The sequence below is a fragment of the Rhinolophus ferrumequinum genome, chromosome 20 (genome assembly GCF_004115265.2).
Source record: "Rhinolophus ferrumequinum isolate MPI-CBG mRhiFer1 chromosome 20, mRhiFer1_v1.p, whole genome shotgun sequence".
In the NCBI taxonomy this organism is placed as follows: Eukaryota; Metazoa; Chordata; class Mammalia; order Chiroptera; family Rhinolophidae; genus Rhinolophus; species Rhinolophus ferrumequinum.
In genome coordinates, this window is record NC_046303.1 from 28,773,831 (window position 1) to 29,233,340 (window position 459,510).

At 37.1% G+C, this 459,510-nt stretch overlaps 4 protein-coding genes and 1 long non-coding RNA gene across 9 annotated transcripts; 2 read left to right on the plus strand and 3 right to left on the minus strand.

The window, feature by feature from the left end:
* Window positions 1-14,889: 14,889 nt before the first annotated feature.
* Window positions 14,890-110,469, minus strand: GLCCI1 (glucocorticoid induced 1). 2 transcript variants are annotated; one of them, XM_033088050.1, is made up of 8 exons: window positions 109,480-110,469; window positions 78,014-78,165; window positions 60,418-60,504; window positions 42,573-42,689; window positions 37,649-37,801; window positions 33,015-33,225; window positions 19,034-19,154; window positions 14,890-17,845 (listed from the first exon to the last, which is right to left on the minus strand). In XM_033088050.1, the coding sequence occupies exons 1-8, from the start codon at window positions 109,931-109,933 to the stop codon at window positions 17,494-17,496; spliced, it is 1,647 nt and encodes a 548-aa protein (XP_032943941.1). In that variant the 5' UTR covers window positions 109,934-110,469; the 3' UTR covers window positions 14,890-17,493. The 2 variants fall into 2 exon arrangements, with proteins under 2 accessions (XP_032943941.1, XP_032943942.1); XM_033088051.1 differs by having other exon boundaries at window positions 42,573-42,686; window positions 109,480-110,072.
* On the plus strand, window positions 109,392-275,511 carry LOC117012124 (uncharacterized). Its single transcript, XR_004421126.1, has 3 exons — window positions 109,392-109,515; window positions 237,470-237,650; window positions 273,800-275,511. It is a non-coding gene; the product is annotated as an uncharacterized LOC117012124 (long non-coding RNA).
* On the minus strand, window positions 188,548-360,824 carry UMAD1 (UBAP1-MVB12-associated (UMA) domain containing 1). Of its 2 annotated transcripts, XM_033088054.1 has the most exons (4): window positions 360,738-360,824; window positions 250,158-250,231; window positions 190,232-190,446; window positions 188,548-189,741 (listed from the first exon to the last, which is right to left on the minus strand). In XM_033088054.1, the coding sequence occupies exons 1-4, from the start codon at window positions 360,817-360,819 to the stop codon at window positions 189,729-189,731; spliced, it is 384 nt and encodes a 127-aa protein (XP_032943945.1). In that variant the 5' UTR covers window positions 360,820-360,824; the 3' UTR covers window positions 188,548-189,728. The 2 variants fall into 2 exon arrangements, with proteins under 2 accessions (XP_032943945.1, XP_032943943.1); XM_033088052.1 differs by having other exon boundaries at window positions 188,550-190,446.
* A 21,726-nt stretch (window positions 360,825-382,550) lies between these two features.
* RPA3 (replication protein A3) lies at window positions 382,551-385,685 on the plus strand. The gene is made up of 4 exons (XM_033088055.1): window positions 382,551-382,683; window positions 383,839-383,913; window positions 384,644-384,752; window positions 385,319-385,685. Exons 1-4 carry the CDS (start codon window positions 382,585-382,587, stop codon window positions 385,399-385,401), a joined length of 366 nt encoding a protein of 121 aa, XP_032943946.1. The 5' UTR covers window positions 382,551-382,584; the 3' UTR covers window positions 385,402-385,685.
* A 19,687-nt stretch (window positions 385,686-405,372) lies between these two features.
* Window positions 405,373-439,242, minus strand: MIOS (meiosis regulator for oocyte development). Of its 3 annotated transcripts, none has more exons than XM_033088756.1 (11): window positions 436,649-436,849; window positions 432,370-433,708; window positions 431,947-432,045; window positions 424,896-425,150; window positions 422,635-422,804; window positions 420,182-420,247; window positions 419,192-419,350; window positions 413,591-413,743; window positions 412,117-412,321; window positions 407,681-407,810; window positions 405,382-406,867 (listed from the first exon to the last, which is right to left on the minus strand). In XM_033088756.1, the coding sequence occupies exons 2-11, from the start codon at window positions 433,658-433,660 to the stop codon at window positions 406,771-406,773; spliced, it is 2,625 nt and encodes an 874-aa protein (XP_032944647.1). In that variant the 5' UTR covers window positions 433,661-433,708; window positions 436,649-436,849; the 3' UTR covers window positions 405,382-406,770. The 3 variants fall into 3 exon arrangements, with proteins under 3 accessions (XP_032944648.1, XP_032944647.1, XP_032944645.1); XM_033088754.1 differs by lacking the exon at window positions 436,649-436,849 and adding an exon at window positions 439,017-439,239 and having other exon boundaries at window positions 405,383-406,867; XM_033088757.1 differs by lacking the exons at window positions 424,896-425,150; window positions 436,649-436,849 and adding an exon at window positions 439,017-439,242 and having other exon boundaries at window positions 405,373-406,867.
* Between the last annotated feature and the right edge of the window lie 20,268 nt (window positions 439,243-459,510).

The window sequence follows — 459,510 nt, forward strand, 5'->3', positions numbered from 1 at the left end:
CATCATGCTGTGGCCAGTCTTCCCTTTGGGTGTGGGGCAGGCCTGAGGCCCCTGAGGTGCCAGAGAGGCTGCCTAGCCATCTGGGTCAAGATGGCATCTGCCAGACCTCTCCTGCCTTCTGCCCATGCTTCAGCTGCAGGAGCCAGCTAACTGAACTCCATGCTTTCTCAGAGACCACTGCAGAGACCCTTCCCCCAGGACTGACCCTGGCAGTGGCTTCAGGCTAACTATTAGCACTACCGATTTTGCCAGTGTACCAGCGTTGCATCTGTCTTTGTGATTAACTAGTGTCCTCCAGAAAGGCCATGGCCGTTAATCCTCTGCTTTGATTTAAACCGTCTCCCCAGGCCACTGACTGGCACCACTCACAGTGCAGTAATGTAGGTCTCTTTAGCTTTTTTGAAAAATAGATTTCAGCTTGGAGCCAAGCTGAAATGATTGGCGATGGCTGCCAGGAATTCTGCATTGAGAAGGATTCTGAAAAATGAATGTTTATGATGGGTACGGGGCTGAGAGAGGTGGCAATAGTGCTATGTATTTATTTCCCGATGCTGCATTCGACCTTGTCTTTCATGGGGCTTATAGAGTTTCCCCACACCTTCTTTCTTCTTATTCTCCTCCTTCCTTTTTCTTCTTGTTCTTCTCTTCCTCTTCGTCATCATCATCATCATCACCAAAATTAACTAGGATGGTGGAATCCTGACAGGGGGGCAATATGGGTGACAAAAATAGAAAGGTCAAAGAACCCATCATTCCTGAAGCCGAATTCATATCAAACTCATTTCAACAACAAAAAAGGGAGGGGGTTGTATTTAGTTGCTCAGATAACAAAAGTGTACACTTCAGGTAGAGCTGGGTCGAGGGGCTCAGGTGATATTCTCATCAATTGTCCCCTTTTCAGTTCCCAGTGCTGAATCCCTCTTGGGGTGCTTTATTCTGATATACTTCTCATAAGGAGGCACAAAGGCCACCAGCATCTCCAGCCAAAGTTTTGGAATTGAGCAGTCAACCCCTGGGATCAGGGTGACTAGGGATGGAAAATAGGCTGTTTCTCCAGCTTTTCATGTGCCTATCCCTGAAACCTGACCCTCAGGAATGGAGAATGGAGAAACGAGAAATCTGGGGTGCTGTTACTAGAGGAAGAGGGAAAGGATTCTGGGCAGGAAAATGCAATAGCGATCCCCTGGAACGACTCTGAGGAGACACTTGTATAGTTTTTCCAGAGGGGTATGGAATGCAGTGGGTTAGAGACATGGACTGTTTTCCAGAAACCCCACTATAGGGGCCCATTTTGAGGCCACCTGCAGACACTGGGGCTGGAAGTTTTGGGTGCCCTCAGTGGGCCATCGAGGACACCTAGATTGCAGCTGTCCTGTAACTGACTTCAAGGAATTCAGAAAGGGTCATAGAGCTCTTTGCATCCAATCTGCTCATATCCAGATGAGGAAACCAAGGGAGCCAAGGAAGGAAAACGAAACAAAACAAAACAAAAAAAGATACAGAAGAAAACAAAACCCAAACTATAAGTTAGTGGAAAACCAGGACTAGAATTCCCGTTGCCTGACTCTATAAGGCAAGGCTTCTTTTACTTCAAGTTTTGCTAAAAACTGAAAGACGAAGAAAAGAATTCAAAGACATGCACTACTCCTTCAAGAACCAATCCCTCTTTTCTCTCCTCCCAACACCTTCTCTCTCTTTTTTTTTTAGGCCAATTATTAAATATACCCTTTGGGGATAGAATTTAGGACAGTAATATAGAGCAGTTGTTAAGAGTTTGGGTTCTGAAGTTGAACAAATCTGTGGTTAGGCCGAGGGCCCCCCAGCTTTGAGTCATAAACACTCCGTGAGCTTCCATTTTCTCATCCATATAATAGGGATAGTAGCATTCCTTGCCTCATGGAGCTATTACAAGGACTGAGTGACTTAATATTGTGCCCGCACACTGCAGCACACAAGTATGGCGGCTGGTGTCACAGAAGGTCCCTTACTTGGTGAGTGCCACTGAGGTAGGAGTGGGAGGCTTCTCCCCCCCCACGCCCTTCCATAAAACTCTTCAAGCCCCATCTTCTGTCCCTATGAGTTTATTAACTCATTCCTAAACATCATGGGAATGGAGGAAGGTAAGAGGATGGAACTAGAAAATCTTATGAATAAGCTGCCCCTGATTTTTCCATAAAGTTGGGCAAAATTCCATGCAGAGATGAGAAATGAAGTGGATTCTCTGCCAGACAAAGGGACACGCTTGAAATGTGCCAATCTTAAAGGTGTTTTTTTTTTTTTTTTTTAAGACTAACCACTAACTAGAACATGGACCAAAAGAAACTGGGCTGCAGAGCAATTGGCACTCTTGCATGTTGCTGATGGGAAAGCAGAGTGGAACCGTCACTTTGGAAAACAGTTTGGCAGTTTCACAGAAAGTTAAACAGACACGTACCGTACAGCCCAGCCATCCTACGCCTAAGAATTCACCCTAGAGAAAAAAACATCACATTCACATAAAAACTTGTATGTGAGTGTTTGTAGCAATTTTATTCATGTCTCCCCAAACCGGAAACAATCCAAATATCCTTCACCTCGTGAATGGATAAACAAACTGTGGTACAGACATGCAATGGAACCTTATGTATTAGTGAACAAACTATTGATTCACGCAACAACATGATTTTTCGTGTCGATATCATGTACCGCCGCAGTAGGAGGCAATACAGGGAACTTCACCTCTGTAGTATTCTTTGCCACAGTCATAACCCAGTCTAGTCATAAGGAAAATAGCAAACCAACTCACATTGAGGGACATTCCACAAAATCCCTGACCAGTACCCTCCAAGAGTGTGAAAGTCATGAAAAACAAGAAAAGACTGAGAAGTCACCACACATGGGGAGGAATTAAAGAGCCTGACAACTAAGTGCTACGTGGGGTCTGGAACTGGATCCTGGATCAGAAAAAGAACGGTAGTGAAGAAAATGGATGAAATCCAAACAAAGTCTGTAGTTTATTTAATAGTATTGTATCACTGTTAATGTCATTTTGACCACTGTCCTATGGTTATGTACGACGGTAACATTAGGGAAAGCTGGGTAAGGAACTTTGTACTATCTTTGCAACTTTTCTGTCAATCTAAAAGTATTGCAAAGTAAAAAGGTTTTTTGCTTTAAAGTCTACATGCTGTGTGGTTCCACTTGTGTGCCGTTTTGGAAAATGCAAACCTATAAGGACAGGTATCACATGAGCGATTGCCAGGGGCTAAGGTTGCGGGAGGGGTTGACTCCAAACGGACACAAGAAAATTTGGGGGAGTGTTGGAACTCTTCTATAAATTGATTGTGTTTGTGGTCATACTACTGTATGCATTTGTTAAAATCCATAGAACCATACACAAAAAGGATGAATTTTACTGTATGAGGTCTGACAATTGATTTTGCGAATTCATCCTGGAAAAAGTGCTACACACCTCACTGCTGATATCACTACGGTCACCTTTGAAGTACTCCCCTTGGGAAGCTATGCACCGATGCCAGTGCCTAGTCCACCCTTCAATGCAATTTTGGAACTCTTTCTGGAATGGCCTTCAGAGCTGTCGTCGTATTACCCTTGATGTCCTGAATGTCATCAAAATGCCTTCCTTTCAGTATTTCCTTTATCTTTGGGTAAAGAAAGAAGTCATTGGGGGCCAGATCAGGTGAGTAGGGAGGGTGTTCCAATACTGTTATTTGTTTACTGGCTACAAACTCCCTCACAGACAGTGCCTCATGGAGCTGGTGCATTGTCGTGATGCAAGAGCCATGAGTTGGTGACAAGTTCGGGTTATCTTAACTTTTTCACGCAGCCTTTTCAGCACTTCCAAATAGTAAACTTGGTTAACTGTTTGTCCAGTGGGTACAAATTCATAATGAATAATCTGTCTGATATCAAAAAACATTAGCAAGATGGTTGCAACAAGTTCGCAAACTTAATTGTCAGATCTCATATGTAAATGAGGCCTCAATAAGTATGGCTTTAAAGAAAAGGAAGAAGAAAAATTGGATGCTGGATCCTCCATCAAGGGATTCCATACTACAGGGAAGGAGAGACCCCGAGACATCAGCAGACGCAGAGAGACTCAGGCTGAGTTGCAGATTCATGAGTCTGATCGACTTGAAGCTCCAAAGAAGACAACCGCGTTCACAGGGATGTTTTCATGATGTCGACCAGCACCCACCTGTGGTGGAGTCAGGATTGGCCAGATTATGCTTCAGCAACAACGACCACCAAATGTCAGTGGCTTATAACAAGGAAGATTTCCTCCGTTCTCACCTATGCTCCGTGTCCAGAGCGGGTCAGTGAGGTTCGGGCCCTCAAGCCCTCGACTCATGCTAACGCTGCGTCAGCAGCTTATACCAGATCACATGAAACATGAGCTTCTCAGTCACTGCAGCAAGGAGAGGTGGAGCTGGGGCATCACACATCGACTGTGCCGTCCATTATCCAAGGAATGGCACGCAACCCATTGGCCAGAAATGGTCACGTGTCTCACCGCCAGGGACTGGGTGATGGAACTGGGTAGATGGAATCCTTCATGAGTGCTGCTATGTCCATCTTAAAAAGGCTGTTGGTCTTTAAAGTTGACTTTGAAAACCTTATAATAAAATCTAGTCTCTTCAAAGGAAAGAAGAAAATATGTATGCATTATGGGAGGGGGGTGTTGTGGGTTGTTTTCCTTTTAGTAAACAAAGGTCTTATAATACTGTCAGGTCTGTCTTCTTACGGGAGGAAAAATCCCACATGAATGTACTGAGATAGACCAACACTCAAACTGCCTGTCACACCCACGTCCACCTTCGAAGCAGTCCTGGCTCCCATTCTTCTAGGAGAGACATGGTGTTAGGCTGGGAAGTCGTGCTGTGGGCCACACCGTCTCCTGTTCTCAGCTGACCAGCTCAGGAAGCTAACGCGGCACTCCTGGCAGAATAACGTTCTGCCCAGAGAGGAGTCAAGAGTTTATCAACTTTTCCCTCCTTTGATTCTGAACTGGTGTTGATATGAAACAACGTGTCAATGATAAAAGAGCAGACATCAAAATGGAAAGAAGCAATGCACAGTTATCATAAAGCTATGCGAGCCTTAAGTAACGACAACGGCTGAGCAAGCAGAAGCAGAGAGGTGTAGACTGGATGCGGTGGAGGAGGGAAGATGCTGGTGGTGGTCAGACCATGAGGACAGCCGAGTTGCTCGTCAGCATGAGTGTCGTTTCTTGCCTGCTGCTCGTCGAAACTTTGATTCCTTGTACCTCTTGTACTTTCCTCTGAAAATAGTATTTTGGGGCCTTAATACAAAAGAAACACCTATGCCCTGCCTTCTGATCATTAATGGGTAGGAAACCGACCTGTTGCAATGTGCCCGCATGCTTGCTCCAGAGTTCTCAAGCATTGGGCCACACTCATCGAACCAGTGTCCTCCTGGAGAGCACGATTAACCTCAATCGATTTCTGGGGCCCTGCAGACTCTCTATCAAATCTCTTCAGGCAGTACCCCCCACCCCCCAGCGCGTCCCGCAGCTCCTGTTGCCTGACATGCTTGTAGCACTTCTACTGCTAGGATTTGGCCCCTGAGACCTCGCTCATGTGGGATAATTGCTGGCCTTGGCATTAGGGTGGCCAATTTCTTCGCGACTTGCCACAGCAGAGAACTGACTGGAAGTGCTCAGGAAACCTCTGAAACCCAACCCAGGCCTGCACCCAGGTCTCTTCTGCCAACCAGGGAGGTGGCAACTGATTTTAGAAAGGCCACATCAGTAGCGGCTGGGTTAGGTGTCAGCTCTGGGCTTCCTTCTTTAGCCATTTCCTTCTTCAGCCACTTCCTTTATTGATTTTGGTCCGAGATGTACTTGCTGGTATTTCTGGCCCCGAACTGTAGGGCCCCGAGGGTCTGTTGTACTTATAGAGCAACATCCCCAGTGCAAACAGAAGGCATTCTCAGGCCTGACAGATCAACACACTTGCTTCCGTTCTCTGCTAGCCGTTCACTGCTATTTCCAATGGCTTGGTTATCTACTCTTTCTGCTCTGTAATAAACTTGATTCTGGTCTAGGGATTTAGGGAACTCTGAGCTTCAAGAGTTCTGTACGTCTGCTGAAATCATAAGCAGGTATTTGTGTGAAAATGTACCTCGGTGGATTTTTTTTTTCGTTTCCTTCCTGAGGAAAGGATCTAGAACTTCCATAAATTCTCAAAAGGTCGATGAACAATAAAAGTCAGAAACGTTCGCGCTGATGGTAGGTTTCATACTGATGCAGAGACACCAATGAGACTAGAACTTCCTACGAGCACTGGAAGCCTGCTTCCTCCACGGGTAAGAAAGCGGGAGCTTCCTCTGGCCACCTTTCCCTGTAGCGAATTCACAGCCATTCCGTATGTACTGTTTCCTCTCTCCTTGCCCCGAATGGCTGAGTTGGCCATGCAAGAGCCTCAGCAGTCAAATTGAGGGGTATTTTTATCCTGCCAATAGGAGCTGCCATCCTGGGTGAGCTGTGACTTTGGCTCCAGCTGGAGAGGAAGAAGCTAGCAGGGAGAGAACAAATCTGATGACACACTATCTGAGCTCTTGCTACCTGCAGTCTGCCACCCATCTGTCACCTGCCCTCAGAACCGGCCCTGGGGGACTCCTTGCTTCTGTGTGTTGGGCTTCAATGGTAAGCCTGTGGTGAGAAAAGCTCAGGGCCAAGTAGGCTGGGTTTTCTGACCTATAAAGCAAGTCCTTGGTTAAAGACAAAGCACCTGGAAAAGACAGGAGTGGGCCCAGGCTGAAGCCTGAAGCGTCTGGGTCTTCTGGCCTTGCTTTCCCGGTGTGGGCAGCGTGAGGAGAGCCAGAGAGCAGGGAAGACGGGGAGGCGTGGAGGAGGACAAGTTCGGAGACTCTCGCCTGGGCCCCTTCCATGGGTACCCAGGCTGGTGGGTGCCTGCCTGGCCCACCTATAGAGAACAAGGAAAGGTGCAAATGATGGGCAGTGGATGGCAGCGGGAGGAGGTAGGAACTGGCAGGGACTGACCTCGAGGATCTCAGAAGCAGAGTATGGGGACAGAGTCCCAGAGAGCAGTTTCCAGGCTCTCGGCCTCATGTGAAAAGGTGCTGGCTCGGTTATTAGATGGCCATCACCTGTGATCAGATGGCCATCCGCTGTGGCTGGGTGGCCATCAGCTGTCACCGGTTAACCATTAGCCACTAATATAACTGCTGTGGCTACGCTAGGGGATGGGTTGGTTGGCAGAGAAACAGACCGTGAATTGCAGATCGTGTTGATCCTACTTCCTGTTTTCCACCCATTGCCAGCGAGATGGGGGTACAGGAAGACCCCTCGTTGGGGTGCTGGAGGATGTTTGCTTTTGTGTCTCGACCAGCCGCCAGCGAGACTATAGTGGTATGACTCCCCTATCTATGGCTCTGCTGTTGTTCCTTTTCGGCCTCACCATGTCCTGCGTTATTGTGTGGGGAGCGGGACCAGAGACCCTGCATGACACAGATTCTAGGCTCATGTGACCATGTTTGACATGCTTCAAGCTGTACTCCCTTCCTTTTCTCTGACTCTTCACGGACGATGGAAATGAAACCAGCTGTTACCATGGGGTGGTCTCTGCCAGGCCCTACCGGTGTGCACATCGGCCCCTTTCATCCTCTTAACCACCAAATAGGGTTTTGGGGGGATACGTGTGAGCTTTTTTCAAGTTGAGTTATAATTCACGTACCATAAAACTCACCCTTGTATAGTGCATGAGCCAGTGGTTTTTGGGATATTCACAAGGTTATGCAACCATTACCATCATGTAGGGCCAGGACATTTTTCATTACCCCCCCAAAAACCTCTGTACCCCCATTCCAGTGACTCCCCATTCCACCCTACCCCAGACCCTCACAACCCCTAATCTACTTTCTGTCTTTACGAATTTGCCTATAAAGCAACCTACTGCAATGCTAAAAATGGACAGTTCATATGAGTGGAATTATGTAATATGTGCTCTTTTGTGATGGCCTTCTTTCGCTTATAATATTTTTAAGGCTTATTCATGTTGTGGCATATATCAGTACATTTTATTGCAGAATAATACTCAGCTGTAAGGATATGACACGTGTTATTTATCCAGTCTTCAATTGACGGACATTTGAATGGTCTCCACTTTTTGGCTCTTCTGAATAATGCTGCTACGTACCTTTGTGTACAAGTTTTTGTGTGGACATATGTTCCTATTGTCTTAGGTTTATACCTAGGTGTGAAATTGCTAGTCATATGGTAACTCTATGCGTAACCTTTTGAGGAACTGCCAGACTGTTTTCCAAAGTGGTTACTCTATTTTACATCGCTACCAGTAGTGTAGGAGAGTTCAATTTCTTCACGTCCTCACCAACGCTTGCAATTATTTGTCTTTTTTGATTATGGCCATGCTAGTGGGTGTGAAGTTGTATTTCATTGTGGTTTTAATCTGCATTTGCCTCATGGAAGTAGGTATTTGGCATGCACATGTCCCTCCAAAGATTCATACAGTGAAGTCCTAACCCCCAATGTGATTGTATTTGGAAATAAGGCCTTGGGAGGTAATTAAGATACAAAAAGGTCCTAAGGGTGGGGCCCTGATTCAGCAGAATTAGTGTCATAGAAGAGACACCCTGGTGCAGAGGACGTGCATGTGAGGACAAAGCAGCCATCTGCAAGCCAGAAAGAGTCTTTACTAGAAATCGAACTCTGCAGGACCTTGATTTGGGACTTGGAGCTTCTAGAACTGTCAGAAATAAATTTTGGTTAAGTCACCCAGCCTGTGGTATTTTGTTGTGGCAGCCTGAGCTAAGAATTATTATCAGTATTTCACAAATAAAGATGTCCAGGCTCACAGGCCATCACTCACTCCTGCCCAGTGCCAAACCTGAAGCATTTCCCGTATGCCACCGTCTCTGGGTTCCAGAATGTGAGAGGGACATGGTTCTACTAAGTGTGGCCTGCAAGCTGACCACAGTCACCGATGGCAAGGTGCTGAGACTCAGTTTGGTGAGTAAGGGATGGCAACGTGCCAGGAAGGAGAAATTAGCAAACATCTGAGTCCCCAAGTTGCCCCATCAGCTTATGGCAGCTATAGAGTCAAAGACTCATAGGAGGAGCCAAGTTCTCCCACAACCAGTGATGCTCAAGCCAAGGAATCTTCCCTAGCTCGTCCAGTGCCTCGATGCCCAGTCTTCTCCAATACAAAGTGGGTCAATGTCCATCTCCCCGGCACTCACTTCAGATAACCTCTGTCAAACTGGACGAAACAGCCCTCCATAAGGAACGCACTGGGAAATAGGAATCACCTTCCAGAACAATCTCTTGGCCATTTTCAGCCTTCTACAGTTTGTTTGGGACAGGAGGTTCTTTTCAATTTTCTAGATGAGGCAGTTCAAGAGGCGTAAATGACAGATTTCTGGGCTCCCTCGTGCCCACGTCATAAATCCATCTTGGCTGAGTGGAGGCTGATGGGATGGGCCACACACTACAGGGAATGCTCTGTCTTCTGACTAAAACCCCAGCCTTCCCCAAATGCACCCCCAACTCCATTCCAGGCTTCAATAATTGAATGCTGTTTACCTTAGCGTATGAGGGTGTTGAGACCATTTTTTCTGCGAAAGAGAAAACGGCCTGAAACTGTATGTCATGTTTATGTTCTCTCCCTGCGATGAAGTTCTTTCTGTGAAGCCTTCGCTCAAGCCACCTTGATTTTAAGAGATCTGCTGCTTGTTTCCACTGAAACTAAATTGTTTACTATCATTTCCTTCCATTCCTGATCCCCCCACATTGATATATAGAAATTAACATATATGTTCTCCCAAATTATAAGGTTAGCAGGTGCTGCTAGAGAACACTTAGAAAAACAAATGCAAATGTTAAAGACACATTATCCATACCCCAAATATAACCACTATTAGTTTTTGTACATTATATATATGTGTGTGTGTATGTATGTATATATATGTAATTTTTTTTTTACAAAACCAAGGGATCACTGTTGTGACCTGCTTTTTACCACTTGGTATAGGAGCTGCCACATTCTTGTTCGGAAAGGATGTGTCAATTTATTCTTCTAATAGCAAATATGGGCGTGACCCTAACTTGGCCACCTCCTTAGCACTGAATATTATCCTTTTTTTTATCTTTGCCATTTTAAAGGCAACAAATTACTTTCATTTGCATTGTTTGATGACTAATGATATTAAACATTTATTTTCCTATTGATCACTCTCCTTGACTTTCACTTTGTCTTTATATTAGGGATCTATAATGCAGTCAGTTCAGTCATATCCACTTTGCGCTGCAAACTGGATGGCTGGATGGGTGGAAGGTTAAGAAGATGGTACAGACAGAGGCAAGGGGACTGCCAACAACTCTGCAGAATGAAGGTCATAGTGTTTCCTTGTCTTTTTTTTACAAAACATTACAAAAGGAATACAAGGTCTGACAATTAAGTTCGTGAACTTGTTGCAACAATGTTGCTAAGCTTTTTTTGATATCAGAGGGATTCTTCATTATGAATTTGTACCAACTGGACAGTTAACCAGGTTTACTATTTGGAAGTGCTGAAAAAGCTGCGTGAAAACATTCGATGACCTGAACTTTTCGCCAAAAATTCATGGCTCTTGCATCATGACAATGCACCAGCTCACAGGGCACCGTCTCTGAGGGAGTTTTTAGCCAGTAAACAAATAACTGTATTGGAACACCCTCCCGACTCACCTGATCTGGCCCCCAATGACTTTCTTCTTTACCCGAAGATAAAGGAAATATTGAAAGGAAGACATTTTGATGACATTCAGGATATGAAGATTAAATATGATGACAGTTCTGATGGCCATTCCAGCAAAAGAGTTCCAAAGTTGCTTTGAATGGTGGACTAGGTGCTGGCATCAGTGCATAGCTTCCCAAGGGGAGTACTTCGAAGGTGACCATGGTGATATTCAGCAATGAGGTATGTAGCACTTTTTGTAGGATGTGTTCACGAACTTAATTGTCTGACCTTCATACATGCTCATTGATTAAAAAAAATCAAGTATTTCAGAAAGGCATATGACTATTGTGAAGGAAGGCTTGCCTCAGCACTTCCCTCCTCTCACCCACAGACCCTGTTCCCCAGTTGTAACCATCTTGAGCCTCCTCGCCCTACCTCTCTCCCCCTCGCCCCCCCCCCCGCAAGACCTGCTGTAATGGTCACAGATTTAGGGGAGTGATCGGGAGAAGGGGTCAGGGATTCAAAAAGGAATACGTTCTTCATACAAAGCTCCAGGGGTGGTCATTAGGAAGGGAAGCAGGAGAGACCACACCAAGTGTTTGTCTGTAATCAAACGGGCAGATGAATGAAGAATGAGTTAAGATTACCCTGTTTGCCTTGATTTCAGTCCATATGAAAAATGGCAGGCTGTTTGTTGAAGCACATGAGCAGTGTCCTTTGTTAACTTCTGTCCCTTGAGTATAACCCTTTTCCTTTACAAAGTGGAATAGAAAACCTGAGAAAAGGTTTGACTTTCCAACATGAACCCTTCTCCCCATTTGGCAGGTCCTTGTGGAGCCCTACATCCACCTTTTATCCAGCTTGCTTCCAGACAGTGGTTTGAAATAACATCCATTGCCTGCAGGGTCATACCCAATTCTGGCTAAAGGAATGTCATCAAAGTCACACTTAAAACTGATGCCAAGACTGGAGTAGAATTTGTAGTGTGAAAGGGAACCCACTCCTTGTTATCAGAAAATCTTTTGGAGGAAAAATGACCTTATTGTTCAAATTCTTAGTGTTAGGAAAATGGCTGTTTTGAATGAGGGGGGCATCACCAAACTGATCTGGAACCTTTGAAAAATTTATTTTTCATCTCCTCTTTGAAAGATGCAGAAGCCTATGGAATGGAATAGGCCATTTTAGAACCAATGGGTCAACAGCCTCCTGTTAGCTAAAGGGGGAAAAAAACAAAGACATTCAAGGTGGAAACATTTTTCATTTTCCTGAGATACTGCTTTTTTTTCTTTCCCAGTTTAAAAAACTCATCACTTGTTCCATCCCTTCTTGCATCCTTTTCCACAGGGAATCCTTTTCTGCAAGCGTTTAATTCCCACCCCCCCACCCCCACCGTCACGGGAGTGTCTTGGGTAAGATGGTTTAGTGTTAGTCAACTTTTAGGCACATACAGTAGACTTAATATCATGTGAATTGTTCGAATAAGAAAATTTTGCACGAGAAAGCTTTGTCTTGGATCTAGTCCAAAAGGTCTTTTCTCAAAAAGTGTGTCTATTCTAACAAGGCAAGCCTCATTTTATGGTCCCAGAGTACAGAAGGATATAACAAGGCTCTATGTGATGGTGGTGGCAGTAATGGGTACACGTACGTCTGTATGTCTGTGTGTGTGTGGGGGGGGGGTTTGCATAGAGGGCAACTTCTGAATTGTATTAGTTCTCTAACCCTATGTAACAAAGTACCCCAAAACTTAACACCTTAAAATAACAAACACTGATTACCTCACACAGTTCCTGGGGGTTGGAGATCCAAAGGTGGTTTAGCGGGGTTTGGCTTGAGGTCTCTCATGAGGTTGCAGTCACCTCACGTCTCAACGGGGGCTGGAGGACCTGTTTCCAAACTCACTCACATGGTTGCTGGCAGGCGGCATCAGTTCCTTGCCAGCTGGTGGCCAGAGGACTCCGCTATTTGCCACGTGTGTCTATCGTCTTCCTAAGTTACTTCATAATATAGCTAGCTTCCCCCACAGCAAGTGACCCAAGAAAGTGCACATCCCAAGACAGAAGACTGTCTTTTTATGACCTCTTCTTGTGACAACCCATCACTTCTGTGATAGTCTATATTCATAAACAGGTCCAGCCCACACTTCAGGGGAGAATGAATAAGGTCTGCCTCTTGAAAGGAGGAGGATCCAAGAATTTGTCGACGTATTTTAAAAACAACCTCATGCAAGATGCAAGTTACTTATATCTAGTTTGCTCTTTGCTCTACAGCAGAGGTCAGCAAACGTTTTCTGTCCAGGACTAGTCAGTAAACATTTCAAGCACCGTGGGCATGGGCCAGACTGTTGTAAGGAACTAACTCTGCCATCTTACTGCAACTAGCCACAGACGACACAGCTGATCCTTGACCTACGGGGAGGTTAGGAGCGTCAATCCCCTGCAGTCAAGTATCTGCTTGTAACTTCCCCCGAAACTTAACCATTACATAAGTGAATGAGTGTGCCTTTGTTGCAGTAAAATTTTATTTACAAAAATAGGCGTGGGGTGGATTTGGGCCATGTGCAGTTGAAAGTCTAGCATACTTAGTTTTGTTTCCTTGCCATCAGAATCCTATTTCAAAAGAAATTCATATAGCTGGCGTGGCTGTCTGATCTCCACCAACATGTCTCCGTAGCTTGACATTTGGTGATGAGATAATAGGGAGAAAGGCAAATCAGAGAGACTTAGGTGGAGAAAACTTCAGGACACAGAATTCCAGTCTTTGTCTTCTGGGGAATAGGAATAGGAGTGTAAAAAGGAGGAGGGCTGATTTGGTACAACAGGGGACAAAGATAGGGTCTTCATTCCATCTAATCACTGAAGTTGAGGTGAGACAACACGTCTGAAAGGAGATGCTCTTTCGATAGCTGGAACTGTGGGGCTAGACTGCAGCATTCAGATTGACTCCACATGAGTTAAGGGGCCCACCTTCACACAGCTCCTGCAGCTCCAAAGACCCTTGAGTTCACCAAAGGAGTGTGGCCAGGGGGAAGAAGACTGAGCACCAAAGAGGGGGTAGAAGGTAGAAGTTGGTCATAGAGAAGAGTAGGGGCATGGGGGGTGGGGGGGTAACAGAACTTCAGGGGTCTTGCACGGAGGGGTGGAGCATGGCGATAAACACTCGTTTTGCAATCTTCATACATAAACTTCAAGCGACTTTCTAGCTAGTGTTAAGGTTAAACATATGTAAGTTCTTAGACCTAACGTCCTCCTCCTTGTTCCTTAGGTTTGATTTTGCAAATACTGATATACTGACTTGCCTCTCAGGGATGTTAATACATTAAGGTTATTATGTGATTCAGTCAAGCAGAGATGGGGCTGAGGATTCCACTTTTCCTTCACATTCACTTGGAGTGGAACTTCTAACTTGTAGAAGATAGTTTCCTGCCTAAATTATGTAGTATCGTCAAGAAGATGGTCGACAGATCTCACCATTGAAAAGTTGTATTTTACTTTTTGTCAGCCCCAAACACAGATACTGAATAGTCATTTTTAAGTTCGACGTAAGGTCAAATCTTATCAATCTCTCTGATGAGAAGTGCTTCGGAAATGAATCCTCTGCTGGTAAATTATTTCTCCAAGTGGTTTGTTTTCGCTTTCAGGACACTATGTGGCCTATCATGACCCTGTTTGGATAGCTGGGCATAACACCAACACTGCTTTGTCCTATAAAGCTTTTCTCCCTCTTACCCTGAATATAAACATAAATAAAAAGGTTAAAAATTAATTTTTTTTTTTTTTTTTTTTTTGCTGTAGCTCTCATTGCAAGAAATATGCATCTTCTTCTGAGGTGATTTCACCACACAAACTTATTTCCACAAATAATTCCTAGGTATAAAAAAATGACATGGGGACAATGTTTTCTCTTTTTAAGGTGCTCATATTTGGGAGCAGTACAAAGACCTGGGAACTTTAGACATCTAGCTTCTTACCTCGTGATGGAAAGTGTGTAAATTAAATGTCAAGAGGAAACCAAGCTGTGGAAATCTGATCCCGTCAGACTCCCTACCGCCCCCGCGATGCAGGTCAGGAGCTCACTGAGCAGTGAATACTGCCATTACCTGGAGCTGCATTCATTTCTGTCAGGTAAGAGGCTAACCATCCGGTCTTTCCAAAAACATGTCAACTATTCCAGTTTTACTAATAACTTTATTTAAATAAGACACAGGAACTTCTATACTGAAAAAAATACAAAACGAAAGCCACACATTTCCTTGTGTAAAGCCATATTGTATGCTGTCTCGAATACTGTTCAGCGCAGTGGCTAGAATGAAACAGTACCACTATATACAAAATTTAAACAATTTCCGACAAATTTCTACAGCTGGATGTAGGATACATTTGAGCTCAACAACTTCTGGGAAATTTACATGGCAAAGCATAAGCTTTTAACACATTTGGTTCAAATTTTAATATATTCTACGAACAAATGTACAACACAATTAATATTCAACTTCTCATGAGAAAATAAAAGCACATGTCACCATAAATATTGTACATCAGAATTCATCACCAAAAAAGCATATTCGGTCCATCTTTCAGAAATTGATATTGATACTATTGCATCTTATTTGGACAAAAGCAGAGCATAAGATCAACACATCATGTAATGCTAAATCAGATATCAGAAGTTAATGGAGCTCATATTTATCTTACAGAATAATTTTCTTCCTTTAACCATAACCTACAAAATATAGTATTTTCATCAAGGCCTGAGATTATTAGGGTTAAAGGTGTCTGCTGCTGAAGAGATTGTTTTAAAAGGTTCCCCTGTGAAAATGGCAAAAGTAAACTGAGTCTTTTTCCATGACAGTCTCCTACTATGTAACACTGACTAATTAAAAGGAGCCAGAATGCACCTTCAGGAGAGAATATTACTGCACACTTTGGTGGGAAGATAACTGGGATCATGACAAAATAATACATAGAATACACACACACACACTCACACAAACATACATATATATATATATATATATATATATATATATATATATATATGCCATTTCTTTAAAAAAAAAATCAATGGTGTTGCTTTCATCTTTATCACTTCTTCCTTCTTCAACCTCCTTAGAAAATAAAGAAAAACCCAGGAATAACTGAAGGGAACTGAAACGTTCCTGTAGCTGTAGGCACCTCGTTCCCCTAATTCTTAAGAAAATTGTGCCATACACTTTAGGTGCAGATGGAAACAACTCTTGTTTTATTGAACCTGAAAACAATGTAATAAAAATACAAAAACTTCCCTTTGCTTTTGGATACTCTCTTTGTGCTGTAGAAAACAACATCTGAAAGTCAGGTTCCTCCCCTGACGAATCAGGAGTATCTAGGACTCTCTTCACACGCTGTCGATACATTAGGTCAAGTCCACAAGTTCAAGGCTATTTACTTGGGTGTATGCTCTACTCTGCACATCCAAAACACTAACAGCACTATTCATAGTATTATGAGAGGCTTAAATGAGACAGCTTCAAACTACTGCTTTTGTAAGTCACCAAATAACCTGCCTACTTGTGTTGCGTTGATTCTAAGACTCACATCATTCTCTCTCTACGTGAACGCAACTCGTGCACCTAAACTGCTTGAAGAAAGCAATAACCAAAAGCATGTCATTTTCCAACCTGCAACTGAAAGAATTTCCAACAGAGAAACTAAACATTAATATGCCTTTAGAGAAAACAGTAGCATTTCATGACCTTGAAGGCCAACAGTAACACAAAAATCTCAATCATCCCCTGTGAAACTTCACTTGTTCTGAATTTAAACCTAGACATTCTTGTCTTTAAATTCCCTCACAAACATCACACATAATGTGGAATGTTTATGTACAGTCTAGTACTGGACACTTTATTTGTGACATGGAACAGTCATTAACTGAGCAACACCTGAACTTGTTAAAAAAAAAAAAAGCCATGTTGACACATATTGAAATGGTGAATATAGCAGTTGTTTTACTTGTAACCACATGACAACAACGATGTCAGACACCACAGATTTGCTGGTTCTTCTCATGTTCCCCCATGTCCAGGATTATCATTCTCCTAGGGTTGAATGCACTTCTTATTCTAAGAATGTGGAATGTGATGAGGAAAGGGAAATGCGTAAAATAAGGAAAGGCAAAAAGAGTGATGTTCCCTCTTTAGCTTTTTAGCTGTGAAATATTTAATATCCCGATATGATATACATTCCAAGTTACCTGAGTTTAGACTTCACCTGAAGTACCTGAAGCGAGGCCATAGGGTGGGCACTGTGCAACTGTTGTGGCCATTCATTCTATTTTATTTTTTTGCATTGTATGTAGTACGGAAGTTAGAAACAAACACCTGGATCAATTGTAAACATAATCCTGAAGTACAGTATTTTCCATAGGACAAAACACAGCAAGACATTTTCTATTGAGACAGGCAACTTTTTGATAATAGAGCTTATTTTACTGAAGAATTTGGAACAAAACACAGGACACGGGACGACTCTGTCAAACATACTATGAAATGCATAGTCTCCACTTAAAATGATGAATGACACACACGCATACTTTGCAAGCATTGCTGCCTTCCACAAAACCTGCTGACTAGGAGTTCCGTCCCTGCCAAGATCAGCTAAGAGATACGTTATGACGCTGATAAGGAGTTTGTCGTCGGTGGTGGTGTTTGGAAAGTCTGTCACTCCATGCACATGGATGTCTGAGGGCTAGTCCCTGCCCCATGGGATGCAGGGGAGAGGCCAGCTCCCCCTCTGCCTCAGATGATCACATAGTTCTGAGCAGAGATGTGTTCTTCACTCTGCAGTTCCTGCAGGAGCGGTGGTGGTGGCGGCTGGGACGGCTGCTGGACAGAAGCCTCCGTGGCGCCAGCCGTGCTGGTGTCATCAGAGAGCGACGTGAAGGAAACCCGGGACGAGAGCTGCTCAACGGTCAGGGTGGCCAGGGCTGAGCTCTGGCCCGAGTTAGGAGCGTTCTTGAGCATCAAGTCGGAGGCAGGTAAGAGAGGGCCTAGGAGTTTTACAGGACAGAAAGCTGATCCGGTTGGGATGAAATTAACCTTGTTTTTGTCAGGACATGAAAAGAGAGGGGCTGAGACAGGCTGACGAGACCTAAAACCATGAAACAAAAGGAGGGTTACAATCACTAAAAAAGGTAAGCACTTTCTAAATTAAGTGGAGTTCTCTAAAACAGCTAAAATGTGAATGGCAGGGAATGAGTTCAGTGTACACAGAGGGATAAACATCTTCCATAGCACAAGTCAGCTGGCAGACTACTGATGTACACAGCACTGAAGTGAGATTTCAGATGAAAGGATTGCTAAAAAGGCTGCGCACAGTTTTTCAGAGGTCGTTAGTTTGCTTTCCATCATTTGGGAATGTGGAAACACCTCTTACTTTATAGCTGAAGATTATGCAAGGTTAGAATGACCTTTTGCATGAAGAAAAAGTATATTGGGAGAGGGATTACCCCATCATATATTTGGTTTTGAGCATTTCCTCCTTTTTCTGCATCTCTATATATCCTTCTAACACAGATCAGGGAAAAAAAAAAGTTTCAGTTGTTTCTGGAAGAGCCAGTCAGGCCAGCAGAGCAGGGCCCACAAGCCCTTCCTCTCCTCCCACTCCCAGGCACTAAGCCATCAGCTTCTGCAGGACAGGCTCTGTCCCCAGCTAGGCTGCGAGGACGGCGGCCTCCACTAGGCACCTGTCCTGCAGCAAAGGGATGGGTGAGCCTAGGAGCCACAAGTTTTGTTTTTTTTTTTTGGTGCTATTCCACCAAGTATTTACAGCACGATCCTCTTTTTTTTAATTTCTAATTTATACATACTGAAATTTCAAAAAGAAAAAGAAAAAAAAATCTGTGAACAGAAAGTCTAAATTCAATGAATACACACGCTAGATGTGTCTACAGGGAAGAAGACTGGTTTCCCTCCGGCTGTGGAGTCGCTGTCCTTGGGCCAGCTGCACGTGGACATTAACTCTGCCGCTACCTGTCATGGTGTTAGCCATCTGTACTAATCTGGCCTTGGAAGGGAAATGTCTTCATGACTAAAAATAGATCTTTTAGCTAGTAAGGATGAATTTCCAAGGTTCTTTTGTATTAGCTCACATTTTTCCAGTATAGAGACTCCAGTTCTCCTTTCGTAAGATCTCTTTTGCCCTATTCAATTCTCTTTTCAGAATTTTGAAACACATTATCAGCTGGATGGAGTAGTTGATTCATCTGTAATCAACTTGGTCTCGGTAAAAAGCTTTACAGCTTTGCAGATCCCAGCTGATAGAAAAGACATTACTTACGCCATTTCCTCAAAGACCTTCACTCGCTCACATCCCTCTGGGGGCTCCCGTTTGAACATGTAGCTGTTGTTTGGTTTGGGAGATGAAGCATACTTGGGCAACGGTGAGCTACTCCCACTGTCTGTAAATTTAAAGCAGTTATATTAACTAGTGATTGAAAGCTCTTTTAAATTAAATTTGATTTCCAAACAAGCAGCCTTTTGCACACTTGATCCACTACTGCCCCTCTGCTTCCACCACAGAGCTTCCTTTATTGAAAAGCTATTTCTAACACCCTTGTGTAGTACATTTCTTGTAAATAAAAGCTTCAGTGCAACAGTAATCTGCCACACTACAGAACATGAAAGGACAGTATTTTTTGGTCCAGAAAACTGCATTTTGAATGAAGTAGAGCTGTAATGCTGAAAACAAATACATTATTATGTATTTCAAAAATGTAAATGAATGGTGTAATATGTATAAATTATGCAGAAAAATTATAAGAGATTTTAACATAGGGTTCTCTATGTGATTCTCACTGTCCAATGTAATTGAAAATTTTACTATGTGGAATAATCTTCATTACAAAATTTCTCAGAAATGTTATTTTTACTAAACATCATGAATAACGTGTATACAGGGAAAAAGGTTTATAACACATAATGTCTTTTTTCTCAGCCCACTATGAAAAAGGCAATTTGCTCAGAATTTTGCCTTGAAAATGCCTGTATAAAAGGACTTTTTCAGCATAATTTGTATTGTTTGTTACTGAAAGCATGAGAAATCTAAGAGCATTTCTACCTAACATGTTTTCTTCCTATTTTTGACAAAAAAGAAAATGGTCTATTCATGAAAAGCCACAAAACTTATATGCAATTTCTCCCTTTCCTACCTGGCAAATTTGGTGGAAATTTGAGTTTGGTAGAAATTCAAATCCACCAAAATGTGTCATTATCTCTGTAAGATGCCAAGCTGTAAAGTCAGTAACATAGCTGTATAAATACAATAGTTCTATTTAAACAAATTCTGACTTAATGCAAACCAATCCCCACTGCTAAAATACTAAGCACATGATCTTTTTAAAAATAATTGTTTTATTTTTCAATTATAGTTGACATACAATATTATATTAGTTTCAAGTGTACCACATAGTGATTAGACATTTATATAACTTATGAAGTGCATGATCTATTGAAATGTATCATTTTCATACATATTTTGAAAGACGACATTTGTGCCATAATTATTAAGTTGGTGCAGAAGTAACTGTGGTTTAAAAGGTTAAAAATAATTGCAAAAACTGCAATTACTTTTGCACCAACCTAATACATTTGTCACAATTTTGATAAGCTGTTTTAGATTAGGATACAGAACATAGTCTGAGACTCAGAATCTGAGTAACAGGAATTTTTTTTTTTTATCACTATTAACAAAGTATAGTGCATGTTTAGAAAGCAGACCCCTGAGGCACACTTATAGTGTATTTGGTGAATGATTCAAAGAGCTTCTATGTTAGTCTTGGGAACGCAGATGTGTGCTTCTATTTGAATATGATTGTATCTCTGGCTGGGAAATCACAGCCTGCAAAATAACAAGGCTACACTATTGAGAAACCTAGAAAACCACAGTTTCCCCATCGTTACTGTTTATGCATGTCCCTATAGGTTATGCACACTCTCTTGGAAAGAATTAAGTGTTAGAATTAAGTTTGGTTTCTTCACATACCACTCAGATTTGAGGACTCTCTCAGGGTCAACACTTACACTGTATTGCTGAGACAAAGGTGGAGGGCAAGGAGGATATGATTTTCTCTCTCAGGTAGATGTAAAGCTTCCTTAACCTGACTGGAGTCTGCATTTGCCGCTCTCTAGTTGAGCTACGCTAGACCAAGAAGACTGTTCCACAATCAAAAACTGGTGAGAATGAACCCTGGAACTTGGTGTAATACCAAAAACACAGCTTGACCTTGCTTTGCTCCCCAAATAGCAACAAGCCATGCAGAGGAAATACATGAGGATGCAGATACTACATGTGATGCCTCCATGGAGATTACTGCTGGTCACGCACAGCCCCACGGTGTGCAAAAGAGGCCTAACACCGGGGGCTCGAGGCTTTTCACGAGCTTTTTCTGCCATCAGCTGGGGCGTGACCATGTCAGTTATCAAGGATCCCCCTATTATCATGTGGCCACAGTTACAATCTTCTGTGTTCTACTTCTTACTACATCATGAGGCCTACCCACATGAGTCCTCTCCTAACTTTACTGATGATTTCAAGAGACTTTCCTCGAATTGAAAGTTAGATGTGAGATGGATCACATACAAAGCTGATTATTTTCCTATTAACAATCTACAATGAATTAAATGTCTTTCCTTCCTGAAATCTTTCTAAGTTCTAAAATTTTTCTACAAAACACACACAGACACACACACACTCACACACACACTAATAAATGTACACATTTAATGCTTAGTGGTCTGGAAAAATAAAGCTTGAAAGAAAAAAATTGGAACCATCAACAGATTTGTTCAATCTGGAGTTTTTTCCTCAGGTAAGTACGTAATCTGAGAGTGCAAAGAGAAAGAGAATGGAGATACCTCGCCTGTGGTTTCAGCTCTGTTACTAGTTGTAAAAACCTTTCAACTGTCTCTCTGAGTTTCTACGTAACTAAAAGAATTGCCACTTCTAACTCTAAAATTCTGTGATTTCTTTTAATGGTTCTAACATACAAAAAGGGAACACTGTAGCTTTTTTTATCCTTTACAAAATGGCATGCTTTAAAAACAACCCACATACCCACAATGAACAACCTATTCTACCCCTTACAGACTTGGATTTCTAACATTCATTTAGAACTCTTTGTTGAATTTAACAACCACATTTCAGTAACAGAAAATTGTAAATGTGAGGTGAGCACGCCTGCTCAGGAGATTCAAGATGAAAAGTCTCATGGTAATCTTAATTCAATCCCTTCTGTTCACAAGTATGATAAATTTTCTCGTTCATTCTGTTATCCCACAGTAGGAAATAACTAGACATGTAGTTGAGATTAAGTGAAATGTTATTTTATGTTCTTATAAAATCATAGCCAATGTCAATACTAAAATTAAATGCAACGAAAATGACTATATAGCTGTCTGTAGTCATAATGGTCTCATCTATATTTATAAAACAGAATCCCCCAACTCTGAAAATCAAGAGTATGGAAACATTTTATTGGCTATTTTATTATAACAGATCATACTTATGCATGTGTACCATATTTACCATCAAAACACAAGTAGTTTGTAAAATATATTTAAACACATGATAATGAACGAAAGCTTGGAAAAATTAGAGATATTACTAAAGTTTGGAATTCCATGTAGAAAAAATATTCATTAAACTACGTGTACTTTTAGAGTTTAAGTTTTCTGAATTTCTCTTTATAAATGGCTTTCATTATTTCTGATATGTTAAGTTGTATGACTCACAATTCCGGTATAAAAAAGTCATATATATTAAGTTGGTTTATTTATGTGGACAGATATGTAAAATCTTTGCCATGGTTCTATTCTAGTCCTAAGTCTTTAGACGTGCTTTATCTCCTACTACCAGATTACTTTACCAAATTAAGTGAAATTAATTTCAAAACAAGTAATATAATTACAGAGAAGTGGTTCTTAACTCTGGTTTCACATTATTTTATAGTCATCAGAAGATGTTTAAAAAATACCAATAAATACCAACATCCAGACCTCCTCCCTAAGAGATTCTGATTTTCGTCTGGGGCGCTGCCCAGTCATGTGCTCCCCTTTTCTGGTAAAGCTCTCAAATGTTTCCGAAGTACAGACAAATTTGAGAACCAAACATGAAAAGGTGAAAGCACTGGTTTGGAGTCAGACCACCTGACTTCTACTTCTACCTAGGCCTGACTGCAGGATCTAGGAAAACGACGATCCCTTTGTTTCCTGATCTGTAAAATGGGAATAACTACTGATATCCTAGCTATGAAAAATGTGTGTAAAAGGATTAGTCTGAAACACAGAAAGGTCTCCACACATATTACTATAATAGCAGACACATCATTCCTAATTTGCAAATTAAAAAAGCATTCAGAAATTAAATGCCTATTCCACTCTCTCTTGGCAGAAGAGAATAACAGAAATGTCATTTCTAATAGATCTGCACACTCTAACTTTAGTCAAATACATAAAGGGAAGATTTTGTGTCTGGTGGGAAAGCAGAGCAATATTTGGAGTACCAGATTTTCCCGTTCATGACTACTAGCATGAACTCTGCCAGTTCACGATGGCACCCTTCGGCACATAGAGATCATACTGAAAGGAAAACCAGTGCCCAAGGCATGCAGATTCTATAGATTCCTCTACAAAGAAAATATTTTTTATAACAAGTGCACCAATCACCAATAGAATGTAATTCTTATTCTATCTCTCACAGATAGAATAACAGGCTGGGAAAGTGAGCACAGGGTTAACCAACACTCCAACGCTATACTCAGTGACATATGAAGGGCATAATTAGTAGTTAGCCAATAGAGTTAGACTAGAAATATGATTGACTAAATAGGATCTAAACAGAATTACTAGTCTGCTATTGAAGTTACTTCTTTTACTTCAGGAAATAAAATTATCAGCTGTAGTGTGGTCTGATGGCCTAATGACATCAAGAGACACACAGACTATAATTGTATAGCATTTCTTGGCAACAAACTTTTGGAACAGTTGGCATTACCAATCTATTGAAAAGCCTGCATTTTTAATTAACTCTTAAGACCAGATTGTAAACAGGTAAGGAAAACATTAGGCTTTTAAAAACAGTCTCTAAGGTTTCCCTGAAATTTCCAAGTCAACCAAGACATTAGTTATAGCTAAGATCTCCCTTAAACCAGCACTCAACAAAGGGTAAGGAGGATAAAAAAATAATATCAACCTTTGCTACTTATAGTTTTGAACTTTGTTTCAAGTAAGACTGCAATTTGAATAACTGGGACTTAACTTAGATTCCAAATGTTAGGCCCATTAATTAAATATTTGTCACATGTGGGAGGTGTTTTATATTTTAATCACTTGTCATTTTATAAGTATTCACACTGAATTTACACCAATTTATAAATTCAGCAGACAAATGACAGTTCTTCCATTGTTTCTGTATACTCACCATAAGTACAATGCTTTTCCCACAAACATAATCCTGATATGCAAAACAACACTGCTTATTCCTGTCTCCACATCTGACATGGGCTTGTTGGTGCCTTAAGTACTCAGAATCTGACTCTCTGATATGGCAGGTAAAAATGAAAGCAAATCACTTTACTGAAGATTGTCCTCCAACCAATTTATAGACTGAAATCATGACTCTTATAAATCGCAATGGTAAAAACCAAGCTGAAAACAAATTTCAGATTATACAGAATCTTTTACATCTTGAAAGCAATGTAAATAAGGATTGCAGGCAAATTGTCCTGATACAATCTTATTTTTTCATGTTCTTGAACTTTTTAAATGGAAACATTTCCAGGGACATCCGTTTTCAAAAACCGTTTGAAAAACACTCTTCATATTAAAATGCTCCTAAAGCGTCCTACAGGGGGGAAGAAAAATGAACACTTCCAATAGAAGTTTCACTGTAATTTTAAACGCTCATTTAGATACTTATGGAGTGCCTAGCTATATGCAAAATAGAAGGCAAAGCAAACTGTTATAACTGCCTTGTATTAGGTAAAACTCGGTATTTCCTTCCCCCCCCCCCCAATTCTTGCTAAAAGGAAATGGTCCTTTAACATCTTCAGGGAGAAAGCAACACGGAACTCTAAGCTTATCATTCCAGTTGCCTAAAAGCCCGTTGCTTCTCTGATATGCACTGCCTTCCTTATTAATGGTGGTTAACTTCCACATCTCCCAAGCTAGAACTTTCTTAGAACTTAGCCTTCATCCTCTTCTCCCTGTTCCTCCCTCACCTCGTACATTTAATCAGCCCTCACGTGCTGCTGCGTCTCCAGTTCCTCAGCCCGGTGCTACCCTTTCGCATCCCTGGCCCACCCCTGATGTTTTCCCAACTGAGGTGCACAACACAATCTGCTGACACGCAGGAAGAAAATATTAAAGAAAATATTAGGACATTAATACACATGTACTTTCTATCTTTAAAAATAAGGAAGGTAGCTTTACTGGCACATATTTAGTTTGTGGACAGAATTACACACACATATAATTTAGAAATAATATGAATTTATATTAAGGGTACAGATTAAAATCTGCTGAAAAAGGTGTGTAATAAAGCAAGTTTGGAGACTACAGGACTAGATTCCTGAAACAGCACCTTATCTTGTCCTCCTGCTGTCTCCCTCCATGTCTGCAGTTTCACCTGAGTTATGGTCCTTAAAGATAAAGCTGGTCATGTCCGTTAGCTGACAAAAGACCTTTGCTTGGCTCTTCATTTCTCGTAGCAAGGTCTACGAGGCCCTTTATAAAATAGTGGCCTTTCTACCTCTCTACTCTCACTGCTTTCTACTCCCCACCATTCACACCTATGCTCCAGCTACACAATTTCTTACTGTTCGCTACACACCAGGCCCTTTCACAGCTGAATGGCCGAATCAAGGCTGTTCCTCCTGCAAAGGCAGCAAGTAGCGTGAAGTTCTTCCAGAAGATCCTTGTTGGTGTCTGGGCTGCACAGAACTTAGGGAAGTTACTTCATTTCTCTAAGCCTCATTAGAGAAGATGAGGCTTCTCTAAGAAGATACCCCATTCTTAAAATAATAACCAAGTCCCTACTCATAGGATTGTAGTAATGTTACAGGAGATAACAAAGATAAAATTACCTGAGCACACTTAGTCGTCATAACAATCCTATGAGGCAGGTACCATCATTATCCCTAATTTACAGGTGAGGAAAATTGAGCTCCAAGAGGTTGAGTAACGTGCCCAAGGACACATAATTAGTAAGTGGCAGAACAGGGATTCAACCTGGCTGCACCCGAGTCAGAGTTCATTACCGTTATGCTATGAGCCTAAGTTTTCATCTATCTCAACTCTAGTGTCCTCGTTAGATATGTGAGGAGGTGACTAGATGATCAAGTTATTCCCAATCTAACATTCCATGCTTCTAACTAAAGTCTTACAGCTCAGGTAACAGCTGCATTGGGTCTGCCTTCTGTTAGAGTCACAGAGGCACAGTGTAAGGGGTGCATCAGTATTTCTTCTTAGAGCAATACAAAAGATAATGGGGAGAAAAAATTCAACAGATCCCCTTTTCTTCTAGCCTGATTGATAACCCTATTTTCTCCCTAGTTATGATTAGAGTAGACGATGAGACGGGTTTTAGCAAAGTTACTTCCTTTCCCCTAATTTCAACAGGAAACTTGAACTCCATGGCTTCTTTGAAAGGCCTATCACTAATCTTAGCTTGGCTACTCTTGTATCGTCTCTTTTTTTGGTGGTGATGGGGGAAGAGAGAGAGATTATTACACTCTTCCTGAACATTCAAAAACCTAACATATAATTTAACAACTTAAAGAAGAAGACACTAACATTTTCAACTATAAAAATATATCTTAAAAAAAATGTACATGCCATGAAGAAAGGTTTTAAAGGATTACTCCAAGAATCTCCACTAAGCACCACTCCATGCTAGGTACTACTCTATTTGCTAAGGATAAAGCAACAAGTAAGACACAGTTACCTACTCTTGCTGAAGCTTCCATTCTGGTAAATAGATACTAGGAGATTAAGTGAAAGTTATATTTAGGCACGTTAAAAAATTTTGGTTTGCTTCTATTTTAGTCTCTGGGTTGTTAACTGCTAGGACTGAGTTGTGTACTTAATTAGCTTTAAATTATGAATAGTAACTCATCCAGATAGCCTAGCACAGCATCTGCCATTAGTACAATTGTGAACATTTTCCGAAAGAGAGGAAACAAGGCATTTACTGGGTGTTTCTTATGAGCTGTCAAAATAGGAATACATGTAATTTTTAGATGTAATAAACAGGAAAAATGACCTTAGAGACATAATTCTAGAACAGATTAGTTTGTTTCAAACAGCAGCTAATATTGATTGATTGACTGGGGTGACATCGGTGAATAAAATTATGTAGGTTTCAAGTGTGCAATTCAATTAATACATCATCTGTATATTGCATTGTGTGTTCACCACCCACAGTCAGTTCTTCCACCACCATATATTTGATCACCTTTACCCTCTTCTACCTCCACTTCTCCCTTCTTCCCTCTGATAACCACCACATTGTTGTCTGTGTCTATGAGTTTGTTTTATTTCTTCTTTCATTGCTTTAGAACAGATTAGTTTTAACCTGTGGGATAAGTCCTTTGGTGGAACTATGTATCTCAATACTCCTTGTAATTCTACCTCCAAGAGGTTCTTTTAGGATGATAACTATCCTAGAACCATATAGGGAGAATCATTTGATAGAGAAACAGATTTAGGCTCAAAGGCAGAGATTTGGTATGGTGGCTAAAAGAAGTATATCCAACATACCTATTTTCACAATATAAACCACAAAAAAGTGCTACAAAATCTTGGCTGATTAGGCTACCTGCAAGATAGAGGGTTTAAGTATGGTAAGGACAGAGGTCAAAAATGAAGAAATGGAGTCCTAGAGATAAATGGTAATAGAGTTAAATTGTATGTAGAAAGAAATAAGATGTCAGAAAGAGTCTCTTTCAAAAGTCTGCCTAGGGTCAGCTCTAGACCTTGAAAAAGATAATACACTTTTTTCTTTCCTGCAACTAAGGGCTGCTTAGTCCCAACACTCAAAGTTTAGAAATATTAATATTTATGAGCTAAATCACAGTATGAGTTAAATAGACTTTTATGCATTGGCCTTGGGAAACTCCATCCACATAACATACATTGTTCCTGTGAGAAAATATAGTTTAAGTTCCAAGTAACCGACTTATGGACTCTTGGAATACAACTCTCAGTAGTTGGCCTGAGTAGAATGGTTGAGTTGACTTCATGATTAGAATAATCAATGTTTCCAGTCTGTCTTGCAAAATTGCAGAATTTTATAACGGCCTACGTGAACTGTGCCAAAGGATCAACTGTAAGTAGCAGACTGAAGTCTAGATTCTGTGGCTTGCCCAGCACCAGTTTGGCTACCATCAAGGAACACTGGCAGAGCTGCTAAAAAGAACTGATACTTTGACGCTGCCATCTGTGTTATATAAGTGACTATTTTTCTCCCTTCCATTTTGGGCATAATAATGTCGAAGAATTTAGGCAAACTCTTAGGGTATATTCTGAGGATGTCAAGATGAGAGCTCTCGTTCTGGGCCCCCGAATTCTCCACAGAGACCATAATGTAGGATCAGTGGCTATTGCTAGGATAGTTAACCCGGCAACTTTACACGTGACCAGAATGGATGCCATCAGTCTTTTGGTCACTGGAAAAAATGGGCAAAAAAACCCCACAAAAAACCAAAACCTGAAAACAGTCTCTTAACGGCTGGACCTTTCTAATAGAGTGTTTTTGTCCTGGCATTGCAACTGAAATAGCCAAAGGAAAAAACCAATAGGCTAATCAACTAAAAGTCTTTGAGAGGCCTCTAACTACACGTGATTCAAAGAGAAGAACGGATGTGAGAAATAGGCAGCAATAATGTGAGCGAAGTCAGGAAAAGAATAAATGTTTAAAAGACGAGTGCTAGAAGAATAATCAACTCTCTAGCGAGTCTCTCATTAGAGCATCCCCTCACAATGGCCCTCTCTCCTCCTGCTCATGTCTACTGGGCACCTAACGCGTCTGAACTAGCTATTCCACCACAAAACAACTTCTCTACAGCAACTGCAGAATACGGAGGTGCTGCTCCAAATCGATCCCAGTTGACTGCAAAATTACAGTATCCACTCTGTTGTCATAGTTAAATGACACAAACCTGTTAAATAAATCTATAACTTCTACTTTTTTTCAAACCTGTTATAAATCTATAACTTCTACTTTTTTTCAAACCTGTTATAAATCTATAACTTCTACTTTTTTCTTTCCTGGAAATTCAAAGAAACAAAAGATCAATTTATGCTTTATTGTGGAAAAATGAAAGTTATAGGATAGGATTAGAATCTTTAAAAACAAAACAAAACAAAAAAACAACAACCAGAATTTAGACTGTACATAGAAAAACAATGAGTCAGAGACTATTGTATAGCGTGAATGATATAATGCATGTAAGTTTCAGAAACTATAAAACTGACAGCTTCCTCTTTTGTACCTTTAGTATTCAGAACATACTTGTGTAATAGTGTATTATTTATTTACATTACTATTACTCCCGATTAGACTACAAAATCCTTATGAACAGATAGCACATCTTATCCATTTCTATTTCTCGACTTTCGAGTAGAGTTCCTGACATACAGTAACGTTCAACAAATGTTTCCTGAATAAACTACAAGTATTAATTCAGCTGAAAAACATAAACCACAACTCTTGATCCTGAAATACATATATATGTGTGTATATACTTGTATACATATATAAAAGAGATAGGTTAAATTTTCTCTTCACAAAGATGGTAGTTGATTTGTTTGAGAAATTTGAAACTTAAAATTTTAATAGGTCACACATTTTTCCAGGGAACAGTAACATCAACTTGATCTTTAGCACAAAGTAATGTTTCAAAGCTAAATATGGAAGATCTGTTAAAAAATTCAAGTCATGAGGTCTGAAACCTGAAACTTGTAGGTAGTCTTGTAGAAAACAGAGAAAAATGTCTTAAATGATTCTGAGATTTCCATAATTTATAAAGACTTTTTTTTAAAAAAATTACTATTAGTCACACCTAACATCATATATCGAGTGTTTACTAAGTACCAAGGGTTGTGTTAAGCACTTTGCTACCGTATCTCATTTAACCCCAATAATGCTACAAGGTAGATATTATCACCACTTTTACTAAGAAATATATTTTTTAACTATTAGGAAAAGACTACTGGCCTTAGAGATGATCTGAACCAATGTTCTCATTTTATGTTAAAAAAACAACAACACAAAAAACCAAGAGGAACAGAAGAAAGAAAAGAAGACATTCGTGTTAAGCAGGTGGACGTCTAGTATTGGAAGAACGAAAGAGTGTAGAGGAAAATATACAAAAACATGAAAGAATTCAGATTATTACACTGTCTCAAAATGATAGCTGCATTCCCATGTTTATGGCAGCATTAGTCACAATAGTCAAGACATGGAAACAACCTAAGTGTCCACTGACAGATGCATGGATAAAGATCATGTGGTGTATACATACAACGAAATATTACTCAGCCATGAAAAAAGAAGGAAACCATACCATTTGCAGCAACATGGATGAACCTTGAGGGTATTACGCTAAGTAAAATAAGTCAGACAGGGAAAAACACTGTATGTACTCGCTTATATGTGGAATCTTAGTAGGATAGTGGTTGCCAGGGGCTGAGGAAATGGGCAGATGTTGGTCGAAGGGTACAAACGTTCAGTTATAAGATAAGTAAGTTCTGGGGAATCTAAGGTACAGCGTGGTGACTGTAATTAACAATACTGTGTTGTATACTTGGAAGTTGCTATGAGAGGAGAGCTTTTGTGTTCTCACTGTAACAACAACAAAATGGTAATTACGAGAGGTGAGGGATGTTAATCAACCTTGTGGTAAACATTTCACAATTGATACATGTAGCAAATCATCGCACTGTACATGTTAAAATTACACAATGCTTTACATCAATTAAATCTCAATAAAACTAGAACAAAATTCAGATCATTAGATAATTGACAGAAATCAGACAAGAGAGGGAAGTTTGGGCTAAATTGTAGAGAACAAGTAAATAGTTTGCATTTTTCCTGAAGGCACTGGGAAGCTGACACATAATTAAAATGATGATTATTTTTACAGCAGCAGCTACCATTGACTGAATTCTTAGAAATTAATGCAAGTTTTATGCACAAAACTTCACAGGACTCAAATCCATTCTTGCATTCTTGTGTATCAAAGCCAGTGAAGCTCTTAAATCCACGGTTTTGAGTGTTTTCTGCAAAAGACCTTGCAGGAGAGTGACATGAATAAACTTTCTCATAATACAACGGATTGTAAATCTTCAGGAAAAGAGATACTGAAGAGCATATGCGGTTTTAAACTTAGACTCTAAGTGAGTACCTCTTCTGAACTGCAGAAACCACATGTTCATCTGCCTCATGGAATATAGTCAGTTAGAAGCCCCAAAGACAATCTCATACCCCGTTAACCAAAAGGGAACTCATCTATCATCTTCTTAATACATTTCCTTCTTGGTTCAGCGTCTTTCAATTATCCACAGCATTAAACTCAGAAAGTAAAAAACAAAACTCCAGAATTAATTGCCCTAGTCCTAACTATCACTGTTATTTTTACTTTCCATTTTAACCCAACTACAAGTGCTAATAAAGCAGCAAAAGTGGTCAACCTGAAACGCATGTTTCTTTTCTACTGGGATAACAAAGAACAGGTTTTGGAGTGAATCAGACAGACCTGTTTTGTCGTCAAGTTACGATTAACACTTCAATTTACCTTCAAAACAAATATTCCTACAACCAACAAGATGTTTTCTTGTTTTATTGTGAAACGTCCACAATAAAACTGTTGTCTGGGAATGATTAAAGGTACTTGCTCCGGGAGGATGCCTCAGTGAAGTGAAGCTTCCCTAGGCTGACATTCCACAGAATGAAGACTTCTCACTTACGGTGAGAGGCAAAGAGATGCTAAGGTATGATAGTGCCTTCCATCTGACCTTAATGGAGTCAGGGAGCTCACAAGTCTTTCAATAATGAAAGGGGAGAACTGGCGAGATCCACCCACAGAAATAAGAGCCAAAGACAAAAGGAGCTTCCATTTAACATGTTGGCAGCGAGTTAGGCACAATGATGAACGAAAGAAGCCACACAGAGGAGTCCACACTGTACCATTCCATTTCTATGAAACCCAATTAACAGAGAAAACCTAGATTATGGTGACAAAAGTCGGAACAGTGTTTACTTCCGGGTAGAGATGGGAAGGATGCTGTCTGGGACGGGGGCCAAGGGAGCCTGCGGGGGTCGAAAAGTGTTCTGTATCTCGATCTAGGCAGTTGTGTCACGAGAGCATATATACGTAAACATTCATTGGGCTGGGCATTTTACCTGTAAAAATACCTCAAAATAAAATAAATTAAGGGGTCAAAGTAGGACAAGGATCATGAAAATTCTGTAATTTTCTATAAACTTGAACTTGTTTATATTTAAATTTTCTTTTTTTTTTTTGCCTACGATGTATTTCTCTATAGCGAGAAGCAGTAAATGTGTTCTACGCTCAGCATTTCCTTGAAAGTAGCTAGGAAGGTGGAAGCTGGGCAGTCTTTCCGTTCTGTGTCTAGGTCTGAGGTGGCCAGAAACTGAAAGAAGAGAGTGAGCACTGGTAGACAAGTACCTGACACGGGGTAAAGAGAACATGGGAAAACAGTGTGGGCTGAGAAGCAACCAGAACTCCCAGAGGCTCTGCCCTCTTATGGGAATTACTTAATAATTCATGTACATACCATAATATAATCCCTCATGTCTTGTAGGTACTTATTAAACTTTATCTACTTGGTTAAAAATATACTCATTCTTCTAACAGAATTTTTAGAAATTATTTCCTCCTAAATCAATCTGAGTATGAAACCTAACTTGAGGACGAGAAATATTAACTCTACCATAATCATTATTAGCTTTGGGTAATTCCAAAGAAAAACCTGTGTGTTATACAGTGTGAAGCTGTACATTAATTAGCTCTTAGAACCATGCGCTGTGCTTCTCTGACACATTTTATGGAAGATGTTTGTAAGAGTCACAAAGAAGGGGGTATGTGAAACCAATGAATAAATAAACCTAGATTAACCACGCCTTTCCAATCCCACCATTCAACAAAAGAAAAAAAAAATGATGCAATGGTCTAAGACAAAGAAAGCATAATGAGCAAGGCCCTACAAGAAACCCTCTAAGTGGATGGCTTCATTCTTACCTTTATCACGATCATAGAGCAGGTCTTCTGTTGAGCAAGGGCTACCATCCTGGGATTCCGGGGGACAAAAGGGAGACACACAGGGTGAATGGCTGCTGCAGCTACTGCTGCGCTCCTGGACAGAGGGAGTCTGCGTGTCGATGCTGCGAGTGCTGCTGCTCCGGTAGTGAGCGGGGAGCGGGGCTCTCCGGCCGTCCGGGATATCCAAGGGCTGTAAGACCACCAACCATCGAACAGGTGAATGACACCGCATACTCTCGGCTCACATAGAAAACACATGGCCTTTCCTTTGGTTTCACAGTCCACTACTATCGTCACCAAAATGGATTCTTCAGAGAATAAAGATACCCATCTTATGTATGAAAGTAATTTCTGCATGTTACCTTTTGGAGGGAAAGATTTCTTTCAAATCCCAAAGTAGTTAGGTTTCAAAATACCAAGGATAAATTGTCGTAAAAATTCCATAGCTGCCCATATTCATAGGTTAGCACTTCCCATAATACTCCTCAAGGACAGGGGCATCTTTTAAAGGGTTTCTTGTATTCCTAATTCCAAGCACTGTGTCTGGCACATAACAGACATTCAATAAACATCCACTGAATGAATTCATCGAACTGCTTAAGAAATCACTTTGCCTTGCTAATAAGAAAAGTGAAATCTCATATGCACAGGTATGAAACTTTCTGTTTGCTCATTCTTTCTTATTTTAATTTTGGAGGCCGGGTACCCCAAAGAGGCTTATTCTATCAGTACTCAATGGAGGATATTAACATAACTCAGAACAATTCTAGTAACTTGGAATCCAACTGAGAAGAACTACTCATACTTTTGCTTACCATGTTTCCCCAAAAATAAGACCTAGCTGAACCATCAGCTCTAATGCGTCTTTTGGAGCAAAAATTGGTATAAGACCCGGTCTTACTTTACTATAATATAGGACCGGGTATAATATAATATAATATAATATAATATAATATAATATAATATAATATAATAATTGTTCTAATACAATACAATACAATATAATATAACATAATACCGGGTCTTATATAACTAATATAATATAACACTGGGTCTTATAGTAAAATAAGGCTGGATCTTATATTAATTTTTGCTCCAAAAGACGCATTAGAGCTGATGGTCCGGCTAGATCTTATTTTTGGGGAAACACGGTAGTTCCAATGCATTGTTCTGAGTGGCAAAAAGAAGAAACAGAAACTATAATCACAGAATCATATATTTTGGACCTGATAAGACATTAGTCTAATATCTTCACAAATAAGGAACATATAGTTTAGAGCACCTGGTGACATGGCTAATTAAATGGCATCAAAGCTTCTGCCTCAGTACAAACTCTTTCTACTCTGCTTCTGCTGTAAAGATAAATCTTACTCCATTTTCCTCATCTATGTGCAGTGAACAAATAAAATTTTATATATTTAAAATACTTTTGTTATTAATAGACAAGATTGTAATGCTAGGAAAAAGAACCAATATACTCTTAATTTATTTACAAGTTATTTTCACTAGTTACTGCTCCTACTCAGCTTTTCATTTGAAAGCTTTTAGAAACACTGTCAAAGAAAAATAAAGATAAAATTAGGCAAGATTCAAAGTGTATCCTTTTTTCTATAATGAACAACTTAAGTGACTTCACTAAAATAAAAAACTTCATTTAGCTACGCAATACTGCCAAACCAAAACTACACCATCTTTACAACCTGACAATGAATTACTACTCTATTGTAAAGAGAATATATTATATAAGTATGGTCAAATGCTAAGAAAATGTTACTTTATTATGTGCATTTTTTTCTTTTATTTAACTAAATTTAGATTTTAATTACAACTCTGTACTAAATCTCAGAATGAACAAATAAATAATTGGCACAGTTTTTTATAGACAAGACTGTATGATGCTTAAAGTAAGATGTGTAAGGTTCTGAGGACAACCCATAGAGAAAGATCATTTTGGAAAATATATTTGAGGGCTTCATGACAGTTATTTCTTAAAACTTAGATATTTAAATCAATAAAATATTACTTTAATAAAAGTGTCAATATTGGTAATCAGGAAAAGAAAAATGTATCAATTTGTAGCTGAAAACATTTAAGAATTAGAGTCATCCTTCATTCCTGTCCTGTTTGATAAACACAATCTTTCTGTATTCACATTTCTTAATCTGTAACTGAGAATGTATATTAGTTTCCTTAACCAAATTTTGATCTGTTGGGGAGGGGGGTGTTTAGAATAATGAGAATAACAAAGCAGATTTTAGAAATCTACATGTTTAAATAAATTAACAATGGGTTAAATATAAAGGGTTATAACATTGATATATTTAAAGGACAATTTCCTTTTTTTAGCTACTGGCAGATTCCTTAATGGTCATATTTTGATTTATTAAAACTCTGAGGCATACATAATCATATGTCTAAAAATTCTACACATTATTATTTTAGTTCTAAGTGTGTAGGTTACCCCAGGATTCTTTTGAAATGGCTACTATGCAATTAGAATATGACTTATTTAAAAGCAAAAGTGTTGTAAGTTTTATATTCTAGTATAGCTTTGCTTTTAAGTTCTAAAGGAATCAGCAAATATGTGACTGATTTTCTCATCCTCAAAAATTAGACTAATTTCACTTTCTTACATTACTGTTCTTAAATATTACTTATGTAAATAAGGAAACATTTTAATGGTTAACTGCTAAGAGATGGCGTAATTTCCAAAGGGTTCCCTTATGGCATAATAAATATAAAATACAAATTTAACATGCAATGTCTAAGGAGAGTAAAATTGCACAACCATTGGGAGGGTAATTTTAGTAATATTTATCAAAATTTAAAATGTACAAATGTTTTGACCCAGCGATTTCACTGCCAGGAAATTGTTTGTAAAAGTACGCAATGTTTTCTAAAGTACTTCTTGTGATAACAAAACTGAAAACAATCTTTTACAATTCAACAATAAAAAGACAAATGCCCACCAACAAAGGATTTCTAAATCATGGTACATTCATATGATGAATCACTATATATTAGCACACACACGCAACCATATACATAGCGGGTAGGATATGCAGGAAACTAAATAATGCTCATATATACTAAGCAATACTGAGAATAGAAAAAATTTTTATTTTTTATTTTATAAATATAAAATTAAACTCTTTGGACTTTGAGATTTTTTAAACTCTAAATTGGTTATACATTATTAGATAATGTGTATATCAGATACACATTTGACATAAATTAAATTTCAGTTCCAAAAAAAAAAAACAATCAGAGATAATTAAGCCAAAGGGTACTTGATGGTTTCTTTTATTGAGAATACCTTTAAAATGTGGTCAAATATAGTTCACATGTAGTAGTGTCCAGATTTCTTTTCTGGGACACAGTTATTTATAAAGTCTTTTTGATTAATTCAAAATGGATTAAAGACCTAAATATAGGAGAAAGCTAAAATTATAAAACTCTTAGAAGAAAACAAAATAATAAATCATTGTGACCTTAGATTAGGCAATGGTTTCTTAGACATGGCACCAAAAGTACAAAGAGCAACGACAAAAAGAAATCAGACTTTATCAAAACTAAACATGTTGTGCTTCAAAGAATATCAAAAAAGTGAAAAGTGAAAAGACAACCGAAAGAATGGGAGATATTTTCAAGTAATATGTCTAATAACGGGCTTTTATATAGAAAATAAAGAACTTCACAATTTAATAATAAAAAAGACAACCGAATTTTAAATTGGGGCAAAGGATCTAAATACACAAATGGCCAACAGCACAAAAGATGCTTAATATCATTAGCCATCAGGAAATGCATATCAACACCATGAAGAGATACCACTAGGATGGCTATAATAAAAGAGACAAATATAATTTTAAGTGTTGGTGAAGATGGAGAAATTGGAACTGCTGGTGGGGATGTAAAATAGTGCAGTGCAGTCACTTTGGAAAACAGTCAGGCAGTTTCTCAAAAGGTTAAACAGTTACCATTCCAGCAATTCCACTCCTAGGTATGTACCCAAGAGAGATGAAAACGTGGTCACACAAAAACTCATATATAAATTTCATAGCAGCATTATTCATAATAGCCAAAAAGTAGAAACAATACTAAATGTTCATTAATGGATAACTGGATAAATAAGACCCATACACAACTGACCCATACACAACAATAAATAGGAATGAAGTGCTTATACATGTTAAAACATAGGTGAAACTTAAAAAAATATTATGTTAAGTGAATAAAGCCAGTTACAAAAGGCCACATACTGCAAGATTCCATTTATATGAAATGTCTGGAATAGGCAAATCCATAGCAGGGAAGGCAGATTAGTAGTTGCCCAGGGCTGGGGCCCCTGGAGGGAAAAGAGGGATGACTGCTAAAGGGTACAAAGTTTCTTTCTGGGGTGATGAAAATGCTGTAAAATCAATGTTGGTGATGGCTACACAACTCTGTGAATATACTAAAAACCACTGACTGAATTATACACTTCCAATGGGTAAACTGTATGTTATGTGAATTACATCTAATAAAGCTGTTACCGAAAGAAAAAAAAGCACTTTTGAGACAGTTCACAATAGTAAAGGAAAAAAGGATTCAAACATCCCATGTAACCTTACCTTGGACACTTCCTCCTTCCCATTATTTTCTTTAATGAATACCTTTTCTAGCTCAGGACTTATTCCTTCTACATTGCAGGGCACACGTGAAACAGATGATTTTGGCACTGATACAGTTGACAGTGGCATGGGGACTGATCTGGATCCAGCAGACTACAAAACAGAAGATGAGGTGGTACCAAATTAGTTGTCATTAAAGAAATCAAAACTAAAGTGCATGGTAAACCTGAAAATAGAAACTCAATGAGCAGAGTTATTTGGACATTTCAAATCCAAAATCAATTCAGATACACATACTGAAATTTAGGTTCTACAGTAAGTAAGGTAAAAATCAGAGTCGAAACAATCCTTTATGTAAGTGTATAGGAATAACTGTATAATGTGTATACTTTTTGCAGTAGAATGGCAGACAGAATCTTCTGTCCTGTGTAACTTTTTTTCCCTTTCCTATTTTTACTGAAAAAGCATAGCTGAAATCATGTAAGTTAAGTGTGCTTAACTTACTGAGGCTTGCTTGACTCTACTGTACAGCTCTGTGTGTGTGTGTGTGTGTGTGTTTCCTGCACTGCGACAATTCCCTTCAAGAACCTTTCACTTCCGTTTTGTCAATCACTTAAGAAAACCTTTTGGATTACTACCCTCTTTCCCCGAAAATAAGACCTAGCCGGACAATCAGCTCTAACGTGCCTTTTGGAGCAAAAATTAATATAAGACCTGGGATTATATTATATTGCATTATATTATTATTATATTATATTACATTACACTATAGTATTATATTATATAAGACCGGGTCTTATATTATAGTAAAGTAATATAAGAGGGTCTTGTATTAATTTTTTCCCCAAAAGACGCATTAGAGCTGATTGTCCGGCTAGGTCTTATTTTCGGGGAAACACAGTTAGTAATGTGGCAACAATACCAAGTTCAACAACACTCATTTAACTTTTAGGTTGTTTTCAAAAGTCCTTTGAAAGAGTTCGTAAAAATTAACCACCCCTTATAGCTGTCATGAGGTTACCAAAAAGTACAAGGCAAGACTTTTGATAGGCAAGGAACTTATACAACAGAAAAAACAAAAATAAAGATGAACAAGATACAGATAAAAGCAATATATGATCTCTAATGCTGAATGATTCAAGTTGACCTGTATGGCTCACAATGAGGTGGACTGCTAATCACTGATTGACACGTGAATCACACTCCCACACTTGGCGCTGTGCTCCTGCCATCTGTGGACTGCTGCCCACTAATTGTCTCCTATTGATGCACGAGCTTTATTCCTATTGAAGTTGTAAGTCTGTCACGTATTTGCTGTTTATTTTAGTAGTGCCTATCTTTCTTTCAGTACTTTGATGGTTTTCCATATTTAAATACTTCACCCATCGTGATTTATTTTTATGTATGGTGTGAGATAGTATTTTTTTTTCCCACGCAGTAATCAAACTGCCCCAACATTTCTATGGATTCTGTATTTGATTTCCTTGAGCTGTTAGCTGATAATCCCTATACAGAGAGCCACTTTAGTTGCTATAATTTTATAGTATATTTTAGTATCTTGTAGGGAAAGCCTTTTCAAATGTTGTTTTTTATTAACTGGCATTACTTTTCCATATGACCCTTGAAAACAATTTTTCAAGTAATAAACAATTCCTTTTAAATTTCCACTGGAACTCAATTTGTACATTAATTGTGGGAGAATAACTATTTAAAAAATAGCGAGCCTTCCCATGCATGAATGTGTTAAGACTTCCCATTTATTAAAAAAAACACCAAAATACAAACTTCCCATTTATGTCTGTATTTTACATATCATATCCTTAGTAAAGACTGATAGTTTGCATATTTCTTTTAAGTATAATTCTAGGCATTTTATAATTTTTCCTTATTTATACTAACATCATGTTATTGCCAGTTATAACATAATAAAGAAATATATATTTGGCTTCTGCCCTGAGACAAAGTTCCTAAAATTCTTGTAATTTCCTGAGTGACAGGGGTTCTAGTAGCATCTTTTGTTCCAATATTTGGTTTTTGACCATGGATCTTGACACAGAGCTCCTAAACCCCTTAGAACTTCTTGCGTGATAAAAGCAAGAGTCTTGTATTCTAATGAGGTAAGTCTTGGTGGGTTCCTTGATAGCTTCAGAACGGGGGCTGGTCACCAGAAAGACCAAGCCATGACTAGAAGCTTGAACCTTTCATCTTTACCCCCCCGACCTCTGGCGAGGGGAGAGATGCTGGAGATGCAGCTAACAGTGGGTCCTGCCTATGTGGTGAAGCCTCCATAAACATCCCTAAACCGTGGATTCAGCGAGCTTCTGGGTGGGGAACACATATCTATATCCACTGGCCAGAGGGTGGCGTACCCCACCTCCATGGGGACAGAAGCTCCTGTACTCGGGAGCCTTCCAGACCTCACCCCATGTTCCTGTTCACTTGGCTGTTCATCTGTATCTTTTATTACATCCTAACAAAAGTGTTTCCTTGAGTTCTATGAGCCATTACAGCAAATTGCTGAACCTGAGGAAGGGTTTGTGGGAGTCCCTGATTTACTGGCAGTTGGTCAGAAGTACGGATGACAACCTGGGACTTGCAACTGACATCTGCAGGCGGGGACAGTCTTGTGGGGCTGAGCCATTACCCCGTGGGGTCTGTGCTAACTCCAGGTAGTTAGTGTTAGAACTGAACTGCAGGGACACACTCAGTTGGTGTCTGGCGAGTTGAAGAATTGGCTGGTATGGGAAAAACCCCACACATTGGGTGTCAGAAGTGTTGTCAGTAAAAGGTGCAGTAGTTTACTAGTATAAGAGAAACTACTGATTGTTATATGTTTATATCTTACGCAATCACCTCATTAAGTTCTCAGTTTTTTCTTTTTATTACGAAAAATTTTAATCATAAACGTAATTAAACAGAATAACATAATGAACCCTAAGGTGTACATCATCCAGCTTCAAAAGTTATCATTTGCCAATCTCATTTTATCTAAACATCCTTTATTTTTCCTGTTCTTGGAGTATTTTTAAAGCACATTCTAGACCTTACATTTCACCTACAAAGAGTTTCATGTGTATAGCAAAAGATAATTATTTTTACACATAACCATAAGGCCAAAAAATTCAGTTTAAATTGGGAACAAGTATGTAAGTCTTTTTTGTTAAGTCAACAAGTCAATAGATCTACTACAAACGCATTACGGAAAAGATGCTTGAAATAAACAAAGTAATAATATATTAATTCTATCAGATTAAAAGAAAAAGGAAGGCATATAAGAATTTTCACTTGAAATGTCTGAGGCTGGCTTGCAAATTGCATGTTTGCTTTATAGCTCTGATAAAGTATAAATGGCGTACAATAAAATCCTCCCATTTTAAGTATGCAGTTCACTGAGTTTTGTGCAAATATATTAATATATAATCGTCCAATTATGAGTATAATCACATTTTAGAACCTTCTAGCATCCCCCAAATTCCTTAGGGCCTCGCTATAGTCAATTCCTACCTCTAATACTTTCTGCCGCTATAATTTTGCCTCCCCAGAATTTAAAATAACAAATCATACAATATGTAGCCTTTTGCTTCTTGGTTCTTTCACTTACCATGATGCTTGAGATTCAACCATGTAAGTACCAGTAGCTCCTTCCTTTTTACTGCTAAATAGTATTACATTGTATGGATGTATGAAATGTTGTTTATCTATTCACTAGTCGATGAATATTGTTTCCATTTTTGACTCTTATGAATAATGCCTTCATGAACATTAATGTACAAGTCTTTGTGTGGACATATGTTTTTTTTTCTCATGGACAGATACCAAAGAGTGGAATGGCTAGGCTGTACGGCCAGTGTATGCTTAACTTTTTTTAAGAAAATGCCCAACTGTTCTCCAAAGTGGCTGCACCATTTTATGGTCCCACAAGCAATGTGGGCTGTTCTTGTCATTCCACATCCTCGCCTACACTTGGTATTGTTGGCATCGTCCACTTTCGCTCTCCTATCATTAGTTTTAATAGTTTAGTTCATTCACTTTGATTTTCTAAATATACAACATCATATACAAATAGTGATAACAATTACTTCTTTTTCTCACTCTGCTGTCTACAGCCTCTATACTACTAGCAAATAATATCAATAATTTCAGACATCGATGACTTGTTATCACAACATAAATGCTTCCAGTATTTTATTGGTAGAATCTCACTACATTTGCAGTTAGTCACATTAGAAGGTGTCCTATTTTTAAATAAGCTCTTAATCACATATGAATACTGAGGTTGTATCAAGCATTATTCAGCATCTATTTTGATCTTCTGATGCAATGAACTAGCCTAATACATTTCCTAATGTTGCATCATCCTTACATTTGTGAAACAACCAATAATTGGACTTTGATATACTACTTGGGTTTCTTCTGCTATAGTACTGTATTTGATTTGCTAAAATGTACGCCAATATTTATAAGTTTATTTGGTCTAGACGAGCCTTACAAAATTTTGTTCCATGGCATATGTTAGTACATGTTCCTGGGGTGGGAAGAGGGAACAAAACTGTAATCCTCAATTTCTTCACATGTAAAATAGGGGCAAAATAAATAAAGAGATACAAAGATAGATGGGTTAAGGTACTATTAGGAAGAGTAAATGAGATAATGCCCATAGTTGCTTAGTAGGTGAATGAGCTAGGATTTCATGCCAGGCCAGTATCAATCATCCTTGAGACCATGATACTCTGTTGTATCTGTTATTAAAAAAAGATTATTCATATGGCTAAAAAAAAACCACTTCTTAGCACAACTTAACAAACAGTAGTAATTTAGTAGAGCTAGGAATTTACATCATTTTAAATCCTAAAATAATGGATTCTCCCTTTATAATGAACCCTTTAAAAGGAATTACTCAAACCTGGACCGGAAGTTAGCCTACCTGAGTGTGACTGAGTGCTATGTGGTTGCCGTGGAGAGGTGACTGCCGATCCTTCTCCTTACTGTGCCGACTACTCTGTTTACTACGTTGTAGTTGCTGCCTCAGTTTGGCAATCTGCTTTGGAGAGAGGGGAAGAGACGCAAGAAGAGAACAAAAGTGATTACCAATTTTTAAGTCCTTATTTCTTTACTTTTTGGATATTCATGAATTTTTTTCCTCAAAGGTTTCAAGAAGAGATATTCTCCCAAGTTCTTACGATTAAGACTACTGAAAACAAAAAATAAATATATGCTACAAATGCTTCACTTGTACAATTTAAATAATAATGCTGTTGGTAAATACGTACAATAAATTTCCCCGGATTATTTCCGATTTAACCTTTGTAACACCACAAACATCTGCCTCTTTACTTTTTGTAAGGTGAAAAACTAGTATTTCACATGGCTATCAATTAAAGTCAAACCCAATCTCGTAATATAATTTCTAAGTTCCCATCTTATATACATAAAATCAATCTGGTTTACCAATTACTAAACACTTTAAAATTGTAAATCCCATGGTGGTAGTGAAGAAAATCAAAGCATTTTGTATTAGTAACCTATGAGTACTTAATATCTTCCTATATCACTCTTCAATCATACAACTGTTATTTTCCCGTTTTATTGAGGTATGATTGACATAAACATTCTGTAAGTTTAAGGTGTACAATGTGTTGATTTGCTGCATTTATATATTGTAGAATGATACCACCATAGCATCAGCTAACACCCCCATTCTGTCACATAACTACCATTTCTTTTTTGTGGTGAGAACACGTGAGATTTACTCTTAGCAGCTTTCAAGTATATGACACAGTATTATTAACCATAATGAAAATGCTGTACATTAGACCCCAGAACTTATTCATCTTGTAACTGGAAGTGTGTACCCTTTGACCAACCCCCATTTCCTCCACCCTCCAGCCCCTGGCAATCACACTCTACTCTTTATTTCTGTAAGTTCAGCTTTTTTTACGTGCCACATACAATTGAGTTCATACAGTATCTGTCTTTCCCTGTCTGACTTATTTCACTCAGCATAATGCTCTCAAGGTTCATCCATGTTGCTGCAAATGGCATGATTTCCGCTTTTCTCATGGTTGAGTAGTATTCCATTGTGTATATATACCACATATTCTTTATCCATTCACCCACTGACAGACGCATGGCTATAGTCACACAACTTTTAAAAACAAATAAAACTTAGGATTTAATCTCCTAAACGGAACGGTAATACTCCCAGGCATAAGGGAAAAGTCATTTACTATAATGTGGCTTGGAATTCATGAAACTATAATATATTTTAGGTGACATATAATTTGCTTAAAGTGTGCTAGACCAGGAGTAAAATATTCCTGAGCATTTTAAAAGGAATTGTTTGCAATTTGGGGGAAGTTATTTAATACTGGTATTATTTTCCTTGTGGAAAAGATGACATCAATGAACAGTTATTCCTTGAACAACTATAGTGAGCCCAGTTTTATGTTAATTACTAGGCAAAGTGTAAATACAAAGTAAAGTCTATAAAATCCATTGATTTCCTAAAAGAGATAAAGCAAAATATAACGTAGTTTAATATTAGCTTCTTATGTTGGACAGCCATAGCAACAAAAAGCAAAAAATAAATAGTTGTTATTAAAGCCTATCAATGCTCAAGGAAGAAAGTGGAAAGGTTGCTGGGAAAATTTATTTTTACCTGTGGCAAATAGAAGAGAAACATGGAAGAAAAGCAAGCACCTAAACAAAGGAATAACTTACATCCTTTCTTTTATATGCCTTTAGTTTTTTAAAGGTCTTTGTAGCTGATGGACCTGTCATACAACATCCTTGCAAAGATATACAAATAAGGTTATTATTATTTCTGTTCCCTCTGCTCTGTTTTAGTGACATAACTTTCTTTTAGAGAACATTAACATTCATGAGAAAAGGGATCAAAATTAGTAAGGTAATTATTATAACTCAACATACAGTATTCTCTATGATAAAAAAAATAGAATTTCAAGTTGTACAGTCATTTAATTAGGATAGAGGTGTAAAATCCACTGTTTTCTGAGTATTAACGATGTTTAGTGGTGTTTCAAAACTGGCAAGAGCTGGTATAGAAGAGCTCATAACACTCAAGAGATTCATCAAGGCAATTTATACTTTTTCGTTTTAAAAATATCTTTAAAACTAAAGGTCTTTGAACTATCGAAATAAGCCACAACATTCTTTATTCTAAACAGCTTTGACAAACCCCTGAAAACAAAAAGCATCCTTCATGGTACACACCTTAATACCAATTTAAACTATGCAGCCTTATGGCTTCCACACAATACTGTGCTTCTTTGGAATATAACATGGTTATGCTCTTGTTTACAATGCAGTAGAGATTAGGGTAAAAGTGAAGCTCATCTTCCTAAATATATATGCTCAGAACATTGTAAGTTTTAGTCAAGAACTATGTAAAATGAAAGCAAGACACCATAAATCCTCCTTTGCTTCAAATACAGGAGGTTCCTGTGTTACTTGTACCACATTCAGAAGACGGGCAGACCCACCTACATAACAACTGCACGTGCTCTCGCCTTCCACAGCTTTCACTTAGAGTTTCCCTTCTCTTTTCCCTTCGCTGCTCAAGACCCCATAGCCATCCAAGGCCACCTCTTCTCCCTAACGCTGGCACCAGTGGAGAGCAGACACAAAAGGGTCCTCAGGGAAGGCGCAGAAGGAAATTGTAACACCCCCCCGCACACACACACACACACACACACACACACACTCCCATCTCATCCACAGCCCTGATCCTCTGCCTAAGATAGCCTCTCCACAGCCCACATTCCACTGCGTCACACAGAAGCTCTTAGTCCTCACCTTGTGGGCCTATCCACCCTGCTATGAAGACATGACCACACAACCTTCCTTTACAAAGGGAACACTGAATTATACTGACTGGATTTTTAAAACTAAACTCTAGATGAATCTTATTTTGTGTTTCTAAATACTCATTAGCTACTCTGTAACCTTAAGAAAAATATTAAGAATGGACCTTAAGCGTATTATGCTAAGTAAAGTAAGTCAGACAAAGATACTGTATGATCTCACTTATGTGTAGAATCTAAAAAAAAAAAAAAACCACCTCATAGAAACAGAGAGCTGACTGGTAACATTGCCACAGGTGGAGTGGGCGTCAGGAAATGGGTGAAGGTGGTCAAAGGGTACAAACTTCCAGTTATAAGATGAGTAAGTTCTGGGGAGGTAATGTACAGTCTGGTAACTATAGTTAACAATACTGTATTGTATATTTGAAAAGTTGCTAAGAAAATAGATCTTAAATGTTCTCACTAGACACAAAAAATGTGTAACTATGTTAACTAACCTTTTGGTTGTGATAATTTTACAATATATACCTATATCAAATCATTAATTACATTGTATACCTTAAACTTACACAATGTTATATATAAATTGTATTTTAATAAAGCCTAAAGAAAATTGAGAGAGAGAAGCCTTCTTTAAACATAAAGGGGGCCCCAAGCACATGAGTTGCCAAGTTTTAAAAAGTTAAGGAATAGTGATCCTGGGCCACAAAGGAGAAATAATAATTATAGACAGAAAAATTAGCATTAATTCTCATAAATGAATGACTAAGTCATTTGTGAAATTAGATAAACAAAAATCAGGGACTGACCCACTTACAATCTGAGAACTAGGAACACATTTTATTGTAAGTTTTTCGAAACCTGATAATATTGCTCTTGTTTGCTATTTTTGTCCTATTAGTTTCCCCCACTATTGTGAACATTAAAAAAACAAAATAAAACAAAACTCTTATCCTTAAAAAACTAGTTGAGTACTTTTGCCTCAGGTATTGAAAGGGGGGGAAATGTTTCTCAAAATTAATTCTATTCTACAGTAGGCCAGGAAAATGAGAAACTTGAACCTAAAAGGACTAAGTGGTAGTGGTAAGAAGGGAAGCAGGATCCCGGGGCTTTTGAAAGAAAAGAAAAAAAAATGAAAAGAGAGCTCAAAACCAGGAAAAAGGAACTTTGCCACTTGTTTTTATATGAATTACCTCATTCATTTTTCAGTAAAAACAGAGGAGATAGGTACTATTATTATCCCCATCTTACAGGTAAGGAAACTGCGAGATAGAAAGGCTAAAAAACCTGCTAAAAGTTGCAGAGTGACCTCACAAGCATGGCGGCTGAGTGAATAGCACTTCATTCATTAGGGTCCCTCCAGGGCTCTGCCCTTGAAGTCACACAAGTAGAACAGCTATGATTCAACAAAGGATTCACTGCTCAATGCATAAAAGTCACACAGTTTAAGTGACAAAACAAATATTGAAACTTAGGAAGTGAGATTCCAGAGTCTGCTATCTTAACCACGATTCCATGTTGCCTGAAGAATCAAGTTAATGACTCACAAGGAGTTCAAGAAATGGGAATGAAAATTTTGACAACAGCTGAAGTAAGAAAAAAACAACACCCAATTACTAAAGGTATTAACCAGACAGATTTTTTTCTGAAAATACAGTTTGAGAAGTCATGCGTCTCAAGCTGTTCTTTACTTTTATATGAAAAAAGGGAATATGTGACAAGCTTTAGCGCTTATAAAGATCAAGTGTCTCAAAAGAAATTTTTTGCAGTCTACAGATAAGGATCAGACCCCTTGACAGTGTTCGAAGGAATTTAAAAGGCAACATTACCTAATCTAATACTAAAAATAAAAATTTAAAACTCCTTTTTGCCTTTCATAAATACGAATAATCAGTGTTATTTTACTGTTTGTCTTTAAAGTGCCAACAGGCAAACCCTAATGAGCCCTAATTACTTATTCATTCAGCCCCAAGATAATCAAATGAACAAACATAGGTACATGTAAGCATGAACATGCATCTATGAAGAGCACACACATGTGCACGCACATACACACACAGGGAGAGGTCATCTGCACGCACATCAGCCCTTACACATGCACAGACAGATATGCTTGCCCACACACAGACTCACAGAAACCTGCCACTGCAGGAACAGACAGAGATACTCCCACACACAGGTTCATCCCCACAGATACAGACAGCTAGCTTTGGGACAAGTGCTATACATACAAAACAACTTATAGTATAGCAGTGTATTTACAGCTACCAATAAGGCATGCTTGTCAGTAGAGGCATGTTAATAGCACCAGACTACCATTTAAAAAACAGTTCACGAACCCACGTGGTCCCACAGATGTATTATACCTCTTTTACAGACCAGCAAACACTCTCAAAAATAAAGTACCTTTCCCAATGTAACACAGCTAATAAATGGCAGACCCAGTCCTTTAATTCGTAACTTCTAATTTGTAACCTCTATCACCTACCAACACTGTTGAAAATAATACTAGGTTAATATTCAACTGCAAGTAACTACCAGTCACTAGAGTGTATTGGCTCATAATCTCAACCACTTCGCAAGGAACTTCCTTACTTAATGCTGGAGATATTGCAAGATGTGAAACTGAAATAAAGATGAACAAAAATTTGATGAAGCAATTAACTGACTACATAGTAACCTGATAAGTTTCCATTTTTTCGATAAGCAATTTGTATCACCTTAAAAATTGTGCCTACTGGGTACAATATTGAAAAATTATAAATCATCTTTATAACTCAATTTAATATGGATTGGGACAGAGACTTTATTAAATAAACATGTATTTTTAAAAGGTTTACCACATAATTCCTTTGATTTCAAGGGGATAATCAAAATTCTCCAGACTGTTGTCTTTTAGGTCCAGAGAAAATATTGAAATTACTTTCCCCTACTACAGCATGACAGAGTTTTGTTTTTTAATACCCAAAACTAACAGAATATTTGGGAAAATGATACACTCTTAGTAAAACCATTAGGAAATGTTTCTTTTTCTTATATAAAAAAAAGGAAGACCACATCAATAATATCTATTAATCACCATTTGATCAGAAGTGAGAAACATCCCTAATCATTTCACTTACTGTTCCCGATGGTTCCCTCTAAGAAAAGCTATCTTACTAATGAGAGGAGGGCATATTCGTGAGATTAAAAAACAACCCATGATATTTCCTTATTTCCACTGAAGGACTTAAGAAAGTAAACCCTCTTTTTTCATTTATCTTTATCTAAATCAGAATAGAAAAAAACCAAAACAAAACAATAAAATAGTATTATTTATAGTAATAGTAATAGAATGTCACCCTCTGGGATAAAGAGGTTTGCTTACTGCTTACTATAAAAACAGTGGGTTCCCCAAGCTCTGGGTTTCTCTCCTGTAATGTGCTCTACTGTGTGTGCAGGCATCCATTTTGGCCCTCCCCATCACTTTCATGGCACTTGGGATTCAGGGGAACCAACGCAAACTTGATTGTTTTGATACTTGCTGTGCTGTGAATAATAAAGTCCACTGTCTCTAAACTAGGAGTCTCATGCCTCTGTCAGCATCCATGAAACAGTAAAAGACAAACTTCTTAGGCAGTAAGCAGGAAAAAATCAAATCTGAGAGGGTATATTTCCTTCTTTAACTCAAATGAAGAAAGAGGAGTTTTAATGGAATAGCTTGGAAAGATCGATGTATGTTCCCCACAGATAAGGGAACATGAGGAACTGATATCTGACTCCCACTCCAGATACTGAAAATGTTGAGCTAGGCTAAATGTTAAGATTTACTCTTACATCAGAATCAGACTTAAGCTCCTAGACATTAACCAGACCAAAAAATGTGTGAGAGTTTCCCTGGAACCATTTGGGAAATTTGAGTACAAGAGTCATCGTGGAGGGTTGTCTTAGGTCTTATGTAAGAGGACTATCTAGAACGGGAAATGGAGCTCAACAGCTGAAAAATTCTGTTTCTAGAATTCTAGAAGCTAACGAGACAGTAAAGGACTCACTAACTCAGAAAGATAGAACTGTAGGTCAGAGATGTGCAACAAAGGATCGCCGAAGAACAAAGAACCCATGAAATTACAAAAGACAGTTGTAAAAATCTGTCAAGCCCAGGGAATGTAAAAGCATTATAGAATAGTACCAGTCAAGTAGGAACATTTCTTTTCCCCTTACCTTTCCCTCTCTCCCCCATGCTCCAGCTCCAGAGGGGTCAGAAACAGTAGCTATGGAGTTAGGAAGGAGGTGAGCAAGAAACAGAAAAGGAGCCTCCAGGATCCCTTCACCCATGAAGTCACCCAGCTGTAGCAGGCCCTAGTTGAGAGAAGAAGAGTAGCTATAACCATGAAAGAAGTTAGAGCTTTGACTATTCTAAGAGACTGGAAAGCATGCTCACTTGAAAGGACCCGGGAGTGTAAGAGTGATCCGATTCTGGTTTTGTACCACGGGCAGGAAATGAACTTCTCTCACCGAATAGGACAGTGGGAAGTAACAGAAAGTCCTTTAGAGATCATCCCTTAAAGTCTTAGTTGTCCTAATATGTAATTAAGTTCTTTAAGAAGTAGATTATCTACTGTTCCTTTTGAAATTCTAGATGCTTACACAGTATTGAGCATACAGTCTTATTCATTTGATGTTATTCCATTAATAAATGCACGCCACTAAGGGCTAATGATGTATGTTAAATCAATGTCTTAAATGTTTAACTTTCTTCTCTTTTACTTCTACTAAATACCATGTTTTCCCAAAAATAAGACCTAGCCGGAAAATCAGCTCTAATGCGTCTATTGGAGCAAAAATTAATATAAGACCCGGTCTTATTTTACTATAATGTAAGACTGCGTCTAATATAATATAATTTAATATAATATAATACCGGGTATAATATAATATAATATAATATAATATAATATAATATAATATAATATAATATAATATAATATAATATAATATAATACAATACTGGGTCTCATAAAATATAATGTCATATAATAATGAGTATAATATAATATAATACTGGGTCTTATATTAATTTTTGCTCCAAAAGACACATTAGAGCTGATTGTCCGGCTAGGTCTTATTTTCGGGGAAACATGGTGTATAGAAATCAAGCACCATAAAAAGTAGTAAGTATTAATTAAATCTTTATGATTTACTTAGCAGACATCCTAAACTCTAGTTATGCTGTATAAATTAATTTTAAATTGTGTTGATATAAACAGGGAACAGCATATCTAACCAATGGAAAAGTACACTTGTACATTTGTGTAGTTTGTAAAATCTAAATAAAGGTTGGATCAACAACTCCTCAGTACACGCAATTCAAAAGAAGAAAATTAATCTTTTCATAAAGCAAAATGATGTCTCACTTGAATTCATTTCCTTAACATGGACACAAACCACAACCTCACTATAAACTGGTATCAATTACAGTTTCTGATAAATGTATCGATAACCTGATTGCCTTTTTTTGGTAGGTAATTTGCTTTTTTTCCTAATTGCAAAGAAGTGTGTGTGTCCTTTATCTACAATTCCGTTACACTATACCTAAAGGTCAGAATATTTTTCTTTGTCCTGTTTTTCCTCCTGGGACCTGGAGGAAACATAAAGATACACATTGCTCACCAAATCTAGCTAATTTTCAACCTTAAAAAAATTTCTCTTCTCTGATGCTTATTATTGTTACATTCTGGAACTCCTAAGTCGATCTATTTTCCATGTTTCTTAACTTCTCCTTCATATTGAAACTTCTTTATCATTTTGTTCTATATTTTACCTGATTTGCTCATCCATGACCATCATCCTTTCAATTTTCAGTTGAATCTTTTGATTCACTAATGCTCTCTTCTGCTATGTCAATTTAATCTACTAAAGAGTTTTTCATTTCACAACTTTTGTTATTTACAAGATTTGCAAATGGACCTTTATCATTCCACCTGTTCTTATTTACTCCTATTCTCATTGGAAGTTACTATGTCATTTGGAATTCTTAAACATTTTTATGTTTAAGTTCTTTTTTGGGACTGTGTTCTTATCCTTCTTTCCTCAGATGTGAATGGTCCTATTTAATGTATCAGTTGTCTCTTATGGCAACAGATTCCTTATATTCCCTGAAATACCTGTTTGCAAGCTCACTTTATGTGGAAGTTTTATCTTTCATGAGCTCTTTCTCACCATGTTGTTTCATGGTTGCTCAGAATAGCCCTCTGGAGTTGCACAGCTTCTGAGTAGGTCTTAAATTAGGAAGACTGGGGCTCTGGTCCCCACCTGGGTAGAGCTCTATTCCGGGTGACACACACACACGCACACACACACACACACACACACACACACAACATATGGTTACTATGTATTTCCATTTTTGCACAGCTGCTCTCTGGCCCACAGGAAAACACCAACAGTGTCACATGGAATTAATCTCTGCCCTAGTTTTACTGCCTAGAAACATGGTCCTAGTTCCTTGCTTTACACACAGAGTCCAGTTCCAATCTCCCACCACTTGCAAGATGCGTTTGGTGCTCTTAAAATGTGTAGAAATCTATATTCTCTCTTAAATTTGGCTTAAAAATTTTCCCACTAGCCCCAGGGAAAATGAGCGAGCCAGGTTTCCATGAGCCAGACAGCACTGCCATCCACTCACCACAGAGGATTCCGTTTCTTTTGCGGCCCGCAGGGGTTTTCCTTGCCTTAAGGTAGCTAGAACCTATTTACGTATTTCTTTAAAAACTTTCACATTGCATCCTTATAAGCTTGGAGCAAAGTGGAGGCAGATTATACAGGTACTTTCTCTGACATTTTAATCAGAAATCGTGATGCAAATTATCTCAGGGGGAGAGTATGTATGTGACTCGGGAAGAATGGATGTGATGAAGTTGAATTTGATCCTATGACATGAATGCAGATCAAGTTATTTTTTAAAAACACTGGATTTTAGTAGTATACAATGTTTTAAAATGTTACTGTTTCAATAATAGTTTTCACTTTTCATAATTTTCTCAAATTCCAGTTCTGCTTTCTATTATAAATATTCTCTTTTTACTTTTAGTCTTCACCCATGTACTCTTACAATTTTTCCAGCCACAGTTATATATCATATAGAATTTAATATCTTCATGACATATCACAGAAATACCAACAGTCTTTTACATCTATTCCTTTTTTTCACCTTTACTAAGGTATAATTTACATTCCCTTCACTTCATCCATTGTAAGGGTAAAATTCAGTAAGTTTTAATCACTTTGTAGAGTTATATAACAATGCAATGAAGTTTTAGAACTTTTTTCATCACATCCCAAATTTGCTTTGACTCTATTTGTGGCCAGTCACCACTCCCACAGCCCCACTCCCAGCCACATGCAACCACTGTAAGGGCTTTTTCAACTCTATAAACTTGCCTTTTCTGGCATTTCAATGTAAATGGAAACATATAATATGTAGTCTTATTCATCTGGCTTCTTTCACTTAGCAGAGACTGGCAAACTACAATCTGCAGGCCAAATCTAGCTTGCCACCTGTTTTTGTAAATAAAATTTATTGGAACATAATCACGCCCATTCCATATTGTCTGTGTCTGCTTTCACACTACAACAGCAGAGCTGAGTAGCTGCAGCAGAGAGAATATGGCCCACAAAGCCTAAAATATTTCCCATCTGGCCTCTCCCGGAAAAAATTTGCTGACCTTTAACTTAGGGAAATGTTTTTGAGATTCATTCACGTTGTAGCATGTATCAGTATTTATATTCAGTATATCGTTTCTTTTTATTGCTGAATAGTATGCCGTTGCATGAATATACCACATTTTGTTTATCCATTTACCTATTGGTCGGTATTTTCCACTCTTTAGTTTTCTGGATACCTCTGCTATAGACAATTATGTACGTGTCTCAGTGAAGACATGTATTTTCATTTTTCTTATAGATTCCTAGGAACGGAATTGCTGGGTTACATGCTACGTTTCTGATTAATTGATACAGAAACTGAGAAACTGTTTTCCAAAGTGGCTGTACCATTTTATATGCCCAATGACATTTGAGGGTTCCAGATTCTCTTTATTCTCGCCAACATTTGGCATTATCTGTCTTTTAAATTACAGTTGTAGTTGGTGTATAGTTGTATCTCATAAATTAAATTTGTATTTCTCTAATGACTAATGCTGAACTTTTGCCATCCATACATCTTTGGTGAAATACTTCTATTCAAGCGTCTTACCCATTTTTTAAGTGGATTGTCTTATTATTATAGACTTGTATGAGTTCCATATATATTCTGTGTATAAGCTCTATATTTCTATCAGATATATGATTTGCTAATATTTCTTCCAGTTTGAGGCTTGTCTTTGCATTCTCTTAGTAGTGTCTTTTGAACTGTAAATGTTCATTTTAATAAAGTTCAACTTTTTTTTTCTTTTATGGCCTTGCTCTTGGAGTTGTATCTAAGAATGTATTGCCTAATCCAAGATCTTCCAGAAGTTTTATAATTTTACAGCTTATATTTAGGACTACGATCCATTTTGAGTTAATTTTTCTCTACGGTGAGAGTCAAGGACTGAAGTTTTTCCTTACATATGGGTATACAATTATCCCAGCACCACTTGTTTGGAAACACTGTCGTTTTCAATTGAATTATGTTGGCACCTTTGTTGAAAATCAATTGACCATAAATATAAGGGTTTATTCCTGGCTTTACAATTTGATCCATTTATCTATATGTCTTCCTTTATGCTAACACTTTGCAAACTTCATTAATGTACATTTATAAGAAGTATTAAAATTATGTAACATAAGTCCTTCAATTTTTTTCCTGGCTTTCAAAATTATTTTGGCCATTCTAGGTCCTTTGTATTTCCTCATAAATTTTAGAATTACCTCGTCAATTTCTACCAAAACCAAAAAATCTGGGATTTTAGTACAGATTACTGTGAATTAATACTGAGTGTTATAATCCATGTACAAAGTCAGTCTTTCCATTTATTTAAATCTTTAATTTGTCAAACAATGTTTTGTTGTTTTCAGTGTAAAAGTCTTGCACTATTTTGTTCAACTTATCCCTAAATATTTTAATCTTTTTTGATACATCTATAATAAACTGTTTCCTTATTTTTTGGCTTATACATATCTAGTATCTAGGCATACACTTGATTTCTGTATATTGATCTTGTATCCTGCAACCTTAATGAACTTATTAGTTCTAGTAATGTATTTATATATTCCCTAGAAGTTTCTACATATAGCAGCATCATGTTACCTGTGAATAAAGGCAGTTTTACCACGTCCTTTACAATCTGAGTATTTTATTTATTTTTCTTGCCCGATTGCACTGATTAGAGAACCTCTTGTACGATACTGAACAGAGAAGTAATAACAAGGTGACAGGGGACATTATTGCCTTGTCTCTGATCTTAGGAGGAAAGCCTTCCGGCTTTCACTATTGAATATATTATTTGTAGGTTCTTCATAAATGCCCTTTTATCAAGCAGGTAATGTTCTTTTTTTTATTTCTGGTTTGTTGATTTATTTTTTTCCATGAATTGATATTGGAGTTTGGAACACACTTTCTCTGACTCTACTGAGATGATTATATGATTTTGTTCTTTATTTTATTATTATAGCTTATTACATTAATTGAATTTCAGATCTTAAACCAACTTTGTATTCCTTGGAGAAATCCCACTTGCGCATGGTGTTCAATCCTTTTAATATGTTGCTGGATTTGTTTTGCTAATATTTTGTTAAGAGCTTTGCATCTATATTCAAGAAAGATTATAGATCAATATCTGCAATTTTATTTTCTTAAGATGTCTTTCCTGGCTTTGAAATCAGGTAACTGTGACCTAATAAAATAAATTGGAACTATTCCATTCTCTTCTATTTTCTGAAAGAGTTTGTGAAGTATTAACATTATTTCTTCTTTGAATATTTGATTAGAATTCACCAAATATGATATGGGGATTTTCTTTTTCGAAAGATTTTTAATTGCTCATTCAATTTTTCACTTGTTACGAGTCTATTTCTATTTTCTATTTGTTCTTAAATCAGTCTAGGTAATTTGTTTCTTTCTAGTAATTTGTCTTTCTAAAAATGTATCATTCATTTCATTTTAGTTTCTAAATTGATGACATAAAGTTGATCAAAATATTTCTATATAATACTTTTAAGTTCTGTAAGGTTGGTATTAATGTCACCCCTTCCACTGCTGATTTTGGTAATCTGTGTCTTCTTTTTAACTTGGTCAGTCTAGATAAGGTTTGTCAACTTTGTTGATCTTTTCAAAGAACCAAGTTTTAGTTTAATTGATTTTCCTCTCATAGTTTTGTTTCATTGGTTTCTGCTATATTTTTATTGTCTCTTTCCTCTGCTACTTTTTGGTCTGGTTTGCTCTTCTTTTTCTCGTTTCTTAAAATGGAAGCTTGGGTACTGATCTGAGAATTTTTTTTGTTTTTCTAATATACACATTTAAAGGTATAAATTTTCCTTGAAGTACTGTCTTAGCTGCACACATAAATTCTAAGTTGTCTTTCTGTTTGTATTCATTTAAATATTTTAAAATTTCCCTTGTTATTAGAAAAGCATTGTTTAATTGACAAATACTTACAGTTTTCTAAGATTTCTTTCTGTTCCAGAATTCCAACCTTTTGTAGTCTACTAAGACTTGTTATATGGTCTATCCTAGAGAATATTTCACACATGTTTAAATAGAATGTGTATTCTGTAGTCACTGGGTAAAGTTTTCTATATATGTCAGTTAGGTGAAGTTGATTGCTAATGTTTTTGAAGTCTTCTATCTCCTTTCTGATTTTCTGTCTAATTAGTTGTTCTATCAAGTATTGAGAATGGGGTTTTGAAATCTCCAATTAATATTGTAGAAATTGTATTTCTCCTTTTACAGTCTTGCTTCATGCATTTTGGAGTTGTTGTTAAATGTATACACAATTTATGATAGTTATACACTTCAGATGTATCGATCTTTTTATCATTATGAAAAATGCCTCTATTTGTCTTAAGTGGTATTTCTTGTCAAAGTCTAGTTTGTCTGATAAGCTTTCTTATGATAACTGTTTACATTGCGCATCTTTCCCCATCTTTTTATTTGCGTCTTTCAATCTAAGGTGTGTTTCTTAGACAGCGTGTAGCTGATAGTGTTTCTTTTTTATCCAGTTTGACAATCTCTGCCTTTTGAGTAAAACATTCAGTCCATTCACATTTAATATAATTATTTATATGATTGGATTTACTTCTGCTGTTTTGCTCTTCAGTTTCTATTTGTGTCACATCTTTTTTTTATTCCTGTTCTTTCTTTACCGCTTTCTTTTGTGATATTTTTTAGTGTACCATTTTAATCTACTCTGATATTTTTACTTTCTATTTTGTTAGTTATTTTCTCAGCAACTGCAATACGGATTGTAATACACCTCTTAATTTATTACAATCTACTTCAAAATAATACTTAATTCCACTAAAATAAAAACTATATGTCCTTCCCTTTGCCCCTGTTTTGTGTTGTCTTATGTATATTTCACATATATGTTATAAACCTATGATAATAGTGTTATATTGTTTTATGTGATCTTATGTGTTTTAAATATGTGGAAAAATGAAAAAAATATATTAATGGACTCTTTCATATTTACCCATAGACTTACCATATCTAAAACTCTTCAATTCTTCCAATGGATTTGAATTAGGATCTGGAGAGTTCCTTCAATATTTCTTATAAGACAGTCTAGTAGCAGGGAATTCTCTATCTTTATTTACCTGGGAATATTTCATTTCACCTTTATTTTAGAAGACTAGTTTTTCTGGATATAGAATATTTGGTTGACAGTTTTTCTTTCTTTTAGCACTTTGAATATGTCCTGATTTATGGTCTCCACTGTTTCTGATAAAAAGTCAGCCTTTAAAAGTATCATTGGTTCCCTATGTGAAATGAGTGTTTTGTGTTTTTTTTTCATTCCAGCTTTCTAAATTTTCTCTTTTCCTTTGGCTCTCAGCAGTTCAACTATGATGTGTCCATGTGTGGCTCTTTTTTATGTTTTCCTGCTTGGGGTTTGTTGAGCTTCTTGAATCTACAGATTTTTTTTTTCCCCCATCAAATCTAGAAAGTTTTCCACCATGATTTCTTCAAATAGTTTTTAACTCCTGTCTTTTTCTCCTGTGTCTCCCATTTCATGTATGTGTATGTACTTAATGTTTTCCCACAGGTCTATAATGGTCTTTTGGTTTGTTTTCAATCTTTTGCTCTCTGGTATCAGGGTATGTAAATTCTACTGACATATAATCAAATTCACTGATTCTTCTGCCATTTCAAATCTCCCGTTGAGCCATCTAGTGAATTTTTAACTTTAGTTACTATACTTTTTAGAGTTTTTGTTTGTACCTTTTCTTATAATAACTCTCTTTGTGAAAATCCTTTACTCATTGAATCACTGTCATCCTACTTTCCTTTAATGCCTTCGACGTGGTTTTCTTTACGTCTCTGAACATATTTATAATAGCTGTTTTGATATTTTTGTTTGCTAAATCCAATATATGGGGACACAGATATAGTTTCTATTCACTGCTTTTTTTTTCTCTTAAGTATGGGTCATACTTTCTTGTTTCTTTGTATATCTCTAACTTTTAGTTGAATGTTGGACATTTTAGATAATATATTTCAGCAACTCTACAATCTTATTTTCTCTGAGAGTAGTTGTTGCCTTATCTGTTTATGTTTTAACAACTCGATGGACTGAAAGTCTGTTTTTGACATAATGTGTGGCCACTGATGTCTCTACTCCATTATTTTACCCCTCATTTTTCTTTTAAAGGCTGGTCTTTTTAAGGCCTTTTAAAAAGTATCTCCAGTTTTCACCTTAGTGTTCAGCCAGAGAATGATCAGAGATTTTACTCAAACATCTCAATCCACTAAGGCTTCCACTCCCAGCATGATATTTGTGTGTAGAATAAGCAATGCATTCAAAGTCTAAACTTTTTACAAGTTGGCCCCAGGTTTTATTATCTCTGCTCCTGCTTAAAGCTCCTCTCTATATATTCTTAGGCTCAAGTGACCAGTGAGGCATGGGTGGCGTGGGCCCACTTCATTCTTGCTGGGCCTATGCCTCCAGTCAACCTGGGACATACGGTGAATTTATCAAGCCCCCATGACTGTCTTGCCTTCTAGGACTCTATAAAATCTCGCTCCTTCATGAGTCTATTGCTTGCCACAAACTGGACCACAGCCTAACACTAGTGGAGCCACTGGCCCTCCCTGTTCTTTTGCAACTTAAGGTCACTATTTTAATCAAAATATCCAAGTGCTCTCTCATCGGCAGGGATAGCAAAGCTCCTGCTTTTCAAGGCCTGCCTCATGCTGGTTGAAATGCCACACCAATAAAGCTGGGGATGAGGAAGAAGGGAAGAAGAGTAGCACCAGATAAGAACAATACAAACGTGTATTATTCTACCCTGGGCACAGTTTTCATGAATGAAGCTTCTCAATTTGTTTGGTTGATTTCCAGAGTACTGAATTAGTTGTTTTATCCAGCCTTATGATTGCTTTGGGGGAAAGCAATCAAATCTCTCACTCAGTCATGTCAGCCATTCCTTTTTTAATAGTGCATATCAAGTATTGCTGTAGTCCAAAGTTCAACTATGCCAAATCTTGGTTACAACTCTGAGACTGTATTTACCTCTGAGATAAAATTACAAGTTCACTTTTTTTGTTATTCACATTTTATGAATAGATATGTAGCTACTCTAGACTAAATATTTTCAACTCAGCTTCCTTTCTCTTTTTTTGCTACTGGGAAAAACTGATTTTGTGCCTATGTGTTTATGTGTAGGGTAAAAAGAAATTGAGGATTGCTCTACATCAATAGTATAAAGAAGCTACTAAAAATATAATACAGTCACAGGTAAAATCATGCTAATAGACTAGATCTACTTAGTCTAGATACCACAATATATGCAAGATACTGATAATCCATAGTATATGAAAATGATACTGAAAGGAAACTGTGGCATATGAAAAGTACTTGAAAGAAATGTCAATGTTTGTGCTGAAGAAAAATACCATATGGTTAGCCTCTCAAATATTTAAAGTAAACTTATACAATAATACAGAGGGCAGAGTCAAAATTAAGAGGTATAATTCTGAGTTCAAGATCCAAAGTAAACTATTTAACAACTTAAGCTAAAACAACTGAAATGGTTTGGTTCTCTTGCAAAGTGATGAGCTTCCCTGACTGAGAATGATAGTAAAAAGAGCAGACGACCATCTTTTTAAGGCGTGTTTACATAGGAGATGAACTAGATGACCTTTTAACTCTAAGTTTCTATTAAAACAAATAGAAAAGATTATAGATAGATAGATACAGGAAAAATAATCTAAAATACACACAAAGATGATCATAATTTCATGATCTTAGCTATCTTAGTTATCTTAGCTCATAACAAATAAGGGAGTAGGTCATGAAAACTATTTCTAAAAGATACAAGTTCCACCGTCCCATTGGATCTCAAAGAGCAACAATATGCTGGCTTTCACAACCAAGCTATGTATTAGAAGCAGCAAACACTTCCCTACCATTGTACAAAGCCATGATCTATAGTTCTGGTTGCTGTAACTCAAAAACAAGAAAGCTGAAGTGGGAACAAAACATAATGAAAATGAAGAAGATCTAGAGATGATTACATAAAATCGGAATTCATTCTGGAAAGGCAAAAGCTGAGAGGATGCAGAGCAAATATTTATATAGAACATGAAGGGCACAGATAAGGTAAACTCAGACTTGTTGACTAAAATGTGGGAGGCAACCCTTAAACTCTGAAAGAGGTAAAGTTAGTACAAATAAAGGAAGTACTATAATACTCAGGAAGTACTATAATACTGTAAGATAATTTGCTAGGACCAAAATAGGTTGCAGGCTGAAAACAGAAATAACTTACCTCTTTCAGTTGATCAGCACTCCCCCATGATGCAGAACGTTGATGTGACCTCTTTTCTGCTCCCTCTTCTGCCCAGCAGCTAGGTGTCTTTAAAAAAACAAAACGAAAAAGAAGGAATTTCGTCTTTACTCCTTATTCTCACAGCAACTCAAAATCTTAGCGTATACCAGTGAAGGGACTGTACTAAATACTAAAATCCTTTAAACACTAAGATTTTCATGACTTTGTGAAATACTTAAAGCATTCTGAATTAGAAATGTCTAAATTAGACATGATCAACTTAAGATGTTTCTAAGTAATGTTACTCAAAACATTTTATTTTTCACATCAACATTAATAAAATACTAAAATGTAATAAAAACGCTAAATCCCAAACAGTAAGACCATTTAGTAGCTGTATTAAAAAAAACAAGGAAAAAAACACAATATTGAAGTATCATTCTTACTACACGAGAGGACACTCAGTGTAATGTAAATTAGGGAAAGTAAAAACCACAAGTTAAAGGCAAATGGTAATGATTATCTCAATAAATATATATGGTTTTACAAATTATTTTTATTACATACTGAAAAAAATCATTGCTTAAATTGAGGCTGCACCTGTGACTCTACATTATATATAACTTCTTATGAAGAAGCCAACAGTTCTACTTTATACAATTCAAAATGCTTGTGGACAACTTTTAAAATAATTACCACCTCTTAAAAGTAATGAAATTCCAAAATGAAACGAATAACGATTAAATGCTAATGGAACAAAAATACAAATAAACTGCTTAAACAGTTCAAATACTAAAGTGAAGCTGTTTAGTCATAATTGAGAGAGTAAAATATTTTATTCTACAGACAAGTGCAAGGATAAGAGGTATCAATATATTAAATAATCTGCTTTCAAAGAACTACTTAGTTATAAAAATTTCCTAAATTGAGTCTTAGATAAGACAAACTACTATGAAATAATTTAGCCCCCCCAAGTAATCATATCTTTAATAATCATTTTTTCTAAAATTATTCAATCATAAGTTTATTTTAGTCAAACTTTTATTTTGAGAATTTATATACCTTAATACTTTCACCTTTCTACCAAGTGGAAACATTACCTTTGTCAACAAATGATTGAGAATCACAATGTTTAAAACTCAAACTGCATTCACAGAAAATGAGTCAAATTTCTGGCATGTTCCACACTTATAACCCTAATTATTTTTACTTTGTACAGCTCTAACATTTTCAAAGGACATTTACATAAACCGTATCTCCAAATAAGAGATAAATCAATAGCCACAAAAAGTTTGCAACTGCCTAAATACAGTTTAACATTGCAATGGCAAATGGAACTAAATCTGAGGTTTTTTATCTCGACAGAATCTCTCTTTGCTTTATATTACCTTTCCTTTCTTAAAACTGAATGTGAAAACCTGTTTATTTCAGAATGTAGTATTACACAGAAGAAATAAAAACTAACTACAAAAGAATATTTATGTTCCTGGAAGCTGGCTACTAAAATAAGTTTTTTAAAAGTGTAAAACCACCGATGGAGTACTCTCAATGATGTGACTGTAGACTTATACGCATATAAATTGTCTAAGTGTATTCATTAATCTCAACTTTTCTAAAAAATACTCCCCAAAGAGTAATGTCTTAATAATCACATCAATTTAAACTACATAGTATGAAAAATGCTCTAGTCTACAAATATGTTCTATAGACTGCACTGTCCAATATAACAACTACTAACCACAACCAATAATTTAAATTTAAATTAATGAAAATTGAATAAAACTAAAAATTCAGTGCCTTAGTTGCACTAGCATATTTCAAATGCTCAATAACCACATGTGCCTCGTGGCTACTGGCTGCCTTATAGCAGAGCACAGATATGGAACATTACTCCCATTGTAGAAAGTTCTATTGAGAGCAGTATTCTATACATTTAAGCACTGGGTTTTAACAAGTTATTTTAGTCAAAGTAAAATGAAAAGATGGCTACTTGATTTATGAAATCTATTCAAAGTTCATGCTTGTGAAGTCACAGAAGATGAAATAATTTGTATTCAATTTGTTAAATCTGAGTATTTGAGAACTATTTTATCATTTAAATTAGGAAAACAACACAAGGTAGCAAAAATTCTTTCCTTTCATATCAGCAAGGAATTGTTTCCAGCTAGTCTCTTATTCTGTCCATTAATCTAGAATAGAATTTTTGTGAACTATGCTACTTATAACATTGCTCATGGATGTTAGTAAAAATATATGACAAAAGCGTTCCGTGGTAAAATAAATTTGGGAAATAATGTACATTATACCTCCTTGACTCAATCTACAATGCAATTAGCATTTCAGAAGCTAAAACATACAAACATACAGACACACACACTTTTTTAAAAACCTCCTTTACTTTCTTTCTCTTACTTATATGACCCCAGAATACTTATTTTTAAAGTACGCTTATTAACATCCTCCACAGACACCTTGGAAAGAAATATAATCCTCAATAATTTGTATTGCATATAATAGTTGCTCTCCAGTCATCACACCTTAGGGGATTTTTCTTTTCTCGCTGCCTCCACTTAGACTACCAAGGAAGAGAAAATGAACCTTTTGGACACTTGGGCAATGCAGAACCAATGCCTATCTCTAAGACTGTTGACCGAATGGTGGTTGGCTAGAAAAATTCTATGTGAAAAGGTCACTTATAGGTAGAAGAGGCCATTTTTTATTTTCAGCTCTCAGAATCATCCAAAGTACAGCCCATGAAGCTATCTCTCTCTCCAACCCCCAGGTTCATCCTCCTACCTCTGGTTTCCTTTGTGAGGACTGCTTCTTCTCCGAGTGAAATACACAGAAAATAGTACTATTGCATGGGACTGCACACTTGTTTTTAAGGCTATTTGTTAAGAGCAGTTTTAGGTTAACAGTTTTAGGTTCAGAGATTTTCCATGTACCCCTTGCTCTCAAACATACACAGCCATCTTCCCCGGAGTGGTACATTTCTTACAACTGATGAACCTATAGTGACATGTGGTTATCACCCAAAGTCCACAGTTTACATTCTGGTTCACTCCTGGTGTTGTCCTGGGCAAATGTACAATGACACGTATCCATCATTATAATATCGTACAGCGTATTTTCACTGCCCTAAAAATCCTCTGTGCTCTACCTATTCATTCCTCACCATCCCCCAACCCCTGGCAACCACTGATCCTTTTTACCATCTCCATAGTTTTCCCTTTTCCAGAATGTCGTAGAGCTGGAATCATACAGTAGGTAGCCTTTTCAGAGTGGCTTCCTTCACTGAGTAACATATGTTTAAGGTTCCTCCATGTCTTTGCATGGCTTGATAGCGCATTCTTTTTAGTGCCGAATAAAAGACTGTTGTCTGGATAGACCACTTTATTCATCCATTCAACTACTGAAGGACATCTTGGTTGCTCCCAAATCTTGGCAATTATGAATAAAGCTGCTATTAACATCTATGAGAAGTTTTCTGTGTTAACATATACTTTCAAATTCTTTGGGTAAATACCGAGGAACATGAACTCTAGATCATATGGTAAGAGTATGTTTAGTTTTGTAGGAAACTGCCAAACTGTCTTCCAAAGCAGCTGTACCACTTCACATTCCCACCAGCAATGAGTGAGAGTCCCTGTCGCTCTACATCCTGGCCAGTATTTGGAGTTGACAGTATTCTGAATGTTGGCATTTTAATATGCATGTAGTGGCATCTCATTATTGTTTTAATTTGTATTTCCCTGATGACATATGATGTAGAACATCTTTTCATATGCTTGTTTGTCATATTCTTTGGTGAGGTATCTATTAAGATCTTTGGTCCATTTTAAAAATCAGGTTGTTTGTTTTCTTATTGAGTTTTAACCGTTCTTTGTACATTCTGGATAACAGTCCTTTATCAAATGTGAATATGGGTACTTATGCTACATATTCATTCATAAACCAGCAAGGACAAATATACTTTCCTGTTTTATCAATTTCAAAACAGATCAAACTAACTCCTAGCAAGAAAATATTTGTTTTCAATATGTAAGAGTCTAACATCACTTCCAAAAACCCCACAAAAACAAAAGAATAACTTCACAATATACTCTTATACTTATTTAAAATGTATTTAAATCTTAAATACAAGTTTAAAATTTATTTTTGTAAGGTTCATCCTTGCCCTTGAAATTTACTGTAGTTTATAATCTCTTATGAAAATGATTATTGACTGCTAATTATTTTACAGTACTTAGATGATCTTTAGTATTAAAGTAGTAATAAACCTGGCAACAAATGAAATGGAATTACTTGAAAATCAATGATACTTCATCTAATTAATTAATTATAACTATAGATTGATTTTAAGTTTTAAAAAGTTTTAAAATAATGAGAAAGTCTTCATTACTTATGAATACGTATTTTAGAAATTTTGTTGTGTTTTGACTAATAAAAATTTTAAAACTTTTTCAAACTTTTACCTTAGAAGACCATTTTGAAAAGTGTATCCTGATGAAGCTTTTTAAAAGGAGCACAAAAAGATTATGATTCTAATATTACTATCCTTTGGTTTTCTGGTAACTGTATATAAATATAGTCGTATAACCAGACATAAATATAAATAGCTGCTTCACTTGAAAACAAAGAGTGTAGAAAAGGAAGAGTTCAGCTGAAAAAAGCCATTAGGAATTCAGTGGTAGCAGCATTTACGTACCAATTTTTTATACTCCTATTATAAACCTAGTTTTGTGCTCATTGTATTAGACCAGTTTCAACATGTGGTCCCAGGATGAACATCATCGGCCTCACCTGTGAACATGTTACAAATGCAAATTCTCAGGCTCAATCCCAGAATTACTAAATTAGGAATTTTTTAGACTAAAGTCCAGCAACCTATGTTTTAACAAGCTATCCAGATGATTCCGATGCAAACTAAAGTTTGAAAATCACTGTTAGATTAAGGAAGTAAAAACGAGTAAGAAATGGATTCTGCACTCAAGATTCCATGCTGACCATGTACCCACTCATTTTTCTTGTAGGCTAATATCATCAACAAGCAGAATATCAATTTGCATATATTTACATCTCTAGAAATTAACATAAGCTAATGTAAATATTGTTTGGAGCCATGTAGAAAATTATAGGGATAGAGAGTTTTCTTTACTGAGGAACATTAAACAGTAGCCCTTAGCAAGGACTAACATGCCTGGGAATTTAAGTAAAATGGACAAAATCCATGTCTATTGAGCCCTTAGTATGTTCAACACACAACTGAATGGCAATCTGTGAAGTAACGATTTGTGATTTTCTAGATTATTAACCAGGGAACTTATTCAGAAGCTGTATTTCCCAAGGTGAGGTGGGGGGAGGGTCTTGGTGGTAAATCTCTGCAAATTTTTGAAAACAGGAAGTAACACAGAAATCAACTATTGCATCTCTGCTTGACACAGTAAAATGAAATAATTTGCCCTACTCCGTGAGAAATGCTAATTTGAGAAAAAATAATCATAAACGTACCAACAACCTTAAGAATATTCATAGTAATTATATTTTCAAGAATTAACCTGAGATGCACACCAAGAGAAGCACTGGAAACAAATTAAAGGTCTATCAATACAGTAATGAAAAATTGTGGCACATTATTATAATACACACACACACACACACACACACACACACAAATATCACAACCCATGGACTATAATCCCACTTTAGTAAGCAAATACATTTTAAGAAAAGACTATAAGATATTTCAAACTATAAATAATGGTGGGTATTCTAGATAATTATATAGTAAATCCATAGTATTTTTTTTCAGCTGAATTAAAAAAAAATCAGGAAAATAAAAGACTTAATCATGTTTAGGAATATTTAATGGCATGGGAAAATTATTGTTTCTTGATAGCTTTTAATGCTTTTTAAAATCTCTCGTACCTGACAATCAGAAACACAGGTGACTACTAGATAGATAACTGCCAAAACTACTTCCACACCATTCTGAAATCCTAAAAACTAATAGTGCTCAACTGTTGGCAAGAATATCATCAACAGAACACCTAAGTAATGAGGAAGGAAGTAGGCATTTCCATAACAATGTAAGTCCACTCCCCCATACTTGGACCTACATACAAATCTGAAGTATCATTTCTTACTTATAAGACTGCACAGTAGACCCCGCCAGCTACTTCTGACAGTGACCTACCAGGAACTGTTTTATTGAGTTTCAGAGCCCTATCATGCCCTGGAGTTATTTATATCACTTTTATGCCATTTCCTACTAATCCAGAGTCAATGTTCATAATTGTGTAATCAATTGTTGATACTAGTAATAATGCCTTTTTCTGTCTACTTAATTCAATATTATTATACTTAAACCTGACGACAACAAAATATCATAGATTCTAATACAAAGGCAGCTAACATTTCTTATATTTACTGCGCCCTAAATACTGTGCGAGAAGATTAACATGGATTATTTTATGTCATCTTCGTTGCAGTGGGTACTAGTGTTATCCTCCCAAAGCTGTGAGAATTCCAGCAGCACAGAGAACTCTTCTTACTTAGTTTTTACTAGTTTCTTACCAATATGATATATTCTATTTCAATTACTCATTTATACAAAATATAATTAATAACTTGAAAGGCATATGGCTTTCTCAGACTATATCCTTAACTATGATTTAATTCTTAAGTTCTTAAAGCTTAAAAAGTCTAACAAATGTCTTTCTAAGTAAATGCTAGCTCTCTATTACTCTCACAGGATTTTTGACAGAAAATAGACGGGTTGTTAAGATATAACAGGTTGAGAACCAGACAATAAAAGTCAAGAAGAGAAGACTAAGAGCATTATTTCAATTAAATACAACCTCATCTATTTCACAATTTTCCCTAGATCTAGCATAGGGGTAATGGAATGGGAAGAGACAAAGGAAAAACAGGTTAATTTTGTTACCTGTTTAATGCTTCTAAGAATAGAGAAAAACTGAGTATATGGGTAAAAAAAGTATGGGAAAGGCTCTTTGCTATATACCTTTTGCTTTTGAATCAAATGAATACATATTTCAAAATTAGTAAGTAGAATTTTGAATTTCTGGTAAGTTTAGAGATAGTATTTAAATGTGATAAAGAAAATGGTAAATACTTTAATCATGTATTTAAATTTTTCATCAATACAGCTGACTATATTCCTTTGGCAGCCAAAAATACTACTCGCTAAACTAGGAAGGTGACTACTTCGTGTGGACTGTTCAACTCTAGAATTATACAATCCGTTGTCTTTTAACTAGCTAGTGGCTGAAAGAAAAAGTAAAGGTGATCCTGTACAGGAAGGAATCTTTTATACATTCACTCAACAACCAGTTAAGAACCGGCTCCATAAAAACAACTTAGATCCCTGCAATACAATCTAAGAGACCAAGATGGCTAAATCATTAGACTTTCTTCCATTTCAAGAAAAGCCTCCTCCCCCCACCAAATTGTTTAGCAACCACTGCTTCTTAAACTTCAACAGCAAACTCTTCACGCGGGTATAGGAAACCCAAACAGTTGTATCAAGTATGATTTTGGTCAGGAAATGAGTTTCTGATCACAGTTATATCTATCACTATTTAAGGTACATGATCTACTCCTTTGATTAAAGTCCTCCCCAAACAAGTTCCTTTCATGAAGGGAGGAAAAGGATAGAGTATTTTAAATAGAATTAAAATAGCAAGGAATTTATATACTTTTAGTTCAGGGTTGTTGACTTTGTCTAATGGTGACTAAAGCCAAATGCTAAGGAACGATTCTAGATCTGTTTCTTAAAAATAAATAAAAACAGATTTCTAGGGAGTGATGCTGGCATAGAGGTAGGATCATAAAACTCCGCCCATTCAAAATTAAGAAAAATAAATTCATAGGTGGTTTTATGGACCTTTTGGCAGGTTTAAATGTTTTATACTTTAAATTTTAAAAATTAATTTAAAACAATAAAATACCAAAGCAAAACACCATCTGGAGAAAGGAAAGAAAAAGCATGCGGAATTTCACTTAAGATGTAACCATCTCATCAATCGCCTCTCAAATAAAAGAGGTAAATGAGAAAAGTAGATAGGTAGTCAAAGTGGAAGGACTTATATACAGCAAAAACAACTCTCACCTCAATTATCCAGCAGACATTTAAAAAAAAATTTCCAGGCTCACCGTATCATATTTTTCCTAACAGGGAGGAAATATGGCAGATGACTCCCAAAATAAATAAATAAATGGCTCAAAGCGAATTATTTTCAGCAATAAGCAAGAATTACCACAATGGAATGACAAAAACAAACTAAGAAATAAAAACCATGGGAAAGAGGGGTGGAGCGTAAAATGGAGGAAGAAATTTTCCTTTGGAGTTCCTTTTTCCAGCTGGTAATTAACAATACCATGGCCAATATCCAAACATTCATCTATCTTTTCCCCTCTCTGCTAGTAAATGTAAATAATAACAGCAATTACTTACTGACACTTAATAAGCGTCAGTCACTACTCTTAGCATTTCAAATGCATTAACTCAATTTAATTTAACCCTTACAACAACCCTATGAGGTATAATAACCCGTTAACAAATCAGGAAACTGAGGCACAGAAGTAAAGTAATTTGCCTAAATTACAGAGCTAGAAAATGCTGGAGCCAAGATTCAAAACCAAGCAGTCAGATTCCAGAACCACAGCTTCTGACCAATGAAAAGAAAACAGAGTTTACAATATTACATCATGAAAAGGTTAAATTCAGGGAAAAAACACTAATCAAGATAAGGAGTATTCTGTAATAATAAATAATACCAACCATATGGAAGACATAATGGACATACATCTTTAAACATATATAATATTATCAAGATACATAAGGCAATGACCACTGGAAATGGGTATCAGCAGGAATTTTAACTCAACAACTGCCAGCTCATGACAGAACAAAAAGACATAAAAAAGGGGGTGGAGGGACTTTTTGGAAAGTGAATGATATAATTAATAAGGTTGGATAAACATATAATGTATTCTATATCTAAAAGAAAAGACTGCACCTCATTTTCAAACACAGAATATTAAGGAAAAAAATGAATTATCTGTTAGGCCACAAAGAAAATATCAAGAAGTTTCCAAAGACCTATAATTCCATACTCTAAGTATAATAAAAGTAGAAATTAAATTTTTACTAGGAAAAGAAACTTTAACCACTTAGAAATTCAAAACAAAACAAAGACCTCTGATATGCTAAACAGAATATAAAAAGTAAAATTGCATAATATCTTGAAAATGTAAATAATGGAAACATTATATACTAGCCAAAGCTGAGCTCAGAGGAGAAGTCTTGGCATAATAAAACATTTATATTACTAAACAAGAAGTATCACAAATACAAAAATTGAGTATTCATCCCCAGAATCTAGAAAAAGAACAGGAAAGTAGAAGAAAAGCAATGGTAGAGCAAAGTCCGAAAGCAATGAACTGGTAAAAAACAAAAACACAGGAAAATAAAGTCAACACCTTAAAAAAATTAAAAACTATACAACCTAATAAATTTAATCACTCAAAATACAAATATGCAATATTAAAAAATGAGAACAAAACTGAAGATATATAAGAAATTAAGAGAATTACACAAGAGTGCTTTGTGAAACTATGCAAATAATACACTTGAAAATCTGGATGAAATGGATTATATTTTAGCAAAACAAATGAAAAAATTAAACTAAATAAACAGAAACTAAGAGGCTAAGAGCCATGGAAAAAAATGGGATTTACTAAAGAGCTGCAATCCCCAAACATAATAGGCGAGTCAGCTTCATAAGTAAAATTCTTTCAGACCCAAGTAACAGATAGTTAAGATATTTATTTACACCATGCTGGAGCACAAAGGAAGGAAATCTTGCAAAATCATTTTATGAAGCAAGTCTAACACTAATCTAAGAACTACATTATAGAAAAGGAAAAAAAAAAACTTCAGACCTCATTTCTGAATATTGAAACATTTAATACATGTTAAACACTTCATTTTATTAATTTTTTATTTCATATTAAAGAGAACTCCATAAACTAATAGGGTTTATTCCATAAATATAATCATAACCAATTAAGTAATCTATTAAAGCAATTCACCATATTATAGGTTATGAGTCAAAACAACATATTTATTTCAATGATGAAATGGCATTTTGCATATGAAGAATCACTCCTGATTTTAAGAGAAACAATTACTAAAATAAGCATGTGTTTGTCAGAGTGAATGCACCAGCTTTTTAAAAGTTGACGTAAAATTGACATATTTTATATTAATTTCAGGTATACAAAATAATGATTTGATATTATGGATATGGTGAAATGATCGCCACAGAAAGTCTAGTTACTATCCGTCACCACACACAGTTGCGGGATTTGTTTTTTTTCTTGTGATGAAAACTTAAGCTTTATTCAGCAACTTTCAAATATGCAATACAGTATTAACTAGAGTCACCACGCTATACATTACACATCCCTTAGACTTATATATTTTATAACTGGAAGTTTGTACCTTTTGACATCCTTCACTCATTTCACCTGCCACTTACCCCCCATTTGTGGCAACCACCACCATGTTTTCTGTTATCTATGAACTTGGGATTTTTGTTTTATTTTGCTTTTAGATTACATACATAAGTGAGATCATATGCTATTTGTCTTACTCTATCTGAATTATTTCACTTAGCATTATACCCTCAAGGTCCACCCAAGCTGTCGCAAATGGCAAGATTTTATTCTTTTTATGGATGAGTAACATTCCATTATGAGATATCTCTATCTACCTACCTACCTACCTACCTACCTATCGGGGGTGCCAAAAAATGTATACCAGTGGACACTTTGGTCAATGTTGCTCAAGCAGTAGTTCGCCATAATCAGAAGTGTCTGGACGCTGATGGCAACCACTTTGAGCACCTCTTGCAATTGCAGAAGTCAAACGTGACTTGTATTCATCTTTTGTTATCGGTACATATTGAGTATTACAATTTTAATACAGTTTTCCTTTCTTAAATGTATATGCATTTTTTGGCACCTCGTTTGTGTGTGTGTGTGTGTGTGTGTATGACATTTTCTATTTTATTTATCCATTCATCTGTCAATGGACACTTAGGTTATTTTCATATCTGGGCTATTGTAAATAATGCCACAATGAACATGGGGGTGCATATATCTTTTTTGAGTTAGTGTTTTCATTGTCTTCAGATAAATACCTGAAGTGAAATTGTTTTCATTTACCTAGAAGTTTTCATTGTCTTCAGATAAATACCCAGAAGATCATATAGTAGTTCTTTAAATTTTTTGAGGAAACTCTATACTGTTTTCCATAGTGGCTACAGCAATTTACATACCTACCAGCAATGTATGAGGTTTCCTTTTTCTCCATATCCTCACCAACACTTATTATATGTGCTGCCGAAGCGAGCACATCACCAACACTTATTGATTGTCTTTTTGATAAGAGCCATTCTAACAGGAATGAGGTACTATCACACTGTGATTTTGATTTGAATTTCACTGATGATTAGTTACTTTACGCACTTTTTCATGTGCCTGTTGGCCATCTATCTGTACGTCTTCTTAGGAAAATGTCTTTTCAGATCCTCTGCCCATTTTTTAAATTGGATTGTTTGTTTTTTTTGCTATTGAGTTGTATGAGTTCTTTATATATTTTGGATCCCTTATCAGATATGACTTTTAGATATTTTCTCCCGTTCAGTAAGGTTTCCTTTTCATTTTGTTGATGGTTTCCTGTGTTGTGCAGAAGCTTTTTAGTTTGATATAATTACACTTGTTTATTTTTGCTGCCTTGCTTTTGGTGTTAAATCCAAAAAGCAGCCAAGATTGATGTTAAAGAGCTTATCGCCTGTGTTTTCTTCTAGGAGTTTTACAGTTTCAGGTCTTATGTTCAAGTTTTAATCTACTTGGAGTTGATTTTTGTGTATAGTGTAAGGATCCAGTTTCATTCTTTTACATGTGGCTGTACAGTTTTCCCAGCACCATTTATTGAAGAGACTGTCCTTTCCCTATTGTATATTCTTGGATCCTTGTCATAAATTAATTGACCACACAGGCATAGGTTTATTTCTGGGCTCTCTGTTTCATTGATCTATGTGTCGGTTTTTATGCCAATGCCATATTGTTTTGATTAATGTAGCTTTGTAACATTGTTTGAAATCAGGGAGCATTATGCCTCCAGTTTTGCTGTTCTTTGCCAAGACTGTTTTGGCTATTCAAAGTCTTTTGTGGTTCCATAAAATTTTAGAATTGTTTGTTCTATTTCTGTGAAAAATTCTGTTGGAATTTTGAAAGGGATTACATTGAATCTGTGGATTGCTTTCGGTAGTATGGACATTCTGAACAATATTAATTCCTCCAATCCATGAGCATGAAATATCTTTTCACTTATTTGTATCTTCAGTTTCTTTCATCAATGTCTTACAGTTTTTAATGTACAGGTCTTTCACTTCCTTGGTTAAATTTATTCCTAGGTATTTTATTCTTTTTGACACCATTGTAAATGGGATTGTTTACTTAATTTCTCTTTCTGACAGTCCGTTATTAGTGTATAGAAACACAACAAATTTCTGTATATTGATTTTATATCCTACAAATTTATTGAATTCATTTACTAGCTGTAACAGTTTTTTGGTGGAGTCTTTAGGGTTTTCTATCAACGTCATCTGTAAATAGTGACAGTTTTACCTCTTCCTTTCCAATTGGGAAGTCTTTTATTTCTTTTTCTTGCTTAACTGCTCTAAGATTTCAACACTATGTTGAATAAAAGTGGCGAGAGTAGGTATTCTTGTCTTGTTCCTGATTAGAGGAAAAGTGTTCAGCTTTTCACCACTGAGTATGTTAGCTGTAGGCTTGAAATACATGGTGTTTATTATGTTGAGGTATGTCCCCTCTATATCTACTTTCTTGAGAGTTTTTATCATAGATGTTGAATTTTGTCAAATGCTTTTTCTGCATCTATAGAAATGATCATATGATTTTTATCCTTCATTTTGTTCATGTGTTGTATTATGTTGATGTATTTAGAGACATTGAACCATCCTTGCATCTCTGGAATAAATCCTATTTGATCATGGTGTACAATCCTTTTAATGTACTGCTGAATTTGGTTTGCTAATATTTTATGAAGGATTTTTGCATCTATGTGCATGACAATTATTGGTCTATAATTTTCTTCTATTGTCGTGTTCTTGTCTGGTTTTGGTGCACCAGCTCTTTAAAGCTTCTTCCCATAGCTAATGTCATGGCCACACTTAACTTCAAATGGACAGAAGAGTATAATCCTACCACGTACCAAGGAGAGTGTGAATAATTGTTAACAACCCTAATCACTACTATACATGGGAAATCAGACAAAATGTCTTTGATTATTGCTCTATACTAGTAGGTTGGTGCAAAAATAATTGCGGTTTTTGCATTTTTAACCTTTTAAACTGCAATTACTTTTGCACCAACCTAATATTTTTATTGCTTGACCACTTTACAAAAAGTGTATGTCACTTTCTCATTTAAAAACTCCTTCACACACAGAATTTTAAATTTGTTCAGAGATGAAGTCTTAGACTTCAGACTACAGGGAGAAAACTAAGGGAACACTACTGTCTGATTACAGTAACCTTAACTGCAAGTTGAATTTTAAAAGTTGGTAACAAATTTTTGTTTAAAAAAGGTTGTACCTGCAAGGTTAATATAATAAAGTAACATTAAATTCCACAAATTGGTTTTAGTTTTTCTTTCTATTAAGCTACACAGATTATTCCAATAAGCTGGTAGCAACTCATTTCTTCATTGGCCTTAAAAATGTAAAGCTTTCTCTTTTAGTCCTCAGAATAAATGTGTGAATGTGCAAACCAGATATTATTAACTTCAATTTATAGAAAAGGAAACTGAAGTTTGGGCCACACAGCAGTTAATTCAGTGGGCCATGACTTTTCCCCCCATTTAAAAAAAAAAAAATCAAACACATAGAACAGTTGAAAAACCTGCTCAGTGAGTATTCACAAAGCCAGCAATTTAGATTCTATATTTAACATTTTTGTACATTTGCTTAATCACATATCTATCCATCTATCCATCAATTGAGCTTATATTTGATTCATTTCAAAGTTAGTTGCAGATAGCAGGCTTCACCCCTAAACATCCTATTCGAGTTCAATATTTGTTTATGTTCTTCTTTTTAAAGTTAAGTTATATAGTAAAATGCACAAATGTATACTTACATAAGTCCTGATAAGTGCATTCACCCAAGTAAACAAAACCTCTATCAAGATACACAACACTTTCATCATCCCAAAAAGTTCCCTCACACTGGGCCTTGATTTGAACACAAGATCTGTCTCCAAAGTCCACAGTCTTTTTCATAACACTGTGTTACTTCTTTTTAAAAGGCCCACAGTGTAAGTATACTAAACATTAAGAATTGTATTTCTAATCTTCAATAATTAAGGTAGTTGAAATATGGAAAAATAACAGGAAGAAAATGCTAGAGATGCCCTCCACCAAAACCAGAGAGCCTAAGTATATAATACGTGAACTGAGTTGAGTGTACCACCTTCCTTCTAATAACGTTTGTTTCCCCAAAAATAAGACCTGGCCGGACCATCAGCTCTAATGTGTGTTTTGGAGCAAAATTTAATATAAGACCCTGTCTTACTTAAATATAAGACCAGGTATAATATAATATAATATACCAGGTCTTACATTAATTTTTGCTCCAAAAGACACATTAGAGCTGATGGTCCTAGAGCTAGGTCTTATTTTTGGGGAAACACAGTAACTCCCACTAAATAAACAAAAACTTCCACTTCCCTCTCCAAGAGTTCAAGAGTTAATCCACGAGGAATGAATGTGATAGTACAAACCATCTCATATGTTCATCTCTTATATCGTTAATTAAACTAATAGATAGTTAAGGGCAAAATCATTTCTTATGCTTGTGAGGCAAGCACTAGGTTAAGTGTTATACGCGTTAGTGGTTACTATAATAGGAGAGGCAGTAGGGAACTGGAGAAAAAGAAAAAGCTTCGTAATCTATCAAATCTGGGTTCAAATCTCTTCATATTTATCAGCTGTATAACCATGTATGAATTACTTAACTTCTCTAGGCCTCAGTATGTCCCATGTTAAACAGGCTAATGTTTGCCCTACCTTTCAACGTCAGGTTTCTTGAACGATCTACATGCAGACCCAGGCAAGAGAAGCCACTACCCTGGATCTCAAGGTTTGGGGGGAATAGCTCTGGCCCTCCTCTAGCTATGCCCCTCCTCACAGGGTGAAGAGATCTTGGGGCCAAAGAGACATCCACACCATGAACCCACGCCTCTGCCGTGACTATGCTCTGGGTAATCCAGACTAAGGAACTCCTTGCCCAAACAGCAGCACATCTGTCCCGAGGTCTGTAAGGACCTCGTCCCGGGGTTTGACTTCCTGAGGGAGAATGAATGGAATGTGAACGAGTGGACTGGGGGTTCAAACATATGTGTAAAGCTACCCCTCACGGTACAGAATGGAGTACAGGATAAGAAGAGACATGGGTTTAGGCTCAGAGGAAGGGTGGGCTAGGCCCATGCAGACCCATTCTGGCATGTAACTCTGAAGAATTCAGAAATTCTTAGCTCAAACCTGAATTCCAAGATTCACATAAAAATTTATTTGTCAAATTAAGAGGATAAAATGTATTTTATGCAATTAGTTTGTTAATTTATACACATATGGTGAGTCTTCCTTTATATTTGCTTCAGATACTGTAAATGTTACCAATGAACCTGTCTATATCTGCCACTAATAACCTCACAGGTGTATTTCCGTATTCATTTTCAAATGTTACCACATTTAGTCATATAACATTATCATAAGTTAGGTTATGTTAACTCCATCTACAGACAAAGAAACGGGCATGTTTAAACCTACCCAGCACCCTTTAACCTATCTCCTTCTTACTCTTCTTAACTACCAGATACCTGAGTTTCCTCCTCTACCATATGATCCGAACTATACTCTCCAAGGCAACGTGCCCTAATCCCAACAGCCAGTACTGTTCTCCGTGACCGCTCTTTAGCACCTGATACTGTGAACAATTTTTCCTTTCTTACAACAGTGTTTCTGTTGGCGTCTAAGGCTGGACTATTTCCGTTCTCTTAGCTTTTGCTCTTTCTCTGGCACCTCTTCTTTCTCACAGTTGTCATGAACGATGAATAATGTTTCTGGCTGGTGTCAGCATCAAACATATTCAATAAAACGTAGGTTCTTTTATTTAATCTAAAAAGAATAACTAACATTTTTAAGCACTATGCCAGTTACTCTACGAGGTGATACATGCACGCATACTACTCCATTTATCCTAACAGCACCATAAAATTGGAGCTCAGATTGGTTGGCAAATTAACCTGTGTTAGAAACCTGGCTCCAACACTTTCTAGCTTTATGACACTGAGTAAGTCACTTAACCTCCCTGAGTTTCTGCGTCCCCATCTGTGCAATCTTACAATGTTCTCGTGAGAATTAAATGAAACACAGGATAGGAAACACACAGCATATGGCACATAGCTAGTATAATGTTAACGCCCTCATCTTATTGCCTGCCCCCAGGTGAGTCCATTACTTTTCTCTCATCTCCTTGTGAGCATTTCCAAAAATGCTCACAGTCCCTTAACCTTCTTTCTTTATACTCTACACCTCCACACTTATGACACTTGTGAACCCAACTCCTCCACAAAGATGGTTTTGAATTATCTGTGTCCATTTCTAAGTGTCCAGGCCCACATCTTTAAATTCTGCTAGTTATTTCTACTTGAGAATCCCAATGCCCACCATGTCAAATGAGTCCTTTTCCTCACAAATCAAAGAATGGAAAGCAAAAGACTAGGGGTGGAATAAAATATTACAAAGGGGGAATTGATAGGATGGATGATAAAGAAGCTAATTTCATGGTTTCAAGCTTGTCTGAGAAAATTAGAAATATTGAGAAGATTCTCAGAGATCATGTTTGAAAATTTCCACCCTTTTTTTTCCCCCTCATTCTTCAGACAAGAAACTCTACTCCTTCTATTTTCCTAAACTACAAAGCCCAAAATGTTCTCATTCTTTTGAATTCCCTCACATTTAAATGCTCCATTCTTTAAACAGGAAAAAACAAACAAACAAACGAATCCAAAAACACCTTTAACATAAATTTCCTTAGTCAGGTGTTAATACTTTATACATTATTTCCAAGACTGTGAAAACTTTTCTTCAAAAACTACTTATAGTTTCTAATACAGTTACTCATCATTATACTGATGTCCCTTAAGAGAGCAACTCTTAAAACTATAATGTAAGTCCCCAAAACTGTGTAATATAGATTTATATGCTATTTACTAAATATTAAATAATCTTAACACTTTAAAACCCCAGATGATAAAAAGCAATTAGCTTAACGTTTATTAAAAGAAATGGCTTTCTTCTTTGGTTGAATATGTTATATTTCAAATTGGGGAATATCTGATTAAAAATTACATTGTCTTTACTGCGACCAAAACAGAAGAACCGCAGGGGAATAAAAAGGATTTTGATTTGCTAATTTTACCTGAGTAGCTTTATCTTTCATGCATGAAGGATAATGAAGATGAGGATCCCGTGGCCACTGTCCTGTGAGATAAGGTCCTGTGATCGTATCCAAAGAAGAGGTTCGCCTTATTGTACTAGAGGTTCGAACTTGCTGAGATTTTGACCTGTCCACTATAAAAAGTGAAACAAACAAACAAAAAAATTAGATTAATCACTAACGAATAAAGTAAAATTCAAAGTTATTTAAACTTCACAGTTTGTGGAATGTCACCCTATCAATTTTCTCTACAATATTTTTACTCTAAGAACCCTCTTCTAGGATCTGATGAAACTTATAGCCCTTCTCAGCAAAGGAAAACTCCTTCACATATTAAATCTTGCATGTACTTCTGGGGCTGTCACAGATCCGATGCAGCCCATCCAGTTTAGAGACCTATTCTGAAATCGACTTATCCTCTCCACTGCCATTACTTTATAAGACTCCATCAAATCTCATCTGGACTGCCACTTTCCTAGCTGCTATCTCTGCATACACCTCAACTAAATCTTATAGTGCCACCTCCTTCCACCGCTAAAACACATTCCCATGGTTATTGTCTTTAACTCAAGGACTGTATTTTTCACAGGTTGGCTCCCAGGTACCTCAACCTCAATGCTTAATGTCTTGCTACTCCTCCATAAACCCACGCTAAGTGCCACACAAACCAACTGCAGTTCACCGAATGTAAAACACTCCCTTCTCTGCCTCCATACATTCTACTGTTTCCTGAGCCTAGAACTCTCTCCTTCCCTGTTCACTTGACAAACCCTTATTTAAGATACATGAACCCTCCTCTGCTTGCACGGAACCCTAACTTTATCTCTCTCCCCCACCAGCGCATAAGTTTACTTGTTACAAACTGAAAAGGAGTCAATGCTCAGTACTTAATGAATTTATTCACAGCTACATAAAAATAATGTGTATAATGAAACTTATATTTTATTTCAACTTCCTCATTTATGGAGGAAAATTTGAAGCCCAGAGGGATAAAACTGAATTATCCAATGAAACAGAACTGCTAACAGGTAACAGAGGTAAAAAGAAACAAAGACCTTCACACATTCTACACAGTTCAGTCAAAACACTGTAACAATCTACTTCTCTCCATATGGGCATCATAGGTACCTCAGTTGAAAATTAAAATGATCATACTGAACTAAACTATAGAGAATTTTTCATATATACATCCCAAATAATTTACTACTAATGTGCATTCAGTAATAAAATCCAGTGGATTACAAGCTCACAGTCTTATTCAGTTATAGCTCACATCAAACAAAATTGCCTTGCACATTAGAGGGTCAAGAAACATTTGTTATTGAATGCCATCCTTTGACAATCTTCCTAAAACCAGAATAAGTTTCCTTTAAATCAAAAAACAAAAGCAAATGTAGTATACACTCTGATGTTATATTTTTTATGTATCTTACAACTGCAGTTTTGACTTCTTCATTGACCCAAAAGTCAATGAAAAGATCTGAAAAATCACCAGATTTCCTCCCTATCTTTATTACATAGCTCTAACTTTATTTCACAATAAGCAGAAAATCTAGAATCACCTATTTCTACTCTTTGGAATTACCTGCTATTTTCCTTGTGACCAAAAACATGGTAAACTTTTATAAGCATTTCATGAATCATGGGGAAGATACATTTTCTGTTTTCAGAACATATAGCTCTTTGTCTTGTACATTAATTGAAATGAAAATACAGAATATAGGCATAATATCATTATCAGCTTGATCTGTCACAGATTAAAGAAAAATTCCTATACTATTAAGATCTAACAATTCTCTTTATCTCTTGCAATTTTTCTCATTTATATTTTAGTTCTGTATAATTGAGTACATATTAATCCATGACATCATTATTATGGCTAATGCTTCACCATTATAATCTGTTCCATTTATTACTTTTAAACTCTGTCACACTTAATATTATAATCCCCTTTGTCTTTCTTTCTAGTATAATTTGCCTGGTATGCCTATTCTTTCATTTTCAATTTTTTTTGAATCATTTTGTTTATGTGTGTCTCTTGCACACAGTATATATTTGGGCTTTCTGAAAAAAACTGTAGTAATCCTTCCTGTAAAAGGTAAGTTTATTCCACTTATGTTTATAGTTATAACAAATCTGATGTAACTTGTCATATTTTTCTTTCTATTTTGTAATTCTTCATTGCTACTTGTTTTCTGTTTTACTGTTTGTTTCTTCTTACCTCCTCCCTCTAGCATAGGTAAATTGGAAAATATATGGAGTGTTTTTAGTTCTACAATTAGAAATTGTTTCTATTAATTATTTAAAAAATTTTTTTTCTGGTTATAAAGGAATATCCAAAAATTTTAGCAACTTTGGAAAACATACAACACGTCTCTCAAAATCTGATTTATAACAATTTGTGTAAAAAATTTTTAAGTTACCTTACAATCCCTCCACCAGGAAGAAACAAGACAAAAAGAGATTATCCCTTGAAAAAGAACCAACACTAAACTTAAAAAGGCCTATACAAAGGTCAGCTATAACCAGAAAACAAACAGCCATCACATGTGAAAAACTTGTGCCTAAAAACTTAAACTGCTCCAAACTATTTAAAAAGTTGTACGTCGTCTACTTATAGTTATTAAAACTCCTTCTAACTTGGTAAATAAACAACAGAGACCATTTTTATATTTTATAGTGAGTTAAGTATATGAAGAAGCTATAAATGAGCCCCTTGATCTGTACAATATTCTAATTTATATCTACTAAGTTTTATTATATTTTTATTATATTTTTAATCTAATTTATTCTAATTTATATCTACTAAGTTATATTATATTTTTAATCACTGGACCATTGCCTATCATTTTCGAAAGATCACATGTTATCCACATAGTGTCCACCTCTGTCATTAGCTACTTTGTCAGAACTGTGGTCTCCAAGTTATTTTGACTAAGTATTCCTATTAGTAATACGCAAGCATGCAGCAACATGTGTAGTTATTTATAAATGACATGTATCATATTACTAATATGTTATAAAAATTATAAAACAGACAAAATAGAAATTTGTATGTATGAAATAAAAAATTAAAAAATACGTGTGTATGAAAATTATTAGAAGTCATGATGTTTTCTTCCTATGTCTCAATGGGTGGCCTTACTTCAATATTAAGACCATTGGGATAAGGGACTTGAAACTGGGTACTAATTCAATCTATAGATTGGCTAGTTAGTTTGGTCTTATTCTATGATATAACCCTATTGCTCATTGTTAAGAATGTGTAGCACCACACATGACCAACACACACACACACACACACACACACACACACACACACACACAGTCTGCCTTAAATATACTTTAAAGGTTATATTTGAAACATATACTTTAAAAGAAAGATTCTCACCATACCAGGAAAATTTTAAAGATATGGAGCTGTTTATAATCTAATATATATATATATATGGTCACAGGATGTGGACTACAGCATAGGGAACAGTCAGTGGAACTCTAACAGCCATATATGATGTCAGAGGGGTAGTAGATTGGGGTAGGGGGTTATCACTTTGTGAGGGATGTAAATGTCTAACTATTACATTGTTTTGTACACCTGAAACTAATTTTAAAAAAAAGATACAGCGTTATTAGTAATTTCCATGTAAATTATTTGAAGGGTGAAAATTCAGAGTAAGTTTAAAAATTGTCAAGACTAGCACTCTTCCAAGATATGATTTGCCATAATAATGCCAATATCAAATATCTCTAGGGCCTTAGACGTATCAAGAGTCATCATAAACAGTGTAAATCTATTTCAACAAGATGACTTGTTCTTATCCAAACTATCAGAGCAATGAGTTAGTTTTTAACTGCCTGCACATCTAAGGCTTGATTCTCCCCAATTTTTATTTATTTAATTTGTGGTATTATCTCCTACCAATTCTGGTTTTATAATTTAGTGCAATGAGGAAAAATCAATTGTATTGCATTATTTATGTATTTAACACAATAAATTTTCTTATTTCATGATTACAGTTGTGATTAGAATATGTATTTAATTTTGAATTGAGTGATCACAATATTTCTCTACTAATTATTAAAAAATGACCTCAACTCAAGTACACCAAACGAGAAGACACCTTTTCAACTAGAAACATATATTAACATATATTAGTCAAACAATATTTGAATTTACAACAGCTTGAATAAATAAAATTGCTAAAATAAATATTTAATTCTATATGTAAATATGAAAAAAAAATCAACACAATAAAGACTTAGTCGTTTCTTAAGCTAAATGGGCATCAGGAAGTGGCGAAACCAGGTCAGCATTTATTACTAAATAAAACTTGCTGAATGTCTACTACATGCAAAGCACTGTTCCATGTACCAAGGGGAATTACACAATACAGTAAGTTTCAGACTCTCCTCAAGGAGTTACCATTCTGGTTGGCGGAGATACGATATTATAATCAAACTATAATACGAAGCAGTGTATGCATGGCACATGGACTCCAATGAAGGACAGGAAGGCGCACCAGGCAAAAATACATGAGGCAGCAGACAGCACAAATGATGTTCTCTAACTACACCAAGGGAAATGTTCAAGGAGTAGAGTCTTGTCATACCACTTTGCAGTCCTGTTGCTAACATCTCTTACTTAAATATTTGAGGGTAAAATACAGAATAACTAAATTCAGCAATAAAGTAGAAGTTGAAAAAAAAAATCACATGTATTTCCAGTACTATCTTCATGTTAGGACCGGAGAATGACTGTTCATAGCAGCAATATGTAAAAAGCCTTCCTCATTACGTTCATCTATAGGCTGTACTTTCCCTCCTGCCTTCCCCTCCCAGAATAGAAAGCCACATGGCAGCAGCAGTTGTAGTCCTGGGGCTCCTCTGGGTACCTACTGAGGACCTGACCAAATAATTCTTGCTCTCTAACAGCCAACTGGAAATTCAACTTTAGACTAATAATAATAAAACAAGTTAAAAACAAGAAGCTATATTAGATAACTCTGAATCTGAATATCAAACCAGGCATTTCTCTGAACTGGCAAAAAATGCTTAATACCTAACTGCCAGAGCAATGTAATATGTTAAATTAATTTGTTCCCAACAGCAATTTTACTTTAGTAGCAATGATTAAAGATTGACTAGTTAGTGAGTTTGGAAATCTGATGTCTCAAGCTAATCTGCAGTGGAAAATTAACAAAGTTAAGTGGAATTTCTGCAATTAATAAAAAATGTTATTGAATATTAGAAACTTGAAGAACTTTAGCTACAGACTAACACAAAACAAGCCACCACACCTTCCCAACTTACCTTACCTACTGGTAAAGAGGATGTAGTATTTTTGAGTGCCATAATGTATTCTTATAGAATGTATACCAAGACTCATACTTAAAAAAAAAGTGCTCACATTCTGTTTTGGACTTTAACACACTCCAATCTTTTCATCCTACATTCATAAGGATGAAATAGGCTAATTTACTCCGCATAAGCCAATGAAAAATGTCAGTTCTCTGTGTTTAGCTTTCAATGATTATTAGCCAAGGCTTTCCATTAACAGTGATTACATAAGCAAGGCACAACTAAACTTAAAGAAAGCATTTAAATAATTTATATAAACCTTTTGAAAAAGAGCTATTATTCCAACTATCTATCGGTAAGGACTATAACTCCATGAAACTTGGCCATTACACCACCACTGACAAGAATGAACTGCTTCGTACTTTATTAAAAATCCATCACTGTAAAGAATCCTCAAGCCACACAATTCAGCAAAATGCTCAAGATAACTAGTACTAATACCAATTTTTCCAGTTCTTCACTATGCAGAACTCATAACTAATTTTTATATAAAAATAGCACATTAACAATGTTAGCAAATAGTATCAGAACACACATATATAATGACATTTGTCTTGAATTTAAGTTCCTGAAGTGTGTAAAACATTTTTATTTTTCAACAGTTAACAGAGCAAAATGTCTGCCACATAATTTTGTGCGTCCAAAATGAAAACAGCTATTAAGTCCCATAATGTATACGTGTGCGTATGCCTTAAATTGCTTAGTACTGATTAGAAGAAGAATGTTAAAGAATGTTAAAAAAAAAACTGGCAATATGTTTTAGCCACTACAATGTCAACATCTGGGCAAGTCTGAGAAGTAGTAGAAACAGCTTTCATATTTCACTGAGAAATTAGATCTTGGGAGACCCTAGAACATAAAGGCACAAAGCCCTCAGGCAACTAACTTATAGGTGGACTAAAAATGGATCTCATGGGATCCTGAGATGTGCTTTTCTGCATACGGGTCACCAGGCAGCTTGTTAAAAACGCAAGTTAATGGGCCACACTCCCAGAGATTTTAATTAAGCAGGTAGAGGGTAGAACCAGGTATCAACCAAGCCAGACCGATTCAGATGTGTCATCAGGTTTGGGAACCACTGAGGTCCAAAAGCAACGTTTCTCAAAGTGTGAGACATTTGTTGAATATGCTCTTTTCTGGGCCCAATGTCTCATCAACAATGTGAGACTCCCTGGTAGTGGGAGCAAGAAAAATGAATTTTTAATAAGCATCTCAGGTTACTCTAATGCTACTAAAAGCCTAAGAACCTACGTCTGAAGGACTGGAACTAGATCCTTTAGAATTATAGGTGCTCAAAAATAAAATCCTTTTTGACAAGAACCTACTCCATTTAGAGGCAGTGAATGTTTGACTATACACCCTAGAAAATATCCTGCTGCAAAAAAGTCAACCCATTCTTTGGAATCTGCAACTAGCAACTCAACTTCTAAAATCTAATAAATTTAAACATTAGTCATCTCTTTCAAAAGGTCACTTTCTGAACTGAGTGCCAGCCAGGACAATAAGAACCCGTATTAGAAATCTAAATACAATAAGAAATCTCAATACAGAGCACTCTAGGCAGAAGGCTTAGAACAGGACAAAGATGAGATAAAGTTCAACATAGCTTCTACTGGAAATAGAGCCTCCCACCCAGGGTATTTTGCATACAAATAAAAGTTAACTATAATAAAATTTACTTCCTGAAAAATCTATTAAGTCGGTTCCTTTATAAAATGAAAGTGCCAGAGCAAAGTTAAATCAGACATACAAGCAAAGTGAAATTTAGATTTTAATAATTAATTTGGTTAAAGAATTTAAGCCAGAGTCTGAAAATATTATAATATATTATAGAAAGTTTATTAAACCTTATCAGACAGAAAATCAATGAGTTTTTTATTAAGTCTAACTTAATCCATTTATTAATTATAATTCCAACCTTCATCATCAAAATCAAAATCACAAATTCATTGAGCAGAGACTGAAGACATTAAGTTGCTTTTCTTTAATTTCAAAATATCCTGAAATGATACAGTTTCTAATCTAGTGGAGATCACTAGCCATAAATAGCAGATAGGAAATTTTCCTGCTATTGGTTCACTGAGGTTAAGAATAAATTTGCTAAAAGTTCTACTTTGTTAATAGAAATTTGCTTCAGTATTTCTGTAATGAGAGCTACTTCCTTGAAAAATATAATTTTAAATATATATCACTGACAAAGACTTTCTCCTTGGCCAAACTTTAGTCAGGCTCCTCTGAAGTCTTCTCAACTAGGCCCTAACTCTTGAGTTTTTGTGTTCATCTCTGCACTGTCCAATTTTAGCAAGAATCTAAGTCAGTTTAACCAGAATTCCCCTCCCTCAATATCTGATCACCCTTCATGTCTGACCAGGTTCCTCATCCCCCATCCCCCATGTGATTGATGTCCCATCACACTGGCCTGCCTTCAGCAACAATCCTGTTAGATCTGTTTAGCTAGAATCCCCCACTTACCCCCAAGTTTCTTTCCTCTTAGTAATCTTCCACCCACTACTCTGCTCCTGGGCTATAAATTCCTACCTTTCCATGTTGTATTTAGAGTTTGAGCCCAATCTCTCTCCCCCACTGCAAAACCCCACTGTAATGCTTCCTACACTTACCACAATAGACCTCCTGAATAAAGTCTGCCTAGCTATCCTTAACAAACGTCATAATTTTTGCTGTAACATCACTACCAACATTATGAATAATTTTCTCCTTCCTCACAATTACAGAGAACAATTTTCAATAAAAATTACAAAAAAGCAACAACTTTAAGAACTGTACAACGAAGAATAAAAAACTGTAGAAAGGAGACAGGTATACACCTCTCTAGCCAGTCTAATGTACATTAATATTGATCATCTAGAAGTATTACTATATTCAGCTTTCCAAAATTAGTACAGTTCAGGCACTTCACCATTGGCCTTTATGGGTCTTTCTTCCTTGATATATAAGAAGATGAAAAGTTAGTCAAAATACATGGGGCCACATAAAATCAAATCACCAAAATGAAATGAACTTCAGATAAGAGATAGGAAAGACACTAGATATGAATGAATACACTATCTGAAATAAAACTAAATGGCAAAAACTGAAGCCATCTCTGTGTAAGTAGATTGTGAAATACTTATCAACCAGATGTGGAACCCTGCCAGGGAAGCAATCTAGAATACATGCACAAATGACCATATGGCTGCCCTACAGAAATCTGGAAAGGAACCAATCAAGAAGCTGACAAGAGAAACAAACACACTTCTGACCAAATGAGGCCTGACATAGCTTGTAACCTGAGGGCTGTTAAGAAAAACAATAAAAAAAAATGTAGTCAAACAGCCATGTAGGAATGATTCTCTAGGTTACAGCTCTCTCGATTAAATTTGTGTCACATGACACATACATTGAAATAAGACATTGGGAGGAAGGCCTTCAACCTATTTTCAAATAAAACCCAAGACAGTGTATTTTTGTATCAAGGTTGTAAAGAAAATGTCACTAAGGTGGCCATGAAGCCTGGTGACAAGCACTGTATGAATGCACCACAAATGAAGATGGAGCTCTGGCATTGGAATGCATCACAAAAGAATTATATATATATAGCAGATAAGATGCCAAAAATTTTTAAGATCATTTTTTTTCTGGTGGCAAAATGGTAGTCCTTTAAGGAACCCTGGCAAAATCATAATTAGTAGAAGGTTCCATAAGCTTTATAAACTTCCAAAGAATTCAATTAATAGAGATTCTAAACATCTAAAATTCATTAGGACGAATGGGCTCAATGTTACAGAAATACGTGGTTACCAAGTATTAGCAACGATAAAACAACCAAAATAAGATGACCAAAAATGGAAAGTAGTATTGTAAATGAAAGGAAAGCAAATATTCCTTAATCAGAAGACTGAGTATTTCACAAAATTTTGTTTCAAAGCACTTAACTTTCAGTTAAAGCATTGGTAGAACGTGGAAAATTTTAAACAAAATGAAATAGATTCACTATTATTTCCCATTTAAAGAGAAAAACAAACAAAAAGGCTACAAAATAAGCTACAAAAGAGGCAGTATCTTCACCACAGTATGACAACCAACATTACTGATGAAACTCCTTGATTTTTAAAGTAGGGAATAATTGCCCCCAAACTCTGATTGCATAACAAAGGCACTTTTCTTCAAAATTTAGCATTTAATGAGGAAAAAGGAAGAAAGTTAAAAATAGAAAAAAATCCATCCTTCTAATAGAGGATACTACTAAAAAATTTCAGATGCTTTTATTTGGGATATATGTCCATACGTATATAAATATTCACTCTCTCTTCCATTACTTGTCCAGATAACAGTTTCGCTTTACAATACTAACCCATCTCTTAGTGTTTATTTTAGATTTATGGCAGATTTCTAATATATGCAGCACTGTCTATTAAATAGAGCAGTAAGTCAATAATCAAGATAGTTCCTATATAAAGTTTTGTCAAAATATTTCAAAAGTAGCAAAGATGGTAGCAGAAAAGATTTTAAATCTCCCCATAACGATAGAGCAATGAGAATAGCCAAACCTTAGACTCAAGGACAGTATCTACAATATAACAATGTCACAAAGTAGGCCCACAAAAACTTCAGCTATAAGTGAATAGGAACAAAGCATCAAAAATTCCTGAGAGGCCGCGGAAGGAAAGCCCCTGGACTTCTGATGGTCCCCAGAAAAAGAGAACACTAATCACTAATAAGTAAATATAAAGGGTGATTCTGAGAATAGTAGCCAAAATTGGGAGGGAATTGTACAAGATCCAACCTGTGAGTGAGTGCAAGAGGACACGAAGTGAATCGAGTCTGACGTGCTGTGACAATATGGCAGGTCCCAAACCTACCAAACAAAAGCTGCTTCCAATACAGAGCCCAACGCTGAGGAGAAATTACTGGGAGTCAAATCCAAATCGAACACAACAAGGACAATAACAGCAAAGAACAGGGAAAGCTGAAATGAAGTTGGGGAGTGGAGTCAAGAGGCTGATCACAGAATCGAGAGATTTTAAAAAGTAATTTTATAAAAACAACAGAAGTAGAAAGACTAGAGCTCTGAAGCTAGAAAAGGCAACCTAAATGATCCTTCCCTCCTCAAAGTATGGGAAAATTCATTCCACTTAAAAGAGTAACAGAAAAGCTTAGCAAAGTAATCCCACATAATTATATCATAAAGGAAAAGGGGCACAAGGAATAAATGATGTCGCTGTGGAGAATGAAAGCAGACCAGAAAGACATGCCCACAGAAAATGAAAACTATAACCTCACAGTTCAAAACAAGCTAAAAATCTTTTTTAAATGATAAAAGCAATGAAAAGCATCAGAATTAGGAAACCTCAGAAATGGTATGTTTGAGGGCAAGGAAGATATGAAAAGTGACCAAACTCAGGAAACACACAGAAATAAAAGAAAAACTTATTTCAGGAGTGAAGACTAAATTACAAGAAACACAATGGGTAATGCCTTAACAAATTTTAGAATTAATAAAAATGAGATAAAAAGATTTCAAAATAAAACAATTGGTATGTAACATAAGCAAGACAGTCCAATATACGTTTAACAGGAGTCAATGAAGATCAAAGCAATAACCCCCTACCCCCTAAAAAAATGCTAAAAACTATAATAATACTCTCCTAAAATAAAACTTGAAACTACATATTCAAAGTACATACATATACTGGGGGAAATGATCCAGAACAGCCTACATCAAATACATTTTAATAAAGCCAAAGTGACCCTCAAGTATAAGAGCCACAGATAAATATCATATCTGAGTTCTTGCTACATAAAGTATGCAGGATTCAAGGAATATTATTCCTATAAGTCTTTCCTGAAGAATCTGCCAGGGCGTAAAGCTTCATACAACCAACAGTTTGGAAAGGAATTAGCATCAGGACTGCCAGGAGGTATGAGGAGAAGGTGGCAGCAGAATGCTGAGTATCTCTAAGGCAAGTCGTCTAGCACCACAGGAAAGAAATGACCAGAGGAGAATCAGAAATTCACAATGATCCTCTCAGCACATTTGAATTTAAGACTATGAATTTCCACAATTTCTGATAACCAAGTGGGTTATTAAATTCCTTCTAGAAACAGATATGTATATTTATTGAAAATTTTTAAATATTCTTTCAAAATTTTTATTGTGTTGACACAGAAAAATTAATACTAGCCTTAGAGAGGTATGCTTTCTTCCCAGATAACCAAGTAATGAATCAGCTCCTGCCTTCCTAATCTAGAGAAACTAACTGAAATGGAGCATCCACAATCACTCCATCAACAGGGTTTTTGCCCATCCCCTCCCTCCAAGCGAGCAATCAGAGAGTAAAGTTTCAAAGTGCATCCTATTTGGAAGCCTGCAGCAAGAATCAGGAAGGGATCAAGAGAGAGGACCTCCTTTAATGGGGAAAGGTGCAGTTTACCATGGGAAATGGTAGACCATGGACTGAAGGGCTTGAGGAGAGAGTTATGTCAACAAGGAGACATGGGGAAAAAAGCCTCGAAAAGGACCTTCACCTTTCAAGGGGCTAAATCTAAAAGGGCCCTTTTGAAGGGACAAAAATACCATGCTCTTTCCACATCATCTGATCATCTACTAGACACGTCGATAAAGAACAAAGAGTCCTAAAATAAATTTCAAGGCCAAGAAAGAGTTGATTATTACTATTAACATTACGGAATAAAAATCTTACCGCTACCTCAAAAGGACAATAAAATTATTTATATCATGTAAAACGAGATTTCTATTCTGTATGATGGCTATAGTTCCTCTGAACAAGAATCTGAAAAAAATTACCAGCTTTCTTATCTCTCTTTGAATCAAGAATAATAACTTAATATGATTAATAATGTTAATAATAACTTAACAGAAAGCACAATAGTCTCCTGGACAAGTAATTATCTCTTCTCATGATATCTATGCTGAAAATTTGTAGAATTCTAAGTCCAAATATATTTTAACAACATACAACTGATAAACAAAAGTAAGGTTTCAAACACTTAAGCTGAAGCTATAAACACTCTGCTTAGGTAATAATAACAGTAGATTAGCTCATATAGCATAATAATAGGGTTAAGTAGTTAATTCCATGGTTAAATGTAGAAGAGATTAAGGGGAAAGGCCAAGGAAAAGAGTAACTGCTGAACCTCAGCAAGATTTGACTGCCATTCAAGCTAATTTACTGACAGTAGGCAAATGACAAACAGAAATCTATCTTGAAATGTCTGGATACCCCAGATTGGCTTAATGCAAAATAATCTAGTAAATTAAATCTAGCCTACAAGCTGTATTTTCCCCCATACTGTGTCCTTAAATACAGAAATGAACATGTTGTTCAATGGGAAGTATACAGCTAACTACACATCTCTAGAATAAACCCAGAATCAAAAGGCTCAACAGAATGAAGACTGCAAAAATAAGGAAGCACAGATGTTTATTCTAGCATTTACTTTCATAAATATTGACACCAAAGAATCAAATATGTAGCTGTGAAGCAGAAGTTTGTCCAAAAATAAATGCTTCATTAAAGTCGGAAATGGCCAAAAGCTGCAGGAAATATCCTGAAGGAAAATGTCTTGTATAAATGACACCTTTGTAGAGGCCACAGAGTAAAACAGAACATGGTAAAAACCAGTTCTGTGTTTGCATACACAGAACACCTTCCACCTCAACAATTCTACAAATATTGTGCATAAAAGGTTGCCAGGAAATGTTGCCAAGGACTGAAAGCAATTTAAGAAAAAAACAAAACTACTAGTGGCATGACTAAATATAGGGGAAAACTGTCATAAAATATTTTAAGAGTAGCATCACACTTTATTCCTCTAGAACATCCATAGAACTGGCCATTATAATCTTAGTCAAATATAGTCTATTGATATTATTCGTTGAACTGTACTTTAGCAAAAGGGCACTGCCCAGAAACTACAAATGGACTAAAGTCACAAAGTTCCAGAGTTTACTGTTATTAGCATCCAAGTTATTTTTTTTCTTTATATGATAAAAGTGAACAAATATCGGATACAGCTTGACTCGTTAACAATACCTAGAATAGCTGGAGCATTTGGAAGAAAAAACTGAACAGCACTTCTAGATGTATTGGAAAGATTCAATGTGGGAGGAAAACAAAACCAAACTAAGCTAAGTACTCAAAAAAATAGGCAAATTGGATTTTCCTCTCTTTCTCTCTCTCTTCATCTCTGATTAGAATTTTTTGAACCCTTTCTATGTAGTGTTGAGATAGAACAAGTACTGAATAATATAGGTTCAAACATAAAGCAGTAATTTTTCATGGTGATGTCAAATCACTGATTTCTCTCTCTCTCTCTCTCTCCCCCCACCTACGGTAGACCCCTGTATCTTCAGGGGATACTTTTCAAGACTTTCAAGACCCCCCGTGGATGCCTGAAACTGCGGATAGTACTGAACACCCTATATGTATTATGTTTTCCTATACACACATACCTATGATAAACTTTAATTTATAAATTAGGCACAGTAAGAGATTAATAATAACTAATACAATAGATTATAATATGCTAATAGTTATATAAATGTGCTCTCTTTCAAATTAACTTATTGTACTGTATTCACCTTTCTTCTTGTGATGATATGATAAAATGCCAAACCTATGCCTGAATCTACGTAACCATCCTTACTTGCAATAAAAGGCTTGGTGTTGCTTGTTTCAGGGGATTCCTTGCTGCAGTCCTCATATACGCTCAATACTTTCTGGCAAAACACACTGCCTTCAATAGGAACAAGTTTACTGTTCATGTCTTCCACCCACAAATGAATGCCTTTCCCATCTTAACTAAGCACTTATCAACCACTGTGGCTGTGACTTTTAGTTTGAGGTGCGACAGCAACACTAGTACAGATTTCTTTCTCTTTCTTCAGAGTTTCACAGACAGAAGATTCATTCCTACCATAGATCTTAGCAATCTCGGCATACCATTTCTTTTCTTTCCTTTTTAAGTCAGAACCTTCCACCTTTACTTTTAAATGAAGCACTTTACAGCTAGCTTTACTTTGGCATGTCCGAATTGCCAGCATCACTGTCCTTGTGCTTTGGGGGCTATTATTAAGTAAAATAAGGGTTCCTTGAACACAAGCACTGCAAAACTGTGAGTCTGTCTGATAACCAAGACAGCTAGGCTACTAAGTGACTAACGGGCAGAGTGCATGTACAGTGTGGATAGCTCAACAAAGGGATGATTCACGTCCCAGGCAGGACGGAATGGGACAGCGCGAGATTTCATCACGCTACTCAGAATGACGTCTGACTGAAACCTTATGAATTGTTTATTTCTGGAATTTTCCATTTAACAGTTTCGGACCACAGTTGACTGTGGGTAATTGAAACTGTGGAAAGTGAAACCACGGATAAGGGGGAACTACTGTGTATTTTAACTATTATACTTTCACTTATATGCAATAGAAAAGAAAAACCTAATACTACTATTCACTAACCTGTTTCATGTGTACATAAATGATTAATCTAAGACTTATCTATCAGAGGGTGGGCTCCTTCCTAAAATTAAGGCGTTTGCCTTTTGGTTCGTTTCTCTAACACCTAGCATAACTACTCAAGAAACATTTGTTGAACTTGTGGGTATCATTTATCTATCCTTTCCTTAGTCTTTATGAAATAAACTAGAAATCACCTGGCATGTATTCTAGACCTCCTTTACCAAAGGACACTTTTTGGAAGGGCCTCAATCAGAATAGCGCTATATAGTAGTAGTACCTCAGTTTTTTTAACGCCTCTATTGATGAACATTTCGGTTTACGAACGCTGTAAACCTAGAGGTAAATGCTTCGGTTTTCGAACATGCCTTGGAAGTCGAACATGTCACGCGGCTTCTGCTGAGTGCAAGATCCTGAGGCCTAGCTGTTGGCTGTTTTCGAGCGCTTCAGAACCCGAACGGTTTTCCAGAACGGATTACGTTTGAAAACCGAGGTACCACTGTATTTTTGTCACTGTTTTGCACTTTATTCACAGTGATTTTAGATGGGCCTCATAAAGAATATAAAAAGAAAATAACAGTGGTACCTTGGTTTTCGAATGTCACCGTTGACGAACATTTCGGTTTACGAACGCTGTAAATTTTATGGATCTGTGGTATCATTAGACAGTAAAATTCATACTAAATTTACAATTTTAAGGGTTGATTTTAAAGGTCTGGAATGGATTAATCCATTTTGCATTACTTTCTATGGGGAAACCATGCCTGGGTTTTTGAACATTTCAGAACTCGAACGGTCTTCTGGAATGGATTATGTTCGAAAACCGCAGTAACACTGGAACTTGAACTCAGGTCCTACTGCCATCCTATTTTCCACATTTATATAAAAAGCCACGCTTTCTATTCTTAGATATTTCATAAACAGGTAATTAGGATAGGTTTATATAATGGAACTCTTCATATAGTGAATATCCAAGAAACGTAACATGTTTATGTAAAATAATAAGACCATTTAACAAATATACTAAATTTCTTGTCTTGCCAGACATTCTGGGATACCATGGACTATTTTCACAAGGCCACCACTGCTTAAAACTTTTTTGAAATGATCCTTTAAAAATTTAATCAGAGTAAGTTATATAGCATCTTTAGTTAGAATTGCAAATTATATAAAAATAAATAATCCCACCAAGAACACACATACTTGATGTTGACAGAAGCACTGACAACAATGAACCCCACTTGCCAGTGTAATGGATCAGATGAAGTCAGAATGGGACTCCCAAGGTAAATTTCAAAGTAGCTCCAGTAGTAGCAACTGGTAGAACTTTTTTTTTCCCTTAAACTCTGAGCTACAGTCAAGTTGGTAATGCTAGCAACTACGATTTTTAAAAATTAGTGCCTTATCACAGTAAAAGCCCAATGCGCATCTTCATGGTTGACAAATGGCCTTCATGACCATTCAGATTGAGACTTCCTTTACCTTATGACTCCACCTTTCCCCCAGAGCCTTGGTTGTAGTCATCTGCTAGAATCCCTGCATATAGCTGGCAGATGAGGGAAGAGAATACGGAGGATGAAACTAGTGCTTTTTTACTTGAACAAGGGTGGAAGTGTTGTGTATCATTTAGCCTTACCTAATTGCATGGAGGGGTAAGAAATATAGTCTACATGTGGGATCAAGCGGGAGAGAAAACAGGATTTGTTGAATACATAGAAGTCTCTACTATAGAAGAGCTTAATTTCATTTGTTGTTTGTCTGAATTACCCTTGGAGATAATTTGACCCAAATTTTAGAGTGAGTCTCACTGAATTATTATCATAAACTGTCACCACAAATAGGAAAATCTAACTTAACCTAAAATAAGGCAATCTATCTTACTTTACCCTGACAAGGAACATGTATTCAAAGTGTGGAGCTATAAAAGGCTAATAGAATTTTCCATAAAAAGTGAGTTTAGTTCGCAAAAAACACAAGGTACACAATGGAGGATGCTTAGATGAGTCTTTTATATGAAGCTAAGGATTCTGAACTTCAGAAATCATTTTTTTTTTCTTTTAGAAAGACTGCTTATAGCAGTGCAATGGCTCAATTAAAGCTGGGGGACTAATGGCAGGGGAAACCACTTAAGAGGTGGTAGTTCCAACAGTCCAAGCAACAGTAATAATCATGACATGAAGGGGATGGAGAGAAGCCACCAGACTCAGGAGATAATTCTGAAGATATGGGACAAGATATGGTGATCAGTAGGATGAGGAAATGAGGGAGGAGGAAGAGTCGGTGATTATACTGACAGGATATAAGAACCTCCCCACTGATGCTCCTTAACCAAGGTTGTACTCCATAGTGCCAATAAACAAAACAAACCATTCAGCTCCACTTCTGTACCAAGTCTCTGGGTTTAAACTTGAATCATTCAATACTTTTACCTTGGTAACTGTATTTCTAATCTTATCTTCTTACATATGAATAATTAAAACACATGACCCAAATTTTGATTTATATAGGGTAAAATTTATTAATAAAAATTATTGGTTTTTTTATCTGTAGCTTAGAAAAACACACTAGGCCATTTTTTCAAAGCATGTTAATTTAGGGAATATGATATATTCTACTCTGCAAAACATACGCTGAATACACTTTAAAACTTTTTATACAGGTGGTAACCAAATCAGCAAGAAGGTAAAGAGCACAAGCAAAACATCCAAAGACAGTTAAAATACTTTAAAATATTTGGATCTGTAAACTTGCAGAATGTAAGGATCATGCCTGTTTTAATTTGCATACAGAGGTACCACCTATAAGAATACCCACTCCAGTCAGTAGAAATGCAGTAACAAAACTTTTCAATGCTTTTTTTTCAACTTTGAATTTAAATACCAACATAATCTCCTGCTCAAAAATCACAAAGCCAACTCCAGCAGAGAAAATTATCATACATTTGTTAAGAAAATTGAACTGCAGATAACTGGCCTATCATTCTAAACTATGTTAGATGATTCAGAAAAAGGAAATTTATAAACTGATTAATTTGTTTCTCCAAACCCACCCAACAAACTTTTTTTTACCAAATAACCCTGACGTAAACTGTTTGATCAAAGAATTCACCATTTAATACATGCCTCCAGGAAGGAAACATAATTGTAGTATTATAAATAGTAAATTTCCCCATAATCACAAAGAAGATGTTCAGAATTGTATCTAGTTAGATGTCTATTCGTTTTATCTTACATGAGAGAAGCAGAATCCCTAAATCGATACTATTAGCATATTAAAATTATTTAAAGTACTATGAAAAGATGACCATGAATCTCTGTATGGAGAAAGCATCAGGAGTCAGTGACTGCTGAGAAAGAAATGTGAACTTTAGGGCCTTTCTTGTAAACACACGTGTGTGCACACGCATCTCCCCTCTACACACATACCCACGATGTGTAGATCTTAGGAATAAACAGATTACTTGGTCAATTAATTTCTTGGTCCTTAAGTATATACACAAACTATAACAGGCTCATAGGAATATACAATTAGAAAGAAAATCATAACCCACAGCACTAATCATATTTCTAGTCTAATTGCACTTAATCTTCCTTTGTCCTTCGGATGTTAATAACAGTCGAAGGTTTTATGAAAGTTTTTCATGACGGAAGAAATACTTCCTCATGAAGCTGGTTAGAAATAGTTTGCTAGGAAATTATAACTGAAATAATAACTTCTTTTTGTAAGGACGTAATATTCCCCAAAAAACCTTGGAATATTTATCTAATTTAAAAGGATATCTTTCTACAGATAAATGTAAGAAATAAAATCATTAATACATAAGAGTTATTTCCCTTTTAAGGGTTATTTTAATACCAAATTTCTTAAATCTTTAAACTAAGACTAGAAAGGGAATGTAAATGATCTATTCATGTTCATTTGTAAAAACGTATGGTATTAATTCTGCTAGATGTCAGTAAAACATTTTATGCAGCAATAAGAAATTACACTATTCAGTAATGTATTTTTACAACCTCAAATGAACCTCACCCTTGTGTAACTGACTTCCTAAAAAGTTTGTGTAAATAACACTTTGGTAAATTGAATAATTTTACTTGCACATAAGTTAAACATTCTCTAAAACAAATAACCACCCCAAAATCTGCTCTACAGTTTTAATTTTTTACATTATAATGAAGCACAAATTAATATGTAATTTACATTCTCCTTTCTTGGAGCTTAGAATAATCATGATCTTTATAACAGACTATAAAAACATTTCAATTTTTAATTGAAAAAGCCCACCAAGTTTCAGCATGGTGGTTTAAGTTTCTCTGAATAGTGTAAGAGCTCCCAAAGCTGATTCCATGGAGCCTAACTAGATCAAATTCATTTAGCAGAACTCTAAATATAACTTAGAAAGTCACTCTGTAGAAATGTTATCTTCCATCTCAAAACGTGGACCATCCTGACATCACCCATCTTTGTCCCACCTATTTCTACCAGAAAGAGCACCCAACTCCTATTTTATATGAAGGCCTAAATAGGTACTTTTCCAAGCTTACATATCACCAGTGAATGATAGGCCCTAGATGAAGATAAAAGTCATCAATTACCTAAACCATTAGGCATTTTAGAAAACAGGCAATACAAGTATAATCTATTAATTTTCATCTTTGTCAGATGTTTATAGGATTGTATGACATAATAATCACTGTTCAGTGATTTGAACCCAGCTTTTATACACATATACCTAAAACAGAAATCTTTATGTAAATCCTGTATTAGTATTTCACAATTATTTACTGCAGGGTCTTCTAAGCACCAGTCAACATGCTGGATGCTGGAATGCTAAAAATGACAAGATGCTACCTGATGAAGTAGACACGTCCACACAAATTACCTTGAATACAGTTACAGAAACATTAAAATGAGTTTAGATGAAAAATCTTAACTAAACTGTTAAAGCCCCTGGAATTGCTGTATTAACTATGGGAACAATACAGTGACTCTAATCAAAGATTCAGCTACTGTACTATATATTTACTTTCTTTTATGTTTTGAGGCACTTAATTCAATAATGAAATATTTTTAAATGAAAATATTAACGATTTATTTCATTACATTTCTTATGCTTTCCTGTTTTCCTAAAATTCCTATATGCAATTTTAGTTGGCTTATTATATGGTTATATTCAGCAGCTATAAGCTCTTCAGTGTTCCATAGGCAAGCTAAAAAAAAAAAAAAAAAATCAACTCAGAAACTATGCTTTACCTAACATCTGCTGTACCCTGAGATTAAGTGTAACACTTAGTCCATTAAAAAGAGTATCTGTATAAAGAAGTTATTTTTGACCACCTGGCTTAGTACAAAGTAGAATAGGGCAACTATCATAAGTATTAACTAACACAACTGAATAGGAATAACTAAAGGCTATAATGCTAATTCAAGGTAAAAACTACAAATAGATAAAAATTGAAAAAAAGTAAGTTCTAAGTATAATAAAGACAAATAAGTCATTGTACATTCAACCAAGATATCAAGTAAATGGTAATACAACATATGAAGAGTTTATTTTTCCGTTCTAGTTCAGTAACAGCAGATACTGAGTCAAAGACAGATCCTACTCATTTCTCTAGCCATACAGGGCACCACTGCCCAGGTTATTACTACATAACATTGTTACTACATACTCCATTTCTACACAAGAAACCACATCCAACAATAAAGTTCAGAATTCTGAAAGGATGTGTGAGGACGTGCGTGTGTGTGTAGAGAGAGCCAGTGACATCATCCTAAGCCAAACTACAGCAGCACATTATCTCATGTCCAGGCAGCAATACAGCTTAGACTAGACATATAAGCCACAGGATGAAGTTCTCCTAAGCTTCTAACGAAGGAAAAACACATATAAACAGAACATTTGGTATTCAACAAGTACACCACAAAGCTCAACCTAACTTAGAAGGTAAGCATAGGAAAATAGTAATTCATATACGAAGTCCAAAGCTCAAAGAAAATAGTGGGTCGAATTCTTGGCAGACTTCAAATGAACTGACCTTGTTGAGAAACATGAGTGTGAGCACACCAATTGCTCCTCGAGTATTTGCGCTGTAAGAGTCAAACAGAGTTCTTCAGACATAGTAGGGTTTCAATAAATGTTTATTGTGTGAAAGAAGGAAAAAATCCATTAGTTTTATTCACCAACATATTGCCAACAACCAGTATATCTGAAACATTCCTTTAATGAACAGTTATCACTAAAATTACACTAAAGCTACACTAATCTTTAGCCATATATTAACCAAAAAGACAAAGAGTAAACAAATGCAATTGACCGAACCAGGTATTTTATAATAATGGGTCACTGCGGTATGTAAAGAATGAATAGGATTCTAAATTAAGTTTTGTAAAGCTATCTGATCAAAATACTACAGAATATTGTCGCTTTTTTCCCAAAAACCTTACTTATCTCTGAGCACAGTCCAACTCCCCAATTTTACATTACTAGTGCAACTGCATTTAGCAATGTTGGTTAACCTCTGTTTAGTAAGTACTAGGCACTTAAATAACCTGACTTTAAGCAGGAAAAGGACAGTTGATTCTTCTCAGGGTGATGCATCAGGTTACTTCAAAAATACTTTAGAAGAAAGAAAATGACATTGCCACAGAACTCTCAAAGATATTATGAATGTATTTTGTTTACAGACTACCAGCTAATATATAAACAAATCTATATTTTACTATAATCTTTTTGTACCTTCATGGAAAGATCACTTCACAGGTTTACATGAGAATAGTAAAGTTTTTTTATGGGTAGACCTGATGCAACCCTGAGCAACTAAGCTCTCCTAATTTTTATCTTCCAAGATACAAATATTACTTCAGTAATTCCACTTATAAACTCATGTATTCAACTAGAAAAGTAAATATAATTACAGAAGAAATGTCATGAGAAACTTCATCCATCACATAGGCTCTCTATAACACTTTCAATATCTTAATAAAAATACCATTTCTAATGTTACTTAGGAAAGGACTCATGCTCCACACTGACAATTAAAGAGAACTTACAGTAAGCACACGTGACACCAAAAAAAATGCCAAAGCACTCTGGGAGAAATTATTAAAATGGAGATCAAAATATCTTTTCTGTATCACATCAGCAAACCTGGAAAAAGTACAACAGCCCAAGTAGGTATAAACTGAGAAGACAGTGTACCTTGTTGCTTTGCTATGAGGCTTATATATAAAAAGATACTATGTTGAATGTGCTAAAATATCAAAGTAAAGAATCAATTCTAAAAGTAAAGAATCCATGTTAGGGTTGAATGGAGCCTTATGATGCTTTATTACAAGTGTAAAGCTTACATCGTCAAATGTGAGAATACAAAAGACCTTACTTACTCTACTCAGGTTTTAAGAGTTCATGCGAAAGGAAGTTTTGAAAAATTAAATCTCAATTCTGTCTTAACGAAGTGGTAGGTCCTTTAAAGATCAAGGGAAAGGCCTACTAATGGCATAATAAGGTTCTGAAGTGCTGCGACATTCTTATATGCATACCTGAGGCCTGACTCGCTGGGAACACTTGCAGCTATTTTAAGTTCTGTGGACCCTAGAGTCTAGTCTCATTTAGCTTTCTTTTCACTCAACCCCCCAAAGCTATTTTTGGCCTTTCCATGACTTAACTGTATAAGCAATGGGATAACCCATTGTGCATGCTTTCCTACCCCATAATTAATTGGGTTCCAAAAGCAACTTTCAGCTAACTTGAAGTCAGGACTTAGAGAGTTAAATGGGCCCTCTGTGCATGTTTCCTGACCTTGGGCAAATTACTTAACTTCTCAAGATGTCATTTCCTCATCTGTGAGGAGAGGTTATGAAAGTGTTCTACATTGGGTTCCAGTTAAGACTAGAGGCTGACATATAAGCTCAATAAATGGTAACTAACTTTATTAAAAATCATTTAGTCTATACAATGCTATAGTAATCAGAACAGACACACAGAACAATGGAACAGATGAGAGAGTCCAAAAATAAACCCACACGTAAATGTTCAACTAATTTTTGACAAGGGTGTCAAGAATACACAATGAGAAAAGGAGTCTCTTCAATAAATGGTGTTGGGAAAACTGGATATTTAGATGCAAAAGAATGAAACTGGACTCATATCTTATATCACACACATAATTAACTCAGAATGGATTAAAGAATTACATATAAGATCTGAAAAAGTAGAACTCCTAGAAGAATATATAGGGGAAAAGCTCCTTGACAACCGGTCTTGGCAGTGACATTTTGGATGACACCAAAAGTACAAGCAACAAAAGCAAAAATAAACAAGTGGATTACATCAAACTGAAAAGCACTGCACAGCAAAGGAAACAATCAACAAAATGAAAAGGCAACCTGTGGAATGGGAGAAAATATCTGCAAACCATACATCTGATAAAGGATTTATGTACGGAAAAAAAAGAAAAAAGAAAGAAAAAGAAACTCATACAACTCAATAGCAAAAAAAATAAGTAACTTGATTAACAGTGGGCAAAGGATCTGAATAGACATTTTCCCAAAAAAGGTATATAAGTGGCTAACATGAATATGAAAAGGTGCTCAGAATCACTAATCATCAAATGCAAGTTAAAACCACGAGGTAGCACTTCACACCTGTTGGATGGCTGTTATCAAAAAGATAAGACGTAAGTGCTGGTGAGGATTGGAGAAAAGGTAACCCTGTACACAGCTGTTAGGAATGGAAAACAGTATGGAGGTTCTTCAGAAACTTAAAAATAGAACTGCCATACAATCCAGCAATTTCATTTCTGGGTATATATCCAAAGGAAATGAAATCATTATCTTCATGAGACATATGCATCCCCAAGTTCACTGCAGCATTATCCAGAATAGTTAAGATATGGAATTAATCTAAGTGTCCGTTGATGGAAGAATGGATAAAGAGAATGTGGTATAAATATACAATGAAATATTATACAGCCTTTAAAAAGGAAATCCTGCCATTGGCAACAACATAGATGAACTTAGAAGACACTGTGCTAAGTGAAACAAGCCAGACACAGAAAAACAAATGATCTCATGTATATGTAGAATCTAAAAAAGTTGAATTCATAGGAGAGAGTAGTATGGTGGTTGCCAGGAGCTGGGAGGTCAGGGAAATGGGGAAATGTTTGTCAAAGAGTACAAACTTTCAGTTATGAGTAAGTGCTGGGGATCTAATGTACAGCAAAGTGACTAGAGTTAATACTACTATACTGTATAGTAACCATGTGAAGTGACTGATGTGTTGATTAGTTTGCCTGTGGTAATCATTTCACAATTTATACATATATCAAATTATCATGTTGTACACCTTAAATATATATAATTTTTATTTGTCAATTATATCTCAGTAAAGCTGGGGGAGAAATATAAAAAAAAGAAGAATTATCTAGTGTAATAAACTTAGTTTTACTTTCATGCAGAATTTTCTTCACACCCAACCAAAAGCTTAAAAAATACCATCTCGCTCACTTTAAAGATAGAGAAAATAAGATGCAAAGGGTTAGTGACTTTGATATAAGTCAACTGTTAAAACTGGAAATAGAACCACGTCTTTTGATTCCAATTCTAACATTTTCCAATGGATTTTTTTGTTTCTAAGAGTCTTTTATGAAACATTTATGAAAGAATGTCTTCAATCTTTAACTTGATAATTCAGAGAAAAGAGAGGTTATTTTATCAAGGAATAATGTAACCACACATTACTTCATTCCACCTTCATTAGGAAAAAAACTCCAAAATCAAATGTATAGAATCAATTATAGGGCAACTCCAGTTGTCAGTCAATGCTCATTCAGTCTTATATTCAACACTATCTACAGTAATCACTTTATTAGGTATTAATTTATTTATTAGGTATTATTTATTAGGTATTAATAAAGCTAACTAAGCCACAAAGAGTTCATTTATGTCTTGTTCTGCTCAAGAAAATGATTGTATAATAATTTCAGAAACTTTCATCAAGTAATTGTTTTAATAATGTAAAAGTTAAAATTAGCTATATGGACTATTCAGAAAGGTTCTCCCTATTGGCTAAATAAGGGGCTATTACTGTCAATAGTTGATAGGTATTTGATCTTTAGAAACAGTAGGCAGCAAGTTGTAGCAGTTTTTGCCTTCCTGTTACGAAGTACATTCAGATGTTTAGTGGATTTCTGAATTCTAATAACAAAGACAATTTTGGACACTACTTGCCATGAAATGATGAGTTTCACTCGTTTCATTCATCCCTATTTCTGGAGAGCCGTCATTAAGGTGTACCATGGTGGCGTGTCATTAAGTTACAAACATACAGAATTCAAACCCACATATTCAGTGATAACTGTTAGCTCCAGAGAGAGCAGAGTTAACCTAGCACCAGTTGCTGGGACAATCACTTGAGACCAGAGTTTCTGCTTAGTGATTCCTGAATTATTCATCAGTTTACGAAGTGTAACCGTCTTTTAATATTTACGGAGAAAAGTACTTCTGCTCACTATAGTATGATTCAAGGACAGCACAGATTCTAGAAGTAAGGAGGGCCAGGCACAATCAAGTTTACATTCTTGAGCCCTCAGGGACAAGTATTTCTCTTTCATGTTCTCTCTTGCTCTCTCTCTCTCACACACACTCATTCTTTCACGTAAGAAACAAATGGAGAAATAGGACTAATCCATTCATATTCTATTTCAGTTACATTCAGCATTCTAGGTCTTACATTTTTAGACATTCTGAAAATGTCAAAGCATATCCCAGCATGGTTCAATAGTGCTGTGGAAACAATAGAAAACCTATTCCTTAACAATGTTTTTAGCTCAGAAATCATGGCTGGTCACCAACATCAGTCTTTTCGGGGAATGAACAATGGATCTGAAATCAGAAGATTCGCGTTTCAAGTCCACTTTCCTGATGAGTGAAAGTATACACTGCCTTGTACATAGTAAGTGCTCAAATGTTTTCGTTCCACCTACAACTAGAGACAACATAGTACAGGGGAAGTTTCTGAGGTATTCATGAACTTGCCTCCAGTATTTGACTCAATTACCTTCACTTGAAGTAAACAACACTGCTTATAGGTATTTGCCATGTTTATTTCTACTAAAATGAAATGCTAGAAAAGGATTTTTCCAAAATTTGTTTACAGTGTAAGTAAAATCCTTATTTTCTTCAGAATTACTACTAATCCATTATAATTTGTTTTATAGAAACACAAATCTTATTCTTCTAGAATCAGCTGGATGATGGGTGGAATCATGATCAGTTCTAGGGTCCACATAAGGGGCAGAGGGACAGAAAAGCTTCTGGCTCTCTCCGTTCCTTAGACTTTCCATATCAGCAAATGAGTAGTGTTCTCTCTTTCCTCCACTTTTGGCAAGCCCAGTTTGACACCACCATCAAGTTCGACCTCTTGCTAAAATAAACAGTATTTAGGACAGAAACAGCATGAGTGACTTGGTTTCTCTGACACTTCCTAAGACAACAAAATCATATATTGAAGACAAAAGACAACAGCGCCAGGCACAGACCCAGGACAGGTGCTGTGGGGAAGCCCATCTTGGTGGTGTCTGGGAATTTTAAGCTCTGGAGAAAAGGCTGAACTAAAATTAAGAATAACAAAGTCATTCGTATATACTCCTTAGCAGATTATTAACTACATTTGAAAGTTTTGATAGAACAGCCTTCAAATTTTTTTATTAATTTAAGACTTAAGAAAAACCCTCTCCTATTAGCCATTGGTGGATATTGCCAGTTAGTTCCATTGTTATTCATTGCCATGGAGACCAATTATTCCTTTGTTTTCAAATTCACATTTAATCTGCATTATCACAAATAAAATAAAAATCACAAGGATGCTATTACCCATCAACATTTCCCCAATGTATAAATCTTAATTTGCATTAAATCCTTGAAGAAATGCACACTGCAGTAAATGAAATGTCCTTCAGGACTGTAAAAAATGAGATAATTTTTAGTTCAACATATACACACAAAACTTTACCTACAGTTAGGTGCTTTTATACCTCTGAGGTATATGATATTCAATATGTTTCAAGTTATTTGAGAGGAATGTAATCTTTGAACATAAAGCAGTAAAGAATAACTTCTATAAATTCACTTATCTATTTTGCTATTCACCCACTGATCTAGAAATTTTATGCACCATAATTGGTGGGAAAAATTAGATACATAAATAATGAATGTTGTTGATACTTAGTGTAGTTCTCAAAAGGGAAAAATCTGAAAACCTTTCCCAAAAATCAGTATTTGAAACCTGTCACTTTATGGGGTAAAAAAGCCAAAACTTGATCTATTTTCACTCTAGTACAGGAAAGCTTTGAAACAAGTTTCTCTAAGTACTTTAAGAAATTTTAAAAGGTAGGGACAAGAGGAGGACCTTAATTTGCAAGAATATCCACCTGAGGAGTAACTTCATAGGAAAAGAATGTCTGAGTTTCTTTTTAAAGTAACAGAAAAAAGTAATTAAAATGTTGGCATTCCACAAACTGAGTAGAGCATACAATGACTCAAAAAGGGGAATTTAATGAAGAGATAAAAAACTGAAAACAAATTAATTGATTAAAACACACAGACACACACACACACACACTGCATGCAGTCATTCAATATTATATGCTGGCTGGCTTTGTATTTTCTTTTAAAATATAACCATAATTTCTTAACGCATAAAACAATAAGACTCTCAAGATACTCATGAAAAATTCTAATCAAATTTCACTCTACAGTTAGTAATATGTTAAGAGTGTCAGGCCTACATAAATCTGTTATGTTAAATCAGGAATCAGTGCATGCTATAATATTTTTCATAGCAAGAGCTGTACAAATTACAAACTCTTCCGTGTTTTTAACCAGATTTGGTATACATAAAAATAAGCAGTATTCTCTATCCAAAGTACTCTAATACAATTGTTTTTATATTTTTAGAATTTATAATTCATTCTAATGTTCAATCTTTATGAAAAACCACGAGAGAATTTGCAATTGCTGCTTACTCTCGTGCACAGTAAAAACTGTATTTATTCTGTTTTTAAATCTATATGTTTTGCTCTATGAGGTTTCAAAAAGAAGCAACTTTATATTTTCTTTTGGTTGTCACTCGTGATTTTAGCTTAAAGAGCATTAATTTTAACACTAACATTCTGCTATATCCTCATTTGAGTTATTCTATTTATCTCAAAGGTAGACTTTACGTATTACCATTACAAAAAAATAACTATTTGCATAATACTTTATGATTTTACATCTATTACAACACATCACAGGGAGCCTGAGGAGGCATTCAGCAGCTTGTCATTCACCACTTCAAGACCCTTCAGAACCAAACAAGGGGGAGGGTGACACTTTGCTAATAGCATAAGTAAAGAAATGAATATAAATAACAAACCTTGAAGTTTTAAAAATACAAAAGAAATGTTTGAAATACAAACAAAAACATGATCTATATGATTAAACAAGATACTTTCAATTTGTAAAACTCCACATCCTCTCTATATTCTCTCTATATAAGCAAGGTGTTTGGAGATTTATGTATCTCTGTGATGATACCCATTTAAATTATCTAAAACTGTGCTACAAAATTAAAGGAAATTACCATTTTCTTGCTGGATTTCATAAATTAATATATTAAATGTTAATATATTAAATTTGATTGCACACATTTAAAGAATTCAGCTTTTCCTCAGCCTTCTGAGCCTTCTGAGTAACATTTCTTTATTACTCTCAGCTTTAACCCTATAAATATGCATATTAATGTTTAAAAGGGAGATAACAATGATGAACATGTTTAGAAATTATGTTGTTTCATAATTTCCTCTTGGCAAAACAATTCCAAAGAAAATTGCTGAAAACTTCTATATTTTCTTCCACAACTACCAGTCCAGTTGAAAAATACTGAAAGCTCAGTTATGTCACCTCTAGTCTAACTGCTCACAGCACTTAAAGCTTTTTGTAAACAATATGCCTCTACACTAAATACACATCCCTTCAGCCACCATCTATCTACTTAACACTTTTAAATCTAGTTTCATAGGCAGGGTAACACCATCTTAAATACAGACACAGACACACACACACACACACACACACACACACCCCAGAGGAGTGTGCAGAAAAGGAAGGAGGTGGAGAGCAAGAAATGGAGCACGTTGTTGTTTTTCATTCATGCAGTATAGTGATGTCAGTGTCTGCAGCAGCAGAGGCAGAGGCAGGAGCCTTGACCTGAGGAGACTAAAATCCACTGAAGTCAGAACCTTGCAGAATTCAAAAGAAACCGAGTGGATAATCATTTGAAAAATTGTTCAACTGTTTATAGCATGGATTTTAAATGGCTAAATAAACAGAATAGTTGCAGAGTTTTAATTTGGAAAGGTTTCTAGCAAGGCGGGATGTGGAGAAGTAACATAAAGGTAATGGAATCAGGGAACTGGGGTCAGAAAAATCTGCATTCAAAATCACTTCAATGTAAGAAACTGACAAAACCACCTGGTGTTAAAAACAGCAAAAAGATCTGTTCCATTCCCCGAAGCTCTCTGATGATGCAAATCTGTCTACAGCACAACCAGGCTCAGAAAAGTGTTTTCATCATGATTGCATTAAAATTGCATTAAACTAGAATGTGCCATACTACAACAAAGAGGATAGTTTAAGCCCAATCACAAATTTCATTAAAACTACTTGATGATGGACCATGTAATTCCTAAGCAATTAAGGCTTTTGAAGGATGTAGAAAAACAAGTTGTACTATGATCTGTTGTAAGATGTTAGTGTTTATCAACAAAAGAGGAGGAGGTACTAGATGGCCATTATATGTAGCGATTGCCAAAACTACTCTTACTCTGCCTACAAAACCCTCTGTACATTGTTTGTCAGCAATGCTTATTTTATGGCTCTTATATTAGTCTTTAAAAGAAAATCCCAAAACTCAATCTATGCACTGTTGACGCCAAACAACTCAAAAATGCGTAACTGCTGCCTTCTTTTCCGTGTTACCTCTCATTTCATATAGCCCTGGAAACTGTGCAAGGGAGTTGCATATGGCATTAATCTGATAGAAAATGGTGGCCTTTTCTATAAAATACAGCCAGAGATGTGTGCTCAGTGGTGGTCATTATTAGGGCGATCACGTTGTTTTCATTCATTCATTCAGGATTTGCTGGAGGATGTCAGTTTCTGCAGCAGCTGGCTTGACCTGGGGGAGGAGTGGGGGAGCAAATTCCTCCTGGTGCATACAGATTACAGGAGGTATTTCTTGGTGCTCATGTCCACATACCGCTGCACTACATCCTACCTTGCCTCACTATCAAGTGGTCTGAAAACAAGTGCCTTAGCAACATGCTAATTACCGGTCAGAAATATTAAAACAAAAACACCCAAACTGCAGTCTATCATAACACAACCATTCAACCATTTTCTCCCAGTCTAAGACCTACATCAAGAAAACTCCGTTAAAAAAATTCCACATACCATATACACATTGCACAGAGCTCCACAGTGTTTCCCTTCCAAGCAGAGATTTTTCCACTCAGTATGATCTGTTCTCTCCACAATGCAGCAGCGGTGGCAGCGGCAGCAGCATCTGTAGCTCTAGCCCGGTATCTGACAATATTAGCTACTCCACTCTCCCTTATGAGATTTAAGTCCCTGTTTTGGCTAATCTTCCTTTTCTCCCCGAGGACTCAACTAGATCACGCATTGTGTCCCTAGACATAAACAAAACCAAACCCAAACAGAAAACATTAAGGGAAGCGGACAGCATCCACCAGCTCACCATTACCTTTGACACCTAACAAAAAAAGAAACTCGAGATCCTTTAACAGCTCAACTGAACTGTTAAGTGTACTTAAAAATGGAAGGGAAAAGAGAGCACACTTCACAAATAGGTCTTTAAAATTTACCACGAAAATCTTGAGTTGGGCATAAACTGTTACCAGTGCAGTACATACAGCTCCGATGCATATGACTATATAAGTAGAGACAGGAGGGTAATCGAAAAAAACAAAAAGGCAAAAGCACTACACACTTGAATTGCACATCCAAAACTGTGCCCTCTACACACGCAGCAAATATCCTTACATCATAACTAATGCCACCACCCCTCCAAAAAAGAAAGAAAAAAACAGAAGTATCCCGGTAGTCAGACATTAGGAACTTTGGAGGAAAGCACAAAGAGGCTGTAGAGATTACAACCACCACCTTATGGGTTGCCGGAGAGTTTGTGTGTGTGTGTGTGTGTGTGTGTGTGTGTGTGTGTGTTTTAAAGTGTTTCGCCCAGCTACTCCTTCCCTCGCTAAAAAAAAGCAAACACATGAGTGAGCTAATGAGCTCCTAAACTGAAAAACCTTTCCATGCAGGTGACTGATGGAAGATAAAATCTGAGGGATGGCAGGAGGGTCGAATAAAAGTTGTTTTGCAGTTCGCTTTTCCAAGCCCCGCAGCGACCGCAGGAGGGTGAGATTCCCAAAGCCACTTTCACACCTTCGATAATGCACTAGCAAAGAGAAGCCCGGAGAGGCTGAAGTTTCCGCGGAGGGCACCGTCGGGGAGACGCAGCCCGGGAGGACGGAAGGGTTGGGCTCGCTACCTCTGCACACCGGCGAGCCGGGGCTCCTTCTCTCAGGTGAGTTGCTCCTCCGGTGGCTCTCGGGGGACCGTCTCGGGCGGCCCTTGGCCCGCGGCGTCTGCTCGGTGGGGGCCCCGGCCGGCGGTGGCGTCGGGCTGGGCGGGCTGGGGCCGCGGGCCGCGCCGGGCCCCGGGAGGCTGCCCAGCGAGGCGGCGGCGGCGGCGGCGGCGGCGGCGGCGGCGGGCGGGCGCGTGGGACTGTGCTGGCTGCCCCGCAGGAGCTGGTAGGGCACCGTGGCGCGGATGGGCTGCAGCAGCCGGCCGGCTCCCGCAGCCGGGGCGCAGCCCACGCCGCCCGCACCGTTCCCACTCCCAGCAGCGGGGGTGGCGGGCGGGGAACCCGCGGCGCTGCGCCGCATCCTCTGCGGCGGGGGATGAGGGGTCTGGGAGGAACTGGAGGAGGAGGCAGTGGACATGGTGGCTCCGCGGGCCCTGGACGACGCCGGCCGACACGGAGGCGCGGAGTGAGAGGCGCGCGAGCGTGTGGGAGCCGGCGCGACTGTGCGTGCGAGTGTGTAAGGGGGAGGGGCGGGGGTATTGGGGAGGGGGAGGAGTCTCTCGGCTCCCCCTTCCCAACGCGCACCCCCGCCGCTTTGGCGAAGGGGGAGGGGAAGGCTGCGAAAACAAACGTCCAACGGCCCCAACAGCCCGGCCGGGCTTGGTGTGGCGGTCACGGCTGGGACCGCGAGGAGTCTGGAGCCGCCGCCGCCCCGGGCATCGCGCTGACAGGGGAGAGGGACAACCGTCCGGATCCCGGAGCCCCGGGGGCCGCTCGCTGCCAGGCGTGGCTGCACGAGCGGGGGAGCCCGGCAGCTGCAGGGAGGGCCGGGGACTCCGGCTGGACCGGGTAGGGAGTAAGGGCCTTGAAGTAGCTGGTTCTCCGCGGAGCCCGCGCCACTGCGATCGCCACCGCCGCCGCCTCTGCCCGCTCCTCACTCCAAATGGCAACTAATCCCCCACCAGCACCCCGCCCTCGGCACCGCCTCCCGGTACTCGGGACCCGGCAGCTGCCGCAATGAACGTTCCGATTGGCTCCGCCGCTCTCCACAAGCATTCTAGTGGTTGGTTCCAAAATAGGAGTGAGAGGAGGACCTACCAATGAAAGCAGTGAGTCCGACTTTGGAGGCGGTGCGTGAGGGGTGGGAGAGTGAGTAGGGGGCTGAGCGCGCAGGGAGGAACGTGAGAGTTGACAGCCTTTGAGGTGAGAGCGTGACTTTGATTGGGCTGCCCTAGGAAAGTGGGTCCCTGTGTGTCTGCGCGTGCCCCGACACCCACAGACACGCGCACGACCCGGTAAGCAGGTTGAGAGGGCTCCACCCTCCCGGGTCGCCTGTACAACTTTAAACAGGGAACACTTAAAGCAAACTTTACTTTGCAAGTACACCTGTTCTGGTGGGGTATTTTGGAGTTGGAACCAGAAAAATCCATCCCTTCCCCTCTAATTTTAGTAATTGCTTTTTCATGGCAAATAGACTAATTGATCAAAGGGACTTCAGGCCATCAGAAGCAATGCCTGGAAGCTGGATTAAACGATGGGCTGATACTTTCACAGCCTATCCTAACATAGTTATGCAATGAAATGAGATAATCAAATCTTATGTTCCAAGACAATAACTCTGAATTGCAGGGGTCAACAAGGGATTGTACATCATTACACCATCAGTTAGATACATTAATGGACGGCATCCTGTTGCCTTTCCCCAAAGCACATGGCCTCTTGGGAGAAATCATACCAGATTTAATGCCAATCCACTGTGATAAGTGCAGTTTTTATTCTGCAGAGATCTCTTTAAACTGAAGAGATACAAAGGTTTTGGATGACTTTCAAAAACCTAAGCTTATCCTACAGCAAACCAAGGTTAAACCTTAAATTGAGCAGGAACAATTAATTTAAGGGTCTACATTCGTACCCTCTATTTATTTCCTGGAGATTAAAAAAAAAGAGAGAGAGAGAGAGAGAAGTGAGAAGTCACATTAGTTTACTCTTGTGTCTGCCCACACTGGCAAGCTTCCTGTGAATTTCAGGCACTCTATGTAGGGGTCAGTTTCAGTTGGAGGAGTCATCCCTCTCTGCTTCCTTGAGCCCTCAGACCAGAAAGCATACTAGGTTCTGTAAAAAGTGGATGAAACCCAATATAAATATAAGAATTGCATCCAATATTTCATCCTATCAAGACTAGTGATAGTTCATAACTTTATAATACACTAGAATAAGTGACATTTATTGAACATTCACCATGCACCAGTCACTGTTCTAAGAAATTATATGTGTTAACTCATTCACTCCTGTAATCCACAAGTAGATGCTATTATTAGCTGCTGCACTCCGTTCTCAGCTGAGGCACAAACAAACCTCAATGTCTTGCCTGAGATTACTCAGTAAGTGGGGAGTTAAGAATCTAACCCAGGTGGACTACCTTGAGTTTGTGAGTAAGCCCTCTGCTCTAGCACAGTACAGCTTAAAGCTGTGGAGTACATGTTTGTAGAATATTTACAATGGTCCACAAATCTCATCTGTGAGATAAGGTCCCTTTAGTTGAAAAGAAATTTTACAAGTGAAGATAGTCCACTGTGTGTGTGTGTGTGTGTGTGTGTGTGTGTGTGTATTGCTTTCCAGAATAATATATTTTAATTGTAAGTAGAGGAAAGACTTGACTCTTTCAAATTTGGTATAATTGACCCATTGTGTTACTTTTTCTATCTAAAATTAAAGATTCCTCATTAATTAGGAAATTGCATTCTTTCATGAAGGAAAAGAATGATAAATGTCTTGCTTCTTTCCAATGACTTTTCCAGCATATCATTAACCAAAAAAAAAAAAAAAAAGACACATTAAAATATGTAAAAGGTAAAAAAAATGCTGGTAAATTTCTAAGTTGTTGATTTGATTATAGCATGGTTTCATTATAGAAATGTCATTTCTGGCCACTCCTAAATATAGGTATGGAACAACCTCAACACATTATATTACAATAATTCTAAATTTATAACAAGCCACAGTCATAATGATCAATACTTGATCTGGATTTAAAACGACATACCTGCCCATACTTTAAAGGCTTTTTGAGTTTGTTCAAATCTACCATAACCAGCTTGAATCAGACACCTAAAGCGAATCTGAATGACCCACACCGAGAACTAGTATGATCATAAAATACTATTTGTGGTTACTGATATGTCATCCTGACCTATTTGGGTGTTTAATCACCTACTCTTTGCTAAAGAAACCTTGGTGGTCTCTTAAACTTTCGTTCTCATGAAATAAGTACTGATCTTCATGTGTAAGGAGTTCAGTCTCCAAACAAATCAAAGGTAAGCTGCTATAAACTAAACCCAGAGTCTGCTTTCAAATGTCCATTTGTGAAATTCGTAGTATTTTATTCTTATTAAGGGTGGGAGTGGGTCCCAAGGGACTACGTAATAAAAGCTTTAGGAAAACGTTCTCCTCAGTAGATTGGAACCTCCTTAGAAGGAGGTATGGATTGCTGGGCTAGAAGAGCATTGTTACGCTACTATGCCAGCGATGGGGTAGATAGTCCCAGGGCAGATGATCTCTTTTTGTTGAATTCAAGTGTCACAATCTCTGGAAATTCTACATACGACTTCATGTTAGTAATGCCCTCTTTACTATGGTGTCCAGACTAGAAAACCACATTGAAAGCACAATGTGGTGGCACAGGAAATACCTTTGTTCTCAGGAGCCCTACCTCTTGTCTGCCTGTGGGTCAAGAATCCACCACGAGCTAATCTGAGGTAGAATTATATTACACGTACTGCTTAGTTCATGTATGATAATGGACTATATTTTAGATTTAAATGAAAACTTGGAATAATCATTGGCTACATATGATTAATATGCAGCCCCATGTGGAGAGAGAATGAGATAAGGAGCCGTCGGGCCTACAGAGCTACTAACACCTCTTTCTAGTTTCATCCAGGTTTACCAGGCTGTTCTTCCAAAGCCCATCCCAATCTACGAGGCAGTCCAGGCTGTCAGGATTAGCAATGAGGTCATGGCTGCGAGAGAACACTAACCAGATCTGCACTGATGTTCATCTTAAGCTGATTAAGCTCTCATGTAGGTGGATTCTTTATAGCAACAACAAAAAAAGCCTTGCCTGAATTTTTGTCCCTGGCAGATGCTTACAATGAAACTCCTTACTGCTTGTGACAGCCTACGTGCGCCTTTGCACTAGGTGTTCCCTCTGCCTGGAAAGGTCTTGCCCCAGATATCCACATGGCTTTCTCCTTCGTTTCCATCAGGGCTTTACTCAGATGTCACCACCTTCCCGATGACAGCTTCTCTGCAAACCATTTTTAAAATTGTAAGCACCCCCTAGGCGGTCCCAGCTCTCTAGCCTAATTTTTTTCAAGAGCACCTATCACCATGCAACCTATTATATTTTGTTCTGTCTGTCTAGACTATAAGAGCCATGAAAGCAAGACTTTTTATCTGTTTTATAACTGCTGCATCTCCACAACAAAGCGCAGGATGTGGTAGACAATTTGTTCAATGTTGCTGAAAAAAGTAGCAAATCCTAACCAGTGCTTGTCCCATGAACTAAACCTGTGCCTTTTGTTGGACAAAAAATAGTAGGATATTAACAGGCATATGTCTGGTGCAAAGGCATAGCCACAGAGTAGGAAAATGTTCCATTTTTTTCTGTAAACCATACAGATATCTGACTTGGGGGTTGGCATTCAAAAAGAAGGCATATTTTATGTTCCGGTCCTTATATAGGCAAAGTGAAAAATGTTAGTTCTTGGAGGCTCATCAGAGGTTGAAAATGGAAAATGAAATCAGTAATGGAGAAAAGACAGTTGAAATTTGCAGAGAAAAACAACAGACTGAAATTGACAGCGAAGGACAGTTGAGAAGGATCAGTTAGCGAGTCCGTCACATCTGCTGATTTGTACTTAGCTCTATCTTACTGTTAGGAACAGCTATTCTCAAGAGGCCTGTGTAAAGGAACTGAAAAAAAAGTATATTTAATTAAGTGGAAAAAAACATTTCGTGTAAATAATAAAGTGTTTTGCTTTATCTCCCCCCCAGCTTTATTGAGTTATAATTGACATATAAGACTGTGTAAGTTTAAGGCATACAAGGTAATGGTTTAATATAGGAAGATAGCGTGAAACGATTAACATAATAAGGTTAGTTAACACATCTATCACCTCACATAGTTAAAATTTCTTTTTGTGGTGAGAACGTTTAAAACCTATTCTCTTAGCAACTTTCAAATATACAACGCAGTATTGTTAACTATAGTCACCATGCTGTACACTACCCCCAGAACTTACTTTTCACTGGAAGTTTGTACCTTTTGCTCACCTTCACCCATTTCCCCCACTCCCCATCCTCCTGCCCCTGGCAACCTCCAATCTTGTCTCTGTTTCTGTGAGTTTGGGGTTTTTTTAGATCCCCATGTAAGACCATATAGTATTTGTCTTTATCTGATTTATTTCACTTAGCAAAATGTCCTCAAGATCCATCTATGTTATCACAAATGACAGGATTTCCTTTTTATGACTGAAAAATATTCCATTTTATATATTTAGCACATTTCCTTTATCCATTTATCCATTGATGGACATTTACTAGGTTGTTTCCATGCTTGGCTATTGTAAATAATGCTGCACTGAACATGGGAATACAGATGACTCTTCAAGACACTGATTTCATTTCCTTCCGATATATACCAGAAATGGACTTGTTGGATCATATGGTAGTTATCTTTTTAATTTTTTGAGGAAACTTCGTATTGTTTTCCATAGCGGCTGTACCAATTCACATAGCCACCAACAGTATACAAGGGTTACCTTTTCTCCACATTGTCACCAGCTCATTATATATTGTCTTTTTGATAACAGCCATTCTAACAAGTGTGAGGTGCTATCTCATTGTGGTTTTGATTTGCGTTTCCCTGATGATTAGTGATGCTGAACACCTTTTCATGTACTATTTGGATGTCTTTTTTGGGAAAAAAATGTCTATTCAGATCCTTTGCCAATTTTTTAATTGGTTTGGTGTTTTTTGTTTTGTTTTGTTTTGTTTTGCTACTGAGTTGTATGAGTTCTTTATATACTTTGGGTATTAACCCTTTATCAGATATGTGATTTGCAAATATTTCTCCCATTCTGTGGGCTGCCTTTTTGTTGATCATTTCTCTTGCAGAAGGCTTTTTAGTTTGGTATAACTCCACTGGTTTATTTTTGCTTTTGTTGCTTGTGCACACAAAATCCTTGCTAAGATCAATGTCAAGGAGTTTGTCCCTATACTTTGTTTCTAAAAGAAGTTCAGAGGAATCAATAGAAATAGGATATTTTATTTTTAATTGGTAAATATTAAAAGAGTAAGTATGCAATTATTTCTACCAGGATAGAAAACAGTGAAGAAGACCACCAGTTTTTTTCAGCTTTCATCTCTACAGCAATTCCTGTTGCCAATTATGATGCAAGGGGTACGTCCCCTAGGCTGATACATAAGTAGACGTTTGTCATTTAACTAAAAGACTATATTGTACAAATCCAGCACATTTAGAGGCTAAAGACTTGGGTACCAAAGTACTGCAAATATTCTAAATCTTTCCACGTTGTGATATTCCATCTGTTTTAGTTTCAAACATAGTGTCAACAATACATGAGAGCAATAGTAGTCCTATGAAGAGAGTATGCTTAATTATCATAACATTATTTTTTTTAAATGAGAGTTTAGAGTGATTAAAATGTGTTATGGATTAAGTTCCTCCTGTGTGGCTGAATTTTACTTTTTACCACGAGTGTGTTAACGGACTATTGTTAAGATGCAATCAATTCATCAGCAGTGCTTGACTAGAGAAGTTCCTTTTTATTATTTTAAACTTTTTGTAGCGCACAATTTTCAGTGTTCTACTCAGCATCTTATTGAAAAGGTCAATATTGATACAGCTAATAAGCCTATATGAAAGTTTAATAGCAACAATACTAGCATCAGGCCTTAGTAATTAATCCTCATCAAGTTACTTATTAAATGTCTTCAAAGTGTCAGGCACGTTGGTATACTCTGTAGAGCATATCTGTTCTCCCTCTTTTATAAATTGTAGTCTATCAGAGGCAAAAAGATATGCCTACCAAAAAAGGTGAAAATCATGTTTAAACATATGTCTTCCATAGGAGAAATGCAAATAAAGTAATATGGAAGTGATGGGAGGGAAAGATAACTTTTGAGGAAAGACTTCAGAAAAAATAGAATGAAGAAGCCTTGTTCTTAGGAATATACACAATATGTTAGGAGATGATTGAACAGTCTGTCTTGACCAATGGTTAATGGAACGTAAGTCTTGGTCTGTTGATGACAGGTCGTGGAGGTTGCCAGGCGAGACTCACATTTATTAAGTATGCAGTGAGAAGCTGTTGAAGATTCTTGAGTGGGTGAGGAGAACATGAGTGGAGCTGTGTTTTATGAAGATTAATGCAAGGATAGTTTACAACCTGAATTGGAGACTGCAAACTGGAAGATGATTTATCAGACTTTGAGAATCGTCCACGTGAGTTTAGGTAATGAGAGTTAGAGGAATGACAGAGAACATGGAGAGGAGGATTAGATGCAAATGATGCTACTTCTCAGCTGATGGACCTTGAAAGTAGGAGGTCAGGCAACTCGGAAGCTTCAGGTTTGGCCGCATGAGAGGATAGTGGTGGCTTTAGCAGGAACTGGGCAGCCAAGAGAAGGAGTAGGTTCTGGGAGAAAATAATGAGTTCAGCTATGAATAAAACAACCAGAGGATATTTAAGTGGAGGCAGATTCTTTTCCCCTTTGTTTTGCTGTGATATAATTGACGTACAGCATGGTATGTGTTTAAGGTATACAGCATAAAGATTTAACTGACATTGCGAAGTGATTACCACAGTAAGTTTAGTTAACATACCTTATTTCATATAGATACAAGAAAAAAAGAGAAAAAACATGTTTTGGAGGCAGTTTTAAAATGATAGTGAAGTTGAAAAGACCAGAGATACGGATTTTGGGGTTATTCATGTAAATATGGTATTTGAAGCCATGGGCAAAAATGAAGTTGACAAAGGAGAAAAGCATAGAAATAAAGGAAAAGAGAAATAAAGGAAAAGAGGATCAAGGACAAAATTTTGAGAAATCATACATTAGTAGATGAGGGAAGAGTTAAACAAAAAATGAACTAGAGACGAAGGCTGAAGGGAAGCACTCCTTAATAAAGTTTGGCCTCTCAGAAGATAAGTCTGGTAGATGCCTTGTGGGGTACCTGGCAGCTCATGTTCCCTTCTCTAAGAACCAATCCTCCCCACATACAGAGGGCTTGGGCCTGACAGCTATTTGTACAAAATGACCTTGTTCCTCTGACCATGGTTGGTTTGACCTGAGTTTGACAACTGACCAAAGCTGGACCAATCAAATTCCTCCTCTGGGAATTTGGAATTAAGCAATGTTTTTCTATTAAGAGCTTGAACTGAGTAAACACAGAAACTTGTGCATGGGGTGGCCATCTTCTGTCACAGGCACAGAGAAACACAGGAAACCTGCCTTCTGAGAGAAAAGAATGAAGTGACTTGCAGAAAATAGAAGCGAGACCAGGTGATGAGAGAGAGAGAGAGTGGGGCTGAGAGTATGTTCATTTTCCCATGACTATTTTACATCTTATCCTTTTTAGTCAATCCTCTAAAACCATCCCCACGCCTGCCTACATCTGTTACAACTTCAGTATATTCCTACGATCAAATCTACAAATCTTTTGACATTTGAACTCATTTCTCCTTACTTTCTGTTACAATCGATACATTTTCTCCTCTCCTATTAAAAGCCATTTCCTCTACTTGTGATTTAAATTTCTTCCTCTCTTCCCTTCTCAGGGACTTCATCTCTTCAGTTATTCCCTCCCTCTGTTATTCCCGATATGTATGAACATATTCCATCCTGACACTTAAAAAAAAAAAAGCAAAACAAAGATTCTCATGCTGTCCGTTTCTATCTACGCTTCTAATTCTCTGATCCCTTCACAGCCACACTTCTTGATCGACTGGTCTACAAGTTAACTCCGACTTCCGATTCAGTGCACTCTAATCTGGCTTCCACCCACCATGGCCCTGAAAACTGCTCATCAATGTTATCAAGAGCCTCCACATTGCCGGACCCAATGGATATTCCTTGGACCTCTTCCTACCCCAACTTTTAGTAGTTTTCATCATAGTTGGTCAGGTTCAACTTCTTGGAAAAAAAAAAAAAATCTCTTCTATTGGCGTCTAGGACACTGCATTGTCTGGTCTGTCTCCTGTTTTTCTAACCACTGCTGTTCAGGGTTCTTCAGGGATTTTTCTCTTCTAGTTCCCTCTAAAAATTGGGCTCTGTTCTCTGCTTTCTTCATTATAAACTCACCTTCTTGGTAATCTCAGCCATTCTCATGGCTTCAAATATATAAAATGCTGGCAAGTACCAAATCAGTCTCTCCAGTCCAGACATTTCCTCCAAATTCTGTATTGATATATCCAGTTGCCGGTTGGACTTGGCAAATCTTCATGAATATCTGAAATGAAGGTTTCTGAAACAGGTCGAAACTCCTGATTTCTATATTACTGCTTTTCCCTCCATCAAAAAGGAATTCTATATTTTTTCCCACTTCAGTAAATGGTGTCACCATCCACCCAGTTTTTCTAAACAAGACAACCTGAGAAATACCTCGATTTCTCACTCTCCTTCCCTCTTCAACACCAACCCGTCAGCTAGTCTTATAATTTGCTCCTCATAAATAGATGTCTAATCCATCCACGTCTCTCCATCTCTTCTGCTACTTCATTCATCCAAACCACCATCATCTCTTATCTGAGCTACTGCTATAGCTGCCCACTGGTCTTCCAGCTTCTTCTCTTGCCTTCCTCAATCTATTTTCTGCCTGTCAGTCAAGGTAAACCTGGAACTATATTGGACCAAGTTATTTCCTGCTTAAATCAGTTCATCTTCCAATTTCTTTGCAATGAAATCCAAATTCCTTAAAATAGGTTAAAAGGCCTGGCCTGCTCTGGCTTCTGCCTCCTTCTCTACCTAATCTTGCCATATGCTCCTCCCTCACCCTTTAAGTTCTAGCCACAGTGGCCTCCTCACTTCCCCCGAGATGCCTCTGCATAGCCTTTATGCAGGCGTATACTTCCACATCCCCATTCCTCAGTTTCTCTGAGTGGTTTCGTCACATTCTTCAGGTTTCAGCTTAAATATCATGTCTTCAGAGTATCCTTTCTGAGTCCTTACCCATTACTAATAACCTATAATTATCGTTAAGCCAGTTTGTTTCATCGGTAGTGTTTATTACAAGTTGTAAATATGCGTTTGTTTACATGCTTGTTTAAGCCTTCCCCACTAGACTGTAAAGTCTCCAAGGGCAGGGACCTTGTTTCTTCTGTTCACTGCTTGATCCCTTAACACCTGACCAGTGCCTAGAATATAACAGGTGCTCAATAATTATTTGTTAAAACTTGATTGGTTACTGATAGTCCTAATTCCTGATTCCAGTCCTTCTGCAGCCCTATTACATTTTCTTTTCTTTTTTTTCAATCAAAATTTATTGGGGTGACAATGGATAGTACAATTACATAAGTTTCAAGTGTACAATTCTGTAATATATCATCTGTATATCACATTGTATGTTCACCACCCAGAGTCAGTTCTCCTTCCATCACCATATAGTTGACCCCCTTTACCCTCTTCTACTATCCCTCTTCCCCCCTTACCTTCTGGTAACCACTGAACATATTGCATTTTCTGTGAGAGAGTTCCCTATAGTCTTATCTTGAAATCCCCTGTGTTGTTTCAGTTTCATTTATAGGTTTTTGTTCTTATAATTAAATGATTGATAAACTTTTTAAAAGGATGAGGTTATCAGCAATTTCCGAATGCTGTAAAGGCTAAACAAAACTCACTGGATCTCATCACTGATAATCTTTAAGCCAGTGATGTCTGTTAGATGTGGCACAATGGAAGCCAGATTATAGCTCTGTTGATGAGAAGAGTGAGAAGGTAGGTGCAATGAATGTAGAATACTCTTTTTGTGAAATCTGACAGTGAAAATAAGGCATGAAGTTAAATGAGATCTTGGGTTTGAGCAGAGTCCAAGAAAGCGTATGTTGGTTTAGTTTGAAAAAAATAGGGGAGAAACATCTATTTATAATGCCTATAAGCCAAGGGAGAAAAAGCTGAAGAAGCAAGGTTTGAATGCGGAGGAGGATTAATAGATTTAGCTTTCAGGAGGCAGGAGAGGATTTGATTGACAGCACAAGTTTGACAAAAAGGGACAGTGTTTTCCGCTCCATTACAGGAAGGAGGGAAGATAAGAGAGTGAAGGTAAAGAAATATTTTATGTACAGCAAAGGGAGGTTAAGTGTAGCCACTTCAGGAGGTAGCAAAATCAGCTACAGCCGGTTGTCAAGGGGACGGACAGAATCTCTTGAACAACTTTTTCAAACCACAACTGCAGCTCTTTATTCCATCCCCTCCCTGCCCAAGACTACAGCCGCTGCCCACTGCCACTACTATAGAGACTCACTGCTGCTGAAGGCTGCAGTGGTTGATGGGAGTGCGCCTTATTTCTTAGGTGGGACGGAACAGAAAAAAGCCTGCAGCCACTGAGGAGAAGGGTGGGCAGATGGGAATATGGGGGCTTGCAGAGGTCTGATATCATGGGGAATCTGACAGGGATACAGAACCTTGTTTTCTAAACATGGAGATCATTGGGCTTACGTGGAGCCCTCGCTAAAAAAGACAGATTTCAGCCCCCTTCCTGGAGAGTCTAATTCGGCAAGTCTGACCATGGAAGGGATAGGAGTCTATAATTTTTAACAAGGTTCCTCAGTGATCTTTATAATCAGGCAAATTTGGGAAACAATGAATTAAAAAGTGAATAGAAGTTAACCAAATTCACTTGCAGGCCCAAAATAATTCCTCAGTTTTCAGCCAAATACAAAGAAATATTGATAACTGACATCAATTCATAGAAATTATCTAAAGAGAACAATTTTTAAAGAATTGGTATCTAATTCTATGGTTCCAAATAATCTACAGTGATATTTAAAATATAAGATTAGTTTATAGGTACTTTATTATAGAGAATTTCATTCAGGAAAAGATAAATGGAACCAACTGGCTAACAGTTATTATTTATAAGATAAACAGTCAGATATTTTAAAGCCTGTTCTGTTTCTAGTTTGCTTAGCTCCCAGATTAATAAACTAAACATAAAATCTAAGAATGTAACTTGATCTAATCCATTCATAACATTCTTAAAGAGCATCTTTAGCACTCTAGCAATAGAGTCACTGAGAGTAGATTCAGTTTCAAATATTTTTCCCAATTTCTCCGAAAGGGTGATTTGTATTGATATACAATAGTTGGGCCCCAGACCCCTTTCTGGGACCACAGGGCCCCACTAATTTGTACCAGTTTTCCTCTCCTCTCGTTGGCCCTGACCATCAGGTATAAATTAGCGTTAAATCAATATTAGCTGATACTTCCCCAGGTGTGGGAAGTGCAGAAACCTGATCACATGAGCAAACACGGCCCTTCCTGGCTACATTTAAAATAAGATGGTTATTATTATACTGTATGGGGAAAGATTTTTAAACCAATCTCATGCCACCTTAATTTGCATTAACTTGATATACTGATATCAGCGTCAGAATCCATTTTTAGTTATTATAGTTTCCCTACCACTCTTCATATGTTCTCCATTTTTTCAGAGAGACTTCTCCTGCTCTTCCTATTTCTCCTCACCTCCAGCCATGCCATGTGCCTCACATCGTTTTTCATTTCTAGGCCTATTTGCTTACGGGTTAAGTGGACGAGCCAAAGGGGACCTGGTTTACATACCTGCTTTCATTGCTCACCTTGGGCGGAGCAGTGTCCTAAATAAACGTCAGTTTTGCCACAGCACCATTACTCAACAAGGTGTTTATACAACCGCCGCTTAATAACATAAAAATAATTAAGGCACTTAAACTTATTATTGAGCAAAGAAGCTTTAGTTGCCCACTTTCTTTACTCAAGGGCCAATCTCACTTCACTTGTTCTTTAAAATAAAAACCTCTTAAAGAGTTTTCTTTAAAGAAAATCTAAAAGTTTCAGGCAGGGCATAAGTACTTTAAGTGAGGTTTAAGCTACATTTACCTTTGAAAGCATTGGTTCCTTTGTTAATTATCAATGACAAGGAGTCTTGTCATTTCTCTCAACACTGCCAAGTCATAGCTACTCAAGGTGTAGCTATACATTTAACACACTCATAAATATTGAAAACATATGTTAAGTATTGAGCCATAGATGAAAACAGAAACAAATGTTCAAAATTCCAACGAAATGGTGTGGCTTTACAGGATTTTTTCCCTTCTATATCCTGAGTTTTATAGAAATTGCATAGTATGTTTAAAACACTTTCTGTATGTTATAACCTTTCTGTATACAGCAGTTCTGTGAAGTGGTTAAAACCCATAGACCACTTCCATTTTACAGACGGAGCGACTGTGGCCTGCAGCATTGGCTGGGGTCACAGTTATCACAGGAGAGATTCAGAACTGGAAATGAGATCTCCTGACTCGAGGCCCAATGTGTTTCCTTCACTGCAAAAAATGCCTTTGTAGCAAGAGTGTCAGGGATATGATCACTCGGTAGTAGGGAAACGTGGATCTTTTCCATCCTTCGTCTCTGAAGGACCTATGAGCTACCGCTGTATGTGAGAGGCCACTTCCTGCCTGAGAGATTGATTACCTACATTCAGGGCAACCTGATGATGCACCCTGATAGGAGAAGGGCCTGTCTAAAGGTCCTAATTTGCTTTAAACATCCAGAGTTCCTGATAGGAAGACAGGGTGTGGTAATTATATATCTTGCTTTTGGCTTATCTTCTCCATATCCTCACCCTCACAGATGTCTTTCAAACATTGGTAATTACAGCTTTCAGAGCCAAGCCTACAAACCCATAAGCCACACAGATGACATACTAAAATCTACTCAAACATGTAAGCCTAAAGGAAATTTCAGTGCTACTGGACTCCCATTAAAAGAAAACTGCTTATAAAAGAGGTAGCCTTTATTTCTGTGTCCCTGCTATACTCTCCTACATAGGCATGCAACTGTCTTGTTGATCTGTGGGGGCGCATATTAACTCATTTGCCTCTAAATTGAATCAGTGACTTAAAAATAGACTACAGTACGTGTGTGGATGACAACACCATATGATTAAAACCAAATCCAGCAGTCTGACATTGGAAAACGGATCCAACTTAATGAAACCAACTTCAAACAATGAAGGAACTGCTCCTAAGCAAGATGAAGAATCAGTGTCAAGAAATAAGTACAAGACAGAAAAGCAGTTGTCTTTATCATGATGGCCTATACATGGAACCCGAGTTAATAACATAATAATTTCTTAAGGATTCAGCAAGTTCTTGCTATAGTGGCAGCAACATAATAACATCTCACGTATGATGGAATTTCCCACCATGTGTCACTGGCCAGACCGATGGTAATACAGCCTGTCTAATTTGGGGTCCCATAATTTAGGAGGGTCTGAAATGTTGAAGGAATTATCAAAGTAGACACTAGAAACAGTCAAATGAATTATATCGTTTTATTTCGTTTGGAGAAGCAGTTCGGAGGGCTAAGGAATGGTCTTCAGGTATATTTAGGGCCCTAAATATTGCTGTGTGGGTATTTTTTTTTTCATGGAATGCAAGGAAAAAAATGCAAGGAAATGTTATGGATTTGAGAAAGACGGGATAAATAGAAAGACCTAGCATATGGTCAGCCCCTGTGCTGTGCTGGGTACTCTATGTACATTATCTCGTGGAATCTTCACAGAAACCCTGCAATGAATCCTGAGAATGCGAGAGAGTGATGTCAAAGGTCAGAGTCCTTTATCTGGTATTTTGGTCCCAGGGTCTTTTTACCTCACAAGTCCTGTGCTCCTGACACCAAGTCTCTGTACTACTATTATACATTGGGTGGGGTTATGGAATCCTTTTCCGGCATTCGATTCATGAATAGTTTCTAGAGACATATCTGGGATAGTGATATAGTATTCCTATCTAGAAATAGGAAAAACAGCTAAATTCCTCTGAGGTCACCTTCAGCAGTAATTTTAGATTAAAATTCAGATCAATAGAGATTTAGTGCAAGGCTTTTACTGAGCACATTATTATTTTTTAATCATTAAAGATCTGAGACCTATGGCATGGGTAAGACTTTAGGTTTTTATATTTAAATACCTACTTAATTGTCCACCTACTTAAATGTCCAACAATAAGGAATTGGTCCAATAATTAGAGTACAACCATACGATGGGAATTCTATGTTATGGTTAAAATTAGCCATAGGTGCAAGGAGACATATCTAAAAACATATTGCTAAGAGTGGTATCAGAGTATATGGAAGAATTTTAATTCTGTAAGAAAATGTTTTGATATGTTACTAAATGAATAAAAAAAAATCAGAAAAAACAAACCATGCTATAAGGTATATTTCCAATTGAATTTAAATACACATTTACATATGCATTGATAAAAACAACTGGGAGAATATATATACCAAAATATTAACGGTAGTTCCCTATGGGAACTGGACTAATGGGTGACTTTATTTTCATCTCTGGGCTTCTCTAAAACAAACAGGTCTTACATATATTACTAGAAAAAATACTTTACACACAACAGGCATGTGTACATACACACTATACAATTTCCTGCAAAAGTTTTAAAATTTAGAAATAGAATAACAGTGTATTATGATTATCCTATACAGTTAAGTACAGGATAAGGGACATTTATTAAATAGCATTGAGCCCACTGGTGAGAGCAAACTGTCAGTATACCCATCAATGGCAATAAAGTTGGCCCCTCATGTAATTTCTTATTATGCTAAAATTATTACATATTACTATCAGAGTTCTTTCAGCCCCCCGCCTAAACCTTCTACTCATAAGGCACACAGAAAACACACAGCGAAACGTATGGCTCTGTCTGTGTAAAACAGAGATAATAATCACAGCTAGTTCACAGGGTTTTCAAAAGAGTTAAATAAAATAATACTTCTACAGCTCCTAGCGCAGTGCCTGGCACAGTTAGCATTTTTTATTGAGTGCTTACTATCTTGGTAGTTCTGTCCTTACTGATATGCTAAAGAACAGAGTAATTGTACAGAGGAAGATGTTTATTGATCAGAGAAGTTTGTATCAGCCACCTGGCACACATGTTTCATTTTAAATAGCCGTACAATTAATGTAGGTGGTGTCCAAAGGAATCTCGGGCACACTGTAATTATGCAGTATATTTCATGCACCACATTTACCAAGTTTTAATGAGTCATGAAAACAGGAAATGAAGCCATGATATAATTCAATTTTTCTTTAATCATTTTGTTTATGTGTATATTTCCAAAATGATCGAAATATAAAAAGAATGAGCACTTTACAAGTAAAGTGTTCTTTGCCTGCATCTAAGTTTTTAATTGTGATTAACAACAGCTTTCAGTGTAGGTATGTCCTTTACTATGTAATACAAACAAAAGCACATCTAAAATTCTTTGAAATACCATCATCCATTTGGAGGCTGTCTAGTTCAGGCTGCTGTAACAAAAAACACCATAGACCGCATGGCTTAAAAAGCAAATATTTCTCTCTCCCAGTTCTGGAGGTTGGGAAGTCCAAGATTAAGGTGCTGGCAGATTTCGTGTCTGGTGAAAACCTGATCCCTGGTTCATAGATGCCTGTCTTCTCGATGTGTTCTCACATAGCAAAAAGGGTGAAAGAGCCCTCTGAGGTCCCCTTTATAAGGGCACTATGCCCATGCATGAGATTTCCAGCCTCATGACTTAATCAGCTTCCAACGACCCTACTTCCTAATGCCATCACATTGGGGGTTAGGATTTCAACCAATGAGTTTTTGGGGGAACACATTCAGTCTATGACAGGGACATACACTTGTTTAGGCGTTATTTTAATCATCTTTGTGAGGTAAAATTGGAATGGTTGAATGTCCCACATTTTTAAAGAGAAATCATTTTAGTAGGGGTCACATTTCTAAATGAAGATACCTTAACCTAATGATTTAAAAGAATATGACTTGGGTCCATCATCCCATTTCAAAATCAAGAAAAAAAACCTCAGTTACCTCCTAAGTAAAAGATGCTACAATTATAACTGGTAAGAAAATGGTTCAGAAATATGAATGGGATTTTAAAGATTATACTTAGACTTGTCTCCCACTCCACTTGAGACCTGAAGTATTTATTTAGGGGAGTAAAAAAATCTAGATAACTTAGTGGCAAAGGTTTTTGTTATTTGGAGAATAAGGATGTCTTGCCAAATGCAGCTGTTTCCAAAGTGCAATGAAGGACTATACCTCACATATCAGCCTTGCCTCTTCCTATCTCAGCCCTCATTCTCTGACCATCTTCTCGGAAGTCCTTTGTATGATTCCCGCAGGGACCATTGCTAATTAATACCTTCTGGGGTCCACCTTCCTCACAGCTATTGAGGCTTTTTTTTTTTTTTTTTTTTTTGCTTTTTCAGGAAAATGTTTGTCCTAGGTGATATATGTCAACCCTTGTCTAGCTTCATAACTTGTTTTCTAGATAACAGGTTTATTTTTGGCCCCAGGAGGCAGGATAGCTGGAGGTAGGGGGAGGATTGTGGAGGGAGCTCAAAATACCATCACCCTTCAGTACATAGCTGGGTAAACTAATTCTGCCAAAGACTACAAGTTTCGGTATTTCCTTGTATATGCTCAGTGGGATTTTTAAAACTTCACCATTTCATATTTTAAACATTTTTATGGTTTGTTTTGTTTTTGTCATGTGCTTTGAAGATCATTAATTTTAAAGCAAGAAAATGAGAATACAGGTAAAATTCAAAGGGGGAAAGGATGGGAGTTTATGAAAAGTTCCCTTATTCTCTCCCACTTAGAGCAAATTTATATTTGACCGAGTAATGGTTCTACATTTATATTCCAGGTAGCAAATTACTCTTGTGGATAAACAGGGAATGTCTTTTTCTCTCCCTGAGAGGAAACTACATGACTCTAGATTTGGATACTAGACAGCAGCTGCCAATATGGAGCAGAATAGTTAAAAAAGATGATGGAAAAGAATTTTTAAAAATTTAAAAAAATTTTAATTTACATTAAAATTTAAATTAATTTTTAAATTAAAAAAAGATGATGGACATATTTACTTTCTATCAGTGGATTTAGAAAAGAATAGATATCTCAGGCAAACGAAAGAACGTATTTGGGTCTGTAAAATTAGAAGCAGGCTATATTTTGTGTTGGACAAACTTCCCTAGACAGGAAAGAACCCACCTTAATGCTGAGGGACAAATCAATTAAGTGGCCTAAATTTCACTTTTCTTCAACTGTAAAATGTGGTGATTAAACTGGTCCAGCAGAAGATATAATAAGCATAGATTGGAATAAATCTGCATTTTCCAAGCCTGATGAATCTTAAAAACGAAATTAAGTGACTAACTGGTATCTTGAAAATGGAAGGATAGAACTGAGTCATGCCTCTTGAAGTAAAGAGTAGTCAAACTAAAAATCCTGTTGTCTCTGAGGACAAATTATAAAGAGATAAAGAGATTCGAGATGACCTGGATGGCCACAGCCCCCACTGTGAGACTATGAAGGAAGGAATGGAAAAGGAATATTCTCTATATAAACATAAATGTTAAAATCTGAACATTTTACTTTGATTTCAATCCAAAAATAAATAAATGAATTAAATGTCAAAGATGTGTATTCTAATTTGAACTTCTATGTATATATAAACCCAATGTGTACTGGGTGCTAACTATTCATGGTATGTGACTGAATATTCTCTATGCCATGTGTAGGTGTTAAATCAACACAGTAGTTCATTTATTATAAGATACTTTTTCACATTTTAACATCTGTGAAATGAGGATAAATTTGGAATTAATGGCATGTCATCGTTTAATTGGCAGCATCTTTTTTCTTAGCACCACTTAAAATGACACAACTTACACAGATGATGTCTTACATTTCTGAAGTATAGTATTCAATACAGTTTAAAAACCAAAACTCTCTCTAGAATCCTAAGGACCTCAAAGGTGTTTTAGTATTTGTGAGTTATTTAACAGTAAGCTGGAAAATGCTAAAGAAATGCTCCTGAGAAGGTCTGTTTTTGGAAGAATAAAATGACATGTATGGTCAGGAGGAGGTTGGTGGGCAAAGAAAATGAGCCTAATGACAACACCAGTGCTTTAGGTCTGCCATCAGCTAGATCTCTCCTGCCTCTTTCCCAAATCTTCCAAAGCTAGGTCTAGTCAGTTTCAGTCCTTTCCCATTGTATTGGAGATCACTGACATATGATCACCAATAAAGCTGGGATCCACAGGAAAGATTTTGTACCCTAATACAGAGCAGAATAGATGGTGTAATGTATTTTCTAGGTATTGTATTTATCCAGGGTTTGGCTGTAAAGGGTATTTTATACTTTTAAAAGATTTAGAACCTTGTAAGACTCGTGTAAAGTAAATGTCTTTCAAAAAACTTAAAGCACTTTTGTCACCTATTTAGATCTGCTCAGAAAAGCATCAGTTTTTCCATAGGGCTTCAGAGATCTTAAAGGAATATAGTAGCAAAGAATAAAGTCAGTATTAGTGAAGATTAAAACCAATAATTTACTATTTTAAAGAAGTGAATATATACACACATCATATAGAGATATATAGATAAGGCTGTGGAAGGGTGTGTCAAAAGTGGTTACTTCTGAATGAAAAACAGTCAGTTTTCTTTTTTTCTCAATCTATATTTTTAAACTTTGGCACAGTAAACATGTAGTGCATTTTCAGTAATTAAAATAAAAAAGCAGTAAGGGCTTTTCTTTTTTATAATTAAACAGCAGGGACTAGAAAGTATTGCTGGAATCTTCAAGGATGCATTTACTTAATAATTTTTTCCCAAAAGTTACAAGCACCATCCAGTCCAGCCCCAAAGTCCACTTAAGTCATGCACGAGACAGTGAGGGTCCACAAGCTGATGTAGAAGGGAAAATTCTGGCCTCCTACTGTAACCTCATTTGTGCCAAATTAAAAATATTGATAAGTACTATTTGAGCATAAGTGATGCAATACTACATGTCCGCTTTTGCTTAGCTATTAGCACAATTTTAGTATGTGCTAAAATTTAGGATGCCTCCTTTACCACATATATCTCTGGTTTTTGTATTACTCAGGAAAAGTAAGTATTATTCAGGTTCTTTGTTTCCTCAAATCATGTTATTAACATTTATTGACATATAGCTCTTCCCTTTTTTTTTTTTTTAAATCTTAGGTGTGTATCATTTTATCAGCTTTGCAGGAAAACTGGATACTCTTAGGATCTGAATTGGTATTTGAGGAGATAAGCTCCCTTTTAGCTCATGCATAATAACATTACATTATTGTCTAGAAGGAGCTAGCAGGCTATGTCAGTTCTAAGTTTTAATATATTCTTTCTGTCATCGAATAACAAGTGAATTATCCCACTGATAAACCATAGAACTCATATCAAGCTGTGAATGATGTCTAGTTACTCTATTCTTCTAAGAGCAGAGAAAAACATTATGTGATGGTTAGCATTTTGGTGACTTTTGGAAGTTTTATGCAGTTAGCACTTCACATGTTGCTCAGAGAGCATTCTTTCCAGTGATTTCTGAGGGAGAACAAAAGCGAATGGAAAGGAGAACTGACTGAATATTTGTGAAATTGGGCAATGAACTTCTCTAAGCCTCTGTTCCTCCCTGGTAAAAGAAAGAAGATAATTTCCTCCTCACATGGTGGTTGTGACTATTAAAAAGGATGATGTAGTAAGATGAAAACAGTGTGTTAAACACTGTGGTGGTTATTATTATTGCCTAAATATGAGCATTGAGCACATTAGGAAGGACCTCATTAACTTGGCGCTTTAGCACTCAGGGTAGCCATTAACCGGAGAGGCAGAGAGAGGACAGGCGGAGCCCTGCTGACCTTGGCGTTACAAAACCAACCCCAGAATTTCCTGGTTTTCCGTGGCATTCCTACTCATTCAAAGTAAAGGGTCCATTCTGCCTCTCTCCTCGCAAAGGAACTCTCCCTAGCAAAGGTGTCTGTTGTTACCACTTCAGTACCAGTAAGTGTGGGAGTATTAATGGAAAAGAGGAGGTTAGCATTCTCTTGAGAGAGTTCAGGGAAGCTTTTCCAACGGGGAATTGAGATGGGCAGTGAACTATGATTTAAACAGCTAGTGGGAGTTAACTAAATACACCACAAGGAGTGCGGGCCCGTGAAACGTGGATCAGCTCTTTCTCTCTCTGCATATACACCTAAGCCCTGTCAGCACAGTATTTCCACACCCCAAGTGAGGGAGTTAAAGATAACGGACTAGATGACTCCTGTATCCTGGGGACAGAAAGATGCCAGGTGGCTGAAGAGATCCGCTCTGTTCTCTGTAAGCAGAGATTCTAGTACTACCATCATCTTCTTACTTTGCTTTGACAGGGACAAAGGGGATTTTCTTGAGCAGCGTGAGTGACAAAGAAATGAGGCAAATTATTGAGAAACTGATGGGCGTTCATTGAAGAGCAACAAATATGATTTATAATCCTGAAGGGACTGCTTTCAGAGGGCAGATGAAAGAGACAAGTCCCTCCAGCAGGACCACCGGCTCTAACTAACAGGGACTGGCTCATTGGCCACAAGTACTTGAATGGTATAAAGAGCAGGGACAGAGAAATTATTTAGTGTGGTCCAAGGGGACAGCAGGAGGAGTGATGGAAATGAAAAGTCAAAACAAAGATGATTTAGGCAGCAGAGCCAATGTCAGGCCCTAATGGAGAGGTCTGTTATAGATGGTGCCGTCCCATCCCCCCAGGACGGGTGGAAGCCTCATCACTTGTCCCATTTACAATTGGAAAAGGCACGGAAAAGTAGATCAGCATATTGGAGAGGGAAAAAAAAAAAAAACCACCACATGCCCTCAGAGAATCAGTGGAATGACTTAATAGGTCTTTTCCATCTCAAATTACTGCAATGTGGCTTGTGTGCATGGGGACCTGAGTTGCAAGAATAATTTTCCATCATCTGGGCTTCCTTTCTCTTACTACAGGGCCTCGGTGAAGAAATGATAATATGTAATGGAGAGCATTTTCTGCATTATAAATGGAAGCCTACAGTGAGTGTAATGATGCTTTAGTGTGAAAGCAGAACTGACTGGATTGTTTTGTATTGAGATGTCAGTGTAAATAAATACATATACATATGGATTGAGAACCAAAACAACATACACTGACTGAGACCCAAGACAAAGGGAAAGCAGCTTTGCCACATTTGGATGGTGGCTGCATACATGAAAGTTTAAGTAGTTTATTCTCTAATCTAAGAAAATAAATGTCCAAACACTTCAAACTCTTTTTTAAAAAAACAAGAAAAAAAAGATTTGGCCTTCAAAAACTACTAAGAAACATTTGCTGTGTAGGAACTTGAGGACCCACGTCTCAAATGTGTTTATGCTGTATTTCTGTCCACAGCTGCAGTTGTTTTAGCAACTGACATATTCTGAAACTCTTGGTGTCCCAGAAGGGCACATATGGGCATGAGGCAGTGCCAACCTGAAGTAGCAACTGCAACTGTAAGGAGTGGGCACAACCTAGTCAGATAGAAACTGGGGCAGGCAGAAAAGGGCCAGTGTTACTGTGAGCACTAGAAGGAGCACAGCTGTGACCATAACCACCCCTCTCGGCCAGAGGATGACACACAAACAGGGACAAAAATGGTCAGAGGGTATGAGGAGCGAACGACAGTGAGAAAGAAGGTACAAGAATCTAGGAGCGGGGAGAAAGCCACAGATGTCAGTTCTTCACAGGTGGAGGATATCACAGTTCCTGATAAAAATATTGTATGTGGTTGGGTGTAAGCCAGATCTGGCGTTCTGGAACACTGGTGTTCGCTACACATTCAGGGTTTGACTTACACCCGACAGATATAGGTCAACCCTCATCCTGCTGCTCTGAGCAGCTGTAGCCAATGGGAGGCAGAGCTGCCCAGCACGCCAGTTTAAGCTGCTGCTAATAGATGGAAATCAACCTAACCCCATTTCCTGCCTCTCTGCTATCCTCACTTGTCTATTCATGGCCAATTTAGGCACAGGCTGAGCTGCTGGCTGCTGTAACTGCTGGGAGACTGATGGGGTAGAATCTGTGGCTGTCATATTCCCTTCTAATCTAGGTGAGAGATCTGTTTTTAAGCCTTTCAAAGGAGAATTGTGTAAATGACAGTCCCCCCTCATTAGCCAAAGGGCTATCCTAAATTCACAGAGAGGTTTTACTGATCCTTCACTTCAGTGAAACTTCAGAGATGTTTTTAGAAAGAGGGAAATCCACAACAGAGGCGTGTTTCAGAAAGGATACAGCAGCGGTTAAATGATTTTGCCCAAGGTTATTCAGAGATGTAATGGTAGAGGCAGAAAGAGCATTCAGGGAGTGGTCTAAGAATCAAATGGGGGAAATTCTCAAATTAAATCTAGAGAAAGAACTTCATCACCGAATAAAACTCATTCAATTAAGATGCACACGTTGGACCAAGTCTCTGTTGGAAATCCCAGTTCAGTAACACACATTCTTTTATCCTAGGTGTTCAGACTCTTAACTTAAAAGTGAGTTGAGATGTTTTCCTGGGCTCGTATTTTTTTTTTTTAAACGTCCAAGCTATTCTCCTTAGTGACGGTGACTTTACAAGCTAACTGTGGTCATGTGGCCTCAACTGTTTACTCACCAGGGCCAATAGGCAAGGGCCATTGGAGTTGAATTAGAACAAGCTTTATGCTAAATGGTCTGTTGTAACTACATGTGTTTCTGCAGGATTTTATGCCTTGTCTCTTTCTTTCCCCTGGATTTCAGACCAGCCAGGCTAAACTAAAACTCCAGAAGCAGAGAATTCCTAACTCAGAATCTTTGATTCAAATAGTTGCTATTTTCTTTTTGTCACTTTAAGAGAGCACATGAATCCCTTGAACTACCTTTCTCATTACTTAAGCTTCCAGAGAATATTCCGGAAAGTTGTCCATGTTCTGAAGTAACAGGTTACTTCATGTTCTTCATATTGAAACACATGAAAGCTCGTTAAATCATATTTGGAAAATATTTAAAAGAAAATAAAAAGCACCAATAAACTTAGCAGCCAGTGATAACCACATGAACATTTTTGAGTGTTTACTTCTCATTTCCACACACACATATACTTTCCAAAATTTGTCATGTTTTGAAGTTTTTTCATAGATTGCCAAATTGCCCTTCAAAAAGTTAAATCGATTTATAATCCATTTTTCAATGAACGTAAATGTAATTCTTTTAAAAAGGCAAACAAACTTTAAGAGTTGAGCATGCCTTGCTGCTGCCTTTTTTCTTGTATCTTCCTCACTCCTAAGGTTGACCATTTCTCCCCTACAGTTGTGGCCAATATTAGTGGACGTTGTATTTCACTCCTCAGCAACAGTGTGGTTTCTGGAACTGACCCCAGCACTAGGAATGGGCCCTGGTTAACATAAACCAAGCATGGTAATCAAATCTCTCCTGCGAGTGCACGGTTCATAATCAGAACATGCATTCCTCTGACAGCAGATTTGATCCAGCTTGCTCCTAAATTGACTCAAGGCTGAAGAGGAGGACTTGTATTTCATTGCTAGGAAAGAGACTTCATTTCTCTTCTGATGGATGTGAACAAGAAAGCTTGTTGCCTCTAGTAGTTGCCAGGGACCATCTGATGATCCTGAGAGAAGTCATCTTATCCTTCTGGTTAGAGGGGATGATATATTTCCTTATTGTCTAGGTTAGTCTGATTTGGAGTTTCGATTTTTAGTGAAAAGTTGTCATAACCCTGTCTGTTCTGTGGGACTTTTGGTTTTGTTTTGATTTTGTTGATTCTTGTTGGGTATTATTATTACTTTTTTGTTCATGTGGCAAGAACTCTACTGGGGATATGATCTTGCTTGTCTTTATGTTATAAATTTGCCTCCAAATTTATCTCTTATCATTTGCTCTTTACCCTTGTTTAATATAGAGATTACAATTTAAATCTATCAGTGTTTTTCTTTGTGATATGGATACAACATTGCTGTTACTTTTATGAGAGGGAGAGAGAGAGGGAACTCCAAGGTCCGAGGCACTATGAGAGGCAATGAGACTTTGTCACAGTCCTGTCCTCATGGAGTTTATATCCTAGTGGGGGCTTAAAAATAGGTTAGACATTAACTGAAAAGCCACACCAATGAGTGTGAGCTGCTAATGGATAGATCCTACAAAGGGAAGGACAGATCTATGAGAGCTTTAATAGGAGGATTAAAACTATGTAAGGAAGTCAGAGGAAGCTTCCGTGGGGAAGTGGTGATTGATCTATGAATGATAAAGAGGAATTGGGTAAGCGCACGATAGGCAGTTGAAATACTGGCGTCCTGCTTAGTGCAAAGGTCCTGCTCATGGGCGAGCCGAAGATATATGAAGGACTGAAAGAATGTAAATATAGCCTATACCCCAAGAAGGGCCTGGTATAGGATGAAGATGGACAGGTTGGGAGTGGGGATGCTGACCATGCAGGGCCAATAAGTCCATGTTAAGGAGTTGTGCCTCCTTCCTCAGATCTGTGAGAAGTCATTGATGGTGTCATCTTCGACAACCACATTACCTTTACCTCCAACATCCAATCCAATACTAAATATATAGATGTTGCTTTCTAGGTATCTCTTTAATCTCTCTGCGTCAATCCATCCACTTTCCTCTATCTTTACCAACACTTCCTTGGCCTGTTCTATGATCCTTTCTGCCTGGACCAATGGAATAGCCTCCTCAGTGATCTATTTGCACCTATCCTTGCCCCACAGCAATCCATTCCTACATGGTTATGAGAATATAGACCTGACATTCGATGACATAGAGAACACTGAAAGAGGACCAGTTTGGTTGTCTGTTAGTTTGGTTTTTGACATGAGAGGGTATGGAGTTGGCAGTTCATGAGTTTAATTTTGGACCTGTTGACTGTGAAATACTCTTGGGATGTCCTAGAGAAGAAGCTAAGAAGGAGGTAAATATTGGGTAGATATCTTCTGTTTACCCATTTAGAGCCACTCTCCACCCTTCTCTATTCTTCTCCATGTCCAGAGAGACAGACCTATATGGAATACACCAAGATTCCATGTATTCCCAGCACCTGGCTCCCATGTCCTATTGCTTCTAGTTGGGTTCAGCCAATGGCAGATACAGGCAGAAGACTGAAGGAAGAAAGTAAAGGCTATTTATTTCATATTATCTACATCCTACATTCTCTCTTCTTTCCACCCTACCTCCTTCAGGTTCTCCTCCTTTGCCTCCTCCTTCTCCGACCTTTCTTCCTCCCACCTCTTTCCCTTGTCTTTCTTTCATCCAGCAATCGTTTCTTCCTCCTTGCTTCTTTAGGCCTAAGGCAGTAATAGCTCCCTTAGATACTGTACCAATCAATATCCACTGTTTCTTTGCCCAAACCCTTTGTAAATGATCTCTTACTAAAATCTCCTTAATTACCCATTTTGAGTACGCCACCTATTTCTTTCAGGGACCCTGACTAATACTGATAAGACATAGCTGGGCTAAAGTTAAATTGAGTCACCTGAGTAGAGGTGGTAATTGGAGCCATGGGTATGAACGTAAATACTTTAGGAGACAGTGTAGAGAAGGAATGGGCCCTAAGGAACTCAAACATGTAACAGGCTCCAGAGAACGATCATTCTGCAAAGGAATTGGAGTAGTGGCCAACACAGCAGGAGAAAAATCAGGGCAGTGTGTGTCGTAGGAAGCCCACGGAAGCCCACGGAAGGGAAGGAAAAGGGTTTGTAGTCCAAGACTATCACTTGGTCCTGCAAAGTCGTTGGATTTTGTCACTTATCCTATCCTGTATCTGTTCCATATTTTGCGTTCCCTTCTTTTTAATTATTTAAATGTTTTACATTCATTTATCTAGAATTTATTTTAGATAGTTAAATTTATTTTAGAATACAGTTTAAGGTGACAAATTAACTACACTTCCCTAGCCATTATTTTAACATCATGTATTAAACAGTTCATCACTTTCTCTGTTATCATTATTTCCTTCATCACACACTGTTTTTAAAAGTAGAAAGATATGTTTGAGCCCTTTCTAGGAGATGTTTAACAGCTCCCTATTTGGCTGTATCGTAGTGGTTCAATGATGGTTGCTATATCATACCTTTCAGTACCCATTAGAACAAGTCTAACCTCTTAATTCATAATTTTCAGAATTCTATTATCGATTGCCCCATTTATTCTTCCAGAGGACCTTTAGAACCATTTATCACTTTAAGAAAACCTTCATCAGGATTTTGTTTGGGATTATTTTAATCCTGTAAATTAAATTGGAAAGAATTTAAATCTTTATTACATTTAGTCATTTTAGCCAGAAACTTATGTAATACTTTTCTTTGCTATCTGTACTTTTCTGTCTAGCGTCAGAAACCCTTCCCTTCCTTTAACTGAAAAGGACATTATCTTACATCATCTTCAAAAAGTTTTAAAGCTCTACCGAATGTTGAGTCTTTCATTGACCTAGAATTGATTCTTGGCATGTGGTGTGAGGTAAAGGTTCAGATTAATTTTTTTCTATGTGAATTACCAGTTGCCTTCAGCATCATGTTTTTTGTTGTTGTTGTTGTTGTTTTTTATAGTATTTGAATAGATACTTTATAGAATCTTAAGCCATGGGGTTCTGTATATTTGGTCATGAATTTTTTTTTTTAATTTATTGGGGTGACAATTGTTAGTAAAATTACATAGATTTCAGGTGTACAATTCTGTATCACATCATCTATAAATCCCATCGTGTGTTCACCACCCGGAGTCAGTTCTCCTTCCATCACCACGTATTTGATCCCCCTGACCCTCATCTCCCACCCCTTCAGCATCATGTTTCAAAGCCCATACTTTCTCAACTGATTTTCACTATCATCTCTGATACACTTGAGAATCAACTTGCCAAGTCCGGTATCCATTCCTCAAATGTCCTCAAAATAAACACCTTGTTGGGATTTTAAATGTAATTAAATACGTCTGTGGATCAATTTGAAAAGGAGTGACAACTTTATAATAGTGAATTTTCCTACTCATGAAAATACGTAGTATTTTTCCGTTTACTTAAGTATCCTTTCACATCTTTCAATAATTTTATGATTTTCTGTATACAAGTTTTACTCATATTTTGGTAAATTTATTCTTAGGTATTTAATATTTTTGATAGTACTATAAATAATATCTGTTTTTTATTACATACTTTGTTTGTTGCTGGTATATAGAAATGTATTTTTAAAGTACTGACCTTGTCAAAGTAGCAATTTTACTAAGAAATCTTAATTCTAATACATATATAGATTCTTTCTATGTAAAAAAATATATATATATATATCTCCTGCAAATGATGATTCCCTAGTTTCTGCCTCTCTGATCATTATAAATTATATGCCCATTTTGTGCCACCTGATATTTCCAGTACCTGACTAACGTGGGTGATTGTCAGTTGCTTGTTACTTTTGTTGGGTCTCAATCATGGTGCCTTTCTTTTTTTTTAACTGTAGATTCATATTTCTATGGGAATTCTTTGACGCCTAGATTGAAGGACATTCATTTAAAAAGGATTTGCATTTGTTTCTGCCAGGTGTCCTTGGGTGCTACTGAAGGAGGGCCACTTTAATTTCTCAGCTTGGAGTTTTTCCGGAGCACCCAGGTAGTGCCACTCAGGCAGAAAACCTCCCACATGAGGCCTGGCTTAGACTTAGAAACTCTCAGGGAAGATTTTTCTTCCCTTTTACCCAGTGCCATATTTTCATATAAGCAAATGTCCTTGTTGTCTGCTATGGGGCAATTTTATTTCTAGTATATACCCTTTTGAGCTTAACGTGAGATGCTGTCTTTGGGCTGGCCCTGGGCTTGTCACCTATCTTCCACATCTCACAAGGCTGTGAACACTGGAACTGAAGAGTCCCTGATTTGTCAAAAGTCCTCAGTGCAAAAACCAGCAACAGTGTCTGGGGCAACTCACTAGGGAATTCATTTTGGCCAGACTTTATTACCAGTTCATTGAAGCATTTAAAAATATATTTCTCTATTTTATTCATCATTTTTATTTATTGTCAGAGGGAAGGTTGTTAAGGGTATCCAGTTTGCCCAGGGTCTTCCGTCCACCCCACTTCAGCTATGTACTCTTATGCCCTACGTCTTTTCATTTCCAATATCTGTTTCACCTCCTAAGTCTCAATTTCAAATATCTTTTCTGTGGCCATCATCTCCCATCTTTTGGGTGCCTCTAATTTATAGGTCCCACTTTAACAATTCTTCAACCCTGTTAGGATTCCCAGTCCAATCACACCCAGATGTTCACTGTCCATTTTCTCAGATTCATCCTTATCTAGATTAGAGTCTACGCAGGGTCCTATGTTACAAAGTACAATGCAATAGTACCGTCTGGAGTCATGCCATGCTACGGTACTGATTTTGTGTTCCATCCTCATAATCACTTCCTTACGCACACACTCCATGTTTCTTTCCCCTTCTAATATCTGATCTGGCAACCATTTTTGATTAAACCCACATCTATCTGCCTACCAGGTACCTGGTTCTGGAGGTAAACAAGCAACTATGCTGCTTGGTTTCCTTCTAAATTTATGTGGCTTCAGTATGCTCAGCAATCCTATTACTGTGTATTTGTCTAGTCGCCTCACTCTTCCATCCTTCAAAGGAACTTCTCTCTCAAACCATCAGCCTGTCCTGAGTTCACCCAGCCCTTCTCAGTTGATGGCTTCTCTTCTTATTTCATTGAGACAATGGAATCTAACACCAGAGAGCTTCCTCATCTGCTCACTACCAAACCCACCAAACTCCATCTGTTCGTAATGTATTCTCAGCTTTCCCTCTTGTCACTACAGATGAGCCATCCTTGTTCATATTTAAGGCCACGCTGTCTACTTGTTGTAGGATCCTGCCCCCTTTTCTCCCTTTTACCCATCACTATCAATAATTCTCTGTCATTCTGTTTCTCCACCTGCTCAAAGAATGGGCACATGCTGTCAGGGTTTTTTTCTTAGCACAAAAAAAGGAGACTACTTCTTCTGAGAAGATGCAGTTGAGATACTTTTCCATATTCCTCCCACTAAGTAAAACTAAAACCCTTGGACATTACATCTGAAAGAAAATATAAGAAGACTGAAAGGTGAAGAGAGGAAGGCAGACCAGCTAGGGACTTTGGGACCTAAGGGAAGACTGTGTCTAGATTCCTTTGTTGTTCGTTTCTTTGTTTGCCTCATATATCCTAGACTTGGAGCTGAAGAAGCTAGCAACCCGCAAACACCAACAGGCATAGACAAAAAAGCCCCAACAAAAGCCTGGTCTGTTTAGCCAAAGAACCAAGAAAGCGTCGGCTTAGCAAAATAGAAAACTTTCAGAATCATATAAACTGCTCTACTCTAGCCAAAAACCACAGAAAAAAATGTGGCCCAACTCCCACCCATGCAGCAAAGTCGTAATGGGAAACCTAGACTTCACCCATCTGCTAGGCTGTACCAAGGCTCCCAACACACCTGCGAAGGTGGCCTCAGAGAAGGATAAGTAGGAAGCTGGGATTTTCATCCCCACCAGTCAGGAATGACACTGACCGGTGGGACCACAGGAGGAGCCTGGACTTCCACTGCCACCTGGCAGTAACAAGGCCTCTCTTCCCCTCTCAGATAGGGCTCTTGTCAGGGAAGGCCTAGCAGAGCTTCAGGGCTTTCACCACACCCAGCAGTAATGAGGCCACATGTGGAGCAATAATGAGGACGTCGGCCCCTCCCAGCCAGGAAGGTGTCTGTGGAGGCCTCGTGGGGAGCCAGAACCCTACTTCCGCCCAGCAGCATGTGCCTGTCTGGTCACTGTTGTAACACCAACACCAGGAATATTGCTTGCCGTATGGTAGGGGCTAATTGCATGATCTTGCTGAAATCACTCATATCTTCTGCATCTCATTTTGTTCCTCTGTAAAATGAGAACGAAAATAATAGAACCTACCACCTATGGGCTGTTGTGAGGATTACAGGAGTTGATACATGTAAAGCTTCCAGAATAATGCCAGACATAGGAGGTGGCAGCCATTGCTGCCGCGGCTGGTGGTGTCATTATTCATACCTTACCAATATATACATATGCCTGTTAAACATAGCTTGAGCTGTGTCTCATGAGTTTTGGTTAGTAGTGTTCTCATGAATCTTACTTTCTAAATATTCTGTAATTGCAATCTCATTTCCCCTTTTATACCCAAGAGATATATATAGAAGAGCATTTTTAAATTTCCAAGTGGATGGGAAATTTTTGTTTAAATGTTTGTTCCTAATTTGTAGTTTTATTGTTCTGTGGTCAGAGAATATGTCTGTGCACTTTGTGCTTTCGGAGATTTATTGGTGTTTTCTTTGTAGTCTAGTACATGGTCTATTTTTTAAAAATAATTTCTTCAATTAAAATAATTTCCCCCCTTTTACTCATTGTGAAGGCTTTTATGCTAGGGATACATCTTATAAACACACTTTCCAACACCCCAAACTAGACAGTTAAATGAAATAAAAGCTTCAATCATGTTGAGTTAAAACGCTTTATTCCCATTCAATTTGCAGTAAGCACAGATTGCAAAGTTCCCCAGAGGGAAAGAAATGGGAGCGGGTACACTCAGCCTTCAGGTGTGATTTGTTAGTTGTTCTTCTGAGGCCTCTTTTCTCCCTCTACATTTCTTCTTGTAAAGAATGTCTTTAATTCTAATTAGAGCAGACTGCGATTTCCCGCAGTGGCCACGGGAATATTTCTGACCCTCATGCTGTCCCAAGACCTTGCCACTTTCTATCAAGAGGTGAAGTCTATTCTCTTACCTTTGAACTGGAGTAGAACTTTAAGATTGCCTCAACAAAAAAAGAACGGGAGGGAAGTCATGTTGTGTGACTTCCAAGATGGGTCCTAAATGTCAATATGGCCTCTGTCGGGCTCTCTCTTGTGATGAGCACCCTTGAAAGCCAGCCAACATGTTGTGAGGAAGCTTAGTCTACACGGAGAGGCTACTTGTTGGAGTTGTGGCCCACTGCCCTAGTTGAGGTCCCAGTAATAGCCACCATCAATCAGCAGACATGTGAGTGAGTAAGTCTTCAGATCCCAGCTCCAAGCCATCCCCACTGTGTCCTGTCAGAATCTGTGACCCAGAGACTCAATGAGCATGGTTGTTTTACATCCATTTGTGTAGGATGTAAATTAGGGTGTAGGACGGATTAGCTCATAACTGGCCTTGGGTCCTTGAACAAATCATGCAAGCTTTCTGAGTCTTACTATTTGGACCTTTCTGGCCCTTTCGAATTCTACATGAATTAATGTCTCGACATAGAAAATTTAGTATTATAAAAGGTTTCATGTAGGAAATATTCTCTCTTGAGATATTACATATCTATATTTCATCAACTATATTCTTGATGTTACAGTTAACTCTCACAGGGCAATCTTATTCCCTCATTTCTAAACTATTAGAAACAATTTTCCAAAGTACTGCCAACAGAGACTAGGATCATTTTTCTTTGACCTAACTTTAGCATGAAATACCTCAGAAAGCCAGCTAGGCATTTGCTGCAGAACAGAGGGCTCCCCAGTCTCAGTTCTTAGTAATACATTAACCACTGCTCTCATTTCCAAATTTTATATTGTTCAGTGATCTCTGCCTACTGTTTGGGGGTGTTCTTTGTGAGTTACCAGGTGACAGGCCGCCAGAATATGCTTACCGAGATTTTACTGTCTCTGTCTAGATTCAGCAACTTGAAAATCTTACGTATGCCTTGCAGAGCTAAATCGGAGAGATACAAGGCTGGTTTCTTCATCAGTTGTAATTCTCTGCAAGTTGCACTGTTGAGAGGAGTCATCTGTAATTCCACATACTACATTCCAGGAGAAGTTCAAGCACATGTGTAATGTGTGCTTTCCAACAATACTCCACGGTCCCTAGAGTGTGATGACTTGGGACAGCTGTCCGCAGTCAGTGTCAGGGGACCCAGCTACGCGGGCAGCTTGTCAGGGACTCAAGGAGTACTGGCTGGGGCCCCATACCGTGCTTGTGCCACCCTCACAGAGACACACTTTTAACTTTGCTCCTTGGACTTGCCACAATCACTGACTATTCCCTTTGTATCCTAACACTCCCACACAGAGAACCAAGTTAGTAGGTTTCTCTCTGATGTGAATTGTATGCTCCCTGAGAGGCAGTTGCTTCCTACATCCGTTTATGACAGTTATATTTTGTTATTGTAATGATGTGATTTTATTAAACATTACATAAATAGATGAAATTTCAAGACAAAGAGAAGAGCTGTTTCTATGAAAACAAGTTGAAAGCTTCATAAAGTGTGAGTGATATAGCTGCAAAAGAGTGTGGGGAAAAATATCTAGAAAAATTCTGCACCCAGTTTGCTTCCCATTTTTCTATGTTTTCACTCTCCTTTAAAGACATCCATACTTTAAATCTCAGTTAATATGTTATAGGTGTGTTTTATTCAAGAGTGATGCCCTGTGTGCAAAGAAAAGGCCTTGCTTGTCCTTGTGTCATAAGATTGGTCAATTCATATATACTTATTTGTTGTCAGTTAAACAAGTTTGTGGAAAATATTTTTTGATTTGTTGCTTTAACCTACTTTTTAACAGACCAACTCCTGGTCCTATTCCTGAGGGATGAGTTGGCTTGGACTGGACATAAATTCAGTTCATCTCTGCTTTCAGTTCATCTCTGTTTCATCACAACAAATAAAGAACTGTTGAGACTGCCCTTTCCTGCTGCCAAACTACAAACTGCCACTTTGTGACTTTGTTTTCACATCGAGGATACTCTCTAACTTTAGCCAGATCTCCCCAACCCATTCCCCCTCATTTCCCAGGCTAATTCTAGGGGGATATGATTTATTCCAGGCTCCACACACCTCACTGGGATGGTTCCATATAAGTTCATTGACCCAGGGCACCTCTGCTATCTCCCCAAATCTAAAACAGACCCTCTACCCCTTGCCCCTGTGAATGTCAACTACAGCACCTAGTTGCTTTCCTCTCTTAGCGAATACTTACTGGGTACCTACCATGTTTCAGGCTCAGTACCATGTACTAGGTATGTAGTAGTGAGTAAAATGTATTTATTTATGTGGTCAACAACATAATATATACAGCAGGTATAATATTACAGCAGGTCCTGGAATACCATCATTTCATTCGGTGTCGTTTTGTTATAATGTTGATGAGATACCATAGGCACTTAACTCTTGTTTATATCAATTAGCTTATGGGTAAAATTGGTTTCGTTATACATAAAGTAGCAGAAACTATCTACGACATTAAGTGAGGACTTACTGTATTATCAACAGAAGAGAAATAGCTAAGCCGTTTTGTGTTTTTTGGTTGATCAATTGGTCAACTGACTAGGGAGAGTTTTCATAGCCCCTTTGACTTGGGAAATTTTGTTAGTTATGTATTCATGTATGCATTTACATATGTATGTATTTATTTGGAATCCTGTGGAAATTAAATGGGCTAGGGCATGTAATACTTTAGTTTAATGCAGGGACCAGCAAACTTTTTCCGTAAGGGGTCAGAGGGGAGATATTTTTGGTTTCGTGGGCCCTAGGGTCTCTGTTGTAACTACTAAACTAAGAAAGCTGTTGTAGCACAAGAACAGTCATAGATAATACGTAAATGAACGGGAGTGGCTGTTTTCCAATACAACTTTATTTACAAAAACTGGTAAGAGCCCTAGTTTGTTGACACCTGGACTCTATCAAAATACCTTACTTCCTATCTCCCCGACTAGCCACTAAACTTGCTCAAGTTTCTTCCCTAAAAAAGAATCAAAAGTCCCACATCACTGCAAAGAGTTGCCTTGTACTCAACACCTCTATTTCTCCACCCCTTGTGTATCTTCAGTGCTAGACCGTCTGACCTCTGTGGTCACCACCCACTGAAGTTGCCCTTATCGAGGTCACCAACCATCTCCATGTTGCTAAATGCTTTAGCGACTCCAGTCCTCTTTTTCTTACTCAACCTCTTCAGTTTTCAACACAGCCAACCACTCCTTCCTCCTTCGTCTGGAAACACTCTCCACTCTTAGCTTCTGAAACCTCACGCAGTTGGTTTTCCTCCTACAGCAGGAGACACTCCTTCTCAGTTACCAAAGGCTTCTCTCCTCTTCACCAGACATTAATGCTGGAGTTTCTCAGGGTTCCATCCTGAGTTGTTCTGTTTCTCATCCTACTCTCTCATTAGGGGACCTCAGCCATTCTGTAGCTTTCAATGACGTCCTTAGGCTGAAAACTCCCCAGTGTATTTCTTCAGCCCAAATCTTTCTCCCAGTTCCTTCTTCACATACCCTATTGCCCACTTGACATTTCAAGTCTCTCAGGTGTCTTAAACATAACACGCTGAATAAATATGCTTGAATACACAAATGAGTTTACCTGGTGGCCCAAGCAGAGCCTCATCTCTAACTCCTCCCTTTTGCTCACCTCGTGTGTTACCCAAATGGTCTCTTTCCTAATCACCTCCTAGATCTTTCCCGGGCTCTCCATACTTAATTCCCAGGCTGGTACAGCTGCATCTGTTGCTAAAATATTGAAATACTTCCACACTGATTGTAAAGAGGCTGCTGGCTTACATCCCCGTCGTGCTGGCCCCACCTCTGGGATCCAGCTGTCCCGTCTGGCCTGGCCCAGCAGAGACCCGCAGACCCTGCTCACTGCTGGGGCCAGCATCCATTTAATACTGCCACAGCCTAATGGCACCATTACTCAGATATCCCAGCACGAGGAAATTGTCTCTCATCCAGGTTACTGGAAAAGCCATCCGACTGCTCTCCCTGCCTCCTGCCTCTTTCATCTCTAGTTCCCATAGCCATCAGAATGATTAGCCCTCAAAAATGCAAGTCGATCACATCTCTTCCCTGCTTAAAACCTTAAAACATGGATAATTGGCAAGATAAAACCCCGGCTCCCTAGTGAGTTCACCAGGCCCTTCACGATCTGATCCTTTCCATCCTTCAAATCTCACCTCCTCAGAGATGTCACCCCGATTCCATCTAAAGTAGGTTCCTCCTGTTATTGTCTCCTAGCACCTTTTCTTCTTTATTGATCACGATTTGACATGTTATGTTCATTGTTTTTATGCTTCCCTTATCAAACTATAAGCTCCCTGAGGGTAAATGCCATGTCTGTCTAGTGCACCGAGATCCCTGGCCCCTGAATATCTGATAATTGAAAAGACCTGGGCCCCTGTATCCCTAACTTCATCTTTTGCCACTTTCCCTTGCAATCTACAGATGTGTGAGGTCAACGTTTATTTGATAATTATCTGATAATGAACTATTCGCAGTTCCTTAAACATTCCGCATAAACTACTCTTCTTTGCCTGGAGTACTTTTGTCTATACTCTCATGTCCTTTCACCTGGTGAATTCCTGCTTAGCTTGCTACTGTAACTTAGATGTCTATTTCCTTTTCTGTTTTCCTCACTAGATGGTAAGCCCTGTGAAGGCAGGACTGTGTTTGTCGTTTTTCATTGTTGCATCTAAAGTACTGTGCTCAGGGTCTGGTTCGGTACTTCATATTTAGAGACCAATTCAGTGCTAAAGCAGACACCCCAAAGTCCAGAGAGGGAGCTGGTGAATTTATATCCATTTGGGGGCAATATGCAAAAAGGTGGTTTGTTTTGTTTTGTTTCCCCCTGAATGTTGTGCTTCTGTGATGTGCAGAGATTTCACCTGCAGCTCTTGTTTGGCCAGAAACTGGCTCATAGTGGAAAGTACAAAATGTAGATTACTAAAAAACAACAACAACAACAACAAAAACTATAGTGAGACTGGGCTTTGTAATGTCCTAAGAGGACATAAGAAGATAGCAATTTCCCATCCTTGACGTATATATATACACACACACACACACACACATATATATATACGCACACATATGTATATTCATCCCGAATTCATGTAATTCAGTTAAAAAAAAAACAAACACCTCCTTCCTCTACTCATTAATGGAGCTTTTATGGTTTCATTCTGCTGGGCACATAAATATGTTATGACATAAACAAGCCAATGGTGTAATGAATCATTGCAGTCTTATTGTGCATATGTTTTTACTGTAAATCTTGGGGAAAAAGCTATTCATGCTGTACATTTTTAAACTATGCTAATGTGATTAGTCATTATGATCCCACTCTCCATGATGGATATAAGATGTTTAAACCTCTGTAAGTACTTGTCGGGGGGCCTGATTAGTGCTTGAGACCCAATCAAGAGGCTGTTGATGAAGTTCAAATAACACATTAAAAAGTTATATATGACAGAGGAGTTGATTGTGGCTTATATAAGATTGTAGAAACTAATAAGTGTATATTATATTAATGTACATTTTTTTATTCTTCCATGAAAATTTTAGCTTCTACTGTAACATTTGAATGTATTTTGCCAGGATATATCCAGGCTGCAGTTTTTGCAATGAAAGTATGGAAAAAGAACAGAGTATACTGCTATTATTGTTAAATGGGAAAACTTACACACATCCACATCAGTAAACAGGTGTTTTCAAAGCCCAGACTTCAAAATAATTCACCCATTCGTGTATTTTAATGTCATAATCAAGCAAAATCAAAAACAGGGGAGACACATTTTGTTTGATTATTATCCTGCCAAATCAGATTGTTCCTGTTACTGCCTGATATAAATACCAAGCTCGGGGAGAAGTGGGGAGCAGGGAAAAAAATATGCATGTCTGCGAATAGAGTGAAAGGATGGTTTTATAATTTTAAATGCATCTAACAAATTGAAGACTTGCTTAACAATCTCAAAAGAAAAGTCAGTAGAAATAGATAATAGATGTAGTATAATACAACTACATTCTGTTTTTTAGAAAACCTTTTTAGAAGTAGAATCCCCTTTCAGAAGGAATCGTATGAAGAATAATAATATATAAAACAATATATAAAATAGATAAGAATATTTTTAGTACACATTTCAAATTCATCATATTTATTCAATGACAAAAACAAGGCTGTTTTGATGGACACCAAATTAAAATTAAAATTCAGGGCTTAGATGACAATTATCACCTTACATGAGCCTCAGCAGCCAATTTATCTTTGTGATTTCTTATTGGTTACATAATATCCTGATTTCCTTATCTCTTACAAAGATAAGCTGTTGGAAATGGTTAAAAAATAAAAACACACACACACACACACACACACATACATAGGGTTCCAAAAAAATGTATACACATTTTAAGAAAGGAAAAAACTGTATTAAAATTGTAATCCTCAATGTTAACCGATAAGAAAAGATGAATGAATACAAGTCACGTTTGACTTCTGCAATTACAAGAGGTGCTCAAAGTGGTTAACCATCAGCGTAATTTTAATACAGTTTTTTCCTTTCTTAAAATGTGTATGTATTTTTTGGCACCCTCTGTGTGTGTGTGTGTGTGTGTGTGTGTGTGTGTGTGTGTGTGTGTGTGATTTTTAAACAAGTTACCTGGTATTCTCAGGATACCATTCTAAGTAATGAGAGGGAACTTCATTTGTTCTGAGGTCTGCACCAAGACAGTGAACTTGGTGAGACAAGTAAGCATGTCGTTGATGACCTCTATTGCAATAACATTTGGTATGTCACACACTTGAATGTGCCTGTTTTTTAAAATATTGTTTTGTAAAGATTCAGTAAAATGCCAATGGAATGTTTTCTGTTTTTTGAGTCTCATCATGAACACAGTAGGGTAGGGCAGAGGGAGGATATATTTCTGGCTGATTCTCTGTGAATTGCAGTCTCCTCCACTATACAAGGATTTCAAGAACAGCTTTGCCAACCTTTCCCACCCCCGACCCTCCACGTCACCCTGTTATAGGCATAAATGGTGTATTCCTTTCATAGGACTCTCTACCTCAATTAATGGCATCACCAGCATGAGAATCGGGGTCCCCTTAAACTTTTCCCTTGTCCTCACCCCTAATATCTACTAGCTCTATTCATACCATCTGCGAAATATCCGTGGAATGCGTCCTCTTATCTCCCTTCTGTGGCCATTACGATGACCTCCTGACTGCCACCTGCAGACTTGAGCCTTACCCTAACCCTTATAGCCAAAGCTTCCATTCTGAGATCCATATTAGATCAAGTCATTTCCCTGTTTTAAAGCTAGCAACGCTCTCTTTCACTTACATGGTTAAGGGCAAAGCCCTCAGCACAGTCCAGAAAGCCCTTCCTCGTCTGACCCGACCATCCTCCAACCTCATCTGCTGCCTTCCTTCAGCTCACCCGCCCTGAACTCATCACACTGTCTGCACCTTCTTCTTTGCATCTAGTTTCTTTGTGGCTAGAGAACTCTTACTCATCCTTCAAGAGCCAATTCAAACATTACCCCTTTTCCAAAGCATTTCTTGACTACCCCCTTTCCAGGCAAAGCAAGTTGTAACTTTTCAGCTTCCTTTGTACTATGTATCTTTGTTGCATTTGCTCCATTTTGTTGTTTTGTTTTGTTTTTACTGGGATCATCTGCTTGAATGTCTCTTTTTTTCTCCAAAATACTGTGAACTCTTAATGAGCACAGATTGTATCTCGTCCTTCTTTTTATCCCAAGCACCTACCATCATGCTTGATATGTGACTGAAACATGGGAAACCCTCTGCATATTTTTGAACTTTTTATTACAGTATTTCATGGGGAGTTATTCTTATAGCGAATAACAAGCAGAAACCACAATGGCATACTATAGACTCCCTGTTATAATGACAGCACACAGCTAAATTGTCATTTTCTTTTCTCCTTCAGGCTCTCCATGTCACTGGGCACGTAAGTCCTTTATCTCCTTCCTCATGCATTAATATGGTTTGGGTTTTTTTTAAGATTTTTTATTGGGGAAGGGGAACAGGACTTTATTGGGGAACAGTGTGTACTTCCAGGACTTTTTTTTCCAAGTCAAGTTGTTGTCCTTTCAATCTTAATTGTGGAGGATGCTGTTCACCTTCAAGTTGTTCTTTCAGTCTTAGTTGTGGAGGGTGCAGCTCAGCTCCAGGTCCAGTTCCCCTTGCTAGTTGCAGGGGGCACAGCCCACCATCCCTTGTGGGAGTTGAACCAGCAACCTTGTGGTTGAGAGGATGCACTCCAACCAACTGAGCCATCCAGGAGCTCAGCGGCAGCTCAGCTCAAGGTGCCATGTTTAATTTTAGTTGCAGGGGGCGCCTGCCCACCATCCCTTGTGGGAGTCGAGGAATTGAACTGACAACCTTGTGGTTGAGAGCTCGCGCTCCAACCAACTGAGCCATCCGGGAGGCAGCTCAGTTCAAGGTGCCGTGTTCAATCTTAGTTGCAGGGGGCAGAGCCCACCATCCCTTGCGGGACTTGAGGAATTGAACCGGCAACCTTGTGGTTGAGAGCCCACTGGCCCATGTGGGAATCGAACCGGCAGCCTTCGGAGTTAGGAGCATGGAGCTCTACCCCCCTGAGCCACCGGGGCCGGCCCCTGCATTAATATGTTTTAGAATTGAATTGCAAAACATCTCTTCTCTGTATAGTGTTTTCTTTCCCAAGTGTATTTATCCCATTCCCTCACAGGTTATATACCTCCCTGGTGTTTGGAATCTCAAACAGCATTGACTTCTCCTCCTGGTTTTAGAAGGTCAGACTTTTGGGAAAGTGCTTGCTTATGCTGCCCCAAGTACCCTTGGTAGAGACGCGCTTTCATTTTGTCTTCCCATTGCATTTTATCCTCCTTCCCAAGAGAGCACATATGCAAGTGATCAGTGATTTGCAAATCTTAGTCCTCTGCCCCCATATTCCTTGAACACCAAAGATGCTGAAGTGAAGCTGGCATCTTAATTGTTTTTGTGTATTCACGTATATATGCTAGACCTATTAGGTCCTTTCCCTTATTCCTTTTTCTAATTCAATAAAACTCCATCCCATGATATTCTTAGTTCTTGCAAACTCAGCCTGATCATTTGGATATTTTCCAGGTTTTATCATCTTTTATTTGCTTCATGATTTTACTTGAGGAGAATTTAATAACATTTACTAGGACGATTATTCTTTCTCATCCACTCAACTGTTCCCACCCCTTTTCAAGGCATAACATTTCCTATTTCCAATCCTCCCCGGGATTGAAAAAAAATAGCTTGGCCATGGTTCACTAAGAATTGTAATTTAATCCTTTGGAATAACAGGCTTTTCATCTGTGCTCCCTGCAATGATCCGAGGATCTGCCACACAATCAGTGCCTTAGAAAAGAACAATGCTACTCAAAAGGAAAGAAAGTACTGGCAACATGGTAACGAATACGAGGCCTTTTATAAAATTGGTAAATATACATTAACCTTGAGAGTAAATGGCATCAAAATACGAATTATTGCTACTTTTCAAAAGAAGAATCAGGACATTTTTGGCAGCAAATGCAAATGAGCCCTGGTTGAGCGTCTGTGCTTTTGATCCGGACTGTGTAAACTCAGGCTCTTAACTAGGTGGTTCTGTGTTTATATTGGTGGAGTCTCTAAAGTTATGCTTACAGATCCTGGAACAATGCGACATTCAAGGAAGAGCTAAAACAACCGTAATTCTCACCTCCCGTGACCCTTGACCTCAGAAATGTTTGTCCAACTTGTTTGGTGTCTGTATTTGATGGAGCAAGTTATTGTCAAAACTCTACAGATACAGTCCTGGATGTCTGCAGTACTACACAGACGAGTATATGTGTTTAAATGGGATTGGTCTGTTATGAAATGTCCTCCTTTTGAGACAATCATAGGCCATCAGCAATCTGCATAGTAATTTATCACCTTGTTTTCAGTCATTCTCACTGTTAGCCAACCATGTAGTCCACAGCCTTAAAATCACAAGAGAGTTCGCTGGGATTAGGAAGGTGTTTTAAGATTCATTAGCATCACCATTATTACTACAAATCATGCCATTTAGTTGCAGCAACAATCTGCTGAAGAAAGCAAGTTGGCACAATCGCAAATGGATAAGAAACCAGTCCCAGGAATAAAAGGAACATGGGACTTGAGCTCCAGGCACAGACGGGTGAGGGAAGATGGCTGGTGGCTCTTAGGGAAGGGTATGAGAGTTATATATTTTCATATACAGAATGCAGTCTGCTTGAAGGACAATACTTTGCAAAAAATCCTTGTATTTCTCACAATGGCCTGATCAATAGGAAGTAAAGGGGGTTGACCAGAAGGTATATTTAAGAAGGAAGAATTTGGACAAACTGCCCATGTTTATGGCACAAAATTCTTCTTTTCTACAAAGCCCATTGGGACTAGAGTCTGTCTGAACTTGAAGATGGTGTTTGAGTTCACTTCTCTCTTACAACACAGGTTACTTATCTAACATCCAGAGAAGTGCCCCACCCAGTTTGCTGAGTTTAGCCAACACAATACTGTCTAACATAAAAGGATGTAGTTCCTTCTTATCTAATTATCATTGTAAGCAATTTAAGGCTCTACTATGCCTTATTCGGAGTACAAAGGATACCAATTATAATACTTTTTCGTTCTATAAAATGTAAACATTAAAAGTTCAGTGACCCTAAAAGTGATTATAAAATTTGACTTAGAAACTAAGTTAAACGGAAGAGCAGAGAAGGATTTTTCTTTTTTTGTCTTTCATAGTGTTTGCTCAAGCTTTGAACAAAGCTTAAGAATGAAAGGAGTCATGTGAAGAAAATGTGTGTTCCTCTTTGTATTTTTATTTAATGATTTTGCAAATTTTGAATAGAGCAATAATTCATATCGATGAAAGTTTATATTTATTGAGAGACAATAAGTTCAGAATTATCTTATATTTGATGGTGAGTGAAATCTGAATTATTAATGAAATTCTTAGTTTGCATGAAAATCACATATTTTTTTCTTTTATGAGATGTGATATATTATAATTTTTGACACTTTAAAAGAGCTACAGGATAAACTATTATTATTGGGGTCTGGTTTGCACATAGGTCTTTTATATATCCTTAGGACTTCTGGTTACAGTAACACTGGATTAAGGCTAAAGACACTGCATATTTTAATAAGCCCAAATTTTCTATAATGTATAAAGGTTCATAGTCCATTTATTCTACCCTAGTTAGCATCTATGCACATAAATGTAACTGAGGAAGAAAGAAAACTGTTTTCCACCTGAGTATTTCAGTTTGGTGTTCTTGGTGTGAGATGAGTATATTTTATAGAAAATGGCTGCAGAAGAGAAGAATAATGCTTGAGAAGATACAGAGTCCAAGAATTCTTAAGTATCTAGGAAGATTTTAAAAGTAAATATATATATTAAAAAAAGGAATTTGGTGGGATTTTTCAGAAAGCAAAGTGAGCCAATATATTTCATTTCATTACTCGTGGTTTGGGACAAAATTTTTTTTCTACAAACCTTCACTAGCTAAAAACTCCTTCCCACAGTGACTGGTGCCATTTGTGAGGTTGCCACAGACAGGAAGAAGACTTTTTCAGAAGACTGAAAAAAAAAAAAAAAGTACAAATACTGTGGTTTTTCACTGTCTTTCTGAAAAGCTAATTTTTTCAGACCTTGGAGCTTGCGGGTAATTTACATGGACGCTTATGAGAGCTCTCATGGAATGACTGTGCACCTGCGTTTGGGGGAACAGAAAGAAAAACTCTCCTGTTGAGTAATGTACCATATGCAAATAGGGCAGGTCAAAGGAGTACAACAGCTGACATGCAAAGAATAGTTTACAGGTTCTTAGGGAGCACTAGTCTGGAGGCATTCAGAACCTCCGCCACCCTGGCAAAAGTGCACTGTACCACTTGGGTAAACTTAACTTGAGTATAAATGAAAATGGCTTTTGGAGAAACAGATAAATGTTGTGGCCAAAGTCCAAAACTGATTGGCATTGATAACTGGGCATCCAGCAGAGTGGGAGGAGCCACTCACAAATTCGTTAATTAGGATCCCCTCTCCATTCCTACCATCAACTGGAAACATATGTTTAATCTGTACTCTCTCAACTTATTTAAATCCTTATTGCTAGGAAAAGGTAGCCTACTCGAATTTCATCAAGACGTGTCGGTACCACTCTTCGTATGTGTCCAGGGCAGGATGGGTAAATCTTTAGTCAACATTTACATTAAGTGACAGTCATGCTTAAAGGCTCAGCCCTTACTTGAATGAAGAAGTAGTTATTCATCACAGAGGGACGGTTAACAGGACCTTAGAGTTGTCTACGGAAAGAGCCCTGGACCATTTGCAGCTTCAACTTGCTCATCTTTTAAATGGAGATAATCACACTTGTCCTGCCCACATAAACATCCGAGTCATAATAGGTGAAAGCACTTTGCAACTTGTAAGATGACATATGAATTGCAAGGGATTATTATTAATTAATGAATTCATTAATAACAATTCTTAATTTATAGATATTAGAGAAGTCCCAAGTCCCCAAAGAGATTAATGCGCTTGTAAATATGTGACCCTTATATTTATTTTGATTAATAATCGCATGCATCTCTTGTTTAGACAAGAAAACTAAATGTCCTTTTTGGTCCACCCTTCTGCCTTTACTCAAGTCTGCTTTTTCTGTGTTTACAAAACTCACTGATCTCAGCCAAGACATCACAGGGAAGTCCTACTCTTGATTAAAATGGGCTATTTTGGCACGTAGGTCCTAAATCTAATCACCAAAGACAAGACAAAACAAAACCATGCACTGTCCCATTCCTGGCAACCCCAGAACCCTGAGCTGCCCTCATTCTTGGTCCACTCACCAAACAGCTACCATGTTAGGTGAAAATTATACAGGCCACTGCCTTCTATGTGAGCTTTACAATAACACATTCATAATATACTAGAAAATATATGTTTAATCTGTACTCATAAAAATAAAAATAACATTCAATTGCGCTCACAGAGTACAATTTATTGTTGCAGCTTTTTATTTTTCTCCTTCTAGAAATTTCACAATTGGGCATCTGGTCACTAAATTCCTGGAAACCATGATCATCCAAGTCAGCTTTGAAATGCTGAGGTGTACCTAAGTCCTAGAATGGAACTTTCTTGAATCAAATTTTACGTGCTTATTATTTGGTGACTAATTTTTCTTGCTTTTTCCCCCCTCCATACTTTGTCATTTCCTTGGAAAGGGAGAAAGCCTAGTAAGTGAATGTATGTTTTGTAAAGAACTGGTAACCTTTTTTTCACAATAAACCTGAGTTATAATAATGACCACGCGCAATGCTGTCTTTCTCCACCTCTCTAACAGCGGCCTCTAGACTTGGTCCATGGACCCTACTTCTTGTTGCCTTCAGGTACCTGGACTTTCTCACTTTGTAAGCTTAAAGTCTGGCTCAGTCACTCTGGGACCATTTTTTTCGTTTGTAAAATAAGTGCCCTTGAGTCAAGGATCTCTCATAGCTCTGAAACACTCATAGCTTGTCAAGAAACACCTTCAAAGATGATCCAGTTTATTCAATGCATGAGCCTGATAAACACACTCGTAAAACTTGGGGGCCTACTCGCCACTTCTATTATGACACAACTTCCTACCTCCTTTATTAACTGAGCTTTCATTTCTATTTCTGCAACTGGCTGCCATCTAACAACAACAAAATGCCACAACTAAAACGTTTTTGCAAAAGACCATTCGATTCCATCTTACTGGAACCATTTGTCTACTCCATGAGGAAAAAAAAAAAAATTGTGGAGTCTTTCCCGCTGAACAATTACAGTTTGATGACAAACATTTACTGTGATGATCACTGGGAGGCAGTGCCAATTATTAGCTAACCACGTTAGCTGGCTGATATCTAAGCTAGGCTCTGTCATTAACTGGCCAAGTGACCTAGAATAAACTTCAGTTTCCTTTATCTGTAAAGTGGGAATTGGGCCACTGACCTAGTGCTTGTACAGCACTTGTAATCACTCCGAGTCTCAGAGGGCAAATGACCACCTGGGACCATCGGAGACTTTGGGCCCATTGGGGGTACCATTTAGGACGGTAGCAATGATTTACTCCTGTTGCCCCAGGGGCCCCAAAGAGTTAAGGCACTTTCTGTATACCTCCTGCTTTCTCTGTGTGAATCAACTAATCCATGAGATGGTGCTTTTGACAAGTCAATTTGCTTGACACGCGTGGGCATTTTACTCCTACAGTACTTCCCTCTTCTTGGCTCATAAAAGAACCAGAGCCAAACCCCAACAGGCATCTACATAGCACTCGACATCATAGAGTACTTTGGGATTATGTATGAAACACAGAACTGTTAACTGCTGTCACCTCCCTGTGTCACTCTTGTTTTCTGATCTTTAGAAGAACAATGCTGAGTTCTGATCTTTAGAAGAACAATTGTGTAGAATAACAATTAGAGTTATTCGAAAGTCTTGATTGTAACATTTTTATTATTAATAATAGCTACAGGGTGTGAACATCTATCCACTCTCACTTATCCTTCTTTCCTTCCATCTGGACTCAGAGGAAGAGGGACTTTCAAGAAGGTGAGTCCTACTTATGTTCTGGATCCCTTCTGATCTGCTGTCTCCTCCAGGAGTATTTTGATCAAAAGGTCCTGCATCATTAACCGACCTTTTTTTTTTTCTTCCTATTTTTTTCTTCCAAACTGTGTGAAAAGCTCTAATCTTAAATAAGTCATACCCTCCTTGGACTTTATTCCCTTCTTTGGCTCTCTCTCCCTTTCTTTCCTAGTTATGCTTGTCAAAGAGAAGGCCGTACTTATTGTCTCCGCCTTGTCATTCACTCTATAACCCAGTGTAACCTTCTCTGAATGTGGTCGTCATTGATTTGATCCTAGATCCTCTGGGTTTTCAAGAACTGATAAAATGTTTGAGATCTGCAGGAAAATCAATGTTGCTCGCTTTGGCAGCACATATACAGGAAAATCAATTGGTTTAAATACAAAAATTAAAACTAATTTTAATTAGTACTAATTTCAAAGGGGAAAAAACTGTAATTTCCTAATTTTTTTTAAGACATAAATTTAATGTGGAATTTGGTACATTTTATGTTTGCTATAATATGTGATGGGATCTCCAAAAATCAATGTGTTCAGGGTCTAAGAGAGTTTCAGATAACCCTATTCAGAAATATCCTAATTGCCAAATCCAGTGACCATTTTTAGTTCTGATTAAAAATGAGACAACATTTGATAATGTTGAGAAAGAATCCTCCTTTCTCCCCCCTTGGTTTCTGTGATATCAGCATCTCCTAGTGTTTGACTGATCTCTTTAATCGCTTCTGTTCAGTTTCCTTCGGATTCCTCTTTTCCCAGAGTTCCATCTTGGTTGTCGTCTCAATTGATATGCTTTCTTTGGCAATCTATCTACACCCAGGTTCCTATGCTCACCTATACACTGAAGTCCATCACGATCCGTGCTGGCACTTCAATTTTTACTGCTGTCATCTTTTGACCTTGAAAGTCTGCTCTTCCTCTCACATTCCTATCTGAGTATATGGTACCCTATCCATTCAACAACTCAATCCAGAAATCTAGGAGACATCTTACCTTTTCCTTTCTCTCACATCTTATATCCAGTCAATCAGCAATGAACTCAATTCCTATTCTCTTCAGTGTGTCTACTTTTCTCCATCTTTTAAAAACACAATTCAGGTTTTGTTACTCCCTTAATCCCTTCAGTGGTTCCCACTAACTTGGGACAAAGACGAAAATCTCAGCATGGTTTATAAGACCCTCCATGAGCTGGCTTCTGTGTGCCTCTCCAGCCTCAATTCCAGCCACTCTTCTCTCCTTGCTCCTCTCAGTACATGAGCTGTAGCCAGACTGGTGTTCTTCTTACTTCACTCTCAAAGTGGACTCTGCCCTTTTCACAGAGTGTCCCTCATCCTGGAACATCTTTCCACCCATTCTTCCCCTAGACAGGACTTCCTTGAATCTCCAGATTGTACTGGCTGCCCCGTGCTCACCACCAGCCACCACCATCATATTCTTATTGTACTCTGGGCCTCACCTTCAGTAGCTCTCCAACATAATTCACATTCTTTGTTCAATGTCTCTTTTCCCCAGTAAGTGTGCCTAATATTTATTGAGTACTTCCTATGTGCAAGGCAGTTTTATCTACGTTATCTCATTTGAATCATCCTAACAAGTATGAGGTAGGTTCTAGTATTACTCTAGTTTTACACATAGAAGGAAACTGAAGCACTGAGAAACTGAAGAGCACATAGCTATTGAAGGGTAAGTTAAAACTGGCACCCAGGCAGTCTGCATCCAGAGCCCCTACATCTCCATGGTTAATTCTGCTTCAGTGAAGCAGTAAACTCCACACGGGCAGGGCCAGAGCTTATAGCTCCAGAGCCTAACACAGGGTTGATGCATGGTAGGGGCCCACAAGGAGTTGCTGAAATAAGGAATACCATCTAAATTCCTAGTGTGATATACCCTGACCTACCTCTGCAGCCTTTTCTTCCCCTAGGCCTGCCCCCTCTTCCCCATGCCCTGTCTTCTAGCCCTGTAAATGGTTCCCTGAATAGGCCATAGTGGTTCACACCTGTGCCTTCTGTATGCTCACTAACTCAACTCACTCATTCATTCACTTGCAGAATACCTACTGAAGGCCACGCATAGAGAACAGTTCTAGGATAGATGTCGGCGATAGGAACACAAAGGACAGATCTCTAAATAAGACTGATGAGTCAAGAAAGTCTCCCAAGGGAGGAAACATTGAAATAGAGTTCATTTCCCTGGGATGTGTGTACCTGCATGGCAAGCCCCTACCCACCTTTCAGGGCTCTGCTCACAGGTCTCTTCAGTGCTGGCTGCATGGCAGAACTGGCAGAGATATTGTACTGCTTGTCTTTAGATGATGGCCTCCCCCATCACCCAGTGAGGTGCTCTCATTCTCTTTATGCATCAATCTCAGCACAGCCGGTTCTTGGCACAGAGGAGATACTGATGAATGAACAATAAATGATGGTCATTGCTTGTGGGCCCTACTATGCGCCAACCCTGTGTCAGGCTCTAGAGCTACAAGCTACGGCCCTGCCCGTGTGGGGTTTATGGCTTCACTGAAGCAGAATTAATCATGGAGACATGTGGGCTCTGGATGCAGACAGCCTGGGTGCCAGTTTTATTTCACCTTTCAAATCCTGTTGTATTCATTGTACAGCTCTGTGCACTTACCTGAAACCATAGAACGTGGGTTCATTTACAGAAGAGACATATGTTCCTGAATGTACAAATGAGAGATCGGGGGACCAATGACACCTAACATCAGTGTATCATTTTGTTTTGGACACAGATATATGAAAGACATAAAAACACTTATGTAAACACACACTCACCCTCACCCACATGGTTTTGTCACGTTGGTGAATCTAATAACTTGCAACAATAAGAACTCACAGGGTCAGTCACCAGCTCTGAAAGCTCTGGATACTGTGAAGCACATTACATGAAACAACATTAGTGTATTTTCTGTAAGACAAGATGATCCTTATGCTCCTCTCATCAATGAAAACGGACTTTTTCACGATTAGAAACAGGCCCCCGATGTTAGGCTGCTCTTATGTTTCGTACACGTGTGAAAAAAATAATGCCGTTTATTCATTTTGGACGAACATCAAAGCACACTTCTGTCACACTGTTCTTTTTGGGTTTGTCATATGGAGGGCTCTTTGAAAATTGTAATGAGATGCAAACTTACTGCAATATCCCCTTCTCTACTTATACGTGAAGGATGGCTGTGCCTTTCGGGGAGCAAGGCTCTTTCGGGAACCCCTGAGGACAGTGCCTGGTACTCTCCAGTTCTGTGTCGGCGCGTGTAACCCTGAGCTACCTCTTTCTCTCTAGTGGGATAATTTTTCTCAACTGTCAAATGAGCAGCTTGGACTAGAGAGAGAGGTCAGCAGACTTTTTTGGTAAAGGGTGAAATGGTAAATATTTCGGCTTTGGATCACAGGCATATTGCCACCACTTAACTCTGTCATTGTAGTGTGAAAGCTGCCCTAGAAATACGCACTAACAAACAGGCATGCCTGTTTTCCCAATAACATTTTACTTACACAAAAACAGGCAGGAGGCCAGCTTTGGCCAGTGGGTCATTGTTGCAGATTCCTGGACTAGAAGAAGTCCAGGATCCCTTTTAGCTCTTTTCTGCCATCATATTCAGTTTATTTTATTATATTTTATTTTATTTTTTGCTCTTTTGGCTCTAGGCTCCCTCCCATCATATTCAGTTTTAATCACACTCTGTGAGAATTCAGCATCGGGAGACAGCTGGAAGAAAAAGAGGAGCACACTCTAAAGAATCACTGGCTAGATGAGATTACTGTATTTGACTTATCTTTTCACTTGGAATCTTTTTAACTTTGTAGCATAATGCCCCTATTACATTGAGCAATTAGAGTGCCGTCACAAAGGAAAATGTAAAAACCATTATTCCTTGAAAAGAGAAAAGGCTTGCGGTATGAAATGATGCAGGCAAGGCGTGTGGGTGATAATTTACTCATATAATCATTTCTATTTCAGTTCTATGGCAAGTATTTCTGGGGATGCCTCACATGGCAATATCTTTAATATGTGCACACTATAATTAACCTTTTTATCTTCTGATAGAAATATCCATAGTCTTTTCACTGTTAGCAGTTTTAACTTTACTTATTGTCTGGCATGATTTGAATTAGAGAATGACGATTATAAAGGAAAAAAACCTTTCTCCTTTTAGGGTTTAAAACAAAACATGCATATTCTTCCTGTTACTTGTATCTCACGGTTAAGTTCTAGTCAGTGAACACTTCTATCTCCTTCTTTTCTCCCTGGCAGAGGGGGTTAGAGAATTACTGGTTAGTAGTACTTCTGTGGTGTACAGATCAGTGATTGTCAAAGTGTGGTCTCTGGACTGGCAGCATCAGAATAGCATTATCGCCTGGGAACTTGTTAGAAACGCCCTACCCCAGACCTACTGTACAAGAAACTGGCAGTCAGGCCCAGCAGTCCATGTTTTAACAAGTCCTCCTGGTGATTCTGATGCCTGATCAAGTTTGAGAAGCACTGGTACACAGCACGTCCGAGAATAATGTCATTTCATGCAATGCTGTTTCAGTATAACCGTGATAAGATGCCAGAGGAGCTGAATTAGTCTGTGGTAAAATTGGCTTCATTCTGTCATTTCACTTAAAGTCACAGAACCTATCCATGATGTTCAGTGAGGACGTACCTGTTGACGATTACTTTTTAAAACACAGCTAAAGGGAAGACCTGACCTCACTCAAAGAGCATAATGACCCTTGAGTTTGCACATTTAGAAGGTGCAGAATAAAGGCAATAAGTCTCCAGCTATATATTACAAGAAGAAGGAACTAGAAGACTGAAGGTTCCATTTACAGCTGCGGCTAAGCTTATAGACATCACAAGCTCCAATCTCCAAGGCATTCATTCAGCAACCCTCACCATGACTGATGGGTGGGACTGTGCTAGGTGATGGGGAATGGAAATGAAGACAGTCCTCTCCCTCTCTGCAAAGAGTTCACCATCTTGGAGTAAAGAAAAAGAAAAGAAAGGACTCCCTTGAGCATTTATGAATACCTAATAATCAAAGTTGAAGGGAGGAATTGGATGGCAGCAGAGATAGTAGAGACAGGATGAAGAGAACAAAGATAAAAGAGGAGAAATAAGGTAAAGAGAGTTAGCGTTGAATAATGTTATTAGTAGTATAAGGATATCTAGGATTCTGTCCTTTTAATCCCTCCAGTTCCCCAGTGGCAAGTTCTTCTTTGACTTGGAGATTTAGATCCCTGACAGGTCTCTATTCCCCCACGGCGCCACTGAACAGAATCACAGAACCACAGCCAAGAACCTTTCCTTCCCTTGTGACTCTTATAGTTGACAAAAAGCAAAAGTAACACAGCGACATAAACCATTAAGCTATGGTATGGGTCGAATCAGCATATTCTTCTATTCACGTGACCTGCTCTTTTTTCTAGTTCTGTGGCATAGTATTAATCTTAGAGCCTAATCTTAAAATCATCTTTGGGTCCACAAGGAAAGTGTTATAGATAAAACCATGTTATTAAAAACTACCACCAAATCAACCATCAGAGTGCTTTTCAAGTCTGGGTGATTTCTAGAAGTCACCTTGTCAAACAGAAAGTGTTTTAAAGAATGACTTTATAGTTTTAGTGAAATAATATGTATGGCTATTATTGTTTAAAAAAAATTCAAGCAATACAGAAAAGTTCAAAGAAAGAAGTAATTCCCCAAAGTACTGATTACTAACATTTGGTGAATGAATGTATAAATACAAATAAAGGACAGATAATGGATCCTATGGTACATGCTATTTTTTAAAAGAAAGTTTTTGTTTTGGAATAATTTTAGGTTTATGGAGACATTGCAAAGAGTACAGAGTATTCTCGTATATCCCTCACCCAGTTTCCTTTACTGTTAACATCTTATATTATTACTATGCTCCATTTAACACAACTACAAAACCAACACTGGTACATGACTATTAACTAAATTCAAGACTTTGTTTGAATTTCACCAGTTTTGCCAATAATGTCCTCTTTGTGTTCCAAGATTCACCTTGCATTTAACTGTTAGGTATTGTATTAGTCAAGATTCTTCAGAGAAGCAGAACCAATGGAGATTATCTATCTATCTATCTATCTATCTATCTATCTATCTATCTATCTATCTATCTAGATATATTTAGTTTAAGGAATTGGCTCACATGATTTGGGAGACTAAGAAGTCCAAGATTTGCAGCCAGCAAGCTGGAAACCCAGGTGAGCCGATGTATAGTTCCATGCTGAAAGCTAGCAGGCCGGAGACCCAAGAAGAACTGATGTTTCAGTTCAAGGCCAAAGAATGGAAAAAAAATAACGTCTAGCTCAAAGCAGTCAGGCAATATGAGTTGCTCCTGAGTAGCCTTTTTGTCTTATTTGCGTCTTCACTTGATTGAATGAGGCCCACCCACATTGGGGAGGGTAATCTGCCTTACTCTGTCTACCCATTCAAATGTTAATTTCACACACACACACACACACACTCACACACACACACACACACACACACAGAATGTTTAACCCAAAGTCTGGGTACCCCACAGCCTAGTGAAGTTGACATACAAAATTAACCATCACAGGTATACATACTATTTTAAATGTAATATAATATCCAACTTGCCAGATCATTTCATAAGTGACACCTTTCACGTAAAATGTTCACAGTAAGCAGACAGCTCTCTAAATGCCCCTACAGTTCAGATGGATACTTTCCGTGAGTCAATTATGTTTGAACCCAAATCTTTAAAATCCCGTAACTTAAATTTTATGAAAACAGATAAAATACCAATGAAAAAAGAATGAATTGTTTCCATAAAGACTAGGCTGAGTGCATGAGGAAGATGGATAGATGTCAGGTAATTCAAAATTTGCTTTCAACTTACACATGAGGGTGACAATAAAATACTGGGAGGTGGGGGGTGGGGATCTAGGAGGATTCTGATCTCAGATTCTTTCCCAAATGTCTTTCAGTTCTTGTTTCATTTTAAAGAAATTGAAACCGGAAATCCTAGAGAGCTCATTATTGGTGTAATTAATGCAAAGAAGATAGCCAGGGGGAATTCCAATCAGGGGACCACTCTCAAAGAAAAGTTCTTGGCCTCAAATCAAAAGATTGGCAAATGACTCTTTATATGGTTTATGTTAAAATATGCAGCTGGGGAAGATGAAAAAGTTCTGCAGATGGAAAGTGGTGATAGTTGCATAACAATGTGCATATATTAACGTCACAGAACTGTATACTTAAAAATGGTTAAACTGGTAAACGTTGTTATCTATGTTTTATCACAATAAAAAATAAAATTATGTATATTTTTTCAGATTCCTTGTTTTAGCAAGTACTTTTTGTTAACAGAAGTGTTGCATTAGATAAGCAGGCTTATTCTGTATTAAATTTATTTTTATTTTAATTTGATAGAAGGGACACCAACATGAAATTAAATGCATTTCAAGTAAAATGATGCCTTTGTGGTTTTAAATCAAGAGATGTTAATTCTCTAGCGTTGCTCTAAATTTAAGAGAAAAAGTACCATGAAAAACTTGAAGTCAGAGCAGTGTTTGTCAGTCCAAGTCAAGCGTTTAGAAATGCTGGGACGCATTTTTGGTGGTAACAATAACAGAGATATCCTGGCATTTAGTGCCTGGGCTCCAGGGATGCCAAACGTCTTATAATGCACAGGACTTTCCAAATATCAAAGACATGCCCACCCCAAATGTCACTAGATTCCACAGTGACAAACACTGAGGTAGAGTCAATATCTTTTTAAATTATGTGTGAGCTTTGCATAGGATCTATTGAATTCCTTAGGAAATTTGAGAAAACAGACACCATTTCACTCTCTTCCACCTCTCTCCTTCTAACCCCAACTTTTTTGTTAGTTACATTATTCTTGACAATGCTTGAGATTGTAACATTAATACTCTGTTCTGAAACCATAATTAACGCCGTTGTTTACTCTTCGTTCTCTTTTAAATGATTTGGTACTCACCACAAGACCTTTCCGTGCTGTGGCTTCTCCACTTCTGCACTCTTAGCTTTAATTCATCTCCTTGGTTGCCTAGATTTCATCATACAATAGTCTTTAATTGGTTTGTTTTTTATTCAAAGAAAAGCCCGTGGATTTTTATTTCTTTATGTTCTTTCATGTTTGCTATTTATCCTGGGAGATAATTTGACTGGGCTTAACATTTTCATGTCATGCATTCTTTTCCTCAGAACTCTGTAGACATTGCTGCACTGTCTTTGGTTTTGAGGGTGATGTGGGTTCGTCTGGAGTATCTGTTTCCTCCTTTATGAGGGACTTACTGTTTGCTGGTATACCTACATTATTATCATTTGAAAGGCATTTTTAAAATTATCTGTTTAATGTAACATTTGATACATTCAAAAGATTAAATAGAAAATAGGTAAACTATAAATAATAAAATAAAAACTTGTAAGTAATCACTCAACTCAAGAACTAAAAGAATTGCCAATAACACTGCATCTAGATAACACTTTCCTTCCCTCTTCCATTTCCCTCTCTCCCCCCTGAGGGAGCAACTCTCCTGCATGTTAATCCTTCCTTTGCAGTATTCCAAATAGTTTTATCATGTATGTATATATCCATAAATACTATATTACTTCTTTTTGCTTGTTTTTTTTGTTATGTAAAAATGATATGGTACTATGTACAGCAGTGCACCCTTATCCACGGTTTCTTTTTCTGAGGTTTCAATTACCCACAATCAACTGCAGCCTGAAATGTTAAATGGAAAATTCCAGAATTCAACAATTCCTAAGTCTTAAAATGCGTGCTCTTCTGAGTAGCATGATGAAATCTCACACCGTGTTGCTCCATCCCATCAGGACGTGAATCATCACTTTGTTCAGTGTATTTGCGTTGTATACCATCAGTTATCTAGTAGCCATATGTGTTCTAGATCAGTTACCAGCTACATATGGGTGCTTAGTTCACTTTCACGCTTCTTTCTTTCCTCTCCTTCACTCTCTCTCTCTCTCTGTCTCTCTCTCTATATATATATATATATACACACTTGTATATATATATATATAACTTTTATTACATTCATATAACTTTTATTACAGTATTTTGTAATTATTGTATTTTTTATTATTAGTTATTGTTAACTCTTACACTGTCTAATTTATAAATTAAACTTTATCATAGGTATGCATGTATAGAAAAAACACAGTATATATTGGGGTTTGGTATTATTCATGATTTCAAGCATCCACTGCGGGTCTTGGAATGTATCCCTGGCAGATGAGGAGGATACGTTTTTTTTTTTCATTCAACGTAAGATTTTTAAAGATTCATCCCTGTTGTTTTGTGTTACTATAGAGCACTTATTTTTAATAGCTTTATTGATATATAATTTATATACCATAAGGGTCACCCATTGAAAGTATATACATAGTTCAGTAGCTTTTAGTATATTTACAAAGTTATGCTATCATCACCATCTTCTAATTTTAGAGTATTCTCACCACCCTCTAAAGAAACCTTTAGAGGTTTCTAAAGGTAGCCATTTGCAGCCACTCCCTAGCTCCTCTCCTCTGATCTAACTCTCTGCCAAAATTACACTGCCTTACTTATTACAGTTTTATAAAAAAAAAGTCTTCATACCTGGGACAAATTGTCATACTCCATTCTTTAGGAGTCTCAGTTTTTCTTAGCCCTTCGCTCTTCCATACCAATTTTCAACTTAGCTTGCCAATTCCATGAAAAATCCTGCTGGGATTTTAAATCTCTAGGTCAACTCAAGAGAACATATATCTTTACAATATTAAATATTGCTATCCATAAATATTGTACATCTTATTTATTTAGTTCTCTAATGACTTTCAATTGTTTCATTATTTTCTCTGTAAAAATCTTGTAAACCTTTTGTTAGATTCATTCCTAGATACCTTATGCTTTTGTTGCAATTATAAATTGTATCTTTTTTATATTACATTTTTAAAATGTTTATGAACATTGTTTAGAAAGGCAATTGATTTTTGTAGATTGGTCTTAGAGCCAGCCACTTTACTAAACTCTCTTATTATTACTCATAAGTTGTTTTTAGATTGTTTGTGGTTTTCTATATATTTAATCATAGTATCTGCTACTAATGAGGGGTTTGTTCCTTTCTAATCTTTATGCCTTTACTTGCTTTTCTTAACTTATTGTCTGGCTAGAGCCACCAGCTTTGTTGGGGATCAAAATGTGATAGTGGGCAAACTTGTCCTGTTTCTGATTTCAAATGGGATGCTTCTAACTTTTCATCAAGATTGATGTGTTAGGGAGGCTTTGGTAGATACTTTCATTGTGTAAAGAAAATTCTATCTTACTCAAAGTTTACTAAGACTGTTTAAATTGAATCAATGGTTAACTTTATCCAATGCTTTTCCTGTTTCTATTGAGATAATATATAGGATTTCTGTTTTATTCTATTATGGTGGATCACAATTCTAGATTTTCTAATGTTAAACTACTCCAGCATTCTTGGGATAAACCCAACTAGGTCATGGTAAATAATTTTTTTGTTTAACCCTACTGGATTTGGTATTTTGTAACATTTTGTTTAGGTTCTTGAGTGATATTTGGTAATGTTTTTTTGAGGTTCTTGAGTGAGATTGACCTGTAATTCCTATTCTCAAGTTGTACGTATCTCTTTTTGGTGTGCAGGTTATGCAGAATGATTTAGGGAGTATTTATTATTTTTCTATTTGCTGCGTAATTCTATAAAAAAATATAAAAATTAACTGTTGTGTGTTTAGTAATTTCACCTATAAAGTTACATGGGCCTAGTCTTTCCTGGTAGGAAGAAGATTTTAAGCTATTGATTCAATTGCTTTAATAGTTTTAAGAATATTCAAGTTTTGTAATTCTTAAGTAAGTCTTGGTAAGTTAAATTTTTCTAAGAATTATTTCATTTTATCTAGGTTTTTAAATTCATTGGCATAAAACTGCTCATCATATTTTCTTTTTAATCTGTGCTGTATCTCTATTTACATTTCCTTTTTAGTTCTTATATTGTTTGCACTTTCTTTTTGTATTCAATCGGTCTTGCCAAAGGACTGTCTATTTTGTTAGTCTTTTCAAAAAGCTTTTATCTTTGTTGATCTTCCTGTTGTACTTTTGTTTTTGGTTTCATGGAATTCTGCTCTTATTTTCATTGTTTGTTCCCATTTATTTTCTTGTTCTTTTCTAAATACTTAATGTGGGCGCTTAGTTCATTTTCAGAGTTCTTTCTTTTCTAATATAAGCATTATGACTGATAGGTTTCCCTCAAAAATATTCGGTATTTTTTTAATGTTTTATTTTCACTACAATTTAGATTCAAGTATCTAAAAACTTCATTATAATTTCATAATTGGTAAAGGAATGATGATTCTATTTCCAAAGATGTGAGAACTTTAAAAATATCGTTTTGCTATTGACTTGTATATTAATTCAATTGTCAACGGAGAATACTACTTCCTAAGGAATAAACTTAGGTTCAAAGTTCCTTTAGTGAGTGTCTATTGATGATAAACTCTGTTTTGTTTAACTAAAAATGTCTGTATTTCACGTTAAAGTTTGATAGTTAATAGTTATTTCCTTTCAATACTGAATGCATTAATTCATTGCCTTCTGTTTTCTGTTATTACTGTTGAGCAGTCTGTAGTCTATAAACTGATCATTGCTTTGTGATGTCTTTCTGGCTGCCTTAAAAACGTGTCTTTGTTGCTCTACAGAGTCACTACTCTGTGATATCTAGGCATTGATTTTATTTGTCCTGCTTAGGAATATTGTGCTTTGTGAAATTGTGGTTTAATAGCTTTCAGCATTTCTGGAAATTTCTCGGCTATTTTCACTCCTTGATTTCGTTTTTTCTCTCTCCTTCTGTGGCTCTGATTTGACATTATTACACCTTCCCATTTTATCCTCAATATTTTAAATCATTCTTCTATTTTCCAGTCGTTTTTCTTTCTGGATTGTATTTTCGTTAATTTATTCATTTCTATCTTCAAGTTCATTAATTCTCTTTCAGATGTGACTAATGTGCTTTTGAACATGTTTTTTCCTTTTAACATTTACATATTTTATATTTAGATATTCCATTTAGTTATTCTTCAGAACTGCCTGATCATTCCTAAGAGCTTTCTGTTGCTTGCTCATTCTTTTGATTCTGTATTTTATTTCTTAAATACTTCATAAGCAGCTGCTCCGTATCAGTTCAAATATAGATGGCTTATCTCCTTGTGTGCTTGATGGTCTTTGTGCACTAATAGTTGCCTGATGATAAATTGTGGGAATCTGACGGGATATACGGTAGGATACTTTCCTATGGAAATTTGGGTTGTTTGGGCAAGGAGCTGGGGAGACTACCAACCTGGGGCCACATTAGCCCTCCATGAGAGTCCGGGCTTAATGAAGAATCTCAGGTTCAGTTCCCCTTCCTTGCTGTTGATCCTAGGTTCAGTATCCATTGAATTTACATTATTGGCATTTTCCCGATTATAACACCATTTCTCTCCTTTGCTTCTTGCTCAGCACATTGCTCCAAGCTCCAGTGTAGACTCAGCTTGTTCCTTTTTATTTGGGGAGTGGGAGAGAGGAGGCTAGAACTTGGAAATTATTTTGCCCACCTCCCGGGAGTCCAGCAACAACCCCAAATGTTTTATATGGGATCTGATTGGTTTCCAGCAGAGTGTCTTGTCTGGCACTGCTACTGGAAGTGGAAGTTCTATTCTTAATCAGTGAAGTTCAATGAATAAAACACACATGCTGAAATTTCTGTCTCAGTTTTCCCAGCAGAAGGTTCCCTATTATGATTTAAAGAGTCAAGTATCTACAATTATTTTTGTATTTTCAATGTACAAATAAGGAAACTGGGGCCTAAAAGTCTAAGCAACTTACCTAATTTGTGATAAGGGGGGACTAGAAACCATGTTTTAGGTCTAATTCAGTAGTCTTTTCAATAAATCCTACTACTCTTTGGGCCTGATTTTAAGACATGTGATATTAAATTCTATCTGTAATTATTTGAATTACAACAAGATATATAAAGTTACTTTTATATCTTTACATACCAAAATCTAGATACACATATCCCTGTATAGTCAATATATATGACTCCAAACCTATACAGAAACTATGATAACTACAATTTAATACATAGACAGGCATGACTATAAGCAAGATGCGTAGGGAGCACTAAAGGGAACTACAGAGTCCTAATCTTCTTTCTCTAATAAGCATGGCCTTTAAAATCAAATAATTGTACACATAGGATGTTTGGTTTTACTTATGCACAAAAGCAAATAATTTCTGGTAAAGATTATAATGATTTGAATTAGCTATGTTAATCCATATTATACTACTGTGTTTCCCCGAAAAGACCTAGCCAGACAATCAGCTCTAATGTGTCTTTTGGAGCAAAAATTAATATAAGACCTAGTCTTATTTTAGTATAAGACCGAGTCTAATATAATGTAATATAATATAATATAATATAATATAATATAATATAATATAATATAATATAATACCAGATCTTATTTTACTATACTATAAGATATAATATAATATAACGTAACATAACATAATATAATACCAGGTCTTATATTAATTTTTGCTCCAAAAGACGCATTAGAGCTGATTGTCCGGCTAGATCTTATTTTCGGGGAAACAGGGATGTCTCAAATAGTCTTTTAAATAATCTCTTCAGTGCGTTAACTCATAGGTTAAAAAGATAAATTACACGAATCCACCAATGAAGAGAAAAAGTGGGATTCGTTGTGGGCAGTGCTCTTCAACAGTCCTCAGGAAACCTGTCAACATAAACAGTCACTAGCATAGCACAAAATTAATAATACAGTTCAGGGAGAGCAAGGGGAGAAACTAGAGGCAATCTGCGAAGGAGTCATTTCAATTTAGGGAAGCCTGCTATCAGGGAACCTGAGAGAAAGGATTAGAAACACACCCTCTGATATACCAGCATTCCAGCAAAGTTATGAATAGCTGCTGGAAGTGACCTTGAGATTTCTTAAATCCGGTCTGATAGTTTCTGTTTTATTCATTTTGTTTAGAAGAAGTATTTTTAAAGTTAAAATAACTGAGTTAATGTCCTAAACTTCTTTTTAGATATTTTGAAGGTCAGGGTGGAGAGAGATGTTTCTTCAAGTTCTTTATAGATGCCTTGGCCGTATAAATCATTACATATCCCTTTTTAAAAGTTTTCATATATTTTTCCCCCAAGGGCATTTTAGTGTCTTTAATTTTTATTTCCATGTTACCACTGCAAGAGAAGATAATGTACTTACAAGCTTTTGTTTTATTTTCCTCCTTTGACTTTCTCTCCCATTCAGATTTTGATTCTCCTCCCTTCCCCTAAACCTCTGGCATATAGCTCCACTCGTCAGAAGTAGGTGTTGTTTTAGTCAAATGTGACACTCGTTTGAATATGGTTATGCTGAGATGTTTTCTTTTGGGGGGACTGCAAACCTTTAAAAAATCCGTATTGCTAAGACTGTTCACAGCATGGTCCACATCTGCTACTATTCTTGAAAAACACTAACAGATGAAGACATTTGTGAATTTCATGGGTGAGTGTTGAGGTATGGAGCTTGGAGTGGCAGAGCCTGTATCACCCCTAAAATAGTAAGAGACACTAAGAGAAGCCCATTTGGAGGGAAGGGGACACAGAAGAAAAGGATTTCAACAAGCCAAGTCTGTAACAGGCATCCTCGGAGTTAACTTCTAACTTTTCAGTAAATCATCATTCATTGGATTGCTCAGGACCTTTGTTTCTTCTTTTGAACTTCCACCTTTTATATAATAACATGGAACATTATCGAAGATGAATTTAAATTATTTATATTATACCTGTTTTCAAATATGCTATAAAGTTGAAGAGTGAAATTCTTGATACGTTTCATTGCCCTGAAATTTCCCTCAAAGCCATCCCTAGGGTACCGGTCTCTGTGTCTGGGTATAAACGGGTATTCCATCACATCAGCTGTCCCTAGAGGGCTGCAAAATGAGATACCGTCAACTTAAACATCCTTTGCACTCGAAGTTGCCTTGTAGTACTCTTTTTATTTTTCAATAGCAATGACACTTCACTTGTTACGGAAATCGGCCAGTTCTGAGTGACTTAACAATGGGAGAAGTTGGTGTCTAATAACACGATGGATTGTTTCTAATTGCTTGAAGAGATATCCCTCTTGAGTCTCCTGCCACAGAGTCAGAAGTTAGGGCAGCGAGAGAGGTTGGTTCCACCTGGAGCCCAGGGCACACAGCAGGTGACAGGTGGCATTGTCTCAGGAGATCCAGTTTACTCATTATTTTAGTGTTTGTGACAGTGAACACCTTCCAAGTGAAAATTAATGTCCCTTTTGGATTACTTATGCTATTATTTTTAATGCTGTAGTTTTCCACATCATCCTTGGACACAATTTTTTTTTTTCTGGAATGACTGTGAAAAAGAAATTATGTGTTTGTTTCTAGTAATAGCACATAAAAATAGATTTTGAGAGAGGTTGATGTCCCATGATTTTCTCGTAAACATTCTTAATGATGATCTTTCTTTAAAGGGAAAGGAAAATGTGTGTAGTGTCATATATTATTTTATGTCATAAAATAATGAAAGTTATTTTATTGGGAGGAGGGGTGAAGCTCTCTTCAAAACATCCACAGGAGGAAAAATTCTGTCTAATAAATTCCAAACAAAACCTCAAATTTGCTAATCAAGAATAAGCTTCAGAATGTTAAGATCGTTCTGGACCTGCCTGAATCCTGCCTGTCTATTTTGCATCTGTCACCCCCACTCTGGTCCATTAGTGAATGGCAGGGACAAAAGGCCTTTCTTAATCTATCCAGCTGCTGCCACTCCTGCCAGAGCATCTCTCGGCTGTGCCTACAGTAGAAGAGGCAAGCCAGAGGAGCATGAAATCAACCGCAGTTTCTGCTTTCTCTTCTTCCTGCTCCCCCATCCCATCAAAACCTGCAATTCTGAGTGGCTGGTGGGGCTTCTGACGCCCATCCAGGTCCCCCCTCTGCCAACTGTGCACATGGGCAGCCTCTCGAGAGGAGCACGTTCCAAGCTGCCAAACATTCAGTGTCACTTCCTCCGCACGAAACTTTTCGTTGACTTTCCAAGCAGGCAACATTTGGGGAATTTTTCTGTTACTTCCTTAGGAAGGGCTTACTCAGTAGTTTTTTTTCATGTCCTTACAAAGTTTAATCAATTGTTAAATAACTTTGGTAGATAAAACGCACTGCAAACACAGCAATAAAGGGTGAGAAAATCTTTATTTCGACTTCAATACTATTAATGTTGTGTATGATTGAGTTTTTTGGGTGTTTTTTCTTTTTTTTTTTTTAAAGGTTCTGAGGAAAGAGATTCATCTTTCAAATGTGGCAGACTGGAACTAGAGCAGATACCGAGAAGTTGTGGGGATTGGAGAAGTGACAGTGACATTCCTTTTGACTAGGGTTAGTGGTTATCACCGTTTTTTTGGACTGTCTCTGTCTGTCTGTTTTAGATTAAATGAGATAGTAGCAACTTAGGGAAGCAAATGAATCTATCTACTTGGCAAATGAGCTTCTTCCCTCTTTTAACCTGAGAACTAGCAAGCAAAGATCATTTTTACTAGAGAGAGATTAAGGCTATCTAGAAATATCCAGAAAGAGCTTCAGATGGACACGCCCTGGAAGGCTCTATATATTGAAGTTTGGGATCTATTGAAGCACAGGGAAATATTGAGTTTGGAATACAGTGACTGAAAGTAGCTAAATGTTAGTGAGGAATTTAATTGTACCTAGATATATGGATTTCTTCAGTCCTAGCTCTATATGTGACTTTTTAAAATGTGTGTTTAAAATGTGGATTATAAGTTTATTTTATTATGTGACTTTTAATGAAACAGAATGTTCCTTTATATTTGTACTTATGCGCTACAGTAAAGTTCTGCTTTATAGGAGAAAATAATAATTGCCCCTGGCTCAGTTGATACCATGCCTATAGAGAGTCCTAACCAGGAAGATACGACCCACACACTGGCATCCACCAGGCAGAACTCACACTGCATAGTGTATCAATGAGATAAGACCTGGGAATAAAATAAACACGTTAAGGAACGTTTACTATTACATTAACTAAGACACATTTGCTGAGCATCTCTATTCATTCTGCTGGATCCCAAAGGACAGTAGCAGAGATGTGAGAATTCCTTACCAAATCCAAGAAACCAAAAGGGATGGAGAAAGAATGTCACCCCACGGTCTAAAGAAATTTACCTCAATCCCGTGGAATTTCAATTTGGGGCTGTATATTTTTCTTCAATGTAAATCATCTGCAATCCTCCCCTGCCTTAGAATGAAGGGGATAAGATAGAAAGAAAAAAGAAAATGAACCAGAAATTCCAAAGTAAGAGAAACACTTGAACACAATCATGCAAAAAGCCAGGAATCCAAAAATTAATGTTTTTCCTGTGAAGACTGGAGAACGACTAGTTGGGCTTTTAATGAATACTGGAGTAAGCAAAAGGGGCCATAAGAGGACTTATTGTTGTAGGGAGCATGCAGGCCTAACATTTCATGACTTTTGTGCTTCCAACGTTATAGTCAGATGATTCCATTCCTGCAGTTAAAATAATAATAATAATAAAGTTAATACTACAGGGGGTGGGAGAAGAGGTCCATTAGGTTGATTTGAAGTAAAGAGATGAATATGATATACAGTGGCATTTCTGAGATAATGGCTAAAAGTAGTAAGAGTTGCAAGTCAAACAGGACTAGCAACAATTTCAAGCCGAATGCTGGGAGGATTTGTACCAGCCACATGTAAGCAAGAAGGAATTCTTGAAGAAAGCTGGTACAGTGTCAGAGAAGACAAAATGCAGTGCTTAGCTATGAATATTTTGTAAGGTTATCCTGTGACTCTTCATGTACAGGAATTACTAGCAGTTCTCTAGGCCAAAATTTAGTCTAGAATAGGTGACTTCCTAGCAAATACAGCCATTGTTAGTGGTTATTACAGTGATTTTAAACTAGTATGGTCAGTATTAAAGTGCTTTATTCCGTGGCCATTTGCTTTGCAGCCAGATGAATCCATAAATATAAAATACAGCGATGGATTATTTTCTTGTATCTTCTTAATGCTACTATCTCACAGATATTTTAACAGCTTGGAAAAAGTGTCAAAAATGTAGGATTCAGAAAGAATTACGTATCCCCTCTCTCTCAACCCCCATCTACAGCTTTAGTAGCTCAAAGAAGAAATCCTAGCTAAATCGTACTTTCAGTAAGAGATATTAAAAATAGAAACAACAGTTACTTTCAGAAGCCCTGTAATTTTCATCTCTACCTGATCCATTATAAAAGCAAGTATTCTCTGAACACTTCCATAATCCAGAATCAATAGACAACTGAATTGTGTGCCCAGGGGTGCAGCTTCATCCAGACCACCTGCTTCAGGTACCCAGGCAACAATGGGTACCCACTTTCCTAAGGCCATCAGCCAGCATTACATTGTTAAACTGCCTTTTAAGTGGATATATTTTGGAGAATAACGTAACAAATAAGCAGTTGTTACTTTCTGAGTGGTTACTGTGTGTCAAGCACTAAGCAAAGGGTTTTAAAGAAATAAGAAAGATCCTATGGTCAGTGGATCAAATATAAACTCTGTATGGATAGGAACCATACCTTCTTCCGCCTTGCATGGAATGGATATATAATAAATGTAAGAATTGCTTTGATCTCCACAAACAGTTTCACGAGGAGAGAAAGGCAGATACCATCTTCCTAAAGGAGTATATTAATAAATGGATGTTAAGTGATTTGCCAAAAGTGGTGGACAGCATCCTCTCTAGGGAGGAATATCAGGGAGACGGGCCAGTGCTCCCTATCTCCTGGATGGACTTTGGGCGTCTTGGCTTTGTGCTTGGCAAGAACCAGGGCTTGGTTCCTTTTGTGTACAGTCAATCCTGGCCTCCTCTCCTGAGCCAACCACTGATTGAAGAGGAACTTTTTTTTTATCACTTTGAGTTGAGTCAGTTCATTCTCATATTACTAGCTATTTTTTTCTTCAAAAATTGGCCTTACGAAATACTATTTACAAATACTGTTGCCAGTAGTCGTTACATATTGGCAACTTACTTTGCTCTAGGCTCTCTGCTAAGCCGTTGACATGTAATATCTCCTTTCAATGTCATCTCAGTACTATGAAGTAAACATTGTGTCCATTTCAAAGAAAAGTAAATGGAGGCTCAGTGAGATTATATAACTTGCCCAGAGTTAAGGACTTAAACCTAGATATATTGAATTGTATGGCTTTTAAACTTTTTGCCTCCCTCTATTTACTTATTATTCCATGATGTAAGCAATCAATCAGCTGATAAAAAACAGTATTCAAAGACATTTGAATACTGTGAGTGTATTTCCAGACTCTTCTATTTCTTAAAGAAAGCATTAGAGAGATGCCTCTGAATAAGGAAGACACGAACGAATTTCAACAAGTAAATTGAAAGGCATATACCAATGAAACTAATGAGATGAAAAAAAGAGACAAATGTAAAAACATATTCACGAACAGAGAGACATGAAAGTGTCTTAACTGGAATGACTAGTGACGGGAACAGTATCTGATGAAAACACTCCAGAGGACCCCTAAAATCCACTCACCATCCACGTTCTAGAGATCTGTCATCTCATTTTAGGTAATAGGATTTCCCACCTTTTCTGAAATATACTCCTTGCTCCACCTGGTTCCTTGGGCTACAACAGTGTTTCTCAACTTTTTAAAATTTTTATTGCTTCCTCAAAGAGAAAAATAAATTAAATACTACCTTACAGAGAAATTAAATACCGAGATCAGAACTGTTGGGTAGTGCTGAGTTCTGGAGGGACACAAACCATTTAATATCTAAGACCATTTAATATCTATCTTTTGCTGTCCCAAGAAGCAATTTGCCCTGTTGAGAATGTCTGGTTCTAGCTACTTGATCCCTGCTCCTCCGTCACATTCCAGCTATTACTTTTCAACTGAAAAGGGTAATGGATAAGTAACACGTGCTCCGGAAAGACGTGGCTAGTCAGCATAGCATCTCCTGTGTGTCTCATTAACTCATTCTATGGCAAGTTAGTTCAGTTGATCCATAGCCCGTGTTAACTACAAGGCCATTCGTTCAACTGCATAAGCCAGTCAGAATGGCTAAGAGGAAAGGCTCTAAAGTCAGGTGTCCTGGGTTCCAAATTCAGCTCCACCCTTTTCAGCGATGACTTTGGCCAATCATCTAACCCAGTGGTTCTCACCTGGGGGTGATTTCGCCACTCCCCCCCCCCCAAACATTTGACAGTGACCGGAGACATTTTTGAGTGTCACAACTAGGAAGTGGGAGACGTCTGGCATCTAATGGGTACAAGCCAGGGATGCTCTAAATATCCTCCATACACAGGACAGCCCTTTGCAAGAAAGGGTTATCCAGTCCAAACTATCAACTGCCAGGTTGAGAAACTCGGATTTCACCTTTCTCTTCCTCATTTTTGTCATTGTGCCAGACAGTGTTCATCCCTTTCACAGACACTTCCAGCCCCTCCCCTTGCTGCCTCCACTCTAGAGGCTGGAAAAGCTAAAGACTCATGTCCTCTGCCTCCCTTGCCTTGCAGCTAGAGATACCGGAAGCACTGTTCTGCCCAGTGATCTAGCTGCAACTGTGTTAGGGATGTGAGGAAAGCTTTTGTTTTTTCCTAATACAAGAAAAACATCGGGTTGATGCCCCTTCTTCTCTTCTTCCCACCGTGAACATGGAATATGAAGAGTTGCACCAGCCATCTTGCTATCATTAGGGAAAGCCAAGAGAGTCAAAGAGAAGATGGCTTAGATGTTACTGAGACTACGAACCAATGCCATATCACCCTCCTAGCCTTCTCGTTGTTAGAACGGATAACTCCTATTTGTTTAAACAGGCCTCGTATACTCACATTTCAAATTAAGTTAATAGGGTTTCCTCCCTGAATTTTGTAATTGCGGTAAATTATATATATAAAACATGAAATTTGCCATGTTAACCATTTTTAAACGTACAATTCAGTGGCATCAATTATATTCACAATGCTGTGCAACCATTACCACTATTTCCAAAATTTTTCATCACCCCAAACAAACTCTCTAGTCATTAAGCAATAATTGCGATTCCTTCTCCCTCCACCACATCCCTCAAAGTTCCTGGTAACTTCTAATCTACTTGCCGTCTCTATAATTGCCTATTATGGATATTTCACACAAGTGGAGTAATATAATAGTTGCTTTTTTGTGTCTGGCGTATTTCACTTATTATAATCTTTTCGAGGTTCATGGATATACTAGCATGGATCGGAACTTCATTCCGTTTTGTTGTTTCCATTGTATATTCCTCTGCTTGTTGACCTATTCGCCTGTTGATGGACAGTTGAGTTGTTTCCACCTTTTGGCAATAACTGGGTTTTCAAAGGTAAAGTGAAATAATGTAATTAAGTCACATAGGACAGTGAGAAGAACATGGTACGTAAGAAGAACTCGGCAAATGTGAGCTAAAACTATCACCGCTGTCACTAAGCACCATCCCATCACTTTCACCCCATCAGCTGGCTTTTGTTCCAAGGAGGACTGTGGTCACATGTGGGGACCCAGGCATCACCCTATGGTTGGGACCTACTGAGCTGTTCAAATCCAACAACACTCGCGTGGGTCCATGAGCATCTGCAAGCGTGATGGACAACACCCCATTTTCATTTGCGCGTCCATCCTCCCATGCATCCACTCAGAACTGATTACGTACCACCTAGGGGAGAAATACTATGCTTCAGACCTAAGCCTAAGTGCCACATGATTAAATTGTTGAAAATAACGAAGAAGAAAAGGAGGTGCTTAATAAGCATTTCTGGTGATGATGAAATAGTTGTACAATCAAATCAGAAATTTCTCTAGGACTGGGCTGTGTGATTTCTCCAAAGGTGTAGGAGTACTTAGCTGGATGAGGACTTCATAAGGCAGGTGCCTGATGAAGGCTGATTCATAAATAGTGTTGACTTTCATCCTTTGCACCTAACGTTTCATTCACAAAGGTACAAAACAAAAGCTCCCTATAGTGACTCATGGCTGGTGCCAGGAAGAGTGCCGTTTTCTAAGTGAGAAAAATAAACTTCTGCCTCCAAGGAACAGGGTAGGTTAGGCAGAGAGGAGTGGTAAACGGTCTGCCCACAGCAGAGGAGCCCAGCAGGCCAACTTTTTAGCTGGTGGGAGATACATTTTTGGTAGAGGACCTGGTGCAGGGAGGGTGCATATATTGCAGAACACATTAAAACAGGGAGCAGGAGAAAAGGAAGAGGGAAGGGTGATAAAGCTTGGATGACAGTGGTGACAGCAAATCTTACTTTAGCCCTGAAGATGTTGTAGACAAATGTGGATGGTCAATCATTTCAGATCAACAACGGGAATAATGTTTGGAAGTCGGGTATTCAAGGAGCATCTGCTGTGTGCAGTGCTCACATATGATCTATGTTTTAGATCATAAAATAATTATCAGCTTGCCCTGATGTATCTTAGAGAGTCAAGATTCACTACACAATTTCTTCAGAAAACCGGTGGAAGAAACTATCAGAACATCAGAAGTTTGTTGGGGGTTCTGAGACGGTACGTGAACTCCAGGCTCAGAGAACGTTGGGGAGGGCACTAGAAACAACTGCTCTGGGCGGTGGGTGGAACGTGCACAGGCAGAACGGTAGACGGAAAGGAAGAGAAATACCATCCATGGAGGAATTACGTGGCCTAGAAAGACGGTGGGGACTAAGTACATAATAAAGAAGTTGTCCTGACCGGGCCCCCATGGGAAATCAAGTTCAACAGTGAGAGTGCTGCCAGAAAGGGAGTAAGTAGCTTATTATTTCCAGGCTAGTCACAAGAGAATATGGCTTCATTTCTAGATTCTCATTTTGTTCCGCTCCTCCCACCCCCGCCCGTGCTTTTCATCTCTTGTTGTGTTTCATGTCACACACTCTAGGCAAGGTGAATACATGTTCATTTTTTCAAAAACCATATGTTATCTCCCAACAAATTTCATGGAGTTCCTCGGAATAACTGCCACGTGCCCTCCCACTCACCCTGTTACATGATTTCCATTTGAACTGGCTCACTTACCTGGCATTTCATAATGATCAAACCTGTCTTTGGTAGTCAACCTGATATTGTTATTGCTGCCTGCTATTTTTTATTCTGCAATCAGAAGTGGAAAAGATAGAGCCCTTTTGTGTTTTATATTTTGTCAAAGGCCAGGTACATTCCTGGCACTTTCTATTTGACGCGCCTAACAAAGCAGGCCCAGGTTGAAGGACACGGGTCTCTGCTGTCCTCCAGCTCAACGAAGGAGCCAGCCCAGTGGTCTCCCACCTGCAGGGTGGTGACAGATGAGAAAATGATGCCCTTGGCACAATCAACATGAAAAGAGAATTCGTGCCTCCAGTGTATCTCCTAGAATGCTAGAAAAGCCTGAATGAAAATAACCTACACCCAGGAGACAACTGCTCTGCTTAACGAGGGTGTTATTCCTACAATCACTCTCTGATGGGTGTACATTGCCAAGTGTAGAGACTTAGAGTCACTTTAAATTACTAGGGTGGTAAACCTAAGATGAGCAGAGAGAGTTTCAGCAAGATAGTCTTTCAATTAGGGAAGAAAACCCAAAAAACTATTGACCCTTGATACTCATTTAATACAGTGTTTTACTCAAGAAGAGGAAGGTAATAAAGCTTAAGAACATCTTTTTGAGTTGAGTTCTGGAGACTCTTTTTGCTGAACACCTTGTCTAATGAAAGGTTTTATTACTTCTTGATGTTATAAAGCATTTGCAAGTTGTTATTCAGGCAACAAAAATGCAGAATTTTGTTAACCAATAAAACAGGAATTTTTTCTTTTTTAATAGACTGAATGTTTTAAGAGATTGGGTACTATTGTTTCCTCATTTGTTGAAACTGTAGTATATCTACATTTTTGCATCTGGGGGAAGATAGTACCCATGAAAATGGGGAACTTTAGAGGGGGGCAATAATTCATGTGGTGACCATACTGTTTAGAAAGTCGATTGACTAATATTGTACAAAATCATAATCCATTACAGAAATTAAAAAGTTGAATTCATGCAGCAAACTGGCAACTAAATGAATGGACCAATTAAAGAATACTTTAGGACCTGCTTTGATTGCATGAAAAAAATCAACATCATGGTCTTCTTTCCTCAAATAATTATTTTTCCCCCTCAAAAGTAAAATGAGCTTATCCTTCAAAAATGTGGCTCACTACCAAAAGGGTTAATATTTCCAAACCTTTCAGTAAGGTTAGGTTACATAAAAACAAAATGCCACATCCCATTAAAACATCAGGCATTCCATTTTTATGGTATATGTTTAAATCTATACAAATCCACGATTTAAAAAGAGCCATGTAATTTAATTAGCATTAATCAATGTTGATTTAATAGAAGGCAGAAGACAGTTCCCTCTATGTCTACATTAAGGAAAACAAAAAATAAAACTCAAGTAACACTAGATAGATTCATAATCACTTATGCCCCCAAAATTTAATCTAAAGACTTAACACTGTCTACAAGGTTATAATAAATACAAAATATTGTTTATTAGTACTGGCACAAGTAACCAAACGAAAGGTACACGGCTACTTTCAAAAATTTTAAGACACTAAATTATTTAGGCTACAAGATGTTTGGGAGCATTTAGGAAAGGTAGCATATTCTAGTATGAACATCTAAAAGGTTGCCTCAAGGTTACCAACACAGACTCAAGGGCAAACTCCAATGTAGAAGGGACAAGAACCCTCATACATTTCCTTGAATCCATGGTGACTCAATCATGTGCCCATTCAACGCACTTTTACTGAGCCCACACCCTGTGTCAAGCATCATGGTAAACATGCCGGTGTGTGTTAGGATCCATTCAGGTAAACAAACAATTATAATACTGTGGGTCCAGACAAAGAGGAGAGCACAGGATACTCAGAACAGGGAAGGACATCCAGTCAGCTTAGGAGGAATAAGCAAAGCTTCCCAGAGGAGGCGATACCCGGAGGAAGCCTCGAGAAAGAATTCAGCCTCCGATTGGGTCACTTGAGATGGCCGGAACGAACGCAGCTTCTGTAGTGCACTTACTACTTTTAAAAACGATCTCTTCTTCCATTACGATGTGCGGTTTGCAAGGATAGGTTCATTTTTCAGCCCCTCTTGTGAGCTCCATTCTGCTTTGTTTCTGGTGTTTCATGCAAGTTGCCTACCGATGACTCCTGAGAACAGTATGAATGCACTGTCGCTGCGCATGCAATGTGTGTGGTTTTGCACCGAAGGTATTCAGATGCGCGAGTTGTAAAGGTTCATGGCAAGTCTTGTGCCTACTAGTCAAACTGCCTTTCCTGAGTCTCCCGGTGGGTTTACATCTGCAGAGCATTGAAGGCTGGGCTGACTTTGGAGAGGACTGAAATTGCTTCACATTGTAAATGTCATAGTCACTATATTCCCTAAAACAACCAGGAAAAGCAAACAAACCAAAAAAGGAAGAAAGTAAAAGAAGGGAATGCCAGTGCATTCCAGGCCCAAAGATCAGAATGTAAAAATGCTGCAAGAAGGCGTGGCGTGTTCCGTAGTGCCGGGCATGACTCAATAGGGCAAGAACACAGAGGACGTGACTAGAAATATCATGAGGTGAAGCTGGAGAGCAGGTGGGGGCCCCTATCTGTCTTCAGTTCTCTAGAAGATAGCAGAGAGCTATGGAAGGAGTCAGTGTTTTTTTTAACAAGGTCTGCTGGCTTTAGCATAGAGGATGGACGGGAGGGTGGCTAACCTGGAGACAGGGCGATCAGGAGAAATGATTAAGGCCTGGACTGAAGAAGGGGCAGCCGGTATGGAGAAGAGAGTACACATTTAAGAGACAAGCCTTTAAGATATATCGTTAACCGAAGTTTATCATCAGTATGGAGGTGAGTAAAGGAAGAATGGATAAACTCCTAGATTTCCTGCTTGGGGAATCCAGGGCTTCAAATGATATGGGCAGGACTTTAAACATGGAGGGGATGGTGGCTGTTGGCTGTACACCAGCAAAAGAGGCACTGTTTTTTCCTTACTATCAAGTACCAGCTGATTGAGGGATGCTGAGTGAACCAGGTCAGATTATGTCTCTGTCCCTTGGGGTGCAGGATAGGGAATATGTATGCTATTTCCCATCAGGACCGTATTTCCAGGAGTGAAGGAGAAATTCCCCAAAGAAAAGGGGAACGAAGGAGGGGGGATGAGAAAGAGTGAGAAGCAAATAAAAACAACAGCTACCATGATCTATTAGAGAAGCTAAGAGTAAGAGTCCGGAGCGATGTCTGAGAGCGAATTGTGGATATGGCCCTTGAGAGAGTTCTGGGCTAGAGATAGATTTGGGCATCAACAGTGGCAGATAGGCATGAATGTGATTGTTCAGGGAGAAGACGGAAAGGGAAGAGAGACAAAGACTCTAGAATTTGGGGGAACACCAACATTTTAGGAGTAGAGTAAGGAAAAAAAGTCCCTAACGGTCTGAGATGGAATGAAAACCAGAAAATCAGTGTCACAGCAATCAAAGACGAAGACAATTTCAGGAGAGTGGAAATAATCAATAGTGGTAACTGCCTCAAAGAAATCGAGATAAGGCATTTGGCAGGTTGGGGGTGGCTCCCGTATGAACCAGTTCAGTGTCGGTTCTAACCAGGGATGGGACATCAGATCACAGAAGGTGGAGGAGTTTATAGAAAATAAAAAAAAGTGGAGATACAAATATAGACCACTCTCTCAAGAAGCTTACCTCTAAAAAGAAGGAAAAAGCTTATAGTTGGAGTTGGAGGGGAAAGCTCTAAACATGTTTATATGACCAGGGAAGAGACTTGGTTGAGTAGGAAATGGAAGACAGAGCTAGTAGAAGAGTACAAGTAGAAAGGTGGCACTACTGCTCCTAGAAAAACAATGTCTTTTTCTCAAATAAAGTCCTTTAAAATACCCAACTGGGCTTGAAGGAAAGCATAAGAGAAAGGAAAACATTTTTCAAGGACAGGCCAAATAGGATTAATAAATTCGGGGACAGGACTATATGCAAACAGAACCAAGAACACGCAAGGGAACCTTTGAGCTTGATAAAACCTCAAACGAGTTAATCCACAGCACCAAAATACACTGTATTGGCTAGAATCCGTTCTCACTCATCATGAGGACATACGTAGTCATTATGGGCAGAGGAAAACACAACCTGGAAAACAGAGAGAACACCCAAAACAGACCCAAGGCACAATTTGTAGAGGCTTGGTAAGCTAAGCATTATTTTCAGCCGCGTAAACACAGCACAGTAATTTGGGGAACTTACTGGGGCCCGACAAACTACCAACATTTTGAAATTCTATTCCTTTGCTTTTGGAGTCTCATTTATAATTTAATGATTTATTTCACTGGTCATTCACTCATTCAATAGATCTTGATTGAGGATTTATTATGTGCTAAGCATAAGTCTGATAGAAAACCAAGAGAGCGTAGATTCTTAAGGGAAACTGGTGGTGGCTGTGTGCTGAAAAAGCATATTTGATGTACCTTTTGCCTTTGTTATAGAATATACAAAGTAAAACCTGTCAAATATCTTCTTGGCGGGAGGAATATATAGAGCACACAGTGAAAAAAAGCATCGTCGGGCACACAGGCTTTAAAAGGTGGAGAAATATTGGCCTAATTAGTCAAGCATTTCTCCTTAGAAGAGATTCAGTAAGAAGATGAAATCTGAAGAGTCCTTCCTCTGCCATTAAATTCAATTTCTAATTTCAGGCTATGAGGTAGGTAAAACAAGGAAGAAGTATACATTTAATTATGGAGGTATAGACATATATTTTTTTTTAAATGCTATTGACTTCTGTCTGCTTCTAGTTGGTACCAGCGGTAATCTCATCTCTTAATCATCTTCCTTTCTACAGCCGCCCATACCTTTAGGGTGAGGAATGTCAAATACCTATCTGAGGTAGACCCTTCTCGATTTGCCTCACAAACAGGAGCTAAGTCTCCTGCAAGGGGAAGAGGAGAGCTTAGTGTTAACTGTTTCAAGGTGTGTTAGCTGATGGTTAAAGCTGGCGTAGTGTGAGATAGAAAACTAGACAGTCTGTTCCATGCTCAGAAATACATATTGCTAAACACAAATTCTCGTGACGTTCTAAAACAAGGATGAGGGAATGGGGAGAGATCGTATAGGGAGAGGACGAGGATAGAGGCTTTATCTTAGACCAACTGCCTGTGTGCTCTGCGGCATCCATTTCTTTCTTTTTGGTCCTGAGAAGGCCTGTTCAAATGACTAAGCTAACAATACCACACACAGACTTTTGAGTATAGTATACCATACCCTGTAGGTATAAAAATTTGGCTTTGTTTTGCTCTTGGTCATGAACAAAAGCTTCTTTTTGTTGGCCTCCCAAACGCTCCTTGCCATTATGCAGAAATACATTAATTTTGAAACAAAATAAATTATGCACTTTTTCAAAAAACAAAAGAGAAACCATACACATAAACACACATACGCACAATGAAACTGACGTTACCCTGTTCCTTCCTCCATGTGTCTCAGAGTCATAGCCAACACCTGTGGCCACACAAGGGGCACACTTGGCAGCTGCAGCCCCCAGAGATCAGACACTGGATTGTCCGTCCCTGGCAGCAGTCCTAAGTGGGAGGTCGTCTCCTTAACTGACCTCTGAAATGGCCTATTGTCTGACTCCCTCTCTAGCCTGGGTTGTAACTAACAAGCTGTCTGTAGGCTGGTTCAGAGTTAGTGTACTGATGGGTTGTTCTGGATGCAATTATCCTTTGCCTTACCTCTGATTGTAAGGAATTTATTCCCTTCGTAGGGGTGAAAATTGGGACTGGGGAAATTCTTGACAAAAAACTATATTCAGGTTACTTCCAAGGACAAAACAAAATGCTTTTTGCTTCCCCCTCCCCTACACCCCCAACGGAAATTGGATGAGATCAGCTTCATGTTTTAACACACAGTTGAGTTTCGGTTATTCAAAAGTACGAAGAAGAGTTTCTTGGGCACTTCCCCCCTCTGAAAGAAGACTGCGTTTCCTTATTGCTGCTTCTTAAAACTGTGTCTTAGAGGCTGAAAATGAAACATTTCTTTCTTTAGAAACTTAAGGAGCTACAACTTTGTTTTTGCTATTACTTAAAAAAGTCTCGTCTATTGTAGAGAAGAGCTCTTTCTATCATGAGTTGTCTTGGTTCTTTAAAGAGGAAAATGATGACACTATAACCTTGCCTGTATACCACTTGCTGATGAATGACATTCCGTGTAAGGGACAATCATTACGGGAATGAGGCAGGGACAAGCCAAGAATATAAGAGGGCCACGCGTAGGATGCAACACACACAGCCCTCCAGGAAAGGTCTACTGTGCATACAATTGTCCTCATGGCAAGTTAAGGAGAAATACAGCTGACATTTACAGGAAGATACATTTGGAGGAAATTATAGAATATATTATCACATCCAACATCAAATGGTATTCATCCTGTAAAATGTTTTACATTCTCTTTATTAACTTTCATAAAAATGTAAATATGTCTCTTGTTTGGTCACCACTGATTTTAGATTGGGAGTCCCAGTATAGTTTAGTAAATGATGAGAACTAAATTGGGGAGAAGAGCCATGTGACTCCTATAGAAGAATTCCAAATCATTTATGTAGCTACTTACCCTTCAAGGAGGTAGAGCTTAATTCCCGACTCTTTGAATATGGGCTTTGTGATTTAATTCCAAAGAAGAGCGTATACAAAAGGGTGGGGGAGAGTTACTTTACAGTGGACAAACCAGGTGGACACTCCCTCAACCAGGTGATAAAGGTTAATATCAGCAGTAATGTCAGGTTGAGAGCATGTACCCTTGATATGATGTGACCTCATCGAAGGGCACTTCACCCTTGTATTCTTATTCTCAAAACTCATAACTATAGTTATCCATGTGTAAACATCAGATAAACCCCGGTTGAGGGACATCGACAAACTATCTGACCATCCTCTAGCTCCAAAACTGTTATGGTCACCAAAAACAAAAATAGTCTGAGGAAATGTCACAGCCTGAAGGACCCTGAGGAGACGTGATGACTAAATACAATGTGTTATACTGAAGAGGATGCTGGAAGAGAAAAAAGACATAGGGGGAAGGAAAAGGTGAAATCTGGATGGAGCGTGGACTTTAGTTAATAGTTGGTCCCAACGATGGTTCCTTAGTTGTAGCACACAGGGGAAACTGGGTGAGAGGTATACAGGAACTCTGCACTACTTTGTAACTTTTCTATAAATCTAAAACTACTCTAAAATTATTTATTTAAATAATTGTTTGCTTATTTAAATTAAAAAAGATCATTCACATATTGCCAGATTGTGGCAGAGTTCCTCTGTATCAATCAATAACATATCTTTCTTTCTCTCTTTCACCCACACCCATCCACCAAACCATGTGGCATAGAGTCACTTCCCTGACACATAAGAATACTTTATCTTTCAGGCCACTGTAGTATGAATGGAGTCAGACCTATTCTGAGAGCTTTGGATTTCCCAATAATACTTAGGTTGTGGTCTTAGTAATAAAACACAAGTGCTCAAAAGACAGTGTCCACAAACCTGTATTTCTCAATGGCTTTAAAAGATGTAAATTCCTTCACCCACCTATCCAGTACACTTCAATTTCAAGTGAATGTTATTAATGACATGATTAATAAGACAACGTCTTAATCTCTGAAGGCAACATACTCTTTGCTAGATTACTGAGAGCAGCATACATTTATTGATCAATTGTTATCATGAGAGGTAAGGGGGTAAGGTCTGATGTACCACTGTGTTAGAACAAGGATGAGATTATTTCTTTGAGAATCTATATCTGTCCTTTCCAATGATAAGAAATTGGGTCTCTCAGAATTTCAGAAGATTTTTCTTTCCTACTGTTTTCAATTTATCATTTTACTCCGAGAAAGGGAAAAAAGTGATAGTGTCAATGAATGTTTGCTTAAAAAAAAAACGATTGTGGGGTTTTTAGATTTGTTAACAAGAAATGCGCTTTTGTTAACATTTAATGATTATAATTTTAAAAGTTCAGTTAATCTAAATTTAATTAACCAGAATAATAAATTGGTCAGAATTGCCTCTCTAATTCTGTTTTTAGGAAAGGAGGCAAATACCATTCTAAAAAGCTGAAGGAAAAAAAAAAAATACATGCAACTTCCTGCATATATTTTAGGGATAAAAATAAGATTCAGTAAAATCATTTGTACATTCTATACCTATAGTACTTTATAATGATAATTTATATTAAGGAAAAAAACATGATGCTTACTAATAGGGATAAAAAAGTGTTCCCTATGGAATTCTTAACTAAGGAATTGCAGAAGAGTCAAGCAACGTGTTTTAGGAATATTTTTCACAGTGAGGCACTTAATATGGAAAAAACTAATGGGGCAGGAGGGATCTACAATAAATGCGGGTAGCTATTTTTTATATTACCCTTTAAGCAGTTCAGTTAATATGCATTTTGCATTTCATTAGACTATTGTATGTGTGTGGTTAGTAATGAGAATTACAACAACGGTTTCCTTTCCCAGAACACCTCTGATGTGTCAAACTTTATACTGCTAGGCATTTGACACACACTACCTAATACCTAACACAGGCCTGCAAGGTGCATACAATTACTATTTAACAAGCGAGGAAACTAAGGGCACCAGCAGTTAGGGGACTGACTCAAAGTCCCACAGCTTGTAAGTGAGGCGGCCATGACACACCCGTCTGTCTGCCTGAAATGCCTGAACCCTGTCCTCCCAGAGCATTCAGCTTTGTTATAATTTATATCCTCATTATTAACACTATTAAACATTTATATATCATTAATTAGGTAACTTAAGTCATTTAACCGTTCTAGGCTTCAAGTTTCTCTTGGGTAAAATGGAGTTAGCTAGTTGATTTCTAATGTTTCTTCCAGTTTTAAAATGGTAACATTGATTTACATACAGAATAAGAAAATGAAAATGGCCATGTTCACAATATTTTTGTTAAAAATAGGTTATTAACAATGGTGCTTACTAAATTTTGTGATGGGCTCTATAGAGAGATGTGCATGTACGTTCTCCCAAATCTCTCCAGTCCTATTAAGCCAGAGCTAGTGAGCAATCTTACCATTGCCAAGGTTATTTCTTAAAACATACATATAAGACATTTCATACTTTTCGCTGCACTACGCAAACTATTTACTTAAATATTTGCCTCCCAAAGAATCAATAACTTGCATTCAGACATGAATAATGCAAAGAAAACCATTTTTCTGGATCTGAAATTAATCAAAATGTCATTTTATTTTAATTTACATTTATTTAAATATAACAATTTTTGTAGGCAAATGAAAATACATATAAGCATATTTATAACATGGTAGACATAAATATAAATGAAATGTATAACTATTTAAGACAAAATTTAACATATATTAGATAAATTGATGAGATGCTTACATTTAGGTGTAAGGTACATTAACATGGATATTGAAAAGGATGTGCTTTCACAAAAACTGCTATAAAATGTTCACATTTGTGTCAGTAATAAGTCATATTTGCTAGACTGATGCTTTATGAAAACTGTAGAGATATAATTTAATCATTCACTTCATATGGTAACATTATTTGTAAATGAAGCCTGTTTTTGTTAATAGAAATGTTCCTTTATCTTTTAAATAATGTAGCAGTTTTTTTCAACACCATGTCACATTTATTAAACAAACATGCATAACACATTAAAACTTGAATAATTCATGTACCCTTATGCACAGTGTTTAGTTTTGCTATAGCACTCTATCTTTGTGAAACATATACTTAAAATTTGGCACAGTTAATAAATCGTATTGCTACTATTCAGAACAAATGTAATTTAAATTTTACATGGCACAGAAAATACAGTTTACCTCCTCCCTTGGCAGTTTATTGACCAATGGCAGTTCTTTTCTGTTTTAGTTGGAATAAATACTGGATATTCAAGAACTAAAAGTCATATCTAGGTATTCTGCCTACACTCTGATTAGAAATTAGTTGATTTCAGTTTTTCTAGCAATAAAACATTTCCATCTGTATTGTGGCCCACAAATTTCTAAATAACGGTATCATCAGCAATAAAATGTGTCGTCATGAGATGCTTTTCTTCAGGAGCAGAGAGGTTGACAAGAAATGTGGATCTCTGCATATACTGGGAACGTACGTGGGAAGGAGAGCAAATGCCAACTAAGGCAGGAGTGGGGAAGATCTTTGGAAAGCTCATGAGCAAGCTCACGCTGAAGTAGCAGCAAGGCGGAAAACAAAGGCAGGGACGCAGGATCCCTCCAGGTGGGAAGGACTGCCGTGGGTGTAGGGAAACTGAAATGTGTCACTCAGAGAAACAGCGTCCAGAGCAGTGTTATAGCATCCTTATGTCAGCAAACTCCCACTACTTCTTAGGAAGAGTTTTCAATTTCCACGTCAATGTCTAAATCAAGAGTGAAGAAATTAAGCTAACCGGCAACAATTTCTTATCTGAATTCATTCATACGCACTTTGGAAGAAGAAAGAGAAGTACATTAATTCAAGCTTCCTCCAAACCAGAGAAGAGAACTCCTACTCAGGCTGAGGGCAGACTTCAGACTTGGCAGTACTAAGAAAAATGCCCCAGTTCTTTCTCACAGTGCTTCGGAGATTAAATTGGAGGTGTTATATTCTGAGAGCCCAGTTGCAGCAATCTCCTCCTTTCCTAAAACCCTGATTGCCTAATTTTTATATTTATTATGTGAGGGAAAGGAAGTATAACTTAAGTTCAATTTTTATACAAATATACTTAATTCTAAAAAAATAGAGCGATGCACGTAATGTTATTTTCTTTGCTTTATGATCTTTGCTCTCCCGAGGGCCTCCAAACCGTGACATGGCAAAGAACACCAAACAGGTTAAAGAAAACAGGCAAACTTTTGTTTTAAAGCTCTGACGGTGCAAACAAACATACAAATTATGAATCACAGAGTACTGAATTTTCAAGACTGAAATCATACCAGAACCGCGATAAGTTTTCGCTGACATCATAGGAGAGTAAATGGTCAGGAAGGTCACTGACGGTACCCTGCACGGCCAGCACATGTGGCGCCAAGGTGAAAGGCACGTCGCTCAGAAGCTCGGCCATTAACGAGCTGTTTTCCAGAGTCTGGCCTGCCTTATTTTCCGCCTCGGAGCCTGCTACAGTCACACTGGATGCGTTTTCTTGGCCAGTCTAAAAATACATATATATTTAAATCATTTAGACCTTACAGACTGGGAGGTTTAGTAATGGTAAATGTGACACGGATATATCAAAATGATTGGGAATATTTTATATCCTCCCCCATTTCTCAGATTAGAATGTAGCTATTTGCTTTACTTAAGAAATACATCAAAAGATCTACTAGGCTTTCCTGTGAGTCCTAAACCCGACCCTCTCTCAGGCCCCCTTCAATACACACTGGCATTCTGGCTATTTCCCTAGCCCAGATAATGTCTACAAAATCTGCCTCGGCTTTTCTCAATCTGACGTGTCCTTTCAGGTTCTACAGGATTACCAGATTCCCTGTGAAATCTTATATTAACAGTCCAAAGGGACTTTGCCCACGTCAGAATGATTATAGGGCAAATCGCCTAGTATATTATTTGGCATTTCCTTCGTGTCCTTGCTAGTTGCTGTTTCATATGCACTCATCATGTCCCCAACTAGACTTCAGCATCCTTGAGGACAAGCAGTGTATTTGACCTTTCTTTGGATTCTCTGCCTTGCCTACTTCACTGCCTTACCCTAATAGATACTTAAGAATTTACCTCGACTGTGTACCCTGAGTATAGACTGACTGCCTGACTTTCACTGGAACTAACGTGTTATGTAAGTTATTCCAGTAAGGATTGATATGTCTTATTCAATTTCTTTAACGTTGGTATACCATGCATACAGTCGTTTACCAAAAGACGTGTGCTAGGTGTTTATAGCAGCACTCTACGCAAGCCCCAAAGTGGCTCAAACCTAACTAAAATCAGTTCAGGCAAAAATTTGCTCCCCTATCCCACCTGGTATCGTGCAGAAAAATCTTCAGAGTCTTTACAGAGGCCCAGGAGGCCCTGGGGGCCTGTCCGAACTCATCCCTAGCTGGTGTCCCTGGCTCCCTCCTCTCAGCCCGACCGCCTCCTTGCCGGCGCTCATGCACTGCAGCCCACTGCTGCCTCAGTCCTTGGCTTTCCTTTCCTGCTGCCCAGGAGGCTCTTCTCCCACATACTCACTGGGCTTCCCCTCATCCCCTTCCAAGTGTTGGCCCAGTGTACTTAAACGGTGTCCTGCCCACCTCCCCTCCTCCACTCCACATCCCCTCTCTTCCTCTCCTGCTTTTTTCCTCTCCAGAGTCATTAGCACCTTGTTATATATCATAGAATTTATTCTGATTATCTTCCCTTAGAAGCTTAAGGAGTTTTTGTCTCTCGTGTTCACTGCTGTATCCCAAATGCCCAGATCAGTGCCTGGTGCTCAATAAATATTTGCTGACTGGATGAAAGCAGACGGGATTTTGCCTGTACGGGGTGTACATTATAATGCTTAGAAATCTCTAACTCTACAGGAGAATGGTATTTTGTGTAAGAAATAACCATTTTTTAAAAACTTTTTATGAAAGTAAAATACACAGAGGAAAGGGTACATCATAAGTTCACAGCTTGCTAAATTTTAACCAACTTAAACCCCTATATGCAACTGGCACCCAGACCAAGGCACACAAATGACCAGCTCCCCCAGGAGCCCCAATGGGGCTCTCTTTCACTCACAACTCCATGTCCCCACCTCCCGTCACCGTCCAGATTTCTGACAGTATAGGTTGGTTTTACCTATTTTTGTATTTTATGTGAAAGTAATCATACAGTAGGAACGCGTTTGTTTCTGGCTTCTTCTATGCAACATTGTATGTACGAGATTTATCCACATCGTTACATGTGGGATAAAAACAACACATCGTTGCATAGGAGATATATTCGGACTGTCTTGAAAGGATCACTTTGCTTGCTGTGTTGGCAGTATGCATCGGGTGTGCAGTGGCCAGGGAAGGAAGCAGGAAGACCAGCTGGGTACGAAAGATGATTGTGACGTGGATTAGGGTCGTGATGGTAAATGAGAGAGGAAACAGTCAGATTTTGGATAGATTAAGGGTAAGGCCAACAGGATATGCTGACAGAATGGATGTGGGGTACAAGAGCAAGAGTGGACTCAGGAGGAAGCCCAAGGTTTTGACCTGAGTGAAAAGCGTGTCAGGGGAGCAGGGTTGAACAGGGCTATTGAGTTCGGGTTTGGACGTTCCAGGTACCTAACAGACACCCAAGTGGGGCTGTTGGTAGGCAGAGGGATATAATTTGAGTTGGAGCTGGGTGAGATCTGTTTGGGAAACTCTGACTGGTGTGTGTTTAAAAAGAGGATGAGAGGGAAGAAAGTGAAGACAAATTTGAGAACAGGCTATTTTTCTAGACATTATGCCATAAATGGAAAGAGATATGGGCCAATAGCTGGAAAGAGATGTGGAGTCAAGTGAGGTGTCTCTTCATTTTATTTTCTGTTTTGTAAGTAGGCTGAAATAATGGCAGTTCATATGCTAATGAGAAGCTCACAAGAAAGGAAACATCTTGCAGAGTCTGGAGAGGAGAAGCTGCTCTCTTCACAGGCATCACCCAACACATAAAACAGAGACCCCCCAAGAAATATTTGGTTAGTGAATGACTTCAAATTAACAAAGTTCCCAAACAAATCCCTATCAAGAGTGGTCTTATAACTTTATGTCAAAATAAAACACTAGAGTCCTTTCTTAGGACTGCAAATAGAACAAAAGGAATGATACCCTATTATGACAAAGCTTATTTGAAAGATCCAACATGCAGTGGACAGAACCTGCCTCCTGAAACCTAACTGGGACTTCACTGCTAGTGTCTGTGGGTCAGCCGAGAGCTCAGGTAGCAATGATGCCACAACTTCAGCCTCTGTAAAGAGCTTCACCACGTGCTGCTTTCTTCAAGATTAAGTATGCGCCAAGGGCTTTGGTCATGATGGAGCAGCAGGGCCGGCCGGGTGTTTAAGAGCATAGATTCTAGAGCCACACAGCTTGGATGCAAATCCAAGGTCTCCTGCTTATTAATAAGCAAATGGCCTCGGACAAGTTACTTAGTTTCTCTGTGCCTCAGTGTCCTTAGCTGTATAATGAGATCAATAATAGTACCTATTTCATAGGATTATATGCGAATCAAATAATGCTCGTAAGTTAAAGTGAATAAATAAAATTTTTAGAAATATCAGCTCCCATTTGGCTTTAGATAAAGTCTAGGCTCCATCCATCTCTTTTGCTTTTGACATTCACTGGGGGTTTGAGTAATCTTCCCTTCCCCTCTCTGGTTCTATCTTGCCTTCTCTTTTAATCTCAGGTGCAAATGTTCCCTAGATCTGTTAGTCGCATCCTATACTTGAACTTTCTTCTGTTTCTCCCTGTGTACAGAATGTTCTCCAGTTTAATTAGCCAAATCAATTCCCTTCTTAAAGAAAAGCATTCTTGAAATCTCACCTCCACTAAAGCACTTTGTTGTCTAAACACAAAGCTTCTAGGGTTTCCCTCTCCAGCAGCAATATTTGTTTCTTTGTTCATGCTTTTATGAATCGTCATCCCTTTTCCAAGTCATTCTATCTGCCAGAATGTAATTCCTTGAGGACAAGACTATGTCAAACTATATTTAAAACAATAAATGAATTGAGATGTGGTTTCTTTTTCAAGTTCTGATAAAACTGCCACACGACCAGAAGGGGGTTACTTCACCCACCTGGGCTTCAGTTCTCTCTTCTGTAAAATGACTGGTGAGGGACAAAAAATGATGATGATGATGAAGACAGTAACGGGCATATGTTGAACACTTATTTTGTGCTCGAGTCCATCTAAGTATCTGAAATGTATTCACTCACTTAAGTCTTAAAACAGCTCTGTGGGCTGTGTACTAATATTAGTCCCATGTTAAAAACAAGAGGGGACTAAGGCACAGAAAGGTGAAGGAAGTTGTTCCAGCTGACACAGCTTGTCTGTGGTAAGACTGAGAATCAAACCCAGTGATGTCTAATGCTAATGTACATGCTAAGATCCTGCACACGTCAGACGTGCTTTGGATAGACTGGCTGACTGAATGAACAAAGCTGCGAAAATGTAGGGGACAGTGTTAGATAATATGGCAGTTATTAACATAGCATATCTGGGCTTAACTGAGAAGAAAAAAGGACTCTAATACCTTCTACTTTTAGGAAGAAAAGACTAAGAACTCATTAAGGTACCAAATCTTAGACTGGAGGAAGGAAGAAAAACAACTGTAATTTAAAGGGATGTGTATCCCTGGCAATGACTCTACCAGAGGTCTGGGAGGGGAAAACCCCATGGACAGGGAAACAAGACTGTATGTGAGATGGCCATTATTACAACAAAGAGAATAGGAAGGTACATGGGAACACACGACAGTATTCTTTCTACCCTCTGTATATGTTTGACAACTTTCCGTAATAAAAAGTTTCCCCACATTAAATGAACTTTAAAAATACCATGGACAAAGCGTTCCACCAGATGCCTCCTAAAAGGATCTGACTTTCAGTGGTGCTGTGCGTGCTCCTCCAGCATCTACCTCCTAACAGTTGGCTAGAGTGCAATGTTACAGTCTCCAAGGAGGCGGCCTGCCCCCTTGGCAGCAGGGTGAGCGCCATGATGCAGCTGCTATTGGCACGCTGGCAGCCGGGAGAGGAGAAATTATAAGGCAAACAAGAAGCGAACGTCCCACAGAAAATGTGAGTCAAAATTCAAGGACCCCACACCCACTAAACCGGATCACTAAGTCTCCAGTTTGGCAGCCAGGGGAAGGAGAGGTGGGGGCTGAGGGCTGAAACAGGTGCATGGTCTCCCCTGCAAAAAGCAGCCGCCTCTCTTAGACACAAAGTCTTCCAATTTTTTCCATCGGCATAATAAAATGGGTCTTTAAAGGGAAGAATAACTATGTTAACCACAATAGAGCAAGAAGAAAAGAATCCATTAACCTTATGGTTAATAGCCAAATTTTTAAAAATTACTTCAAATATTATGTTTGTCAAACATTCCCTTTTTAAAACAATTTGTATTTTTCAATTACAGTGGATATACAAAATTACATTACATTACAAGTGCACAACACAGTGATTAGACATTTATTTAGATAACTTACAAAGTGATCACCCGGATAAATCTAGCACCCACCTCACACCACACACAGTTATTACCATATTATTGACTATATTCCTTATGCTATACTTTCTATGACTATTTTGAGTTTTTGTTTTCTTTTGCTATTTATAACCATACATTTTCAGTTTTTTTGTTTTTCCTCCTATGTACATTTTTATGAAAATATTGCTAACACACAACATTATATTAGTTTCAGGAGTACACAATAGTTATTCAACATTTATAGACCTAAAGAAGTGATCACCATGGTAAGTCCAGCAACCTTCTGACACTGTCCCACGCTATCACAATATTGTTGACTGTATTCTCTATGCTGTAAATTACAGCCCTATGACTTGTTTTATACCTGGAAATTTGAACCTCTTATTCCCTTTCACTTTTCCCCTCCACTTTAAAAGTTTTTCAATTACAGCTGTCATTCAATATTATTTTATATTAATCTTAGGTGTACAGCATAGTGATTGGACATTTGTATAATTTAAGAAGTGATCCCCCTGACTAGTCTAGTACCCACCTGGCACTATAGATAGTTATTACTGTATTACCGACTATATTATTTATGCTTTACTTTACATCCCCATGACTATTTTGTAACTACCAATTTGTACTTCTTAATGCCTTCACCTTTTTCACCCTGCCCACCAACCCACTTCTGTCACCCGGATAAATCTAGTACCCATCTAACACCATATATAGATGTTATAATATTATTGACTATATTCCTTATGCTATACCCTACATCCCCATGGCTACTGTATAACAACCAATCTGTACTTCTTAAACCCTTCCCCTTTTTCACCCACTTCTAAACCCCCTCCCATCTGGCAACCATCAAGATGTTCTCTGTAGCTATGAATTTGTTTCTATTTTGTTTGTTCGTTTATTTTGTTCTTTAGATCCCACATATAAGTGAAATACTATGACATTTATCTTTCTCTGTCTGACACATTCCACTTAGCACAATACTCTCCAGGTCCATCTATACCGCCGCCAATGGGAATAACCCATTCCCTTCCCTGACAGAGGAATATTCCATTGTATATGTGGACCTCCTATTCTTTATCCATTCATCCACTGATGGACACCCAGACTGCTTCCACATCTTGGCTATTGTAAACAATGCTGCAATGAACATATGGATGCACACATGTCCTCGAAATAGCATTTTGAGTTTCTTCGGATAAATACCAGGAAGTGGGATTACTGGGCCCTTCTTGTCTCTTGTTATAGCCTTTGTTTTAAAGTCTATTTTGTCTGGTATAAGTATTGCTACCCCAGCTTTTTTGTTTGTTTGTTTCCATTTTCATGAAATATCTGTTTGTCCTACTTTCAGTCTGTGTGTGTGTCTTTTGATCTGAAGTGAGTCTCTTGCAGGCAGCATATGTAAGGGTCTTGTTTTCCTACCCATTCAGCCACCCTATCTTGATTGGAGCATTTAATCCATTTACATGTAAAGTAACTGTTGATAAATATGTAGTTACTGCCATTTTGTTATTCATATTTCTGATTTTTTTTTTTTTTTTTTTTTTTTTTTTTGGTCTTAAAGATTCCTTGTAATTCTGGTTCAGTGTTGGTGAAATCCTTTAGCTTTTTCTTATCTGGGAAGTTCTTTATTTGTCCTCCGAGTCTAAATGATTGTGATAGCGTGGGACAGTGTCAGAAGGTTGCTGGACTTATCATGGTGATCACCGAGCTTTCCTGGGGAGAGTAATCTTGGTTGTAGGCCCTTGCTTTCCATCACTTTGAACATTCCCTGCCAATCCCTTTTGGCCTCCAAAGTTTCTCTTAAGAAATCAGCTGACAGTCTTATGGGAGCTCCCTTGTAAGTAACTAACTATTTTTTTCTTGCTGTTTTTAAGATTCTTTGTCTTTAAGCTTTGGCATTTTTATTGTGATGTGTCTTGGTGTGGGCCTCTTTGGGTTCACCTTGTTTGGGACTCTCTGCTCTTCCTGGGCTTGTATATCTATTTCCTTCACCAGGTTAGGGAAATTTTCAGTCATTAGTTCATCAAATAGGTTTTCAGTTCCTTGCTCCTTCTGGTACCCCTATGATGCGAATGTTAGTATGCTTGATTTTGTCCCAGAGACCCCTTAAACTCTCCTCATTTTTTTGGATTCTTTTTTCTTTTTGATGTTCTCTTTTGGTGTTTTCTGCCTTATTTTCTAAACTGCTGATTTGATCTTCTGCTTCACCTAATCTACTGTTGGTTCGCTCTAACATATTCATTTCAGTTACTGTATTATTTATTTATGACTGGTTCTTTTTTATGTTTTCTATCACCATTTTTATGTTTCCTATCTCTTTGTTGAAGTTGTCTCTGAGATCACTGGGAATCCTTATAATCAGTGTTTTGAACTCTGTGTCTCGTAGATTGTTTGTCTCCATTTTGTTTAATTCTTTTTCTGGAGCTTTGTTTTATTCTTTTGTTTTGGACATGTTTCTTTGTGTCCCTCTTTTGGCTGCCTCCCTGTGTTTGTTTCTATGTATTAGGTATGGCTCCTATGTTTCCTGCTCTTAGTAGAGTGGCCTTATGTAGTGGGTGTTCTATGGGGCCCAGGGGCACAGTCTCCCTGGTCATCCAAGCTAGGTTCTCCAAGTTGGTTCCTTGTGTGGGTTGTGTGTACCCTCCTGTTGTAGTTGAGCCTTGGTTGCTGTTTGAACGTCCTTAGGCTGATTGTTTGTGAGGACTGGCCATGACTACAGTGGAGGAGCTGTTGTGTAGGGGCTGACCACACAGAGCAAAATTCACTTTAGCAGGACCCAGTATGCCCTTTAGGTGTGTCATCCCCAGAGGTGGCTGGGTGATGCTCTGGCTGGGTTGGAAGCTGGATACCAGGTGTACCAGTCGTGGGGCCTCCTGGGAGGGGCCCCATTGCAGGCCAAATTCAGCCGCAGCCTGTTTCCTGCCTGGAGCCACCTGGCATGAGCTACAAAGCAATGCACAGATGGCCACCACTCATGCCGGGCTTGGAGGTGTCTCAAGAGGCCAAGCTGTGAACCAAGACTGGCTGTCACTAGTGCTGGGCTTATGGGACACACCGAAGCCAGATGCTGCTTGTTTGGGTTTTGTGAACCTCTGAGAGATATTTAGGAAAGTCTGCAGCGTGAGCCAAGAAGGCATTTATACAGAAAAGTCACTGGAAATGACTTGGGTGGGCCCACAAGTTGGGTGGGGTGGGATCTCAGGGAATCACAGCGAATGAACAGTGTTGGCCAGGTTGATGGAGACTCAGATATGGTGGCCTCCTGCATCTACATGCCGGGAGTGGGGAGGACTCAGAGACAATGGCTTCCTCCAGGTCTTCTGTCCGGGAGAAAGCTGCACTCTCTAGCCCTCGCCTTGAAGCCAGACCATTCAGATCCTCCTCATATGTCCCTGGCGCCTTTTGAGCTGCTGCTCCAGCACTGGAGCTCACAGCCAGTGAGTCTATATATAAGCCCACGTACAGGCCCTTTAAGAGGATCATCTGGGACTCTAGCTGCCCTTCTCTCACTCAGCCACGATCACTGCTGGTTTTCACAGCCAGAAGTTATGGCAACTTCTCTCCCTGGCACTGGAACCCTGGGCTGGGGAGACTGGTGTGAGGCTTGAACCCCTTGCTCCTCTGGGGGAGGGAGGCACCTCTGCAGCTGAGATATCCCTCCTGGTCACATGCGAGTGTAGGACAAGCCCGCTCTGTGTCTCTGCTTCTCCTACCAGTCTTGAGGTGGCTTCTTCTGTGTGTCCGTATTTGTAGGGCTTTGGTTCAGCAAGACTTCAGGCGATTCTCAATGATGCTTTTTCTGTAGTTTAGTTGCAATTTTGATATGGTTGTGAGAGGAGGTAAGCACAGCATTTACCTACTCCACCATCTTGACCAGTTCTCCAAAACATGTTCTTTATTTTTGTGGTTAATCCTGTTCACAGAAGTGCTGCTATGATAATATTCCTGAGTATAAATTCCTTGATATAATGTAGCTTTAATACTTCTTTTTCAAATGAGCGTTTTCCCTTATGTGGTTTAAGTATGAGTATACCATGTCATAGTGTCTATTTTTTTTTTTAATCTTAGGCAGAAAATAAATTTCCCTATCAAGATGATTACAACAAAGTTTAGAGTTAATTAGCTGTTTCCATGTTTGTATAAAAAGTATTTCTTGTTCATCAGTTAACCTGTTAAAAGTGGATTGAGCAAGTTTATCTTGTGTTCCTCACATTGTGTTATCTGTGTTTCAAATAATTCCAAAAGGTTTCTAAGCATTATTCCTCCCTTTCTTGCAGAGGGGCTGTAAAGACTCATGAGGCTCAATCTGTAAAATCTTTTCAGAGCTTAGGGAAAAACACACTCCAAGAATACCAGGCAGAGCATACTTTTTAGTAAAGCCTCCGAAAAACCAAGTCACTTCCCTGGAGCAGAAGGCTAGTGGCACCCTCGTGAACCTCACTCCTAGGTGTTTGAAAGCAGGAAATGCAGGTTTAAGGACAACTACATTTTTTTTTTCTGGCACAAAAGCCCCAATAACCACCCTGAAATCTAGGAAGGGGTGCCAACTTTGAAAACCCAAATAACAATTTGGAGATTTCATCTACTTGGCCATACCCGCCTAATGAATGAATATTTTATTAATATGAACATCACCCATATTTGGCATCTTTTATAACCTCCTGCTTTTTTTCTGCAACCCATGCCTCTGATAAGGAGAGATAAAATAGTATCCTATAAAAGCAAAATATTGAAGCATTCACATTTAGAAACCAACCTTAAGCAAAACAGTTACAGAACCTATTAAAAGAACATGAAACCAGGTATAAAACACCCACCTAACATATTCCATTTACATGCAAAGAAGGGAGCTATAGCAAGCATATTTCTAGAAAACGAGTTATAGTGAGAAGAAGTAATAGCAAGCTCTGGCTGTCTATGCTGTTAAATTCTAATGTCTATAAATAAAAGACATGTTTCTTTGAACAATAGCCTGAATAGGCAACACTGTCACTTTATCTCCCCAGATAACTATCCATTCTATTCTGGCTTCAGCTGGTATCTGCTTGCATTACATCAGCTTCTTGATGGGAGTGGGGTGGGGGGTAAATCTGAATCCGAAGCATCAGGGCACAAGAGAAGGTGATACAAGCAATGGCATAATTAAGGCAGTTCTCAAGCCTCTTATTTTTTCTAAAAAGCTGGTTGCTAATAAATGTTTGGCTAGCTGATAAAAGCCAGAGGATTGGTCTCTTACACCTATGTTAAGTCTTAAGCAATAGTCTCTCCTTTCACTTGGGAGAAATTATGTTGAAAAGATAGAGACTGTTTCTGATTTTTCTGCAAATCCCCACTACCCAGAACAGGAGTACCTGCACGTGACAAGTGGCACTGAATATGGTCCACTCGTTTCTCAGAAATTTTAGGCACCCAGACCTGATTTGTAAATTGCGGGATTAGACCAAAGACACAAAGAGCCCATAACACTTTACCACTGAGGGGGAGAAAGCTGAATTGACTGAAAACCTGTGTGTACCATGTGACCTGGGCTTCTAATCCCAGAATGCTACATATTTGAGTAGCAAACTAAGTGGCTAGACTAGAAAGAGATTTTCTTTATTCTCCTTCCTTTCTGATCTCCGACATCATTTCAGGTTCAATTTTGGTTCATAATTTTTTCCCAGCAGTTTGTTCTCTTTCCTCTTCTTTCTTTTTCCCTCAGTATTTCCACCTCCTTGTGCTGCCTGCTTCTCCCATCTTTCTTAAAAAAGAAAGAAAGGAAGAAAGAAAGAAAGAGAAAGAAAGAAAAAAAAGCTCTCCTGACTTCCTCTTTTCAGAACTCCAGCTGAATATATACAAGTGAAGAAGGGGAAGGAAGCCGGCTGTCACTTGCTTCTGTAATCTGTTCCATGAATTCTTGGAAAAGTGGCTTGACTGCAGCCGGAAAATCTGTGCAAGCCAACTCGAGTGGGGGAGCAGTGGAAAGAGGAAAGAAGCATTTAAGGAAAGGAACCAGCAAGAAACAGTGTGTTCAATGCAGGATCCTGTTTATACTGGTTTTGAAAATATAAAAGGCTGTTCCAGTGATTTAAAAAAACATTTTTTTTAAAGTTCGTTTATAGAAATTCGTATCTCTAACCTTAAACTGACCAGAAACCTCCTGTTTTCCCAGTAGGGCTCCCCACCTCCTTCTTCACAGGACGCATTTCACCCTTTCTCTTCTCTAGCCCTACATGACATCTCCCTCCTCGCTGTCAGCAGGTGGGCCAGACTCCTACTTAACAGAGAAAACAGGAACCACTGCGTGAGGCTCTCGTCTACCTTCTACACCCCCAAAAATGTATTTGCGTTTGTACCCATCTGTGCTTTGGGCAAGCTGCCCTCTTCCTACCCACAGCTTACCCTCTCCCCTGGTGCTCCACACCCATCCGGTCCCCATTCTTCAAGGACATGGCTGTGTCAATTAGAAGGCTTCTCCTAATTGCTGATCTTTCATATAATCAATTCACCACTCACAGAAAATTCTCCTTAAGTCTGTATCACTCATGCAACGTGGAGCTCCCACACTATCTTTGCACTTTTCTTCACAACCAGGCTGACACCACTGTTGACTGGCTTTCTGCTCCACTGTTCACCCCTGCCATGTGTCTTCTGTCTCTGTCCCTCTGACACTGCCTTCTCCAAGGTTACTAATAATCACTCTTTTGCTAAACTCAGAAGAGGTTTTGAAGTGCTCATCTTACATGACTTCTTTGTGGCACTGAAGACTGGTGACTCTGGGTTTTTATTTCTTGGCTTCTGTGCCACCTCTTAGTTTTGCCTTCTATCTGTCTATTCTTTTGCCTAGTTCTGACTTGATGGTCTGCTCCAGGGCCTCGTTTCTGTTCCTTTATTCTTCTTAGTCTCAACACACTTCCCTGGATGAGCTTATCCATATCCATGCCGCCGAGTGGCTTACTCCTCCACTCCCCAAACGTAAGTAAGTATACAGATACGTGCACGTGCACACACACACACACACACACACACACACAAACCCATCTCTAACCCAGGTTTCTATCTAGAGCTCCTAACCCATATGTTCAACTCCCATTATAGACTTTTTTTTTTTTGGATATTCCATAGGAATCTTAAACTCAACATGTTCTAAACCTGGCTCTCATCTCCTTCCCAAGTGTACGCTCAAGTTAATGTTCTTTTAATATTTTCTGTGTCAGTGAAGGGTACCAACCTGGTTGCCCAACACACAAACCTGAATTATCCTTGACTTCTCTCTCCCTGTCACTTCCTCCATCCACTCCATCCAGCAAATAACCAAGTCCTACTGACTTTGCTGTTTTTAATGTCTCCCCGAATTTCATGTTTCTTTGCAGGTCCGCCGTCACTCTCTTCTTGCAGGCCATTGTGGTCTCCTGCCTTGGATGTCACAAGCGTTTCCCACATGTGGCCTTGCTCCCTACACTATGTGTCCCTATCACAGTGTCCCCATTACCGGGGGTACCTGAAACGCAGGCTTTTCCTTTCTTAAAACTCCTCAATGCCTTCAGAGAAAAGAATAATCTCCTACATAAGGTGTGTGTGATCTGGCCTTGCTTACCCTTCCAGTTTCTTTTATTATTCTTTACGCCATCTTTAGCAAGGTATTGGCTCTTATCTAAACATGCCAGGCTCTCTCGTCAGCTCTGAGCCTTGGCTTATTCAATTACCTTGGCCTAAATTAAGACACCTTTCTCTCTTCTTCTACTCCTTTCATCTTGCCTATTTCAACTTGCCCTTCAAGGTGCACATCAACACTCTTTTAGAAATATTTCCTCAAGTAACTCCTCAAACCTGGGCCCAGCGCCTGTCTTTGTGTTCCCATACAGCCTATATCATATATCGCCTCTCTAACAGTACATGTCATATATCACCTCTCTAACAGGATATGTCATGTATCACCTCTCTAACAGTATGTGTTATGTATCACCTCTCTGTCAGTATACATCATCCTGGAATAGAATTCTTTGTCACTCTCATGAAACTGTGGGCAGCTTAAAGTCAGGAACAATAGCTTTTCTCTCCATTTCCCTAGCAATCAGAGCAATGCCAGGCTCATAATAGGTGATCAATACATGTCTATTGAATGACGAAAAACTTTAAATTTCTTCATAAACTTTGTATTCACATTTATTCAGAGTAAGCTAAATTATGATGTTGATTCTGGATTTCTGCATTTGTTTGTTTTTCCCCTAATGAGATTTTACCAACTGTTGTTTTACATTATCACCAACGTGGTGAACCATGTTTGGTTCACCATTAAATACAGACAGACCTGAACCTAGTTTGAGACTCCAGCTACACCCATTTCCTGAAGAATGAGATGGTTTGTTCTTGACTTGCCAAATGAACAGCCTCACAAATATGTCTCCCAAAGGAAGTTCAGTGAGGTCCTGCTACAAGGTAGATGGAACTGTTTGAGAAATATTTTTACCACAGACCCACTTTCACTGAGAGAGGGAAAGAAGCTAACCTTATGTATTCCAAATTCCCCTTGAAATACTGTCTTGGTCCATTCAGGCTGTTATTTTTAAAAACCGTAGACTGGGTTTCTTATAAACAACAGAAATTTATTTCTCACAGTTCTGGAGGCTGGGAAGCTCAAGATCAAGGAACCAGCAGATTCAGTGTCTGGTAAGGGGCCGCTTCCTGGTTCCTAGACTGCTTTTTGCTATGACATCACCTGGGAGAAGGGGCCAGGCATCTTTTACAAGGGCACTAATCCCATCTATGAAGGTTCTACCCTCATGACCTAATCACCTCCCAAAGGCCCCTCCTCCAAATACCCCCATACTGGAGATTAATTTCAACATAAGAAGGGGGGAAGGGCACGTTCAGTCTGTAGCGTCAGCCTGCCATACACAGCTCTTCTCTCCCAGGAACCAGTGTTTCTCCACAACTCGGCAGTACAGTCTGAAGGAGCTGCAGGGGAGCCTGCGTTTGGGGGCAGGGAAATGGGGGCAGGACCAGCAACAGGATGGTGAACTAGGTGAGCCTTGTAAGGCTCAGAGATGAGAGCTGAAAAGGAGGGTAGGAGAAGGCATGGGTAAGTAAAACCCCATTGATTTAATTTCCATTCACCTCGGTTAAAGGGAAAGAAAAGCTTCCCTTTCTTCTCCGGTTTCCGTAAAGAGGGATGTTTCTCTAAGCATGTTGGCCTCCGGCCCCAGCCCCTATTCCTCCCAAGAGTGAGTTGCCTGGTTGGTGGATGACAGCCACAGGTCATCCATATAGTTGTGGAGAAACACTGGTTCCTGCGAGAGAAGAGCTGTGTATGGCAGGCTGATGCTACAGACTGAACGTGCCCTTCCCCCCATTCGTACGTTTCTAGATGAGGGAAGCTAAACCATCCAAGGTCCTGAGGCCTGGGCAAAGCCTCTTTCTCCTCTTCTCTCTACGTGGACCATGGGAGACAAGTAAACAGAACGTCTGCTGTGCTGACTGAAACTTCCCACACAGGTCTAGACATGGGTTACGGAGAGCATGGAAGTCCCATTTTTAGCTGCGTCCTCCAACCTAGGTGGCCTCAGTCCACAGGGGGCCATCCTGTTTATCTGTCTGCTGCCTCTTTCGTCTTATTTCTCCATTGGCTCAGGATGCAGGTGAGGAAGGGGTGCTCTTTATTAGGACATTAAGACCCCCACCAATTGCTACTTCCCAAAGCAACTCCATTTACACCAGCACAGAGAGGCATATTAACCACACCAAACAACAAAGTCACGCAGACGTCAGAAGATCTGAAAGTTAAACACACAACAAAACTAACAGTTTTCAAAAGTTATAATGCCGAATCATGCTCTATAAAACTTATGAGTATGATTTTTATTACTTTCATCATTCAGTTAAATCCGTGGGAGCAGCAAGGTTCTAATCTGAATCTTGGGGAAATGACAACTAACATTTGTTTAGTGCTTTACACAGTTTTCGAAGTAGTTTCACATACGTTATTTCATTTGAGCCTCACAACCCACAAAATTTGATAGGGAAGCTATTGTTTCTCCTCTTATCTTCTGAGGCTCAAAGCTTCGTGATTATCTAAGGTCACACCACTACTAACTGGCAGGAACTTATATCCTGGGTCTTATTTACAATCCAGTGCTCCCCTTCTGATGTAAAGGCCATCATCGAGGGAAATCATTTTAAAGCTCGCTTCCCCCGCCACACCCCCAAGGGCTCATCGTTAGCAATTTCTCTGTGGACAAGGGTTATCCAGGGTAGAGGATGAAGGTCCAAAAATAAAGACTGTTCCGCTATAGAAACTGAGTTTTAAAGTAACGGTTCAACTAAGCATGTTATTACGAGGTTAAATCTACCACGCAGGGTACAATGTGTAATAGCTTAAAAAACTGTAGCATCTGATCACAGTCAAGGTTACACAATTGCTTAAGCTTTTGTGTGTGAATTCTTCAAGCTTATTATGTACACCACAGGTTTGAGAAATTTGATATACCTTATCAGTCACACTAGAGTCTACTTCCCATTTACTTAGCTTTATTTATATAGCTTTATTTAAAATATCTATTCAACTTCTTCAAAATGCAATGCAACAAGATCGTATTTTTTTCCAGATAATTTCAAAGGAAAACAATGAAAAATGATCTTGCACATCTCCTCAGTACACTGAATATTAATTTCACTCAAATGATTAATTTTCATTTTGTAAAACAATAAATTACTTCAACTGTCTGCATATGTAATAAGAAAGAAAATGAAATACTTTCTATTTTTAAAGCTGGAAAGAAAATATAAATATTTATATTATACTCATTTATTTTTATATAATTTGATAGACATCACTTCTGTGATACTGATTGAATGCAAATAAAGAGCATAGGATACTAGTAGGAAATACAGAAATAAAGTAAATCTAACAATATTAAGTGGTAGCTACATGCTGCATCTTTTTTTGGTGTGTGCTTTGATGGAATGAACATTTGACAAATTCATAACCTAAGTATGATACATATTTTTAATGATATTTAATATATCATAAAAATAAAAATAATTATTTTATGTTAAGGTTGTTATTGAAGACAGAAAGCTAAAATGTTTTTGTTGCTCTTAATCTATATTGAAAAGTTTATTTTTTCACTGTTTCCACCATTATTCAAAAACATAAATATATAATTTTTAGTATGTACTTAGAATTGTCATGTCCATATCCAGAATTCAAAGATTAATCAGTAGGATCTCTTATTCACCCTGCATATAAATATCTTTCTAATCTGAGGAAACAAATAATTCTTTAAGAAACAGGAAAAGATTAGATAAAAAAAAAAAAAGCCTTATTTTTTTTGCAATTTGAATTTAATGTATGGAATAGTCCACATACTTGGAAATACTGGTGAATACACAACTGTATATTTTCATATACAAAGTGAAAGAAAATGCATCATAGTAAGTTAAGAAAGGAAGCTAGTTAAATTCCACTCAGAGAGCATATGAGTAATAGTATTACCTACTCGCAGCACCTAACCCGGAACGCCACTAGAAAAGCAGCATTTGGTAAACTGAAGAGGTGAGCAGAAAGCTGTGTCCCTTGCCATTGGCTTTCATTTGCAAAAGGGTTGTATTTCAAAATAGAAGATGGGGTTGGAAAAGTAAATACAGCTGTGTTTTCTCCACCCCGGAGTGAGAATGAATGGCAGGAGGCTGTGTCCCTTCTAGGTGCACACTCAGAGCCCAAAGGACAGTGCTATTATTTCACTTAATGGCCAACTCGAGATGATTTTATTTTTATCGTGGTAAAATGTATACAACATGAAATTTCAGTGGCATTAAGTACATTCACAATGTTGTGTAACTATCACCACTATCCATCACTAGAACTTTTGCATCATCCTAAACAGAAACTCTGTACCCAATGAACAACTCTCCATTCCTGCTTTACCCCAGTCCCTGGTTATCTCTATCGATTACACTTTCTATCAATTTGCCTATTCTAGGTACCTCATATGAATGGAATCATACAATGTTTATGCTTTTAGTGTCTGGCTTATTTCAATAGTATAATGTTTGCAAGGATCATATATGTTGTATCATGTATCAGAACTTTATTCCCTTTTAAGACTGAATATTCTATTGTATGTATATACCATATTTTGTTTATCCATTCACCTGATGATAGACATTTGGGTTGTTTCTACCTTTTGGCTATTGTAGGATCATATTTTTAAGCTAGAGTAAAATCAACCAAGTGGAAAATCTAGGAAATAATTCTAAAAGGGCTGTCAAGATTCAATGAGTACAGGAATGAAGAATATTTAAGTATGTGGAGGAAAGTTAGCAAGAGCCTGAAGTGAGGGAAAGAAACCATGGTTCCTGCTTATTTTGAATTGTAATGTTTTTAGGTGTAATAAATTTGTACACTTTTATAATACATACTTTGCTTGGCTTTAAAAAATCATAATTAAAATAGGCCTTGCCAACTTAATATTTTATGAATTAAAATCTGAGTATAACTGATGGTATTTCAATCCTATTTGAAACAGCTCCATAATCTATAAGACCTTCCACAAGCACTATAATTATTTTATTTGTAATTACAAGGGTACAAGAGGTCGTTATCTGCTCTTGTGGAAAGTCTACGCAACAAAATGGAGAGTGAATAATGCTAAGAAATGACTAAAAATGAAAAGCCACAATCATGTCCAAAAAAAATGAGAGGAAAAATTTAAATTCACATAGCTTAATACATTTTAAAAATTTAATGAAAACAATTTTAAATGCCTCAACAGAGTATGTAAGTGACCTTGGAATTTCTCAACAAAACAAAACAAAACACAACATAGTGTGCTTGAGAAATGTTTTCAGATTAATAACAGAAAAGCTGACTAATGTATAATCGATTCTTAGGGTCATCCTTTTTCAAGATTTCTAAGTTTTTAGGGAGAAAGAAGGTAATTATCAGAATATATACTGTTAGTTGCACATCAAGATGAAAATTAATCTGTAAGATTAATTAGTAGAAAGAATACTAGATCCAAGTCCCAGTGATCCCTGCCTCTATCTAAACCATGTAACCTTAAACAAATCATTTAACTTTTCTGTTTCAATCAACTCCTCTGAAATAGGAGATAAATTGGACCAGATGAATCATTTCTAAAGTGCCATGATCCCATGTAGATTTAGACCCCATATCTTCTGCACTAGTAAAAATTCTTAAGGGAATACCACTGAAATCAATATAAATGATAGCAATTAAAAGAAAGTATCAACTGATGGGTACACATCTTGAGAAGAAACTCCTAACTCAAAAGGATAGTTCCAAAGTTTGAAAAGGATTCCTATCATGGAAGAATACCTAACTTCTCACTGCTCTTGATTATGACAAGAAACAAAATAAGGATGTAGGAACTAAATAAAAATATAGGCAACTGTCAATCTTCCAACAGGGTATGGTCTAAAAATCACCACTATAATTATTAAGAACTCAGAATGTATTTTCTCAGGCTAGTGAGTCCACAATAGAGATGAAATCCTATATATTTGCAATAACTAAATGTAGGAAAATTATAATAGTAGTATGACAATCAGAATAACAAATTAAATTAAACCTATTAAAATTATCTTGAATGTCAGTGCTTGAAAAATGCAAATTTAGTTGTAGGAGCTGAACAGTGGTAGAAAATATCCAAGATACTTCAGAGCACTTTTAAAACTGCTGGTCTAGGTTTGTTGTGCGATTCTTTTCATTAGAAATATCTCTAGGAAATTTGGAGAGTTGTGTTCTCAGATATTTTTTTGTTTCATCCCATACACAGTAAAGTGACAGAGGAAAATTTTCCTGAGGTTAGTGGCAAAATCTGGTAAAGAGGAGGGGATTAAGACAGATGTTTATGTGTATGAAAGAAAGCTGTTCACTGGCGGGGGGCATGACTGGTTATCAAAGTGGAAGTCTCAGCACAATCCATCTCCTAACTGACAGAAAGGGAAGATGGGATGTGATGGGGAAAAGCCTCACATAGTTCCTTTTTGGCCACCAGGTGACTTCACCCTGGGTCCCCTTGGGTTTCATGATGGACAAACCAGGGAATAGGCCTCATGAAAGGTGGAAGGAAGTAGGTAGCTCTCTAGGGACCAACTGTTTGCATGGCGGTTCTTGATAGTCTGAGCGCTAGTTTTCAAAGGTCTGGTATTTCAACAGTCTCTAGGCCATGGATTTTCAGAGCCTAGTACAAATTTTCCTTTGGTCTTCTGGAAATAAGTGCTATGGCTTCAACAGCCAAAGTGGCTTAAAAACGAACACCTATAATTTCCAAAAGTGTTCTTAAATGTATAGCAGCTACACTCAAGAGTCCCACGGAGCTTGGTTTTCCTCCCATGCCTTCCTTCTTTGCAGGTTAGTTAATATCAGGAAGTCTCTCTGAAGAAACTAGGTCATTTATGGTCCACTCCTGAGGGTGGAAATAAGGGTTACATTTTGAGCCCTGATGTATACTAATAAGTAAATTACATTAGTTATTACTGATTCTAATTTCCTTAACGTCATTTTGAGTCAGTCTTAAGGTTCTAATATAGTGGACTTATTTCTAGTACCACAGATATCAGTTCACATTTAATGATCATTTATTTGCCAGTCACTGTTCTAAGGTCTTTACCTATGTTATGTCATTTAATTTTTCCTTTATGATGTAGGTACTATTTTCATCTCCATTTAATCGGTGGGAAATGCTGAGACACAGAGAATTCAGTCTAACTCTGAAATTACTTTCTTAGTCACTATTCTATGCTGCCTCCCAAATCCAACACAGTCTAGGGGAACTTAACTCCAAGCCTTTTTAAATGCAGGGCAGTTGTTTCAAAGACTGAAAAGCATCTTCTCCTTCAGAAAGGATTGCAGAATACTGTCCTAATGATCATACTTTTTCTCTCAAAACAAATCAAGTAAACAAAAACACATGGAATGTGGAGGATACCAAGTTTTTTTAAAAAATAGAAAAAAAACCTCGGGTGTTGTATTATGTGTCATTTTTATATCCAGCTGGATATGCTAATTCTATGTGGATCTTAGAAACCCTGAAATTACAGACTGTTTAGACTATTTTAATCCGTAAAACACTGCTGTGATGCCTGAATAATGTAGTATTTTTAAAATAACCTTTTTACCTTAACCAAATATATTCTAGTTAAATTTAACTAGAATTTATTCAATGAAGATGACTCTTTCTAAGAAAAGCCCTCTGTGGCCAATTGTCCAGTGACACAGGGACTGGATGCATTCAACAGCCCATATTCTGCAGTCCCTGGCACTTGGTAAGCAAGGACAAAAAGGTGTTAGGTGGTTGGGACCTGGGCTGCAATCTGTTCTTAGGAAAAAAAGAAGATACCTTGCCTTCTACAGGCTCAAACACATGATCTGGGCCCATTTAACATGATTCTTGAACCAACTATGCTAAGAGATTATATCACAGGCAAGAAAAGAGTATGAGAACATTTCCGGGACTCAATATAGTTGCAAACTTCTGGGTGGACCCTTAAAATGTGAAAGAAAAGGGGAAGTACATCATCACTATTTATGCCCAAAGTAGCACAAATAAAAATAGTGCTTTCATGCTCAAAGGGTACAGTTGCTTTAAAAAAGACCCATGAGTGTATTTTACTTCCTATTTGTTTAATTGCTTTGAACTAAAACCTAAACAAAAATTGATTAAAGTGAGGTAGTTCAAAATGGAACTTTCATGGTGAATGCTTAAAAAGATAAAAATATCCGTATCCTCAACTAGAAAAAGTAAAGCAAATCACAAGTTTGAAAACAATTTTAAAATTCTGAGTATATAATCACTAAGAGGAAAACACAAAAATATTTTCACTTGCACAAAAATTTACCCAGTTGATGCTATTCCTTCAGAGTCATTCTTACAACCCAAAAAGTTAGTTTGTTTTTGAAAAAGAGACCTGTATGGACAATATATGTAAAGTATATAATTTTTCAGAGCATGACGTTTATACCGTCCCCTAGTATGGTTTATATGAGTTTAAGAACAGTCAACTTTTGTAATCACGCGATAGAATAAAAACTATGACATCGATAGAATAAAACCACATGATCATCTCAATGGACTCAGAAAAAAAAAGAAAAAGTCTAATACCCTTTCATGATAAAAAGACTGAACAAATCAGGAATTGAGGGAAACTTCCTCAACTTGATAAAGGACATCTACAGGAAACCCAAGCTAACATCGTACTTAATGGTGAAAGACTAGATGCTTTCCCCCTAAGATTAGGAACAAGAAAAGAATGCCTGCTGTTGCCACTTCTGTTTAACATGTTTTTAGAGGCTTTAGCCAGGGCAATTATGCAATCAATCAATCAATAATAAATAACAGATAGATAGAGATAGGTAGTAGTATCCAGATTGGAAAGGAAGAAGTAAAACTTTCTCTATGCATAGATGACATGGTACTGTATACAGAAAAATCTAAGAAATCCACTAAAATAAGAACTAGTAAATTCAGCAAGGTTGCAGGATACAAGATTAATATACAAGTTGTATACCTATAATCTTGTAATAAACAATTCAAAAATGAAATTAAAACAATAATATTTAGGAATAAATTTAATGCAAGAAGTATAAAACTTATACTCTGAAAACTACAAAACATTGTTGAAATTAAAGAAAATCTAAATAAATGGAAAAACATCCCACGTTCATGAGTCACAAGACAATAGTATGGCAATACTTACTCTTATCTATAAAAAAAAAAAAATCAATGCAATCCATATCAAAATCCCCAACTATGTGATCTTGGAAAAGTTACCTTATGTTTCTGCCCCTTGGTTACTTAATCCTCATATGCCTCAGTTTCCTTATCTGTAATTGGGAATAATTGAACCTACTTAGTAAGATGTTGTGATGAATGAATGAATGAGAACACTGGTAAAGCTCCTTAATACAGCTTCTGGAATGCAGTAAGTACTCAATAAATGTTATTATTTCCTTGCTGACTATAATGAAGTTTGAAAATGTCAGTTAAGCCTGCCACATTCAGTATTGTCCTACATTTCTGCATAAGGAACATGCTTTATTCTAAGAAATGCAAGTAATATAAAATGTAATCATAACTTAAATAATAGGTAGACCAGTATCATTATTAAGAATTTAAGCATACAGAGTTTTTTTAAAGAACAAGGAAATTATTTTATTTCCTTACAAATTCAGAAAGTAGTTTAAATAAAGTTGGCAGTAAAATATGACTGGATTGCCACAGTATATATATAGCTGCTTAAAAAAATTTTCCTTCCAAAATACTGATAATTGACCTAATAATTCTAAAAGGAGACTTGACTTTCTAGTTGTCTTTTCCATTAAGTTTGATGACTAAATAATAAAAGAGCCAATTATAATTGGCTTCCAAACCCAGGTGGTATGGACGGACCAAGGCAGCATTCCAGTCAAGATTTCACAAATTTCTCCCTTTCCCTTTCTTTAACAATGCTCAGAGAAATAACTTCTTCTAACAAGCATTTCAGTAACAGTGAGTTTTATTGAACATATCCTCTATTGTCTTTTTTAAGACTATCAGAAGTGTCATCTGACTCTACCTTTCTTGGTAGAAGTACGATATTTGTTACTGAATATAATTTTAACCAAACTGTGAACATTTTGGACACCAGACCAACTGTTGATGTAGGAACTAGAGACTTCCTGCAGTGAAACCACACATTTGTGTAACTTCAACTCAATTACAAAATTCACTGGAATGCATTAAAAACTGCTAAAATGAGGTGTGTTTTTTTTTCCAAATACAGTTGACATTCAATATTTTATATTAGTTTCAGGTGTACACCATAAGGATTCAATGTTGGTATATATTGCAAAATGATCACCACAATAGGTCTAGTTAACATCCATTATCACACGTAGTTATAAAAATTGTTTTTCTTGCAAAGGGAACTTTTAAGATCTACTCTCTTAGCAACTTTCGAATGTATAATACAGTATTATTAATTATAGTGCCCACAGTCACCAATGTGTCCGTCACATCCCCAGAACTTATTTATTTTATAATGGGAAGTTTGTACCTTTTGACCACCTTCACCCATTTCTCTTACCCCTTCTCCCCTCACCTCTTGCACCACCCAACTGTTCTCTGTATCCACGACTTCGGTATTTTTGTTTTTTCTTTTTAGATTCCAAGTATAAGTGAGATCATATGGTATTTGTCTTTCTCTGTTTGACTTATTTCACTTGGCATAATGTCTTCAAGATCCATCCATGTTGCCACCAATGACATGATGTCATTCATTTTAACTCCATTCCATATATATATATATATATATATGCACATATGCTTTCATGTCTTGGCTATTGTAAATAATGCTGCAGTGAACACAGGGATGCATATATCTTTTTGAATTAGTGTTTTGGGTTTTGTTAAATACCCAGAAGTGGAATTGCTGGATCACATGGTAGTTCTATTTTTACACTTTTGGGGAAACACCATACTATTTTCCATAGTGGCTATACCAATTGACATTCCCACCAACAGTGCACAAGGGTTCCCTTTTCTCCTCATCCTCACCTTGTCTTTTTGATAATAGCCATTCTATTAATAACAGATGTGAGGTAATGTCTGATTGTGGTTTTGATTTGCATTTCACTGATGATTAGTGATGTTGAACACCTTTTCATGTACCTGTTGCCCATCTATCTGTATGTGTTCTTTGGAAAAATGTCAATTCAGGTCTTCTGCCCATTTTTTAATTGGATTGTTTGATTTTTTGCTATTGAGTTTTGAGTTCTTTATACATTTTGGATATTAACCCCTATCAGATATATGGTTTGCAAATATTTTCTCCCACTCCACAGAAGCTTTTTAGTTTGATGTAATCCCATATGTTTATTTTTGCTTTTGTTACCTTTACTTTTGGTGTCAAATCCAAAAAATTGCCAAGACTGATATCATGGAGCTTACCGCCTATGTTTTCTTACAGGAGTTTTATGGTTTCAAGTCTTTAATACATTTGGAGTTAATTTTTGTGTATGGTATAAGATAGTGGTCCAGTTTCATTCTTTTTACATATGACTGTCCAGTTTTTCCAACACCATTTATTAAAGAGACTGTCCTTTCACCATTGCTTATTCTTGACTCCTTTGTCGTAAATTAATTGGCCATATACGTATGGGTTTATTTCTGGGCTCTCTATGCTGTTCCATTGATCTATGTGTCTGTTTTTATGTCAATACCATACTGTTTTGACTGCCACAGCTTTGTAGTATACTTTGAAATCAGGGAGCATGATGCTTCCAGCTTTGTTGTTCTTTGTCAAGATTGTTTTGGCTATTCCAGGTCTTTTGTAGTTCTATTTTGTAGGATTGTCTATTTCTGTGAAAAATGTCATTGGAATTTTGATAGGGATTGCATTGAATCTATAGATTTCTTTGGGTATAATGGACATTTTAACAATGTTAACTCTTCCAATCAATGAGCATGGTATATTTTTCCATTTATTTGTGTCTTCTTCAATTTTTTTCATCAATGTCTTATAGTTTTCAGTGTACAGTCTTTCACTTTTTTGGTTTAATTTACTCCTAGGGATTTTATTCTTTCTGATGCACTTGCAAAAAAAATACTACTATTTGGCTGAGCTTTTTAACATAGTCTGATCTCATTATCTTTATTACATAAATGTGGTATTTTATGGATATTGTATTTATAATGAGAGCATCTCCAGCTATATGTGTTGTAAAGATTGTGCTATCTCTCAGAAAATAATTTAAGAATTTTTTATATCTCTGTGGAAAATAAAATGTCCTAATAACCAGGTTTTCCCAAGAACTCTTACTTTAATGGTGGAAGATGTCTGGGAAAGAGGGAGAAGACTAAAAATATCTTAAAGATAATAACAAATACTCGCTCTTGTTATCTTTCCTTTGTACTAAGATAAAATTGATAGCGTGACATGCTACAGAATATTATGCCATCCAAATATGCTATACATATGTGTCATTCAAATCTACACAACCATCCTACAGATGAGTAGCAATATTATCCCTAATTTACAGACAGAAAAGTGAGACCCAGAGACATTAAATAACTGGTGCGAGATCATGGTTAGTACAACACAGTACATCACTCAGGCTTTACTACTATACTAAGATGCTATGTGACTTACAGCCAGGCACATCTTATTTCTGAATTCTATTTGGTTTTCTTATCTCTGAAATAAAGGGACTGTGTGAAAGGATCAGTCCTGTTAAATAGAAATTAATGAGAACCACATATATAATTTAAAATTTTCCATTAGCCACCATAAGAAAAAGGAAACAGCTGGAATTAATTTTCAGCAATATATTTTATTTAACCCAATATACTTAAAATGTTAGTTCAAAAAATAATAAAAAATTATTGAGATATTTTAGGTTTCTTTTTTTCCATACGAAGTCTATGAAATGTATTGCATATTTTACACTTACAGCACAATTCCAACTACCCATATATCAAGTGCTCAGTTACCTGGCTACCATATTGGATAGTGAATCTCTAGTAGTCTCTTCTCCAATAATTTATATGAAATGTTTTAGGAATATTCCTTATTAAATGGAAGACACACCAGCAGAAATTAGGCTTAATAAAAGGAGCTGTCTACACAGTGAGGTTTAATAGCAGCACTAAGAAGGCCCTCGACTACAGAAGCCTGAAAATCTATCTCTGACATGGCATTCCTTTGTAGAAAACAGAAACCACCAATGTTTTTCAATGACTTAAAATGTAAATTGTAGAAAGATAACAAACTGGCAAGTTAAGCTCTTAGTGCACACTGAAAATCTTTTTTGGATGCATATGCGCTATAAATAGTAAATTAAAGGGTCCTTAACACTTGATGTGAATGAGTTTGAATTTATCCTATTATATTACTTGGATCACTAGCATGTTACATGACTTTGGGGAGTACGAATGAGATATCTGTGGAAGGTAGATACCTAAGAAAATATTTACCTACTTGTGATTCAGCCTTGCATTCGTATAGTCTAACTTTAAAGGGAACTTATAGTCTGAACTGAAAAATGGAAAAAGGATTAAAAATCCAGATAATCACATGCTAGATGAAGTCACACCAACAGAAGGGCTGTCATTTTTGACCTGAACATAAATTAATGACAGCTGTGACAGAGTGAGATCAGGAAAGGAATTAACACCAGCAAGTCACTGGTGGTATAATGCACCTGGGTTCCTAAAAGAAGAGGTATTAACAAAACACATTAAAAGTTATTAACAGAAGCATTGTTAAGCAAGTTACTTTACAACAACCACGTCCTAAATAACAGACGAAATTCAAATCTTGAGCTGTGCCATGAGCAGAGAAATACTAAGATTGTGGCATGGAGTTTATTGAAGGCAAACATCTGGACTATGTGTAATTTGTGCCCTCTTAGCAACCAGTTCCCACTTTGGGATTCAGATGAAGGTTTTGCATAATCCTTCCTGCAGGTGGGAAGGCCATGCCAGCCTCTCATAAAGAGGAAAAAAAGAGAGAGAACCAGAGTGGTCACCAAAGCAACCTCAGCTATGCATTTTTATTCAGTCAGGTGGATATGAATTTATAAGTACTTCATGAATTACATGAAAGTGTTCATTTCTTCCCACGGCAACCAGGAGAGGACCAATTTGTCATAAACCAAGAATTATTATCTCACTCAGTTTACTCTTGTGAGCAATCCTCAATTTTAAACTTATAAATTTTTATGTGTTTGTGTGAGGGAGAGACACCCTGCTAATTTTTGGGGTTGGGCGCAGGAAAGGTTTTGGGGGTTATGGAATTGCCATTACTGGGCCTGTAGCATGTTAGCTGTTCAAGTCATGTCAATTAAGGAAACTGTGAAAGTGGGATTGTTAACCTAGGTCGATCTGGCTCCAAAGCCGGACCTTTTTTCCTAGATGGAAAGAATTTTATCTGAGAATCATGAGGTGGTAAGGAATCCCCATTGCAGAAAATACAGAAACTGTTTTTATTCAATCTTCCTTTATTTAGGCTCTTAAGGCTCTCCAGACTACTAGTCCCATATTTACGAACAGGTTTGAACTCAATTTAAGTACATGGCACGGGAAAATGTTCGATAATATTAAATCCCACAACGACAGGTAGTTTACTTGATCTCCTTTCGTTTATTTTCTATGTGTAAAAACAAGAATAGTATTCCTCATTGCCAATCCATACAGAGACTAGTTAAAAGAAACAGGGGTGTACATACAGCTCTAGACGCAGTCAGCAGTTCTGAGTATCTTTGATTTTAAAATAAGGTTCACCATTCCTCACAGAAGAACCTGCCAGTTTTTAGCAATCATTTTAGTTCTAAAAGCACCCAATGAGCAATTGATTGAGCCAAGAAAAAGGTTCGTCTTGGCAGTGAATCTCAAGAACAGACAAGTGTGGGCCCTGACAGGACACCTGCATGCCAAAGCAATTGACCTTTTACAAACTTTGCAATCCAGTGCCCAACTTTAAAAGCAGGGAGGCCTCAAAATGGCATCTTGTGTTTTTCCTTCTTAAAATGACAAGACTTAATTTAGTTTCTGCAAAATAGATTCACTATATAGATTTTTTAATTTGTGCATCCAGACTGCTGTTTGAAGGGCTGGCTGTATGAGATGGGCCATCTTAAAAAGAATCATGTTTAAGAAATGGCGAGATTCTCCATTTTGCAGATGACAAACCCTGGCGTCCCCCTTCACTATCACAGGACAGAATGTCCTCGATATTTTTAACTACCTTTATGCCCCACAGACTGAGAGCTCTGGAGGGCATGGGGTATGTTTGTCTTGTTCATAGCTGTATTCTCTCTCCATCCCTGAGAACCATGCCTGGCTTAGAAAATATTTGTTGAATGGGGAAAAAAAGTGTTTTCTCCAGAGATACTAAAAGAAATAACAATGGACCGCCAGCGACCCAGATTTCTGAAGAATATGAATCGAGTAGGAGATACACTCTTTGTTTTTTCCCTAGGGTAATAATAGCTTTATTCAGATACTGAACTCTCTTCTCAGTGCAACAGTCATACAACAGCAGTCCAAAAAATAAAAAAGACAACTTGAATTGCCTTCCTATAATTTACTCAACACCATCGGGGAAATGCCCACAGGTTATCAGAAAATATAATGCTATTTTTCTTTTAGACTTTAGTAAGTCATTCTCAATTTCTGATGGAGCACAATAAAAAGTTGTAAATGTCCTGCATTCTTATGCTTATACTAGTAATGCCAGATCAGGTTTGAAACCTGTCTAGGTCTGGTCATCTTATCAGAATAAGTTAAGATCCACCTTTTAAATGAGAAATATAGCAATGAAAAAAATTGGGAAACAATAACTACAAAAACCATTACATGCAGCAATTTCTAATTTATGAAGTATTTCCACATCTATAATCTCATTTGTTTTTAACACTCCCTCCCCCTCACCCCCCGTGAAGAATACAGAGAGAGAGAGAGAGAGAGAGAGAGAGAGAGAGAGAGAGAGAGAGAGAGAGAGATACCCTCATGTTACAGAGGCAGAACTAGAGCTCACAGAGCTAAGTCACTCAGTGTCATGTCCTTAGTAAATGAATACTTGGGAATTTCAAGTGTGAAAAGAAGACAGAAACACAGTTGAAAGTATTTGAAAGATGATTGGTTTATAAAACGTAAACCTTAGTTTATTGTTTTTGCTTACTTAACATACCAAACAGAGACACTATACAGAAATTACATTCTTTACTGTCAAGTACCATTATCAAGCCTTGTCATCATTATTTTCGTTTTATACAGGGTCATGGAGGAAAGTGTATGCCTTCTGTATCAGATGATAGGTTTTTAAATTAGCTCTTTTATTCATTTCTAATAGAAGCGGGCAAGAACTATCATGGAAGACAGAGAGGATTGGGACAAAACATAAGGGATGTTGTATCTCTTCACAGCAAACTAAAATCTGGTTAGATATAAAGAGAGATGTATGTATCTCATTCTTCTTCAAACTAGAAGAGAACTAATTTGGAATGTTTCAGATGGGAATATTTCCCAATTCTTTCTTTGACATTATTTTTTCTAAGATAGTTGCCTGCCAGCTTTCCCAGCGATCCAGTGAATCTATATGAAACATGCTTTTGTATGCGATAACACAAAAAAAGATTATTTATGTTACGTTGATAGTTTGTACCCAATGGAATTCCTTGAATTATGTAGTGAGACTACCTCTTGGGAAGTCACTCAAGTACGTACAAGTACACATTAGCTTTAAACAGTACTGTTTACCATGACTAATAACACTCTTTCTTTGGGGGGAAAGGAAGTAAGAGTGTAAAAGGTGAGCACAAAAATCTCCAGAGATCACTTTCAACTTCCCATCAACAAGTCTACCAACCTACTTGCAACTGTACCATCTACTTCCTCCCACCTCCATTAAACTGGATGAAAGGCCAAGTCATTATTTGTACACTGCATCACTTCTCCACAACTTTGTTCTTGAACCTATCCCTTCTTTCTCCTTATTATGACTTTTCACTTCTCTAGTAGATCACTCCTGTTAACATCCAACATGGTATAATACTCTTATTTTTCTAAAAGAAATCTTTTTGTATCTGCCTCCTCCTATTGCTGTACTGCTCTGCTCTGTATAGTAAAAGGCCTCAAAAAAGTGTCCATCCGGGCTGTTTCCTTACCCCATCCCCACTGTGTATTGTATTTCGTTGCTGAAACGAAGAGAATAGATTAAAATATGTACAAGGCACAAATAATGAAATATGAGCACGTGCATTTCACCACTCAGTTTAAGGAATAGAGCATCGCTGGGAACACTGAAGATGACTCTGTGTCCCCTTTATCTAGTCCTTTCCCTTGCTCACTGTGAAGTAAATGCTATTCTCTTTTCCCCAGTTTTATTGAATTATTATTCACATATAATATTATATAAGTTCAAGGTGTACAACATGATGATTTGGTATACATATATTTTGAGAAATGATTACAATACAGTTACGTACACCTTAATTACCTCACACCTCACGTAGTGTGTGCGTGTGTGTGTGTATGAGAGAGAGAGAAAGAGACAGAGAGAGCATTTAAGATCTACTCTCTTAGCAACCATCAAGTATATAATACAGCATTGCTAACTTTAGTCCCCATACTATAAGTTAGATCCTCAGAACTTATTCATCTTCTAATGGGAGTTTATACCTTTGGCAAACATCTCCTCCTCTCCCCCATTCCCTGGCAACCACCTATATCTAGTCTTTGTTTCCATAAGTTTGTTTTTTTTCCACATTTCACATATAAATGAGGTCATAAAGTATTTGTCTTTCTCTGTCTGACATATTTCACTTAGTCTAATGCCTTCAAGATTCATCCATGTTGTCACCAATGGCAGGATTTCCTCCTTTTTTATGGCTGAGTAAAATTTGTACACACACACACACACACACACACACACACACGTTTCATGTGTAAAGACAACAGCAAAGCAGCTTTATATCTGCAAGAACTTGAAACTATATCCATGCCATTTTTCAAGTAATTATTCAAAGATGTTTAACATGAAAATTAAGAAATTTGAGAAGACAAAAGTTATTGTATTGATGGTAAGCATTAAAAGCAGTTAAATATAGAGATAAATCAGTATAATTGTTGTGGATATGAAAGCAGATTAAGAACAGTTATTTAATACAATTAATTAAATCCTTAAGATTTAGTTAATATAGACTTAAGATTATATTAATAAAGATTATATTAATCCCTTAAGATTATATTAATAAAGACTGTAGGTAAGGAGTATGGAAGATTATGTTACAAAGAGGAAAACAAAAGATATAATTCTTGGATTTGACAGTTAAGCAAAATTTGGATTAGACAATGTTTTCAGAGAATGTAAAAATAACCACATATAAATAAAAACAATAACATCTTCCATATCATTGTTTCTCCAAACAATATGAGGTATTATCCATAAGAATGAAAAGAATAAAAATTACTAAAAGGTAACAAAACCCCCCCAGAAAACCTAAAATAACTAACATAATAAGATCACACAGATCAGCTATTTCAACAAATGTGATTTAAATCCCTTTATTGAAGGTCAAATAATCTCCTTCATTATCTAAAAGATAAGAATTTTACTTTAGCATGCTGCCTGTCGTGCTAGCACACAATTCTAATTTATTGTCTTCATAGCACTTAACACTAGTAGAATTATTTTGTTTATTGCTCCATTCTCTCCACGAGAATATAAGCTCTGTAAGAAAGGACCATGGTGTCTTGTTCACACCCGCATTGCAAGGAGCTCAATAAATACGCGTGTCGGTCCTATCAGTCAGTGAATGAGTGAATGAATGAATTCTACAAATCACAGAAAGATTAAATATAAAAGCCAAACAAAAAGAAAGCTGAGGTTACAATTAAAATGTCATTTAAAAGTAACAGCAAAATACTGAAAAAATATATAGAAGATATTTCTGTTGTTACCAGAGACAAAATCCATAATGAAATTTAAAAGTCACAAAACTTGTTAAATCAAATAACAGGATCAACATATACAACACAAAACAGAAATACAGACAGAAAATGACAGAATTACAATGATTAGGAAAAACTAATATACTTCTAATAGTCTTTGATAGATTGGGTGGATAAAACATAAATAAGAACATAAAGTATTTAAATAATTTACCCCCTTGAATGTATATGTGTATTTTATATGCATATAAATTATTTTGTATCCACCAACTATTTTCTAAGTAGACATATATTGTTCAGTCAGAAAACAATCAATACTAAAAAGTACTTACTCGATTCCATAGGGAAAAAAGCTTTTGACAAGCTTTCTTTACCAATAACTGTTAGGAAAACAATTTGTGGAACTGAAATAAAAATTTGGAATAGATATAAATTTATCTAGGTGGAAAAAAATTTTAAGTCTAAGTGTCTGGAAACCATTTACGAAGACCGGACTAACATTTTTATAAATGTCAGATTTATCTAATACCTTCTAAGTCATACACTCAAACAGACAAATAAATTGCAGGAAGATCTCATAAGCCTGAAAGAGTGGCCAGGAAGATGGAAGAATACTTTCTGAAGGCACTAGTATAATACAGTACTATAGCCACACGTAAAATAATAACTTTTTCTGCACAAAAACTATGTTAAATGTAAGAATACTGTGTGCAACTCTACATGCTATGCTTTAAGAAACGAAAGAGGAAGAATGAAGGTGACATTCATTGAGCAACTTGTGTTGTTCTGATATGTAATTGCATTTAATAATCAGTGCTTAAAAGTATGGCTGTTTTCATTCATTCAGCAAATATTTCCTGAGCACCCCCACTATGCCAGGCATTGTTATAAACACTGGGGAAGGACATATAGTAAAATTAGGTGAAACGTATCGTATAAAAGTCAATGGTGATAGGTACTATGAAGAAAAATAAAGCAAAAAAGGAGGGATGAAGAGTTGCTGGTGTGGGGAGTTACAATTTTAAATAAAGTTAGTATGGAAAGGCTTTCCTGAGAAGATGATAACTGAACAAACACTTGGAGGAGATGAGGGAAGGGTGTTCCAGGCCAGCACAGCCAGCGCAAAGGCTCTGAGGCAGGAGTATGAACAGCCAGGAGGCAAGTGAGGGCGGAGCAGCATGAACAATGGAAATGAGAGCAGGAGAAAGGGCTACTGGCAGACCAGACTGTGTAGGGCCTTGAGTTTCGACTTGAACTTGAAAGTGATCTGGCTTATGTTTGAAAAGAAATCAATCACTATGTCCTTTGTGTAGCTGAGAATAGACATGGACGGAAAAGTAGTTCTATGGAAAGTAATCTCACAGGGTGATCTGATCATAAATTCCTAGCTCGGCAGGTCATGGTGGGTAGACACGCCCCAGGCATATAGTTTTTTAGTAAAAGGTTTATCTTTCCCTTTAGCAAGCCCTGTCCATTGTTTCTGTGCACCTAGGTTAACAGACCTTTGAAAAGCCTCTTTTCAGACCCCTCAGAAGCAAAACACCTAAACCAATACACCTTTGAAATACCTCTTTTCAGATCTCTCAAGCAAAACCACCCTTGAGAGAGCACATAATCTTGTTAACTATCCTGTAATCCAATCCCTGCCTTGCTTTCTCCCACCTCCATGTATTCTTCCTTATGGTTCCTGAAAACTGCTATTTTAGGAAGCGTTTTTCTCAATCTGTTGAGATCTTGCTTCCAGGCATATCTTCTGTTTGGCTCAAATGAATTTTTAAAAAAATTATCTGCAGGTTTGGAAGTTCTTAAGCTGACACAGCTGAGGGGCAATGATGGAAGAAGGGAGTTAGGCAGCTACCACAGTAATCCAGGAGGAAATAGATAATGGGTGCTTGGACCGGGAAAGGGTTAAGAAATGGACTCTTGATGTATCTGAAGGTATAGCCAACAGAATTTGCTGGTAGACTGGTGTAAATGAGAGTTAAGAGGTCAGCATAACTCCAAAGAGTCAGTAACTGGATAAATTGTCATTATTTTCATTTTACAGAAAAGTTAACTAGATATTATTCCAAAGCTATTGTCTTCCCACAATGCCTCATTACTTGAAAAAGAAAGGCAACCAAAATTATGTACACAGAGCATCTACCATATGGATCACAGACTTTAAATTTTACAAATGAAGGTTGAAAAGACATTTTCTTTTAATAATTGGTAATGGCTCTCTGAATTATGAGATTTATTGTTCAATGACATGGTGAAACCTGAAAATGTAAAAAGGCTGGAAAGAGGATAGGAAATTTATGGATGACAGAATCGTATCAGGTTATTTAGGGATGGTAGGGATACTTGGGTAGATCTCCACATTCTTGAGACTGATGGCATGATAAATTATCCATAGAACCTCCTTGGAAACCAGTGTTTGACAGAATGAGATGGAGAACAGACTTTCCTAAGATTAGATATGAGAATACTGTTTTGCTCTGGCTTCTTCATTTGAAGTATTTCAAACACAAACTTGAAAAAGTAACCACCAAAGATACTTTTTAAGCCTATACACAGAGCTGTGTTTGGACATTGAGCATGTATGTATATATAGCTTTCCAATTAGTTTTTCATACTATAAAGGTTAATAGGCTCCAAGAAATGTATTTAATTCCTTCAAGCTGTCTGTTTATATTCTCTCATTTGCCATATTAATAAGATGCCCTAGCAATAGAAGTTGATTTTGTTGTTGAGAGAAAATATAATTCTTTTCCACTATTCTTATTGAAAACATTACACATTGGATATCTAGAATTCATCTTCTTCTATCCTGCTATCTTTTTCTATTTGTAGAAACATGCCAGAGTGTGGTAATTCACAAGAGTTAGTTCTCTTGTATCTGCCCCCCTGTCCCACCTCCAATAGCCCTGTTTTGATGAAAGGTACTTCTCTCTTTTTTCCCAGTCATCCTGACCCAGCTCCTGTCCTTCACCTCTATGCCAGGACACTTGCCAATATCAAGAAACACTAATTCCTTAGTAGGCCTCATGTGTATAATAATTCTTTTTCACCCCAGTGCTAACAGTCCAGAGATGGCTGTGGTCTTCATTTAGGCAACATCTCTGAATTTATCTCCGCTCCTCTAGTCTGTCCCCATTGCACTTCATCTGGCATGTGAGGGCCTGCTTAATTTTAAAGCCTGGCTCTGATCATATCACTCTATCAAAACCATATACTAGCTTCATGTTGGCAGCTGAATGAAGTATAAATTTTCCTACCTACCTTTCAGGGCCCTCCACAATGTGGCCTCAAGCTGCCTTTCCAGCCTGATCACTTACCACTTCCTTTTCAAGGTCACTACAACTCTAGGAAAACCAATCACTCTTCCCTGAACCTGCCTCCATTTTAGCAGCTTCAGGGCCTTTGCTCACACGAAAAAACGCTCCCTCTTGTCTATCAAAAGTTGACCCATCCTTCAGGTCCTGTCTCAAAGGCAGCTTAGGAGGAGCTTCTGTTGATGCTCCTGACCAGTGAGTACCACTCCACTGGGCCCCACCCCCACCTCAGCACACAGCTTGTACAGCGTTTACTGCAGTCTGCAGACCTGAGCGTCTTTCTTATCTCCAACACTTCCTTCTCAGCTCCTAGAAGATGACAAGTGTGCTTTGCTCCTCTCTCAATCTCCCACGGCAGGCTGGTGCCTTACACAACGTCGAGTTCAAGGATTATGAGTGCCGCGTGGTATTAAGGGGCAGACATCTTCAAAAAGGCTGTGTCTCAACTTACTATTAAAAGCCATGAACATTCCCCTCTTACATAATAACAGGATATCAGTGGAGACAAACGGATATAACAGTATCTTCCTGGTCTCTTCAGTGTTCTCTCTAGTCTTCTGTATAGATAAGTAGAATTTACAGTATAGTGATTAAAAGTCCCCTGTAAAATGGTGTCACGAGGCCGTATCTGGGAAGAGATGATCAGTACTAATCCGTTCCTTACTCACTATTTAGTAAGGGGAATACGAGATGATATGTTTGGATCGGAGACAGAAAGGAAATGGAGTTTTCAAGGGAGAAAAAAATTACAAAAGAAAAACCTGTTTCACAAAATGCAGTCTGTGGAAAATCTTTCAGCTGAATGTCAAGATTAAGAAAAATCAATAAAACCTTTGAAACCAGAACTATGTGAAAGCCTTTTTAGGCTTGATGGCAAAATACAAGGCGATGGCTTCAAGAAAGTAAAATCTTTCCTCAGTAACCACAAAAGCAATTCTTCAATATTCAGGAGTCTCCATGGCCCCCAAATATGCTTAGCACAAACTGCTTATTACACAGAGAGGGACAGTCCAGATTCAAAGGGCCAGCATTTTCAAAAGGACTTTTACTAAGGCTGTAATTAGTTCTCGCAAAAACTGCATACACATCTAATTGCGTACACAATTGGCTAATTGTAGCTTCAAAATAAAGGGTAAAGGGTTAATTGTATCCACATCTGGCCACAAAGAAAGAGATTGTCCTTTGAAAATATGACACTACACTTAGATGAAAATTTGCATTAAACAACCATCCCTATTACTACTAATAATTATAATAATACCACATGCTTACAAATGAATACCTTTCATCGTGATCCTGAAAACACTTCACAAACATTAATTAATCTCACAATACTCCTATGAGGTATGAAAGGCGATTATCCCAACGGTGTCAATGAGGAAATACAGGAAAGTTAGGTAATTGTCAAAAGCCACAGAGGGAAGTGAAGTTCCCAGCCCCCCTGGCTCCAAACACTGGCCCAGGTTACCAGGGAGGCTCAAGGGGGGAATCTGGTTCACATAATCCGCAAAAATGAGCCTAAAATCAATGCAAAAATAAATAATCAAATTTCAGAATAGTAAAAACTGGCCTGTGGTTTAGAAACTACTTTGACTTCTCTTATTCAAAGGAACATAGAGAGCATCAAGAATGGAGCTAACAAGTAGAACTTTTTTTGTTCCTTGGTTTCATTTTATGATCAAATATTTCAGAAAATCAAAAAAAAAAGTACAGAGAATCATACAATGCACTTTCAAAAGTATGTAAGAGGAATAAGTTTCTACAAGAGACGGAATATTCTGGTTATAGCAGCTATGAGATGAGGACATGCAGACATGAGGTAAGGGACTAAAACAAATTAAAATTAATATTACCTTAATTCTGGCTGTTGTGAATTGATGTCAAATTGCTAGTCAGGAGCATCCAATGTACACTAGCCCAGAATATCTAATTTAATACAAACAAATTTCCTAAGAAATGCTTAAGTGCTGCATCATTAGTATTTGTCTAACCTTAACATCTTCTTTCAGAATGAGAGAGCTACGAGGGTTCCCTTTCAACAACAAAATATACGTTTTTAAGGACTGATTTTTTTTATAATTCAAAAATTTTCTCGTAGCCTCATCGTAAAGTTGTTTGGGTGATTTGCTTATTCATCCAAACTGCTGATGGCTCCTCCATGCAGATACTTATAAAGGTGTGGAGATACAAATATGTTTCAATTCAATTCACTTAACCGGTGAAAACACACACTGCAAAGTACAAAGATGAGCAGGAGTGTTCCTGCTTTCACAAACATATGGTCCACGCATTTCTTTCTTTTTTTTTTTCCACGCATTTCTTTATATTCACTCAAGCCCTACTATAACTCTTCGTACAAAAGCTCTGAGGTAATAGCCAATAAAAGAATAAATAAAACACTGAAATAGAAAGTCAGGGACAAGGAAAATAGAAACAAAACATGCTGACGATATTCAGCAGGACTGTGGTTCTACACTTCAACGTTGGCTCAAAGTTACTGGGCACCCAGAGCATAAAAGAAAGGCACACATGTTACAAAAAATAAAATTAAAATAAATAAGGAAAGTGAAAAAAGAGAGGGACTAGACCATAGGACTAAATTTTTTTAAATGCTGAACAGAGGTAAAAATCAATGGAAGGTGGGAGTGCCTAAAACGGAGAACTGACTCCCCACGAGGGAATCCGGGGAAACAGTCAATCACGTTCTGGACTGGGCTTGAAGGTCAGAGCTGAACTCCAGTGGCTGCTGCAGAAAGGACCTTCCATACCCAATACACAGCCAGCAAGGAAGAGAGCTGTGTAAGCACACAGCGTGTTTGGGAAGTGCAAGTAGATTCTCACACAGAGTGTGAGGTGGGATGCAGTCCTAGACGGACCAGGCAAGAGCTGCAGGCCCACTGGCAAATGCCATGCTAAGCTTCGTATGTTTCTCTTAGGTAATAGGTAACATTAGGTTGGGAGTGGGAATAGAACTTTTTCTTTCTTTTTTTTTTTTTTAAGTACAAAACTCTGACACCCTGTAAAGAATAGACCAGAAAGGCAAAAGTCAGGAGGAAGAAAGATCTGTCAGGAGGCTCTATAATAAATCAGATGAGGGACGATAAGGGTCTGATCACTGGTCCTGGCATAGGAAGAGGTAAAGGAGAGGACAAACAAGAGGCTCTCTGACAGGACTTAGTGAATAAATAAATGTGAGGAAAAGGATGAGCCACACATGACTCGGGCCCCTAAATCCTTCCTGACCGAGGATATCGAGAAGGCTGATGTGGCCGCCGTGTTTTCTCTAGCGTTTTATTAGGGCTAGTGTTAATAAAATCAACATACATATTAGATATGTTTAGATTACTTTTATAATATTTTTAGAATACTTTTAGATATTTTTCAACAATGAAAAGAATGCAAAATTTTTTTTTTTTTAAATATCATAATATGAAATGTATCTTTCTTTAAAGTAAAAATGAAATGTGCTATGTCAGCCAGACCCAAGGTATGAGGCGGTGGTTGTATTTCTAGCTCAGGTTTCAGCATTTTCCTTTTGCCGTTCATTTACATTTATAAAAAAGAAAATGAGTTTTAATGTTTTGTCCCCGAGGTTCATATGACTTGCATTCGCCAAGTGTCTTGGCATCCCCCTTCCCCGTGGCCAGGAGTAATGCAAAACTGTGATCAAAGTAGATGCTTGAGAATTACTTGCTGGATGAATCAATTTAAAAATTGAAGTCAAATAGAAGTCAGCTGTCCCCAAACCCGCGGACAGTTGCTGCTGTGAGTGTTGCACTACGTGTTACATGCAGGTGGGTAAGAGATTGCTACTGTTCATTAAATGACAATTTTAAAATTTCATCAGAAATAATCTATTTCCTAAACAATTTACCCTGATCACCAAATCTGTTATTAAAAATTGCGAGCTGCTGTACCAAAGCCAGGTCCTCATTAGTGCTGATGCTAAGAATTGCTACACGAGCTGATAGAACACGAAAATGTGTGGGAGATATTGCAATGCACTTATAACGCTTCCTTAGAAAGTGACATGACTGTGAGGTCAACATTATAGAATTAGAAATTTTACCCTGATAATAGTGTTCCACCTTTGTGTTTTGAAGGAAAATCAGTGATTTTTATCTACCCTAAAGATAACATTGTCAGTGACCTCCTAATCAGATACAGAATGAAGGTCAAACTTTTGGATTTGAAGTTCAAAGCCCTAGATGATCTGGGCCAGTAAACTTCTAGTCATAATTCCCTATAATCCCTGGTAAGTGATGGCTGCGGAGGGAGGGTTTGTACCACGGGTTGTGCAAGTGCTGCGGTAGAAGAGTACCAGGAGGCTGGGGTTCGTTCGGGAGGGCTTCATGGGCAAGAAGGCAGCACGGTGGAGGGCAAGACAGGTCAGGGGCAATCTCCTTTCTCTTCGGTCAGAGCCTTTAGTGGCAATCCCTGAACCCCTGCACGTGCGAGCATGTGTGTGTACACACAGAGGCCAGCAGGGATGGGGGTGGTGGGTCCCTGGGGATTGACCTAGTGAACTCAGAACCAGGGGCTCTGGGAAGCCTGAGGCAGAAGTGTAGCCCCTGATTCTGACTCAGTGACTTGGCCGTCAGGTGTCTGGACTGAGACCAATACATCTGAGTTCAAGTTTGAGCCACATGTTTGCCAAGTGACCTGGGCAAGTCATTTCATGTTTCTGAATGTCAGTTTTCACATTTCTAAAAAAAATGGGAAGAACTAAATGACATATGTGCATCCACTGCACTTGGCAGAGTACCTAAGCATAGTATAACAGCAATAAAGAATAGTTTTTATTATTACTGAATGCCGATCCAGAACACAGGAGCTCTGGGACTCAGGCTTCCAACCTCATTCATCCATTTAACTAACCAGCAACTATCAAAAACCCCTTTGGTTCCTAAAACACTGGGTTGTAAACTCAAATGAAGGATTCAATGACAATATTTTGAATTTGATAAAAAGTTTTTGTAAGTATTTTCCCAAACAAGATGGCAGTGGTGAATGGCAAAAGAAAGAACTCTTTTGTTCCACTACTTCTGAAACATTATCCAATAATCTGACACATTCAAAAGAAGAGAGTCTGAAAATGGCTTCCTGAAAGAAATATGTATCCCAAAAAAGTCATCTACACTATTCCGGTTAAAAACTAATTCTACAAACAACCTATGAAAGACAGTATTAAATATACTTACATAGTTCCAACTTTATATACATGTGAATTGGAATTTTTGCTGCTGGTTAATATTAACACTAAGAACAAGAATTGTCTTAGAGGATATAGAATCTCATGTTCGTCTTAAACAACATGCCATTGAGCCAAACATCCCTTTACCACAAATATTTTTAAAACGGACCCATTTTAACTTAATACATATATTCAAAGAGAAAATTTCACACCAGTATCATAAATGTAAAGTCAATTTTGCTTGCCAACTAAAAGGTAACTTCAGAAAATGGTGACACTAAAATTTTAAAATACATAATAAAGTAGAAGAGTAAACCCAAATCAAATTAAGTTTTTTAGAGGGGAAAGTGGAACATTCTGTGATCAGTCAGTGGTGAAGGGACATTTGGCTCAATGACACGTTGTTTAAGACAACCAAAATGTCCTTTGATAGATGACTGGATAGAGAAGATGTGTGTATATGTACATATACACAATGGAATATTACTCTGCCATAAGAAAAGATGGCATATTGCCACTTGCGACAACACGGATGGATCTGGAGATTATCATGCTAAGTGAAATAAGTCAGACAGAAAAAGTCGAGAACCATATGACTTCACTCCTATGTGGGATAGAAAACTGAAAGCAACAAAGGAACAAGACAAAGAAACAAAAACTCATAGACACAGACAACAGTTTAGTGGTAACCAGAGGGTAAGGCGGGTAGAAGAGGGTAAACAGGATCAAATATATGGTGATGAAAGGAGAACTGACTCTGGGTGGTGAGCACGGAAATGTGCCTTGCTAATAGCATTTCCCAGACATCATTGTTGGTAAACTGAAAGCTATTGGACAGGGCATTTGGCAAAGTTATTTAAATGGGGCTTGCTTTTGCCTCAGTCTTCTTCTTCTATGGTTGGAGATGTAGCAGCCGTCTTGTAATCAAGAGGCAAACTGATACATGGAAGCTACACATTAAAGATGTGGAGCAGAAAGATAGCCGTCTAGGACATTGATGGTATCATGGAGCCATTACACTGACCCTCAACTGCGTAACCCAGGATGTTTTAGAATAGATGAAGAAAAATAACCCTCTCAATTCGTGTAAGATTGCCCATTGTTGGCTATCACATGTAATTCGTGATTCACCCATATATGTCCACATTAAAGGAAGCACCTAGGTAATACTAATTGGGGGGTGATTAAAAGTTCCCCAGATTTTTCAAAAACACTTTTCCTTGGTATTAATAAAGTTTATATCTGCTATGAAATTTATCCTGCCAATATCATTCATTCTTTGGAGATTGGGATTGAAAGCATCTGTGAAAATGCAAATGTCTGAAGAGTTACACTTTAAGCTATCAATAAAATTGTAAATTAATTTATTAATAAATTTCCATAATTGGGTAGGCCCTGAGGGGATGGAACACAAGACAGGTAAGTTTTCCTGTAGGAATTACTATTCAGGAAAGGAGCAACGTAAGGCTACTAGAGTAAGAATCTCTCCCTCCCTTCTCCGGCCCCCCTCCACGATCCACCCCCAAACCTGACTCCCTCCCACCCCAAAGAGACTGATGGGCAGCCTTAGATGTAGAAGGTACAAAAACGCAAGGCGAGACATAGAGCCTGAAGTGAAAAGGTGCCAAAGACAAACTATTGTCTCTTTATTACATAAGGCTGCCCGTGACCACCCTTTTATATGGGAGTACTTTATTTACAAAAATATTCCTTAGTTAACTAATAAACAGCACTGGTAGACTAGCTGTCCAGTTCAACACTGAGTCACTTTTCTATTCACTAACTGATGTGAAAGAAAAGACAAAATTGTGGTAGTGAGCAGCTACAGCACAGGATCCGTTCAACAGGATTGGATTTACCTCAAGTTTTCCCTAGTGGACAGTTAGTTGATCCATTCAGGCACTCAAATACTCCTCAAGGGTTTGTTATTTCGTAGGCTAGAAACTAGAGATTTGGAAATGATGACGATGATAATGTCTTGTCCTCAAAAAAAACCTGTACCCGTCTGCAGGAGCTAGACATGCAAATAAACTCATTGCAATACGCTGTGATGTCTGTGATGCCACACGTGTATATGAGAGCTGACATAGGAGAGAAGAATTCCCTCTAAGGAGCATGAAAGGAGGTCAGGGAAAGCCTCGCAGAGCAAATGATGCTTAGACAGGATTTTCAAGGATGAATAGGATTCTGCTAGGGAGATAAAACGGGGTATGCTGTCCAGTCAGAGGGAACAATGTACAAAAAGCTGAAGATATGAAGAAGCATATGTTTGAGGCACTACAAATATTTGTTCGTGCTAGAGCATCAAGGAAAAGAAGGGGAATTAAGTAGAGCCGATCAAAAAGGGCACTGAACGCCATGCTCAGCCGTGTGGGCTTTATCTGATAAATTAGTCACTGAAGATGAGCTAGTGGCATGGCAGCTGCACTGCTGGCTGTCTATTTGGAAGAGAGTGAGGCTGGAATACCTGGGAGACCTTAGTAATAATGCAGATCACAAGAGCTGAGGCTGTGCATGCTGAATGGTTCTTCTCAGGATCTGTTATCTGAAGAGTGGGGGGGCGGGGTGGCGAGTGGGGGGGAAGAAGGGAGAGGGAAGGGAAATTAAAATCTTTCACCTGGATGGCAGTGTTCATTTTGGAAGTCACTTTTCACCCACCTGCCTTCCACATTGACAACACACAGGAAATGCATGTTTTCTCTGAATTCTCTTTTAAAGATTGTTTATCTGTACTTATACTGCTAGAGATTTCATACTAAATGAATCAAAAATAGAAGTGGGTGAGAAGGAGACTCCCAATTCTGCTATAGGTATCATCTTAGCTTTCAGAATCAGTACTGCCATTTTATAAGACAGCATTTTCTTCTTTTTTAAAATGAGAAGTGGCCAAGATGAGAACAGAGTGTGGCCCTTCGTATCTCCCTTAAAATATATGGATAAATGAGAAAACATACTTGAAGCACTTTTACCTTCAAAGAATTGTACCTATATTATCATACCCTGTGTCCCAGAAAATAAGACCTCACCAGACCATCAGCTCTAATGCATTTTTTCGGAGCAAAAATTAATATATGACCCGGTTTTATTGTACTATGATATAAGACCATGTCTTATATGATATAAAATAAGACCGGGTCTTATATTAATTGTTGCTCCAAAAGACACATTAGAGCGGATGGTCCGGCAAGGTCTTATTTTCGGGGAAACACGGTATATCTCTAAGCAAACAGTATTGTGCAGAATGGCTAAGCCTAGAACTTACCTGACTCCAGGAGTTCTCTGAGTTAGTAAGACAGCTGAGTTACGGTTATGTTTGCCAGATCCAATACAGATGATTTTTTTAAGTCTAAGTATGACCTAAATAGTGCATGGGACAAATTTATACTAAAAAAATCATCTGTTTATTTGAAATTCAATTTTAACTAAGCTTCCAGTGTTCTTATTTGCTAAATCTGGAAGTCTGGTTATCGTAGTACCTTAAGGAGGAAAAGTTGGCTCAATTAATGACCTCGTTATCTTATTTGTGGCATTTTGTTTTCTTTTATGCAATGGGAAATGTTTTTGCTACATATGAATGAATTATAGAACAATATAAAAATGTGAGCATAAATGACTAAGTTATAAAACTTTCCCAACAATATTGGGAATCACATCTTTTAAAAACTGTGTCCTGTTTGAAACAGCCAGGTGGCAGGACACTCCTAATTGATAAAACAGTGTATTAACACATCTTTAAGAAAACAAAAGATAACAGATAAATAGCCAGAAGAAACACAATAGTTTCTTTTAGAATAATCTAGAATAATAAATTTTATTACTGGGAATCTCTCTAGAGATCAGCAAACCCCATTAACAGAAGAGGAAACTAAGAACCAGAGAGGCTGGCAGCTCCACTCTACAAATTTTTAGGGCAGAAATGTGTGACACTTATGCTGAAAACAATCTGTATTACTCACAGTTTTATTTCAATAAACAAAATTAATTGTAAAGAAAAAGAGAGAATAATGTTCATTGACATATTATTATGTACTACAACCTCAAAAACAGGTATTTCTAAAAAGCAAACAGCACACAAGAATATAGAGACAAAATAAACTTTTCTAAAGAGATAAAATTTAGAAAAAAAATGTTTTAACAAAGCATACTGTTGTGATAAATGACAGAAAAAGACAACCTGTCCCCACTACCCCCTGAAAAAGGTTTTCATGTTCACAGAGATCTTACAACTAATATGTCCTCAGTTGACTGCCAGAAAGAGAGGGCCATCTTTGGAATTGAGAGCAAGGTGAAAAGCCCAACTGTCCAAATCTGAGAATTGTGCAGCATTTACACTACAGCATTGTGGGTATTTTTTATACACTCTAAGCTCACTTTTATTACTTCCAGACCTCTTTCCTCATTAAAGCACAGATATAAACTGGGAACTACTTATTGGGTAGATACCAAATACCCTGTCTGCTGGTGAGATACAGACCTCCACCTTGCATGCATATCAGCTGGAGAAAAAAGAGCCCTTATTCATCAAATTTAAAAAGTGCTCTCTCATTTCATGCTAATTGTATGGTCCTTTGCATGATATACAAAAGATTGCCTAAGACAAAAGGCGTTAAAAAGAAAACTATCAATCTCAGAGGCCATTTTTGGAACAAGATGAACCTATTAACTTTTTTAGACAAAGTAAATGACTGACTAATTCAAGTATTACATTTATCTTCACAGAAGAACCTTTACCCATATTATCAATGTGTATTCAACTGCCTCTCTGCTTAACATAATGTGACTTCATTCTCCTAATCTTAGTGCTCCAAAACCCTTTAAATTGGAGTCAAGACAGTTCATAAATGAAATAATTTAAAATAAAGTACACACAGAATTTATGATTTTTTTTCACAAGGAAATAGTTAAACCTCACTGGAAAAGAGAGGCTGAGGATTAATAAATGATTGCTTCCAGCTCCAACAACATGTAGGTTCTGCTTTGGCTGGTTTCTTATAAAAGCACAATATCAAAAACTCATTTTTGGTTATCAATATTATCTGTAATAATATAATAAGTGACAGAATATTATTCAATGGTTGTAAATAAGATGTTAAGTCATGATCATTTATGACATACTGTAATTTATGGTAAATTACTTACATACTGTAATTTATGAATTGGGTCTTTGAAAACCCACGTTATTTAGATTTATGTTACTATAAATATCAGCCAATTATTGACAACCAGGTAAAAGCCATCAGGGGACGAGGTGGAAAGTAGAGAAGCAGTAGGTACAGCTCATTCATTTGGGCTGCACGACAACAAAGAGGCACTTTTTCCTTCCAAAACTTATCTATCGATTGCTATCAGTCAACCGAGTCGGGGTTGGCAGTTCCAAAGATCAGCTGCTTTAACCTGCAGCCCTTGAAGAGAACAGAATAACTGGGCTTCCCAGCTTTCAAAAAGATCAACTATTCAAGAGGTTACAGAAGCTGAATCAAATATGTTGTTAATAGCTAATATTTACCTATTAGACTGGCATTGTCCAATAAAACTGTAAGGAGAACCACATGTGTAATTTGACATTTTCTGGTGGCCATAGTAAGAAAGATAAAAGAAATAGGTGAGATTAATTTCAATACTCATTTTTTAAACCCAACATATCCAGAATATTATCATGGCAACATGTAATCAACTCTACCAAAAATATACAATCTTTTTCTATATCAAGTCTTTGAAACCCAGTATGTACACGTACAGCACATCTGAATTCAAACTAGTCACATTTCAAGTGGTCAATAGCTACATGTGGGAAGTAGCGACCAGGTCAGGCAGTATAGTTAAAATTTCACAAACCGAAAAAAACACATACAAAAAAACCTTGTTCTTAATTACTACCTAATGTTTTCCTGTGAGTCAAATCTCAAGCCACTAATGAGGGTGGGTTACCTGTTCTTTGTGTTAATGAACACAGGAAAAACACAAAAAGCTATACCACTAAAAATAGGGATTGAATCCTAAGAAGGTCATGCTTAATTTTCATTAATAACAAGTAATTTACGTATTAAACTACTTTCTTCCCTGGCCACATTTCTCATCCTGCCACAATCCTAAGGAGTTTTAGTTTTTCTCTAAGGCTCTAATTATCAGCCACGTCACCTAAGATTCAGTGAGATCTTCACATCTTTACCATTTGTTATCTGAATAACATAGTATTGTTCCAAAGTAGGAAATTATGTAATTCCTAAATCCAAACTGGTTTATGACTAATTGGTAAGAATCATAGAGTTTCCTCATGAAAAGAGATCCAAAACATCAAGAAAAGAATAACTAAAAACAAATTAGTACCAAAATACACTAAATTCCAGGCTAATAAGCTCTTTGGCCCTTATGAAACTACAAAAGACAGCTTAAGGGTGTGCATGCTAAAATGAAACCCAACAAACCATTTCAAAGAGCTGAAGCAGGGATGATCATTAGCAGAAAAATAAAGGACAGAGAGGTGCCAGTATAAATCCTCAAATCTGAATATTTAACACTTAAAAGATACAATATTGTTAAAACATAAATTTTAGTTTATTTTTTTCCTTCTAATTTATTGTTAGAAAATTTTAATTTCAAGTATGGATTTTGACTTGACTGACAATTGTGATGCCCTAAAATTTGCTTGAGTGACGACTACCTCTGAAAGACACAGTGATAGCATCCAATCCTGGAGTTCAGCTATGGTCAACTGTCTTGTATAATCTAGCAATGATGAGGTTTTAGAAGTACAAGAATTTTTTTTTTTTTTTTACCACTAATTTTCAACAGAGTAATAACCCTGAAATTTTCAGATGTGGAGAACAATGTTGAACAGAACATTGCCCAAAGTCAGTGACTGAGATATATTTATTAAAATAAATGAAATGGTCAGATAGTTCAAAAATGCACTTGGATAAGAAGCTAAAGAATTATAATCTATTAACCAGGCTAATCAGCTTTTAGTTAGGCAACAATAAAAATGCAAATGCAAGTTACTCATTGGATCTTTTGGTGACTAAATAACCTTATACCATAATATGAATCTGTTTTTGTTTTTTTCCTTCTCCAGAGCAAAACTACAATTATTTAAGTTGAAAGCCCAGAACATTTGAAATGCCAATCAACCAGGATCCCCACTTCACGACGCTCCTGGTCAGGATACAAGCAGCTAGAACACAGGTATGCAAAGGTGATGAGGGAGAAGAGAGGACGCTGACAGAGGGACACAAAGATGGCATCCAGGATGAAAGGTATTCAAAGCAGACGTCTGAAGGATGAATAGGAATTTTCCAAGTGAACGTGAGGGGTAAGGAATAAAGAAAGCTCTCCAGAAAAAGAGAACTGCACATAGAAACTCTAGGAGAAAGAAACGTGCTCACAGCATAGTAAGGAACTCTGTATGATGACACAGAACAGACCTGCATATCTATACAGCGGGCAGGGTAAGATCATGACTTGACAGGCACATCAGACAAAAGTCACTGGATTTTATCCTATAGGCAGGTGAAGAGCCCCTGATGTCATCACGTAAGGCAACCTGATGGTCGGATCTGTGGGTGGATGGAGTGAATGAAAGTCAGACTAGGGGTCGGGAGGCCATTTCAGAAACTCTTTGCAATAGTCCATGTGAGAGATAATAAGGCCTCAACTACTGCAAGTGCAGTGAGGAAGGAAAGGAAAGGACAGGTGAGTGAGGTGGGAACAGAGTGACTTGGTGATCAAATGGGTTAGAGTAGAAGAAGAGGAAGGAGTCAAGATCAATTCCCTGGCTTCTGACTTGAGAAGATACCTGTCTCCATGCCAAGGCATTCTATCAGCTTTCAGTTCGGGATTCTGGCTCCCTGAGATTGGTCACTGCTGCTGTGTCACATTCCCTTTGTCCTAAAGAAAGTTCCTAGGTGCTAATGACTCTAGAGGCAGAAATATGGAGATGGCTACCAGCTCTGAGTGGTGGTGACCGGAGCGAAGCACCACCTGTGCCTGTCCCAGCTTCATCTCTACAACCTACATCAAGCAGCAGCATCCGTCCTTTAGATGATGCTCGGTTTCATTCTGTGTGCAAATAAAGTCAACATGTAGTTACTGTGGACCCCAGCAGCACAAGCGACGATGGAAAATAAAAGCCAAGTGCAATAGCAGGTTTCTGGCTGAGTTATGCAGAAAAGCAATCCAGGGCAAAGCAAAGGTTTTGGGATCAGTCAAGTGCGAGTCTGAATTCCGGCTCCATTACCGTTACTGGTTGTGTAGCTTTGGGAAACTGTTCTTCTTGAGCCTCAGTTGCCTCCTTTATAAAATAAACAGATAGTGTAGCCTACCTCATCTGTAAAAATTAATGAGATAATATATGTAAAGTTCCCACCAGCACCATACCTAACTTACCATAGATTCAAAATACGATAATAAACTAAATATCCTTATTTCCCACTCCCCTTTGACAACTCAACGACTTCCTGCCGCCAGAGAGAATGAAGTTATCACCACTGGGTGTTTCTCTCTACTATGCCTGCCCACCCCACTTAGAAAAATGAAGCTTCTAAAAGCAAAACAGGATGATACCTATATCACACACTGCTTTCAGTCTATCCGACATTCATCTTCCCTTTCGTCCGTATTATTGGACCCTCATTCTGCTGGTAGCAGTAAAATACAAAGCTGAAAACATTTCCCAGGCTCCCTTGCCTCTATGGGCAGCCATGTGACACAATGGGGCCAGTAGAACTCTGTTAGAGAAGTTTTTGGAAAGTTTCTGGTCATAGGCAGGTACTTTTATTCTCCCTTTGCTCTCTTCCTCCTTCCAACTTCCTACAAAGTAGATACGATGGATGCAGCTGCAATAGCAGCTGGTAACTAGGGGGCAAAGATCAAGACTCATAGGACATCGGCCTTGACATACTTGAGCTCCTGAAACAATCCTTCCACCACCTTCCACCAGACTTCTCATCACCCGGGAAAGATGAAACCCTCATCTGAGCATAATTTCTAACTAACTTAATCCCTCCAACTGTGCTTTGACATGATTTTCGAGGCATCAACCATAATTTCCTTCCAAGTTAAAAAGAAATGAACATTTATTGAGTGTCCAGTATATGTCAGATACTGTGTATATAGACATACAAATATTAATTCTCATTTAATTCTTACAGTCACCCTATAATGTAAGTAGTGCCATTCCCATTTTATAGCAAAAAGTCATAAAGACTTATGAGGCTAAGTATTTTATCAAAGGTGCTATACTACTACAGGGCACAGCCAAGACCTGAGCTTCAAGTCTGTATGATGAGAAAGTTCATGTTCTGGCAGGGGTTCTGTGAACTCACCACTGTGAGGAACCATTACTAGCAGGACAATGCAGCTCTAAATTAGGAAGTCACTTTTCCTAGGTCCTCCACACTGATAGCTAAAATTCAGCTGGTAAACCATCTAAAAGGTAGATCTAGGACGTGAAAAAAAAGTGTGCAGAAAAGACGGCCACGTAGTGGTTGATGTGGCAAGTGGTCAGAGTTTCAGGTGCCTGAGGTACATTTCTGCCTGAGAGCAATTAGACAAAGGTGATTTGGAAAGGAGGCTCCTTTCACCTGTGTCCTCCAGTCAACAAAGACCCTGAAGAAATCACATTAGACTGGAGATAGTGTGTGAGCCTGAGGCATGGGAGAGAGGGGTTAGATAAGGTGCCCAATGTCACACAGTAAATGTTTATTTACATTCTCATAGTAAATAAAAAATCTCACGTATAATTTTGTCAAATAGGATTGTTTTTCAACGAAAGAGGACTGAAAGAAAATTAAAAGTGGGAGTTAACGTATAGCTCTTATAACCAATTAAAATAAAATGCACACTTTAAATATAGACTTATTTTATATAAGTATTACAGAAATATACTTACATGTGTACACATTTTAACTCTTTACACAGTGAATCGGAAGCAGCTAACGGCAATTCACAATAAATCTGAAAATCATGTCCAGGAAAAATACAGAATAGGAGCACGAGATACGAGGAAATTTAAGTATGTAGATACATATCCTATAGGGTTGTAAATAATTACTAGAATTGAACTGTAAATTTAGGTCTGAGCTTCTTCTTGCCAAAGGAAAATGGAAGAAATGATTTGGTACAAAATTCACAATGGCCATGAAAAAAAGTATATTACCATCTCAGTAGAAATAAACTATTTTCTGTTACTGTAAAAGCAATTAAGAAATCAGAAGACCTAACAGGGACTTCACACAGGAGAAACTATGTAATGTAGCAGACGACGTCTTGGTGAAAATTCCCTCATAATGAAATGTCACAGAACATGCCACACAACAGTTTCTCATAGAGTTATTCTATCAAAGCTAAAATACCAGTTCAGGGAAGGCAATCTGTGTAGGGCTAAAGCCATGAGAGAAAATTATACAGCTCTTTGCTGGGCTGGCTTGATCTAGTAATAAATCCCAGAATATCGAGATGAACAAATAGCATGTTCATCAAATTATTCTCCAATCGAAATCAACGTAAGAAGTAGGATTATGTAACAGTTTACTGACTCTTTTCAGTTCAGAAGTTCTGAGAAAGTTTTCATGGGCTTCTGAATACTATATACCTGGTACCTCAGTCCACTCTCACCATGCTCTTAGGTATAGTATACGCCAGTCTTTCTCCTTCTCCAAGAGGCATAAAAAGGCAGGGAAAATGTGGGTTGCTATTACTTAAATTATGGCTTTCAGCTTTTACATTAGGAGGCCCACACATTTTCCATTATATAATTGGTGTTAGAGAAAATTTATGAATTCACACCCATAATGATTTCTTAATTCATTTAAAAGGCAATGTGTGAAACGCATGTCCCTAAGAATATGACATCCCAAAGTGGACATTAAACAGTCCTTGAATGGGTAGAAATTAATGTTAGTTATTGAACAGGATAGGAAGAACACAGAAGTTCATGGGAAAAAACAAAACAAAATAACTGACACATAGTAAGGAATGGGGCCTGCTAGGTCTGGAAAGAAATGTAAAATCTATGTAAATTTAGCTGAGCTGAACTAAAATAATTTTTTTCTGTTTATTCATAATGGTGCACTCTCATGGGCATATTCACAAAAAGAATCCTCAATTAGGAACAAAGTGGAATATCCAAAAAATGCCAGTTATACCAAGTACATACCTGCATGCTACCTTTCCACTGCATAAAGAGTCAGATGGAATTTATCCATCAAAAAAATAAAAAGAATCTCTAGTTGTGTGAAGAAAGAGTAAATATGGTTGCGCTTTAATTTTACCTCTATAGAGTTGCAAGAAGTTACGACTGTAACATGATCCAAAGGAGGAAAAAATAAGGACCATTTGCTACTAATTAAAAAACGGGGGATTAGAAAAAGACGGTGTGGGGAATAAGGAACAGCTGTTCTCCCAACATGGACCTCTCACCCTGCTGGTTTTGTGGTTTTTAAAACTACAAGAGTGAAAGCTGGAAACATGACAACAAAATGACAACCAAAACATAAACAGAATATCCTGTATGATTTTTAAAATAGTAATTTAAATTGGAGATAGTAAACTACATTTGTTAAGCAAAAAACTCCGATTTGCACATTATGGTCTCTCCGTTCCACACATACATAATAAGCACACATACTGGACCTAATGTACCCCATGCAATACAGTAACAAGGTTCCAGTTCTGATTCTAATTGCAGTAATTGCAATGAATCAACAGATGAGGTAGGAGGTTAAAGTTAGAGAAGAACTTCAACAAACTAAGATTGCTAAAGTTAAATAAATATCGCCGTGGTCCCTTTAAGCTACCTGGCTTCATCAAGCAGAACTACAAAGCAGCAGGTTAGCGGGTTTCTGGCAAGGAATAATTGGTGCTGAGCAACAGACTGTGTACAGCAGCAAGAAACATTGCGTAAAACTCACATTACTGGCTTACCCACACCATATGTGCATTTTGGATGGAAACAGGGGCAGCTCTCATACACCTCATAGTTTGGCCTTACTGGCTGGGATGAATGAACATTATGTTTCAGTGTGCTAGTTAACCCCAGTGAAAGCCAGAAAATACCAGAATTCTGACCATTCAATTATAATTTTTTTCCAGCAAAAAAATTAGGACCAAACATGTGGTGGTAACAAACATATACAAATTGAAAGTTACAGCAAAGATCTTTACACACTCCGGTAAGCTTGCCTCAAGTTAATTCATTTTGCCGATGTTTTGAGCCATCAACAACCTAGGCTAATTTGATTGTCAAATATAAAAGTTAAGAATTTATAGATTTAAAGTGGCCAAATTTATCATTCCCCACGACAGACTTTGTAAGCAAGAGCAAAGATCTCAGAAGTGGCTTTTGCAGTCTGACACTTTACCTGCAAGGACTGTTGGACTATTCCTTCCTAAGAAGCATGAGTGTGATTAATCAATGCCTAAAATCTTCATTATGAGCGGATCCTCAGTTTCCCCCACCCCAATCAAAGTAGTAATATAAAGGTGGGCATTTGGTGGCAAAATCCCAACACACTGTTCAAAGAGGTAAAAAAAGAGCCAGGACTTCTGAGGAGGAAAAGATCTCAGACACCGCATCTAATCAACCCACTTCAACTGAGTAAGAATTGAAATGGAAGCTTGGCAACTTGTCCCAGATCAGATACTTCATAAGGAGAGGAATCCAGGAAAACTATACTTTCTACTATATTACATGGCCCAGTAATTCAAATGAAAATAAAGTTTGGTGAAATGCACTCTACAAAATCTTCTTCCCAAAAAGTATCTTGCATAGGAGGATAAACACATCAAAGAATTAAATTTACCATTTAAATGATATAAACAGCTCAATAATCTAACTGTGCTTTACTTCCCAGTAAATCAGAAATTTGAAAAGGTTTTACATTAAGAGAAACAAAAAACAAAGAACCTCACACTCATCTGACAAAATTATATTCTCATTAACTAATAATTATAGAGGGAGAAATTAGTATCTTCAAACTAAGAGTGTCGGCATCTTAAATACGTATAAAGGAACAAGCAAAGGTTGTAGCTACAACCTTTTTTGGGGGAAATCTGACTTTATAATGGATATAATGACATTGATAGTCAGGTTGATCAATGAGAAAAGTTGGGGTGATGTGACATCCAATGAGCTGTGAAGAATAACCCCCAAGTCACCTTCCTCTTCTCACTGCTGAAAAGGACCCTGGGTGAGGGGACAGATGTCTGGACAAGCAGTGATCAGATGTGGTGCTCTGTGATCAACTAATTAAGGGATCTTAAATCTAAATGAACCAAGGCAGGAAGTTCCAACACATCTCCTAAAGATCAACCTCATGGTTGCTCCATGGTTATCGCCATATAAAATAGTTCTTCTAAGTTAAAACCTGCCCTTGAGTGAATACACTGTTTCCTCACCACCAATCTTATCATCATTTAAAATATAAGATACACTCATTATAGACAAGTTGGAAAATCAGAACAGTGGAAAGAATGATTTAACCCACGTATCTATCATCCCAAAGGCAACTACACCTTATGTTTTCATGCATTACATCATCTTTTCCTGCACAGTTTTTACATAGCAGCAATCATACTATACATACAATTTTGTATCTCATATTTTTAACTGAAATTATGAAACCAAGAGTCTTTATATTTTATTGAAAACTAATCATAAATTTCATTTATAAAAAGTGCAAAATATTCCATTGAGTAGATTGCCATCTTTTTGTACATATAACTTCATGTGAATTTAAAAGGTTATTTTCTTAGAATCCTAAAAGCGGAATTACTGTCAAAGTATATTAACATCTTTATGGTTCTTGATACTTATTGCCAAAATGCTTTCCAAAAATAGTTGTACCAATTTAAACTGCCTTCAATATCAATACCCACTATACCTGTATTTGTACTATGAATATATTGTGAGAATAAACAGTTTCATTATCATCTTTATAAGCCCCAAACTTTAAACTTATAAACTTATATACCACATTATACTAAAAAATTCTTAAAACCGAAATCCTGACATCCAGTAGATGAATGTTTGCTATTCTTGAAACTACATATTCTTAAAAATTGTTCCCTCCAGTCTCCTTTTTCCTACACCAGGCAACCCCAATTCTTTTCTACACAGAACTCAGTTTTTAATGGAATAATCTTACTCCCCTTTTCAAGGAGTGGTAACCAAAGTCTATATATCATATGGTATTCACAAAGCTCAAGGACATTTTCATTCATTTGAATGACTATCTGAAATACTAGCAGTAAGGAAATTAGTCCCTATAGAGTCTAAGGCCTCCATAGCTCTGTTAAAAGGCATAAGGGAAGGATGAAAACACTTTAGAAGAAAAAAATGAATGTTTCCTTAATACGTGCATTCCATACCTTTTCCAAAAATCAACTTTTGTTCCCTAAATTACTGGACTGTGAATTCCCCATATAACTCAACTATTTACGAATACACAAATACAAAATTACAAATACTGTGTACTAGATTGAGGAGTGCGCTTGAAATGACCTGAATAAACACACTCCCCCAAATACTGACTTGACTTTCCAGGGATTCTAATATTATGCACTTAATTTTAGCAAACATTTTGTTGTTGGTTCTAGTACCTTAATTACTGTTTTTGCAATTGCTGTCTATTAAATTTCCTACTACAAATCGGCCATAAGATTGTTTTAGGTCTTCATTAAGAAATTTATATTAAATATGCAATAAGCTACTTCAGTTAACAGAAGTTGGGGGGTATTAGTGTCGTAGTTTATTATTATAAATAATTTTTCTGTCTCCTGTCAGTATAACCACAAGAGCATCTCAATACCACCAGCTGATAATAATCTTTATAAATCCTACTTTGCAGCTATACCATCTGTTAGTTATTATTTTATATGTGGCTCCATATGCATATATGAATTAGTTGTCACTCAAGACAAATATACAAATAGAACTGTGGTTTTGCGGGGAGTTTTTTATTGGCTTGTTTTTGTATTTTGCTATCTTAGGCCAGTGAACTAAATAAATAAACATATTCTCAGTCTTGGAGACTAAAAATAAATGCAAATTTAAAAATAATTTTTATAATGCAAATATAAAAGAAATTTAAGTTCAACAAACAATCTAAAAGTGTCCGTTAAAATTAGGAAAAAATTGGTAGTCACCAAAATTGGAAATAATTATATTAAAAAACCTGAAATTTACATATTCATAGCTCTGAAAATATACCTACAAAATCAAACATGAATAGGTCCACTAGTAAATTAGTAACTAATATGGTTCCAAGTTTTCACAATATGAAACACTTTCCACAACTTAAGATTAGAAAAGAATGTCTAGTTACTGGCTTACTTGTAATGTTTATTTCCTGAAGAGATAAGTCATAAAGGCAAAAACTCAAAGCCGGGCCCCCCTTGAATCTAGTGGTTTATCTCCCTTGAGCTGTACGTAACAGGCTCCTAGCCTAGCAGAAGGGACTAAGTAGTTACAGTGTCATGACCACTCACTGCCAAAATTTACCCAGAAAGGCAATCGGAAAAAAGGAACAGAATGAGGTGGCTAGTCCTCCAATTGGATTGTCCAACAATTCCTTAAAAGTAGTAGGCATCTATATGTTTATATGAATTCACCAAAAAACCTATTTTGTTATATTAAAAGCCACCTCCAAAGGGTCCTTAGAAAAGTGAGTTATATTTTGGCAACTAAGAGTATTTTAATCCTTACGGAACCCCGTACTTATTTACCAAATGTGTTCTCATTATAAAGAATATTTCAACATTTCTTGTATAGCCATTAAAAATTAAAATAATGAAAGTCTTTCCTGCTGGGTACAATAATTACAACTTTGTAATCAGATGTATGTCTGTTTTTTAAAACTAACTGAAATCATTACACATTTCCTTGCTAATGTAAGAGTGCCAAAAATAATGTAAATTAACCGATTTTTAAATGGGTAACTCCTAAGAAATATATATTTTTTTAACAGAGAGGAAAAAAAATAACTGCTTATAAGAAGGAAAACAGAATTTAATGAAGAGATTTACTCATAAATCAGCATTTGCAGAGGATCACTTATCTATTCATTTATCCCTCCAGAAATCATTGACATGGCCTCTCTGTCACACTACGTGTGTGACAGTATTTCACACATACTGTCTGATTAAGGTGTACTCTCCGCCTTACAGACAACACAAGTAGTAAGTAGTAATAGGACTTTGCAGTTATCTCTGGATGAGGAGGACGGGAAAAGAGTTCACGAAGGAGGTGACATTTGAACAGGGTTTGGAGTTCAAGCTTTATTCTGCAGATTTCAAGATTGTGGCCTGAAGTAACAAAACTTGCTCTTCTTTTAGAAAGACATTTGGGAAAGAAACTCCTCGTTTAACAACAGTCTAGTGAACAGATGAGGACCTAGTTGGAGTATAAGGAACTGGATATGGAAGATATTTGAGAGGTAGAATCAATAGGACTTGATAGATTTCATTAAGAGGGTGAGAAGAATGAATCAAAATGGGAATTTTGGGCCTTTAACTTGGCAGACAGAGATGACATTAAATGAAATCTAAATTACCAGTTAACATGTATTTATTGAGCACCTTCTATGTACCAGGCACTATTCTAGGCAAACAAGGTCTGTTTTCATTCTAGTCAGGGGAGGCAAACAGTAAACAAATGACGAATCTGAGATAGTGGTAAACATGATGGAGAAAATAAAACAGGGTTATGTAACAGTGGCTGAGGGAAGGATACTTTAGCTGAGGTAGTCATGAAAAGTGACACTTGAACTAAGACCTGAATAATAAGGAGGCAGCCAAGTGAAGCTCTGGTAAAGAAGAGAGAGCAAATGTAAAGGCTGAGATGGAACAGAGCTTCATAAGATCAAGGGGCAGAAAGGCAGCTGCGGATGGGATGGGGTTTGACGGATGTGGAGAAAAACTGGAAAGCACACAGAGCTCCTTGCAGCCCCTTGTAGCTCCTAGGCTCCTCCACTGTCAGGAGCCTAGTGTTTATTTGAATTACACTGGGTAGCCAGCAGATTTCAAGCCAAAGAGTGATGTGGTCTGATTTATATTTTTGTCTTTGTGTGGAGAGTGGACTTAAGGGGGTCTTAAAAGGAGGAAGAGAAACCTGGTGAAAGTGGTGGCTTATATTTGGGTTCGAACAGTGCTGATGTTGAGAAAGGTCAAATTCTGGGCAGAGAGGGAGAGGTGACAGGACTTACTCATGGGCTGGAGGTGGAAAGTGAGGAAAAGAAAGGAGCCAGGGGCACCTCAGAGGTTTTGATTCGGAATGACTATAAGATGGTGACATTCAACAGAGAGAATGGAAAGTTAAGCAGAGAGAAACTGCAGAGAGAATGGAAAGTTAAGCAGAGGGGCTGGGAACAATAGTTCTTCTTTATTTAGTAAAGGCTGAACCGTCTAGAAACTTGTAAGTGAAACGGTACATAAGCAGGTGGATATAGGCTAGACTAGAGCTCAGGGGATGAGTATAGGGGGAGACATACTTTGGGCGTCATCAGCCTCTACATAGATTTTTTTTAAAATTTTCATCAAATTAATTTACTGGGATGACATCGGTTAGTAAAATTATATAGGTTTCAGGTGTATAATTCTGTAATACATCATCTATATATTGCATTGTGTGTTCGTCATCAAGAGTCAGTTCTCCTTCCATCACCACACATTTGACCCCCTTTTCACTTTTCTGCCACCCCCCTCTTCCCTTCCCCTCTGGTAACCACTAAACTGTTGTCTGTGTCTATGAGTTTTTGTTTGTCTTGTTTGTTTCTTTCAAGATTTATATTCCACATATGAGTGAAATCATATGGTTCTTGACTTTTTCTGTCTCACTTAATTTCGCTCAGCATTATAATCTCAAGATCCATCTATGTTGTCGCAAATGGCAGTATTTCATCTTTTCTTATGGCCGAGTAATATTCCATTGTATATATGTACTACATCTTCTGTATCCAATTATCTACCAATGGACATTTTCATAAGACTGGGTCAGACTCACCTTGACTAATCGAGGTAGACTATGGGGTGGGGGTAAGGTGGGGAACAAGCAGCAAAGTTTTAGTTTTTGATCTTGAAAGAAGAACAATGAATTCCATTGTAGACATTTAAGATTGAGGTAAATGATTATTTGGCTTTTCTGTGGCAAATCATACATAGCCTCTAAAAGTATTTTATTATTATCCTCTTGTACTGTGATTTAAACCTGTAGTCTCATTTGCAGTCTCCTTATTTCTTTTTTGCCATGTAAGTAAGCTCTTCCATAGCAAATACTGCCCTCTGAGTGCCCAGCACGTATTCAAATAGAAGGCATTTTTCAAATATCTGTTATAGCAGGAGTTCATATGAGTAAATCTACTCTTTATGATTAAGAATGGATTGTATAATGGAGAGACTAGAAAGCAGCACAATAATGAGCTAGTTTGAAATATGGGAGAATCATAAGCTCAGAAGCTTCTTTCTTTAAGAATTAATCTTGGAAGTGTTTCTATCAATGAATCAACTTTGAAAAATAACAGAGACATTTCCAGTGAATCACATAACTAAGCAATTAAACTCAGTAATCCTGGACGGTTTCTAAACCATCCTGCTGGTTCTTTCCCAAACTTCAAATACATCAACCTTTATTCCCTATCCAAGATGCTACAAGTGTCAGCACTCACTAAATGTTTGAATAAATGAAAAAGGTCAAGTTGCTTCAATGTGTAGACTGGATATATTTCTTTGTCCTTGTATCTCTTTTTGTCCCCACTATATACACAGCACCTCAAATATAGTCAGTGCTTAATAAATGTGTTGCATGCACACATGAAAAATGAACGTACAGTTTTATGGGAAAGATGACTCTTTTTTTCCTCTACACCAATTTACTTCCTACATCACCTCTTTAAATAAGTTTTTTTCTTGGTTATAAAGTATTTGCTCATTGTGGAAAATCTGAATATAAAAAAATAAAAATCTCTATTCTTAAAATACAAATTACTGTCTATTTACAGTTCACAATTATATTCATTCATTCATTTAACCAAACATTTTGACTGTCTACTTGTGCTAGGCTTTGGCGATGTGGTGATGAACGAAACAGGCCAGGTCCCGGACCCGACTCCAGCTGTAAACACTAATACCCTCCGTGCTACAAGTAGAATACAAGTAGAGGGGTAAAAAGTCTCAAAAATTCATGCTCATCCCTTCTACTCTTAACAATTAACACTCTCCCTAAATCTTAAATGATTATTTTAGCAATTACAGAATATTAGTATTTTTCTTCCCAGTATATGCAAGTACCTTAACGACATTTTCAAGTACCCTCAAAGAGCAAATAGTTGTCCCATGTGGAAAAGAGCCCTAATCTTTCTACTAAACAATGTCAAGGACTGCTTTTGATTTTGGAAATGGTAATGTAATATAGTACTGAATAGATTATTTTTAAACCTTTCGTTATATGCTCATATCTTATCTATTTAGTCAACTGTATTAGAAAATAATCACTTAAAAATAGTACAAATGTTTTAACTTGAGTGTTCTACTCCTCTTTTTTTATTTTTTCCCAACATAAAGTTTCCATTTCCAGCACAAGGAAAAGTTTAGCACTTGGGAAGTCACTCCCTCTACTGTCATCCCGACTTTGAGTAGCTCACCTATTCCTTGGTATCGAGACACCTGTCTACATGGCAAGAGTGGAAATTACTATTTATCCTCAGAGAAATATATAATCTTCGTGACTTGTTCAGCTTCAGCCCAAAGTGGACTCATTGAGTTTCACTTACCTCCAAAGGTTGACTCCCTTCTACATCTGAAGTTTCACCTCTTGCTTCCATTCTTCGCTCATTTGCTGTCTCTCCTAAGAAGCAAAAGAAAAAAACAAAACAAAATTTTTTTACCATACCATCAAGGCCCAATGATCTATTTATTTGAAATATCTTTTGTTATTATATGTTTCACATTATGGAGTTGACTATTATTTCCTTTGTTACAAAGAAAATAAGTTAGTTTTTAACAGCAGTAATTTTACAGAGGTCCCATAAATCATCCATAAATATATATACATACCTCCTAAACCAGAAATGTATCCTGCTTTATACAGGTTTACTCTGCAAAAATCAAGTGAATTCACATTTTGTAAATCAAGTCACATGTGAAGTAAACTAGGAAGGCTTACAACTTAAAAATAAGGCAAATTATTTTCAAATAAAAGTATTTATAATATAAATAACTGTCCTCCAAATTAGTTTCATAATAAGGATTACTCTGTAAGTTTTTGTGTCTCTGCGGATTTGCTTTAGAGTAGGTAGATACGTTGTATGTAATAATTAAGCAATGTCAAACAAACTTGACAGCAGGAAAGAACTATAAACAAATTCATAAATTAGCCTTCAGTTAATACTTTGATTCCTAAGGCCGGTACCTGGGTGGATTGTATTACTCAGTGAAGTTGGTGACTAGACTGGCTCCAGAGACATAGGATAACCATAAACATAGTCAGGTAAGTCTAAGTATAATTTAATTTATTAATGACCTATATTATTATCACAAATGATCTGTGATTAACACATGGTAAGTAAAGAAACGATTACCCTCCTTCTTTAAAGCACAATGAGAGGTTAACTTAGTAAATTGTAAACTGCATTTCCCATAAATTTAAGCCAGCTCAGGAATTTCTACAACGGGTGAGGTTACAAAATTCACAGATGATGACGGCTGACACTAAAGGTTAGGGATTTGTTGATATAAGGAAGGTCCCAAGTCTTGACTGGAGATAAAGTATGAAAGTCTTGGCTGAGCTTAACTTTTCCATATGAAACACAAAAGTTTAGTTTACCAATGGCTATAATCAAGGAAGAGCCTCATGAAAATTATAAAGGAAAATTCTGTTCAATTCTAAAATCATGAAGAATTAAATTGGTAGTTTACTTACTTAAGATAGGTATTTTACTTAAAGTTAACTCCCCAAAATGTTTATTCCAGCCTATAAACTTTGTGCTCAGCTATGTGTAACATAATTGCTAGGCAGGACCCAGGACATAATAGGTGTTCAACAAATACTAGAAGAATAAATTAGTGAACTTCACTTTATAGCTTCTAGTCTATAAAACTGTGATGAATATAAATGGTATGTAATAAAAACTGTATTTGAGCATATACTTAGTCTCTTTCTTCTAAAACATATTTGTAAAACTTAAATGGCAAATTCATTAAATACCACTATAATGTATTCATACTAGTGATCCATAATTGTGGTATAACTTACTAAATTTTAAAAACAGTTAATGATTTAAAAAATCATATTGAAACAAAAGCAGTAGGAACTTTTGTGTTATAGCTACAGGGTTATAAAGTTAACAATCGTTAAGTGAAAAAAAACCCAACAACCTATTCTTGTGACCTAGACTCTCACAAAACCATTTTGAGTGATTTTTTAAGGGATTGTTTAAACTGACCATTTATTTGCATATCAAAAAGAGGCTGATTTTTAGAAATCCAGCTTCTCTCTGAAAGTTAGGGATCAAATAATCAACCCCCAATCTAGAGGTGGCAAAATCAAGGCACAAGGAGTTTATAGGTGGAGACCATGGCAGCATGAACAACCAAGGATTCAAGCCTGTAAAATGAGGTTGAGGTGTGTTTCATAATTCCCACGCATGATGTTCGTAAGAAAATTATGTATCACTCAATATGAAAGATTTTTTTTTTTTTACCTTTTAAAAGGATTATTGCTCCATCCCATAGCCACACACTGTATTTGGCTAAAAGCATTTAATGGGTTTCTTTTGCCATTTTCTGATTCCGAGGTATTTATACAAAACTTTATTTCCCCCTACTGCCTGAATAACCAGAAAGGTTATCAGCCAGTGTTCCTGATATCACACAACACATCTGCCTGGAAGCGATTGTAGAATCACTATTTACTGAAATGCCATGCCTGTCGATGACTCAGATAGGTCTGATTACACGGAAAAATGCCATCTGCAAGATTATTCTCTATAAACAAAGGCACAAAATGAGAACTACACAAATGACAAACAGAAAAAAAACCAAAAACAGGTTACAGAGAAATACGATTTTTGAAGGTTTTTTTTCCTCCCATTCAAGAATTATTCTATCATGGTAAAAATTCAGTTACTTTACCCATTTTTTATAACCCACATGAAAATTAGATACTTGAATAATAAATAAAGATGCAATGTGAAATAAGGTACTTCACTTTTCAAACATCAGTTAATTCTAATTTATATCTGGATAGAGTCGAAAATTTCACTTGCAAGTCAACTATTTAAAAAGAATAGAAACAACCAACAATTTTCACAGTACTTTACATTTCATAAAGCCTTTTTTATACAATATTTGATTCTCACTATGGCTCAGTAAGACATCCTTCACTTCTAAACCCCCAGTTTACAGGTGAGTGAATTCTCAGGGGAGGAGCATTCAGTGACATGTCCAAGGTCTCCCAGGTAGAAAGCAGTCTCAGTGGGAGCAGCACCCAGTCTCCTGACATCTCCTGGGATTCTGTGGAAGGTTCTGAGGGATGGGGGCTAAGGTGGGAGGAATCAAGTCTCTGAGTTAGGGAACAAGGTATGAAGAGAAGAGCCCAGGGCTCCTGCTCTCTGAAGACAGGATCTTGTGCTGGTCCAACTCCCTTGGCCCCTATACACTTCTCTCTACTCCCTTTTTCTTCCATAGGCCCCATCCATTATCTGATCGTTCTTTCTGCTGATGATACCAAATACGTCGGCCAGGGCAAGCCTCTGTCCTTCCTTCTCGCCCTTCAAAGCAAACACACAAGCCCTTTGATACTTTTCCAGAAGATTGTAAGGTTAGACACAATTTTATAAGAGGAAAAAATCTCTCTTATACTACAACCATGTGATTTTCTTGGTTTAAAATGTAGTTTTTATTTACAGTGAGTAAATGATAAAAGCTACATATACATATTAATGACGCTCTTTCAGAACTTAGACCGAAGGGAAATTCATCTATATTTTAGATTAGGGATTGGCAACTTTTTTCTGTAAAGGGCTAGGTACATAGTAAATATTTTAGGCCTTGTGCACCATGTGGTCTCGGTCACAAGTTTTGGACTCTACCATTGTCGTTGAGAGCAGCCACAGACAATATAACAATCAATGAGTGTTCCTGGGTTCCCATAAAATTTTTTTACCAAAACAGGTGTCAGGCTGTAGTTTCCGGAGCCCTGTTTTAGAGAATATATGTACTCCACCTTTTCTGGGCTAAAAAGCTGAATTATGTTTGAATTCTACAAGGAGATGAGAAAGGGACAGTGATTAGAACATCATCATGATCCCATTCTACTGTGTGAACTGGGCTGAGGGAGAGGAGAAACGGTAGTGAAGAAGTGAGCACTAGGAATAAGGAAAGATAGAAAGGAGAGAACTCCCCAGTGACTGGAGGGAACCGAGATGCCTATTTGGGTCACCCATAGGAGACTTGTTTCGTGGAGGGGTTGGTAGTGGGTGAGGGAGGAAGCGACCTCACTCGGTAGGTCTCCGTCAGGATGGAGGAAGCTCGGGTAACATCCACACCAGGCCTCCCTCCCCTCTCCCGTCCAGGGGCTGGTGATGTGGCAGGACTTGGCTGCATGGTTCTGCCCTTCCTCTTCCCCCTGAGAATGGGAGGATCACACAGAACACGTGACTGTCTGAAATGACCTCCCACAGGGACCTCGGGGGAGCGTGCCCCAGCCTCCCATATCCTGTAATTGGATGGAGCTCAACGTGACTCTGGGATTGGGAATAGGACACCTATTTGCTCCTTGATAGAAGTCACATTCTTCAACACTAGCTTTATAGGCAATAAAGATGAGAACTGGGTCTCCATCTTTTTTTCTTTGTTTTTGCTTGCAAATTGCTCAGATCTTATCTGGGGAAAAGAGGTGTTATTCTTGGAATGCCCTAGAGTCCAATAAGACCGGAAATGGGCTGGTGTGAACAGCGTTGCGTACTGCCTGCAATGGTAAGTTGTGAATACAGAAAACTATTTTCTTTGATTAGAGAGGAATTATCTAGAAATCCCTACCCGAGAATGCAGTCCACAAAACACTAGTTTCAAGGGGTTCACCTGGAAAAAATATTTCTAAATATTTTTTTTAATCAAAAGTATGTGAAGAACCTGCAGAATGTGTTGCCTTTCAGTTGATTTCCAACGCATCTTTTTATTTTTGTTGTCAAATGATTTTTAATGGAAATATTTTCTCTGTCGTTCTTAATTAGCTGGGCATTCCATGGCAGGCGCCACGGTTGATGTCATCTGTGATGTCATGAGGGTGGCGGCCATCAACATTGCAGCCCACACTGGGCAGTCCCCATGATCTCTTTAGTGGTTCCTGAGAGTTCTCTAGCTAAACATTGGTGTCACATCTGTTGAGCAATGTTGACAATCTCATCAAAAGTGATATTTCCACTGTGCTTATTGGTTTGTTTGTTTGTTGTTTTTTTTTTTTTTGCTTCTTTCTGTCTCTTGGCGGTTCTTTGAGGGCTTTGATGACCGGGGCGGAGGCAGAAGGTACCACCTCAGTCTGGGCCGATCTGTTCTGCATGGTCAGCGTCACTGTAATTCTCAGAGTCACCGGTTGCTTTGGCGATGTCATCCCTTTTTTGGAGACAGACCCAGGGGGCCGATCTTGGGGTCTAGGGCAGACGTGGCACCTTCCCCACCGGCGCACCTCAAGAATACGACTTTGATGTCCTTGGAACTTCGGCGGTGTGGTGGAGGCTGCTGGTGTCGGATGAACAGGGTTCGAGATGACCAAAGAAAGCTGCACCGTGGTCTCCTCCCAGGCCAAAAGCTCAAAGCCCAATGCACTTTAACATATTAAAGGCGCTGAGAAATTCTTTAGCAAAGAAATTTTAAAAAAAGTTTTTTTATTAACATATTTGACTAAGAAGCCATTTTATTCACCTAATGAACATCTTGCAGAGGTCTAGGAACATACTATGGAAAATGCTGATATAACATTTCCAAAGTTAAATTTGATTATGAAACGTATTATTTTTACCTGGCTCTTTAGAAGACCCTCAACATTGCTAAATTTGTTACTTAACGCTTGAACATTCATTTCACCCAACACTACCCCACAGTTACTTTCCTTTAGATGATTCTTTTCACAACTCCCTGTTCATCCATCCAGTTGCATTTGGGCCAGATCAGCATCATGTGACTATTCCACTACACAATTCCTGACGCCAGAATAGTTGATAACCTACAGAGGAGAAAAGGATAGCCCAGCACCTTGAAGACAGGAGAAAACCCAGTGCTCGGAAACATCTCCCCCCCAAATTTCACCAATTAGAGAGATTCATTAGCGTTAATGAGCTCCTCTTTTAAAATTCAAATACCCTCTGGGAGTGTTTGCTTATTAGTCATTCACCAAGTGAAGTAGTGGAAAGAATGGTGGAATGGTCACCCCACTAACTCCTTTTCATGCTTCAGTCACACACTCATTACTCTAGGTCGCCTGGCACTTTGGCCAGAGAATAGCTTTGGAATCTGACAGATCTCGACCCAAATCCTTTACCAAGTCCATCACCTTGTGCAAGTTACTTAACTTCTCCAAGTCTCAATTTCCTCATCTGAAAAATGGGAATAATAATAAACAATAAGGTTGTTATAAAGGCTACATGAGAAAACAGGTTAAACCCTAATCGCAGAGAAGAAGGGAGAAGAGTTGGGGAAAGACAGAGGTTTTGTCTTGGTGTCAACTGCTGTTGTACCTTTGTCATGTAGCTGTTGTCACTATCTCAGAGGTGCTAGGTGGGGCCCTCCCGTGTAATCTCATTTAGTGCTCACCGCTGTGTTGTGAAGTTGGCTTTGTTGTATCCACTTAAGAATGGCACAGTTGGTTGGAGCCCGTCCTCCCAACCACAAGGTTGCCAGTTCAATCCCTCGAGTCCCGCAAGGGATGGTGGGCTGCGCCCCCTGCAACTAACAGGGGCAACTGGACCTGGAGCTGACCTGCGCCCTCCACAACTAAGACTTGAAGCTGAACGGCACCCTCCACAACTAAGATTGAAAGGACAACAACTTGACTTGGAAAAGTCCTGGAAGTACACACTGTTCCCCAATAAAGTCCTGTTCCCCTTCCCCAATAAAATCTTTAAAAAAAAAAAAAAAAAAAAAAGAACGGCAGACTTGGTATTAAAATCCAATACCAAATCATTACTAATATGGGGCTTCCTATTACTTATTAAAACTTGAGTTAATTTATCCAACTCAGCTTGATACACTTTATATTTAAGTCTTCCCCAGCTCACTTTAGTTTGCTCTTCCACTTTTCCTAATACTGCCCACTTACTCCCATTATAATAAAGAAAGGAGGAATAGAGCAAAAGTGCTGCTTGCTGAACGTGTGTCCTGCCAAGAGCTTCTGCTCTCAGGACAGGATTCTGATGACAACTATTATAACCCCCCCCACACACAAAAATGAGCCAGAATAGGAACAGCTAAACCATAGAGGGAGGAATGCAGTTAGCAAACAAATGTAGGAAAAGGTTCAAGCTGACTAGGAATCAAAGAAAAGCAAATTAAAATGGCACCAAGAGCCTATTAATTTAGCATACCAAAATTTCTACACACAAAATTCGCTAAGGATAGAATACAACTAATACACTGGCATCATTCTGATAATGAAGTGAATACTCCTGATAAACATCTGTTGATTTGACAGGATGGGAGGAAGGGGCAATAAGAAATATAATTCTACATACACACATTCTCTCTCTCTCTCTCTCTCTCTCTCTCTCTCTCCCCCTCACCTCCCCCCCCCCCCCAGTAAGGGCTTCTAAAAAATGATGTTTGTTAAAATATGAAGAAAAATTTAAGAGTTCAATAGAATAGGCAATCTATTTTGTGGGAATCTTAATTTTAATACATAGTTATATACAACTTTGAGGCATCATGTTAGATTTTAACCTTATGACTGCTATTAAAATCACAGAGGCAAAAACCGTGCTTGCTACTTTAAAACGTTAGGGTCACACTGAATACCTAAAAGCATTTTACTCAGGGAAGTAAGAATACCAGCGAATCTAACTGAGGTCAGACACACTTATAGTCCTACCGGCCTGCTCTTAATTAACTTGTCCTGGAATTCCACAGATGTCTTTAGGTCTGAGTCTTGTTACTTTGTAGCTATGGGTAATAATTTTCCTGGAAGATCTTAAAGCAATCCAAAAACATCATTGAAGCATTTAACACTATATTCAGCAGTTAAGCCTAGGCATTCTTACTTGTAGGCTGGAGACCAGAAACACAAAAGGCTGAGTTCATTTTGTCCCTGTACATTTGTACAATCCTGTATCGTGCTGTACAAATCTGCCGTCAAAGGTTTTTTTGTTAATCTTTCCTAAATCAGAGTAAATTTATATACTGCGAGAGTGAGTTGGGCTGACCATTCCTGACCCTGGATCCCAAAATGCTGCTGAAAGAACTCTCTACGAGGACTGCTCTGAGCGGTCCCCTGACGACAGGTTCTACAGGCTCTGCTGAAAACAAACAGAACTGACACGGCAAGGATTTTCAGCGTGCACAGCTTGAAGCCTCCATTTGTAAAGAGGAAAAAAAATAAGGCTCGCTCTACCAGGTCATCTGGCATCTTGAAACAAAGACTCAAATGTGCTGTCTGTCGTGGGTGAAGATGAAGGCACTGATCCATCACCAATAATGCAAAGCGATGTTGGAAATCTACTGGCATCAAGTCACTCACACTACGCGGCTTCAGTCTCCTTTCCGAGCAATAGAATAAACTTGTGAAATTAATGGTTGGCGTTAGGAGTTCTGCTCAGTCCGTTTTCAACATAGAGAAAGAAGTGACCCCAGGAGATCAAATGTTGTGTTTCCACCTACAGCATTGATTGGTCCAACCAGAGATATTAGGTAGGTAAGCTTCTCATTCTCTTAAAATTTAGCTCATTACACACAGTGTGCTATCTAGAGGATGCATTACAGAATTGTACACCTGAAACTTATGTAACTTTACTAACCATAGTCACCCCAATAAACTTTAATTTTAAAAAAAAGGAAATTTAGTTCATAGATTGATGAAAGAGTTGTAGTACAACAGAAAACTGCAAAGAAAACTTTTAGCAGTATGTGAAATATATTGCCATCAGCTTCAAGTTAAATTTCACTCATTCCACAAACATTTGTGAAGCACCTACTATGTGCCATATATCATGTTGGGCACCATGTGAACCAGAGCAATACCATCTCTGCCCTCACAGCATTTACAAAGCGGATTTCAAACAAGCAAATGGAAATCATGAAATTTGGATGTAAAAATGAACTAAAAACTAAAAATTATGCGAGTATCAAATCAGTTAAGGAATAGAAAGTTGTATGGAGCACACTATGAAAACAAGTGGCCAACTATAACAAAACAAGTTTCCTTATGAGGGCTTTTTTTTTTTTTGCCCCAACCCCCATCATTAAAAAAATAAAAAGCATCTTAGCCAATATTATTACTTTTAATGGAAGTCACATATTAAACCTGCTCTTGTGTCACACAAAAGTCTGAAGAGAATACGTCTGAAAAGGCACCACCATTATTTGAAGAAAAGTTGATACTAGACAAATGAATCACTCACAAATTACAGATGACAATTAGAAGCAAAGCCACACACGGCAGACATGATGAGGTGGCAGGATGTGATGATAACTAGGTGAAGTCAGAGAGCTTGATTTCAAAATGCAAAAGAAGCTGGTTGGTTTCACTGAAGCTATAGATAGCGCACTTGTCATTCGGTTATACGATATAAATGTGTTCCATTCGTCCTGAGGGTCACAGGCTACTATGCCATATTTAAAGTGTTCGTGTAAGAAAAGAGATTTGGTCCCTTTAAGAACTTAGGAACAGCGAGGCCTGAGGGAGGAAGTCCTAACCTCTTCACTGGTCCACTGACTAGAAGCAGGCAGACAGCGACAGTGAATCACCAATTACCATCCTGAGGAAGGACCCTGAAAGGGCCTGGATCAAAGTTTAGGGTTGCAAACTCAGGCCTGGCCATTCTTTGCTAAATTTAGGGAACTTTTAATTGGGCTACAATATGCAGACAGAGAGGGAAAGAAAGGGAATCCTGGGCTAGCCTGGGATGAATGTGCCCCAAAGGAAAGCAGGGGCTGAAAGTTAACAGAGAGCAGGGCCTTCATATGCATAAACAGAGGAAATTTCTGGGACATCTGCTTGCAGTGGGGCAGTGCATCTCACATTTCAGTGTGTGTAAGAATCACCTGGGGTGCAAATTCCTGCGTCTCACAAGAGATTCAAACTTGCAAAGTTTGGTGAAGGGCCTAAGAATCTAAAATTCTAGCAAGCATTCCAAGAGGTTCTAACGCAGGGGGTTCGTGGACAACACTGAGAAGCACTGACGCCGACTGGAGATAACCTTACATGGCTGACACATTATCATACGCCTAATTTTTGAAATAACTATCCCCTTCCTCCTTCTCTCCTTCCCTCCCACATTGTTTAAATATTTAGAGAGGATGTATCTCAGTGCTTAGGTTGGGGCTCAGTAAGTTCCCAAAGAACTGAAAGCAGGGTCTTGAAGAAATATTTGTACCTCCATGTTCGTAGCAGCGTAATTCACAAGAGCCAAAAGCAACCCAGTGGATAAACAAAAGGTGGATAAACAAAAGGTGCTATATACATACAATGGAAAATTATTAGCCTTAAAAGGATATGGTACAATATGGATGAGCCTTGAAGACATTATGCCTGGTAAAACAAGTCAGTGACAAAAAGACAAATACTGTATGATTCCATTTACCTAGAACGGTCAAGTTCATAGAGACAGGAAGTAGAATGCTGGTTACCAGGGGCTGGAGGGAGGGGCAGATAAAGAGTTGTTTAACAGGTACAGTTTGAGTTTTCAAGATGAAGAGAGTTCTGGAGATTGGTTTACAACACAGTGCGTATACGTAACAATACTAAACTGTACAGTTAAAAATGGTTAAGATGATAAAACTTATGTGTACTTTACAACAATTAAAAATAAACATGTTAAAAATAAGATGTGTTATCCTCTAGAGCAATAAAATGGTAGAAGTTAAAGATAAGTCTACTACTGGTCAATAGTGTATTAGTTTTGTTCTAATAAGTGTTCAGATACAGATGTTATATTTAGTTTTTATCCCATATTCATGTTATCATTTTAATAAATCTATATATAAAGAAAAAAGGAAAAAATCAAGGGAAAGAAATTGTGTTTTCTTTCTCTCTGCTCTAGGGTAGGCGAGGGCTTACTTAAGTGCCCAGCTGTAAGAAATGGTTTGACCAGCTGTCCTGTTACAATGCACTTTAAAATGATACGATGCACAAAAAAAATGAAAACCATTATACCAGGAGTGCACGTTTGATCACTCTGTACGAGTGCATAAGGCTGTTTCTATGGACCTGTACCTGCAAGCTGATTTGCATTTACAGTCTCAGGTAATGACAGTGGTAATACTGAATATCATATGCTATGCTTTATAAAAATCTCAACTACTGGCTATAAAAATTGACATTTTTGAATAACTTGAAACAAGAAATCTAAAATATAAAGTACTGGAAAAACTGATAAAGCACAATTATAGATTATGCAGAACTTCACAGCTCACAACTTCACAGTGTGTCCTTTAATGATCGAAAGCAAAATACCTAAACTTCCTCTGAGGAAGAGACATTTTTCAATCCCCTTAAGCCCTGATGTCACTAGAATGCAGAGGGAAGCTGACAATGAAATCCAGGTGTTTGGGGGAAGGGGTTCAAAAATCAACAAATAAACTGAGGTCCCCACTGCTGGCTGGTGCTTCTTTTTCCCATAGAAATCCCACCAAATCGGAAGAGTTAAGGGAAAAAAAAAAAGAGAGAGTAACAGGGTAGGAGGCAGCGCACAAATCAGACTCTGAGAGCCAGCTACTGGTAGATCCTAATCTAACAGCTGAGGGATGTTGAACTCTGGAGCTCAATATCCAAAATAGGTCGATGGCACAAAATCTGAAAGGTGTTACATGGCAAAAGCCCATTGAAGAAAGAAGCATCCTGGTGAGAGTGAGCCGGTGGCATGGCTAAAAAGTATGAGAATTTACTTGATGACAGGGTGGAAGTGATGATGGAAAGAGCAAGGACCAATCTTTGAAATGCTCCTCAACCAGCTATTACGTTCTCAATTTTCACATCTCAGCTCCAACCGCACTATCTCAAAACTCCCCCAAGAGAACCCATGCCCCCTACAATCTTCTCCAAAGCACCTGACACATTTGCAATCATTTAATTATATGCACTCACTTGTTTAATAGCTGTTGTTCCCACTAGACTGCCAGTTCCACCAAGACGTGCTTATTTTATTTGCCACAATGTTCTCAGCATCTAGTACAGAGATCGGCTCCAAGTATGCACACACTAGGTCCTATGAAATGGCTATTTTCTGACTGAGGCATTACAGCAAACGTGGCATTGTTGAGAGAAGGGTGGGAGATAGGCTCTGAAAAATAAAAGTTTCTGATGAAACCACGGGATATATAAAGGAAGTTGAAGATGATGTCCTACGATTGGTAAAAAATAAGTTTATTAATAGCTCTTAGAAGTGGGTGAACAGTCGAGGCTGAACAAAAGGCTTAAGGAGAGATCAATAATCACAGCTCTAATGTGAAGTTTGGACAGGATTTCTGCAATAACGAAGGACAAGGTAGACCAGCTCTAAGAGACTTGGAAACACTTCCCAGCAGTTTGTAAGGATAGAAGAACAAGGACAAAGGGTCAACAGTGACTTTGAAACCAGAGAAGACATTTCACCAGATTCTGTGTAGTTACAGTGAGTTTGAGGTAATTGCATGAAATATAAGCGGTGCTGAGATTCCAAAGCAATTCTGATAAAGTGTTTTTAAATTATTGTATTTAATGCTGTAGTTTTAAGTTTATTATTGATATGTATTTGACAAATTTAAAAATACCTCCTTTAAAATCATAGTACTACCTTAGAAATATAGACTAACATATTTGTGATATTTTTAAAATTCCTCTAAAAATAGTTGTAATGTTCAGAAAAAATTGCAGTTCATTTGTTAAGAAGGAATCACTAACTTCAAGACTGGTTAAATAGTAAAAGCACTTGTCATTTTAGAGTTATGAAAATTGTATATGGTTTATCAATTTTAAACTTGTATCTCTCATTTATTACCACCAAATTGCACAGAATTGCTCAGATTCATAAATTCGATATTCTAAAATTAGGATTCATTTATTAAATATCCACTATATATTTATATCTTCATGACTAAATGGTTTCAAATAAATTCAGTAGTCTTCCAGGGATTGGTTAAGTGAAATTAGAACTCATTTGGACACGTGCCTAACTGCGACACATAAAAAAAAAAAGTTCCAATCTCCAGTAACATTTTTGTAAGGCTTAAAGGACTAGGATGGAAAAGACAAACATCTAACCAATCGGCTCTGTCATACAAAGTTGTCTGAGAGTTGTTGCTTCCTTCAAATCAACCCGTCTCCATCAAATTCCTTTTCTCCACCACTTGCCCACTTTAACCACCTCCAGACTTAACACAGCAGGCCTGTCTCCTATAGCTGTCGAAGTCTCCCTCTTCACCCTAGGAGAACACACACTCACCCTAGTGAAGCCCCTGGAAACAGAGCACAGTGGCAACTGGCAGAGCCTCAGAATCTTAGGAAAGAGCAAGAAGTAGCTCTCCCAACAAGGCTTCCTGAGGAGGAAAATACTGAATGCTTACTTCTCTATACAGCGCCAACTGCTCTGTAGACCATGCATTTACCTACCCATCTCATAGCAAAACAAGTCAGGAAGAAAAGCATCAAATACAGGGTTCTTTGTTAAGCCTGATTCTAAGATTAGAGCAAATCGTGTGCTTGATAAGAAGTTTCTCAGGTTGTGAGACAGTGTACACATGTAATGAGATAAAGAGCTGGAGAACTTTGGTTGGTGTAGGCCGAGTTCTCAAAAACAGTAAATGGACCTATATTCAAATATCAGTAGAAAACAAAAACTTTCTAGTATGGTTTGAAAACATCCCTTCAAAATCCCTATATTGAACTGCTAACCCCCTAAGCAGGAGGGGCGCTTTGGGAGGAGATTAGGTCATGAGGGTGGAGCCCTCCTGAATAGGATTAGTGCCCTTATAGAGAGACCCCACACAGATTCCCTAGCCCCTTCCATCATGTGAGGGCTTGGCAAGAGGTCACCAGCTCTGAGCCAGGAAGAGGAGCCTCACAGGAAGGCGACCATGCTGGGGGTCCTGATCTTAGACTTCCAGCTTCCAGAATTGTGCGAAATAAATTTCTGTTGTTTATAAGCTACCCATTCTCTGGCATTTTATTATAGAGGCCCGAAAGGACTAAGACACTTTCCAAAAGTAAAATAAATAAATTAGTTAAGGCTTATCCATCATTTCCAATTACCCAAATATCTATTCCTCTTCAAGACTGGTGAGCTAGTATTTTTATTTCCCAATGTTTCCTCCTTTCTCTCTTCTTGAATAACTGAGTCCCCAGCAATAGGAAGTGTTAGGATGTTGCAGCCCATGTGAGGAGAGGAGGACGTGGGCAGGCTGTGACAGCACTGGACTGGTTCGGACAACTGAAGTAAAGGCAGGTAAAGACGGGCCTGGGTCATCTGCCTGTGCCATAAAGCGCTTAAAGAATGAGGAGGACAATTGGAAGGTGCTCCCACTGGCCAAACTGGACTATTTTAAGTATCAAAATAAATAATTAAAATAACATATTAAAATATCCATTCAATGTCCATTAACAATATCCACAAATAATAATTTCAAAATCCATGTACAGATACTGATATAAATAAAATAATTAATAAATAAATAAGGAGAGGAGGAAGTTTTTCCTGGTAGTGGAACACCAACTGATAAATGGAGAAGGAATGAAGGAATTAGAAAATTACCATTTGGCAACTATCATACTAATAGTTAATTCAGCCAAGAAACAAAGATAAATGCTAGAACCAGTAGGTGGGAGGTTGATAAGGAACAGGATATTACACAGTCTCAAAGCCCCACCCCCCAAAATACTGATTGACAAAGAGAGAGTGGGTAATTTTACAGTAGCAAAATCTGATAGATATGACCTTAAGTGATCACAATGTGACCTTAAGTTTGTTATAATATAACAAACAGGAATGGTGCAGTACCCTAGAGGATGCAATGAGAAGAACACATCACTTCTGTGATATTCCTAACAAAAATGCATAACCTAAATGTAATTTCAAGGACAGGTCAGACAAGCCCAAACTAAGGGATATTTTATAAAATAACTGGTCTGTAATCCTCAAATGTGTCTACATGTTGAAAGGAAAGACTGAGGAACTATTCCAGATTGAAGGACATTAAAGAGACATGACCACTAAATGCAACATGTAATCTGAACTGGATCTTTTTGCTATAAAGTACATCATTTGGACAAAATGTAAATGGGGGTCTATGGCTTTGATGGTGAATTTCCTGATTTTGATGAGTGATATAGGGGATATACACAGCTTTTAGGAAATATACACTAAAGTATTTGGAAGTAATGACACATCATACTGCTGATTTACTCTCAAATGGTAAAACAAAAAGCTCTTTGTACTATTTTTGCAACTTTTCTGTAAGTTTGAATTATTTCAAAATAAATGGAAACTAAGTAAGTTAAGGTGGTGAGAATACATAGACATAATATAAAGAGACAGAGGTAGAGGTAGCAATAGAGATCTCAATGAATCTTTTAACCACCAACCAAGTAGAATTCATCCTTTACTTTCACCTTTTCATTTTCACTTGTAAATGACTCTACAGGAAAGGAGTATGTCCAGTTATCCAGGGGTGTTGCACATGCAACAAAAACACTAACGCAGTTCACATAATTAGGGAAACTTTCAAGAAGGAGAGGCAGAAATTAATTTTAAAATGCATTCAGAGGATACAGTAATGTGTAACCAGGCTGGTCCTGTTTATTTTCTTTATATAGCACTTCTTCTCAAAAGATTTTAAGCAAATCATTTTTTCTACTTTTCAAGGAAATTGTGACAACTTCAGGAAAGGAATCTCTGTACAATAACTTTATGAAAAAGGAATAATATACAACAGGTGGAGAAAATAACAAAAAAAAGATTATTTTAAAGTTCCCAACCTCACAAAATGTCTAAGTAATACAGCCAGTATTCAAACTAAACTTTGTCTAGTCCAAGATCTACATTTTTTCTAATATAATTATAAAAGGAAACAGTTCACTCTGAATTCTCTCCATGAACAATATCCACCTTCGGAATGGCTTACTATCATAAGCAAATGGATTCATTGATAGTCTTCAACTTCTTCAGTATTTTGCCTCTTTTTTGTGAGTGTATTGAATTAGAGTAGAGAGAGTACACTGCCTATTTCTGGTTTTGTTTTGCTTTCCCAGAAGTACATGAACCATTTTATAACACTGGGCAAAACAAACTGAATACCACATGTAACAGGGTGCCTCTTGAAGCAGTTTTGTTATTGGTTAAGTATTCCACTGGTGTAATTATTTCTGGCTCTGTTGTTTCATTTCTATCTTCTCTTAAGGAATTGGGACTCATTTTACATCTTTCTAATGAAAGCACATCAATTTACCTTTTCAATTTCCAACAGTTCATTTTTTAAACGAAAACTCTTGGTAGTTAAACAGGGAAGCAAATGTTGAGCTTATCTTGACTACTGTTCTCCAGCCCTGCTCCCAACCCCATTTTATAACCGAGATCTGGAACACAGTGTCCTTACTGTTCATTCTCACTCTCACCTCCCTGCCCCAAAGCTTAACAAACACCCACAGACACACACCCTATAGTATCTACCTTTTTAAAACTATAATTTCTATTCTACAGAAGATAGGATTCTTAAGTTCTCATACTCTAATTCTACTGCCATTATAGAGACAGTGAATTCTTATTATTTTGACAAAGGAACTATGTATTGTAATAACACCATCCTTGGTTTACAGACCACTTAGAGGTAGTTACAACTATCTGTAATTGATCTGACCTAGTTTCATTTTACAAATTAGATGAGAGACAGTGCAACCAGACTGCTCTTATAAGGATCAAGCAAGACCCTAGTCTTTTCAGCAAAACTGCCATCTCAAAAGAGTATAGTTCATTTCTAGATCAGACTTGGCCAGTGAGTATGTGTATCCACACAAGAGATTTTGTACCAGACATTCTACTATTGTTGCTGATGTAGGCACAGAAAGTCAATAATGTGGATTAACTAGGATTAAAGTATTATTCTGATTACATTCGTGGCTCAATATCTAGGTATTAAAACTGTTCTTAAGATTAAACAAAACAAAAAAATCCCTACAATTTAAAATGAAGAAAAAATAATGAAACCACAAATTTAAAATTTTTAATTAAAAGTAAACTAAGAAAAAATTTACTTTTATTTTATATCCAATAACATGTATGTACACAACCTAGACACATTTTCTTATCCCTGGTGATACATAAGACATTATGTGACAGAAACACAAATGTGTATCTCACATGCCTAAGTGTAAAGGTTTCAGATAAATGGCCTGAGGAGACAAAGAATCATGAGAAATATCCAGAAGAACAGAAAGGTATATGAGAATACAGGGGGGGAAAAAAAACAGAAAACAAAACTGATTTTTATTTTCCCTATTTACTCTGAAGTTTATTTTCTATTATTATTAAAAACAAAATCATCCCAAATTATTGTATACCTAAAAAGAAATAGAGAAGCAAAATAGAGAACAGATAAAAAAAGGGAAGTTTAAAAGATGAGAGAATGGAAAATAAATTCAAAGTAACACAAATGGTAACTAATGTGGTTTTCCATTGTATGAGTAATTTGCTTAATGTAACGATAGGTTATTTTCTCATTTTGAAATTACTTTATTAATTTTATGTTTAATTCTGTGGCTTACTTCTTCATTCAAAATACAAGGCTAGAGAAAGTGGTTTGGATTTGACAAAGATAGTAACTCAATGCATAAAAACAATGGAGTTTTGCAAATGATCAGAATTCTATATTTTTAAAATAGTTTTCCAGGTTACTGTTTTCCTATTTCTTTAGTCCAGGTATCAGTTTCTCCCTTTCTCAATTTAGAAAGTAAATGGTCCCAAGCCCCAAATCATTAATGGTTCCAAACCCAAACAAAAAACTATTAGCATTAATAAGAGCTCAATATGAAGGATTTAACATATAAAATTCAATAGCTTTCAAATAACTAGTTATAAAATATAATGGAAAGAAATTATCCAATTCCCAATAGCCACAAAATATAAAATATTTGGAAATATTTTTTTCTATTATTTATTTATTTTTAAAAAACCAGGTCCTATATGAATAAACCTATAAAACTTTACTGAGGGTCATTTAATAAAAATACTTGAATAAATATAGAATCATTCCTGGATAGAATTATGTACATATAAATATGTCAATTCTCCCCACATAAATTTATAGAAATACCAGTAAGGTAATTTCATTAAAATCCCCACTTTTTCCCCCTGAATTTGGCAACCTATTTTAAAGTTATACTAGTAAAAATTTAAAAGGAACAATCACATAATTTTGAAAAAGAATAAAGGAGGTAAATTTGTGCCATATACATTATTAAATTTTCAAAAATCCAAGTTAAAAAACATCCAAGTTAATTAAAACAATAATGAACTAGAAAGAAGACAGATCAATGACTCGAAAAACTCAGAAATGGATTCTAGGATATAAAAAAAACTTGTACATTCAGTGCAAGTCAGCAAAATTATTGAAAACCTTTGTGTCAGGTATTGGTTAATAGGAAAGTAAACTGGTATAATCTTTCTAGAAAGCAATTAGGCAATATGTATCAAGACGTTCTAAAGAGTTCATATATCATTTTTGCCAGCACATGCACTTCTAGAATTTACTCTGAGAACAGAAATTATTTTAAGTATTTATACAAAGATGTTCATTATAGTGTTATTTCTAAATAGTGAAAACTTGACAAAGGTAATAGAACTAATAATGGCAAATCCATACAATGGAATAATATGCAGCCATTAACATTACGTTTAAAACTTATTAATATACATTCACACAATAGAGTATTCTATAACAAGGAGAATAATGAACTGTAACTGCACACAACAGTATGGGTGAAATCTCACAAAGAGAATTTTTAGTGCAAGAGCAAGACACAAAATGTACATGCTTTATGATTCCATTTACATACATGTCATACACATAAAACAATTTATGCCTTCAGAAGTCAGAATACCTTTGGGGAGTTGGGTGAAGTGACTGAAAGGGGAGTGTTGGGGGGAGATTCTATGATTCTATCATTTCTATTTCTCGATCAGGATGCCAATGACATTTTATGAAAAGTCACTGACTTATCACTTATACATGTTTCTGTATGTATGCTATTCATCAGGAAAAAGTTTTTCAAAATTAATGACAAGATAAAAGTCTCCATAATATTAAAGTGGAAAAAAATCAAGCTACAAAACTGTACATAAAATATAGTTTGTTTTGTGAATACAAGAATAGCATAGAAAAATAGCTAGAAGGAAAACAGGTAGTTGGGAATGTGGGTTTGGGAGTTGGGGAGAATTAAAGTGAGCTAGCAGGAGACAGGAAAAGAGCGCCCAATATCTTATAAGAGTAATCTGTTAGTAAAGCTTGAAGAGGAGATGGTGGTGGCTTGAGGGTGTGGAGTAAAGGGACATGGTTTTAGGACAGGAAAAGCTTGAACCTATTTAAGTTCTGATGGAAAGGAGTCAGTAGAGAGGGAAAAGTACGGGAAATATACAGAAAAAGAACAATAATGCGCCTTAGCAGGCTCGTAAGTGTATACAAAAATAAGCAACTCAAAAAGGGACAGGAAGGTTTTGAACACAATATGTATACAAAGCAGTTCTTTTTCATCGAGCTTTGCAAATTAATGTGACAAGGAACTTGTCCACTTTCCTCTCTGTGTATACCCATTTGTATTCTTTCATGAGGCCTTCAGATTATCACATTATCTGGATCAGGTAATTGATGTAAGAGTTTTAGCCAAACGATAACCTCTCCCTTTAAAATGTAATACTTCAGGCCAAAATAAAGACCAGGTCAAGTATAATGACAGCAGGTCTGGTGGAAAATAGCTCTTCTACACATGCTAGCTGTGTGACTTGACGGCAAGTAATTTAGCTGTGCTGTGCCGAGTGGCGCATCTAAAAAATAATGAAGATAATAAAAGGTTGATAAGAGGCTTAAATGAGATCATCCACATAAAATGCTTAGCCCAACATATGGCACAGAAGAAACCCTCAAAAATTATAAACTGCTATCTTCACTTTGTTTTTAATCTGGGGGCAGAGTTTCTAAGGTGTCTTTTGATCTACAAATAGCAAAACACAAACCAAGAATATAATAGGTAACTAGAAATAATAGACTCTAATTCAAAGTAATCTTGGCAAAGAATATGCTTTCTCTCTACTTTTTATTTTGAAAACTGTTAAGAGAACATCCTAGATTATTCACCTTCACCTACATTCACCAATTGTTAAATTTTGCCATATTTACTCTCCCTCCTTGCCCTCCTCCCACGTTTCGCTCTCTGTCTCTCTCTCTCACAGACACACACACACACACACACACACACAGCCAGTACTGGAGAAGCCAAGACTCATTAGTTAGTTCACTGTGTAGAAGAATATATTCCATCTATTTGCCATGTGTACGAAAACTCAGCCTTTCTCAGAGAACCTAGTAGATTGCACAAGACATGTTATGTAGTAATATTAAAGCTGCAGTAATTGTGAAGACCAGTGCAGGATACAACTGATAGTAGATAAAAATATTTTTTCAATGCTCCCCTGGGAAAGATAAAGGATCTCAGAGCTCTATTCTTATGTCTGTTAATAAGGAGAAAGCAAAGGCTTGCACTAACAGGCAAGGAAGCCTGGCAGACTTGGATGACGGCTAGACTTGTTACTGAATGGAGAAACATCCCTGTGTGAGCACAGGTCTTTTCCCCACAGCTACACCAGAGAGAACATTTAAATGAAGGTCCTCCATTCCCTTTTTAAAGCACCCAAGTTGCTGTGCATATCTGGTGGTGGGTTAGAAAATCCAAAGGACACAAAGCACTTTGTCTCAAGAAATTACACATTTGAAACTATATCCTCCAGATTTTAGATGGAACCACATAAAATTGTGTCTAGATTAAAAAGAAGTCAATATTGGCAATTTCATATATTCACATATATTTGTTCAAGTGGAAAATTCACATATGTATAAGGATATTCACTGCTGTGTTGTTTACAAAAGTGGAAGTGTGGAAATAACCTAAATGTCAATAGACAGGGGACGAGTAAATAAAGTATAGCATGACCATATAATGGAATATTATGCAACTGTCAAAAGAAAAAGAATTAAGAAGCTCTCTATGTACTACCTGGGAAATTTCTGAGGATATACTGTTAAGAGAAAAATGCACGGTACAAAATATTTGGTATAGCAAACTACCTTTTGTGTAAAAGCAGGGAGAAGGGTAAAAATACATATTTGCATTAGTTTATATACACATAAAGAAATTCTGGAACAATATGCAAGAAATTAATATTAGTTGTTTAATTTGGGGGGTGTAATGAACTGTGTGGAAGATAGATGTTAGAAGAAGACTTTTCAGTGTATCCATTTTTATGTATGTGTGAACCAATTGTATGCATTATCTGGTCAGAAAATTTTAAGTAAAAACCTCTGGGAAGAAAAATTAACATACTAAATGTTTAGATGGGGAACCAGAAATTGGAAAATGATTCTTGCTTTTTCTTTTATCTGCAACACTGAATGTTAAGTTGTAATCATCTCCATGACAGCATACTTTCTAACGTGTGCATGGTAACCATTATTATTGATTTAAGATATAAAAAAATGATGATTTTTTTTTTGCCATGCTATCTTTGTTTCACATTAGAGAACACAATAATATCTAAAAGGCATTTTTAAAAGAAACTTTTGATTATGAGATAATTATAGATTAGTTATATATCATTGCAAAAATAGTAGTGTATCCTTCACCTAGTTTTCCCCATGATTACAATCTCCAACCCCAGCAACCACTAATCTGCTCTCCATCTCTATAACTTTGTCATTTGAGGTTATATAATGGGATATTATACAAATGAAATCATATTGTATGTAATCTTTTGAGATTGGCTTTTAATAATTTTTTGCAACCTCTATCCCCATATTTAATCTTCCCCTATGCTTTTTTTTTTTTTTTTTTTATTGGGGAACAGTGTGTTTCTCCAGGGCCCATCAGCTCCAAGTCATCCTTCAATTTATTTGTGGAGGGCGCAGCTCAGCTCCAAGTCTAGTCGCCGTTTTCAATCTTTAGTTGCAGGAGGCACAGCCCACCATCCCATGTGGGAATTGAACCGGCCACCCCGCCACTCAGGGCTCGCGCTCTAACCAACTGAGCCATCCGGCCGCCCCCAATATGCTCTTTTTAAGTCAGGGTGGTTGAGGGATAATTTACATGTTGTAATATTTGTCCTTTTCAGTGTGCAGTTGTATAAGTTTTTATAGTTTTACTGCAGTATAATTAATGTATAACAAACTGCACATTTTCAAGTGATAGATTTGATAGGTTTTGACATATATATACATTTGTGAAAGCATCATCACAATCAACATAAGGAATACATCCATCATCCTGAAGAGTTTTCCTCATGCTCCTTTGTAATCCATTCCTCCTACATCACACTCCCATCTCCAAGCAACCGCTTTGCTTTCCATCCCCACACTTTTGCATTTTCTAGATTTTTATATAAAGGGAATCATACAGCATGTTCTTTCATTTCTCTTGAGTAAATATATAGGTGTAGAATGTCTGGATCATATAGTAGCTATAAATTGTATTTAAAAAATTGCAAAACTTTCAAAACGGCTGTGGTATTTTACATTCCCACCAGCAATACATGCAGGTTCCAATTCATCCACACCCTCATCAACACCTGGTACGATCAGTTGTGATTTTAGCCATTCTGGTGGGCGTAGTAGTATCTCACTGTGGTGTTAATTTACATTTCCCTAGTAACTAATGATGTTGACCATCTTTTTGTGTTCCTATTTGCTATCCATATATCTTCTTTGATGAAGTATCTATTCAAATCTTTTGCCCATTTTTTAAAATGAGGCTGTTTGTTTCTTATTATTGAGTTTTGAGAGTTCTTTATACTCCAGATAAAAGTCATTTATCAGATACGGGTTTTGTAAATATTTTTTACCAGTCTGAGGCTTTCTCCATATTCTTTCCAAAACCAGAAAATTTAATTTTGATAGTCAATTTTTTTATGGATCATGTTTTATGTTATATCTAAGAAATCTTTGTTCAAGGTCACGAAGATTTTCCCCTATATTTTCTTTTATCAGTTTTGTAGATTCAGATATTATATTTAGGTCTATTATTCAATTTGAATTAATTTTTGTATATTGTGTGAGCCTTGTGCAGAATCCTAGGGACCATCTGCTCTTAGGGGCTGAAGCAAAGAGAACAGCAGTTGGAACAGAACAAGCAATGGACTGACACACAGAAGACAGAGGGAAATGGCTGCAAACAAAGGAGAGTTAAAGCTGACAGTCTGCATAGAACGTTCCATGGAGACCAATAGAAACAAACATAGAGTAATGGTCACTAGATTTAAGGAGACACAATGGTCTTTGAGACAGGAGTTTCAATACAATGACAGACCAAAGCTAGACTGGATCAAAAGAAAGCACGAATGGTGAAGAGGAGCTTCAAATCACTCTTTTGAAAATTTCAGCAATGAAAATGAAAGCGACACACATGATATTGAACTCAAAGAATTTATTGACTATGGAGAAGGACCAGGTAGAGAAAGAGTAAAAGAACAGGATATCAGATAACTGATTGAAGCAAAGTATGAGATGAGGTGGGGTAAGAATGTGTCAAGACCACAGTTTACCTTTTTCAAGACAGAGATAGAAAGTGATAAGCAAACTGGATGAAAACAGACGTTGAGTGATGGTGGCCAGGGAAGCTCAAGGACCTTATTCAACCTTCCTGGAAAAGTATGAGAGGAGTTGATCTCCTGAGATTAAGAAAGGTGGGTCTGGGGGTGGGGTGGGGCTTGAGAAGGGTGAAAGAGTTTGGAATTGGTATTGTGGGGGAAGCGGGGGGGGGGGGGGGTTGGGGATCAAACAGGGATAAACAATGGGATTATTGAGGATCTCTGAGCACTCACAGAGGAAGAATCTGTTTGTAAAATTTAATATTTGCTGCGTTCCCTTTCCTTCGCTACCAAGAGTTCCAAAAAGAAAGACAAATGGGTTGAGTGGTTCCATAATTACACTATCGGACTTCACTACCTCACAACACTTTTCTTCTCTTTCTCTCTTTCTCTTCTAGGACTCACAACCTGTTTGGTACGTAGAACAGGTATTGCAGTTCCACTTTATACATGAAGAAAATGAAGCTGAGAGAATGGCTTTCCCAAAATGCTTGGCTAGCTAGGACTTGAATCCAGATCTCTTGATTCTAATTCCAGTAATCAGAATTTCCAGTAATTTCCACTGCATCACGTTGCACTATACCTTTAACGCTCTCATGTCCATTCTTACCTTAAAACCTGGCCTTGGACAGTTTCTTAATTGCTATTGTACCTTGCCAATCCACCCTACACGCTCCTCTATTCACCTTCCCAAACCCAACTGTGCTCATGCTCTGTAGAGGATGGAGTCTGCATAAGAGTCTCGTGCACCCGAGGGCTCAGTTTGCAAACAGAAACACCAACGCTCAAGCTGCAGCCATGTTTGCCATTTAGTGAACTCAGGCCTGCTTCTGTTTTCTTAGGGCCTCTAGTGAGGAAAGACACAAGGAATGAGGAGAGAGCAGCCACCAGAAAGGGAGGGAAATGACGGTTGGGGTTTCTGGAAAACACCTAAGATAGAGCTGCAAGGCTAGAAACAGCTAGAGCTTTGGCATTATTATTCCCTGCACAACCCCTCCCTCCATTCAGCTTTCCAAATTCCCCTAACTGAAATAAAGCCCAAGAGTCTTCCCTAGAAAATCATCAGTACATGATAAACTCTTAGAGCAAACCTAAACCTGGCACCTTTGTTTTATCTAGGGTGAAATCTTTGCTTTTTAGTGTGCTGGACAATCAGTATAAAATCTTACCATGGGTGAGTGTCTGGTACAAATATTCGTTACTTGTGAACACAATAGTTATTTTAAAAATTCAGCTCCCTCTGACCTTAAGTTTTTTTGCTACTGTAGACTGTGATGCAAATTAAGGCATGTCTATTCTTATTTCAAAGTCTGCTGCATAAAATAAGTGTATGCTTTTCAAAGCAATTGACAGCCTAATGCTCCACATTTAACTACAACAAATCAACACTTCGCCGGTTTATTTCATTATTATTTAACTAATTCATTTAAAAATTTATCAAGAAAAAAATGTAAATTTCATAGTTTCTGGTCTTAAAAAAGATAATTCTAATGTTGCAAATTATATGCAAAGCAGTTTCAATATTGTTTTTCTACAAAAGATCACGAAATTTTTTAAATGCATTAAAGTTAACATAAATATAACTGTGCAGTTCCTTATTTTGAAAGCAGCTCTCTCATAAGCTAAATCATCCTCAAACTTGTACTTTTTTGCATTGGTTACAAAAATAATTATTCTGTGGTAGAGCATCTTATATTTCCTAGAACTGAACAATATTGTGAAACAGCAAAATCTTGCAGACCAGAATTACAGTGGTATTTCTGCCTTTAAGTATTAAAGAAAAAAGTCTAAATTTAAGGTGACCCCCCCCACCCCGTCCCCCTTTCTAAGGGCTTCTTCTGTTATATTTAATCCACTTTCACACAGTTTTTCTTAATTACACTACAGCTGTATGGTAAGGCACAACTGACCACTTCCGTCATGAAAACAAACTGTACCCCACCATCCAAAGTTCTTGATTAAAAAGCAAATGTTTTTGTGAGCCCAGAGAAAACGGCGCAGCTGCTCCATTTCACGAGGCAGGCACCTCCACTCCATTCAGCTGTGAAGAATGGCAATGACTGTAAATTGTTCTTCCTGATCGGTTCCACAATAAAAACAAACCACACTACTTTCAATTTTTCAAAGCCAATTTTTTAAAGCCTCCAGTACACTAGAAACAAGAGTTGTGTCTTTCTGATTCATGGCCTTTGGTTTCTACATAAACGTCCCTGTATGCATGTAAAAACAGGTCCCTGCAGGATACTCACGGAGACTGTATATATTAACTTACCAGATGTACCAGAAGATAGAAACGCCATCAGCCTACCTTTTAAAGCAAGATACTATTTAAGAGCTTAAACTGCCTGTGACTAAAGGATGACTGTAAAGGACATACCGTATGTGGACGGGCAGGCTTTAGGTAGTTCATGAGAAAGATGCAGTGTGTTCACAAGAACGGCAACAAATGGTTTTGAACTTGAGTTTTAATGGTCTCAGTTAAAATCCATACTGTGGAAATAAGGTCAAGGCACACATCTGCATTTTTCAACTAAAACACTTGGAATCGGATAATAGCTAAAGTTATTGACAGAATTTTGTTAAGAAACTTCTAAATGTTCCTAATTTACTGACTTGCTCAATCAACGTCTATGGTTTATACTTGAGGTCTCCGAAATATATTCTCAAACACATCAATTAAAAAATGTTTGATCACATCTCCCCTATCTCCCCTATATTTATGTAAAGGTATAATTTACTTATTTACAAACACGGAGCACGCATTGCCCATCTCCTCCCCACCCTCCACGGAGATCCTAGGTGGGCCATGGCGAATGTGAGGCCGTGCTAAGCTGTTAGTGGCTTTGGATGAATTCTTTGATTGCTGTAAATGTCACCCCTGCCCCCTAAGATGATTTTTTTGTGGAAACATAGGATATAATCTAGTTATGAAGAGTTTTTAATTCTGACTCATGACTAAAGTGTTGCAGTGCAACCTAAATGTGATCAAATATTATGGAGAAAAAAAAGAAAATATTCAGACTTTTGAACCTCCACGTTGGTGGCAAAACTGTAGGGAGAAAGCTCCCAACAATCCCTCTCTAACACAAGACAGCAGTCAATATCGCCTGCGGCGATGAACAGGTTTTCACTGCAAACATCCTGTGGCTGCCGCAGTGACTGCAGCCCTAACCATGCTGGTCACCCGCCTTTCCATGTCTCCTAGTGATACTACTTGTACACCTTTCCAAACGATCTGATTTACAAGCCCATTCTTTCCAGAAACCCTACAATATGTGATTTTAGGTTCTCACCAAGCAATGACTCTTTGTTTTCACTGAACGCCATCAATAACGGCATATAGTAGATATTCATTGAGTCTACACAATTTTGCCAGGTTTTGCTAGACGGTGGCCATACAATTATCCTTGTCCTCAAGGAGCTAGGGAAAAAAAATCTAACGAAAATTACATACGCACACAGACGTACCTCTTACTTGCCTGCCTACTTTCTCTCTGGCCATTTGTGCTCAGTCTCCTTCACAGGTTCTTCTTATTCTACCTTCTCCGTGATTCACCTGCCATGTTTCCCCAAAAATAAGACCGGGTTTTATATTAATTCTTGCTCCAAAAGAAGCATTAGGGCTTATGTTTAGGGGATGTAATCCTGAAAAATCATGCTAGGGCTTATTTTCCGGTTAGGTCTTATTTTGGGGGAATCACGGTAGGTTACAAGGCATACCTCGTTTTGTAACGCTCCGCTTTATTGCATTCCACAGGTATTGCCTTTTTTACAAACTGAAGGCAAGACCTTCCAGCAACAAAAAAATGACGTCTCTCTTTATCATGGAGGTCTGGAACCGAACCCGCCATGTATCTGAAGTGTGCCTGTATTCTCTTCTCACTGCATGTCTAGGGAACCTTATCCAACACTCTAACTCTAGATGGACCAACATGTCTTTAACTACCAGTTATTTCTAAAGAACAAATATTTCCTTGAGCTGCAGACCACACTTCCCATACTTCCAAATGTGTATTTGGCTTTTTCAACTGGATGAGCAGTTCACCTCAACACTTCCAAAAGGGAACTCATCATCTTACCCTTAAAACTTGCTCCTCTGTCTGTATTTACTCTTTCAGGGAGTCATCATGGATTTCTCCCTCTCTCTCTCTCAAATCTCATTTCCATTCAATTTCAAAGTCTGGCCAGTTCTTCCTCCTTGATGCCTCTCAAAGCTGTGCATGGCCACAATCACTTGAATTCAACACCCCCCTGACAGAGCTTTTCCCTCAAATGTCTGCCCTCCTGGACTTCCTTCTCTACATCACAGCCAGAGTCATCTTTCTAAATACTCAGACCATTTCCCTTGCTTAAATAAAGAGAAATAGAGGACATCTTGAGTAAAAAGAAAAGTCAAAGAACAGACTTTTAAGGCCAGGAGAGATCTGAAAATTTTATAAGCTGAAAGGAAAGAGCCTGTAATAAGGAAGGAATAGGAAAGATGAAACATAGAGCAAGGTCCGAGAGCATCAGGATAGCTCAAGAGCCCCAAAAGAGAGTCAGCTGTGAAAAAGATGAAGACACACTTCTCTCTGAGGCAGAAAGAAAGGTAATGGGGGCTGGAGGTGGAGGAGGGAAGTCTGGTTGTGGAGAGAGGCAAGCAGAGGCAACATATGCCAGGTATTAACCTATTTTCTTAGAAAACTGATGAGGGGTATAGATGATTACTTTTAAAGGAGGGGGTCATGAGAGCTGAGATGTATCCAGGTCACTGGATAATTTAAAAAGTAGCGGATTAGGAATAAGTTTGAAAAAATTGAAGAGAGGTAAGTCATCATGAGCATTGAGCTAAGGCTGGAAATCATGAATCTGTATCCAAGTCAATCAACACAGTAAGAAGAAAGCTGGTGGCAACAGTGGTGGGCAGGAGATGGGAAAAGAGTGTCATCATGATGCTAGCTGGTTTTAACTCACCTACAGCTCTCAACACCCACCTTCATCCCCTGAGCTCAGTTTCCCCCAGGCCAGTGCCATTTCACTCCTGTTCCTCTCCTGGAAACTGTGTTCCAACCATAATGAACATGCTGTACCATGTCTAGAACGATGCTGTCAGAACTCTGTTTTAGGACATGCTGCTTCCTCTATATTAATCCGTTTCCCTCTACCCTGCTCTCATTCCCTCCACTATTTATGGAAACAAACAAACAAATGAACAAAAATATTCCAAATAAATGTGATTGGCCAAGGACAGCAGGCCACCGAAACAATTAGCTGGGTAGACAGTGAGCATTCTACAAGCATTTGATTTGTGAAGGGATCATCTGACATGTACGGAAAACCCATCATATGAGGGAGGCAGGTCCTCTCAGGCATGTGAAGAAAAGGAAATAGCTGGTATCTTTAAGTATCTCCCTTCCCACCCCGTGTAATGAACTTGTATAACATTTCTGAGGTTCTTCCATAACTGATTCATTCAAAAACTTAAAATTCAATAAAGTGCTCTACATCCTAAAAAAACAAACAAGCAAACAAACAAAAAAAAACAGACATTGGAAGTCACTTGTTTTTTGAGATTTTTGTAGAAGTAAATGCCACTTAAGTCTCCCTAACTGACAGAAGCAAATTGATGGAGTTTTCACTGAGGCTTTCTATCTCTAGAACTATTTTCTTTAGCATGTAACTTGGAAGGACAAATGAGTATCTGGGACTCATTTGACTAGTATGCCCAAATGTGCAAATTACAAGCACGCAAAAGCGACACTTCTGGACAGATGAATGAAAAGGGACATCTGGTCTTGGTGTTTCTGCTCCCCCTTTCTTGATTCAGAGTTCAGAAATTCACAATTCACTGGTCCTTTTAGTTACTACCCATTCGTGCCCCCTCCTTTTAATCATCTCCAGGTAATACCAGAGAGATGTAAATGTACTAATTAGTCACTCATTCATTAATTCAGTAAACATTTACTGACTACTTAATACATTACAGGCATTGGAGAAAATATAAAGATGAATAAAATGAGAAGCTTACAATCTGGGGGAGGAGAAAAACATGTATAAAATTATTAAATATAATATGGTAAGTGCTAGCTTGTAGGTATGCCTTTATTCAACAAACATCAAACACCTAATACAGACCTGGCACTATTTTAGGTGCTGAGGACTTAGCAGTGAAAGAAACAAGAAAACACAGACAAAGAAAAAGAAAGTTGTCCTAAAGGAGTTTAATGAACAAATGAGCCAAGGAAATAAAGCTGACAAAGAAGGCAGTAAGTCCTCCTGACAGAGCTGAGAGCGCAGGCCTTGTTCCAGAAGCTGCCATCCGCTGACCTTGGAGAATGAACAGACAAGGTAAGGGCAGCAGAGGAGATGGTCCATCCAGCAAGCAAAGAGCGCAGGCATGTGAGAGAACAGGGTGTGGAGACAGAACAGAAAGACTCACTCCAGCAAGAAATCCAAAGGGGGAAAAGCAACCAGAAATACTGCAGTGAGAAATGAGGAAATCCCGCTCCAAACGCGAGGCTGGCAAAATTAGGCTTTCTCTTTATGGGAAAATGAAAGCTGCTTTTCTGTTTCCATTGTTTTCCAGAAGTACAGAAAAATAAAATTTTGTATGCAATGAACTTGACTTCATTTTCATTTCATTTTGATATATCTGCCAGAGTACGAGATATAAAGAAACAAAGAAAAATAGTAATCAACAAATAAGCAAGCAAACACAATTAAGAACCAAAACAACAAATTAAGTTCCAGGTTAATATCTGCTGGACTTCCAATGGAAAAAAAAAAATCGTAATAAAAAAGCCAGTAGTTCACATTCACATTCAGAGTACGATATGTGTGCTACACAAATGAATATTTACGTGTCTAAGAGAAAGCAAATTACTACATCACGAAACACCAAGAAGGGAAATAAGAAAGCACATATTTAAGTGAGTAGAGCATAAAAGCTGGGAGGCAGCTGCCTGGGATCTCATGTCGGCCTGGCCTCTTGCTAGCTTTGTAACCTTGGATGAGTCACTCAGTCTGAGCTTCTTCCTATGTACTATGGAGGTGGAATAATAGTATCTATCTCAAAGAATTATTCTGAGGATCAGACTAGTAAACACATGTAAACCTCTTAAAATGGTACTTGGCATCTAAGGATAAACTGTTATTGTGTATGTGTGTGTGGGGGGGTGGTTATTGCTTTTATGATTTGGAGATGAGAACTTTACTGTAGAGTCCTTATTAGCTGCTGTTGATTCATGGAAAATTGTTAATCGTCTTAGTAAACTATGCAAAAATGCTGCTATATTAATGACGTAATTCCAGCTACTAATACTCTAGAGTTGAAATCTAAAATAAGCATGCTTAGCAATGCAAACTGTTTAATCCTACATTTGGTTAAGAGCTTAATTTCTTGGAATGTTCTCTATTGACAATTAGTAGTAACAGCCATCTCTGAATCAACATACTCATGCCATGATTTTAAGGTGAAAGGATTAAAAAGTTCCCTCGATTTCACCAGACCGGAGGTTCTATAAAAGCAGAACAGTCAAGAAAGCATTTGGGGTCTAGAATATAAATTCCACTAGACTATAGGTTTCCATGAGGGCAGGGACTTTTGCTGTATTCACCAACGTATCTAACCCTGTACTGGAACATGGCAGAAGCATAATAGTTTTTAGTAAATGAATAATATGGTTTAAAATGAACTGTCCCAATCTTAAATAAATGATCAATTACACATCTGTAGGAAATTAAATCTATATTTAAATGATGAAAAAAGGGAATATTAGGTAAGTTTTCAAACAATCACACCTTTGAGCTTTAAATGAAGTGCTAAGTTTACCCTCAACACCAACCAGCTCACAATACACTAAGAAGGAAAAAAAATTAAGCACCTTGGAGTTCTTGTAGATTGTCTAAAGTGGGTTGTATGTTTTAAACCAAAGCAACACCTGCGCCATTTAGGAGAATAAATTCAACAAGAAGCAGTTATGAATCTATAAATTATAAGGCTTTGGGGTTCTTTTATTGTGAGTAAAAGTGTTTTCTGGACGTGCAGCTGGTGCACTATTTTTAAACTGCATGAGGATTTATTTTATTCACGACTAAGTTTGAAATCTGAGGCAGTAATCAATTTATTAATCAGATGAACTTAAATGTTAAACAGTAAAAGTTTTACTTCCTAATATAAATTGTTGGCCTGCAGATATAAGTAACAAATACTATGTTGCTGGGCTTGTCCGCGATAAGCAATAACTTGCAGTGAAAAAATATTTTAAAAATTGATTGAATTTAACTACATATGTACTCTGGGAGAAAAAACAGACAAGTAAGTTTTGCTGTTTATTGCAAAGTGGATCTATTATAATCTGATGTCCCGGCACAATGACAATTTTATTAAAATGAGAAAATTCCTACTTTGGGGTGCTACCTGCCATATTTAGATTCTAACATGAGTCTATCCCCAAAAATGACCAGAAGACATTCTGATTAAAATTATTATTCCATTATTAAATAACATGTAACTGAGAAGTGTTCTATCACTAATTTTATATGTATACTACATATATGTAATATATTTTATATGTAACATATATAATACATATAAAGTACATACATGTTATACACACACTACTTTCTTAGTTAAGAAAGTAATTAAGTATTCAGAAAAATATCCCAAACTTACTAAATGGGAGGAAGGTAATTATTTCTAAAATTTTGGGTAAGACATTTTAGTACTAAAACTTCAGACAGATACACGTGTATTTATTAAATGAGCCTGTAAGGATCCCAGGTCTCCCTTTAGCTGCCTGCACCCTTCTCTCTTTAACAGTGGAACTCACCCTTCCCCAGCTGAATCTGCAGTAAATTCCCATGAACCTTCTTTTGGCTCTACAAGTACCTTGTGTTCTGCAGTGTTCTTCCCCAGTGTCACTTCCAATGCCATCCTCCTACAGTTCCTGCTCACTCGTCTATTAGGTTCAGTGCCCGAGTACATTGCCCCTCTCGACTTTATTAAACTGTTGAACACTCTGTCTCCCCAGCTGATTGAAAGCCATGTGAGCAGAGATCTCACGTGTCTTGCTCACCACACTGTACCCCTAGGCCCCTAGCACACTGCCTAGCACAGGGTCAGAGCTCAATACATATTTACGGCACATATGAACGATTCCTCATTCACTCAACCAAAATTATTGTCCATAACACAAATGTGAGCTTTTTAAGGCCAAAAACCATGCCTCACTCATAATCCTCAGTACAGGCCTACCGCCATCTCTGACACAAAGACAGAACTCAAGAAAAGATAATTCAGTAACCTACATGATTTTCAATTTTAAAAGGCAACTTTTAGGGCTTTAACATTAAGCTACAAATACTAAGTTTGCTTAATATGACTGATTTCTTTGTCAGATGATTTTAATCAAGAAAGTGTCAAAAATAGAAATTTAATCTAAATTAGATATTTTTGTGAGCCACCAGTACTTTCTGAGACAATGGTATGATTTTATTAAATAGTACTATTATTATTCAGCACTGGGGTATTGTGCAAGAAACAAAAGGGATATTTTGAGTGAAAGCTCTCAAGACCAGAGTAAGAGTTTGACTACTGGAAGAACAGGGACAGGTACATAAAGAGAAGATTGGTGAGAGACAGGATACAAGTGAGAGGTAGGAGTTCAGGCTTTTTGATCAGTGAGATCTGTCCTCACTGGCGTCAAGTGGAAAGCTGTGTATTGGTTGGATGGTGAAGGGAAGACCAGGAAGAAGAGCACATCAATAATTTAAGTGTGAGAAGCCAAGACAATATCTGATTTGACGAGCCCTTTAAAAACATTACTGATAGTGAGAATCAGAGCAAAGAGGTGTCATCAGTAGTAGGCAGTGACAGCTCAAGTACAAGTACGATCAGGGCTAAGACAGGAGAGCCGGTACATCCAGGGAAGGAAGTGTTTTCAAAGGAGACAGAAGGCCAGTTGCAGAGATAAGATGTAAACCAGGCAAAGAAATTCTAGAAGACAAGATCAAAAGGGGTGCTAAGAGAAAGGGCCGGGTACTCGGGCAAAGACATCCGAATGGTCCTAGGGTATAAACTCTGAGCCATAGATGGTAAACAATGAGGCCGAGTAGTCTGATCAGTACAGACACCATTAGAAATACGACCTCATTGTTAAAGCAAGCTGTTTCCAATCAATTCAGCAATGGGGTATTGTGCAAGAAACAAAAGGAATATTTTGAGAGAAAGATCTCAAGACCAGAGTAAGAGTTTGGCTACTGGAAGAAAAGGGACAGATACATAAAGAGAAAAGTGGTGAGAGACAGGATATGAGTGAGATAGAAGTTCGGGCTTTTTGATCAGTGGCATGCTGTCCTCCTCACTGGCGTAAGTGGAAAGCTGTGTATTGGTTGGATTTGGGAAGACCGCTAACGGGGTTCTTCATGAACTCTAAACTTGCCTCAAGTGACCCAACTCCCATCCATCACTTCTTTTCACAGATGCTCTTGTGCAATCTGCACAGTTGGCCTATATGGTGAGAACTGCCTATGAAAGTGTTCGCGTTACTCCAAGCTTCCACGGTCTCAGTTTAATCTAAACAAAACTGTCTTCCAACGAGTTGCTTATATCCATCATATAACTGCATATTGTTTTATTACTTAACCAAAGAGAAGACATTTTATTTTTAAAATACTTTTTAAATTAGGTCAGTTCTTCCCTATTCTAAGCATCGTAATATCTATTTTCCAAATTACTCAAAATATTGATGGCTACTGGTTTGGAAGTTCTTGGGTTGATACAAAGCAAATGTGCTCTTAAGACTGTCTATTTTGTAAGAGGTTTCTGCTTCCTTTCTTTATTGTAATGACTTTGCAAGATGACTCCCCAAATGGCAATGGCTCTTTGTGTCTGCCATATCCCATTGCAACCTCATACCTACTTTGCTGTTTGATATCACCCTGGCTCCCTTTCAGCATTACTAAGCATTTTCTCCCATTGAATATCTATTTCAGAGTAGTTGCTCTTAGATGTATTAGCTTGCATTTTCTGAGGCTGAATCTCACTTACTATTTCCTGTGATACTTCTAAACCTTTTTAGGTATCTTGGTGATACTTCTCTTATTTCGCTATTTGAGATGCTTCGCAATTTCCTACCATTTGTAGTATTGGTTGACACACTATACATTTCCAATTTTAGATTTTTAATGAAAATGTGAAGGAAAACTAGGTACTATGCCTTCGGGACAAAGTTGTATTTCATCTTAGTAAGAAAAATAAATTTCTTTAGTAAGAGTTGCAGATCATCATGTTATTAAGTAAATAAACCAGAATTGTGTACTTATTACACAAACTATACACTCTAAATTATGTGACTAGCTTTAAACAAAAGTTAAAATGATTTTCAGTAGCATTTATTTTTGTATTATGTGTGTACTTGGCTCAATTTCACTCACTTTTTTTTGAGATTGAGTTAATGAATGTCAAGGTAATGACTATTTTAAAAGAAGCAAAAGTAACATTTTTGTTAAAACTTCAAATGTAACATATACTTAAAATTTTGAAATCCAAAAGTCTTTGGGTTTCCAATAACTGTAAGAATGTCATTAGTTTTAATTAAATAAAAGGCACTTAATTAAACAGCAGTGATCCATTCAATATTTTAAATAATACCTCATTGTGTTTATGAGAGTTATATTTATTTTTCCCTACTATGCTGTTTATAACTTTTTTCCTGTGCTCAAAACATATTTTAAAATATAATTTGGCTAGGGAATTTCGGGATACTTATTTCCTAAACACTGGGCTTACGTACACATAAAACTCTTGTTTCATATCCTTTATTTAATATCACTCTAGTTTTCCCTAGCTTCTTTTGATAGTGCATTTTAAAAGCATTTTAAAAATCAAATCTGCTAAAATTAATGTTATTCAGTGCATTTTTAGTTAAATTCCATTAAATATTCATTATCATAGTATGTTTTTGACTCAAGAATGTTTAAGAAAACACATTCTAATCCAACTCAGGCAAATTAAGAGTTAAACATGTGCGTTTAGAAAAGAAATATGGCAGGTCCATGTATGTGGCTCAGTCTCAGAGTGATGTTTACACAGGGAATCCTGGCTCTGCCTGCACTATATTATGACCCTTGTCATCACCGGCCCTGGAGCAGTTACATGTGTGTCTACTTCTCCCATTAAGCCAATCTTTCCTGAAGGGCAGAAGCAATCTGAAACCTTTGTATCTTCCATGAGGCCTCCCATAGCACGTTGCAGGAAGCAGCCTCACAATAAATGTTTGAGAAGTTTTATGTCAGAGAGCAGTGTTGTTGGGTTTGCCCTGATACCAAGCCCCATGAAAAAATGAAAGCAAAAGTACCTAAGTGAATGGGGGACAGGAGGTGGTGCTCAGAATGTTAGCAAGTAATCTCCAATGAAAATATTTAAATGTGATCTTAGTTAACCCCTCGCTAATGTACTTGAACACAGTTGAGACTTAAAAAAAAAAGGAACTTTTCATTCCTCCCAAGTGAGAAGCTTGGGAAGCTTGCTTATTTTGTCTGAAAGTATTTTCTGAATTAGACACACCCGTATGACACAGCCAATGTAAACAATTTGTTCTCCTGGTGTTGCCACTGCTGAACAATGATGAACAGATCAACGGTACAAGAATTCCCCCAGTGAAGACTGACCCATTGTGGGGAACGTAGATTCTAAAACAAGGGACGGTATTTAGGATAGGTTTCCCCCTTCTGAGTTCTGGCGCCCTTTGTGCCTGACGCCTAAGAGTCAGTCTCCTGGGTAAACCTGAAACCCATCTTTCAAAGGCCACAGGGTTCAATTCAACAAATATTTAGTGTGCACCCACTATATGCAAAGGCACCAGAATGAAAACCTGGGGGGAAAACGGGGCCTGCAAAGGAGATTGAGAAGAAGCAATGATTAGGGAAGGAGGGAAAGATACAGAAGAGAGGTATATGGAACCCAAAAGAGAAGAGGGATTGGTCAACATTCTCAGATGTCACAAAGGGTGGAAAAGTGAAACTCTAAAGATAACAAATTCTTAGTGAGTAAATGAAACTACTGGGATCAATGGACAAAATGATGAACTTCTTGAATTTTCCATATTTAGAATAATTCTGTTTTGTGAACCTATTCCCTAAGAATAGATTCCAGTTCTTTTAATGTTGTTACCAACTTTCCTACCACCTTGTGGGGACAGAGCCAGGAGTGCAGTTTCCAGGCTCTCGGCCCCACATAGAAAGGTGCTGGCTCAGGTAGTAGATGCTCATCAGCTGTGACTAGTTGGCCCTCGGCTAGTACCAGTTAGCCATTAGCCACTGATATAACTGCCGCAGCTAAGCTAGCAAAGGGTGGTGTAGTGGTGGTGTAGTTGTGGCGTGGGGGAGTGTGGATTACGGATTGCAGAGAGGCAGATTGCAGCTAGCAAGTGAGGTTGGTTGGCAGAGACAAGAGGACAGCAGGTTGAGGATAGTGTGGCTCCTGCTTCCTGTGTCTCCAACCCAGCCGCCAGCGAGACTATAGTGGTATGACTCCCCTATCTATGGCTCCGTGGGTGTTCCTTTTTGGCCTCACCATATCCTGCGTTCTTATGTGGGGAGCGGGACTAGAGACCGCACCGGATGCCCCGCGTGACACACCTAGACTTGAAATTTCTTTTTCCCTCTGATAACTAATGCAATCAGTTACCAAGTCGTATCACTCACCCCCACATGGTTACAGTCACAAGCATGGTAGTTCAGGTTGTGTACTGCACAAGAGTGCCACCTCTACGGGGAGAAGCATTCATATCATAAATGTGTATGTTTATTTTAACAATTTTCCAGTAGATGGCGGTCAAGTGTCTTATTCTAATTATATAAATATATTACAACAATTTTTTTAACAGATAGAAGTACAAGGTGTGATCACAAAATATGGTGAATGCTGCTGGAGTGCCATCCAACAGAAAGGCAGGGATCTTCAATATGGGAAGCAGCATGTGGAACCTTAGTAACAGTGTGAGACAAGTTTCAACTTGGTCGGTGCAGTCAGTCGGGTGTGAGCTATGATTGAGAGAAGGTGTGTTTAAAAGTGTGCCGTAAATCATCCCCATCAAGACAACGCTCCATGTCATACATCACTTCTGGTATACGGCAATTTCTGTCAAATAAAAACATTACAGTGTGTCCTCACCCAACTTATTCACCAGATCTGGCAACATGCAACTTCTGGGTCTTCCCCAAAGTCAAAATGACCATGAAAGGTAAATGTTTTGAATCGATTCAGGACATCGAGGCAGCCACGACAGTGCAATTAAAGACACTCATGAAAGAGGACTTCCAGAACTGCTTCCGAAAGTGGCAAGAACGATGGGATGAGTGTGTTCGAAGCGAGGGGGAGTCCTTTGAGGGGATTAAGCGAGGGGGCATTGTGTCTTTTACTGTGATACAATTTTTTAAAAATTTAAACACTCACTGTATTTTTTGATCACACCTCGTACAATGTCTTGAAGAAGGGGCACCATGTTAATGCCCAGAATGCACTGGGTGGGTTAGTGGTGGTCCTGCCCAAAATATTCCCCATCTGTTTTCTAGTCTTCGTTTTGGCTGCAGCCACAACAAATCAGACTCACATCACATCTTGAAATAGCTTCCAAACTGATCCCCTACTTTCTCCACACCTGAATCCATCCCACAAATATCTGAAAAGTGTCCTAAGGAGGAGTTCCACTAGTATAACTTCTCCTTCCAAAATCTCTCCTGTGGTCCAGTGATGAGTTTCTTCAAATGCACATTCAAGGCCCATTATACCATGTCCGTAGCCTTCTTTTCTAGTCATCTTTCACTAATCCCCAAAAATGCCCTACTCCCAGTCACATCTAATTACTGTCTGCCCGACATATATATTCTGTCCTTCCCTACCTTGCTATCTTTATTCACGTCATTTCCTCTGCCCAGAATTCTCTACAAACAGTCTTCCTGCTAGAAGTTCTAAATCACATTCAGTACTATATTTTGAGGAGAGGTTTTAGACTAAATACTGTCTTCAGCAAGCATCTAAAAAAAAAAAAAATTCTCCTCCTTGGCTTTGGTTGGCATTCCTGTTATCAATTGGTATATAACAAGCTACTCCAAATTTATGATTTAAAACAATGACTATTTTTATTATACCTCACAAATGTGTGGACCAGAAATTTGGACAGAATAGAGCATTTCTTCTGTGCTGTGAAATCACATTCAAGGTCATTCTGGTACTGGTATTCAGCTCATAGGTGGGTTAGTCTGGAGGTTCCCCATTCCTCCCTCTGGTCACAGACCTTTACGCTCTTCATTCTTTAAGGCCCAGCTTTAATTCCCCTTCTTCCAAGAGTCCTTTTTAGGTCCTTCAGCCGGGTTTAATCTCTCATTGCTTCAGATTCTCTAGTACTTTTTTCTTCATTATAGTATTTTTGCTACTCATAAGCTTACATTAGGTTTTCATTCACGTAAGAAGTGAAAGAGAAAGGCAAAGGGAGCAGTAGAATGCTGTGACCCTTTTCATTCAAGTTGAAAGAGGACAAATACTCAATGTGACTGGAGTCAAGTAGAGGGACTGAGTTCTATATCTGGGCTTATGCTGGATGAGGCTGATCCAACACATGCAGACAACATACTTTACCTATGTATATAGTTATGTTTATTCTAAACTATTAGCATGTGTAATTACTATAGATTCCAGAAAAGGTAAACAAAATGGGGGTAGGGGGTGTTCAGTATCTTATGTCATTATGCGTAATGATCATTTCTAATATTGCAAATATTTTTGTTCTCAAAAATGTTCAAACTGGAACTTTCCCTTGAAAAAGTAAAATCTGTATCGTACAGAATATACTGAAGAGATACATAAATGGGACTGTGAAATTATACTAGTAACAAAATCCAATAATTCAAACTATCCAGTTGACATAAGCTATAAAAAGTGCAATTTTGAGCTAGAAAAGATATAAGACACAGTTCAATCTTATTATTTTGATGAAAAGACTGAAAGCTATGAAATCTGAATGGACTAAAAGTAATTCATTTCCTGCATTAAAAACAAACAAAATAAAACCAAAGCCACAAAGACTCCACGAGTAGAAATACTGGTGGCAGCATTGTCTATGAGAGATGGACTGCAAGTGCCCACTACCAGGAGAAGGAATAAGTAAATTATGGTATCTTCAGGAAAAGAAATACTATACAACTGTTCAAATGAATGAACTACAGTTACAAATATCAACATGGATGAAACCAACAAACACAACATTGAATAAAGAAATCAAATTGTAGCAGAAAACAAGGAAAATGACAGCGCTTATATAAAATTTGGAACAAGCAAAACAATACTATATATAGTTTGGAATTATACACAGTTTGTGGTAGAAGTATAAAAAAAATGGCGTGGGAATGAGTGGCTACTTCTATGGGGGTAATACACAGGAAGCTTCCATGGTAAATAAAACTTCCATGTTTTATTTCTAAAGCTACTGGTAGCCATGTGGGTGCTTGTTCTATTTTATAACTTTTTTAAAGCTTAACTGCTGTATAATATAGTTTCAAGACAAAGAAAGATTCATAAAATCATCTGTTATGTTTTTGTCTTTTGAGGTACCATAAAAATTCAGCGCAGAGAGAAGTAAAGATTAGGCCGTCTACATGTTGAAGAGCTCAAGCCCACTGAGATAGGCTATGTGATAAAAAGGAAGGAAAGAAGTCTCTGCTTCTCAAAATATAACAAAAACAGACCAAAAAAACCAACTAAGCAAACGCAGATTTTAAATTTTTAAACAAATCACACTTCAGATCCTTCCCTCAACTTTTGTATCTTGATTTTAAGAGGGACCCCACCCCAGCCAGCCCCCACTTGGGGTAGACCATAAGGAGACAGGATCAAACACAACACACACACTGTTGCAGCTTCTGGTGTGGTGGCAGAAGCAGAACCAAAAGCATAACTGAAATTTAGTGAGCACATATTAGGTACCCTAGGGATTCGAGCTTTATCTGCGTTCTCTGCATTCTCTGTCTAATCCACACAACACCCCTACGAGGTGGGAATTACTGTCATGTTTGTTTCAGAGAGGCTAAAGGATTTGCCAAGGCCACACAGCTAGCAAGTGGTGGAATCAGGATCCTAGCCAGAGCCTGACACATAATCAGTGTCATTCTGCCTTGCTGTCTATCCAAAATTATAGTTACCAAATATCTGTAAATCAGCTCAACTTCAAAAAAGGTTACCTCATTAACATCTGGTTCCAAAGCTTGGTTAATTACTTTCAAGCAGCTTTGCTTTGGTAATTTAAGTATTTCTCCTTCTGCAGCACAGCACAAAGAACTTTACAGATCACTCTCTTACAATACTACCTGTCCTTATGTCCGCATGGTTGTCAGGTTTAAAAACAAATACAAATAATAACAGAAGCAATTCCAAGGGGAATTTTGCTTTAGTGGGAGACAATTAGATGAAAACATTCTTAAAAATGTAAAAGGACCACCATCTGGAATAATTTTCTTTTCTCACATCTTGGATACCTCATATGGGTAACAATGTCAAAAATAAAGGATCAAGGGGTCCTGAAGTTGCAGAGTCTCAAGATCTCAGAATCTAAGACAATACCTTGATTATACATATAATATAATTGATCACTGCTTATGAATGAATAGATACCCTCTCCAGATGTTTCTCTTTGTACTAACCACGAACGCATTCACATCATCTCTTAATAAAATCAATAACTCATCTCTCAAAGAAAGGCCAAATCCTTTGAATTTGAAACAAAAAATGTTAATGCATATTAGTTTGCCACAAAGTAGGCCAACATGCAGGTGTTCTATCAAACTGGTCATTTCTTCTGGGGTGAGTCGGTACCCTGGGCTGTGGCAGTCAGTATCCACGAGTCTGGGAGATCTCAGGGAAGATCCTTGGGAAGATCTCAGGACCAGTGGTCCCCGATCCTGGCTGCACAGCAGAATCACCCTGAAATTCTAAAAGAATGCGGAACAGACTGTAACTCTCAATGCGACGGGTAAAACAGGAGTGTCCAGAAGAAAACATACGGGAATATTTTCTTCATTTTGGGGTAGGCAAAGATTATTTGCACAGGACCCAGGATGAGCTAACTGAAAGAGGAAAAGACCGATACATTCAGCATTAAAATTAAAAACTTGTTTATTAAAAGACACCCTACAGAGTGGGAAGGCAAGCCACACAGTGTGAGAGGTGATAGTTATCGTCATACACATCGAAGAACAGTCTGACCGGTTTGGGGCTGCTGTAGCCATCCTGCCTCCAGAGGGGGGCAGCTGCTCTGAAGACCAGGCCTCCACAGGAAGGGAAAAGTGTAAAGCCGAAGATCTCAGGCCATCTTTAGAACCTTCAATCAGGGCCTGCCCCCAGGCACTCCGACTCATGGACTATTTGCTTATAGGAGCCCCTAGATGCCCGTTTTCATTTAAGCCAGGGTAAGATGGACTTTTCTGTCACTTTCTTCATAAATAGTCTCTAATGACAGTTCAGACAGACCCACTTACACTTTAATTCTCAACTCTGAACACACTGACAAGCTCACTTTGGTCGATTCGCCAGGTGTAAATCCACCACATGTCCTTATTCTTGATTTCATTAAAATGTTAGTCTTCAAGTCCTGATAATTCCAAGTTGGGGTTGTCACTTGCCTCTTCTTACACATAACAGGTTATCTTGTCATTTCTCAATCATCATTCACCCTCTGGAGTCCTACTTCATACTATCCCCAGTTTTAGAGTTGACTGTTTCTCTGCCTTCACTTCACATTCCTTTCTTTCTGCTTAATTCCTCCCTGGTTTTAATCCCCAGCTCCCAGGGCACGATGCTCTTATAAACACGACTCACTGAGAGCAACATGGTCCCTGTTTATTCATTCGTTCATCCAACACATTCCTTCAATGATAAATGTGTGCCCGTCCACATACTTATAATTATCACCATAATTTGCATCATAATCCCTATAGCTATCAATAAGCATAAATCCTCCAAAATTCTGCATTCTTAAATTTAATTAAGTGTAAACAGACGGCAGGAATCTGCCTTACACTGGTAGCACTGGGACACTAAGATTACAGACACCCTGAGGCAATACATTTTTACTTTCCATTGTTTAATACTTTTGTTTCTTATTTTCCACCACTCCAATTAAAAAAAGAATTCTTAAATGTTTCTGCAAAACTCTTCCTTTGCTTTTCATATGCTTGGAAACCATTTTGGAGTTTCCTTGCCAACACAAAAGGATGTTCCTTCAGCCTGGCATAGGCTAGACTATCGTGAGAAGCATGGAGAGGAGGGAGACAGATTTTTCTCCTTTTTGCACAACTGATTACAAAAAAGTACCACCAGATGTGAAAGGGAAAATTTATACTCTGAATTCTGAAATTTAATCTTGCAATAAAGAAGCACCAAATTCTTAAGACACAGTGCACTTCAGCTATCTGCCATAACACCATTTCCTCCTTGAAATGCACTCTTGATTAGCAAAAGCCCTGCAACATTTTTTACTTTGGTTAGTAAAGTTTATTTTACTTCGGTGAGCACCACTGGTGTAGAAAAATAGGATTTCTTTGCTTTAAAAGGAACCGGTGGTGGTCAGATAAGTGAGAAACTAAATAAGACTTTAAATTTTGTAAAAAGAGACTTTGCTTTCCTGGTAATATTTCTGACAGAGTTCTTAAGAAGAACGCAGTGCCTGTGTTCAAGCCCCACATTGCGGATTAACAGGTGCACATCCACCGTGAATGAGCAGAACAGCAGTGAGGGAACAGACCTCGTCAGGTCTTAGAGAACTACTAAAGACTGAGGAGTTTATTTCGAGATAGATTGGAAGCCATGGGAGGGTTTTGAACACGGGAGTGATCTCACTTATACTTCAAAAAATAACTCCAGCATCTATGTGAAAAAAAAAAGGCTATACAAATAGAATAGAATATTATGCAGCTAATAAATGAATGAGATAAATCTGGAAGTTTCTATGGAAAGATGTGCAAAACACGTAGTTAAGTTGAAAAGCTAACATGCAGAACAGTATCTGCAGAGTATGATACTCTTGGTGGAAAAAAGTGTATACACACACGCACGCACGCACGCACCAGTGCCATACTTTAGATTTCACAAAATTTACAGCTGAAGTAGATTCACATACCCAAGGTTGTCTAAACATACTTAAAAGTTTTCCAATGAATGAATCGAGTATTGGTTTTAAACTTAAATTCATTAACACTAGATTTTAATGAAATAAACAATTTAAATGAAGTTAAAAATTCAGGACCTTAGTCACATTTCAAGTGCTCTATTGCTACATGTGACTAGCGTCTACTTTATTGGACAAAGCAGATGGAAACAACTGTAGAAAATACATAGGAAATGTTAAACCTGTTTTCCTCTGAGCCTTAGAAACAGGGTGGGGGAGGGATCTTCTTCTCACATTATACCTTCTGGAATTTGTATGCCATGTAGTAAACATACTTTTGCACATTGAAAACTATTAACTACATGCAGGTTGTATGGGGTCTGAAGCTTATACAACTTACAGATCCTTTTACAGAAGAAGAATACAAAATTATACAAGAAAGTGAAAATACATTTAGAAGAAAAGTGACCAAAATTTATTAATTTGAAACAACTTGAAAATACCACAAACATCACAAAATCCAGAAAAATACCACCCTATTTTTATTAACTAATCATGTGGCAAACCTCTATAATGTTTTTCATAACAATTTTGACTTAACATTTTGCCAATGACAACTTTGTAAATTCCCATATTTAAAATTGAGGACTAATTTGATGTTTCTTCTAATTATGACATAGAAACATAATTGCTTAGAAATCCACGTTTATGAAAGCTGCTTTTAGCTTCTTTTAACAAATCATGTCATGTTAAGATCACCATCAAATTTGGGAAAGCTTCCATAAAGTTTCTTTCATACATGAGCTGCAAGATTTCAGGGCATTTCAGTTTCTTATGTGCTGACTAATCCCAAATATTCTTCGAATTGAAGATACTCATTAACTATAAAGCTCATTGTAATCACATTTATGAAGTTTTACGTTATCTTCCTCCATATTAGTATTTTGTGCTCAAATCAACAAGAAACATAACTCTTTTCTCAATGAATAAGCATTTCATGTGATTCACTCCTCTTCATTAACTAGATTTTTCAAACAATCCATCAGGCATGTTTATTACTTCTATTTGAAATGTATCCCTTTTTCTCACACGAATTACTGCTTTGGAGATAATCTTTATTTTATTTTTTTATTTTTTACAATATACTTGTTGTCATCACAATAATTTCTATTTATTTCATCATTTATCTTTATTGCTTTAGTTTTATGTTCCATTATCTGAAATTTCTTAGTTGTTTAATAAATAAAGGTAAATATAAACCAAAAACAATGAACTCTTCATATATGTCTAAAGTAGGAATCTGTAATTTCTTTGTCATCTTACTGAAATGTTCCCCAAATTCCCAGTTCAACTTCCCTCTAGCCAGACCTGAAAAATGCCTGTGATCACTCCAATGCAATCCAACATGTGAGGAAATGTGATGGAAGGAAGGTCAGGGTAGAAAAGAGACAGCAGTCTTAACCAATTGTGATTGAAATATTTTAATTTTTTTTCAAATTTTGCGAAACCATATGGCCATGTGAACACACAGCTCAGAGATCCTCCCAGGGCATTGGGGGCCCATGTAAGGAAGAGAGGCCCTGAAACCTAAATCCCAGTAAATTAGCTCCCAGTAAACTTGCCTCTGATTACAGGTAAACAGAGTAGTTAGAAGATGTAGTTTAAGCCAAAGGTCCTTAGCTCTACCCCCAAGGGAGCTGGGTGTTTCTCCTCACCTGTCCCTCCACCCCCACACAGAATATTCAATTTCAGGCTGAAGTATACTTCTAGGAAGTCTTACTGCAAACTCTAACTTAATTCCCCACATTGCACAGCTAGAATTGCTTAATCTTAGTTTTTGCCAAAACTGAGATTCACACAAGTTGAAATCTTAATTAACCAAAAACGTCTAACTCTTTTTCAGAAATTTCTTCAGCTTCAGTTTCACCAAGCCATTGTTTTGAGTGACGAGTCCAGCCTTTCTGTCTCTCTAAAGCTCTGGAAACAGCAGCCCTGTTTTAACATAACAACTCTTAAAGTCTCATTTGCCCCACAAATCCATAAAAAATATCTCTCTTTTACAACATATGGGCTAAAGCCATGATACATGTAACCGGGGCGGCAAATAGTCATCCCAGACCTCAATACTTCATTAATGGAAGTCATATAACTAGTGGTACAACACAGGAAACAATAACGATGACATTATATTCACACTGCTCAGCTATATACCCAAAGAGAAGCCTGCACAACATCAAACAGATCTATAAAGTAGGAGTCCCAACTGGCTTTTAACACAATTAAAGCTGTTTTCAGTTTCTCTTTGTAATTAATTCATCTTTTATTTTTAACATAGAGAATTCCAAGGTCTTTTTAGGGGTCATTACTTCTTATTAAATATTTTATTGATATTATTTACTTTCTCTATTACGCTCTCTCACTTGTAAATCCAGCAATAGGTTTCAAACAATTATCATCTTCACCAAATTCTGTAAAACCTGAAAAGTACAGTTAAGAGCACAAACTCTGGAGCCAAACTGGGTTCAAAGCCCAGCTCAGCCACTGTGATTTTGAGAAAGTCACTTAAACTCTCTCTGTGCCTCAGTTATCTTATCTGTAAAATGGGGATGAAATAATACCTACCTCACAAGGATGCTGTGAAAATTAAAAGAATTCATATTCATAAATACTGAGAGCAACAGCTGACACACACTAGGCTATATATGTTTGTTAAATATGAGAAAAATACGTATCCGTATGTAATATCACTCTGGGAATGATCAGAGAAGCTCAAGTCAAAATAGTCATACTAATGAGTTGTTTTCCTATTTCCTATAATGTTGTAAATTCCAAACTGCTAAAACAGTTAATTCAAACTTAAAAGCATAAACACATTTCTAAGCCAAATAAGCAATTTGTCCTTTATCAATACCTTATCTATCTCTGCTCATGAGGTAGACAAACAATGACTAGCAGCTTTGTCTAGTGGAATCTGATGTATGCAAACTGGGCAGCTTAGGCAGCTCAATTTAATTTCCTGGAACCTCAGTTTCCACATTTGGGTATAACACTACCTGAACTTCTTAAGATATGTGCTAAAATTACATTATATGAAACATACATAAAGAGCTATTATGTGGCCTGGCATCTAGCAGATGCTCAATAAATAGTAGTTATTATAGTTGCAATTAACCATTATCATTCAAGTCTGTTAATATTCCTCTCTACATATTACACTGTATAATAAAGATTGTTGCTCCTCACCATTCTAGCAGTGTAATTAAGAAAATCTATCTTCCCTATTCACTTTTGTTAAGACTGTCAAACATAATCAATGTCTGACCTTGTCCTGGACTAAGATTGAATAACATTGGTGAAAGAGATCCTTCATGGATATTTATGAATGCAAATGTGACACACAAGGTCCTTTCATTAGCACTTAACGTTATGAAAGTTTTTATAGAATTCAGATAAACTATCACAGAAAAGAATAATTATAGCTTAGATGTTTTCTGCATAATAGTTTCAGTTAGACCACCTTTTGTGAGGACTTTCAAAAATCATACTACTTTATGAACCTTTTCATCATATCTGCATATTAGATCACAGCAAAATCAATGCCCAGTTTTATTTTAGAAAACTATGAGACTAAAGATTCATGACTTGCCTTCCTAAACATACCAAGAAGGGAATTCACAGAATTTCTCACATTTCTAGAGGAAGTCCTTGCCATCAGTACTGGGAATGCTATAAAATTAAATATTAGAGGCTCAAATTGCTAAATATTCTATAAGCTATGAAAAAAAAATGCTTACCCACTCCCATTCCTGGAAAATGCATTAAATAGTGCCCCTCAAATATTTTTCCTTGGATTAGGTGGAAACAGTTCAAACCCCAAGAAGACACATAGCTTTAACTTGGAATGCTGGCTGCTAGAGTGTGCTGTGCACTGCTGGAAAGTAATTAAATCATCCTGTATCCTCACTTAAGTGAGATTATAAAAACCCAGAAAAGAGTCCTTCAAGGAAAGAATGTCAGAACCCTTTACATTAATTAGCACATTAAATTTCACCGTCTTTATTGTGGAACTGTTAGCTATTCATTTTAACTTCAAAAAGAGAGTAACTGATAAATTGAGTCTGCCGTGGCAGCCCACTCAATTTTTCTTCAAATCTCTTGTAAAATACCAGTATGGAAAGAAAAATACCAAGTATGGAAAGGTTACCGGCTAGAACTTTTAAAAGCATTAGCAAGGGAGATTTTGGGACTAAAGGAAAAAAACAACAAATCGCAAATGTAGAAATCAATGCAATTACATTGATCTAGGTGAGGGGGAACCCAGGGTAGAGGAAAATCTTGTGTGATGGCATGTCTCTAGCACAGTGGTAAACGGGGATGAAAAAGGGATATTAGGAGTGTGGAAAGTTTGGTGGTTCCTAGACTTACTGATTATCAGACCTGGTTCTAGGCTGATAGAGTTAAATCCCAAAGTATTATTGTGACAAATATTTTATGCCTTTCCCAAAGTTTTTGCTTCTAAAACTAATAGAAAAAAATCAGTTTATAAATTAAAATGTACTACTAGTGTCAAAAGAGCAACATGATTTGTAGTATTTAAACAGGTATGAAAAGGTAACAGAGAGTTCACCAAATTTGGTAACTGGATGCATCAGCATTATTAGTACATATTAATGTATCAGCACCATTTCGGTGCTGCTGACGACAGCATGGTGTTGGTTACTTTGCTCTGCATGGAAATCCAAGGCAAAGATAAGTCCTATCTCACTGGCCTACCTCAAAAATACAGCAGTGCTAACCATCAGAATGATTAATTCATATTTCAATTCTGGGATTGCTCATCTGGTTCTGTAGCAGCAACTGTTTCAACATGTCATCGTTAGTTTCGTATTATTTCTACACATTTTTGCTTTATGAATAAGTCCTGGATTTATAATAGGTTCTAATCCATGGCATAAAATTTGGTTTAAGGAATTTTCGCATCATTTAACTTTATGATCTAAATATATATAATAAAACAAATAAAAAGTTTAATTTGACATATAAACTAAAACATAATGCACACAAGAAAACATACGATGGTTTATGAAATGATTGTACTTCGTTTTCCTAATTTTTTTGGCCCAGAAGCAGCATATTCACTAATAACTCAATGGTTTAGATTTAATTTCTGTATTTTCTTCGAAAAAACACAGGCAAACCTTCCCTTTCCTTTAAAGAAAATTATTTGTTTAACTGAAAATAATGAAGGCCAAGTTTTCCATTATACAGAGAAACAGGGCTACTCAGCAAGTAACAATGACAATTTCCCATTTCCCGAAACCTTGACCTAGTGGGCTCAGCGCTTGAGATGAAAGGACCCCAAACCTCCATCTCTGCTCTGTTTTGAGTCACTCAATACCTTGGCAGCCTTTCTGGCAGTTTCAATTGGTTAAAAGGTTTATTATTTCTTGGCAAAAATATATTTCATAATTGCTGAGAATCACAGTCACCTAAGGTCTGAAGCTGAGTGGCACTGGAGAGAAGTGGAAAGAAAACCATCCTCTACGTACCATCCTGTGAACTTTCCCAAGTCACTGGCGATGTCTGAGCCTCAGTTTTCCTTCTCTACAAACCAGGATAAAAGCATTTGCCCTGCCTTGTTCTAGGAATTTCTAAAAGGTTCAAATAAGGCAGCATGCATGAAATATTCTGCAAGACAGGAAGTGTCCAATAAAGCGGTATTAATGATAGTAGCAAAATAATAGATTATTAATGAAATAAAATGTATTTAACTATAATTGGGCCTTCTAGGACTCTCTAGTTTCAAGAATTTTTGAGAATTGACAAAGGAAAAGGGCTGAGTGACCTTTCCAGAAGGTAACTCGAAAAAAATACCACTATTTCTGGTCAAAACAAGGCTAAAGTTGTCCCCTGCCCTAGGACAGACATCAACCCATTACTACATAATATGGTCTCCTCTGCCATGGCAACTCCTCAACAATAGTAGGATTAATCAACCCCTTCCATCTCTATGATTTAGAAAAAAAAGTCCTCGTGGCCTACTGGCTAATGAAGGTATCTCGTTACTATTTCTCACTGTGCCCTTGAAGCCCAATTTGCCTACTTAACAATCAACATCATTTCGAATTAGATATATGAAATAAACATGGCAATAACTTTCAGTAACAATTTACACACAAATACTACTTTTTAAAAGGAATATAAACAATTTTAAAACTACTTTTAAATCTATAGGACCTTAATACCTCAAGATAGCAATAGAAAAGGGGATTCTTTGTGTAAATTGTAACAAAATGAGACATTTCCAAGTTCAGTGTTTGAAGTTCTTTAAACAAGGTGGCCTTTTAGTGAGTTGAGATAAAGGTTTAAAACATTTTAGGGACAGAGCATTGGGTTGGCATTCTGCCACTTTCCACACCAGGTAATTTCGGTTGCTGCTGTTTGTCTCATATGTTTTTTATTCTCCCTCTAGGGAAGTCAAAGCCTTTTCACTTGCAGGCAAATTTTACTGCAGCTCTGGTAACTACTTTACAAGGTGATAAGCATTCACAAGAGGCTTTCATTAGGTCGGTAGCTAAAGCAAAAACTACGTGCACATATTTAGACAACATGTGTGAAATAGAAAACTTTAAACATATGCGAGTTCCAAGTTAGCCTACTAAAACTGCATATCCTATGAAAAATCTGGGAGGAACACGCAAATAGCCTAAATTATAACTGAATTTGTATGTTTTCTTTGCCTTCAACTCTACATAACAGCTTGTTTAATTAACTATGTCAACTCCTGCATCTGCTAACCCATTGCTATCTGATTTTGCCCAGAGTATGGTTTCCCTCCATCACTCTTCCAAATGATTTTGCAAAGTTAGAACAGAATCCTTTGCTTTTTTTCATGTTTCTTCCATTCTATGAGTTCCATGAGTAGTGTCCCAAAGAAGTAAGTAAATGGTCTGAACTCTATGGTACATGCAAGCTATGAGGGCAACTAAACATTTAAATATGAAACTATTAGTTAAGACATAATTAAGGTGTCTTAGAGAAATAAAAGATTATCACTTATCAGAAAGACACCAGTCATAAGGTGCCTGAAGATAGGTCTTGGCCAGGTAAGATACAAGATAAGACTTGGATAAATGGGGAGAAGAAACAACCTGGGAAAATAAAGTGACAAAAATAAATGACCCATCATGATAAGCTTCCAGAGTCCAGAGAGACAGGGCAAAGAGCTCTGATGAAGGACAGTGGAAAATATGGGGAAACAGACCATTTGTTGAAAATCACTGAACTAGACTAGATTTTACACACCGTGAAGTAAAATATACCTAGTGATATTCAAGTCTCCTTCAACTACTTGCAAGTTTAGGTCATAAATCTAATAAAATAGTATCTCTTTGGTTTGTAAAGATACAGTGCTTTTGCTAATAATATAGCTTTTTCGGATCTGTCCACTAGACTGTAAGCTGACAATGGGTTCTATCTTATACCACTAGAAGTTGGTCCCAGTGTCTACCACATTAGTAGGTACCAAAATGTTTCCTGAATGCTACAGCACAGAGTGCATGTTTAGGAAATGGACTTTGTTGTTACAGAGAAATGGAAGCAAAACCTTTCTCAGTTTGTCACTGATATGCATACCCTATAAGGAGTTCAGAGTTTCCCAAAATAAAGTCACAATGTAATTACAAACTGGAGAGAAAAAAATAATAGAGTCTTAGAAAGGAAGTTTTATGAAAGACAACCTGCAGAATGAGAAATAATATTTGCAAATCATATATTTGATAAGAGACTTGTATCTCGAATATATAAAGAAAATTCTTACAACTCTAATAAAAAGACAAATACCCTATTTAAGAATGAGCAAAAGATTGGAATAGATATTTGTCCATTGAAAATATATAATACAAATAGCCAATAAACAACATAAAAGATGGTCAACATCATTAGCCATCAGGTAATTGCAAATCAAAACCACGATAGATACCACTTCACACCAACTAGGATGATTATAAGGAGAAAAAAAGTAACAATTAGGATTGGCCAGGATGTGGAGAAACTGGAACCTTCATACACTGCTAATAGGATTATAAAATTGGCCAGATTCTTTGCAAACCTGTCTGACAATTCCTCAAATGATTAAACATATAGTTATCATATGAGCCAGGAATTCTACTCCTAGGTATATACCCAAGAGAAATGAACACATGTCTGAACAAACACCAGTACACAAATACTCATAGCAGCATTATTCAATAGCCAAAAATGTTGAAACAACCCAAATGTCTGTCAACTGATGAAGAGATAAAGAAAACGTGATGTAGCCGTATAATTGCATATTATTCAGCAATGAAAAGAAATGCAGTAATGCTACATGTTCCAACACGAATGAACCTCAAAAACATAAAAGTAAAAGAAGCCAGTCACAATTGGATATTTTACTATTTCATTTACATAAAATATCCATAATAGTCAAATCTATAGAGACAGAAATTTGGGGGAAAATGGAAAGTCACTGCTAAAGAGTGCAGGGTTTCTTTTTGGGGTGATGAATATGCTTTAGAATTGACTAAGTAGTTGCCACATCTCTGTGGTTATGATAAAAGGCACTGAATTGTACACTTTAAGTAAGTTAATGTTATGGTATGTGAATTATAGCTCAATAAAAATTTTATTTTAAAAATATAGTTTCTGGGGGTTCTGATCAAGATGGTGCAGTAGGTAAACACTGTGCTTACCTTCTCTCATGACCACATCAAAATTACAACTAAACTACAGAACAATCGTGTGGGGACAGAGTCCCAGAGAGTAGTTTCCAGGCTCTCGGCCTCACGTGGAAACGTGCTGGCTCAGGTAGTAGATGGCCATCAGCTGTGGCTGGGTGGCCATCAGCTGATACCGGTTAGCCATTGGCCACTAATGTAACTGCTGTGACTACGCTAGTGGGTGGCTGGTTGGCAGAGAAGCAGACAGTGACTTGCGGCTAGCAAGTGTGGTTAGCGAGCAGATTACATTGTGGATTGTGTTGATCCTGCTTCCTGTGTCTCTTCCGGCCACCAGCGAGATGGGGGTGCAGGAAGACCCCTTGTTGGGGTACTGGCGGATGTTTGCTTTTGTGTCTTGGTCAGCCGCCATCAAGACTATAGTGGTATGAACCCCCATCCATGGCTCCGTGAGTGTTCCTTTTTGGCCTCGTCATATCTTGCGTTCTTTTGTGGGAAGCGGGAGCTGAGTCCCTGCATTACAAGTCATCTTTAAGAAATCATCTGATGTCTAGCTGAACAGAATCCCTATAACTAAGGATATACAGAAGCTAACTCCAGACTGGTAGGAGGGGAGGAAATACAGAACAGGCTGGTCCCACACCACATGTGGTAGTTAAAAATTGGGAAGGATATCTTGGCTGCACTGATCACTCCTGAGGAACAAGGCGTCCCTGCCATATACCAGGGTTCCAGGTTGAGGAAGAGAAGTCCCCACAACTTCTGACTGTGAAAACTAACAGAAATTGTGGCTGAGTGAGACAGAGGGCAGCTGGAGTCCCAGACATTCCTCTTAAAGGGCAGCCCCACCCAACTTGTGGGCACACCCAAGCCACTTCCAGTAGCTTTTCCATACCAATGGCCTGTCTTGGCTCATGTTGTGGAGTTTCCTAAAATCTCTCAAAGGTTCACAAACCCCAAACAAGCAACATATAGCCTCAGTGTGTCTCATACATCTTGCTGAGTAGCCCCAAGCCTTCCACTAGTGGCAACTAGCCTCAGTTTACAGCGTAGGCTCTCCCAAGCACCTCCAAGCCCAGCACAAGTGGCAACCATCTGCAGATCACTTTGTAGCTCATACCAAGTGGCTCTGGACAGGGCACAGGCATCAGCTGACCTTCGCCTGCACCAAGGTCAATCCCTCTCATTGATGTGCAAACAGCAACCAAGGCTCAACTACAACAGTAAGGCACATACAACCCACACAAGGGACACACCTGGAGCACCTGACTTAGAAGACCAGGGACACTGTGCCATTAGGCCCCACAGGACACTTACTACATAAGTCACTCCACTAAGACTGGGAGACATAGCAGCCCTACCTCATATATAGAAGCAAATGTAGGGAGGCAGCCAGAATAAGGAGACAAAGGAAAATATCGGAAATGAAAGAACAGAACAAAGCCCCTGTAAAAGAACTAAACAAAATGGATACAAGCAATCTACCAAATGCAGAGTTCAAAACACTGGTTACAAGGCTGCTCAGTAATCTCAGGGAGCACTTCAACAAAGAGATAGGAAACATAAAAATGGAGATAGAAAATATAAGTAGAACCAGTCAGAAATAAAGAATAACTGAAATGAAGAATACATTAGAGGGAATGAACAGTAGATTGAAGCAGATGAAGCAGAAGATTGATTCAGCGGTTTGGAAGATAAGGTATCAGAAAATACTCAATCAGAACAGCAAAAAGAAAAAAGAATCTAAAAAAGTGAGGACAGTTTAAGGGGCTTTTGGGACAAATCAAGCATATCAACATTTGCATCATAGAGTTACCAAAAGGAGAAAACAGAAAGCAAGGAATTGAAAACCTATCTGAAGAAATAATGACTGAAAACTTCCCTAACCTGGTGAAAGAAATAGACATACAAACCCAGGAAGCACAGAGAGTCCCAAACAAGAAGAACCCAAAAAGGCCCAAATCCAGACACATCATAATTAAAATGCCAAAGATTAAAGACAAAGAGAAAAATCTTAAAAGCAGCAAGAGAAAAACACTTAGTGATCTACAAGGGAGCTTCCATAAGACTGTCAAACTGATTTCTCAACAGAAACTTTGCAGGCCAGAAGGGATTGGCACGAAATATTCAAAGCGATGTAAAGTAAGGACCTATGCCCAAGATTACTCTACCCAGCAAAACTATCGTTTAGAATGAAAGGACAGATAAAGAATTTCCCAGACAAGAAAAAGCTAAAGGAATTCATCAACACCAAACCAGTAGTACAAGAAATGTTAAAGGGGCTTCTTCAAGAAGAAAAAAAAAATTAAAAATATGAATAATAAAATGGCAATAACTACATATCTATCAACAATTACTTTAAATGTAAATGGATTAAGTGCTCCAATCAAAAGACTTCAGATTGAAAGACACACACAAACTAAAAGTAAAGGGATGGAAAAAAATATTTCATGAAAATGGACATGGAAAACAAAAATCTGGCATAGCAATTCTTACACCAGACAAAATGGACTTGAAAACAAAGGCTGTAATAAGGGACAAAGAAAGATCCAATAGTCCCACTTCTTGGTATTTATCCAAAGAAACCCAAAACACTAATTAGAAAAGATATATGCATCTCTATGTTCACTTAAATATTATTTACAATAGCCAAGATATGGATGCAACCTAACTGCCCGTCAATAGATGAATGGATAAAGAAGTGGTACATATATATAATGGAATATTACTCAGCCATGAAAAAGAATGGAATCTTGCCATCTGCAACAACATGGATGGACCTAGAGGGTATTGTCCTGAGCGGAGTAAGTCAGACGGAGAAAGACAAATACCATATGATTTCACTTATGTGTGGAATCTAAAAAACAAAATAAATGACCAAACCAAACAGAAACAAACTCATAGATACAGAGAACTTTCTGATGGTTGCCAGATGCGAGGGCTGTTGGAGGGACGGGTAAAAAGGGGGAAGGGATTAACATGTATAAATTGGTAGTTACAAAATAGTCATGGGGATATAAACAATAATGTTGTCATAACTATGAACAGTGTTGGAAGAGTGCTAGATTTATCAGGGTGATCACTTTGTAGGTAATATAAATGTCTAATCACTATGTGGTACACCTGAAACTAATATAATATTATATGTCAACTGTAATTGAAAAATTAAAAAATATTTTAAAAAAATAAAAATATATGGGTGTTGCTGTTTGGGGTGATGCAAAATTTTGGAAATAAACAGTGGTGATGATTTCACATTCATTGTCAATGTAATTAGTACCACTAAATTGTACACTTACAATGCTTAAAATGGAAATTTTTATGTTATATATATTTTACCACAATAAAATAATTTTAAAACCAATGCAGAATGGAAAAAAAAAATTAACTTATTTTCCTCAGCTTTAATTTATTAGTAACATCTTTCTCCAATAGACTCGCTTTGTCCAAAGTAGGAAAATCCACATCTAAAAGACTTTAAAAGCCCATATATATGAAAAGTATTACCAAGATTTTGGAAAGTTTATTGAAATAAATCAATAAGTAGAGCATAAAAAAATCTGTAAAGGATATCAAAATCAAATGCTATTGAACATTCTGTTTTCAATTTTATAAATTATAAACGTCGTATTTGTGGTTCTTTAACCTGCCTTCACACTGTTTTTGACAGATGATGTTTGTTAACTGCTTTGCTATTTCCTGTTGTGAGGAAATTAATTGACTGTTACAATTCAGGTTTTAACAAATAGCATTTCTATTCCCCTTTGCTAATTATGCTGTGCCTGGATTCTGCGTAACATTTCACACTACATTTATTCTCCTACTTTGATTTTAGAGCAACTTATTTGTAAGAATGTCAATTTGTACACATTTCATTTTGACTCACCAGACCAAATCTGATTGTGTTGCTTCTAAACCAGTTCTAGACAAATACTTACACAGAAATGCACATTGATGTGCATAAACTAAAAATAAGATATTTAAATATATAGCATCTCTTTCAGGTTTCAACTTAAATGTAAACACACACACATATACCATGTTTCTCCGAAAATAAGATCAGGTCTTATATTAATTTTTGCTCCAAAAGACAAATTAGGGCTTATGTTCAGGGGATGTCCTCCTGAAAAATCATGCTAGGGCTTATTTTCCGGTTAGGTCTTATTTTCGGGGTAACACAGTATGTATAGATCAAGGAATACCACCCTAGTGCACGTAGTGTAAAATCCATGTGCTTTACAATAAATATTTTTCTACAAGTCTTTTCTACTACACTGAGAATTCTTACTTTAGCATGATTATATTTGAATGTATAGCATTTTAATGGGTTTAGCTTAAAGCAAGTCTATTATGGCAGAAAGATGAGTAAATATTCCACCATGGTGCTATTTTATACAAAATAAAGTATTAACATCAGAAGCCAGAAACATTTAAATGTCAAACAACAGTACCTTTCTCATCAATCAAGCTTCTTTTAGATAAATGAATACAGAATTTCAAACCTGTGATTATTCACATTTATTTTCTTTTCATTTGACAATCCTGGAAATCACTTTACCTGAAAATTTGGGTTCGAAGTGTTAGTCTCATTAATTAGCAGAATTGATCCTTCTAAGAAGTAGTGATTTGGAAAAGGCACCTTGCGAAACTGAGCAACAAATAGTGGCATAAATTGTGCCTTACTAAAATATAAACATATACACGTAAAAATATCAAGTATGATGAAATCTCAGTTTCTGTGATAAAAAAGGAATGTAATCTTTTTAGATAAGAAAAATAATACTGATCAACGTTAGATGCATGGGCTAGGAGGCACCAGAAACTATACTGTTATAAAATTTTAAAAACCACTACATTCATTAAGTGCATACTTTGTAAAAGATATTTTCTTTAGCATTTTACATACTTAATTGCATTTAATCTTCACTAGAATTTTGTGAGGTAGGTTTCATTATGTATAAGCATTTCATACATGAGAAAACTTGAGGGTGAAGAGATTCTGTAGCCTGTGCACATTTGTAGAAGTATTAGAGCTGGGACTGAGTCTCAGTCCATGCTCTTTCCATTAGACCATTCTTCCTTCCAGTAGCAAACAGTCTATCATTTAGCAAGATAATTCAGCAGCCTCAGTTACTGCAACTGTAAAAGGACTCAGGAATACCAGACATATTCCTGGAGTCTGACTGGTTCAGTTATTAATATATTTCCCAGCTAGGAAGGAAAAATAAAACACTTATGCATAACAATCCCGAATTTTCCAAGTCTTGAGATACCAGAACAAACAAATATACAATCAAAACTAAAGTAAATGCAACCTTAACATTTATATTTGTTAAAGTTCTAATCCAACCAGCAAAGGCAATTTAATGGTAATACATAGAAAATAGGATGTTGGTTTTATAAAAACCATTTCTACCTGGATTCTTCATGTTGTATATTTTCCACTCTGCATCTTGTATGTGACTTTGAACATGTCTTTTATAGTTGTATGTTAAGAAAATTAGTCTAAAAGAGAGATCACCCTAGGTCATCTGACTGGCTAACTTCATTTTTAGTTACAGTGTACTTTGTTCTTTGGATACCAATACATAAAAAGGCATTTTAGAAGAAAAAAATATATGTATGTATATACACATGTAATTATAAAACTAATACAAGCTTACACTATACAAGGATAGTTCTACTTCTTACTGAAACACTTCTTTGAGCTCTCATACATAGCACCCATTCGCCTCATTATTTTCCTCTCGACTCTCTAGTGTTCCTTCTCAGTCTCTTTCATGAGCTTCTCCTACTCTGTTCAAGCTCTAAATTTTAGAGTTCCCCAGGGTTAGGTCCTGGGTTCTCTTTCTCAACATTCCCTCCCTAGGTGATCGTATCCATTCATAAAGACGTAAATACCATCTGTATTCTGAATCCTCAAATTTATACTATAAGCCCAAACCTCTGCTAAAAGTGTCCACTACTACATAAAAGTTACTTTGTCCAAAAACTGAACTCTTGATCTTCCCCTCAAACCTGCTCCTTCTCTAGACTTTTCTTTCCTCCACCCTGTGGCTCAGGACACCAGACACTGCGATTAGTTCTAGAGTACCTGCTTGTCCTCATATTTATTCCATCACCAAAGTATATGCCAACTGTGTCCACTTCTCTCCATTTCTATTGTCATTACCCTCGTCCAAGTCACCCCCATCTCTCCCCTGGACAAGTTATTATTGCTTTAGGCCACTTCCTACCTATTCTCCTCTTCAACAACCAGTGAGGTCACTAAATTCAAACCAACAAACAAAAACCAAAAAGCAGACACTATCATTCCTCTGCTTAAAATGACTTCCATAATTTCCCCTTGTACTTGAGAGCAAAATTCCAACTACCAAATCTTGTATGTTCTGACCTGCCCATTATTCTCCATCTTCATCCCCTGGTCTTTGCTCCCCTCTCTGCACTTCAGGAGTGTTGGTCTTCTTTCACTTCTTCCACTAAGCCAAAACTCTTACTGCCTCAGGACTTTTGCGCACGCTCGTTCCTCTACCTGGAAGACGTTCCTCCACTTCTTGCCTAGCTAACTCTGATTCGTTCTTCAAGTTTAAGTTCAACTACCACTTCCTTTGAGGGGTTTCCCTAAACTGCCCCCCAAAAGTAGATTAGTTCCCTCTTGTCAAGTCTCTCTCACGGCATCCATTTCTTTCTTTCATATCACTCACTACAATTTTTAAGTAAATAAATGTGTGTGTGTGCACGCGCGCATGCACATGCGCGTGCACATATATGTGTTAAACGCCTGGTTCTTCCACTAGCTTGTAAAATCTATAAAGACAAGGACCATGTCTGTCTTGGTCACTTCTGCATAGCCAACACTTTGCATAGTGTCTGGCACACAATAGGTGCTTTATAAACACTGACTGAATTAATTACTTAGTGAAAAGCCCCCTTCTCCACCAACACCCCATTCCCAGGCCCTGAAAGCAACCACTGTTAACAGGTTCTCTTTGATCTTTCCAGATATCAAAACATATGTGTAAAAGGTAAACAGTTCAAAGATGAACTTATTTTAGTATGTTTCCTCGTACAAATGTTTACCTTCGAATTAAATATAATAAAAATAGTTTTAGAAAGAAAACTAAATAGAAGTAGGGTCTACATAACTAAAAGAGAGTAAAAACTATTATGAATTTGACTATAAAAAGTATGTTACACAGAAAGAGGCCACAACTATGTAAATCTTCAACATATCAATAAACATTTGTTGAGCATCTATTATGTACCAGTTCCTGGGCTATACAGTGGAGGTGGCTCCCATCAGTAATGGTTTAACGATAGCATTTGATCACTAGGGTAGGTTTTAAGAGGAAGTTGGTAGGAAAGGTTTCTTCAATACAACTGTAATTATAAAATGGTTCATTTTATTACATCAAAAATTTTAAACATTTGATGTAGGAGTAGAAAAATAATTTTATTTTGTCATTTTACAAAGGTGTTACATTTTTAATAAGTTGATTTAAAGCCTTATACTTACTAGTCCCATTTTCAGAGGACAAAGAAATGCAGGTTTTGTTCAGTCTTTTATCACATGAATTGTAGTTAACTGAAAAGTCCCCAGTTGTTTTTCGGCAAGCCAGTGGTTTCATGTCTATTCGAGTTAATGTTGGCTCAATCAGCATAGAGGACTCTCATTCTTATTGTATTTTAATTCATTTCATTAAATCTGTTTGGTTGTATTTTTTTTTTTTTAACCTACTTCTTTATTTTTTCCTTGCACTTAAAAGGAATTCAAAGTTCTAGTAAGTTCAACACCGGGGAAACTTCATTAAGTGGAATTCCCTGAAATTACTGCTTCATCGTGCAAAATAGGGGCTTTAAAACCTGAAAGTAGTTAATGTAATGTGCGCTACTGCTCAGGGACTCACAGTGGCGCTGGGAGACGCAGCCATGCTATTAGCTTAATTAATGTTTCCATCAAATGAATGGAGTGCAAAAAAAAAAAAAAAAAATTAGGCTTAAAAGTTAGGGTTTAATGAGGATTCAGAGAAACAATGAATTCCTGATTTCAATATTAGGTCAGGAAGACTTTAAGCATATTTCTGCTCTCAAATTGTTTTTAATTCTGGTAGTTACATGTCAAGACATAAATGGACGCTGGATAAGGTCCAAAGAAACTAAAATGATTAAGGAAACTATTGACTGGTATAGGTGGTAAACTATAAAAAGGGTTATGACTCTTCAGAGCGGAAAGGGTAATGCAAAAAGCCGATTTTAAGAGTACGTAGTGTGATGAACTGTTATGAAAAGTGTGTCCTACTTGAACTTGTTCGTCAAATTCCAAAAATCTACAATGTCAGATTTCTACAACAAAGGCAATACCAACTTAAAATGTGAAATAATTTAGGACAAATATTATTTTAAGCTATGGATCGAAAGCAATTTTATAAGAAGAAGTGTAAAGCTAAACTTATAATAGTTTGAAGAATTGAGGCGGTTTTTATGGATTTTATAGACTTAAACATAATCTTGCAAATATATTTGGGTCGGGATAGAGAATAATTAACTTTATAAGGTTGTTATTACAAAGCATAGTCATGAATTCTCCCAAAACCTTTGTGTTGGATGCAAAAAATATGTACATCTGGAGCAAACAATAAATTTTTTTGCTTCATATTAATATTTGCTACTGACCAGTTTTCAAATAAAGTTTTAACGTGCTGCTCAGAATTTCAAATTTGCTTCATGCCTTGAAAGTAGTAGCAATTCCAGGGTTTCAAGAACTTTTAACAATTATGCTTCTATTTAAGGAAAAAGATGGATTCACCATATAGTAATGAGATGCTTTCTATTGTCCCCATTGACTCAGAAACTGTGAAGCTTACTTATTTCTCTTCAGGCCAGTCCTGGTTAACCATCTCGTGCTCCTCTTCATGGAGACAAATATTAATACATAGAATGTGAACATCTTTATAAGCCTCTCTAACTAACCAATGGCAAGCTGGGTCATTTCTTCTCTTCTGCATGAATTCATCATTCTAAATATTTTTAAAATCCTACAATTTCTCTGAAGATCATGAAATACCTTGATTAGTATAAACTCACAGTTTCTAGTTTTACATATGTATTTCAAGAAATTTTAAGTGCTTTTGACCCTAATATAAATATCCAGGATTTTCTAAAGTTATTGCTTGGTTTGCTATGTTGTTAGGAACACCAATCAGCTCTCTTGAGAAAAACAGATCTTGAAGAATTTATATTTTGAAAATATTTCTGATAATTTTTAGCCAGTGAAGGTGCTGAGGTTAAAACCATTCTACACAAGAGTAAATAATCAGTTACTCCAAAGAAACCCTCGTTGAGCTACTGAAGCTTCTTACAAAGAACTGTTTTACAGTTGACTCGTGAACTGTAAGTTCGGGGCGCCGAACCCCACGCAGTCAAAAATTTGTGTATAACTTTTGACTACCCAAAAGCTTAACTACAGTTGTCCCTCGGATTCCCCCAGGACTGGTTCCAGGACCCCCACACAAACCGAAATCCATGGACGCTCAAGTCCCTTATATAACTGGTGTAGAATAAGGCATACAAGTCGGCCCTCATGGATTCCCAACCACAAATCAAAAAACTGTTTTCGATCAGAGGTTGGTTGAATCCACAAATGCAAAACCTGGGAATGTGGAGGGCCGACTGTATATTTACTGAGAAATATCGGCGTATCACTGGACCTGTGCACTTCAAACCCATGTTGCTCCAGGGTCAACTGCATTTTGCTGAGCACTACATGAAAAGTGTGGGTTTTAGGAATGGGAAAAAATGCCGAATTTCACCTGAGGTTACAGCAAGTTACTGACAATATGGTGACTTTCACAGGGACCCAGCAAGGTAAAGACAGTGAGATACAAATTGACTGTGTGACTAAACTTTAAATGGATGCTGATGCCACAGTTCATTACTAAGTATTTATACGGTCCCATCTGTGATCTGCCAAATTAAAAACTTGGTATTTTAACAAACTATAATTGCCTACTTTAAAAATACATTAACCTAAGCTACTTAAGGCATACTTGTGTAACAATTAAGCAACATCTGAAATACTTTATTTATTTTATAAGTTTATAACTATTCAGATATTGTGCCTGAGTAATAGTGCCAAGAAGTAAAAATAATTTCTTACCCTTTTCCCTAAAATGTCTGCCAGTTCTTTCAGGAAATCCAAACATCAGGATTTCATTCCCTATGCCCTATCTCCTTTTATTTCCTTTTCCCATTATCTATCTCACTTGGGAACACTGACCCTGAAGCCAGTGGCTCGACCTTCTCCAGCTACCTTCTAATTCCAAATGCAGCCATGTCAAGGTAACTGCACACGGCAGATGTAAAAGAAACGCTGGCACTTTACTGTCCAGGGTAAAGACTGCCATTTTTGAGCATCAGCATCATCCTGAGAGGATAAAGGCTGGGGGTTCTGGCCGGCAGAAAATATGAAAGCAGGAGAAATACATAAAGAAATGCCTACATATGTGATCATTAGGTAGCCACAGCCCTTAGTTCAGAAAAAGGGCATATTATTAGTAAACCTAAAGCAAGAAAATTTTCTGATGTATAGCATTTGGTTACGTAACTATAAGCCATAGCATATTTGGTTACAAAGACAAATGAAGTTCATTTATATTCACTGTTTCATGGAGGATTTTACACATCCATATTATTGTGCACTGTTTTAATATTGATGCAACAACCTAGTGTCAATTGACCTTGAACAATAGTCCATTAAAAATCACCAGGTCCTCCTTGAATCAGTGGTTTAGCGTCAACTACCCGGAGGTGTCCAACTCAAATAGAGATGATTTAAATTTTATGATTTGATGAATACAGCAATTATTTACTTTTTGGCACTATAGGCAAGCTTCTGTTTTGTTTGTTTCATTTTCAAGTTCAGTGAGTCAGATACCATACTGGAAAAATTTCATGAAACATAGTAAATTCTTCCCATGCCTTGGTGATATGTTAAATATCTTTAAGAAACTGGATTCTTCCAACAGTTAGCTACTCATTAATATTCTATAGACCTTTTTATCAATTCAAAATAATTATAATCCTACATGTATCAAAATGACTTTTTTCGATTAGCTTGTATTTAGAATCCTTTTTCTCAATTGATAACATGAAAAATTTGATTATACTGTTGCTTTGTTTTAAGGTGACTAATCAGACAGCTTTATTAACACTGAATTTTCCATTACATAATAATGGCGAATGTTTATCAAAGACAGTGTATGGAAGTGCCAGGCTGAACCTCTGACAAATATTACCTCACTGAATCTTTAGAACTATCTGATAAATTAGGCATTATTATTACATTTTACAGATGGGGAAACTGAGGTGTAAAGCTAGGAAGGGAGGTCCAAAGCCCAACAGCTAATCAGTGTTATGCAAACCACATTTGACTCAGGTCTAATGAGCTCCTGAGGCCAAGCCCCTGGCCACTAGGGTAGACCGTCTGGCACGGGGATCTCCCACCACAGGCTACTTGCTGTAGATGATTTGGTTCAATTCACCAAAGGGATTACTCAGACTAGTCCCCTACCCAGCATGAAGTACCCTTCAGCAAGGATAGTCTAGATTAAACCCCAAGGTGAGTTCTGTAAGCCCAATCTATAGATGCTTTTTGAGAGCATGCAAAAGGGATGAGAGGCAAAGCCAAGGAAACAGATTTCATTTCAAGAAGAAAAAAATATTCAGGATTAGTTAAAAAGAAGCAAATGTGCCAATCTTGTATTATGGTGTTTCTACATTTTATCTTAAAATTTGGCTAATAAGAGAGTATACTACCTCATCAACAAGAAAAATAGCAAGAAGTGTTGGAGAGGCTGTGGAGAAAAAGGAACCCTCATACACTGTTGGTGGGAATGCAGATTGGTGCAGCCACTATGGAAGGCAGTACGGAGGTTCCTCAAAAAATTATGAGTAGAATTACCATATGACCCAGCAATTCCTCTCCGGGATATCTACCCAAAAAATCTGAAAACATTTATTCATAAAGAGAAGTGTGCTCCAATGTTCATTGCAGCTTTATTTACGGTGGCCAAGACATGGAAACAACCGAAGTGTCCTTCGATAGATGAATGGATAAAGAAGTTGTAGTATATATACACAATGGAATACTATTCTGCCATGAGACAAAATGAAATAGTACCGTCTGTAACAACAAATGGTACTTGAGATTCTAATGCTAAGCGAAATAAGTCCGGCAGAAAAAGTAGAGAACCATATGATTTCACTGATATGTGCTATATAAAACTGAAAACAACAAAGAACAAGACAAACAAATGAAGAAACAAAAACTCATAGACACAGACAACAGTATAGTGGTTACCAGAGAGTAAGGGGGGGATGGTGGTAGACGAGGGTAAAGGGGATCAAATATATGGTGATGGAAGGAGAACTGACTCTCGGTGGCAAAAACACAATGTGACATGTAGATGATGTATTACAGAATTGTACACCTGAAATCTATGTAAATTGACTAACAATTGTCACCCCAATAAACTTTAATTTAAAAAAAAAATTAAAAAAAATTAAAAAGTATACTACCTGTTCATATGCCATACTCTTTCTTAAATTACTATATATAAAAAAGATAATATGCCAAGCTTCAAGGAGACCAATTTAGCTAGCAAAACCTTACAGGTAAATAAAGCAAAAACAATCATTTTCTGATAGATGAAAATACAGGTACAATTAAAATTTTATACATCTCAATGCATACATTAAAAGAATAGTACAGCCACTGGTGTGTCACCAAAATAAATAAATAAAACTGTTATAGGTGCAATAAACAATACTGAGTATTTCTTATTGATTTTGTGTTTCACCTATATTGTGGTGGTAGTTGGTTTTCTCCAGGCTTTTGATCCCGCAACATGACTAAACATTATTTGCTCTGGAAATTAAATCAATCATGAACAAAACAAAACCCAAATTTAAGAACTGGTGCTGGGCTTGGGCAGAAACCTCAGCTTTGTGCTGGGGAGAAGGAGAAACTGCTGTTGAGTGAGCACTCATTCTGGGCGGAGCACTGGGCTCGTACTTTACGTAAGTTATCCGATCTAAACATCACAGCAGCCCTACTGAGACCATGTCATCATCCTCCCTTCACAGCAGAGGAAACTGAAGCCCAGAGAGGTTAATTAGTCACCAATGTCCCAGCTGGCAAGTAACGGAGCTGAGACTCAGATCCAAATGTCTGACTCGCTTAGACAATAGGGTTTTCCCCTAAATTAACATACAACAATAAATCATATATTTTTTGTAAGCTTAACTCCTTTCTCTCCAAAAAAACTTGATTCTTAAAATGTAACTTTAGAGAAGATGGTAGGAATTGTGTGGCCCAACCCAAGGAAAGAAAGGACCTCACAGAGCCAGGCAGCTACTGTGGCTCGAGTAACAGCAGGGTCTGTGGGGAATCCAGAGGCCGGGTGACCTCTGGCCACCTCGGTTGTTTTCGGTGTGTTTCCAACCATGAGGGAGTGGAAAGTGGTCAGCTGTCATGGACACACTGGCAGAGAATGACATCTGCCTTCTGAACTGTGGAAAAACTAGACACAGCGACTCCCATCTGAACATATTGAGAAATGAGTCTATTGCTTCATATTTTGCCCTGTTGCTCTACATGAAGAAAAAAACCTCTTTTTTATAGAAAATAGTACGATTTTTGGAAGAAACATTTATAGGAATGCCATTAGAAGAAGACAAACATGTTCTGTGAAATGAAAATAAGTAAAGAAGGGCTATCATGCACATCAGAAGGCCTGTATCCACAGATAATTTGAAGAGCACACTGGAATAAAATGAATAAAGACACCTGAATATGTGAAAGGGTTGCAAGAACAGATGCAATCTAAATAAGCAGAACTCCTCCATCTAAGGGCAGAGATAGAAATGTGGTACGTGAAGAAGCATTTACATCCATTTTCATCACACGAGGAGGTGGAAAAATGGAGCTGGGTCCTAAGGATCCATGGTTTAGCCCAAGAACTGGAACTTAAGAGGAAGCAATGTAGCGATCTCAACACTGAGAGGCAAAAATCCAAAGGGTTCTGTCTCAGGAAGATTACCTCACCAGCAGATATCTCCAAAGAACCAAGCTTTTCAAGTAACATTCATACTGGGAACAGAGGAGAGAAATGACTCATTTATATCTAGGACTTAAAAGCAGCCTGAACTAAGTACTAAGAACACTGAAAACCCCAACAGCAATCAGGAAGTCTTCGTCCCAAGAGAATGTGCTGAAGTCATTGGGAAGGACAGCACAAGAAAACCATGTGACACATTTTACTGCCAAAAGACAACCCTCTCTCTCAACAATGGCAAAGCTCCTTGTAATAAATGCCACAGCTTAGCTTCCTCTTTACCAGGACATACAAAGATTTTATCAGAGAAAGCCATTCTCCCATCCCTGACAAATGAGAGACCCATCTTTAATGATAACTTCCAGGAACAAAACCACTACTACAAAAATTCTATGGGAGATAATCGATGGGTGTTCCCAAGTCCTCCTAAAGTGAATGAGGCAGACTTTGGGGAAACAAAGAGTAAAACTTTTAGATCAACATAATTAAAACTTCCTTTATAGGAATTAATATCTGGAGACGAGACAAGGCTGTGGAACCCCCAGTGGTTCTCCAAGAAATAAATGTGTATAACAAACTAAAAGTGGACTTGGACTAAACATTTGCAGAAGTCTGCAGTACACACACACACACACACCCACACACACACAATATGGGTTATTTCTGGCTATAATACCTGTGCCCTCAAGACTAGTACGCTATAAATCACCCAATGCCAACTTTTCTCTTTGACTTACTTTGCAACAATATTCACTTAAGGCACAATCACCGTTCATGGGCTAATCATCGTCTATTAAATAGCAATTTATTTGATGTGTTCCTGGAAATTGTTTTACACCATTGGTTTTTATGAAACCCAAGTGTTCCATGATAGAAACTACCAACATAACACCACCCTATCCACAATATATTCATTAAGCATACTTTTAGAAGCATAAGCAAAACATTTTATAATATTATATTCACTACACAATACAATTAAAATCAAATGAAAATGCTTTTGGGTATCAGTCTTAGGTCTTAGATGTTTCCAGAACATTGTGGGAGATTACAAAGGATTTTTAGTTGATACATTTGGGATTAAAAACACTGCTTTATAAATAAAAAAAATTTAGTTGGTATTTAATTTGGCTTCAAAGACTAAACGATGTATCATAAGGTGGTGATGCTGTAGCAGAATCCAAGACCGGAAAGAACCCAAGCGGCACTCAGAGAGTTAGGAGAGTCAGCTTTATTACACCGGCGGGCTCGGCGGGATCCTTCCCAAAAGACTGAGCCCCTAGCAAGGTTTTGAGCAAGTTTTTATGGGTTGGGGACTTTCTTGAGTCGGGGAAGGGGTAGGTGTTGTCTGATGATTGGTTCGGGGTGTGGCTTGGAGAGGGTTATGTGGAAGTTGCTGGTGTTTAGGCTGGGGACCTCTCTCTCCACTTGGGCCACCATTTTAGGTCAGTTCCACGTGGCAGGGAACCATTTTAAGGTCAGTTTCCCCATCAATGCAAACTAATGAAAATAATAACTATTTCATTTTAAGACAAAGAATGAGAAAAAGTGAGATCATAAAAGCCTTTTAGGATAGGCATTTGGTTTCAACATGGTGTGATGAAGAGCTCCATTTTATCCATATTCTTCATGATCTTGAGTATTTATGATGAAACTTCAAATATACAGAAACATGTATATACTTTTCCATAAAGTGGAGAATAACAAATCTTTCTAATTTACTTAGGTGAAGCTAAATAAGGAGAAATATTTTATTCTAGAAAGTAAAAGTACCAAAATATAGCTTAAGTAGAGCAGACAATTTCAAAAGCATAAGCTTCCTACATTCATGAACTTCTTAAGGGTTGTTTAGCTAAAATTAAAAATCTTAACAATAATAAATAAAGGTTAGCTATAACCCCGATGTATGGGAACCAGAGAATTTGTGGGAACTGAGAGAAGATTCACATCCACACCAGGGTAAATCTAACAGTTTAATTTGGCCTCGCAGTCCTGAAATCACACAACGGACTCAGCTCTGGGACTTCGTGAGCTAACGGATTACAGAACAGGGGCAATGGCAGAACTAGGGATGATATCTCAGAAGGAATGCTCTAATGTGAGCTTAGAGCCCTACAAGTAACTTTGTAACTTTGATAATAATAACATGGATCAAAAGTTTTTTTAAAAGGTGGGGGGAAATAACCCTGTACTTTGGAATTAAAGCCCACACTAATTCTTAACTATTAATAAAAACAAGAAAAAGAAAGAAACAAACAAACAAAGAGAGAAAGAAAGAAAATGGTAATTGCAATCCTTTGAAAATGCAAGCAAATTAAAAGTCCAGGATTATCTAAAACATATATATAGAGAAATTATACTCATTTTCTTCTCTAAAGAAAGATATTCATATTATGTATAATAGAAATATATAATTTTATCAACAAATGGGAAATCTATTTTGGCATGTGGTATCTAGAATCAAGATAGTTCCAAGCTACTAATACAAATGGAGCATGTTAAGCATATAAAATACATAAGCATAAACAACTCACGTGTTACTAAACATTTAAAGAAAGGTTCAGTGACAGAGTTGAAAACTAGTGAGCCCGAGTTGAAAACTAACTTCAAATGACATGACTGACGAGTAGTAAAAATACCTGGGATTAATTCTGCACAATGCCTGGCAAAATAACAGCCTGTGTCGGCACAATTACCACATATTGCTAATATTTTCTGCGTTATCATCCATTTCACGTGATGATATTCATTTTGAAACACGAGCAATGTCTAGTGTAACAAGGGGACCACCATTTCGATTTAGGAATAGGAACTTTATATTTGTCTGCTTTGTTTTCTAGGATGACAATTGTGCAAGACATTCCCACTAAACCAATAAATAAAAATCGACAAAGGAAATGCATCAGTGAAGAACCAAAATGTCAGTTTTTAGTGCGCACTTATAGCCCAGTGTTATCTTCGGATCGATACACCAAGACCAGGGGTCTCTTTCTGAGGTTTAACTTGGCATTTGGCTGACTACCCAAAGATTCTGAGCGTCGTGCCAGAAAAAGGACCAACATACCAACTGGGTGTGATGTGCTACTTGCTGCTGTTTTAAAAAACAATGCCATATTACAACACTCTCTGTCCACAAAAATCCCTGACATTTCTGGCTTAAGACCTTGTGGGTCTAATAAATAACTCCATTTCTTATGACAGAAGTTTCTTTCATTGATGGATTTATTAAATAAATAAGCAGTTCATCAGTTTACAGAATGTGTTATTTCACGCAATTTAATATGAAAGAACTAGCAGGTGGCACTATTAAGAACCATCAGTAGTAGGAATTGTTTCATAGATGACCAACTTAATCTAGGTTTGGAACACTGCCATCCTTTATAAGGATTTTCCATATAACACATTCAAAGTTTTAGTGCCCATCTACTCGGGGTGTTTATGAAATCCTTGTGCAACTTTAAACTTGACCTATCCCACTGAACTATATTTTATGGGACTCTGTTAAAACTGCTGTGTATTCATCCAGACCACATTCTTTAAAGGAACTTCAAGCCAGGATCATGAATGCAATTTATGAAATCACTCGGCAGCAGCTGGAGAATGTTTTCAATGAGGTGGAAAATCAGACTGAAAGTTGGATCACCAAAAAATGGTGATTATGTTGAAGTCTATAAATTTAAACGGCGATGTTAAAGTCTTATTCACACTGATTTAAGTCATTTTAATTTTTTCTTTCACAAATACAACAAAGATTAAAGTTTAAAGTTAACATGGAAATTTTAAAAGCACCCAAAATGGCTATGCTGTTTATATTTCTATTAGAAATTTTATTATTTTTCCCATGTTAGGAGACTAACAGCAACTCATTAGAAAATATTTTATAGCATCTTAAAAAGTTTAACATATATTTTAGAGATCACTGATTCTCCAATTGACTTAAACATATATTTTTAAAACATTACTATTTATAAAGATACATAGTCATAAGTAAACCATTTCCTAATGGGTTGTGAAAGAAGGAAAATCTGTATGAGACAGATTGGTTAATAAAACAGAAGGTGGCTAGATACAGTGTAGTATCCTGAATTCGATCCTGGAATAGAAAAAGGACCTTAGTGGAAAAACTGGTAAAATACAGATAAAGTCTGGAGTTTAGTTAATGGTATTATACCAATGCTAATTTCTTAATTCTGACAAATCTACCATGACTGTGTAAGATGTGAAGGATATAAACAAACAAACAAACAAACAAACAACAAAAAAACTCTGTGATATCTTTGCAACTCTTCTGTAAATCAAAAATTATTCCAAAATAAAAGTTTATTATTTTTTAATGTGATGAGACTACTGGTAGCTTCTGTACTTACTTTCTTCTCTACCTTCCCTCTTCTCACTGATGGTGACAAATTTTATTTTCCAAAGTTGGCCACAACATCTCCCATCATATGTGTTCTTTAGTAGCATTTCTCCATCAAGAGCTAGTATTTAATTCTCTATACCCTTAAATCTGGGAACGCCCTGCGGCTACTTTGACCAATGAAACGTGGTGGAAGTGATGCTGTACCACTGTTGGGTGTAGCTTTTAACTGGTCTAGAAGCTTCTACTTCCTGCCTCTCTGGTTGCTGACTCTTAAAACCCAGCCACCATTTTATGAGAAACCCAAGCAATATGGAGGGGCTGTAGAGGTATTCTTCTTCACAGACTTAGCATGAGCCAGTATCAACTGGCAGTCATGTGAGTAAGCTACTCTGGACATCAAGCCCAGTCAAGTTTTGTAATGACACCAACCCCAGCCAACACCTGATTACAACCACATGAAAAAGCTCAACCAAGAACTGCCCAGCTAAGCCCAGTTAACCCACAGAAACATGAGAGACAACAAAAATCATTGTTTTATGCCACTAAGTTTGTGTAGTTCGTTACACAGCAAAAGATAACTAGGACACCACTAATCAACAAAAAGGAAGTTACTGCCCAGATATATTCATGGAAGTGTTGGAAATAGAAGGCCTGGAAAATAAAAGATCCAAAAAAATGATAATAATTGTTTCCCTTTTCACTTTACTATTCTGCCTACCTGTTTTCTCTTCACAGAATTTATGGAGTAAAGCAGATAAGGATAATAAGCAAATTTCGGGAAAAAATGCTCAACTGGAACTTCATGGGAGAATCAACTTTTTTACACTTACCAAGAGTCAAATGTATTGGTTCACAAATGCTCAGGCAATAAATATTTTCTTAAAAGGGACATGAATTACTCATTGCATTTGCTTACTAAATAATATTTTCGTGAATACTAATGGCTAGAGCAATTAATCCAAGCAGAAACCATAAGTTTATCTAGAATTGACTATATAATACAAAATAATAATAGCTAACATTTATCTCAGATATCCCTCTCAATCCTCTGAGGTGGATCCTCTTACTTTCTCCATTTTACAGATAAGAAAAATGAAGCGTAGCAACGTTAAGCAACTTTCCCAAGGCCACCAGGTCAGTTAGGGCAGGAGCCAAGGACAGTGTACACTGTCCAAACCCTTGCACTACACTTCTCCTAATTATGATGCTTTTATACTTAAGGCTTCTTTTATACATTTTAATAGACCATAAAAAGACATTCTGTAACACTAATCAAATTAGCAAATCTCAAATTTGGTCTAACATTATATTCCAGAGATGAGATTTATATTCTTTTAAAAAATGTTTTATGAAAAGTCTCTTTTATTGGGGCAATGCTATAGACTAAATGTTTGTGTCCTCCCAAAATTCATGTTGAAACCCTAACCCCCAAGGTAACTGGATCATAAGGGGTCATTGGGCCTTCATGCACGGGATTAATGCCTTTATAAAAGAGATCCCTCACCCCTTCCGCCATGTAAGGACAGAGCTAGAGTACCATCTGTGAACCAGAAAGTAAGCTGTCGCCAGACACCAATCTGACAGCACCTTAACCATGGACTTTGTAGCTTCCAGAACAGTGAGAAATATATTTGCTGTTTATAAGCCACCTAGTTCAGGTAATTTTGTTATAGCACCCAAACAGACTAAGAAAGGTAGTTTAAAAATAAATAGGCAAGTTAACAAAGAATCTTTTGGGTTAATTACTAGGAGCACATTAATATAGCTGTAAGTCTTGGACGTAATTAATATTCTAAAATATGAAATGACCCAATCCTCTTGGTTCTACCTCTAAAAATATCTCTAGAAGCTTTTTCCCCTTTCTTCTTCTACTACTTTAGTCCGGGACACCATCATTTCTTGCCTCCACCATGCCAGTTGGCTCCCAAATGTCCTTCGTGTCTCAAACCTGTTTCCTCTACAGACCATGCCCCATACTGCTACCATAGTTCTATCCTTAAAACATATATTTGATCATTTTCTTCCACTCAGAAGAAAAACTTTCAAAGCATTTGAAAATCAAAGTTCAACAATTTTAATATAATATGCACAGCCTCACTCCCAGTCCTACTGCTACCCCTTTGCAGTCCTAACCATCTTTCAGGTATCACTTCTTATTATATTTCATCAAATATAATTCACTTTGAAAATTCTCATCTTTCAATATTCTGCTTAATACTGCTTAAACTTGGGTTTGATTGCTTTATTTCCCCGAGTTTTATTTTCGAGAGAAAATGCATGCTTATCAGTACATGCCTACTTTTTAAGCCTAATCATTTTCAGAACACCCCACTCAGATCAGGAGTGGAGGGAGAAAGAGACTGACACCTAGTGTACTTTTAAAGGGGTTAAATATTAGAATGTAAACGATTTATTTTTTTCTCTGAAAAAGGAATGAACTAAGCAAGTACGGATGCAATTAAAAGTAAGTATGTCTAAAGAGAAAAGGAAGAGAAGTTGGAGAAGACAAGATCATCTGCTTAAAGTGAGGGCTAGCAGAAAGCTCCAAAAGAAGGGGACATGTCCATCAGCCTCTGTGGGCATCCTAACACAGTGGTTCTCAACCTTGGCTGCACAATTAGAATCACCAGGGGAGTATCTAACAGTCCCTGGAGTTATGATGTAATTCCAGGCCAATTACCTCGTAATCTCTAGGGGTGGAACCAAGGCATCGGTATTTTTTAAGACACCCCCAGATGATTCCAATGTGCAGTCAGAGTTGACAGCCACTGTGTTAAGACAGAGTTGATGAGAGTGGACTGAAGAAGAGCGTTGACAGCTCAGATAACCAGAAAGCAACAGGTCATCACAACGCCCATAAACGTAATTATGATTTTCTCCAGGAATGCTTAGTGGCCTGGGAACAGGGGCATAAAAGGGGAAGGGTGGGGTTATCCACAGTTGAAAACTGGCAGGGATCAAAATAATTGAGAGAACTGATCTCACAATACTGCAATGATTGACCACAGGCTCCAGAATGGATAAGAAAAGAAGTCGGGGAGTGGTAAGAGACTGAACAAACAACAGTTGTCAATGAGTTAGTTGAACGAGCAGGAGTAGTGGCATGAAAGAGAGAACCTGACATCTGAGAATAGGATTTCTGGGTTAAAGATTAAAGATTTCCGAGGAGGCATCATTCTGAGTGATTATATAATCTAGAGCAAGGCCACAGCAGAGAACTGCTAGAGTAGAAAAGGTAAAAGTCAGTGCAAAGAAGTCTTTGGAGAACAAGAGATTGAGGTTAGAGTGGTAGCTAGGGCATCCCAGGCTATCGCAGCTGGGAGGTGAAAAAGCCACGTCAAAGGGCCTATGAAGTCTGAGGCACATTCTAGAGTGGGTAGAGGATGGCAGGTGGTGTGAAGCGCAGAAGGCGGTGTCCTTATCATTAATGAGTAGAAAAGAAATGAACTGACGTGGCAGGGTGGCAACAGGAGAATGACAACCCTGACCACAGAAGTTCCAAGTGTATGAAAAAATGTGCAGCATCTGTCTGAGAGGGCTGAATCCTCTCTACTAAAGGAAGACAATGGAGAAGGATCTTTTCAAACCCATATTTGTTCTTGTCAGCCTCACCCACACCTTACTGTTTGTAGATGGCTTCTAGTTCTCTTAAGATAAAGCCATTACCAGGCCCCAAAAGTCTACATGACCCGGGGCTGCCTCGCTCCCCTGCCTCATCAGGTTCCACGCTCCCTCCCAGCTCTCTGCCCAAGAGCCTAAGGGCCTTTTTCCAATTCACCGAAAGTGACATTATGATTTGCAGTTCCCTCAGTCTGGAACCCTCTCACCTCCCGCCGCCCTCCATTCAGTTAACACTTACACATGTTTCCACTCTCAGTTCAAATATTACTTACTTAGGGATGATTCCTCAAACTTCCACACTTGGTCATCTGCTCTCATTGCACGTACCAATGCTGTAGTTTTACACTTACTTGGGTGATCATATAATTTATGTCTGTCGCTCCAACTGGACTGTCACTTCAGTGAAGGCACAGACTGTATCTATCACAATCACCACTTATTCCCAATGCCTACCAAAATGACTGGCCAGGCCCATTATAAATGCTGTGAATGAATGAATGAATAAATGAATGGATACATATGTGAACACAGTGAAAAGGCTGATGGAATCTTGGTATTATTCTTACAGCAGCCAGAGATACCATTTCTCAAGCAGTCCTTATAGACCAGATAGGACCACTTATTTAATCCATGCATGAACTCTAAGGTAGGTTTTATCACCCAATTTTATAAATAAGGAAATTGACCCTCAGAGAGATTCAATGACTTATCTATTGTCCTCCACCAGATAAGTAGCAGAGCCAAGGTTTTCCCAAGTAAAGGTACTCTATCTCTTGGTAGAGGTGGCCATAGGGATACTTACCGTTAAAGCCAAATATTCCTCAGAAAACCAACCCCAGATGTGCGCACATATCGGACATGCATCAGTGTGACTGGCTTCAAGCCGCTGCTCTTCACCATGACATTTTATAATAGAACGGTGGTCCCAAAAGTTGGAAACTGGGTCAATGCAGAAGAATAGGCTTGGAGCTCAGTAAAATCATGGAGAGAACAGTAGCCCAAATCTTCCTGGGCCATCACAAGAGATCAGAGAGAGGAGGAAGCAGCAGCACAAAGGGTTGATTCATTGACTCTGTGGAGATCTTTCCTGAGGTGGAAGGGAATTTTCATTGCAATGGGAGACCGTGAAGGTGAGCAGTTCCTACTAATGACAAAAGTCTCTTCCATATCCTGTAAGTCAAAACTCAGACATCACCATTTAGTATTCATTCAGATGCATGAGCTTCTTTTTAAGAAACAACTGGGTGCTAAGGGCGGGAACCCCTATGGTTTGTAAGCATGCAGAGTTAGAGAGATTTCATTTGGTAACCATTCTAGACTAGCTGGACACTGCAAACAGAATTCCAACTTGCCCACAGGGCAGGTCCAAAGCACCTAAACCTCTATACACATATAGAATATGTGAGAAAAGAAATGTTAACATCTTTCTTCTCTCCAGTTTTGGTCAAAAATCCAAATAAGAGAAGAGACACTTACATCTGTATTAGTTTCCTCGGACTACCATAAAAATGTACCACCAACTTATTGGATTAAAGTAACAGAAATTTATTCTCTCACAAATCTGAAGGCTAGAAGTCTTAAATCAGGTGTCAGCAGGACCATGCTCTCTCGGAAGTCTCTAGAGAAGGATCCTCCCTTGCTTCCTCCTAGCTTCTGGTAGTTGCTGCCAATACTTGGTGTGCTTTGGCTTACAGCGGCATTGCTCCAGTCTCTGCCTCTGTCATGACGTGGCCTTCGCTTCTATGAGTGTATGTTTGTGTCCAAATTTCCCTCTTCTCATAAGGACACATCACTGGATGAAGACGCACTCAAATGAGAATGACCTCATCTTAACTTGATCACATCTGTGAAGACTGTACTTCCTAATAAGGTCACAGTCACAGGTCTTAAACACATCTTTTTGGGGGACACAAGTCAACCCATAGCACATGCTAACTCCTCATTCCTCCAGATAATCCAAATACTACTTTTCTATAAATTCAGATTACTGGAAGACTGGTAACTATGTTTCAGGTGCTGTCAACTTTTTTTTTTTCCCATAAATGACATACATTCTTAAACAGATGGCTTTATTCATCCTCACTATATCCCTCTGGGCTACACTGGAAGAAGAAACTATTATTCCCTTCAAAGATGGAAAACAAAGGCTCAAGGCCAAGTCAAACTGAGTATTTATTAAACACCTTTAATGTTCAGTACACTGTTAAATGTCACCTCATCAGGACAGGTTATATATCTGGGGAGGTACATCTCTGAATATGGAAAAGGTTAGTGCACCATGGAAACACTTCCCAGCCCACTGATTTCACCATCTCTTGTCTGTACAGAATTAAACAATCTGGGAGGTTTAATTATTTTAATTGATCAGTACAAGCAGTCATGGACAATGCTGAATAAGAGCTCAAGTTCAAGTACTTTCTTCTTTCCACGTTATTTTTCTCGTCTTCACTTCACATGCAAAAATTAATTAAAACCTCCCAAAGTTAAGATTACAAAGTGCTATAAAGTCCTCCAGTCACTAAGGTGAAAAATATATATTAGTTGTCATAGGCTTCTATAGTTGAAACTATCTGAAAGAACACATAGTCGGTTTGGAGTCTTTTGTGAAATCCCTTGTGAGACTCAACTGTTGACTGTGGTTAGAATTCAAAAGTATAATCAGATGGCATCAGCACCATCACCTGCTCAGAGGCGAGCTGAAGAAACATGTGCTCATGAGGCTGAAGCTGGCTTATTGTACTCCACTCTCATGTGGGTTTGCCAGAGAGATTAGTCACCATTTTGCAGCTGGTTTCAAATTCAGTTGCTGTGATACAAGTGCAGATGCAATGGCTTACCCTAATTATACTGCTCCAGTTTAAGCTTTCCACTTGCAGCATACTGTATACTGGATCAAATTCAAGACTCTGAAAATGGGTTTCAAATAGGAGTGAATTCAAAATCACACATTTGTGACCCTCCCCTAGAGCTTGCTAATCACATTTCATCACTGTATCTTTTGGATCTCCTGAATCCATCCCAAAGGTGTTTTTAGCTCTCTAAGCCATCACTGAATCTTATCAACAAAAAAGGCAGAAGAAAAACTGTTCTTAAAAAAAACATTTTTAAAATAAAACAAAAGTTAGGTCCTCTAGAAAAATTTTATTTATATATTAAAATTTTTTTTTTCCATGTTCTCCCTGCCTGGAATTAAACATACTAGGAAATTCTAAGGAAAGTAATCATATTCAGTGCTTTCTAAACTTGACTGATGATCAAAATTATCTGAGAGGCTTTGGGAAAAAATCGTAGACTTCCCCAGCTTCACATTACATTTAATGAGTCATAATTTAAAGAGGTTTCTTTTAAAATTAATCTATAAATTAAAATAAAGTTTATGCTGGTATTGCTTCTAAGAGTCAGAAAGAAAGGAAACAGGTTTCTGCCTATCTCAGGTAGTCTTTTTACTGCCCATTACTGTCCATATTTAATAAATACCTTATGTCAAGAATGATATATATACAAACAGATGAGGCAAATTATAAGAATTTTTAAAACAAAGCAAGAAATAAAATCCTAGCATCATCACCGCCACAGAGGCTAATCAGAAAACAGGTTCCAAGAGGATGTTTTTGGATGTAAACAATAATGAAGAGAAGTAAAACACACATTTCTATATAGTCTTATTTTTATAAGCCTCTATTTCAATTTCTTGGAAGCATATAGTTTTGTCTTCAAAATAACTTTCTCCACAATAACTTTAAAGTATGAATTTGAAGGTATACATTTTAAAATTTAGATTATGTATTTCTACTCTCCTGTTTCTTAATAATTCATTCATTTTACACAAGTGCTGGGAATACAGTGATAAACAACAGATAACCCATGTCCTCACCACACATCTAGCATCATGTATAACATCAGAAAAAAATTTAAGATATTAAAATAGTTCTATGGTTAAAGTAAAATGTAGGGGCCGGCCCGGTGGCTCAGGCAGTTAGAGCTCCATGCTCCTAACTCCGAAGGCTGCCGGTTCGATTCCCACATGGGCCAGTGGGCTCTCAACCACAAGGTTGCCGGTTCAACTCCTGCAAGGGATGGTGGGCTGTGCCCCCTGCAACTAGCAACGGCAACTGGACCTGGAGCTGAGCTGCGCCTGACACAACTAAGACTGAAAGGACAACAACTTGAAGCTGAATGGCACCCTCCACGGCTGAGATTGAAAGGACAACAACTTGACTTGGAAAACAGACCTGGAAGTACACACTGTTCCCCAATAAAGTCCTGTTCCCCTTCCCCAATAAAATCTTTAAAAAAAAAAAAAAAGTAAAATGTAGTATAAGAAATTCACATTAGTATATTTCAAAATGCCTTCGGGGATAAAGATAACACATTCAAGTTATAGTCAACACATTATTTGGAAAAATCACTCTGCAATTATTCCTCCTTCCTAAATGAATGATACCGGTTTTACTTCATTATCTGATCCAAAACGTATAGTTTTTTATACAAAAATACAAAATTAGCAAACATTCTGCTACAACAGGTTCTTCAACACTCTGCTGAAATAATGAATCACTGTCAATTCTAAAAACTGGATTTTCCTAATATCAAAAAGCTATACAACTATGATAAATAGAATCTACGGAAATTTCAGATACTCTACTTAATATTCTAAAATAACCATTAAACATCAAGTCTAATTAATAGGCAACTCTCCAAAAAGGCTTTCATATGACAGAAATGTTAATCTGACAGTTATTTATGGCTAGCTATAAACTTAAGCATAGATAGCAGTGGTGAGATTTAAGCAAAATCTTGAGGTCAAAATTTCAATCTCAATCTCACATCCAGATGACAGTTCCTGATCGCTACAATTACAAATTAATTTCTTTGTTATTTAACATTTATTTTGTTTAAAATACAAGTGGTTCTACAAACACTCCATTTTGTTCATATCCTAAAGTGGAAAAAAATAGATGAATGAAATACAGTAGAGGCCATCTTGTCCAATGTGATTGAAACCATTTCTTCATTTAATAAAAATCCAGTTTAACAGGAACTCATTTAAAAAATGCATACCTTAAACATTTTAATTCAAAACAAATAAATTGTATCAACTTAATAAAGTGCATAAATTGAACTTAATTAGAAGAAATACAATTTTTCCCAGCACTGTTCCATCCCATATTGTAATATTACTGAATGCGGATTCAGGCTATTATTCAACACAACATAAAACTACTTCTAGGGCATTTATAACTATGACATGAATAAGTTTTGGCTCTGGATTGCTCTACTCCTCTTCATATAGATCCATCCTTTTCTGTCACAACCTGTGTAGTTTCTGTATCATCCATAATTTCATTTAAAAAAACAAAACCGTGACTATTAGTTTACCATACATTACGCTTACTAATTGATAAAAGTCTTCAGTTTGTCTGAGATAATGAAAAACACAAACACAACAACAAACTACATTCTTCAGTATCTCCTTGTAATTCAGAATATTCTTAAGTCATAGTTTTCACCAAAGTTTACTAAATGCTTGTTGTGGAAATTTTGCTCGATGCTATCACTATCCTATTTTTTTCAATGTTTGATGTTATCTATTTTATATGACAGCTAGTTCTATCTTATACTTTTCCCCAAATTAAAACTCCAAAATCTTCTGATTCAAAGGTTAGAGCAAGGACATTATATTCAATGGCAAAACTATGCCTTTTCGAACACTTTCTCTAAGGTTCTCAGAACAGGGAGCACAGTCGTTTCAGGTAAGTTTATTTTCAAGTGTTCCTATCCTGAAGGTACATATTAATGGGCAAAAATCCTATAAATAATTTAGAGTCCATCTGGTAAAAAAACTAAAACGTGTATAATGCGTATTTTTCTAAAGTTCTAAGATTTGCAGATTTGCCTATAACAAAAACCTGTAATTTGTTAGTTCTAGTTGCACGGCTGCCTAAGGCAACTGTAATTCCATCTTTTTTAAAAAAAAACTTTTTTTTTAACTTTATTTTTTTTACTCTATTGCCTCTATGTCAACATTTTGCAGAACTGTTTCAACTACACAGCATAACTGACTGCAATAAAATTGTCATTATCAATGAAAAGACAGCATAAGCAAGAGCTCAAAATAATTTCTGGTAAGATTTATCACTTGAACTACCTTAACCCAAATGGTGACTAAACATTTTGGGCCGAGGCCTTTTTAAGCAGTACAGCCACTTGATTAGAGAGTTCTGAGGCTTTCTTACGTAAGCTCAAAATTTAATTAATTGTACACAATCTCCGATCTTTTTAAGCAGATGACAAAGACATTTACAAATCAGTCTGATGCAGATTCCTAGATTCCTTTTATTCTTTTTTGTAGAAATAATTACGCCTTTTTTATACTCATATAGTTTTAAATTATGCAATTACAGTTAACCAGTACACATGTTTAGGAGCAAAGAGTATGTCACTTAGACTGAACATGACTCTTTCAGAAGAGCAGAAGCATGCCTGTTCACCAGAGAACGTGCTGCAAACATTCAGGGCTTCATAGAAAAGTGGAGAATATCCGTCAATCTGCAAAGCCACTTAAACTAAAGGTCAGTTAAGATTTTCCTTGTACACTTTTGAGAAAAAAATGGGACCCCTCTTTTTCAAAGTAATGGAAAAAAGAGGCAGCAAAAAGCAAGCAATGGTATTTGGGGGATATTAAGGAAAAATAAATATTTACTCTACAAATCTTTGTCAAGAACCAGCCTAATTCTTATTTTGATAATATACTATTATCATTGTGTTTTTTAATAAAGTTTTCCAAAGAAATTTGATTGATGTATACATAATTAAATAAATGTCAGTCAATCAGAGAAGTTTTAAATCTAAATTTTTTTCTTAGTGAAACAGAACTCATTTTTCAAATAGAACAAACAATGAATGTATTTTTTTCCACCTTGATACAGATAATATTGTGTTTTCATTAATAGTGAAGTCAGACAATCAGAATTCTACTAGTCAAGCTAAACTTGCTAAGGTTGACCATCCACAAAGTTATAAGTCACATAGAACCAGAAAATGCTAATATAAACAGATATAAATTTTAATTAATTGGATTACTGTTTTTTTCTTTAACCAAAAGAAAAAAAAAAGCTTCCGCTAATGTATTACTTCAATGAATCAATAATGAAGATGGAAAGAATTTTAGCAACAAAGTTCAGAATTCCTGAATGGAATTTCTAGCAATACTTACAGGACGTGTTTAACTTGAGGCTTTAATGAATCCAGATGGACACACGCAGCCTGCCCACAACAGTGGGCTGTTTCAAAGACAAAATGAAATCAGATATGTCATTGTGTTCTGAAATCTTTAAAGCACTGGGCAAAGATTAGGCACTGTTATTAATTAATACAAGTTAATTAATTTTAATGACTTTTTAATTAAAGATCTCCAAATCCGTAATTCGAGGATTTTCTGAAATTTTAAACAATTAATGATAACTTTATGAAAGTTGTCCTAAGTAGTATTTTAATACATGAGGTGAAGTAAAATACTCAGTTTTGCAAGATCCTCCATGAAACAAGAAATCTTTAGGCAGTTTGGGAAATGTTGAATACTATACACCCAAATGAGATATTTTCAAGGTACAGTAATATATTAAAGACTAAAGAGTTCTTGGGATATATTTTTAATCATTTTAAGCCAACCATTTCCCAAGCTTAACTTAAACATCATTCTCCTTTTTTACCAACTGTTAACATCCCCCATAAAACTAGTAAATGTTAATGCCTTCAATTTAACTGAATTATTACAAGGTCTTCTCTTATTCTCTCCTAATATGAAAGATTTTAGATCAATTTTAGGTTTTTATGACCTATGGCATTTTTTCCACTATGTCCCAGCTGGTCACAAGACAATATTACAAAACGTAATAAAGGGACACGTCAAACAGACCCTTGTTTGGAACCGATGACTTCTGAAAAGACCGTACTCATCCCTACAAGGACTAAGCCTCGCTTAGTCCTTGTAGGCTCAGGGCCTGACTTTCCTTTCAACTCCTCAGTTTCCCAATGGTTCACCTCTGTTGAGTCTCTTCTACTTTGTTTTAGAGCATTCAGCGCTCTTCAGTTGGTGCTGCTTGAAAAGAACACCAACATCTGACCTCTGAGATTCTCCTCAGGACTCACCTTCACAAAAGATGATGAGATGACAAAGGATGAGTCTTCCTCACTCTCAGTGGTTAGGACCCACACAATTGAACACGTTTCTAATGTTCACATGTATAAAAATTAGCCTAAAATCTCATTTGAATCTACACTGGAAGAAACTGTGTTATATAATTGTTCACATGTACCTAATTCTGATACATTTGAGAATATGGATATAAAAAGAAAAAAACGGAAGTTCATTTCAAACAAAGAATAAAAGTCTTTAACCATGATAAGAAATTTGTAAAATATGTATGAAATTATTATGCATGGCATCAAAAGACTGGGTATTGAACAGGTAATTAGCATTTCAGTTCTTTAGGATCCTCTTCTCTCCTCTTTTCTCCCTTGCATCCCTCTTTCCTCTCCCTCCCTCCCTCCTACACACAAACACACACACTATTGCTGGTTAAAGTATTCTCAAACGAGATCCATACAATATAAGTGTCTACATTTTACATACACAATATACACATGTTTGGAATTTTGTACTGACATATTCCTTTAAATAACATATTAATGTAAAAAAAAGTACTAATATTTATGACTACTGTATCTGTTGAAACCCTTTGTCTTCAGTAACCATAGCTGTTTATTACCGTCAAATCAGCTTAGTATTTACTGTTTATAAAATATAATTTTAAGATGGCCAAAACAAAGTAGTTTGAAAAGTATATTATCTTAATAGTAGAATTTGCTTCTATTTTTTAAGGTTTATACTACAAAGGACAAATATATTGAATCATTTTAAAAGGTTTCCTTTATATGTTTCAAGTTATAAAGCCCTGCTACTTTTATAAAAGATACTATTAATTTCTTAATAGAGCATTAAACTGGGTCCCATTATATCCAAAATGGTAAATGCTGTCTAATAAATAAACGGGTGATTAAATCAGAGTCACTGTCACTCGGGTAACTGTTAAATACAATATGTACTACATATACCGCTACAAAACTAAAGCTGAGCAGTCAATAATTTTGTCTTCCTTCGTCTGCAAGTAGCTTATTCAACTTCTACTAGAAAATCAAGGGTGAAAGGGAGGGTTGTAAATCACAAAGATTCATTTTCTTCTTAATTCCCACTTGAATCTATGTAAAATGTTAAGTTACAGACAGTTAAGGAGAAGCTGTTGTTTCTGAATATGTAATTGCTATTTAGATGATAATCACATGGATGTCGCAGTAGAAAGAACCATGATCCAAATTTGAATAAGGTCTTAATGAAGGAGGCTACAGAAGAATGACGAATGAAATACAACACTGTCAGCAACAGACCTTAATGAAGCAAATTACTTCAATACCTTTGTAATTTAGGAGGAGCTGCATAAAAAAAGTGACAACTAAAGGATCAAAAGCAGGACCTTTGCAAACTAAACATGCTTAAAACATGACATCACTGTCTGGGCAACAAGGCATTGTGGAAAGTAGCCTCAATGTTTGGGTTTTACAGCTCACATCACAAAATAAGTACATTAAAAGATCTAGTTAGGCAAACCAGTTTCCTTAGAAAGCATCTTTATATTTCAAGTTAATGACATTTCTGAACAAAAAGGAATTTAAATATCAAGACTATCTTGGCTGATTTTTTTAAAAGCACTAGATGTTAATACTAAGGATAGTTTTAAGGCAAAATTGAGCTGAATTTTGAGGCATACAAACCTAAAGCATTTTTTTAAAAAAAAATCAGCTATTCTTTTATTATTGGTTAGATTCATGAAGCACACAATGCATACTACTTAATAAGTGATGGAATCACTTTACATATCCATATTTTAAAATCAATGTCACTTTTGCAAAATTGCACTAAGGCATATGGCATCCCATTGCCAAATGAAACATACATTTAACACGTTTAAATGATTTACCAAAGGCAACTTTCATGATGGTGTTAGAAATGGAACACAAGGCTTCTGGCTTCTAAGAAAGCCATTCAAGCAAGTGAAATGCTGTACTCACAAATTTGATACTCATAAGGCTATTTTCGCAAGTCCTCTAAGTTACAGTTATTTGATGATAAAATTCATTCCATATTAACATTATAGGCACGTCAGTGAGATTACTACTATAACAGATACAGTTTTTGCTGTAGAGACCAGTATTCACACAGGGCTGACAAAACTGATTTTAGCCTATTTGTCCCAACTATTCAAATATATGCACAAATAGTAATCCTACTATCCAAAGAATGCTAGTTATGTATTTATAATGAGAAAAAAACTCCTCGCTACTAAATTAACGAGTGCCCTAACACAGTCATGTTACTGTTTCTAGGGACTGACTGAAAATGTTTTGATTGCAAACGTAAGAAGGGGAGAAGAATATAAGAACGATTTGCCATCATTTTCCTAGGCCACTGTTAGGATCTGATTAGGCACCATTGCAAACGTTTGTACTGTCCTGAATTATTTTTAAAATCTAAGTCAAGACAGTCTATCCAAAAATAACAGACACAACAGATAGCTTAAGAGATAGATAGAACACACTGGTTAAGAGCATAGACTCAGATAGTCTAGTTTAAAGTCCCAGCTCCGGCACTTAGTAACTGTGCAATCTTGGGCGAGTTATTCAAGTTCCCTCACAACTGGCTTCCCCATCCGTGATTTGGGATAATGGTACTAAATTCTTAGAGCTGCTATGAGGATTAAATGAGTTAATATTAGTTATCATCACTGCTATTTTTATTACCTGCTGGTGTGTGTCTTTGGATGGGTTACTTAAGCTTTGTGTACTTACTTTTCCCCAACTCTGAAAAATAACAATACCTAATTGTTTTAGGCACAATTTAATTGAGGCTTTGGAAAGCGCTTAAAACGACCAAATATGTCGTTTATATTGTTAGCACTGCTAGCTTATTAGTTTTGATTTTTATTAGACTCTCTGAAGGCAGTTCCTGTGTTCTGCTGTTATTTCCTGAGCTTGTCCCTCTCTTCTCCAATCATCCATGCTCTAACCAGCAAAGCTAGACCAGTGTGGTAACATTCTTAGCCTTACTGTCCCACCTCTTCTCGATTTTCCTCAACCCTACACCAATAATTATTTTTTTAGACTTTTTTTGACGATTTTCTTTTCAAAATACGTTTATCCATTTTGTTCTGATTCAATATGGATTTCACATATTTTAACTAATCTCTACTCTTTCTCTTGGCCAAATCACTCAACACACTCAAACACCACAGAACATCATTTACTTTCTTTTCAATACCCAGACTCCCTGATAACTTTGGCTGGTGACTCTCATACCTTATTCTAGGGAAGAGTGATTTCATTTGTTTTTCTCCACGCAAAAATAGCAACAAAGATTTCTAACAATAGATTATGGATCACGTATACATTTCTGTTTTAAAATACGTTCAACAGTTTCAGCCAGAATTGTAATTCATCACCTTATAATGGAATAATCAAATGATTATCAAAATAATGGATTAGGTAAGAATAGTACTTAGAGTCAGATAATTATATAAAATACGTATTAAGCATTTTATGATACCACACTGAATACAAACACTGGGTGTAGGCTACACAGAGCATTTATATCCAATCCTCTTATACATACCTAATCCTACATAGTTATTTTATTATGCTGACGTCATGATCTGAGTACCTTCTTAGAACACATAAAGTTACTTTTCATTCATTGGAGTACTTCAAAACACTCTAATAATGTAAGTGGTTATTATAATTAAAAACTGGGAAAATTCTGTTTTTATACACCAGTTATTTTTTCAAACACAGTCTCAATAAAGACAAAAACTAAACTGTAGTGCGTCAGTTATACAAACTTCATTACAATCATCTTGGAAGTTCGTTCCTATATTCATTTCTTATGCTCTGCAGTTCAGTAAGAGCTGAGCGGATCTAAGGTGAATTCTCTTTTCCCCATTGAATAAAAAGTTTTAAAAAACAAAGGCTGGTTCACAACATGTGAGAATTTAGAATAATGACCATATCAGCAAGAGCTTCGGCAGCCGTGTCACTCACAGATGTCAAGGAGCATCGTGGGCCCTGTGTGTCACTCGTCTTCTGTCCATGCTGAGTTACTCCAGAATCCCTTTCCAGATAATGAATAGTATTTACCATCTGCCCCATCTTCTCTGCCTTTTTACTTCCACCCAAATAAAACACATCATAATCTTTTCCTGTTGATAAGCCTTTTGTGATTCAAAACTGTAAGTCAAACTGACATTTCGGTACAGAAGCGATTCTCTAAGGCAGCAGTTCTTTGTGAACTAACTTCCACTCTCAAAAATGATTGAGGACCTCAAAGGGCTTTTATTTATGTCAGTTATATCTATTCATACTTTATCATAGTAGAAATCAAAACTGAGAAGTTTTAAATCTACTTATTAATTCATTTAAAATTGTTTTACATGTTAACATAAATATCATGCTTTATGAAAAATAGCTATATTTAAAAACACAAAAATGTAGTGAATAGAAAGGCACTGTCTCATTTGCATTATTTTCATAAATCTCCTTTAATTTTTCACTTAGGAGTGGGCAGCTAGGTTCTCCTTGCTGCTTCTACATTCAGGCTGTTGTGATATATTGTGTGGTTGAAGTATATCAAAGAAAACCCAGGGTCACAGAGATATGTAGTTGGAAAGGGAAGACTTCATGGACCCCATGAAAGTATCTCTTTAAGAACTGCCGTTCTAAGGTATTTCACAATTAAAACATCTCACTGGCCAAAGAAGAAAGAAGTGAAAAAACTCAGGGACTCAACCTTAGCCTCTGAGCTGATTAGGACAAATTGTTGGTATCCCCTGCATTGTAGGCACCTGTATTCAGAGGTGGTTTAAAACCTGAGTCGGGCCTCTGGGATTCAATACACGTTAGAAAAAATGTTTTCTAAATTAATGAGATACTCCTGCCATGTGTGCTGTTACATCTACACAATGGCCTGAGTTTCTTTTTCTTTTTATTTAATAAATGAAAAAAATTAGAATAATATCAAAATGGTACTCCTTATTAAAAAGGTCAAAATTCTATAGTAAAATAAATGGGAATGATAATTTATTCTTCACTGTAAATTTTGATAAAAGATCAGTTTAAACAGCAGCTGTAAACAAAAACATACAAATTCAATAATTCAAGAAACTGACATGATTTTTACTGTAGAAGTCACATTTTAAGCACATTTTCAAAATCTTAGCAAAAAGAGTTACAAACATCTAGAGGATTTTATCGCCATTTTAGTGGGCAACAGTAATTATTTTTGGCAAAAACAAAACAAAACAAAACAAAACTATAGCTGTACTCAATTACATGAAGAGCCATTCAGTGAAAGTTTGGCAAACAGGAATTTTAAAAGCAGGAAGAAAATTCAGTGAGCCTACTGCTTCCAGAAGACTGGCTGATGGCTTTCTCTATGAAATTCTGTTGTGGCTGGTCTTATGGTTTCAAAGAACACATAATAAATTCATATTATAATGGGACTGAAGAATGATAGAAGTAAAAGTTAGGACAATGAAGTTGTACAGGTGGGCATAGCATCTGTTTCTCAACACACGAACTAGTTGGCTTATTTCACAGCATTTTTTACAAAAACGAAAACGGGGTACCGAGCAGCTTGACTTATGATCCATATTTTACTCCTGGGAACACATTTCAGAGCTTATAATAGAGGTCAGTGGAAAAAAATAAGACTCAATTTAAGGAAAGTCACTTAAAATAATTTACTTAAAAGTATTTGTTTAATATATTAAGAAATAGTTGCTTTTATTTTCATCTTTGAGGGCTGTTCATTTGGAAATGAAACAAAAGTTTAAAAGCATCAGGAAAAAGACAGGGACTAAGAATTTAAATGAGAATACAGTATTATAGAAAAGAACACCCAAGTTTTATCTAGAAGCCACTTGAGTGTGACTGAAAGCCAGGCTTCCTGTTTCCCAGACCAGAATTCTCTCTATCTTACTTCATAAATAAAATATGTTTTCAAAATAAAATCTAATAAAATATATAACATTAAAACTGTGCTGAACTATTTCTTCCTTTGAAAGTCAGTTTCGGAAGCATGGGAACTCCGGGCCCTGAAGGAAAATATCAACTATATTACCAACTTGTGAAAGAGCTAGTTAATAGAGATTTAGAATTTTAAAATATGAAATAGCCTGCTATTACTGTACTGATATTATCAAATGCCTTATCTTTAAAGCCGAGCTATGAATAATTCTATGAAATCTACATTTCAATCACAAAAATAATGGAAAAAGGGAGACGATTAGACATCTATATAGTAATTACTTCTCTACCTTGAGATCCTTTCCACAGAATTCAACTATATGCAATTATACCAAGGGTGCCCAGAAAATGTATATACGTGACTTGTATTCATCTTTTGTTATCAGTACATACTGAGTATTACAATTTTAATGTTTTTTTTTTCCTTTCTTAAAATGTGTAGACATTTTTTTTGGCAGCCTCTGTATTTCCATATATCTTTTCTGCCTAAATTTCAATAAGAATTTCAGTTCTACCTTTTATAAATCATGACCCCCTCTTGTTGGGAAAAGTCATAAAAGAAGTTAAGAGAGGTCAGAAATAGAAAAGTATAGCTGATGGCCAAAATAGCAGAAATGGTTACAGTGAAATCACAGAAAAGCTACAGGGAGACAGCAGGAAGTAACACACTCAGGTATCCTCTGAGAGCAAAGGATCAGAGAAGTGGTAAAAGGGTTTATTGTTAAATAAACATGGGGAAAAGCCTACAACTGCAAAACTGAGATATAATGAAGGGAGCAGATGAACAGATAGGGAGGTAACCACAGGTAAACACCCACACTTGTTCCATTAATCATCCTAATAATCAGCATCTTATACTTCTCTACGACCACAACTAGGCAGGACCTGTATGGCAGGGGACGAAGGTCAACTCTGAATCAGAAAAGCAGAAAGATGCAGCACATTTATTTGAAAGGGGAGGCTCAGAAAAATGCTTCTTAATATAAATATTTATATATTTATATTTCTTTTTCAACACAAATTTACAAGTGTGGAAGAGAGTTCTGGGAATTCTCTAGCAAACAAAGGAATGGTAAGTGGAATCGCTCAGGACACTTTCCAGTATCACTAATTTAACATGTGAAAAATGTCAGGTAGATTGTTTTTAGTTTAGGGTGCTTTACTGTTTTCCTTTAGCAAACACAAAAACTGTCACAGAAACACCTCAAAATAAGGCCCACAACCTTAGTTTCCCCTTAAGGTTTTCAGTTGTCAGCTACAATGTCATCTTTACAGAAGTTTTCAGGGCCCTAACTCCAACAGTTAGTGAGGAAACTATATGGTTCATCCCTTTAAAGGTACATGTATACGAGTATATTAAAAGGGTACCAAAAGGTCCCATTCTACCTCACACGTTTTTCTCTCTGAGGATACAGAACATGCTTGTTGAATGCGTGATACACAACTGAAATATTAACCAAATCTCTGTAGAGACCCAAATGTGAATTATACTTAAATGATTTTTTCTTACCATAAATTTTGAATTTGGGCCCTTCCCCCCCCCAAAAAAAATTAGTTACTTGCGTGAGCATCTCTAAATATTTAAATGGGTTGTAAGTGGGTAAAATATCACCACACTTCATGAGAAGAAAATACTTTACTACTTTTTAGTTTCACTTTTCTTCAGAACTTTCCCTATTTTTAAATATTGTTTTCTGAGTATAATCTGACTACAAATAAACAAAAGACTTATTTCCACTCATGTAAACAGTATTATTTATAACCCAGAGCTCAGTTTAGAGGTTTTACCATGCAAATTCATCCACTCTCTCCCACTCAACAAATATTTACTGACCACCTAATAATGTTTGTAAAGCATTATATGAGCACTAAGATTACAAAGCTTCATAAGCTTTGTAATCCCCAGCAGTTGTGGAATTAAAAATGTATCTGCTCTCACTGAATATAGCTTTGGGGCTAAATGTGAAAAGCCTGAAGGAAGGAAGTAGTTTTTCTGGTCCTAAACTTAGAACTAAATCTATTTCCAAGATGACCTTACAGATTGGAACATCACATCTTGGACCACCCTAGGGATTTGCTTCTCTTAACAGAGTTTCTAAAGGGAAACTTTCCAGTGCTCCTGTTTAGTTTTCAGCCTGGTGCCACTATTTTTAAACAGTTTAATGATTTCTATTTTAATGTAAGAAAAATAAAATAAATCCGCACTTACTTCTAAACCATAAATTCTTATAAAATTCTAAGGAACTAAGGAAATTAAAACTTTAACTTGAGACCCAAGTTTATGAATGGTGAAAGAAGAAACATACTTAATTTTCAAATCATCAATTGGAAAAAGGGACCTAAGAGACCTAAAATCTCATTCTATTGCCTTAAAAAAAAAAAAAATCTCATTCTATTATCTTTAAAAAATTACCTAAGATGGAAAAACACAAAACCATTCCAAGCAAGATCTGCTGTTCCCATAATGCGTGAAGTCAGTGCTGGTATGTTGGGGAAACCGATATCCACAGAACTCATTATTTATACGCTGCAAGAAAAATCAGGATCTTGGGCTCCAAATTACCTTGAGATGAGTTCATTTTAAGACAAGATTCTCATTCCCTTTACTGCTCAATAATTATTAAGGAAGAGGGGTTGGCAATACTGAAGAGGGCTGGAGAAGGAAAGGTGAAACAGAACTTGAGAAGTTAAAGCTGCACCACCCATAGTAAATCTTGGTTACTTGATAGTCAAAAGCTTGGACTGAATAGCCCTAACAGGATCTCCAGGCATATGATATAGCCCAAAATAGGAAAAATATTCAGACAGAATCAAGTCTGCAATGACTCAAACTCAAACACTTTTTGTTAAGTCAAGTGGGTCTGGTTCAAGAAGTGATTTCTAAGGAAAAGGCAAAGTTCTAAAAACACTGAAAGTCAGTCACCTTATGGTCATTTCTCACTTAATCAAAACTTCTGCCAATTCGGTTGAAATTGATGGCAGAGGTGAGGGGGGGAAATGCACGCACATAATACAAAAAAAAACCACTAAAGAAAATGTTCCACAGTTACTTTAAAAGTGACAATTGTTATATTTTGCAACATTCTCACAGAAATTTGACCCATCTATATCCTGTTTCATTAATTTCTCACACACACACACACACACACACACACACACACACACACACACAATGATGAAGCTCCCAGCAATTCCTAGTAAGTAAAATCCCTTCAGAAACAGAGATGTTTATTCTTAGTACTTACCAGCATGGTGTCTAACCCAAGGGCACTCAATAAATACTTACTGAATAAATGATTAACTTACTGGAAGTCCATGAATGGTTCATAAGGATTCTGTAAGTCTCCTAAACTTAGAGGTAAAATACTTGGCCCAAGGGTACACAGCATTTTTCATCAGATTCTCATACAGTCCATATTCAAAAAACGACAAGACATATTTTAAGTAATGGATGAATTAGTTATCTTTCAGGCAGTCTACTATTAATATTGCTTGTTACTGAGATTTTGATAAGAGTTTGACAATAAAAAGATCCAGATAACACATTTTCTGGCTAGACCCTGACGTGCAGAAATTCTCTACTGCCGATTAAAAGCGGAATCGTACACTCTGACAGTCGAATGAGCGGAGGGTCAGCCTGACAAGGAATCTACTCCAAGCAATTCCCCCAAAGAAAAGGTCACTTAAGAGCCCTTATGAAGTGGGCTGAAGGGATACCAAAATTGCCCCCGAAAACACTTCAGGTCTCATTAAACAGAGTCATTTAAGCTACTGAGGAACTCTGATGTATACTCTCCCATTGGAAGACGAGTACCCCAGGAGTATATGCAGCACGTGAGAAGATGCATGATGACAAAGGGAAAACACAGTAACCTACTAGCATCTAGTTTACTGTTTGACGCTACATAATTTAAAGCATTTTATGTTAAAATAATCACAGCTACATTATCCACTGAGTGAAAAATTCAGATGAGTTTAAGATAACACCAGCTCTGGGGGGAAAAACTTTTTTCTTGAAGCCAAGTGCCTGACCCAAAGGCTTTTAGTGGGTATATGTTTATGCTCCTTCATCACTGGGGTACTTGGAAAGAAAAGTTTGAGTAGAACTGCTACAGAGAGGCCACAATACTTTTTAAAATTGTATTTTATGTTAGCCATTTTTTAAAGTCTCTAAAAGGTACCCATAAGATATGTTTTAAGCAGATAACTTCAAGGAACACTTAAAGGGGGTCAAATATATGGTGGCAGAAGAAGACTAGATTTTGGGTGGTGAGCGCCCAAAGTAGTATACAGAGTTGTATTATAAAGCTGCACACGTGAAATTTATATAATGTTATTAACCAATGTTAACCGGATAAATTTAATTTTAAAAAGATGAAATGGATAAGTTATCTGTCTCATAGGTCTTTTAGAGATAAGCAAATTAAATATTTCAACTTGTCTGGCAAACCTGATGATTCTGATGTGAAAGCAATAACTATTAGGCACTTCTTTTAGAGAAAAATCAGACAGAAGTACTAGACAGTGAAGGACCTGTCAAAAACATTACGCAATCAACATTGTTGTAGACATCAATCTCTCTCTTCAGTCAGGTACCCAGTTCACTGAAAAGAGGTATCTGTTCATCAAAATTTTAATGGGTGAAAAAATAAAAATTTTTAAAAATAAAAGGAAGAGCAAAACAATTCGATTTACTCTTACTGAAAATGATCTGATCTACCACAAGACCATTCCTACTGACTCTGCTTGGAACACTTAGTAAAAATGAACTTCTATAGAACTTGGAGCAAGTAGTGGGTGTTTACTGAGCTCACTAAGCTTAGGTCATAGCTGGTTCCACTTCACATAGTCAAATGACCAGGAAAAATCAATAAATCTGTGACCAGTCTTATGTTGTTCTTAACAGATTTCAGATGGAATGTCTGAAAAAGGCAGTTTAAAAAAAAAAAAAAATGGGAGCGTCTACATCTGAGTCTGGTCTGACAGGGCCCTACCCATGGAATTATTAAGGGTAAACCAGTTGGCAAGGATCAGTGCCCACAACTCAATGCCCACGTTGAGCAGTTTGAGAGGCAGAAAATCTTTACAGAGTGTTTTATTTAGCTTGAGTTTGTGAGTCATCTGTTCTGAATGAGGGAGAGTTACTGGCAACAAATGAGGAAGAGCCTTGAGATCGATAAATTTCAGGCAGTTGACATCAGTTAATAGCTGGAGAAAAATACGCTTCCCCATGATCAAATGGGATGTGAATTTCCACAATTATCCTTACCCAATTCATACTACAAGTTTTGCAACTCCTCAGTAGGACTCATGGCCTGAAAATTTCAGTGGCTAAACTCGGGTCTTCTAAAAAGTATTTTTTCTAGAAAATAGTTTTATACTAAGACACATCTAATATGATTCCATGTAGTTTTCCAAATTATGACGATACTTCACCAATCAGACCATATATTTTTTTAACCTACCAAATTATTCCTATCCATTTCGGCTCTAAAAGAATGAGTCTCACATACGCTCACGCAGAAAAGAAATTTTACTGCTAATAGTTTTATTAGAAACACATGGAGATACAGTAGAGTTTAAAAGAGCCTCATGTAGATAAAGGTTGATGATCCATCTCTTTCACACCCATGCCTTACTAAATCCAACTATGAGTGCATAAAATATAATGTGAATAATGTTGCTTAATTTGTCATCAACATTTATGATCATGTGAGAAGACAGATATAGAAAAATAAAGAACCTAAAAGCGATACTTGACTGATAGTTCCCAACATACATAGACATAAAAGATGCTGGGTCTACTTAGAACTAGAGTTGAAGGTCCTTGCTGAGGTACACATGCTCAGAAGCAAGGTTTCTTTATTCAGGGCCATAGTGCAAGGGGTCAGATTCTGTCAGGAGAAATTCCACTGCCAAAAATTCAATGTGTTACAGCCGCTAATGCCAAAAAACATGAAAAGCCTGAGTGTTCTTGCACTGAGACTAAATATTAGGGAAGTTCTATGCCTCAAAGTAGCAAGGAAAGTGCAGGGTTGAGAAGCACATGTAACAAAAATTAAAGAATCAGAGTAAAAATCAATTTACTAGATCTAGAAAAAGATGGAGGGACAAAGTTAGCGGATTTTTCTCTCTCCATATCCTTTCTTATCTAATAGAACATAACCATTATTATAAATCAAATCCTAAAGTTGGTTGGGCTTGAAAATTTTGTCTGAGATAAACTATGGTGGGGAAAACGTTGATACAAGTAAACAAACTTTTGTATGCTTACCTGGTGGGGAGCAATGGTGCTTTCCTCTACTTGGAAAATAGCTTAATTCCTTCTTTCAAATGTTCAAATAGAACTTAGAGATAAACTTCCAACTACTTAATAGTGCCCCTCTATAGGTACAGAGAAAAACCAAAGGTTTGGTGCTTTGTTTTGTTTTTTTAAATTAAAGTTTCTGATGTATTTGCTTTAAGTACATAGTAACTCAATTGAAATAAAAACTCAGTTGCCTTCAGCCACAGACATTCCAGATCAACTGACAACAACGGTGACAAAAAGAGATCTCATTCCTCAGAAAGAAAGACCTTTTTATAAATAATCACCATTTAAAAATAACATGTGATTTTTAACTTTATTAACAATCAATGCAAAAACCCACTGTAGAGGAAAAATTTTTATATATGAGTATATTCACAGTATGATTAGAGTTTAAAACTTTAAACTTAAAATTTCAAAAGAAACAGCATGCATAGTAATTTAAGAGGAATATAAAACCACATTCATATTACTAAAATTGCTAAGAAATAGATAGACTATAGTAAAATAAACAGGATATACACTTGTGTAATCCATTAAAAATGATAGTTTACATAAACAGTTTCTTAAATACACTGAAATTTCCTCTTAAAATTGACCTTAATATTTACAGGATGCCTCCTGATATACTGGAAGTTCTAGGTATTTATGGAATAAAAAGATTGTCAACATCCAGGAAAAAATGACAGAGAAACTTAAGGAAGAGTTGGTTAACTTCTTTCCCCAAGCCATTTTTTCCTCTGAAAAATGCTATAAATTATTAAGTTATTGCAAAATGAATGAAAAGTTTAAGGTGAGATTTTCCTGTTATATACTCGGGCCTATCGGAATCTATCAATATTTATAATTATGAATATAAATACAGAGGGTGCCAAACAAATGTATACACATTTTAAGAAAGGAAAATTGTATTAAAATTATAATATTCAATATACACTGACAACAAAAGATGAATACAAGTCACATTTGACTTCTGCAATTACAAAAGGTGCTCAAAGTGGTTACCATCAGTGTCCAGACACTTCTGATTACGGTGAATTACTGCTTGAGCAACGTTGACCAGAGTGTCCACTTGTATACATTCTTTGGGCACCCCCAGTATTTAAGAGAAACTAACAGTATTTATACTTACTCAATAAATGTTTGGTGAACTGAACTACATGCGGAAAACAGGAAGTACAATGCAAATTCAGTAGTAAGAGTAAAATGCACTTCTGCTTTTGGAAGAAGTACAGTGTTCATGAGAGAATCAAGGGTTTGGGGACATATCTCTTTGGGGCTCCTTTTGGCCTTGGGGTTACACATATACTACATGTTCATTACAGTAAGTATAACTAATCAAATTAGGTAAATATTTCTCCCTCTCCATAGAGAAGAAAAAATTAAATCATCTGTAATCGTAAGATCTATAGGTAAATAAATGGTTTTCCTTTCAGAGACTTTTAGGCATATAAAATATATATAACGAAAAGGTTCTTGCTAAACATACCATCTTATAAACTACATTTGTTTATATTTTGATGATAAATTATTAAAAGTGGAATTTATAAGGCAAAAGGATCTACTTCTTTAAAGTCTCTGATTTATAAAATACCAATTTATCTCCAAAAAGATCGTGTAAATATAAATTCCGACCGGCAGAGGTACAAACTTCTAGTTACAAAATAAGCAAGTCATGGGAATGTAACATATACTATGGGGAATATAGTCAATAATATTATAATAACTTTGTATGGTGACAGACGGTAACTAGACTTACTGTGGTGACCATTTCATAATGTATATACATATTGAGTCCCTATGAACTACACCTGAAACTAACAGGATATTATATGATAATTATAGTTCAATTTTTTTAAAGACTTTCATTAAAATATAGCTAACATACAATATTATATTAGTTTCAGGTGTACACATAGTTATTCAACATCCAACTAAAGAAGTGGTCACCATGATAAGTCTAGTAACCATCTGATACCATGCTACGTTATCACAATATTATTATTGACTATACTACCCATGCTGTATATTACATCCTCATGACTTATTTGTTTTATACCTGAAAGTTTGTTTTTTATTAGTTTCAGGTATACAAAACAATGCAATAGACATTTCACCCCTCACAAAGTGATAACCACCCTCCCCAATCTATTGCTCCTCTGACATGGTATATATTACAATTCCATTGACGCTATGCCCTATGCTATACTCCATATCCCATGACTATGTATATTAAATTATAGTTGACATACAATATTATTCAATTCAACTTCAGGTGTACAGCGCAGTGGTCAAGTATCTACACCGTCCATGCAGTGGTCTCTCTAATAAGACATGTTCCCACCTGACACCCTACAAACTCTTTACAACATTATTGATTATATTCCCCAAACTGTCATTCATATCCCCGTGGCAATATTGTAGTTACCAATTTATGCTGTCTAATCCCTTCCCTTTCTTCCTTATCCCCACCCCCTTCCATTCTAGCAACCATCAGTTTTTTCTCCGTATTTCTGAGACTATTTCTGCTTACTTTGCTCACTTATTCAGATCTAATATATACTTCAATTTTTTTAAAAAAAATCCCCACCAGCTGGAGGCAGGCGGCTGCAGAGAGCACTCAATCCATTTGTCTTTCCTAGGTGTTCACCCAGTGTAACTCTTCTCTCTGGGATGTCTTTTTCCTTTTCTTGCTACCACCTTGTCCTCCAGAGCATATTAAAAACTAAAATAAAAATTTCCCAAATCACTGGTACTACCACCCATTTTATCTCTGTTCCCGCCTACATTGTTTTACGGGCGGGAGCTACACCTCCCTCATGGGTCCTCCATCACCACTGGTCCCTCCTCTACTTGCTGACCAGCAATTTTCCAAAATGAAGAAACATGGTGAAGTGTGTGAGGGCAGTACAGGAATAGGAAACAAAGTCATCTGCTCCCTTCACAGAACAGAACCTCAGGGGTAGAGAGGGAGTACTGCCAAGTTCTAGGTGTTTAAGATGGAACCCTCAACACCCGTACTGTACCATACGCAGATGAGTGCATTTTGGCAGTAAGCTATCACACTTAAGTTTTGGTATGGTTCAAAAGTTTCCCTCTGTTACCACGAGTATTTTAATAAAAGATTAGTTAGAGCTAAACTGAGGCTACAAGCCAGATAAAATTTTAACTAAAAAAATCTTCAAACTGACTTTTGTTTGGCAGCCGGTGGACAGATTTCTTGCCCTCCTGAGAAAGAACTCAATGTAACAGAAAACACCTTAGTACCATCAATTTATTCCAATAGAGATTAGAATAAATTGAGCGATCGGTCCCTATTTTTAAATATGTAGAACAAAAATAGTATTACTAAAATAAAAACAAACCAAATCTTAGAAATAAAAATCTAATTTAATCTCTCATTCACCAAATGAGGACTCTGTGCCCCAGTAGAGTGATTTGATCTGTAGAAAATGAGGAAAAAAAATAAGCAACGGAGACTCCATCTTCCTCAAAATGTAATCTCATCACACAGAGAATGTCATCAAGTGCCTGGAAGTCAAAATGCTCTTTGCAGAACATTACAAAATACTGGTATTTTAAATTATGTCATACAAACTATAATTTGAGATAAAATTGAGATAAAATTCTAAGTTTAAATTGCTTTTAATGTTCAATTTATTTTATTTTACAGGTTACAAAATAGAATATAAAACCAGGACTATGACTACAAATGTTCAAAGAACAAAACAGCCATACAAGTAAATGTGATTGTCTGTCTGCAAGCTATTCCTTGACTAACCATTTGCTCCTTATTCATACATGTTATCTACCTAATACCTGCTTGTAAAATTAATGTTGGCTTTCTCTAGAATTTAAGGGAAATTTCAGAAGGAAAAGCCTGAAATTCCATAAGCTTATTTTTTCCCACAAAGTGTGAAAACACCACTATTACTCAATTTTGGCAGTGTAACACCTCTGCCCAGTTCCAGGAAAGTACACATAGAAATAACGTGAGAAACACAGGTCTGTATCTCACTCACTGAGCTCTACATGCTCCAAGGTCCTATAACCTTAGAGACCTACAGAGACCTGAAAGAAATTGCATTCCTTTAGGAAATGGAACGTTTATGTATACCTGACCTGAGAATATCAAAATATATGTGGGTGCATTAGCATATTTTCATAACAGGTAGAAATCATAATTGAATTTTTTTGGTGGTAAATTTAACCCAACTTTAGCAATAAAAAGATACCCACAGGCTAGAAAGACATTTATATCTCACTGCGAAGGGAATGCTTTTACTATAATTGGCTCATACCGTAATTGGGTATTTTACACAGTGTAGCTTCTAAACTATATATACCTTCCATTCTCTCCTTAGCAAACAAAAGAATTTACATACTGTATTCTGAATATATACAACTCTCAATCAGAAATAGTCACATATGAAGCTATTTAGAATTATCCATAAGATGTCCTTCCAGCCCTAAAAACTGTATACTGTATTACTCCCACCCTTTAATGGCAGAATGTTATGAATCATAGCTAAATTTATAATAAAAAATGTAAACATTTAACAATGAGTTCAATGTAATTTTTATCATGGCCTTTAAAAACTCTTCTTTAAAATTTGACATATTGAGCATGATTAACATGCAATTAAAATAAAAACATAAAATATAATTGGTTTTGAACTTTAAAAAGGGATTTTAGAGCTATACATTGGGGATGATAAAGGTAAACATATACATTTCAATTTTTCTCCCAAATTTCCATGTTTAAAAAAAGGATTATAATTTACCTTCAGCATTTTTGGAAATGGTACATTTCTAAATATGTAACTCATAAAGATATATGAATCAAATTGGTGAGTTGCTTTAAAACTATATTATCTTAAAACTGTATTAAGTGTAATACTATATTAGCGGTAGCAGGATTGCTAACTTAATAAAATAGCTGGTCGAGATTAGTAGAGGAATCTCTTGCTTAACGTCAGTAATCCATGCACGAAAATTGGACATTTAGAAAAATGCAGCAGGAGCCTATGTCCCATTACTTAAGATGGGAAAAATTACAGTGTGTTGTACATAAATCTAAACCTACCCACCAATTTCTTAAAACACAGTGAAATGCCTGTGTACAAGTAGCAAACTATTCTGTTAGTATGTTGATCACCCAACAACTAATATGGTTGTTCACCACCAATTGCTTTGAAGCAGTGACATGGCCTCCCTCCGTGCCAGCAAGAGCCAAGATGCACATCCTTTTCTTTTCTTTTTTTAATTAAAGTTTATGGGGTGACAGTTGTTAGTAAAGTTACATAGATTTCAGGTGTACGATTCTGTATCACATCATCTATAAATCCCATTGTGTGTTCACCACCCAGAGTCAGTTCTTCTTCCATCACCATGTATTTGATCCCCTTTCACATCCTTTTCGATGCCACCAGGCACACCTTTCAAAATGTTTCCATGTGATTCTGACAATCTATTCATTTCATTTGAAGTGTAACTATCTCCACACATTGTTTTGTTAAAAATTGAGTTTTAGAGGACATAAAATAAACTTTCCCTATACAGACATCAACAGAAGAACTTTATTGAGATAGACAGATGATAGATGATAGATAGATAGAAAGAAAGAAAGATAGATATTCCATGAAGTCTGGATATTAAAAACTAAAAGGGTCTTTACCAAGAAAAGATTATCCAGGAAGATGCAGCATTACAAGCAGACCTATCAAACATCAGTCTAGACGTTTTCCTGCAAGTAACAGAAGCCTATCTGGAAGCGGCTTAAACTTTAACCAGGGAACTTATTATCTCACCTAATAAGAAGTCCAGAGGCCCACAGTTCCCAGGCTACTACATATATCAGTTCAACCATGTCATCGTGGACCAGGCTGCTTCCTCATTTTATTCTGCCATCTTCAACCTGTTACCTCTGTCTCAGGCTCCCTTCCCTGAGCAAAGATGGCAGTGATGGATGCAGCCTCCTCAGGCATTTCATCCAGATAAAAGAGCTGCCAAGAAAAGAGGAAGCTGTCTCTTCAGTATCTGCCTATGAGGCCATCAGGTGACCTTTCTTCATGTCCAGTTAGTCAGAATTGTCACAATTACCCATTCTGAAACTAATCTCTGGCAAGGTGGATTGGGCCACCCTGATTGGCTTAGAACCAACCTCCCAGGTATGGAAATAAAGGCAGTGTCTCCTGAAATGCATAGTCATGCAGAAGAAGGTGAATCCTTTGAAGTGTGGAAGAAGGGGGAATGAATTTGGGTAGGCAAATCTGCTCTGAACGCTTAATTCAGTTTGCATTGATAACTAAAATTAGTATAATTTAAGTCCAGATGATAGGTGACATAAGTTAAATAAAGATATATTTTCACTGGAAAAAACACCGTAATTACCAAGTGTTCTAAAATATAAATGATTTAGAAGTAACTCCCAAACCTGTTAACAACACGTGGATTGAGTATCTATTTTATGGAACTCATTTGTGCTGACTATTATGTAAAACACACAGCAGACAAGATGGTTGTAAGGAGGTTACAATCCTTACAAGTGGCAAGACATACAAAAATGAAAATTTTAAAATATCACTAAACAATAATACAGGAGCTGCTATAAAATACTATATGATTAAGAAGCAAATAAATGATAAGATAAATGTATACTATGGCATCAAAAAGAGAGCTATCTAGAGACCGTGGAGTCCTAGAGACAGAATTTCATCTGAGGTCTGAAGACTGCACGGGATATAGACAAAGTAAAACACACCGCGCATTCTGCACAAGGAAACTCTGGGCTGTGGGCCTGCGAGCAGAAAACATCCCTGGTTACGACAGAGAGGTCCTTACAGAGGCAAACCAAGAGCAAACTGTCATTACTAATTCCTAACTACATGTGTAATATAACAAGTAACATATAACAGCTTGAGATCTGTGTATCTCCATTACCATTTGCGTATTTTTTTCATGAAAAAAGTCATTGTAGCATCATGCTCTGAATGCATCCCTGGAAAAGTGTGCCAATATACTCGTACCAGGTTGACATGAGGAGACAGAAAAACAACAGCAAATTAATGAACTTGCTGAGACCACCATGATACAAGTCATTCCATCAGACCCCTAAATGTTTGATATGATTGTTTTATAATATTATTTATTAATAACTTTTATTTTGTATGTATTGCCACTTAGATTGTAACCTCCTTACGGACATCCCATCTGCGGTGTACCTTAAGGAATAGTAATTATTCCCTAATTTTTACTTAGCTGCTCAAAGGTCATTATATTTTCTGAGGCCAAACTAGTAAAAGTGGTCAATGAGATATAACCCACCTCTGACGGCGACTATGCTACCTCTGACATTAAAATAAAAATACCCAAAGATAACACAGCACAAGTGGTAAACCTGGGTATACATAGCAACATCTAGAAATAGAGTTCTTTAACCTTTGTAGGGCTACAGACCTTTGAGAATCTGATTAAATACAGAGACCCTTCTCCCCCACAAAAAAATGCAAATACAAAATTTTGCCTATAATTTCAGGCTTATAGACCACTTCACTCAGCACCCCAAATTCATCTCAACTAACAACCCCAAACATAGTGATAGCAATAGGGACAATGGCTGGTTATCACAGTTACCAATTCCTTCAAGCAATCCATCAATGAACTGTTTTAAGGGTTATAGAGTTCCTTTGGTGCTGCCAAACATATTTTCAGCTTATGCATCAGCAAATAATAAATATGTTGAACTACTTGACTGAGAACACTGATAAGTTTCAGAAGAATGGCTCCTTGAAGGCATTAATACTATAATGTACGGCTTCATATGGCATACTTAATACTTATCATTAAAAATATGATATACACACGTATATATAAAAGTATATGCCATTTTTGATGGAAATACCAGTTGTAGGAATTGAATCAGTTTCTAATTTAACTGATAGCCAGAGTGGGGCAGTTATTCTCAATTCTTTAAAAATGTTCCACTATTTAAAGCACAGTTTAAACACCAGCTTTCAGTGGATATGAATGGGCTTTCTTGGGGACTCACTGCACAAACACATGGTGGCCCCCAGGCTGAACCGGGGAAAGACCTACATGTGGCACTGGCAGGATGCTCACCATTCCTTGGCGTACAGCACATACCATGAATGATCGCAACGCTCTCTCCAGCTGAGCCAAGGACGGCTCAGAATCACTCTCCCCAGCACTAGCAACTGAATTAAAACTTCTTTGTAATCACTTCTGTCAATGAAGAAGTCTGTGTATGTTCCTTCTCTCTTATTCATCTCATCTAATAATGTAATGAGGAAGAGATGACGCTACTAACACTTTACATGTAAGGAAAACAAGGCTCAAATGGTAAGTAGCTTGCTTCATCCAGGAAAAAGATGGAACGTAGAATCCAAATATTATGCTTTTCAGTTCAGCACCTATATCCGGTAGGGTTCGGTTAATCTGCAAATGACAAAATAAAATCGTGGCTCACAAAGAACAGAAGTTTATTCCTGTCTCATATAACGGAAGTTCACAGGAAAGCATTATAGGGCTGATGTAGCAACTCCATAGGCTTCAAGGACCCAGGCTCTTCCCAGCTTAGTCTTCAGTTCTCCTCGCCACGTCCTGTACTCCTCCTGGTCCAAGATGGCAGCTAGGACTCTACCAAATGCTCATATCCACAGTCTAGGGGAGAGAAGTTGGGGGAGGAGGTGGGGATGAGGGGAGGGAAGGTACCCACCACCTGTGTTTTAAAAAGGTTTCCTAGAACCTGCAATACAATGTTTCTTCTTATATACCACGGGCCAGAAACTTCAACTGCAAAATGGCCACATGGCAAGATTAAAATGCTATTAATCAAGAAATATAGGGAAACAGATACTGAAGGAGAACTAGCAGTTTCTGCCCCTACATCATGTTGAAGCTAAAGAATATGAGGCAAGTTAGACTTAGGTGTTTGAAAGAATGACTTGCAGTATCATGGCCCCATATTTTGTCTTTTCTTGTCAATGTGGTATGAGTGTGCTGACACACCTTTTCAGTGATGCATTCAGGAGATAGCGCTGCAATCAGTTTTTTCATTAAAAAATAATTCTCAATCTTGATGAAACTAACAATTATCTGTTTTAAAATGTGTTATTAATTTATGATTAAAAAGAAGCAAGCAAAACACTACTTCACTGCTTTAAAATGGTAAGATATCCGATAGTTCATTACTGTCGGTGGGATTAAATTCTACCTTCTCAAAATGGCACATATGGCCCAATAGCAAACCACCTTTCTAGACTCATTTCTCATCAGTGGCCCTGACATACCTCTTTAGTTAGCCAAGAAAAACTTTTGCTGCCCTGGAAATGTCCCCAATCCTTCTGAATCTACATATTTTATCGAGTCTGTCACCACCTGGAAGGTTTTCTTCTACCACATTATAAAATAATTATTCCAACAATTCCCGAATACCAGCACACATAAGAATCACCTGCATTGCTGTTTTGTTTTGTTTTTTTCAAAAATGCTAATTCTCAAGCTATAGATCCAAAACTTCTGCTACTTCACTAGGTATGGGCCAGGCCCAGGAACCTGTAGCTTCTTTAACAAGGAGCAGAGCGCCCGGGACAGAGAAGGTAAACATCTAGAATGTTCACTTGGTGATGAATTTCTACAATAAGAAAAGACTGCATCACACTAATTCAAGATGTTTTCCTTCTGGCTTAGTTTATTAGATAATGCTATTCTGGCCTACCATCACAACTGTATCATGATATAATAAAGAAGATGCTTAGATTTTCATAAGTTCACATTTATAAAGATTAGTATGTGATTAGATTAATACATAAAGATTAGAACCCCAATAAGGATTCTTCCCTTCATAAAATGCTTTGGTTGCACTCAAAGGGAAACAAACAAACAAACAAACAAAAACAGGTTAATAAAATCACCACTTAAATATAAAACAATACTGTAGCATTATTAAGATTACCAGAAAGACAATATTTCGGTCTCCCTACGCTATCTGAATTACTAGTACAAAGTACAGTGCTCACACTGTGTACACTTTACTTAGATTCTCATCCTCATCATTTATTTCCTCAACAGAAAGAAATAAGAATAAACTTTGTTAAACTATAAAAGCTATGCGTCACAATTTTTCAGTAAAATAGTCTCAGATGTAGAAGATATAACATTATGAAAGCCTCTAAGGAAATACTAAAGGAAACTCCATTTAGGTAATATTGTGTGCATACTTCAATTTTTTCTCTTCTGAGGGAAACAGCACCATAGTAAACCAGTCAATTACCCCCAAATAGCTATATTAAAAATACGACTGCCTGAAGGTTTTAGTTCAAAGAAAAAGTATGTCAGAGGTCCTCTGAAAAGTTTATGGGTGTTCATCTGTCAAATAATTTTACCTAAAGTCAAACTATTAGGTTGGTGCAAAAGTTATTGCGGTTTTCACAATTATTTTTAACCTTTTAAACCGCAATTACTTTTGCACCAACCTAACAGCTGTACTATTGCTAAAACAAAAAGTCATAGGCTACCTGGAATTCACAATCATATAATTAATTTAATAAAATACTTCCCAATTGCTCTGATTTAAACACACACAAACACACACTTAAGTTTCTGAATATATTACTTTTACAAACGGATTTCATTTCTTAGAATTTTGAAGCTTTCTGTTCTTTGTCTATTTAATGTCTGAGAGGAAGTATGTTTAACCTAGAATTCTGTGGTTTTATTTGCTTTTTGTTTGTTTATGGCTCAACTATAGTGGAAGAAAAACTATAACTTTGTATTTTTATGAGGTCTTTTTCAAAGTAACACATTATTGGATGGTGTTCAATTACAAAATTATAGAGAGTGAACTACGGAGTTTCTCAGCCCTCCATGCACAATAGAACCAAAACTCTGAGAAAAAAAAAAAGAAAATCCAAGCCAACCCCCAGGCCCATCTAATCAGAATTTAGGGATGAGGCCCCAGTACCAGTATATATTCAAAGCGCCCCCTACTGCACAAGAAGGTTAGAGCCCTGGAGTTAGGGAGACACAGCTCTAATTTACATTTGAGTCAGCTAAGTCCACTGAGCCCCAGTGAGAATGAATGACTTTCTCATAACTAATTGCATGAAACAGAGGGCTCAGTTCTGCCTCTCCGTACAGTTGGCACTTCTCTCTGCCCCATGAAGTTCCCTTCTCTCCGCACATTCAAGGAGATGAGGTAGGTATGCCCTTCATGGGACAGCGCGGCCTGAACATTTTCACCTCTGAAGTGCCACGAGGTCAACAGGTGAACCAGAATTACGAACCAACAGAGTATGAAAGTTCCGTTAATTCTATCCATTAGACGTACAACTCCGCATTTCCTAATGGGAAAACAAGCAATTGAACAAGGAAGTTGGTTGAAAAATCCTGGCTCACTTTGCTTTAGAATCGAAAGGTCAAGAGTAAACACACAAAGATTGCCAAGTAAACTAATTATTCTTGGATTCTTTCTGGATATCACCACACATGGGTAAAGAGATATTAATAGGGTAAGTCGCTTTTGAAATCCATAAACACTATTTTTCTTTTTAAGATTTGGTATACTTCTGTTATAAGAACGGAGTAAAAATAGGAAGCACATACTGAAAATGTTTGGTTTTTGTCATTGTTCTAATTAAAGCCTTCAATCCTAGACATCATCAAAATGACTTACTGTCCCTTATTCCTTGGAATATAAATTTTTATTGTACACAGCAAATTTCCACTTTTAAATAAAGGAAAGAATACAGAGATGAAGAAATGACCTAAAATGCTCCATATAAAAATGTGGTAGTTTACCTTTAGTGTGCGTACATGGTTTGAATAATTCCCAGTATGAGGAATTCGGTAGGAGACAATCTTAAAAATAACCCACTACTTTTCAAAATCTGATTTATCATTTAAACTGGAAAACAGGGAGACTAAATTACACATTTCAATAGCAATACTTAAAAGATGACATCCAAGCTGCTGTAAATTATTAAGCTCTGATTCTAAATTCAATGAGTTTTACAAAATAATTAGCTTAATGGAAACTAGAAGTTCTTATGCCCTACTTTAAGAAGCACCTGCATATTCTGAAAAACACGATGTAACCCAATTCCTTTAATCTCTGAAATAGTGCTTGCCCAATTCATTCTGCCTGCTCCAGAGTTATGTTTAATATCTGGTCTACACAGTAATCTAAATTATTCCTTTTCATTTTATATTCTGTGGGTTTTTTTTTGTTGTTGTTATTTTTCCTTCTTTTTGCTATAGCATAATAAACTAATACATGCCTTTGTCTTAGTTTTGAAAGGAATTATATGCTAACATACAAGCAACAGATACCATTTTTCCTAATTTAAAATAACTATGAGGTTGCACACTACAGGAGCAAATTTGTAATCAATTTAAAGATAATGTCTTAAAAGTACAATTAAATATGTCATAACAGAAGGAAACCTTGGTAATTACAAATAGTACCATGCTTGCTGGGGTTTTTCAAACAGCAGTAAAAGACTAAGAAAACTCGCCACCCAGTGATGCAAATGAAAACTGCAATTTGTTTTTGTGTAAAATGAGTACCCTGGAGGATTACTTCAACTTCATTACTGAATGAATGAATAGCTATTACCTTCTTATGTGAATAGGAACTGGATACAAGAGAAAGGATGTTTTTCTACTCGGCCTTCATCCCCTCCTTACTCCTATTCAACACACTCAACATTTTACAAAGGCTAAATGTTTTGGAAACCTTAACAGGGAAAAAGTTGTCCGATCAAAAGTGAGCTAATTGTATATGAACAGCCCAGATATTCCTATCATCAACAAAAGTGCTTAGGCTCTTCCTGGACCCTGAATTTCAAGTCACAAGGAGCTCACGTTAGCAACTCAGCAATGCCATCTAATAAATGTGACCTAGAGCCTATTTGTGTTAAGCAGGAAGGCTTGCCTCGGGGGAAAGGTATTCTCAAGTGGGGAAAAAATTGATAATTTATACCTTTAATTAGAAACAAGTTACAAAGGCATAAGATGGTCATCTAAAAAACTCTGTGAAATATATATGAATAAGAAGTTGTTGCCATAAATATAATCACAATTTCTAAGTTTTTAGTTAGTTGTATCATTTAGAGGTTAATAAACACACAAAACACACAATCATATACATTTATTTTCCTGCAATGTATCTATTGCGCATGAGGACAAAGAAAGTTATGTGTATACGTGATAACCAAAGTACATGTGTGCAAGTATGGGGCCATGTTAATAATGGCATTTCATATCTACCATTTGACCTATTTGACATTTTCCAAAATATTTTACACAGTATGCTCTGAGACTAAAGTAGATATTATATACGTCACTATAGAACCATATGATAGAAAGAGCAACTCAGCAGGACAAATCAGTTTTTTTAAAAAGAGGTTACCATCTTATTTTTAAATGAGATTAACTATATTCCTAATAATCTGTCCTGACTTTCACCAGTCAATTCAGTTAAGTACTTAACTGTTGAAGGATTTTTTTTTAACTACTAAACAATGTATACCATCTTCCAATCTCAACTTCATTAAGGAGATTATAGTTTTCTGCTATATTTTTAAATATTTAATATATTATATAGTGAAAAGTTTGGGGTAGCCAAAATTAAAGCCAAACTTTATGAACAGTCATATAACAACCAACCCTCTTTTATTAAAAACAAACTCAAAACTTCCTCGTTTAAATAAATAAGGACCACAATTTAAATTTTTTAAAAAGAGATTAAAATGTCACTAATGTCTTAAAATTAAAAATAATAATGACATTTAAAAATGGACAACATAGTGGTTAAGGGGACAGCTCTGAAGTCAGATTGCCGGGGCTAATTCCAGATGTGCTCTGTGTTGTTAGCTGGAGAAACTTGGACAAGTTAAGTCCTCACCTGTATATGGAGATGTACTAGCACCACTTCACTCACAGCGTTGTTCTAAGCATTTTACACACATTAACTCATTTAATGCCCTCAGTAACCCTATGGGGTTGGTACTGTTATCATGTTTATTTTCTAGATAAGCTCAATGACACCGGGAGATTATATAATTTGCCCAAAATGGTGAAGGGTGGCACAAACACCACCCTTAAAATATGCCACTTTGGCATAAGATTATTTTGAGCTGAAAGCAGGAGATAAAAACCCCCATATGAAAGATATCAGGAGGAAAGAAACATGCTTATCACCATAGATGGGGAGTGGAGGCCAAGAAACTATACAAGCAGACCTTGTTAAAATAACTCTTATCTTCCATTAGTCTCCCCACATGTTTTAGTTACTTTTCCACAATTGCCTCTTTATTCAACCTGGTCTATGAGCACTTAGGCTTTGTCACTTGTTTTGGTCTTTATTTTCTATGAGGATTCCCATGTACATTTAAAAATCTGTATGCTTTTTTCCTGTTAATCTGTCTTATGTCTATTTAATTCTCTGTACACTAAACTCACATCCTTTAAATGGCTATTTGCTAATAGAAAGAATAATGTTGAGAGGGAAGCAACACTGGCAGCTTTCAAGGAACAGAAGTTGGAGTTGACAGCCAGTTCTGACTTAGAAACCAAGGTACAAATTCCTCACACGGTAAGAAAGACCAGACATGGTAAGAAAGACCAGATAAGCAGTTATGTCCACAGCACCCCACTTTATCCCAGACAGACAGACAGCTCCCGAAAAAAATCACCAGCCCTCGCCAGACCATTTTGCCTCAGTTGTAGAAGATCTGGTCAGAGAGAAGACAACTCTGACTACTGTAGCCATTGCCCTTGTCCAGGGCCACATGAAGCAGATTCAGAAAACCACACAGGCCTGCCAGAACTTGACTGTGGAAAAGATGGCATATTCTACAGTCACGTTTAGCTACGAGAAAAACTCTACTCTGATCTCCCAGAGATTAAGGCCAAGAAGTGGAAGAGGACCAGAGAGGTAAAAGGCCTGTGTCCTTTCTGCAAGAGACCAGATTTTAAAGAGAAAGGCTGAAGAGGCAGAGCCACCCACCATACTTCTCAATGTGTGGGGTCAGAGGCATGGAGTGAGCTCTGGCTCGGAGAGGGCCGAGCTGAAAATTCAGGATTATCATTAATGCCTACCCATGCCAGTCGGACTGGGCCTAGGTGAAGGAAGAGGTATGAAACCAGACTCTGGAAGGGATGACATCTGAGAAACATCCCAGGGAGGAAACATCCTATGAGTTCATACAAATCCCCTTGGAGAAGGAGTCCGAATTTGGCGGGGAAGTCCAGGGTGGAAGATGATTTGTACCACAAGGGGACAATGGGTTTTGGCTCCTCCTCACCAGACTGTAAATCTCTTCCTCGGGGAAAGACACAGTGACTTGAAGAAAATGCTATTTTTCAGAACTCCCCTTGGGGAAAAGCACAGTATTTGGCTGAAAGCAATATTTTTTAAAACCACTAAGATCTTAATAATTGGCAGTATTAATTTTATAATAGGAAATAAACTGGGCTTAAACATTTAGGAGACACTATTTAACATTATTTAGATTTAAAAGTGTACTTTCTTCAGCAAATATGTATTGGATGCCTCATTTAATTTCAGATCCTAATTTAAGAAACAAGGCTTGGTGCTATTTATAAAACAGAACGTGAAATTATCAAGGATTCTTCAAGACTTTTGCTTTTTCACAATTAAAAAAACAGACTATCATAGCAGAGATTTCAAAAAATGGGATGATTTTACAAATTTAATTTGAAAGACATAGCCACACCACTATATAAGAGTCCAACTTGATGACAATATTCTAAGTGATCGATGAACTTTATTTTTATAGATTTCATATACGTAAATTGTGGCATTGGTAGGAAATAATTTAAAAATCAATCATACTTCAAGTAATTTTTTAAAAGAAAAATAATTCATCTAATTATGATTTTCTTGCTTAAAAAAACTCACCTAAAAGGACAAATCCATCTGCTTCTGTCTCTTGTACCGAGGGCTTTTTTGATTCCAGGGGTTTTCTGAAGAAGTGAAACATTGTGATCTGAAATAGAAACACCACATAATGTCAAATTCAAATGGAACTGTAAAACTCTTATCCTTTCTAATAAAAAGCCGGATATAAAGATATCACAAGAATTACTTTTTATTATAATAGGAATTCTATAACCAGACTTAAAAATATGAGCTTTCCTCTCTAAATGTCAGAAGACAAAGCCAGAAGCTAGTGGACATGGACTTCCAGCTGAAAATCATGTGTGCCTTGAATCATGCAACCTTTTGACTTCTGAACATTCAGGAAAAAACCCAAGAAATCACTGCATGCAACACTAAAATCAACATATAATCAGAGAATCTGGAAGGATCTCGCTAACCATAAATCAGACACTCAATGGAGGAAACGAAAATGAAACCAAAAAATAGAAAGACCTGTCATGCCATAACTAGCTTAAGCCTCATAAAACTGAGACCATCTGTGGGGACAGAGCCAGGAGTGTGGTTTCCAGGCTCTCAGCCTCACGTGGCTAGGGTAGTGAAAGACCATCAACTGTGATTGGTTGGCCATCAGCTGTAACCGGTTAGCCAATTGGCTACTGATATAACTATGGGGCTGCGTTGATTGGTTGGTTGGCAGGCAGAGACATGAATGGCAGACTGCGGATCGTGTGGCTACTACTGCCTATCGTGTGGCTACTACTGCGTGTGTCTCAACCGGCCACCAGAGAGAATATAGTGGTATGACTCCCCTATCTATGGCTGGGGGGAGGGGCGGGGTTCCTTTTTGGCCTAGCCATATCCTGCATTCTTATGTGGGGAGCGGGACCAGAGGCCCCGCAGACCACCCCGCATGACACCATCTGAAAAAAGAAGGCACTTCAAACATTCTCTGCAGTTGGTTATCTGATTCAGACTCTTAAGAACTGTATCCATTGTAAAATTGCAGCCAACTTTAAATTCCCCTCAGTGCAGATCTTTGTGTTGGTGAGATTATTATATACTTCCCCCAAAACACACACACACGTACACCCTCTCTCCTCTTTTGCCTCCCATCTTTGTACATTCACGCAGGGCAGCAACTCCTAGAAAATAGCTGGGAAAGAAGTTGGAGTGAACTTGCAAGAGCACATTACATTCTGGGGACAGTCCCTATAAGCAAAGCAATGTAAGAGACAGCAAAAAAAATGAAAACTCCTGGTGGCAGCTAGAGCTCCACATTTTTTATTTAATATATTCCATCCATACCAGAAAATCAAGCGGGGAGGGTAAGTAAAAATTCTACCTGAGTAAAAAGCCTTCTAGAAACTGAGAACTGACCTGGGATTTGTGTAGGTCAACCTGATCTGTAGATCCCAGCGGATGGTAAAAGAGCCTATTTATTGATAGAAAACAATCTGGCAGATTTCACTTTTTAAAGGAATGAAAAATAAAGAAGAAAAACACAAGCCATGTGAAAAAGAAAATATTCCAATAAAGGAAAGGAATAGCCTCTGAAATTCTCAAAGAAAGAATTTACAGGACATAGTGATGGATCCAAAAGAAAAGTATGGAAATAGTTTGGCACACTGGATAGAGTACAGAAGACACAGGCTCTGTGAAACTGGTGAAAAACAAGTTTAGGTAAAAAAGCAAAAGGAAAATACAAAAGGACAAAGAATGAGTCTTATTATTATTAATATTATTACTGAATAAGATAAACAGAAACCCATGCAAGAAAGAAATATCAAAAAAGAATTGGTTGGTGTATAAGAAGCAATGTAAGAAAATAAAGTTCAAGTTCAAAGACTTAAAAGATTGAAAGAGGCAACTAACTTCTCAAGCCCAAACGGTTAAAAATAAAACGGAGAAGGCCTTTGAAAGAACAAAAGCTGATTAAAACTCAGCCTCAGGTAAGGCTCAAACCAGGGGAATAGCCATCACACCTTATATTAAAACCTCAGCATGCATTAATGTAGCACTCGGTAAATTCTTTCACTTCACTAAAATGGTTCAGGAAAAAAAAGATAAAGGAGGTAGGCCTCCAACTGAATGAAGCCTGAAAGAGAAAAGATACCCTCAAATAAATAAAGAGAGAGGAGGCACACGTAGGGGTGAAAAAGATGAGAAATATAGCAAATCTAAGATTTATACCTAGCCAAAATTGTAGATCTGGCTATTGATACATGAAGCTGACTACAATCAGATAAAAAGTCAACAAAATGTTTGAAGAGTTGTACTACCAAAATAACTACCAGCCTAGATTAAAAGGATTAAGATATTAAAAACCACCCTACAGACAGGAAGCTGCCAGAGAAAACTGTTCAGAAGGCCTGTTCTCCAATGACCACTTCAGTGGCAGCCAAGAAAGGAAGGAACTCCAAGAGGGTAGAGCCAATGGACATGGAGAACAACAGATTGGGGGCTTCTTCCAGGAAGCAGGCTCTGGGAATAAACATTTTCCAACCCAAGGTGAGGGTCCCCCGAAATGCCTGCTCAGTGGGATTTCAGAATTGCTACCACTCACTGACTGCTAGCTCGCTCCCATTCCTTCCCTTTCTGAATGGGAGTGGTTTTGTCAGTTATCTTTCCCAACTCCACTAGGGTAGGAGTGGACAGAAGGGAAAGACTACTGGTCTTTTTAGTTCATGAAGTCTCCAGACCAAGAGATAACACATCTAAACCTGATGAAGAGATACTGAACTTGGAAGGTGATGCTAGAGCTGAATGGGGCAATTTGGGTTATTGCTCTTGAGGAGGCATGAGTCATTTTGCCTACAGCAGGGAGAGAGCTGAGTCTATGGTGACCATGAATGAAAGAAAACCCCAGAATCATGAGGGCTGTTCACTGGCTCTCTGCCTTATGGAGACATATCAGGACTGCAGCTGTTTCCCCTCCATGAGGTAGGTATGGCCATGTGGCTTACTTAGTTCACATGCCATTAGAATGCTATAACTAGGAGCCTGTGGACACAGAGAAAAAGAGACCCTTTAAAAAGTGGTTCCTGGGCTGGCCCGGTGGCTCAGGCGGTTGGAGCTCCGTGCTCCTATCTCCGAAGGCTGCCGGTTCGATTCCCACATGGGCCAGTGGGCTCTCAACCACAAGGTTGCAGGTTCAACTCCTCGACTCCCGCAAGGGATGGTGGGCTGCGCCCCCTGCAACTAGCATCGGCAACTGGACCTGGAGCTGAGCTGCGCCCTCCACAACTAAGACTGAAAGGACAACTTGAAGCTGAACGGCACCCTCCACAACTAAGATTGAAAGGACAACAACTTGACTTGGAAAAAAGTCCTGGAAGTACACACTGTTCCCCAATAAAGTCCTGTTTCCCTTCCCCAATAAAATTAAAAAAAAAAAAGTGGTTCCTGTAGTAACATATAAAGAAAAGTCTTTTAATAGAAGGACTCGAATTTCCCATATCTTTTCATGTCTGGTCACAAAACAGAAATGGAACAAACATGGAAATCATAAAGTGGTTCTGATACGTCATTGTCAAGCTCCAATATTTTAGATATGTTGTTACAAAAGCCAGACCAAACATAGCTGTCGTGCAAGAATCTCTTCATAATGTATTTTGTACAGAATGTATAACTTAAGTAACTAAGCAATGCATGTAAGTTTTTCATGACCTAAAACATAAAACTTAATCTACAGGCTGCAGCAGTTTGTTGGTAGTATGACTTACTGGCAATGCCAGTAAGAACATCATAAAATTCCAGATGTATTTAGAGAAGGAGGGATAATTTAGGCTCTAAGAGTCAAGAAACTTGCAGGCATGGAAGACACAGGTCAGGAATAAGAGAAAAGTAGCAGAGACAGTATAAAAGAATTCGGAATGGCAGCAAGGACAAGTTTACTACCCATATCCATTGGAAACAGCTCTAAAATTGGTACAATTTGGGTACCGATCGGTACAATTGGTACCAGTCACCCTCATTCGAGCATTCTGCCAATCTGCCCATCACCTTAACTCCTTCCTCCACAGTGGTCCACCTCAAGACGTGGTTCCAATTTTACAAGTCTCAGGATTTTCTTATACGATCAGTCCTGCTGCTGACATCAGAGACTCATTCCACCAGGTACCTCAAGTCAGTCTCGCCATGTATCTTTATAGTTAATTACTCCACGCATGAAAAGACTGTGTCCTGAGGCAATAAAATCTATAATCAAATTACCTTTATCTCATATTTTTTTCATATCACTGAAAAACACACTGTGATAGAAAAATTTATCCTGGCAGCGCTGGTAAACACCATTCTAACATTTCCCCTCTAGGAGCTACTTCTCACAGTGGGAAAGCTGCATGGTTAGGTCACCACAGCAGCAGGCAGATTTGGTTACCCTAAGACTAGGAACTGGGAAGGAAAAGCAGAGTAACTGCAAACCCCACTACAATGTGTCAGGCACTATATCAAAATGCTTTATGTACTCTGTCTCCTATAATCTTACAATCACCCCTACCAGGCACACATTAGTCCCAATGTGTAAGCAAAAGAATTGAAGTAGGTGAAGTATTGGTCCAAATTCATGAGGCCAGTGAACAGCAGAGCTAGAATCTTAAACCTAGTCCTTTGGGCACCAAAACTGGATGCTTTTCATCAACAAAGCACCAGAGAAAAGGAGCCCTTAACACTTAAGACATTTTTGTGGGACTTTAATATACTACTTCCCAATGTTAGTCAAATACATTTGATTAATTTCATGTTTCTCTTTATCAATCCCTACTTTCCCAAGCCTTGCTCAGCTCTAGGTTCTGAAGACATTTGTGAATTCTATAACAAGACCTTCACTTATTTGATAGTTGTATTTTATAAACATTTATGAAGTGCTTAGGCCAGCTAGTGACTGAGTACTACAAATGCAGCACTCGACTTGTCTTTCCAGGGAACAAACTGCAAACTGAGCCTCCCATAATGCTAAGGCGTTCCTTAGAAAAACTAAGAATAATTGAGGAGCCCCAAACCCAGAGTGGAGGAGCCCTGTTAAAATAATAGTCCTGCTGCCCCAATCCTAGTGTATGCTAAGCCCCAAGCACTCATGCTTCTGATGTGCATGGCCTTGACAGTTGGTCTTCTTCTGCTTGAAGTTCTCAAGCATATTCCAGTCTTCTTTCCTTATTTACAATTTTAAGTATTTTTAACATTGCCTACAAAGAGCAAATTTTACATTTATAAACAGAAAAAAATACCAAAATATGTTCTTAAACATACAGTATCAGCTAGCAGGAATGCTCTTGTCTGTTTGAGCTGGGATCCAACCCGGAATATTTCCTAATTCTCAAACATGAGAATCCTGGAGCGGCCCTAATAATAGATGGAGGATGAAGAATTCACCTGCCAAAGCCACAGGCAGGGAGAAAACACTTGCAATTCATATATCCAATAAAGGACATGTATATAAAATATATTGAAAAACTCTTAAAACTCAATAACGAAAAAACAAGTAAATAAAAACTGGGCAAAAGATATAAACAGACATTTCGCCAAAGAAGACATGTGAATGGAAAAAAATAACATGTAAAAGATGTTCAACATCATTAGCCAATAAGTAAATGCAAATTGAAATCTCAGTGAGATTCCATGCATACCTATTAAAATATTTAAAATTAAAAAGGCTTTGCCATGCAAAGTGCTGGCAAAAATGTGGAGCAACTGGAACTCTTGTACACTGTGGCACAACCACTCTGGATAACAGTTTGGCAGTTTCTTAAAAACGTAAAACATACACCTACTATATGACCCAGACCTTCTCCTTCTAGGTATTTACCTAAGAAAACTGAAAGCATATGTCCACGCTTCTACACAAATGTTATGCAGCCTTTTTTTGTAATAGCCCCAAACTGGAAACAAGCCAAATGTCCAACAACAGAAAAATGGATAAACAAACTGTGGCATATCCATAATACTATTCAGCAAGAAAAAGGAATGAAGTCCTAAGATATGTTACAACATGCGTGAATGTCAACAAAATTAAGCTGAGTGAAAGAAGCCAGACTAAAAAGAGTTTACACTGTATGATTCCATTTATATGAACTTCTAGATAATGCAAACTAATGTACAGTGACAGAAAGCAGATCAGTGTTTGCCTGGGGAGTGGGGAGGTGCAAAAGGGAGGAGAGGAAGGAGGGATGACAGAGGGGCACGAGGAAACTTGTGGGGGTGATGGAGACGTTCATTATCTTGATTGTGCTGATGGTTTCAGGAGTATAAACACACGTCAAAACTCATCAAACTGAACACTTTCAATATGTGTAATTTATCTTATGTCGATAATACCTCAGTAAAGCTATTTTTTAAATTCATTAGCACGATATTCTAGATGCCGTGTTGTACAAATGTTTTAGTTCACAATCATTCAGAAAATTGTCTCAAGTCTTAAACCATTTTTAGTGTGTGTTACAGATAGAGTCTTTGTATGTAAAACAAAATGCTCTTTTCTGTAAGCATTCACACAAAACTGAAAAATAAAATGACAGCGTCTTCACGTGTAATGGTATACACGAGCGGCATATAAAAGGGGGAGCCTGATTGCTAAGCAGAGCAGATCCTATTGCTCTAAAGGAGAGGAGTGTAGGGCAAATAATATAAGCCTTCTTTTCCTGTTATTCTAAGGCTTACCTTTTAAGTAATATTACCCATTACAGAAGGATTAAACGATTAAGGCAACCTGCTTTTCTCAACTTGATTACCTTCTTTCAATTTCAACAAACTACTACATAATGTAAATATATCAAATAAACTGAAATTTCTATGTGTGATTGATACACAAACAGCAGCCACTTAATTACAGTAAGTATAATATATATACACGTCTTTGCTTCACATTTGTGCCCAAATCCAATATATATGTAAATTTCATACTGCTGAAAAATTAAAATCCTGAACAATGTTTTAATCTTCCTCCTCTTCTTCTGTATGGTGGATTATGAATTACACAGTTATGCAAGAATAATACCAATTTAGATAACAAGTTTGCTAACTTATTCTGGGAGATACCAAAACAGACGATGGTCCATGCTTTTGGTAGTTCTAATCTTCAGAGACGAGATTTTATTACCAAAAACAACATTAAACAGTATAAAACATTCCAGAAGGATCAATGAGAATTAGAAGAGCCCTGGTGGACTTCACAAATAGGTATCTTGAGTTTAACTTCATCTGATGGGTAAGGTATAGACCTAAACAAAAAAAGAGAAGGAAGGCCTTTCTTGTAAAAAGGATCACTATGAAGGAAGAGCAGTGTTTACAGGACAGCCAAGGGGCGGAGCTCACTAGAAGCATGTAGATAAACAGGAGAAAGTAAGTCTGCAAAAGAAAGGTAGACACAGAAATTATCGAAAGGGCTGAAAAGTTAAGACTCTTAGAATATCCAGAGTGGCATATCAGAATTTGTGTGACATTATTGTATAGTTTGGCATCTTTAAGAGAGGAGTGTTTCAGAAAGATTAAAATTTAAAATAATGTGCTGGAGAAGTTGATTGAAAGCATGAAGTTAAGAAGTCAGAAGGTGGTGAAAGGGATTGGATTAAGATGGGAGAAGTTTGAATGAAAAAGAAGGGATGTACAGAAATATGGAGTAGGATCTAGTGACTCTCAACTCTACAAAATACTGATGAAAGGAATAAAAAATGGCTGAAGTTTCAAGCCCAAGGGACCGAAGAAAGTGATATTATGAATTAGAAAAGGGACAGAGGGTAGTTTGTTTCAAGAGAAGAAAAGGATGAATTCCATTTCAGACAAGCTAGATGTAGAGAAACAACGACTGGTCCAAATGGAAATATGTAAAACACAGTTGGAAAAATAGAAGCTAGTGCTCCACTGAAAGGAGTAAGTTGGAATTTGGGAGTTGTTAGCATATAAGCGATAGGTGAGATCATGAACATCAATGGTATTTCACAGAAAACATAAATACATTCCCTTAAACATCACCAAAGTGATACGTATACTCCCATTTCTTCAAAATTTTCAAAAACATTATACTTGGTTGTCGTACTATTTACTCCATTATAGATTCATATTTTAAAACTGCAGAAACAAGTGACCCTTGCAGCAGAATTCAGGGGTGGTAGATTCAAATGCCAGGCAGGTAATTCTGAGTGACACCAGCAGAGTATGAAACAGAAAGAGTGATGGAGAGTGCAGGCCTGATTTAAAAGCATCTTTAGGGAAAGACAGAGACACTCACGGAGCCGACAGAGGGAGCCCTTACCCCGAACAAGTCGATTCAGGAGCCAGTGAGAGTTTTTGAAGATGTTGATCTGGGAAGGCCTGGAGTCATATTTGCACTTAAGGCTGTGGCCACGATAAAACAAACAAACAAAAAAAAACAGGCCCAGGCTGAAGCTAAGGTTAAGGCAGCGAAGAGCCTTTGTGACATGGAGCTTGGAGGTCTGAAGTTGCTGTGTGGGAAGGTCTCTCTCCTTTAATGTCTGTGTGTGGGACTATGAAGCTTGGGCTCAGAACAGCTGCTGTTATTGTCACCCAGTTCTCTTGGAGAGGTGACCTTTAGTTGGCATATGTCTTTTATACTATTTTATCCTTTCCAGGAGTTTTTCTAATTCGTTTGTTTTTTTCAAATGAAACTAGTAAGGCTTTCTAATAGTAAAAGTAACTTTGATTTTGTGTGTGAAAGAGGAGAATAAGTTTGTATAGCCTTAGAAAAAAAATATTGAAACATACACCCCAAACCTAATACTTGTTGTGAGTAGGATACACGACCAGTTTATAGTCATTTACTTTATGGGTCTTTTGTGTATTTGCTTTTTCTAAGCCAAATACCATATACTATTTTACAATAAAAAATAAAGATTTTTTAAAATTGGAAAGAAAAACAAAAAACAGAAGGCACCTTTGACACCTCCAACCACTGTTCCTTCCGTGAAGGAATATGGGCCCAGTGTTACCAAGTCTGATATTTTGAGACAATCTGGAAATCCAACTATTATGTAAAACTCCAATTTTTAGATGATAGCAACACATTCAAACTGTTTAAAAATATTCTGCAGATTGGCCAAATCCTCTAAAAACTGGATTTGGCCTTCAGGTGGCAAAATTTTACTTAGGATAGGAATATATTTAATAGCCTAAATCTAATCAGCATAAAGAAAAATTGTGAAAAACTTTGGAATTTAGTGGATATTCTGGCTAGCTCATTCATCCGGGTTATCTCCATCTTTTATCTTTGACTAGGTTATATTACAACCCTGTAGGAGATAATACGTAGAAAATCGACAGTCCTGCAGTTAATCCTTGGTCCACAAAAATGTACCTGGTAGAATGCATTAATTACTGTCCTAGAAGAGGGACCAGTTTTGCATCTATTTATAAAATCATCATTGCCTCATTTGACAATACTTTAAATGATACTTTAAATGATACTTTGAGTAATCTTTTGAACCATTTGTAATATCTTACTAGTTTCTTCCTTAATTAACAAGTAAAGTCTTTGATAGATTATATATTTATATAACTTTAGACAACCAGTAAGGATTACCTATAGATTCTCCCATTTTTCCACCCAACCTAGGGTTTTTCATTTTTGAAGGCTTGTGATATTGATGTAATTCCAGATATCTGGAAGGATAAGCAAGAGGGGAGCAGGGAAAGACCTTTAAACTGATGTCCCAAATGAGCTCCACAGAACATAAATTTTATTTCCACCTCTCTGACTTATGCTCAGCCACCCCCACCAAAAAAAAAAAAAGAAAGAAAGGAGGAAAGAAAAAAACACCCATGAAACACAATAAAGAACTGAATCTTGGATCTATAGCTGGTTTTCAAACTGTAGGTCCCAATACTTTATTGGAAATAAACTCATTTTAATAGGTCATGACCACAGTTTTTAACAGAATGAAATAGGAAAAATAAAGAAGAGAAGGGGAAGCAAAAACATTCTCAGAGAGCATCATATATGGTAAGTAATGTTTTATGAACTTTTGCTTTTGGGTGCATATGCTAGGTCATGATATGAAAGGTATTTCTTAGTTTGGGTTGCAAGCAAAAAATTTCAAAGCCACTAATCATACTTTGGGGTTCACATACTTCCTAAGAAAATTTTGAAACATTATGCACCTCATTGCACTTTTTAAGTTGACATCTAAAATTTACCATTGAAGATTATAAAGGATTTAGTTTCTAGCATGCTATAAATATTTGTATGTTGAAAGAAAACCATTACATTATTCTTTCACATTTACTCAATGGAATCTAAGCACCATAACATTTTCATATCCACCATCAACCATTTTTTAAAAAAGATGAACAAGTTCTTTTCTAACAGCAGGAAATTGCACATTGTTCTTTTTCTTCCTTGAATCCTTACTTCCATTCCATTTCCACTGGTCTGGAGTATGGAGCAGCTTGGAGATGCCCTGGGAACACAATAGTGGAGCTTTTCCGACATATCCAGATGAATATAAAGTGGTGGTGGCAACCTCATTTTTAAGAGAGCCTCTTCTCTAATTTAACACTCCTAACCTTGCACTTGTCACCTAATCGGAAAGCAACAAAATGCACATATGTAACAGCCACTAAAAATTGAACTTCCATGATTTAATAAGACCCACTTCCCTAATATGACCGTATAGTTGCTTTTAGCAAATTGAAAAATTAAGCACGTATTATTTTTAGCCCCAACAAAATATCTAAAATACTTAGAAAGTCAGAGGCCTCGAGCTCATTTATGATAGTAACTCACTCATCAGGCAATGGAAGATTCTGGAAGAGTGCAAAGGAGCTCTCAAGAACTTCACAGTGTAGATTTCAACAGGGCCCAGCCGAGCCTTTTTCTCTTGATTTTATAGTTCTTTTATTTTTATCCTTATAGTTTAAATCCTTTCCTGTTTTACTTCATATTAATTAAAGGCAGGAAAAGCTTTTCAGAAACAGACACATAGGATTCAAACATGAAATCCTTAAACACAACATAGGAAATCCTAGGTTAAAAGAATACTGGGTGGGGGGACCCTAGTTTATCACTACAACTTGATGAATTTTAACAGTTGGCTTTATCTGCCATGGAGAGCAGCACAGAGGCTTCATTTGATAATCTCCACTGCCAGCTACACATCACCAGCATGTAAGATACCTACCACTAGGAAGTGTTTGCAAGCATTAGCTATCATATCACTATAATAATAAAATCCTGCTATCGTGGAAGCATTGCGTTATCTGGAATTATTAATTTTCTGGAATTTTCTCCAGCATTATTCTTTTTCAAGTGTATGATAGTCATCTTGAAAAGTCACAAATTGGCCTAAGAAAATATTAGAACAAAGGTTTCCTTCTTCTCAGATCCTGTTTCCATCACTGAATACAGAAAGTCTCACTAAGGTCAAACAGACCTCATAGAATTTTACTCTCTTTCATTACTTTGTAAATAAATGTGACCTCCAAAGTCTCTGTTAGAATCATCAGGGAAGTTGTGTGTAGTTTTGTTGTTGGATTTGGGGAATTTGTTTGTTTGTTTTCCTTTTAATTAACTACCCTATTATTTTCAGAATCAAGATGATAGCCTGGCAGTGACAGGAACTGACTACTTTTTCCCTCTACTGTTCCTTATTCATAAAAAGAAAACTACAGCAGTATAATAAAGCCTCCTCTGATTCCACTAATCTGGGGTAGGGGGAATGTCCCATTACAGTACACCCAGGTGTCTCAATCTCTTCATTCTTAGCATTTTGGTCCACATAATTCTTTGTTGTAATCTACTCCTCTGTAGTTGAGTGTGATAATCTAGTATACGATGCACTGTAGTCAAAAGACATCTTAATTTCAAGAAGTTTTATTTAAAAAAACAAAAACAACAATTTCCCTCTTTTTAATGCAGTACACGTGAAAATCATACATGTTTTTTTTTTCTAAATAATGTGGGGAGATATAGAAATTTAGAAGATAAAGTTGCTGCCACTTGGGAGCTCATAAACAGACTGTACTTATAATTTATATCATTTAAGTCTCATTCACTGACCAAGTAGGTAATTAAGAGACTTTAGTGTTATCCTGATTCTTCTAAACTAATGATGCAACGATACACGTATTTTTATGTTTTAAAACAGTTACAAACATAATTCTACATAAATGTCACCAAAAAAATGGCTTAAATAACACTGAACCTACCGAAACAATACTAATTTTTACCCCTTGCATTCACTGTTGCAACTCTGAAATGAAAAAAGCATCCCCAAAAAGGCTCCAGACATCTCTCACAGAAAGCATCCCTTCACATAAAACAAGTATCGTAGGTGAGTAAACACATTTAAATAATGTTTTAAGGGAGAAGAAGTCATCGATGTGAGGTCACACCTCTTTACAACTCTCTATAGCACAGGGAAACCTAGAATGAATAAGAAAAAACAAAACATTATTTAGTGTGGTTCTTTCAGTTGCTCTGTTTGCTCACTTTTACATGCATTTAACACAATAGGAACCATCACATTCAACTTGCAAGAGGACTCACTCCCGAAACTGCCCCCCAAAAATCTGTATCACTGACTTTTAATGCAACCTAACTGCAACATCAAAAGTTTTCACTTCCTCCTCGGAAAAAAACAAACTAAGATCAGTCATTTGTTCACTTTTAATTCATTCAACCAACATGTTTTGAAAGCCAAATACCAGCCAGGTACAGTACTAGGCCCTAGAGGAACAAAACCGGACAAGGCACTTTCTCCAAATTCAAGGAACTACCCAATCTATCTGCTGCCTCCTGGTCTGCTTCTGTACCACCACTCACACGCCAGTGGGCACAAAGCACCATGCTGAGTGCTGTAAACCCAGCCCCGCCATGCAAGTAGCTAACAAGTGGCTAACAATGTAGTCAAGAAATATTGCTCTCTGTCAGAAAACTTGTTTTAGACTCCAGAGTAAACATGAAAGCTGGCTATTTTACCTCCTCCCAATGTTTCATCAAAATGCACATAAGATACACAAGACAAAAACTGGCAATAACTCTGTCAACCACATGCCAAAGCTGAGTCAAATTTCCATGGAGATAGACCAAGAGTTCATCACTGTACTTTCTGCCACATGCTACATCTTCCATCCAAGGAATGAATGAATAAGTAAGCGGATAAACAAGCAAACTGAAACAGGAGAGTGAAACATAAAGATGGGGAAAGCATTTCATCCATTCCCATTGCCTAAACGTAATTCTAAACTTCAGGAGCTATACCTACCAGAAGAAATAGGCTGCTGGATATCCACTGCATGGAAACTTGTTCTAAAATCTGGCAGAACTAGATTCTCTCCCCTATCCCTACCCCTCCCACCCCAACACCACTCCCAGGAGACCTTCCACCTCCATTCAGAGAGGACAGCTTTTGGCCTGGGTGAGCAACAGGGAGGGGTGAGAAGGTCAGTGGTTTGTAACTGCCAAAGACTTTGCAAAACAGGGTCCCAGACAGAAAACGCTTCATGAGCAGAGCAGAGGAAGGAGGTCTTCATGTTTGAAGAACTACAAACTGCTCCTCCTCTCTAGGCTGGCAGACCTGCACACGCGAGCTGGTCAGCCGGTGGGGACTGCACAAGCTGTGCAGTATGTGCATCCATCTTGTGTTCCAGGACTAGACAGAGAAGGAAACAAGAAGTTGCCTGCAATCAAGTCGGAGACTAAGGTAATCTCACCCCGCCAGTCTCTCCTTTAATAAGAGATCAACAGACTAAGATCAACATAAAGAAGGGAAAACATGGACCTTTAGATCAGGGGTGTCCAAACTGCGGCCCGCGGGCCAACTGCTGCCCGCGATCCATTGTTAATTGGCCCGCAGCAAATTCCAAAATTATATTTAGTTTACTTAAATAAACCAGGTGAGGCAATACGTACTTCACCTCGAGTGAGTGGCCCGGCTGTTTGTGTATTTTACCGCATATGGCCCTGGGTGAAAAACGTTGAAAAAAGTTTGGACACCCCTGCTTTAGACTAACGGGAAGAAGAGCTCTCTGATGATAATTTTCCACAAGTAACTGTTGAAAAGTAGAGAAAGGATCTTGGTTACATCCAGGCTCTTACTTACTTACATCCAAGCTCCTGAGCAGAGCTGGGTAAAACCAGGTGGATCCCAGATCTCCAGTCTCAGACAAGCCCGCACCCTCCCTTCCTTCTGGGGAAGCACCCTGGGGTTTTCTTCCCTCTTCACTCTATCTCACTATTCATCATCACTAAGATGTCCAACAGATAGTTAAGGAAAATGTGGTCATGCCAGTAAGTCTGCCAGTAACAGTTATAAGTTGCAAATTATTAGTTAAGTGCATAGCATAACAAGGCATTGTACTCAATGCTGTACAGTCTTATTTAATGCTTACCGCTAACCTTAATTATCTCCCATGTTAGTACAGAAATTGCAATTGGAAAGGATAACATGTCCAAAGGTGACTGAAGTGAAAGTATCAGGATTTAGCTGGTTTAAAGTGGTCATGTCACTTGTACCAAGAGCACCTTGATTAGGATGTCCCAAGCCATGCTTCACCCCGAACCCTAAATCCTCTACCTGAAATGTCAAGTGATCATTTCCCTCCCCATCCAACGCTCTCCCTCGGCATCACTATTAAACTAAACCCCTTGGGATGGTATATGAGGAAGATATTCCAAGTTCTGGTCTCTACTAAGTTTTACCCTTCATTCTTGCCACTCCCCTACGATACCTTCGCCAGACCGTGTTATCCTCAACAACTAACAAAATCCCAACACTGGCACTCAGAAAGAGCATTCGTGTCAATGTCTTAAATATAAATGTCTTTTATTTTATTTTTTATGTATGGCTAAGCCAGTAATAAGGAAATTCTATAGAACACAGAAAGGACAAAAGTTTACAAATCCACAAGGGTATATGCAAGTACTAGAGCTCACATTTTCCCTGTGGCCACTGCTGATTTCTAATGGCTAAAAGCCTGGGTTTTAATGATCCATATTTCACAGGGAACAAAGACAAAGTCTGGAGCCCTAACGTCTAGGTGAGAAGAAAACACAATCTTCTCCAACAAGCACTCCCAGACTAAACCTCAGAGACATCAACAACAACAAGAAAATGAATTCATAATCAAAACTTACTACATAAATGAAGCAATGAGCCACAACAAGGAAGAGTAAGCAAAATCAAAAAACAGTACAGAATCAGACCCATAAAGACTGTGGGTATCAAAACTAGACTATAAATATACTTTATATTCTATAACATTACAAAGGGAGACCTGAAACTATGAGAATATATATATATATATTTAACAACTACTAAGATTTGTAAAAAAGAACCAAACAGAACTTCTAGAAACAAACAGAGTGACAACTGCATAAAGAATTAGTAAACTGAAAGATATAAATAATCTAGAATTCAGAACAAAGAATGAAAACCATTGAATTATAAAACAGAGGTCAAGAGCACATGAGAAGTTTCTTACTTCTAATAGAATTCCAGAGTTAGGGAATAGGAGAGAGGTGTTTAAAAAAAAAAAAGGGGGGGGGGGCGGCAGGTTAGCTCAGTTGGTTCGAAGGCAGTGCTCTTAACAAGATTGCCAGTTCGTTCGTGGGCCACTGTGAGCTGCGCCCTCCACAACTACAGTGTTTCCCTGGAAATAAGACCTAGCTGGACAATCAGCTCTAATGCATCTTTTGGAGCAAAAATTAATTATAATAAAATAAGACCGGGTCTTATATAATATAAAATAATATAACATATAACACCGGGTTTAATGTAATATAACATAATATATAATATAATACCAGGTCTTATATAATATAAGACCCGGCCTTTATAATATAATATAATATAATATAATATAATATAATATAATATAATATAATATAATATAATATATAATATTATACAATACAATATAGTATAATACAATACTGTGTCTTATATAATATAGTATAAGACTGGATCTTATATTAATTTTTGCTACAAAAGACACATTAGAGCTGATTGTCCATCTAGGTCTTATTTTCGGGGAAACAAGGTAGATTGAAACAACTACGTGATTTGGAGCTGATGGGTCCTGGAAAAACACACTTAAATAAATAAAAGTTAAAAAAAAAACAAACAACCTCCAAGGCTGAAAGCTTTATTGAGCCATATGCTAGCCAGAAAAGGACCACACCCTCTAAATCACCCTCTAAATCACCAGCAGCAGCTAGATGGAGAATACAAACCTGGGTTGAAAGGGCTATTATATACTACGGATTTGGAGAGGAAAGAATTACACTGGTTGTAGATAAAGAGGGGGAGGAGAGGTAGGGACAGTTCTGGGATAGGTGAATAGTCTGTAAGGAAGAAGTATTTGATGCTTCTGGATTGTTTGTGGGCAACAATCCAAAAACTTCATACCTAAGCAATATTCTGTGGTGTGCAGAGGTTGGCTATCCCTTCTAGGTAAGAGCTGAAACGGGCCTGGAAGTTCATTCAAAGTTTCAACATACATTCAGGAATGTGAGCAGTCTTCTGTTGGTTTTGGCCCTAGGCTATAAACTGATTAACTTCTCTTGTCTCTTCCTCCAGCCCTGCAGCCTGTTGTAATTTAATTTAGGACATCTCAGAATTTTTGTCTTATCAAAGGCAATATTTGAAGGGATAATGGTTGAAAATGTCTCAATACTGATAAAAATGAGAATTATCAGATTCACAAAGCACAACATATTCATCAGCAAACTAAATACGAGAAATCCAGTAGAATTATAGAACACCAAAGACAAATTGAGGATCAAGCAGATAGAGACCGGAAACCTTACAACAGAATCACAATTTAAAAGAAAAGTAAATATAACAAGAGTGAAAAACCAGTAGATACAGGTAACTATAGGCATACCTCGGAGATATTGTGGGTTCATTTCCAGACCCCTGGAATAAATCAAGTATCGCAATAAAGCAAGTCATAATCTTTTTGCTTGTGGAGGGTCTTGCCTTCCGTTTGTAAAAAATGCAATACCTATGAAGTGCTAGTAAGCCAGTACAATAAAACACAGTATGCCTATATACCAGGCCAAGATGTTTTAGAGGTAAGTACTACCCAACAGTAAACGAACAGATCATTTCAATTTTACACACAATCCTAGAGAATAGAGGAAACACTCCACAACTCATTTCATGAAACTAGTATAACCCTAATAATACCAGAATCTAACAAGAAAGAAAAATTACAGGTCAGCCTTACTCGTGAACATGGATAAAAAAATGCAATACCTATGAAGTGCTAGTAAGCCAGTACAATAAAACACAGTATGCCTATATACCAGGCCAAGATGTTTTAGAGGTAAGTACTACCCAACAGTAAACGAACAGATCATTTCAAAATGATCATTTCAAAAATCCTAAGCAAAACAATAGCAAATCAAATCCAGGAATATGTAATAAAAGAGAACATATCATAACCAAGTTGTGTTTCTTCCAGGAATACGAGTGTGGTTCAATACTGGAAAATATATTCACGTCAATCATCTTAATTAAGGTTAAAGAAAAATAATAAAAAAAAAAAAAAAGAAAAATAATAATTACCACTCAGAAAACTCTAAGGCCCTTAACCCAGCAAGTAGAACTTCAAGTTGTGAGGACTTCTGGGAAGACTCCTTAAAGGGAGTTGAGTCCCGCGAAGTCCACCCTTTTGCCTGCCCACATCTCTGCTGCCTGGAATGGGGACCAGATTCTAGGCTGACGCTCCTATCCTGGCCTATGAGGTGATCGTAAGGATGGAAACAGATAGTGAGCATAGAGGAAGAGCGAGAAAGAAGGAAGCTGGGTCCCTGATGTCTGGGGGGACACTATCACACAGTTGCATGCTGAGTTGCATCCCTGGATGTCTTTGAAATGTAAAACTAAGCCTTTGTGTATTTAAGACACTTTTATTTATGCAGTAAAACACCAATCTTAACTGAAACACCATTTCTATTCAAAACGGTACTGGAAGCTCTAACCTGTGCAAAGGCAAGAAAAATAAAACATGTAAGAATTGTTAAGAAACAAAACTATAATTATTCACGTATGAATGGAAAACCCCAATTAATCTTACAGAAAATTAATATAAATAAGAGTTTAGCAGGATGGCCAAAAAAAAAAAAAGTCAGTACATTTCTATATACCAGCAAAAATTGGTTAAAAATCTTTATTTAAAAAACATACCATTTATAGTAGCAACAAAAACAAGACACCTATGAATAAATCTAATCTAAAAGTCAAAACTTGTATGTAAAAAATTAAGAAACTTTTGGAAAAGATTTTAAGAGGACCAAAATAGTCAAGAATAGTAAGAGTTGTCATTAAGATGTTACTTCTCCTGAAATCAATCCAAGGATTCAAATGCAACGGTGACCAAATCCCAACACGTTTTATCATGAAACTTGACAAGCTAAATTTTATATGGAACAGCACAGAGCCAACATTCCTGAAGAAGATAGCAAGGTCTAAGGACTTGTCTCCCAAACACCAAAAATTTTCATAAGGCCACAATATTAAAGACAGTGGGTACTAGTGTAGGAACAGAAAAATAGACCAATGGAACAGAACTGAGAGGCCAGGAACAGACTCACACATATATGTAAACTTAAGGTCAGTGGCAAATGATGATATAGTCAATAAATGATGCTGGGACAATTAAAATGAAAACAAAACAAAGAATTGGATACCTATCTGACAACATACATAAAACCTCAATTCTAAATGATGGAATGTTTTTTAAATATGAAAGACAAAACTATTCAAAACACTTTAAAATAGAGTGTCTTTAAGAGTTTATTTTAAGAAAGGATTCTTAATTTTTTTAATTGACTTTTCAATTATATTACACTTAAGGAAAAAACATTTTAACTATATTAAAAGTAGGAGCTCTTTCCAATGAAAGAAAGAATAAAAGAAAGGAAGATGAAAAGAAAGGAAAAATAGATAGGTCAAAAACTAAGAAATGCTGCATTACTATCCATACTAATACAAATTGCTCTCAAAAATCAGTAAGAAAAATCAGCAAAAAACAAAAAATAGTGAACACAACTAACCAATAAATATTTTAAAAGTTGTTTAACCTTATTAGTAATCAGAGAAAGCAAATTAAGACCACAATAAGAAATCATCTCAGATCCATCCAATTTGGGGGGAAAAGCATTAAAGAGTTGCCAAAAATGTGGAACTCTCCCACATTCCTGATAAGAGAATAAACTGGTACCACTATTTGGGGAAAATTTGGTTTTACTAGTAAAGCTGAAGATGCACACCCTATGTTTCAGCAATTCTACTGATAAATCTTTGCACACATGCACCAACAAATAGGGAAAAAAATATTCACAGAAGCCCTGTATACAATAGAAAACTGCAAAGAATCAAAATGTCAATCAATAACAGCAAAATAACAGTGAAAAGAATGAACACCGCCTACATGCGTCAACATGGATTAATCTCAAAAACAAGGAAAAAAACAAGTCAGAACATATACCAGGTGTGCCAAAAAAATGTATACACATTTTAAGAGATGTTATCTATGCTCAAGCAGTAGTTTGCCATAATCAGAAGTGTCTGGACGCTGATGGTAACCACTCTGAGCATCTATTATAATTGCAGAAATCAAACATGACTGGTATTCACCTTTTGTTATTGGTATATATTGAGTATTACAATTAATACAGTTTTTTCCTTTCTTAAAATGTGTATACATTTTTTGGCACCCTCTATATATGGTATGATTCCATTTATATAAAGGTCAAAATTCGCAAAATTAAACAACACACCACTTAGCAATGCCTACATATGTGGCAAAACTAGAAAAGCTTAGGGGGCTTAATACAAATTTCAAGATGTTTATTTATGGCTGGTAGGGAGAAGGACCTGAAAGTACAACTAATAGTTTCATTTCTTAAGCTGAATGAGAGGCCCACATGGGTTCACTTAATCTCTCTGGAAAGTACTGTGTAAATATCAGTTATATATACTCCTCTCTCTGTGCGCTGTATTAATATATTACATAATACATTTTAGGTGACTCAAAAGATATTCAAAAAGTTGTTTTAAATTATCTTCTTACTCATCTCCCTGTTTAAAAAAAATGTCATGGGTACATAAAAGTGGTCTTTTAACTGCAATAAAACAATGATGGTAGCATCTGTTACTTTAAGGGGTGCTTTTTCAAAAAATTGCTATTTAAGATATTCATGCATACACTACCCTATATAATGCACATCAACTTGTTTTCCAAAGCAACACTCAAGTGCTAAAGATGTTAAGGTTTTGCACAGAAATACAACATGGATTTTACTTATTGACTTGCATCAATACAACCATTTTTTTACACACCAACTGACATGCACCCTGCATCTGTTAATGAAATCCTTTACATTTGTTTCAGTGACAGCAACATTCAGTGACAGACAAATATATTAAGTGCCACGTAAACACTGAGGGAAGCTATCATTTAATTATGGTACGTCAGACTTCCACCTTAAGTTGCTACGTGAAGTCTCAAAAGTATCTTACTGGCTTAAGGCACGGGTACTTGAATTTGAACGGTGACAACTAGGTGGTTTTAGGCAAACTCATTTCAATATGATAATATCTCAATAAAAGGTGTTTTCCAATTTCCGCAGCACCGCTGGCAGTTATTTTTAGGAGCACTCATTCTGGGAGATAAAACTCCGAAAATTAACAGCCATGTGAGCCAGTGAGAGATTTGAGAATCTCCCCAAATTTCTTTGAAACAGATTATCTTCCACACTTCCGGATTTCCCCTTCAGAGTCCAGGGGTGCGGAGAACAATGGGGGGAAAGAAAGATCGCGGGGGAGTTAAAGAGTCCGTGAATCATATGCACAAAAGTTAGTCAGTTGGGACCTTGCTAAACATTAACTTATCTAACCTCTTAATTTTGAGGATGGGGAAATTGTGTCTCAAGAAGAAGCCCACCTGCTCAGGATCTAACATCTATTTAAATCCGTCTCCTCCCCTAGCTCTGTGGTACTTCCTCCCACCCACTCCCAAACGCCTCAATTCGTTGCTAACAGAGGAGGTGAGAAAACCCGCACCTCCGCAGTGTGGCCAGATTATCAGGGTAAGAAAGGGTCAAAGAAGTAAATTGGTTAACTCCTCTTACTAGAGGTGGGGAAACTGACAAGGGAAAGTGACGCATCTTGGGCGGTCAATCACCAACCCTCTGCCACCGAGCATCAGGAACCTGACAAAGGCGGTGAAGATCACTGGCGACCCCACTTTCCATCTCCGGGAGAGTGGGTGTCAAAAAAAAGAAACCCACAAGAAACCGATCCCTAGATTTCATTCAACAAGAATCACGCACTTCCCACGGAGAAACTGGAAGAGGGGGAAACAGAGAAATGTGAACAGCTGGTACACAGCACCAAGAATGCTAGGGCGGGACAGGCACCGACTTCCGCCTCTCTCTTCAGCATCCGTCGGTGGGAAGAAGGGGAAAAAGTAAGGCTGCGGCGCCTCCCGCGAGAAGAGGTACCTGAGGCTCTGGCCGCAGTCCCCCGCCGTATCTGCACTGGATCCAACACCCAGCTTCCGGGGGTCAAATCGCCGCCGGGAGGCCCAAGATCTAGGGAGGCAGCCTCAGGCCCCGCCCCATCCAAGCCCCGCCTCCACTGGGCACTTAGCGGTGGACCCGGGCAACTTCCGGGACGCCGCGCGTCACTAGGTAGGAAATCTCCACTTCCGGACGCGTCCCTTCTTTCGCGGTTCCTTTCACCAACAGCACGCTGTCCATCAAAATTTCCGCGCGTTTGATTGGTGGAGCGAGAGTGCTAGTCTCCGCCGATTGGTGCCGGGGAAATCCGTCCCATAGACTCCCGCGGGGCGCTCATTTTCACTCTTCTGCTTGTTTTCCGCGGACCTCAAAATTAACCCCGCAATCATGGTGGAGGTGGTGGACTTGCCTAAGTCCCGCATCAACGCCAGCATGCTAACTCAGTACATCGACCGGCCCGTCTGCTTCGTAGGGAGGCTGGAAAAGGTGCGCGAGCTTGCCTCCCGGGGTTCCCGGTCCGGGTGGAGGGACCCCGTGACCGCCTGGGTTGAGGCTTCAGGGTGGGTAACTGAGGGTTGAAGGAGGACAGAAAGCTTTCATAGCATCACTGCACGCCCGATAGCTTTATTTTGTACTAGGGGACTAATTGCACACTTTAGCTATTGCAGCCCCGTTTTGGCGCCTCTTTTATGGCGCGAAATAACGTTTTCGAATGCTCTCCGTTCTAAATTCTAGTCCCCCCACCTTCGTTGTTTGTGTTTACGTAAGAGAGACTGTAGACGTGACTCCCACATTCATCTTCTGACATTTTAGGTTAGCCACACTTGACAGCTAGTCTCCTTTTCTTCTTTCCTTCTCTTCTGCAATTCTTCTCAAATCTCGTTTTCTCGTTGAAGTCACTTCTCAATAAAACATTCAGTTGTCCCTTCCAGATCCCATAACAGTCACCTATCTTGCCCCAGTGTTAGAGTGCAGCCCCTTCATTCTACTGGTGAGAAACAGGCCCAAAACCTCGTAATCACTGAGCAAGCTGAAAGAAAAACTAGTATTACATAAAGGCTTAGTTAGTAGTTCATTTCAGCTACACATCCTCTTTGTGAAACAGGTTTTTTATTCCGACTTAACGGGTGAGAAAACTGGGTAGGAGTGGCGTAGGGTTAAAGTGCTCAAGGCCGCAGCAAGTGACAAAGATGGCATTAACACCGGATTTGACTGTATACTCTTGGCAGCAGCCTCATAGGAGTAGAACCCAGGTCTTCTGACAACCAGATCTCTCTTTACTTCACCATGCCTAATTTTTACTCGTAAAACATACCCTCAGGGGGATTTGTACTATTTAAGTCATAGGTGCCAGTAGATCTCACTTTTAGATAGACTCCTTTGATTTGTTCTTAGCGTAGCGTTGCAGATTTAGCAAATAGAAATATATATTTGTACTAGTTTTCTGAAATTGAAATTTAACTGGGCGTTCTTTGATAGAGTAACACAAGATTGTAATTTGAACCAAATAAACTTCAAAGACAGTTACTTTGTGTGCATCTACTAAGTAAGTTTGGGTCAATCTGCCCATCTTTTATCAAACTTTCAATATTTTTAATGAGATTTTAAGGTTTTATGTGGTATTTTTTAATGTTTTTTTAGGTTCATCCCAGTGGAAAAATGTTTATTCTTTCAGATGGAGAAGGAAAAAGTGGAACCATTGAGTTGATGGAACCCGTATGTTTAAGTATTAATTCAAGTGTAATATAGTTAATTCTAGATAATTTTTTGGTTTGTTGCTGGTATTTCTGATTCTTGAAGTGAATATATAAAGGACCAGCTTATAAAACTTCCCTGGCTCTAAAATTAAATTCTATTCTCTTCTTAACCTTGTATTTCCTTTTACGTATCTAACCAATGATTCTTTGGGCTGTGATTTTTTTTTATTACATCCCTTAGATACTGGGTGATAATTCTTATTTCTAAGAAAGATCATAAAGTCATGTAAGAAAATTCTCCCATTTAAATCACTTTCCTTCAAGAGTTTTACATTTTTTAATACTGTTTTCAATTTTTGTTTATATACGTTTTCAATTGTCGATTTGTTTTTACATTTTATGTTTACATTTTCTTGGTCTTTTAAGACAAATCCATAATAGAAGTTTCCTTTCAATGGGTCTTTTAAACGAATTACTCCCGTAGAAATGCTGGACATTCTCAGTATCTTTAAGTGATTTTATCTTCATCTTAAACTTTAATTGTATCTTTGGACCTAAAGCTAGTGTTACAGATATACAATTTGTGACATACTGACAGTAAGTATGCAAACATTTTTTTAAAATTACAATTCAATTTTTGCATTGGTAAATTTTAAAATTATATGAAATGATAGCAGGCTGTATAACAATTTACAATTATCAATTGAAAACGTGGTAACATGAAGTTGACATTGCATTCTTTGTTTTAGCTTGATGAAGAACTCTCTGGAGTCGTGGAAGTAGTTGGAAGAGTAACAGCCAAGGCAACCATTATGTGTGCATCTTATGTCCAGTTTAAAGAAGATATCCGTCCTTTCGGTAAATAAAGCATTCTAGTTTCAGGTATTAGGAGGGAAACAATTTTATTCTTAACTCAACATGTCTAGGTCTTGAATCTCAGTTCTGCTACATTTTCAATTTCTATAGAATTTTCTGATCCCAAATGAAAATGGGAGGACATTTTAGCCTGCTTCTAAGTAGTGTGTGTATGTATATACTCGTATGTAGGAAACTCAGTAGACATTAATTAATATTTGTGGAAAGAAATTTTAAAATAGGGCAAACAAAAATAGTGTTAATCTTTTTTGTTTTGTTTTGTTTTACTATATGGATTAAAGGCATCAAATAATGCATAACACCTAAAACACAACCAGGCAAGAACTGCCCATATAATGAATAGTCTCCTATATCTCCATGTCTTTTATTTGTTGGAGCCACAAAATAAATAAATATGATGATCCATATCTCAGTTTTAGAAGATAGCGTTGTGGAAATAAGTTGACCTCTAAAAGGGAGAGGAAAGAGAAAGAGGTAGAAATCTTTTAGATAATTAATGTTACAACTTTCCACTGTAAATTAAATGTTTGCTAAAATGTTTCTTTCAGATCTTGGACTTTACAATGAAGCTGTGAAAATTATCCATGAGTTCCCTCAGTTTTTTCCTTGGGGAGTTGCACAATATGATTGATCTTGATTACAAATGAGCTACATTGAAGACTATTAAGGCCCCTGATATTTGAGGAAGAGGTTCTGTTATTTTTTAATATTTAATTTGTTCTCTTTTTAATTTCATTTACCTAACTTTATTAGATATTCCAATATGCCATTTTTGATAGAACTGGTATATTGATAGTTCTCACCTGTATGCTCATATAGAATCACTTTTCTGGCATATGGTCAGATCAGATGAAAGAACAGAGCAGTTGTCTGAGTTTAGTTTTCTGTTTTATTAATAAAAGTTTAAACGCTACATACTATTGGTTGTTTCATTCTTTTTCTTTTAGGCAGGTATTTAAGCACAAACTTGGAATTTCATAGCTATAAAGTCAGACAGAAATTAGACCTACCTAATGAAACCCTGAGCCAACTGTGTTAAGAATTTTCTTGCTACCTCATGAACTACACCATGTTAATTATTTCCTTGACAGACTGAAAAAAATGATTTAGATTTATTAAAAGAGCAAACAGAATCCTACATCTTCTATAATTTGTGAGAATCTAAGCTTTCTCCAGAGAATCAGAACCCATAGAAAATGGATGGATAGATGGATGGATGGATGGCAGGAAGGAAGGAAGGATTAGATAGATAGAGATTTGTTACAGGAATGGCTTACATAGTTATGGAGCCCGAGAAGTCCCACGATGCATCATCTGCATGCTGGAGAACTAGGAAAGCCAGTGGAGTAATGTGCTTCAAGTCCAAAGGCCTGAGAATCGGAGTTGATGGTGTAACTCACAGTCCAAGGTTGAAGACCTGAGAACTGGAGGCCACTGGTGTAAGTCCCAGAGTCCAAAGGCCCAAGAACCAGAAGCTCCGATGTCTGAGGGCAGGAGAAGATGGACATCCCAGCTCAAAAGAGCAAATTCGCGCTTCCTCTGCCTTTCTGTTCTATTTGGGCTCTCAAAGGACTGGATGATGCCCACCTACTTTAGTAAGTAAGGACCATCTTCTTAGACTACTGATGCAGATGCTAATCTCGTCCATAAATACTTTCACAGACACCCAGAAATGTTTTACCAGTTATCTGGGCGTCCCTTAGCCCAGTCAACACTAAATTCACCACCACAGTACCTCTTAGGATTTTAAAACTGAGCATTTATTAGAGCAAAATAAGGGATACCAGGTCATTAAAACAATTGGTGGGTTCATGATTTTTTTTTCTTCCTTTCAACTGTCATTATCTTTAGTATGAAATTCCTGTTTACTTGTATTTTGTATCGCCAAGTAACTGGGGGGTAGAGAGGTAGGGGTGTGGCAAGTGTAGGATAGAGAGTAATGCAGAATAACTGGTGACTTACATGACCAGTCAGGTTTTATGGCTTGAACCATTCTCTTCACTAAGGAAATAATCTAAATCTATTTAGATTATAAATTATACCAAAAATACTTTAACTTGATATCTTCAATTTCAACTTTTATCCCCAAACATTCTACTTTTATCCCAAATTAGTTAAGAGACATTGCCATAACCACTTCTGGTAAAGAATTATAGGAAGTAAAAGAATTTTAGTTGACATTGAGGGACATCAATCAGTCTCAGTAACAGTGTTGTCTTGAGTGCTAGAGATGGGGTTAGTCCTCAATTGTGTTAATCTCTGAAAACTCAGTGCTATTAAATGTTAAAGGCTTGAAACCTGGCTTGAAACCGTCCCTTGAGCTACTATGTTCAGTAAATTGGATTAAATGAATATGGTATCTCGCTTTCCGTCAAATGACTCCTTTATACTAATGATTTATGGTGCCATATCTCTAGCCCCAACTTCACTTCTGAGGTGCTCTACCTGGATCTGCACCATCTGCATGTAGATGGACCACCAGCACGTTAGCTGGAACAAGTGTAAGTTGAATGAATATAGCTTCCCTCAAATATGTTCCCTGATTTGGAGGTAATTTTATTAATCTATAATTTACATAATTACAATTCACCTATTTTAAGTGTAAAATTCAGTGACTTTTAGTATATTCATGGAGTTGTACAACCACCACCACAACCAATTTTAGTAACATCTACCCCAGAAGAAACCCTGTACTATTTATGTGTCATGGCCCAATCCCTCCACCACCACCAACCACCACCCTGCCAGCTCTAAGAAACCACAGATCTACCTTCTGTCTATAGATTTGCCTATTCTGGACATTTCATATAAATAGAATCATAATGTAGTCTTGTGACTGACTTCTTGCTCTTAGCATAATGTTTTCAAGGTTCATCTATGTTGTAACATATATCAGGGCTTCTTCCCTTTTAATGGCAAATAATATTCCGTTGTATGGATATGCCACATCTCTAACCATCAGTTGTTGGATATTTGAGTAGTTTCCATCATTTGGCTACAATGAATAATGTTGTTATGAGCATTCACGTGTGAGTTTTTGTGTGTACATATGTTTTTATCTATCTGGGGTATACACCTAGGAGTAGAACTGCTGCATCAAATGGTAAATGTGTTTAACTTTTTGAGGAACTGCTAAACTGTTTTCTAAAATGTTTGTACCATTTTACATTTCCAGCAGCAGTGTTTGAGAATTCTAATTTCTCCACGTCCTCACCAGCATATATTTGACTTTTTGATTACAGCCATCATAATTGGCATGAAGTGGTATCATGGTCTTTTAAAACGACCGTAAGCCATCTTCACTGCCCAGAAAGCTTGAGTATCACCAATCCTTCTCACTGCCATTGCCACTATAAGTTCAGGCAGCTGTCATCTGCCACAGCCCTAAGTATGTCACTGGCCTACCTGTTTCCAGCTTGTGCCTGTCACCCAGCCATCAAAGCTGCATCAAACATCAGCTGTAATCATTATACTATAAAGTTTAAAAACCAGAGAAGTGTGGCAAGGGGAAAACTTCCTAGGAAGCTTACAGTGGAGAAACCTGGTCAATGTTACCTTAACAAAGGGAAACACTACCGTGTTACCCCGAAAATAAGACCTAGCTGGACCATCAGCTCTAATGCATCTTTTGGAGCAAAAATCAATATATAAGACCCGGTCTTATATTGTATAAGATAGTAAAATAAGACCGGGTCTTATATTGATTTTTGCTCCAAAAGACGCATTAGAGCTGATGGTCCGGCTAGGTCTTATTTTCGGGGTAACACAGTAGTGACATGTGTGCTGTGATAAGAAAGGCACTTTACCTCTGTGATATTTTTTTCAAAACCCTTAACACCAGTCTAATCATGAGAAAACATCAGACAAACTCAAATTCCTGGACATATTACAAACTGATCACTACCCCTTAGAATTGTCAAGGTCATGAAAAAAAAACTCAGATAAGACTAAGGAGACATGACAAAATAAGGACATTGATGGAAAAACTGGTGAAATCAGAATAAAGACCGGAGTTTAGCTAATGAAACTAGTGTTGTTTTCTTAGTTTTGACAAATGTACCACAGTAATGCAAGATAACATAAAAGGAGAAACAGTGAGGGGTTATATTAGAACTCTGTTATCTTTGTAATTTTTCCGTTTGGAGTAATCTAAAATTACTCCAAAATGAAAAATATATTTAAAAGAAATTAACAACCCCCAGAGACTCCCCACTGACTAGATCAGGTCTGTATTTCTAATTAGTAGTTGAAGCCTTTCACAATCTGACCACATTCACCTTAGTCCCACATTCTATTCTCCCTTTGAAGCTACCCTCCAGCACTGAGCTGTCTATCCCAGGACACACCAGACCCTTTAAGATCTGGGTGCCACTGAATCTGGTGTTTGCTCTGATTGAAATGCCTGTTTCTGCACCCCAAGGAAAATATTCTCTAAGCTGTCCCTAACTTAAGTAAGCAGTTACTTTGTTATGTTCCTTTCTTCATAATTCTCATCACACTTAACTTGCTGATAACCTTTTTTTCAGATTTTATTTTTTTTTAATTTAAACACTACAAAAGTCAGAAAGTAAAGTTCCTGGTGTCTCCCCAGAGATAGTGCTATGGACTGCAGGATTGCTTTCCAGAACCTTCTCTACATAAATTGTCTATAGGACCTCAATATACTATCTCATCCTTTTTAATGGTTGCAGAATATCCATTGCGTCACGTTCCCTGATCTGTTTAACCAGTCCTCTACTTAGTCTTCCACACTAAGGAGAGGTGCTTATAGATAAAGAGCTGATAGTTTAAAAATCTGTTGTATTGGAATTTCCCAATGGCTAACATACTGTATGAGTAAATTAGTCCATCCAGCCTGGTTTGAGAAACCATAAGGCTGAGCGGAGAGGTGAAGGCCTGAACTATAACAGGTACTGTAACAAAGTATAGGAGGCAAGGATTTCAGAATATATCATACTGGATTCCACAGGACACACATAATGTTGCCAGGAGCTAAACAAAATAAGAACCAAGGATGAGGACAAAATGTGAGGTGGCAATAAATTCGCTTCAATACAAATTTAAGTAGCTGATAGGCCCTTTGGTGAAGATGTCCAGAAGGTATTGGAAATGTAGGGCCAGATGGAGATTTGACAGACAACCTGCCTAAAATATTTAAAGTAGAGTTTAAGAGATGTACCAATCCTTTATCTGCAATTTCAAAACTCATTTGGCAACAAAACCCGGTAAGAATTACAATGAAGCTACTTACAGTCTTCATCCCACTTAGTGTCAATACTGATATGCTTCACTGCAGAAATATTAATATATTTGATTAGAGGATGCTGCCCCTCTGGGGAAGGCATTACAGAATATACGGTAGATATACCTATGACTTATAAAATCCAAAAATTCTGAATTCTGAAGCACATCTGGCCCCAAGAGCTTCAAGTAAGGGATTGTTTTCCTAAGTCAAGGGACAAACACAGGGTAAGAAAACCACAGAACCAATGTTAAAACCTGGGGAACTGCACTTAGGGAGCAGTGAGAGAGTGACTGAGTCAGAAGAACCCCAACAGCGCCTGACACTTGGTAAGCAATCCATAAGTATTTATTTACTGAAAGAAATAAATGATACGAAAAGTAAGGAAGCAGAGTTTCAAAAAGTAGTCAATAATGTTGACAGCTCAAAGACAAATTGAAGATAAGGATTGAGGATAAAACAGACATTCGTAACTTATATATCACACTTCTAAAAAGGACTGGGCTACAAAAATGAAAAGGGAAATGTGTGGAAAACAGGAAATGACAACTATAAAAACACTCAATAGGAAATATAATTAGGCATTAAATTTAGCTCCACATGTCCCTAGGAAGCTAGGAAAAAGAACAATAGGCTATAGAATTATAATAGCCTTATAATAGCCTTAAATTCATTAGGAAAATCAATCTTTCCCTAATATTAAGATTTAAAAGCAGTATCATACAGAATCTAACGTGAAGGTTGAACTACCAAATGGTTGTCTTCAGTAGTAATTTTACAGATGTTTTTCAAATGATTGTTTTTATTTTCATCTGGCAAAACTAAAATAACTCTGAAAGCATCTCTTCATAGTGTGGGTTAAATGCTTTAAATGATAAATTGGTATTACTAACTTTACTGAATTTTGAGGTCTTTAACCTCAAAATGTTAACACTTTAACCTCAAAGTGTTAATTTGATACGTATTAAGTCACTTAACATTTTGTATCAAATCCTGAGCTAATTATTTTTAAGTATATCAATAAACATAATTATGTATATGTTCATACATATAAACAAAGGCCCTGCTCTCTGAAATCTCAATCTATGACAGTTTCACATAATCTCTAAAGAGATTTAGATGTCTCAATTTAGATTTATTTAATATTTAATTTGCCTAAAGTTTCAAAGAAATCCACCATGATTAAGAACAATCAAATTCTGTAGGTGCTACTTAGTGAAAAACTCCAATTTGATTCTCTCACTTACTTAATTCACATGGAATTTGATTCTGATCTGTTGCTGAAAGAAAATTAATAATCCTGGTACCACAGGTTATTTTTCCTAAAAAGCTGATGCTAAATCTAGAATACTAATAAAGCATATGTTTTATGTTACTTTCTAGTTGTGATGTTGGTTTGAGGTAAGCCACTTATGTTCTTTATGACCCCATCTGACCTACAGCATAGGGTTTTGAGACGGCTAATTAAGACCAGAGGTATAGACTGTGAACAAATTATAGTGTAATATATTCATCTTGACTGCAAGGATTAAATTTGTCATTAGCATTCCATTGTTTCTTCTTTACATATTATAGAACATCAGAAGTAGTGCACTATGTTCTGTAGTATTTCCTCCTATTTTTTAAAGATTTAGACTGAAATATAGTGGCTTTCACATATGAAATTTTTCAAAATGATTATTTCTGTAGGTGGGCAGCTAAAGAACAACAATCTCTGTAGATTCTATATAATGCAGTATTTATGATGAAAAATTGACAAAACTTTGAAACACTTCTCAAAAAACCAAATGTCATTAAGTTGGAAGAAAGAAAAATATATGATCAGCGTAATAATTTTGGGTAATGCCATAGATGACACTGTGATTTAATTAGTCCCCCTTTTTTAAGACACTATTTTTCACAGGAGTTTGAAATATTACCCAGAAAAGTAAGCCAATTATTTTGGCGGTTAAGAATCTCTCACCATAATATGTCATGTTAAGGTAATAAAGTTTGTTTAATAATAATAGGATTAGATGGTTTCATTGAAAGACCATCGTATCTATCACGTCACCCTGAATCTTGAAAGATGAGCAAGGAGAAATTCTACTGAATAATTAATTAAAAAGCTAGATAATTTAATATTATTTTTACCATCGATATTCATTTGGGAAATAAGTATTCCTTACATCCTAACATTAATTTTCATTAATTCAGATCCACTTAATAAACATGCAAGGCCAAATTGCATCAAATAAATTTAGCATAACCCTACAGAAAATCAGAAATAGTGTAATGTTTCTCTTAAACATTAAATTGTTCTTTAGCTTTTGAGAAGCTTTAAGTATTATGAAAACATCAGGCTTAATGAGAAAGACATGTATTGCTTTTTAAGAGATGCATCTCTCTTCTAAGTGATCAGGATTCCATCGAGTCAATTATTTCTTCCATATGGCTCAGAAATGTTATGCCTTAGTTAGCCATGTATTTGACCTCTTATGAAAGGCAGACAGTGGACCAGGGGCTGCGTCATATTGGAATCTCTTCAAAAATAACTAAATGCTTTCCAGATGAACACACTGTGCCAAGGGAGGAACTAGGGATTAGAAATCACTGCCTCCAAACCAGCACTATTTGTGGACTTCTTTTTCTTTTGGAACCTGTTGACCTAGAGGAATTGACCCATTTTGACAATTTCCTCTACTCTCAGCAGTATGATTACATCATGAAAACAATTCAGGATGAGATATGATATTTATTTCTACCTCACTTGTTCGGCCCCCACAAAAAAAAATTTAAGACAGCTGCAAAGCCTTCTATCCTTTCTCTTGTTTTCTCATCATAAATTCATACAATGTGACTTTTCCAAATGTAAACTTGAGTTACCAGTGGAGGTAGTAGAATGGGACAGTCAATTGATTACTGTCATCTGTCACAGGAACATTCATGGGCTAAAACTGGCCCTAGTATCCTGCTTTATTCCTTCTTAAGGGAAACTTTCCAATAACATTTCAACATTAATAATATATGTTCTATGTTGCTTTTCTTTATCTTCTAATTTACAACCTAAACCTATTCAAAGTACAAATTTAAGAACATATTTTAAGCAATACAGGGAAAATACATTATCAGTACATAAGAATTCAAAAACTACACCTAAGATAACATACACAAAAGTAATGCTTCCCTGTTTAATCTGTGAGTCAAGGTTTGTTCTGTCACTATTTAAAGGAAAAATAGCCTCCCCCGCCAAAAAAAAGGCCCCAGAAACATTTGTCAATTTCATCTACAATAACTGGTAAAAGATACAAGTAACATTACATCTATGATTCCTTAATCAAAGCTGGAAAGGATTATAAGGCACCATATGCCTCCAGGTATGACTCCCTAAACAGTCTGGGACACATGACATTTGGCTTCTATAATTTAAAAAATGGGATCTAGAGATAAGTCATTTGATAAATTATCTCATAAATGAAGTTAGGAAACTGCAGGGATTTGGGGAAGTATGACGCATAAAGACAGCCATTTGCAACAACAGAACACTAAGGGTTTTATCTAATGTACATTTCAAAAACGAATGATTTGGATTGATGTATTTGAACTTTAAAAATTTTTATGAGTTAAAATCATTAAGTCAATGACATTTAGAAACTCGTAAGCCTTCTGTGTTCTCAACAGATTCTAAATTCAGCTACATGTGTCTTGTGATCACAAGATCTGGTTACAAACAGCAATAATTGCTGCAAAGCAAATTACATGATGGCACATTCCCCCTTCCAGCAGCGGGAGAGAGTAGATTACCTCACTCATATAGCCTGCAGGTTATATAATGCAGATTACAGACTTTAAAATGAAAAAAGGATGTATCCTAAAATAGAAAAACAATTTCATGAAAAATAAAAAGACAGATTACTTTGTTTAGGGGAAAACTTATAAAGCACTGATGAGAAAATTTAGATACAAATATTTAAGTTTATGGGCTATGAAAATTGTTCTTACTAAGAAATGAATTTCTTCATTTCCACAATATTCATAATAATGCAGGCATGCAAATAAGAGTTTTATTTATGTAGGCCTTGGATATATTACAACATTATAATACACATTGCACAATAATACTGTATAACAAACATTGTGCCTTTATGGAATATTATATACAATGTATTACATTTATCCTGTCCATGTAAGAAACATGCAAACCTATAGAGAATTTTAATGAATTCATTTGAGCCAAACTGATGACAACTGCTGGGAAGCAAAATCTCAATGGACTAAGAAAATGCTCCAAAAATTGACAGTTTTGCAACTTATTTTATACACTAGAATCAAAGGAGGAGACATAAGAAGGGTTATGTGAAATTCACTTGTGTTAGATTAAGGGGGTGGGAAAAGTAAAGTGGGGGGAATCTCTGGGATTGGATAAAAAGTAAAACAGAAAGACATACTTCTTTTCAGCTGGTGGGTACAAGGTAGTTAATAATTAACATTTACAGCACATAGAGATGGTATTTGGAGAATAAAATAATAATGAGGGGTTCTATGGTCTCCTAGTGCAGTGGGTTGTGCCCTAAAGGGTCTAGAAAAGGGATTACGTTGACATTCCAAGGGTATGTTATCTTAGATGCAAAAAAACAACAGACAGGCTCACTTAAGGTAAAGATTAACCATGTGGTTAATTTCAGTCTGTGAGTTTGCTGGGCCCCCCCAGGCTGGCCTCCCCTGAGCCTATCAGGTTTAGTATATGGCCTCTTTTTAGTCCACAATATACTACATATATAAGTGTAACAATATACAATATATTACAACCTGAAAATGGATAATTTCTAGTTAGCTGGAGTCAGTACACAGATAAAAGTAATACTGTTAGTTTTAACCCACACATTTTACTAAGAAGTGGCCAGAGCATACCAAATTTGAACTATTTCACAATACATTTTCATATAAGTAACTCTTAGGAGGTTGCCACACATGAGTGATTATTGCAATACAGATTCCAAGAAGTAGGCCAAAGAACTATTTTGTCTATAGCATTTTATTCCCTTAACTGAGTGTTTCTCAATCTTTTAAAACCTCCCTTTGATAAGTACTGAAATTTCATGGCTGAAGCTTCCCAGAGAGTATTCTGAAATGCCCTCCTCCCAGAATCCTGAAACCTCACCAAGAATCATTGATAATGAGAAGACCTTGCATGGACTTTATTAGAATTTCTTGCTTGTCTGCCTATCCAATGTACTGCTAACTCCATGAGACTAAGGATAGGGTGGGGGGAAACTCAAAGATAGTGGATGAGGGAGAAATAAACCAAATGAATCATGGGAATAAAAGTTCCTATTCAAAAGTTAATGAAAAAGTCTTCACAATAGAGACTTGTTCCTAAATAGTTAGCCCTTAGGTAAACAGGGTTTATTTTTCAACAGGCTTCACTCTAACTAAATGAGCCAAGTTCAATCAGTTTGGCCTGTCAGTATATGACGGTATCCTCAAAACAGGGAACTAGACATTTTGCTATCCCTCAATGCATGACTTACCTATAGTGGAAACCACTGAGATACAAGATGAACACCAAGGACCCACACTAGGTGGCAACAAGATGACAGAGTCCAATGTGCTAAGGAGCAACATTCTGACAAAAAGGATCTCTGAACCATCAGAGACTTGTGGCAGTACTGTTAGTCCTCTTCACCCTAACTGCAATCAATGTCTCGTGAACCCAGGAGAAGTGAGGAGAATCTGGTTCAACTTTGAAAGAGAAATGATTATCTTAAAAGCAAGAGATACTTAAACTTGAATACACTCTGAGAATATTGTGTTATTTTGAACTGAATAAATTATATGAAATACATCCTCCAAATTACTTAATGATAATGACTATAGATACCATTTTTGAAGGCTTCTTAGAGCTATGTTTGCCCTTTATTTTAACCTATCAAACCCCTCTCCTTTCCCAGGTGAGAAAAATCAAAGCTGGACAGTATTACCTAATTTAGCTAAGGTTGCATAGCTACTAAATCATAGTCAAAACCACTTCTATTTGACTTCAAAATGTGATGTCTATTATTACATACTTTTCATCCCTTGACAAAGGGTTAGTTTATATAGCTACTTTAGTGTGACCAATGCTAGAATCTTCCCAATTGAAGGAAAATAAAACGTAACAGAGAGTTTTTGTTTTTCTCTTTGGGGTGGGGGACATAGAGGACTGATCAATAGAGAGGAAGAACATTAAAATGCTGACAATGGAGAAATGCATCAAAGGTAATTTTGAAATTTTAACAGAAAAGATAAGTAAGGAGAGAATTATATCTAATTCAGGGCTTTCCAACACTGGCTTTCTTTTCTTTTTTTGCCTTCTCAAAGGTAAATACTATGATTGAGCATGGAAATGAATAGGCAAAAATAAATACAAACAGTGGCTAGCCCAACAAAATCTATGCTTAATCTCACTCAGAATTGAATAAACCGAAATTAAAATAAGGCATTTTATGACTGTCACCTCCCCGAGGGCCATCACTGAATTTTTATAATGCCTGGTGTTGAAGCTGTCGAGGATCATGTAGTTTATAGGGAAATACGTGGCCCAACCTTTGGTGGGAGGTCTACTGGCCATGGGTATTAACACGTAAGACACGTGCGCGGGAGTCCCCTCCTTCTCCATGGGGACTATGTTTCTAGACCCCCGTGGATGTTTCAAATATGGATAGTACCGAACCCTATATATACTGTTTTTTCCTATACATACATACCTATGATAAAGTTTAACTTATAAATTAGGCACAGTAAGAGGTTATCAACAATCACTAATAATAAAACAATTATAACAATACACTGTAACAAATTTATGTGAATGTGGTCTATCTATCCCGCTCTCAAAATACCTTCCTGTACTCACCCTTCCTCTTGTGATGAAGTGAGATAAAATGCCTATGTGATGAGATGACACGAGGTGAATGACGCAGGCACTGTGACATAACATTAGGCTACTATTCACCTTCTGATGATACGTCAGAAGGACGACCATCTGCTTCAGGTAACTCTGGATGGAGCCATTAGGACTGACTGTAGGTAACTGAAACCACAGAAAGCAAAACCACACGTAAGCAGAGGACTACTGTAATTTTTGACTCCACAATTCCACCTCTATAACTTACCTGACAGATAAGCTTTCTCAGAAGTACCGAAAGATGCATATGCAAGAATGTTCACTGCAGCATTGTTGGCAAAAACAATTAAAATACCCTAAATTTCTATCACTAGGAAGATATAGCCATATAATCAAATGCCAGTTTTTTTTTTAAAAGTAGGTGTATGTGGGCTAATGAGGAAAACTTTACAAGATATATTATAGGTGAAAAAAAAAACAATTTGAAGGGGAATTTGTATTATATGATCGTATCCAAAGGTAGAAAGGCGAAGACTGACAGGGACACAGAGAGATGTAGTCTACATACAGAACCTTTCCATATGTGTACACAAACTTTAAAGCAGTTTCCCCTGGGAAGTGAGAGTTGGAATTTGGGGAAGTGGAGCATAGAGCATGAGGATATTGAAGCAAACGGCTGAGACATTTACTTCCATTTCATACTTTTTGTAACTTTTTTTTTTTTTACCATGACCCTGGATTATTTTTATAATAAACCACCAGCTTTTTAAAAAAAAAAATTACTGAATGTCCATATAATATACACTGTACTAACAACGAAAAATCCGTCTGGTCCAGTTTATCTATGAAACAGAAAAGCACTAGACTTCCATCAAGAGACCTGAGATCTAATTCCAGCTTTACTACACAGAGTAACTTCCTGAATGGTCCTGTAGCTTTCTTCTAGTTCTAATAATTCATAATTTTAAATATTTCATGAGTCATTTTCCAAATCAGTGGTTAGCTAAAAATGGCTAACAGGCGAATGTGGACCAGTTGGTAGTTGCTACCTGCAATGCTACACTGAAAAGCGTTCTGAGGGAAACTGCGGGATTGATATGCAGCCTGTGTCAGGGGAAGGGTGTGGTTGTTCATTCCCACCAGATCAAGCCTGCTGTGGCCTAACCTGTTTGTCTCATGGTCACTAAAGTTATTTGTCAATGGAGAGTGTCAACATATGAAGGACGTTTCTTATTGGTCCACTTGTAGAACTCGTGTTCCCATGTGTTTTTTTATTATTACCGCAGTGTTTCCTCTTACTCTAACCATTATCAGCCTCCTCAAAGCAGTCTTTACTAGCTTCTTAAAATACACACAAACCAGGAAAAGATGAAAATTCATAATGCCATCACTAACAACCTAACTACTAGAATCTGGAAAGAATATTAATCAAATATAGGGCAGAAGCAGCTGGATTGAGAAACACCTACAATGGCTCCATTTCATTGTACGTATAACAAGTCTCGGCTCTGGGTGACCAGTATCACGTAGTTCAGGTAGCTGTCTTAACTCCTAGGTGGATTAAACAGTTGGTCTCACAGATTCAGAGGAGAGCAGAGACAGGAAACAATGAGAAAATGTAAGGGGAATGTACAAAAAAGTGTCACATGCTGGAAGACAAAAGTAGATGAGAAATGACTCTAGGGCAGTAACACCGAGAACAGACGGAAACCCCATGAGCAAAGAGAGATGCTAAAACACAAGTTCGAAGTTAATCATTGTCCTTGAGTGTATCACTACCAAAACTACAATTTGTCACTTTTTTGTAGACCTATGCAGACCCTCATTCTCTGCCATCTGTTTTAGAAAGGCAGCCCCCATCACCAGCACATCTAAATGATAATGTTCTTATCTCATTGACACATCTTGCTGAAAAATAAGAGAAATTTCATCTCAGTGTATCTGAGTATCATTTGTCAATCTAGATCCTCTAACTTCTCTCCTTTCTGGATTAATTCTGGCCTTTTGCAAATGTCTGACTCTACTCTTTCCTTTTTTCTCTAAAGGCAATAATTCGGCAACTTCATTTTCACCATTGCATGCAAGTTGCAGTTTCATAAATTTGTATTTCATACAACACAACAGTGATTAATGAAGAGAATGGGGAGTTTGGAAAACTTAGTAGGTTGTACTCAAAACAAGAACAACTTCACTTCCATGCCTTCCATTCGTCCTTCCTCGATTTAAGGCTTTAAGATGCTGGCTGATAAGCAAAACAACCTTAGCAGGTGTGACAGAGCAACTCAAGAGAGATTATTTTATTTTTAATGCCATAACTTTTTTATTTAAATGCTAATCAATTTCTTACCACAACCTTCTGGTGGCAGAATCAATTTCAGTAATGATGCTAAAGGCTACAATATGATCAACTGAAGCCTCCACCATTCGCTACGAAAGGACTGGAAGTGACAGGCAGCTCAGTCAGTAATCATTTATCCCAGAGATGAATGAGTTCAGTTGCTGATAGGGAACTGTAGGTGAATGCTGCCAAAACAAGAAATGTCAATTGTCAGGCCTCATGCATAATGGTGGAGCTATTTTTTAAGCATCTTTGAAGATTAAAGTTATGCTCTTTTTCCCTATAGTTCTGTCACATATGCTTGGCAATTTGTTCTATGAGAATTCGTTTTTACTCTGCTCAGATGTCTCTGCTTGAGCAAACATATACCACTCAAAGGCTAGCATAAGATATTTGAAAAGTTATTTAGAAACCTGTAGAATTCCATATATTGGGAGTGAATCCTGAAAGAATAAAGAGGCAAACCAGGAAAGTTACTGAATAATGAATAACTTTTAGGCTAATTTTCCCCCACAAGATATGTTTTACCAGCAAGGATGATACATGTTTTTAATTTCTCAGGTCCCCAGAAGGAACAGACATAGTCTATAATTCATATAACATTTTCTGTAGAGATAACAGAATTCAATAAAATAGACTTAAAAATTATTTGTTCATCAAATTAGGCAAACAATGTAACCAAAAGAGTAGTTACCTCCAATTTGTGTCTCATCCTTCCAGTGGAAAATAATGTTTCCAGCCAGGAGGAATATTCTCTTATGGAAGCCAGCAATAACTGAGTTATGTTCACTTTTCCAAAGAGAATTTAATGTATTTCAGAAATCTATCTCAAAAAATGGTAATTTGTTTTTACAGTCACAACTCAGGCTACATTCTATTTTTGAGGAATGGAAGGAAAAGGTCAGAAGATTTAAGATGAGAAAATGTAGTATTTTTGCAAGAGAAATCCCTCCCACATTTACCAACTTGCTGAATATCTTGCTCTACAAATTATGTATCTTCATTTATTTGGGGAATATTTAGGTACCATAAAGATGCACACCCATAGTTGTAAAAATATTAAGTACACCTGCTTAATGCATAACACAAATTTCCAAATTGATGGGGAAAATTTTTTTCTTTGACATAACCAATATATGTAGTACAGGAACTTTGTACTGTTCAATTGTTTACTCTGAAATAATCAGTTGTCAAATCACTTGCTTCTAAAAAGAATACTTAAGTTTTACCACATGTTGGACAGTGTCAACTTCTTAAACAGTCATCAGCAAAATATGTGACTGCAATATGACAGAAATCTGGATATGCACAAATTTTGACATTTGCTGCTTCAAACTCCAGACTTTCTTGCACCCACCCCCAAGTATGTATCTATAAGGGGAGCTAATATTTGCCAAATAAAAAGACGTAAAACCAAAACTTTGCATGCATTCTTACAAAAAATGCCTGTTTCAAGTTTGAGACATTAATCCCTTCCAATGTTCTTCCAGACTACCCTGTCTTTATGACTTTATAGTTTAAGAACCCAAATAATTAGATTCCTATATCTGAATTTACAGTTATGAAATTATGTTACGACAACATGCTTTTCATAAATTGAATGATGAAAGACTGCATGAATTACTATTATAGCTATTTCTGACATTACATAAATTACCCTTTAATCCTAGTTACCTTTTTAGCAGAGCATCTCAAACACCGTACTATTAACAGTAGATCAGTAAGAAAATTACATTTTTGAAAAATGTTTGGACCTCTACTGCCTCAAATTATTTCTAATTAGAAAATAATGCTTAGAAGTACAAAATTAGAAAATGAAATAAAATAAACTGACTTTATTTTTTTTTGGCTTGCAGAGACAAGATGCTAAAATGATGCTTGCAGTAATTATAGATATTAATCTGAATGGATTTGAGTCTGCTGAAAACTGTTTATGTCTTCCACAGACACATGACTCCTCCAGGGCAACTCTGGTGCCATCCATTCTTTGAGATCATAACCTTGACCTGTGCCTGGCCCACCTAATCATGCAAGTGTCGGTGATTTGTTGGAAGCATGGACATGCCTGCATGTTTAGAATTCAGTGCTTCAACAGAAGTAACTTGTTAAATTATTGGAAATGAGTTAAGTAAAATGTACTCTAGATTGGATTGGACAATAATCAACTAAATTCTAAACACAGAGCACAGGTTTCCCGCCACAGGCCCAGAGACAAAACAGAGGAGTCAGAAAATCTCACGAAAAAGATCTAAAACAGAAAAGATTGAAATAAAGTCATTAATTATGACTCGTATATGCCACCAACCTCAGGGAAATCAGAAGTCTTTTGTGGATCCATTTCCCAATGTGCTTAATGGACAACAAAATGCACTCTTTTCAAATATGATCGAGTGCGATGATTAAAGAGGACCACATCCTTTTCTTATTCCTATATATTACTACAGAATATGAAATGTAGAAAAATGCTTTCCAATTAGCTCTCAATACTAATTTCCATAATACTTTAATCAAGTTTCTTCACCTCATAGAATAATTTCCAATATCTGACTGTTCGTTATGGTAATAACAAGATACTACTTCATGGGTAACGTTTATAAAAGCCAGTCGTGTGTGTGTGTGTGATATGCACATTCATCATTATTGTAGAACTGTAAGATATAGATAAGAAAAACGTCATTTAAAATTCCAATATTTTTTGTAAATATACTTCACGTGTTCCATGCAAATATATTTATATGCTATACATTTAATCCTATAACTTGCCTTTCTCTCAATTTATCAACATATGAATCTTCTTTTGTCAATAAAAATATTCTATCTGAATAGTTTGTTAGTATTCCACTGAATGGCTACAACAATTTCTTTCCTTCTATTACTGGACATTTAGGTTTCCAGGTTATTATAAATGCTGTGAATAATCACTTCAAATAAACATGTATTTTTGTGCACATATCCAGTCAATCCCTTAGAAAATATTCCCAATATGTCAAAGGGTACAAATCTTTTTAAGGCTTTTGATACATATTGCTCACCTGTCCTCAAGAACACTTGTACTAATATAAACTCTCACAAGCTGTTACCTGAGAATGTTCCTTTCCTACATCCATGAAAATAAATATTCTTTTTCAGGTGAATGGTTATACTATTGTTTTAATCAGCATTACTTCGTTACTGACTTAATATTTCCATTTATTGGCCATTTTAATTTATTTTGCCTGTACAAGTCTTTGATCACTATCAATTGGTTTGGTCTTTTCTTTATGGATTTAAGAACGCATTTGGATTTGTGAATTTAGGGTATTAAATTTGTCTTGCATGTTGTACTCTATCAGTTTACTTGCCTTTTAACTGTTCATGGCATTTTTGTCATACCAACATTAAGAAGTTGAAAAAGATGCAAGTGTGTGCCTCCTTTCACCTTCCTCTTCTGCACCGCTCTATGCAGAACTGGAGGTAACAAGCGGATTCTTGTTTTACTCCTGTCTATAATGGGAAGGATTCTAAAATTGGTCCACTAGGCATGATGCCAGCTGTTTTAGATAGTAAAATAGGTGGGGGGGGGGAAATGAAGAAAAAACATTTGCCTTTTAAACTAAATTTCAAAAATAAATTAGGAGTCATTTTTTTAATTTTATCAAGTGCCTTTTATATGTCAAGGACTACTGACATGATTTTTCTTTTGACATATTAATACTAAATATAATAATACCTTCTTTGTCATAGCATTCTCTTATACACAGCCCATAAAGTACTACATAGGACTATAAAATAGGAATTAAAACTACAGATTGGGGAAGTCAGACTACTGGTGTCTAAATCTTGGTTCTGCAACTTACTAGCTGTGTAACCTAGGACAAGTGACCTACTATCCCTACACCTTAATTGCCTCATGTACACAATGGAAACAGTAACAGTATACCCACCTCACCGGACTACAGTGAGGATCAAACAGGATAACGTGCATGGAACCTGCATATCATAAGCACCAACACTAACTATTATTCTCATTAAATGCTGTGAGATTTGATATTCTTTGACTTATGAATTTATCATATATATCCCTAAGTGAAATTGGTTCCTTGTTTTGGTAATCTATGATAATTTGACATCTGGGTTATGTCAACTTTAAAAATCATTTGGGAAGCTTTCGTCTCTATATTCTGGAATAAACATTTTATAAAAAATAGTATTTTGTAAGCTGCCTTTTATAATCAGCAAGGTAACTAATAAAATTCAGAGGCACGAGGGAAAATAAGCAGATGATGTAATGGAAGGAGCTAGAGTACTAGATAGGAGAGCACTATCCAGCTGGCCCCACTTCTGCCATGGCCACGTGCATCACAAGCACTCAATATGAGGATGCTGAACTAACATGTAACACGTCTCTCCCACCTCTCTGATGCCTTGACGGGAGCAGCAGTTAGTCATGTACAACTAATTATTCTTAAATTAAAGCAAGTGCCTACTTGCTTTAATTATGGGTATTCCAAGGGAGAGCAAATATAACAGGGTACTTCCTTTTCATTACCACTGCCACCCCAACATTTTAATTCAAATGAACATCAAGTGTAGTAGAATGGCAGAAAAGGAAGGATTATACAGAGATAATACTGGATACTTTCTCCCATGAAGACCAGGATTTAAGAGTTGAATACAGATATGAAAATCTCAAGTTTTCAACAATTACTGGTCAACTGTCCAGATTTGCCAAAATTTTCATCCCTGGGTTCACTCACATATAACATTAAACTCCTAGGTGGTTGTTTAGAGCATTTCTTCATGCAGCAAAAAGTAACATAATAAATACCGGATAAACAAAAATAGCTAAGTCCTACCTCCAAAGAAAAGGCCATACTTTATTCAGATTTGGGAAAACAAGTGGGAAATTTCCAGACAAATGTAGATCCTTCCCTTAAATGATACTGACACATGAGTAACCCATAAAGATTAAGGTAACAATGACTGCTAATCCCTACCTCTTATAGAGCATTTACTATGTGACAGGATACAGTAGTACTTTAGGCTGCTTTTATCACCTAACACTCCCATCACCCTATGAGGTACGTATTTCTGCACCTTGCTTTAAACATGAGGAATTTGAAGCTCAAAATGAGAGTCAGTTGGCCACAGTACAAAGGCTAGGATTATCATTTAAATCTCAAAGCCCATACTTTAAATATTTGCAGTCAAATGAGTGAAATTAAATTTAGCCATGCAATTAAACGCAAAACTATATTATAACTCTAATACTTACCATGTGTAGCACTGACAATGGAAAGCTATTTTTTGAATAAACTATTTTAAAGAATATAACCACTCTGGAAAGTATATTAAACTGAAAAAGCCTAAAAAAAAGTTGCTTCTAAGATTAAGTACTGAATTTGCCATCAAATTAAGTACTAATGTTACTTTATTGAATTATTTATAGAGGATTCATAATTTGTAGATTAGACATGTTGACTTCAACCCAGATTTATTTTTCTAAAAAAGTAATAAAAACACTTTTATTAATCACTTTGATTGAACATGTTTAGGTAAAATATATTGTTGAGTTTATAAACCCAAACATCAATGACCTAGTAATAAAAACAGAAAAATAATTTGAATCTATTTTCATGTCATGGTCCATATACACTAAAATGCGAAACATCATAGACATCTCATAGTATATTTAGGCTTCACAGAAAATATTAGGAAGTTGACACATAGGTGTAAATAATCTTAAAAATGTCACTCTATGATTATAGACAAGCAGATTATTTATATAACAGACTTTATGTGTGCCTAATTAAATATTTCCAAAAATGACATTTTAGATATACCCCTATTCTAAATATTCATTCTATAATTTTACCTTACTTTAGCTAAAAAAAAATTGAAAATGTATCAGATAGTTTGATATTACTTAAAGCTGACTTTTCATAAGTAGAACATAGTAAATTTGAAAGGAACACTTCAACTGAAGCACTTTTAAAGGTAAAGGTTATGTTTTAGCAAAATGAAATCAGACTTAAGCTTGGAAAAGACCCTCTTAATAGCAATCTCTGTAAAAACAAAAAATCTAGCTAGCTAGCTAGCTAGCTAGCTATCTACAAGTATTTAGATAGATATCTATCTATTTATATCTATTCCCAATTCTTTCATTTTGAAAGAAGACTGTCATCTAAGAGAGATGTTTAGAGTAGATATGCAATGTTTGCCTAGAAAAGGATCTTTTGTATCATATCTCAAAGTAAAAAAATATTTTAATCCACTATTGTTCAATATTTAGGTCACACCTCAAACTAGTCTTAGTTTCACCAGGTAAAAGTGCTAACATGAAAGCTTAAAATTCTTTAGTTTAAGATATTTCTTTCTTTAAAAATCTATAAAATTAATTAACTTTTAAGCTTACGCTTTATCTATGAATACAACTTCAACTATGAAATTCAGTTCAGTCCTCTGCATGTCAGATGATAGAGAAGCATGCTACAATTCCTTTGTATTTCTCTTCCAACTATCTACCTGTGAAAAGGGAAAAAAATAAATATTTAAAGTAAAGGCCCTGAACTGGCCCAAATATACTTACTTTCAGAAATTTACATTTAAAGTGAAATTGTCTCCAAAGTGACTGTTTTCCCCTTCATCTCCTAGTTTTAGGGAAAAAAAGGTATTTCAAAATAGGAGGGAACTGGACAGTAGGACACACTGACATGGAGTCTGTTGAATGGCTGGTCCCATATAATCTTGCATAGATTCTGTGTTCAATGAAATCCTCCCAGAAAATGAGCATCAGATGATGAATTAACAGGGAGAGAAATCTTTGAAGACAAATGAGGACACTGAAACTGAAATTTCTGTAACACATTCCCCTAAAATGATCCATATTTCTCTCTTCAGAAGAGAAAATTTGTAAGATGTCTTAATTTTGGTTTTTCTAGGAAGACAGTAAAGGTCTGTGCCAAAAGATTTCTTACCTTAAAATGAAAGTGTACGAGGCAAAAAGACTCCTTAAAAAAAAAAATGTATATACGATATATATATATCAACCATACCTTGATCAAATTTATTCTGTGGGGTAGGGGCTTTCCAATTCAAAAAATAAAAATCCATGGTTTTAATTTTATCTGAAAGGAATGTAAGCATGGATGAGCTTAAACTATCACCTGAAACACCAAACTGCTCATTTTATTCTATTTTAAAAGTGTACAGATTTTACTGAAAGATACCCACTTTCAGCTTGGAAGGTACAGATTTAAGGTCTGTTCTTGGCTATTCCAGAAACTCTGCTTGCACAGTGTTTATAATTTCAACAAAACCCTACAAAATTCTTCCGAAATGAACTTTATCAACCAACTGAACAGAATCCATGCCCATAGTCTCATGTTCATTTCAGCAGCATTTGTCTCTGTGAAGCACATCAAAATCACTCAAACATCAAATTGCTGATTTGATAGAATGATTTATTTTCCCATTACAGGAAAGTCATGAGTGACTTGTTCTGAGGTATGTTTTTGAGCTATGAAGGACATCTATTAGAAAGCTCCACACTTGAAGGTTTCTCTTTAGGTGATGACATTTATGGCTGGACAGTCTCTGCAGGTACCAGATTTCCTGTGGTATCCAACTGCATACATTTACACGTGCATGCAGACACGGGACACTCTGCATGGTCCCTAAAATGACAAGTCAAGAAACAGTTAAAAATATAAATTATACATACATATACATACTATATTTATCTATATACCTATCTGTATCTATAATACAATTTTTCAAAATGGCATTTGGAAAAATATAGGAATTAAAACCCAAGGACAAAAAGCGTTAAAAGCATTAAATTAGAAATGACTGCCAAGCTGAACTTGGGGAGAAAGTTACTGAAAAATGAATAGCTTTACTTTCTAAATATATAATAAGATCACTCATTCACAGTTATGAAGGTGTCAGGGAAGTGCTTATAGTTCAAATGAAAGCCAGTGTGACAAACTGGGTGTAAAAGCAATAGCAATTAGGAGGACAGGGCCCCTGGCACTGTTCAAAGGAAAAGTTACATATGGTCTTGAGAGTCTCCCATTGCATTAGATGCTTGCTACATAATAAGCTTATTTAGAAGATAGCGGATGCAGTAGTTTGATATGTACTCTATCATTTTTAATTTATAATTCAATTACATATTACATATGATAGGATATTCAGTCAGTTGAAAAAAATGTAAACATATCCTGTCCCCAAATAAAGTTAAATGATGCTATTCAAACACTTAACCCATACATCATATTTAAACTATTTCTTATAGAAGTTTTAATTTTGTAGTTTAAGATTACATAGGATATCTAATGACAGAAATGCTGACACCACCTTTGTTAACTCAGGCGACAGTAAAGAAGAAATTCATCTTTTGGTTGTATAAACCTGAACTATTTAAAAGGCCATTTGTTGTATCTCCTCTAACTCCAAGCCTATTAAAGAAGAAATGTGCTGATTACCTGAACCAACTAAGCATATGTCCAGCATGACCACCGTGCCTGCAATTATGACACCATGTAAACCAGTTGTTAAATTGAGCTAATTTTTTGTCCTTGCTCAAGTCTACTTTTTCGTCTGATTTGGATCCTCCTATGGGTTAAAGAAAATGATCTTCATTAACTACATTATTTTATTCCAAGTTTCTTAAAAGATATTTCTAAAATGATGTCAAAACATAAATCATACATCATATTGAAGTAGTAATTTTAAAGCTAGAATCTAGTTTAGATTGAAAAACACCAAATAACATAAGTTTCCTTACATCTTTAATAGCCAATAAAAAATTGAAAAATATAAATATCAAACCCACTAAGAAGTAGTCTGAATTAACAACTTTAGAGAAATGATCAGTAGTTTAAAATCTTCCCACAAAGAAAATACCAAGGCCAGTTTACAGGTGAGTTCTACCAAACAGTAAAGGAGAAAGTTATTTTCATCTATACAAAGTCTTTCAAAGAAGAGGAAAAAAAGGGCAATTTCCCAAAGCACTTCATGATAGCATAACTCTGCTAATACAACCAGACAAATATAGTATGAGAAAGGAAGATTACAGGCCAGTCTCCTTCCTGAACAGACACATAAAAATCCTAAGTAACACATTAGTAAACAGTATGATTTAGCAATTCTACTCCTACGTAAATACACTAGAGGAATTTTTGTACACGCTACAAGGAGACATTGCCGGAATATTCATAGCAGCATTGTTCATAATAGTAAAAATCTGGAAACAACCCAAGTGTCCATCAATAAAAGAGTGGGAAAACTGCTACAATCATGAATGGGATACTAACTAGTAATGCAAAATGAATAAACTACTGCTACATTCATTAGCATAATTGAAACTAAAAAAAAAATAATAAAACAAGCCCCAACTTTGAGCAAAAAAGGCAAGGCAAAGAATATATACTGTGTAAGATTCATTTGCATAGAATTTAAAGCACAAACAAAATTAAACATGTGATAAAACTACACAGACAAGCTCAAGACTGGATAACACACAACTTAGGACAGTGGTTACCTCTGGGGAGAAGGAAAGAGGTGAGAGCAGGCAAGGAGAAGTGAGCAATGGCATCAGTACAGACAATGTTATCTTAGGCAGGGTGGGGGACCCGATATATACACTCACGATATATACATTCCTATGTGTCACAGTTCATAAGAAAGTGAAGAAAAATGTGTCATTACACACGCATGGTTATCCATGTACAGCTTCATACACGTTTACAAACCACTTAGTGCTCAAAAACATGCTCATTCTATTAATTTTGACCACCTTAATATGTTTTCTTTTGTTCTAAAACAACAAATCAAATTAAAATATTTTAAGATCTTATATAATTAGAGATAATAGAAAATGAGTAAGTAGAAATATTAAACTTAATTAAGCAATCGTGTGTGTACACCTTTTAAGACATGATACCAAATTCAAAATTTCTCCTGGGCCAATGCTGGTCACACTTTAATGACCACAGGGATAGCCTTGCAAGTAGTTTTAAAAAATACCCATCTGCTTTTGCTAATGATATGAAGGTGGTATTCAAGCTGTTCAAGGATTTAAGATGTAAAACACTGAAATTCTTCCTAAAAATTTCATGAAAACAATTAACAATGAATGGGGGGGGGGAGGAATGAGAGAAGAGAAAAAGAAAAATACAGACTTTGAAAGATAAATTATTTTATACCGTTGTGTATAGCTCTCATTAGGGATTTTCACTTTGTTTCTGTAAATTCTAACATATCCAGAACACAAACTGAATCCAGAACAGATTAATCCTTGTTTCTCTGATGAGAGCTAAAAATATTAAGGTCTGCCTCCCTGCTGTATGAAAAGGCTTTTTATTTTTTTTATTTTTTTTAAGAGAAGTAAGCCTTTACCTCCTTGTTTCATGAATAAAGCTGGCTGTGCTGTGAAAAGGCTTTTTAAAATCAAATAACTTTAAATTTTAAGAGATTTGTAGTGAATGATGAAGATAAATGCTACAGAATAGTTGAGGGAACTATAGCTTCATTTAGGGACTAAATAACAACAATAATAATAACAGAAGAGTAAGAAGAAAACCAGTATATAATCTAACTCAAAAAAACGTATCATACCTAGAAGTTAAGCTCTACAAGGGCAGATTTTGTCTATTTTGTTTACTGTAATATTAATGGCAATTAGAACATAGGTACTAAATAAACAACTGAATAAATAACATTTATAATTCATCATGCTTATAATTTATAACCATTATAATTATAAATATTTATAAACACAGTTGACCCTTGAACAATATGGGGGTTAGAAGCGCTGACCCCATGCAGTAAAAAATTCAAGCGTAACTTTTGACTGCCCAAATCTTAACTCCAATTATCCCTCAGTATCCATGGAAGATTGGTTCCAGAAAATTTGTGGATGCTCAAGTCGCTTACATAAAATGGTATAGAACAAGGCAGTCGGCCCTCCACATCCACTGATTCCCAACTGCAGATTGAAAATGCTGTTTTTAATACTGTTTCGATCCGCAGTTGGTTTAATTTGTAGTTGCGAAACCCGGGGATACGGGGAGGACCAACTGCATATTCACTAAAAAAAAAATCTGAGAATAAGTGGACCTACGCAGTTCAAACCATGTTGTCCCAGGGTCAACTATAATTACAGACACATAATTATAAACATTTATCATTATAAATTTTACTGAAACAGTTTGAACAGTTCCAATCTTCAAAGCACAACTGAGTGCAATGTAAAAACATGCAGCCCTCAGGTAAAGTAAGCCTATGGAAATCCTGGCCATTAGGATCATGAAGCATGAGAAATGGATGCTAATGGTAGGGGGGTGTTGTACACTTGAATCTTTAAACTCCCATGAGACTGATTTCAATTAGGTCTGTTTTATTTTGGAACTCAGATTCTTCTCATTTTACGTACCGAAAAAGAACAGATTTAGTATTTTATAATCAGCTCAGCAGTGCCTTTAAAGATCATATTCAGGCTCCCCTAATTTTCTTACACTATTTCCTATCAGTCCGCTTCGTAGGTCCTTTCACCATGACGCACATGCTAGTTCCCATAACACTCTCTGTACTTACCATACTCACCAATCTCTTTACCCTTGTTCATGCTGTTTACTCTTTGTCTACAACCTCTAAAATCTTCACCATTTAAATCTATCAAACTCTAAAGGACTAGCTTAAACGGTATTTTCCTTCTGAAGTTTTCCACATATCCTTCAGATAGAAGTAATGTTTCCCACTTTCAAAATCCCTAACACTTTCTTTATATAATATCCCTTATTCACCTCAGGGAGCTAGATATGGTTTAGAATTCAAAATGTGTTGGGATTTTAGAAAAATAATGAGCAAATATTATATAACACCTCCAGTCTGAAGCATCATCCTGTCATCTCACATAAGTATTTCTGCAGTGAAACATGAATATTCACAACTAAATAAGAGAAATAAAGACCTTAACAGCCTCATATCAATTCTGAACAGGTTTTTGTCTGTTTGTGTTGCCAAATAAGATTGTAAATTTATTTTAAAAACTGTGGATTTTCAGATCTTTTCAGGGATTTTGGAATGACAAATAAGGGAGCCTGGACTAGTATTTATTTTCTAGAACATATCATTTCTAATTTTTATGTAAGTTATCCATGCTCATTGTATACCCTAAGCTCCACTAAGATTTTGCTTCATTTCAGCACACGAACCTTATCTTAGTGTATTAAACAAGTGCTCAAATATGTATTATATAAAGAAATTATTTCTGAAGCAAATTTAGAAAAATATTTCTGAAGCAAATATGAAACAAATGTTAATATTTGATAAACTTGAGTGAACTTTCATTAATAGTTTCCATAAGAGAGCTTGAAATGTTTTAAGATTTAATTTTCTTCAAATTCTAGAAAATTGTTTTTATCTTTTCTTACCTATTTCAAAAATAGAAAAGACTGAAAACCTATTATCTAGCAAAAAGGAACAGCACTTGGGCCATTAGAGCTTCCTGAGGCTTATGGTTCAAAAGATGTATTAAATGTAACTATTTCAACATATCTCAGTTCACACAGAACTTATTTACGCTATAATTTGCCTCTTTGTTCAAGCAATGTATAAAATGAAAAATCTCTGAAATGTATATAATAAAAAATGGTAAAATTTTAAGATTACTTAATATTTAAGCTCTCCTCACTGACTTCAAATTGGCCTGAATTTGGGAGATTACCTGAGATATCATGGATATAAATTTACTTTTAATGTGTAAATTTTATGAACTATATGGAATACAAGCTAGCACAGTAGCTCACTGTTAGAAATAATATAAAATCAAGCTAGTATGCCTTTTATTTACAACATGAAATCAATTATGTAGGAACAATCTCAGCTCAGAAAAGTGTATTATAGAATTATGTCATACCGGGACAGCTAGAGACAGGTGTTCCCATATTAATGAGACAAAGTGCACACCGAGGAAGGGGTTTTCGACAGCCAGGGCAACTTGTGACTTTCGACTTTGTTGGTGAGCCACTGACACCATACTGACTAAAACCTCTGCCCTGATGAGGCACAGTTGAACAGCTGTAGGAGATAGACTTGCCACAGAAATTGCAACTCACAAACACCTATAAAATAAATGAAAGGAGTTAAAATATAATGCAAACTTTATAAATAAAATTAATAAATAATTCAAAGTTTGATCCTAACAAATTACTTTAAAATCATTTTTAAACTTATCTTACATTGTAAAATAATTTGTTATCTGCTAAATTTAACTAGTTCTCATTTTATTTCCACATAGCAGTTACATTATTTGAGTACTTTTCTGTCACCTTTGTTTATTTGTATTCCTCCTAGTATCACTGACATACAACGGATAAATCTGGTAACACCAGATTCCCAACATTTTAGAAATAGTAAGGACTTTAGACTTCACCATGAGATATTAAAAATATCTTAATATGACTTCTGATCCAAATTTCCATGGTATAATCGCCTGAACAAAATTTTCTTGTAAAGAAAACACTCAGTTCCTAAGATAAAAAGGAGTTAAGTATCCTGCAATGGTTATTAATTTTAGAATGGTAATAGACACTGTTCATTTTACTTTGAAAATTCCTAGGCTCTTAAACACTTATATAGATCAGTAACAAATATTAAAGTAATGTTATTTTACTAATATTCAGGTTGTTTTAATAGAAGTACTAATATCTCCCCTTTCTAAAATAAGAAAATAGCACCATCCAGTGCTCACACTGAGGATATACCTAGTTTTTAATGTCTGAACTTAGATATACAATGATCACCACATCATGTGCTTTATGAGATGGATGAGCATTAAATTAATGCCGAAAGAAAAAATTTAAAATTTCCATGTGTAATCAGACATATATGTATATGTTTATGTATACTACACACACACACACACACACACACACACACACACAGTCAAAAAATCCTGCCTTATTACATATAAACAGTGCAGAAAAATGATACATAAGTGGAATGTGTTAAGACCATATCATAGTTCAGATTCTGAAAGGGCTTGGAATATACTGGAAACGCTCACACAGCCCTAGGATTCATTTAGATTTGCCTAAGATCCTCTAGGCCTGCTGTGTTGTGCTGTATCTCAGCGTAAAGCTCAAGTCACTGAGATAATTGTTAGGAAGTGGCAGGACTAAAAAAAAAAAACAGGAAGATACAGGACAAAGTGCAGTCTGGGATAGATAAAGACATCAATGGGAGCTAAATATAAGCAAAAGAATCAACTAATATCAATTTATTAAATTGAACCCTAAATTTATCCTATATACATACAGTAAACATTTCTACTTTTGCTGGACTACTAGGTACATGTTACAATTTATTTCTCTCCAAAACAATGTACTTACCTGTGCTAAAGGCTTAGAACTGGGATCCAATTTACTCCTGTGAATATCAAATTCAGCTCGTTTGTGCCAAAACCTCCAGGCATCTAATAAATTTCTGTAATTCTCAATCCAGTACTGAACTCTTTCATCTTTGAGAATATCTAAAGGAGAACCCTAAGAAGAAAACATGGATTATTTCACTTGTTTTAAAATTTCCTGGATAAACCATATCATTCTAGGTAATGTGACTATGAGTAACACAGAAAAAATAGGCCTCCTTTTTGCCAAAAGCTGGCTCCTAGTGAGGATACAGATAAAATAACTGATGGCAGCTCTATTAAATTACTTTAAGCTGGCCTCTACTAATGACAGAAATATTACTTGTATGTATCATTATATCTGGCCAGGAAAGTGTTGTGCTCTATCTCTTACTGAAGTTTAAAAACCCAAGAGCACATAATTCACTTTCCTGGTTGCATGCAGTGAAAAGTGATGTGAGTACTCTGTCCCAACAATTACAACTTTTGGGTTCACAAAAGTTTACTATCTAATCCAAATGCACACTAAAACTGCTTAATCACATTTCAAATAATACCAAGCATGGTCCTTCATATCTAGCAATGAACTGTGAACTGAGATGCTGTTTTTGTATATCTACTGATCTGAAAGTTAAACCTGTCGCTTGCACTCAGTCAAAACGTACTTTTAGCACCTTAAAAATTAAACAGGAAAAAACAAAAACCAAGCCAAACATGTTCTTCATTCATATGACCTTAGGCCATAGTGAAAATCAACAATTTCTGTTCCTTAAATTTACTTTAGATTTCTTCTCAATAAGAACTTTAATTTCTTCTCAGTAAGACTTTTCCTAAAGCTCTATTTTCCCTGGCAGCTGTGACATTCCACATTTCACCAATGCTTGCTTTGGGTTTTCACAGAATACTTTTTGCCATGTCCAGCATATATTCCTTAACTTCACAAGATGAAGAAAGTAGAGAAAGTCTCTACCCCCAGTGATGCCATGAGCATCAATCTGAAGTCCAGTTTTCCCAATTCTATTTGGTGGCCAGATAGGAAAGGAAAATGTTGGAACTTAGCATGGCATCTTACTTATGGAAAAACAGAAGAAACCTGTAACAGCTAATAAAGACTATCTATCTTTAGACATTCCATCAAAATAGAAGCATATACTTCACCTATTAATTAGTTAGTAATTTCAATTACCAGAGTCAAATTTAGCAAAAAGAACATGTAAAAAACTTAGTTGTCAATTTCATTTCTTAAACTAGTAAACATCTACTCTAGTCCTAATTATGACCAACTTAGCTAGAACTAAGTACTAAGGTAGACTACAACCTCTGATTTAAAAAGAAAATTCACAAAAAAGTAAGAAATCTTCATACCCCCACTCTTGCCCTTTCTATGGCAGTCCGGATAAACTAAGAAAGAATATGGTTAATTTATATTTAGTAAGTCTTCTCTAGATCTGCCCCAATAAAATTGAAAATCAAGTTCTGACAAGAATCTGCAGAGGAAACAGTTCAGCGCTTAAGTCTGATCAAATAAGAAGGGCTTATGAAACACCTAGGGCTTTCCACAGATCTGCAGTAGCAAAATATAAGACCAAAGTGAGCAACAAACAAATAAATGAACTTTCGAAAACATTAACCAAAATTCTTCAGAGACAGGTAAAAGAACCCAGATCTCTATAATGTACTGTACACAACATGTAGTATTAAATGAAAAAAATCACTAGACATATGAAGAAACAGGTAAATGTAGTTTAAAGTCAAGGAAAAAGGCAGTCAATAAAAACTAAACCTAATATCACAAATCTATGGAAAACTTACTCAACCCAACTCCAAAAAAACAAACGATCCAATTAAAAAATGGGCAGAGGACATGAAGAGACATTTTTCTAAAAAGGACATACAGATGGCAAACAGACATATGAAGAAATGCTCAACCTCACTAACCATCAGAGAAATGCAAATAAAAACCACAATGAGATACCACCTCACCCCAGTCAGAATGGCTATCATCAATAAATCAACAAACAACAAGTGCTGGCGCGGATGTGGAGAAAAGGGAACGCTTGTGCACTGTTGGTGGGATTGCAGACTGGTGCAGCCGCTATGGAAAACAGTATGGAGGTATCTCAAAATTCTGAAAATGGAACTACCTTATGATCCAGTAATTCCACTCCTAGGTATCTATCCGGAGAAATCCAGAACTTCAATTCAAAAATCTTTATGCACTCCTATGTTTATTGCAGCACTATACACAATAGCTAAGACATGGAAACAACCAAAATGCCCATCGGTAGATGACTGGATTAAGAAACTGTGGTACATTTATACAATGGAGTATTATGCAGCCATAAGGAAGAAAGAAATCTTACCATTTGCAACAACATGGATGGATCTAGAGAACATTATGTTAAGTGAAATAAGTCAGACAGAGAAAGATAAGTTCCATATGATCTCACTTATTTGCGGATTCTAAAGAAAAGAATAAGTGAATGAACTAATCAGAAACTGTTTGGGAGACAATGAGGAAAAACTGAGGGTTGCTAGATGGGCGGGGGGAGTGGGGGGTGGGGGGGAGGGTGAGGGGATTGGAGGGCAGTCGGTGACCACAGGATGGCCACGGGGTTTGAAAATTAATCTGGGGAACGTAATTTGGTGGTTACCAGAGCGTAAGGGGGTTGGGGGGTGGGGGATGAGGGTGAGGGGGATCAAATGTACGGTGATGGAAGGGGAGCTGACTCTGGGTGGTGAACACACAGTGTGATTTATGGATGATGTGATTCAGAATTGCACAACTGAAATCTATGTAATTCTACTAACAATTGTCACCCCAATAAATTAAAAAAAAAAAAAACTAAACCTAAATAGCCCATATGTTAGAATTAGCCAACAAACAGTTCAATGCAACTATTAGACATATATTCAAAGACTTAAACAGTGTTTTAATTAGTGAATAGACAGGGATCTGAGCTGAAAAACAGAAAGTACAAAAAAATAAGACTCTAGAATTAAAAAGTATAACAACTAAAACTAAGTATTCCCTGGAAAAATTAACATCAGGAAGTAGGTCACAGAAGAGTCAATGAATAAATCAATAGAATTTATCCAATTTGAAGAACAGAGATTAAGAAAAAAAGATGGAAGAAAAATGAACAGAGCCTCAAGATATTATGGGATAATATAAAATAGTTTTTTATATATATGCAGAGGGTGCTAAAAAAATGTATACACATTTTAAGAAAGGAAAAAACTATTAAAATTGTAATACTCAATATATACCAATAACAAAAGATGAATACAAGTCACATTTGACTTCCATAATTACAAGAACGGCTCAAAGTGGTTACCATCAGTGTCCAGACACTTCTGCTTATGGCGAACTACTGCTTGAGCAACGTTGACCAAAGTGTCCACCTGTATACATTTTTTTTGACACCCCAGTATATATATACATACACACACATATATACGTGTATGTGTACACACACACACACACACGTGGGTTTGTATATATGTGTGTATGTGTGATATATATACATATATATACACATATATGTGTGTGTGTGTATATACATATACACACACATATATATATATATATATATACACATACATATTCCAAGAAGAAGAGAATGAGATTGAAGCCAAAAAAAACACGTAAAGAAACAATGTCTCAAAACTTCCCAAATCTGATGAAAAACACTGACTTGCAGATTCAAGAAGCCCAATGAACCACAAGCAGGATAAAAAGAACTACCATAGGCATCAAGGATGAACTGCTGAAAATCAAAAAGAAAATCCTGAAAGAAACCCAAGGAAAAAATAAAATACTACACGTGAGAACAAAGGATAGTAATAGCTGACTTATCATCAGAAACAATGGAGGCCAAAAGACTATGAAACCACATCTTTAAAGTGCTGAAAGAAAAACAAGAACAAAATGGACATTTTCTGTTAAAATTAAGCTGAGAGAATCTGTCACCAGGAAATCTCTACTACAAGAAGTGCTAAAGAGAGAGAGAGACCAAAGGGAAATGATATTAGATAAAACTTGGGTTTACTGGTCTAAACAGTACGAGGAATAGTAAATAGATAAATAAATATAAAAGTCCATATTTTCATTCTTCATATAATTTACATAAAAAAATAAATGACTATTCAAAGCAAAAATAATAAAACTCTAAGTTGGAGTTTAAAATATATGATAATAGGAAGGGCGTGACTAAATGGAATTACACTGTTGTAACGTTTGTGAAACATGAAATATTAAGCAAAAAGCAGAAAGTGTTAGGTGTGAGGTATGAAAGAGAAAGAGTGGAATAGAAAGCATGATGTATCAGCTGTGAAATATGAAGTATGAGGAGGTAAAATGTTCATTAATGAATTAAAGATACGTATTGTCAGACCTAGAGAAACTACTTTAAAAAAAAGATAATGAAAGGGGGTATAGCCAAAATGCTAATAGATGAAATAAAGTGAAACACTGAAATATTCAATTAGCCCAAAAGAAGGCAGGAAAGAAACAAAAGGAACAACAACAACAACAAAAAACACCAAATGGAAAACAAACAGCAAGATGGTAGACTTAACCTTGACCATATAAACATAAATGGAGGAAACATCCCAATTAAAAGACAGCTGAATATCAGACTTTAGTTTTTAAGATCCAAATATACAAATATACACTTTCTGCATTTTAAATATATTTATAAATTTTGTTAAGAGGTTACAAACCCATTTGCACTCTGTAGCCATATATGTACAGTTTAGTAGATGTGATATTTCAGTAAGAAAAAAAATGATTCATTATGTTATGGAAGGACACCTTTTCTCTAGTGGCAGTGGCCTCATACATTAGAGTAAATTTACATTGTGGTTTGTGGGCCAGTATCTATACTTGTTCCTAAGAAGGTAGGGTGGGTAAGAGGGCATTTTACCGTATTTACCCAGTACATGGCATTTTACCGCATTTACCCAGTACACGGCATGCTATCATATTGTATAAAGGGATGAGGACACCAGGAAAGGATACTATGAGCTGGAGGGCTATAGGAAATCTCAGTGAAATGCTCCAAATTTTTATTACATTTCCAACAAAAGTAAACTAGATGGGAACCTTTGCCAGGAATTTGTTTGTAACCACTGGACAGTAAAAACAGAGAAAATAGATGAACTGGTTACAACAAATCATGTCCATTGATAATAAAAAGGAAAAATGAGAGTGAAGAGAGCTGTGGTGTAACTTGCCTTCTGCACTTCAAGTGAGGCTGTAGTTCAGATCAGGGAAAGGCAATCTCTTTTGTAGAAAATTGGAGAAATTGAAGAGAGGTTTCTCTGCTCCATTTGAGCTTTACATAAAAGCAAGACTGATACTTCCCAAAGTGAAAGGAAAAATTGGATAACCCAATGTAGGAGGCTAAGGAACACTAAAATAAGGCAGAAGTCCTCTGGAAGGCAAATGATTAGGTTAAAGCTAAATACCTTCTAAAGGCCCTAAGCAACCAAAAGGGCATACACACCCAATGAGGGAAGAAAATACAGAAGGTGGTTAGACGTTTTTTTTTTCATTACACTGCCGCCACACTGCACTCACCTGTAACATGCAGTAACTTGCTGTTTGGACATCTCCAGTCCTATCAACATAACTCTCCATTAAGTCCACTCCATCTTTAGTAAGGCCTGTAAGTAATATCCCTTCCAAATTTCCAGCCTCTTTCATTTCATTGGTCAATTTTTCGATGTATCTATTTAACTGGAAAATTCAAAGTGATTTTTCTGAAGCAATCCATTTTCTATACCTTTAAAACTTCTACATTTGGAACAATGTTATTCTTAATGGGTAACATTTTAAAACAAAAGCCCTTGCAAAAATCTAGATATGTGAACTCTAGAAATCTGCATCTATTATAAATTATAATGCAGCATCCATGATCATTTAAAATATGTATTTTTTAAAAGACAAGACATGTACTATGTTTTCATAATTATTCTATAAAAGAGCCATAGAGGTTTTACTATTTTAAATGTAAAGAGAACTGTTCTCATTATTTTGCAAAGTTCTTGCTACTATAGTAGGATATAATACAATCAAAAAATTGAAAGGAATTCAAGATTATCAAAAATAATCATCTCTTGTAAGGTCTTCCCTGACTTCATTCCACCCCAAACTCCAGCCAAGATTTTTCTGTATTCCCCTAGCACTTTCTCATTACTATAGTACTTAGCACATTTTATTACTATATATAATGATATATATATATGTAATATACTATATATATATATATAATATATATAAAATCATATGTATTCAGTACCTGTATATTGTATTAGAAAACAAAGGAATCCTTTTATAGCATCCCTAAGAGGTGAAATAAACTAAAACATTAAGTCAGCATTCTTAAAAAAGTAAATTTAATTATGATACACATTTACAATAATATCTTGACCTAACAGAGATTATTTACTTTTTAGAAGAATTTTATGTACATCTCACATATACATTATTTATATGTAAAGATAAGTTTCTTAATTCAGTAACAGCAAATATAAATCACTTCAAATATGAAATTAAATCAGTTCTTACCTGACTGTCACTAAGGAATTTACAAGCAAATGCCACTCTGTCACGTACAGCAACTTTGTTTTCATACTGAAGAGAAAAGAAAAAGCAAGGAGTTACTCATAGGTGCTGAGTTTTAAATTTCTGAAGACTAAGTATTTTATATATACAGTATGTAATTTTATTTTCAAAGGTATTAATAAGTTATTGTGTATAATACTGGCAGAACCATTAATCCCCTAAGATGCCTTTCTTAATGTAACTCTCAGGAAACTCGCTGCTAAGGTTATTGCTCTTACAAAGTAAAAATTTACCTCTTATATACTGACCAAATCAGTTATGAAAAATTCCAGTTCCATCTTATATATAACTCCAAAAGAAAATATATGCAATGAATGTACAGTTTATCAAATTTAAGATGCCATGTAACCCTTCCATTATAGAAACTAATTTTGGAGAAACAGAAAATCTTTCTTTTGCTAAGTTAATCAAGTCAGGAAATTGGTGAATTACTACTTGAATATACCAGTTTTAATATACCAGCACTGAATTTAGAAAGAAAATCAATACATGTTGCTAAAACAAAATAAATAAATTTAAAAATACAGCCTTATAATTGAATAAGCACAATTTTGTAGCTACAGTAAAATACTATTCAATAGGTGGTTTGTGGCAAAATTTTCAGAGGCATTATGATACTTAAATTTCTGTATACTTGTCAACGTTATAAAACACTATTTTGAAAAATGTTTATGATTGTACAAAGGTATAATTAATTTTGTGATAAGTAAAACATAGTTTAAAGGTGGAAAAAATCCTATTTCCATGGAAGTCATTCTATAAAATATAGTTTTCCTCTTTTAAACATATGACTACTTCAGCTGATACCTACCTTAGTGTGTTTTTACAAATATGAAGTATGGTTCTGCCATAAAGAAGGAACATGTGTGATACAAACTGTACTTAACTTTTACATTCAGTTGCAGGTGTTAAAATTTTTGATCTGGGAAGAGTTATGAATAATTATCTGTCCTATTTTATAGCTGAGAAAACTAAAATCCCCAAAAGTTAACTGACTAGCTAAGGTAACTGACAGCAAAAACTCAGGCCTTTATGTTCTGATTTTCACTAGATTATTGCAACTCAACAATTTTTTAAAAGAACAATATTAATAATTATTTACACATAAAGTGTAATTAAGTACACTCTTAAAATAGTTTGGAAATATGAACTTCATACTCAAGATTAGCTACCCCTTACCTAATAACCAAAATTTAGGTATAGGAAGAGGATTTATAATAGAACATCTAATTTAAAATACAGAATTTGATATTTAGAGAATATACTTCTCTACCAATTTAAAATGTGAACAACCCACTTCTTTTTCTAGTCTTCATTCTCTAGCACATCCTGAAAATATCGATTTCTTCAAGATGCAACATTTCAAGTCTTCTGTTTAACAAAAAGTACTAACAGTAAAAACAAAAGGAACCACAACATACTCTTGGATGTTAATTTCAAGTTGTTAGAAAAGTTCAATAGTAATTTATTAATATTAGTAGACAAAATATATAAACTAAGAAATTTCCAAATAAACACTAACATTTATTAAAATTTTCATTAAAATACCTCAACAAAATACATGTTTTAAAAAAAATTCTTAGGGACTGACATTTAAGTCAATTATTATTAGATTATTATTAGAACAATTATAAGAGAAATGCTATAATGACAAACATAAAAATAACTTTCATGTTAGAAAGCTCTTCTCAGTGCTAGAAAGAAGCCCAACAGTGCAAAGAAAGTTGCAGTACTAAAATGAAGCTTAAAACAGTAACAAAAACTGATAAGCAAATCTCACTTTATTCTTTCTTTCCCAACTTTGTGATAAGGAACTTATATGGTAATTGTGGTCATAGGTGATTAAAGCATATAAGGAAAAAGTAGCAGTAAAAAGACCAAATAATGACAAAAATGAAATAGTCCACCATAAGTAGTGTGATCATACAATTTATCTTCCGAACTAGAACATGTCTGAGAAAGACAAATACTCAGACAAGATATATATGGTCATCCTGACCATAACTGATCATGTGTTGATTTACTTAACAAAAACAAGAAACATATTTTTAAAATTTTATTTCAATATAAAATTTATATCTATATATTTGTTGAATTCTAGAGCTCAGTTCTTAAGTGAACGGGTAAAATCACATTCCTTCTGTGTCTGTAAATTACACTACTAAAACTATTTTAAAAATCAAGTTCAGTTTGCTGTCAGCTAACTAGTTCTAGTTTGAGAATCACATTCAAGAAGAGTTGGTCAAAAAATGTTTTGGATACTTTATTTTAAATAACAGAAAATGCATCCAAACTGTAACAATATTTTATGCAAAGAGACATTTGAAAATTTTAACAAAGTTAGATAGAAACACCTATCTTAAAAGGAGAGCCTTACGAAACAGAAATTAGCTTACCAATACTCCATCATAAGATCCTGTTTCACTTGTCAGAAATGCAAACATGACACAGAGATACGGGTTGTTTAACTGTAATCGTAGAGTGCTGCACATTTCTCTCCAAAGGGAGTTCTTCTCGTCTGTATAACCTGATAAAGCCATTGCTACCACATTGAGATTCAGATCACCTGCATATTAAAAACAGCCAGCTAATCAAAGTGATCAAAAGCTTAGTATCTCAGTTCTTAAACCATAAACAAATAAAGATCAGAGAAGGCAGCTTTTACCCAGAAAAAATTAAGACCTCCAGAATAAGTTTCGATTCAGACTGGAATTTTGGAAAGGACCAAAAATTCTTACAAAACTTTTGCCCATATTACAAACCCTGTGCAGGACAAGTACATCTTTAATTTTCAAGTCCTCATTCCAGGCAGGTTCCTACACAGCATGTATTGCTCAGGGCCTAAATGAAGCGAAGCCATCCTACCAGAATCATTGCCAACTTTATCAATAAGATCATTTATGTTAGTTGAGGTATTTCAAAATGTTGATAACAAATATAATTGTATCTCAGAACTGCAATTTTCAAAATCATTTTGTCTTCCTATTCCTAAATATATAATGCACATATTTACGTATATGTTTTAACTATAAGGTGCTGAAAGCCAGTATTTCAGCATTCTTATTATACTTTTAATTTCTAGGATAAAACCAACAGAATTACCACAGAATTGTATTTAGACACATTCGCAACAAAGCATTTGTTACCAATAGTCTTTTAAACATTTGTTCTCAGAAGTTCATATTGCTGCTGCTAAGCTGTTAACCTGGTGTCAGCCCCATGGCTTTCTAGCCTTACAAGTTTAGCTTCAAAAGAAAACTAAATTCACCTTTAACTTTTACTCTTAAGTAGTTTCCGCATTTATTTAGCAGCTTTCTTATTGCTTCCTGATCCTAATCATTTTCTTTCTTTTCCAAATAAAGCAGCATTTCCCACCTTATGTTTTAATAGCCTTGTTATTCATTTCTATAAACACTTTCCCCAAGTTACTTTGTGCTTGCTCTCTCTGCCTACTCTGTTAAATTAAAGTCTTTAATGATTGAAACAAAAATAAAGGACTTTTTTCTGCTTAGAACAATCCTGCTTAGAACAATTTATTTCCACATGGAAAGGAATATTCGACTCAGGGAAACCTTTTCTTCGGTCCTTAACCAAATTATTAAAATCAGTGGAAAGATACTTTTCCCATACTGTTAGTAGCGATATTCAAATCTAACACAAATATTCCAGGTACACATGACAGGGAAGTATCATGCTGTCAGGTTGCAGCAAAATTTTAATTAAGAAATGGCTTCAAATAGCAATTCTTTTTTCCATCACCATATGTCTTCTCTTGCAATCTCAAATGCGGAAAGCCTTACTTACATTTAAATTATAGCAAAAGTGAAGGAAAAGAGGCCAATCTGGGCAAGACATTAGCTTTAGCAACTTTTAGACTGCAACGTAATATATTACAGTTAATTTCATGTTTTTCTCTATAACAGAACTGTAACCGTTTCAAAATGGACCAGCAAATAAGAATTAAGTATTTTGAATACTCAGAAATAATTTGCTAGGTGTATTAAAAATCGATAGCTATATACATCTTAAGTATTTGCAAGTGAAATATTTCAGGTAAGGAAAAAAACTGAATTTCTGGAATAAGACTTATTTCTGAGAGTATTCTTCTGCAAAATGTTAAAGTAAAAACTTTATTACATCTGTTTCTTTCTTCTTAGAAAATATTAAATGGAAACTATGTTTAAATCACCAGACTCACATAGAAGCATTTTGCAGATCAAAATATCATTTTTTAAGAATCTCTATCAGTCTAACTAAAAATGTTACTCAGTTTCCTAAACGTCAAAAATCAGCCAAAAGATAAAGTATAAAATGTGCTCAAATGTTCGCCATAAAAATGCTTGCAAACTAAAGTAGTTCTAATCTCCAAGACAATACATTTTTAAAATGTGAGGTATCTTTAAAAGAAAAAACTTTGAAAATGGACACAAGTATTTCTTGTATTATTAAAATGACAATTAAAACACACTTTCATTTTTATAGACTTAAACTGAGGCATAAACTAAAGGGATGGGCTAAAATTTACTTTTATACAGTTCCATGCTAATTTTTTTAAAAAATTTACATAAGTGTATTGATTAGATTTTTGAAAATTATCAGTATCTTTTCTTTAAAGGACTCTATGAACTGCCAAGTATCTTAGAATATAACCTAATACCTTTTTCTGAAGATGCCCCTTCATTCAAGATTTGGATTGCTCGTCGAATATCCAAGTTGAACAATGCCACAGCAGCAGCTCTCTCCCATTCCCCTTCTTGCACAAGGGAGTTCAAAAATGGCCCCACATCTACATCTGTTCCTTTCTTTATCCACCCACAAAGCTGTAAAGCTAAGATTCTCTCTTCATTTAAATTCTGCATATCAGTTTGCTTATCCAACCCACTCCAATTATGTCTGGTGCTTTCCACCATTCCTAAAACGAGAAACATTTTTATGTTAATTGCTTTATTATTTATTATTTTTGAAATATATTTAGAAAATGTCAGTTTTACAGAGAAATATTTCAACAACAGATTTTGAATATTCGACTTCTCAGTTATAACGTTATGACAGCATAAATATAAAATACGCTACAAGCAAAACATATTTTACATGTTGCTAAATATGACAGTGTCTTGAATTATCAGAAAGAGCTACTGGAATAAGTCAAAGCTCAATGGGCTAAGCTGAGTCACTGCATCAGAGATGCCTCCCTGACCAACTAATCTAAAATAGGGTGCCACCTGCTATTATCTAACTTACCATTGTTTCCGCTATTTCCTTTAGTACTAACAAAAGCTCCCACACTTTATTAAACCATTTTTCAGTCTCATCTCTCCTAGCAGAACATGAGCTCCAAAAGGACAGGCATCTTAGCTGTTTTATTTGAAAGGTATATGCACAGTGCTTGAGATCCATCCGGTAGATGCTCTCTTTCTCCCCTCCCCTACTTTCTGTCTGTCTTTCTATGTATGTATATACATATATACATATATATAAATTAGATCATAAACATCAAAGTACTTTGAAAGTTTAAGGTAAGTACTAAAACTAAAATACAACAGGAGTGTTTTAAAGTCCCCCCCCTTACTAAATCAGGAGACTTTATAGTCTCATTCTCGTTTCATAAGAAATCTAAATAATTCTTGTAGGATTATTTAGATTGTAAGCAAGGCAATTGTTCTTAACGGCAGTATAATCTCACTTAGGATGATACTTGGGGCGAAATAAAAGTTAAGCAAATAAAGATAAAACTTAAAGACTCTATTAAATTGCAACTCAAATTCTTAAATGTTCTAGAAAGTTTTATCATTGAAATGGTCACTAAAGTAATTATCTGTTGTTATTTTAACAAAAAAGAGTTTTCAGAATAAACTGAATTAGATAGTTGGCAGCAAGGATGTCCACATTACAAGTGTCTTTTATTAATTGACATTCATAATTTACAGTAATTCTATTTATATAATTACATATAATACAGTAATTTCATATTTGTAAATAACTAAATCAATAACAAAAAACAGGTTTTAAGAAATAGCTCGACTTGTCTGTGGTAGAGAATTGTAAGACAGGCTCCATGACTCCTGGCCCTGATAACCATGCACTTGTATAAATCCCCTCCACTTGAGTACAAGTGGAATCTGTGACTTGCTTCTAAATAACAGAATATAGAACTAGTGAAAGCATTTTGCAGGTGTACTTAAGGTTGTTACTCAGTTGATTCTGAGTTAATAAGAGAGAGATTATCCTGGGTGGACCTGACTTAACCAGATGAATCCTTTAAAAAAGAGAGACTAGAGATAATGAGAGAGATTCTCCTGCTGGACTGGAAGTAAAAACTGCCATGTTGCAAGAGGATCTGTGAGAAGGCCATGTGGCAGGAAATGTGAGCAGCCTCTAGGAGCTAAGGGCAGGCCCTGGCCAACAGCCAGCAAGGAAGCCTCAGTTCTACAACCTTAAGGAACCAATTCTGCCAACCACGTGAGCTTGGAAGAGTGCTCCAAACTCCAGGAAGGAACAAAGTCTGACCAACACCTTCATTTTAGCCTTGTGAGACCCTAAACAGAGGATCCAATTAAGCTGGACCCATGGAAATAATGCAATAATATATGCAAATTGTAGAAAACAAATATACTGTCCAAAATTGACTTCCAGCTCTGATCAAGGCATTAAAGAGATGAACACAATCAAAAATGAGAAAATATTAAAAACTAAATCAGTTGTCTTTGCAAGTCAAATATATCTTATATATATAATATATAGAATGCAAAGCATTATTTATTGAAATTCGTTTAATCTAAATACTTGGAAAGAATAAAATTAGTACACAGCAAAAGCCCCAATTCTCCATCATATCTAATTCAACTTTTAAAATAACTTGTTTCATTACATGATATTTGATTGTGGTAAAAGTCTACATTATTCATGTCAGGACATATTTTAAACTATATACCATTGCTTTATGAAAAAGTTTCAAGGTGAGATATGTGTAAAATTTTGGAAATTAAAAATAAATAAATAAATAAATAATTACATTTGAAATTATTTATTTTTAACCTTACTATTGGAAACTGTTGCCAATGCAGGTTAAGGAGTTAAGTGGAGACTTCTGAAAAGAAGTTTTCTTTAAAAGAACCCCGCAGCCGAGCAAAACAAAGACAAATTCTGCTCTATTTGCAACCATGAGGAAAGTCAGTCGAGACAAAAATCACTTTTAGCTTCTGAAGGTGAAATTTTCAGAACTATGAGAAAACTTTGAATAATTAAATGACAAAGTTAATGAAACACATTAAAAATTAAACAAAACATTACTTTTCTGAATAATGAATTTAATTTGTTTAGATAGAATGCAGTCATTAAATTTCAGGCAGAACAAGCTGCAGATGTACTATAAGGTATTTATTTTCGTATCTCCTCTATAAATTTTGGATTTAATGCTGACATTTAATTAATGGTAATAATAACAACTTTAAACAGGTGGACAAAAAGCAGCATTTTTCACATAATTCCTCACAGTTTAATAATATTTCAGCTTGAGTTTTTACTTTATAGAAACTGTATCATGAAATACAACAGAGATCAATATATATAAATCCAAAGAGTTCATTGCTATGAGGTGGAAAATTTGGGCTGCTCAGAGACCTTCTTACTGCTTTATAACTAGGTAGGTAATTAGGGTTATCAAATAAGCAATGTGATATTATTGTGGGTCTTTAAGTATATAGTCATATTACGGTTTTTAACATGTATGAATTTTTTTAATATTCAATAATCAAATATGAACCTTATTTTATTATTGAAGGAAATAAATTTGTATTTGAACTTTTAAAAATAAATTATTAAATATGATTTTAATCTCTGAAAAAATTTAAAATCTACTTATGCATGTGATGCAATACTAAAATGACAAAACTGTATCCCCTACATTTGACACTGCCCTATAAATAAATAATGGGATCAACATCTTATTGACGGTTGCAAGAGAAACAAGTTCACTTAAACATTTGAAATTTTTTTAGAATTTGTTTTATACTATACCAAGCAATAAGACACTATGCTATTTGTAGATATTAATTTTTTGCATTTTTACATCTATGTAATAACAAAGCAGTAAAATTATCCAGTGTTTATAAGAACATTTTGTTGTTAAAAACACTAAATCCTATTTTGCTCCTTAAAGTAATTATGAACAGCCAAGTTCTCTAGATCAAAGTCTACCATTTAAGTATGAAAAATATTTTCCTCATGTTGGATAGAAATTTGACTAAAATCTATTATACAAATTTCTGCCATTTTAAAGGAAGAGATAATACCTATTGACAGCTGTGTGAAAACTGCTCTACAAGACGGTACAAGACATACCCTAAGAGTATGCATTCTCCTTATCCTGGTGATTTCAACACTTAGTCCCCTCAATACACTAGTCAATAAACTAGCCTCCTTGTGAACAGGATAAATAAACAAACAAAACAAAAATAAACTCACAGATACAGAGAGCTTTTTGATGGTTGCCCCACTGGGAAGTGGACTGGGAGGAGGGGATTAAAAGGTACAAATTTGTAGTTAAAAATAATCATGGGAATGTAGAGTTTAGCATGGGGAATATAGTCAGTAGTATTGTAATAACTATGTACGACGTCAGATGGGTACTGGATTTACCGGGATGATCACTTCATCAGTTACATAAATTTCTAATATAAATGTCTTATATAAATCACTGTGTTGTACACCTGAAACTAATATATTAGTTTGCCAACTGTAATTGAAAAATAAAAAAAATATTTAAAAACAAAATAAAATAAACTAGCCTCTTCATTCTTTTGCTTCTTTATCTCCAGTGGTCAACGCCTCCAAGACTTTACCCACTCAGCTTTCATAAACACATGCGAAATTGTTCCTCCTCCAAAAAAGCCACTTTCTAACATGACCTCTAAAGCCTTCCAGAAATCTCACTTCTATACTCTTCAACCTCACAATCTCTTGACCACTTATATTTTTACTTACCAGTCTTCTCCTGTCATTTTCCTCCTTATCCAAGTTAGATCCCAAGGACCAACAAATGAATCATTCTCTTGCCCCATTGTCCTTTATTCTTTCGTCTGGTAAAACAACATTGCCCCACAATCTTCCCAAGTTTTTCAAGACAATTTTCTCTCTTCTTCTCCGTATCTTCTCTCCACAACCTCCCTGCTCTTTCTCAACAAGCAAACCTACTACATTGAGAAAATAGAAGTCATCAGGTGGAAAACACCTCAGCCTCTGGTCATTAAACCTTAAAACAACCCCTCTGGCTAATAGAGAAGGTGTATTTCCTCCTATTTAAAGCTCTGGACCCCATTCCCCCACACTCCTAAGAATTTGCTCTTCATTCCTTTTTCTCTGCATCTTCAACCTTTCTATGGGGTTCCTCATATCGGTATTTAAACATGCTTCAATCAATCCCATGTTAAAAACAAAACAAAGCAACACAAAAGCCCTCCCTTGATCCCAGATTCACCTGCTGCTATTACTAGAATCTTTTTATCCCCCTACATGTAGCCAAATTTCTTTGAAAGAATTATTTAAAATGGATAACTTCACTGCTTTAACTTACTCGAAATTTCTTTCCTACTAGATAGACATCTCCATCTAGCTGTTTCAAATTCAACTTACTCCAAAATAAACTTTTTCTCTTCTCAAATGTACTCTTCCTACTTGTATGTTATTCCTACCTAATTAACTGATGCCAGTATTAATCCAGTTTCCTAGGCTAAATATATGTACACTTTCACTTTTCCTTTTCCTCAATCCCCCTTATCCAATTAATCATTCAATTTTGTGTCAATCTCTAATTCATCCACCTTTCTCTAGTTCCTCTGCCACTAAGTTCGGTAAGAACACCACCATATTTTGACTGATTACTGTGGCTTCTATCTGACCTCCCTGCTATCAATCTAGGTCTTTTTCAATTCATTCCTCACAAAGAGTGACAGTTCTAAAACACAAATCAAATTGTCACTACTCTTCAACATCTTTCCTTGGATTTCCCATGGTACAGGATAAAAGACTAAAACCTAGAAGTGTCATTTCAACAGTCTTTGCTCTACTTATTGCTTTCAGCTTGTAGAAACAAAAATACTGGGATGCCAAAAAATGCATACAAGTGGACACTTTGGTTAACGGTGCTCAAGCAGTAGTTCGCCATAATCAGAACTGTCTGGACGCTGATGGTAACCACTTTGAGCACTGCTTGTAATTGCAGAAGTCAAACGTGACTTGTATTCATCTTTTGTTATCGGTATATATTATTAGAATTTTAAAAGTTTTCCTTTCTTAAAATGTTTATACATATTTTTGGCACCCTCTGTATATAAACCAAACCAAACAAAACTGAAAGTCTAGCAATGAGGAAATCTTTCCAACAGTAGTCTTTTTCAGTCTGGGTGAAGACTACTTTTGACTCAGTTTGTCTCTACTGTACCAGAAACACACAGAGATTCCATTTTCCCCTTGTTCTTCCTCAAGCAGTTTGTTGGCTTTTCCTTAAAATACATCAAAATATAACAAAACAATAATTAACCTCAGAATAATTGAGAATGCAATGTGGCCTGACCTACTATATAGCTAAAATACCAAAAATTCTATAAATTTGGTGTTTAATTCTTTTTTTTTTTTTTTGCAGCAGTGGTTCTAAAATCATGAACCATGGCATTCAGGTTTATTTACAGGGGTAATACAGTCTATCTGCCCTTTTACTTATATTAACAAAAAATTAGTTTCTAATTGAACTCATTCATTTTACTATTTATAATAAAAGTTACGTTTTTGGTGGAGAGCTAATGAGAGAACACCAAAATGAAATAGTCTACTGCATCTTCAGCCATTGTGAACAAAGTAATTTGAAAGTCCTTAGTATTATTTGTATAGTATTTACAAAAGTTGTATTAAAAACCAAGTTGAATTCACTACGCCTATCACCACTCTTTGACTAAGTAATGTGAACTACTTTTCCAGTAGCTTGATATAGGCCCAAATTTGATTGCTATCAAAAACTAGATACCAAATCCTAGGTTGGGAAGATGATTATAATATAATCCACAATCTCATTCCAATAAGAATAACTGTTTTAAAAAGTCAGTGAAAAAACAGTAAGTTTAAACTGCTCTTTTGTCATCTTTATTTTATTCTTGAACAGTTTACCAATTTCAGTCCTACATTAATTCACACATTCATTCCACCATCAAGGACTAGTCAGGTAATAAGGCTCCTTTAGGTAAGATCAAACTTCATGTCATAGTTACGTAGACCTTGCCATTAGATAGCTGAGTGAAAGCAGGCAGCAAAATAAAAAGGGATCTCCTTCAATTAGAAATCTTTTTATTTAGTTTTTATAGACGCAAAATACTTTGATACAGTTCAAACAACCAGGATCCTATAAATCATCTAATGTAATACCTCTCAAAGTACTCGTAGGTCTTTAAAAAAAAATAACATGAAATAAATGAATGGATTTAGAAAGTTAATATCACTTCAAACGACCAAGACTCACTCCAAAAAGCATTTTGGATATAAAATCTAAAACAATTACACATTTAACTCAATTTAACTCAATTCATTAAAATATCTAATCAGAAAGCAAAAAAAAAAAAAAAGAGAGAATATGTACACTATCCTGAAATAACTAAATAATGGGGAAAAAATTTAAGAGTACAAAAATTATAAACATATTTCAGAAAATGAAATTTTCTTACCCAAAGATGATTTTACAATCGATTTAATTCCTGCATAAACCAATGATCCTTTGTTTCCTGGAGATTTCTGATCCATATCTTCTGTATACTGCTTCATAAGTATTTAAATGCATAGGAAATACTAGCGACGATGCATAATAAAACTATTTCAAAGCTAAACTTCTTTTTTATTTGGAGCCAATTCATAATAGGCGTCAGTGCAAATAAGGTGGTTCTATTCTATAATATTGTAGAGATACTCTCTTCCTCCTACACAATCTGCAAAGCAGTATTTCAAGTTCAGCAGTTTTAAACAATTGTTTTATAATTTTAGTATTATGTAACTTGTATTTGCATATAAAATATTTGGCATAAACTGACCTTTCAGCAAACATCAAGAACATTTCTACCCGATTCATCTCAAATTCACAACACAAAGGATATAGTGCAGAGTATACCAGAGTGACTTGAGCTGTGGATCTTCATTTCCAGCTAAAATATGGTTTCTCCACACCTGTTCTGTATCAAGTCCATACCTTGATAAAGCCCGAAGGCGCATCTTGGTTGCTATATCTTTTTCTAAAGAATTATCATTTTCTTCTTCTGCGCATTCATACAAATGACGACCACAAGCCCACATTAAAGATGTAATTGGGCTCCAGGCAAGAGATATCCTTTCAAAAACAGTGAAGTCAGACATTGTTCGGTTGGGAGTTACAACTATCATTCGATTTTGACTTGTTGGATGCCAAGCAAAGGAAGCAATGTAATTGTCACAAGGTTGCACGCTTCTTTCAATTATTGTAGGTTCAGTTTCATCCCCAATGGGAGTGGGTGTGTGCTGCATATCATATAATCTAATAATATTACTATCTCTTGTTAAAGTGGCAAGTAGACCAGTCCTAGTTGGACACCATGCTACTTTTGTTAACGGCTTTGGTTGCTCAGTCAAAGTCAAAACCGGCTTCTCAAATTTCCTAAGATCCCAGATGGCCACCTGACCTTCATAGAAGGAAGCAACACGATCATGGAAGTATGGGTCTACTGTCACCCCCTGAACAGCTTTTGTATTTACAAACATCTTTTGGCTTGTATTCCGAAGATCAAATATGGCTAGGTTACGATGCATACCAGCAAGGAGAAGCTTCTGGTCCCGTGGAAGCCAACAAAGAGAGAGACAAGCATCATTCTGTCCTAATTCATAAAGTGGTTTTGTTACTAATGTTGTTTCAGTTTCACCAGCTGAAAGTCTCACTTTCTCCATGGGGACTATATCAGGAGTATATTTGCTGCAGATGTCCCAAATCAGCACTGAAAAATCAGCTCTATGTTTGTCTAGACCAGCAGCAAGCCAGTTGCTATCCAATGGATTCCATGCAAGAGTATTGCATTGTCGTGCATGTTTTGGAACAAATTCTTTTCCAATCAAATCTTTGAACTTTGAGTTATGATCTTGACCAAGACTGGTAAGTACAACTCGACCGTTTGCTTGTCCAACTGCTAGGAGACATTCAGGATCATAATTGAGATACCAGGCAACACATTTCATATAGGGTGTATCTGAATTTATTGATAGTAATGTAGCGGCAGAGTCTTCAGATAAACGTAAAGATCCAGCTTTGAGTTCTGAATTCACAGTAGATTCCACATGATAGAGGCTGAGTTCTGAGTCACATACAACAAATCTATCAACTTGGTGTGGTGCCCACAATATATCAGGTTTCGTACCACTCATGTTTATTGATGTGTTTTAAGTGTCCACGCAGGTCCATTCATTGAATATCTGTTTAAAAATAAAAAGTTTACAATGTTAACAAAATATAATTCTCGGTTGAATAAACTATTCAGAAAGTCAGGAAATTCTCTATACAGGTCCTCTGTTTTGCATTTTATCAATATACCAGCGGTACAATTTATACACATTTTAAGAGATGTTATCTTAAAATGTGTATACACTCTGTATTTATATCGCTTCTCTTTCTACTGTGAATTCAATATAATATTTATTGATAAAAAGAGGAAAATAAGGACCTCCTCCAATAAGATGAGCTGGTAGGAATCTGAGAACTCCATTCTGGCTTTACTTCCCATGATCAATTATTTTCATTGCACTGTTACTAGTGCCTTCAATTTAACCTTAGGGTGAAAATAATTTCAGTATGGTGATCAAATTAACACGTATCATCCCTTCAAAGAGGGTAAAATTTTAAAGACTTACGAATCATGTTCCTAAGCAATAGTTTAGATCAGTACTATCCACTAGAACTTTGTGCAATGACAGAAAAGTTCTACATATGTACTGTCGAATATGGTAGCTACATGTGAGTCAGTGAGCAATGAAAATATGGCTAAGACAAAAATTTTAAATTTAATTTTAATATAAATAGCCACATATGGCCACCATAATGGACAATGCAGATTTAAAGTACAATACCACTAGTTAAGACAGAGGTCTCTTCCTCAACTTTCAACAATATGAAGCAGTCCTATAGCATAATATATTATACAGTAAAACGTGTTGAGCTCTATTCCTAGCTCTGACATATATTAGCTATATGACTTGGAAAGGCATTTGTGTTTGGGATTCCTTTTGTTTTCTCACGTATACAACGTAAGAGCTGGTTTAGATAGTGTTCTCAAGCTTCAGTCATTCATGTACCACCTGTGTGGTTAATATTTTTCTTCAAATTGGCTCATTCTTAAAATCTGAACATCGCTTTTAACCTCCTCATAAAGTCCATGAATCATAGGTATGACATGCTAAGTATATATTTTTCTAATATACATTAAAATAAGTATATAACTATTAAAAATGCTTGATTGTTTTATCTAAAATCATCCTTTTTATGACCAGTGGTACACACACCACACTTTGTGAAACTGAATTAAGTGATCATTAGAAGTTCTTTCAGTTGTCAATTCCATAAACTTTAAATAAGTATTAAAATGGAATTTTTGAAAAGATATTCTAGTAGTTTCAGTACAAACTAAAAATAGCTATGTTAAAAATGGTATTTTAATAATAAAAGCTACTTATAAAAATGTAAGTTTCTAACCAAATCTGGCTAGAGGTTACAGTGTAGATTAAAAATGAACAAAAATATTTACAATCTTCATAGCAATTGGTATCTGTACAACTGTGTTGTCAGTTCTTAAAGGGTGAAACTATGGTTCATTCATCTCTCGAGCACGGATTCTTAATAAAGATATACTAAATAAATTCAACTCAAACATATTTGCTTTACTTTTTGATCTTGTATTAAAAGTTTAAGTCAGGAATTATCAGTCTAGTATTTCAATAGACTCATAAAAGTTAGATGACTGGGAAAAACCTCTAAGAATTCTTATGCTGGCTTATTTTCTTCCTTAACAGTTCTAGGGTCCAAGATCAATCATTTCAATTATGTCCTTACTAGCACACTTGATTTCTTCACTTCCTTGCCATGTTGGGTTTCCCTTTCTTAACCCTAGATCAACCCAATTATTTACTGTGTTTTTTCCTCCACTCAGGCTGTGAGTCTCATGCCTCTACAGACTAACTCCATAAGAAATTAAAGTATACAACATATTTGGCCTGTGTTGCTGGTTCAGCAATTGTTTCATTCATCTTCCCACTCTGGCCTTTATGAGATTCATCTTTATATTACAGTAATCTTTTAAAAATACAAATATAAGCAGGTTATCCAATCCCTGCTTAAACCCCTATAATGGTTTCTAACTACTCTTAGGACAGAGTTCCAAATCTTCAATATAACCTATAAAACTCTGAATGTTGTGGCCTCAATCTACTGCTCCGGCCTCAAGGCATATCATTCTCCTCCTTGCTAACTGTGTTGTAGCTACACTGTCCTTCTTTTCAATTCCTAGAACATAAAATGCCCCCATCACATCGTTGCAAATGTTGTTCCCTTTAGTTGAATCATTCTTCCCTCCCTTCTTGGCCAAGTTAACACCTGTTCAAGCTTGACATCAACCATCCTCTATCCCTCCCCAGTCTGCGTCAGGGTACTTAGATATATCTCATTGATCAGTATTCTTTTCCTTGAATCACCCTCTCTGACTCTCCTACGAGATTATAAGCTCCATAAGAGCAAGTAAAATATCTTTCGCTCTCCATTTGTACCTCTAGTACCTAGCAGTTAGACCCTTAGTAGGTATTTAATAATTTGTTAAATGAATGCATTTGTTAAATGCTCCCTCTGATACTTCTCACACTGCTATCTCCAAGTTTTATCAATCTCCTCATGCTTTTTCTACCCATTACCCTTCTTAATAGAGGCTAGCTCCAGCCGAGAGCAAACGTATCCACTGTCATAACCGGTTCCAATGGATGAGCAAGAGCCCACAGTAAGTTACCCTAAGAGAGGCTCACTCTCATGAATTGTCTTTCATATACTCTGTGAATATTACTGGGCATCTTCTATGTTTTAGACACTGTTCTAAATGCTGTGAACACAGTAGTGACCAGGGACAAATAAGGTCCCCGGTTGCTATGGACTGATTTTCAAAATTCATACGTTAAAGCCCTACTCCCCCCATGTGACTGTACTGGAGACAGAGTGTTCAAGGAGGCAATTAGGTTAAATGAGATCATAAGAATGGAGCCCTGATATGATAAAACTGGTTCCCTTATGGGAAGAGGAGGAGATACCAAAATTCTCTCCCCCCATGGGAGGACACAGTGAGAAGACAGCTGTTTGCAAGCCAGGAAGAGAACTCTTACCAGAATTGGACCATGCTGATACCCTGATTTCAGACTGTCAGCCTCCAGAACTGTGAGAAATTAACTTCTGTTGTTTAAGCCACTTGGTCTATGGTATTTTGTTATGGCAGCCTAAGCAGACCAATATACTGGTCTAACAAAGTTTGCATTCCACTGTTGAAGTTATGTCCAATCTTAAAGAGAACTTAAAAATTTAAGAATAAGAAGGAAGAAAGGCATCTCATGTAATAGGAAGTAGCTAAGACAACAAAAAGAAGTAACATACTGTCAAGGGTTCATACTCATGTCCTCATAGAGGAAACCTATAAATTGGAGGTATCCTGAGATCTGGCCCATCTTCCTATCTCACTGAAAGATAAATGCTTAAGTGAGCACACTTTTTATTGAAGTTTCCATCCCACAACCATACATTTCACATGAATGATATACGGTAAGAAAACTTAGTGCCACATAGAAAAATCCATCTTACACAACAGAAAGTGTTGCTGTGATTTTAAAAACTATTTTAGTTATGACTCTCAATGGAGAATCATCAGCATTTCTTATAGTATGCACATAAAATACTGATATTACCATCAGCAAAATCTGGTTATAGTAACTCACACAGAATCACAGAAGCTGACTTAGAAAGAGACTAGCAAATCCTTCTCATTTCACATAGGAGTAAAGTGAAGACCAGATGTTTTGGTTCTTATCCAACACTTTCCAACTCCTATCCTAGATTAATACATAGAGAAAAGATCTGTTATATCATTTGCAAGGCCTGGCCCAAAATGAAAATACACGGCCCCCCTTTTTCAAAAAGTAAACCAGCAGAGCATTAAACCAAGTGCCAGTCCTTCTAAATGATGGGCCTTGTATGACTGCACAGGTTATAGACCATGAAGCTGGCCCTGAATAGAGAGGTACATCCATAAGCATCCTCTGAAGAAACGTATTTCTGTACAACACACAATATAGATGGATCCTGGCTCATGAACATCGATCACTAGGAATATGGTGGAGAGCAAAGAAAACTGAACTTGGAGTCAAAAGACTTCCAGCCCCTCATTAGTTAGACCCTAACAAGTCCCTTAATACTCCAAAACTGTAATACAGAGATAGAAGCTGGCTATCTCCATCTCGCTAAGTCGTGACAATCAAATGAGTTCTTCACATCACAAGACATAACAGTATGATTCCCTTAAACATATCTGAAATTTAATGTTTTAAAATGTTGGAGACACTGAAAAATTGGGGAAGGAAGGAGTAGGATCTGCAACAATTATAGCTTATATTTAGATCTTCACCTTCAGTTTAACAATTGGTCATCAATGGTTTCTGAGCAAAAAAAAAAAAAAAAAAAAAAGCCATGTTGATTGTGTTCCTCACCAGAAATCTGTAATAGTATTGTCCAACTGATATACTGTACGTCAGTGAGTCACACGATGTAAAACTTTCTATAGCTACACTGAAAAATTAAAAATTGATGGAATTAAATTTAACAATGTTTTATTTAACCTGCCACATCAAAAATGTTACCCTTTTCAACATTCAATCAATGTAAAATTATTGAGAAGTTTTACTTTTTACTTTGTTTTGGTACAAGGTCTTGCAAATCAAATGTGTATTTTACACTAATAGCATGTGGACTGTAAAGATCTATAATGCTAAGTATACAAGGTCCAATGACTCTTTCACATCTTTTTTTTTTTTTTTGGTCGTTGTTTTCTACTTTTCGTATCATGACAAATTAACAGTAGCAGTTTCAAAAAATGTCACCATCACCATCTTCAAGGAGATGCACTGATAATCCAAATTTCCCTTAAAGCTATACAAAAGACCTGCAAAGGCAACTTAGCAACCAGTGCTCGTGGCATACGTGAGAGGCTTTATTCCTCCTCTTGTGGAATTTTCGTTACTCCTACATGCAGAGAACACAGCTAACCGGGTGACAGGCCCTTTAAGAAGTATTTGATCGAGTACAACCAGAAGAGGGCATGTTGCTATTCCGGGTAAACTAGGAATCTGAGGGCGACTCCCACGCTCCAGACACCTGGCTGAGCCTCCAGTCCACCGCGAGGACGCAGTTCCGCACAAATCCGCCGCGAGAGGCTACAGCACAGCCCCAGAGCCTCCGAGGAGGTCCTCGCGGGCACTCCGGCCGCCCGCATCTCCGAGGCTCCCTTCGAGGCCCGCCGCGCTCATCCCGCAGCGTGGGACGCGACTCCCCGCGCGTGGCTCCGACGAGGCCCCCGGGTCCGCCCCCGCCCGGGCCTTTCCACTGGGCTTTCCCGTGCCCCTTAAGGTGGCCTCAGCGCTCCTGAGCCCTCGACTCGGGCCTTCCTTTCGGGAGAGCGGAGACTCGGCCCGGGCCGCACTCACCGACCTGAGGAGGCAGCGTGGCCGCCGCACAGCCGCTTCCGGCCCGGTCGCCGCGGGAGTCCGGACGCAGGCAAGATGGCGGCCGCGGCGGCGCGGCCAGGAACTTGGGCCCACCTTGCGGGGGTCCACGACCCCAGCGCCGCGCCTCGGGGATGTGCGGCAGCGCCTCCGGCTCGAAAGGGGAAATTCCTCGCCCGCGCGCCCCGCCCCTTCGCGAGCCTGGGAGTCGCACCGCCCCGGGGCGGAGTCACTGCCCAGTAAGCCCCGCCTCCCGAACGCCCAGGTCCATTCCCGCAGGCCCCGCCCCGGGTCCCACGGACGGGATCCTGGGCACGCGGACCTGGGCGGTTTCTCGGAGCCGAGTTACCGTGTTCAAGCACGTCACACGCTTTAGCTCATTTGATCAGTTTAAATTTTCATTAAAAATTTATTGCGGGCCATGAGTGTAGTAGAAAGTCCAGGGTATTTAGTGCACGATCTATTCATTCACTCGTTCCACAAAGAAGTCTCAAGCGGCATGTTGTGTACTTGGCACCGTTCTGGAATGCTGGGGACACTGGAGTGAACAAAAAGGACATGGTTCCGGCAGAATGCAGGCAATTAGAGGGATGCCTCGTTGAGGCTAGTATCGTGCTCCACAGAAGGGCCCCCCCTTAGTGTTTTGAGGTCAGGAACACCGCCTTGAGGGCCTCTAGGATGAGATAAGAAGGATGAGTGTGGAGTTAGCTGGTAAAGGGAACAGGACAGAGAGCGTTGGGACAGAGCCTTCGAGGGTGGAGGAAGAGAGCAAGTGCAGGGTCAATAGGGAGGGCACAGCAGTGGGGAAGCAGTGCAGTACCGATGAGTGAGCAGAGAAAGTGGGGAAACTTAAAGATGCTGTATCAGAAAGGCATTTAGAAACCAGGTCAGTGAATTTAGATGGACTTTTTCCTAAAGGCATTGGTGGAGTCGTTGAAGGTTTTTAACTGGATGAGTGGTGTGATCGGTTTTTCAGGAGAAAACAGGGAGGGATAGAATAAGTATTTGAATGAGAGATGATGGTAACCCAAACTACCAGTAGTGTGGAGAGTGGGGATGGAGAGGTGTGTGGCTCTGGGAATATTTAGAAGGTGGGGTAAACAGAGCTTGATGATTGACTGAGGGAGGGAAAAAGACGATTCTAGAATTCTGGCTCCCAAAATTGAGTAAGTAGTCCTGCCACAGATGTTATAAATTTCACACAGGCTTTCTTCAGATGTCTGGCAATCTTTGCTTGTCTGTTCATGCTTAAAAGTGGATGATGTTGAGCTTAGTCCTGATGGTCTTCAAGGCAGATAGTTTTGGTAAGAGGATAAGTTTGGGGAGAGTTTGGCCTGTGGAGGTCTGAGGCTCCTTTTCACTCCTGCCATTGGAAAAGTGAAGGCTGAAGAAAATGCTTGTACTGCTGAGGGGAGATACCACAGAATTCATCACTTGAAACACTCTCTTGCCAATCTGCTCAATAATTTTGGCCCCAGCGCCAAATCCCCACATGCAACCTCAGATCAATACGAGTCTCTTCCTTTTCCGCTCCTACAATAAACAGCTGAGGAAAACACCTCCCATCACATTCAGGAGATGACTTTGCTTCTTACTTCAAAAAAAAAAAAAAATTAAAACTATTAGGTTGGAATTCCCACAACCCCCTACTATTTTCTCTTTCTTCCCCCAACATCTTCATCCACACTAATTCTTACCTTCTTCTAGCTGACGTAGTAGAAGAGGAGCCTATGTGTTCCTCCTCTTCTGGGCCCATGCACCATCAATTTTCTCCTCGTCCATGTGTTGCCAACCTCCCCATTTCTACTGGTTTTTTACCTTCAACATATGCTTAAGTCATTCTCACTATTCTCCTACAGAGAGAACTGTACTGATTCTCTCTAATCCCACATACTCCTAGCTTCCGCTGATTTCACTCCACGTAGGCCTTCATGCCCACCAGTCCACCAAAACTTCATCTTTACTTACCTACAGTTGTCTTCCTTTTCTAGAATATATGCTCCACATCTCCAGTTTTCATTCTGTTATACCTCCACCCCCAAGTATTATTCAACTAGGTGTGGCTATATAAAAAAGTTGTGACCAGTGAGCTGTGAATAGAACTGGACCAGGTCTCTTAAAAGAGAAGGTGCTTGCCAACCACTTCCTCTTCTCCACTCCGGCTGTCTGGAAAATGGCAAAAAGAAACATGAACTAGAAATGGAAGTATGTATTAAGGAAGGCAAAACTGTCCCATTAGTCTAAGTCCCAACCTGATTCAGCAAGCTGCAGTACCTCCTTGGATCAACTGCAGACTTCTGGACCATTGCACAAGAGAACATAAACTGTATCCTCTTAAAAATTACTATTTGTTTGGACCTGTTTGTCATAGTGGGTTAGCTTATTCCATGATGAATACACAGGAGCTCTGTCTGCTTTATTCTCTGATTAATCTCCACAACCTAAAAAACAGTACAGAATATGTGCTCAATAAAAACTTGTAAACTGAATCCTAAGATAATATATTTCTTCTATACTTCCCTCCAGCTAAGATCTTTTTCTCTCTTTCCTATTCTATCTAAGCTTTTGTGAAAGTGTATTCTTCTCCTGTTGCTGCCACTCCCTTGCATTCTAAAGTCCCTATAGCAATAAGTGGCACTTTTCTCATTCTACTTGGAAATTGATTCCCTGTCTCCACTAAACTGGGTCCCTTGTGAGTAGAACTGGATCATGTCCCTTAAAAGAGAAACTGTTTGCCATCCTTTCCTGCTGTCTGGAAAATGGCAGACAGACAGCATTTTCCTAAAGGGTAGTGAACTTTTAGTAGAGAACTTTGGATTCCCTGTAGTGCCTGCTGCATAACATGTATTCAGGAATATTTACTGAGTGGGAGAATACATTGCATTTGTTGGAAGATTAAACTGCATCAGAGAGTTTAACAGGCTGGTCTGAGGTTACACTAGTTGTCTTTATCAAACATGCATTTTGTAACGGATGCCATAGTTGCTAAAGTTCAGTCTCAGTATGTTTTTGTTTACTTGTTTTTAATTTAAACTTTTGGGTCACTAAAAGAATGTTGTTCGTTTTAGGCTCCTTCATTTATGTTGTGGTGATCCAGGACAGGATTTTTTTGTTGTGATTTTAAACCAGTAAAGGGTAGCAGTTGAAGAATTGCTCATTTCCTTCCTAATACTGCTGCCCTCAGAAGTACTTCTGTTACTACTGGAATGTTCTGTGGAGTCTGTGACTGGCTAATCCGAACGCCCTTTACTTCCACATGCACAAAATCAGTCTGTACCTGAAAGCAAGTTTTATCCTTAGGTACAAAGAGGAAATTTTGGCACTGTAAACATGTGACATGGATTAGGTAATCTTTTTTACAAAGTTTGAGGATGAGAAGATCTGAGATATCTTAAAATGGTGGTTTTCAAAAGCATTCTAGCATACTCCCAAATAAATTTTGTAAATCAATGAATTTATTCACACATTTTTGGGGTTTCATCTAACATTGTCATAATAAGCTTACATAGCTGCCAAGGATATGATTTTTAATACGTTTTTCATATTTAAATTGTAAATAAACTGTGACATCACACTAACTACAGCCAGCAAAATTTAAATACCTTAATTAGAATGTCTCACTATCATTCATTGAAAAACTCTGAATGAGCTATTCTTTTAATATAGGAAAATTCTATATTATTCTATTTTTTCTTTTATTTCCATTCTACTTTCTCCCACTGGATTATTCATTTGTTTGATGACAAACAATTACATAGCATAAACTATGTGCCAGATACTTTACAAGATAGGCTCATTTAACACTCTGTCTCAGGTTGGGTGCCCTGAGAACCACGTTCTACGATGGAGGAGAAGATACACTATACTTACTAGGGAATGTTCTTGGCCTCAACATTTGTGGCAGGGAGGAGAATGAGGCAGCACTGGGCAGAGGGAAAAGCTGAGCTGTGATTCAGTACGAACAAAGAACTCAGCCAACCCACAGGAAAGTTTAGACCTGGACTGGCCCCTCAGAGATGTCTTGAGTTTCGACGAGGGAACAGGCCTTAATACTACCCCACTGATATGGGTAGTATCAGAGCTATCTCTTGAAGGAAGCCTGACTTTGAATGAGGCAGTTTTCTCAGGCATGACAGTCCCCGAAGAAGGCTGACAGCTAAGGGCCATCTGCTGGCAACACTCCCAACAGCTGAAAGGATAAATTCATTACTGAAGGGGGACACCCAGGAGATGCACTATGGAATCCACCATAGCTTCATCACGATTTGATGAGGCTGATTCTGTTATTTTCCCATTTTACAAATGAGAAAACTGAGGCACAGCTAGGTTAAATACCTCTTAGGTGGTGAAGTTAGTATGTGAACCCAGATAATCTATCTTCAGAATTGTGCATCTAACTACTGGCCCTTGCACTAGCAAATGAAACAGCTAGTTGATCCAATTCTTAGTGCCATTAAAATGATCTTTTAAAACAGAGATTGGCAAATTTTATTTGTAAAGGACCAGATAGTAAGTATTTTCAGCTTTGCAGGCTATGCCATCTCTTTCACAACTACTCAATCCTGCTGTTGTACAAAAGCAGCCAGACAGTCCATGAGCCAAGGGTGTGGCTCTTTTCCAGGAATACATTATTTACAGAAACAGGTGGCAGGCTGGATTAGTATGCTGACCCTTGTTTTAGAAAAATATGTAAAGACAGAGAAAACACTCATGGTTTATTGTTATAGGAATAAAATAATACCAAATAAAATAAACATGATTCTAACCTTATTTTTTAAAGATGGGAGGGAATTTTGCCAACAGCAGATTTCTCTGTGTGGTAGGTTGAAATATGATCATTATTTTCTTTATTATACATTTTTTGTTTTCTGAAAATGTAGAACTTTTTTAATGAGGAAAAAACCCAATGAATATGATTTTAAGGAGTACAGTTGGAGGGATTCAGATGCTAAATTCCATAATGATAGACACATCATAATCCTATACACACAGAGTTAAGGTAGAAATAATAAGGTTCAACCCACATGCTAAGTGCTTTATTAATTGGGGCAGTTTCAGGATGATAATTGTAATACAGGTGATTGATAACAATTCTTTATTGTGTCTGCTCATGTCTTCTTCACAGGGTTTGTTTCATTTGTGAGTAATTTGGTGTTGTAGACCAAACATTTGTACATCCCCCCCATATGTTGAAATCTCAACACCTAGTGTGATTATATTAGGAGGTGGGTTTTTGTGAAGTTATTAGGTCACAAGGGTGGAGCCCTCCCGAATGGGAGTAGTGCCCTTATCAAAGGGACCCCAGAGAGCTCTCTCAACCTTTTTCTGCCATGTGAGGACATGATGAGAAGTCTGCACTATGAATCATGGAAGAGGGCCCTCATCAGAACCCCACCATGCTGGCACCCTGATCTCAGACTTCCAGCCTCCAAAACCATGAGAAATACATTTCTGTTGTTTCTAAGCCCCCCAGTCTATGGTGATTCGTTACAGCAGCACGAACTGACTAAGCATTAAAGCAGCAGCCATCAAAATTACTATCGAATTGGTACTCTTAAGCCTAATGAAACCATAGCCATCTCACTGCTTGGTCTCTTCCCCTCATTGGACAGGATTTGAGTAAATCACATTTGGGCTTTTGAAATAGATAATGAAGCTACATTCTGCTAATCTCTGTCTGTTCCCAGAGCCATTACCCTAGTTTAGGTCTTAATTACTGCTCACTGAGACGGTAGTCTTCCAAAAAGCCTCTGGTTCCCCTGTTCCTACCCTTTTACTCTAAACCTCCTCTATGTGGCCAGCTTGGTCTTCCTGAAGCACATCTCAAGTGACCCTTTTAGAATCCTTCATCGACTCATGTTCCCTACAGACCAACATCCAAACACCTCAGCCTGTTTTTAAGATGTCAGTATTGTAAGTTTTAACAGTTGATGAGAAAGAAAATTTATATTTTCAATGGATCGAATTAATTTGAGAATTATCTAAATCAGACCAAGCCCAAAGCTGTTGTAAAAGCAGGCTTCTTTTGATAGTAAAATGAGAAAAATATTCCCTAGGCCAACACTGAAAGTTAGACATATAACTATAAAGATAATGCCTTCAGACCAGTGTCATTTTAAGGAAATGACCAGGTCACAGAAAAATCAAAGCATATCTGATTGGCCTGAATCAATAATTTGTACAATGTGTGACTATAAAACCTTCAAATGAATAATGGACTTGATTCTAATATTCAAAATCTTGGACCATCAGCAGCTTACTTGAGAAACTAAGCCTGACTTTCTTAGGTGAGTATAACTGTAACTTAGGAAGAAATGGAAGAGGTAAGAAAGCAAAAGCATGAAAAGAATCAGAATTAGAATCAGGACATAAATGATGAGGAAACAAGTTTACTTCCTAAGTTTTAGTTCTTTTGTAACTTATGTATCAGTCAGTTTTATAATCATTGCTCGGTTGAGTGTATTTATCTTCTTTTGAAAAATATTTAAAGGAGTCTGCTAGTCTGAACTTGAAAAGAGCTTCAGTTTGCAACAAACATTGTTTGTAATAGTCTGAGCATTTGCTTAATGCATATGCCATGCATGAATGCTGCTCATGGTATACAATGTCATTCCCTCTACAGTATCATACATGTAACATACAGGGTCATAGCGCATATTAGAAAAGTGCTCCTTCATCATGGTTTTTGCTGCCTGATGACTGTAGAATAACCACAATGCAAATGGCCCTCCTCGAGGTGTTTAACGCACAACCTGCAGATCTGTAGGCCTCGGCCCTGTGTAACATCACACTGTTTATGCAATTAACACCTTAGTGTAGAGTGGCAAAATTTTTTGAATATTTATTATTATATTTTACAATTTGTATTAATTTATTAAAGACTCAAAATTTTAGTTGCATAAAGTGCTTTGTTCATTTTGACTCCTGTTGAATGTTACCAATCGATTGAAAGAGCAGGACTCTATAGGGTGCTCATAAGACAACACTTTTTTCCCCTCCACTGTCCTTTTCTATCTACGTTGAGGGCAGGATTCCCTGCCCCTTCAGTGAAATCACAGACAAGTAGCATGAGTCTTTAAGTCAATCAGATTACTTCTTTCACGTTTAGTCATAAAAACTATCTCATTCCAATAATTAAATTGTCTATGCCCACGTAGTAGTTCAAACTCTGAGCATGAAGTCTCTCCTCTCCCCAGGTGGGGCTTGCTTCAGGCTGGAAGCCAGCAGTGGGAAAGGGGCATGGCCACCTTTTCCATTTCCCCACTTTGTGCCACTCTGCCTTCCCCACACTCATGAAGAGCAATTGCTGACTGTTCCTGGTGGAAGGACAGGAACAATCTATTTGACAGGTTACTGCCTTGCTCTGGTTTTGGAAGGTTATTCAAGTGATCTCTTTCTCCACTGTGGGCTCTCATGCGTTCTTTGGGTACTATCCCTCATTGGGGATCTCTCATCCAAAGTTCTCTGAAAGTCAGCAAGCTCTCTTCTCCCTCAGGTGCCACATGCAATCCCCCCTCACACAAGCCTGTTCCCAGTGGAACACCTCCAGTGTTTCTTAGTGAGGTCATCCCATTCCCTCCAGAAAAAACCCGTTCATTGACTGCTCTAGGCTGCCTCACTTGCCCTTCTTGTGGCTCACCTCCAGTGCACAGGGCACACTCATGCATCGTCTGTCCTGACAAACTCCAGGAGTATAAGTTGTTCCCAAGAGACGAACCTCTCACCTTCCAGCCTTCAGAACAACTAGCTGGCCTGTAGAGATTTCAGGCATGCCTCAGACAGCAGTTCACAACGTTCCACACCCCCATCCCTGTTCCAAGTTGCACAGATCAAGCTCTCCGGGGAGAATAGCACCCCCAGACCTCTCCTAAGGGATTAGGAGGGAAACTCCCTGAAAATGAATTTCTCCAAAGAAATTTCTCCCAGACTCCTCAGTTCTGAGCCTTTGATATCCTTCGGGAGGATTTGGGTCTTCAGCTTACAAACCCTTTTCCATCAGTGCATAGGTGGTAGCATCTCATTTTGGAGTGGGGGCATTCACCACCAATTGCTCTGTTCTAGTTTAGTGGGGCTTTAGCCAGAACTACAGATGACAAATCCTATTTTTAACACAAACAAATATGCTATATGAGCATGGCTAAATCCTGAAACTGTTTGGAGAAATCTAATGTATTGATATTATTTTGTGACAGTGGATGTTTATACATTGCGTTAAAAATAATCTGCTCTCCAGAAAGCAGCTTAGTTTTTTATTAATGGGGCGGGGGGAAAAGCAACCCTATAATTGCTTTTTAATGGTTTAAAAGTTAAAAATTACAGTTTTTATTTGTTTTTTAACATGCCAGCCAAGGTAATACACATCTGTCATATTTGGTTATTCATAAGTATGCCAAAAATAAGTGTGTTGAGTATAAATGAAACAGCCCCAAACTGAATTTAACTAGAAGAAACTGTTTTAAATAGAAAGACACTGATTATGTTCTGTGAGCAAGATTAAGCATTTTTTTTTAATTATCCTGTTCTATTATCAGGAACTGTGAACCCTAATACATGTCAGTGGTACATCTCTGACTGAAGACCTAAACTATTCTCTATTTACATAAAAATAATTCCCTATATTAATGCCTGCAAATTATATTTATTAAATACATGTCATATGGCCTAAGAGTTTTTCTTTCTGGTAATTTTAATATAATTATCTGGGAAATCAGATTGCCATTTAATAGACTATAAAGGCTGCTTATTTATCAGCAGCTACTTTGACATGATTGGATGCAAGTAAGCCTTACCCTGATTATTAAATATAATTGGGTCCAAAAAATGAACACTTCCAAACTCATTTTTTGAGGTTAGCATTACCCTGATACCAAAACCAGACAAGGACATCACAAGAAAAGAAAATTACAGGCCAATATCCCTAATGAACACAGATGCAAAAATCCTCAACAAAATATTAGCAAACCAAATTCAGAAATACATTAAGAGATCATATATCACAATCAAGTGATAAAAGGATCATATGTCAACAGCAAGTGGGATTTATTTCTGGGATGCAAGGTTGGTTCCCAAATCAATCAATGTGATACACCACATAAGCAAAATGAAGGATAAAAATCATATGATCATATCAATAGATGCAGAAAAAACATTTGATAAAATCCAGCATCCAGCATTTATGATAAAAATCCAGCATTTATGATAAAAACTCTCAGCAAAGTGGGGATATAGAGAACATACCTCAACATATTAAAGGCCATATATGACAAACTCACAGCTAACATCATACTCTCAACAGTGAAAATCTAAAAGTACTTTCCTTAAGATCAGGAACGAGACAAGGATGCCCACTTTCACCACTTTTATTCAACACAGTACTGGAAGTCCTAGCCACAGCAATCAGACAAGAAAAAGAAAATAAAAGTCATCCAAATTGGAAAGAAAAAAGTAAAACTGTCATTATTTGTAGATGACATGATACTATACAGAGGGTGCCAAAAAGTATTTATACACATTTTAAGAAAGGAAAAAACTGTATTAAAATTACACTGATGGTAACCACTTTGAGCACCTCTTGTAATTTCAGAAATCAAACCTACTTGTATTCATCTTTTGTTATCGGTATATATTGAATATTATAATTTTAATACAGTTTTTTCCTTTCTTAAAATGTGTACACATTTTTTGGCACACTCTGTATATAGGGAACTCCAAATATTCCACTGATAAATAAATTCAGTAAAGTAGCAGGATACAAAATTAATATTCAGAAATTGGTTGTGTTTCTATACACCATTAACAAATAATCAGAAAGAGAATTTAAGAATACAATCCCATTTACAATTATGTCAAAAAAAAAAAAAAACCTAGGAATAAATTTAACCAAAGAGGTAAAAGACTTGTACTTGGAAAATTATAAGACGTTAAAGAAAGAAATTGAAGAAGATACAAATAAATAGAATCATATACTGTGTTCATGGATAGGAAGAATAACATCGTTAAAATGTCCATACTACACAAAGCAATCTATAGATTCAGTGCAATATCTATCAAAATACCAATGGCATTTTTCACAGAACTAGAACAAATAATCACAAAATTTCCCTATTAGACACAGCAATCATGAGAAAAAGAAGAACAAAGTTGGAGGTATCACAATACTTGATATCAAAGAAGAATACAAGGTTATAGTAATCAAAACAGCATGGTACTGGCATAAAAATAGACACATTGATCTATGGAACAGAATAGAGAGCTCAGAAATAAACCCATGACTATATGGTCAATTAATCTATGACAAAGGAGACAAGAATATATAATGGAGTAAATACAGTCTATTCAATAAATGGTGTTGGGAAAACTGGACAGAGACATGCAAAAGATGAAACTAGCTCACCTTCTTACACCATATACAAGAATGAACTCAAAATGAAGACCTAATCTATTCTCTATTTACGTAGAAATAATTCCCTATATTAACCAATGGAATTACATCAACCCAAAAAGTTTTTGCACAGCAAAGGAAATCATCAACAAAATGGAAAGACAACCTACTGAATGGGAGAAGATATTTGCCAATGATATATCTGCTAAGGGGTTAAGTCCAAAACGTATAAAGAACTCACACAACTTAATACCAAAAAACCCCTAACAATCCAATTTAAAAAATGGGCAGAGGACTTGAATAGACATTTCTCCAAAGAGGACATACAGATGGCCAATAGACATATGAAAAGATGTTCAGTGTCACTAATTGTTAGAGAAATGCAAATTAAAACCACAATGAGATATCACCTCACACCTGTCAGAGTGGCCATCATTGATAAATCAACAACAACAAGTGTTGGTGAGGATTCAGAGAAAAGGGTACCTTCCTGCACTCTTGGTGGGATTGCAAATTGGTGCACCCACTATGGAAAACAGTATGGAGGTTCCTCAAAAAATTAAAAATAGAACTACCTTATAACCCAGCAATTCCATTTCTGGGTATTTAATCCAAAGAAATCCAAAACACTAATTTGAAAAGATACATGTACCCCTATGTTCACTGCAGTGCTATTTACAGTAGCCAAGATAAGGAAACAACATAAGTACCCATCAGTAGGTAATTGGATAAGGAAGTGATACATATATACAATGGAATATTACTCAGCCATAAAAAATAATGAAATCTTATCATTTACAATAACATGGATAAACCTGGAAGGTATTAATGCTAAGTGAAATAAGTCAGACAGAGAAGGACAAATACCATATGATCTGACTTATATATGGAATCTAAAATAAGTGAACAAACAAAACAGAACAGACTCACAGATGCAGGGAACAAGCTGATGGTTGCCAGAGGGAAGGAGTATTGGGGGGCTGGATGAAAAAGGTGAAGGGGTTAAGAAATACAAATTGATACTTACAAAATAGTCACGGGTATGTAAAGTAAATCATAGGGAATATAGTCAATAATATGGTAATAAGTATGTATAGTGTCAGATGGGTACTGGACTAGTCAGGGGGATCACTTTGTAAATTATATAAATGTCTAACCACTATGCTGTACACCTGAAATTAAGGTAAAATAATACTGAATGTCAACTGTAACTAAAAATTTTTAAAAGGGGAGACAAGGTGAAGGGGAATAAGAGGTCCAAATTTCCAGGTATAAAACAATTAAGTCATGGGGATGTAACGTACAGCATGGGGATTATAGTCAATAATATTGTGATAGCATAGTACTGTGTCAGATGGTTGCTGGATCTATTATGGTGGTTACTTCTTTAGGTATATAAATGTTGAATAACTATGGTGTACACCTGAAACTAATATAATATTGTAAGTTAGCTATATTTTAATAAAAATCTTTTAAAAAATAAAAAGAACTGGATAAGATTAGTCATTCTAATAAATGCATTAACTCCATTAGTTTTTCTTGTGGTTGAAATGAACATTGGTGTTCACAGCACCTCTTTGAAATTTTAGGTTTCTGAAAATCATTCCTTTTAACCTGAATTTTTCTTTCCTTCACAATTATTTTACAAAGTAGAGGATGGGGAATGGAGATTATATAAACAATTAAATAAAATGTAGTCACTTTTAACCATGCCCACATATATACACAGGGAGAAGAGGGTTAAAGGCGATAATTATTTATGCATCCTTCCTCTGGGTTTGGAGTTGATTGAGAAATATATACAGCAGACAGAGACATGGAGATAAAAAAAAAATTGGCATTATTACCAATAAAGCTAACTGTGACCTGGACCTGGAACCCCAAACAGGCTTCCTGGTACTTGCACCCATGTCTATACTTTGGGCTTTCCCAGCAAACAGTCTTCCAGCTGCAAAGGGCATCACTCCCTACCTCCTATCCCTGAATCCCAAATAGTAGGTATGGAGACGATGAAGTCACACATGCATAGGACTCTTAACACATTAAATCTACCTGTTCAGAAAAAATGGACCAATGGATATTAGACTGCCATCCCCATCATTCAGGAGAAATCTAACTCCTTCTCCTGTGGGGAGGAGTGAATAAGAGAAGGAAGAGATACCAAAAGTTATACATTAACTGAAGTATCACCTTAATATGTATGAAAGTACGGGCTTCATACTTGTTAAAGAAAATGGACATGTCAATCAACATCCCTGTTGGAACTGTGGTCATTCATCAGTTGGAAGCAGAGGTTTGCTAAGGGTAGAATTTGGTGAAAAGCAATGAAAGCATTCCATGAGAATCAATTTTCTATGTGGAATTTACAATAGAAAATATTATATATTTTGTTTATTTGTAAATTGTGTACTCCACACCCTTTATGTTAGTGACATTTATAATAAACATATATGTATGTATATATGTATATGTATATGCATGCATATATACCGGGAGTGTCAAAAAATAAATACACATTTTAAGAGACGTTATCTATGCTCAAGCAGTAGTGCGCCACAATCAGAAGTGTCTGAATGCTGATGGTAACCATTTTGAGCAACTCTTGTAATTGCAGAAGTCAAAAGTGACTTGTATTCATCTTTTGCTATTGGTATATATTGAGTATCACAATTAATACAGTTTTTTCCTTTCTTAAAATGTATATACATTCTCTCTCTCTCTCTCTCTCTCTCTCTCTCTCTCTCTCTCTCTCTCTCCATATATATATATATACACACTTTCTGTTTTCAGAGAGCCAATTGTTAAATACTTTTCAGCAAACCACTGGGTATCATCTTTTTCCTTCGTTTCCCTCTCAATGAGCTAGGTACTAAGCTCGTTGATTTTGCTTCCTAAATATTTCTCGGAATTGTTTTCTTCTTTCCATTCCCACTGCTGGGACTTGAGAGCCTTCTGACTCATTGGCATTTTAGTAAGGTTCCCAATAGATGCCTCAGTCTCCAAACTCGCTTCCCTACAGTTAATTCTTCACACAGTCACCAGAGTGATTTTCCTAAAATGAAAATGTGATAATGTCACTCCTCTGCTTAAAATCGTTTAGTGGCTCCTCATTGCTTTTGAGATAAATTCTAAACCCTTTAACATGACATAAAAGAAACCCCTACTTATCCTCTGCTGCCTTTACTTCCAACCTTCTGTGTCATAGTCTGGGCTGGGTACCCTCTTTGCAGGTCTCTTTTATAGATATTATCACACTGTATTGCCATTGCCTTTTTTGCCTAATATTTTGTTATGAAAAATTTCAAACATATGGAAAAGTTGATAGAATGACACAGCAAACCCACTACCCACCACCTAGATTTTACAATTAACATTTATTTGATACGTATTTAACATATTTGTTTTATCATATACCTGTCCATATGCCCATCCTTCTATCCATTTTTATATATTTATTTTTTATATGATGCATTGCATTGCAAGGTAAGTTGCAGACACCAGTACAATTTGCTTCCAAATACATCCTCATGGTATTAGTAACTAGAGTTTCATATTTGATTACTTAAAAATTTTTTTTGGTAAAATTTGCCATTGTTTTTTACTTTCCTATCTCCTCCACTGGGCTGAAGTGCCTGGGTCTTATTTGTTTTCTGTCCAATGTCTTTATGTATTTAGTAGGACATAAGTTAAATTTGTTAAATGAATGCATTCCAGATTTCATCAGATGTTACTTAGTTTTTTGATTCATATATAAAAGTAATTTTGTCACCCCTTTGATTCATCCCATTATTCCCCTACCCTGAAAATTTGCAGAAAGTAATTTGCATTCTACCTGTTCAGCACCATAGGCAATTAAAGATTTTAATCTGTTGACTGTAAACAAATAATTCTCACACTGTGTCTTTCTACAAAGCCCCACAAGGTGGTGCCCAAATATCTTTTTACAAGCAATAGTCCCTCAATAACCACCTTCAGTCTTCACTAATTTGTGTTAACTTCTGGCGTTTCTGAATTTGGTCAATTAGCATAACATAAAATATACACTTAAATGTTGTTTACATTAAATAAAATTATAATGTGTAACTTCAGCATCCATAGTTCTGGATATAATGAATAATAATTATAATAGGTAGCTTATATTTGTGTAGAGTTTTATATTGTTAAGTTTTTTTCATATCCCCAAATAGTAAAAATATTAATTCACCTCAAATATTTTTCACTGTAAATTTTTTCCATGAGTAATTTATCCTTAGCACAGAATTTTAAAGGATAGAAGAAAAAACAAACGATTATATAGGAGAAACTATATAATTTAGATGTAACTCGAAAACCAAATGACTCTATTACGTTAATTAGGGACAATGTTGAGTAAATCAGAGTTGTGACTCGTTGACATAATGAGAGAAATACATTATTTAATGTTCTTAAAACACTTTTGTTCCAGAAATTTAATCGAGGTATTTTAAAAAAAACTTTCTTTATTGGATAGTCTTATTAAATCCCAAATGGACCAGAAAACTCAAATGGGTATTGGGGTTCTAAAACTTGTTCATTATGATAGCTACCTATATTATTGGCTGTGTTTTGATCAGGTACTAATAACATGCACCACAGGTCACTGAAATCAGTGTAAAGATACACAGCTACTCAGGCCAACTTTTCCAAACCTGGAGGAGAAAGGTCTTCAACTCGGAGTTCTACGAAGTGGTGCTTATTGCCTTTGATGGCCCAGGCATTAAGATTTACACAGCGAGATGTGAGACTCACAGTGCATGCTGGAATTTGGCCAAAGATAATTGGTCCTGAGCCATTTGCCCCTAAAGTAAAATCCCTGTCTTTCAAACATAAATTATTGGCCATAGACTAGCTTCCTTTTTCTCCTGTTCTGACGCTAGTTTGGATGGTGCAAAGGCTTAAAAACTTCCCAAGGTAGTTAGGGATAATGAAAGATGGTTGACAGAAGCCCAAAGATCTAAACTTTATTCCCTCACTGATCCATGGTATGACCTTTGGGTGGATCACAACATCAGCCCTCTATAAACGGAAGAATCAAATAACAGTGGTCTCTAAGTTTCCCTCCAGTTCTGAGATCTGATGCTATTATTTGTCCTCGATACAAAAAAAGTTTAAATGCCATCTAGTGGAGAATCAAAGAATTCACTAAGATATAGTACAACACTTTCTAATACCTGAAAGTAAAATCAACTAAACGAAAATATTTCTCCCATTAAAAGTAGAATTTGTCGGGCCGGCCCGGTGGCTCAGGTGATTGGAGCTCCGTGCTCCTAACTCCGAAGGCTGCCGGTTGGATTCCCACACGGGCCAGTGGGCTCTCAACCACAAGGTTGCCAGTTCAATTCCTCAAGTCCCGCAAGGGATGGTGGGCTCTGCCCCCTGCAACTAAGATTAAACACTGCACCTTGAGCTGAGCTGTCGCTGAGCTCCCGGATGCCTCAGTTGGCTGGAGCGCCTCCTCTCAACCACAAGGTTGCTGGCTGGACTCCTGCAAGGGATGGTGGGCTGCAGCCCCTGCAACTAGCAACGGCAACTGGACCTGGAGCTGAGCTGCGCCCTCCACAACTAAGATTGAAAGGACAACAACTTGACTTGGAAAAAAGTCCTGGAAGTACCCACTGTTCCCCAATAAAGTCTTGTTCCCCTTACTCAATAAAAATCTTAAAAAAAAAAAGTAGAATTTGTCAAAACTTAAATAGATCTAATCTTTCTCTTTTGTTAGACTGTGCATGAAAAAGTTAAGACTGCTCTATCCACTGACTGAAAAGAATAACTTTTAAAAAATCAAACATTCAAACTTATGATAGGGCAAGACCTATCCACTTTCAGATATTTCTTAGAAACAAAAATTGTAAATTTTTCCAGAAAGCACTTTGTTATTAAGCCTGAAATAATTTGCTCTTAGTAAAGAATAAATAACACAGAAAGAGAAAAAGATCAAAATTGAAGAAAAATTTTAAAGACATATTTTAATAGTCCTAAGATTGGTACAGTGGGAATTTTCGCTGTCACTGTGGTCTAAGGCACTATGTGTTTCAATGTGACACAATTATTCAAGCTGGAGACCAAATGACAAATAAAGAAGCAAGATATATCAGGGAGTAAACAATATAAAAAACAATTGAGTAAAGGGAATGCAGAAGAGCCAACTCAATCAGAATTTGGGGAGGGAAGGGGCACTAACATCACACTGCTCGAATTTAAGCGATGCCACACTTCCTACATTTTATTACCAATGATAATTCCCACTTCCTTGTTGTCTTTGAATACTTTCAATACTTCCCTAAGTTGATAAATAAAGTCAATACCATTTTAGTGTGCCTTTAATTTACTGATGAATGACATGAGAGAATGCCCAAGTTATGAACTCTTGAAGCTAAGGGTGATGATGAATCCCAGAAACTTCAGAGCTTAGGGGCAAATGTTAGAAATTCTACTACATCAAGATTTTGAAGAAGACGACGACGACGACGGAGGAGAAGGAGGAGAAGGAGGAGAAGGAGGAGAAGGAGGAGAAGGAGGAGAAGGAGGAGAAGGAGGAGAAGGAGGAGAAGGAGGAGAAGGAGGAGAAGGAGGAGGAGGAGGAGGAGGAGGAGGAGGAGGAGGAGGAGAAGAAGAAGAAGAAGAAGAAGAAGAAGAAGAAGAAGAAGAAGAAGAAGAAGAAGAAGAAGAAGAAGAAGAAGAAGAAGAAGAAGAAGAAGAAGGAAAAAAAATAAAACGAAAAAAGAAGGGGAACTCTAAAAACAAATTTCTCCAAACTGGGTAAGAAGATCATTGATTTCTCCCTTCTCTGTTGACATTCTTTTCTACTATGTGGGAGGTAGGTGAAATTGGAAGATTGTGAAACATTTCACTACACCTTGATCTTGGTACAGATGTATAGCTGTAATACAGGTTTGAGATTATACGTTCTTAGCCTTTTTTTGTGCTCCTATAACATCATGCAGATAAATCCTCTGACATATGCAAGTCATCCCAGAATTTGATCCCTTTTAAATAATCCTAGGGCCCCCAAAACACCATCACTTCTGAGAGGGACATCTTGGCACTGGTACAAAAACAAATAAAACCAACATAGATTCTGGTATGGCAGAGTATTAAAAATTTTTGGAAAAAGTTGAAAAAAATTTGCTGTCTAGCAGTGCCCTGGAGAGCAATCTATTTTTATCATGGTTCTCCAGTGACTGATGAACACTAAAAATTATTTATAAAAATCATTCATTCAACAAATATTTATTGAGTGCTTACTCTAATCCATCTACAGAAATAATAGTAAAAATAGTGTACTATCTTTCTTCTATAAAGCCTTGGCTACAGACCAACTGTCAGAAGAATATGGACTCCAAATTGACTTTTTCTAGTCATTATCATCATCCCTGATCTCTTATTTGGCCTTTGTACTCTCAATTGCAAGATCTTAATTCAAGATCATCTGTTAAGATTAAGATTGTGGTCTTCCGGCCATAGCACATTGTTTCCCTGGGTGTGAAGCTAATTGACTGATATAAATGGACAGAACACAAGATTTTCTTTTGAGTCATCTACCCAATGAACTTAGTGTTGATTGCTACACTTGGGACTGAGGTGTGGCAAACCTTGGGTTTAGGCTATCTTATTTGACTTGGAGAGTTCCAGGGGAAATGATGAGCAGGCAGAACTCCAACCTCCCACAAACCTCAGTCAGAACAGTTAAAAAGCAAGAGGGCTGTAGTCCATATCTCCCCTTTGGGAGTCACCTGTTTATTTCTTAAGAGGTATTATTATTCTGCAAGTTGTTCATCTACCTCAGGTAAAAAAAAAGAGTTGATTTTCTGAAAAATGCCACTTCCTTATCCCATGCTACTCATCTCACAAAAGTGAAAAAAGTGTCACTAGTATTCACAGGCTATTTAAAATACACCTGTGGCGGCGGACAGGTGACTCAGTTGGTTAGAGCGGGAGCTCTGGATAATGGGGCTGCCAGTTCGATTCCTACATGGGCCAGTGAGCTGCGCCCTTTGCAACTAGAATGAAGTCAATGAGCTGCCACTCAGCTCCCGGGTCGCCAGATGGCTCAGTTGGTTGGAGCCTGGGCTCTCAACCACAAGATTGCTGGTTCGACTCCTTGACTCCCGCAAGGGATGGTGGGCTCCGCTCCCTGCAACTAACAACGGGCAACTGGACCTGGGAGCTGAGCTGTGCCCTCCACAACTACGGTTGAAAGGACAACAACTTGACTTGGAAAAGTCCCTGAAGCACACACTATTCCTCAATAAAGTCCTGTTCCCCTTCCCCAATAAAAAAATCTTAAAAATAAAATAAAATAAAATATACATGTGGTTGCTTACTGGGAAATTCCATTGCTACTTCTGTAATACACCCACTATTTCTTCTTTCTATTACCAAAGTTCTACAAAACTTCCTTGGTTCCTCAGGAAGTGCTTTGTGGTGAGGAGACAATGAAAAAGGGCATTCACATTGGCTGCTTAATTTAATGATGCAATAGTGTTCTAAGTGAGGCTCACGGGTCAGGAAGACCTGAGTTAAGACCCCATTCTGGCACTTTTGCATTAATATGATAGTGGGCAAGTGATCGGACTCCTCTCTGCCTCCATGTCCTCATCTGCAAAACACGAATTCTTACAGTACTTATTCTAGATCGGTGGTTGTGCTTTCAGAGGGCTAATGCCATTAACGTGTATGAAGCACTTAGCAGCACAGGGCCTAGCCTGGTTAAGACTTCATAAAATGGAAACTATTCTTGTTATAATAAACAGATGCATAAATGCTAAGTCTTCGTAAGAAAGCTGATTTTAAAACAGTTATCACACGAACATTTCTATTGCTTTCTCTGGTCATCTTGCTATTCTCTATCTCTGAGGCAGTAACAGAGAACACTCCCTGTTGGTTGTCTAGGGGTCATGTGGCCTCTTGGCATCATGTTTTATACTGATAAACACTGACTTGATATGGGCTGTGACCACAAAGTACAAAATAGGAAAAAAGAGAATGGAACCACTCCAGTGACCACCTTTCCTGGACAGAGACCTCAGAATATTGACCATTGTAAACCAATGTCACACGGGACAGCCTGCGGGGTCGCTAGTCCCGCTCCCCAGATAAGAACGCAGGATATGGTGAGGCCAAAAAGGAACACCCACGGAGCCATAGGTAGGGGAGTCAGACCACTATAGTCTCACTGGTGGCTGGGTTGGAGACACAGGAGACAGGAGCCACATGATCTGCCACTATCCATCCACTTGTCATTGCCAACCAACCTCACTTGCTAGCTGCAATCCGCCTCTCTGCAATCCGTAATCCACACTCCACCACGCCACAACTACACCACCACTACACCACACTTTGCTAGCTTAGCCGCGGCAGTTATATCAGTGGCTAATGGCTAACCGGTAACAGCCGAGGGCCAACTAGTCACAGCTGCTGACCAACTACTACCCGCGCCAGCATTGTTCCATGGGAGGCCGAGAGCCTGGAAACTGCTCTCTGGGGCTCTGTCCCCACAACTTACCTCCATGTTACAGTTTGAAAGGATTTTGATAAATAATTAAATCCATTGTCTCATTTCATAAGTGGGAAACTGAGGTTCCCATGTTAGGGACAGTACTAAGGACTAAATTTAGATCATTCTTTCTCTAGATATTACTGTGTTTCCCCAAAAGTAAGACCTAGGCAGACCATCAGCTTTAATGCATCTTTTGGAGCGAAAATTAATATAAGACCTGGTCTTATATTACGTTAGATAAGACCCAGTCTTATATTACAGTAAAATAAGACCGAGTCTTACATTATTTTTTGCTCCAAAAGATGCTTTAGAGCTGATTGTCCTGTTAGGTCTTATTTGCAGGGAAATAGGGTATGAAAACTTTAAAAAATCACTGAGGTAGAAAGACTAGAATAATGAGCTTCTAAATACTCATCATCCAGCTTTAATAATTGTCAACCCACTGCCTTTCTTGAAAAAACAGTTTTGCATCTGAGTTTGGTGTCATTTATACACCTTCACAGAGCTGTTTAAAACCAGTAGCCAACAGAATGCATACTCCAGGCAAAGAAATGTAGGACTAGAAAGAGAAGGACATAGCAT

What these genes read in the sequence shown, in the direction of transcription:
- RPA3 (XM_033088055.1), top strand. Translation starts at nt 382,585, where the DNA reads ATGGTGGAGGTGGTGGACTTGCCTAAGTCCCGCATCAACGCCAGCATG. An exon ending in CCATTGAGTTGATGGAACCC is followed by an intron (nt 383,914 to 384,643) that starts GTATGTTTAAGT and finishes TCTTTGTTTTAG; the next exon opens with CTTGATGAAGAACTCTCTGG. An exon ending in AGAAGATATCCGTCCTTTCG is followed by an intron (nt 384,753 to 385,318) that starts GTAAATAAAGCA and finishes TGTTTCTTTCAG; the next exon opens with ATCTTGGACTTTACAATGAA.
- MIOS (XM_033088756.1), bottom strand. Translation starts at nt 433,660, where the DNA reads ATGAGTGGTACGAAACCTGATATATTGTGGGCACCACACCAAGTTGAT. An exon ending in ACTCTGGTATACTCTGCACT is followed by an intron (nt 432,046 to 432,369) that starts ATATCCTTTGTG and finishes GCATTTAAATAC; the next exon opens with TTATGAAGCAGTATACAGAA. An exon ending in GATTGTAAAATCATCTTTGG is followed by an intron (nt 425,151 to 431,946) that starts GTAAGAAAATTT and finishes TTCTCGTTTTAG; the next exon opens with GAATGGTGGAAAGCACCAGA.
- GLCCI1 (XM_033088050.1), bottom strand. Translation starts at nt 109,933, where the DNA reads ATGTCCACTGCCTCCTCCTCCAGTTCCTCCCAGACCCCTCATCCCCCG. An exon ending in TGAAAGATAAAGCTACTCAG is followed by an intron (nt 60,505 to 78,013) that starts GTAAAATTAGCA and finishes GTTTTTTTAAAG; the next exon opens with ACACCTAGCTGCTGGGCAGA. An exon ending in TAGCACTCAGTCACACTCAG is followed by an intron (nt 37,802 to 42,572) that starts GTAGGCTAACTT and finishes TCTGTTTTGTAG; the next exon opens with TCTGCTGGATCCAGATCAGT.
- UMAD1 (XM_033088052.1), bottom strand. Translation starts at nt 360,819, where the DNA reads ATGTTTCACTTCTTCAGAAAACCCCTGGAATCAAAAAAGCCCTCGGTA. An exon ending in AGATGGATTTGTCCTTTTAG is followed by an intron (nt 250,232 to 360,737) that starts GTGAGTTTTTTT and finishes TTTGCTTCTTAG; the next exon opens with GAGAGACAGCAAATGAGCGA. An exon ending in AAGGGAGTCAACCTTTGGAG is followed by an intron (nt 190,447 to 250,157) that starts GTAAGTGAAACT and finishes ATGTATTTTTAG; the next exon opens with ACTGGCCAAGAAAACGCATC.